Raw genomic sequence first — 576,716 nt, 5'->3', positions numbered from 1 at the left:
GATTTGGTGGAGAACTAACAACTCTCTCCACCAACTAGAACATTACTAGCCCCTGTTTAAAGGTTATTTGTAAAGTCACTACCAAGTCAGAAAGCTAAGGCAAGAGGATCACAATTTCAAGACCTGCTTAGGCAACCTACTGAGACTGTCTTAAAATAAAAAGTAAAAATGAAATCTCCCTGGGAATACAGTTGAGAAGAGCACTCGCTCAGCCTGTGGGAGGCACTAGGTACAGTCAGTCTCGGCACTGCAGGCAGGGGCATAGAGCCATGATCTGCTTCCTTTATGAGAATGTGCTCACCAGCCTCTTCATCAGGAAGAGGCTCTCTAAGGCCCTTCGCATTTGACCATGCACAGGTCGAACCCCTGCCCCAATGGGCACTGTCTTCCACCTTACTCAGTGCTGGTAAGGTGGAGGCCTGCCCTTTGTATTGTCCCGGCCTGCTATAATTTGTATTACCAGTAATCTGATTTCTCAGAAGTGACCTAGAGGAATGGAGGTGAGTGGTGCTGGTGGGCCAGGCCAGCGAGACCGGTCTATGCTGAGCAGCTTGCAGGCTTCACAGCCCACTCTTCCTCCTGTGAACACGGAGTGAGATTTCAGCTGAACCCTCTGCTTGTCCAGTAGGTGTTTTGGCAAATTATAATTTGAAGAAAGCGGCAGTTGAGGACTTTGTGATACTCTAAGCTCCCTTCAGAAGAAAGACATCAAATGCAATTAAAGATTCGCGGGAGCCTCCTTTGACCTCTGAGTGTCAAAGTTCAAGTGCATTCTTCTTTCTGTATTTTACGTGGCCATTTCTATTTTCAGCACAATCTACAGGACACCTAGAACTCTTAGAAATGACACAGTGTTATAAGAAAACACCACATTCTTGCTAAATTTTAGGACTCCTGGTTTTGTTTCATATATACGTTTTGCCATGACACATCTAACACAACAAATCTTAATGTTTGGAGAGGGTCCTTGGTCATAATGACTATCTGGGTTTGAAAATTAAGATCAATCTAAAAGGCTACTAAATACAGCATAAAATATGAGCTTAGGAAAACCAAGAGTCCTTAACTAATCTCAGCTGTTCATTAAAAAAAAAAACAAAAAACCAAAAACAACAAAACTTATGTTCAAGCTATGAGAAGCAAAGTAGTAAACAGATGACATATAGTATTAACAAAATATGAACAAATGGATTCAAACTAGAGGCTTTTAAGTTTAGGCTACACCAAGAGCCTGTTTGGTACATTTAGACCAATGATGAATTGCAACAACAATAATAACATGGGAGGAAAAGAAGCCCAGTTTTTAAGCCCAACTCCTTGTTATTCTCCAGGAATTTTGTTCTTGCTTTAAACTATCACAGGACTTCTTAAGACACGGCCAGGGTGCCAAGTGCTATAGCCACACTGTAAATATGCTTAATCAATAATTTAATTAAGCTACACATCTGCAGTCGAGGGTTGTTGTTGTTGTTTTTGTTGTTTTTGCTCTCCTTTAAAGGAAACTATTTCCTGCTCATGGGTTTCTCAGGCTTTGCACAAAAACCAAGCCAAACAAGAAACCACAGCAGGTTTTCAAAGTCACTGAAGAATTTATAGGAAAACTTCTAACCCTACATGTAGCTGACATCTGGGAGACTGGATTTATTCAATGAGCTAAAGCGCCTGCTTCACTGGGGTGACGTCAGCACCTTGTCAGGTGCCATAATGTGATGGCAATCTTGTAGCAGAAGAAATTCCATGAGATGGCATTGCATCCACTCAAGAAAAAGCTATGTTCACTTCCCTCCCCCACTGGGCTAAACCTTCCTCATTTGCTAGGTCCTGTGTGGGTTCATGCGCCCTTTCCTGGCCTCTACCACCCAGGTTGCCTTCTCTAGATTGCTTTCTCTGTGTTCTAGAAGTATATGCACATCCAAAAAAACATATATATCCCTAACAGACACCAAAAAACAGCGGGAGGATTAATGATCATCTGTACTCCTTAACTTCACAATGCTTAAGGGTGTGTCTTAGACTAAATCCTGAGTCTGCCCTTATAGATTTGTTCTTTTATTTTCCAGTTCCTATTACTTCATTGAACAGGTGTGCAGTACTTTGTTTGAGAGACAGATCCTGAGAGCCAAACAGCCATCTAAGCTGAAATGACAAGCTTCCGGTTCAATCAGAGACGCCGACTCATGACAGTATGAAGGAAAGCAACAAAAGAAGACATGTAACATGTATGCTGCTCTGGCCTCTATGTGCATATGTATGGGCACATGGACCCACATGCATCACACACACACACACACACACACACACACACACACACACACACTATCTGATACACTTAATGCCTGTTTGCCTTGGTTCCCTCTCATTCTTTCAATTCTTATTTTATGTATAGTATCCTTGTATGAAGCCTGGCATGTTTTCTCTGAGTTAGTTAGCTCTCTACTCTGGAAAGAAGTGTTCCCTAGACAAGACAAGGTCCTTGGTGGCGAGTCAGAGCCATTCTCAGGCAGAAAGAGATCCAGAGCGCAGTGTTTACAGTTTGGGGTTCTACACACAAGGACATTTTTACACTCATCTTGCGAGAGACCAGAGATCAGTACAGACTCTCTTCCTTATCCCTCTGCTTCTGAGCATGTAATTAAGGTGAGATAAGAAGTGTTTTGTGCTAAAGATTTTTCTAGGCACTTCAAAATCATGAGTTCAGTTCTTCATGGAGAACTCCCTATGGGGTAGGTAGTGCACTATCCATTCACCCCCATTTTCAAGATAACGAAGTGGAGTTACTAACGATCAGTGATAAACCCAGTATTACCCAGCCATAAGTAGTAGGACTGGGATACAAACCATGAACAGACAGCTCTGGAGTCTGCATTATTCATGACTGTAGTGTATTCCACCGTCTCTCTAATTTTACAGTCTCAAAGATTCTCTCCTTTATAAATTCTTGCTAGGCTCCTCTGAACCCTACCAGTCCAGCTTCCCTTAGCCTGTGAACGCAAATGCTGCCTTGTATAGTCTCTAATATGCCATGGCTGCATAGTCCCTTAGCGTTCCTGTGTGAGAAAACGAGGTTGCCAGATGAATGTACTGATTGGCTCAGCCCACACCTGAAAATAAAGCTGCCTCTTGGGAAGCACAGGAGTCGAGCCCTCCAGGGATCAGCTGCCAAGGCCAGAGGAGTTGACACACTTTCCCCCTGTCTTTCTTTAATTCTTTATTCCTTTCTTTAATTCTTAATTCATTTTAAGTTTCATTTTGTTTATTTTTATGTAGATAAGCACTTTGCTCGTGTGTATGTACATGCATGTCTTGCTTGCCTGATGCCCTCAGAGATCAGTTGAGGGAATTGGATACTCCAAAACTGGAGCTACAGATGGCCAAAATACTAAACAACAAACAAACAACAACAACAAAACATTGTGGTGGTGATGGGAATGGAACACAGGATATCTGGAAGAGCAGCAAGAGCTCTCAACCATTGAGACAACTCAGAGGCCCTCTCAGCTATTCAAAGGATGAGATGTAAAATTCCTTTTATAATAAGATGCATCAATGATACAGAATCAATATCATCTCTAAAAACTTTCACTTTGGACTTACTGAAGTTGAGACGTTTGCCAGAAATAACCACCATTATAAAACCAGTGAATAGGCATCTCAGATGGTTGCGTGCCAGTGCATTTTCAGTTTGTGTGACAAGAAAGTCACAAAAGCCTGTAATAGGTAACTCTTTCCTAAGCTTTAATTTCCCTCTGTCAGAGATTTAAAATAATGCATGGCACACAATGGACCAAGCTGGAGAACAGCCAACAGGCAGCCCTTGGGTCACTCCCTGGTGTAAGTGTTAACAGGGATGGACAGGGATGTGAAACACATAGGACAGAGGTAAGATGTCTGTGTTAACAAGCCCTCGGAGGTTGGTGAAGATACAGGCAGTGGCCCAGTTTAATTCATTTTAACATAGAGGCCATTTGGGCCCTATAGACACAGACCAAGACTCTAATGCTCTGATAAACACTAAGAAAATTATCATTGAGATGACTGAGTCCTGTCAGGGCTTGCTGTTGGCCCAGGTGCACCAGGTTTCTCCCAACTTATGACCGTGTGAACTCATTTCTTCATCCATTCACCCATTCATAGATTTGTATCCGGTAAGCAGGATGTAAATGAAGCATAAACATCTGTGCTTGTCTGAATTGTCTCCTTCCAGTAGATCATGGGCCTCTAGACCTAGCAGGGTGTGTGTGTGTGTGTGTGTGTGTGTGTGTGTGTGTGTGTGTGTGTGTGTGTGTGTGTGTGTGCGTGTGTGTGTGTATGTGTGTGTTAGAGAAAACAATGGCATACCACACTGCATATCAAGTACTTAGCTTGCCAAGAATATCCATGTCAGGAGCATTGCTATGATAAATCACAGTTGCCTTAGCAGAAGAAAAACTGTGTGTGAAGAACTGAGAGAGGTACTCACTCATCCGTGCAGATGCCATTTGCTAGCCAGGTAGTTATTTATCATGCTCAAAGAAGCCAAATATTTCCTCATTCTCCCAGAAATGACCCAAATGCCTTGGGTCTATTAAAAATGCTCATTAGTTCAAAGTGCTTGAACTCTTTGGAAACCAATTCGAATAGCCTGTCAGTAAGGTGATAGGATGCATCTACTTGCTCAAAAGTCCTAGGTGACAGTGAGAACTAGCAATAGCCCTGCTATTGACACTCGCTTAACATTCCTAATTACAAGTGTCCACCTAAAATATAATTGAAGTGGCATCTTTATTTGTCTTGGATAAAAGTGTTTGGTTTTAAACTTTGAAGTACACTGTTCGAGAGGAAGTTCTTGATTGCCAAGGATGTAAGAAAGGATGAACATAGCAAGTATAAGGAAACTGTTGAAACAATAGAAGGCACAGAAATAAAAACAATTCGTGAAAATGTTACTTAATATCTGTGAATTGAATAAGCAAGTTTGGGTGCCTTTGTGTCCCTGCTTCTGCCTCTTTGTGAGAAGTTTGCTCTGGCCACACAGACTCTCCAGACTCTCACTTCTCTCTTTTCCTGTGTCTCCATTACACTTCAGTCTCTCCAAAATGACTTGTGTTCTTCCTGTTGCTTTGGCTCTTTGCTTCTTTTAACTTCTTGCATCTTGCTGTGTTGATTTTTAATTTGTGACTATGACACGTAGTCTTATAGTTCCTTTCTTATCTATGTATTTGTTTATGGCTTGGGACTCACAACTGACTGCACAGCAAGCTTGAACTCCTACTAGCAACGGAGGAGTGTTGCCCTTTTTCTACATTCTTGCCAGCATGAGCTGTCATTTGCCTTATTGATTTTAGCCATCTGACAGGTGTAAGATGGAGTCTCAAAGTGGTTTTGATTTACATACCCTGGATAGGTAGGTAAAAGAAATGCTGAATGTTTTTGAAGTGTTTCTCAGCCACTTAAGATTGTTCTATTAGCTGGGCATGGTAGTGCTCGCCTATAATCCCAGCACTGGGGAGGCAGAGGCAGGTGGAGGCCAGCTTGGTCTACACAGCGGGTCCAGGACAGCCAACGCTACACAGAGAAACCCTGTTTTGAAAAACCAAAAACCAAACCAAACCAAAACAAAAGATTCTTTTATTGAGAATTCTCTGTTTAGATTTTTACCCTAGTTTTTAATTGTATTGTTTGGACTGCTGATGTCTCATTTCTTGAGTTCTTTATATATTTTAGATATTGGCCCTCTATCAGATGTGGAGTTGGTAAAACTCTTTCCCCATTCTGTCCCATTGACAGTGCCCTCTGCCTTACATAAGCTTTTAAGTTTCATGAGGTCCCATTTATTAACTGTTGATCTTTGTGCCTGCACTATCAGTGTTCTGTTCGGGAAGTTGTCTCCTGTGCCAATCAATGCATTCAAGGCTATTTTCTATTTTCACTTCTATCAGGTTCAGTGTATCTGGTTTTATGTTTAGATCTTAAATGCCAAAAAGTCCTTTGACAAAATCCAACACCCTCTTTATGATAAAAGTTGTGGTGAGATTAGGAATCCAAGGAAAATACATAAACATGACAATTTATAAAAAGCCAATATCAAATTAAATTGAAAGAAACCCAAAGTAATTCCACTACAATCAGGGGCAAGACAAGGCTGCCCACTCTCTCTATATCTATTCAATATACAACGTGAAGCTCTAGCTAGAGCAGTAAGGGAGATCAAGGAGATACGCATTGGAAAGGAAGAAGTCCAAGTCTTACTACTCACAGATGCTATGATAGCATACATAAGTGACTCCAAAAATTCTACCAGAGAACCCCTACAGCTGACAAACACCTTCAGCAAAGTGGCTGGACACAAGACTAACTTTAAAAAATTAATGCCCCTCCTATATACAAACAAAAAAAAAAACAGGCTAAGAAATAAATAAGGGAAACAACACCCTTCACAATAACCACAAACTATATAAACTATCTTGGGGCAACTTTAACCAAGCAAGTGAAAGTCTGTATGACAAAAACGCCAAGTCATTGAAGAAGAAAATTGAAGATGAAAGCAGAAGGTGGAAAGATCTCCCATGCTCATGGATCAGTAGGATTAACATAGTAAAAATTGCCATCTCACCAAAAGCAATTTACAGATCCAATGTAATCCCCATCAAAATCCCAACACAATCTTTGTAATCTTTGTAATCACACCTGCAGATTACAACAGACTCTGGAGGTTAGCTTGCTGGGTTTGTCTCATTAACTCACAAGCCTTGAGAACTTAGATGAAAGAGTTAACATCCATATTTAACTTCATATGGAAAAAAAATCTCAGGAATACTAAGACAATCCTGAACAATAAAAGAACTTCTGGAGGTGTCACCATCCCTGATTTCAAGCCGCACTACAGAGCAATAGTGATAAAAAAAAAAACTGCATGGTATTGGCATAAAAACAGGTTGAGGTTGATCGATGGAATCAAATCAAAGACATGCACATAAATTCTCACACTGCTGGACACTCACTTTTTTATAAAGAAGTCTGAAATACACAATAGAAAAAAAAAAGAAAGCATCTTCAACAAATGGCACTGGTTTAACTGGATGTCTGCATGGAGAAGAACGTGACCAGATCAGTATGTATCACCCGCACAAAAAATCTCGCTCTCTTCTCTCAGCTTGAGATTTGCAGGCAGGTCCATAGGGAGATTCTGTAACGGTGAAAATTTAGGTGCCCTGTGTGTACAACAGTATGAGACTGAGCCCTGCCCCAGAGCTGCTCCCAAAAAAAGTCAGAGTAAAGCATCAAGTTTGAGCGGCATTCATGCCTTGTCTGCATGCACCCATCTTGTTTTTAAAACATGACAGGTAATCAGCTTGGGTTTAGATTTTATTCTCTTTGTCATTTCATTTTAGCATCTTCTATGGCTAACATAGTGAAATCTGGGTACATATGTTAGTTGATACTTTAAAACCTTGAAGAGAAAAAAAGCACAGTGGGCATAATTAGCTCATTTTCCAAAAATAGACACGTTAATATGAGCAAAAGACTCCTGCTGAACCCTGACAACAACCTTGAGTGTCAGTCCATCATTTTGTCATAAAGACACCAGGGCCTTTGAAAACCAGAGAAACACGTACTTCTGTATGTGCGAACACACCTCCATTTTCTAGCCCAGATGATGAAAATGAATATCAAATAAGGCTAAAGACATTCCAGAGGAAAAGCAAAGTACATATTTACCACTAGTAGCAAAATTCTATGAAAATTCTCAGAGGAAAATACATTCTTCCAGACTTAGCCTTGAACTTGGGTGGTGGGCTGCTTTCCTTCTGTCTCCCAGCATGTACTGTCACAGACATTCCTTCTCAGCCTCTGTGTCTCCCTCATTCTTAATCTCAATGCCTTAGGACAGACGTGCCAGCCAACGAAGGCTGCTACACCTTGCACCTTCCCACAGCTCCCTTCATCAAATCAAAACTGCAGTTGTTCTTTGTAACTGAGACTTCTCATGGCACTGGCCCTGGCACAGGGTCAAACTCCTTGTCTGGGGCTGCTCCATCCCCTAGTGACACACCCTCAACACACTCAGCACAGCAACAGCACTTCATGGGACACGGAAGTCAAGAGGTGGCTTCAAATTCTGCATTAGGATTGGTGGGAAGTGTTGGCATGGGTAGGGATGACTCTGCATTGAATAGTTATTATTATTATTATTATTATTATTATTATTATTATTATTATTATTCATCCTTTTCTCTTTGAAAAGAAGGAATTAAATGCATGCCTACTGTATTTAAGTTTAGATGTTGTGTTTGGGGTTAAAATATAGAACGGATGGAAGAAGACATGTCAAACAATATTTTCATCATGTGCAGCATGTCGCACCTGCAGATTACAACAGACTCTGGAGGTTAGCTCACTGGGTTTGTCTCACTAACTCACAAGCCTTGAGAACTTAAATGAAATAGTTAACATCCAGATTTTCATCTTTAAAATGGAAAGACGTTGGGCCCATTTTCTACACACTGATCAAAGCATATATTGGACCTTATTTTTAAAAAAACAAAACAAAATAGTAAGTTTTTTTTCTCAAAGTAAACATGGCTTCACCTGAGATATCCCTTTACTTTCCAGCCCCATTTTCCACCCCTTGCCAGGCCTGGCCTCAGCTTTAGTCACAGTAGATTATTTACAGGCTCCCAAATACTCGCTAATTTGCTCCCTCATTTGTTAAGATTTGCAGGCCTAGGCCTTGAGTCCTGCCACTCTGTCTCATGGTACCCCTGTACCTGTAGAGTCCTAGTTGGCAAGAAGCACACACTGTTGTCATAGCCAACAAGGAAAGGGAGAGAATGCCACATGGGCCAAAGTGCTAGGAGGGCATAGAGCAGCAGAAGTGATGGGAACTGGCCAGCTGTGGAGGCCTGTGCTATTTTCTATAGGATCCCAGGTTTATCCCCAGTCTTCCTCATGAGGTTAAATTGAGCAGAGACTGAAATCAAGAAGGGCATCCTGCAGATGTGTGGCAGATGGGCTTCAGGATGGAGGCACAAAGGTACAAGGACCAAAAGCAGGAGGCTGACCTGGGGGCTTGAGTAGGAAAAAGGGTTGAGCCTTTGGGAGAAAAGCAGAGGAAATGAGTTTACAAAGGAAGCGGAAAGGGGCCAGAACATGGAGCCTCCAGGATCGTGATGTAGACTGGATTTGTTTCCAAAAGTACACAGGTGGGTTTGGAGTCCAGAGTGGTAGCAGCTAGTGTGGATTTGACCATTGGTTTTGCTGCTGTACTGAAACTTTGCCAAGCTAAGGCAGGACCAGGGAGGTCCTGCCAACTGAATCACACCTAAGATGGTCTTTCCTGGTTTTCTAGATCAGGCACTCAGCAAGCTTCATGCCCTCACAGTTCCTTTCTTAGATCAAATTTCAAAGGCTACCTGAACAAGCCCTGTGTGCCCGTTAGCCTTGCTATAGATAATAGCTTCCGTACAATAGTACGGAATAGATATTGTAATAGATTACAATAGTAATGGCTGCCTAAGCTGGTTCCCTAGAACTTGGATGTAGCTCACACAAGATGAAACCACTAACCTGTCACAAGAGCCTGTGCAAGTGTCTAATGCATAACCTTTTGGGATCAAAGGACCCAGACACTCTCACAGCATGCCTATGCCACCATTTAGGAACTTGAACCTTGTGTAGAGACATGGAATTTTATCACACAAGCACACATCACTTATCAGTACCCCCACCCACTCCAACTCACTTTCCCTCTGCCTCACATAAACCCTGCTTCTTAATTCCCCAGTTCCCATGAAGCCCCATGCTCAGGATGGCCAACTTGAGACACAGCTCTCCTGCAGCCACATGCTGGGCCACCCTCAGAGTAAACTCACCTTTGAAAATTTGTTTGGTGTTTGACATACAATGGTCTCAGCAAAATAGGTCTTTGGGTTTTTTTCTTAGTTTGTTTTGCTTGATTTTGTTTTTGGCTTTTCAAGACATGGTTTCTCTGTGTAGTATCAGCTGTCCTGGGCACTTTGAGCTATCTGCATGTTGACCTTTATGGCCTGAATGGTATTTCCATCATGGAGTCAGCTGTGCTAAGGTCTAGGCACCTGTTACATTTCTGTCCTGCCTTTCTTCCTTCTTTCCTTCCTTCCTCTCTCTCTCTTCCTTCCTTCTTTCTTTTCTTAGCCCCTTCCCCTCACTTGCTTTTTTTTTTCAGTGCTGGAGATGGAACTCAAAGCTTTGTACACACTGGTGAAACTGTGCCACTGAGTTACATCCCCTAGGTGCTTCTAATGTGTCGCTGGAGCTGAGAAACACAAGAAGAAGTAGGAAGTAGCTCTCAGAAGGTGTCGGACTTGGAACTCACAGACTGGCTGCTCAGGGCTCTTTAGTATGGTAGCCATCCATCCTGGCAGAAATGAAAGTATTCCACAGAGACGCTTATGTCCTACTTTGGTCATCAGACTACTGAAGCATTGGCCTTCATGGAACTGGAATTTCCTCAGATGTCTCATGCTAGAAAAAGGAGTAGGCTGAGCCCTCACACCAGCTAGAAGAAAGACTAGTCTCCAAGCAAGAGGTTTCCCACAGTCAGGGCAACTTGACAGATCCCTTTCCAGGGAAGACCAGAGTTTAACAATGATGATGAAGAGGACCACACCTTGACAATATCTTCTTAGTTATATATTTCTTGCCTCACATTTAAACCTAAACTTTATGTCAGAAACCTTAGATAGAGGACATAGGGCTCACATGGCTCTTCTGTGCCTCTACCGGAAGGCAGCTTTAATTTGAAACTCTGTTAGAAACAAGGATTTTAAGTTAGATGTAGAGTTGGTCAATATATGACAGAAGTGTGAGAACGGGGCTGCACATGACTGAGGATACATGGCAGGGATAAGTCTTTCTGTGGACTGGGGAGCAGGGTCTGGTGGTAGGGGTGGGGGGGGTGGCTTGCTTGGGCCTGGTGAAGGTGTTTCTTCTGTCTTGCCTGCAGTCTTCCCTACTTTAGAGTCTGGTTCCTTGAGGATTCTCTAACAGGGTAACATGTATTCTTCTAGATGTTTTAGTCGCAAACAGCATCTGGGTCTCTCAATGTCAAGTGGAGAGTGAGGGCTGAGCACTGCCTAAGTGGCCTACTTACTTTTCCATTGCTGTGATAAAACACCATGACCATGGCAACGTAGAAATCATTTCATCTGGGGCTTATGGTTGCATAGGATTAGAGTCCTTGACCATCATGGCATAGAGCATGTCAGCAGACATAATGCTGGGCATGCACACCTTGAGACACAGCCATGAGGCAGAAGAAATGAGACGCTGAGAATGAGATGAGTCTTTTGGAACATGAAAGCCTGCCCCCAGTGACACACCTCCTCCTACAAGGCCACACCTCCTAATCCTTCCCAAACAGTCCCACTGCTGGAGAGCAAGTATGCTAATATATGAGCCTATAGGTGCCAGTCTCATCCAAAGCACCACATCTAGCATACCTAAGGATAAACTGATTGTCCAAGTGAGAGCAACTCTCCTCACAAAGGGGAGAAGAGTCCGTTTATCCTGGAGCCAAATATGAGTGACCGTGGATTAAGAGCTGATGGAAGTTACTCGAATTTTCACGTTCCAAAGTGGTAGCAGTTGGATGAAGTTTTATAGTAACAACGAAAGTCATAAACCATCCTTTTTAAACATCCTTGGAAACATCAGGTCTGTGGGTTTAAAGCAAAGTGGGGGAGTCTGCTATGAACCTTGGAGGCTAGCTGTCCATATTTCTAGCCTTTTGGTTGGAGGAAGCTGGTTTTTTAAGGTAATAAATTCTAAAAGGTATTACCTGTTAGAAACAAGGATTTTAAGTTAGGCGTAGAGGTAGTCAAGGAACGGCTATCAAGAGGGCTAGAGATCAATCAGCCGCTAGACTTGCAACATTCCAACCTCTCCACAATCATTGAAGTTCTAATAAGTTAATTGGCCTGCAAAAGGTCCAGTTTTTCTCCCCAGAACTTTCATTCACGTGATAATACGATAATACAGGTGGGTTAAAAGCAAGAGATGGGGCTGGATATGGTGACACACATGCCTTTAATCCAACACTTGGGAGACAGAGGTAGGTGGATCTCTGAGTTTGAGGCTAGTCTAGTCTACAGAGTGAGTTCCAGGACAGCCTGTCTCAAAAACCCTGTCTCAAAAAACAAAACAAAACAAATGAGATGGAACAAATATTTTGTGATTCAAGGCAAGTAAATCAGATGATTATATGAATGCATTCTTATTTTCTGTTCCCTTGAATCTATGAGGCCTCTGCTATTTTGAGTAGACAGTTCTCTCTTCTGAAAGTGTAGAGCGGTTCTGGAATACCACACAGAATTTTAAACTTATATGTTTCTCAAAATAAATCTTGAGGATTTGCCTGCATCAAAACCAATAGGTACTTGATATCCTGCTTATTCTTGAAGACTCCTACTGTTTGCACTTTGGTGTTTTTGTTTTTGTTTTAAGACAGGTCCTTTCTTAATCAATGGCCTTATTTTTAATAATGCAGATAGGATGCTTTAAGACATTTATCTTCCTGAAAGGACTAAGAAAAGTACCTACAAGCAAATGCTCTTATTCTAAAGCCCTGAGTGCCTGAGCAGAGTGCTGTCAGCTGCAGCCCACAGCCGAATCACAGGTCAATACATAAAACAGGGGTTTATCCCAGGCGATCTCAGGTCAAACAGGGCTCTATTAGCCCCATAGTTTTCTGTTTAAAAAATGAATTGGGGTCCACAATATTTCTCAGTTGGTCAAGACATTTATTTCTAGCTTGGGGCTCACTTGGTGGAAAGAAAGAAGGAATTGTCAAAAGCTGTCTACTGACATCCACACTTTCACCATGACACATGGGCAGCCCTTATCCCCACATGGCTAATTCATTAATTGATGTAATAAATAGTAGATTGCCTTTTGTTCCAGAGACTATCACTTGGCCATAGAAGGTTCAGAATCTGTACTGCACTGCTCTGTTTTATTCTGTACCAAGCAATTGTATTTGATTCAAGGAGAACTGCAGGTGCTCTCTGAGAAGGCTTCAGAAATCAATACATCTGCAGCCAGGAGTAAATAATGTGGCTTTACAAAAAGGTCAACTTGACAGAGGATGTAGACAACAGCCTGTGAAGTGGCCAAGGACTGACAAGGCCAGTCAGTTCTTCCCTAGACAGGTGATTGTTAGAAACTGCACAGCTGGCATTCTCCTGCCAAGAGGAAATGTTGATGCTCTCATGAGCTTGCTTTGTTTTTGCAGAGCCAATGGGAAGCAGCAGATGTAATCAGCAGGGTTATCAGCCTCTGCTAATTACAATTCTGTTGCCAAATTGCCATGACTGAAAGCAACTTACAAGGGAGTTTATTGTGACTTGGGGATCTACAGGGAGAGAGTTCTAATGGCCAAGTAAAGCATGGCAGGGTCCATAGGAGCAGGGAACTGGCTGATCATTTCTTTATCCACACACAGGAAGTAGGGAGAGAGATCAGGAAGTCCAGTGAGGCTATAAACCCCCAAAGTTCTCCCCCAGTGATGTACTTTCTCCAGCAAAACTGTATTATATAACTAGATAGGAGACAAGTGCTTAAATATAGTAAATAGTCTATAAGGGACATTTCTTAATCAACTCACCACAAAGCCACTGCCATCTAGACCTTAGATAAGCCCTAAGAAGGAAATAAACCAGACTTGTTTTCAAAGAAAGAGACCATAGATCCTATGGGAGTTCACATGACCGAGGTGTATAAGATTCCAGAATTTAACCCACAGACTTGCTTTTACATTGGGTAATGAAAACTGGGAAACAGAAAACCATCTTGGGCACTGCCAGCTGCTCACCTGAGGCTGGAATAACAACCACGAAAACGAAGGGCAGTCTCGGGGCAAGTGGTGAACACAAACATAATATTGTGGGATCTAAGCCTAGAGTAGGCACACCCTGCATGCTTGGGGATCTGATGACATGAGCAACTGGCAGAGAGATCGCGCTCCCTCTCAGGCAGCCAGCTGCTGTCGGCCTTTCACGGACTGCTTGTCAGGATCTGTCCTGCGATAGACACCGCCCCACATATCTGGGGCCAAGATTTGACTTGAAACCAAATGGAAAAGAACCGAACAGTTGGTGGACATCAGAGTGTTTGGGGATTGCGTTGCTATCACCTTCTTTATCATGAGAAGCAAGGAAACTTGAGCTCCCACACTTGTTCTTAAGTTAGAGGTCAGATGCTGGATCAGAAAGTAAGACAGGGCCATTCAAATTAGTGCAACTAGAGTAACTTAAACCCACTTTACTTGTCTTTTGGCAATGATGGGGATTGAACCCAGGAATTGTACATGCTGGGCAAGTGCTCTACCAGCTAGCCATATCTCTAGCTCTTCTTATTTATTTATTTATTTATGTTTGTTTGTTTGTTTTGAGACAGCCTTGAACTTTCAAACTTTTGACCCTTGACCTTCCTACCCCAACAGCTCTAGTAGCTGGGATTACAGAACTGTACCACCAGAGTGTGTGGGGGTAGGTTATTGTAACTTTTTAAAGTATTTTGTTTATATATTATATGTATGTGATTGCACACTCATACACATATACATGTGGAGGCCAGAGAACAACTTGGGGGAGTTGGTTCTTTCCTCGCCTGCGTGTGTTCTAGGAATTAAACTCAGGCCATTAGGCATAGCAAACACCTTTACCTCCTAAGGCATCTCAGTGGCCTGCTATTGTAACTTTTATTGGCAATTAGTGTTTTTTAATTTAATAAAAATCTTCTTTTGAGAGGAAATGTACATGCAGTAAATTAGCTTACTACTCTTTAAGATAAGCCACACATACAGAATGTCCACCTGGTTAATTAATCCAATTGGTTTTGTCCTTAAGTAACTAGTGGCACCGATGACAGACTGAGAAGTGATTCTGAGAACATCGCCTATGAATGAGATATGCTGGCCTCTCCCGGCATTGATGCTCATTATAACATGTGCTCACTTGCAGAGCAGTGGGATCATCTTCAGCTAAGAGTCCAGAGCCACCTTATCAGCAGCCTTAGCTCAAATGGAAATTTTAATAAGAATTTCATCATGAGTCAATGCATTTACATTATCAGTTAACTAAAATGGAATTTTCAGAATAAAACAAGCCTTGGTCCTTGAGGTTTTTCTCATTTATTAAGTTAGTCAGTGGCTCTCTAGTTCACCCCTTGCCCTGTTGTCCTCTCTGGGATCGGAGTGGAGCAGCAGAGGGCTGTACACAAGGAAAAGAAAGCACACTGGGAGGGCATTATGTGGGTGTGGCCTGAACAGAGAACATGTGTGCCCAAAATAAAAAAGCCAGAGACTTCTAATCATAGTAATAATCACGATGAATCATGGGCATTGAAAATGATGATACATGGCTCACAGAAAAATGCAGATGACAGAGTAAGAAGATATTTTCTTATGAAGCTCATCTTCCAAACATGCAGACTATGCATTCATCTTTGAAGGAAAGTTATAGAAGATGCAATAAGACCCAGAGTGAGGATGACCCTTTTAAGGGCATACACTAGTAAATAATGATATCTTTAAACTCCAGCTGTTTTGGCAATAGCATCATCAAAATATGTACTAAAATAAAGTGGGGTGAGGCAACTGGTGCAGAGGCTACAGCTTGGCATATAATTGCAAAGATTGGAAGTGTTAGGATCCCCAGCACCCACATAAATGCCAGGTGAACATGGTAACCTGCCTGTAATCACAGCAAGTAGGAGGCAGTGAATAGACTACCTGAATCCAGGAGCTCAGGATCCAAAAGGGAGACCCCACCTCAAAATATTAGTCATAGGATGATGAAGGAAGACACTTGATCTCAACATCAGGCCTCCACTCACACATGCAGACATGCGCATGTGCACCAACTCACACATACATGCACCTCCACACATGGAAACATATAGACACACAGTCAAACACAGGCTCAAAAAAAAAAGTATATAAGTTTAAAGAAGCAAGATACTTTGGTGAGCAGAAATTTATAAGTTAAAAAGAAAGCAAATGAAAAGTGATTCCACACGACTGAAGACCACATTCAGGGGGCTGAACTGAGGAAGCTGATATTTAAACAAATAAAAGCATAGCAAAGGAAACATGTGATGTGAACGCTAGAGTAAGAAAGAGTGAAAACATTCATCAGTGGATTAAACAAAAGAAATAAAGAGCAAAATTTTATTAGCTATGGCTTGACAATGTTAAATAAAACCCGGGGAACCATTGTGGTCTATTCTTCCTCCTCCTCTTCCTCCTCCTCCTCCTCCTCCTCTTCCTCCTCCTCCCTCCTCCCTCCTCACCCCTTCTCTCTCTCCTCCTCCCTTTCGTCCCCCTCCCTCCCTCTCCTCCCCTCTCTCTCCTTTCTCTCTAATCAAAAGAAAAGTTGGTATAAAGAACATAGTACATCAGAAGGGATGACAACTGGTAATAAAGTGTAGGGAACACAGATGTTTTTGAAGGACTTTAACATTCTTACTGTTTTTTATTCTTATTTGGGTATTCTGTGGGCACATGCACATGTATGTGTGCACTGGCCCTGTTGAAGGACTTTTTGGATGATGCAAATGTATATTTTCCCCAGTGTCTTGGCTTCTTTTCCTATTGCTGCGATAAAATCCTTTGACAAAAACTTAAGGGAGAAACTGTTTACTTAGCTTACAGCCCATTTATTTAGTATTATTCATTATTATTTAGTACAGCCCATTAAGGCAAGAAGGCACAACAGCAGGTGCTGAAGCAGCTGGTCACATCACAGCTGCACTAGTGGTCATCTGGTCTTCTCCATGCTTTATAGCCCAGGATCCCCTGCCCAGAAACTGCTCACAGTTTTAAGATGAATCTTTCCATATTAGTGAAAGAAGTCTACCAGCATTCCCAGAAGCCCCTCACCCAGCAGATTCTAGCTTCTGTCAAGATGACAAGGAACTCTCGCCAGCAATCTCAGGAACGCCAGTGAGGGCTGCAAACTCTTCATTTGCAGATCCAGAGAGAACTAGGCAAGGAGCCGAGAAACAGCTACGAACCATTTCCAATGATGGGGCCTACCACCCATGTAAGTATGCCTTACTCCCTCAGACTCACATGGCTTTGAGGACCAGGAGCCAGTCCACTGAGAGGCCGCTCTACTTTCATTCTTTATAAGTGCTGTTCTCCTTCCCTCTGCCTGCTGCCTTCATCATTCTTACTGACCTTGAAAGTCAACTTCTTTGAGCTAAAAAGGGCTCCTTGGAAACCAAATGGAGCACACTGTATATCTTAGGCAAGACCTCCATCAACTGAATGACATATTTGCATACATGCTTTTCTTTTAAATCTTGTGATGTGACTCCATTTGATGTCCTGCTTAAGTAATTAAAAATAAAGTAAGGAATCCTCTTACTTTTTAAATACAATACCTCTGGGTGAGTCATGATCATTTATTGCAGCTTATGCTATAGGCCATGAGTAAGTTTCTGTGAATCTGAAAATTAATCCACAGATACATTCCAAAAGCGGTTTGGAGTAAAATATGGTGCATGTCTTAGGTGCTTAGACCATTCTGTGAATGCAGCTACTCAAATGTGCCAGTTTGCCAGGAAAAGTGTTGCGTCACCTGCATTAGCAAAAATATTCAACTGAACATCTTAAAATTTCAAAGACCAAAGCCATTGAGAGATTGGGTAAATAATCACTGAATGGGTGTTTGCTGAGGCCCTGTCTCGCTAAAATCCCGAAGCCTCAGCCGCCGCAGCTGCTCCTCTGTCTCTCGTATCACACACAGGTCGAGATACAGAGTTAGGGTACGGTTAGGATTAAGTAAGGAAAAGTGTCTACTCATTATAAGGGAGGGAAAGAGAGAAGAGAGAGGAGGAGAGCCACTTGGGCATATTATTCTAAAGGGAAAAAAACCCCCAAAACCTCAGGTTGTTTTTGTCCTATCAGCTTCATTGAATCCAGCTGTCACTAAGGCTGATGATGCCAAATATGTATAAAGTACAGAATCATAGAGGCAGAGGGATTCGGCCACCTGTCTCACTCCATCAGCTTCACTCACAGATAAGGAGGCAGATGCTACCACGGGAAGAGCCCCCAGATCACGCCATTATCCGTAGGTCAGAAGAGGACTCGGGAGTTCTGTCTTCTGGGCCATTTTCATTCAACTAGAACATACAGTTTCTCGGTCTAAAATGTCTTGTCCAGTTCATTTTATTTATGTCTCTAGTCTTAGACTGGCCCCATTGAACACAGAAAATGAGGCCAGGTGACAGTTACAGAAAATAGCACGTTCTGTAGAGACACCATCATTCCAAGTAATATGGTTTTTTTTTTTTCCACACTGAAAGATTATTTTCACTTCAAACGTTGTAAAACACCTTTTGGAGTTAATTATAAAAAGACTTACAGGTTCAACATTTTCCAGATTACATTCTTGACGCCAAACTCTAGGTGTATTTCAAGAAATAGTATGTACAAAAACAGTGGCATCTTCCAGCTGGGTGTTGCAGACTTTTTACAGTTCTCAAATATCTCTTATATATAAATTTTATAGCCTGGTGTAGGAGCTCAAAATACTCAAAGTTGGGGGAGGGGCTGGCAAGATGGCTTATCTGGTAAGCAAGATTGTGCCAAACCTGGTGAATTGAGATTGATTCTGGCTCTACATAGTAGGAGAGAGCCAGCTCACCCAGGTTATCTTTTGACCTTCTCATCACACACACACACACACACACACACACACACACACAAACACACACACTCACTAAATAAATAAATTTAATGTGAAAGTATGCAACAGAAAATATGCCACACTCAGGCATTATAGTCAACCGTGTCTATAAAAACCTTACCTATGAAAAGTCTAGAAGTATGTGTAGGATGCAAAGGTGTATTCAGGCACAAAGCATTTATGAGACTAGCTGGCGTTCATTAAGCAGGTTGACCATGCTTGCATTTCGCACACATACACCACTACATTCAATCCCTATGACAATCTCTCAAATAGACACAGTCAGTTTTACTCCATAAGTGAAGAAACTAAAGTGAAGGAAGGTAGAGATGTCTCAAGCAGAACCAGAATTTTAACCTACACAGCCTGGCTTCTAGTTCCTGTCCCAGTAATACAAGGTATGAGATGCAGCGAGCAAGAGTAGCTAGATTTTCCTTTGTGGGCTGTTTGGGTACTGGGAATGAGACTGAGGGTTTTGTGCATGCTACACAAGCAACTCTATAATGCCACACCCCCAGTCTAGTTGGGATTTTTTTTTTTCACAGAATAACCCTGAACACAGCCTTTTGGAGGGTCTTCCCCTTTTGTCCCTCAGTCTGGGGGGTGTCTACATCACAGTCACACACAGATATGTTATGGCATTGTTCACTATGTCCTGAGCAGTGTGGGTTGGCTCCGTTGAGAGGATTATTAACATCTTACCATGGGAAGGTATATTTAGTGGGGTGGAGCTTATTGGACAAACCATGGGGGAAAGTCAGAGGAATCACACAAGGGGGAGCATCTCAGTTTCCTCCTTTAGGGAATTAACCTCATAGGGGAGAGGGCAATAATAATGACAGAAAGTTATTGATAGTATTTGTCATCCTGAGTGACGGCTAATTACTTCATCATTCTTAGCACCTTATATTTTAAAGGTACAAAGTGATGAGTGGTAAACCCTCCAATCAGGCTACTAGGAAACTTCTTTGGACTCATTTAGCCTTTACAGTGATGAAACCATAATAAACACAAGATATTAATGTATCCCCAAAGGTAGGTAATAGTTACATTTTTCTTGTCCCCCTCAACCAAGGGTCATACATAATGGTGAGTGAGTGTGCAAATATGACCATGAGAGTGAGTTACTGGGGAGGATTAAGGACTCCCTGGGTTTTTTTCTCAGCCTTCTCCAATTGTTAACGTTAGACAAACATGACTAAGGACAAGATGACAAAAAAAAAAAAAATATATATATATATAAGTTTCTAGAAATGTCAACTTGGAAGGAATAGCCATTATTTGAACAGAGATGTTGAGTGTACCATGTATGGTAGCCAGGGTACACTGATAACCACACAGACAGTCTCAGGAAGTTGGGAGCAGTGGCAAGATGTGGTGCGGCCACCCCTTGTGAGATAATTGCTCTGTTTTCAGATGTTTGGCTTGTGGGTGGGTTGGGGAGCCTCCCAGTAACCTACTCTGACTTATGTCAACTGTGTTCATAACAGCCTTATTCATAACAGCCAGAATCTGGAACCAACCTAGATGTCATTCAACCAAAGAATGAATAAAGAAACTGGCATGTTTACGCAACGGAATACTACACAGCTATTAAAATCAAACAAAAAAAAATCATGAAATTTGAAGGCAAATAGATAAAACTAGAAAAGATCATCCTGAGTGAAGTAACCCAGACTCAGAAAGACACACATGGTATGCACTTACTTATGAATGGATTTTAGCTACATAATACAGTATAAACATACTACAATGAACAGACCCAGAGAATGTAAGTAACAAGGAGGATCCAAGGGAGATGCTTAAATCTCGCTCTAAAGGGTAAACAGAATAGACAGAGGTAGTGGTTGAAGAAAGGGAACAAGGTGGGAGAAGGATCTCGGAGAGATATGAGGGTGGAGATCAAACCTGGGGAAATGGGGGTTAGGTGAGGCAGAAGACCTGTAGAGAAAAGAGAAACTGTAGGCAGGAGCATCTCTGTGATACATTTATTTTTAGAGTGACACAGAGCAAAACATTTTTTAATTTTAATAAATTGGTAGCAATAACCTCACACCCTGGGTCAAAATCACCCAGACTTTTAGTGCAGTCTGCCCTGACCTTGGTTGTACTGACTTAGTTGATCAGGGTAAACATGTGGCACTGGACAATGGGCAGAAGACTTTATCCACGTTCCTTATAGCTGGTAGTTGTTAGGATACTGCCCCAGTCTACCTAGCAACCTATGATGTCATTACCTACCTGCCACTCAGCAGTGACCCTAACCAGGATTGTAGAAGGACAAACCTACCTTGTCTCTCTCTCTCTTCCTCTCTTACCTGCCTCTATCTCTCTTCCTCTGTCTTTGTCTGTCTCTCTCTGGGGCACCCACCTTCCTCCTGTCCCCATGCTCATATAATAAACTTCTTTATTATACATCTGTTGTGTGGTGCATATTTCATATATCATAATTCATATTTTAAAATGGTGGCCCTGTACTGAGAAGGCCTTTCCAGAATTGCCTAACTCTGGGAGCCTTTCTCTCCAACTCCTACCCGCCATACTGCCCACAACTGTTTGCCTTCTGTTCCAAACTTTACTTTCCTATGCCTTCTCTTTCACCATGTAATCTGGATATTTTGTTGTTGTTGCTTTTCTGTCTCTCTCTTTTCTCCTTACCTGGCAGCCAAAAGCTGCTTCCAATGAACCTACATTTATATATTTTAGTCTACCTTATATAAAAAACAATCTAATGTCCTCATTTTTTTTTAATTATAGGAAAATGAAGGAATGCTAGTATACTGCCCCAGTCTGCCTAGCAACCTATGATGTCACTACCTGCCACAAGGAATGGCCATACCCAGGATTATAAAAGAACAAACCCACCTTGCTTCTCATTTCTCCCTTCCTCTCTTGTTCTCTTCTCTGTCTCTATCTTTCTTCCTCTGTCTCGACCTCTGTTTCTCTCTCTCTCTCTGGGGCACCCCTTCCTCTCCCCATGCTCTAATTTCATATCTGTTGTGTGGTACATATTTCATATCTTGTATTTCATATCTTATTTTTCATATTTGAAAGTAGTGAAGGACAAAAAAATGAAGTATTGCATAGTGAATAAAAATGAACAAATTAAATATGGAATTATAGTTTATATGTGTGTATGTACATGTATATGCAGAATATATACTGAAGTTCTGAAATATATATATTCTAAATTATATATGTGCTGAAAAATATTATCAGTGTTTTCTTCAGATACATGTGAACCACCCAGAAGGAGTGGACTTCCTTATAAATTACCTTTTTTTCTTCCCAAACATTTCTAGTTCCAACCTGATGTCTTTCCTGCATTTGAAAACCCAATCAAACTCTGAAAATGGCACAAATTTAGATAAGCCTCCCGGCCCACGCCACCCCACCCAGGCTCGATAAGGCTTTCCAGGCACCAAGGCTTCCTTGCTTAACCTTCTCTTCCTTAATCCTTTCCGATCTGAGACTACAGGCTTTACACTTCCCAAGCAATTAATTTTTTGGCTGGGCTGCAAGAGCCACAGGTGGGGGATGATTGACAGCGTGCTGATAGGCTCCATCTGTTGGCCGCTGATAATGGTATCCCGGGGGCTTCTGGGTAATGTCTTTGCACACATAAAAGGGAGCAGCATAATCTGTTTGCAGCCAGGGAAAGAAGCCCTGCAGCTCGCATTGTTATTCAGCAGGAACAATCGGTTACAGACAGAGCATTTAGGGCGCAGTAGGGAGGCCTGGGGTGGGGGGGCTAGGTCCCACAGACTGGCCCCTCTTTGGTGGGGACAGGGAGGGATGCGGTAGTTCCTGAGATAGGGGAGGAGCCCGGCGTCTGCTTTATTAAAGGAAGGTGATGAAAGGCGTAACTGTAATTGCTTTAATAATTGAGACGCAGTTGTGATGCAGATAAATATTGATACCGAACTAATGTTGACGTCAGAGCTTCTGTAAAATGCAGACGACACTGAATTTCAACAGAAAAGTGATTTAGGCTTTCATTTCGGGTGTGGTAATACCTCCACCACTATCACCCAGCCGTGTGTGTGTGTGTGTGTGTGTGTGTGTGTGTGTGTGTGTGTGTGTGTGTGTCCCTCCCCCTCCCCCCATTTTTTGAACTCAGTCTCTATGAAAGCCCTCTTACACAAAACAAGCACATCCGGTTCCATCTTCAAGCCACACTTGCAGCAATTGCTACATCCCTTAGACTCACATCCAATTTCCATGTCCCTGGGTGCTTTTCTATCTTCTTCAGAAGATAATCTAAATGGAGATTTGAGAGTCCCAGTGGGACAAATTTCAATGCATATTTGCTAGTAATGATATAAAGTGACTTGTTAACCCCTTTGCAGCGGAGGTTTCAAACATGAATAGATTTCAGTAGACATTGTCCACCACATTTGCATTCAGAATTACCATCGATTGGAAGGCAGGGGCAGTAATAGAGACACAGTAAACAATGATTTTTTGACTACAGAAACACCAACAGTCCTCAAGCGGTTGAGAACTGATTCGGTCCTCAGTAAGGTTCATTCGGAGGTAGAGCAGGATGACATGGTACTAAGCAAATCTAAGTTTGCAGTGGACTGTTTGCATGATAGACACATGTCCGTCTTCATGGTCATAGTAATTGGCGAGCTTAAATGTGGGGGAAACGGTTTTGCTTGCCTCTATGACAAGGTACTCTCCATCTCCAATTCTACTGGTTCATGTATGCCTTTGATGGCTGTGAATTTCTGACAAGGAAGTTACTGAAAGTACAGACCTGGTCCCTCAAAGGCAGCACTGCAGAAGAAACCGTGTGGAAGCAGCGGGGCCCGGGACAGCCTGCAAAGGACGGAAATGAAAGCTCTCTCTGGTCTCGAGCTCATACGGACCGAAGCCTCGTGTCTGTGAATGGTGGTTTCTTGGCTGACTCATGTTAGGCTGGTGAAGCCAGTGGTCTGTTGTAACTGTAGGAATATCCTCTGGGAAGTGGCAAAGACCTCGTCTCCTAAGACTATCAACTGGGAGTTAGGATTTTTTGCATATGAACTTTAGAGGGACAAAACCCTTCTAAACCCTTGGTCTAATGAGCAGAGTTTGTAGGTAGGTTCCAGTCTTTGAGGGATCTACTGGTTTTCTGCCACATTTCCACCAATAATCTCACCCAGGATAATTACCAAGTGAGTGCAGTTTTTTGCCTCTGCTCTGTTGTGTTTTTAATAATTTAATAAGCCGATCTCGTAGTTTAATTTTTCTCTCTACTCCTATTAATGTGAAGTACTATCTTACAGTTAGCCCAACACTGGCTTTTTTCTTTTTCTTTTTTTTTTAACCAAACCCGCAAACAACACCTGGTACTTCTACACACCATGCGAAGGTGTGTCTGTCTGGGGCAACCCAGGGCTTTTCCCTGGATGGCAAACCTCTTTGTTACACAGCCTCAACAGGCCTTTCATCTCTGTCTCCCCTGTGCTGGACACGTGTTCAGTATTCAGAGGATGTCTACCAAATGAGCAAATGGGTTGTAAACACATCTATAATAAACCAAAGACTAGGAAAACAGAAATTAGAAAGATGGAGAAGCTCATATGCCCCGTTACACTTTTCCATTGGCTTCTCACAGGAAGCCGACTGGAATAAAAACCTACCCTATTTTTAAGAACCCAGTGAAAAATAGAGACAAGGCTAAATGTCTGAAGAGCAGTGTCTGTTCGCAAGCTGTTTCTGCCTTTCCCGCAGCTTTTGACACATCAGGAGCCATTTTATTTTATCAGAGCATTAGGACTCTGGTTTTGACTGTCAGGCTCCTTCAGAGGCAGAGCTTTTGAGCTCAGTAGACCATCTTAGCCTGTATTTACAGCCATCACTGGGCCTTCGGGAGACTGCAGCATCTGTACTGTGCACTGGGCATTTTAGGAGCTAGAACGCTGCTATCAACCTGGTGTTGAGAGAATCTGACTTATGGAAAATCCTCCTTCACTTTCACTGAACTGATTTAGTGGGTTCCCAGGACTAAGGGGATATTTGGTCACGAGAGCAGATGTGCCCTTTCATATCATGAACTAATGCTGAGCTAATCTTGCTTTCCAGTGTGGCTTGGGCACTGGCTCCGTTTTGCTGTGTGAGTAACTGGTTAAATGGTTCACACTTTGCTCCTCGGGGTTTTAAAAAAACCAAGTCATTTCTCCTCAAAAGTTCCCATGAGAGGCACACAAGGGTGTACTGCTTCTAAATAAATTTCTGTAGCAAAGCCCACTGTCATATTCGAGCCAGTGACGTATGTGGAGGATTATTCATTTCCTATCCATCAGTCTTATCTCCAGATTTCAGATTTATTGCTTGCTTGACAGTAAGGAGCAAGTCGACTCAATGCTGCCCCCAAATGGTCAATTCTATGTAGCACAGAAGGACAAAACAAAACAAAGCCGCTGACCATCACAGACAAGGAGCTACCAAAATCCACTGCTCACCTTGGATTGATATTTACAGAGACTATGTTTTGAAATAAAACAAATCCAATATATGCTCTTTCAGAATATCTGTGATTTGTAAAGAATTCAGAGTAGAAGGCAATTAAAGCTCCAAGGATTTTGTTGTAAAGTCAGAAAGAACCCGATAAAAGGTTAAGTAAATGGTAATCAATAGAAGCCAGCAGTTCCCCAGGCACTATTAAAATCATGGTGAAACTATCTAATCTACACACTTGGTATTAAAAGGCGCAACATACAGTAGCAGTTTATAGGGACAGTGCTGACATTTTCTCTCATCTAGTCACACTGTAACCAAGAAAAATAAGGATTGACAAAAATGTAGATGAGGAGTCCAGAGAAACAAGAAATGCCTAAGGGACACCTTTGGATTGCTTAATCAACTACCCTGAGATTTGAGTTTAAAGAGTCAGGTTTCTGAGCCTGTATTTGAATCCTAGCTCAGCGGTTTATTAAATATTTGAATTGGTCAGCATTTTAAACCTAGATTCCTCTTATGTAAGATGAGGATTAAAATGTCAACACCAGCTTGCTTCGTAGGTCCATTTGCTTAGAGTAAAAATTTCCATCTTTTTACCCCGAGGCGATGTCTATGCTCCATGTTAAGGTCTGTTTGTTGGATACAGCAGAAGGATAAATCCTATTTTCCCATTCATTCTTTTAGTCTGTATCTTTTGTTGCAGATTAAGGCCATTCATATTGAGAAATATCAATGAACACTGTTGGTTCCTGTTATTTTGTCCTGTGATTCCCATCCTCCTCCTTCTCTCTCTCTCTCTCTCTCTCTCTCTCTCTCTCTCTCTCTCTCTCTCTCCCCTCCCTTGGTCTCTGATCATTTATTCCTTGTATTTTCTTGGGTGTGTTTAACCTCTTCACTTTGAAGATTTCCTTCTAGTGCTTTTTGTAGGGATGGATTTATAAATGGTTTTTATCTCCCCTTCCCCCCCCCTCCATCTATTGAAGGTTTTGCTGAGTATAGAGACCAGTCTAGGCTGGTCTCTTGGAGTTTGTAGAACATCTGTCCAGTACCTTCTGTCTTTTAGAGTTTCCAGTGAGATGTCTGGTGTAATTCTAACAGGTCTACCTTTATATGGTCCTTGTTTTTTTCCCCTCTTGCAGCTTCAATACTCCTCTTTGCTCCATACATTTAGTATTTTTATTATTATGTGCTGAGGTGAATTTATTTTCTGGTCTGATCTGTTTGGTGTCCTATGTGTTTCTTATACCTTGATAGGTATCTCCTTATTTAGGTTAGGGAAATTTTCTTCTGTGATTTTGTTTAAAAATATTTTCTGTGCCTTTGGCTTGTGTTTCTTCTGCTTTTATATGCTTATTATTCTTAGATTTGGTCATTTCATAGTGCCCTTTTTCATAGAAGATCATGCTGGGAGCTTTTTAATCCAACCTTTTTTTTTTACCCATGTATTAATTTCTTCTGTTATGTCTTCAATGCCTCAGACTCTCTCTTCTATCTCTTACACTCTGCTAGTGAGTCTTGCCGCTGAAGTTCCTGCTCAAATTCCTAAATTTTTCATTTCCAGATTTCCCTCAGTTGGCTTTTCTTAATTGATTCAATTTCCACTTTCAAGTCTTGAAAACTGTTTTATTCATTATCTTCCACTGTTTTTGTTTTCAATAATTCTTTTAAGGGATTTATTCACTGCCTCTTTACGTACCTCTATTATATTCCTGAAGGTTGTTTTAAGGCCTTGTGCTTCATCTGTGTTGGAATACTGAGGCCCTTCTGTGGTGGAGGCTCTGTGGTCTCGTGGAGACATATTGTCCTAGCTGCTATTGATTGGGTTTTTATTCTGGCGTCTAGGAATCTGGGATTTGAAAGATTGTAGTTCAAGGTGCTGATATTTGGTCTTGTCCTTATGGGGTGGGTGTTTTTATCTTTGGCTTCTGTTGCCATCTCTGCTTCTTAGGAGAGTGTAGTGGCTATGTGTTGTCTGGTAGACCATTCTTCTGGGGTCCTGCTTGCTCGGTCACGGTGGTTTCCTGGCAAAGTGGGCGCTGACACTTAAGAATGGGGATGGGCTGGGAGGACTGAGGGGTCCAAAGGAGAAAGTCAGGGTGTTCTTCCAGGATCTACTTAGTTCCCTGCGGATGAGGATAGAAAATAAGGACAAGCTACAGATAAAGGTCTGCTGCAGAGCTAGGGTGAGTCTGGGAGACTGGATTAAGCAGAGCAGAGGGAGAGGTGGATATCTGATTTCCTGGATCACATGCTCTAGTTAACTTGTTAAAAATCTCAGTATATAATAATTACAAAGATTTATGAGGTACAGTGTGGGTCTCAGACACACACACACACACACACACACACACACACACACACACACACACACTAATTTCACGCAGGGTAAATAGAACATTCATTTTCCTAGAGGAAGAGCGTTTGTGATGCACACAGGCCACTGGACGATGGCAGCCCATTACAGATCATAAATAAGTTCACATTTTCAAACAGCAGCATAGAGTATATTTCCTTCTTTCCATAAATTTCTATGGCTCTGGTTCCTTCACTCTAGGAAATGTAGCTGAGTTAAATACACAAAATGAACATAAAAGATGAAAAGAGTGATTCCCAAGGCCACTCCCGGCCAGGTGTGTAGCTAGATGCTTGAGACTCTCTAAGCTGTCTCTTACCTGGTATGAAATCAAGTTACAGCCAGGGAAAGCCAGATGATCAGCCCTCACTGCTTTGCCCCAGCATTTCCCATACTGCTGCTGCTGATTTAACAGGGCACCACTGGCCCTATTTATATCATGGCAAATTCCTTCTAGCTCAGGAAGCATGCTGCAATGCTGTAGAATTTTAGCACTTTTACAATTGCTGTGGCTATGTGTACAAGGGAGCCCCGCTGCCTCGAGACAGTTAATTTGCCTTTATAAGCACCCAGCTTAGGACTGAGCTGTGACTCAGGCTGTGCCCACATGTGGAGATGGAAATGAATTTAAGCAATTCGGTCATCTGCTCTTGACTTCAGGGGGCTCTTTCTGTCTGAATCTTTCCATTTGCTGAAAGCCGCAGCCACCCGTAGTAGACTTGGTAACATTTCAGTGTGAATTGCCCGATTTTTTTTTTTTTTTACAATTCATTTCCCCCTCCATTTAAAATAACTTTTATTTTAAAACACCACCCAATTAAATATCCTCTGTGCTCTGGTGGAAGTTGTAGGCATTTACCAGAGAGCCTCACTTTGGGGGGGTTCATGCTTTCCTCAGAGAGAGCCTGTTCACAGAGCGTGTGTGTACATGCAATGCTTCTTAAAGGAAATGGGATAGAAAGAGAAATCAAGGAAGGGAGAAAAGAAAGGAGAAAAGCAGGTTTCTGTCTTTTACCCTCATCCTAAAGGAAGATGTGGTGGTAATGGTCCTTTTGCATTTACAATTCCCCCTGAAATCAGTGATATCCCAGAGGGAGAAGATTCGAAGACTGTCTGCATCTCCCGCCCGTGTTCGTCTCTCTTCTTACTCAGATTGGATTCCATGATCGTCATAGCATACAGAACCCCGCGGGGAGCCGCTCTCACCGCACCACGCATGCTCCATGAATGCTGCCTGTGAACTCAACCCACTCCTCCAGGGTATGAAGAGTGCCCCTTAGGTCAGTGCGTTGCGTCTCCTCTCCCCTCTTCAGTGGTGGTTCCCCTTCCAAGAGAGGACTCAAAGGCCTCCCCCCACCCCACCCCCGCCGTCCTCTTCTCTCCCACTTTATATTAGGGTTCCACCAAATGTGTTTCCCTTGACAGAAAAAAAAAAATCCCGACAGCACTTTTGTTTCCTGGCTGTTTTTAACCTTTCCTCATCCCTTTGGTTTGCAGATTGGGTTGGACGTCTCCAGGTGTTCGTGGTTGAACGTCCATAGTTGAACGAAGGCTGTCCATGAAGCGCCTCTGTCTGCAACCTTTGCCATGACTCAGGCAGTATAAGCACCAGACTTTTGAATGTCCCGAGCCATAAGCCAAGCAGATATTTTCTCTTTACAAGTTCGTCATCAGGTATTTTGTTATAGTAACACAAAGCTAACAACTTCACTTCTTTTAATTAATTAATTAACTTTAGGTCCGGAGCGTAGCCCCTCCCTCTTCTCCTCTCAGTCTCACCCCCCCCCCCTCACCATTTCTACGTCCCTTTTCCTCAGAAAAGGGGAGTCTCCTCCTGTCCACCCACCCACCCCAGCTCATCAAGTCCCATCAGGACTGAGCATGTCCTCTTCCCCTGTGACCTGGCAAGGCAGTCCATCAAGGAGGGAAGTGATCAAAAAGCAGGCAATGGAGTCCATTCCAGAGACAGCCCCCACTGCCCTACTAGGAGACCCACAGGAAGCCTGAGCTGCCCACCTGCTACATCTGTGTAGAGGACCTAGGTCAGTCCATGCATGGTGCTTAGTTGGTGTTTCAGGCTCTGCAAGCCCCTCTGGGCCCTGGTGAGTTGGCTCTGTTGGTCTTCTTGTGGAGCTCCTGTCACCTCCAGGCCCTTCTCTCCTTCCTCCCACTTTTCCACAAGACTCCCTACACTTAGCCCATTGTTTGGCTATGAGTCTCTTCATCTGTTTGGATCCACTGTTGGGTGTAGTCTCTCAGAGAATAGCTGTTAGGCTCCTATCTGCAAGCGTAGTAGAGTATGGTTGATAATGTCAGGGGTTGGCACTCTCTGTCTGTCTGTCTGTCTGTTTGCCTGTCTGCCTGCCTGCCTGCCTGCCTGCCTGCCTGTCTGTCTGTCTGTCTGTCTGTCTCTGTCTCTGTCTCTGTCTCTGTCTCTGTCTGTCTGTCTGTCTGTCTGTCTGTCTCTGTCTCTGTCTCTGTCTCTGTCTCTGTCTGTCTGTCTGTCTGTCTGTCTGTCTGTCTCTCTCTCTCTCTCTCTCTCTCTGGTTTTCCTCCCCTTCTGCTGTTATCTTCTCTCTTGTCTCATCCTGGGAATCTAAAACTCTGCCCACCTCTCTTCTACTCAGCCATAGGCTTCAGCATCTTTATTTAGCCAATCAGGGACAGTTGGTGAACATTCTTTATCATCACCTGGTTATAGGAGTTAGTTCGACCTTCATAACAATGCCTGCAGCCATAATTTGAGCAGGACCGCTGGGCTCAGATCCACTGGTCATAATGTTCTTCTGGTAGCACCAGCCAAGGACAATATGTGCAGTAAACTTTGAACCCCTACCCAGATCTAGCCAATGGACAGGACATTCTCCACAGTTGAGTGGAGAGTGGGGACTGACTTTCACATGAACTCTGGTGTCCCATATTTGACCACGTCCCCTGGAAGGGGAGGCCTGGTGGCACTCAGAGGAAGGATATCAGGCTACCAAGAAGAGACTTGATACCCTATGAGCATATACAGGGGGAGGAGGCCCCCTCAGTCACAGACATAGGGGAGAGGAGTAGGGGAAAAGTGGGAGGGAAGGAGGAATGGAAGGATGCAAGGGATGGGATAACAATTTAGATGTAATATGAATAAATTAGTAAAATATTTTTAGAAAATAACAATGCTCCAGCAAAGTGGTAACCAGATCTTGAGGCACTGAAATTAGCATTTGAAAACACAGTTGGACCTTTTTCTAACACTCACTGTTGTGTTCAAACTCATGGTAGTATTTCTGCCTCTGTCTCCTGCGTGTTAGGATAGCAGACATGAGGCACTACTCCTGGCAATGAGCATTATTTATGAAACATAGTTCATAACATCACAGTCTCCAACTACCCATCTTGTTTAAAGGAACAAACACTAGTTTCTCCTAATCTAAGGACTTCACTATTCTGTGATATTTGTCTTGCTTTAACTGAAAAAAAAAAAACCAATGAAGTGTTTCATGGATTGTTCTGTTCATTGACATTAATTTTTACTTTAGTCAATTACCCGAATATCATAATTTTAAATAAGAAAGTTTTAAGTTAAGCTTCAGTTCAGATTGAGGAAAATAGAACCAAGTGTCAAGATCTCTAAAGCTACTCCTATCCTGGTGACTGAAATGGAAATCCAGTAAGAATAGACCATTGATAACCTGTTCTACGTACAGCCATGCTCAAGAGGAAAAGGGGGTTTGCCCTCCTCCCTGGTCTGCTAATATGCCCCTGGCTTTTGCCTGTGAAACGTGAAAAGTACATCTCGTTCCTGATGCCTCCTCTCCTCCTCCTCCTCCCCATATACAAGTTTGATGAGTGACTGAGGGTGCCCTTGCTACGTGAGTCATCCACTCATCTCCAATCACAGAATGCCAGCTCAGAAGCGGCCATTGTGCAGAACAGCCAACTTCCTTTGGCACCATTAGTCACTAGGGAGGGAATGAGCTCAAAAGTGGGAAAGCAATTATTTGTAGTTCCTTGTGAGAGAGCTGTGCCTTCAGCCCCTCCCACTTACTTCACGGAATGTGGGCTTAAGTTCTCAGTCTTTGAAGCTCAAAGGTATTTCCACACCAACATTTTATTTTATGCTTCCAGATGAGAACACAGCTGTTTATTTCATACATAACAAAACTGGCTGAGTTGACATTGAAGGACAAATACTGGAAATGAAAACAGGAGAGGGAGAACGGATGAGAGGGAGGAAGAGGGTGAATGAAGAGGGCATTTCTATCATTCCTTGAGTATGTGACAATCCTGGATTTAAACATCTGGTACTTCAGACATCGTTTTCCCTGCCCTTTTTTCTGAACCCTGCCCAGTGCTATCTCTATCCTTACTGGCGTTCTTTTCAGGTTCCCAATAAGGTACCAATTCTAGTACCCAGGCTTCAAGCATCCCTCCTTACCGCACTACTCAATCTCTGCACAATTTGGTCTCGGGGCACTCAGAGCCATGCAAGTTGATTCAGCAAATGCTTTCAGAGTAATGGCTCTTCAGTTTCTCAGAACTAGCTTCATTACCGGAAAAAGGAAAAAGAAAAAAAGAGTGGATATTTTCCCTTGGTGTACTTCTAGATCTGAAATATCAGTTTCTCAGAGTAAAACAAGAAGGGAAGAAGTTTCAGAGACTCATTCCCCAACACTGAGTTGGCCTGTTTTAAAAGCCAGAGTCATTCTTGCTTTTGTTGCCTATACATTTTCAGCCATTTTCACAGCTTCACAGTAGGACAAGTGGGGAGTGCAGATTAACTCCTTCTATTTGTTTCTAAACCAGCTGTTGCCTGTCAGGGTCCAGGTGTGTCCCTCTCTTAAGCCCTGTGGAGAGGGTCTTTTCAGCCATCGCCTTTGGGTGGTGAGTCTGTCATGAGGCGCTCTGCCCTTATGAATGGCGGGATTCCTATTCATGGATTAGTGGTGTAATGTGTTATCCCAGCAATGGGTATATAACAAATAAGACCTCTCTCTGGCTGACTTGCAGTGGAAGAAATCACTCTGCAGGAGCAAAGCATATGCACTTCCAAGCTTACAGAACTGTAAGCTAAATAAACCCTCCTTCCTTAAAAGTTGCTCAGAGCCTGGAACTCAGTTACCGCAACTAAAATCAGACTATACCTGCCTTGGTCCCCACCAACTACCATGTGGTGCCAGTTTGCATCAGCAGGTGCTGAGTCTTCAGGATTCTTTTCAAGTTCCATCTCCAGTTTCACCTGATGGTTACTGTCAAAGACGGAGGAAAGTCAGGGGGTGGAGGGCTACTTAATGGTTGGGCTGGCCCATGTTCAATCACAGCTCTGAACTCAGGCATTATAATTTAAATGTCACCAGTCATCATTGACTTTACAGAGCATCCATGAACTAAGAGTCTAGTTAATTTTTGGAAATAAGCAATGCAGCATTAATTATCCTCAGGCTTTTATCTCCTAGTCCTTAAATCAAAGCACATGTCCAAGCAATCAGCTTTCCTTGGGCCTCAATCACTACTCAAATAATCCAGGCATCGCCACACTAACTTCTTCCACATAACTTCCCAGTGCCTGTGACAACCTGCTCTCCATAAACATCTCTGAGATCCTAAAGTAGCCAAATTATCATGGGCATTTCAACACAAGCAGCTAATAATACTAGTAGATTCCTCCAAGTAATATATTTTGTTCCCTGTGCCACAAACTATTTATCAGAAGAACACATATGCAACCATGATCTTCGGGAAAGTTGGGAAATAGCAATTCTACACAAAAATTCAATTATAATGTCCTAGCAACACTTTGATTTTGAAAATTTGCCTTAAACTTTCAGCCTATAAATAAAAGTCCCAAGTTAAAAAGAAACTATATTTGCTTCAATATTAGTAGTACATCACCAAGCTGCTGATGCTAATAGATTTCTGACAGAAGCCCAAGAAACACTGTGTATCCAAACAGTTGAACTGAAATTTAGGTAGAGGAGACAGTGGCTAGCCCTCACCAGAGAAGTGATCAAATATGTGGTGCAGTGATGGGAGAGAAAAAAAAAAGTGAGCATATAGGTGGTGGAGGAGAGATGGAGGAGGAAGAGAAGCCAAGCAAGCGGTTTGTGCTCTATGAAGAGTGGTGGAACTGGAGACTCCAAAGCAGTTGCTGGTCTTGTTCCTAGGGGAACGGTGAGTTACGCTGTCCATCAATAGAGCCGGTAACAAATGCAAGTGTCAGCGAGCCTGTGCCTTCGTCCTTTGAGAAAACCGACCACTGTGTTAGTGCTGTGACTCCCAGAGCTGCATCCTAACCCAGGAAGAAGAGCAGGACCTGCAGAATGGAGACCAGCACTGACTGGACATGTCCTGCTGTGTGTACTTCTCCTCAGTGGCCTACCAGCTGATCTCCCTGCTTGGCTGTGGTGGCGATTCAACCGTGAGACTGGACGACTCTATTTTGACTTATTTTTTCTCTGCTGTGTTTAACTTTGGCCAGGGATTTATTTCCTTTAGAGTCTTTGGGTTGGACAAACATTTAACCATCCTACCTTTCAAAAGATGTCATTGCTGATGCGACACACATGTGTACCACTATGATGAACAAGAATGTGGAGTGGCAAGACAGAAAGAGAAGTGAATGGTTTATGCACTATGAAGTGAGGTGGAACTAGAGATGTGAGGGTGATGAGGATCAGCCTGATGTGAGTAGCCTCTCCTGCCACTTGAGGCCATGGTGAAGTCCCAGCCCAGGCTGCCACCAAGAGCCATATCTGGGTTGCCTGGGTCCATAGCACTGCAGCTGCATGGATCTGTATCAATTTCTCTGGCCCATGTTATCACCAAAGGCCATGTAGACAGCCTGGTCTGGGATGCAACCTGGGGCCATATAGATGCCCAAGGGCATAGCAGAGCTGGCCCCATCCCTTGCCATGAGAGAGCTGGCTTTGAGGGCATGAGAACAGGAGAGCTTGTCTGCCCCTCACTGGTTGCAGCACTTGAGAGAGCAGGTCCCATACCTTGCCTGGGCAGCACAGTAGAGTTGACTCTGGTAGGAGGCAGGACAAAGGAAGCTGGCTCTGCCCCTCACCAGCCATGTGATGGCATGGGTGAGGAGGAGAGATACTTCCCTCCTGCCTTAGCCTCCTTTGGCAAGCAAGAAGCCCCTCACCTTGCCTGGGCAGCTTGGGAGACCTGGCTTTGAGAGCTGGAGAGGTGGCCTCACCCCTTACTGGCTACAGCATTTGGGAGAGCAGGTGGAGCACTCTCTCACTCCTTGACAGCTGTAGTGGGGACAAGGGAGAGATGACCCTACCCTTCACTAAACAGGCTGAAGAGCTAGCCCCATCCCTCACCTGGGCAGCATGGGAGAACTTGGCCCAAAGAAGCACTTTGCCTAGACGGCACAGTAGAGCTGGTCACTCACCCATGCAAAGAGGAAGAGCTGGCCCTGGTGGAATGGGTGTGGGAACACCGCCAAGCAGGCCAACTCAGCTACCCTCCAGGCCCATCTGTGAACTGATGGAGTGTGTAAAGGGGCTGGTTCTGCAGATCTAAAGCTGCAGGATCTCCATGACACAGGGCAACAGCAGGATTTCTGAGAGGTGGCCCAGTGAGGATACAGTTTTACAGTGTAGCAGAATCCAGAGACCTCGAATCAGCCAATGACTCATTGCAATGAGCATTTACAAGTGAAACTGTTTGTACAAAAGGGTATACAATGTGATACACGATGACACACCACAGCTTCCACTTGGAGATTGTTTGTTTGTTTGTTTGTTTGTTTTAGAGGGGATGTTGCAAGAGTGGTAGGCAGATATGGAGGGATGCAGAGATGAATGGGATTGGGGTGCATGACGTGAAATTCACAATCAATCATTTTTTTAAAGGTAAAATTAGAGGAGTAATCACTCCTCAATCTTATGAGTGCCACATAATACATCATGCAAAGAAAATAAACTAGCTTTTTATCATTAAAAAAAAAAGAAATTTAGGTAGAATACTTGTACTTACAGTTCTCAAAATTGTGTATATTATAACCAAAATATCCTTTTAAGAATTATAATCCAAGCTGAGTGTGGTGGCCCACACCTGTAATTCCAGCACTCGGGAGGCAGAGACAGGCAGGTCTCTGTGAGTTCGAGGCCAGCCTGGTCTACAAAGTGAGTCCAGGACAGGCAAGGCTACACAGAGAAAGCCCGTCTAGGATACACCTCCACCAGAGAAATCTCAATGTTCACAAAATATAGTCCCAACGATATCTGGAATAGTAGAAACAATTTGATAGTAAATCACTTTGAATTATTCAATATTACACTGCCCCACACAATGATCATATGTTGGGATTACTACTTTTTTTTTTTTCAATCTGAGGACTTAATTCTGAACCAGTACAGAAAACCAAAAAAGTGTTCTTCTGAAGGGTCCTCTCTAAGAAAATAGACTAGTGGTTCTCAATCTTCCTAATGCTGCCATCCTTTAATACAGTTCCTCATGTTGTGGTGACCCCCACAAATTTATTTGTTGCTACTTCGTAACTGTAATTTTGCCACTATTATAAATCATACTGTAAATATCTGTGTTTACTGATGGTCTTAGTAATCCCCTCAAAGGGCTTGAGAATTGCTGCACTAGACCATCTATTCGTTGATGCAAGGGGAGGGGGGCGGTAAGCAGGGTGGACTTTAGGTACACCTAATATAATGCCTTACACAATGGATAAACTTTGAATATTTATTTATCATAATCATACAAAATTTAATTGGTTATTGCACATTTTCAGCAGGGCCCAATTTATTAGCATTTAAATTAGAAGAGAAAAAAAAATACACAATTTCCTAAGGAGAAATGTACAGGAAGAAAGTACTGTTTGAATTCATTGCGGGGATTTAAACATCAGGGAAGTTTCTCCACCACTTCACACTTCTATCAAGTCAGTTGTGTGGAAAATCAGTCAATCTGGCCTGATGGCTGATGGGCATGGTTTCTACTCCACATGCTTTCTGAAAAATAAACTCTTAGTTTTAGAAACGCTTCAGGTTTATGGAAGGAGCACTTTGAAGGCAGTACGAAGCTTTCGTGTGACCCACACCAACTCTCCTTGTTGCTGGCATCTTACAATAGCACATTTGTCATAGCTAACGAGACGACGTCATGATGCTATTGTCTGAGGTCCAGACTTTATTCTGCTTGCCTCCTTGTCTTTTCTGTGTCTCGGGACTGGTCCAGCATCCAGCAGGCAGTCCTCAGATTGCTCTTGGGTCCACTGCATTCCTCCAGCGTTTCCAGACTTTCCTTATTCTGATGGCCCCGACCTCAGGAGGAATAGTTAATGACTGTTCACACTGTCCTTGAAATTTTGTTTCTGTCGTCATAACCAGCGGAATCCGTTAGCGGGGAAGGCTGTGAAGGCAGAGTGCCGCCTCGTGAACCCATCTTGCCTTTGATGATGTTAACGTTCATCAGCTGTCTGAAGCAGAACCTGTCAGCTTTTCCACATGGAAGTGTTCATTCTCCCTCCTCACCGTTGGTCATTATGTCGCAGTCACCGTATGAGGAACTAACTGCACCCATCATCTGGAGTGAGAAATTGTTCTACCTCCTCCTCCTAGTTTATATTAACAGAGGTTCATGGGAATTTGCTTTCATTTTGATCTACGTGCCAATGCTTCATTATGTGTTTTGCTTAGTTCTTCACCCTCTGTGAACTTAGAGATCTTTCAGTTGACTCTTGTGTCCCTCTGACCCATCCATACTACCGTGTTTTGGGTGGTGGGGTGGGTATTTCCTTACTTAGTGTACTGGACTCATCTCTATATTTCTTTTCAGTTCTACAATTAAAGGCTCTTCCACATTACCATGGAAAATATTATTAGAAATGAAGATTTGGATGTGAGGTGTGCTCACTGTTACGGGTTGATGTTGTTTCAAGTTGTTATCGAGAAATGCAAGGAAATGCATGTGTGCATAGTAACCCACATTCTTACATGAACCAATGAAGATTTTTATACAACTATCCGGAATGGTGTTAAGCTAAACATGAGTTTCTACTGATCCAGTCCATTCAAATCATTTCTTCTGGAACCCCCCTCCCCACTTCTTGAACAGAAGTAAGTTTGTTTCCTAATTATCCATCAACCACCTTCTTAATTTCTGTTTTAATAAGCATGCATAATGGGCTCAAAATTCTGAAGCTGCACTCTCAACTGTAGAAGCCTATCAAAGAGACTCCAGTGTGGATGAACGTTGGCCTTTGAGGCTGTAGACTCGAGTCACTTTCAACATAACTTTCATCGCTTCCTTTCCTCAATTACTTTCAGTAAAACGTATGCTCCATATATTTGTAATAGAATTGCGTTTTTTGGTCACATTCTGCACTCCGTTCTAGGATCCTCAAATTTAAATACTTTTTTTCTTTTAATCTGAAACCATTAGGTTCATTCTTTGTTATATAAAGTTCTACGTGTTTTAACAAATACACCTGATATATTTATCACTACATTCACCATGCTAAAAATTCTTGTTGATTATTTAAACTTTCTAACCTGTCTTGAGTTCTTAGAAACCACTGATATATATTTTTTACTTCATTCTTTAGTACTAACACCTAGTGCATTTTTTATTTCTGCTGATTTGCCTCTTCTAGATATTGTATATGAGCAGAACCATACAGCAATAGTTGGTCTCTTGTTTCTAACACACAGAATTCTTTCTAACTTCTCTTGTACTGTAGCATGTATTGGTATTTCATTTCTACTTATAGCAAATTACATTCCATTGTGGGTAGACAATGTCCACTCCTCAGCATGTGCATCTGGATTTAGTCTGCTAGTATTTTTGAGGTTATGTGTGTCATTCATGGGGATATTGATATTACCTGACTTTCATTTTTAATATTTTATTAATTTATTAATATTACATCTAAATTGTTATCCCATCCCTTGTATCCTCCCATTCCTCCCTCCTTCCCATTTTCCCCTTACTCCCCTCCCCTATGACTGTGACTGAGTGGGGCCTCCTCTCCCTGTATATGCTCATAGGGTATCAAGTCTCTTCTTGGTAGCCTGATATCCTTTCTCTGAGTGCCATCAGGCTTCCCCATCCAAGGGACATGGTCAAATATGGGGCACCAGAGTTCATGTGAAAATCAGTCCCCACTCTCCACTCAACTGTGGAGAATGCACTGTCCATTAGCTAGATCTGGGTAGGGGTTCAAAGTTTACTGCACATATTGTCCTTGGCTGGTGCCATAGTATGAGCAGGACCTCTGGTCCCAGATCTGCCTATCATAATGTTCTTCTTGTAGGTTTCTAGGACCCCCTGAATCCTTCTATTTCCCCATTCTCCCATGCTTCTTTCACCTAAAGTCCCAATAAGATGTTCTCCCCTCTGTCCCACTTTCCTGGTAAGTGAAGACTTTCATGGGACATTCCCCTTGGGCTAGTGTCCAGATATAAGTGAGTATATATCAGTTGACTCTTTCTGCGCTTCTGGGTTAACTCACTCATTATCATCATTTCTAGTTTAATCCATTTGTCCACAAATTTTGGGAATATCCTTGTAATAGCTGAACAGTGTAAATATACCACAGTTTCTTTATACATTCATCTACTGAGGGACACTTAGGCTGTTTTCATGTTTTGGCTATTATGAATAAGGCTGCTATGAACACGGTTGAGCATATGTCCTTGTTGTGTGGTGGAGCATTTTCTGGGTATATTCCAAGGAGTAGAATAGCTGGGTCTTGAGGAAGCCCTACTCCCATTTTTCTGAGAAATTGCCAGATAGATTTCCAAAGTGGTTGTACCAGTTTGAACTCTCACCAGCAATAAAGGAATGTTCCTCTTTCTCCACATCTTCTCCAACATGTGGTGTCACTTGAATTTTTGATCTTACCTATTCTGATGGGTGTAAAATGGAATCTCAGAGTTGTTTTGATTTGCATTTCTCTGATGACTAACGACATTGAGCATTTCTTTAAGTGTTTCTCAGCCATTCGATATTCCTCTGTTGAGAATTCTCTGTTTAGTTCTGAGTCCCATTTCTTAACTGGGTTATTTGGTTTGGTGGTGGTTAATTTCTTGAGTTCTTTATTTATTTTGGATACTAGACCTTTGTCAGATATAGGGTTTTACCTGACTTTCTATAGGGATAATATTAGTCTTATTGGAAGAGCTAGAAACTGTGTTACACTCTTCCATGTTTTTATGTTTTGAAAGTGTCTCATCTTGACAGGTCTGGTGCAATCCACTGTGCACTGTAAGCATGTCACAGCAGCAAATTTTTTATTAACAATTTTAATTGTGCTACTTTCAATATATGTCATTTAGAAATATTTATTTATTGAATAATATAATATTGTCTCTGTATGTGGGTATGTGCACATGAGTGCAAAGCCTGCAGAGACAAGAAGAGGGTGTTCAATCCCCCAGAGCTGGAGGTATAAGCAGTTATGAGCCATCCGATGTGGGCACTAGGAACCAAATCCAAGTCCTCTGCAGGAGAGGTGCAAGCTCTGACCCTCCTTAGACATCTCTCCCATCTTTCTAGAACCTGTTGTATCTTTTGAATTTCTAGTTTATTTTTCTTTAAATAGTTTGGAAAATTGACAAAACTTAATATTGGTTCTCACTAAAGCATCAGTGAAATTGGTGGATGTTTCACTAGAGTAAATAAGTAAAAACAAAGAAAGGGAGGTAACACTGAAATTAGAGCTGAAAGGGGGCACCACTATGACAATGCAGAAGCAGAAATGAGTGTAAGCGGTTATTATGAATAACTGTCCTTCAACCTACTAGATGACCTAAGTGGGCGTGGACAGATCCCTAGGACAATAAAGTTACCAGGAGATGACTAGTGTGGATGGTGGTTGTATTAGTTAGTTTTCTGGCAGCTGTGACAAAACGCCTGACCAAGGCAGCTCAAGGCAGGACAGGTGTGCTGTGGCTCACAGTTCAAGGGTTCAGAGCATCATAGTGGAGAAAGTATAACACTTGTGTGGCTCCAGCTGTGACGGCAGGGATATGGGAGATCGGGACATTTCACATCTACGGTCGGGAGTTAGGGAGGTAATTGCTGGTGCTTGCTTCTGCTTTATGTTTAGTCTGTGGCCAGACAGTTCAGTGAGAAACCATACAAAGGGAAATATAACCCTAGACTATGGCAACAGGGAGAGTAAAAGGCGGTTCACTGACCCAAAGAGGTGGCAAACACCTGTAAGCCTTTCTTAAGTGAGGGGGAGGTCATCCTGGGTAATGCAAGACTTTGTGAAGGAGGAGGAGGAAGAAGGGGAGGTGAAGAGGAGGAGGAGGAAGGCAAGAAGGAAAAGGAGCAGGAGGAAGCGTGAAGACTCTTCACAGGACCCAGCACTATTTCCGAGCCTTGGGGAGAGGGAGCCTTTGTTGATGTCTGGGAACAGTTGGTAAAGCCTCCAAGGTTCAGAAAGCAGGGTGTTTTATGCATACTTAGCTCTGTAATTCCTGGAATTGTATCAAGAAAGCCTCAAGCAACAAAAGTGATTTTCAGAAATGACATAGTGCGGTTGCCTAGAACCTTAGTGAGGCCTGTGATCTTAGTAAAGCCTAAGATTGTTCTCTGTTCTAACCTGGCACTGCAGCATCTTACAGGAAACATCCTACACGGCTAACAAACGTAACTCGGGAAGGAACCTCTGTATTACTACAGTGCTCAGAAAAGTACAGCGAAACATAAAAGTACAAAGGGAACATACTTCAAGTTTACCTTTGTTTCTACTGTTGGAACTGGTAATAAGGCCAGTCCAGGGTCAAGGCCAGGGTGACCCATTCTCAGTCACTTTCTTGTCTGGGGAGGGAGGGTTGGGGAGGATGTTAAGCCAAGAGGGGACTCTGAGGAGTTTCAGACACTTCCATAGCTCTGGGAAGCAGGGCGGCAGGTCCTTCCGGTACAAAACAAAGCACAGGAGTGAAGTGGAGCTCTAAACACACTTTGCTTCACAGCAGCACTTTAATTTAGAAAACATTTGTCTTGTGTTGAGGGCCTCAAAGCCTACCACTCTAAATGCACCTCTGTGCTTGACAGCCCTGAATTCCTGAACCAGTTTCTGAGGAGTTTGCAAACACTCAGTTCAGGCCTGGTTTGTCACAGGGAAACTTGCTGTGGAAAGGACCAATAGGATGTTTTAAGTCTGGAAATGCTGAAAGGCCCGTGTAGCCGTGGAGGGGAAAATACTTGGTTTTCATATGGAACAGACCTGAAGAGGAAGCTTCTAGAATAAGGACAGCCATACATCAAGCATCTCCTGGCTGAATCTCTTTAATGCCATCTTTGCGCCTGCTCATGACAGATTCAGTTAGCGTTGCTACCAACGTTTATTGACCGCACACCATGTTTCGGGTCCTGCCCATCGAATACTTAAAAACTGAGCTGGCTAAAATTTTCTTTCTATAAAGAAACCAGGATACTGGCGGTGTGGCTCAGTGATGAGGGTTTTTACCGCCGCAGCAGCTTTATACTAGCTCCAAAATTTGGAAGATCTTATCCATGAATGGTTAGTGTCATGGCTTTGGGGCCTGCGGAAAGGAGCATATTAAAATATCCTGGGAAAGTACGGTAAACAAAACCACTGGCCTCGTGACCACTTGAAAGTGAAAAAGAGAACGAGGGATGGTCTCATTATCAACTTCAAGGGCACCAGCGTCCCCACCACCATACCCCAGTGGCCTCCCAAACCTCCCAGTGTCCTCTCCTCACCGATTTCATCCCCTTTGCGTAAAACGTTTCTCTGTTCACATATTAATCACTATTCTGAACACATTTTGAGAGCAGGAGAGCAAACATTTTGCTTGGTGGAAAAAGAAGCAAAGCGAAATCTTAGAGTGGAGAGCCATCTAGTGGCCACGAGTGGGATCAGCCACACGTTGTAGAGAGGAACTGAAGCTGGGAACCAGTTCCATGGGAAGGGAGTTGCAGAGAGCAAACTGTCAGGCCTTCCCAGTTTCCACCTCAGTTTTTCCAGGTCCAATTGGGACACAGTTTTTAAAAATGCTGGAGATAAATTTTATCATTCAAAATGCAAGTGATACACAGGAGACCAAGTGGCAAGTGGTTTTTGTTGTTTGGTTGGTTCTTTGAGACTATTTCTTGCAGGTGTCCTTGGCTGGCCTAGAACTTGCTGTTTAAATGAGGCTTCCCTAAAACTAATAGAAATTCGAGTGCCTCCACCTCATCTCCCTAATTGCTGGGACTAAAGGCATGCACCACCACACCTGTATGATGAGTGGGCTTTTGTTGGCACAAGCCAGTGAACGTCAGTAGCAGAAGGGGAGGGGCCTGCCCTCTATCACTGGACTCTTTTTTTTTTTTTTCTTCCCGAGACAGGGTCTCTCTGTGTTGCCTTGGCTGTCCTGGACTCACTTTGTAGACCAGGCTGGCCTCGAACTCACATCGATCCACCAGCCTCTGCCTCCCAAGTGCTGGGATTAAAGGCGTGCACCACCACTGGACTCTTAACCACTGACTCATCTCCTTTTGTTAGCTCCCACCCAGCTGTGATTAGGATGTCCAGTACAATGTTCAGTGGACTTGGTAGTAATGCCTCATTTCTGGTCCCCATGGAAGGCTGCATGATAGTATCTGTTTGCCTCTCTCTCTCTCTCCCTCACTCCCTCTCCTTCTATTTCCTTCTTCTTCTTCTTCTTCTTCTTCTTCTTCTTCTTCTTCTTCTTCTTCTTCTTCTTCTTCTTCTTCTTCTTCTTCTTCTTTTCTTCTTCTTCTTCTTCTCCTTCTCCTTCTACTCTTCCTCCTCTTTCTCCTCCTCCTCCTCCTTTTCCTCCTCTTCCTCCTCCTTCTTCTACTTCTTCTTCCTCCCCTTCTCCTCCTCCCTCTCTCTCTTTTTTTTTTTCAGTTTGGGGATCAATTTTGTCACGGTCATAAAGAAGACAGTTGAGAGACAAATCAATAGGAATTAAAGGAAAGTTTGACTGACAGAAGCACATGCCCTCCCCTTTGCTTGGGAGTCTGTGGGTCAGGAGTAGCATGTTCTGCCTGATTTGAAAGCTTCTTTCTCTGGAGGGGCTACATTTTATAAACGTCCCGGCAATCATAGCAGCATTCTCCTTCATATTCCGGAGTTACTTGGTCAGCAAGGACCAGGTTTTACAAGCTTCCTGGGAACTGGGAAAAACAGGTATAATATGCTTTGTCCAATTTTGGAGTTTCTTTGCTTGGTAATCGATGGCATGTGGGAGAGGCACCCCCCCATAAGGAAACTCCATTTAAACTTTCTCTGTACATAGATGCTTTATGGAGTTATATAATAGTAGGTTTCCACATAACTTTTCCAAAGGTCTTTAATTTAGTTATATCTCCCTACTTTCCTCCCTACATCCTGTCCTCCCAACCCTCACTCCATTTAACTCTTCCTGCCTCATTATTCCTCTCTTCTCCTGCGTACAGCCTGCTTTCTACTATCTTTCTCCCTTGAAATCTGCTCTTAGGGCATATCTAGACAATCAAACTAGGATCTACATGTGAGAAAGAAAATACATTGTTTTTATTTCTGGATCTGGGTTACCTCATCCAGAACGGTTATTTCTGGCTTCACCCGTTGTCAAGACCCACATAGCTTGGGTACTGGAATCCTGACTAAGGATGGCAAGGGAATAAATAAAAGACAAACATACAAAGATGCACACAGTAAAGTTGAGACCAAGTGGGAGTTTTTTAATATATGCAACCTGGAACCTCAGCATGTTTATTAGGTACAACTCTGGCGGGAGGGCGAGCGCGTCTTGGTAGGAGGTCCCTTCCCCTCCTCTCAAGTCCCCCTCCTCTTTCTCTTCCCCCATTGCCCCCTCCCCTCCCTCCTCTCAACTTTAATGTTATTAGTAGGTGATAATTTTAAGGCTATTTTTAATTTCTGCATCTACATATGTGAAATATTTGCCTAGCATTTGCATTTTTTAGTAATATCTTCACTGGCTTTTCCTATTGAGATTATGATAGACTGATAATTCTTCTCATTCTTTCTGAAGCCAGCATAATACTGATCAATTGTCCAATGCTTGGAAGAATGTGAGTGACCACATGGGCATCAAAACTTTGTTTTGGGGGGTCCAGAGACTTTCAAATTACAAGTTCTAGCTCTCTAATATTAAAGTTGTGCCTGTTTTATGTTTCTTAAGTCAATTTTGTATGATAATATCCTTGTAAGAACTATTTAATCTCAATTTTAAATTTATAATAATAAAGTTGCTCAAACTGCTTTTAGAAGTATGGAAAATTCTGAGTCCCTGTAAAGGAGTGTTAATTCAGAGCATGGCTGCTCTAGCAAGAGATCACATCCAAAGACATTCTAGGTTGGTGTGATCCTGCTGGAATACAAACATGCCTTTAATCCAGGAGACAGAGGCAAACAGATCTGAGTTCAAGGCCAGACTGGTATAGAGTAAGTATCAGGTAAAGAAAAGCTTAGGTCCAAGCATGGTGGTACATGCCTTTAATCCCAAACAAAGGTAAAGTTAGTTTGTAGAAGGAAGCACCTTCATTTGAAAGTGATGTCTAATTGAGTAGTAGACACGGTGACTCATCAGAGAAGATTGACAGAATAGGACATGCTCAAGGAGAGAGATGAAAGGGAAGCTACTTAAGAGGCAGTTTTAATGAGGCTGCATCAGACACGCTGGAAGAGCACATTTCTGCTTTTGAGGGCTACATGCATTCCATGGATGTGGCTGCTTAAAAAAAATCTAAAATCATCCTCAAATCAGCTTACTTAAATAAAAGATTAGACAAAAAGGAGGCAGTTTTACCAGGACAATAGAGTTGCAGAGAGAGAGAGAACTCAGGTGAGGGCAGAATAAACAAGAAAATGAGAAGAACCAAAAATATCAGAACAGATGGCTGAGTTAGTTTGAGGCCAAGCAGAGCAATTCAAGGCTAAGAAAGAAGCCAGATTAAATAAGTCAGCTTGCAGAAGATTTTGAACCAGAATAGTGAATTGAACCAGCCAGCCTAGACACAGTAAGAGTAAGTAAGGTTGAGTTTGTTAAGCAGTAAATCACAGAGACTGAAAACATTCCAGGCCTAGGTTAGATTGAATGGAGGCTAGGCGCTTCCAGGACTAGGCCCAGATTAGCAGAAGGAGGCAGTAAGCCTCCCAAACAACAATTGAAATGGGCAAATAAAAGATATTTTTACAATCCCATGTACTGTTACCCACTCCTACAATCAATAACACGAGCCCTGCCTGCTCATTGAGTGAATCTGCCATTTCCTCTGTCCCTTTCTGATACTGGATCTCTTCTTGATAAACACTGCATGATCCCATGTCAACATGTTGGTAGGAATCTTTACAAAATAAGACACTTTGCAGTTACTGAAGACTACAGCAATAGCCCCTTAAATATTATTCAATACTTAGAGCTCAAATTCATAATTTTATCACAGTCTATTTTAACTTTTATGATTTCTTTCACATTTTTATAACCTGCAATTTTCAAATTTTTAATGTATTTGTAATATTGTTATATTTTTTCATTTTTGATGTTAATAATTTGTTACTTCTTAATAAAAAAAAGTAGCTGTCTAGGAGTTTATTATTTATTCTAGTCTCCCCAACAAATTGATTATATTAGTAATATCTGCTTCTGAATGCCTGCTATCTTTATAGCTCATCTTGTTCTTTGTGGTTTTCCTGCCTTTTGTGGTTTTGAGATTTAATTTGCTGATACTTTTTAAAAATCTTATTAAGATTAAATTACTTGATAAATATATAAAATTGTATTTGATAGTGAGAGTTTAAAGTCCAGTGTGGAGCTCTGCAGTTGCACAGAATGACTGTTCTAGCTGAGATGTGTACAATTTAGGTTGAGTTAATTTCAGTGTGTAATGTTTTTTTATATGCAATTAAAAAAATAAAGCTTATAAAATTAAGCTTATAAAATTAAATTCCCCTAATATTTTATCTCATTTTTTTCTCTTTGTATAATATGTATATTTTAACCTCTTTAAAGGAATTTTATCTGTGTCACATGTTAGAATGAACTACTTCCGTTATTTCATTGTTTCGTTTACTTCAATTAACTAGAGTTTAATTGTGATTGTTTTAGTTACTTTAGTTCAAGACCAGCCTAGTCTACATAGAGAGCTTTAGGCCAGACAAGGCTGTATAGTGAAACCCTGTCTCAACATGCCCCACCTCAAAATTATTTTTAAATCCCAGTATTATTACTTTTTTGATTTATGAGTTAATTATAAATTTTTTATCTACTTCAAACATTTGGAGGCAGCCTAGTGATTTTTTTTGTAATATGTATTTCAAGCTTAATTTGATTGTGGGCAGGGAACATACACTCCTTGGTTTCAGTTCATTAAAATACCCTGGAGCTCGCCCTGTCCATTAGCAGATAGCCAGTTTTGAAACTATGCTGCGTGCAGATGGCAGTAATGAACATTTCTGGTATAGTGCTCTATCTTTAGCTTAAAGTCATTCAACTCAATAATTTTGCTCCAATGTTGATAGCTCTACTCATTTTTTCCATGCTTGTTAAATCACTTACTGGGTAAAGTGTGGTTAAAAACTTCAGATATGATTGCAAATTTGAGTACATCACTTTAATTTCTTTTTGAGGATATTAATGACTTTGATTATACCTTCTTGGAATACCGAGTCTTCTATGTTAACAGTGCTTCCTGTTCTGAACCTCATATTTTGTTACATCTGTATAAAAAAAAGAACACACTTTCTTTTCATAAGTGTTTCTGCATAAAATCTCTTTATGCTTTTACTTTTAGAATTATATATACTAGAAATTTATTGCATAAGCAGTATATGAGCTTTTATGGTTTAATGAGGCCATATATATATATATATATATATATATATATATATACGACCAGTCCGGCTGGTCAGTTGGTCAGTTATTGGGGGGCCGAGGAGGGTCGCAACCTGTGGATAAAAAATGGGCGAGAGGGAGGCAGGGCTCAGGGAAACCGTAGCTTGTCAAGAGCCGTTTATTGAAGGTGAGGGCAGGCTTTTTAAAACCTGCTTTAGGGAGGGCGGGGGTAAGCGAGGAGGGTAATGGAAAAGTACAGAATCTTCATGGGTTGAGCCCCGGGAACATCTGCAGGGGGAGGGGTTTTCCTGGTTGAGGCAAAGCAGGATGTCTCTGTGGTTATCTCAGGATCGGATCGCTGTCTTCTCAGGGCTAAGCCGGATGCCTTGCGTGCCTAGTGAGTGGCCAAGCAGGATGTTTGCTGCAGATGCTGAATGGGTGATATATATATATATATATATATATATATATATATATATATATATATATATATATTAATCTATCTCCATTTTACAGGTATAGTCCAGTGGGGGATAGACAGACAGACAAACACACACACACACACACACACACACACACACACTCACACACTACTCACCACCCCACCATATATCACAGGATCACAAGAGATACAGAAGAATTTCAAATTTTCCTCGTCACATTCCAACCCATCTTCTGCCAAGCCTGCATAGCCAGTGACATACTTTCTGTCACTCCGACCTTTCATTTTCTGGAATTTTCTATGGTGACACTATATGGCATGGCCTCTTCTTTTGTGAGCTGCTTTCCTGAGAGCAGTGATTTCGAAGTCTGTCCCTGCTGTGTACAAGTCAGTGTCTTATTCTTTTCATTGCTGAGCTGTATTTTTTTTTGTGGGTTAACATAAAAATCTGTTTCACACATGTGTCTTTGTGTGGGAATTCTGGTTTATCTGTTGGGTTAATTCCTAGCCATGGAACGGCTGGGACCCCTCATGGGGGCATATTTAGCTTTGTATGAAACTTACAAAACTGCCATATCCCTAAACAAATGGCACCATTGTACACTCACCTGAGCCAGTCCTGAGTGCCCCAGTGGTGTGTCATCACTAGACTTGCTCTGAAAAGCCTTTCTAATTTTGTCTAACGATCCTATCTTGGAGTGGTGGAAGGGATCTCCTTGTGGTTATGATTTTATTTCACACTGTACAATGGAAACAGTTATCATGTGATGGCTGTTAAAGAGATTAAGTGTGTACAGGTGCCAGCCATTCATGAGCTGGGGTCTTGTACACTGAGAATGAGTCCCCTGTTCCTGAGGCATTCTTGCTATTTGAATAAATGCTAGTGTGGCCCTTGTAGCTGGCAATTAAATTACCTGAATATATAAGTTTCCATTCATCTGAGATATAATTAGAGAATTAGAGACTGATATTTTCTTTTCTTTTTTTTTAAAAAAAGGTTTATTTATTTATTATTTATACAGTATGTATACTGTATATGAAAGAACAGACATTGCTCTTAAACTATGAGTCATCTCTCCAGCCCCTAAGACTGAGATTGTCAAACACCTATAAAATTAAAGGAATAATGTGACAGCTTTTTAAGAAAGCATGAATAATGGAAGGATTGTTTGTTAGCAGAAAAGTTCCTAACCGATTAATGTTCAGAGTGCCCAGCAAATATTAATTATGGTGCCTGTCAAAAGTGGCAAACTATTGCCTTTATGAGCAATGCAGGATGACATTCATTCTTGAGGAAAACTTTTCATAATGCATTTTGTCAGTTTTAGAACTATCTTTAACTACATTTTATTACAAGTTTGTAGAAAAGTTGATGTACCTGTATATATGGGTATATATATTTACATATGAAAGTTGTAAGCAGTTTCCCATTCTCTCTGTTGTTTTTGATTTGTTCATTTACTTATTTTTATTAATTCTCTCAGTTTTGCTGCAGTATCATCCTCTTCTGCGGAAGGTTCTGGGGCAGCGTGACTGGGCCTAGGAGCTCAGAATGTGCGATGATGCTTCAGCCATTGTTTACAGCCAGCTTCCTCTCGGCGTTCTTGGTCCTAGATGTGTCATCCCTACCTTTTGACAGCCTGTGGCTCTAGGCTGACAAGCAACCCGAGGAAGGAGATTGTCGCTCATCCAATAGGCAAAGTTCCATCCCCATAGTGCCTTAACCTCAATCAGATTCGCCTCTCGTGACAGATGTGAGGCTTTGGGTCCAAATCGCCACTGAACTGTATGAAGAGTGCAGGCAGACTCTCTCCAGAGGCTGGCTGGGGTGTGGTCCTGAAGCATGTGGCTTACACAGCGCTCCTGCAAGGGTTTGCTCCCTCTGTATCCACGCCCTCTCTGTCTGTCCGCCTCTCCCTGCTGGTACTTGGAATGGAACTCTTGGCGTCAAGCATGTCAAATGCATTCTCTGTCATTGAGCTGTGTCCCCCAGCCTTTCCTACTATATTTAACTTCTTTTTTTAAAAATAGCACCTGGATTTCTTGAGCATACATAAATAAAAGGAGGTCTGACTGTGTTAACTAGCTCCCTGTCTTTCTGTTCTGAAAGCTCCTTCTAAGCAGAGTTAATTCTTTATATTTATTTATAATCTCTGCTTATAACCAAGTTACTATCAGTGTAACCAGTGACTGTGTTTACTGAATCAGGAAACAAACAAACAAACAAACAAACCAATAAAACCACGAAAAACACAAAACATTATTTAAAAATATTTAATAACATTGGCCACAAGGTGTCCTCACAGTTCTAGGAAATATTTTTATATCCCCAGATATTTTTCACTTTATTTGATTTGCTTTGAGAATGTTAACCAGATAATGTTTAATGAGATCTTGGTTCTAAATCTGGTTTTAAATGTTATGCCCTTAAGAAACCAGATATTAAATGTTCAGAGTAGCAGGCCTTCAAACTACACTTAAAGGGATATTTCCAAATGTTAAATGTGCTGGCATCTTTAAACTCAGTTGTTTTTGTTTTGTTTTGAATTGTGGGAGTCCTTGAGGCCACCTTGGGTTCTTAAATGGTCAGAAAATGGCACCACTGCACTGTGACATTTGTGCAATATAATTCTCTTTAAAGGGTAAAAGTAAAGACTTCTTTTTTTTTTTAATATGTGCCTTGTTAATGTTAACCTGCAAGACAAGAAGGAAAAAAATGTATTTATTTCTGTTATAAATACATGCTCAGAAGGATGCTGAATCTATACTGGAATCTAGACCCTCTCACCTCAGCTTTTCTGTACACATCTAAGCTGAGATTTCTTGTAGGCATGAGGAACAACTAGTTCTCTCCCAAATATCATATAGACACTTGAATCATCACAGGTGGTCCAAAATACATAGACATCCCTTAGTGTCCCTGGGAGACTGGGTCTACACTCTCTCAGTATTGCAGCTACTGATATCTAAAGATGCTCAAGACCTTTACAGAAAAGGTGTGTGCTGTTTTTTATAATCTCTGAATATCTTCCTGTATATGCTAAATCACATCTAGGTTATGTATAGTACCTAACATGAGGCCAGCATTGTGTGGAAGTAAACAATCTTCTTTGGATAAAACCAACCCACAGACATAATTCTTGGACTCTAAAATAATGGTGACAAAATAAGCAACAATGATAGCGGTAGCTGGGCCTATGGTAATTACAAGGAGGTTATTAATATCACTTCATAGAAAGGTGGGACTCTTACCTAAATTCAACTCCTGCTCCCCTCAGCTCCCTCCCAATTGCAGGTGTCAGAGGTATTAAAAAAAAAAAAAGAGGTCCAGTGAAACAATTCTGATGAGTCATTGGCCACACTGGCATGGCACCTTGGGGTCCTCTATACTCCTGTCAGTAACACTAATATTCCTATACAAAACTGACTGGTTCAGCTGCTTAGACTTGGATGAAATCCTTTCCTTGGTCTTTGGAAACTTGTCTGGGGTGAACAGACATTCCTTTATACCTCAAGATCGGTGAGTCAGTGTACACCGTTGTTATATGGTATTGTTTAGGAGATATTTTCAGGAAAAGGATCTATCCACATCCTGAACAGGTGTGTCTCACAGTACAACCTGTTCTTCCGGACACCCTGTTCCTGTGGTTGGGTAAAACCAGGGTATACAACGGCGGGCTAGCTGTACTTTGCTGTTTCTTATTCTCTTAAGGAGTTTGGGAAAGAGCTCTTGAAACTAATGGATGCATGAGGCAGAGGATTAATCACAACACTCTCGGAGACCCGGGCAGTGCAGCAATGGTGGGAAGCTCTGGTTCTCAGTTACCAGGTGTTTTCCCTTTACCATCGGCACTTTTTGCTTTCCAAGCAATTCAACCTCTACCCGAAACCTGTGGGGTTAGTGCAAGAGATTTGTCTGAGGCTAGATCCAAAGCTGTGCTGCCTTCAGTAGCATCCATCAATACCTAGTTTCCATCTTCCTGCAAGCTTGTTAACCTCCTGGCTGACCAGAGAAGGAAAGCTTGTATTGTTTGCTGCAGGGCTTCAAGCTATTAGGCCCCTCCTTTTGTTTCCTGATGGCAAAAGGTTAGCTCATATGTCGTCTGTCTTGCATTGGCAATTCCTAGACCAATGGTTTCCCTTCCCACAGCAGCTACAATACCCTGGAAATCTTGATATACCATTACCATCGCAGCCAGAATCTCCTTGTTCTCTTCTATGACTATTGCTTCCTCTAGAATTAATGCGCCTGTTATTTTGAGGTCTGGAGCTTTTAACCTTACAATTTCTTTGTAAATGACCAAACTTACCACAATTAAAGCACCAGGCGTGTTAATATCTGAGACCTCTAGCTATGGCTTGTCCTAAAATATTGGCTTGATGCTCCTGAGAGCCAATATTAGCTGTCTCTCTTAACCATTCATCTAATGGGGTTCCTGGTGCTTTTAATGGTCTAATAGCTCTCTTAGTTCACTATTTGCATTTACATATGCCATGATCAGTGTCAATGCCTGTCTGGTCTCAGGGGCTGGTATGGCTCTAGCTAGAGCTGAACCCAGTCTCTGTAAGAATTCTGTGAAGGCTTTTTCAGGACCTTGAAGTACCTTAGTACATGTGGTAGCTGTTTTACCATGTGCCAAGCTCTTAAGGCTGCAAAACAGGACATTGTTCAATCACTACATCTTCAGACTGGCCTTGTTCTCATAAGTCAACATAATGCCTTTCACTAAGCAATTGATTTTAACAACGTTTATCCCCTTTGTTAGATTTTGTTGTCCTATTCTTATGGCTTCATTTCTCCACCACGATAACCGCTGTAACTGTTGAGCAGCTTCTAACACAGCTGATGCCAATCCCTTCCAATCTTGGGGAATAAGTCTATGCTGCATAGCCCAGTTACTTAACATTTGTTTAACAAAAACAGCTGCATTCCATACCATACATTAGACTCCTTAAAATGCTTTGAATCTAGCATTGTCTCCTGGACACGATACCATCTCATCATGAAACTCACCACCATCATTAGCAGGGATGGCACAAAGACTGCAAAAGCTCATGGTGTCTCTGTAGCTCTAGAGAATTCCTCTAGTGCTACACCTTCCTCCAAAGCACTTTTAGCCTGTCCAGCTTCCAGTTCTTCTGGAACTCTTTTGTCCTCTCCAGCTTCCCATTCTTTCCTGCCCCTTTCCACACACAGGCGCTCTGAATACCTGGTGCATAGGGCAGAGCAGGGAGCAATTGTGGGAAACTCTGCTCTCAGTTACCAGGTATTTTCCCTTGACCAACAACTAGCACTTCTTGCTTTCCAAACTGCTTCAACCTCTACCCACAACTTCTCTAGTTGTGCAGCCAACTCTGCAATCCTTTCCAGAACTACATAATTTAGTGACACTTAAGGGTTTTGTTTCTCATCAGTTTTTCTTCCAATCTTTTTAAAAAGTGGGAATACAGGAAGAAAACAAGGCAAAACCATAAAATTCTCTCTGGATACAAGGCAGGAAAGAAATCTGAAGAAGAAGCTGCCATTTTGATGACACCCTGAAACAGTATCTTTATACCTTCAGAACCTGCAGTTTCCTCTATAACATTATAAGTTAAGTTACCCATATGCCCAAGCCACATTGGGCACCACCTGTAGGCTTTGAACTTTTTCAAACCTATTTTATTTAGGGTTCTTTTGTGTTTACTACACCTCCCTTCTAACTCATCTATCCTAGCTAGGAGGGAAAAGAGGTTAATGAAAACAGGAGAAGTAAACCTTCTTAGACTCAGTTCCTGGGAGCAATTCCACTGGCATAGTCCATAAGATTCCAGTAGATCTATTACACAGCAAACCAGCAAATCAGCAAAGGTGACTATCTGCAGCAGCCAGAACCTGGAGCAGCAGCCAGGACTTGGAACCTTGAAGCGTTCTCTGGAGTGGTTCTCTCTAGGAGCATCTCAAAGTTGATCAATGAACAGCCAAACAATAGGAAACAATGCCAAGACCAAAAGGATATGTATACAAAAGTCTGTAGGGCAATTTCTTGACTAATGAATGACAAGGAAGGGTCCAGCCCATGGGTGGCAGTGAGACCTCTGGTCTGGTGTTCCTGGGTCATATAAGAAAGCAGGATCAGCAAACCTTGAAGAGCAAGCAGCGTTCCTCCATGGCCTCTGCTTTGGTTACTGCCTCCCGGTTCCTGGGTTGAGTTCTTTCCCTGACTTCCCTTCATGATAGACTATAAGCCATAAAGTGGCATGAACCCTTTTCTTCCCAAGTTGCTTTGGATCATGGTGTTCACCACAGAAACAGAAAACACATTAAGACAAGGGTCTCGAAGCTATAATTAATTAAGAGAAGAGAACATGAATATGTAGGTCCTTAATCCAGTATAACTTGTAACCTCAGGACCCAGCCACCTGCGCAGGCTAAATACCTCAGAAAGACTGGTGATGCTGCTAGAAGCCATGGGACTGCCAGAAGTCAGGAGAGGGCCCTGGCTTGACTCTCTCCCAGTGTCCTCAAAGGGAGGTAACCCTGCCACATTTTGATCCCAGAACCAGGAGACAATGCATTTTTGCACTTTAAGCCATCTAATGCCAAACAGTGTTATAACATCCCCGAAAACTAATACAGGCAGCACTTTGCCTCAAGGAAGTGATTAATGCTAAAGGAATAAAGATATCACATCAATTACTTGTTCTGAACATTTGTTTTTCTTTATTGATGATATGTACACTCATTTGATATTTAGCTATTATGTAACCATGACTAAAATTTAATCTTTCCCTGGGCAGCATAAATTAAGTAATTTTCTCTATCTTTGTAAGTAGATTTGAATTTCTAGTCTCGCTAAATAATACGCTACATCTTAGAATTACCCTGGATGTTTTCTTTTTTTAAAAAGGAGATGAGGAAATTAGGGTTGAGAGGCTTTAGGGCAGTTCTCTATATGTCAGAGTATTCTGTCTCCAAGGAGGTCAAGTGGAGAAGATGGCATCTCCGCTTCATTTTGAGTGGTTGCCTTCTAAGAAAATGTTGAAGATGGAGTTTTAAGTGAGAGATGGAAACAGGCATGTTCTTGGTCCTTGAAGTATGGGGCACAACACATGATAAGGAAGACAGATGAAAGAGGACACCTAAGGCCTGAAACTAAGCCTTACCACTGCCATGCAAATGCGATGTCCATGTGCCTAACATGTACCTGGAGCCTCCTTACTACCTTTGTGTCTATCCTGTCTGTCCTTAGAACTACAGCTGAGTTAAACCTTTGTATTCAAGTTACATCCCCCCCACTCGTGCCTTCTCTTCTGTGAATATATGCATTTGTCACTTCTCCACATGCTGCCATGTCCTCTTTGCTTTGTTCAAACCTCCATTAAGGATTGAATTTTGACCTTCAAACTCATAGGCTAGTTTCTAGTACTATATAATATGACTCTATTTGGAGTTGGGGCCCTTAAACAAGTATTTAGTGAAAATGAGGTCATTAGGGTGGGCTCTGACCCAGGAGGGTGGGGCTCCTTAAAGCTAGTGGACACTAAGTGGACACAAAAGGAAGGCTGTGTGAAGATCAAAGGAGATAAGTTAGAGAGAGGCCACCAAAGGAGGCAACCTTGCATGTCCTTCACCTCTGATGTCCCGCCTCCAGCGTTGTGGGGAAGTTAACCTCTGCAGTCTCAAGCCACCTGGTCAGTGGTACTTTGTGATCACAAAGAAAGAACACAACATCCAAGAAGACTCAGCCATCTTCTAACTGCCACTTCATTCTCTCTTCATTGATGTACACCATGTAAAAACCTCTCCTACTCTCATCTTATTCTCATCCCACAGATTTTAGCCCCAGTTTCCAGCACAGATGTTACTATCTGCTCTGTGCTAGTAAAGAGTAAAGAGTGGTGGTCCCCACCACTACCACATACACACACATACAAAACACACACACACACACACACACACACACACACACACACACACACACAGAGCTGATCACTAATTAGGCCCTAACCCTCGCTAGCACATTTTACAGCAGAAGTAATTGTTGTAAGATATTTTCTAAATCTTTTTCTGAAGTCAAGAACTGGGCCGGGTGTCCTGATCTTACCACATATATTTAATTATAATTAAATTAATGATATAATTAATATATAGATGATGGTAGTTAATGAAGCAGATTATTAATTCTCTCAGTTTATTTCTTTCTATGGTAGTAGGAATTGTCTGGAAGCTGAACCACATTGCAAGGGGATCACTTTAATTCTAAGAGCTGTAGGGGATGTGGCAGAATTTGGGGTGAGGCTATGGGACCTTTCATGGCCCTAAGCATGGGGGTATCCATGAGGGACCAAATGTACCACTGTGGTCTCTGAAATTTGGCCACTCCTTGGTTATGTGGGAGGCATGATAATGACTCCAAAAGATATTCATATTTTAATTCTAGAGCCCATGGAAGGTTCTTCCCTATAGCAAAGGGGGTTTCACAGATGGAATTAATATACGGACTTGAGAGGGGTGCTAACCTAAGCATCTGGGTAGGCCTAGTGTGACCACAAGCATCTCTGTAAGAGAAAGAAGGGGACAGAGATGCTAGTGTGAGAAGATCGGACAGGTGACAGAGGCAGGGAATAGAGTGATGAGACTATGAACCAATGAGTAGAGGCAGCTGGGCAGCCTCAAACAGCTGGGGACAATCTTCCCCAGAGACTACAGAAGGAACCCAGTTCTGTGAACAATTTGACATTAGCCCCATAAAGAAATATAAGATAAACTTGTGACAATTTATACTATTTTATAGTTACTTGTATACCTCCAATTGTGGACTTCTAAGTGCAGGGTAGAGCTCAAGACCTCAGGCAGACACCCCTGCAGCCAGCTGAGGACCCTAGGCATCTCAGCCTACCTGATGTGCTCTGCAAAGGGCTTTTATTTTCCATTTGGGCGGCGAGTGTAAAAAAGCATGCAATTAGTGTGATCTAATTGTCTGATCTTTGAGTCATCTAATTAATCAAACCAGAGCAGACTGGCCTGTGATCTGCTTGATCTGATTATATGACTAAATCGATTGAATAATTTAGTAAATTAATTCATAATGGCATTAAGGGCTGCCAGTGCATAAATGAATCACCTCATTACAAATGTGTTTTATAAGCCTTCTCTTTTTCTTTCCCTTTTTCAAAACCTTGGGTTGGAAGGTTATGGAAAATAAGCAGAAATCTTGCTGTTTTGGGGTAGTGGAGAGGGTGATGATTTGGGGAAAGTAATCTTACAACCCTAGCAGGCTGTTGCGAGATATGGAGGAGAGAGGATTGCTTAACCACTGGTTAGTAAGGAAGAAACAACCGAGTCAGGACAACCGCCCTGAGCTCTGTGAGTTCTGGTGTTTTGTTTGGTTTGTTTCGAGACAGGGTTTCCTGTAGCCTTGGCTGTCTGGGACTCACTTTGTAGACCAAGTTGGCATTGAACTCACAGAGATTGCCCATCTCTGCCTCCCTAAGTGATGGGATTACAGGCACGCATATTCAGCAAGCATTCTGCATGAACACGCCAGACACATGAGGCTCTATTTAAATAAGTACTGCGTCCTGGTTACTGCCTGTTCTAGGATGCTTATCCCATCCTGGGCCACCAGTTGCTGACCTCTGAGTGCATGGCTGAAGATGATGTACGTGGTGCGCATGACTCAGGGTCTGAACAGAGGATGCAGGCAATGCATGGTAACAAGGTCATGGCGATGATGCTGGCCTTAGAAGTCTAGGTTCCCCAGTAGACTAGCCATCTCCCATGTGTTCCTCAGGAGGGGGCTGATTTAGACTGAGTGGTTTTATGTTTAATAATAAGATATAAGACACCAGAGAATAAGAAATAAGATGTCAGGCAACAGATATTATATTATATGAGGTTTATTAAGTAAGCATGGCAGGGAGAAGGAAAGGGGGGAAGGGTACCCCAGAGGAAGGGAGAGAGAGAGAGAGAGAGAGAGAGAGAGAGAGAGAGAGAGAGACAGAGAGACAGAGAGAGACAGAGACAGAGACAGAGACAGAGGAAGGGAACAGGAAGTAAGAGAGAGGCAGTAAGAGGTGGGGCGAGGTAGGTCTGTCCTTTCATATACTGGTCAGGGCCACACCCCCATGGCAGGTAGGCAATGACATCACAAGTAGGCAGACTGAAGCAGAATCCTAAATTCTTCCCTTTTCCTATAATTAAAATATGAGGAACATTGGATTGGTTTTTATTTAAGGTAAGTAAAAGTATATAAATGTAGGTAAGGGGGGCTGGGGGAGAGAGAAAAAAAGCAATAGTAACAAAATGTCCAGATTACATAGTGAAGGAGAAGGAAAAGCTCTGTCCTGAAAGTTCAAGGTAGAAGCAGGTTATGTCAGCCATGTCCTGCAGCAGATAGGGACGGAGGAATGCTGAGGAAACATGGAGCTGTTTGTCCCGGGCCTGGAGCACACCATTTCAGGCTTTTGCAAATGGATAAAGGGCAAAGTAATCATTTTAATTACTTCCTGCTGACAGTAGGGAGGTGACAGGGGATTTAAAAGGCTGAAATGGTGGCCAGGTCCAGGAAGAGCAGGATGTGGAGGCTGCATTGCAATTCAGGTCTCATAAGGTCTCTCAAACACAGACCCGCATTATTGGCTGTTGTTTCTCAAGTGGCCAAAGGGATCTTGGAGCAACTGAGGCCTGGGTATAACTTACAAGAACAAAGTAGCTATGGTTTATGTGGTTTGATGCCCCAAACCAGAGTCCTCACAGCCTGCTGGCTCCTGGTCGGTATGCTATTTAAGCTCTGTGAATTAAAACATAAGCACAATGCAGATGGGTAGTGCCATGCTCCCCTTGTCTGATTGGGCAGTATGCAAGCTGGGATGCCACAAAACACCCTAGAGAGTTGTTTGTCTCCTGCAGCTAATAAGAATGCAGATGACACTGACAGACTGGCAGAAGCCAAGTCCCAGCTCTGTCTCCATGTGAGACCAGCTCTGGGTGATTTGACTCCCATATACTTTTAATTCAAGTGAAAAATATCAAGTCCCCGATATTCCTAGCCATGAGACAAATGCTGAGAGGCAAGGGGGGGGGGCAGAGAAATGGTTTATTGGCTGAGAGCTCTTGCTGCTCTTCCAGGAGATTGCAGTCTGCTTTCTAGCACCCACAACAGCATGTCACTCCAGCTCCAGCTGTCTATGTTTATATGAATGTCAGCCTTTGACTGTGTCCACCTGCTGGAGAAGGCACCACCAATTCCCCGAGCAAGTACTACCACATGTCAATTCCCTGAAGATTTACCCATAATTCTCCACTTTTGCTCAGAGGTTGAGGAAGACTCCAGTGCTGAACCCAGAGTGCTGCTGGCTGTTCCTGGTGTAACCTACATTGCAATATCAGCAGTCGGCCGATGTTCATGGCTTTTTTCAGGGCCCTCTTTCACTACAAGCTCATCAGTGACATAGTTACCTCACTTATTCCTAGAATGACCAGCTTTCCGGAATTCTCTCCCTGGTGCTCATAGGCGAGCCTGGCTACTCAGGTTATGACCGTCTCAGTATACAGCCTTCACAGGTGATGGAGAGTTAAGCAAATTCAAGGATCACAGCATCTTTGTAAAACCCCTAAATCATGTGTCTCCTCTTTAGAATATTTTTGCAATGGCTAATTGTTGCTGATTTGGTCAGCAACTCAGTCACTGGAGATAAGTGATTGACGTAGACTTACAGAAAAAGTTGCACATGAAAATGTGAATGATTTTTTTCATCCAGTAGTGATTATTTCTGGCTCACTAAGTGTTTTCTTTTCACTATATTCAAAACCTTTACAAGTGAAGCCACTCAAATATGGAACAGAAAATTTAAACAAAACTGCATCTGTAGCGATCATGTGCAGATTTCTTGTCTTTACTCTCTAAACAATCTTTTAGGTTAGCTACTTGTGTGGTGTTTCCATCATACTGACTAGTGTAAGCAATTGTGGAAGTGATGTAAAGTGTGTGTGTACACGCCTGCATCTTATTATGGAAGATGCTTGAGCACCACACATTTGCATACTGTAGGGGCATCTTGGGAGAATCTCTCACCGATAACGAGGGAACCCTATCAACTTACTTGATCTTTAAGTTCTTGATAGATGAGGAAAACTGAACATTTGAGAGTTGGTGACCTGCCTCCTACCTCTTAGAGATACAAATGATAAGCCGGGAACTGAGCACAGCCAGGGAGGTCCTGAGAGCATGCATTCCCAACAGTCCAAACCACAGAAGTGAGCGGCAGGCAAACAAGTGACTCTATTAGTTACCTATATCTGCTTAACTAAGACTCCCCTCCAGAACACGCTGGTCTGAGATGACAATTTATTTTCTGGCAGTCTCTATGGATTGGGGCTGCAGTGATAGCTCAGCTGGGTCCTCTGTCTCTTCTTCCCTCATTAGAGAGAAATGAAGCCACCAGCAGAGAAACTGGGTCATCCTGAGGCAAAACTGGAGTCAGAGCCCCGCCCCGCCCCTTTCAGTTCTGGCCCTGTGATGATTGCCATAGCTGCCTGCCTGTCCTCATGGTGTGGCAGTCAGGGATTCTGGAGACAGGTCATCGGGAAGAATGAAAGGCAAAACCCACATTTTTTTTGCACCTCCTTTCAGAAGTGGCACGCCAGAATTTCTGCTGTATTCTAGACATCAGAAGCAAACTGATGATTCCAGGCTGTGTTGAAGGAGGAGTGAAACACCAGGCAGGCAGGCATGCTCAGAGCGGAATTCACTGAGGGTGCCTCAGGCTGCGGTCGCAGGAACATTTGGAAGTTGGAAAAATCACAATGAGCAACAGAGGTAAACTTCAAGTCTAAATTGTTGAGCTATTTCTCCCACTTTTACCTGTGAGAAATGCTTTATTTATTTATTTATTTTTGCTGTGCTTTTCTTTTCTTTTCTTTTTTTTAATGAATGAAAGAAAATAAGCTTAAGTTTATACCTTTATTAAAACCTGGAAAAAGAATTGCCTGTGCCTGCGTGGCCTGAAATGCCCCTGCTGTGTTGGAGAATCGCTCCACTAGTTGTGACAAGGAGCCTTTCTTCCTGAAGATGAGGCAGTAACAAAGGGCAGGAGTACTGGTCGGCCTCCCCGCCAGTCTCTCCCAAGTCATCCATCTTTCTGGCAGCCGGTGGTGCCCTTAGAATTCAGCAGTACCTCACGTCCCTGCCATTTTCACTGTGCAGCAGCGAAGCTCGGTCAGGCTGCTCTTTCATTAAAATTTCCCACAAATACAGCACTGTCGATTCCAAAATGGTTTTCCAGGCCTGGTCAGTCACTAAGAAACCCTGAAGAGCCTAGTGAGTTGCCATGGCAACCGCCAACCCAGAAAGGCAAGGAGGATGAGCAGGCTAAATTGGCTGCCTGGGGAAGGGGGTGGGGTGTCCAGTTTTGGAGCCTGGAACCAGACTGGGATGCTTCCTGAATACAGAATAGCCAGAGGAGCAGGGAAGTGGGTGTCTTTGAAAACAGGTCAGAGAGAGAAGTCAGAAAGAGCCAGTGTCATGTAGCTAGTGCAGGCCTTCCCAGGCATATTAGAGTCAGGGGCCGACTCTGTGCTCCAACCTCCACCAAGCCACTTCCGCCGCCATATCATCTGGATGTGCCCTTTATGTAACACCTCATAAAAACAATTTTTCCCAACAAGTACATGAGACAGGAGAAAGATCATGTAAGAGGCACACGCTCCCCTCGTCTCCGAGAAGTGCAGTGTTTTATAGAATCCATCGCTCCGCGCACGCTCTCTCTCTCTCTCTCTCTCTCTCTCTCTGTGTGTGTGTCTCTGTGTCTGTTTCTGTCTCTCTGTCTCTGTCTCTGTCTCTCTTTGTCCCCGTCTCTCTCTGTCTCTGTGTCTCTGCCTGTCTGTCTCTGTCTGTCTGTCTGTCTCTGTCTGTCTGTCTGTCTGTCTGTCTGTCTCTGTCTGTCTGTCTGTCTGTCTGTCTGTCTGTCTGTCTCTCTCTCTCTGACTACTTAATGCAATCTAAATACTTTTTCTTTCTTACAAGATGTCTGCTGCCACCTGCTGGAAAATCGTATTCTCTGCAGATACAATTGCAAACAACAAGAGCTGAGAAAAGGTCAGATGCTGTAGGTGTCCCCAGTCCACTGAATTCATGGAGACTAGTACAGATCCTTCCTTTTAAACATAACCGTCGGGGCAATTGGGATCAGAAGAAAACCAGATGACAGTATGGCTTGATAAAATATTGGAAAAATAGAAAACAAGAACACAAGTGCCAAGCCACTGAGTCGGTAACAGAAAGGGATGGGTCAGTTTTCTCCTTTGAGGTGTGAGTCAAGGACAAATGTTCCAAATCTCACCTTCGCTATAGACACTTAGTTGAGCATATCTTTGTAAAATGCTTTCAGGATGAAATGGTGAACGCAGGCAAACAGACAAAAAAAAAAAAATCAGAGGCAACAGACAGCTAGCTGCAGATTCACCCAAACAAGGTCTTGTTTTCCCAGATATTAGTCAGGGCCCAAGGAGAGAGGCCTGGGTGAAGGGCCTCCTGCCCCTGAGATCATGCCGTGATATGACAGCTGATGTTTTGGGTCTTGAATGTTCCTCAAATGCTTGTTGCCAGCCTCAATGCTGCTGGAGGTGCTGAGACCTTTAAGAGATGGAGGCAGAGGAGAGGATAATTGAGCCACTGGGGTTGGGGTGTGTGTGGGGGTGGGTGGGATGAGGTGGGGGGGGTCCTTGATGGTGATACCGGGAGGCCCATACATTCCTGTCTCGTCTTTGCTTCTTAGCTGTCACTAAATGAATAGAACTGAAGGACATGATCCCACCCTTCCCTCACCATCTTACCAAGGCCCAAAGCCATCTGGCCAAGACAATATGGAGTAAATCTTCTGAAAGTATGAGCCCAGACACACCTTTCTAAATTTGCTTGTCTTGGGTATTTTTCCCATAGTGTTGAGAGGCCTGGTTAAATAAGTCTAGTAACAGACTTCAATTTCTGTTAGTTCAGAGCAGGCCTGGACCTCCGTTCTTCAGAGACAGGATCAGCAGTCACTGGAAATGCTGCAAAGAGTGGACGGCCAACCACAGACTAGCTAGCCACCTGGCTGGAAAAAGATGAGTTTAATTAAAGATAGTTTCTTACTGCTGGTATAACTGGCTAAGAAAGATATACTGCTAGTCTGGAAATCTTCTACCTTATGAGGAACCCACAGTGTGGGCAGAGTCACTCATGTTTACTCATGGTGCCCGGCTCTCTAGCCTAATAATTACCTAAGCCCCGCCCCCTTAGGAATTCCCCTAAAAGCCTTTAAAAAGAGCCAACACCACGCTCACATGTGTGTGTGTGTGTGTGTGTGTGTGTGTGTGTGTGTGTGTGTGTGTGTGTGTGTGAGGGTGGTGGGCACTATGGTGTCTGAATGGTGACCCCAGCATGTTGAACCCTGCAGAATAAACACTCTTTGTTGTATGTCTACTATTTGAGTCTGGGGTCTTTTCTTCAGCATGTTCTGCACCCTAACAGATGCCAGAAAGCTGGTTAACAGAGGGGTTCACATGACCATACATACAATACTGAACATTGTAAATCAAACACACTGCCTCACATGAAGTTATCTCCTCCTACCCTGACAAGGATAGCTTGCTACGAACATGGAATGTAGGGTTTGAATTCAGAAAGGCAGTTCTTTAGTGTTAAGTGACAGAATCCTAGTCTACTAAGAGGGCAGCTCTGCATGCACCCTTAGCCGCTGGCACCCATCTCTAGCGCTGCACCCTCAGCTGCAGGCCTTATTCTTGGTTCTCAGTTTTGTGTCACGCACTAGGAGAGGCAGGCAGAGTGGTTGGCCATGGACTTAGGATTGACTGACAGAGTAGGCAATTGCACAGTCCCATATGCCAGAGTGTCTAGAACCTTGCTGCTAAGGTTGACATCTGACATTTCCAGGAACCCCTGAGCTCTGTGCAAAATAGATGGACACCCTTTGTCAGCAAGGCTTCCTCTTCTCTCCCTGGGGGGCGGGGGCGGGGGTGGGGGGAATCCCGAATGTCAGACCCTCTACTTGAGGAATGTCACGTAGACCTTAGGAAAATTACAGGGTCGATTCCCTTTCTCCTGGTAGGACCTGTTTAGTGAGCGCCTGGGATTCTTCCCAATGTAAATGAGGGAGCTCATACCAGAAGTTCATTTCTTTCCCATCCCTCACACCCTGGCCCCCAAGCCCTGCTCCTTGGGGACCAATAGTCACAATCTCTAGGAGGCCAGGGAGACACACACCAGAGGAGTGTGGAAAGGGGACACAGGGGACCTGGGAAGCATGGGTCCTTGGCCGCCTGGGCACCAGGGAAGGCCAATTCAATACCTCCTAAGATTTGATATAAGCTGCAAAGGCTCCTCTTGTCTCCTTTACTGAAAGCACAGGTGTGAAGGGGGTAGGAGGTGGGAAGCAGGTGCTAGGAACATCCTCCCTTGCTGACCCTCCTTTGATTGTGCCCATCATTCAATCACGTGCTCAAGCACATTTCTTGTCTCTGGCCATTGTTCCCAGTCCACTGTCTGGAAGCTCACTTTGGGCTCTCTCTTCCTTTGTTCAAGTTGCTGAAGAAACAGGAGGGTGTGCGTCATCAAAAATGACCCAAATTATTATTTTTTTTTAACCACGTGCTGTTTTATTGTTATGTGACCTTGTTATTTTTATTTTTATTTTACTCCTTTCTTGTACATTACATTACATGAGCACAGCTTCTCCTACCTCCCAGCTCTTTCCCTACCTTCTCTCTCCCCCAAATCCACTCTTCCTCCTCTTCCCTTCAGAAAAGAGCAGATCTGCCAGGGATGTCAACCAAACATGGCATAACAAGTTACAATAAAGACTAGGCACAAGCCCTCCTATAAGGTTGGACCAGGCAACCCAGTGGGAAGAAAAGGGTCCCTAGAGCACCACAACAGTCAGAGACAGACGTCAATCCTACTGTTGGCGTTCCACAAGGACACCAAGCCACACAACCACAGCATATATACGGAGAACCTGACTCAATCCCATACAGGTTTCATGACTGTTGCTTCAGTCTCTATGAGTCCTAATGAGCCCTGCTTAGTGGCTTCTGTGGGCCATGTCCTCATGGTGTCCCCAACCGCTCTGGCTCCTACTGTAAAAACCAAACTAATGCCATGTTCTGTATGTCCTGTCACTAATACCATGGTGGGTATTTTCTGTGAGAACTTGTCCCCTAGGTGGCCCTCCTCCCTGCATTCCGGGAATGACCATATACTGCTGTAAACTGCACCTGCCAGCAGTCCGCAGAAACTCTGCTCAGTCTGCCTGAAGGTCAACACTCCTGTGACCTACAGCTTCCCCTTGAGATCCAGCCTCCACCCAACCTGCCTAAAGGTCGACATTCCTGTGACCCCCCCCCCCCCCGCTTATGTTTTCTTCCCTTTATAAAGTCATTACCCTTGAAGCTCCAGCACCAATCTCCTATCCTGTTGCATCAGGAAGGGTTGTGGCCCAAGCTCGAGTTTGTAATACAGGACCCTGTGTATGTTGCATCAGTATTGAGTCCTGGTGGTCTTTATTGGGGAGTCTTGCGATCTGGGTGATCTGTGTATTACACTACAATCCTTCCTCTCTCTCTTCCCCAAAGTTCCCTGAACTGGGAGAGATGACTGGATTTGGGGGGACATTTGGGAGGGGTGATATGGAAACTTAGTGCAATAGGAACTCCCTGGGATCTGTGAACGTTACTCGAGGGAAGACTCCTAGTAATGGAGGATATGGAGCCCAAACTGGCCATCTTCTATAGCTAGGCAAGGTTTCCAGTAGTGACACCTGGACACCAGCCAGCCACAAACCCCACAATTTGTCCTACCTGAAAGATGTGCTGGGATAATGGTGGCACAGAACTTTTAAAAGTGGGCAACTAATGATTGGTCCAACTTGAGGCCCATGCCATGAGAGGGAGCCTACACTTGATAATACCTGGACAGCCAGGAACAAGAGAGGCTGGATAGCTCAGCCCAGATACCTAGGATAATACCCAAACAAGACCAGCCAATGGGGAAAAAGTCAGTGATATGAATATTAAGAATATTCTGCTTTACTCGAAAATCTATGCTTAGCTCAGTCATCATCAGAGAGGTTTCATGCAGCAACCAATGGGAACACATGTAGAGAATCAAGACCAAACACTAGGTGGAACTAAATTAATTTTTGTATTTATGCTTCTTATTTTCAAGGAGTTTTTAATGTCAAGGCACTAAAACTCTTAAACACTTTTCAATAGTAAGTCCTTAAGGTAATTTACATAGTATGATGCATTTGTTGTCTTCCTGACCTTGTCTACTATACCTTTCCCTTTCAGTTGTAGTGAATACAACCAACTTAGGACAAATTGCCCCCCTGAAAACAAGCCCACCTACACTGGACAGTGAGGCAAACTCCACTGGTTCCAGAATTTATACATTCTACCCACAAAAGTGGTAATGAAATACTAGAGAGAGAGAGAGAGAGAGAGAGAGAGAGAGAGAGAGAGAGAGAGAGAACTGAACAGTCATGCTTTCATATGTCTGGAGGCTGCCAGACCAGGAGCAAGTCATTGGCAGGTGCTGTGTCTCCTGAGATTTCTCTCTGTGGCTTGCAGGTGGCCATTTTCTCACCAAGTCTTCGCACAGCCCTTCCCAGTTGCACACACAACCCTATAGTCTCTTCTTTCTTTTCCTAAGGGGACACCTGACATGTTGGGTCAGTGGCCACTCTCATGCCTTTTTAAATCCAGTCATATTCTAAGATATTGAAGTCCAAGGAGTTCAATATTAAGTAATTAGGGTGGGAGACCCAATTCAGCCAGTTACACCTATCTACCTGATGCTGTTTAAAATAAGATCACTAACTAGGGTAAGAAGCACTCATGAGAAATACGCCAAACTGGAGACAGGAAGAAGTGCATACGTAACAGGAGTCCACCGTCACCATAACTTGGTTCTTCTTCATTCTTGGGCCTTCTACTGCTGTGTGGCCACATATATTAGTTATTTTTTCCCATTGACATGACAAAGCACCTAACAAAAGCAGATTAATAAATTAAACTTTAGTTGGGCATGGTGGCACACACATGTAATCCCAGCACTCGGCAGGTGAGTTCGAGGCCAGCCTGGTCTACAAAGTCAAGGCTACAGAGAGAAACCCTGTCTCAAAACAATAACAACAACAATAACCACCACCACCACAACAACCACAATAACCACAAAATAACTTAATTTTTTGCTCACAGTTTGAGTGTCAGAGAAGGCATGGTGGGCAGATCCCGAGGCACCTGGTCGCTGCATCTGCAGTGAAGAGAGAAGGAGACGAATGCTGGTGCTCAGCTTGATTTCTCTTTATTCTGAAGCCCAAGCCCCCATCCTCTGGAATGCTGCGGCTCACATGTAGGGTGGGTATTCCTATCTCAATTAAGTCATAGAAACGTCACTAGATAGAAACACCCTCGCAGATGTACCCAGGGATTTGCTTCTTTGGTGATTGTAAATCCCATCACATTGATAGTCAAGTTTAACCATCTCCTGAAAGAGGGAGGCCTGGAGGCAATTGGTTAACAGTGACCAAAGAGGGTTATTTTGTGACTCATGCTTATTACTTTTAATTGAAAAAGTGTTTGTGATTCTTTATCACTTCGATAACTCTTTGAGGCCCTCATTTTCCTGACGTGACATTCTTCCGTGATATCACACCATCTCTGTCACCTTCTGATTGGTTCAATAAAGAACTGATCGGCCTATAGCAAAGATAGGAGGAGAGAGTCAGGAGTTCCAGGCACAGGAAGGAACTCTGGGGAAGAATCAGGGATGCAAAGGAGTAGCTAGCTGGACAAAGAGGGAAAAACAGGTACCAGGAATAAAGGAGAGGTAATGAGCCACGTGGCAGGATATAAATTAATATAAAGGGGTTAATTTAAATTAAGAGCTAGTTGGGGGAACAAGCTGAAGCTAAGGCAAAGCTTTCATAATAAATAAAAAGTCTTTGTGTCATTATTTGGGAGCTGGCAGTCCAAGCAAAGACTGGTTACAATTGGCATCCAATGGCTACAAAATCAGGACACCCTGTTGTTGTTGTTGTTATTATTATTATTATTATTATTATTATTATTATTATTATTATTATCATTATTATTATTGCTATTATTGTTATTATTATTTTTATTATTATATTTTTAACACTTTGTCAGAAATGAAGCAGATAAAACATTTGAGTTCTTGACTCAGGAACACGCAAAACCATCTCTGGCACTGCTCCAATGGGAGTTTAAGGCTCATGCACACAGGTTCATTGTGAATAGACTTAAATATCTTATTTTGTTGACATGTAGCATTTGGCCCTTTATCTAAGCCTCCCGGTTCTCTGTAGTTATGTCTGTTGCTGAGCACACCTTATCTGGTATAGCAGTATAGCTTTTCCTCCACACAAATCATGATTGTTTTGTCACCACCATAGAGCATATATAACCTTAGTGCTAGTAATTGTGCCAGTGAAATACACACACCAACGTAGTCATAGCTAGGTCTATAGAAATAGCAACAAGACTATATAAGGCATCAAGGGAGCCTTCCCTTCTCTGGTGTGACAAGCTCTAATCCTTCATGCCCCTCAGCTGCTAGGGATCATGGAAGGTTCTAGACTAAATATTTGGGAGGCTGATATTTACAGATGCTGAGGCTCTATGATAAAATTCTATCAGGTTGGCACCCATGATGGGGTGGGACTTTTTGATGATGCAGCTGCTTTTGAGTCACCCACACTTCTGTAGTTAACCTTCCCTTCATACTTCTGTTAGGCGCTCAATATACTCAACTGGTTCCCCAAACCAGGCTTAGGTGGAATTGTTTCTTTGCCAATGCTCTTGGTCCCTTGTCTGAAGTGAACAGACATTTGCTCATTTCTCCTCAGGAAGCAACATAAACTTCTGTGTAAATAAGTGTGCCTTTATGAGTTTGTGCACATTATGTAAGAGGAATTGCCTGTAGAGGCCAGGGATGTTGGAATTGTATTTACATTGACCTGTCCCTATGCGTTTGAAAATCTTGGGGAAAGTACTTCATTATTTATCCAAGATCAAAGTTTTGTACCTAAGTCACCTTCTTATCATAACTCACATTGGCTAGGCAAAGGCATACATATCTCAGCTAGTAGGAGTTCTTCCTTGGTCAAATATAATCTTTATAAATTTTGGTGGTAATCATATTTTTTATTCCTTGTAGAAACATAAACAAAATTATGTCCTCATCACACAACTGTTGCAGGTTTCCATCTGATGTCAACATACCCTTATAATATATATGTTTATCTAACTCTACAATTTTTCCCTAAAACCCAGTGTCTCTCAGCTGCTGTTGTTCCTTTTTCACTAACATTAATAAAATTTAAAGTTAACAAAGCATTATTTAGCCTGTCCCTGGGGGTCTTTACTTCTTCTTTTTGTTTTATAACTATCGCTTTTAAAGTGTGATTCAATCTTTCTGTAACTGCTTGTCCTGTAAGGTTGTGTGGTATACCCATAATGTGCTTTATAATATAATATGAAAATAATTGCTTCATCTTACTGGATACATTTGTAGGGGCATTATCAATCTTAACTTGTGCAGGAATCCCCACAATTGCTATTACTTTCCATAAATGTGTATTCAGCTTTTTCAGAACTCAAAGCAGTTGCCCATTGAAACCCAAAATATGTATCAATGACATGGTATACATACTTTAGTCTTCCAAATTCTGCAAAATGAAGCACATCCATCTGCCAGATTTTATTTCTTTTGGTATTCCTAGGGTTACTTCCAGAAGGAGTTGGTTGTACAGAGAACAAGAAAGACGTTTTCTTTTTTCTTTTATGTTCATTTCTTTTTTCTTTTCTTTTCTTTTCTTTTCTTTTCTTTTCTTTCTTTCTTTCTTTTTGCTTTTGCCAACCAAGTGACAGAAATTTTTTTCTTTAAACTTTTACTGTTAACATGGTGTTTCTCATGAAATTTCAAGGCTTCTAACACATTTCCTATTTATAATTGGTAAATTTCCTAATTTCCTTGAGCCAATGGACCTGGTAAACCTGTATGAAACTGAATATGAGTAATATATAGTGGATAGTTTCTACTCCTGATTGCCTATTGCAGTTGTATAAATAACAAAGCTAATTTTGAATTATTAGGAATAAATTCCACAGTTTCTATATCTAAAACAACTCATTCTGCATATTGAGAGTCAGTAATTGTCACGGACCAGCTCAGCTGGGGATTGGTCTTTGGGATTGGGAGTTTTCAAAGCATTGGCGGGCAGAGGTAAGGCATGTGACAAACAGACAAAACCACAAAGAGGAGTTTCTGTCTGAGTATATTTTGTAGCTAAGCAGTCTAAGTTTTTAAAACATTCATTTTAAAAGCAAGGAGGCTTGTAGTTGCATTTTCCAGGATTCAAGGGAGTCAGTGAGCAATCAAACACACACAGTACAGATACAGAATGCAAAGTTATTGTGATATCATATTTTGATTTACAACTTTGAAGGTAACAGTACAAGGTACAGAACACACAGTAAAGACGTCATCACTTATACTGGCTTGGTGTTAAATTCATGTGCTCCCTTTGTCCAGGGTCAATGTTCTCTCCCTAACGAAACTTATGCCCAGCACCTGTGTGACAGTTTTTTTCCCTTTAGTTCCCTTTTTTGATATCTGAGCGTCATTATTTGGAATTTTTTGAAATACTCTATTTATTTGTAAGTCATAATATAACTTATTAACTAACGATTAACTTTAGTCATTTTTTTTTAATAAGTGGAAGAGAAGTAGAACGACTTTGGACCTGGACAGTCCCTGGCTGTAGTCTCAAGTTAGGGTTGTCTCCTAGCGACCATGGTTACGCCAGAGAAGTCCTGATTTGGGAGTAAAGTAGAGTTAAGAAGAAAGAATAGATTTCAGCACAATGAAAGAAAAGAGCTGCGATTTTATTTCTCTTGGCGGAAACATCATCCTCAGTCCAGGAGACTCTCCCCTTTTTGGGGGTGGTAGCCTTAGGCCTGTGTAGTATTTGTCACACAGACTCCACTGTGCGGAGACTCAAGACAACCTAACAATACCATAAGGATTGCATACAACTCTGATGTTTGAGCTGCACTGCTTTCAGTAGCATGAAATCAGTAAAACTTAGTCGTGGTTCTTCTGCCTGCTTGTTGTCTCCTGGCTGACCAAGGAAATGGCTTGTTTTTCTTTTTTTTTTTTTCTTTCTTTCTTTTTTTCTTTTCTTTTCTTTTTTTTTTTTTTTTGATTTTTGTTTTGTTTTGTTTTTGTTTTTGTTTTGTTTGTTTGTTTGTTTGCTACAGACCCTGAGCTGGCAGGCCACTCAGTTTGTTTCCCGATGGTAAGAGTTTTACTTCGCTTGTCTCTGCTACGACTGCACTTATTAGTCAAATGACATCCCTTGCCACAGCACCTACAAACTCCAGGAAGCCTTGGATTTCCTTCCGAGGAGAACCCTCTGCCACCAGAAACAGCTGGTTCACTTCAGTGATGGAAATTTCTGAAGCTCTCAGAGTTAACACACCTGGAATTTTGAGCTCTGAGTCTTTTAGCCCTAAAATTTCTTGTCAAATGGCTGAATTTGTTGAGATATTTTGATACTGGGGGCCTCTAGCTATTGGCACGATGCTCACGAAAGCCGGTGTAAGTTGTGTCTTTTATCCGTTCATTCATTGCTCATGCCTCTGCTGGCCTAATTATTTTCCTACATTCAGTACTCTCATTATCAAATGCCAGGGCCTTATCAACACCTGTCCGGCATCAGGGTTTGATACAGCTTTGTTTACAGCTGAAACCAACCTCTGTAAGAAGTCTGTGAATGCTTCTTTGGAGCCTTGTATTATCTCGGTAAATGAGGTAATCTTTTTTGGGCTCCTCAACCTTATCTGAAGCCTTTGCTTTGTTTTTCTTGTTTGTTTGTTTTGAGTTTTTTGTTTTTTGTTTTGTTTGTTTGTTTTGAGACAGGGTTTCTCTATGTAGCCTTGGCTGCCCTGGACTCATTTTTGTGGACCAGGCTGGTGTCAAACTTATAGAGATCTGACGGTCTCTGCCCTATCCCCAAAAGTTCAATGTTACAAAATAACAACTATTTTATTGGGTTCTCATACTTCTACTTCCCTTCCAACCCTCATTCCACCATAACCCTTTCCAACCCCCCAACATTAGGTAGAAGAGAAAGCAGGTTAGAGGTGAAAGGGATCTTAGACCTCTATAGACTACCTCCTTCTGACAAGGGATGTAGAGTTGCTTGAGGCAAGTGCAATCTTTATTGTCAGAATATCTAGCGGTCCAAGAAACCCACAAAGCAGCAATCCAGAAATACCAAATGCAGAAACAGGATAACCCAGCAGCAGTGGGGACAGCAATAGAGGAAGTAGCAGCTCTCTTAGGCCCTCTCAGGGCTCTCCAATTTCTACCCTTTCCAGAATCCCCAGAATTAAACTTTCTGTGGTTGGAAAGAGCACACCCTTGTTAGTGTACAAGGCAAATCATAATCACCTGCTGGGGAGCATCCTATTATCCCACACCCGGGATTAAGACAAAATATCCACGTAACATAACTACATTTTAAAGAAACCAAAACTCTCACTACATATTACATTTTTTATAATTTTTTTAGGGGTAGGCAGAATATTGTCTTCTTCCAATGATGCCCATGCCCTAAATCCCAGAATTCATCATGTTTATAATTCACAAGAAGATAAGGGTAAGGATTTGGGGGTGGGCATATTATCCTGATTACTGAGGTGTGTCCAACACAGTACAAGTCTTCACAAGATACTTCTTCTGTAAAGTAGTTACAGCCAGAGAGAGAAATGTGACTTAGACCCTTGCCAGAGAAATGCTATGTCTGGTTTTGAGGATAGAGAAAGATCTGCTCTGTCTCCAGCAGGTACTGCAGCCCAGAGACATCCTGCTTTTTAAGATAGCAAGCCTTAATCAGACCCAGACCATGCCCTGCAGGATCAGAAGCAACCACCTGTCCATGTGTTCAGTGATGATAGTAATAATTGTTTTTATGTGGAGGCTTCTTAAAAATGACATGTTCTTTTGTACTTTGAAGAGTTTAGATTCTTCAAAAAAAAAAAAGAGTGTTCCCTCCCAAGATAATTATTAACTTTGCAAGAAAGAGAAGAGAAGGAAGAAAGGAGAGAGAGAGAGAGAGAGAGAGAGAGAGAGAGAGAGAGAGAGAGAGAGACAGACAGACAGACAGACAGACAGACAGACAGACAGAGACAGACAGACAGATACACAGAGACAAATAGAGACAGAAACAGAGACTGAGAGAATGGAATCTGTGAGCTTTGCATCCCACTGGACTCTGGCTAGCCAAAGAAGATCATCCCCAGTGGGAGGAGGCTGACCGTCAGGCAGAGGCAGCAGGTGGCCATGTGGTCTATCCATGCATTCTGTTCAGGAGTAAACTCCACATGACTCATAAAGACTCTGCCTTACTGAAGGGCAAGCATGGTACAGGAGAGTTCTGTTGCATACTTTAGCCTAACAGTGGATTTTAAAGCCACTTTGATGTTATAATATATCTTCGCTGGACCCCTGATATGTGTTTTCTAAGCATCTCTACTCCATACAGGCAACATTTTCATTTTCTTTGGGCATGAGGTGGGTGGACATTCCATCACGCTCTTTGGTATATTTTGGATGGACTCAGGTTGCTTTGTGGATTTCGCCTGTTTTCTCTTAGACACTGAGATCTATCAACTCACCAAGCGGTTCTGCTAGTCTAGTGCAGTGGGTTCTCTACTCAGGGTCAAGTCTCAGTCCTTCTGACATGACCTGTGCATCACGAGCCAGCCCCTGCCAGCTCTGTGATTTAATCTTCATCACTCTCTTGCTCACTTACAGCATGAGAGCCATGTTATCCCCTTGGTGTTCTTCTCCACTTAAACTCATCTAAACCCAGGGCCACACACCGCCATTCATTCTTTCAGATTCCTCCTCAGATTTTCCCTTTCAGAAAAATCTTCCAGTTACTCCAAACAAAGAGTCACTCTGTCTCCAATGAGTCACTTTATTTGTCATTAAAGACATTCTCTCAACCTGTCACATATTCTGTAAAAAAAAATTAAAGTAACAGACATGTAATGAGAGACTCTTACAACAAAATAACACGAACAAAACATTTGATTGGAAAAAAAAAATACACAAAGGCCCAGAATAAGCATTTTTGCCAGGTAAGACAGGAATGGTAAACAGGCAAGGGACAAAATGTTCGCTGCTAATCATCAAGGAAATGCAAGTCAAAACCATGGGCTGTTATGTCACCATTAAAACAGCTATGATTAGACTAACTAGATATAACAAGTGTTGATGAGGAGCCGAAGGAATGGGAGCACTTGGACACCGTGGGTGGGAAGTGAATGGGTTGGTCCATTATGAAAAACAGTGTGTTGGCTTCTCAGAAACCTAAAAATAGGCTGCATTAATGCCAGAGTGCCAGAGAGGCTTAATGACATTCAAGTCTAACAGTGTCTATGAATTCCTACCTGTCTGTTGAAGACAGCATTTGTAAATATGAGGACCACAGATGCTCACAGTGATAACCCTGAGGATGACGGCCTGGGCAGTGGGCTCTGAGCACTCTGCATGGCAAGATGAGAGCAATAGAAGAGAACCTCAGGCTTATGTTCTTCTCAAAGTGTGTTGCCTTCTTTGGGATAGACAACACGCAACAGAATAATATGGGGAGAATCACCAGAGTCTGGGGATGACTGTTCAAACAGGACCCACCGGAGGTGGAGGCCAATGATGGTCCACATCTCTGCAGGAGATGTCAAGATATCCCACATAAGGGAGCAGAAGCTTCTCGTCATTTCTAAGATTTTCAAGTTTAGATCATTTGAATAGCATCCACTGCAGCAGAAACCATGACAAGCAAAAACAAAAACAAAAAAACCAGAAAACAAAACAAAACTAAAACAAAAACACACCTCAACTGTCTCCTCCTTTCTGAGAATTTGCTGTCTTTGAGTCTCTAATTTAGCTTTATTTCGTATATTTGTCCAAGTGCTACATCAGACTTATAGCCCAATGCATCTTCTAATGGGAGATGATCCTGACCCTTTATCGAAAGCCAATGATGACAGACAATTCTTAAAGAACTTAGGGCTTGCTACTGGGTTTTGAAGTCATTTATACTCCAGAGTAATTGATGATTCTTCATCCCTGTTAATTCACTCCAAAACATTCACCAATACTATTCCAAGTTACTATAATAGAAATAAACATTGCTATCACAATCACAGACATGTGAGCATGTACTATGTATCTGATTCTCTTTATACATAGCATGATTTCATTAGCTTCTTCCCATCCTTGGGACAAAATATCCGACATAAACAACTTAAGGGTGAAAGTATATATATGTTTCAGCTCCAGGTTTCAGAGGTTTTGCCCACATGCATTTGGAGAGAACACCATGACATCAGGATGTGTTGCCGAGGACTTCTTTCACCTCAGGGTGGACAGGCAGCAGGAAGAGGCACCTCATGTCATGGCTGATGGAAAAGAGGTCTGAGGCATAACAGGAGACAAGGCACAGCACTAAATGACATGCCTGGATGATGTACTTCCTCCAGTCAGGTCCGCTTTCCAGAGTTCTCCTTCTGCCCAGTAACTACTCAGACTTGGAATCTCTCAATGATCAGCACATTTACAACGTGAGGACATGTGATTGTTAGGTTAGCCAGAGGTGCGCTTCTGGAACGCAGGCAGTTCTCAGTCTGACCAATCTGATTCAACATCACGTGCACTCATCTCATTATCACGGCAGCTCAGGGAAACACATGCTGTCATTATCAACTCAACGTGCAGGCAAGCACGGGGAGGCTCACACCTACATGCTGAGCTGCAATATTGAGTCAAGGTAGATTCGCAACAGAAAAAAGATAGGAAACCGTTCTAAGTTTACAATAAGTTCATTATAGAGGGGTGAATTTTTGAGTTGGATATGGACTATTTTATATGAATTAAAGACTGAGCAATGGAGTGTGATGAATGCGGTCCAGGAGAGGAGGGTGGAGTATTGCTGGCAGGGAAACCTCTTCCCTAAAGACCACTGGCTCCTAGGATACGAAGGCTTATATTACCAAGATTGGATGTTTGGAGTGGCACACTGTGCTGACTGGAGTCTCCCTTCAACTCCGAGCTGGGTCATTCACCAGTTAGGTAGGAACAGCTACTACCTCCCACTCTCAAATCCCCAAGGCATTGACACGGTATGGGAGTAAGTTCTCAGTACAAAGTAAAACCCATATACTGGCCAAACATCTACCCAACAGCAGAGTCCACACACAGAACCTTCCTGTGGGATTCAAAGTTGCACATGTGTGGGATAACTCTCTTGTGAGCTTGGAAAGAGAGAGTGAGGCTGAGAGACCAGCTCAGAAGGTCCCGTGTCACTGCAGCCTCATCTGACTGGTTTCAACCACCTCAAGCATGGAAGCTCCTAACTTATTTACTCCTTTCTCCTAAAATAATTTTCTAACTGGAGCATAGGAATATTATGGCATGCGATGGCAGCTTAGTTCTGCTCCTTGCTTCCTGGAAGGTGGAAAGGAAGTCACTATAAGCCCAAGAGTTAAGTCACTTCCCTTTAGGCCTTGGTGGAAGAATGTTAGCATTAGCTGGTTCTTTACCAGAAAGAATAGCTACTTTAGATTATACTCATTAGAGGGATTTTTTTTCCTGGAGATAAAACAATAGAATTCCACACACTGAGAAAGTAGATGTGGAGCAGAGGCAGACAATGTTGGGGATCGGGGAGCTCCAGTGATGAAGGAAGTATGTTGGGAAAGGAAAAGTATCAGGTGAAATATTATAGAAACAGTTATGCTCTGAATCTGAGGCTGAAGAAAGAGGAACTGGACAAATGCGAGTCTATTTATATGGGGTTCTGAGCCCTGGCACACACAAGCAGAGGGGTTTTAGGGGAGTTGTGTATCATTAACCCTGGCCTTGCATAGCCTTTATCTTGGTTTCCTTCACGTTCTCTCAAAGGCAAAGATGAACAAGTTAGAATCTGCCATGCTAGAGAAGGGGAGGCTTCGTGCAATGTCTTGCCTTTTTCAGTTCAGTGACTGTCACCCTAGTCACATAATCCACGACTCGCATATGGGAGTGGGAAAGCCGGGTGCAGCCTTTGTCAACTGGGTATTTCTCATTCCTCACCTCCCATTTCACGTTATGCATTACAGGGCTTTAAGTACACAGGATGACGTATTAGTGAGCTTCATGTCACTGTAACAAGATGCCTGTGACGGTTATGTTATGGAAAAAAGGTTTACCATGGCTCTTGGTTTCGGAGGCTTAGTCCTAGATTGAGTCTCTGGGTCTCTGACTGAAGAGGCACATGCTGGCAGGCCAAATGGCTTGTCACATGAACCAGGAGGAAAAAAGGGCAATTCAGAATTTCACACAACACTTTTTGAGGGCTCCCCACCAGTGACCTTCAGAACTGCCAGTACGCTCTGGTTCCTAAGGTTCTGCCGCCTCCCAGTTGCATCATGCCGGGAACTAAGATTTCACAGACTTACAGGGAGACCCACATGCGGACCACAGCAAGTGACGTTAGGTGCCCCCACCCCCACCCCCACCACAGTACAAGTATATAAATATGCAAAGCACAAAAGGCTGCACTACATGTATAGAAGATCACCTTAATTTAAATTTGACAAAACGATGGACATGGCTGTGGCTGCCTAAGTTTAGAGCCCAGGACATTTGTAAGAAAGAGAAAGACCTTTGGGACACTGAGGGGTAACCCTGTGAGGCTGGGGCGTGGCCGTGATAGAGGGGAGAGTGTCAGTCAGCCACGGCAGTGCTGGTGCCTCACTCCACTCTGCATGATTCAGTGCTAGCCTGCCATGGTGGACATTGGCCCCAGGCCAAGGCTAGCTTCTGCCCAGCTGGAGCCTGCTTTGCTTCACCTGTAGTTTCTCCTGGGCAGTGCCTCCGGGTGTTTGAGTAGCTCTCTCATCTACGGAGCAGAGATGGGTGTTATAGTTTGACACAGGACCAGAACCAGTCTCTCGGTCTCCCCTAGGAGGCTGAGCCTGAATCTCGGGAGCTCAGCCTGACTTAGCTTACGACTCATACTTGTTTCACTGCCTCGCTAGCCTAGTGTCTTAGCGTGACTATTGCTGTGATGAAAGAAAAAGAGAACACAGCCAAAAGCAACCTGGGGAGGAAAGGGCTCATTTGTCTTACGTATTCATATAACTTCTCATCACTGAAGGAAGTCAGCCATCAGTCACTAGTTAAAAAAAAAAATGCCCAACAGGTCTGCCTACAGCCTGATCTTATGGAGGCATTTTCTCAACTGAAATGACTCTAGCCAGTGTCAACTTCACTTAAACTAGCCAGTACACTAGAGGTTCTTTAAACACACTATAGAAAGACAAAAGCACATGCTTAGAAAATCTAGCTTCTAATTCTGGCTGCTTCAGGGAAACGTGGCCTCAGACAGCAATATTCCAGAGAGGGAGGCAGGTCCCTGTCCAGATGGGCAAGGTAGGTTGTCACCACTCAGTGACTCTAATGAGCCATTCAGATCTTTTTTTTTTTTTTTAAAATCTCCTGGTCCCACATTTTGACTCTGTGGGTGCCAAACCATTCTTCCATTGTAATTCTTTTTTCCATGTAGCTTTCCTACAAGGAAAAAAGGTAGAAAGAACAGTCAAGGTCACTTTAGCAGTTTTTTTCCTAATTGTACATTGGAGTTCTATACATCTTGATCTTAGTGTCTCAAATTCTATAAATATAACTGTTCCTGAGAGACAGAACATCCCTGGGACACACACACACACACACACACACACACACACACACACACACTACACATGTGAACACACACTTGCATGCACATGCAGGCATATGTGTATGATTACACACACACACACACACACACACACACTACACATGTGAACACACACTTGCATGCACATGCAGGCATATGTGTATGATTACACACACACACACACACATACACTCATGAACACAAGCACATATGTATTCTCACACACACACACTGTTTTGGGGGCAGCATTTTGGTAGGTAGCTAAGACTGGCCCATAATTTGCTATGTAGCTCAGGTTGGTTAGAACTCATGATCTCTTACCTCTGCCTCCCAAGTGCTGGGATTATAGGATTAAAGTCTGACAAGCTGGGATAAATTTAAAGCACATCAGATGTCTCAGGAGAGGCCTCATTTGGAAGCCCCATCGCAGCTTCTCTCTTGGTTTAGTCTTTACTCAGTAGAAAGTTCTGCGATTTGATTTGAACTGGAGGTGTTGAGAACATGAGTTGAAATCCTCCCCTCCTGTCATTGAGAGGCATCCTCTTCCTTATTGCTACTTGGAAAGATTGTCTCCTCCAAATCTCATGTTGAAATGTAATTTCCATGGCAACAGGATTACGATGCAGACATTTAGAGGTGATTGGACCAGGAGGGCCCTATGCTTGACTGATCTTTATAAAATGGTTAGGTTTTTGTCTTCTCTTTCCATCTCTCATTGTTTTGTTTTCAGCCATAGGAGATGACATGATAAGAACCAAGGCCTTTGTGAGGTGCCTTGACACTGGGCTCCTTCACCACCTCTGCAACTGTGAGCTAACAAGTTTCTTTTCATCATCAATGACCCAGCTGTGGCTTCGGACACTGCTCAGTGGCTAAGAGGCTGTATTGCTCTCTCACAGGAAGTGAGTGTGACTCCCAGGCCAGTCACTCTGTCCATTGTCCCAGCTCCAGCACAACCATCAATGCGTCTGGCCACTCTGGGTGCCCCGCACAAGTGGCATACACTCCCACAGACATACACTCATGATTAAGTAATAATAATAATAATAATAATAATAATAATAATAATAATAATAATTCCTTTAAAATAACCTACTCAGCGTCAAGTATTCTGATTTTCAGACACAAAGCATAGTAAGATGTTTATTTTTCTGGGAGGCAGAGACAGTCTTTGGCTAGACTCTGCAGCAGTGGATCTGGACTTAGTGTCACGTCTCCTGGCTTACTCTGCTGTTGCTGGAGCCGTCTCTTGCAGCCTCTCTTTTCCTATGCACGTTTGGAGCTCTGGGTTGAATATCTCCAGGAATGATGCATCACATTTTGTAATGCGCAGGTCTGAGGCAGGTTTGTCATTTATGGATAGGGAGGGGAAACAAGCCCCGCCCCTTCTTCTGACTGCATAACAGGAATGAATGAGGAGAGTCAAGCCTATTTAGCCTCTCAACCAAAACAGTCAAATATTCGTTTCTGTGATTTCGTATTTGTTCACAGGAAGTTTAGTCATAGAACGAGAACATCGCGGATATTTGACTGAGACCTCAAGAGCGATAGATGATGATGATTGATGCTTGTAAGCACAGCCATGCACTGGGGACCCACATGCAAAAATTTCCAGATGAAGTTTACTTTGTAAACGTCTTTCCTAGCTACGTCAGGTAGTGCAGGTCTGTAATCTTGGATGCCTGGGAGGCTGAGATCACAAGTTCAAAGCTAGCCTGAGCCATTTAACAAGACCCTGTCTCAAAATACAAAGTGGAAAAGGGAGCTGGGGCTAATTTTTAAAAACTCAGCAATATTGTTTTCATTCAATTTTTCTACTTCTTGGATGGGAGGTTATGCGGCAGGATTTAAACCCTTGGTGGATATTTATTATGTCACAGGACACTTAAATGCCGTCACCACATGACCTGAATACTGTGCCAACTGTTGGTTAAGAAAAAGGCACAAAACGAACGAGCTAGTTTCAACTATCCTGAGCAGAGAAGATTAAGGTAAAGGTTTCTAACTCAGGCTTTTGGAGTCACAGCCACGTTCCCTTGCAGTTCTACAATACTGCCGCTAGGCGACGCTGCTGTACAGAGTTCTGCCGTGTAGAAACAAAAACCGAAAGTTGGGAAAGACAGATGAGATCACTCTTTCCGCGGGTCTTTCCTTGGGGGCGGGGGACTTGGGGGAGGGGTGGTGGTGTTCGATTAGAACTCCAGACCCAGAGCAGTTGTTCACTGCTCAGAGCTCGGCCGGAGGCCGGGCCAGGCAGGAAAAAGGTTCTTCATTTGGAAGGGCTGCCTGTGCCATGGGAAAGAACCAGAAATAGACCTGGGGGGAGGGAGGGAAAGAAAGAAAGAAAAAGAAAAGAATGGGGATTCAGTAGATGGTCACAGGCATTTTTCTTTATAAATATAGCTGTCTGCTTCCACTCTTGCCCATGTCACTGCAGGCCATCGGCGCTCTATTTTTGCCTCTGCGGAGCTCTGGGCCTGGCCCCCTCTGCCTCCAGGGCTCTGGGCTCTCAGATGCTCCTCTCTTGAGGGCAGCACTCCTGGGCCGAGGGTTTGACATCATAAGTTATTTTTATACCAGTAGATTGCAATATCATAACAGCATAGATCTTGAGCCGAAGACTGGCCCCAGCCTTGGCAGAGAGGAAAATGCTCTCAAAGGTAAACCTATTTGATCTCAAAACGTCTCTTAGGATATACACTATTTACTGTCATTGCAAAAAGTGGTACAGAAACACATGGCCAAGAGAAGGAAACTGTCTTTTCTGCACGTTCCTTCTCATCACAAATGGATTTCTGATGTCTAGGTGAGGCAGGCAGACAGGCAGGCAGGCAGGCATCCACTTGGCTGTGGTTAGGATCTTAACGTTCAAGAACAGGGCCTTGGGCTGGCCAAATCTATCAGTGGGTGACATGTACAAACAAGAAGACTGGGGTCTGATCTCCAGGACCCATGTAAGTCAGGGGTAGTAGCACAGGTCTGCAGTCTTGGTGCAGATAGAAGGCAGAGGCAACAGAGTCCTGGTAGGAATAGCAACAACAGCATCAATACACGTACATACATACATACATACATACATACATACATACACACACACACACACACACACACACAGAGAGAGAGAGAGAGAGAGAGAGAGAGAGAGAGAGAGAGAGAGAGAGAGAGAGAAATTCAAAGAGAGATTCAAATAGGCTACAAGATGAAGACCCAAAATTGTCCTCTGACCTCCATGATGTGGCACATGGTCACATGTACTCAAATGAATGTGTGCACACATGTGTACAACATACCCACAGGCACATTGTACAAACACACAATACAACACACACACACACACACACACACACACACACACACACACACACACACACCACTCGTACAGGGTAGATCCCATTAAGGTGTTTTCTCTGCCATGCTATTCTAGTTGAGAGTTCTGACTGTGGTATCTTTGGGGCCCCTGGGACCTGTGGTTGGAAAGTGATGAATGAAGTAAGAAATTCTAACTGGAGTCCCTAGCTGCAAAATGGTTGATTGGTATGCAAAGAAAGGAAAAGTACTCAAGGACAGCACAAAATACAGCTTCCAACCCGAGACCACTTAGCACCACAGTGTTAGTTAAGGGTTGGTAGAAGAAATGAAAATCCCCACAACTATTTTTTTCAGACAGGATTTCTCTGTTTCTCTGTGTAGCCTTGGCTGTCCTGGACTTGCTTTGCAGACCGAGCTGGCCTCAACTCACAGAGATCACCTGCCTCTACCTCCTGAGTGCTGGGATTAAAGGCGTGCACCACCACAACCGGCTCCCCCATATCTTGCTTGTAGTTTTGCTCCCCATCCCTAGCATTGTCTCATTTCATGTTCTCCAAACAGTAGACTTGGTGTCAAACACACACACACACACACACACACACACACACACACACACACACACACACACGTAAAATGCATCCATCTGTAAGTGTGCCCTCAGTGATGGTTGCCGTACTTTCTGTTTTTTGTTTTTTGTTTTTTTTATAGAATTGCCTTTCATTTCTTTGGCAAATATCATTGCCAAATAGCATGACAGAATCAATCACAGAGTTATCAATAACTTGGAATACAGCAGACTTAGCAAAAGGCGTGTTGTCAGGAATGAGAGGGTAAGAACAATGCTCTAGTCTTCAGCTGGATGTCTGAGCATCTCAGAGTGCTGCTTAGTAAGAAGGGAAGTATGGGCTATTGAGGCAAAATAGAACTTAACAAAAAGAAGTCAGACAGTAGATAGTTGGATAAGAAAATCTTTGGGACTATTATTTTCAACATGAGAGGTGTGGATTCATAGGGAGTGTGTAACATGACCAAGAGAGTACAAAGAACAGCAAGTGAATAAGGCTGGAGTGCTTTCCTTTAGAGGGTCATGGAGGACCACGACCTATTGGAGAAGACCTTGAGACTGAGCACTGTACTATTAGCTATAGTTACACGGTTGTGTATTAGAACTTAAAAAGGTTTTCTTCCTGTTCAACTGGTTAGCATCTCTCCATCTCCAAGGTTTTACCCTTGCTGCCCTCTCTCCCACAAACTATGACTCTACTGTCTAATTATATGCATTCAACTTTGCACTGGCAAGGCAGGCCTGGCTTATTTCACTTAGCATAGGTGTTGTTAAAAAGGTTGCCATACTTTTAAGAGATGTGCATTCTGGGCTCATCTTCTGAGCTACCAGCTCTCTTTCCATCTTTCTTGTTTTCAATAATCAGACCATCCTGCCCTGAGGAGAGAGGTCATTTCACAATTACTAACGTACATGGGCCAGCAGCATGAGACCGCCTCCAAGATCATGGATGAGTTCCTTATCATGAAACTTATTGATCTCATTATACCAACTACATATAAAAACTACGTAGTCCTACCTTCAATGCCCAGAATTAAGGAAGAGAGTGAGCAAAGCAAATCTAAGGAACTATCAAGAAGCCTATGAAAATTTACTAGTTTGTAGTCCAATTTAAAAATAATTATAAAGGGGCATTTGAAAATAGGTACCTATATATGTGGACAATGCTCCTCAGAGAATATGTGAGTTATTAAATGAAAATATCAGTGCAGGGCATAGGTTACCTCCTTATGAGTTACTAGTCAAGGAAAGCCCAGAAGCCTCCGAAACAACACAGGCTTTTAGCCATTGCTCTTGGTTGGCCATCACACAAGTAAGACCCTGTAATTGAAGGTACCACATGCTTTGGTTAGAGGACATAGAGAAATCAAGTGAGAAGTGAGCAGAAACTCCCTCCCTTCTGGGTAGGTCTCACAGCACTGAAAGTTGCTTATGTAGTCTGCTGAGTGAGAAAAGACATCAGTGGTTTTACCAAGCATTGCAGCCTCCATGCTACGATTCAAGCTTGCCAGGAAAGGTGACCCCACTGGTGCAATAGTAGCACTAGTATTGTGGAGATAACCAGTCATTTTCTGGTTGGATTTGGGGACCATTCCACAGAAAGGAATTCATGCCTGGTGCTGTACACTGGCCCATAGCTGGGGAGGAGGCCTACTGTTATTGGTTTTCTAAATATTTGTATTTTATGTTTATGCACATAAACTCATGCTGCTACCAGCTTTTTGCTTCTCTCTTTGCTCCAGCTAAATCGTCTCCATCTCTCCTGAACCTCTGCCTGTGGCTGAACCTCCTAACTCCTCCTCCACTGGTTGGCAGGAAGTCCAGCCCTATTTCCTTCCTGCTCAGCAGCTGGCTGTAAAGTGCTTTATTGGCCTACAAGGGGACAATTGGGGAACAGAGTTTATACAAAGTTGAGACAGGAGACTCTCAGAATAAGGACTGCAACCTGATATGGAGGGTACAGAAATCAGCATTTGAATTACACAATAACCTTATGCCTACAGGCTGTGGTCACCTGCAAAAGATCAAGCCAATTAAAATTTAAACATGGACTAGTTTGGACTCCTGAGGCCCAACCTCCTAGCTGAGAAGCTACCAACAGTTGGTGGCTGCTGGGGCATGAAGAATCACTCTCGGGAGGGAAGCCTTTGGTAGGCTGCTCACACCTTAGTGGCTGGTCCAATGTCTATGCACACATGGGCATAACCAATTGGACTCAGTGCTTTATGTAACAACAACAAAAAAGGAGAGATGAGGTTGTGAAGGAGGTGTGTTGCGTGTGACTGTGTAGAGCTGGAGGGGAAAGTGGAGTAGATATGACCAAGATACATTGTATGTATGTTTGAATTTTTCAAATAATAAAAGTTTTTTTTTTAAATTACACTAAATATAAATTGGCCTGTGCTTAATTTGAGGGTCCTCAGAAAATAGACTCTGGATACTGTTATTGTTAGAGACTGTTTCCAACAGGTGGTTGTGGGTAAGAAGCAATTCCCCAAAAGCCAGCTCCAGTTTCTGGCACTAAGCTTCCAGATAGCGTGCTAACTCCGCAGGAGTCATTTAGGATGACACTGGGCTCCTGGGTTGCTTGATAACTTCACAGGAACCATGCAGCAATACAGAGATCCCACATGGAATGTTAACTCGATGAGAATCATGAAAAGAAGGTAGAATTCGCAGGCTACAAGGTAACTTCGTGAGAATCATGTAGGAAAACAGAGCTCCAAGGTTGCATGCTAACTTCATGGCAATCATTCATGGCTCTGGTGTGAGAGACTAATGGCAAGAGGTTGTGTCTTGTGTTCTTAGTCTCTCACCAAGCATTGATCACCCATAGCCAGAATAAACTGAGCGAAATACCTTCTCGAAGGGAAAAGAAACAAAGAAGGACTCACCTCCTGCTTCTTGGTAGGGCCCAGTGGAAGGACACGTCTTACCAAAAGATCTTTGACTGCAAAGGGCTCAGAAGACATACTCATCTAAAGGACTTTTCACTCCTTCAAGTTCAAAGTTCAGAGAACCCTTACAAAGCCACACAAGAGAATTTAAGTGTTTCATAGGCAACACAAATACCCAAATCCAATTGTGCCTACAGAATGACATTTCTATTTCTCTTCTTACTTTCTGGTAAATACTTCAGGTCATAATAATTCTACTGAAGTAATCTACCGATACTCCTGGGGTTTACCCCAAAGTTTCTTTAGGACTTTTCTGAATTTAGCAGAATGGGCACACTTCTCAAGGTTTTGTCACTCTTAAGATAGATGGAGCAATTGGTAGAGACTGTATTGGTGTATTTGATTCCCTGGGCTGAGGCTTCTGAGACATGACTATTGGTTATTGAGGGTTTATTTTGTCAATGTTTTCTCAGGGTTGTGTCAACAGTTTTTGCAGATGTATTTTGGATTATATCCCCTCTGGGGAGTAAATGCATAACCTTCTGCAAAAGTCATCTTGAGGAACTCATGAGTTTGAGGATGCTGAGGTCCATCTGTTCATATAACTAGTGAATTTCTCCAAATCCACAAATTTCTGTACCTCGATAAGCAGAGATCTCTTCTGAAAGTGAGTGTAACCTGTGTAAAGGATTTTAGGAGGTAGGGCTCACATCCATGTTTCAGAGCTTTCTCCTGTGATAAAGGTCAGCATTAAAGACTGAGCATCACACTGCTGCCACTGGTGTATGGGGTATGGCAATCAGGATACATGAGTCAGGGCACTGGCTCCAATCGGAGTCACTCACTGACATTATTAATCCAAGCCAACTCATGGCAGCTTAGCTTAGTTTTCCTCATTTATTTCATTTTATTATTTTTGTGCATTTGAGTGGATGCAAATACATATGAGCCTGCACTTGCATGTGTTTGTACATTTGTGAGCACAGAGGTGAACCTTGGTGCTCAGGCCTTGTCTACTTTTTTCTTCCTTTTCTCTTGAGACAGGTTGTCTTCTTCACCTGGAACTTGCCAAGCGGGCAAGGCTGGCTAGCTGTAAGGTGAGCACCTCACCAAGATATCTCCCCAACTCTGAGACCTGATTTTTTTTTAATGTCATTTCTGGTTTCTAAAATTGGCAATTCATGTTCTTCAACTTAATTTTAAGCTCTGCTGCCTTAGGCTTATGCTTGTAATTATAAGCCATGAGCCAATATTTGATTTTGATAGGCAGGTAACTGTAGCTAGGGTAATCCAGGGTGATAGATGGTACATAAAGCGCTTGGAAGTTCAGAGCTGCAGACTGTGCCTAGAATCCTCAATAAATGTCATGAAATGCAAATTCTAAAGCTCAGGTCCAAGGTGGCTTACCTCTCCCTAGGTGCCTGAGCAGCACGGGTGCAAGATATTTGTTCTACCATAGAGTATAAGAGGCACAGGCATCCTCTCTGGCCTGCCGTCCTCACAGTGCGAGACTGGAAGCTGGTGCTCTCCTGAGGATACACTTGAATCAGGTACAAAGTGAAAGGCCCCCCTGATACAATGGCAGAGAACTACACACAGTGGTGAATGCTTTTCAAAAGCATTTGGTCTGCAAGAATTCTTTTCAGCTTCTAGCGAGACATCGATCGCAGCAATTTTTTTTTTATCTGTTTCCTATTTAACTTTTTCCTACCCCACATTCTCTTTTGTTGAGTCATCTCCCAGGGCTAAGGGGAAATCAACTTGTGCCTCCTGAAAATATACTCAAGTCTCTCATCAAGTAGTTTCATTATGAAAGCATCTTAAGGAGAAACAGAAAGAGAAGTCAATTGCAGCTGAGCTCAGACTGAGTAATTGGTTTTAATTTTATTTTATGCTCCAAGGAAGCAATTTAACCTAAAATGCCTGGGACCTTTGAGACTGCACACCACACTTCCGAGCTCTAATGGATAATCATTCTTTTTCCAAACTTTAAAAACGACAATTTATTTTTCATTTTTCTAATTGCTTATTCATTTATTGTGGTCTATACGCATACGCATTTATACAAGTGCACCCCTGTACACGCGCGCGCGCGCGCACACACACGTACACACACATACACACATATTCACACACATGCCACAGCATACATGTGGACGTCAAATGACAACTCACAGGAGTCAGTTCTCTTCTTCTATCATGTGGGTCTCTAGAATAGATTCCCAGCCATCAGGCTTGGTGGCTGACTCCTGTGCGTGCTGAGCCATCTCACTGGTCCAAGCCATTTCTTTTTGCTATTGTTCTTTATATGGAAATTTCCATATAAAGTTGACAAAAAACAATACAATCTCGGAGGTCATTGCAATACTCTCCAAATTTCTAAGCTTTCTTAATGCCAGCCTTATGTATGTAGCATGGCATACGATGGAGTTAGGATAAAGTAAGAATTAGTGGAAATGAAAGTAAGTTTTAAAGCAAAGTTCTTGGTAAATGTGAGTTTTGGGGTCTCTCCATGTGAGGTAGCGCATAGAGAGATTGGATTTATTGGAGTCTATAAAAGTCAAGGTGAATAGCAAGACTGCCATTTTGTTTTTCTTCATTCCTGCTGAAAATGTATTATGACCCATGCACACTTTTTTTTAAGCAAAGTCTTTTCTAAGAATTTGTAAAGATACATGTGATTTACTTTCACTATGTAGATGGAGTCTGTGAATTTATTCCTTATAGTGAGACTCTAACTTGCAACTGATCACAAAGCAGTGGGTATAAATGAGGTGTGAATAACGCTGGTTAGTCTTTATCCTCAGAACCACCCAGGAGAGACCCTGTCAACCCTTGTCCCCTATATCATCCATGGTAGACCAGAATCTATCCCTCTGTACCAGCCATGAGGGACTTCCATCAATCCCTATTGTTAGATCTCCTGCTTGCCTTACACACACAGCACCGGAACCATTTAAGAATACCAGTGCTGCAGGGTCAACGGATACGTGAAACATTATCTCAACAGAGACAGCACACAAGCATTTCCCCCTTCACCTCCATGGTGGTTTGTTGACCAGCTCTCTCTGAGAGATTACTGAGTCCTACCATTATCTCTTAAATGATGCCAACAAGCTATGGCTTCAGACATCAAACATTATTATTTAAAATGTAGATTCTGAACTGGCAAATTGGTTCAGTGAGTACAGGCGCTTTCCACTAAGCCCAGTGACTTGAGAGTTGACCCAGGAACAAGCAAAGAAGGGTATTTATAAGTGCTGAACCTTGAGGTTTTTTAGAAAATAATGTAAACTAATAGATTTAACCCCAACATCAATACACACAAAAGAATCATGTGGGATGTCCCCCACAGGCTCATGTTAGCACTTGATGCCCGATGTGGGATGCTTTCTTGAAGACGTTAATAACTTTCAGAGTGGGTCTAGCTGGCAGAAGTAGGTCAGGATTGGCAAGCCTTTGGAGCTTATACAAACTTCTGCTCCTAGTCTGCCCCCGGCTTCCTACTCTGCCTGTGTGGGCAACCACTGCCAATGCAGCTTTTACAGGACCAGCCTTGCCTGCTACCACAGACTGAAATTTCACTGATTCCAAGAGTCCAAGTAAACCTCTGTCCCCTTAAGTGGCTTCTGCGGCACTTTGTGCAAGCTGACCTAGACCTCAGCTTATGTGAGAGCAGGTGTGTCAACCCTTAAGGGTCAGCTTTACTTCTGTCAAGTATTTTCTCACAATGATGGGGCAGCCAGTGGATTGTTTCAGGCCACGTTCAAAGTTTGAGAACAGAGAAGCTGTTGGTTGTAATCCCAATCCAAAGGCAAGAAAACAAGACCAGACTCTCTGGTTGCCTGGGGGAAGGAAGAGGAAAACCTTCTCCCTGTAGCCTCTTGCTTTATTCTGGGATGATGGATGCCACAGTGAAGCCAGGCTATGTCCAACAATCTGGATACCAATTCCCTCAGGAATGCCCTCATGGACACACCCTGAAACTGTTTAATATGGGAACCCCATGACCAAGGCAAATTGTCATACGGTAGTAATTTCACATGCTTGGATAAATTCCTTTAACTTCTGTTTATAAGACTCCATGTGTGAAATGAGCATCATAGTAGGATCTATACTTTAGCACATTTATTTGTTTATTTGCTGGGGAGGGGACATGCCAACGGGGGGGGGGCACACAGAGGTCAAACAAGTAGAGGGAGTCAGTCTGTAAATTCAGCAATAATTAGTAATTTAAAAAAGCACTTCACATAGATTATCAAACTAAATATCAAGTCTCTGATGAGGTTGAAGACCAGATAGTTTAGTCTTAAAATTAAGCCTATTTGTTTAGGGGTTAAGATGTTTTTAAGTCTGGATAGATATTTTAAGTTGACAGAGATGAGATATGATAGATATTGATTCTCACTCAGAATTTTAGCATCACCAATATGGGAAAGAGGCTTTCTACAAGGTTGCCAAATACAATTAGCCAAAACACAAAGAATGTAACATTCATATAATCCCTGATTGTTTCCTGGTTCTTCTTGCTGTATGTATTTTTTTATTTATGTGTAATAATATAAATGTGTAAGCCAAAAATAGCATCTTTAGAGGAAAAAATAAAAGTGCTCACAACACCAACATAAAAAAAAGTAGGAAATCAAATATGCCATGACATATTGACATTTATAAATCCCTCAGCTAATTTAAATATAATGGCAAGGAATGTGGCTACAAATAAAGTTTGGCTGTTTTTTTCCCTCATATAAGTTCTTCCACCAAAACGGTCGTCAGAGGGCTGCTGGAACCCATGTGTCATTTCACAATAAAGAAAGCTGACAACAAAAGTTCTAGAACAATGTCCCTGAGTCACAGCATCAGAAAGAAGGTATCAGCCCTATTTATTCAGCAGTGGTGTGTGCAGGTGTGTTCTATTTTTAGATGTGCAGCTATGTCCGATGGAGACTGTAAGACAATAGGAATGTCTACCAGGGAACAAAGACTAAGCGGCCCATTAGGATAGGAGCAGCAATTACCGCTCATAGCTGTTGTCCTGAGGCTGCTAACTTAACAGGGCTCTTTCTTTGGGTCAGTCTCACCTTATGTACGTTAAGGATGGACACAGGAACGAAATCCACTCATTGATATAGCTGTTCTCATGTTGTCAGTGTCCAGGCTGGCATCTCGAAGCATCGCAGCACCGCCAACAAGACAGCTTAACTCCTGGCAACCCCCAGCCTACCTCAAAGAAGATGATGAGCATCAAAGAACCTCTTTATGGAGATGGCTTCAAATGTGCCAAACAAACCACTGGGAAAAATGTCCTTGTTTCTGCCACAGACAGAATTCTGCCTAAAAATGGACAATTTTCGATGCTGGCAGAGTCAACAGCCAAACTCTGCCAAGATAGGATAAGCAAGTCCTCAACAGTTCCTGCCTCACAAATATGTCTGTCAGATATATTGGGCCAGAAGCCTGAAGATGATGTTCCAATGTTATAGAGAGTTTTGGGTGACTGTTCAGGCATCAAATTGTCTCTGTCATTTTCTTTTCATTTTGGAAGCTGCTAACTTCCACTTCCTATTTACTCAGGTAATTAATTTATGTGTAATAATATAAATGTATATGTAAAAATTTTTTTCCTTAAATTTTTAAAAAAATTGTCTTAGTTGAGACTATGGAAAGGTCCACACTAGGGACCTAGTGTTGAGAGAGAGGTAGTATATATACAAAAGCCAACAACTTTATTAAATGTATGTTTATTATGTATATATACATACATACATACATATATATATGTACACACACACACACACACACACACACACACACACACACACACACATATATATATATACCAAGGTCAAGGACCACTTCCAGATATTCGGATGGTTGTGTTCTAGGAATTTTTGTTTCCTCAAGGATTCTGAGTGATTCCAGTGCAGGTGTGTGATTGTCAGCCTTTGAAAACACAGTGATGGAGAAGAGACCTGTTTATCAGAATTGCTAAAATTATGTAATAGGGTAGAAGAAAAAAAGAAATCAAGAATGAAGGGAACTATCAAGCATCGTGAAAAGCACTAGAACCTTCCGGGTCAACCTCTTTACCTCAGGTGAGAGTGACAGAGGAAAATGAGGTCAGAGACGCATTGGGAGACGGACTTTCTTGTATCAAGAGGCAGCATGCTCTTGGATCTTGAAGGAAGATGTAACTGGTGTGTTGGAAGAATTACACAGGCAGGCTGGTAGGGGGCTGAGACTACTAAGCAGGAGCTGGGCCTGGTCCCCTTTGCTAGGAATGTTGTTCTACAGGGGACCCTGTATGAGTCAGTGTTCTCCACAGGGGGTGGGGAACCTGATAGTATGAATATATATCAAAGGTTTGTGAAACTGGCTTTACAATATGATCTGGGTAGTCCAACACTGGTGGTCCTCACACATGAGACCAAAACGCTGCTGGTTTCTCAGTCCACAGAGCCAGATGTTTAAGCATCCCTAACCTGTCACTAAAGGCCTGGATGATTCCAACAGGGCCATGAAATCAGCATTCATAGCAGCAGCAGCAGCAGCAGCAGCAGCAGCAGCAGCAGCAGCAGCAGCAGCAAAGTAGATGAACTCATTATAGAGGTGAAAGCAATAAAGCAAAAAGCGAAGGTTTCTCCTTAGACTTCTTTTTACCTGCCATGAGAAGGTACCACTTCAAAGAACCCCCATCAAGAAAACCCCTCATAGGTGTGTCTATCACTTTATCTCTTGGTTGGTTGCAGACTCAATCAACAATATCACAGACCCTACCCATAGGATCAGAGGATGGTAAGCATACAAGTTCTCACTTCTGATACTGAGACGGCATGTGCCAGCTCTTGGCCTCTTCTCCCTCACAGAGTGTCTGTGCATGTTCTAAGTGCAGCCTCTGTCGGGAGATGGGATGCCTGTCTATACACTTCACAAGTCCAATTATCGGGTCCTGATTTCCCAGTCATGATTATATGTGCTATCATCAGATACAGCATGCCTGTAAAAGCTGGTGCTTTCGTGTGTTTATCGCACATCTCCACCTTCCCTGGCCAAGTAATCTTGCCCTGTCAACAGTTCAGCTTTTCATGCAGTCTCCAAAGAGGGCTCTGTTATTTATGTAAAATTGGAAAGCAAAATTCGTCCAGGAATACTACAATTTTCTCCTATATAAAACTGGAACCAGGAGACCTCCAGCCAAAAGGACATTGTCTTCTCAGCCTATTTATTTTAAGTTTAGCAGCAGGGCTCTGGCTTCCTTTCAGGATATGGTAGTCAGCTTCCTATTGTTGTAACAAAATACTTGCCACAGTCAACCTGTGAAAAGAAAGGATGATTTAAGCTCACAACTTTGGGTTTTCAGCTCATGACTGATTAGCCTCACTGTTTTAGGCCTGGAAAAAGAAAGAAAGGCCTGTTTTAAGCCATGGAAAAAGAAAGAAAGAAAGAAAAAAAAAAGAAAGAAAGAAAGAAGGAAGGAAAGAAAGAAAGGGGATGAAATGGTTGGGGTCCATTAGTCCTTCTGAGGACATGGCTCTAGGAGCAGAAGGACCCCTGCTGAGGCTCTGTTCAGTGTTTCCAGAACCTTCCTTCTGATAGACCCAGAAGCTGGGAGAAGCCTTCAATCCACAAGCCTTCAGAAGGCAAGTGTGGTAGAAGAAAGAACTCATACTTTGGCCACTGTATTTATGGAAGGAAATGGTTAATAGTGTAATCCACTTGATCACACAGTGTTTTCTATTTTAAGCTTCATGTGAGAATGTTATTTCTAGGCCTTAAGGTACAGAAACTATTTCCTTTGCCTTTTAAACTGGAGTGACTCTTCTGTGTTCTAAATGCAGGAAATCCGGTCCAATCTTCAACCTGCTTGTTCACAGATATTTTCTCCAACCTGATTGTGTTCTACTTTTCTATTTAACAGCAAACAGTTTTTGTTGCTTGAAAGCCTTTGTGCAACTGGATATTAGACAGGCAAATAGGAATAGAGAGAGACATAGGTGCTGGATGATGTTTGAAAACTCAGGAAGTTCTAGGCTCTTCGTGTAGCCTTTGTAGCATAAATACCCACAATCCTCTGCTCTCACTGGCAGCACTCCTCAGTTAACTTCACTCACGTGCATGATGCTTTCACTGCTGGGAGTTTAAATGGCTGCTCCATTATTGGGTGTCCTCATGCCATGAGTAGAGCCTTTTTCCTTAAGTAGTAGCTGTAGCCAAGTGCACAGAGTATATTTGACATTGAAAGTGGATATTGCACAAGGTAGAAAGCACCATGTAAATTTCCTGACAAGGGAAATTTGAAGTAGCATTCAGCGGGGAAGCTCATGCTTAGATGTCAACCATGGTATTATAAGAAGCAGAAATGGCTCCTGTCCATTCACAGTGTTCCTTGGCCAGTGGACTCAGCTCAGGGCTGGAGTCACTCTAAGCAGCAAGCCCTCCAGAGGATGCCACAGTTAGTATGCATGGTGTCATAGCTCCCACATTCCTTGAAGCTTATCTTTATTTATTTCTCTCTGTTCGTATGTTTAGGCTTTGGCTGCGGAACTCAGTATTGAACCACCAAGGAAAAGGCAGAAGATAAACTAGAATACAACCAAGGGTATCAACAAATGTGTAAGTGGTGCCATCTTAGATGGTGGGAGAGCGATGAAAGTGAGAGTGATGAAGTTCTGTTACGAGAATTCCCAAATCGTGGTCCTTCCATGGAATCCTTCCTTGCTTCCAAGCATCCTGGTCTGCGAGTGTGAGGCAAAGAGAACATTCTCTCTCTCTCTCTCTCTCTCTCTCTCTCTCTCTCTCTCTCTCTCTCTCTCTCTCTCTCTCTGCACACGCACATACATGTGTATTTGTGTTTGTGCCTGTGTGCTTTATTTCAGATGTCCTACACCTTTTCTAAGTAGCCCAGCCGAGCTGCACCTGGGCTCATTTCATTCCGAGACTAGCTTTCACTGTGGCGTCTTCCAGGCAACTGGCTTTGCTTTGATTTTCCTTGACCCAAATTCATAGTCATTGACTCTTAGAGCTCTGTCCAGCCTGAACAATAGACCAGCCTGACTTCCAGATTTATTAATAAGTAGGACTTTGACATAAAATGGGGGGGGGGGAGGTGTCAAAACTGCTTCAACTCCCAGAAACCTCAGACAAACCACAAAAGTCTTCCAGCCTCGGTTAGAAAACTAAACACAGCAGTGCTTGTCTCAGGCACAGGCGGTCCCAATAGGTTGTGATTATCACTTGTTAAAGGCCCTGCTGACGGCTTTATTTAAGGCCACATGGTATCTGTGAGAGAATTTAGATATTCAGGTTAACATGGACATGTCCTGACAGGTGACCTTATCATTGTTTATTAGTTTCTGGATTCCTAAAGAGATTCTTCTACTTAAAACAACAACAACAACAACAACAACAACAACAAAATACCTCCAAAGAACAAGAAGAAAGACAAGGAGGAAGAGGAAGAGGAAGAGGAGGAGGAGGAGGAGAAAAATAAATCTTGTCTTCTGATTGCCATGACTGAATTTTCTAAGTTTTGCCATTGACCATCTTTCAATGGAAAGTTGGGCACATGCTTGGAGGAACAGTTTTCTATAGTAAATTCTGTACTTTTGTGATGGGCAGAATAAAAACTGTGCATCAGTGTCTTTTAGGAGCATATTCTTAAAGGCCCAAATTCTCCTGAAAAGAATGAGAGGGTAAGAGAGAGTGAGAACAGGAGGGCACTTTCTATGCTTTTTGGGCAACAGCCTGGCTCTAAGACACCTTCTTTTATGTGTTAAACCAAAGAACTTTATTGGGGTTACTTATAGGCATGTGGGGAAGAAGTTGCTTACTGGAGCCAAAGAGACTGAAAGAGAGTTGTCATTGTAAAACTCCAAAGTAGCACAAGCTATAGCTTGTGAGAACTGGACTCCCGGAGCATACCTATCTATGGGTCAAAGACTGTCCTATCTTGGTGGCTCAGTTTGACAAAGCCTCTTTTCTAAGTAGTATGAGTGATCAAGTTTCTTCATGGGAACTAAGCAGACTGAATCCTGTCAGGTTCAGGGATTTCTTGAAGCTATTTTGAGGTGTATATTTCCTCTCTTGACAGCATCCCTTCAGGACGGAAAATTTCAGTCTCCAAGAGACAGCACATTCTTTAGGCATCTCCGTTTTGTCTTCATTGTGGAGTACCTGAGGTGGCTCTCAGATACATTAATGGTATTTACAAATGGTACCTATTCAACCCTTGCTACAGTCTGAAAAGCAGATGTCATTACTCTTCTAGAAAAGCAAAGCTCAGAAGTGTTAAATAAATCACTGAAGTCATAAAGCTGGGAAACGGGCAAAGCTAGATTTCCACCTGGCCCTGGTGGGACAGCAGCCAAAGCTGTGGTGAGGTGAGCACGCAAGAGAAACTGGGATGGAAGTTTCCCTATAAAACACAAGGAATATGACCAATAGGAGAGTCATGAATCCTCCCAAATAATAACCAAGCTTACTATTTGGAAAAAATAGGTATTTAAACAAGGGTAAATAATAACGTATTTATCTTTGTCTGGAAAAAAAAGCAGATGAAGTAAAATTCCCTACTCTGAGAATTTCTCTTTTGCTCAGAAAGCCAAGCTGACTGCGTTGCTGCATCTGGACACAGAGGTGAGTTCTGAGAATGCTGGGTATACATCATATCCCCTCTCCCATTCTCCCACACACTGACTGTCCGTCCAGGCGGCACCCTCCAGCCTTCCTTGTCACAGCAACACCCAGGTGAGCTTGTGCCTAATCCACTGGCATGTGCCTTCTCCATTTAACTGTCCCCTAGAACAGACAGTGGTGGGGTCCACCTCGGACCATGAGAGTGTGCATAAGGCATCCTGTCGCAAGGATGAGAGGAACCTTGGGAGGCACCACCCTGCTTACCACAGACCTCTTTGTCTTGAAACTTCTGGCTGAGAAATAAATTTTCTGAATTTTATGGTCTTCTTCCTGGCACTTGTTTAGCTTCATCATAACTAAAATAAGGATGAAGTCGTTGGGTAAGAGTCCCAGGAGAAATGGACTTGAGTTGGACCTTGAAGTGCTCATTAAAGATTAATCAACTGGAAAGGAAAGAGGCAAAGACAGAGTAGCAGTCTGCTCCTTATAACCATCTACCAGGGCCCAGTGCTCTCCTGTCCATTAGAAAATAGAACAATAAAGTCTATCCTATGGGGAGCAATGCCTTATGACAAAAGACAATCTTTTAAGTTAAAAAAATATTCTAAGTGCAAAATTCCAATAGAAGCATCTTTAACTTCCATTAAAGTTGCACAATTAATTTCTTTTTTTAAAACAATTTTGTTTAATATTTTTACATATACATTTATATTAATATATATATGTGTATATGTGTATATATACACACATAGTAAACTACCTACAGCAAGAATATATATATTCTTATATATATATTATATATATAATATATATATATATATATATATAAAAAACATTCATAGTGTTCATAATTAATTTTATTACCCATATTTTGAGGGGATATCTAGTGGAAATGTATTTGCAGAAATACAAAGCTGGATAAAAATCAGCTTTGATACTATAATTCAACTGAAAAAAAGGCATGGGTAATTAAATACAATATCAGCTGCATTACTAAGTATTTGAATTAATATTTTGATTGTTTCTGAAGGATGCTTCAGTCAACCATCATGAAGGCACAGAATTGGATGCCCTGCCACAAACAGAGAAAAGTGGCTTTAGACCTGGGATAAAACACAGTGTAAGACTGACTCCCAGAAACAAAAGAAATATAGAAAGTGAAACCTACCCTCATCCCTCCTTTATGCCAAAAAGCATTCTTCTAGGCAGCCAGACAGACAGGAGAAAGCTGAGAAGAGCCCGGGCTTAGGGAGAAGGCAAAGATCCAAGTCTTCGGGGTTTGGGGTGGATGCAATAAGTAGCGTTTCAGAGGGGAGGAGATATGTGCAGGAAAATGGGTCTGCACAAGTGTGAATGGAGGTCACCTTGGAATTATGGGATGGTAACCCATACACATGGAGAGTAAAACTCCACAAAACTTGAGGAAGATAGGTAAGGGGTGCTGGATAGCAGCCATAGTTCACAGCAGGTAGATGGTCAGCTCCCAACAAGAATGATGCGAACAGAGCCCCAGGAAGGTCACGGTTTAGTACTTAGCACAAGCGACCCCTAAAGGAAAAACAGTTCTCTACATTCTCAGACTTGGACTCAAAACAAGTTGTAAAGGCCATCTCCACACAAGCCGGGAGGCAATGGGGCATCCCTTTAAATGTGGAGAAAAGCAAGTCCACAAACCAAACAAAATGCAAATCTCAGCCAACAACTTCATAACCAGTGGGGAAAAAAATCCTCAAAAACACAGTGTTTTGGTGGCCCATGCCCATAATTCCAGCAGCAGGGAGTCTGACACAGGAGTATTATGGGAGTTTCAGATAAGCCTGCTTAAGGGAATCCTGCCTTTTAAAAAAATGTGACTTCATTTTTAAATCTTTTCTTTTTTATTTTTTAAGAGATTGAGTAATTATCACAAATATGAATACAGGACTATTAATTTTGTAACATGAAAATGAACTGTGTGACAAAGCACAGAGGTCAGAGGAAACAGACCTTGCTCTGTAAATATTGTTATGCTGCACAGTGAGCAGCCTGCAATTATTTGAAGTGAAGATTTCATGAATATGTATATTGGAAGTCCTACAGCAATTATTTCAAAAATGAATTCGAAGTGTATTTTATAAGTCAACACAAGACTAAAAACAAATATTAAAATACATAACATCAAAGAGGGTAGGACAAGAGGAAGAAGATACAGGTGATGCTGATAGGGGACTTGAACTGGCACTGCCAGGGATGCTCAGTGGATACAGGTGGATCTCAGCGCTCACTGAGAAGCAGACACTGATAGTCTATAGGAAGAAATGCAAAGTCCAAATGCAGGCTATGAGAAATGGACTTGAAATAAAGACACCGCCCCCCCCCCAAAAAAAAACTAAAGGAAAAGGATCATAAATATTCACCATACAAACATGTGGACAGTGAGAGGCAGAGTGGCTGTCGAAGTCAGGCAAATAGACTGGGGGACAAGCCTGTTGATGGATGTTAAAATGTGTACTGCTTCCAAAGGAGTCAGAGGAATATCCCTGTTCCAAGTGTTTATGCACCTGAAAGGAGAGCTTCAAATGCATGCAGAGAAAGTGAATAGAGCCCAGAGCGCAGAGAAACACATCTCAGTAGTCATAAAAGTTAAGAAATTCTGTTATTAAAGAGAGACAATAAACACATAGATGCTTAGAACAAAATTTCAATCAACCTAAATGACCAAAAAATAGAGACCTAGGTTCGCAAAGCACATCTAGAATACTGACTGGGTAAGCCAAGTCTTAACGCGAACGTGGGAGGTTAACCTATGCCAAGCATGGGCTCTGATGACTATCAGAAGTCAGAAAGTGAAATATGTCTTGAAAATCCAAAATATTCAGACATAAACAACACATTTTGAGGTGTGGATTTATGGACTAAGGAAGCAAGAAAAAAGAGAAATCAGAGAATACTTTGAATAAAAAAAGATGAGACTGGATATGCAAGGACGGGTTGGTAAGAGGGGCTCCCCTTTTCTGAGGACAAGGGGAAGGGGAAAAGGAGAAAAGGATGGGAGGGAGGACCAGGAAGAGAGGAGGGAGGAAGTACATTCCATATGTAAAGTGAATAAATAAGTAGGTTTTTAGAAATGATAAGGGAAAGGAAGGTCTACAAGTGCATGTGATGCAGCTGACCTGGGGTGTGGATCGATATCTGAGGCTTTACGGGCACATTAGAAGACTTTAGGGTGATGCCTGCATGGTCAGACAGAACCAACCATGTCTGCAGGTCTCGTTTATGCTTACAGCCTTAAGCTGCAGGGAAGAAGGGGGAATGACAATCCTAAGAAACCAACAACCACGAGTAGAGAGGTGCCGCTAAACGGAAATGGGTTACTTCGGTAAAATGTGTACAGCAGCTTGAAACTGAAGTGACGAAGACTGGCAGAGACTGTATCACGCCTCTTGTGTTAAGTGGAATATTAATTACTTCATGCTAATAAGCCCGACAGCTTAGAGAGTTTCTTAAGTAAATTATCAAGGCCCATTCCCATCCCTGCATCTTTACTGGCTGCCTGGCCAATGTCTGCCTTCAGCACAGGGTCTGACTCCTCGAAGTGGTCCTGTGTCATCATATCTGGGCCTTGGAGAAGGACTGCAGATGACACTAGGCACAGCTCAGACACCAGGAGAAGGCTTACGGAGAACATTGTCCTCCTCAACTCAGAAGTTCTGCAGTGGGAAAAATGATGGTGCCCACCGTCACACGGGCAGCAGGTGATGAACAGTGCCGTGGGCAACCATTCTACCATCATGATTCGGTTGAAGCCCACCTTTGTTAAAATGTAAAATTAGGTTTTTGCTGTAAGCAGAAGGTCGTCTGTTCAGTCTGAATCATCTGGACCTTTTTCTTCCCTGCACTTTTTGGAGTATTTCACCTAGCTGGGCTGCCTTGTCTGGCTTCAATGGGAGATGATGCGCTTAGTTCTGCTGTGACTTGAGATTGGTACCCCTTACGGACTTCCCAGTCTCTGAGAAGGAAAAGGAGGGAACGGAGGGCATGGAAATGATGGATGGGACTGGGAGGGGAAGAGGGAGGGGGCTGAGTTCTGGCTGTAAAGTGGTTAAATAAATAAATACAAACAAACAAACACATAAGGTCAGGGGGAAAAAAAGATCTACTTGGCTGACTTTGAACTATCAGAAATGCTGCAAGGGAGAGCTGCAGCAGGCAGAGCCACAGCCATTGCCTCGCCAAGGGACATTCTGAAACCTAGCTATTCCATCCAATAAATTCACTTGACTGTGGCCCACGAGTTGGGAGTCGTATTGCAAAGTCTGGTTCTGAAGAAGTTTCTCCAGATGGTCAGATTCAGCTGCAGACTCAGCCCTGCAAGCTTGGGCTCAGAGAGGCAGACAGAAACAGCAAGGCTTTGCCCTGATTCAGGAAGGTCTGCAATCCTGACATGGGCGAAACCACTGCTGCGTCCTGGTGGTGTGGCCCCCTTCCTTGCCTTGTGTATAGGTCTGCAGCAACAGCATCGTGGGCTTCGTGAAGATTCCCTTTAAACGAGCCTCTTGAGTGTCATTATCATAAAAATCATGCCACATCCTCTATCCAGAAGCTTCGCGGCTGCAGTGTTCTGTCTTTTCTGTTAGCTCTTCATCCTTCCGCTCCTTTCCCAGAACACACCTTGGCCGTTGTAGGCATCTCTTCCTCGGCCCCAGCCACCTTCTATACTTATTACTCCTGCCTTATGCTCTTCCTCTGCGCCGTTCTTGTCTGAAACTCACCCCACCCCCTTCCCTTCTGTGCATTCTGAGTGCTCCATTCTCATCTGAAAAACTGGCCTAGTTCTGTCTGCGTCTTGATCCCCAATCCAGGGACTCAGTCACCAGCTGAGCCCATCCCTGAAGAGACCCAGAAGTGACAGACTCACGACACAGTCTAAACAGCAATGATAAAGACAGGCTGTTACAATGAATGCGGCCCTCAAAAGAAAAGTATTTGGTGCATAATAGAAACTGCAACAATAAACATTGAGCAGATGACCCTGTGGGTACAAACCCTTAATATACAAGCAGAACGATCCGAGCTCTAATCCTTATCACCCACTTTAAAACTATTCATGCCGTCACCCAAGGATTGGGAGCCGAGACAGTTCGATCCTAGGAGACTTCTGAGGTTGCTTCTGGCTTAGTGAGAGAGCCTGTTTCAAAGGAACAGGGCAGAGAGTAATAGGGGAACGCACCTGACCTGCTCTGCTAGGCACCATACACCGAACTCATAAGCAACAAAGACAGCGAAGGAACGAGGAGACAGAAAGTCGAGGTGATAAGGGCTCCCCATCTTGCCTGTGGTGTCTGGGATTGTAGCTCTTGAACCCAGGTTCTGTCCTCTGCACTCCCACTGTAAACCCCATTGAGAAAAATTAAGTCCGAACCCCATGCACAGTCCAGTACAAATATGGCCAGTTTATTACGTCCGTTAACCCTCGATAACATTGAATCTGTGACTCAGGAGAAGCCACCAGCTATTCTTAAACACAGTCTTGCGTTGCCAGCAAGCAATGCTAGCTTATTAACCAGCTGGAACATTGTGATCTTAAAGCCTCGTGCTACCTTTAAATGTTCCTGTGTGACCCAGAAAGACAATGCAGAATGGTTCTCGGGAACATTTGCGGACACTTATGTCACTGAGAGGGTGAATCAGCTTAACAGTGGGCCTGTGTACTGCGGCTTATTTTAACTCACAGCTCCCGTGTTCTGAAGGACACGGGCATCAACAGAAATGTTTAAGGCAGGGATGTCATCGGCTCTCCTGATGCTGTGGTAAAACACCCTGGGTAAAAGCAGCTTAAGAAAGAGAAGTTTGATTTGGCTCTTGCGTTGAGAATCCACTCCATAGTGGTAGGAGCACTGTGGCAATGGGAACTTGAGGCAGCTGATCAGGTGGCATCCATAGCCAAGACAGCAATGAGTGTTTGATACTCCGGGATCCAGGGGCCGGAAATGGTGCCCCTCACAGTGGACTTCTGTCAGGGCAGGGCTTTCCATTTTAACTAACCCTATTGGGGTGATCTCTCAAGGGCATGCTCAGAAATTAAGCTAACCCGAGATAATACTGCATAGGTACCTGGAGGTTTGTCACCCTGGTGGTTCTATATCCTTGTCAATTTGACAATTAACCCTAACCATCCTAGCCAGGATTTAGCTACATCCCTACACGGCCATATATATCACTGGAACTAATGTTAAGGGAGAATCCCTCAATCCGTCTTCAGATACCAAGCCCTCTGAGTAACTCAATTTGAGCGATAGCACGAGTGTTAGAAAGACAGCTTTGTTCCCACCAAGTCTCTATAAATGAGAAATGTTAGTGCTAACCCTCAGTTTTCCATTTGTGCTGTGATAGCTGGGCCAGATGCTCAGTTGTTTCTCATGGCATAAAATGCATTATGGGAGTATCCTTACTCCAGTAGCCACTTGTTCTCCTCTATCCTGATTCACTCATTTCTTTCTTTCTTTAATTCTATCGCCTTCCACCAAGAAGCAAGCTTCCACTGATCCCTTTATATAACAAAGTATGGCGTAAACAAGTGCAACGAGCTGAGGATTTCAAGATAACACAAAAACAATAGAAATAAGTTGTGAAGCCACGTGACCCCTGGGGTGGCTTCACTTACACCCTACGCTTACTTCTCCACACTGGACAGAGACCAGGCAGTGGCTTAGTGACAAAGGTCTGAGGCCTGGTGTTGGTCTAACAACTGATATCACAGAGAAGAATACTGTTCTAACAAGAGATTTAGAGAAGGATGCCTGGGGAGGGTGAGCGCTGGAATGAGAGGAAGTCTATCCCAGAGGGCCACTCACAAGAACACTCTAAGACAGAGTAATAGGCTGATCTGCCATCAATGGATGAGTGTGACAGATGATGGGTTGCGTGGAATCACGTGCCAGAGGCACAAATGTCTATTTACAACCAGACGTGAAGAACATGAAGCCATAAGAGACTCTCAGCCTTGGCTTTTCTGAGTTTCTCTGCTCTGTTTTCTTTTCTAGGAATCTCTGTGTGAGTGTGAAGTGGAGGCATGGCAGCCAAGCAGGAGGAGCCATGTCAGTTCACACTTTGCCCTGGTATTTTCATGCCCCAAACATAGTCTCATGCCTATCTTAGGATGGGATGAAGAGTGCCCAAAGCAACTCTTCACCAAGGGCTTGGGAGCTCTACTCTCCTGGAGCTGAGAGGGCCTTCTTCAGTGCCTAACTTATTCCCAAGAGTCTCAACAAACATTATGTCTACCTTCCAAACCATCAAGGTTATAAAGTAAAGACCCTCAGTGGCCCTATTCTTATTTTCTCCTCCATATAGTTTCTCTGTCTATAGTTTTTTTTCTTCCCAGTTCATCTAAGCTTCTTCCCAGCTGTCTATGGAGTGGGTTGTCAGTCATTCAACTCCATAGTTTTATTGCAAGACGGGTCCAGGGTTCTGTCTGTCTGCACAAAACAACCATAGTCATGGCAATGCCAAGATAGAGTCACTGCTGTCCACTAGATTGCAAGTGACAGGAGCTCAGGCTGTGGCACTGGTACTTACTTGTCCCTCTACTCACACCATGCTTTCATGTTCTCAGTGAGCGAGTTTCCATTTCTTAATTTCTGGTCAGGTGCCACTAAAGTGGCCTAGGCTCAACATAAACGCAGTAGCAACAGCATTCCCACCACAAGGCAGTAAAGTCAATCCTACGATGACTGCCTCAGTCTACATTACTTCTAATGGTTCTGCTTCTCAGACCAATTAATGATTTTACATGCGCCACTCACTTGTTCAAATAATTATAAAGCCTAATTCATTACTGAATACCATACCATTTACACCATTCACTACTCATGATGGAGCGTAGTCTTTAAACCATAATTTTTAAAATGTCATAGAATATCAGCTGCATAGATGGTCAATAATTTTATCCTTTCCTCATTTTTGTATATATATGCATTTATAATATATTTAACATAACAAATATATATTTATTATATATAACATGCATTATATATAATATATATTTCCCCAACACTGTACCTTTACAAACAATATATAAATTGTTTTGTGAATCCAGTAGACTATTTTATTACATGATGATTTAACCTTTTTACCTTATCCCATTGAGAGCAACACTATGTGAAAGCTATGAACAAATTTTGAGTGTGTGTGTGTGTGTGTGTGTGTGTGTGTGTGTTGTGTACACAACTACATTCTCTCTTTTCACAATGTATGCCCTGGGGAATGTAACTCAGGTCATCAATGGCAAATGTTTTTCTACCTGCTGAACCATCTTGTGGACTGGAAGGTATAAACCTTGCACTGCTTTTGGTCTGCACTGATTAATTTCTCTCAAGAAGCCCTAAAATGATTATAATGCTTCCAATAATTGCTAACACTAACAAATACTTTTTTAGTTTAACAGAGTAATATTATGGGGAAACGGACAGGAATAGCACCCTGCCCCTGTACCAGCATCTTCTGCTTTGTAGTGCCTAGGAAGTAAATAACGATTCCAAGAAGCCTTGGAGCACCCCTAAGATCCTCTTCCTAGACAATAGCTGTCACATTCTGATTTGAGGACAAAGCCTTCCCAAATAAGGACTTGTCCACATGCTTTTTAATTAATTTGGATGGCTTTATTATTGGAAAGGCTAGAGAATCATCAGCGGTGATAACGTGGTAGCAATGAAATCACTGTGCAATTAATATTCTTATCTATTTTAATTTTAGGTAATAGCACTTCTGCTTTTCAAAATAACATCTTCAGGGAAAGCATATTGAATTCAATCTGTGCTGCAAACTCTTTTCAGTTATGGGAGGTACAGTACGTATGCACAGATAAATGTATAGATTGCTGAGGTCTTGTTTTTGCTCTGTGGTATCCTCAAAAATAGAACCAGGTTTTAAACAGCAGCTTTTAAAGTTAGGGTGGCCCTAAATCCTTTACAGAAAAATGTTATATCTAAAAAGCACCCATACTCACAGCCAAAACACAAAAATATTCAGACAATAGACCATGTAGCTTTTCTATATAATGTCACAGTTTTGAGGCCTGCTTTCAAAATTGCATGGTGTGGTGATTAATTTTGATTAAAACTTGATTGAGATATTAGTGAGGCCCAACTTTGGTGGCATCTATGAGAACATAGCCAAGGATGATAAACTGAGGAAGAAATCTATCTTGAATGTGGGTGGCACCATCCAATGGGATGAAATCCCAGACTGACTGAAGAGGGGAAGAGGAGAAAGTCAGCTGGCTGCCATCCTTGCCCTTTCTCAGCATCGTGTCTGTTGGGTTGTGAACAAGCAGCCACAAGCTCTGGCTGGCAGAGCTGAGAGGCGCTTCCATCTCCATGCCTCTCTTTCCTGATGAGCTACACCCTCAAACTGCAAGCCAAGCTCTTTCTCCACTAAGTCACTTCCTGTTGGGCATTTGCTCACAACAATGAAAAAATAATTTATTCATGTGGCTACTTCTACTTTGTGAATGCATCTTTTGATGTCTCAGATGCTTTATAAGACTAGAAAGGCTACTGAGGGTGTTGTATTGATCTCCCTAGACAAAGAACAGGAATATCTTTCTTGCAAACCAGCCAGGAACCAACACAACACTTGCAAGCACAAGGTAGTGCCATGCTTTATGAGAACTGCTACATCTCAAAAGGAAGAGCTCTGAGCTGCTGATGAGAGATGACCTTCAGTGAGAAGTAGCTGGCTCATGACTCATTGCTGATGGTCTTCTGAGCTGCCCACTGAGAGAGAACTCACCGTGGCCCTTCAGCTTCCCAGTGAGTAAATAAATGTCTGTGAGCCTTTCTTCTGTGTTCAGGAGCAGGTTTAACAAGTACGTCCCCCAAGAGCCTTCATGGTGTGTGTCCCACTCTGGACTGATGCATGAACACCAGATTTCTCACATCGCTTATCCTTACAGCATCATCTCAGCCATCAGTTGTAAATCCTCTCACATGTACCTCCAAAGTGCACCTCAGCCTTCCTCTGTCCCTCTGAAACCATTACTATTCTTTCCTAGACAACTCCGCTTGTTAGCAGAGGAGCCTTACAATCTATTGCGTTCACCACACTGCTACAACCTGACCTCCATGTGATGAATTTAGAAAGCTGTATAACAGATTACTCATTGAACCGCTGGTCAAATCCTTTAGTCTTTTTCTGGAGTGCTTGGAAATAAATTTTCTTATAGCACAAAGGCTATAAGATCTGGCTCCGTCAGGCTCCTCCACCTTTCTGTCCCTCTGACTCACAGCCCTGCCAGCCTTCTTGAAGCTCCTTGGACAAAACCTCGGGCTTTGCCTTCCCTGAAGATTCTTGCATCTGCTGCAGCCTCTCCCCAGACACCTGTTCACATGGCAAACATTTTGGTACCCTTCTGGTTTGAGTTCGAACACTCTAACCTTCAAGAATCCTTCATCCCAAGTGGGGATTCATGGAGAATGTGAGACTCAGAAAAAGCCACAGCTAAGACAATACAGAGCCTGGGCAAAACTCATTCTTACAAGTTCTTGTTCATCTCACTTCCCCATAGCTTGTGCCAACTTATCTTTCGTATCCATTTCTCCAGTCATGACTTAGGAACACTATTCATTATATAGACAATGTCTTCCATTGTGCTCGGTCCTGTCATTTTGAGTCTGGAAAGCGGGGAGAATGTTGCAAATGTTGAATAGTTCCTGAATGGTTAAGCCTAATCCTGGCAGGAAGACTCTGACCTCCCACCCCCCACCCGGAAGCCACACTGATGTGCAGCTAGCAGGATCCACAATGCACACTTGAGTTCTACCAAGATCTACATAAAGAGAGGCTTTCCCTCCCTGTGTACGGTTCAGTTAGTGTAAAATAAAAGTGTTTTTCAGACTCAGTTTCTGCCTCTGAGCAATACATCCCCCAGACAAGCACCTCAGAGCCAGCAGGTCATTTTCTCTTACACAATCATTCTCATCTGAGCATCCACACTGCGGTGTGAGTATAACTTCTGCATCCACTCGTGACTCAGTCTCACACATGGAACCTAGAGGCTCCCACAGTCTCCTGGCTTCTCTGAACTATTCATCTAGGCCCTGTGCATACCAAGCACATATGGCATGTGTCATCTTGTGCAGGAAAGCACTGAGAAGGTAACAGGCAAGAAGCAAACATTCATCCCCATAACCTTTCTGAATTAGTAGGCATTTGACTTTCAGAGTGCATGAACTCCTCTTTGCAATCATTGAATCACAAAATAGAAAGAACATTCAAAGAATATTTAGCACGGAGGCCTTAAAGCTCCATTAACCCTCCCTCTCTGGGTCTCACTAAGCTTCATTTAGGCTCTATCTCACCTCATCCAGTGGTGCCAACCAGCTCCTCCTTATGGTTTTAGAACATTTGCACAGTACTAATTGTTACTATGAAGTCAAACCAAACTATTTGGTTATTTTACTAGTGAATTGTGTAGTTGTCATCAGATCACCTAACTCCAAAAGAGCTGAGAAGAGAGTATATGGTTCCCCTAGAGAACTGGCCACAGCTGTTACCGAGGAGACCACAGAGGTCTCTGGCACTGGCGAGGAATCAGGCTATAGGATGTAATCTCCTAGCATGCCTGGCTACCGTCACTCATCTGGAAGTGTTGGAAACCTCATGCTGACCTCTAGCCTACTAGAAGTGAGCAAAGTTGTTGGAAAGGTCATCTAGGTAGAAATTCATTAAGTGGAACTCTTTCCTCCATTGTAAGACATTTAAAGTATCCTCAGCATCATGAAATGACACATACCAGAATCATTATTAGAGACACTAGATGTACCTCTGCACACACTGTCTAGCCATGCCAGCTTCCTTCGTTGGGCTCTCAGCATCGCAAATGTGGGTTGCCTAGCTAGTAGCTCCAGGAAAGCCACCCAGGGAATCAAAACTCACTACTAATGATGCTATGCTTATACATCTCTTCTCCAGTACTTAGCAATCACAAACAAATTCTCTAATTACACAAACCAGATATCTCCAGTTAGGATAAACTACAGCATCTCAGCTGTACTTAGGTTTCCAGAGTCTTAGGTTGAGGATAACCAAGAAAGGAAGGAGAAGGAAAGTACAAACCAAGACCTGTTACCTTGTGACCGTAGGCTGAATAGATAGAGGTCACCTTGATTCCATTGACACCCTGCCATTTTGCTGTGCTATAATAACAATGATGTGTTCTATTGTTTGTAAATGTGTTAAGAAAAGAAATGAGATTGGCCTGGCATGGTTTGTTCTAAGTGAACCCAAGCTGGCTGCTAATAATTCTATTCTCTTCCAAAACACTCCCAAGCCATCTGTTTAATAATCAAGTCTAGAATTTTGCCCAAGAAGACTCCAAATGCCAGTGAAGTGGAAAGATTTCTGAGCAAAGATCAGGAGTCTAGGGGTTGTAGCCTCATTCTGTCATTAACCAAGTGATGGTGGTAGGCAAACACTCGGCTCAGCGCAACCTGTTTCATCTGGAACATGAGTGAGTCAGGAAAGACTATGTCACACAGCTAGGAAGTCATGTGTCCTTCACTGCCTTACTCAACAGCTCTTGGAACCTACTCTTTGCCCCTGATATGGATGGAAATCGGGACCTTAATTGTTCATAGTCTTTGTGTATTTCTGTTTCATGCATTCTACCTCCTGTGCTGTGACTGATTAGCTGGCTGAGAAAGTTGTCTTGGTTCTAGGTGCTCCAGACATTTCACTTCCAAACTAAAGAGATTTCTGTCACACAGTGTCTCCTTTCTTGAATATGAGCCTATGTGCTGGCACAATACTTAATCGTCTGCCTGTGATGATGACGCCCTCCATATTCTCAGAGAAACAAAGCATTTTGTATTCTCTCCTTGACCACAGAGACACAGACTTTGCACTTCACGTTGGGCAGAAAGCTTGGGTATGTGTAAACTTTCCATTGAATGATATGTAGAGTGACAAGCTGCTTTTGGCCTTGCCTTGGGCTTGAGTCACCCCTAATTTCTGTGATATAGTGGGTTATTGAAAAACACGCCCTCTCTTTCCCCCACTGAACTGCAGGATCCACTGCTTGGCCCGTTTGCACAGACTGAGGCAGAGCGCTCTTCCCATAAGATGCCATGGACGCTCTGAGAAATCCTTGTCACCTGCTTTGTGTCTTTGTTTCCCAGGTAATAGGTGCTTTGGGTTGGAGAGCTATTCTGTCCCGGGCTGGTGGCATTGTGTGACTCAGAATAGATGATTTCCACAGGAAGGGCTGGCTCTTATCCTTTGACTAAAAAGCTATAAATAGAGCCTTCAACTCATCCTGGACTCTCAGCTCGCATCCACCGAAGCAACCTGGGGACTTGGCATGGTTGCTTGTGGCTTGAAAAGAATCATCGAAACCTTCAGGTTAAAATAAAGAACAACACATTCCTTTGCAGCTGCCTTCATGCAGGTGAACTATGCATCTGGAGGAGGCTTTCCTTTCAGACTCATTAAAGCCCAGCTCATTTCAAAGGCAATGTTAATAAGGCGTAGCTAGAAAAAGCACAATTCTCACTAATTGCCGAGTACATCCTCCTAATAATAAACATGGATGGAATTGTCCTGCTTAGCTGCATTTGGGGTGGGCAGAGCATCCTTTATTATTCTCACTTCAACAATAATGAGATTGAGGTTTAGTTAGAGCTTTGTTGAATTTACTGAACTGTTGAAAAGCCCTAACTCGAACTTGGACCTAGGATTTATGCATCATCTTTTACCTCTACAGGTCATCACCACTAAATTCCAATCGGTGGCACAGTGTCCGCTTTATCTTCCTCATGACTCTCACCCAAGGCTTACAGGGACATTTGGATTGTCCTTCTCTTTGAATGCTTCCTGTAGTTTAAAATCTGGGCCACATCACTAAGGCTCTTTGGAACCTTCACATAATTGTATGAGTTGCTAGATTATTTCCCCTTTGAACACTTAGGGCTGAGGAGATGGCTCAGTGGCAAAAGTGCTTGTCACATAAGTGAGATCCAAACCCCAGTACCCACATAAATGCTGGGTGGGCATGACAGCAACCTGTAATTCTTGTGCTCAGAGGGTGGCCACGGAAGGCTCCTGGAGTAAGCTGGCTGGTACAGCAAGCTCTGGCTCCCACAGAGAGACCCTGTGTCAGTAAGTAAAGTAAAAAGCTATAGAGGAAGACACCTAATGTTTGTTTGGCGATTGGATTTCTAACACATATGTGCACACATTCTCATGGAAAACACACACAGAGAGAGACACAGACACAATCACACATTCATGCATGCATGTACACACACAAATACAGAACTAGATACACAGTAGTTTAGTGTTTGCTTTCAGGAAAATAAGCTTACAGGCCATAAATAAAGGACTACCTCAACCTCAGGGGTGATAAATGGGACATGTCCAGACCAAGCCTAATTTAGAGGCTCCTTCTGGTCAAGGGGGTGGATTTCTGTGTCCAGCTCCAATTAGCCAACAGTAGACTTCCCACATTTCAGCATTAGGAAGAGAAACAAGGAGGCATTACACCTAAATGAAGTCCTTTGAGATGCCGGTTGATACAGTTCTGCTCTTCAATATTTCATCATCTAGGATTTCCCAGCATCTCTCGGGTCTCTCAACTGTATCCATCGCATGAGTATAGGCCGGGAAGTAAAAATCAAGCCACAGCAATCACTTTGACTGTTGACTTGATGATTTGGGGAACTCAGTCATACGATTCATAGAAACGGTTAATTAAAATTTAAAATATTCACATTGGGCTTCTATGCTTCTGTAGCCAACATTTACTCCAAATTTCCCTTTGTCAGTCCCAGCCCGTGCTCTGGAAAGTTAGTGGTAACAGGCACAAAACTGCAGGCATCTCATTAGGCTTATTAAGCTGGCTGGTACAGTAAGCTCTGGCTTCAATCGAGAGATCCTGTCTCAGTGAATAAGGCAAGGAGCAATAGAGAAAGACGCCTAATGTTATATAGGTGCTTGGGTTTTTAGTCCAATGTACTGAGACAAGTAGGGTGTCAGAGCACTGTATTTCTTTTTTCTCTGGCAGACAGGGGCAGCCCAGGAGATCTTATGGTTACAGGTTTAGAAGCCAGCTTATTTCAAGAGGCATTAAGCCTACAGTATCCTAGTAGTCAGTCCCTATTCCTTGTAGGACCCATGAGCATGACAGTTACTCAAACTTTATTTTGATCTACTTTGTATCTGTCATTTTTCAATGGCTCAGCTCCAAGTCCTCCCCTCTGCCCGGCTTCAGATAGATCTGAAGATTTCCCCTGAGCTAGCATATTAGCCTTGGGATGTGGGAGAGCACAGGGAGATGCTGCAAGACAAAGGCTTTCTTCTCTGGTGCTACACTCCTCTTGCTCTTACTGTAAAGCCGTGGCTGTCAGAAGGTGACTTACCTATGGGCTTGGTGGCTTCCTTGCAAATGGGATGAGATGGCTGTAGTGAGGGACCAGCTGTTTCTAGTCTTGGAGTCTTGTTCCAAGAATTGAAGAAGTACACACACAGTTTACAACGTGACAAGGGATTTTATTCAGAAGCAGAGCTATAGGACAGATCAGACATAGGGTGATAGAGTAGAAGGCTCCTTAAGTTAGAGTTCTCAAGGGCAACACTTACTGATTGAGGCTTAATTCTGTGGGGTCTAAAAGGAAGAAGAGTTGATTGTTAAGGGTGGGGTATGAACAATTCTCTGTTTCTTCTGATGCATTGGGTTCTGGAATTGTTACTTGAGTGTGAATGTCATTTCCTATGATGAAGGATGGAACTTCAAACCATATGCATGCATAATTATGCACAGGCAGAAAATGGATAAGTGCTCGTTCCACCCTTAAAAGTTCACTCAGAGGACACAATTTGCTTTAATGTTTGTGCACCAAGGCCAGTTCAGGCTGGGTTGCCTCCTTTCTTACTAGACCTATAGCATCAAAATGTGTTTAAATGGAAATGAGGCATCGCTATAGGGTTGTGCAGGAGGGACAGTTCACTGCATTGTTTGCAGTGGGGGTATGCACACTACTCAATGCAGATGAGGGTTCTAGATTGCCATGTGGACTGATAGGAAAGGGATGCGTGTGCAGCTCACACGGAGAGTACTAGGTCAATAGGCTTTCTTTGTTTTTGTCTGCCAGAGCCACTGGAGCCTTTCCCAAGTGCATTCCTCCCTTGGCCATTCTCTCTCAGCAACAAAAGACCCTGCACTGTCTCTTATCAGGAAGCTCTTCTCCTCCCTTAGAAGTTCATTAGCTGCCACTAGTTAATAATTGTTATGCTAACATTTTCCAGTGCAAGTTACCAGTGTGGTTTCTGCTGTCTAGAGGAAGCTGGCTGCAGTAGAGCCCCAACTGTTGATTTTCTCTTCCGTTTGCACCTGCTTATACTTCATGATGTGCTGTCCCTGACAATCCTTCTAGGTGTGGGGACCTGAGCTGAGCATGTTTCACAGTGGCCCATCACACCACACACCTTCCTCATACCTGTGCCTCACTCATGTTTGTGCAGGGAAAAGAATGGCTTATGTTTATAAAAAGCCATGTGACCTGTAGGTTCAAATATCACCATTTGCTCATTGGGCATGTTTGAAAGGAAGAACCTGAAGTGGCCTTCCTTGCCCCCTGTTGATGCTTGGTTAAATCTAACAAAGCAGCTAAGAAACCCTTGGAAGATTCATAGGAGGTTATAGAACAGGAAGGGAAACCCTTTATAGAAGACTTACTTATTTTGTTCAATCCTTATGGAAAGCTAACAAAGTGAAGTTATGATTTGTGACAGTCAGGGATCCTCGGACAAATACAACCAATAAGATTATGTATGTATTATGTGTATGTGTATATAACACACATATACAATATATATTACTCATATATATGGAGCAATAAAGAAACAAACAGACACACACACACAGGCACCACACACACACAAAGGTAATGTGCAGAGATCTTCATTGTCAGCATGACTAGACTAAAAGTCACCTAGGAAATTAGTGAAACACACCTCTGGGTGTATCTGAGCAGCTCTTTCTGAAGACATCTAGTCTGTAGGTGAGAACACTGAGAACGGGGAGAGTGGGCCTTGTGAATGTGGGAGGCAGTGTCCACCAGGCTCAGGGCTCAGCTGGAACTAACTGTGGAAGAGGAAGGAAGCCCACCGGACACACAAGCTTGGTGCCTTCTGTTTCTCTTGATTTCATGTGACTGCGCATGGGCAGCGGATTCCAGTGTCTTCAGCCATCAAACGTGGACTCACGTCAACAAGTCCCAAGGCTGGTGGTGAGGACGTGAAGAATGGCAGCCATTGGTGATGCCATTAAACTTTATTGGGCAAAGCAGGATAAATCCCTCAGATGGTGGAAGTGTGTCTGCTTCCATTGCTAAAGAAGAATCAACAGCATTTACAGCCAAGCTCAGTGTTTCCAGACTCACCAGGATCTACTTATATGATCATCATTCTGATTTTCAGGATCCCATTCCTTCTCAACCAACGCTGCTTTAACACCTCATACAGCTGAGACTTACTGTGTACTATACTTTTGTCATATACTGGATTAGACCCCAAGTTTGGTTTTTCATAAATATCAACATTTTGGACACAGGGTTCTTTTTAGGGCAGAGAAATATATTTTCAGATAGTAAATCTGGATCTTCAATTTTCAATTTCTGAATTCACCTTGTTCTTTCCTACTTTTCCCAAAGCAGGGATGAATGAAGAGCCAGTCTCGTTGAACACAATGGTTAACAAAATGTTGTATCAATGGAGACTTAGGGTTGCACAAGCTCTCTTCATGCAACTGCTTGACTAATAAAATTAATAGTGATATTTTGCGAAGCATTTTACGTTTGGATATTTTATTACGCCCTTTTCACTCAATACCTTAAATCTGTTTTAATTAGAGAGTCAGTCCCAGAACTCCTAGAATCAGCTCAGCAAACTCATCCTGAATGTTCTGTGACTCAAGGATCACCCTACTCAAACCATTATCAGAGTTCTTCAGAGATGCAGAACCAGAAGGATACATAGATAGCTGATGGGTAGACAAATAGACATGATATAGGAATTATTATGGTTTGTCTCTGAATATTCTTGTTCTGGCTATACGTATAAGCGTTTAAGGATAACTGTTTTGGTATTGGATAGCATTTTAGGCACTTACTCTGGAATGAGACTAATTCCCCCTGTTGCAGCAGTTGTTAACTGCTTGTAGGTCTTTATCTAGGGGTAGACCCCTGTGAGATTCCCTCCACCCACGCTGGCATGTCAACTGGTATTGAAATTGCTCAGGTCTTGTTTAGGTGCCATCTTGTTGAGATTTCATGGGCGTAGCATCCCTCTCATAGCTAGAAGACATAGTCTCACAGCTGACTTCCTGGTCATCTGGCACTTACAACTATGATATATTTAGTTTTAGCAACAAGGCAGATAGGCACAGTGGCATGTGTGTGGTTCCAGTACTAAGTACATTGAAGTAGGGAATTTCTGCAAATTCAAGGCCAGCCTGAGCTACATCATGAATTCAAGGTCAGTGTACACTACAGTATGAGATTCAGTTTCAATAATCACCTCCCAAACCCTAACAGACAAGTGATAAAGGAGAAAATTGATTAACACAGAAAGAAAGCGAATAATTTTAATGAATGTGGGATGGTCAGTCTATGGGTAGGCTGGAAAAACTCTGTAATATAAATCCAAGGCAGAATTGGTCCTTGGTCTTAGGCCACTGCCTGATCACATGAAGAGGACCCACACCCTCAATGTTCTCCATTACTTACAGGAACAACTTGAAAGGGAGGGGTGTCTCATGCCTAGTGCTGTTAAATAGTTTATAGATCCTGAAGAAGCATTATCACAAGTGGGATAATGGCAGTGTGTGTGTGTGTGTGTGTGTGTGTGTGTGTGTGTGTGTGTGTGTGTAATTTTAGGTAAATACAAAGGATGCGATTCTCCTCAGCTTTGTCAAACATCCTTTCACACAGGTAATATTTATTCCTCTTCTCATGGTGTCTTCATTCCTTCTCCCTATTAAAGTCCTAGCTTCCTATTCTCTCCTCACTCATATCATCTCTGTCCTGCTAGTCCACTTGCTAGCACCTCGAAATAGTTCTTTTTCCTTTTCTCGTTTCTGCAGTTACTCTAGATTCTATACTCATATCTGAAGACTTGGAGTTAATGATCCCATTTTAATGAAACCTAATTAGAGACCTTAGTTCGTTATGCAACCTTGATACTTCTTTGTTATATAACTCGACATAAACACAGAGTTTAAGATTAAGATGCGAACATTTGGGAAAGAATATCATTGTTCTATTTCTACCACTCAACTACTTTGCAATGGGTTACAAGCAAAGAACTTATATGCCTGCCAAGAGACAGGGAGAAGTACATAATTAGAAGGAACCATGAAGAGTGAAGAGGACCAGCATTGTAGAAACAATGCCTGAGAGAGAGAGACAGAGAGACAGAGAGAGAGAGAGAGAGAGAGAGAGAGAGAGAGAGAGAGAGAGAGAGAGAGAGAGAGAGAGACAGACAGACAGACAGACAGACAGACAGACAGACAGACACAGACACAGACACAGACAGAGAGACAGAGGCAGAGAGATGGGGGGAGTCATAAGCTTGCTTATGTCAAAGTCTCAGAATCATCTCCCCCTCCTCCAAATAGTGCAATCCTGGGCCAAAAAGCAGAGGGTACAGAAGTAGAAGACAAGACAGCAAGAGGTGTCATTCTCTTTTTTGCCCCCACTCAAAGAAATACTGCTATACCTGGTTGTAAATCCTGAACTCATCACTCACCCACTTCTTTTATTTTCAGGACTGGAGTTGAACCTAGGGCAAGGGCCTCTTGCATGGAAGGCAGGCAGGCATTCCATCACGGAGCAGAAACCTCATCCTTTCCATGTCCCAGTCCATGTCACATTTTCTAAGATATCCAAGCAGGTCTTGAATGTGAGATCCTCTTGCCTCAATCTCCTAACTACCTGGAAGTTTAGGCCTATACTGTCAGCCCATCTACTAAAGGAGTTCTTAACTAAAATGTCTAAGGCATTCTTATAGCATTTAGGTGGTAGGGTGTTGGTGTTTTTCAAATGAGTATAGTTTCCTTTATTTGTATTTTGAAAGTTCCAACTTTCTGGGTTACTCTGATAAAGATTTTCCCCAAAAATGGGAGTCTAGGGGAGGGCTGTCCCCTGGGATGCAGAGAAAGTGCATGCTTAACTTTACACATGAAAAAAAGGTTTTCTAATTCCAAGATGGCAAGATTCTTTCATAAAGTTTATTTATTCTTCAAAGACAAAAAAAAAATCTTTTCTGTTTAAAGTGAGTATAAAGAAAGCACGATGAAGATAATGGAAGTCTTCCCTCTTGGTCTGAGGAGATTATTGGGGGGGGGGGGGAAGGCTGGGTACCAGGGATGCAGCCCTCTGCCTAGTATAATTTGGCTTTAGGAAACACAGAGGGCCCCAGAACCAAGAATACATACTTTTTCAGGGTGCGCTTCCTCAAAGGGAAAGTGATGCAGAGCAAGGCTGTGAGTGATTGGGTGAGCTCTGATAAGATGGTGGGGGCAAACCTGCACATGTAACAGCACAGAGACTGGCCCCGAGTCCCTCATCCTCAGCATGTAAGATACCCAGATGAGTGCGCAGTGAGATGTGAAGTTGCTAAGGGTAGTGCTGGAACATAGTGCCAGGGATAGAAAACCTGGGCCAAGTTCCTGGGAGAACTGGCTCCAGAGACCGCAACAGCTCAGAAACAAAACAGCAGATGGAGGCTGATTATGTACCAAAATGCACTCATGTACAAATCAACCAGGTCACGTGATGGATAGAGGCTTTGGAGCCCCAGTGTCCCCACTTCATCACCAGGAGAACCCAGAGAAGGCCCTCTTGTACCCAAATGCCTGAGGAAAAAAGGAAGGATGAAAAATGGCATTGTGTACATAAACCCATCTTACCAAAGACAGTTCCAAAGCGTCTAAGAAGAGTCAATGTTTATAATAGAATGATGCCCACAGAAAAGAGCTGAAACACAAATACTCCCTCAATAAATGGCCAACCTCAGTTGACCCTGTCTCCCAGGAAGGATGTGAGAGGTGAAAGAGGATAGGAAAGCGCTCTCTGTGCATCTCAATGTTCATTCACGCTAGAACACTGAAGGGCTCCATCGTGTGCTAGCGACCACAGCTGCACGGTTCAGGAGTGTAATGAAGACATTATTTCCCGGCAATCCCTCCAACTTCTGGCTCTTATAATCTTCCTGCCCGACTCTTTTGTGACGTTCCCTGAGCATTGGGGTGGGGTCTAACAAAGGCATCCATTTAGGGCTGAGCCCTTCACAGTTATGTATTCTCTGAGTCCCTGTGTTAGCCACCATCTCTGACAAGGACTTAGAGCCACATTACTGTGCGGATATAGAGGCATTCTGATAACTAAGTAATGGTAGTGGGGTCTATCGTCTCCCCAGCTATGGTTTCTTGCTGAGATTTACAGTACCCGTCATGAGTCTGTTCCACTTATAATGTCATTGATTACCTCCATAACAGCCACACCATTATTCCACCAATGGCCAGTCGTTATTGTAGTTATTGCACTTCAGAGGGTTCACAGCTGGATAAAACTGTGGATGGCTTTGTAAAAGAACCTGTTTGTCTTTGTAGAACTTGTTAGTATATAACATCTAGTCATCAGGGAGGAAGCCTCTCAGTTGGTACCATTTTATTTTTTCCATGTGCTGTGACCAAAGTGTGTGGTGTTTTTACCAATGGGGTTTATATCAACAAGTTCTAGTGAGCACCCAAGAGCAATGACAATGGCCGGTATTGTTGCGGGGGGGGGGGGGAGGATGGGGGATGGGGGATGAGGTGAGGGAGTGGAGGTGGGGTGGAGGTGGGGTGGTGGGGTGTGGGTGGGGTGGAGGTGGGGTGGTGTCTCTCTGGGAGTTTCCTGACTAACAACTTACACAGACTATCCCACCCTAGGCAGTGGGCTTTTGTTTGCTAATATGTAGTTTCTGAGGGAAGAGGGGAATCATTATCCCTCTATGTACGGTGACTCCAATTAAATTAACTTTTAAATAAATATATATTTTTGGTAAGCTTATAAAATAGCAGATTGCCATGTGGCCTTTTCAAACATTTATGTGTTAGTTACACCTCCCTACTCCCTTCCTCTGACCTGCCACCCCATTATCCTTCCCACCTAAGTCAGTAAGTTGACATCAGGGAGATTAATTTTCCTTTCGTTTTATGAAGGAAATGTTATAGAAACTGCTTAGTTACCCCTTTAGAGCCACTTGCGAAGTATTAGATTTACAAAATAAGCAAACACCTTATAGGGGCCACTCAGGGCTGACTGCACTTGGTGTGTGCCTGGCAAACCCCATTCCTGTGACTCTGTTATCCTCTCTGCAGGCTGTGGCCTCGCCTTCCTCCCTATTAACTGCTTTCTGTTCTCTCTGCAGCTGCTGATGTTTCCTGTTGCAGTTCCCGACCTGGTGCTTCTCACTGTGACATCACCTGAGGCTAGTCTCTAAAGCTCATCTGCTTCTACCAGGCTCCACCTTTTACAGTAGGTCCTCTGGGCTTTCTGCAGCTTCAGTACCTCTTGGTCCTTCTGGTGACCAGTATTTATTAAAGTGCTGAATTCTCCTCCTTTGTTGTTGCGATGATCAAATAAATACCTTGCAAGATGCAATTTAGGGAGGGAGGAGTTATTTTGTCTTATGGCTTTGAGGTGATACCAGCCTATTGAGGCAGTTAAGGTGTGCTGGCGAGAGCATATGGTGGCTTGGTCACATCGTGTCATCAGTCATAAAGCAGAGAGAGGATGTGAGAGGGGCTGGGTTATGAGATGTCAAGCGCTGCCCCCGTGCCCCCCCCCCCAACCCAGCTATACACTTCTTTCAGTAAGGCTCCACCTCCTACGGTCCCAGGCCTTCTGAAACAGTACCTTCATCTGGGGACCAGATGATCATGAGCCTCTGAGGACACTTCAAATCCAAACCACAGGCCTTATTTTGCTTATGAGTTTGGGGATATTGCTAAACCTGAGGCTATTGGGCATCTCATATATGGAAAAAATGGAAATGTTAATGCCAAGAATATCAGTACAATTTAACTAAAATACTTCTCAGATAAGCTCAAAGGAGAATTTTTAAAAGTTGAAAAGCATGCTTCTAAATGGTCCCAGAGAAAGAACAGTATGTTTATGGTCAGTTTCTGTAGGGATGTACACAAAGAAACTGGATTTACTGGAACTTTTCTGCTTTAAGTGAATTTAGAAATGAAGATACAAATTCTTGATAAAACAGAGAAAATGAGAATAAGTAACATTAGTTCTTAGAAGATGTGATGGCTAAGACGCCCCTGAAAATTCCTGAAACAATAAGCTTTGGAGCAGAGTGGGAGAAAGGTGCTATGCAAATGCCAGGTTATTTTTATACCCTCCGCAGTTAAGATGCTCCCCCAAAGGTCAAGCATTAGTCAAAGATAAAAGGATCTGGGAAAAGCAAATGTTTCTAGCTCTTCCTTAGCCAGATTCATCATTTGGAGGAGGTTTACCAGGGGTCAGGGAAGAATTGCGAGTTTGTGTCAAAATATTCATATCACCATTAGATTTTTTAATGCTTATAAACTCAGTCTCTAGAGGCTCTGAATCCTAACCCACGGGCTTATTTTTGCTTTTTGGCACAACTGGGTACTGGATTCAGAAGGTGTATTAAGGACTTTAGAGGCAGAGGCTGTGTTCACCAAAGCTCATATATCAAGTGGGAGCCAGAACCATGGAAAACATGCTGAGCTGAGCTGACTCAAGAGCAGTAGTCATGAGCGCGGAGCTGGGCAAGGAGGTACAAAGAAACAGGTACTCAGGAATACAACAGACTTGGTACCTTCTTGCCTGGATTTAATATTGGCTACACTCTCTCTTGGATAACATGGGATTACCGAATTCAGATATTAATTTTAAATAACCATTCCTAGGGGAAATATCTTTATATAATTACAGTAAGCTTTGCTCAGTTTTCTTCTGGCGCTTGGCTTAGACTTTTTTGTTTAAGCCTCACTTTAAGGCTTCACTCTGTAGTGCAAGCTGGCTTTGAACACACTGTCCTCCGTCCTTAGCCTCCTGGGTGCTAGGGTTGCAGGTATGCATCACCACACCTGGCTCACCTCAGAAATCTGAGGGGAAGCTCAACAGCAGAATTCACTCACTGCACGCTGCTTCTGGATACGGATGCGTACAGGCAGCTGCCTGGAGTTCCCGTTTCCTTGATTTTCCCACGATGAGGAACTTCTCCCTGGACTGTGAGGCAAAATAAACTTCCCCTCCCTTTAGCTGTTTTTGTCAGAGGATTTTGTTGCAACAACAAGAAACACAATTGAGGTAGAAGGCTTCATACAACGCTATTGGCTTTAAGAGAGTAGGTGCCGGGCAAGTTGGTTGAATCTAGTCAGAAATTTCCACTCAATGTCTGGCAGTCTGCATATGACATTAACATAAACCACACCGTGAGATGCAGATTCCTTCAGTTTGTAACTTACTTTTTCCTAATGTGTCCTTATAAAAATCCACCCGTTCTTTGAGCCCAAAGCTTCCATCAAAAGATTTGGTCAGAGAAAGGTTTTGACTTTTTACTTCTCTGACTTCCAGGGCACCTGGCACAACCGATACATTGTAAGAGCAAACTCAGATGTAAACTGAAAATGCACCCTCTGCCTAGCAAGCCGCGGGAGAGTTGGAATCAGGATGTACAGCATCCAAAGAGTAGATTTCTCATTATCAGGTGGTTTCTAATTCTATCAAAGGCACATTGTCTTCGCAATAGCTGTTTTATTTACCGCATTGCTATCCCCATCCTCCATATGGGTGTAAGTGACAAAGCAAAAACTCCACTTTGGCCAATAGATTGGATGTAAATCCAGCAGTGCTCAGCTTTTACCAGGACATGCTATAAAAACAATCCTAAACGTTCAGTGGTGCCCCAAATCAAATTTTATTTTTTGCTAATGTTCATGTAGGAGGTGGGGTGGCCATGAGTGTGCTGGGCTCTGCTTAGGTCTGCTTGTGTGCCTTTTTTATCTTCAAATCTAGGTCAGAGCGGAAGCCTCAACTTACAACTTGCTATTCTTGTGGAAGACAGAGAGAGAAAGCAACTATGTCACAACCATATGAAGACGTAAAGGACACATGGCGCTAAGGAAGTCCAGAGCCAGTAGAGAACAGGCTGCTTTCCTCCCTAGAACTGCCCAGCAGTCACATGCCAATGAGCAAGGTTGCCGTGATGGTCATCCTACAAGGAAAGCTTTGCTTATAGAAAAAAACACAACTTACCCTCTCTCCCCTCATTAAACAGAAGCCCCTTTCTCCCAGGAAGGCACCATAAATTCTATGAAGCACTTTGTTAAGTTCAAGCTCAAAGCCTGTCACCTCATGACAGTCACTTTACCAGCCTAACTTTTATTATGCAGTTCTATGAAGTAAGAAGACATTTTGCTGCCTCCTCTGGCCTCTGTACTCCCAAAGAACCACTGGTGGAGTAGAAAAGCATGCGGACTATGAGAGCCACCCTAAAACAGGAGGCTATGTAGGAGGGCGAGGTGGTGAGGGTGTTACGATAGCCATAGGGAGATATGAAAGCTCACGCAGTAGCATTTAGAACATCCCCTTCCCGTGCCTGGGAGACTAGAAACCAGAGGCAGCTTCCCATTTCACAGGTATCTGCTCTTGGCTTGACTTTCATGGCAGGCCTCTTTGTCTGGTTCTCCTTGGCCACATCTGAATATGGCTTTTGAAAAGAATATGAATTCCAGGGATGTAGGTATTCTTCTGTACCAAAGGCTGGGGCCCCCAAAGGTCCCTTAACACTTCAAGCAATACAGTCTTTCACCTGGTGTGATTACACAGACTGCATGTCCATGAAGCTCTCCGGCTTGTGGTTGCTGCTGCAGTATTAACTAGCGCCGCCTCTTCTTATCTTAAAAGTTTGGTTAACACATTATAAAAAAAAATAATAATTTTCATTCTGTATCTTTTTTCAAACTCCATCTAGCTTTTCTAATTTCCCTGTGTCTGCTGCTGCCTTGGCTAAGTAACCATTCATCAGTTCTCTAGATTGGCTGGCATGTTGATCTTCTTGGGCTTCTGTCCTTATTTACCTTTCCATAACCCTTTTCATTTATTTGCAACAACTCAATTAAACTCTTTGCACACCGAATAAGGGTGAATTGCCTTTGTGGCCTAAACGCTTTTATTTTACCAGTTGGAGCTGAGAAATAGTTCTGCTTCACAGCTCTGTGCATTGGAGAATTTCTAGGTCCTTTGTCCTCCCTCTAATTGTGCTTACAAAGCAGCTGGTTCTTTTCTGAGCTCGTTTCTTTATTGCAGAATCGTGTCGAGTACATCCAGTCAGTTACAGCTCATAATTCCTACCTTTTCTTTTACTGGTTTGTGTTCCAACTCATGAGTTCATTACAGGCGCTGTCTGCCTACCAATTTGTTGGCTTATTTGTTTTTGTTTTTGTGTTTACAGGCAACAATTTGACTATTTTGTCACTTAAACTAGTCATCTTCTGTCCCAGTTTCTGTCCCATTACTGCTTGGCCCTCAAGTCAGTTTACATTTTTACAAACTATGGGTGCAGTATCCCACTTCCTGGTACTAATTTCTGTACCAGTCAATTTTCTTTCGGTTGGGAAATAGAAGCCACAACTCAGGCGCTCCCATGGCTTTCAGGAAAATGGTCTCCTCCCTTGGGTTATTCTCTGCCTGACATGTGTCAGCCATGCTGAGCACCTCTACTGCAAGCGCTCTGCCTGGAATCCATGAGAGAGAAGCCAGAAGAAAAGGAGGGTAAGCTTATTCTGCATCTATGCACTGTGTATTGGGTGTGGAGCAGTGTTCTCAGATCCAGCCCAAATTATCCTCGTGATAAAGGAAACAGAACTATTAAAGCTTTTGCTCAGAAAGATGGAGTGTCACTCATGGTCACATGGACATTCTTATGTGATGAGAAGCATGCTCAGAACCAGAGGCAGGCTGTGAGTCACACAGAAAATGAAAGAAATAGTATTTTCAAGAAAGGTAGCCATTAAGTTGTATCAATAAAATATATTGTCATTTGTACCACAGAAACCTCAATAAAACATAAAATAGTAATCTAATATCTTCCCCCTTTGAAACACTTTCCCTCTTAAATCACTAAGAGGTGAACTAAATGGTAGGGTTATTTTAGGTAGAAACAATGCATTGTTCAAAGGATCATCTGAAAACATAGTTCTACGAGAAAAGTCTCTGTAGATTTACTGAACATAGCAGAATGGAAACATGTTACTTTACATGCTCTGTAAGAATTAAAATAAAATGAAAAAACCCTCTTTTATTATATAGGAAGCAAGGCATTCAGAAGAAAGAACGTATGGCTAAGGGCCCAGTAAATACTGAATATACAGATGAATTCAGTAAAATTAAGTTTTGTTTAAAGTAGGGAAAGTTGAAGTAAATTCATTGTCACTTGAAAATGCAACTTTATTTTTCTTTCAGGCATTCAAAATGTTCAGGATACTTCATGGTAATGTGATAAGGGACCAGGTGACAAAGATGTCTTTTGTCATCTTCATTAGAGCTTCAGTTTCCAGGAATTAGGAGAAAAGATAGGATATTAGGTTTGCTTGATCATATCTATTGGGCTCTTCTTGGAAACCACAAAAGGCATATTTTTTTGCTTCTATAATATTTAGTAGAACTTAGTCATCTGGCTATGCCCAGCAGAAAAAAAATATAGCATTTGTTTCAGGGTACTTTATGTCCAACAAAGTATCTAAGATTAAATTGTCAAGGAGTGAAAAATAAAACTGGGCACAATCCATAGTGACTGAAATATAGTCAGATGGAAACACAAGAAATAAAACCTAAAGTCCCAAATTTTGTGAAATTAAGTAGCCTCTCTTGTTTTGTCATCTTACAATATGTCTTTTCCGTGGTGGCAATAGCTATGGATTAACATGGACATTTGAATTTGGTGTCAATTGAATTGTCTCAGATGCCCTGTGAACTCAGACCTGCTCCCTCCAGTGGGAGGCAAAGAAACACATATTACCCATGGCAGCATAGAAGGCACTGTCTGAGAGAGATGGGAAAACTTAGTGCCTTCTAAGGCCACTGGAGTCAGCCGTAATTTCTAAGTAGGACTACCCATCTTTTCCTCAACTTTAATTTTTTAAAATCTCATATTACTCATGCCCTCTTTATCTTCTTGCTATTAGCTGTACTTACTGTTGTCTACAGTATGTTAGACAACAGTACTCCATACTGTATGGTGCTCTTTAAGAGAAGAACTGAGCTACTTGGACATGAATTCTGGCCCTTCACAATTGTCTGCAGGAAGAAGCCATCTAATCTAACTCTGATAACTCATAATCTTTAAGTCTCATACCAGTGTTATGGGTGATGCATGTGTGTTTTGGCTTAATGACAAATTGTCTAGAATCTTGAGTTTCATTTGTGGAAATGATGAAGTAATTTCAAGGAAAAAAAACCCAAAACTTTCACGCTAAATTTAATCTTCTAGTATCAGTTTTCTAGGACAAATATTTTCTTCTTCACACAAAACCAAACTAAGTACACTTATTCTATCTACCTTGACAATGCAGCCTCTGGTAAACGATTCAGCATTTCCTGTATAGGACCACCTAAGATGCCCCAGGAAACCAGCTCCAGGCACCCAGTTCAAATGACCTTCAGACCAGACAGTAGTTGACTCTCAGGGAAAGACTTGATTGACAGAGCCCGTGGTCCTCAATGCCAGTCTCACAGAGCAAAAGAATATCTCAACTTTATTACAACTCATCTGTCTCCTGAATATTACAAGTGCTTCTACTGAAAGAGAAAAGGTGACTTGAAAAAAAAAGAATGAAAAAAATGAAGGAATGAATGAAAAGAAGAAAGACTTAACTAACAAATTAACTGTAGATAACCAAATCCTAGCATAGGAACACACACACACACACACACACACACAATCAAGACAACAAATCTCTGCTAAACATTACTTGTACCAAAGTAATAGACCCTAGTAAGAATTATGTAGAAGAATTTTCCAACACATATACAAAAACCCAAATAACGATTTTAATCATGTTCAACCAACTCAATGAAGACAATTATAATAAAGAGGACAAACACAAAAATTGAATTAAATAAAATAACTCAACCTGAGATATAAAGATCAAATTTAATAAATAGAATTACTAAAGAGATGGCAAACCAATAATGCTAGAAATGAAAAAAAAATCAATAATCCTCACAAAACACCTCAGTGGAAAGCCCCACCAGTAGAATGGATCATGTGAACAGACTATCAGGGGTGGAAGACAACAGAAATTGGATCATTCAATAGAGGTCAAAGGTAAATTTTTATCAATATATGAGGAGCACATAGGAGAGATTTGGGACACCATGAAAAAACCCTAACTTTGGATTATGGACATAGAGAAGGAGAAGAATATCATAACAAAGTCTTAGAAAATATTTTAAAAAGAACCACAGAAGAAAATTTTCCAAGCCTAGAAATAGATGTCCTATCATGTAGAGGAGGTTTACAGAACATCAAATAGACAGGACCAGAAAAGAAACTCCTCATGGCATGCTATACTTAAAACTTTAAAAACAGAGCCAAGATGGCGGCCCCTAACAAACAACTTGTTTGGTCAGCAGGACAGCAGTGACTGAACAGAGACCTAAGAACTGGACTGAGAACTATAAAACACCAATGCTGGTGATCCCCAGGTAAGAGGGGTCCAAACTGTGTGGAGCACAGGTGGGTCTGGCCTTAGGCCACCCGGATAATCCACATAAAAGTGTATGTGGTCCCTGCAGGCATGGCTCTGGCTCCAAGGACTAGCCACAGACGTGGCTTCTGACCTCCATGGCTCATAGAGAGCTATGGGCTGCAAAACTACCAGCATCTGGGGCTTCTAGCACAGAGGAGACCCCAGAGCCTGGAACATAAGTGGATCTGACCTTAGTTCACTGGGCCAATCTACAGAAGGTTCCGGGTCCACATAGGCACAGGCACAGGCTCAAAGGACTGACTGCACACCTGGCAGGCATAAAGCTTCTGACCTCCTGGACTCAGAAGGAACTGTGTGCGACAAAAATACCAGTGTCTAGAGGCACCATGGAGATATAAAGATCCAGAAATGACAAGCAAACATCCCTTTTGAAATTGCAAATAACAGCAAACAATGTGTTTCAATAACTTCTATACTTCTAAAATGAAAACAAAGGAATTAGTCATATTTTAAAATATTGGAATAATGACAATAATACATATTCTTGTCATTCTAAAATTTTATATTGAACATTTAGTGTAATATATATATTATATGAAGTATAATCAATTAAAAATAAAATCAATTAAAAAATAAAAACACCAGCATTGTCCACTGTCCTCTGCCCTAAGGAGGCTGGCAGGCCCATTAGAGCAGCTCTCTGCTTGGATATCTTTCCACCTGCTCCCCAGCTGTTTGGCATACCTGGGTCACAAATAGGGAGCCAACAAAGACAGTGAAGTCAGCAGGAGTGAGTAGTGCATAGGACTGAAGGCTCATTGTCTATATCTACCTCCAAACTCTCTGACATCAGAGACCACCAACCCTGCTAACAGCAGAGACATCAGAATAGGAAGAGGTCAGCATAATTCATAAGCAACGATCTCCAGGGCCATTTGATACCACCAAAATCCAGCAGTCCCACCACCTCAACAAGCCCTGGGATGCTATCACACCCCACGCACAAAAGAACGATTTCAAATATGAGTTTATGAAAAATGATAGAGGCATTAAAGGAGGAAAGTAAATCCCTCAAACTAGAACAAGAATACACACACACACACACACACACACACACACACACACACACACACACGCATGAAAGAATTGAACAAATTGCTTAAAGAAATTAGTGAAAGATGGGAAATTACAATAAAACAAGAGAAGGAAATGAATAAAAGGATTCAAGACCAAAAAATTGAAATAGAAGCAATGAAGAAAACATAATCTGAGACAATCCTGGACATGGAAAACCTAGGGAAGAGAACAGGAAGTACAGACACACGCATCACCAACAGACGACAACAGATGGAGGACAGAGTCTCAGGAGTAGAAGATATGACTGAAGAAACTGATACAACAGTCAAAGAACAACAGTCAAAGACAATGTTAAATCTACAAACCTCCTGACACAGAACATCCAAGAAATATGGGACCCTATAAAAAGACTAAACCTAATAATAATAGAAATAAAAGAAAAAGAAGACTCCCAGCACTAAGGCCCAGAAAATATTTTCAACAGAATCATAGAAGAAAACTTCTCTAATATAACAAAGAAATGCCCATAAATATGCAAGAAGCCTATATAACCCCAAATAGATTGGATCAGAAAAGAAAATCATCCTGTAACATAATAATCAAATCATAAAATGTATAGAACAAAGAAAGAATATTAAATGCCTCAAGAGAAAAAGGGCAAGTCACATATAAAGCTAAACTTATCAGAATTACATTTGACTTCTCAACAGAGACTATGAAAACCAGAAGAATCTGGACAGATGTTGTGCAGACACCAAGAGTCCATGGATGCCAACCCAGACTACTACACATAGCAAAACTTTCAGTCACCATAGATGGAAAAAACAAGATATTCCACTCAAAAACCAAGTTTAGACAATACATAACCACAAATTGAGTCCCACAGAAGATAATAGAAGGAAAACTCCAAACCAAAGAGGCTAACTATACACAGGAAAACAAAGGAAATAAATAACCTCACATCTGCAAAACCAAAAGAAAAGAAACATACACATTCACACACACATACACACATGCACTCATGCTCTTCCACCACCAAAATAAAAAATAGTCACCAATAACCACTGGTCATTAATATAGCTCAACATCAACTGCCTCAACTCCCCAATAATAAAAAGATAAAGGCTAATAGAATGGAAGCAAAAACAGGACCCATCATTCTGCTGCATTCAAGAAACACACCTCAGCAATAAAGATAGATATTACCTCAGAGGAAAGGAATAGAAAAAGATATTACAAGCAAACAGACCCAAGAAACAAGCTGGAGTAGCCATTCTAGTATCTAATAAAATAGAATTTCAACCAAAACTAATCAAAAGAGATGGAGAAGGACAATTCATACCCATCAAAAGAAAAATACACCAGGATGGTGTCTCAGTTCTGAACATCAATGCCCCAAATGCAGGAGCACCCACATTCATAAAAGAAACATTACTAAAGCTTAAATCACACATAGAACCCCATACACTAATAGTGAGAGACTTCAATACCCTACTATCAATAGACAGATCATCAAGACAGAAACTAAATGGAGAAATAATGAAACTAATAGATATCATAAATCAAATGGACTTGATAGCTACAGAACATTCCACCCAAACACTAAAGAACATACCTTTTTCTCAATACCTCATGGAACCTTCTCAAAAATTGACCATATACTTGGTCACAAAGAAAACCTCAACAGATTAAAAAAAAAGATCAAAATATTCCCTTGCATCTCATGAGACCACCATGGATCAAAACTGGAACTCAACAACAGAAAGCCTACAAGCTCATGGAAACTGAACAAGTCTCTACTCAATTACCTCTGGGTTAAGAATGAAATAAAAAAAAAAAAGTAAAAAAACTTCCTAGAATTCAATTAAATGAATGCATAACATACCCAAATGTATGGTACACGATGAAAGCAGTGCTAAAAGGAAAGTTCATAGCACTAAGTGTCTCTCATAAATAAACTGGAGAGATCCAATACTAGCAACTTGACAGCACAGCTGAAAGCTCTAGAACAAAAAGAAGAACACACACCAAAGAGGAGTATACAACTGGGAATCATCCAACTCAGGGCTGAAATCAATAAATTAGGAAAAAAGAACAATTCAAAGAATCAACGAAACCAAGAGCTGGTTCTTTGAGAAAATCAACAAGATAGACAAACCCTTAGTCAAACTAAATAAAAGGCAGAGGGAGAAGATACTGCAAAAGTCAGTAAAATGACAGGAATCAATATATATATTAATGATAATGCTTAAAATTAACGTTTTAAAATTTCTAATAATAGACAGACTAGAAGACTGGATTAAAAAACAGGTTCCATCCTTTTGTTGCCTCTATGAGACACACTTCACCATCAATGACAGATAGCTCAGAGGGACTGATGCAACAGGTAGTCCAAGAAAATGGAACAAAGAAATAAGCAGGTGTCGTTGCATTTAGCTTTGGACTACTTGTTGCATTAACCTTTAGGACTGACCGGAGAAAACTTCATTTAAAACTTGGTCTGAAACAGTCTTTTCATTCAGCTTCTGTTTTAAGGCTGACCATTCCCAGCACAGTGGAAAGGGCAATGGACAGACAGCATCAAGAACAGTTCCAAAGAAACCAAATAAAAAGGAGGACCAAGCGTGATGGCGCATGCCTTTAATCCCAGCACTCAGGAGGCAGAGGTAGATGGATTGCTGTGAGTTTGTGCCCAGCCTGGCCTACAGAGCGAGTCCAGGACAGCCAAGCCTACTACGCAAACAAAGCCTGTCTTGAAAAAAAAAAAACAAACCAAAAACCAAAACAAAAAGGAGGAGCAAAGAAAGGATGCTTGAATCTCACTTAGAGGGGGAAATAAAATAGACAACTGAAGTAGACAACGGAAGGAGAGAACTGTGTGAGAGAGGCGTGGGGATCAAGCTGGGGAGATAGTACTGGGAGGGGGAAAGTAAATCGGTGTAGGAGCATCGCTGAGACAGGGGAGGCTCCCAGGAGTCTATAGGAGTGACCCTAGCTGAGACTTGTAGCAGCCAGGGATATGAAGCCCGAAGTGGCCACCTCTAGTAGCCATGTGGGACTTCCAGTGGAGGGAGGGGGACTCACACCCGTAAAACCTTAGTCCCAAAATTTGTCCCACTCACGAGTAGTGCAGAGGTAAAGATGGAGTGGAGAGTGAGGGGATGGCAAACCAATGACTGTCCCACCTTGGGATTCACCTCATGGGAGAGGGACAACCCCTGGCTCTATTAATGATACTCTGCTATGTTTATAGACAGCAGCCTAGCATAACTGTCTTCTGAGAGGCTTCATCCAGCAGCTGATGGAAACAGATACACAGACCCAAAGTCAAACAATAGGCAGAGCATAAGGAGTCTCATGGAAGAGTGGGAAGAAGGATTGAGTGGGCCAGAAGGATCAAGGACACCACAAGAAGACCTACAGGGTCAACTAACCTGTGCCCATGAGGGCACATAGAAACCGAAGCACCAAAAATGGGCTGGACCTAGACCCCCCTACACATATATAGCAGGTGTGCAGCTTTTTCTTCATGTGGGTCCCCTAACAATCTCTGACTCTGTTGCCTGGCTTTGGATCCTTTTCCCATAGCTGGGTTCCTTTCTCTGGCCTCAGTGGGAGGAGATGTATTTAGTCCTGCTGTGACTTGATTGCTTGGGTGAGTTGGCACCCATGGTGGGGGACTCCTCTTCTCTGAGGAGAAGGGAGAAGAGGAGAAATGGGGGAGGAGAATGTGAGGGTGAGACTGGGAGGGGAAGAGGGAGGAAGCTGGGATCAGGTTGTAAATCGATTAAATAACTAAATTAATGAAAGAAAGAGAATCCACTCTTTTCAGCTTCTTATTTGGGCTGGATCCAGCTTCATGTTGCTTCTTGAAGCAAATTTCTCATGACTCTCTCCCCATTCCAAACTTTAGGGAATTCTATAATTATTTCTTATCACAGGATATAAAGAAATTGAGAGGAACCAGAGAATGTTCATCAAATTTTACTCCAATTCATGCATGTGGTTTCTTAGCTGATTTTAAATTAGCAACTGTTTACTAGGCCAAAAGTAAGGAGTTGCTTAGCTATATGCAGTATAGCAAATCATATAACCTGAAGTACAATCTCCTCTCTCTCTCTCTCTCTCTCTCTCTCTCTCTCTCTCTCTCTCTCTCTCTCTCTCTCTCTCATACACACACACATACATACACACACACACACACACACTCACATTGATACACACTTGGGCACATAGGTACATGTACATAGGTACATACACATGTGTATGAAAGCACATGCATACATGTATACACACATATACAGAGACAAGCTTATTATAGAGCTAGATTGGTCATCAGGTTCTGTCATTCAGGTGACAAACATAAGCAGTAAATCGAAGGGGTCTTCTCCAGTCAAGCATACCAAAGACAGACCCAGGTCTCCTTTGACTTGAGAGACTTCTCAAGTCAAGAGAAAGAAAGACTTCTTTCTCAAGTTTGTTCCATCTCAGCAGTATTCACCTAGCTATGAAATAGCTCCCAGACTACACAGACTATTCTAAATGGGGCTTTGCAAGTTTCAATCTGTTTTAAAATTTATCATTAAGCTTAATTATTTAACACTATAGAAATTGAAAGAGAGTAAGTAAACACACAAGGTAAGAGGAAAGCTGTATCTTGATTTAACTTGTCTGTGCTTCATGGGCCTTCACCCTTAGGCTTGGGACATGGCTGCAGGTGACTCCACAAACAGGACATTATCAGAGGCAAGGACAATTCTGTGACTTCTTTACCAGTAGATGGAGTCTATGAGTGCCTAAGCCAAGCCTTTCAAGCTTTCCCAGTGCTCTAGGTAGTGGATCCAGGCTGACTTTTATTAAGTGATTCTGAGATTGAGTTTCTTAACTTGGTGTTCTTTGTTTGTTTTGTTGTTTGTTGCTTGTTTTGTTTCATGTGTATGAGTATTTGTGTATGTCTCTGTACCATGTGTGTGCCTAGTACCCAAAGGTCCAGAAGAGGGCATTAGATCACCTAGAACTGCAGTTACAGATGGCTGTGAGCTGCAATGTGTGCTGGGAATTAAACCTAAGAATTCTGGAAGAGCAACCAGTGTTCTCAACCACTGAGCCATCTTTCTAGCTCTTAACTCGGTGTTCTTAAACAACCATTTCCAGTTTTCTCATGTACAAAAATGTAGCTTCCTTTTGGGACATCCATTAACTTTGGCTTCATCCCAATTTATTGACATGTTTCTTGTTCTAAATCTGGTCTGAGGACCATAAAGTAGATCCAAGTTCCTCAACTTACTGTATGTAACAAGTTCTGGAAAAAGCACATTCACAAGTCAAATCATTCGCCATCTGTGCACGGAGCTGTTAGTCTTTAAGATTTGAAAGGGAGAAAAATATTTTTCCTGATCTTTTAATATCTGCATCATGTTGAACATTTTTATGCTCTCAATCCATTTTTCTTATTGCCAGTAGGTTGGGCATGCATACATATTTACATGTAACCTATATGTTTTGGCTCACGCGTGTATTATTTATAGTTATCTAGCACGCATGTTGTGACTATATCTATATAAAATTCTGTATAGCAAAGCTTAGACACATGGATGAAAATTCTAGTCAGTCAAATAGCAATACTATTTATTTCACCAAACTATCTCATTTCTCAGAGAAATCTGTTGTCTAGCATGGGAGTCTGTGAGGATGTTTTAGATAGAGCTAGCCAGTGCTTAATTTTCCAACATTCTAGCACTCTAACAACTAACAGCTACATCCTGCAGCCTATTTTTTTTTTTTTTACTTTTTATGCCATGTGAAATATATTTTATAGATCTGAAAAAAAAAAGCTTTAGCCTTCCTTTTCTATATGCTGGCAAACCAGGACCTACAAAGCTATAGAGTTAAGATTCCTTTGGCTTAGTCATAATCTGAGGAATTCCTAGGAACTGCTAGATTGTATAAAGATATGTCAATACTGAACATGTAGTTTCTCCAGATTCTTTCCTTTCACATGTATTCCGAACAACGTTTAGAAATCAAATATTTTAATATAGGAAATGCTTATTGTATTTATGTAAAGCCAGCCACTGGAGACTGGAGCTACAGCAATAAATGAAACAAACTCTAGAGCCTTTAATACAGCCATGATCCAGATCAGTATGCAACTAAATGGCAAGTGAGCACAGTTAGAGACAGACATGACTTCCTGGGGCAAACCTAAAAGACAGAGGACTCCAACTGGTCCACAGAGGCAGGAACATGTATGCTAGTGCTTGAGAAGAGAAGCAAGCAAGCGAGCAAGCACTCATAGTTTCCTGGGACTGCACCGGCACATTGTTAGCCAGTTTTGATTCTTTTTATACTGTATTTGTGTTCTTATTTTCTTCACTGTCTGACAAGGGTCACACTCCATATTGAAGCAAAGATATTGGGAAAGAAAACGGAGAACTTGAAGTGAGCCAAAGGAAAGAAACAAATGTCATGGAAGAGTCAAGTTCCTATTAGGCCTTGGGACAAATGTATAATTTTTCTTTTTTATTCACAACAAAACACATTTATCTTTCCTCTTTCTGATTGAATGGAAATAGAGGTATGTTCTTCCCAGCCTATCATAACCTCTTATTCCTTCTAGATCGTGACTACTGCTTAGCAAGGACCTTATCCTGTATTTATCTCCCATTTTCCATTTTCATTTGATTAGACAATTTTATTTCTGGAATGCCATGGCTTTCACATCACATGAGAAGAGAAGAGATAGAGAAGCCAGAGACCCACCCAGACATTCCATTATCTGCCTTTTACCTAGTTACTGCTGAACTTGAACAGACAGTGTTCCTCAACTTGGCCCTCCTCTTCCAATAAGCAGATGTTTAAGGAGAAAAATAGAACTGGAGCAATGCTATTTCTGACTTTGCAAATATTCCTGGGGAAAGTATGCCATAAATGACATAAAATCTTGACCAGCTTGCAGTCTTTCAGAGCACCATTGTTACTTTATGTGTGATGAAATACATTGCAGACAGAAATATTTTACTGAGGAATATTTTAACAAGTTCTAAATTTAGAACAAAGAAACCAGGACCAGAATTATGAATGTAGTTATGAAAAATAACACAGATATTAACTGAGTAATTCCACCATAAAAAACTGTAAATAATTTTCAAGTAAGTCATCCATCTCCTTTATAATAAGAGAATATACTATAGAAGTGATTTTCATTACTGCTTACTTTTTATGTTATCTCTTGATAGGTATTTTTAAAGAGCTGTAGCCACAGGGTCCATGAACTCTATTCTGAGTGGGCATCCTATATGGAACACAGTGTGGACAGATAGGAGGAGGCCAATAGCTGATCCTCATTTAGAGAAAGGGGTTCGGAGCTTGGTTAGGGGGGCAGGTCCCTCCCCTGTCCTCTTGACATTTGCTTACTCTTGCTGGAGTAAGAAAATGACTGTTCTGACCTGAGCTCTTACACCCTATTATTGACCAGCATTGCAAGTTCCCCACATCAGGGACAGCTGACCCAACAGACTCCCTCAAAGAGTGGGTGTCAAGCATCTGATATTAGCCCAAATGACAACAAATCTGACATTTGCCATAACTGTGTAATTCTTTAGACCCTTTCTTTGCATAATAACAACAAAACAGTACCACCACCTGGAGATGTGGTTTTGGTGCAGTAACTGTCTTCCTTTTTCTACCCAGTGCCTCACCTTACCGTGGCTCTCACTAGTTCTCCAAATGGCCCAGGTGCCTCTTGTTTCTCCTCCAGTCACTGTGTTGTCTTCTTCAGACATTGGTAATGATTCCTTTACTAAATGACTTGACCACACTCTGCTTAAAGATTTTGTTACCATCCAGTACAGTGGAATAGAGCAGTATTTAACTAGAACACATCTTATGAAACACATCTCACAGCACCATGCCCAGTTACCTGTTCAGATTTACACTATCCCTTTGATGTCTGATCTTATTCTGGGATTTAGCTCCAGAGAATCTGAATTCTCTAATTGATGGCCCGCTGGCCCCTTGAGTTAGTGATGCTCATCCGTGTATTGTACGCATGATTGGATATTCTTATGAGCTGAGTGGTCTTGGAAACTTTGTTTGTTTTTATAGCATTACAACTTAGAAAATGTATTGGTGTGTGTACCGTATAAACAAATAAGTCTAACTGAGTGATAGGAACTTTTGAAAATCATAACCACTAGCTTATGGGTTTTTCTGGCACCAAATGATCATCTTTTCACCCTTTTATCTGTAATTATACTAGGATACTTATTGCCAAGGATAGGCAACAGGAAGATGCACACACACACACACAGGGACCAACATCACAGATCTATATGTAATTCCTTAGAATAAGTTGGATGACTATAATTATCTTTTGATAGATGAACGCACCAATCATTTTCATATAAATGTTTTATTGCAGAGAAGTTATAGTCATGTACATGCTGCAACACATCACAACATAAATGTACCAAATATTCCATGGTGGGATGCTGTAGATTCAGGTAACAGTTTTAGAAGAACCACAGGTTAAGTGAAGAGAGTTACAGCTTTGTTGACTCTACAACTCTTGGCTGCTAAATGCTAGAAGTCAAAGGCAGTGTGTTGTCAGTCCTACCTGTCACCACTTGCATGCAGAAACCTAGAAAGCAAATACAAGACAACTGTCGGGTTTCAATCTGTATTGCCACCAAAGCTTACAAGGGGTGGAGTAATATAATTTATGTTGTAAAGCATTTAATTCTTGCATAAAATATACACTTCTATTAAGACTGATATAAATCTACTTATTTATAAACCCTGGCTTAAAACAACGACAGGATGCAGCCTGCACATGCATCAGAAAGGACAACCTAGCAAATGTTTGTGAGACCTTCATATAGTACGCACTTTCTACTGCTCTCAGCCTGGGAAAAGAGCTTCCAGAACGACAGAGTTCAATTACTTCTGGTGGTAAGTACCAACAATGAAACTCTAGGCAAGACCCTAGGCCTTTGTGCTGATTTGTGATGGCGGAGAATAAACTATGGGGGCCAGACTGTCACGAAGGTGTAATTTGGCAAATCTCCTGTAAGCCACATGTCAAGCGGTATCGTCCTGGAGTGCAATAAGAGTCAGTGACAGTTGCCTGCTTAATTCTCAGAGGTGAATCAAGTGCTAACAGATCTCAGACACAAGTGAAACCAATACGTGGGTCTAGGAACTCTAAACCAAGCTCACAAATGCTCCTCAAAAATAGTACTCTAAAGTCATATAATAGATAGGCTTTGATTGGAAAGGGGGATGGTAGAAATTAAGGAAGGCAGCGGTTAAAAATAAAACGTCTGTAGCTCTCCAAATCTACCCCACCAAACCTGAGTAATGCGTGAAGCAAGCAAATGGGCAAGGGCAATTTATGCAGGGCTCTGCCAACTCTTCAAGTACTTGCTTGCTCCTGAATTAAAAAAAAAAAAAACACTGAGAGAAGTTTGATGATAGATACACAGAATTCTGCTTCTATCTTCCACTGAGAATAAGAACAACCTCGTATCTACTTTTTGATTCCTTCTCCCCATCTTGCATCCTTCTAGCAAATTCTCCTTGTGGCTCTCCAAATGTGAAACAATTTTTTTTTTTGGCTAAAAATGACTTGGCCAATAAGTGGTTGTTTGGTGTTTATAGTGGGAGAAAAGCAAGCCTGGGCTGTAGTTTTGAGATGATTCGTCTTTGAAAAAAAAATATGACTGGATTTTGGAATCTTATTTCAAGGTCACAGTCCTTGGAGCTAAGTCAGCAGCCCAGGATGTTCACGCTAGGAGATCAGTATGGGAGGCAGCAAGTGCTGTGAGATATGCTTTGGAGGCCGTGAGCAAATCGTATCCTGCATTTTGAGCTAAGCAGCTTACAATAACAGTTTTGCAGGACTTGGAAGTTCTGTCACTGGGGAGAAAGAAGGACCCACACCACCTCATGGGCCTTGAGTAAATCAGGTTATAAAATCTCTTTGGGATTTGAGCCCAGAAAGTTCTACACCTAGGTGAAGCAATCAATAAGAGTTTATGAGAATAAAGAGTTAAAGGTAATTTAAAATATCATATTTTTCAGTATGTATAATAAAAATATATCCATACAGTGATCTTGATGCTATCATTAATTTTTCTCATTATAAAAATAATCCCTTGAAAGTGCTATTAGGAGCTACCTTTCTGTTTTGGTCATGAAAGGCAGTTTCCTGGACCTGCAGTATGCTCTCATTCTCACAGCGTTCCTAGAGTTTCCCTCTTGTGTTGGTAATAATGCACAGCACAGTTTCCTCACTCGGCTTCTTGTTAGGAAATGCTAAAATGAAATACTGGAAGAGGTCAAAAGAACAATGCACTGAGATGATCTAGCTCTGACTTGGAACAAACAATGGATAAGTTGTCCTTAACTAACTGAGACATACGACTAGGCAGGGCCACTTGATCTCCAAGATTAATAAAGCTTCAGAGTCCCTGAAGGAAGTGCACAATAAGTAACTCAACTTATATTAAAAAAAAAAAAGTAGGACATTACAACAAAGCATGATGGGAAACCCAACTGCACTCTATAAAACCATGGCCCAAACTGAAAGTTTTTGTTATAACAGTTATGACTTCCTAAGCCAGAGAAAGCTTACTGTACCCCAAGAATCAACTAGAGTTGATAGTAAGTTTTCGGTAGGTTGCAATGACAATTGAGTAGCTGCAGATTGCATAAATGTGTTGTGTCACATGATATCAAAGTTATTTGCAAAAAGGATACAATCTGGAATGCTTGAGTATGAGACACAACGATGTACTGAAACATACATTTTAAGAAAATGAGAGCAATCATTTATATAAAAGGTATTGGGGTGCGTTAAGTTAGCAGTGCTACCAAGGTTAAATGGGTAAAGTAGGTCTTTTCAGTCGGCTACTTAGAATTACAGTCACACGTATCTAAGAGGTCCCGATCTTAAAATTCATGCCTTCATCTTCTGTGCCTTCTGGTTAATCTTTCTTAGAACCATCTAACCTCCTGGGTAAAGGCTGACAGGGACACTGCCCCTTAATCAAGCGGAAATGCCAAGCTTTACCCCCATGATGCTCTGCGAATGGCTTTTCATGGCTGAGTCAGACTTCCCTCTGGTGATGCCCAGCTGCCCTCTAGCCTTCTCCTGCCTATGCCTTCACCTAACCACCCCATGTGGCATATTTCCCCAGGCTGACAAAGATTCCTTGGTAATTTTTGATTTTCAAGATCTATATATTTTTTTTTCTATCAAACTCGGGATTACCCCTTTTCTTCTCCGGGCGCTACACTTTGAGAGTGTCCCCGGACCTCCTATTTCTGAGGTCCTGCTATCTTATTTGCACTTAAAGCAGAGGAGGCGGCTAAAGCTACACTTCTTTCAGCATTTGGTTGATCTAGGGTCTCAAACTCCCAAGGACACACTTCAGCGCGTGATGTTAATGGTCGCTGGGAGTTGCTACTTGAGTTACAGGAGCCAGGAATGATATTCACAGAGGATGTCTGTTTCTCCTGGTCTCCCATTTGGTTGAGATTTTCAGTCTCTACTTTTGATGCTACGGCTTTGGGGGGCAGTTCTTCATATTGCCCAGCACACATATTGGTTGTGTAGACCTCACTTCCGTTCTCCTCTCTGGCTCTCCCTGGGAGAATTGGAGTCTGAGAAATTAGACGGGGATCGTCTTCCAAAAGGGACTGTCCGTGGCTCTCCCAGGGGCATACCTCCGTCTTGTCTACACTCTTGTGATTGGCTTGGTGAGGCCCTTCAGCTGCCTTAGACTTGTGACGGGGCTTGTCCTTCATGGATGAAGCTGGGTTTTGGTCTACTTCAGAAGCTGCGATTGATACATGTTTTTGAGCTTTTGGTTCTGAAGGCACAGGACCAGAGGTCAGGTCATAAACCTCCCAAGGGCACACTTCTCCGATGTCAAAATTGTCCTTTATCTGGGTGGTGCTGGGGCTCGGGTCAGGATTGGCAGTGGGGAGACTGACCCTCTGCTGTTTCATAATCCCAGATTTCTGAGGCTTTCTCAGCTCCTCCAAGTGACTGGAGTTTGGGAGACCAGAATCTTTAGTCTCTGTGCTATCTGAATTTGAGTACTTCCTGTTTGTCTCTCTATCTTTTGGCAAAGGTTTCTGGGACTTAGCTCGGTCTTCCGTACCTAACGTCTGGGTTTTCCCAGCCAGTCCGAGTGTCTTCTCCTTGGCACTTGCAATGACACTGAGTGACTTTTGTAACATGGACGTGCGCGGGTGCCCGGGCTTCTTCTCAGAGCTGAGGTTGTGAGCACTGGCAGACTTGCACACCAAAGGCACTGACTCTGTAGAGTCCGCCTCACTGTTTTCTTTGAGCTTCTGTGTCAGTTTTTTACTTGACAGCGACTCCAAGGTCGAATTTTCCGTGGCCTCCTCCTCCTGGCTCTCTGTGGGCAGGCTGTGGGAGTCTTCTGTTTGGTCTCTCACGTGGTCGTATGTGCTGTGGGATTTCTTGAGGGAGAAGACTCGGTTTTTCAGGGACTCCTCCTTGGGCCTCCCTGTGTTCCCTGAGGGCTCGGTGGGGTTCTTCCGGACAAGGCCTGTTCCCTTGGCCGCCCCGTGCTCCGGGCCCTCCTTGTCCTCTTTGGAGCACTGCCTGCTGACTGTCTCTGGGATCTCAGTGATGCGCCTCATGATGGACCGGCCTAAGCCCTTCTTGGAGCACCGCTTTTTCTGTAGGTGGGGGTTATTCGTGATCATCTTCTTGCGTTTGTATATTTCTAACTGGGCATAGAGTTTTTTCAGCTCATCCTGCCGAGAAAGAGGACATTCAAAAGGACACAAGTTTAGTGTTTCAGACAGAAAACGCCGGCGTGGTGTTTATAAAAACAAGATTGGGCTTTCTTAGACAATTGTAATGACTGCATTCATCAATTTCTCCTTGTTCGTAACTTTCTAATAATTTTGTGGGTATTTTTTTCTTATATAAACTTTGAACTTTAAGACACGAAACCATAGGCTTTACCTTTGCTTCATGGAGCAAAGACTTGGCATTTTCAACTTTTCTGGTCAACACTGAGTCTAGACTATAACAAACCCCAGTACCCTGTCTGTTCCTGAGCAGTACCCCTGTGGAGAGTTGGAAGCACCCGGTAGCCATTGATACAGTCAAGACTGGTTTGGGCTAGTCCTGAGAACAGCAGTCCACAGCAACTTCTTACTTCAGGGGGTGGTCCATTTTCACACATTATATTGAATAAGCCAGTCTCTCTGCTCACAGGCTGGTCTTACCTTCCTAAAAAGTATGGCATGTCAATAAGGCCAGTCAAGATTGGGAAGTGCAGCCAATGCAAGTGTAAGGGCTGAGACAGCCTGTGCAGCACAATGATACCATGACCCTACATGACGTGCTACCTCAGTGGTGCCTTCAATCTCACATAGACATCCTCTTTTTCTTCAGACAGAGACAGAAACATGAGTGCACATGCATGCCTCAGTCCACAAATGCTTAACTGTATCAGTGGCCTAAATTGAACTCAAATCCCTCTGGCCTCTGGCCTCACCCTAATGTCCTCTGGATCCAGGCTGTGCTCACTCCAGGCTGAATTGATACTGCTGTTCAGGTAGGATCCAGAACGACCCATGTCCAGCTCATCTTCGTATGCCTCCGTAGCGATGTCATCACGGGGATTATTGCTTGAATGTGAAAACTGCAACAGAGACTCAATATGAGCTGGCACCTTCAACCTGTTGCTAGACAGCGTATGATTTTCCTAAGGTGCTAGTGCTAACTTTATTTCATCATCAAGATGGATTCAGCCACAAGACGTACCAATGATTTGCTGCTCTATCTGTGATTTGCTTTCCCTGGTACGTGCTAGAGCTGTGTGGGGGGATAACATGCACTCCGCTCACTCCTTCGCTCCAAAATTTACCCCTGTCTCTTTGTTGGGATCCTAGGGTTAATTGACTTTACTCATTTTCCATGATATATTTGCTTTTAGAAATGAAAATAAGTAGAAAAGTAAAAGAATCATAAGAAAGTCTCCCTAGGAGAAACAATTTAATATAACTGTATATGCGTGAAAAGTGTTTTGATATATTATGTAATATAATCATTTCTACTTCAGTGAGGATCTGTTCATCTATGCACATAATTAGCTCTAGAGACCGGAATATGAGTCTTCAGCTACTGCACGTGGCTTTAGATAGAGCAATCTTTATAACACAGAGAACAGGCTATGTGATCTCAGGCACACCTTGCTCATTAGTGAGCTCTTGAGTAAGACACAGGACCTCTGCAGACCACAGTAGCTTGATTCAAGATGTCTCACTTGGATGGCATTTACATTAGAATGAAAAATTCACCGACATTACAGATTTCTCCTATATCATGTTTATAAACCCTGTTATCACAGCTTTCATTATTTCCATGTGGCATTGTTTACTTTTGTGTGCTTGTCTGCATTTTCCTGAGGTACTGAAGGCAGGAAAGAGAGTAAGAACAATCTAGCCATACCTTAGCCAGCATGTCAACACTGTTTTTTGAAACCTGAGGTAACAATTTAGAGAACATGGAGCCTCTTGTCTCGGCTTATCAATAGTTCAAACACTTCTTTTACAAATTAATAGATTCCGTTGAGACAGCTCCACCAATCTCAGACAACTGTCACCAACAGTGGGAACACTCATGCAAACGAAAGCAGAATGAAACTCAGGTTTGTGCACAACCACTGTGTGTTGAGCATGACTTGGGACCAGAATCTTGAGTCATTTTCGAAGCGCGTCAGTACTTAAAATTTAATAGACCATTACGTTCCCGATGCAGTGGTTTTTCAAGGTGGATTTTATTAAGCAGCTAGCCTAGCCAACTGTGCTGGCTAGTTTGCCATGTCCACTTGCCACAACTTAGATTCACCCAGGGCAAACAGTCTCAGCTGAGTAGCTGTTTTTATCAGGTTGATCCGTGGGCATGGTCTGTGTGGGACTGTGTGGCTGCTAATTGATGCAGGAAAGGCTCTACAGCTGTGGGAGTCACCATTCCTTAGGCAATGGGGCTTGAACTACACAAGATGAGAGAATGCTAGATGTAACAATTAAGCAGCATTGGTGCATTCAATTTTCTTTGCTCTTGACTATGGATGTGATGTGACCACCCACTTAAGTTCTTGCCTCAACTCTCCTCTTAGTTGCAGTGGACTGTGGCTTGGAATTGTAAGCCAAATAAACGCCTTCTTCCCTCAGGATGTTTCATTTCGGCAGCAGGCACAGGACTGGAACCCCAATTATATATGTGTATGCAATAACATGGGGAACAGCAACTTTCCGTTTAACCGCAATCTGTGTTTTGTAATTAAAACTTACTGCAAAGCCATAGTGACGAAAGCTTGCTTTTCGTCATTTCCTGTGAGACCCACACATTCCATGGATTTAGAGATATGAGTGGTAAATATGGTAGAAACTCACAAGGTGCTGGTTATATCACCTGAGGGGCATTTCATCTACAGAATTGTTCTCAACCAAAATCTTCGACATGATTATAAATTTAAGAAAAAGCCAGGAGGTAGGACTATAGCCACATGGTATAATTTCTGTTTGACATTCTCGGGGGCCTCGGCTTGATCCCCAGCCACGACAAAAACCAACCACAAACAGGTATTTGTCAGATAGTATACATTTCCTGATTCATCATTTTTCCTTAAGACTTTATCTAAAATACTAGTTTAAATATTTATCTTACTTATTTTTTCATCCCACCCCCCACCCCCCACCCCCCGGTCCTAAATACTGTTGTCAGAACACACTTTTTTTAATCTCTGTGTTATACTTATTCTAAGTGCCTGAGAAATACCTCAATAATGCTTGGTTATCTTTAAGGTTGTGTTAGTGTGTCACAAGGTTGTGCAGCCATTGGCACTGTTGAATCCCAGAATATTTTCACCACCTCAAAAAGAAGCCTGGAACCCCTGACACAATCATGTCTAGTGTCCCATTTCTGTGTGGTACAAACCACTAGTCTCCTTGTCTCCTGTCAGGTTCGCCAGTCTGGACTTTCCACACAGATGGATTCGTGTAATGCATGGCAGCCCTCAGAGCTTGGTGTCTTACCTGGCATAGGCTGTAGCATACCCATGCATGTCACTTGTGTATGCATATATACATATTTGTGTGTTAATGTGGGGGAGGATATATATGTACATGGGTATGTGTTCATGTATGTGTGTGCATGTATATGTATTTGTGTATTAATGTGGGAGGCATACATGTGTACACATGAGTGTGCTCTCTCTCTCTCTCTCTCTCTCTCTCTCTCTCTCTCTCTCTCTCTTTCTCTCTCTCTCTCTCTCTCTCTGTGTGTGTGTGTGTGTGTGTGTGTGTGTCTTTGCATGTGGAGGCTAGAGGCATGTTGTGTGCCTTATTTTTTTGAGACAGAGTTTCTCACTTGCTTGGAACTCCCCTAGCAGGTTGTGGTGACCAGTTTGCATGCCCCAGGAACCCACCTGTGTTGGACTCCTTAGCACTGGGATACGACTATATACCACTACACCTGGCTTTTGGGGTTACAACTATGTGCCTATTGCTACACCTGGTTTTTGGGATTGTGACTATGTACCTACTACTACATCTGGTTTTGGAGATTGTGATTATGTACCACTACACCTGGCTTTTTGGGGTTACAACTATGTACCTATTGCTACATCTGGCTTTTGGGATTATAACTATGTACCACTATACCTGGCTTTTGTAATTAAGACTAAGTACTATTACATCTGTTGAGGTTTTATAAACATGGATTCTGGGGGTTTAACTTTGGCTTTCATGGTTGTATGGCAAGTACTTTACTGACTGATATTTCCCAAGTTTGCATTAAATTCATTTTTATTGATAAATAATGTTCCGTTATAAAAATGTACCATATTTTACTTATACACTTATCAGCTAGTAAACATCGAGACTGTTAGGAATAATGGTGCTGTGAACATTCGTGTATAAGGTGGACATAGACTTAAGTTCTCTTTGTAGATCAGGAACAATTTGTGGAAGGAACAGTCTGGTTATTCATTGATCTAATAGATACATAATTTGTACTTCAAAGTTTTAAAGAGTTTTAAATAGGTGAAATGAAGCCAGGGGTGAAGGACAGAAAGCCAGCACTCTGGCTTTAGCTGTAAAACCATGTTTCTCTATGTACAACAAAATGGTAGTGATAATAAAATGCTATAGCTTGTATAATCTCCTTTTATCTCAAACTCCAATGTCATCTTATTTTATCCTGAGAACGTCCACTTCTGAGGAAACGGAAACTCAGATGAACCTTGGCTGATGTTACATTACACAGCCAGTTAATGGTAAAGAATGTTGTAAAATCTACATATTCTGAGTCCTGAGGTCTTTTCTCCACTTCCTTTTAAAGGCCAAGCAAGTCTTAGCCAGGGCATAGCACTCTGCAGGTTCCTCTAAACATAATAGCACAATCACTCATTTCTACTTACACAAAAATTCAAGATTCCTTGGAAGGTGAGCGTAGAGGTTCTTAGCACAAAAGCTCTTTAAAAAACATTGCTGCTCCTGTCAGTGTCAGCAAGGGTGGCCTTGGACAAGTTATAAAGATTAAGAGCCAAGTAGAAATAAAAATATTTGGAAAGGGACTAAAAAAGATAATGGATTCTGGTATAAATTAAGATACTTAAATTTTATTTAAGGTGTTTAATAAATTAGCAAAGAAAACCTACACTCACTTTCATGAGGAGGGGTGCTAAAAACGACCCTTGGAGCACCAAGCCGACCTCCACAGTCCCCTTTTCCATAGTGGCAGCTACTCTAAGAAGTAATAACTCCACGAGCCTTCAGACAGTTGCCTGGCAAGAACAAGTGAGACACGAGAAGAGTACCTTTGGAATCAAAAGCAGCCCGATGGTGACAGTCACAGTCAAGTGAGTGTGTGCAAAGTACAGCATCAGCATCCAGTCGGGCTGAAGTCGCGAGGCGAGCACAAACCTGAAAGGAGAGTCCTTCATGTTAGCAGTCAAGGGAGAGACTTCTGCTTCAAAAGATAGCATGCTTCGAAATAGTTCCTCTTCCTGAATTTAGAAAAAGCACATCTATAGCATATCTTTTCATCGCAGAAATAAAGGTGTAAGTAATCTTTGGGTTGGCAGGACTTTAAAGTTACTATTTAAGGTTGCACCTACACACAGATTGTGCTAATACGTTTATGTTGACATATATTAATATGATATACATAAACATGTTGTTTTTCCAAAGTTAAGAATGCACATGGGTCCAAAATGGATGCTAAAGACTGGTAGTTCAGGCAAATTCATTGCAAGTCACATTTAAATACATCCTTATAACATTCTTTATTTTTAAAAAAACATTAATTGAAACGAAGGAGGGAAAGCAGTAATTAATCATTTACTTATTTGTCTTTGTAAATATCCTCAAAACCTTACATGGTGAGCAATGCAACAGATGAGTGAATATGCTAATCGTTTCTGAGAGGCCCCCTTATTTATTTTCATTCTTTTTCTGTGCTGCTGGGGGTCAAGCTCTTCAGCACCGTATAAACACTTGTTACCTCTGAGCAGCACACCCAGTAAGAGGAATCATTTCAAATAAAGCTTTAGTGTGTTCAAAACTCATCAAATTGTCTTAAATAATTTACAATACAACATTTAGAATAGTCTCCAATGAGGGTTTTATAAAGCCCTTCTTGAAGCTAGTGTGTCATCGCACGGGTGCACATGCAAACAGAGCTCCATTTAAAAGGACTCAGCCCCGTGCCCAAACCAGGGTCTGTTCTTATAAATGTCTTACTATAATTATAATCCTCCTATTAATTTTACACAAACACTGCTCAATGCAGTGTGCTCAATGCTCAATGTGCTATTTTACTGCTTTAGAAACTGGAGAATTAGACCTTTGTTTCAATGGCATATTACATAAAATTTGAAAAGTTAACATACTAATAAATTACATATGACTTTCTCACATACTCTGGTGCCTCACCTTTGACCACATCCCCTGGAGGGGGAGACCTGGTGGCACTCAGAGGAAGGACAGCAGGCTACCAAGAAGAGACTTGATACCCTATGAGCATATACAGGGGGAGGAGGTCCCCCTCAGGAACAGTCATAGGGGAGGGGAATAAGGGGAAAATGGGAGGGAGGGAAGAATGGGAGGATACAAGGGATGGGATAACCATTGAGATGTAACAAGGATAAATTTAAAAAAAAAGATAATTCTTAAAAAAAAGTTTATTTTATTATTATCTATGTGTATGTGTGTCCAGGAGCCTGTGGAGGCCAGAGGAGTGTTTTGAATTTCCCTAGAGCTGGAATTATAGGCAGTCATGAGCTGGTTAGTAAGGGTGCTTGGAACAAACCCTGCTCCTCAGGAGGAGCAGCAACTGTTCTTAACTACCGAGCCATCACTCCCCAAGAATTCACATTATGAATCCAAAACAGACATACTAATGGCTAAAAGTGACTAAGCTAATTTTTAAATCAGCAGTGTACCACATTCATGACAACTTTGAAATTTGTGTTGTAATGACAATTAAGTAAATTAATATTAATAATATTTAAAACAAAAAAATGTCACCAAGGGTACACGGGAAATTCTGGCTCATTGACCAACACAAGTATGTTCTCTGCTTAGCAAGTTGCATTTTGTATCCAGAAGGAGGGCCAATTCCATACACTTTAAGCAAAAAAAATCATGGCTTTCCAAAGAATTCCTTTGAAATAATGCTGACACTAATTACTTTTGATTTAATCAGCCTTAAATTACTGCCAGGTTGTAGTTCTGGCTGGAAATATCTTGAGACAAGCTATTTTGTAGCCGTTTTAAAGCTTCAATTTTAAAATGGTATTTCAGCTTTGCAAAAATAGATCTAAAATCCAGGAGCATAGCGGTATTTGAAAATTGTGTTTAAAAATAAAGCAAACCAAAAAAAAACCTTGTAGATTCCTAAAGGGTTGCTTTGTGCCGGCTCTAAAAGTCAGTAAAGGACTAGGACACAGTGGAAGACGGGCCTTTGCAATTTTACCTTTCCAGCACTGGTGTTTTGCCTGTATCTAAGTCTTGGGTGTCAGATCATGGAGTTACAGAGAGTTGTGAGCTGTCATGTGGGTACTAGGAATTGAACCTGGGTCTTCTGGAAGAGCAGTCAGTGCTCTTAACCTCTGAGCCATCTCTCCTGGACCCAGACTTAGTTCTTTGATATTGGTTTACTTTTGTGTCATCTCCCAATATTGTAAGGATGAAAGTAAATATACACATGCATTATATAAACAAACAGGAAGCTTCATTTGAAGAGCACGAACAAGAACGCATATGTCATACTGATAGCAGCCTCTCCTAAGACCAGAACCTGAGCCAACAGTATTTTATTCAAGAAAAAAAAAAGACTATAATCAATCTTGTTGATTAAAAAATCATTGTTATTGCTTCTTTTCCTGGGATTTTATAAGGATCATAATTATTGGTTCCACGTGTAGTAAGGCCTTGGAAGTACTTAATTTTTAAATATCATTTCTGTTACTTTCTTTTACCTCATCTCTAAATCAGTTTTCTATAGATCTACTGCGTGAAACTACAATTTCATTCAATTGCCCTTTCTGGACATATGGATTTCAAAATTTATAGTGACTGAAACATACACACATAATACCTAAAAATACCTAGAGTGACGATGTTCTACTGTGTTAACTGTGCTTACCTTCATGAAGTATGAATGAACTTTCTAACTGTTTTATAATTTTCATAGTGACTATATGGCATCTTAGTACTACAATAGCTTTGAAATTGTACCTAAGAAACAGTTTAGTTGTCTGTTGATTACCTGGGCTGCTTTACACTCCCAAATCCATTAAAAAACATATTTAGTGAGAAAACTAGAGAACATGGAAAGCAGATAGGTACGTTTATACAACTTCCGTGAGCTTTTTAAATTTGAGCAATTTGTTTCTATGAAAGCTGACAGCTTATTGTGAGGCAAAGCAAAACCTTTCCACTCCTTAGTCCCACTGTGATAACAGCAGGCCTGGTAAATCACCTACAAGGAGCATTTTAACTCTGGTGTGGCTTGTGAGTCAAACACGTGCCTTGCAGCAGGTTACAGAGAAGCACACTTGTTAAGTCTTAACATTTACACTAGTGACAGAAGGTGGCATCGGTTGGAAGGTAATCTTTAGCTTCATCCCGTGGGACCATGACACGGTCTTCTGCTTTGCTGTGCCCCACATTCTGGGCCCAGGGCACTCCCTCTCAGGTCTAGTCCCAGTGGACTTAAAGAAATCTCCCTCAGTTTCTTACTTTCAATCTCACACTCTGTTCCCCTCGGCTTCCCTACACCTTCCGTTTTCTTCTCATCTTTTATTTCTCCATCTCTTGAGCTGCAGCAAGAGAACGCTGGACCAGTTCCCCTGACTCCTGGCCGGACATGGTTTCCAAGGTTACTCTACGGTAGATACCTACTTTTTTAAAAAAAAGTTTAAGCATTGCAGTTATCTGGAATGACAACTTCTGTCTGGCATAGTATTTTTCTGGGTTTTGATTAAATGACAGAAAGTTCTGCACGTTCCCCAGCCTCCTATTTTTCTCTAACTCCAGAGAAGTCTGATTACTGCCAGGGGAATGAACCCTAACCCTGTCATCAGGGCAAAGACTCTCAACGTTTCTAATTATAGTCCTAAGTGTTTTCTCATTTTCAGTATTTTCCCAGCAATTGGGTAACACTTCTATGTTGTCAGTGAAAGGCTAGGATTCCTTTTGCTATCTGGGCCCTGAGATTTTCCCTTCACTTCCTACTGTGATGCATGGGAAAGGCCTCGAAGGTCGAATGCACACCGTTTCATGGAGCCACTCTTCTCCTTCCTACTCCATTGTAGTAGAGGTACATGAGACAATCACAGACCAGTGGCTCATTGATAAATTCAAGGATCAGGAGGATGCCAGGAAGCCATGGACACAGCAACCCTGTCATCACACGGAACAGGAATTCAGTAGAGCCCCACATGAGTTGTCTGAGGGCCAAGAGTTTGGAAGTATAGACCAGCATATTAACTGTGAATAAAAGAGCGGAGGTACCTACAGCTACTTCATCATGCGTGTGTGTGTGTGTGTGTGTGTGTGTGTGTGCGTGTGCGTGCGCGTGCGTGTGCGTGTGTGTGTGCGTGAGCATGTGCATGTGTGCTGTTTTACGTCTTAGTATCTTGGTACAGCATATAACAATATCCCATAGTGTCTTGTAAGTGGGTTTACATATTATACTAACATAGTACAAATCCTCAAAATAAGTGGAGTTAGAAGAAGAAGACCCACCTGAAGGCACTGAGGGCAACGAGACTCATCTGCCATTTCTGCAACAACCAGGCTTTTCATCACCGTTATCCTTCTTAAATATTTCCACCACTCATCTTTTCCAGCTTTACTGCTTAAATTGCAACGCACCCCACAAATACAACAGTGTACCAGTGTATTGCCTCCAAGATTCACTCACCTAATTGTATGGAATATAGCTGTGATAATGAGCTCATTGTGAACTGCGACAGCCATGTAGCGTGGCTCGTGGAATGCTGAAGGGACTGTCCGCACTGCATAGCAGAGATAAACGCCCCACAAAAGGAATAAAAATTCAGCTGTGAGGGGAACAAACAGACAACTCCTCGTTAGTTTCATAGCTTAAAAAAATAGAAAATTTAACTTCATCATACCCTTTACTATAGAAAAATGATCTTAGATTTTTGCAAAATTCTATTTACATAAAGATCCAAACATTTAAATTGGATGACATTTATTTAATTTAAAAAATTTTAGTCAGTGTACATACTTTTCAAAAGTCTCCTCCTTTGCTGTTGACATTGTTTATAAAGCAATTGGTACTCTCATTGTTTTGTTAATATATGGCTTTTATTCCCTAAGACTGTGAAATGATTCTCCCCATTCCTAATCCAAGCTTATGGCATTTAGAGAGCCTGGGTCCTAACAAAGTACAAGGAGCCTACAATGACTTCTGGAAATGGAAGTTCCAGCTGCACCAAGCCCAGTTCAGGAAGTAAAAATACCCAAAGCTAGAAATGTACCAGCATGGGTTGCTAAACACTCATCAGCATATTTTACAAATGAAACATTGCTTCTTCATACATGACAAAGTTTTTTTTTTGTGGGTATGGAAAGAGTCATAAAATGTGCAGTCACCTTGTTGGACTTTTTGTCACCAGGAGGGACAGGCATGATGTATCAGCTAAGAGTCTACATCTGAGCCTGGCTCTCTCCCTAACTCAGCATAGCCCCAGGCCATGTGCTGACCCTCTGAGGCCACCGTTTCTCCATCTGGAAAAGGAGACTCATAAAGGTGCACACTCAAAGGATTGTTGACTAACTAGATGACCTGGCAAATAAAACGCACTTACATGGTTTCTGATACAACTCAACTCTTTGTTGATGCTAAGATTCTTGTCTATTAGTTTTTCAAACTATTTGTTGCTACTGTTGCCTCTTCTTCCACCTCCTCCACCTCCTCCACCTCCTCGTCCTCCTCTTCCACCTCGTCCTCATCCTCCTCTTCCACCTTTCCTTTTCCTTCCCATTCTTCTTCCTCTTCCTTTCTTTCCTTCTTCTTCTTCTTCTTCTTCTTCTTCTTCTTCTTCTTCTTCTTCCTCCTCCTCCTCCTCCTCCTCCTCCTCCTCCTCCTCCTCCTCCTCCTCCTCCTCCTCCCCTTTTGGATACAGGATCTTGCCTCCAGTCCAAATATCCTGAATCCAGGGATTACAGGCACATAACACCCTCGCCTGTTTGAGCACTGAAATTTGAAGCCACTTTGACTAACTTACTCCATTTCTCTTAGTAACATGACCCTACTGGAAAACAGCATCTAACTGCTAAGAGCAATAGCTATCATGTGGAGACACCCTGCAGGCTAGGTCACCCAGATGTAACCTTGCACCTGAAATGCTAATATCTATTCAAAGCACTAGTTGTCCATCCACAAACTAAGCTTTTCTCTCTCTGCCAACATTTCAGCTTATTTTTAGCAGAATTTAAACATTAGACAGTACTCCGATTACTGGAAATCCTTTAAATAAGCCAATCTGCCAGGAGCTATGCTTAAATCTCTGACATGGAAAAAAGCCAAAGAAAGAAAATAAACTTCACTTCAAACCCTCAGTGAGATTTAAGGTAAATCCAAATTATTTAGCTTGTTGACTGCTGGCTAAGTGTGTGAACATCATCCCTAACCATTACTAGATGTAGGCCAGGAAATGAGACATCTCTATAGGCCATTTCCTTTCACAACTTTAATAGCACTACATGACCTTTGTCACCATTTTTGGAATCTAAGAGTCCCTTACATCCTACATTGTAAGCACTCATGTGCATTTATAGCTATCAATGCTTGTGGCCTGAGCCTCTATATCTGCCTGCTTGTTGAACCCATCTACCCCGTGTAAATTCACTCACCATGACAGTGGCAGGCAAATCTTTCTGAAACTCCCTTTTGATCAAACCAGAAGGTACGTAAATCTCTGCCAATGATTTTGGGTTAACCCACTCACGTTTCTAAGAAAAGATTTATTCAAGTCTTTGAAACACCAGATGTTACTCCTGGCCCCCAAAGGAGATTCCAAGGGTGCTCCTGATGGGAAAACATGCTCTTGATTTCAAGTGTTCTAACTTTCATGTTAGGGACCCACACTACCTCGGGGTCTTCTATTTTGTCGACTTACATATCAGACTCTGATTTCTTGTCTGGTCCTGAACAGCCATTTATTTAATAGGCATCAGTTATATCTCCATTCAGGAATCTTGAGTGGGTCATTATATTTTAAACTCTTCCTTCTGGCACTCACAGTTCTCCATACCATGACCTTGTAGTGTATAACCAGTGTCCTCCCCACTGTGGTCCCAGCATAAGCTCTCTGAGAAGACCCACTGTCCCTTGGTCCTCTGAACAGTATTGAGATTGCTCTTGGATCTAACAAAAGGGCTCATTTGTTTTCCACATAGTCTGGTTATATGTTTTCAATCCCTGGGTTCAAACCCACAGTGGAAGGAGAGAGGTGACTCCTGTAACTCCTCTTCTGACCTCCACACCTGTGCAGGGGTATGTACACATGTGCACATATGACAGTACATGAACAAAACAAAGAAATACATGTAAATTTACAACCAAGACTCCTTCTGTGTCCTCATTCACATTGATACTGTTGATACTTTCCTCTTAATCCCAATTCCAACTCTTTTTTTTTGCAAAAGCTAAATTTAATATTTTTGAGAATTTCTAAAAGACTGCACTATGTTTATGTTTCACCTTCCTGTTTCACCACCTCTAACTTATGCCATGTCCCCCTCAAAATCAGGACTTTTTCTTCTACAATTTTTGTTATGCTTATATGTGGGTATATACCCAATTAGACCTGTCCATGTGTTAGATGTGCATAAGGCTAACCACTTGGGACTGGTCAGCCTATCAGGAGGCTCATCCTGATGTTCATGCTGACTGCTCATGGGTGCAATACCAGACACTCTCTCACAGCAGGTATATTGGTCCTCTGGCTGGGAGCATCTTCCTGCCTGCTCTTCATGATGCTCCTGAGCCTTTAGTGTAGAAATTGTGCTGTTGATGACTCATTTGGGTATGGACATCCTACAGTCACTTGCTTTCCCACTTAAAAATCTTAAATATGTTAAAAATTTCCAGTTCCAGTCCCACCCTTATCAGTAAACCTCCTTAAATTACATTAAATTTTCTTTCCATTAATACTTTATAATCTTAATATAGAGACTCATATCACACAATTCATGACTGGGAGAAAAATTGTTCATGGAATTGTCAGTGAACGTTCTTCTCCGGCCTTCCCAAACTTAACTCTAGGGAAAGTAACTGTCCATCTCCCCGTTCTAGAGATGAACCCTGGAATGCCAAATGTATGCTGAAAGCAGTCTACCGTGAACCCGCGTCTGCAACCCTCTTCTTTCCTTTTCTATTTTGATACAGGGTCTCACCAAGTTTCACATGCTAGCTTTGATTCCCTTTGTAACCTAGGTACACTTTAAACTTGGAATCCTCTCACCTCAGAGTCCTAAGCAGCTGGGAGGTTCAGGCCCATACCACCAGGCACAGCTAATGTCTTCCTACGTTCTTCCTCTCCCTCGACACTGACAGCACCAGTATGGAGACCACACACATGAGCTTCAGTAGTGTTTGTCGAACCGAATGACTCTAAATGCTATTATCAACTTCATTAGAGATGTAATGTTCTGTTACCTGCCACCCGTCTAACATTATCACTGCTGGTTCTGTTGAAGCAAATAAGCGAGACGTCTCGACTGGAGCTCCTGGTGCAGAACACTGTCTGTTCTGTTTGCTTACACACCCTAGCAGAGGCAAACCGAAACTCGGAGGCACTCCTACAACTGATGAGTTTTCAATCTCCCTTCAATCTACCAATGCCCTACCAGCTAGAGCACTGGACTGTGATATGGGCCCTCCCTCCGGACCCTCTGCCAATAAGGCAGGCATCCGGTATAGCCATGAGAGAGGGTTTTGTTTTTGTTTGTTTGATTCTCCCTCTTACTCCCTCTCCTCCTCCCCCTTCTTCCTCCTCTTCTTCTTCCTCCTCTTCGTCTGTCCGTAACATTTCTGTGCTGGTTTCTCTAGGGAGGCCCATGACCTCCTTTCTTTGTGATGTTCCCTGATCCATGTATCTTCTTTTCTCAGGCAATCTCTGTTGAATTTTATTTTGCCTCACTTTTTTTTTTTTAAACAGACCTTTAAATTATCTGGAAACCAGATAGCATCGTTGTTAATGAAGGTGACCTCTGTCACTGTGCATACTACTGTACTTAGGACAGAAGAGTGAGAGATGTGTAAATGCTTACTAAACTGCAGCACACAGACAAACCCCCTGCTACAGTTGAAGGATATACATGCATTGCCTGATAGAAGTATTTGCTGACACTCGCTGCCCTGTTTTTATATATCACCATACTGAAGATTTTAAAGGTAGTCATCAGTTTAATTAGAATTCTACTGTGGAGAATCACATTTAAAAACACAAGACAAAATTGTGATTCCTCACAATAGCTAAGCTAAACATTAAAATCATTTCATTAGCAATATCAAACAATACACTCTCACTGAAAAACAATTTATTATTCAAAGTACCAATTAAGCTAAATGTGATATATAAAAGTTGTGCTTAGGCAAAAAAAAAAATCAGTTTCATATAATTAACTTCAGGCTAACACTGCAATTAGAGAAAATATGCAGATGTTACCAGATTCTGTAGATATTACGTGGGAGTTGAAATATGTCTTGGGTTTCTGCTTTCAAAAATAGTTTCTTGCGTTAAATGATATCCGTAGGAGGAAGAAGTGTAGTTAAAAAAGGAATTGCCTTTACATGTAGACCCAAATATGGTTTAAACAAAATCAACATGGTTTATTCTCAATCTATAAGGAATAACAGTATCTAAATATCATTGTTCTTTGGAGTTAACAGACAAGAATGAAAATTATCTCAAGTTGTCTTTTCAAACGGCTACAGGAAGCAGAGAAGAATTCATATCAGCTCTGTGACACTGAAGATATCCCTGCTCTGTGATCTGAGAACCTCCTACCAAGGCTAAAAGGAAAACAGCTTCAAAGTACAAACACCATTCACGCTGTGGTAGCTCTTCCCTGGCTGGTGGAGGCATCTGTGTTAACAACACGCTGCCGCTGTTGGCTACATCAAGTAATTTCAAATAGGAAAAATAAATACATTATTAATAAAACATCCAGGTTTTGTTTCCCAGGTGTTTCCTTTAATGCCTTCTTTCCTCTTGAAATCCTGTTCAGGTAGAATCAGTTATGATCAAAGTAGAAGCCGTTTATGACTCTACCAGGGGGAACTCAGAGTGGACAGCGTGGAGGTCATCATGAAGGATACAATCAAACTGTATGAGTCACTCTTGAGATTAAGGCTGTGGAGATGCCCCATTTGGTTAAAACACTTGCCACACAAGCAAGAGGGCAGGTTTTCCAATCCTCAGAACAAACTTAAGTATCTGGTAGGTGTGGGGTCTACCTGTACTTTCAGCCTCAAAATGAAGGCAGACAAGAGACAGCCATCACTGGAGCAGGCTGGCTCTGTGTTCTTCTGAGAGACCCTGCCTCAGCGAATTAGATGGAAACACTCTGGAGAGATTCAGAACATCAGCCTTGGGGCTCTACAAGTATGCACACATATGTGTGCCCTTACACATGTAAACACACACACACCCCTCCCACATACACATACTCATACTCATGAAATGAAAAGAAATTCTTGAGATTATCTGAAATTGCATATTTATAAGGTTTGCCAAGCACATGAGATTTATATTTTGGCCACTTATTTGCTCTTCCTCTATGAAAATATGAGGTCATATGGGTTACGGAATGAATATGGCTGTTCTGACAGAATTTTAAAGTTAGCAGTGGCTACATATGACCTTTCAGTAAGGAAGACTTTTGGTTTGTCTGTGTCTGGCACATAGTGGTGCAGCGTGAGCTGCTGATATTCTGATGGCCTTATCCTGGGTTTATTAAGCTTTATTAAGAGAAGCATCCAGAAGCAGGTACACATTACAACACATTTCACAGTTGGACCAAAGAAGCTGGAATGTTTCACTAGTCTGAAAGCAAGGAACTGCATGCCTTGGCAAAACTGTAGGACTTGCCTGCAGTGACCCTGTCCCTCCTCTTGTACTCAGTGAGCATCAGGTTTGGGCCCTCGGCTGTTAGACAGTGCTCTCTAAATTATATCCCAGGTCTTAGTTTCCTCTTGCTCTGTTATTAACAGAGGAATAGACAGAGCACTCAAGATGAATCTATCAAGCGGCAATCACTTGTATGTTAAAAACTGCTATGTTCAGTAGAGCTGAACAGATTGTGGTGACTGGAGTTCTACTCAGAAGGACATTTTGTGCCCTCCGTTGATCTGATTTCATAGCCTACACCTGTTGAATATGTAAGACATTGTGCTAAATGAATGTGTCACATTTACTATGCTTGTGAAAGATTTCCTAATATAAGAGTGGCTCTTGAAGGAGTCTGGAGGAGAATTTCTGAATGTCGATTTCTAAACTTGGGTCCAAAATCGTGACGAAAATGATAAGAAAGAATACGGCTATCCATGCCAACACTAACAGTCTATATGGCTACTCACACTAACAGTCTATATGGCTGCTCACACTAACAGTCTATATGGCTGCTCACACTAACAATCTATATGGCTGCTCACACTAACAGTCTATATGGCTACTCACACTAACAGTCTATATGGCTACTCACACTAACAGTCTATATGGCTGCTCACACTAACAGTCTATATGGCTGCTCACACTAACAGTCTATATGGCTGCTCACACTAACAGTCTATATGGCTGCTCACACTAACAGTCTATATGGCTGCTCACACTAACAATCTATATGGCTGCTCACACTAACAGTCTATATGGCTGCTCACACTAACAGTCTATATGGCTACTCACACTAACAGTCTATATGGCTACTCACACTAACAGTCTATATGGCTGCTCACACTAACAGTCTATATGGCTGCTCACACTAACAGTCTATATGGCTGCTCACACTAACAGTCTATATGGCTGCTCACACTAACAGTCTATATGGCTGCTCACACTAACAGTCTATATGGCTGCTCACACTAACAGTCTATATGGCTGCTCACACTAACAGTCTATATGGCTGCTCACACTAACAGTCTATATGGCTGCTCACACTAACAGTCTATATGGCTGCTCACACTAACAGTCTATATGGCTGCTCACACTAACAGTCTATATGGCTGCTCACACTAACAGTCTATATGGCTGCTCACACTAACAGTCTATATGGCTGCTCACACTAACAGTCTATATGGCTGCTCACACTAACAGTCTATATGGCTGCTCACACTAACAGTCTATATGGCTGCTCACACTAACAGTCTATATGGCTGCTCACATTAACAGTCTATATGGCTGCTCACATTAACAGTCTATATGGCTGCTCACACTAACAGTCTATATGGCTGCTCACACTAACAGTCTATATGGCTGCTCACATTAACAGTCTATATGGCTGCTCACATTAACAGTCTATATGGCTGCTCACATTAACAGTCTATATGGCTACTCACACTAACAGTCTATATGGCTACTCACACTAACAGTCTATATGGCTGCTCACACTAACAGTCTATATGGCTACTCACACTAACAGCCTATATGGCTATCCACACCAACACTAACAGTCTATATGGCCATCTCTACCAACACTAACAGTCCATATGGCCATCTATGCCAACACTAACATAGTTTATATGGCTATTCACACCAACACTAACAGTCTATATGGCTACTCACACTAACAGCCTATATGGCTATCCACACCAACACTAACAGTCTATATGGCCATCTCTACCAACACTAACAGTCCATATGGCCATCTATGCCAACACTAACATAGTTTATATGGCTATTCACACCAACACTAACAGCCTATATGGCTGCTCACACTAACAGCCTATATGGCTATCCACACCAACACTAGCAGTCTATATAGCTATCCACACTGACCAATGGTGTGGCTATCTGCACCAACAGTGACAGGCAATATAGCTAAGCACATGGACACTAAGAGATCATGTAATGATCTCACTTAGTTCTCTTTCCCACCCACCCATTTCCAGGCAGTTCTCTGAGTACTTTCACACTGACTTTAACTTATTGCTGCCCTTCTCATATCTCTAGAATGTGCATCAATTTTTTCCCATACCATCCTTGCAATTCCAGTAAAATAAATACATAAATAAATAAAGTGAATCCCCCCATTTTGGCATATCCATTTACAAATTTCAGAGATTCACAGGAGGCAGCAAAGCCCTAAGAGAATCCTGAGACATTGGAGCCTGTCACACGTACCAGACATGATGAGATAGAGTTGAGAGAGACTTCCAGGGCACAGTATTGGGATGAGTACAGTGAGCTGCGCCTCTCAGAATGTTCTATTTCCAACACTATGTGCTTTACTTAGGCATTGTTATTCTGGGATGTACTTATGTATTAAGGGCTTTGTCATTAGCTCATGGGACTATGGGAAGTAGTGGAACCCGTAAGAACTGGGCTTGGGGTAGAGTGGTTTGCTCATTAGGGATAAGCCCTGGAGAAGGGCATCATGGGACCTTGCCCTCTTTGCTTCCTAGCTGCAATGAGGTGAGTTACTTCTCCCCATGATGGGCTCTCACCATATGTATTGCCTCTCTCCAGGCCTAATAGTAACGGAACCAAAAGATACCCCTCACCTCCCTTTTTCATTTGTTGAGATCTAGTCTTCCTAGACAGTCCAGCTGATGCACAATGTCACCCACACTGACCTGGAACTTGAGGTCCTCCTGCCTCAGCCTCCAAAGTGCTGGGGTAGCACAGGTGAGCCACCACAGCTGGCTTTTCCTTTTCACCTCAACACAATGTTGTATGTAGTTTGTTGTGCAACAAAAGCTAAGAAGATCTGAAATGTCTTAGAAGACATGGTGGCCAGTATTGTTGTCTTAACTATTTTTCCAAGTCCTGTTCCAATGCAGTATCTTCCTCTGTGTGTGTGTGTGTGTGTGTGTGTGTGTGTGTGTGTATGTGTGTGTGTGTTTGTGTGTTTGTGTGTGTGTATGCATGTGTGTGCATTCATATTCACATGGGTGTGTATGCACATGTGTGTGTGTGTATGCATGTGTGTGCATTCACATGGGTGTGTATGCACATGTGTGTGTGTGTTGGTTTTCATGTATGTTTGCATGCATGTGTGTTACTGGATATTTTTCCAATACGCACCCTATCTCTCACTGGTAAGGAACTTGCCAAGGAGACTAGGCTGCAAGCCAATGAGCCCCAGGCATTCCCCCATCTGTGCTTTCTCATCACAGGGATTACAAGCATGGACCACTATGCCTGCCTTTCTGATGTGGACTTTGAAGGTGGAACTTAGGCCCTTGTGCTTGCATAACCAGTGTGTTGCTCTCTGAGCTATCTCCCCAGTTTCCAGCCTTTTATTTCTTTATGTTCTTGATACTATATAATTTGACTACTGCTCAAAGAAGTAGAGTGTGATTCAGAAAAGGTAATAAATAAGAACAAAATACTGCTTTAATTGTTCTGGAAACACATGATCAGTCCTCAAAAAGGCAGCCTAAAAGGTAAGCTAATAAATAGGTTTCTAGGGAAGTGTAAACTAGGACTAGCTTTTATGTTGGGTTAAAATTGGAAACCACACTTCAAAAACTGAAACCTGCAATAAAGCATGGATTAAGGCATATGGTATATTAGAATAAAAGAACAGTGTATGTACAGAACCTAATTCAAGAACATTGCTCTGAGTCAGGGGAGAGGAGGTCTCACCCACTTTCTTCAATGCTCATTAAATGCACTTCTTTAACATCTCACCTGTTGTAATGGCACCTAGGATTCTAGGATAATTGTTTAAATCCCTAGAAACAATTGCTACCTTGGAATTTCTCTATATAACTCAATAAAAGAGTTACTGCATTTTTTTTCTCAGCTCCTTCTAAACATTCGCATAGGACTAATTAAATTACAGAACACATAGTCAGTTTTACTAATTTAAAACATAGCAGGAAGGGGGAGAACAAAGGAAGGCAAGTCAACAAAGGGGAGGGGAGGAAAGATCGAGTTTCCTGTTGAGAGAAGATAGCATGTGGTATCTTGAACAGGAGGCTAATCGGTGTCAGAATTCGTTGAGAGGGTGACACTTCAAAATTCCCCACTGAAATGTGAATCCAGGCATCTTGTACCTGTTTATTTAAGACTCAGTAAATGGTCTCCCTCTCCCTCTGTGATGTGTGTGTGTGTGTGTGTGTGTGTGTGTGTGTACATTTGTGTATGTGTGGTGGGAATGAATGGAGGCCAGAGGTCAACACTAGGTGCCTTCTCTAATCAGTTTCTGTCTTAAAGATAGGGTCTTGTATTGTATGTGGAGTTGGCCAACTTGGTTAGCCTGCCTGGCCCATAAACGCCATCTCCCCAGCACTGGAGTTAGAAGCACAGCCATGTCCAGACAGTCACACAGGTGGCAGGAACTCAGGTCCACTCAGGTTTGCAGAGCAAGCATGTCATCTAGCGAGCTAAGTAACCCGATGCCTCTTAAACTTGGTGAATTAAAATTCCTAGGGAGGGATGGCAACCTCCAAAGCATTTCTAAAGCCAGCACACATGGCAGGTATGGGTCCTTGTCTGGGGTAGTCATTATTTCAGATGAATACTGCTAAAAGGAGTCAGTGATACAGACAGGTGGAACGGCACAGTTCTCACAGGAGAACCGGAGAAGCAGGGAATCCCATGTAGGACTTTTCCTATCTGCGCTTGGACTAGATAAGAAAAATCAGAACAATTTTCTCAATTCTGTCACTTTGTACCCTATTTGACTTGTGTAACCTAAATTCTGAAAGAAAGTGACAACATAGTTCAGTGGTTATCCAAGTCTACACTGAAGTCTGGCGTGTGTATCTCACGCCATCCTGGTCCTGTAATCACGGACTAGAATGTATAAATGTCCTTAGTAATATCGTCAATCAATGGTTTCTTTTTGTTTGCTTTCTCCAAGGAATAAAACCTATCACAAGACCTGCCTTGGCAGTTTGTGCTCTGAGTTGGAGGCTCTATAGTGAGGGACCTGTCCCGGAGCATCTAGATCTATCTAGGAAGACTGTCAGGTTGGAGAGAAATGACAAAGTTTACATCAGGCCTGGGAAGTCAAGTCTTTTGATGGCTCAGTTTTTACCAGTTAGGTAAGAACTTCACAGAATGGAATTTCAAGCACCAATGAAGGATAACTGACTTCCCACTGCGGCACTTGTGTTCAGAAAAGAACATCTGATTAGAAGCCTTTCTTCAGTGAGTCTAACTGGGCTTTTTTTAGCTGGGGCTTCCCCCCGTAACTTAAGAGAGTACTTCCTGGATAGATAGCTCAGCAGTTAAGAACAGTGTCTGCTCTTCCAGAGGTCCCAAGTTCAATTTCCAGCAACCACATGGTGGCTCACAAGCCCCTCTATACTGGAATCTGATGCGGTCTTCTGACAGGCAAGGGCATATGCAAATAGCTCACTCATACATAAAATAAGCACAACCTAAAGCAACAACAACAACAACTTCCCAACCTCAAACTCTTTATTCAGAGCTCTTGGAGGACAGTGAAACAATTGAAAATTGCATGAAAAGTAAACATATTCTCCCACATCTCCAATATTTGTATTTATGCCATTTAATGCTTTGTAAGGTTATAATTTTCACTTGCTATGGCCCATTTACCATCTTGACACTGAGTCTCATAAATATGGCCATGGCTGCCAGGTGTGCTGGGGTGTTCCTGTAATCCCAGCACTAGGGAGGTAGAGGTAGGAGGATCAGAAGTCCAAGGCTAGCCTCAGCAAGTAGCAAGTATAGGGCTAGCCTATTCTACATGAGACCCAGAATCAAAGATATAATAAAAAATGAACAAATAAAAAAGCTGGGGAGTACCAATTTAGTTTAGAAGTCTCAAAACGTATTGTGAAATTGGAGCGTACATGTTCATATTTAAAATGAATTGAGGACAGTTGTGTAACTTCTGGATTTTTAGCTTCAGCAAGTTCTCTCCTCCCAATCTAATTCTGGCCACAGAAACTACACGGCAAAGAGCCGGGCTCATTTTTCATTCCTCCGGCAAATATTTATCAAGGGTCTGTAAATGGCAGCTGGCTTGTTGTGTGTGTGTGTGAGCCACATAGCCGTGCTGCAGCAGCACCGAGGGACATGCAGAGGGGAAGGGAAAGGTGAGGGCTGGAAAGATAAGGTCTTTTGCTTCTAACAATGTACAGAGTGGATTTAAATGAACTTCAGAAAGCAAAGTGTAAGGTGACGAGTAATATCAGAACCAGTACAAGTACTTCAGAATACTGGTTTCACGGATGTAATTTTCAGAGGCATGGAAGCTTAGAGGACTTTTAGTCCATTCTGGAGAAGCCCTCTCTGGCCAGGGGTCTCTATCTCAGGGCCAGGTGATGGGCTCAGAACTGCTGGCTTCCTGTGTTCTGCCCTCTAGAATGATCTGGAATCACTGCAGAAACCATCATTCTCTCCTTCTTGCTAGGGATGTATTTTTCTACCTAATGAGGTTTCCCTGGAGAAGAAGAAGAGCACAGTAATTGTACAGCTGTGTGCTCCTTGACAACGATGAAATGCTCAGAAAAATGACGCGTAAAAGCGTTTTGCCGTGTGTGCATGCTTACATCAGTGTAGATGGTGTGGGTCAGCCGCTCAGGGTGTCGGACTCGGCGAATGTGAGAAGTAGGAGCTGATGTGGTAGCAACGCAGCAGAGTGTCTGATGGTAAAGGTTTTCTATGCAGGAGGACCTGCTAAAACAGTGGTTCTCAATCTGTGGGTCATGATCCACTCGGGGGGGGGGGGGTCAAATGACCCTTTCACTGGGGTCACATATCAGATATCCTGCATATCAGATATTTACATTATGATTCATAACAGTAGCACGAGTACAGCTATGAAGTAGCTATGAAAATAATCTTGTGGTTGGTGGGGTCACCACAACATAAGGAACTGTATTAAGGGTCACAGCATCTAAAGCAATGAAGGATGGTAAAGCATGGTATGCAAGCATGTAACACAGCGTCTCACTGTCGTATCAGCTGTTTCTACACTGCCGCTACCCTTTTATACAAATGGCACAGCACTAGATTCATCCACACAGCCCCACCAAAACACACTGATTAATGGATTACATGGTGACATCACAACGGCTAGGCCACCCCTATGTGATAAGAATGTTCAGTTCTGTTATAATGTTATGGGACCACCATTGTGTTAGCCAAAATGCTATTACGTGGGCATGATTGTATAACAAAAACAGCCTATTATATTAAGCAGCTATATTAGAGCTAGGAAAGTGTGGCCAGAGTGGACTTCTATGAAATCTTTTGAAAGTAGGGCCATTTTAGATGACAAAAAAGTGGGAAAGGCTGTGGAGAATGGGGTGAAGTGTTGGCTAACTGTGGCAAAGGCTAAGATGGCTGTCCACTAATAGGGTGTGGGCAACACAAGGTCAGAACGAGTGTGGACTTGGGAGGTTTATAGATGGGCTGGCAAGAATTTTAAGAACCTGCTATCTGATGTCACCTACTTATGTTTCTCAGTCTCTGAATAGAAAAGTGAAGCATAGGCGTTTGGAGCAGAAGGAAATTAAGTGAAACTGGAAGTGACCAGGAGAAGGCCGGTTCTGATGAATCCTAAGGGATGGCTGGAGTGTAGCTGGGGTGTGTTGCTCTCGCAAGCTCATCTGACTGTGCCCTCAGAGCCCAGGTTACACATGGCAGGTTCACCCTGAGTCATATTAAGCTTGAAGCATGAGGCCCCAGGTCCCAAGCTTCTGGGTGAAGAGATTTGGAGTGGATACAAAATACACATTTTTAACAAGTTCCCAAGGGACGCCACACTGTAGCCATGTTTGAGGAACCACTGTTGTAAATCTCTCTCCCTGGTACACTTTCCAACCCACAAGTCCCTGGCATTTGGTGCATTGTACTTTTTATAAAAACACATGATGGAAGCAATCAAAATTGACTTTATTGCATCCTTATATCATTTTCCTGGTTCTTTAAATGTCTAATGTTTTCAATAAATTTGCCACCAAGCATCATTCATAATGTGCCTCAACATAATGTATTCCAGCTCTTTGTACTTGGTGTTTGATACAGTCCCCACCCATTTTCATCTATCACTATTCCTATCAAATGGAATGTTCCCTGCATATCTTTACAATAGCCCAAACATTACTCATGATTTAAAGTGCTTCGACATAAGGATTCCTGGAATCTGGTCTAAACTATTTTGTCTTCACTGAACAATTATTACACCAAAAATCCTTTCACTCTACTTTGCTTTTTAATAATCCAATCATAATTTCAAGAGTAAGCACTTGATGGGTAGTATTTTATAGAATATATATTTTATTTCTCCCAAAATGTGGAGATATAAAGTGCAGTAGAGAAGTTAGAAGTACTTACAGGAATCTGACTGATAGCATGTAATTCCTACTTTGCAATAAAGTTTATTAAATGACTTGCTATTGTCAATGATACATCCCCATTTATTTCTTCAGAGTACAAAAATAATTTTTAAGAAGTCTTGACTCCATCATAAAGGTAGTGTGCAAAGGATGCAAAAATGCTGCATGAGTTTACAGTGCTGTCTCCTTGTTTGTGACCTCATGTGTGCTCTGGCTTATCACTTTCATTTGTTAACCATAAAAATTGTGGGATTTTTCTTTATAATAATATGAGAAAATCTTGTTCCTAGAGGCATTGTGGGTGTGGCTGCTTTGTCACATGTGTGTCAGTAGGTGGCAAAGAGAGGCTATGTCTATGCTCAGGGTTCTGACCTTTGTACACCCCAATGATTAGTAGCCTGAGCCTCCCTGAAAATAATCAAGCTTGATACCATGACCACCTATCAGATACCAGGCAGGTCCAGGTGGGCTCCCATGATGGGGAGAGATCTGGAGAAACCTGCCTGTGACCAAAGGCACTGAGCAGGAGTGAGCCAAAGATGGATGACCCTTGAAAGGAGACACTTGAGTGTGCCAGGCGAGGAGGAAGCCCAAGACATGACCACCAGACTAGTGTCATGGATCCAAGACAGAGAGCCATGAGGTGACCATCAGTCCACTGCCATGCAGGCCTGGGGGCCTGACCATGCTGGAGATGACCCCTGCTGGACACGATAATGAATGAGTGCAACATAGCACTTCTGAGGCCACTGATGAGATGACTTCAGACACTCAGAGGCCCCAGGCACCACTAAGAGGAGCAAGTGAGTGGTGGAGAAATGGAAGAGAAAGAGAAACAGAAGGGTGTGGGCACAATGAAAAGAGATAGAATTGGAGACTCAACGGTAGTGAGGAATAGCCTGATGTGAGTAACTGGTGATGCCACCTGGGACCATGGTAGGGTCCTGGCCTGTGCTACCACCAGGGGCCACATCTGGGTCCATGGCCCTGAAGTAGCAGGGTTCTGTTACCACCAAAGGCCAGGCAGATGTTCTTGTCTAGGATGTTACCAGGGGCATGTTGTTGTCTTAGGGCTATGCAGTATGGCCCCACCCCTCAGCTGGGCATCATGGGAGAGCTGGCCTTATGGGCATGAGAGCAGGAGAGCTAACCCTGCCCTTAGCCAGTTGTAGCACTCAGGAGAGCAAGTCCTGCACATTGCTCATTGTGGAAATTGTAGGTCAGCCAGTCCCGAGGACAGGAGCGTGGGAGACCTGGCCCTACCACTGGTTTCCCTTGCAGTGGCATGGATGAGGGAGAGATACCCTCCTTCCCTCTCACCCCTCACCACCTGTGGTAGGTGGGAGACCTGGGCCTGGGGTCATAAGAATAGGATGTCTGACCTTGCTCCTCACTAGATGCAGCACTCAGAAGAGCAGGCCCTGTACCTCACCTGGGCTGTGAACAGTAGAACTAGCTCTGGTGACTGGAGTGCAGGTGAGCCAGCTCCAAGGGTGTGAGCATGAAAGAGTGTCCCTGACACTTGCTTGTCATGAGGTGATATGAGTAAGGGAAAGATGCCAGCCCCCCTAGCATGTGCCCCTTGGCATCTACAGCAGGCAGAAGAGCTGGCACTGGATGTGGGAGTAATGGGTAAGTTGGTCCTAGGGTTTGCGTGTCAGGGAGCCAGACCTGCCTCTTGTCTGTTGTGCTGTGGCATCATTGAGAAAAAGATCACCTTCACTGCCTTTTGCCCTTGATACCTCTGTAGGGGTCACGACAGCAGGAGAGTTCTCCCTGCCCCTCACCTGCTGCAACACCCCAGAGTGTAGGACCTGCACCTCATCTAGGCAGCCTAGTAGTGCTGACCCTGATGATGGGGACGCAGAGATGAGCCAGCCCTGAGGGTGTGAGCATGGCACTGCAACTTGTCTGTCTTACAGCTGTTTGGGTAAGGGAGAGATGCCCTCTCCCACCCTCGTCCCTTACCACCGATGGCAGGTGGGAGACCTCATCAATGAACTGCTAGATGGCATGAAGGGGCTGGTCCTGAAGATCCAAAACTACTGGATCTCTGGATCTCTGTGACAAAGGGTAACAACAGGATATTCCAGAGGAGTCCCAGTGAGGTTCCAGTATTGATAGAGTAGCAGAAGCCAGAGGCCTCGAACCAGACCACCAATAGCAATGAACATTTGCGAGCAAAGAAGTGTGGAAAAAAGGGAATGCCGTGGAACAACTGTAACACACTACAACTTCCACAGTGAGCTTTTGTCTTTTCTCCATTGGAGGGAGGGTGCGAGGGTGGAGTGCAGGCATGAGGGGATACCAGGGAGATGGGTGGGGTCGGGAGGCATGATGTGAAATTCACAAAGAACCAATGAAAGTTTAAAAATATATTATGAGAAAATAACTTTTTCTGTTTTGGTTACCTTGAAAAGTATCAAACAAACTGTTAAAGGCTTCTGCTGAGTAAAAAATTAATATTTATACAATGTCTTCCTCCTCATATCCATGCTAAAGCGAAACCCAGAATTGCTTTCTATTTTTCCTGTTTGCTTTTCTTCTGGAAGTTAAATTGCTCAAAAAATATTTTCACTGCAGCTATGTTCACACCCACATGGCTTTGGCTTCCTCATTACAGCGTGAGGGCTGAAAAAGCTCTGAAACACCTCACCTAGGACAGCACTGCTTCCTGAATTGCAAACTAATGAGGGCATGCCTTATTACCTTCTAGCAAAAATCAAAACAAAAGAAAACCTGAAAAACAAATAGGATTTTCAGTCAAATGCTGGCAAGGAAACAAACAAACAAACAAACAACAACAACAAAAAAAACAAGAACTAAACTTGTGTTTTTATGTTCTTACTTTGTACATATATCCTTAAAATAATGTTTGTTTATTTGGATTACAAATGGAACCAACAACAAAGTAATAAAGGCTTTCCTCCATTCTTTTGTGGTTGTTTTGTTTTGTTTTGTTTTTGTATCTTTGGAAATTTAGTTTAAAATAGCTGATTGATAAAATGCCCTATATAGTTCTCTCTCTCTCTCTTTTTTTTTTTTTTCAAAAATGGGGATAGGTCAGAAAAGTATCTTGTGGTTTGGGTCTGAGTCACGATCCAGCCATCCTGTTTTTCTGCCACATAACTTCTACCACCTCCACGTAGCATGGCTTTGTCATTGGATACTGGACTCCCCGAGAATTTTCTTTAGAGATAAGTATAGGAAGGATGAATTAATCAGATTTTAAATAGTCAATTCTTCACCAAGAGTGACGTCTGATCAATATCATAAGACCTCTGCACAGAAAAATCCTAACAGTCTTCTTGTTTTCTACCACTCAAGAACATAAATCAAGATGGTGGCTACTGTTAATCAGATAGAGACCAATCGATAATTTCTCTGTACAGAGATGCTGTTTGTCTTCTTGGTATTTCTCCATCTTTTTTTTTACTTAGCTACTTTTTCTCAACAAATAAACAAGCTTTTGGGGGAAATATAGTTTTTGCTTACATTCCACATATTATTATTATTATTATTATCATTTTCATCACGGTTCCTTTACCAAAATCATATTAAATGTCTTTCCAACATAAAGATTGGATTTGGTGAGGCTTTTCACTAGACCAACCTTGATGCTACCGAGCAAAGAACAGGGCAATCACGCAAAGCACATGGCAGCCACCTACCAACTGCTGTCATATAATCCCAGCGGTCAATGAGGCACATGTTGAAGGTGAGGTGATCAGATGTTTGCCCTTGGCCAACAAGCGAAATGTCCCTCTCCAAGTTCTGGCACATAGAAGCAGTCCAGCCAACGAGAAACCAAAACACTACCAACAGTATGACTGCCAGCATCCTCATGACCCGGCCACCAGTCATGTATGGGATTCTTTGTGCTGTTCGTGAAAGGAACACCTTCAAAACCCTGAAAACGAAGAAGACCAGAGTGTGAGCGTAAACCTGTCAGAAGGGAAAGCCTTAAAACACGGTATTTTAAACTGCAGCCAATGTAAGCCCAACGGAACATCACTTGCACAGCTTTAAAATGAGAAACTCATAAACATTATTGCTCATGTTTTTATTACATTTCACTTTTGTTCCATTCTACATCAAATCTTTCTGAAGCCAGTTGTTTGTTCCTCTGACAGAATACCGTCTTTGGTATTTTTCTGTGTCTCATTTCATAAGGCATCTTCTTACGACTGTTTTATCACACTAACAAAAATATGCAGTATCATAAAAGCAACAATTATAAAAGAAAGACTTAAATATTGGGTCAATCCAGTAAATACATTTCATTAAGGAAGAAGGTTAGGATGAACTTTTTAAGATGTGAGGGATTTTTTTTTTCCTTAATGGAGTTTTTCTTTTCTGTAGAGATGGCTCAAATAGCTAGTGTGGGAAACTACTGCGTTTCATGATCTTAGTGTCATTTGACCTTCAACGATGGCAGGAAGGTGAAAATCTAGGTTTACTGTACAGACTCACCCACTCTTCAACTTAATCCCTAGCATATTCTCAGCTCACTATAAACTTCCCACCCTCGTCCTGATAACTCACCTCCGAGCTGTGGTTTGAGACTCAATGCCAAGCAGCAGGTCTCCAACTCCTCTCCTTCTGTGGCATTCACCACATTAGCAGCTCACTTCCCTTTTAATGTAGAACCTTGTGAGCAATATCCAAGCCTGGGCCAGAGATTGGCAGCTGAGTTCTCACTGCTGTGCCTCCAAATGGCTTATCTGCTACTTGCTATGTGGCTATCGTATCTGTCCCCCAAGTAATGGCCACTGTTATCATATTAGAGGATAGAATTAGATAGTTCCTTAATTATATGTGTGCATGGCATATAATCATAAATATTTTTATAAAGTCTGCCTGGAATGAATCTTAGGGGAAAGTGAGGAAAAATTTAACACACAGAGGCCATCAGTAAACATAGATCTAAAGCAATTCTATACAAAAACTTTAAGTTCTTACTTCTCTTGTTAAAAACCGATATTGTCAACATAGTTTAGCCTTTGTGACCATGTAGGAGGTAAGAAATCCTAGGGACTTATGAAAAAAACCGATAAACCATAAATATTAGACCTGACATTAAAGAATTTTATTTTAAAAAGAATGGTGAATGGTTATTTGTGTATAATAATTCCAGTATGTTATGCACTTCCTCATATCTTTAAATAACTTTGCCAATATGTGAACAATTATGAACCCCAACTATTTTAGATTTAAAAACTATTCCATGCAATTATCAAATGAATAGGCTCAAAAGAACTATAATACAAGTGATAGAAACTTTCTGAAAATTTTGTATTTTTTTTCTATTTTTAATAAATGAAACTCGCAGTCACTAATATACAGACTTGCTCCTGGCTTCAGCAGGGTAACTTCTAAACTGGAGATGACTGTGTGCTCCCAGGGGCAATCCTGCCCTTTGCTGGTCTTCTGTATGCTACCACAAGTGCAATTGTGGTGGTTTGAATAGGAGTGGCCTCCTATAGACTCCTGTGTTTGATTATTCAGCTATAGGAAGTGGCACTGTTAGGATGTGTGCTCTTCTTGGAGTAGGTGTGGCCCTGTTAAAGAAAGTGTGTCACCATGGAGAGAGGCTTTGGGGTCTCACATGCTCAAGGTAGGTCTAATGTGGCAGTATCCTTCATTGTCTGAAGATTAAGATGTCCAGCTCTCAGCTCCTTCTCCAGCATCATGTCCGCCTGCACGCTTCCCACCATGGTGGCAGTGGACTAGACCCCTGACATTGTAAGCCAGCCCCAATTAAATGGTGTTTCTCTATAAGAGCTGCTGAGGTCATGGTGCCTCTTCACAGCAATGGAAACCCCAAAACAACAGAAAAGGAGACAATGATTCCAAAGTCTAGCTATTTTCACTTAAACACCTGAGCTAACTTTAAGGAGAAAGAGTAATAGCCGTGTTTCAGGCTCCACACAAGGCGTGGTATCATCTATGTGTTATAGAATGCAGACATCTTCAATCATGGGGCAGGAATCTGTGGCGGTTAGGAAAATTTGGAAGAGTCCAAGGTTCCTGGACATGCAACGATCAAAACTTAATTCAAAGTCAAATGTGCCTTGATTTTGAGGTGTTTCTGGCCATGCTTCCCATGCAGCATGGCGTCACAGAAGTGGCTTCAGAGCTGGTCCTGAACACAGAGCGTGACCCATTTGCACTGTCCATGCCATCAGACCATGTGACACAGGCCAGTGCTGCCAGAAACAATGGGGCTCAGACCAAACTGCTGCATGCTGTGAACACCAGTTTTTTTATTTGTTTTTTTTTACTGTACATGCAAGTTCTCTGCAGTTACAGAAACAATGGATTAAATATGGAAAACAAAAGCTATTGCTATTTTTCTACTGTCATTCCTCTGCACGCATAACATTAGTAAACCTTGGGTGTTGTCTTAGAATATTTTAAAAGTTTGTTCTTTTGAGTTGCTGACTTGAACTTTACACAAAAATCATGAAATGACCTTTTCCTTGGGATTAGGATAGAATTTCAAACAGTTTCTGAAATGGCCCTAAAACACACTTCTGCTATTTAGTACTTTAATACATATTTATGAAATGCTGCATTTTCAGCACTGACAATTATACAATTGAGATTCTAATCAACCTGGAAATGCACTTTAAGATGCTCTGTGTCCTGCATTATCAGATAGGTAACCAAGATTTAATTCTTCACATAAACAATAAGCAAGTATATTCATTTAATTTTTATTTTTAAAGAAAATTTTTATCTTTATTTATTTTTACTTCTTTGAGACTTTCATACATAATACTGTATTTATATTTCCACCCTCTCCTTCTCCTCATCTTCAATTCCCCCCACCACAGCCACTTCCTGTCAAATTCAGGACCCTTCTTCTTTTATTGTTAATGTTACACACACACACACACACACACACACACACACACACACACACACACACACACGACTGAATCCATTTAGTATGTGAGGTCAGGGCTAACCTATTAAGTGGCTAATCTTTGGAAAACCCTGAGTCTCCCTGTTTGGGTAGGTCCTTGTGAAATCCCCTCTCCCGTACTGGCTCAACTGGTGTAGTAATTATGTAGGTTTTCTTTAGACAACCATGTTGTTGTGATTTCACAGGTGCAATTTTCATGTCATGTCTAGAAGACACTACCTAACAGCAGGCATCCTAATTCCCTGGCTCTTGCAATGCACCTATTCTCTGCAATTTCCCCACAGTCTTGGGTGTAAGGGTTGTGCTGCCGATGTATTACTCATGGCTAGGCACCCACGGTTATTTATTCTTTGTAGTTTGACCAGTCATAGAGCTCCGTAGTAACTTCTCCCTGCCACAAAAGACACTTCATTAATGGGAGGTGAGAGCTACACTTATCTGTGGATATGAGGGATATGAGGGTCCATTTTTAGAATGCAGTTAGGAATTATCACGGTCTAGGAAAGTGGCAGGGGCTACAGGGTCTCTTCTAGGATCCATGATCTCAATAGACACAGGTGGTTGGTTATGTTTCCAGTTCCGGGCATGGCTTTCCTCCTGTTGAGCAGGTCTAAAGTCCAATCAAGGAGCTGCTGCTGAGCCTCAAGATAAACGTGCTTCTATTGTACCACTGGGGATACCTTGTTAGCTGGTCACTGTTAATGGACTGTAGGTTTTACATCTGGGTAGATCTGTTGATTGCTTTTCTCCCTTGGCAGCTTACACAGCACCTTTGGGTGCTATGCACTAGTTCTCAGGGAGGAGGCATCAGTTCCTGCTTGATTCACCAAGTCCTCGTCTGAAGAGGATGATGTCTTCAGCAACAGGGTCTTCCCTCCAATTTCTGAGAGGCAGCCAGTGGCAATAGCAATAGCTCATATTGTTTGGGAGTCTTTCACCCTGATTTCATCTTTAATAAATTGTAAAATTATGTTTGTACCAAACAATTGTTTTAATAAAAATTCTTGGGGCCAGTGAAATGACTCAGCAAGAGAGGGTGCTTGCCATCATGCCTGATGACCCAAGTTTCATTCCTGGAACCCACATAGGAAGAGAAGAGAATAGTTCCAAAAATTGTCAGTTATCATCTGATCTTCACATACACATCGTGGAATATTGATATCCATGCAACATAACACATGCACACACTAAATCAGTAAATAAACATACATAAACAGACAAACAAACCTAGGGATAGAACACAGGACCTCATGTATACAAGGTACTGCCTCATTGCTGAGTTATTCCTCTACCCGTCCCTTAAATTTAATTTCACTATGATTCATTTGTAGTGAGAATTTTGGTTTCTTTAAAAACCAAGTTATGTTATGTGAATGTTTTTGTCTTAACCCAGGATGTTGGATATGGGGCTGCTTCAGACTGTCTATAGCCATAGCCGCTAACTATGATTTGTCTCATGCTCTGGGAGGAGTGTGATTTTTGCCAGCTGGAAATAATTCATGTTCGGAATTCTGGGGACACTGTAAAGGCTGTATAAATGCCAGCACCCCAAGAGGTGGTGGCTGCTCCCCCTGTGGCTGTTGGTTCCTGCTGCTGTTGTTTGCTAGATTGACGATGAAGATTGAACTTGGCCCAAGGAACTCAACACCCCTAATCAGCAGGAAGCAATCTAAAGAGATATATGCTCCCTTTCCCCTCTATCCTTATTTCTCTCCTACCTAGTGCTGGGGGCTTGGAAAGGATTGGGGTAGAGGACGGTAGCAGGTAAAAGAACCCAATAAAGTAATTAAAAAAAAGTCAGACCACATTCATTATAAGTAAATAATTAACATCTATTTTATATATCTACACATAGATATACCTAGGTTTGTATAAGATTTTCTCATAAGGCCATACATAGAAAAACTTTAAATAGCTCCTTTTCAAAGCTTACAACCTAACTAGAAATAAGTCTGAAATTGTTACTATTGTATAGAAGTCTCAAAAGTAATAAAAGTATTATGTTAAAAATTAAATCAATTGAAAGAATAAAGAAATTGTTGCCATGTGAAGCAACATGTAGTCATGTATTATGCTTAGCTGGTGAGTCTATTTATCTAGTGGGAGATGTGGTATTGGATCCAAGCCTTGCTGGAGACTCCTACTTAATAGTGGCAGAAGGTGACAGGATGTAAGGAAGTGGTCTTGTTGTAGACATAGGTGAGTTATCTTGAGAAAAGCTATAGAACTGGTTGGTAGGAGGGGACATTTTTTCCCTAACATTAACCCAGGACTTCTGGTGCTTTTTAAATAACTGCAGGGTGTTTTGTTGTTGATGTTTTGTTTTTATCAGACGGAGAACTACTGCTTCCAAAGAAATTACTTGTTACCTGTTCTTTATTCCATGACAAAACTATAGAAATATGTTTTTCTGATACCAAATGTTCATAGAAATTCTGAAGCTCAGAGCATGCATTGTGACTTCATTAAATACCATCTTTGAAAATACTTCCTAATCTGATCTCTCTCTGTCCCTCCTCTCTCTCTCTCTCTCTCTCTCTCTCTCTCTCTCTCTCTCTCTCTCTCTCTCTCTCTGTGTGTGTGTGTGTGTGTGTGTGTGTGTGTGTGTGTGTGCACATGTATGCTCTTGAGTGCAGGGATGTATACAGGCCAGCAGTTAATGTTAGGTGTCTTCCTCTATGGTTTATTATTATTGTATTATTATGATGAGGAGGAGGAGGAGGAAGAGGGGGAGGAGGAGGCAGGGTTCCCTTACTGAACCTAGAACAAATCAGTTGGCTAGACTGACTGTACAGTGAGCCTGCAGGACCTTCATACCCCCGCCCGTCCCTGCCGTCCAACATTGGAGTTACAGATACATGCCTGGCTTTCATATTTGGTGCTGGGATCTGAACTCATGTCTTCATGTGGTAGAGTTACAAGCATTCTAGCATAGAATTATATCTCCATCCTCATTAATCAGATTAATTTTGATTGGAGAGGTAATCAATATGCTGTGAATTTGAACATCTATTAATAAAGAAATCCGACCTCTAAGTTACCATAAATGCTCATGTTTTCCAGATGACCCTTGGGTACTCTTTGTACAATCTGATAATCCAAGATTGTTATAAATACCATAATCTCATTTCTAGAGAGGAAAAAAAATAGCACCAAAGTCCACAATTCTCCCATGTCTGGTTTTACAACCTTCAAATAAAAAGAACCTTAACAACAAGGTCTAAACAGCTTAGGACATATACAAATTCCTGATGTAAATTATATTTTTATGATCTTTTCACAGGTAAATTTTACTTTAAAATTTTTAATTAAGTTGTAATTACATCACTCCTCCATCCTTTCTCTTCCCACTCCTTTCCTATCCCCTCATTCCTTCTCAAATTCAGACTCTTTTTCCTTCATTATTATTCTTATATATACATACATATATACATATATGAATAAATAAATGTACAAACACAACTTGATAGTTCATTTAGTGCTGCTTGTATATATGTATATATAATATGTATATATAGTTGTTTATATACATGTATATTTTAGTATTGTATTGGATAATCATTTAGAAGCTCATCCCCTGGAAAGTCTAATCCTCCCTCTCTTAGTAGTCCTTACTTGTCTGTAGCTTTTCTTCATTTAGGGGTGGGACCTCAGGACATTCCCCCCCCCCCCTACAGTGGCATGTCAACTGGTGTTGTCATTGTTTAAGCAATCAAATGTGGAATTTCATGGGTGTAGGTAACTGTTTAGGCAACCACCTTCTCAGAGGGCTTCACCATTTGTAAAGAAAATAAGAATTTAGAATGAGAAAGGAATACATAAAGGACACTTTCTTCTTTTTTTTTTTTTTTATCATCGCTGGCTCATGCGTGTATGAAAAAAAAGAGTGTAATTTATAAGATAAAGGGCACTTGTCTCTACTTTCTCACTCTCTGCTTTTCTAGTTTTAGCTCACACAACTACCCTGCCGGGGCTTATTTTAAGGTTACCATAGCATCCTTTCAGTCTCTAGTTGAGACTTCTATCCTCACCATGTGGGCTTTCCAGCTCTTGATATGGATGCGGCAGGGCTCCCATCATGTCACTGTACCCTGACTTTCCTCCCTTTCTGTCAGTTCCTTTTCAGTCTCAGATGCCACCTCCTTCCTTTCACGTGGTTGTGTTTTCAAGGATCTTCTAAATGTCACTCCTTACATTCGTATTCTACACAGCATACCCAGGCAATTGCATCTGCTCCTGCCTCACTTGTCACACACCAGCAAATTCTGCATCTACATATTAGCTCAGCACTCTCCTGAGCCCAAGGTCTGTATGCTCAATGGCCTATCAAAGGCAAACACATCCCCAGGAAAATGTTCCCTCCCTTCGCTCTATGTAACCTATGTCCATGGACACTGAGACCTAACTATACAATGTAGAAACCTAGGAATGAAGTCAGGTATTTTCCTTTCATCCACACTCCAGCAAGCAAATGAATCAAGGACTTAATTTCTATGTCTTAAGTGTCTTTCAGTCCTTCTATTTTTCTCCATCTGGACTGCCACTATATAGTTCTTATCTTTCTATTTGCTCCGACGGTAATGTCCCAACTTGCTCCTTACTGGTGTTGACCATCTATAATCCACAGCATACACTGAAGTTGCATGATCTTTCTGTATCTTGCTTATGGTCATGGTCTCCTTTTTACCATCTTTTAGTGACTTTACCTAAATCCTAACTCCTCTCTTTTATGAGGCCTCTGAACAGCGGCCCCTCCTCGCCCAGCAGCCATCTCTCTCTCCATTTTCTCCCTCCAAAGACCTGCGGCTCCCCCTGGATGACATGCAGGGGCCATCTATCTGAGCAGTTATTTCCAACAGGATTTGGAAGGATGCAGGCGACTTTCCAAATAGATCTCCCAGGGCTGCGAAATGGATTGTCACTTTTTATTATGACACAGCCAGAATTTAGTACCTCCAGTAAAAGCAGATTTCTATTCTTACAACATTTGCATTTCTCTGTGATTTTGCCACATCTCTTTCATTCACACACACAAAAAAAGAGGGCTGAACCTCATTCCTGAAGCCATCCAGGCTTCTGCTCCATCCACAAAACCAGAGTAACTGCAACACCGTGGAGGTCTGCCTTTGACTTTAATTTCTACCAGTTACCTGGGAAATGACACCTATAAAAGGGCTGTGGGTCGCTGGCTGTCACTCCGCTTTAGCGGTGATGAGTCCCCGTGTTCGTTGGATTTTCATCAATTTTTCAAAACTTCATTTTCAGAACTAAAAGCTACCGATTTGGTCACTGACTGGGGTTTCAGGTGTGAGTTAGAAAGGATCAAAGGACTGGCACCATCTGGAGGAAAATAAGTATTAGCCTTGCCAAACACACATTAAGTTATTGCTACAATAAGAAATAAAAGTCACAGCTGGGTTTCTCACATGCTTTGCCAGCCTCCTGAGGTGTTTGAGCCTGACCATCACATCACTGTTGCTTCCTTCTCACCTTATCTCAGCCAGGTAGGGTAAGGAGGAAGATCGACAGAGGGACAGAACTCTCATGTGTCCTCTGGATGCTTAGAGTTGAAAGGAACTTGGAGGTCTGGCGAGGGGAGCCATTTATCCAGATTAACAACTAGCAAGTAGCATAATCATGGCAAACATTTATCCTTGGATTAGTAGGTTTTAGTATTTTACCAAATGCTGTTCACCAAATTTCAACTTAGCGAGGGGAACTTGGCGAAATTGGTAGTCTGTTCAGAGTGTAAAGATTTTATAAAGCACAACGAGACCTGCCCTTTCCAAACATGACTTATCTGCCCTATTTTTCTGTGTGATATTTTTTCTCAAATCTAGATACGGATAGTTCAAAAACCATCCTCTATCTACTGATTGAAGTGTCATTATCCTTATATATTTAGCTCAAGTATGAAATATTATCTAGTCTGGGGAACTGAGAAAGGAAAAAAATGAAAGGTTGAATAGAGTCTAGGAAACCTATGGCATTTGATCAAATGTATAAACAGAAATATAACAGGAGGCTAAGAAACATGGGGAAAGGAAAAAGAACCAGAAGATTGCCTAAAGAAATAATGATTGGCACAACCCAAATATGGCAGTAGATGTGAGCCTACACATTAAATGAGCTTTTGAAACCTCAGGTGGGGTGAATTAGACCTACTCAAATTATGACCCATTATCCCTTTACTATGGTTATGAGTTGGAGACGGAAAAACAAGCTTGAAACATTAGGAGAGGAAAATTCCACCATGTGCAATGGATCCTCATTATGAGCAAAAGCAGATTTCTCATCAGAAATATGAAGGACAGGGCACAGCAGGATGACATATTCAAATTGTCTAAAGAGAAAAATCAAGAAGACAGAAACACTTTGCTAACAAAGAACCCATGTCTGGTAAAGTTCTCCTTTAGAAATGAAGGTGAAATTAGAATATTCTTAGATAAATTTAAAAAAATAGTTTCTGTATACTGAACATGCCTTCTGTGAGATGCCAATGGGGAGATTTTACAGTCAACAAAAGAACACAATACAGAAACTCAAAAGCAGATGGAGAAATGATACCTCTGATAAAGGTAACTAAGTCAGGAAGTATATGCAATATCAATAAATTTTAGGTAGTGACTCTAATCATCTATGTGATTTCAGACACTATATAAAACAAGTATGAATCTGTGTTGATGGGCACACGATACTTAAAAGATACAATTTTCATGATGAACAATGTCAAAGATGAAAAAAATATACAAGTAAGGTTCTTTTACCAAGATCAAGTTGGATTAATCTGAAATAACTTGCTATACATTTAGGATATAATTATTATCTCCAGAGAAGTTACTAAGAAAATAACTGAAATGTTCACAGTAAGAGGAGGCTGGATCAAGACACAGTAGAAAGTATTGACATCTTACAAAAGTAGGTAGTCATGGAGGAAGGGAAGACAAAGAAGGTATGGATGTAGAAACCAACTGCGAAACGGAAGAAGTGCTACCTTGCATGCTGCTATACGAGATGTGAATTGGGCCATTTTCTGCTATGCATTTCTTAAAATAGGTTCATGTCATCATAGGTCAATTATTTAGCACCAACTGATCAGCAAAGATATTCTAAAAAAAATGTTACTTTGGTTTTTTTTAATGTAACATTTTACCACTTAATATATCATGGTATTATACAACATGATTTACTTAAACTATGAAACAAATTTATTACAGATGGTTTCTTAACAGAGCCATGTAAATGAACAGTTCTATTACAATCGCAAAAGGGAAGCATCACTTTGCATGGTTTTGTCAATAGCATTAAGAGGGTAGGCTAGCCAAACGCGGTAGAGCTCATCTGAGCAAGAACAATATCAAAAAAAAAAAAAAAAATCACAGCCACAACAATGCTCTGGAGAAACCCTACCAACAAGGCAATCGGCAGCGTTCTGGGGGAAGACAGAACTGAGACAGCAAAAAAGGCTAAATCGGCTAAAGCCTAGTGGAGCAGTCAGTCAATTAGCTACACCTTAACGGATATCTACAGCCTGCTCAGTTAATTACCTGTGGGCTCTTCTGCAGCTTGTTGAAGCTCATGACTGAGTACCAGCTACACTGGTTTGGTGTCGGGCCCAGTGTAGGTCTTCTGCCTTATAGCTTCTCAGAATGGTATTTCACAAGAGAATGGATTCGAGCTGTCAATATTTAAAGGGGGCTATTCTTGTAACTCAAGACTTAACAGTCTGCCAAGCACTTTCACCTCTTCTCGCATGGACAGATATCATAAAGCAAAGCATTTTCAATCTTTTGAGTCAGGACTATACAGACTAAAGTGTGGCGGAAAATAACTGCAGGGGTTTATTTTTCTTTCTAAAGACTGTTTTGATCTATCTAGTGTATTAGACCTAATAGTTCTGCGTTTTCAGTGTCTGTAACAGAATTTAGAGAAAAAGAAGGCTATAAGCCTACTGGGGAAACCTCAGAAAGATGACCCTATTCTTTGCAAGAATAAGCCTACTGTTTAACATGTGTGCTCATATTAGCAAGGAGCATTTCCACACTAACGCCTTTATCTATTATTAATCTCATATTGAAGAAGTTTTAATAAACAATTTTGTTTAACTTCAGTCTAACCTTAGCATTCTCCTTAGCCTTAATCCACAGTAAAGCACAGTAAAGTGCCGCTGCACTTGCTCTTTGGCTATTGACTTGGTCACACTCTCTGTTGTCACTTGATTTACAACTCTGTGAAGCAAATTCACTGTAGCAAATACTTGTCTATCGATGTGCACACTGAGTCCTCTGTGGAAACTATAATACGTGGTAAAAGCAAAAGCTGGAAAAGCATAAACAAGAACTGTATTGAAGAGATATGGAGAGAGTGGGTAGCCTTGTCTGGTCCCCGATTTTAGAGGAATTTCCTTGAGTATCTCTCCATTTAATTTGATATTGGCTATTGGCTTGCTGTATATAGCCTTTGTTATGTTTAGGTATGTGCCTTGTATTCCCGATCTCTCTAGAACTTTAAACATGAAGCGGTGTTGGATTTTGTCAAATGCTTTTTCTGCATCTAATGAGATGATAATGTGGGTTTTCTCTTTCAGTTTGTTTATACAGTGGATTACATTGATGGATTTCTGTATGTTAAACCATCCCTGCATGCCTAGAATGAAGCCTACCTGGTCATGGTGAATGATGTCTTCGATATGTTTTTGTATTCATTTTGTGAGTATTTTATTGAGTATTTTTGCATCAATGTTCATAAGAGAAATTGGTCTGAAATTCTCTTTTTTTGTTGGGTCTTTGTGGGGTTTAGGTATCAACATGGGGAGATGGAAACTATCTACACTTGCACTAGCTATATAGAGGCTATCAGAGTTTGGGTGAATGTCACCCTCTGCACATACATATTTTATAAAATCATTTAATGCCTCTCTTGCTTTCTTCGTTTGTAATATTCTGAGTGCTGCCATAAAATAATCTGTTTTGTAAATGGCATGCTCGCTGGTAGCACGGATTACTCAATCAACTATTTCTTTAATTAATATTTCGGTGGCTATTCTTTTTTTATTTACTTTAAATCCAAATTGCTGCGTACCCTCCTTCCTGTCTTCCCAGTCCCTTCCTCTTACCTCTCCTCCCCTCTCCTCAGAAAAGGGCAGGCACCCTGCTGCATATCAAGGAGCCTGGGCATATCAAGTCGCAGTAAGACTAGCTGAATCATTTTCTACTGAGGCCAGCTAGGGGAAAGGGGTCCAAAGGCAGGCAACAGAGTCAGAATCACACGAAGATCCAGCTTCACAGCTGTTACGTGTGCACATGTCCGAGGTCTGGTCCATGCGCGCTCTCTTGTTGGAAGTTCAGTCTCTATGAGGTCCTGTGGGTCCAGGTGAGTTGATGCTGTAGGTTTTCTTGTGGTATCCTTGACCCCTCTGGCTCCTTCAACCCTTCCTCTCCCTCTTCCCTGGGATTAAGCTCCACTTAATGTTTGGCTGTGGGCCTCTGAAATCTGTGAGTCGTCAACATAAACTATACTCCTTAGTAACAGAAGGTCTACTTTGTAGTGTGAAATTCTAAGCATTAAATTAAGGTAACGTTCCAAACACTGTCTTTTTCAAGTTTTAGTCCCCCCCCCCTCCCTCCCTCTCTCTCTCTCTCTCTCTCTCTCTCTCTCTCTCTCTCTCTCTCTCTCTCTCCCTCTTTCTAACTCTAGTCCAAATTTTTTCTTTTTAATTAATTAATTGACTTTACATTCCAACCACAGTTTCCCCTCCCTCTTCTCCTCCCAGTCTCCCCACACTACCTCCCCTCTCCCTCTCATCCATCCGTCCTTTTCTCTTCAGTAAAGGCCTCCCATGAACATCAACCAGCTTTGGCATATGAAGTTGCAGTAAGACTAGGAATATCTCCTCCTAAGGCTACATGAAGCCTCCCAGCAGGGAGAAAGGAACCCAAAGGCAGACAGAGAGTCAGAAGCAATCTCCCTACCCTCGCCCCTGTCCCCACTGTTAGGAGTCCCACATGAAGACAGAGCTACTGGTTGGCAGTTCAGTCTCTGTGAGGCCCTATGGGCTCACATTAGTCCATTTTGAAGGTGTTCTTATGGTGGCCTTGACCCCTTCAGCTTCTACAATCCTTCCTCCCCCTCCTCCACAGGACTCCTCAAGCTCCACCTAATGTTTGACTATGGGTTTCTGCATCTGTTTCCATCAGTTGCTGGGCGAAGCCTCTCTGACAATTATTACGGTGGGCTCCTATCTGTGAGTATAGCAAAGTATTATTCGCAGTGTCAAGGGTGGGCTGCCTCTCATGGCATGGGTCTCAGGCTGAACCAGTCATTGGTTGGCCATTCCCTCAATTTCTGTTCCATCTTTAGCCCTGCACATCTGTAGGCAGAACGAATTGGAGACCAAAGGTTTTTGGGCTTTAGATTTTTGACTTTAGATTTTTGGACATATGTTTGATTTTGATATTCAAGTTTGGGCATACCTGTATTGTTGACTATAGATTTCAGAAAGTAAAATAACTTAGTTTTTTTCTTTAAAAAATTAATATATATGACAAAATGTAGTTGGAATGTTCTCACTTTTTAACCTTTCCTTCAGTGTGGTCACAGGTGCCTTGTCTCAGTGGATGCTTGGTTTCCTGACAATGGCAAAATTTTTTCCAGGTAAAAATCAATACTCTAGAATGCATTTTCTCTGCTTTCATGGTTAATTTTGAATGCTTTTCCATGAATAAAAGTCAGTGGTATATACCATTTGAGTCTTTCTGCTTCTGAGTTAACTCACTCATTATGAACATTTCTAGCTCAATCCATTTGTCCACAAATTTCGGGAATTCCTTGTTTTTAATAGCTGAGTAGTATTCCATAGTGTAAATGTACCACAGTTTCTTTATCCATTCTTCTACTGAGGGACACTTAGGCTGTGTCCATGATCTGGCTATTATGAATAAGGCTGCTATGAACATGGTTGAGCAAATTTTCTTGTTGTGTGTTGGAGCATCTTCTGGGTATATTCCCATACTAGCCCAAGGGGCATGTCCCATGAAAGTCTTCACTTACCAGGAAACTGGGACAGAGGGGAGGACATCCTATTGGGACTCTAGATGAGAGAAGCATGGGAGAATAGCAAAGTAGAAGGATCCAGAGGGTCCTAAAACCTACAAGAAGAACATTATGATAGGCAGATTTGGGCCCAGGGGTCCCGCTCAAACTAAGGCACCAGCCAAGGACAATACAGGTGGTAAACTTCAAACCCCTACCCAGATCTAGCCAATGGACAGGACATTCTCCACAGTTGAGTGGAGAGTGGGGTATGACTTTCACACGTACTCTGGTGCCTTATATTTGATCATGTCCCCTGGAGGGGAAGACCTGGTGGCACTCAGAGGAAAGATTGCAGGCTACTAAGAAGAGACTTGATACCCTATGGGCATATAAAGGGGGAGGAAGTCCCCCCCAGGCACAGTCATAGGGGAGGGGAGTAGGGGGAAAATGGGAGGGAAGGAAGAATGGGAGGATACAAGGGATGGGATAACCATTGAGATGTAACAAGAATAAATTAATAAAAAATTATTTTGAAAAAAAGTCAGTGGTATATTAATGCTGGAAAACTGTATGCTTAATTCTCATCTTAAAAGTTAGATTCGATTGCTGGGCATGGTGGCACACACCTTTAATCCCAGCACTTGGGAGGCAGAGGCAGGCGGATCTCTGTGAGTTCAAGCCTAGCCTGGTCTACAAAGGCAGTCCAGGACAGTCAAGGCTAACACAGAAGAGACCCTGTCTCAAAAAACCAAAATAACAACAACAACAACAACAACAACAACAACAATAATAATAATAGTAATAATAGATTCTACTTTAATTGCCAAGTTAATAATTCCTATGTCTTCTGGATTCCAGGTATTTATAGAACATTTATTTCAAATATTTTCTCATATTCTTAAGTTTTCTTTTACTTTGTTTATGCATCCCTGGTGCACAAAAAAGTGTGTGTGACTTATGTTTGTATGTCCGTGTGTGTGTGTGTGTGTGTGTGTGTGTGTGTGTGTGTGTGTGTGTGTGTGTGTACACCGTTGGAGGCCAGGGATTGACAGTGACATGTCTTCTTCAGTCACTGTTAGCCTTATTTGATGAAAAGGGTGTCTTCATTGAACCTGAAGCTAGCCATTTCAAATAACCAGCTCTGGGATTCTGCCTGTTGACCCTTGCCAAGGGTCTCAAATGCCCATGGCCAATTCATGTGTACATGGTGTTTTTACATGGGTGCTAGAGATCCAAACTCAGGTCTTTGTGTTTGTGCAACAAGCATTTTACCAGCTCAGCCATCTGTCTACCTAGCCTCCCCAAATCTACAAATTTGAAGTTTAATATTTTTTCTTATTGCTTGTGCTTTTGCTATCAACCCAAGGATATGAATAACTATGCCTGTATATCCTTCCAAGAGTTTTATAAGGTTACTTCTTACATTTTGGTATTTGATCCATTTGGAATTAAGTGCCAAGTGGGGGTATAACTTCATCCTTTTACTAGGGTTATCCTTCTGTCTTACACATAGATATTAATTTTCCAGTAACATTATTAGAAAGATTATCTTTTTGGGGAGAGATAAGCATATTTTTTTTTTGTTTAGATACTAAGTGTGGGATAAGGAACAGAGTTCTGAGTGAGCAGGTGATGTTTATTCCCTTACAAGTCGAACTACCTTGTTGGGGAGCTTGGTAGTTACCAGCTGAAAAGCATCCTTGAGCAGCTTTTGAGAGGAGATATAAATGTGAGCCAAAAGCAGGAGGTGAGACGTCTTTGGAGACTTGGGATTGTTTGGCTGTTCATCGCTCCACTTTGAGATGCTCCCAGAGAGAACCGCTCAAGGGAAGGCTTCAGGGCACAGGCTCTAGGCTCTCACTGAGGCTCTGGGTTCTGGTTGCTCCAGATTCCAGAAGAAGAAATCCTGCTGACTATACCAGTAGAACAGTTCATCGGAACTCACACCCAGAAGGTTTCATTCTAGTGTTCTTTAATCTCCTTCTCCTCTTGTCTAGGTTAGTCGGGTTATAAGTGAGGCTAATACGTTCATAATAAAATATAATTGTTAAGAAAATCGAGCTTATAGTCTTTGTCTATTACATCATCATTCTCCACTCATAAAATGTCGGTTAATAATAAACTCATGCATTCAGCTCTGTCTCTTACTTCTATTTCACTCATCTGTGCTTGCTATTGCCTAGGAGTAAATTCTTGAAAATATTTTTTCTATTAATTAACAAAAACGTACAAGTATGGGTATTTTTCCTGCACGTGTGTCTATGTACCATGTGTATGCAGGGCCCAAGAAGGCCAGGAGTGAGCATCAGACAACTGATGTCTGAGACAAGAGTTCCAGACATGGGTGCTAGGAACCGAATCCAGGTCCTCTGGGAAGAGTAGCCAAGGTTCTAAGCCCCTGGGCCCTCTCTCTGGCTCTTTCGAAGAAAGCTTTGACATCCAGAATTATGACTCCTCCAACTTTGTTCTTTTGCAGGATTTGTTTGTCCGTTCTGGGCTTGCTTGCTTGCTTGCTTGCTTATTTATTTATTTATTTATTTATTTATTTATTTATTTATTCATTCATTCATTCATTCATTCATTCATTTTATTAGGGAGTTTATGATCAGTCCGTCAAATTCTGATTAAAAAAATAGAGGCCTGGCATATTTGATAGAGATTGGACTTAGTAAAGGATGTGTTGCCATTTTAACAATGCTAAGTCTTCAAAACAACTACTATGGACACCTCTTCCTTTTGTGGATCTTAGTTTGTTACAATGGTGTGTTGTAGTTTCCACATGCCTCAGATTTATTTCCACAAGCTTATTTTGTACTACTTTAATGTGAATTTTCTTCTTGCTTTGAGGTTTCATGTGTTTATTGCTCATGTGTAGAAGTAGAATTGATTTTTGTATACTGAACTTGCCTCCTGTAATATTGGAGATTTGTTTATTAGCTCCGAGAGTCCCTCTCAGCAGTTTTATGATGTTTTTCTACGGGGAGCTATGCCATCTGCAATAGAGATAGTTTTCCTTCTTCCTTCCATCTGTGAAACTATTCTTTCTTTCTGTGCCCTGTCTGGGTAAGGGCTTCCAAAAACAATTGAAAAGGAATGGTGAATTGCTCCTGACCTTAGGAGGTGACTCTTCAGTCTTCCACTGTTAAGCATGGTGTCAGCTGCAGGGTTTTGTTGATGATGTTATCTCACTGTGAATTCTCTAACATTCCTGTTTTGTTCAATGGTTTTACCATGACAATATGTTGGATTTTGTCAAATATCCCCTCTTCTGCATTTGTTGTGATGAACATGCTCTGTCCTATATTATATTAATGCATTAACTTCAATTGACATCTTTTCATAGTGACACACTGTTGAATTGTTGGGTTGGAGTCTGAGACATCCCCTATAATCCTTTCTGGAAGCTGATTTCTGTAGAAAATATTTTGTTAAGATTTTTCTTCTGTCTATCTTCTTAAGGGATTTTGGTTAGTGTGCTTCCTTTCTTGTGATATAGCTATGATTTTGAAATTAAGTAACACTAGTAGTCTCTTATCATCATTTGGGAATATTACCTGGTCTTCTATTTTAGAGTGATCTGTGAAGAATTGGTGTAAAATTTATGATGTAACTCACCATCAAAGCTATTGGGTCTTTGGATTTCTTTTCCCTAGAACGCTCTTTTGATCATTAATTAAATGATTTTTCTTATTACAGATCTGTTGAGATTTTCTGGTTTCTCCCTAGTTACTCTTAGTTTGAGGCTTTCTGGGGAGTATCCAGAATGGTGGTACTGGAGGGAATTAAGTTCTCTGTGGGTGCAATTCTACAGTCTTGGTTTGACATGTGCCAGTTGTAGCTGACAGGGGGCGAGTGGTTGGAAGCCAAGTGAGCCACTGCGGCAGCAGAATGGTCACAGGTCTAGCTACCCACAGGGATGCCATGGCTCTGGCTCTGGCTCTGGCCTTGGGTGATGCCTTGGGTGGCAACAACAGACAGTGATGGAGACAGACAGCTTGTGGGACTGGCTTCTCCTATTTTTGCTGCATGGAATAAATTAATCTCACTTCACACTCATTTTCATATTTACTTTGCATAAAGAAGAGACAGATAGCTCAAGGACATATAATATGTGGACATAAGAATGTGAATAAAAATAGTAGGATAATACAAGTATTTGAAAACTATAGTATGATAGTCGTAATTCTGAATTACCTATGTGTTTTATTTGTTGTTTTAAAAGTGATTGGAACACACATATACATACAGAAATACATCAAGTTGAGAACAGGTAATAAAACATCATATTTTAAACAAGGTGCGTAGCCATTGAACTATAAATACAAGGCGCTTTGCTGAGACTTAGACATAAAATATTGATGCTACCATCAGAAATTAGAGCATATATAAAATATTTTAAAAATAGAACTCAAAATTGCAAGGCTGCGAATGCAAGTTTTATAAAGTACATTTCATAGTTGTGGGTCAGACCACAGAGCAAGTGGAACATCTGAACCAGACAAAATAAGCAAAGCATTAAGTCTCACTGGCTTTCAAGGTAACCTGCACTTCTGTCTTACTCACACCTAACAGTGTACTTGAAAAGAAGAATAATCAAGACTAATTCCACTTTTTTCTCACTTTTCATTCAAACGTACTTACTAATAGACGTTCAGGACTTTGAATATGTACTCTAGTTAACAGACACCACCTTTTCTCAATATTCATGCATTGCCCAAGGTTTGTGCTTCATAAGAGCAGTTCTCTGCATACTAATTTATTTTTTTTTATTTTTTTTTATTTTTATTTATTTTTATTTTTTATTTTTGCTTTTTTAATATTTAAATTTTATTTTATTTATTTATTTTTTATTAATTTATTCTTGTTACATCTCAATGGTTATCCCTTCCCTTGTATCCTCCCGTTCTTCCCTCCCTCCCATTTTCCCCTTATTCCCCTCCCCTATGACTGTTCCTGAGGGGGATTACCTCCCCCTCTATATGTTCATAGGGTATCAAGTCTCTTCTTGGTAACCTGCTGTCCTTCCTCTGAGTGCCATCAGGTCTCCCCCTCCAGGGGATATGGTCAAAGGTGAGGCACCAGAGTATGTGAGAAAGTCATATCCCACTCTCCACTAATTTATAAATGGCATTTCAAGATAACTCCGCTGTAGCTGGTGTTTGATACTGTATGGGTTATTCTTTTTTCTTCCATTCTTCTCTATCCATTTCTTCCACTCTTTCAACCCCCTAACACTAGACAGGGGGATAAAAGGATAGAGGGAAAGGATGGGAGAGATGATGTGATCCTTAGACTACTTCTGCTGATTAGGGACATCAAGTTTCTTGGGGGAAGTGTAGTCTTCATATTCAGCTGTCTAATGTCTTCTTCTTGTTTCTTCATTGCACATGACTACTTAACAAACCACAACCAACAGCATCCAGCTACCTACCAGCCAGCAACCTACCCATTGGGGCTCTAGCATTTATATATCCTCTGGAAAGTTCCCAACATTCAAAGAATCACACAACTGCAGAAACTATCTGCAGCTGGCAAAACCATGCCCCTGCCAGAACAGGAGGCAAATCAATCACCCACTGAGAAGCAACCCCATATCCCTACACCTGGGATTAAAATGAAAACAGAGGTGGAAAAGTGAGGGGAAGGAGAAAAGGACCCAGAGGTGACAAGAGCTGCACAAGAAGACCAACAGAGCCAAATGACAAGGACCCAGAGGGGCCTGTGGAGTCTGAAACACCAACCAAGGGCCATGCATAGACTGGACCTAGGTCCTCTACAAAGATGTAGCTGATGGGCAGCTCAGGCTTCATGTGGGTCCTCTAGTAAGGGAGCAGGGGCTGTCTCTGACATGGACTTTGTTGCCTGCTTTTTGACCACTTCCTCCTGATGGGACTGCCTTGCCAGTTCTGATGGGACTTGATGAGCTGGGGTGGATGGGTAGAGGGGCTCCCCTTTTCTTAGTAATAGGGTTGATGGGGTAGGAGAGAGGGTGGGACTGGGAGGAGAGGAGGGGGCTATGACTGGGATGTAAAGTGAATAAACAATAAAAAAAAAACAAATAAAATAAAAACATATTCTTATAATCTGTGTTTTTTTTTTTAAGAAACCAAACTTCCAAAATCCTCACTACACAACCCCTAAGTTTCTACAAATGACCTTCATGCCTTGGCCATAGCGCTGGGGACCTTCAGTGTGGTGTCAGGCTGATGCCTAAGCCGACCCCGGAGGAGGCAGAGTGGCAGGAATAGGCAGAGATGACTATCTTTTGGCTTGTCGGATATTTTACAGTTAAGGAGCCCCTCTTTAAAGCTTAGGGGGCTTGTTTTCATGGCTCCTTGGTGGTCATTCATAACAGTTCACTCTGTGCAAGACCACAAGGGATTTGGTTTCAGGGGTAGCTCCAGACAGACTACAGATAAACCAAGAAGGGGGAGGTGAAAACGAGAGGAGCTATTCCCATGTAGTGGGATTAGCAGCATAAGTTATCTGCTTGTTCTGTAGTTTGTATTCTTCACATCCTAATTGTATCCCCCGCCCTCATCCTCTCCCGATCCTCCCTCCCTTCCTCCCTCATCCTTCTCCCTGCCTCTCCTAGTCCTCAGAAAGAGGAGCCCTCCTCCCCTAACATCTGACCTCAGCCTATGCGTGTCATCTGTACTACTTATATCCCCTTCTTCTGTGGCCTGGCAAGGCCACCCTGGCTGGGGGTAAGTGATAAAGGTTGGAGGGCCAGAGTCCATGTCAGCAGTAGTCCCTACTCCCCATATTGTGAAACCCACAAGGAGACTGTGCTACTACATCTGAGCAGAGGGTCTAGGTCCACATCACACATGATTCTTGGTTGCTGCATCCGCCTCTGTATTGTAATGTAGTTATATTATGTAGTTAATATCTGCTTATGAGTTAGTATATACCCTGTGTGTCTTTCTGGGTCTGGGTTACCTCACTCAGGATGATCTTTTCTAGAAGCGAGAAGGCATGGCCTGCCCAGCTCTCACAAAGGCCTTCTCTCTTCTGTCAGGTGATTTTGAGTCTGTGCAGAGCAGGGCAAAGCTGTAGGGCTTTGGGGTAGAGCCACACATAGTTTCTGGGGGTCTGTCTGAATCTGAGTAGCTTGTGCCCTAGCGTGGATCCCTGGTGTGCTCTACACCGATGCTTTCAACTAGTGAATTTAGGAAGTAAGTATCTGTTTGTTAAGAGCAAACTGACTTTGAAGCCTTCCTGATTTGTTAAATGCTATTTAAAATGGCAAGCACCTCCAGTGACTAGGTCTAGAGCTGTGGGTCTCGGCCTGTGGTTTACAACTCATTGGGTGTCAAACGACCCTTTCACAGAGGCCTAAGACCACTGGAAAACACAGATGTTTACATTACGATTCATAACAGCAGCAAAACTACAGTTATGAAGTTGTAAGAAAAATCATCTTATGGTTGGGCTCACCACAAAATTCGGCAGTGTATTAAAGCGTTGCAGCATCAGGAAGGTTGAGAACCACTGGTCTAGAGAGAAACCGAGGCTATCAAATAATGAGCTATGAACCAGGGATATATACTTAAGTCCTTTAAAATCTAATTTACCAATTTTCTAAGAAGCCAGTTTTAGAGTTCTATACTGCCATCATCATCTGTTTTCCTTAATCATGACACTTTTCTAGAAGGTATCTCGTTACTCTCCCAATATATGACAAGCCAAGGGCATGGTGACAAGCTTTGGTAACTTTCTGTTTAGCCTTAGCAACTTCCTTAGGCTTTGGAGGCTGCTCAGCTTCCTGTCCACATGCACCACTGACAGGGAAAGAGACCTTCCTTAGAATCAGAGAACAAATACCTTTTCTCTGGTATCAATGAGCCTTCAATAAATGTCACAACAAGCAGGACTCCACTCAAGGGTGTCCCCGAATACTGGCCACTAAAGATGCAAAGCCCCAGGGAGCTCAGCAGAAAGAGGCTGGCAACCTTGTCACTCTTAGGATCCACAAAGTAAGTTTTTCCCCTCTTTTTAGTCAAGATGCAATGACCAAAGCTCTATGCTCAAAGGATACTGTCAATGGCATATGATTTTGGCTGAAGTACGCTGCTGCCTAGAGCTGTTCTGAAACTCCTGCATATGAAAATCCTTTGGCCATGGCTTGGCACCTTGATGTGGTTTGGATGTGACAGATCGTATTTCCCAAAGGTTTGTGTTGGAAGATTGGTCCCTCCAGAGGCCATGGCTTAATGTGGAACTTTAAAGTCTGGGTCTAGTGTGTTAACCCTCACGTTACTTGAGTTATAGCCTTCTGAGGTGAAGGATTGATGGATTAATTCAATTCTCTTGGGATGCTGCAGTTAGCTGATGCCTTTTCCTCCTCCTCCTCCTCCTCCTCCTCCTCCTCCTCCTCCTCTTCCTCCTCCTCCACCTCTTTAACAAAGTCTTTCTGAATAGTCCAAGCTGGAATTGAACTCAACAATTTCTTCCCCAAGCCTGCTGGGCATTAGGGCCAATGACCTGGTTCATTATGCTCAGCTCCTGGGCTCCTTCTTGAACACAAACATGCCTGGTCTCTAGCAGGCACCCTGGCCTCTTGTTTTGAAATGAACATGATGTCCTTAAGGGCCAGAGACACCATTATGCTGATTGGATGTGCAGGCTTCAGAACTATGAGACAAACTCTTTATAAAGTTAACCTAGCTTCAATGTTTTGTTACAGTAACAAACTATACCTTAACTTTACCTAAAGAATAAAGACACAGTCGGGCTTGGTGGCACATTCCTGTAATGCCAGCACTCAAGGAGGCAGAGGAAGGCAGATCTCTGTGAGTTCTAGGCCAGCCTGGTCTACAAAGTGAGTCCAGGACAGCCAAGGCTACACAGAGAAAACCAGTCTTGAAAGAAGGAGGAGGAGAAGGAGGAGGAAAGAGAAAGAGAGAGAGAGAGGAGAAACCTGTGGAGAGCCACAGATACTTGCATAGCCACCCAGAAAAGAAGGCTGTTGCTTTTTTGTATGAATGAAGAATGAACAATAACATTCTGTAAACAGCCTTTTAAGGAAGATTGGTCTACATTTACCCATAGAGTAAAATGACTGTTCTTCAGCATCTGTGTAAAGCCCTATTTTAAGTTCTCTGCCCCAGAGAATTGTTATAAGTTACGCTAAGCAAGTCCTAACCTTATCACGTTCGAGTGCTGCCTCTGCAGAGATCAACAAAATTGTTTTTCTTTTCCTTTAATAATTTACAGTACACAATTATAATTTATTATTCAAAGAACACATAAAGAAATAGACACCAATATCACCCATTCATGTCTTAAATTTTACTGGGAGACAAACTAAAACATACAAAAAAACCAAACCTGCCCATAAACAGTAAATATTTGGTGCTAATGAGCACAGTACAGAAAACTGCTCTGTGTTTTGCAGAGTGCGGAATGCTGAATAATGCATGAAGTGACCAATCCCAGGCCACAGTCAGGGGAGAGATTTCCACAGCTTGCTCAAATCCTTATTTTAAACAGCATAAAAAGAGGCCCTTTCATTTTTTCTATTATCAAAAAGCTAATGTATTTGCAGAAACATTTAGTATAGGGCATAAATAAAAATTTTAGCATTATTTTAAAATTTCTATCCCCTGCCAACTAAAGCTATTCCCCTTGTTTTGTTTGCTGCAGACATATCTGGCCTTTCTGGGCTCAGAGATATTTCCTTCCCAATTTCGTGTTTGCTTGCTTGCTTGTTTTAAGACAGTCTTACCCTGTTATTCAGGGTAGCCTTAAACTCACTCTGTAGGCTGACCACAAACTCATGATCCCCCTACCTCAGCCTCCTGAGTGCTCATAAACAAATAAAGAAAACCAGCTCTGTGGAAGTCCTGGCTGTGGTTTCGATCCATCTTCCCTCATTCATGGATGGAGACAAGAGTATCTGTGGTAAATTAAAGGAACTCTGAAATGAATGAATATTCTTTGTTTTTATTTTGTTTTGTTTTGTTTTCAGTTCCATCAGTGCTGCTGAACTAGCTAGAACAGCCTTGCTTCTTCTCCCTCTTCACCCCTTTACTCCCATTCTGATTTTGTAAAGTATAAAGAATTTCAGGCTCAAATATATTGCACTGTGTGGATAGCCTGCTGAGAATTGTCAGTAGAGAAATTATACAAACGATAAATATAATTAAAATTTGGTCTGAGGTCAGGAGTATATTTGAAGTGATAGAGTCTGTGACCAGAAAGTGTGACATTCAATTCCAAGCGCCACAGATAAATAGGTAAATGTTTGGGAGGTTGGTAGATGGCTGCCTACTTTGTATTGCCGCAGATGCGGATAATTCCGAACATATGTGGCACAAGCCTCCTCCCAAGAGGCACCGTTCTACCTCTATCTCACTTGTACCCTGTGCTTCAGTGCTAACTCTCAGGATCTTAAAAGTCTAATCTGGATTGTTCTGGTGTCTTTGGCTGTGTGATGCTTCTCCATGGGCAAAGGCCATCAGAGAAAGGAGAAAAGATTTGGTAAAAAAAAAAAAAAAAAAAGTACTTGAACCTTCAAGTCCCCAGGACACAGTGTACTGACAGGAGAGCCAGGAAGAGCATGCCAATCGATCTACTTTTTTTTCTTTCATAAAATAAACAGGCCTTATGGTTTCTTAGTGTTAGAGGCTGAATTCAGATTTAAGTTATCTCTCCTGAAAATCCAATTCCATGTCATTGCTAACTTTACCCCGTGTATCCTGAGAGCCAACCAAGACTAAAGGTAGCATTTCTACGGCAGAGCCAGTGAGGTCTTGTGTCTTTTCCATAATTTTTCCATGCATTTGGTGCTCTAGGTGAGCTATGGACACGGCCACCAATCAGTAAGACAGTAGGCAACAGAGACAGAAATTCTGAATCCTTAAGGCAAGAGGCGTTGGTGTTTGTTGCTTAGCTTTTATTCAAAGTCGACAAAGTCACCTTGTATAATCAAACCTACAAATTCCCCCAGAATGTTCTGCTCAAAGAAGCATGATTTTCTTTTCCTTATGTTAAAAAAAATTAGTTTAGACATGAAAATGAAGTGCCTGTGACATTCGCGATGGCTGTGATGTTCAGGATATGCTGTCCCTCAGCACAGGCTGAGTTGGCCCTTAAGTCCCGGACAGGGTTCTCCTGGGGCCTGGTTTCCCTCCTTCCCCTCTAGTTCTGTGTCCTTGCCCATATTGATGCAGTGATTTAACCCTCAGCTTAATTTTCCCGCACTCAATTTCTGTGGCTTACAACTAGAAACCCTTACATGTGTCACCCTTACAATCTCACAGGGGAGGTATCAATTTACAGATGATAAAACTAATTCTCAGATGTTAAAACAGTCTGATTTTGACTGCATAAGTAGATAACAGAAGAAGTAAAAATTAAATGTGGAATTATCAAGGTTTATGTCAGTCTACTCCCTCTTATTGTTATAAAATCCTGTATGAATTTTACAGCCTTACCCTTGTATTCTGTTTTTTCTATATTGCCTAAGTTTAAGTTGTTCATCCATAAACTGAGCAGTTAGCCTTCCTAGAAAACTGTGAACCCTCTAAAAGTAAGACTGGCCATTCCAGCTCTGTGCACTTGCTCTAGTGTTATGACAAAACACCCCAAATAAAACCAGACTCAAATCCAGTCTGAAAGCATCTGCAGAAGCTCCACTCAAATAAAACCACCCACCCTTCAATAAATAGTGTGTCCACCACCCAACAAATACAGGGCATCAAATACAGTGTGCCCTCCACCCATCAGACACAGGGCATCAACTGTGGTGCATCCACCATGCGAAAAATACAGTGCATCACTGAAAATGGGAGATGTGGTTAGAGACATCTGAGAAGAGAGAACCTCAGGGACTGTATCCATCAGATCAGCCTATGGGCATGCCTGAACAGACACTGTGTTGGTGGATGATTGATGTGGGAGAACCACGCCCACTGTAGACAGCATTAACCCTGGGCAGGTGGGCCTGGGTTACATAAAATAAGCAGCTGCATGTTGTCTGGGGAAGCAAGACAGTAAGTAGCATTTCTCTGTTCCTCCCTGAATTCCTGTCTCATCCTCTTCTCCAATAAACAGCACCAAGGAGGAAGGGTAAGCAAATACCACCCTGACCCCCAGGTTGGTTTTGTTTGCGGTGTTTTGTCATAACACTAGAGAAAGAGCACAGAGCTGAAACGGCCAGTCTTACTCTTAGAGAGTTCACAGTTTTCTAGGAAGGCTAACTGCTCAGTTTATGGATGAACAACTTAAGTTTAGGCAATAAAGAAAAAAACAGAATACAAGAGTAAGGCTATGAAATTCATACAGGATTCGAGTAATTTTGCTCATTAAATTGGGAAAAAAATTCTACCAGTGTTAAGCCTTTAGCAAAGTAATTCTTCATCACTCCCATGATTTCTGAGACTCACAGCGGAAATCGCTTCCAATCCAGTCTTTAAAATAAACAAAAGATGATTAAAGAAACCAGCTTCCCACATTCTAATTATTTCATATGCCCTCAAGATTGCTGCTGTATCGGAACCAGTTAATATCCTCTTTAAATCAGCTCCCATTTGTTGCTTTAAGGAATTTTAAATGAGACTTCATATTGTCACTATAAAGAAAAGTCAGCTAGTACTTTCCATTAATAGATAGCAACTGTGGAAATAAACACAGTAGAACAGATTGACGGCTCTTAAGGACATGGCACTGCAGTGAGCGTCACTAAGCCTCTGGCTTGGTCTGTCTCTTCCAAAAGAAGATTAACAATGGTGTGATGGGTGTTTCAAACAGAGGGAGGTAGTCCCCCTCAGGAACAGTCATAGGAGAGGGGAATAAGGGGAAAATGGGAGGGAGGGAAAAATGGGAGGATACAAGGGATGGGATAACCATTGAGATGTAACAAGAATAAATTAATAAAAAAAGGGAAAAAAACCCTACATGTTTCAAATTAATCTTTCACCTGGAAGTAATAAGTAAGATTGAATGGGAACCTGAACAGAAGTAATCTTCTCACACTATGATTTGATGGTATCTAACATGATCCTCATATTATATCAGATATCTTTCTACAGGCTACAGTTTTATGTGTTCCAAGTATTTGTGTCACCCTGAGGTATCACATAGTCGAGCTGAAATCTATGAATGAACTGTGGGAAACTGTTTAGAGATATAGAACTGATTTTTCATCATTAATTCATCCATACATTCATACATTCATTCATTTGTCTGCCAATGAGTTAAGCACTTCTAAGATGTAAGTCACAGGGCTTCCTGGGGCTCAATGGCTAGATTGTTACTCACTCACTTCAAGAGAAAGATAAAGTATGATGAGCATCACCATTAAATTAAAAAGTGATAAACTGTAAAAATATTATAAACAGACTGTAAGTGCTAGTCTAGTAGCAATTGATGTACTGATCAAGTGATGAATAAGCAATTTTTTCAGGACTCTAGAAGGTAGATAACCATTTTCGGTTGCCATGGCTTTCTTGCATTTTTTGTTTGTTTTGTTTTGTTTGGTGATGATCAGCTGCCAAATAGCAATTTTATGGAAACCTGGAGGGCATTATAGTGCACAGTGTACTGAGATTGTAAACCGGGAATGAGGAAGAGCACACAGATTGTCTATTCCTTTCTTTTTGTAACATAAATAGGCCTATGACTTTTTGGTGCTCAAAGCCAAATTCACACTTATGTTTGCTCTCATGACACTCAGTGCCATATTGTTTCTAAACACACTGTAAATATATAAAAGGAATCCTGAGAGGCATGGATGATGTGGCTCACTCTCACCAATCAGCCAGAAAGGAAGGAAGGGAGAGAGACAGAGAGAAGCAGGAAGAGAGGAATGTTGGAGGGAGGGTTGGCCTTGGGTGCCAGACAGAATAATTATCATAGCTTCAAAAATATTGTAAGGAGTGAGATTAGTGAAAAAAAACTAATAATAACACATATTACTGAAAGCAAACCTTTCATGAGCCACAGTGGAACACCTCGACTAAGAAATACTTGTGGCCAGGTGGGTAGACAGCAGAAGGCTCTATGGCCATCAGAAACACCTCAAGCCCCCAGTACCAGGGCCTTCGGTGCCACCATTCTGCATCATTTCCCCTCCTTTCTCCTTTGGCACAACCTCATAGAAGCTTCCTTTAAACTTGCAGATAAGAGGTAAGGGAAAGCCTGCAATTTCTGGCCACTCCTAGCACTGTGGACAGGCAGTTTATTTTATTGTCCTATTTCCATAATTAGGCTGCCCTGAACCGAGTGTAAGGAAACTTAGAGCATCCTGAATTTTTCAAGGTTGATAAACCCTGAGAGAATGGTAAAACAATATTTAAATACTTTTTTATTCCTTTAAATAAAAGTGCATCATTTTCCATCTTCCTATTCCTCTCTCAAACCCCTCTAAACAGCGCCCCCCCTACTCTCTCAAAAATTCATGGTTTCTTTTTCTTTCATTGTTACATACATAATATATGTATTTATTACATATTTTAATATATCATGTATATATGAAAATATTTACATATGGACATGTTGTGTATATGTAATATATGAAAATATGAACATATATGTAATATATTCCTAAGTATATAAATACAACCTGCTTAGTCTGCCTACTGTTACTAGTCTATGTGTAATTTTGACTTGAAGAAGGATGACACCATTGACATACTGACACCAGTTGTCATGGGCCCTGACCCTAGACAAATGACTATGGGGAACTAAGAAATGATAAGAGCAGGAGAATTAGTCCTCCCCAGGGAAGAGCCTCCCAATTTGTTATCCCAAACTATTTTTTAAAAAATAGCTTTATCTTGGAATGCCAGCAGTGTTACCCTGGGGCATGGAATTTAGGAAGGGAAGAACATCTTTACACAATTGAGCATGCTGTTGACTTCTATACAAGATTAACAGTAACCGTGACATCAGCTGTCTTTCCATGCTATCTTAGCTGGCAAATACTGTTGACATCCCAACAGTGTTTTTCTCCCAGAATAATTTCATCCTATAACAGAAACACAGGTTCTTAAAGCATCTTGTTCAAAGAGTTCAGTCCTACTAAAGATTCCTGAAGAATGTAATATATTTCTAGAAGGTGTCTTAATTAGGTTCCCATTGCTGAGATAAATGCATAACCAAAAACATCTTGGGAAGAAAAGTATTTATGCCATCTTACACTTCAAGAAAACACTCCATCATTAAGGGAAGGCAGGCCACGAACTCAAACTGGCCAAGAACCCAGAAAAAAGGGACTGAAAAGGGGGTCATGGAGGAATGCTGCTTACTGGCATGCTCCTTGTGGCTTGCTCTGCCTGCTTTCTTATACAAGTCAGCGCCACCTGCTCAGCAACTGCTCTGCCCACAGTGGGTGGGGCCCCCTACATCAACTACCCTTTAAGAAAATGAGGCCAGAGATTCGCTTATGACCTAGTCTAATTAATAGATGAAATTTTTGAGTGGTGGTTCCTCTTCCCAGATCATTCCAGCTGTTGTCAAGTGGGGGAATAAACTAACCAGGACATGTGGACCACACATGTATCTATTATCTTGCTATTTACATCTTGAATAATGGCCAGCTCAGTTAACAATTACTTGTTGAACCAAACAAGTTGTCCCCTCTGTGGGAATGAAGACTAGAGGAAAGTGACCTACCTGTGAAGCTTGAGAGTCACAGTTCCATAAACAGTGGCGAACCCAAGAAGACGGACCCATCTTAGAAGAATACAACGGAATGCACTTGGCTCAAAGTATAGAATAACAACCTGTGGGATGAGACAGAAAGAGACCTTCAGCATCAACTGCTGTCCCACAACACCCAGCACTTCATAATTGGATGCTTAATGGTAATTGATTTTGACATACGTATGTGCTCACTGAAATACTTTCTTAAAATGCTTCCTTAATGTTCCATATGTTCACCCACAGGCTATGGGGGCCGATAAGAAGCAGGAGAGGGACGTGTGTGCCAAAGATAACCCAGGAGCTTCAATGGCATATGAACACCTTCAGTGGGCCCAAGAACAAGTGGCCAACGCTATGGGACAGTGAAAAAAGAAATGTTCAAGACAGTCCACTGCCTATCATATACTGTTCATGTAATTTTCAGCAAGTTCTCATAGAAAAATTGGCCTGCCTCTGCCAGGGATGCTTGGATTGTCCTAAAGGATGAATAATGTATTAAGGGCAGAGATTTGAAATTACCTGCTAGATCAACAGGCACACATTTATTATGCTGAAGTCAGGGCCATCTTAACAGAACCTTGAGTGGTGGCCCCAAGCCTGAATGTTATCTTTGGCTTTTTAAACTAGAAACTTGTCTACTGTGGGCACCTAACATTTCTTCCCTCTCCCCTGCATTTCTAGAATGACATCAGTTATAATGCCTTTCTTGTGTTTTGGGAGTAAAACTATTTGAGAAACAGAATTAATACTGTAGGGAATTGGAAAAGAGCAAGACAAAAGTCTCAAGGAGACATGTTTCAAGGGTAAAAGTAGGCACATACCCAAGACATCACTGTATTGTGTGTTCTGGAAGTCAAATGATAACTTTTGACTCTATTCTTCCACTTAGACAAAATGTATTATTAATTTTCTAACTGTGTCTGTGTGTGTGTGTGTGTGTGTGTGTGTAGAGTTAATATACACTTAAAGGTTTGCCTTTATGATCTATAAGAAAAAGATTTGAACTCAGAAAAAACATATAAACACAAAACTAGTTAAATTTTTGTAAATTGGTCTATAAATTTTAGCTCATTTATGTTAGAAGTAGTTTTGTACATGAAAGCTGCATTAATTATGAGTTCTTCAAAGCAAGTGTCATTGTTTAGTAAATGCTTGAAGCTGAATGAGGAAGAGAGGATTTGAGTGGGGGAAGAAATTTTGATACATGGCTATGGGATTTGGGAGTCACCAGTGTTTATCCTCACTGCAAAAAAAAAAAAAAATTGGCAAGTTGGAGACTAGAGACACTAGAATAGAAAAAGGAAAGCACATAAGTATCAACTATTAGCATTAGAAATGTGTTTTGAATTTTTCTCGCAGTGTGGATTCCTGGGATACACAGCTCTGAGTCAGGAGATAGCTCTCCACTGGAGAGGAAGATCTGGTGGGGCAAGGAACAGACAGAGGGGAAAGTAGTTAAATGAAGCCTGGACCAAAGAGTATCCAGCAAACACTGTCTAATGTGAGTAGGAAAGTTACTTTATTTATTCTTCATTGTAGAAGTAACAGTTTTTCGTGGCATTGTAACCACACCCATTGTTTCTACTGATGACTTTCTGCCCCTCTAGCCACTCCTCCCTTTGAGTTTCTATCTTCAACTTCTGGCTGTGTAGGTTTCCCACTTTCTTATATTTTAATCTCTGAATCAAAAGTAGAATTATAGAAGGGCATGGGTCTTGGTATGCCCATGTACTTTACAAATAGAAAATTCTTTAAATATTTGCTTAGCAATCTACTTAAAGTTTTTTAAAATGTTGTTTTGAAAATAAACCATTTGAAAGCCCCTATTTTTAATCACAAGAACATATATCCTAGGTTTTATAGATATATTAGGTAAAATGGTTAGGTAAAGTCTTCGAATCCTCAGAGACCTACAGAATATGGCACTTAAGAAGCTTTTAATATCTCTGACAACAAGACAGGCTAACTCCTGGCAACACCCAGCCTACTGCAAAGAAGATGATGGACACCAAAGATCCTCCTTATGGCTTCAAATGTGGCAAATAAGCCACTGGGGAAAACATCTTCATTTCTACCACAGACATAATTCTGCCTAAAAATGGACAAGCTTGAATGGAGGCAGAATCAATGACCAAACTCTGCCAAGACAGGGTAAGGAAGTCCTCAATAGTTCCTGTCTCACAAATATGTCTGTTAGCTATATTGGGCCAGAAGGCTGAAGATGATGCTCCAATGTTACAGAGTTTCTAATGACTCTTCAGGCAGGAAACTGTCTCAGTCATTTTTTTCTTCTCATTTTGGAAGCTGCTAACCTGTACTTCTGGTCCACTCAAGTAATTAAATTTCATTCCTTCTCAAGACTCTGATGGGGCTGAAGACCAGATAGATTAGTCTTACAATTAACCTAAGCTGTTTAGGGGTTAAGATGTGTTTGGATCAAGATAGAGGCTTTGAGTTGACAGAGATGAGATATGATAGATAATTGATTCTCATTCAGAATTTTAGACTCACCAAGATAGGAAAGATGGTTTCTACAAGGTTGCCAAATGCAATTAGCCAAAACACCTTGAACGTAACATTCATGTGATCCCTGATTATCTCGTGGTTCTTCTTGCTGTATGTAATTTTTCTGCTTATATGTAATAATATAAATGTATATGCCAAAAAATAAAAAATAAAATAAAATCTGGTTAAAAAAAAGAAAGCCACTCTTAAAAAAAAAAGAAAAGAAAAGAAAAGAAAACCCCAATTTGGACTTACCAATAATTGTTATTTCAATTGACATATTTAATATTTATTTACCCAGAATTTAAGAAGCTATAAAAGTAAATTAGATGTGGAAGAAGTTACAAATGCACAGAACAGATGTTAAATGTAAATGGTAAATATAATGACATATTCATTTGAAATATTTCATGGGAGTTATCTAGACACTAAATTGAGCATGTTTTATGTACTTAGGCTGATTTTATTCCCATGATGATTTTTACCATAAGGACTTTTATAGAAGAAAAGTGAGAGTGGTATGAAGGAACTAGCCCCCTTAAGGACCCCCATTAAGGCCAAAGTCTGGGAAAATGTAAAAGTCGGCTGACCCAGTCCTCCCTTAAAGACCCCCATTAAGGCCAAAGCATATAAATTTCTAGGGGGTCCAGCTTGAACCAAGGACAGACAGATATCAGATCACTGTGTGTGTGTGGCAGGGACAGGAAAAACCTTGATGAGTCCAACTTGACTCAAGGTCTCAGTCTGTGCTCAGGGTCCAGCTGGACTCAAGGACAACCAGCTGTGTTTAAATTTTCCACTACCCCTCCCCAATTAAAAAAAGTTCCTAAATGCCCCCCTGTGACTGCTTCAACCAATCTTTTCCATACGTTAACTTGCCCCTCCACCCATTATCCAACCACAAAACGCCAAGATTTGTAACTCCCTGCTTGCAGCTTTTCTGCCCAAATGCCAACCAATCACATACTGTAAAACTCATTTCTTTGTCTAAAACCTATAAAAGGCCCGTGCCTCTGCTTCTCGGGGTCTGCAGCTTGAAAGAGCTGGACAGACCCCATTGCGATGGCTCAATAAATTCCTATGCGTTTGCATCAACAAGGGACTCCGTCTCTTAGTCGCGACTCCAGGAATAGACTAGAGATCTCTCTGGAGGTCTCAGTCTTACAGGTGAATTTAAGTAACCTGTCCGAAGTCTTATAGTTCGAAGGTTTGGTAACAGGGTCTGAATGCAGGCACTCTGTTCAGAGTTCATGTTTACAAGAGCTGTGCTGACTGGCATCTCTAAACTCTCTCTTACCGGGAAGGGCCTGGTAACATCAACCTGTGACCTAAAGCACAGGGAGGACTTGGAGGAAAGGAAGTAATTTTAGTGGAATTGGATTTATTCCTGCTGGGTGGGTGGGCATCTGAGTGAGGACCTAAGGAGAAACAGGTGTAAGTGTGCAGGCTAAAGCCCAGCAAGGAAGGAGGCAAGATGGAAGGTGTTGTAGAAAAGTCTGGAGTTTACGGCCACAGAGAGGAACTATAAAGAGAACTATGGATGACGAGGCTCTGAAACTGGAGTAGGGTGGGGCAAGCGTGCTGCAAGCTTTGAACAACACAGTGAGGAACTCAGAATTATTCCATGAGCACCCCATTAAGATTCGTTCTGCTTGGTCTGAAATAGTTGCTAAGGAACTCAGCTAGCAACGGACTGCTACAGGATTGGCCAGACTGCAGAACCAGAAGATGCTGAAGGTAAGAAGATTGTCTGGACCGGAGAGCAAGCTGGAATGCTTTATCATGCACAGACATTTTTCTTTGTTTAATTCCTCATCTTTCACTGTAGGTCCCCAACACCTGGTGTGATGTTCCTGCTTGCACCACCATCCTCCTGAGGACTTCAGTGGCTCTCAGACTCTTAGGAGAAACTTCAGTTTCTTTCAGATGGTTGGCAAGGGTCGGTACCATGGATCCCCACTAACCTCTGCTGTGTCATCATCATGTTGTTCCCACCCAAGCCTGCAGACCCTCACATGTGTGGCATTTTTAGATGTTCCTTACACAGCCCCATGGCTCACCTGCACCTGGGCTTTTTCTGTCTACCACTTTTGGCTTTGGCCAAAATAGTTATTCCTGAAGGAGTAATAGGGCTTCCTCTGGGGTATCTCAAGGCCTCTACTTGTTCTTCATCTCTCTCCCCTAGTAGGGGCAGGTGCTGTGACAGTCATTTTCATCTTTTGTGACACTGAGTCTGAATCCTGGCATACGAGAAAGGCCTGAGTCAGAGCATGTTGAATGGAATAAAGCAAAGGAAGCTATAGGGGATGGGGGCATGCCACTTAATGTAATCAATATCAAGAGATTGATATTTCAGTTATTTGTGTAGAGGAAAGAATACCTGACTGAAGGAAACACTAAGCATCTGATTATTCCTTAAGGCAAAAGAAAATAAATATTAAAGGCATGTGAAGACTTTAGGCCTAGGTGACTGAGAGTGGGATGGTTGGGTTTGGAATTAAGCAGGAAAAGAGGGGGAGAATGCATAAGGATGGAGTAAATTATGAGACTTCAACCTAGACACTTCCTTGTCACATCCCTCATGACTCAGCTCAGGCTTGGCATCCATGACACTTCCCACTCCTCCCACGCAATGTCAGAGTTCCATCTTATCAGAACACTATTTACTCTTGTTGAATGCTAAGCTTCCTTCATTCACTCAACAGCTCTGTTTTGAAGCAATTATTTCGGTAACTCAGTTATTTAACATCTCTTCTTTTCTGGAACATAATATATACAACAATGTTTAGCTATGTCATTCAAAATCTCAAGCAATTCCCCGGTACAGTTCCTGCCAATAACTGGTAGCAGATTAATCCATTATGTATGATGTATGTTATATATATCACATGATGTATATATTATATATCAATGATATTGAGAAAAGAAAGTAGTAGAGTATTAAATACAATCTTGTTCTTCAATAAGTTGGGAATAAATTGCCTATAGGACAATTCAGATTTAAATCTTGCTAGTTAGTATACTATTAATGAGAAAAATAAACACCAAATGCGACCCTAATGTTTTGTTGTCTTATGGTATGAAAAGTGATTATGAACCACACAGCCCTTTTCCAACTACAAGTTAATAACATTCAATAACAGACTTCTGTAGGGAAATTAATCCACTAAGCTGAACAACTTATGAATGATGATCCTGCTGACATAAAACAGACAGCTGCTATGTTCACAGTAAAAATAATGATAGTAACTAAACCACCATGGCTTCAGCATCCCCTTCAAAATTCATTTTGAAAGTATTGCCATTGTAAAAACACTAAGAGTGGGACCTTCAGGAAATCACTAGGCTATGAGAGTCTTGACCTTGTAAATGGATTAAGGTCATATATCCTCAGTGGGGTTGTTTCTGGAATCCTCTGTATCTTGCAAGTGTTTGATCTTCTGTGATGGTCCCTGCTTAGCACCTTTCTCAGGATTGGTTATATGATTCTTCCCACCACCCACCTGACTAAGCTGAGTTTTGTGTTATCTCATGCATTTGTTCTCAGTGGATGCCAGTTCTCTCACTGGGTACTTGTGCTTCCCAGCATCCAAATCTGTGAGCAGAATAAACTATTCTTGTTTATAATTGGCCAGCTTCCGGGTCTCTCTTGTGATAGCAGAAAATGGATGTATACATGCTACACACCGATCTCTATGCTAGACACATCACCCATATTTTGTGTCCAAGTACACTTTATCCTCCTCATTATTAGGGAGGAGAAACTAAATGACAATGATGGTGATAACTAATTTGCTTAGTCATCAGGGAAGTGTAAATCAAAACCATTTTGAGATTCCATATTAAACCTATCAGAATGACTGAGATAAAAAACTCAAGTGACAGCACATTTTGGCAAGGATGTGGAGAAAGGGGAACACTCTTCCATTGCTGGTGGCAGTGCAAACTTGTACAACCACTTGAGAAATCAATCTTGTGCTTTCTCAGAAAATTGGGAATAGTGTTATCTCAAGACCCAGTCATACCACTCCTGGGCATATACCTGAAAAGTGCTCCACCACAGAACAAGGACATTTGCTCAACTATGTTCATAGCAGCCTTATTCATAATAGCCAGAATCTGGAAACAACCTAGATGTCCCTCAACTGAAGAATGGATAAAGAAACTGTGGTGTGCCTACACAATGGAATACTACTCAGCTATTAAAAACAAAGAAATCTTGAATTTTGCAGGCAAATGGATGGAACTGGAGATTATCATCCTAAGTGAAATAAAACAGACCCAGAAAGTCAGGCATGGTATATACTCACTTATAAGAGGATATAACCCAATATAGATGTCCTCTGAGAGCCCCCACTCAGCACGGGATCAGGACAGATGCTGGGAATCGCTGATCTATGCTATCAGAATGATCACTTTTAGAATCAGAATCACAGCAAGTTCCTTTATTGGAAGAGTTGCTGAAGGCAGAATTCCAAAGTACTACTACATGGGAAAACTGTCTCTACTCTTTTTCCAATGCTGGAGGACAATGAAAGCTAAAAAGATACACTGAATGTGAGGAGCAGGAAAGACGTGTCCCAGTCCATCTATTAAGTAATCAAGTACTGAAGAATATGCATAACTTCTGAATAAATGGACAGAGTGTAGAAATTATAAACAGTGTAAAGTAGACTATCCTAGGCTGGGGAGGCTTGAGTGAGAGAAAAGGAAACATACTCAAGGTCAGAAGCACATGATGGGATCTCAAAGCCTCAGTAGTGATTTAGCTTCTGTTCTGTAGGGTGTGTCAAATTAAGACTTACCATCTAAAGATAGGCTATACCTTCAATGGTGTCTGTCCATGAGACCCAAAAGTTTTACTAAACAAGATAAACATCTTCAAACTCCTTGGTCACATCCAACTCTACTGATATGTTTTTACACCAGCCACTATGGGGACTTTCCAGCCTCACCAACTTCTCCTCTCCCAAGCTTCTCAAGGATCAGAGTGCCAAGAGGTAGAGGCTACTATGTACCCTCAGCTGGGAAAGAGCACAGCAAAGAGAGGGGAGCCATGTGCTAGAGTGAGGGGTGGGAAATACAGGCTCCTTCCTGGCCTCAGTTTCCCCACTTCCCTATAGGGATAGTTTTTCATGGAAGCAGCTCAACCTAACAAATGACATTTTTGTCTTGAGCTTTCACAGCCTCAGATCCCAGGTTCAAAAGAAATGATTTGGTCAAAAATAAGTTATGGTGCATAGTTTGTGAAAGACGGTCACATCGTCCTTCCCAATTATGTCCTCCCAATATGAGTGAATAAAGAAAAGCCTTCTAGAGTTACATTTAGTGGAAAAATAGCCAGCAAATAATATGCATGAACTACTTGACATGTTACTAGATATGTTTAGAATTTGTGTGCACCTGCACATACACATCTATGTATGGAAATAGAAGTATATCAGACTATTACCATAAATATAATGCCCTTTATTTATTCCAGAAAACAAGACAAAAAACTAAGTGGCACACAGAGACTATATTGTAGCTATTCCTCTAAAGAAGTTCACCCAAAGATTATGTATTTCTTAGTTATCAAGAAAGGGTTCATAAAAACCTGCAACTCTAGCCTGCTTCCTAGGTTTCCTCTACATGTTCTTTCATGCTAACTGCCAGTTTCTCTGAGATAAATACCTTCTAGTGAAGAGGACAGCAAGTCAAAGATCAAGTTTATAATTAACTTTTTAAATGAGAAAACTTGATAAGTGGTAAGTTGGGCACTAGTTTAAAATGACTGTAAATATGTACCAAGAAAGCAATGAAGGCTGGCAAGTTGGCTCAGCTGGTAAAGTCACTTTCTGCCAGCTCTGATGATATGAGTTCAATGCCAGGACCCACATGGCGGAAGAGAAAAATCTCCCCAAGGTGTTCTCACCTCCACACTTTAGGCTATGGTGTGTGTATACCCCACCTCAAATAAGTTATATATACTCATATACATACACACATACATATATATATACACACTCATACACAGACACATATATACATATACATACACATATATACTCACATACATACATATATATAAACATACACATACATATATGTGTATATATGTATATAAGAAAGCACTACTTCTTGTGTCATATTGTTTTGTCACAGAATTCTTTGTCCTATTGGTCTTTTGTTTATATATTATGGTTTTAGATTATGTGTTTATATGAGTTCTCTCTTCTCTCTCTGAGAGATTCTTGTTTCTTTGTTTTTTTTAATTGGTTCTTTTGGTTTGTTTGGGTTTTGTTGTTTACTTGTTTTTAAAAAGAGAGAAAGAAAGAGTGTGGAGTTTGGTTGCTGGGGAGGTAGGGAAGATCTAAGAGGCACTGGAGTAGGGAAAAATATAACAAGAATATATTAAATAAGGGAAATGGGAAGGGGGTTCCTTTTAAGGAGGGGGGTGGAGATAAAAACAGAGGGGGATAAAAAGAAATAGAAGGAGCACTCTTTAGGAAAGGCGGGAGTAAATACAGAAGAAGGAGATAGGAGGGTAAAATCACAATAATTTGTCTGAAAAGCCAAAAGGAATCATCTATTAATTATTTACTTAAACAAACACCTGTAATACATACAATTCTGTGTCTAAGTATACATATGTAGTTTTAATGAACTTTTCTCATGTGGGCTGATAACAACTACCCTAATAACAGACATGAGATGAGAAGCCCACTGTTGAGCTTTTGCTCAGTGCTGTCCAAGAGACTCTCAAAACATCCGGCTTACTGATGTTGCCCTTGGTTGCCCCCTAGGGGTGAATGTTGTATTTATGAAGCCTACATGCACTAAACACAGAGTCCATTGGGCTGGATCTGACCTCAACACCCTGAGGGCTAGCTATCATGGTACCAGAAGCCACCATGCAAGTTTCCAAAGGATGGAAGCAACCAACAGTCCTACCCAACCATGGTGCCTATGAACCTCATCCATGACCAGCCTATCACGATGACTCTAAGGGTACAGTAGTGGAGTGAATATCTTGCCAGTAACCAACGGCTTAAGACCCACTCAACATCTTCTGGGTATATTCCAAGGAGTGGAATAGCTGGGTCTTGAGGAAGCCTTTTCCCAGTTTTCTGAGATAGTGCCAGACAGATTTCCAAAGTGGTGGCACTAGTCTGCATTCCCACCAGCAATGAAGGAGTGTTTCTCTTTGTCCACATCGCCGCCAGCATGTGGTGTTGCTTGAATTTTTTATCTTAGCCATTCACTATGATGGGCAGATCTGGGCCCAGGGGTTCTGCTCAATCTATGGCACCAATACGTGCAGTCATCATCAAACCCCTACCCAGATCTAGCCAAGGGATAGAACATTCTCCACAGTTAAGTGGAGACTGGGGACTGACTTTCACATGAACTCTGGTGCCCCATATTTGCCTATGTCCCCTCGATGGGGAGGCCCGATGGCACTCAGAGGAAGGATAGCAGACTACCAAGAAGAGACTTGATACCCTATGTGCATCATATTCAGGAGGAGGAGGTCCCCTTCAATCACAGTCATAGGGAAGGCGAAAGGGGTGAAAGTGGGAGGGAGAGAGGAATGGGAGGATGCATGGGATGGGATAGCAAATGAGATGTAATATGAATGATGTCATTTTTCAATAAAAAAATAAAATGACCTAAGAAAATCAAAAAGAAAAAAAAAAGACCCACTCAACAAGAGAGAGATCACACCTCATACAGCAAACCTAGGCTAACTAACTCCTTGGTGTTAATAAAGTCATGGTTACTGAACAAGAAGCTACAACCACTAATTTACCAAACTAGCATAATTCCTAACAACAATCTATAAACATTTGTCCTTATAGGCACAGATAGGTATAGTCTTCACCCCTCACTAAGACAAAAAAACTTTATTTGCAGGAAACGGAGGCCATTCCACAAAACCACAGACAATCAAAATACAGAGTTGTGGAACCCAATGCCAATGAAAAGATCTACAAAACACTCCAACATGTTCAGGGAACATTGTGGAAGAGGGAACAGAAAGAGTATGTGAGAGCCAGAGGGAGTTTGCTGTGACAGTGTGGGAATGTTATAAGCTATCCCTAAGTCTCATCAGTGTGATCTCCCAAATGTGAGGTGAACAAGGAAGATGCCAATGGACACAACAAAGTGTATAGGAACAAGGTCACAAAGCCTCAATACTAAACAGAGAACTGTAAGCAACTGAGGAAAATCAGGAGTAGAAGAGGTAGTCCTCTCAGGGAAGAGCACACCAACTGATTGTCCGGTGACAAAGATCATCCCTGAAAACATACATACAAATAACATTGCACGGCCAACCAAATTATACTTAGAAATATATAAACATATACATATATGAATGCAATAACAATGAGCTGAGGAAAGGTGATGAATCTGAAAGTGAGTATGGAGAAGTATATGGAAGGACTTGGGGAGAGGAAAGGGAAGGGAGAAGTGGAATTATAATCTCAAAAGTAAAATCAAAAATAATATATTGTATGAATTTTTCAGTAAGAAAAGAAAGAACTATGTTATAACAATACAAATTCACAGCAATTGCATGTGTGAATATATGTCTATATATATATCTTACAAGGTTACAATGTTGACAGTAATACACTGGTCATATTATGTTATGCCTTCACACATCAGTAGTGTAGTTATGACCAGAGAAAAAGTTCATCTTAAACAACTAATCAATATTGATTGTTAATGGTCAATAGATGTTAAATAGTGTGTTTATATTGCTGAACAAGTGTAAGATCTCAAGCTTTAGGAATGAAATTATCTTATATTTCATGAAATATATCTTACAAATGATCTTATATCTATTTCAGTCACATATTAAGGCTGAATAGATAAACAACTTTTGAGCCATTAGAAAGAAGAGAAAAATAGTCAGTGCAATAGGACAATTCCTGAGAGTGGGTTTATGTGGTCTGTGCACTGTGAAACCAATATAGATGCTTTGAGTAGCTTCCAATAGGACTTTGTCAGAGAACAATAAAATAGGCTGAGGAAAGGTACATTCTGGGGAAAAAAAAGCAATGCCCTTGCCTGTGCCCTGTATCTCTGCCGTAAGAGCCATACTTTGAAATATTCCTATCCCTGAGAACCACCTGGAAAGGTCTCATTAAAATGCTTCAGCCGACTTGGGATGAGGCAAAAAAAAAAAAAAAAAAAAAAAAAAAAAAAACCTGCCTTGTTGCTGTTCACTTGTCTGTTTTAGCTAATGCATTTACTCCATGTTGCCATTTAATCCTTGCACTAATGGGAACATAGCTTTAAACTTTTAAATCTTCTCTTAAAGTGACTCAAAAATGTGGTTTCTCTGTCATCCTAAATACTTGCCAGGCAGGTGAAAATATCTTTCCTGGGAAATGTACAGCTCAGGAGCAAAAGAGTCCTGAACCCCATCCGAGCTTTCCTGGTTTAGTTTCCTCTGTCTTTATCTGGGACTGAAGAGTCACAGGGGCGCTGACTACTGTGCTGCTGGAAGACACACCTGAAGACTGTGCACTGCTCTGCCCAGAATACAAAACATCTCTAATACATCTCTAAGAGAGTTGTTTGGATTGCTGCCACAACAATATGCCTGGTTTAGCACTAAATAAAAATACAATACAAACAAGTTAACTACCTCAAGGAATCAGAAGAGGTTTAAGAAAACAAGAAGTATTTTTAAGTTCACTTTCAGAGTCATGTAAGAGGGAGCTGTGGTGGACGAAACAAAGAACTCCAGTGCCTAACACCAGTCTAGACTCCATGACTAGTTAGGCATGACATGGGGCAAAGCTCCTATGCTCGCCTGCTGTTTTTTTCCTTAGCAGCTTAATGAAGGCTCAGTATTATGGAAGCCCATAATAATCCACAGGGACTGGACTGTGCCAGCTTTATAACCAACATAGGAGAACCATTCTTGATATGTACCACATTATAATTAACAATTGAGTCTTCTACATGGTATGTGTCTTCAAACACCAACAGAGAAGATGCTGAATCCTGTGGAGTGAAATGAGTAGGTAGGTAAAGAGATAGAAACAGACACAGCAAACAGACTGTGCTTCTTTAAAGCAGAAGAGCAATTGATGGGATGGACAAAGGCATGGAACTAACATACATTTGCTACGTACCAGTGTATTATCAGTTACTATAAACTGATCAACTTAAGCAACACTTACTACTTATCTCAGTGTCATCCCCAGCCAGTCAGAATCCAGATCCCAACAGCCTCAGGGTCCTTCACAGGCATGCATTCAAAGCGCACTCATGGCTAGATTTCCTCTGAAGGCTCAAGAGGACATGGTAACTTTCATACACATGAGACTGTTGCTAGGGCTCAGTTGCTTAGGGCAAGGAGGCTCTCCATCCTTGCTGACCTTAGTGGAGGCTGCTCTTGGTTCTTTGCTAGGCAGACCCTTCCAACATGGCACTTTACTTCTAAAAAGCCAGAAAGATTGAAGTTTCATCTTTGGAGACCTAGTGTGGAAATTGTGCTTTCTCAATTCACACTGATGCATTTAACTGACTAGAATCTGGTGTGCCCTGGGTGTCAGACATGGGGTAAAAAGGTTTAATGTTTGCCCCTGGCTTTCAGGTCTTAATCTCTCTGCTCCTTTCTTTTGGAGTAGGAGGGTTTACCCTATGATAAGTAGAAAGTGGATAGCTTGTTCTTTCAAGGATCCACGGCTGAGTTTGTCTAGAGTCACAGGGAAGACTTTGAACTTGGATTTTGAGTGATAGTGGAACCATTAATGCTTCAAAAACTCCCAAATACTGATTCTAGATGCATTTTGTGTCATAAAATGGCCATGGGCATTGGAAGGTCGGGGTCAGAACACTATAGGTTGGATTTGGACTATTTCTCCAGGGGTCCACATATTACAGGCTTTGTTCCTATCTTGGTGCTGTTGGTAGATAGTAGGAACACTAAGAGGCTGGGTGAGAGGGAGGGCTCTAAGAGCCAGGGCACTGACTGGAAGAGTGAGCCTCTTCTGTTCTCTTTCAAGTCTAGTCACAAAGTGGATGCCTTCGGTCTGCTACGGGTCCTTGTCATGATGTGCTGCTTGATCAGAGGTCTAAAAGTCCCAGACCCAAACAACGATGGACTGTTGATTGTTTTAGGCATTTTGATGTAGTAATGGAAAGGTAAAGGAGGAGGTTGTTCTCCTCACTTTATGGAAATGCAGAGGGGATTTATTTCCACAAGGTCATACAATTAGTAGATAGATGGCAGTGTTGTAATCTCCTTAACCTACTTAAACTCTATAGCCCCTCCATTGAGATCTACTTTAGTTCTTAGCGTAACTGTGGGTCCTTTGTTAACACCAGCTGTTGCTTTTAGCACATCAGAAGCCATTTTTCCTCCAAGTCTCCATTTTGATCGTAATGTAAAATTAAATTCATGTTCTCGGGCTCTACCTGCCTGGAAGCTTGACTAGTCTTTTACTTACAACTCAATACTTGAACATTCTGCTTGAACTAATGATATATGTTTCACTTAAGCAAAACCACAATACCTTACTATGTTCCTTTCTCCCAGAATGATAGAAAAGTCTCCAAGCCTATATCCTAGACAATCAGCTTAAAATGCTTTGTCTAGCTACCTGGATACATTGTGCTCAGAACAAAATGGATTCTTCTTGTGTTTAGTTAATCAAAATGATGTAATGCTGCCCTCCCCCTAGCTTCCCACCTTGTTACCTGGTTACAGTTTTTCTTATTAAAAAAAAAACTGCCCTAGAAACAGACCAGCAGCACAGTTAGCCTCTTGAGTCTGCTGTTTCCCTGGCCCTGGTCAATCTTGGGGTGTGGCATTCTAATAAGCCATCACTAGCTCAGTGAGATTGGTTCTCCAGTTTTTCGTATGGTAATTCTTGTTTTATAACAGGCAGAGCTGTGCTTTAAACTCAGTCTAAGTGTGAGGCTTCAGCACAGTTTCAGTCCACTTCACTATCTCCTATTACAGGGGGAAAATAGAACTTAAAATGAGGTGAACTTTAGTGGAAGCTGCGTGTTTTAGAACACCCGATGCCTTAAAAGTCTAACAGAAGTTGTTCAAAGTAGTGAACATGGGACTTGAAAAATCATAACGTTACTCATAGAGAAAATATATTTTCAAGAGATCAAATGAAAAATATAACTAAAGATAAAGAATGCAGTTAAAAAATGGGTGAATGAACGTTAAAAAAAAACCTGAAATAATTCATGAAAAGAACCTGTAAAAAATGATCGATATTCCAGATGCTGAACTTTAGAGTAGGAGACACGTACCCACAATTGTCAGAAGACTGAGAAGCCAAGAACCATGCTCAGTGCTCTTCAGCTGAGAACCCGAGAACCATCTACAGTGGGCGTTTTTGCTTGGTTGCTTGCTTTCTGTGTGTGTGTATGTATGTGCGCCTGCGTGAATATGTGTGCACTATGTATATGCGAGAGCCCATGGAAGCCAGAAGAGGGTACTGGAGCCACTAGGATGGGGGTTATGGACAGTTGTGAGCCACATGTGGGTGCTAGAAACTAAAGGTGAGTCCTCTGCAGGAGCAGCAGGAGCTGTGAGGTGCCAAGCCATCTTTCCAGCCCCTACACAGCTTGTGAAACACAAGGAAGTGTAGGAAACTTTGGACTCACTAGAGCCTGACTGATGAAGTCAATCTCTCCCCAACTTTATTTCTTAAGGGTCCAGGGGAATTTTAAGTTCCTGGGGGCTCCAGTCTGCAGGGGCCACTTCATAGAGCAGAAGAAAGCCCTGTGGATTTTACAGACCCAGGCCTTAGAAAGCCTGGGGAGAGAGGAGAAAGACAGAACTACACAAACGCAGCCAGCATTCTATTTCTGGAAAACTGCCCTACATACACATCCATTATAAAATATGCAAAGATGTATGTCCAAGAATATTCACAGAAACAGCGCTAGCAAGAGAAAGTATTCTTCCCAGATGGAGGACAGATTTAATGGTGTCATCCTTATTACTGCCACACAATAGAGAACTGTGGAACTTAAAATAATTAAGAATACATGAGTGAACTGTTCCTGTGAAAACACCCTTAAGAGAAACTGTCACATAATAACAAGTTTGAGACAACAGTCTAACTGTTTGTGGTCTATCAAAAGGAACATTTGGATGCACAGTCAATAAACTACTAAGGGCTATGTGAATGGGGAATTAAAGAGTCAACGAGGGAGAACTGGATTTCTACTCTTTAAATCATAGGGTTTGGTACTTTTTCTTTTTTGGCAATGAGGATATATCCCCTTTAAATAAAGTAATTTTAAAATGCATAAAAAGGTGCTGGGGAGATGGCTTGGGCAGGAAAGCACCCATCACTGTGAGGATCTAAGTTCAATCCCCAGCACTCATAAAAAGCTAAGAGTGGCAGTGCACATCTATTATCTAAGTGCTGGGGAGGCAGAGACAGCTGATCCCTGGGGCTCTCTGGATCAGCCAGTCTAGCAAAATCAGCAAGGTTCAGTGAAAGACTACGTTCCAAAGGATGAGCCAGAGAACTATGGAAGAAAGCATCTGATACTCACCATTAGTACACATGCAGGCACACACGTGTTCACATGCCTGCACCCCCACACATGCATCCATGCATGTACACACACACACACACACACACATGCACACGCATGAACGGACTTCCAGTTGCTTCGTTGTGGTCTTTATAAATATCCTGCTCTTAAGATGACTTATAGACGGCATTTTCTAAGGACTTGGGGTCAGAGAACAAAATAGAAAAATATCAAGTTTAATACCTATGAAGAGACATTTGGTGTTGAGAATAAGATAGAGAAAATGGCCTCAGAGAAGCTAGCACATCTTAAGAACCACAGATCTCAAAAGACAAAAGGGCAACAGAATTCACAGGAAAAGAGTCAACTTGTACCAGGTCAGAAAGTAGAAAATGATGAACAAACACAACATAAAATAAAAAGAGTATATAAAATAGCAGAAGACGATTTAAAATCCAGAACAGAATGCACAAAGCCTGTTGGTCAGTTAGTGAGCCGTTTCTGATCTCTAGGCAGACTGGTCCCAGGCAGTGGCCCAAATGCTTAGTTCAGTGTATGGCTTGTCTTTTCCACTTGCCTCCAATATCCCATTCATAGGAGGACAACAAATAAACAAGCTATACAGATCAATGACTTGTATTAATGACTCCTCTCCCCAGCTGGTTGAAAAATTGCAAAACCTAAGATAATAGGCTCCATAAATCATAATAAAAACTAAAGCCTAAAGTTGTAACCAAGCGAACCACACTCACAAGTGAGGCTCAGAACAGCTCTTTACTCAAGTCTCCCTTTGTGGGACATGACCTTTGCAAAGACAATGCTAAGAGCCCTGGAAAGAAAGAAGATGCCAGAGACCTGCGTAGTCACTCAACTGCTGATTGAACATACTGTAAGTGAAACTGCATCTGGACTCGGGGATGGGGCAGCAGGGGAACTCAGCAATAAAAGTCTTGCCTTGGATGCAGAAGGCCCTGGCTTACAGGCCTACCATCACAAGTGTAAAACCAGGAGTCAGCATCTGCACTGAACACGTGGCTGCTTCTCACTCCAGTGCTCATACAACAGGTACTTGCACGGCACTGATATTGCACTAGGCACTACAAACAACAAAGATGGGTGGAGGGAGGATGCACATCGCTTACAGGCAAAAGGTTGAGTATCTCTGAGGATTGTGCAGGAAGTATGGTGGGACACTGAAAAGACTAAGACCTGCTCAGCAGCTTCCTGAATGCATATCCTCCAGCCATTTATTTTGCCCTCTCCTCCCTCACCTGGAAGCCAAAACGGGTGGTCTTCCTGGTCCCGTCTCACAGGAAAAACAGACATGGAGGCAATATGCTCACTAAAGTAGTCTAATTATCCCCTCAATGCTGGGTTTATCTCATAGATATCGGTACAAAATCCTTTCCATTTCCACATAAAGGGAATAATAGGTGATTCTGCCACACTCTTATAAATTCCCTCTCAATGGTGAGTAATATAAATAACATCTAAGTCCTCTGAGAAGGAGTTCTCTGGCAGCGGCCTCAGTCTGACTCATTCCTTATCCTGTCTGAGATGATTCGTCCTTCTTACTCAACCGCAAATCAAAGGGGCTTGCCATAGAACTCTGCAGAACACCTCAGGAGACAGTGACAAATGGGTTTCCTCAATTTCTAGTCCTCCTGCCATCTTTTTTTTTAACACATGAAGACTGTCCGTGATAGAGACCAACCTGACATGTACATGGTTGTACTGTCTTGTTACATACCCAACTTCCTCTTCTCTTTAATTAAGATGCTTAACAGCATAAATGATTTGACCACTAGGACACCTTAACCCATTCAGAGATGAAGCTTTCCTAAATAGGCATCATTTTCACATATGACTTGCTCTATTTTTATTTTACATTTTTTGGTAATAAAAGTTGTCTTATCATGAAAATGCAGAGTTGGCTTATTGGGAAAAGTCAAATTAGTAGGTCTTCCAGTTGGATTTCTGTTGCTGTGATAAACAGCATGAATTAAAGCAACATGGGGGGGGGTAGAGGTTATTTCAGCTTATGCTTCCATGTTATGGTCCATCATTGAAGTACGTCAGGACAGGAACTCAACGCAAGAACTTGAGGCAGGAACCAGGAAGGAATGCTGTTTGTTGGCTCCCTCATTGGCTCATGCTATTGCATATGGATGGTGGTGCCCTGGGTCCTCAGCCTAAGGATTGCTGAGGACCCAATAACTCAGGCAATTAGATACACTGAGACAAACTTTATTCCTCTCTGTTTTGAGATTGATGCAAAAGCCCCACCCCCTCCACATATGTGTCATCATGTCCCCAAGGCATTCTCTCTCCATGGCAATCCCACTTGCGGCATCTCCCTCCTTGAACTCCTGTTGCTTTCCGCTGCCATGAGCCCTCACTTCCCAGTTCCTCTACATCTTTTTTTTCATTTTTTTCTCCTTTATTAATTTATTCTTGTTACATCTCAATGGTTATCCCATCCCTTGTATCCTCCCATTCTTCCCTCCCTCCCATTTTCCCCTTATTCCCCTCCTCTATGACTGTTCCTGAGGGGGATTACCTCCCCCTGTGTATGCTCATAGGGTATCAAGTCTCTTCTTGGTAACCTGCTGTCCTTCCTCTGAGTGCCACCAGGTCTCCCCCTCCAGGGGACATGGTCAAAGGTGAGGCACCAGAGTATGTGAGAAAGTAATATCCCACTCTCCACTCTACTGTGGAGAGTGTTCTGTCCATTGGCTAGATCTGGGTAGGGGTTTAAGGTTTACCATCTGTATTGTCCTTGGCTGGTGCCTTAGTTTGAGCGGGACCCCTGGGCCCAAATCTGCCTATCATAATGTTCTACTTGTAGGCTTCTAGGACCCCCTGGATCCTTCTACTTTGCCATTCTCCCATGCTTCTCTCATCTAGAGTCCCACTAGAATGTCCTCCCCTCTGTCTCAGTTTCCTGGTAAGTGAAGGCTTTCGTGGGACATGCCCATTGGGCTAATATGCAGATATAAGTGAGTATATACCATTTGAGTCTTTCTGCTTCTGGGTTAACTCACTCATTATGATCATTTCTAGCTCAATCCATTTGTCCACAAATTTCGGGAATTCCTTGTTTTTAATAGCTGAATAGTATTCCATAGTGTATATGTACCACAGTTTCTTTATCCATTCTTCTATTGAGGGACACTTAGGCTGTTTCCATGTTCTGGCTATTATGAATAAGGCTGCTATGAACATGGTTGAGCAAATTTTCTTGTTGTGTGCTGGAGCATCTTCTGGGTATATTCCAAGGAGTGGAATAGCTGGGTCTTGAGGAAGCCCTATTCCCATTTTCTGAGATAGCACCAGATAGATTTCCAAAGTGGTTGTACTAGTTTGCAATCCTACCAGCAATGAAGGAGTGTTCCTCTCTCCCCACATCCTCGCCAGCGTGTAGTAACTGGTCATTAATATCTCTCAACATCAATGGTCTCAATTCTCCAATAAAAAGACACAGACTAACTGAATGGGTGCATAAACAAGATCTAACCTTCTCTGGCATTCAAGAAACACATCTCACCCATAATGATAGGCATTACCTCAGGATAAAAGGTTAGAAAAAAATTTTCCAAGCAAATGGTCACAAGAAGCAAGCAGGCGTACCCATTTTAATATCGAACAAAATAGACTTTCAACCAAGATTAATCAAAAGGGATGAGGATGGACACTTCATATTCATCAAAGGTAAAGTCAACCAAGATGACATCACAATTCTGAACATCTATGCTCCCAATACAAGGGCACCCACATTTGTAAAAGATCTGCTAAAAAGGCTTAAACCACACATCGATCCCCACACAATAATAGCGGGAGACTTCAACACCCCACTCTCACTGAAGAACAAGTCATTGAAACAGAAACTAAGCCGAGAAATAACATCATTAACCAATGCCATAGGTCAAATGGATCTAACAGATATCTATAGAACCTTTCACCCAAACAAGAAAGAATATACCTTCTTCTCTGCACTCCTCTACATCTTTACTCCACTGTCTCTGGCCACTTTCTCAGGTGTAGATCTTAGCCCTTCTGCCATGTCTTAGACTCACACATCACCTGGAACGTCCTCTCATTGAAATCCTTCTCTCATACAAAAGGTCACTTTCCTCCATTTTTTGTTTCAGTTCCTTATTTCGACTGCCCCATGATTAATTAAATCAAGATATTCAATCCTTTGGTAGCTTTCTTTGTCTTTGCACAGTGTACTTGTTCCCCTCTGGATGCTTTTTCTTCCCTGTTTTACCGGATGCCATGGCAGAGATCCCCAAAGCCTCTCTGGCCTCAGGTGTCCCATTAGTACTTGCAGTTGTGTCTTTACTCTTCTTGCTATTCACTGTAGTTTGATGTGATGTGTCTCCACAGGCTCTTGTGTTTGGTCACCAGGCTCCCAGCTGGTGGTGCTGTTTGGATGTTTATGTGACCTTTAGGACATAGGGGCTTAGGGGCAGATATAGATCAGGAGGGCTGGGCTTTCAGAATCATGACTTAGGCCTGCTTCCAGCTTGGGTTCTGTGCTTCCTACTTATGACACAATGTATGCAGTCACTTGCCTCCACAGCGGCAAGCTGTTCCCACATGCTGGATGATATAGCTCTGAACCATAATCCCAAGAAAGTCTTCTTTGCATCCTTCTTTAGTTGCTTCTGCCAGGTATTTGGTTTCATTGTTGAGGTAAGAAGCACAGAGGTCCTGCTGGTAGAGTACCAAGCTGGACAGGAGATTATCCTGAGACTCCCACGCTGGCGCCGTAACTTACATTACGTATGTTCTGTAGCATCAGCTAGACTCCAGTACAAACCCACATTTTCTTCTTGCCCCTGTCAATCATTACCAAACACCCATTCCATTTAGACTTCCTGTGCTTAGCAGATGGATTTGTCCTCTTATTTATATTTATACTACACCACAATCTTAAGTGTTCGGAAAAAAGTTGAAAGACAGCATAAATTTTCTTTTTCTGCAGCCATTTGAGAGCAAATAACTATCCACATAGCCCATCCTACTCAGGGCTTTCATTTCGGGTGGTAAATGGAGCCTCCAAGCCTTAGTATGTCCTAAGTATTCAGATTCTTACCATTAGACTCAACTCTTGTCACAGCCAAGCCACACCCTGCCATACCATCTTTGGACTTGCCAGGCTGTCTTTCTTGACAGAGCTTTATTGTTCCATCTGACTTGGATGCTCTTTGATTGATGCTTTTCTTAGTTCTAGCCATCATTCAAGAGGAGGTAAAATATCATCATCTCTAGGCAACAGAGAGGTTTCTAAATCTTTCCCAGAAAAGAGTAGCTTTGTGATCTACATGGAATTTTTGTAGTGCATTGCTTTAGTCATAACCCTCTGAACTTATCTGGTTTTTCTTGGGGTGAATAATTGCACCCACCCTGCATGGCACTGGAGGTTTATTTTTCTGTCTGATTCACAGACCCTGGAATATAGTACGTCATCAATATCTCTTTGCCACATGAGTCTACCCTTGTACTCTGCATAACATCTTTAGAAGTTTATCTATACAAAGTAAGAATCTGATAATATTTACTCCTGATTAGGAAGAAATTTTGACTTCCTTTTTAATAAACTAAGTTTAAATTGCTTATATCAGCCAACAAGTTGACCTTCTTGTAAGTCTTTACTATCCTTCATTAGCACCATATAACATGCACTCAAGTGCTAGCCACATGGGTTTTTATAGAGTTACAGAACTATTTGTCCATCTGGGGTAGTTAAGAGAGAATGGTCCCCATAGGTTCAGATATTTGAACACTTGGTCCCCAGTTGGTGATGCTCTTTGAAGAGGCTTAGGAATTGTGGTCTTGCCTTTTTTTTTAGTGACCTAATGTGTTTAATACAGTTGCTTGCAGGAGCACTTATTAAAGGACATGGGCAATTTAACAGAGATTAAGCCACTGGACTTACTTTAATCTTTAAAAGTAACGGTTTTGTCTTCAAGTAAAAGTCACTAGGATATTTATTTCCAATGGATAGCCTTTTAAGTTATTTTTCTTGCCCATTCCACTAGCTAGGACATCCAACACAATTTAAAAAATTTTGAAAACATATCCATGCCTTATTTCTGATCTTATAGAAAACCGAAATACATGTTGTGACACTATTTGTTATGACTGTAGATGGATGTACTCCATCACGCTGAGAAAGTGTCTTCCTAGTCATTTTACTGAGAGTTCAGTTTTAATGATGGATGCACATTGCTTTTTTGAACTTACTGGCAGGGTTATCTAATTTTCTCCCTGCGGCAAGTACATCAAAAGTGGTCAAAAGAAATTCCATTCATCTTTAACTTGGCTACAATGTGTGTAATCTCTTTAATGTTTTTCTGCATTTAATCTGCTAATACTTTTGAGGGGAATCTGAGTTTCTCTCCATTGGGATTCTCTTGGCTGAGGTAACACAGCCTGTGGGGCATCTTGTACAGGGTGTGGTAGTAAGAGCTGGACAGGCCCGCCCTTGTGCTGGTTTTTAAGAGTTGTGTAAGAATGGCATTGTTCCTTATATATGTAACATTGTGATTGAAGACATCTAACACAATTTTCTTCCTGGGAAGTTTTAAAATTACAAGTGCCATTTATGGACTGAGTACCGGTTCAGACTGCCTAGCCCATCTTCTGTAGGCAGGGAGTGCCCTCTCATTCTGACCTTCTCAAAATACTTCCCGTGAGCCCGTGGATGGCAGTCATCTCTTCTCCTCTCTGAGGCGGCTCTCACCAGTTTCGCCTCACCTATGCGAATGGCCACTGTGCAGGTTACTGTAGAGTTGTTTTGTGCTTGGGCACAGATGGCTATATACCACCCCTTGGCTCTCTTTTTCACACAGTTCACTCCCTTTGTTTCCATCTTCTCTAGCAGACATGAACTCCAGGCTCTGATACCTCAAGATAAACAAACTGACGCTTTTTAATTAGATTTTGACCTCCATGCACTGTATAAACTAGGTTTGGTTTTCGTTTTTCAATTTTAATATCTCCAGAAGACCAGTCATTCTATAGTCCTTCATTGCCATGGGCAATCAGTGATGTACTTTTTAATCTCTATAAGTCAACTGAATCCCTGTAGACCCTCATATCCTCCTGTCTCTTTATTTAGAGGTTAAATATGTTTTACTCCCTGGCTGTGTTTGTCAGTTCACAATATTTCTTATGGTGGTTTTACATATTCTGCAGCTTCTGTAATCATTATTTGTTGGAAAGTTAATTCAACATAAGCATCTGTTACTTGGATCATAAGTACCATATGACCCCGTAAATGGCTTTGTTGCTGTGTAATTTGCATGTCATGACACATTTTCATTTAAAGTATAAAATTCAATATTTTGCTGTATTCCATAGAGTTGCAGAGGCAACACCATGATCACTTTTCTATTTTAATTGTTTCAGAGGACACTTCAGAAAGAGATGGAGCAATTCCATAATCCTGCATTGCCATAGGCAAACACTTTGTACTTTTTATCTCTATAAATCAATTAGAGGGCATTCATGTAATGGAATAATGCAACTCACAGCCTTTTGTAATTGCCTCTTCTGATTTAGAATAATGCTTTCAAGGTTAATTATATGAAAACATGTGTTCATATTTCTCTTGTTTCTGTACCTAGACACGCACATGCTAAGCTATATGATAACTCTATATTTTGCATCATCAGTTTGAGAATTTCCCAACAGTTTTAGGAAGTAACTACTGTACCTCTCTCTGTACATCCCCATCAGCAATGTGTAAGATCTCAATTTTACTACCCCCTTACCTGTTATGACCCGTCTTTTTTTTATGACAGCCATCTTCATGAATGCTAAATAAACTAACTTTGTGGGTTTGGTCTGCATTTCCATTATGAATAATAATGTTGATCACTTGTATTTTTTTAAGTGGGTTATTTCTCTTATTACTGAATTGAAAGTGTTCATCATATATTCTAGATATAAGTCCCTTGTCAGGCATGATAGGCACGCATTCTCATATACGTGGTTTCTTTTCACATTTTTGTTACTGGTGTGTGTGTGTGTGTGTGTGTGTGTGTGTGTGTGTGTGTGTGTGTGTGTGTGTGTGTCTGTGATGTTCATGCAGTTGTCCACAGAGTCCAGAAGAAGATGACAGATACTCTAGAACTGGAGTTAGATGCAACCGTAAGCCACCCTGTGTGGGAACCAAGACCTGAATGCTGTTCTTCTGAAAAAGCAGCAAGTGCGTGGACTACTGAACCATCTCTCCAGAAGCTCTTTTCACTGTCTTAATGGTACATTTGCAACGTGTTTTTTATTCTTCCCATTTTTGTGAAGTCAAACATGTTTTATCACTTCTGGCTTGAATTTAAAAAGGAAATAATTTCTAAACTCATACTTAGGAAAATTTATATCTACATTGCCTAATGAGATTGTATAGCTCTTAACTCTTCCATTTGTCTCAGAGTTTAATGTTTATATGCAGTATGTATTAAGTCATTATCTTATAACTAACAATTATATCTTATCTAATAATATTTTGTAACTAATAAATATCATTATTCTGGACATGGTTATCTAAACCTTCCAGCACCATTTCGTAAATAGATATTCCTTTCCAATTAAATAATCCTGTACCCTTAAGAATCAATCGTAAATGTCAGGGTTTCTCTGGGAGCGCTTCAATTTCATTCAGTTGACCTATTGTCTATTACTGTGCCAACATCACTTTCTTGGGTGGAATCGTTCCGTAGTGAGGTTAACGGCAGTTAATGTCAATCTTCCAAATGTATTCTTCTTTTAAGAAATAGCTTAGGTATTGTAGTGTAGATGCAGATGTAGTGTAGATGCAGTTGTAGTGTAGACCTTCACGTACATTGTAGGATGAACTTATGAATACTAACAGAAAGAACACAGAGCTTGCATATGCTTGCACCAAATCTTTAGGTCAGCCTGGAAATTAAAACTCAAGTTTGACAGCCTGGGCTACAATAGTACAACTCTGTGGTGTCTGTCGATGATTTACAGTGTGTATTTTGAAAGTATGAGTTTTTAAACCCTTTGGCTAAATTTGTTTGTAAATAGTTTAGTATGTTAAATGAAAATGTTTTATTGATTTCATTTGAGGACTATCCATAGCTGGTTCATGGAAATAAGCATGACTTCTATTCTAACCGTATGCCTTGCATGCTTGCTGACCAGACTCATGATTTCTCATAGTGATTTTTTTTCCTCACAAAGTCCTTCTTAAGTGTCTCCTTGTGTAACATCATCTTATCTGTGGATAAAATAGTTTTAATTCTTGCTTTCTAAAAAACAAAACAAAACAAAATAAAATAAACAAAAAACAAAAACAGAACCCTTTTTTTTTTTCTTCCTAGTTTTCTTGCCTACCTGCCCTGGCTAAAGCCTCGAGCACAATTTTGAGCATAATTGCAATTGGTTAATGCTATCATGCACTCCTGATCACAGGGTAGAGTCTATGGGTATCTGCCAGGCCTGCTGGTTGATATGACTTCTTGGCTGCTCTTCTGTTTAGCTGTTCTCATTTATCACCAGAAGTACTGAAATCTGAGACCTCCAAATGTAAAATCAAGTTGAATGTGATTTCCAAAAGCAAACAAACTGAGATTGTAAGGAATCCTGCTCCCGATGAAAACCTTGGCAAGTTATTTCAGGCATAACTGCAGGCAATAAGGAAGGCTTTGCTTGCCAGGGTTTGCGGGGCAACGGGCTGCTCCAAGCCTTCCCGGTGCCCAGTCCTGATGCACTGCAGACACTGCAAAGTTCCTTGCCCACTGGCAACTGCTCTTTTAGCTCCATTTGCGCTCTTGTCGTAGATGTCTCCTTCTCGAGGTTTCCTACTCAGAAGAACGTGAAGGCCTTTCCTCATTGCCAGCTCAGTAGCCATTACTAGCCCATTTCCAGTTCTTCTTTCATCGCTGAGCTCTCAGAGCTCCAAGGGTCTTTTGTTCAGTCTTCCCTACGCTGTGAGTCAATTCCCAGTACTCCTGTTGATTCATCTGGTCTCTATGCTTTATGTCATCCATGAGGGGAAACTGTAGGACACCAATGCTTCCCTAGGACTCGCTTCCGCTTACTTCCTGATCACACTAAGTGCTTGAAGCCCTGGCTGTGATTTTGGCCCCTTGCCTTAGTCATCCACTCTGATGCTTGGCAGCTTTGCCTGCTCCAGTTCAAATTCCACTTCTGGTGCAACGCTTTACTACTAGCACTTACATTTTTATTACTTTCATTTCTTGAGGTCTAAAAACAGACAGAAATTGACTGAAAATCATAAGCTTTATCATTTTCACACTCCATATGAATTTATAAATAGACATTAATTTTTATCATTATTACCTTCCATTTGAAAATAAAATCTAAAACTTTATACATATTAAGTGGAAGCTTCGTATTTCCCTTTGTAATCCTCTACCTTCTCCAAACGATTTGGATGTACACTATCCAGTGCGTTTTCTACTTTCATCCCATTTGTATGCACCCATCAATAATAGATAGCCCTACTTTGTGAGTTTTAATTTTTTATGTAAGGACTAAGTGTAGTGGTACGCAGCTGAGTTTCAGGCACTCTGCAGAGTGATGCAGGCGATTGTTTGAGAGCAGCCTGGGCAATATAGCAAGAACTTGTCTTAAAACAGACACTGTATTTAACTGGTATGTGTTCATTGAGCTGCTGCTACTCACAGGTCTGTTTTTTATAGTGAATTACACAAAACAGAATTTAACCTAGACGTCCTTTTTTTTTTTTAATCATTCACTTCCCCCAACATCCTCGTCTCATACCTAAAACAAAAGAGAGCCTGATGGATGCCGGTCTAATTGTAAGCAGGGCTCCAAAGAAGGGGATCACAGTTCTTCTGGACCTTTATGAAAAGACAGCCTCAAAAAGAAAACTCAGATCGGTTTCCAGAGTTCCTTCATAGCCGTGGACTTTGTGACATCCCCTACACATCTATCCTTGGGCTCCCATTGCAGAGAGGACAACACTAGCAACAGGAACCAGCTGGAAAGTTGGCGGCAGTATTTCCAGCTGTCTCCTAAAGCTTACAAGGCACTGCAGGATCAGGGAGGGCCTCTCAGAGAAGTTTGACCTCATCGAGGAAGGCATTGAGACTCCATGGACTAAGATATACGACTGGCCAAACCAGCACTAAATCGCAAATCTTCTGACTTCACCACTTTTTACACTAATTACTGGTGATTAAACAGGGCCCTGTGGAGACACCCTAGGGATTACTTCTAAGGATCAAAGGAAATATCAAAGAAGTTGGTCTCTGGGTATCTATTTCTGTTCACCCAGGGTGCCTCAAATTTCATTAATCAGGACCACTGTCTTACACTGCTATTTACCCATATGGGGTGCAGCAGCTGAGCGAACTTATTTCAGAGGATTGCACATGAGCTGTGCTTTGTGGGATGCTTTATTCCGTTGCCTTCACAACATCAGCAAGATGACACTTTTTTTTTCCTGCTAAACATAATTGATGAGGTCAAGCAAATGCTCACATTTTATTGGTCCAAGTTACCAACAATATCATCTTTTTCTCAATTTACATACTATGCTCAGATAAGTAGTAATATGGAAGGATGTCCTACACAGTAGAAGTTGTGAGACTAATATGTTACTATATGATATGCACATCTTTTTATCTCCTTTGGGTCATTAATAAATACGTTTGGGTTGTTAGTCTATTTTGTTTATCACTATCAGAACTCAGATATTAATTAATAAGATTATTCGCCACATCTAGAGCCTAATTCTGAGCACTGTAATGATGTTGGAGGAGGAAAATAGTCACAAGCATGTCACCTCCTCTACTTGCCTGACAGGAGAATTGTGGTGACACTTGATGAATGTTGCTATTATCTTAAAAGCTGACCACATAAAGTTTCACTAATAAAGCAACCTCATTTAAAGAGGTTCAGCGCATCAGAAATTTTAGCCACAGCCTATAGGATATAATTTTAGTTTATTTAACTGTTCCTTACTAGGCATGCAAACCAACTGCTCTTAGTAGTGACATGCAAACAAGAATCCTAGGTTTCTGAAATTATAAATATATAGAAACATTTTCAAGTCAAAGAAATTTCCCTGTTTGCCATAAACAGAAAATAACTGATGGCTGGACAGTTTAACCCTGAGTGGGCCATTGTGTCAGATAATTATTATATCTTTACAGTTCTAGAAGACTTTCCATAAGATGATGCATTCTTTCTCTTCCATCATGAATACATAAACTGAAGATTGCTGCAAGTGCATTTCTCAACAGACCCATTGAGCTTTTTTTATCTCTTGTTGAATTTTAAAAATATAAACATGACATGAATTTCCTGATTTGTGCAAAATGGATTGCCCATGTTTTGAGAACCTCAGTCATTCCTTGGTTATGTTAGAAAAACAGACCTAAATGTGTGTATTTCCTGTCTCTTAATTTTTAAAGGTGGGGATGCACACTGGGTTTGACAACTTTGTATAATATTTATTAGTCATTTTCATAAAATTTTCTCTCTTTCTCTCCTCCAGGGAAAAGATAAGATTATCCTTCTCTGTCTTCATAGGTTAGGAATGATCATGTGACTTTTGGTCAGAGCTTTAAGAGCCACTGTGCATTTTGGCACCTTCTCTTTTCCATCTGTCCCCATGCTAACAGTGAATGATGACCATAACTATGAGGGCCAGATTACAGGTGACTCTTGATTGCCATGAACCATGGACCCGAAACACTCGTTCTCATTTTTAACAATGAAGAGTCTAGAGTTGCTCATTACCACATCATGCTCTGCCTGTGTGATATGCTGATAAAATAGACATTTAGGGAAAGTTTATGAAATCCATGTTCAAAGATAACACCTGCACACTGGGTCTCAGAGCGAGCACATTTATACTACCACATAAGCATCAAAAATGAAGGTGCAGGAAATCATAGGCACCAACACTTGCAGCTATTCCTGAAAGTCAGGAAAAGGCTCCTGAGAGTACTTCATGCTTGCAATGCTCACACAGCACTAGCTAGTTTGGTGAATGGGTTTTAGTGGAAGGTTATTAGCTCTCACTGATGACTACTTCAGGAAATGCCCTAGAAAGTCATTGTGGGGTTTGAAAGCTCAATAGATCTGTCTCTGTGAGACTCTATGGGACTCAGCATGGAGCATGCCTATGCTAAACAGGTGGCTTTCATCTCAGGCAGCGTCCAAATCATGTGACCATGTTTCTCATTCTGTGTCAGTTATTAGCAAGCTCCAAGTGTTGTTTATGATCATGGTCATGTTATGAAACCACAAAACCATTTATGATATAGCTAGGAGACCACCTAGTTGCTATCATTTTTTTTTGGCTGCAAAACTTTCTCTTTGTTTTGATTTCTAAATTAAATTGCCATGTTTTAATTTATAAACAATTTTTGCTACTTCATTTTTCTATAGCTATCTCCACAAACTCCACTAAAGTGGTGTGTGTGCGCGTGTCTGTGTGTGTGTGTGTCTGTGTCTGTGTGTGTGTGTTGGGAATGAGTGTACATTTTAGAAGAGATGTATGTAAGTTTTTCAAAATCCTATTTTATGAGCTTCACATCATAAAAACAGGATCAGTCATGAGTATGGCTCTTTCATTGTTATTTCGCATATTTGGGGGATATCAGTCTGTCTATATTTTAAAACTTCATATCAAGGGAAAAGTATGTTGAAAGTGTTTTAACTTATATATCCTATAGGCTTCAAATGTTTTAAAGTATAACATAGGATGTTTCAAAATTCACCTCCTTCTTTCCTTATATGTACAAATGTTTAACTCTTGCAGTTTACATAGATAACGAAGTGAGTGACAGAAACCTACCCTTCCACATGAGGGATCAGCTGAGGTTGCCACCTACTTTCTGAAGGATAGCCTCAAATGGTCTCTGTGGTTGTTAGTGAACCTTCATAAAAAGTCACTCTTGATGCTGGTATGAGAGAGAGTGTTATTATGTTAATGTCATTACTGTTGTGCACATTTCCTGTAGCTCCTCTTCAGTGCTTACTCTTAGAAATATGTAAGTCATGAAACAAAAATTGTCCTGTGCCTGGCTGTGGTGGGGAAGGAGCTCTTATGACACCGTCTTGTGGTACATGGAGAACCCAGCATCAGACTTTCAGGGAGCTACAAATTAGCTCAACATTTAAATAAATGTTTTAAACCTTGTGGAACATGAAGACAACTAGATCTGCACTTGTTGTAGAGGAATGTGGACTCCAGTGGAGGGATAAGGTTCAGCTAGAGTCGTTTCAAAACATTTGCAATGGGGTTTTGGTTGAGAACTATGAACAGGGAAGTGGGTTGGAGGAAGAAGATGCCCCCAGTGAGATGCAGCTTGGAATAAGCCTTATGTTACCTATGAACTCAGTTGAAGAGGGAAGGGTTTGCCTGAGGCTTGGACCACACTGTGAGTTTAGGAGAATACAAATACCACCTTTCCACTGATGTACCTGAAAATGGGAAGAGAGAGGTTGAGCTATTGCGGGTGATGGGCACCACAGCAAGAGAGCCAACCTTTTATCCCTCGGTTACTATGAAATCCTGGGAAGTTTCAGGCACTTAAACCTTTGAGCACTTAGCCTGGTGATGATTTGAATGTAAGTAAAAAGTATTAAAGTAACCCAGCTGTGGGAGATGCCTAGGGACCTGAAGAATCAGAAGATGGAGACACGGAGGGGAGCACCTAAGCTTGGAGCTGGGGAGCCAGAGAAGAGAGGAAAGGAAAGGGTTTCTGGAAGGAAATGGTTGTAGTTGAAGCATAATCCCAGAGGATGGATGCCTCATTTACTTAGAGACTGTCTAGAATTCTCTTCCATTCAGGATAAAGATTTACTCCACAGGGTTATATCAGCACTCTCAAGTCTAGTTGAATGGGAAAGGGCCCTATCTCCTATTGCTTTTTTTCTTTACAGAAAAGATATAGATGGTGTAGAGTTGTCACTGTCACCATTGCAATAGGAGAGAATGTTTAAAGAGTATCTGTGTGAGTTGGGCATTGCTTTAATGTTTACATGTGTGGTGCATACTCTTGGTTGATGACTTGATCTGGCTGAGTCCTAGTAGTACACGCATACCTTTGGATGTGGCTGTGATGGCATTTTCTGCGAGTTGCACTTTCATTCTCTCATTCTTATTCTTTCCCTCTCACTTCCCCCTCTTCCCACTCCATCCCACTCTTCCCTGGCTTCCATGATATAAGAAGCCTTGCCTTGCTCAACGTGATGGACTAAAGACTTAAAAAAACATGAATCAACATTAATGTGACAATCACGAAACTCTATAGAAAATATGTTCATATTTCATCTTGATTGTAACTCTAATGGGTAATACTACCTTTCTTTTCCATTTAACAGATAGGGGGACTAAGGCACATGAAGGTAAATAGTTTTCTTAGGATTGCACAGCTAGTAAACAATGGGAGTGATAGTAATACCTGGGATTTAATGCTCTCAGCTCATGGAAGATGCAAAATGAATGCTAGAATCTCCAATTGAGGACATGTCAGAATATTTTTAAAAAAGATTCACAATGAAGGATAAAAGCCCATGTATCTGAATTAGAGTTTAGCTATGACAAATGGCTTGAGTAGATGGGGGGGGGAAGGCACATTCCTGCAGGAGAAACAAGGTCCTCAGTGATGGCAGTCACTCTGAGATGAAGACCCCTCTCAGGGGGCCTCAGTGGCTGTTGGAGAGTTGCCTTGGTCAGACTTGGATCTGTAAGTGACACGGTATCTAAGACATCTCTCAGAGGCTAGGTTACTAACGTGTCACCGTGTGGCACCTGGCCACCCCCTAGAGTGTAAGCAGGCTATGCTGACGTTAGCACCTGTGCTTTGACTGCAGGTGAAAGCAGCAGATCCTTTGGAGCTAATGAGAACCAATGTGGGTTAAGTGAGAGAGCCCATGAATTGTAGAAACAGAAAAAGGTACTTGGTCAGCTATTCTGTCTCACTGGTTCATTTGTTCTGTCATTCTCTCACATATTTATTCAATAAATATTTGAATGCATGTGACAGGCACTCTGCTAGACAAGGACAGTACATTAGTAGATACAAATGCATTCTGAACTCATGGAAATGAACTCAGGTGAAGATGAAATAAAACAGCATAAATTATAAATCATACATATGACCAAGAAAAACAAAAAAATAACAATGAGCATGGGTCCTGAGGAGAGCATAGAATGCTCCTCTGGGGATGTGGCATGAAGGTAGGTCAGAAAACTTGTCTTTGTATGTAATAAGCTGCTGGGTACACCCAACCAAAGGCTAGAATCTCATGTGTGTGTGATGGAAGATTAAGTATGTTCTGAGGAACTAGAGAGGTGTTGGAAATACCCAGAGATACGCAGCCAATACTGACACGGGAAAGAATGTGACACTGTAAAACTAACTAACTTCCTTTGTCCGTGCTCACTGCGCTTCTGTGGCTTCTAGGTTCCCTCCTCACAACAGTGCGGAATCTTGAAGATAGATAGATAGATAGACAGGTTGAGATGTCTTTGTTAATCTGACATAAGACTGAGTCAGATTTTTATTTCATACATTTTATTTTTAGATTTTATCCACAACTGTAAGGTTATAGTCATGAGTTCAGACTAAGGTCTTTAAAAATCACCCTAAACAAAGCAAACCAGTCAGTTTGTAGATAACAGTGTCTATAGATGAATTGAAAGAAAGCAAGAATAGGAAACTAGGGAGGGCCCTCACTGTGGACGTGATCTGCAGTTTTGAGTCATGTGCCCTTGTTGATGAAGGATCTGGTTCCCTTAATGCCTATGTTTATCATTTCCGCTATGTTATAGTTTGGCTGCTATGTTCTCTCCAAAAACCCATGCTTCAGATGCTTTCTACATTAATTTATTTTTACGGGTGTGACCAAAGTCTCTGACATAAATAATCTTTTTAAAGAAGCATTTACTTTGGCTTGCATCTAGGAAGAGTTCACTGAACTCATAGGTGATCGGCCACATGTATTTGGCAGCACACCAACGTGGCAGGTGTCGGTAGTAATGGAACCCCCTCACTTCCTGTGGACAGGAGTCAGGGAAAGAGACACGAGGAAACCAAGAACAAGGTATACTCAAAGACCCACCTCCAGCGGCCTGCTTCATGGAGCTCGACCCACCTCCTAAGGTTTTGATCAGCAAGAACAAACATTCAAATTATGAATCTCTGAGGAATATTACAATTCAACATAGCACATGGTGCATGCAGTGTTGCTACTGAGAGATGGTGGGACCTTCAGGAGGTAGGACCTTATGAAATGTCCTTAGGTCAATGGAGGTCTATGCTAAAAGGAAGCTGCCAGTCCTCTGAGTGCCTTCTGGTCCTTGTGTCCTGGCTTAGGATTCGATTTATTTCCTGTTCTTCCAGAGCTACAGAGATGATTGATAATGGCCTGGATCTTTCAAGATAAATCTTTTCTCTTGATAAATTAATGATAAACTATATGTTATAATAGAGACAAAATACTAGCCCATTATATAAACAGTCACAGGAAGGATCTGACAGATACCACATGTGAAGGGTGCATGTGTTGGGGAATGATGAACATGCACTGAAAGCGTTGTCTTGTTTGGAATTTATCTACAGTCCAGAAGAGGTGGCCTTGCCTGACCTTGGAATCTGCCACTTCTCAGTCTTTCTGTTTGCATCTGTACTTTTGAAGGGGAACCCCACAGTGCATACAACATACCACTTTCATATGTTCTCATTTTAGTGACTGCAGACAGAACGTGTGTGGTCAAAAAATGAAAAATAAAAAACAAGCAAAACCATAAGTAACTGTCTAAGCCAGGCATGGTGGCACATGCCTCTCATCTCAGGACTTGGGAGGCTGAGGCAGGATCATGCGTTCCAGGCAGCCTGAGCTTGCCAGTGAGATCACTGCTCATTCGGAGCGTAAGTCAGTTTTTGTTCAATGTGAACACTGAGGTCGCACCTTGACCGCGACTCACAGTGCCAGCGCTGTGGCTCCTCTTCAATCACGGTTCTAATTACAGCGCCACTCAAGGCATCAGCCATAGCTTCTGGTTACTTCATCCATTTTATTTAGGACAATCTACAGAAAGCACTGACACATTGTAAGTACTGCAATATGATCTGGGGAGGGTCACTCATTTTAGAAAGACCATGGCTGCATCGCTTTAATCTGCTCTGCAGTCAGCCTTGAAAAAAAATGACTGGCATGAGGTTATATAAGCCCATCTCTGTCTCAGAGGTAGCTTAAAATAGTATCAGACTCAGACATTCCTGGTTTGGGACTGTCCCTGGCCTAGGCTGGAGAGAGAGAGAGGCAGGAGAGAAGGGGAGAGAGGGGAAGAAAGAGAGAAAGAGAGACAGAGACAGAGACAGAGAGACAGAGAGAGACAGAGACATGGAGAGATGGAGAGACAGAGAGACAGACAAAGACAGAGACAGAGAAACAGAGAAACAGGGGTCAGAGGAAGAAACCAGAGCCAGTAAGCTTTCAAGCCACAATGTGTGTTCTGTGGGAAAAGTAGCGAATTTCTCCAGAGATCTCCAGATCTGAGACACAATCCCTGGCACTAACTGCATGCCAGGGAAAGTTGAATAGTGAGAGAGTATGGACAGGAAATGAGGAATGGACGCTGGAGATGGGAATTGGGGCTCACACTGTGGCCCCGCTGTTCAAGATGGATGCAAATTGGTCTATCCTGCCCAATTCTGGCTGGGCCTCCTACTACCTGGTAAGTTCTTTCTGGCCTGGAACTCAGGATCCTCCTGCCTCTGTTTCCTGAATGCTAGGACCACAGGCATATGCTACCATGCTAGGCCCACAGGCATATGCCACCATGCTAGAACCACAGGCATATGCCACCATGCTAGGACCACAGGCATATGCCACCATGCTAGGACCACAGGCATATGCCACCATGCTAGGACCACAGGCGTATGCCACCATGCTAGGACCACAGGCGTATGCCACCATGCTAGGACCACAGGTGTATGCCACCATGCTAGGACCACAGGCGTATGCTACCATGCTAGGACCACAGGCATATGCCACCATGCTAGGACCACAGGCGTATGCCACCATGCTAGGACCACAGGCATATGCAACCATGCCCTGCTTAATTTCTTTTACCATGTAGATTCCATTTACAGCCACTGACATGGGAACTATGACCTCTTCAGAGCAGTCCATGAGCTATAAATAAGGCTTATGAGGTTTTTTCAAGCCTAACTTTCCTGGCTGCTTGAGCTGCCCAGTACTGTTTCCAAGGTCATTCTGCATGGTGTCACCTAGTCCTCACCGGCTCCTAAATGACCTTCTGGGCTCTGTATTTTCACCCCAACAGTCTGTATATGACTGCTATCTGCCAGGCAGATGATGTTCTAATGATATGTTCTAATGAAAATATGGAAAGAAAATTAGCAAACCATACACAAAGATAGAATTTCAAAAGTTCACAGAGATTTTTAAAAATTATATCTGATTACAGAAAACAATGGAAGGGAGAGTCTGTGAGGCAGCCAAGAAGGATCCCTCTAAAGGCAGCAGAGCTATGCTGTGACTGAAGGTGGAGAAGCAAGCAGCAGGTGTGCCCTCTGTGGTGACTGTGGTGCCTGTCCTTCCGAAGAGTCCTGTTGCTCTGAGCTCCTCCCACAATTACCCAGCAATTCCCTTCCTGTGGCATCCTCTAGGTTTCTGTTCATGTAAGACATGGGGGGACTTCTCCTGCCCACCAAGCCTTGGTCTGGTCTGCGGCCTCGCACTTTCCTGTACCCCATTCTGGCTTCCACTTCCTACCAGAAATGATCTCCATAAAGCGTCCATTCGTACAGTAGACAGACAGATGCCAATGGCATTGCGTAAGTTTCTATGGTCTTGCCCATTTTTTTTTCCTCAGCATGGTGTGTTTGATGCCAAACACAGCTGGCGCCCTCCAAGCAAACAGTTTGCAGAGGAATAAAATATCTAAATGATTCCTAAATTAATTTGATTGCACAGAGCAGTCTGCTGGCCCCCTCCCTATTCTTCTACTTTGCCACAGTTTAATTTATGTGCCAATGAGCTGCCACGCGCAATGATTTTTGTGGTTGTGAGCCCTGTTTTGTTATCAGTCACGTCATACTGCACCAAGGTTTATGTGCATGCGTTGGCTTCGATATAAAGTCAGCCACTTGTATTGGTTCACAGGGGGAGCAGAGCACCTCCCAGCCTTCCTGGTTCAATTCCAAATGAGTACAATGTGTCTGCTTAGTTAATATTGATTAGGTCAAATCACTTTGTGAAGGTTACATGTGTCACATTCTAAAGTCACGTTGCGTTCTAGAGCAAATTAATAAGGCCTTATTAGATTTTGAGGGGGGGAGGCGGTATTTATTGGACTTTTTTCTTCGGGATTTAAAGGTGAGAAGGATCCAGCGACTACATTCAATTTCCTGTTTCTTCTACCACGAAAGCCAGCAGCGTTCCCAGGTGTTTTGAGAAGGCCAAAGTAGCTCATTAATTTAAAAGCAAATGTCACTCCCAAAGCCAACCTAGGCCTCACTCCAATGCTTCCTTCCATATTTATCCACAGCACATAGAAATTCTAATTTGTTAAATGCAGGTTTCCACAGAGGTCCTCGGCTCTCAGCAAACCAAATGAGATGAAAGCAAAATGGTTGTCACGGACCAGAAGCTCAATGATTAACAGGGCTAAGGGCAAGAATTCAAACACCTGCTTCCCTCTCGCATCTTCCTTTGACAACATGAGACTAGTCATCAAGTCAGTGTGCAACTGAAAGGACATTCACAAATGCTGGATCTGAGAAGAATTTATTCGTACTGCTTTTTTTTTTTTTAACAAAAAAGGGAAATCTGGTTGATCACATGCTAAAAAATCAAACTGTGGATCAGAGGCTTTAGTTTGAACTTACAGCAAATTCTCAACTGTTATGCCCTCAACTGAGTCTGTCTGCTTTGTTCTCACTCCCTATACCCCTGTCTCACCACCCTCCCAGCCTTCTGGGATTTATTTTTCCAACAGTTAGCATCCCCAGGAGAGCATCATATTCAGATGTCTAGAGATGGTCATCGTTTCTTTGAGGGTTTTAGGATGCCTGGCAGCCACAGGGCAGGAGCATGGCTGAGGGCTGCGCTTCCTTCGGTCCTCAGGGCCAAATGAAGCCTGCAGAAACTTCACATTTGAAGTGCACATAGTGGAATTCCCAGGAATTTGATTAACAAGAAAGAGAGATAGAGAGATAGAGAGAGAGAGAGACAGAGAGAGAGAGAGAGAGAGAGAGAGAGAGAGAGAGAGAGAGAGAGAGAGCATTGTATGAGGTTATTTTCCTCTTAGACCAAACATTAACTTAGTAGCAAACTGACAGAAACTGACATCTTTTCTTTTTCTAAGGTTCTTTGCTTTTAGGAAAAATTTGGAAGAATCGTATTTCAGAAATGATATTTTACAATGTCAAGTCTGGAGTTAGCAGGAGAAGTTCATGAAGGAGATCCTACCATGCCTGAAATGCCACAGGCTTACTGTTCCTTACCCAGGGTACCACTCCACCGTGTTAGGATTCCCTGTGAAGTTCCGCCTACCACTCAGAGGAAGCAACCCAGGGATGTCTCTGTATTGCTATAACACAGAAAACCTCCGCCTTTAGGGAGCCCTGGCTGCCTCTTGCTGTTCTTACATGATCTGTGTCTTCTTTCCTTGCTCCTGTAGTCTGAAAAACTTACCCAATTTGATGTTTTTAGGATGCTGCTGTGAAAGAGAGGCCGCTTGCGTGCAGCCTATAGTGTCGTAGTGGAGGAGAAAAACTGTAACTAATGAACTCTGGGAAATGTCAGGCAATGGTGGCTGCTATGAAGAATATCGAACAGGGAGGCTCTGGTGAATGGCGGTAGCATAAAAAGACTGTTCTGTAGTCACGTGATGCTAGCCAGAAGGAGGAGGAGCTTGTGAGAACATCTTCAGCAAGGATGTATAAAGAACACCTTGCAAGGCAGTAGTCAACTTCGCCATGTTTATGGATGCTAAATGTTGGAAAAATAAAGCCCAGAAGGCTGGGAGGGAGGTGAGACAGGGGTACGAGGGGTGAGAGCAAAGCTGATGGACTCAGTTGAGGAGGGCCTTGGAGGCCATCACAGTTCAGAATTTGCTCTAAGTTCAAACCGAAGTCTCTGAGCCCACTCTTGTTCGCCCTCTTGCTCTCACACTTGCTCTACAGGGTCTTTCTATGCACGTCTCTAGGCTGGCCTGGAATTCACTATGTATCCCAGACTGCCTCAAACTCATTGCAATCCTCCTGTTTCATTTAGACTTCCAAGTGCTGGAATTAAGTGTGAAACCACACCTGGGTTAAAATGGTCCTTTCTTGGCGATACATTCAAGAGGAAATGAAAAAGTTTCTTTCACTGTAATTATTCAGTTAAAGGTAAGAAATTATCTTTCTTCATTTTTCAGATTTTTCTTTAAAATTTTTTATTTAAGTAATTTATTCAGATTACATCTCAATTGTTATTCCCTCACTTATATCTTCCCATTCCCCCTACCTCCCTCTTTCATCCTATTCCCCTCCCCTAGGTCTATGACAGAAGGGGACCTTGATCACAGCCTATCAGGTTTCTTCCTGGCAGCTTGCTTACTCTTCCTCTCAGTGTCACCAGGTCTCCCCAACAAGGGGAAGTGGTCAAATAAGGGGCACCAGAGTTCATTTTTCTGACGTTTAATGATATACTCATCCATTGTCTTATCCTGTTTCGATTCTGATCTTTATGAGGGCAGGTGTCATTTCGTACTGCCCTGGCAGGGTACTTGCTGTGTGCAGCACACAGCATATACTGTTTACTTAACAGATAGTTCATAAGCGGATGAAAAATTAAATGGCAGAATAACTGGGAAAGCTTTCCTTAGTGTTAATGCACTTAGCTCTTGAATATTTTATGTATCGCAGAGTAAGTATATGTGCCTACTAACAGTGAACCAAGATATTGCTTGATAACACTTCCTGTTTTTAAAAAAACAAAGCTAATAGTCCCTAGTATTATTAGCTCCCCAACATCCACTTTGAGGGCAAATACATTTAGAAATGCAGTTTAAACAAGATTAAATTGTGGCCTTTACCCTCCAACATATGTTTCACTCTCCATTTGTGCTGGGAGTATAATTCTTCTCATTTATTTGGTCAGAGAACAATTTAACCAAAAGTCTTCTGGAACCATCATCTCATAGAACTCAGTTTGAGAACCATTGGCTTCCACAAGACCAGCAAAATCCCTTAGGCTGATGCCTAAGGACCTTAAAGATCCACGTGCCTCTCCTATGCCCTTAGTTCCTGGGCCTACCTAATATATACCACATACGCTGTATCTATCTCTACTCCAAACTCAGACTTGGTCTTTTCAAAGCCCACTGCTGTCTTCCAGTCTGCAGGGCTCTGGCTCTCAGACTCCTGTCTCTTCTACAGGCAGCTGGTGAGGAACTGCCTCTGGCTGGAGTAGCTGTTTCTCATCTAATGCTACTTCTCAGCTGTAAACAATGTGTAATCCCTAGACTTCGATTTCACGAGGTCCAGAACTCCCCTCTTTTGAGCGGTCTTACCACAGTGCCCTCTGTAGAGTGAACATTGAGCACCAGTTAATTGTTTCTTTTTTTATTTTATTAATTTATTCATATTACATCTCAGTTGTTATCCTATCCCTTGTATCCTCCCATTCCTCCCTCCCTCCCATTTTCCCCTTACTCCCTCCCCCCCTACAGGGGGACCTCCTCCCCCTGTATATGCTCATAGAGTATCAAGTCTCTTCTTGGTAGCCTGCTATCCTTCCTCTGAGTGCCACCAGGCCTCCCCATCCAGGGGATGTGGTCAAATATGGGGCACCAAAATTCATGTGAAAGTCAGACCCCACTCTCCACTCAATTGTGGAGAATGTCCTGTCCATTGGCTAGATCTGGGTAGGGGTTCGAAGTTTACTGCACATATTGTTCTTGGCTGGTGCCATAGTTTTGAGCAGGACCCCTGGGCCCAGATCTGCCCATCATAATGTTTCTTGAATGTAAGCTCTCACCTCCCTTGGAACATAACTTTTAGCACAACTACTTCTGTCAACAACCCTTTCCTGTTTCTCATACACTTGCTAACTTTTCCAATCACCATATTTTCTAGCTAACCAGGAAAGCAAGAACAGCCTCCACTAAGGAAAATTTGGAAGTGATTTGAACACTAACTTGAACTTACCTTTAACCGTGTTAATCACACGGTTAGTTACAGAAGTAATAAATCTGTTTCGCTTTTTCAGAGTTAGACCCAATAGACTCTTGCATCACTAAGGCCTATCACAACATTATAAAGAGGACCATACCTGCAAAGTCTCTCTCCATATCTCACATTGCATAAGATGGTGGTATTCCAGAAATAGTCTTTGCATAGTTGATATTCAGAAATAACTGGGGTGGTGTATGGATTTGTGACAGCTAAGGGTGTTCATTTGCTAGCTTCAAAGTGAAGGAGACATCTTTCGTGGTGCTCCCATTAATAGCACCTCTAAGCAACCTTTTCTGCCATCTTTGTGACACAAGGGGAGCATTGCAGAACTATCCCTTTTTTCTGTTTTAACTTTGGAAACGTTACCCTATGACTTTGAGGTAAGCTGGCCCCAAAATGTGCCTGCCAGTTTTCCTTCTAGATCCTTGATTTTTATTTCAGTTTTTTAAAACATCATTTCTCTATGTAGCATTGGCTGTCCTGGACTTGATTTGTAGACCAGGCTGGCCTTGAACTCACAGCAATATGCCTCTCTCTGCCTTCTGAGTGCTGGGATTACAGGTGTGTGCCACCTTGATCTTACACTGAACAGGTTGACGAATGTACTCTAAGATATTTTCTTACATGCATGGTAAATACTCACTTATAAGTGGACATTTGCGCATCATAGATGAGAGACTCCACCCAGCAGGGGATCAGGACAGATACTGAGACTCAAAGCCAGCTGGACTCTTGGTTAAGAGCTGTGAGTTGTATGGAAGAGTTGGGAGATAGAAGGATGGGGCAGGGGTTGTTAGGCAGGGTTGTCAGGAGCTCCACAGGGAGACTATCAAGGCCTGTGGATATGGATGGGGGTTGGGGGTGGGGATGGGAGGTGGGGGTAGGACTGTAAAGACTGATACACCAACCAAAGACATTGCAAGTAGAGAACCTAGACCCCCCCCCCCGTTCAGATGTAGCTGATGGACAGCTCATTCTCTACAAGGGGAAGGAGGCGGGCACTGCCTCCAACAGGAACTATGTATGGTGCCTGCAATTGGATCATTGCCCTTTGGCAGAGAGGCCCTTTGGGAACACAGAAGAAAGTGATGCAGGCTATCCAGATAAGACCTGATAGGCTGTGGTCAGATGGTGGGGAAGGAAGACCCCACCTGTCAGAGGTCTAGGAAGGGGAATAGGGAAGGAAAAGGAGGGAGGATGGGAACAGGAAGATAAAAGCAGAGTGAGGGGATTACAATTGAGATGTAATGTAAATAAATTATAATTGATAATTTTTTAAAAGGTGGATTCTTACATGAATATGTACATGCTCCACAAATAAGCTCTGAATGTCTCTTTTGTCTAGAAAGGCACTGCTTTGGGTATAACTCCTGGCCTGCCTCACCTGTAGCAAGCAATAAATCTTTCGTCTTTCAGCTATGTTTCCTTTTGGAGTTGCATTCACTAAGATGAGAACCTACTTCATTTCATTTCACGGCTTCCCATAATCTATTTCACTGGACTGCAATCACTGGGAGCCAGAAGGGGAAGTGCTTGATGATGCAAAGAAAGTTCAAGTGGCTAAGGGGATGTCAGGTGTAACGCTGGGGCTACTTCCAGGTCAATAAAGTATTGGATGTTTTTAAACCAGCGGGCTCTCAATCACAAGTGATTGTCATCCTTCAAGGAATGCTTGAAGTACACAGGGACATATTCAGCTGTCACAAATGAGACCAGGGTGCTACCGGCATGCAATTGGCTGAGACCAAATATGCTAAATATCCTCAGTGCACTGGGCAGACCTCCAACAGACTGAGCCAGCCCAGAATGCCAGCAGTGCTGGACAGAAAAAGAGTGCTCCAAGACAAACAGTGGAGGCTAATGGAGCAGACAAGATCCCCTGGCTGGTGAAGAAAGGAAACTTGGTTAATAAAATGCATATTAGTAATTTTACGATGCACACTGGTGATAACTTTAAAGACTTCCGTGTTCTCTAATAAATGCAGACCAAAGCTGTGGAAAGATTTAATAGAAAATTTACTGACACCATACGACTCACTGTTGGGCAATTTCTCTGAGTAACAGGACAGCACACAACATTAAGAAAGATATTAACATAGCAGAAAGGAATGATAGCTTTCTATAGTCTCTAGGGTGGCAAGAACAAAAGTGTCGCTTGTGCAAATGCAGGTTCTTATCTGAGAAACAATAGTCACATGGACCTTACTGCACCTGGCCTGCTTCTCACATGCCTACACAGCATCATTATAGGTTACGTACATCTCTAAACAACACCAACTCCTCCTTTTCTTTGCTTGTCTATACTTCGCGAATCTGCTACAATGGCACTGGCTTCAGCAGCCCCAGTTTCCAGCATTTTGTAGTGGGCTCATCTTTCCTAGAACTTCTGACAAATGCAACCATACAGGATTTGTACTTTTTGAGTAGCAATATGTTCAGTTTGGGGTGAACATATATATTCACCTATAAGTTGTTCACTGCTCAGAGCTTTTGGGAGTCACTATCTACACCGTAATAACAGTCTTTGAGTATAAAAAGAACCAGGAGGAGAGGCATGTGTCTCTAATCTCAGCACCTAGGAAGCTGAGGCAAAGCAATTCCTTTGTTTGAGGGTAGGCTGGGTCAATGCCAGCCTGAGAGGCACAGTGATTCATCTCGGTATAAAAGGAGAGGGGTGGCAGGGATGCCGAGGAGAAGAAGGGGAACAAAGGGAGGGAAGAAGAAAACCGAGCAGAGAGTTCACGATGCCTTTCTTTGGATTCCGAGGTTTAAAAAAAAATGAACATTTATTTTCTTTCTCTTCCTGGGATATTTAGATAGTTTCCCACAAAATTTCATTATAAACCTTCCGGAATGCATCATATATATGTCACCTTCTCAAAAATACATATTTAAGGATAGCATTTTTTGTGTGTCAGGTACCTTATGAATTTTCATGAACACACATATAAAATGTACTTTGATTGGCATAAGTGCCATCGATTTTCACTGCAAAATGGCTCTATACAGCAAATTCCAGGTTCCTTTCCATTCCCACACCTCACAGCTAATGGGACGGTACAGAAGACCCATTTAAAGTCCCACATCCTTGGCTGCTCTCAAGGCTGGGCACCTCGCTCCTCTCCATGCCCTCTTAGTCTTTACATATTTCTTCAGAAGTTTGCAAGTTTGATTTTCAAACATACTTTTATAGTTTCTGCCTTCCACATACATCAGAGGATCTTCAAGGTCACAGTCTTTGTGATACAAAAGTCTACATTTACTCCTGCCAACTTAATGTCTCATGTTCATATTTGTGCCATTTTTCAGACAGGGTCTCCTTTAGCCGTGGGTGGCCTCAAACTTTTTTGCTTATGAAACCAAGGATGACTTGAAGGCTGCCTTTTCCAATGTGCTAGGATTACAGGTGTGCAATCCCGCACTCACCTTCTTCTATCTCTACGTAATGCACAATTCTGTGCACACATGAGTGTGCACGTGTGGTAAAGACCTGGTGCTATGTTTATCACATAGAAGTTCTTATCGCTTCGTGATTCATTGAAGGGTTTATCCTTCCTCGGTCCACGGTTTTATGTTACTTTGCGCACACAGCAAGGTTCGATGAGGTGTGTGTTATAGAAAGTGATGGAAGAGGAGACAACTGAAGACAGGTCAGCAGAGAAGGAACAAGATGTCTAAGCATAGATGTCAAGTATAATGTGTCATCCTGCAGGTGACGGGGTGAGGGTGTGCCCTTGCTAGGGTGCAGAGCAGGGACAAGAACCACCAATATGTGAGACTTGCCTTCTTTGAAGCCTTGTGGCTTCACTCAGCACTCTGTACTCATGAGACAATCTGTGCAGGTTCTCCAGGAATGCAAATCTTCACCAGTGCTTTAAACCCCTGTAAAGCCTCTGTGCAATGTGAAAATTTACCATCTCCTGGGTGTGGACTGAACGCGGATAACAGGTGCCTATAAATGGTGAGGAGAACCACTTGCTGAGGCCAGCCCTGTCCCACTCACAGGAGATGCCCACAGCATCCCAGGAGAGCTCCCGGAGGAAACTTTCTTAAACTGCTTGAGATAGCTCCAGTTTCTAGATATTTTAGCCAGTATTTACCTTGTTCCAAATTAGGGAAAAAAATCATTTGCAAGAAAGCATTTTTACTTCCTTGTTTTTTTCTTCTGATTAGTATTTACATATCAGGCAAAACACAAGTTTTAGTCCAGCTCTTTCTCTCAGGTATTTTGTTATTTATTTTAGAATCCAATTTTCAGAACTATTATCTTTTTGAGGAAAAAAAAAGAATAGCCCATGACAAAAGGAATGAGCTCCAAGTAAAACAATGGGTTTCCCTCTTTTATCCCACCAGCTTTAGCATGCTATACTTAGTGTGCCTACACTATACCTTAAAATAACTTCCAAAGGGGTTTTGAAATTAGTGCACCCTAAAAAGAACTGTGCTGTCATGGTGGGGACAGGTGTGTGGGGGGCACTATGAAAAATCCACCTTAGGTGAATCCGTCTTCTTCAGTTACCTAACAGTTCTGTGGTTAAGTAATAGCTTTTCTTTTGCCCGAATCACATCTCTTACATAATTCCTTTCTTTCTAAGCAAATGGAAGACACAAGAGAGAGGAGCTATGTAAAGGCTACAATTAATGATGACAGGCAGTTTGCCATGAAACCACGCCTGTGTCGACACTTGCATAATCAGTGCCGCAGTAACAGAAATAACGGCTGAGCAGGGCTGGGACAGGACAGCTTTCTTGCATTCTCTCTTCCTGAGGATAAAACATGTACACTGTAATGCCAACAAAGCTCCTGCAGTGAAGACACACCTGCTTGACCACAGGATGATGAGAAATTCAATGCATATGGAGCGGTTGGAATGTTGCAGGTCCAGGGCCAGATCACCAAATTATCCTGAAATATCTTGCCTTTAATGGTCATTTATTACACTCTGCTGCTAGGGATCTGACATCTTTGTGACTATGAGGTAAATCCTTCGGAACATACAAACAGACCCCTAGGTTCTGTTAGTCATAATGCCAAGATTACCAGAAAGCATCTGAGGCTTCTCACCAAGGATGCTCTGTTTTCCCATAGCCCATGCCCCTGATATTCCTACCAATGTACTGGAGAAGTGTCTTGGTGTATGATTTTCTGTGTTCCTGTTACGCTGAATTGTCATACAACTGCTACTATGTTGTAACAAGGAATTTGGGTGTGACTCAAATCTGTGTTTCCAGGCCATGGTCAATCCTACTTGATTCCAGAAAACTATCTCTTGTCTCTTTCAAGGGAAGAGTTGTGTTTTCCTGTGAAAGATGCAAGAAGACAAAGCAGAAGACAGGACAGAGAGTCAGGGTCCTCTCCACAACCCCTTTCTTTTTTATCCCAGCTTCCCAGACCCATGCATTGTCCCCTGGAGGAATGACTACTTCCTAGCCCCACCTCCAAGCCACCAGCGACCTGTGACTTTGTTCTCAGTGATGAAGTTAAATGCGAGGGAGTTTACTACTCTCTCCCCTTTACCCACCTACATCCTCTTCACTTCATAGAGACAAGGTAGGCCTGGGTTGGGTGCCTCATGCCTGCTGTCTTAGCACTTGGGAGGCTGAGGCAGGAAGATCACTGTAATTTTGCCATGTTCAGGCTAGCCTGGTCTACAGATGGAAACCCTGTCTTGAAAAAGCAACAACAACCCCCAATACACAAACACACACACATACACACACACACGCACGCACGCACGCACACAAACTAAATAAACCAAACAAAATATGCCAGAGTAATAGCGGGCACCAGGGAGTAGAGGGGGGGTATATGGGGGAGGGGGTTGTCTTAGGGAATAGAAGTCGTTGTCATGTCATTGTCAGTCATGTCATTGTGAAGTACAACTTGCTTTAGGCTATTTGGTCCTGTGTTTTTCTTCTTTAGAGGAAGAATGTCTGGCTTTTTAAAGCTTCCACTCTCCAGTGTCACAGCACGTACCCCACCCTAACACTACCTCCTAGCAGTTATTTTATGACCTGTATTTCTAGATTTTAAATAATCATCGTGATATTCTTTTAAATTATCTTTCTTTTGTGTCCAGTTGTTTAGTTCAACTGAAGGGTCATACAGAAAACTTCCTGAAATAAAAAAGCCATGATAATTGAGTGCCGTTTCATCAGAGAAAAGATAATTTCCCTCCTCCAGAAGAAAAATAAGAAAAAAAAACCTGTTTTCTTCAAAATGATTTTTTCTAATGTGGAACAAGTTAAATACTGTTTAAAATAGAAACTGGATCTATCTGAAGCCATTTAAAGAAATTTTGTTCAGGGAGCTGTGGACATCTCCTATGAGAGGGACTGGCCTGGCCTTCAGAGAAACAACCCAACTATAAAACTCAAGGAATAGGAAATTCTTGTTTCCTGGTGTTTTATCTGTATTGTATTTTATACACACAGAAGGAGCCATATTTCATGATAGATTGAAATAAACTAAGCACGTGAAGAAATGACCACTCCTCCACATGTACTTTGGAAAGCATTAGGGTTTTCAAAAAGGGTTTTCAGCATCTCCTTGGAGCTTCTCAGCAATACAAATACCACAGTTCTGTCCTGGACCTATGGAGGCAGAAGGTGAGGGATGAGGCCAGCCACCTGTGCTCACATGACATGTTGGCTAAAGATGGAGACTTGCTGCCTAGGACATGCTACTTAAATAAACCACTCATAGCACGTGGAAGATGGTCTAAGCAGTGCTCTAAGCACTGTGTGTGCGTGTAATCATTCAATATCATAGTATGTTTATCGTTCCATTTTGTAGGTCACGAATGCATGGGAGTTCCACGCAGGTACCGCAGGCCATACCTTTAGGTTCTGCACTATGAAGCCCAATATTGGTCAGTTAGTAATGACAGGTGTTCACTGGCTAAAATGCTAAGCCTCTCATAAAAACAACTGCTTTAATACAGGCATCTCAAGAACTTCTTTAGCACCGCTCTGGTTTACTCCCATCTATTTTGTCGTCTGATTCTGGCAGAGCCTTTGGCAGCCAACATTGATGTCTTTTGCCCTGCTACCGTCTGCATGGTTGGATGACAATGCAAATTTTTTATTTACAAGTTCTCAGAGATGCATAGCTTGATTTATTTGTTTAATATGTACAGGAGAATGTGCCTGCATGTGTTTCTCTACACTGTGTATGTGCCTGGTGCTCACAGACACTAGTTGAGGGTGTTGAACCCTGTGGAGGTGGAGTTATAGATGGTTATGAGCTGCCATATGGGTGCTGGGAATCAAACCTAGGTTTTCTGGAGAGCAGCCAGTATTCTTTACTTCTGAGTCATCTCTCTTGCCCCTACATTGAATTATTAGTGTATGCCAGACACCATGCTGCACATCAGGGAGCACAAGCTAAGTAAGAAATAATCCAGCACAAATCAATGTGGATATAGAATATAGGATACAACCAGGAAGATACCCAACAAATGTCAGCTAGCGTTGCCATTAATTAACTCAAGAGAGATAGGAGAACGGGACCATGACATCACACAGCGTGGTTGCTGTAGTTGAACAACAAAAACCGTGACACTATCCTGTGCTTTCCATCTAAGTCTCTGACAGCACTAACAGGGAGATCAACACACACACACACACACACACACACACACACACACACACACACACACACACCCCTAATCTTCTCCTTCCTTCTCATCTTTGGACATAGGATCCATTGTTTAATGCTTTTATAGTCACCATAAGACATTTTGTAGAATTAAATCATGGGTTCATTTCTCACAAACAGAAAGGAGCAGAAATAAATCTGTTTTCCTTAAGGAAGAACTGAGAAGGCATCTAAAGCTAAATGTTCTACTTCTCCAAAGCCAACACTGCCAGGGTGAAAGTGATGCCATTTACAAGGTACCTAAAGCAGGAGGGTGCTTGACTTCCAGTACTCAGCTCCTGCAGTTGATAAACAGTATAGCAAAAGCAAGGGGAATGAGAAGGCCAAAGGTCCCCAAGGGAAGAAAAGGAGGGGAAATGCTGATATTTTCTAGTATCCTACCAAGAGCTACAAGAGTTGTTTTTTTTTAACAACCAGAAAATGTTTTGTTAAAATTCTATGTGGACTCATATCATAGACCAATTCAACTTTAATGCTAAGGATTTCTGTCCACACCGCTCAGAATAACTAGCTAACCATTCACTATTTGCTTTAAGCATCAGTACCCAGAGTAACTGAGTAAATGTTACCATGAAGGCTTCTAAAGCTGCCATGGGCCTTGGTGGCCTTGTCTGCTGGGGCTGGGTGAGAACTGAGGGACCGCTAATGTAACTTATCTGTGACGCCCTCTCGTGCCCCAGTTCTCGGTAACGTTTCTGGAAAATGCTGTTTCTGCTTGCTATCTTCCAGTTATCCCTTCATCACTCCTGTCAATCATGTCGGCCATCTGCTCCCATCAGGATCATCCTAACACTGGAACGCAGTGACGATTCCCAGGCTGCATCTTGAGAGATGAACTGGCAACCAGCCTGTTTTTCAAGGGTCTCTGGTTCTGTTTTGTTTTTATTTTAAATAAGAAGGAATAATATTCCAGTTCTGAAATGTTCACTTCCACTGTGATGAACACAGGGTAAAAGATGCTAATATTATAAATAGGCTAGTGTTTTAAAATTTTGATTGTATTTATTCTTTGAGTATTTTCTGTGTAAGTACAGTATATTTTTATCATCACTACCCTCATTTGAGACACTTCGCTTCAGCTTAGTGTTTTTAAGCTGATCTCACCCATCTCCTCTGGGGCCTTTAGACCCATTTGGATTGATACCTTTCATGGTTTATTTTTTATTTTTTACATATACATTTATATTATTATACATATATAAAAACTACATACAGAAAGAAAGATCACAAAAATCGGAAATTATATAAATGCTACTTTCATAGTGTTTTGGCTGTTTGTATTTGGCAACCTTGAAGAAAACATCTTTCTTATCTTGGTGAGTCTAAAATTCTGAATGTAAATCAATATCTATCACATCTCATCTCCATCAACTTAAAACATCTATCTAGACCTAAACACAATTTAAAGTCAACTTTTTGCAAATTAGAATCACCTGAGTAGGGAGCCTCACCTGAAGAATTGTCCTGACTGCTTTGATTGACATGGGACCCACGCAGACTGTGGGTGTCACCTTCTGGGTATGTCAGAAGGAAGATTGCTCTCTGATCAGTCCTTGACCTCCCATCCTGCTACTAATTGGTTTGCCTTGTTGTTGCTACTGCTCCTCCTCCTCCTCATCCCTTCAGTGATAGCAGAACAAGTTAGTGTTCCTTAGCTTGCATCATGGATGTGGGACCAGTATCTCCAGGAAGTCTTCCAGGCTTATGTTACCAGATTTGGGACCACAGAGACATCCTGCTTTGTGGAGTGAGTAGCTATGGGTTGTCACCACCAGTGACAGACAGCTATCAAGGGATTTCTCTGACTGCTGAGACACCCAGCCTCAAAGACTGAGTAACACTGGCTCCTCAGCTTCATTGATGTTTTTTAGCTGTTGTAACTATTTTAGAGCTGGATTAATAAATTCATATATATATATATATATCCCATTGGATCTGTTCCTCTGAAGAACTCATATAATATATAATAATTAGAACATATAATATATTTTCCATGGCAAGTATAGAAAGTAATGGGGGGAAAGGGAAGCCAGGATAGTTATCAAAGGCATAGTAGCTTGAAAGCATGGATCTAGGGGGTCTCTTCACTTCCAAAAATTAGACTTAACTCAGAGACACTGGCTGGAGTTCTAAGAGCAAAGCCTTATCCAAGGTCAGGAACACCTTGAAGCTTTGAGGCAGTTTGAGCAATCTCATGTCAGAACATTGTGTTCTCTTCCATGGGTGAACATAAGAAGAAATGGCTATAGGTGTTCCCAAACTGCAATTCCATTTATCCACCTGGCTTGAGCTCATGTCCCTGTACAACACATGGAGAAGCTGTCATGGGAGTAGTTACCAGCATACAAGGGCACAGAGACCCCGGGCTATGTGTTTTATGACGCTGGCTAACAGTTTGTGTCCTGGATGGGTTAGAAATTATCCCATCACAGTCTTTTAACTGAAAGGTTTAATACGCTAAAAGAACCTCAAGCAGTTGAAAATTGGAACCTTTAGTTTTCAATGAAAAACAACAGTGTTATCATCATTGATAGGATAAACATGAATTTGACTACATTACCTGTTATAAATACGTTTGTTTTTCGGTTTTGTGAAATACAGTATTTATCACAACTTAGAACAAAATGAAAAAATACAAAGAGGGTTTAATTCTCATTGCCTCAAATACAACACAGAAAAATACATGTCTTCTAATGAAGAAGCTCAAAGAAAAGAGGAAAAATAGAGAAAGAGATAAAATTGTTCCAGGAAAACAAGAGTAGAGAAAGGAATGAAAATGAAACCAGAACACTTAAACTGATATTCAAGTGTGCGAACCAGTGCAAACAGAATACGCCAAACGGAGAGTGGAGGTGACAGAGCAAGGACTGGAAGGAGCCACAACAGAAAACAACACTCCACTTGAGGACAGATATACAAATTAGGAGGACCACAGAGAGAGGGAGGAGGACATGCAGATAAACTGAAGTTTCTGGAGAAGGGAAAAAGTGAAACATAAAGTTGGATATAATTTTAAATATTTCAGGAATAAACAAATCCTTAAAATTGATGAGGACTGGAAGCAACAACAAAGGGGCAGTATGTGGAGCCTACAGGTGGGGATACTGAAGATGAACAACCCTAGGCAGTGGCATGGACTGGCATTCTGGCTCTCCTCTAGCCGGCTTCCCCATTAGTGGTTTTCCTTGGTGGTTTAGACTATGTAGGTTGCATCCTATGCTGTCATTTTGTGATTGACAGTGGGCTTTGAAGCCTCATGCCGTTTCTAGGTTCTGTGCATCCCATGTGGGATGAGACCAGTAGATTCATCTATCTGCTGTATGGGGAAGTAGCTACCAGAAGCAAGCTTTTGGGTCAACCATGCTGAGGAACACAGAAAGGCAGATAGCTGGAAACTGTGTCGAGGTGAGCCTTGTGTCTATATAAGGTATATAAAATTAAACCTGTTCAAACCGCATGCTGAGACAGTGGTGCAGAATTGTAGGGATTCCATTCATGCTTTGATAAGCACATTGTTATAAGTATATGTTTTGGTCTTTACTTTTCTCTCAGTGTCTGGGTATGTGCCTAGGAGGGTAATTTTTATTCTCTATGGTATTTCTATCTTTAGCTTTTGAGACTATTAAACTGTTTTTCAAAGTGAGTGCACCATTTTGTATTCCCACTTTACCCACACTCTCCCTTCTCATTTTCCATTGTTTTGATGTGTAATAGCCATCTCAGTGGATGTGAAGTGTGGGTTTCCTTTTCTGAAATGCCTTCAGAGATATGGAGAACCTAATTTTGTGATGGCCCCATTGTCATCCTAGTCTGAATCTCCTCCATCAAGATGATTTAGGTTGTAACAGAAAGCTTCGAACCAGTCACACTATTACTACTCTTGGCTTCTTAGAATCTCTTAACACAGACATATCCCTGCTGCTGAAACCATATCACAGCTACCTCCTTACTCTGTTAGGATCACCAGTGTTCTGTTCTCAAACAGGCCAGGCACCCACACTCTATGCCCTTGTATTCATCACTTCTTAACCCTGAACTTGCCTGCACCCCATGTACCTCTTCCACAGTGAGCTTGTACACCCTGTGACGTTGGTGTGGGCTGGATCCTAGGGTGCACTCAGCCCACTAATCTCCAAGGGAACTCCCTTGACTTTCAAAATATTTCTTCAATGTCAAATTCTTATTAAGTGAAGTTAAAGAATTAGTTATTTTGAAACAAACAAGGAAAGGCTAATTCAAACAACTGTGATAGGGACAGGAGGGTAAACCGACACAATTGCAGAGAGTCTGGAATTGGAATAAATAGAGATAGAAGCCAGGATGGTGTAAGGCAGATATGTCACAGTTTGGCACAAAGCAATCCTAACATTGCCTTCATGAGAACAAATCAGAAGATACTCTGGTTATGAGAGAATTCCATAGTCAGATTGTTTTAATTCAAACTGAAGAAACGGGATCTGCAGCACTGTTCCAGTTCTGGTGTAGCCTGGCATTTTAGGTCTTAGTAACAAATCATGAGAACAAAAGATCTGTTTTCAATTCATGTACTACAGTCTGTAGATTAAGGCTTTTGCTCATGGGTAATACACGGCAGGAGCATTTCCTGTTCTCTTTATTATTCCTGTGCTGATCCAAACTGTATAAGTCATTTTTCATTACTGAAGTCTAATATGTTATTTTTAATTAATGTAATGTAAAGCTTAATTAAATTAGATTTCAATTTTAGTTATTCTATGTTAGTATCTGATTTTCTTAGAATTTTAACTGTCTCAAGGAAATCTTCTATTAGTCATATCATGCTCATACAATGGCGTCCAGGTACATCTCTGTGGCCCTCATACAGGAAATGTGCTACTAGGCATCATGAAACATTTGGCCATGTTGGTGGATGATTAAGAAAACAACTGTAGACAAAACAACATGAGCACCCATCACTGGTTTCCTCTTCAATGACATTGATGTTAAAATAAAAGCCAAAACCATTGTAGATACCTTATCAATATTTGTAAGTATATAACTTATACATGATTACAAGATAAATTCCACATTAAGTGTCAAGGTCTACACAGTGTCTCTAAACTGTCACAAGCCAATAAAATAGATGTATTATTTAGAAAAAACTGGAAAAGAGGAAACATAAAGGCAGAACGCTTCTGTGGAATTACACTGCAAAACCCAACCTCAGAAGATGCAGAGCTAGGTAAAGTATCTGAGTGAGGATTTGATAGTTAGGTCCCTTAGAGAGAAGCCTTGAGGATTCTCAGAGGAAGGGATGCATCCAGAATTGTCTCAACTTCTATACTGATTTCAGTAACACTTTCATCTAAAAATGTGAGTTGTAATATGTGAAAGGCTATTTACTTTACAATTTCTGGGATAAGAGAACAAGAAGATGTCTCAGGGAAGTATAGTCATTGCTGTCAGATATTTAGAGGCACAATGTAAGTTATCTAACAGAGTTGTTTGTGGTTACATGTGTGTAATCTCTGTGACTGGCCTACCATTAAGTGACCAAGCCTACATTTAGTGTCAGTGCCATCTCAAGGCTTTGGGACTGCTATGGCCCAAATGTGTTTGTCTCTTTAACCTGTTAGGAGCATTTGTAGATGTGATTAGGTTCTGAGACTGAGTTCTCATGAATGTGGTTGGTGACCTTACAAAATCATCTCCCAAACAGCCCATTACCCCTTTTACCCTGTGAGGGTAAAGTAAGGTTACCTACAATTAAGCAGGTCCACAGCTGACATGGACTCTGCCACTGCCTTGATCTTGGAGCTGTGAGATATAAACAATTTTTTTGTCTATTGATTTGTGCTTCTTTTGTTGGACAGCCATCCAACATTTAACATTTTTATAGCCTCTTAGACTAATATGAGATCATAAAAATATGGTCAATTCTAATGTAGACCTGACTATGTACCATCCTAATCCAAATCCGTTGACTCTAATCATACTTGTATTTCTGTAGCCAGTATCTGCTTCTTGCCATGCTTCCCAAAATGTGGAGAAGTGTGGTGGTGGTGGTAGTGGTGATAGTGGAGGTGGTGGTGGTGGTGGTAGTGGTAGTGGTGATGGTGGTGATGGTGGTGGTGGTAGTGGTGGTGGTGATGGTGGTGGTGGTGGTGGTGATGGTGATGGTGGTGGTGGTGGTGGTGGTGGTGGTGGTGGTGGTGGTGTGGTTATGGTGTTGGTGGTGGTCCTGCTGCTGATGCTGCCGCTGAATGGTCTTGTCCACTTTACCAGTCTCAGCATGGCCAACAAGCAGGGTAGGTGAGAAGGGAAAAAGAGAAGAACACACAAAATCCGGGATGGGAAAATATGTCACCAAAAGGAGACAATTTTTATCTAAGAGTGATGTCCTTAAACTGAGGGGTAGGTAAGTGGAACATAAATTTACTACGTCACAATGAATACTTTTTCCTCCATCTCTCAATTGATTTTTTTTCTTGGAAATGATGAGTTGGCTGCTTTAATGATGCTGACGTCTAGATGAACAGGATCCAGAGAAAGGAGCTGTCCTGAGCTGATAGGGAAGTCATCTGACTGACTGGAAGTATATACTGGGATTCAAAAAGGGGAGGGGCCTAGAAAAAGATAAACTTATTCTGGAACATTCTGCTGAACAAATGATGGAATCCTAAAAAGGATGGATTCTGTCTCCTTTGTTTCTCTTCCTGTAAAGTGTGGAGAGCAACATCTGCTTGCTTGTCTCTGCATGTGGCTGCCAAATAACTCTGGGTCACTTTCTCTATTCTAGAACAAACCAACTTTTAGTTAGGTTTGTGGTGATCCTAGAAGAAATTATTTCATAATTGGCTTGTGCTCTGTGCCATTTAAACCTGTCTGACATTAGGCTTAACTGAAAACTACCACTTTGGGGGTAAAACAAGTGAGAATCAGAAACTTATTCAACTATATGGTCTATACAGAGAGGAAGAAGCCCCAAGTGAGTAGATGCATGTTGTTGACATAGGCACAGGATCAAAGAGAGGTCTTCCTCAGGAGAGCAAGTATGAATGGACAGTATGTGCAAAAAATGTCCTCCAGAACATTTTCCCCAAGATGTTTAGGCCTAAAGACTGCTCCCCTAGAGGACATCCTATTGGGACTTTAGGTAAGAGAAGCATGGGAGAATGGGGAAATAGAAGGATCCAGAGGGTCCTAGAAACCTACAAGAACATTATGATGCGCAGATCTGGGTCCAGGGGTCCTGGACCCAGGTGCTCATACTATGGCACCAGCCAAGGACAATATAGGCAGTAAACTTCAAACCCCTACCCAGATCTAGCCAATGGACAGGACACTCTCCACCGTTGAGTGGAAAGTGAGGTCTGACTTTCATGCAAACTCTGGTGCCCCATTTTTGACCACGTTCCCTGCATGGGGAGGCCTGATGTCACTCAGAGTAAGGATAGCAGGCTACCAAGAAGAGACCTGATACCCTATGAGCATATACAGGGGGAGGAGGTCCCCCTCAGTCAAACACATAGGGAAGGGGAGTAGGGGGAAAGCAGGAGGGAGGGAGGAATGGGAGGATACAAGGGATGGGCTAACAATTGAGATGTAATATGAATAAATTAACAAAAAAAAAGACTGCTCCCCTAGAGAGTGCTCCTATGGATATTAGCTAAAGCTGTCTCCTTAATCAGGTTGTATACCATAAGCCCTGCCTCCTAGTTCATTTGTATGTAATCACCCCAGTTCTCTATTCAATTCTATAGAATTAACAATAAGCTTCTGGAGGCTCTGCAGTTCTCCAACAGACATCCCAGTCCACAAAACCCCTGCTTCCTACTTGTTTAGCTTCCTGCACATTTATCTTCCTGTGTGTGTGTTTGTCTTTTCCTCATTTCCCTACCACCACCCACGTCAGGTGTGTCCCTGGAGTTGTGCAGGATGTGGCAGTGGTCCCTTCATACTTGGAAGGATTTTTACATTGAGTCTCAACTCAAACCTTTAACCATCAAAACTGGATGATGGCCCCTTACATCCTTTGTATTGTCCATTTCCACCGGATGAAATAGGGAAAGTTTATTGACTGACCAAGACCGATACATGGGCCTCCTCATCTCTCTGCAAATGTTGTTTAGTATCTTGTTATCACCACCATGAAGAGATGGTTGGAGAGTTGAGAGATAGTTCTCAGCTTTGTCACTGAGCAGCTGGGGGAAGTTGTCTGCATAGAAACATCCCTCATCCTCTCATTTGCAAAAGCAAGAGTTTGAGCAAATGCTAAAATGTATCTTGGCTCTCTTCAAGGTCAAATAATTTAGCATTCTTCTGTGTAGGATTGGGCAGTTTAAAATATGTATCATATTGACACATGTGTTTGTGCCCTTTATTGATCACAAACCAATTAAGAAACCCTCAGGATAAGAAATAATTATCAACTGCAATAGATGTGTTAATCAAAGCAAAACAAAGTTCTAGACTTACATTATCAGTAATAAGTTTTATAAACGTAAAAGGGTGGAAGGATCAGAGATGGTGACGCTGATCACATACTGTGTCTGATCAGCAGAACTAAACTGATGAAGAGAGTTGGAAGCTACAGAGCACCAGACCTGGAGGAACCTGAGTGAGAGGGGTCAGGTCCACACTGTGTGGAGCACGGATAGGTCTGGTATCGGGCCATCCAGTTAGTCCATGGAGGAGTCCCTGGATTCCTCCCAGTGTCTGGATGCAAGTCTGTCTGCAAGTTGCATCAGCACTCTATAGTTCAGGCTGTGTGTCTCAGACTACGATGTGTGCTGAAGCACACCAGCGTCTGGGTCTTCTAGCTTAGGGAAGAGCCCAGGGTGTGGAGCATGGGTGGATCTGACCTCAGACCACCCAGCCAATCCACACAAAGCTCCTGGCTCCAAAGCCATCCACATGCCACCTGCAAGCACACTGCACCAGCACTCAGTGAGCTGTAGGGCACAAGCATGTAGATTGGCCTCCATAGGAGACCCTATGATGTGAATCTGACCTCAAGACAGCAGGCCAATCCACAGAGAGTTCCTGGCTTCAAGCAGGCACAGGAGCAGTCCCCAAACTTTAGCTGCATGCCTACAGGCACACAACATCCTCTGTCTCTGTCTCTAAGTAAGCAGTGGGCCCCAGGGCCCCAGTATCTGAGCCTTCTAGCCCAGAGGAAACCTCACAGTGTGGGTACATGGGTGGAACTGAACCCAGGTCACCCACCTGATCCACAGAAGGGTTCCATGATCCCCGCAAATGAGGAGTCTCAACCTGTAGCTACTCACTTACAAGAGGCTCTCAACAGCCAGTGAAGGACACCAGAAACTACCACCCAATGCCATAGACAGCAAGATGACTAAAGGCCAGTATAAAAATACAAACAACAAAAGCCAAAATAATACAGCCTCTCCAGAGCCCAGTTATCCCAAAGCAGTCAGCCCTGGAAACTCAAACACAACTGAAATACAAGAAAATGACCTCAAATCCTTCATAATGAAGATGATAATGTAGGAAATGAATAAAATATGTAAACAAATTCAGGAAAATACAGCCAAACAGATTGAGGACCTTACAAAGGCCTATAGTGAGGAAATGAAGAAATCACTGCTAGAAATTCAGGAAAAGACAAACAATCTAGTGAAGGAAAACAATAAAATGGTTCAATATCTGAGGATGAAAATGGAAAAAAAAAATCCCACCAGCAATGAAGGAGTGTTCCTCTCCACATCCTCGCCAGCATGTGGTGTCACTTGAATTTTTTATCTTAGCCATTCTGATAGATGTAAGATGGAATCTCAGAGTTGTTTTTATTTGCATTTCCCTGATGACTAAGGAGGTTGAGCATTTCTTTAAGTGTTTCTCAGCCATTCAATATTCCTCTGTTGAGAATTCTCTGTTTAGTTCTGAGCCCCATTTCTCAATTGGGTTATTTGGTTTGGTGTTTAATTTCTTGAGTTCTTTATATATTTTGGATATTAGACCTTTGTCAGATGTAGGGTTGGTGAAGATCTTTTCCCAGTCTGTAGGCTGTTGCTTTGTTCTGTTGACAGTGTCTCCTGCCTTACAGAAGCTTCTCAGCCTAATGAGGTCCCATTTATTAATTGTTAACCTTAAGGCCTGGGTAAAAGTTCAAACTGAGGAAAGCCTGGAGAGAACTTAGAGAAGAAAACAGGAACTTCAGAGGTAAGTATCACTAACAGAATATAAAAGATAGAGGAAAAAATCTCAAGTGTACAAGATACAATAGAGAGATTTGATGCAACCATCAATTAAAATGTTAAATTTAAAAAATTCCTGACACAAAACATCCAAGAAGTCAAGGACACCATGTAAAGATGAAACCTAAAAATAATAGGAATTGAAGAAAGAGAAGATGCCTAGCTTGAAGGCCCAGAAAATAATCATAGAAGGAAATTTCCTCAATTTAAAGAAAAAGATGCATATAAACATACAAGAGGCCTACAGAAGACATTATAGTGTAGACCAGAAAAGAAAATCCTTCCACCACATAATAATCAAAACACAAAATGTACAGAACAAAGAAAATATTAAAAATCAGCGAGGGAAAAAGGCAAAGTACCTTACAATGGCAAATCTATCAGGATCACAACCAACTTTTCAGAAGAAACCATAAAAGCCAGAAGGTCCTGTGCAGATGTCTTGCAAACCCTTAGAGACCACAGATGCCAGACCAGACTACTATACCCAGCAAAACTTTCAATAACCATAGATGGAGAAAACAAGATATTCCATGACAAAAACAAATGTAAACAATAGCTATCTACAAATCCAGCCCTACAAAAGATAGCAGAAGGAAAACTCCAACCAAAAGGTGAAATAGAAATTTTCACATTAGCAAAATAAAAACCAGACAAACACACAAACACACTACTACAACCAACAGCAAAATAAAAGGACCTAACAGTCACTGGACACTAATCTCTCTCAATAGCAATGGTCTCAACTCTCCAATAAAAAGACACAGACCAAAATAATAGATGCATAAACAAAACCCAACAGTCTGCCTCATTCAAGAGACACATCTCAGCCACAAAGATAGACATTCCCTTAGGGTGAAAGGCTGGAAAAAGGTCTTTCAAGCAAACAGACACAAGAAGCAAGCTGGAATATCCACTCTAATATCTAATAAAATAGACTTTCAACCAAAATTAATCGAAAGTGATAAGGAAGAATACCTTATACTCATCAAAGGAACACTCTATCAAGATGACATCACAAAATTCTGAACATTTATGTCCCAATACAAGGGTACACACATTTGTAAAAGAAACATTAATAAAACTTAAACCTCACATTGATCCCTACACATTAATAGTGGGAGACTTCAACACCCCATTTTTACCAAAGGAAAGGTCAACAAAACAGAAGCTAAACTGAGAAATAATGACACTAACTGATGTCATTAATCAAATGGACCTAACAAATATCTACACAACTTTTCACCCAAATACAAAAGAGTATATCTTCTTCTCATTATCTCACAGAACTTTCTCCAAAACTGACCACATAGTAGGTTACAAAGCAAGCCTCAACAAATATAAGAAGATTGAAATAACACCTTGTATCCTATCAGACACCATGGACTAAAGCTGGGCCTCAACAACAACAGAAATAACAAAAAACCTACACACACATGGAATCTCAACAACTCTCTACTTACTATAATTTTTGGACCATAAGACACACCCAGGTTTTAGAGCAGTAAAACAAGAAAACAATATTCTGAACCAAATTAGTACTAGTATAATAAAATATTTATTAAAATATAACAAAATATGGTGATATTAAACAGTATTAACTCAACAGGAGGAAAGACTTAGAAACTCAAGCACCTTTCTAGTTTCCGGGAAAGCCCCAAAAACTCATCATCGCTAGTGTCAGAATCCAGGAAGCTCAGTTGCTGACAATCACTTGTATCACTTTCTTCTCTATCTTCATAGATGATATTATCTTACGTTCTATCTAAGGCATTGCTAATGTCACATTTTTTGAATGATCATACAACGATTTCTTTCTTCACTGACTGCCATGACGGTTTAACCCATTCACAAACCTGAGTGATAGTGGGCCTCTTCATTTGTCCTGTTAGAGTCATATTATGATTCCCAGAAACCATCCATTTGTCCCACTCTTCCCTCATAAAGACACACTGAACCCTGCATGCATTCCTAGGCTGGCACACTGAAGACATTGGTAAGCGATCTGTTTGTTGATTCCTGATACATAGCAGTCAGACTATAAGGCCACCTTAATTCCCCCTGCACACACCTTTTTGGGGGGAAATACAGTAATGACAACTGGGTCATGGAAGAAAGAAAGAAATTAGGAACTTCCTAAAATTCAATGAAAATGAAGATATAAAATACCCAAATTTATGGGACACATTGAAAGCAGTGCTAAGAGACAGTTCATAGCACAAAGTGCCTACATAAAGAGATTGGAAACATCTCAAACAGGCAACTTAATGACACATCTGAAAGCCCTAGGGAAAAAAAGAAGCAGAAACACCCAAGAGAAGTAAATGGCTGGAAATAATCAAACTCTAGGCTAACATCAATAAAATAGAAACACAGAAAACAATTCAAAGAAGCAACAAAACCAAGGGCTGGTTCTTTGAGAAAAATCAATGAGATAGACAAACCCTTAGCCAAACTAACTAAAAAGCAGAGAGACACTATCCAAATCAACAAAATCAGAAATAAAAAGGGAGACATAACAACAGACACTGGAGAAAGAATCATTAGGTCTTACTTCAAAATTTTTTATGAAATGGATGGTTTTCTTGATATATTCCACTTGCCAAAGTGGAAATCAGGTAAACAAATTAAATAGTTCAATGTCTCCTGAGGAAATAGAAGCAGTCATCAAAAGTCTCCCAACCAAAAAAGGCCCAAGGCCATATGTTAACAACACAGAATCTACCAGACCATCAAAGAAGAGCTAATACCGATACTCTTCAAGCTACTACAAAATAGAAATGGAAGGAACATTACCAAACTCATTCTATGAGGCCACAGTCACCTTGATACCTAAATCTCACAAAGACCCAACAAAGAAAGAAAATTTAAGGCCAACTTCCCTTATGAATATGGATGAAAAAATACTGAATAAAATACTTGCAAACTGAATCCAAGAACACATCAAAAATATTATTCATCTTAACCAAATAGGCTTAATCCCAAGTATGCAGGGATGGTTTAATATACGGAAATCCATCAATGTAATCCATCATATAAACAAGCTGAAATAAAAAGCCACATGATCATCTCCTTAGATGCCAAAGAGCATTTGACAGAATCCAACACCCATTCATATTTAAAGTCTTAGAGAGATCAGGGATACAAGGCACAATACCTAAACCTATATACAGCAAGCCGATAGCCACCATCAAACCAGACGGAGAGAAATTCAAAGAAATGCCACTAAAATCAGGGACTAGATAAGGCTGCCCATTCCATCTATAGCTTTTCAATACAGTACTTGAAGTTCTAGCTAGAACTTAGACAACTAAGGGAGATCAAAGGGAACCACACAGAAAGGAAGAAGTCAAAGGATCACTATTTTCAGATGATATGATAGTATACATAAGTGAGCCCAAAATTCTACCAGAGAACTCTGACAGCTGACAAATACCTTCAGCAAAGTAGCTGGATACAACTAATTAAAAAAAAATATTATCAGTAGCCTTCCTGTGTAAAAATAACAAATGGGCTGAGAAAGAAATTAGGGAAGCTACACCCTTCACAATAGCCACAAATAATATAAAGTGTCTTGGCGTGACTCTAAGAAAGTGAAAGTCTTGTATGAAAATTCTCAAGTCTCTAAAGAAAGAAACTGAAGAAGATATCAGAAGATAGAAAGATCTCCCATGCTCATGGATCGGGAGGATAAACATAGTAAAAATGGTCATATTGCCAAAAGCAACCTACAGATTCAATGCAATCCCTATCAAAATACCTACACAATTATTTACAGACCTTGAAAGATCAATTCTCAAATTCACATGGAAAAACAAAAAATCTAGAATAGCTAAAACAATCCTGTACAATAAAAGATCTTCTGGAGGATAACTGTCCCTGATCTCAAGCTGTACTGTAGAGCAACAGTAATAAAAATGGCATGGCACCCAACTATTCCACTCCTGGGCATATATACCTGAAACATGCTCCATCATACAGAAAGAACATTTGCTCAACTATGTTCATAGCAGCCTTATTCATAATAGCCAGAATCTGGAAGTAACCTAGATGTTCCTCAACAGAAGAATGGATGAAGAAACTGCGGTACATTTACACAATGGAATACTACTCATCTATTAAAAACAAGGAAATCTAGAATTTTTCAGGCAAATGGATGGAACTAGAAATGATCATCCTGAGTGAGGTAACCCAGACCCAGAATGACATGTATGGTAGCTTTAGCTCAACACTAATGTCCTCTGAGAGACTCCATGTAGAAGGGAATCTGGACTGATGCCAGGACTTGCTGTTGAGCTCCTGGTAGAGTGCTGAGAGGGGTGTGGAAGAATTGGGGACATAGAAGGACTCAGAGAGTTCAGGAACCCCACAAGGAGACCATCAGAGCTGGCAGATCTCGATCCAGGGGGGAGGCCTGCACAAACTGTTGCACCAACCAAGGGCAGTGCATACTGCAAACTTAGACTCCCTGTTCAGATCTAGCCAATGGACAACTCATTCCCTACAGTTGTGGGGAAAGTGGGGACTGCCTCTGACATGAACTCTGGTGTCCCTGATTTGATCACTTCCCCTTGGTTGGATGCCTGGTGGGCACTCAGAGGAAGGGGAAGCAGGCTCTCTGCATGAGACCTGATAGGCTGTGGCCATATGGTTGGGGAGGTGGTCCCCTCTGTCAGAGGCCTAGAGGAGAGGAATAGGGCAGATGACGGAGGAAGGGTGGGACTGAGAAGATACAAGAGAGGAGATAACATTCAGGATGTCATCAGAATAAAGTATAATAAATTAAAATTTAAAAAATAAATTGAAAGTGCCTTTTGTGTAATTTAAAAGAAACATACGCTTTAGTTCCCCTCCCCCCCCCCCCGTGAAAGTCTGTTTTACTTCTTTTATAAGCTATACAGAAGTATTTAAGTGATCATGGGTGATAAATCACTTGCTCACAATGTATAGACTTCAAGCCATGAGATTCTTTTGAGAATCTGTAAGAAAAGGCTTCAAAAAGCTGCAGCTCGCGCTACCAATTATAACAATGCTAACTTTAGTCAGATTTTGGTTTGTCCTCGTCTGCACAATTATGATAATGTCTAATTTGGACTTTCCCATGTAAGTATTGTTATGAAATCGTCTGTAGTCCAAGAGAGCTTAGAAATGGCAAAAAATAACCTTAATTCTTGCAAATCTGGAGAACAATATGCAGCCCAAAGAGAATAAAAAGTCCATTGCGTAACACAGAAGAGCAGGGAACAGCCTAGCCACCTCCTATGAAACAGCCCAGCTGCCTCCCATGGAACAGCCCAGCCTTAAAAACAACTTATTTTATCCAGGTATACTTTTAAAAGCTGTAATTCCCAGCACATTTCACTAGCAGCCGGAGCTCAGAAAGTAGGCAAGATATTTAAAAGCAGGAGAGGTTTGGGTCACATTTACACCAGTTAGAGCTTTTGACCACAAAAGCTGAATACCCCCAACCCTAACCTGGTTTCTGAATTCAGAGCCTCAGAGGGTTTGCTTTTCAGATTAGGGGTGCCCAATTGGTCCAGCCTATCACAATACGCCAAAATGCTCTAATATATAAACATTTCTAGTCCTCTTTCAGATAAGGAACTTCCGAACTTCCAATTTGCCTTATCTGATTAACACTGAATTCAATACCTGCAAAACTCTATCTAAAAGTTATAAACTTTGTTTCTACAAGTTCTAAACAAGCTAAGCTATCCTGCCCCAGTGCCAAGATCATTCTTGTTAAGACTGTTTCATACATGTACATACAGTCCCATAAAGAACTTCACTAACAACCACCAAAATAGCATTCCCTGATCTATTACGTAAAGTAAAATGATTCTCCTTTCTAAAATGTATCAATAATGTATTTTAATATCCATCGTCTCCCAAATCTTACATGATACTCCTTAGTTCAATACGCCTTATAGAATTTGATTCCTTCTGTCCTTAGAACATGGATGATATCATCGTTAGCTTCAGTTACCAACTTAACACAGCTGGAAAGAGGAAACTTTAGTTTAAAAAAAAATCACTTCTTCAGATTGGCACATTTGTGAGGACACTGTCTTGACTGTGACTTGATGTAGGAGGGTCCATACCACTGTGGGTGGTACCATCCCTAGGCAAGTGGGTCTGGGCTGGAGATGAAAGGTAACAGTACAGGCCATAGGAAACAAGCCAGTAAGCAACATTCTTCTATGGCCTCTGCTTTGGTTCCTACTTCCAGGTTCCCACCTGGAGTTCCTGCCTTGACTTCCCTTGTTGACAGACTATAACCTGTAAGCCAAATAAACTGTTCCCTCCCTGACATAGTTTCAGTTAAGGTTTTATCACAGTAGTAGACACTAACTTAAGGATGGAGATACAGGGCATAAAATTGAATCTCAAGAAGTTACGAAAAGGATGAAGGCAGCAGGGTGAGGCATGCTGTTGACTCTGGTGGAGACAGTTTACATGATAAGTCTCCCTTCTTATGGAGGCTTATGGTGCTGCCTTCATATTTTTAGCTATCAAGTATTTCCCTTTTTTTCTATATCTAATGTGACCATGGGTAGAAGGCCATTAGATTATTTTCAAACATGCCTCTACCCAATTAAAGCATCCCAAGTAACTGTTCAATATTTAGCAACCAAACATTGTGATTTCAAATCCTCTACTTTTCTATAACATATCTTCTCTGTAATGGGCTTTACGGTTGTTCTATAGGTGATGTTCAGAAATATGACCACTTAAATAAGTATGCATCTTATTAGTAAATATGAGCCAGGCTTTTGTTAATGCCACAGAATGACATTTCAAAGGTTTCTCCTCCTAATTATAGGCAATAAAAACAAATAATAAAGGAGCCATGGTTCGTATTTCCTGCTGCCAAGAAGATTCCTTGCATTGCAGCAGGACATATGGCTGGGGATCAGACAGTGAGGAGGAAATAGTGCCTGGTGAGACAGAAGAGACAGGAAAAACAGGGAAACCTCATCAAAGGCCTCAAAAGCCAGGATAAGGGTTTTAACTTTTCTTCTAAGAGTACTGATAAGACAGCAGTATGGTAACAGCTTAGAGTTGATATTATTAACAACCTGTTAATGACAGGGTAGATAATGGGCTTAAACACAGCAGAGGTTCATGCAAAACAAACAAACAAACCATTAAAAACAGATAATGTAGAATGTATTCACATTATTAAGATAATTCTTCAGGTTACTTAGGTCACTTCAACTTTTTTACTGATTTCTTAGGCCATTCTGTGATTCTGGTCAAATACCTCTGGTAGTTCTATGGGGGAGATTAAGTAATAGGGCACATGGCATACCCCTTACAGAGGCACATGGCATACCCCTCACAGAGGCACATGGCATACCCCTTACAGAGGCACATGGCATACCCCTTACAGAGGCACATGGCATACCCCTCACAGGGGCACATGGCATACCCCTTACAGAGGCACATGGCATACCCCTCACAGGGGCACATGGCATACCCCTTACAGAGGCAGAACATAAGGAATGAAAAATACCTGGTCTGAGTACAGCCTGCCTTTGGATCCATTTCCCAAGTTCTTTATATATTTTGGATATTAGACCTTTGTCAGATGCAGGGTTGGTGAAGATCTTTTCCCAGTCTGTAGGCTGTCGCTTTGTTCTATTAACAGTGTTTCCTGCCTTACAGAAGCTTCTCAGCCTCACGAGGTCCCATTTATTAATTGTTGACCTTAAGGCCTGGGCCGTTGGTGTTCTGTTCAGGAAGTTGTCTCCTGTGCCCGTGTGTTCCAGGCTCTTCCTCACTTTTTTATTCTAACCAAACTGGAGTGTCTTATATGGCCTCAGTAGGAGAAGGCACGCATAGTCCTGCTTCAGGTGCCAGGGTGGATCCCATGCCCCTCAGGATCCTCCCCTTCTCAGAGAAGGAGAGAGAGGAGCGAATGGGGGAGACTAGGAGGTTGGAACTAGGAGAAGAGGAGGGAGGGGCCTTGGATCAGGCTCTAAAATGATTAAACAAATAAATAAATGTGAAAAAAGGAAAATACCCAATCTTTAAACTCCATGTTGCTTCTTTATTAATTGCTATACATGCTTCTATGTGAGTTAGAAAGAATGTAGATGATTTCTATGGGAAGGTAAAATATAATTTTCTCAGTTCCTTTGAGTTACTATGACAAAATGCCTGAGCCTGGATGATTTATAAAGAAACTGTGCTACATGGGCTAGCTAGTGTCATGTGAACTTGACACAAGCTAGAGTCATTTGGGAAAAAGGAACCTCAATCAAGAAAATACCCTCATTGGTTGACTCATAGGCAAACTTGAGTACTGATTTTTGTGAGAAGACCCAGTCCACTGTAGGTTGTGCCACTCCTGGGAAGATAGCCCTGGACAGTATAAGAAAGTTGACTGAGAAAACCATTAAGAACAAATCAGTAAACAACATTCTTCCATGGCTTCCACAACAGTTCCTGCCTCCAGGTTCCTGCCTTGAACTCCTGCCCTGACATCCTTCCATGATGGACTGTGATGTAGAAGTATAAATGATTTAAGCCTTTCCTCCAAAAAGTACTTTGGTGGGGGTGGGGGGAGGGCAGGGAGGGATGGGGGAATACAAGACAGGGTTTCTCTGTGTAGCCTTGGCTGCCCTGAAACTCACTCCGTAGACCAGGCTGGCCTCTAACTCACAGATCTACCTGCCTCTGCCTCCCAAGTGCTGGGATTAAATGTGTGTGCCTACAAGCCCTGCCTCAAGTTGCTTTTGATCATGGTGTTTTTCACAGCAGTAGAAACCTCAGCAGTAGAAGACAGAAGGACAAAAGGAGTGAAATTCCCTCCATTCTGCTCTTTTAATGTAACTACAGCACAGCCCTTGGGACCAAAGCATCTGCGAGAAAGTTGCACCTCCCAGCTCAGTTGCTCTGGGGGTTGCTTCTGACACACAAATCTGGGGAACACATCCAGATCACAGCACTGATTATATCTGGATGCATTTGAATTTTTAAAGAGAGTAGAGAATGTAATTCAAGACCTAAATAAATCAAGTACACTTGATCTAAACTAACTGAGAGGAGAGGAATAGAAAAGTACTGGAGAGGCCATACATAGTCCATGTCACGCTTGGCTTTCTAATTTGCTGGTAAGGATCTTGTTTTTACCAGGGAACATTTTACAAGTGGTGAGAAGGGTAAGATGGCCAGTCTATGTTTGGTGTTAAAAGTAGCTGATGTTTTGAAAGTAGAGTATAAGGGACAGAAGCCTAGATTCCCCTGATAGACTGCCATAATAATACAGGAATGATGGGCCTTGTTACATTCCTACTGTATTTCCAAAGGTCGACTGGCTAATGTGAGAGAAGAAGAGGTGTTAAGCAGTAACTAAGAGAATTGAGTAGGCTTGGGTGGAGAGCCAAAAGGCTGGATTTTAGGCAACATCAGAACCTCGGCTGAGGAATTTCCTCAGGATCCCAGTGGAGGAGAAAGTAAGCAAGTGAGTATGAGTTTGGAGTTGTTAAGGTGAGAGAGAGACAAGGAGTAGAGAGATCCGAGAGAGAACGGCGGGAGGAACAAGAAGGAAAGAACACAATGTAGGGCCAGCCCTGCCTTGTCCTCTGGCACCATCTCAGCTTTCAGATCTTGGAGACTCTACTTGGTATTGTATTCCCTGGACTTGGTTATGAGTCATTCCAAAGTGCCCCTGTGGTGCGCGGCTGTCACTACTACGAATCTTTGTCATGCTTTATCACAGGGATCTGTACTGACTCATTTCTTCCTGTAAGTCATAAGCCTCTTTAGAGAAGAAATCGAGTATTCCCAGAAATTACCTCCATGCTTATCAAACGATAGCTTCAGAACACCAACAGTTGAACTGAATTAGTAATTTGAGATTTACCATTACAGGCACAGTGCTACTGTTATAAAATGAGTCTGCTATGACTAGTACGAGAAGTACCATAATACATTTATTTCATTAAGTTTATTTTTCTTTATAGTTTTTCATAGGGAAATTTCCAGGATTACCTTGTTGGTAGGTTTGCTGTTCAGATTTATAGTAGGGAGCAGGAAGGATGAAAGTAATACTTACTTTTATATGTGTTAAACATGTGCACCAAACAAGACCTTCACATGATACCTTACCTAAATATTTGACACCCCTCACAGAATTAGAAGGAAGAATACAATTATTTTCCAAGGAAAACCCCCACACACAAGATTTATAAAGAATTTGTAAGTATCTAAGGTCACTCAAATTGTAGGAGTCAGATTTAAATATGTATCAACACTTTGTTAATATGATATACATATAACATATGAAAAATCAAAATTAAATAGGTGACTACTTTTAAAATAGTAGGACATCACTTACCGGAAAGTACAGGAGCAGAGACCCAAAGAGTATTGTTTCCAACAGGATGAGACCAGAAGCCCTGATGCTCTGAAAGACAGATTGAGAATGTCATTGTTAACTTCATTTCCAGGCAGGGAGGGTTTATGCTACTATAAAATGCCTCAGCCCAGAAAACATTACTCTTTAGGGTGACATTAACTAAATAAATATAATCTAGCTAGCGTTCAGGTAGGTGAACGGCTGACACATGAGGGAAGTCTCACTATAAAGTGATGACAGCCCTAACAATGTCATCAGCGACTTCACAGACTCTTACTCTCTGGAACTTGAGTTACAGAATCATCTGAGAAGCCAAGAACACTACCTTGAAGATTCCTGCAGTCTGAGAAATTGTAACTGACACAGATCTTTTCTCTATTTCTGAGGCATAAGCCACCAGTGCCCTTACCCATTACGGGGACGCCTGCTGGATTACTGTATGGAATCTCAATGATGTAATATACTCCCCCGTAACACAGCTTCACTGTGCAAACAATAGGAATCACACAACATACAAAATGTTCCTTGCCTCAAATGTTATCTATCCTACAGTCAAAATCCAAAAGACTAAGTTGTTTTTGAGTGGGCTTCCTAATATTTAGTTTGTAAGCACAAATGTATTTAATGATCTTATGACTTTTTTAATAATCTACAAAAATAGCAAATTCCTATAACAAAATAAGGCTGAGGCAAGAAATAAAGTACCAAATCAACCTTAGCTTATAACAATAAATTTGGCCTCAATGAGCTTAAGTTTCAAGTTAGGGTATGTATATTAATTACCAAATCAAACCAAAAAAAAAATGACAGTCGCTCTGGAATCCCCATGTTTTCATTAAATGCAATGTAAAATGTGCGAACAAATTACCAGCATACAAATTTCTTTCTTAACAGGAAAGTAATGTGAAGGAAGAAAATTAATTCCGAAACAACCAAAATAGGCTAGGAATCCAAACTATGACAGTACATCATATCTTTTTAAAAATAATCTGATAACTGGATAGCCAGGGAAAAAGAAAGAAAGAAGATCCTCATTCTTCTTCCAAAACCTTGCAGAGTATTAAACACACCAAGCTGCCGTATGTGATCCTTCAGAGGGCTTGTGACTAGCAGTGGTAGAATAGTGCATGCTGTGGATCATTTAAGGGGCGTCCTTCCCCCATTTATTTTCTGTGGTGCTCAGGACAGAGCCGAAGGCCTGCACGTAGCAGACAAGCACTGTACCTGCACAATATACCTTCTGCCTCTATGTGGCTTGTTGAGACGGGCCACTGTTTTACCTAACCGATGCTTTAGTGAAAAGGAGTTTTCTATCAGCGGTGTTTGAGTTTGGGCTGGTAAAATATATAAAACGGCAAAGTTACATTTGCAAAGCATACCTACTTCTGGATGTTTTATAGCTTATGTTCTTTTTTTTTTTTAATATGACACTAAGACTCGGACTCCAACCCATTATGCAAAACTTCTTGTAAAATAATCTGTGCAATGTTGACTGACAGAGAAGCAGAGGAAGGAGCTGGACAGGCCAGCAGGAAACAGGCTTGGAAATTAATGTTGCCTCACGGGGAATTCTGAAATAGTTACTTCGGTAGGCACAGTGGACTTCAGTGGCCTTGCCTATAAAAATGAGAATTCTAACACCTTATTAAACCCAGTAAGTTATCAGAGATGATGTTGGACTTGGCACATAACTCTGTATTTAGTTTTTAAGGCATAAAGCAGCACCCGGCTGATGAAGTGGAAAATTCTAGGTATATATCGATAGCAACAAAAAATTGTTTTATGTTTGGGATGAAAAATGACTCAGGAAGTGACTGAAGAGACAGCTTGGTGGTTAAGAGCACACACTGTGTTTGCACTGGACTTGAGTTTGCTTCCCAATGACCATGCCAAAAAGTTCACAAACATCTATAAGTCTAGCTCCAGGGGACCTGTCACCCTCTTCTGCACTCATGTGCACAGACATGCACAATTTAAAAATAACACAAAAAACAGTAATAAAAATAAAGTCCAAACTTACACCAGAGGATCCAAGTGCCCAGAGATAGGGGAGGCTCAAGTTCATCATTTGGTGTGTGATGATGCTGTGATGTAGTGGCTTCTTCCCTTATCAATGGCTCTGGTTGTTGTAAGAGCAATGGACTGTATGCCGGTGCTTTAGTCGTTACAATGTGTAAACACACAGCAGTGGTGTGTTTATGTGTATTCTCACAGCTACCTGTCTCCTTCACACTTTACATTAGAGGTGTATGTGCCACTTGCTTAGCCTCCGTCCTGGATGAACAGGGAAGCCTAGAATTCCAGCTCTTAAGTTGGAATTCTGACAAGTGGCTCTGGAGGAATAGTTCTAAATGTGCACTTTTCCCTTTCAAAATATCCTGTGGTGGATCTAGCTTCAAAGTCTAACAGAAGGAGCCAAACACAACGAATAGTTCCTCAGGACAAAGAAGAGTTGCATGTGACCTAAAATATTCCATCACCATTCCCAGTGCCTTGCTGGTACTGTAACTTTTAACTGGACAAAAAATCATTTCTTTACATTTGATACCAAAGATTACATAGACAGTTACTATGAGTGATCCACTGGTTAAGTGTAAAAGATGTGAAGAGAGAAGTGCTCGGTGATGGGAGGGGAAAAACTAAAAAAATGGAGGCAGATGATAGAGACAATGAGCAAACTGACAGAGGCCAAGAAAAACATTCACCTCCATAACAGTTTTGCTTGAGATACAAATAGTAGGATAGAACTAATTTTAACTAGAGCTGGGAAATGGGAAATGCAGGGGAGGGAAGTATTTTTTTGAAAGACAGTCAACAATATATGGTATAATGGCATTTATATAAAGCACCGAGCCAGCACACATGAACATCTACATAAATAAAGGTCCAAATTCGGAGTTGTGTACAACCAGTGGCTCACAGGCTGTGCACAGCCCAGGATAGCTGTGAATACAGCCTATCCCATTGTAGATAACAATGCCACACCACCCTTGGTCCAGAGGACTCTTTCTAACCTGGCAACAATGGTCTCTTCTGAAGAAGAGATTATATTTAGCATAAGAGAATCAACCTATAATTTTTTTTTTCATTTAAGGAGATATAGTCCAAGATTGCTGAGTCATAGCTTTTTTGTACTTAACTGAAGAAAACCTAAAATCTGTTAACTCAACCCTTATAAAATTCTATGCTTATGAATTATAACTTGCAACAGTTTAAATAAAACCTTTCTTCTAACTAACATTAATAAATATGATTGCAAAGCTTTGTAATAGAGAGCACTGTTCACCTCCTTCTACCCTCACCAGGTATGCCTTCCCCGGCTCCCAAATCCTCACAGATAAATTGTGAAGATTTATATGACAAATTCAAACCTGTGGGTCAAAGAAAAGGCTGATAATATTCTACTAATTTTATCAAATTGTGTCATCACCCTGGTACGCACAGTGCAGAGGCACATGCTCTTTGTATGCCTGCAGCTTCCACAGGCACATTTGCCCCATGCAACAACCCCCAAGGAAGCCCAAGCCATGAGAGTAATAACAGGACAAGAATGCTGAGGGCTGAGCTTTTAAAACTAATTTAAATGGCTTGTTATTATTTCCCTGACTCTACAGGACTGACTCTATTTCGTTTGTGTATTTTAAACAGTTTAAGCCTCTAGGGAAATAACACACATCTTGCTAACACCATGCAGCTATTTTTGATCATTGCCAACGTCTTTAACCTTGCAGTGTTTAAACTTTCCTTATATGACAAAAGAAATCTCCGAGAAAGAAAACATTTTAAGCAGCTCGATTTCGGAATCTATGATGAAATTCTGAGGTAGCAATAGAATTACATTTTCAAAAGGGTGAATCTGCATAGGACTTGGTGAGAAACTAAGAGCCCACAAACTTTTTGTTCAAAAAGGGATTTCGTTACACTGGCAGTACAGACTAATGGGGCTGACCTTCTGTTTTAACTCTTCTCTTTCTATAGCAACACATGAAAGATTTCCTTCCAGTCACACTTGACCAGTATGATACAGTACAGGTTAGAAACACAATGTAAAAAGTAATCCTAAAGACATGCTTAACACTGGCAAGTTTGAGGAAGTTATTGTTTAATAATTTTAGGAAATATATTAATGGATGAAAATATACTGTCTTGTTTGAGAGAATTGATGGAGTTCAATTATGATAAGAATATCTGCAATGAGATACTAAAAATTCAACCAAGATAGAACCAAGATGTGTGTGAAGAAACAGTTGTTCCAAATGTGGTCTGTTAAAATCAAGTTTCCTTTTTCAGGAAAAAAAACAGCAATAATGAGGATAAGAATAGAATGAGAGCCAGGAAAGATACTTCCAAAGTAAGACATGAGTATTTCAGAGAATTCTAAGGGCTGTGGAGAACAGTCATGTCTACAGGGTTTGGGATGACAATATTGGTTGTTTACTAGCTATGTGACACTAGGCTTAACTTCTGAGTTCTGGTCTAGTTTTCATATGACGGAAAACTTCTGGTTAAATTTAAACTTACTTTTGAAAAGTTTATCTGGAAGTACTCAGTATACACGTAGTTTAATCATTTTTAAAACAGCATAGTACAGTAAATAAAGAGTAAAAGAGTAGATTGTTTTTACATTCACGTGAAACTAGGAATTATGGGTGCCACATCATGAACCATGATTTGGCACATATTTCTGGGCATTTTTACAGGCATTATTATTTTGCAGAGCTAAGCAGTAAAGATATTTGACAATTCACTTTGCTTTCTTTCAGAACAACACTTCAAGGCATCCCCAAGCAGGTCTGATGTTACAAGAAGAAGCAGAAGAACTCAGACACAGAAGAGTGAGCAGTCTGGCTGGTCTTCTGGTCACTCTACCTCCCTCTGTGCTGCTCCACCTCAGACAATTCATCTCTTATATAACCCGTGTCAGCCTTCTGCTAGCTGATGGTGGTCCATCTTTCTTGCTAAGATGTTGCCTGAATGTTATCCTCATCTAAGGACCATGTCCTATCTGTTCTTCTGGGCAAGTCTTTAGCTACTTCTCTGCGGTCTATTTGTTATCTTCAATCTCTCCCCACCCACTACTAAACAAGATAACACAGGTTTCACATAATTGAGACAAGTTCTCTGAATGTTCAGAAAGCATACAGAAGTAAATGGTAACGGCTGAACTTTCACACAAGGCCATCTTCCTTCAGATATCTTCTCGGACATCCTGAAGATGACACAAAATCCTCAAAATACATTCATTGTGAGTTCAGTTTTATGTGTTTTATTAAAATCCACTTAAATAAATGATTACTTTTTAAATAAAAAGTGGATCACTGAAACAAGTTCTTCTTTTTGAAAAATGTTCCAATGGGGAAAAACAGAATTAAAATATGAGAGATTATTAAATACTAAAAAAAAAATGGAATTAAGACACTGACTGCTTTTTGAAAATAGCATGCTTTGTTTTGCTGAGTTGAACTTTGGTATTATTCAGTTTTAAATCCATCTTTTAAAAACATGGGTGAATTATATAGTAGAAAATTCCAGAGATTTCACAAATTACTGTTCTTTTTCACTTGATCATAACTAGGAAAAGATCTAAGTAGCAATCACTGATTTCTATCTAGTTTAGGGTCATACCACTCTGAACACGCCAATCACATCTGATTTCTGTGTAATCTCACAGGTATTTTGTGTTTTAGCTTGGTGTGTTCAGAACTAAGGTACTGTTTTCAAATGCTAATGTCCTTACAGGTCAACAGTTGGCTGGGCAGCAGTTGTCAACAGGAAGTAAATTTAAGACTTGGAGCAGAACTTCTCCAAGCTGCTAAGTGTGGCTCACACACTGTCTTCTGCAGCACACTAAAGTGAATGTGGTGACTAGAACAGTGGGCAAGAATACGTTTCCTGTTGTCTTGACATTGGGAGGTTGGTTCACTTCTTATTTTATACAAGCAACACACTTTTTTAAAATTCTGACAAGACATTTACAAACAAAATCATAGAAATATGATAAGCATTTCAAAGAAACCAGCACATGATTAATGAGATGTAATAGAAACTTTTTACCTGCAAGAAGAACAAAGCGCTTTGAGAAACTTAGACTGAGTAATGGTGATTTTGTAGCTGACTGGTGAGCCACAAATGTACGTGATGATGGGTGGGGGAGCCCACTGGACTTCAAATGCCAAAATGATGCCGACAGGAATTCAAAACTCATTTTTTTCATTGTGTTACCATTACATAACTTCTCCATTGTACTAAAATATGAGTTCATTGAACATTGACCCTTGTTCTTAAGTTTAAAAAGAAAACCACTCAGTTCTAAAACAATTTACAGACTTCTAGACCCTGTGGAACAGGTTGAAACCTGACTTGCCTCATACGTCAAAGTATTAAGAAGCAAATGAACATTATAGAACCTGTCAAGGTTTCAGACAAATGTGTGCTATATGCTGAACATATGCTCCCCACACACCAACCCTTCTCTTTCTTGCCCTTCCCTCTCCCATCAGACCCCTCGGTTCTTCTAGCTAAGTTTGAACATAAAAACTTGAAGATTTTTGCCAAAAGGCAAAATGAAAACTCGTATGCAGCAATAATTAGATAAATGGTTAATCAATTAATTAGCTATGTCTTGTTTACATTTTCCTTGTCAAGTCTAACTTCTTCCTTCATTAAATTTTTCTATTTCCATCTTTGCACTTCTTGGCAAACTAAATGTTTGTGATTAAATAATTATCTTGATATTTTAAGATTTTTATATCTTATATCATGAATGTGGCTCAGGCAAGATTTCAAATAATTAATTCATAAGTTTTAAGTAGATAATAAGTGCTAACCCTTACATACAAGATTCAAAAAGGTCACACTAACTGATGGGTGTTTTAATTGGTTTCTTTCTTCTCTGTGACAGATCATTTGCCCTAAGATACACTGTTTAATGCATTAGAATCAGACTATCAACTCAAAAAGACACAAGTGGGATAACTGAGGACAGATAGAAATTTGAGGATAGAGAGATTTGATGGCAGATAATTATAAAATGAATGTTAAGAAACAAAAAATCCCTCCAAAATGTTTTCCAATATAATAAAATAAATTTAAGCTATTGTGTTTTAACATCACTGAATTAAATTGGTTCACTAGAAGCTAGAAGATATTTAAGTCTGCCAAACTGATTATTTAAAATGTATATCTTTAGCCACAACTGCTTTCTGAATCTCTAAATTCATATTATCACTCAGCTCTCTAGAAAGACCTCATCTAGAATATGCCAGAAACTCAATGTTCCAGTCATGCTTCTGTTCAGGTTCTATCTCTTGTTTAAGGACAATAAGTCATTTACTAATACTGTATTCAAGCTATATCTCAAACATACACTTATAGACTATAAATGAAACAAATTCATTTTATTAAATCCACTCATACATTTTTTCCAGAATTCTCCTAATTTTTGCTGTCCAACTTTTTCACTAAATAAATGATCAAGTAAACAAATGATAACACTGAGCAGCTGCATGCAAACTGGCTCACAGTTAGAAAAAAAACCTTTTTGTTTTTTACATATGACTCTCTTGTGTCTGGTGAGTAAGTTAAATATCCAAAGTGGTAAGATGAGAAAAAGGAGGAGGAGGCACAGGAGGAGGAGGAGGAGGAGGAAGAGGAGGAGGTAGTGGAAGAGAAGGTGGTGGTGGAGGAGGTGGAGGAGGAGAAGGAAGAAGAGGCAGAGGAAGAAGAGGAGGAGGAGGTGGTGGTGGAAGAAATGGAGGAGAAGGAGGAGGTGGAGGAGAAGGTGAAGGAGGAGGAGGTGGTAGTGGAGGAGGTGGAGGAGGTGGAGTTAAAGGAAAGAAAGTAGGTAGTAGAAGCAGCTGACATCTTACATCTGATTTAACGTCATATCTCTTCTTGACTCTATAGGGATAAAGATGGGTGAACCGGCTAGAGAGGTGAAGATGGAGCTGGATCGCGCAGCACAGAAGCCACATTCCTGCCTCTCGTGTGTTTTCTTCCCACTGACTTTACTGTGTTCTCCTTCCTCAGTTGTACCACGGCCAGCAGACAACACCCTCAAACACCGTTTCTGTCATTCCGTCACGGTCTGTCCTCTTCAAGAGGGACATTTATATCACAGAAGTTCTATTACTCTTTCTAATCTCCAGTGTTCAACTTCGGCCCTGCCTTAAGATCACCCATGTGTTGTGAAGTAAAAGGATAAAATATACCATATCCTGTAACTAAAGGGTGTTAGTGTCGGTAATAAATCAGTGGTTGTCCTTCCAGGTAAGACTTGGAAGATAAAATAGACAATACTTAAAATACAGAGGTAAAGATCTTTGATTTCTATTTTAATCAATTTTCTTCCTTCATTTCTTCATTTCTTCCTCCCTCCCTCCCTTCCTTTCTGTTTAGACTTTTTGGTTTGGTTTAGTTTTTTCGAACTCACTACCATCCTAGTGCTGCCTCCCTAGTACTAGCACTGCAGCTGGGAAGACATCCAGAGTGGAGTTCTTCAAGCTTTATAGATGGCATTAGTAGAATGGGCCTTCTTGGTCCAAAATTATTTCCCCTGAAACAAATCCTACATGGAAGTTATCCAATGAGCCTTTATTTAATCAGAAAGTATGATACCATCGTGTGCCATATCATCCCTATTTTCTAGCAAAGATTTTTAAAATCTGAGGTGGGTTTGCATCACGTATCTCATGTCATTTGTAGACCTCACGACTCCCTTACATAGCCCCCCACCCGCCCAAGCACTGCTACTGTGGAAATATAACACCATGCTTGATTTCAATTTCATTTTTAAGGAGCAAATTTTCTTATTTCTGAAAGGATTTTTTTCCTTTTCAGTTTTTTCCTATGAATTTCATTACAAATAATAAATTCATTATAGTTCAGAACATCAAAACAAAGTAAAAATAACACTGGGCTTCTATATACTAACACTAAGGTATACAAAAGAGAAAGACCAATTCCAATTGCAAAACAGAAAAAATAATAATATACATACAAGTAAGCAAGAACCAAGGTGGTGAACAATCTATACACTGAAATCCATAAAACACAGAATAAGAAAACTTAAGATCACATCCATAAATTTGAAGATATCTCATGGTCGTGATTCAGAAGTATTAATAATATTAAAATTCATCCCACTGAAAACACTGCACAGACTCACAGTCTCCAATAAAATATAATGAATATTTTTCACAGAAACACAACAATCCTAAAATTCATGTGGAATTGCAAGAGGATCCAAACAGTAAAAAGTAATCACAAGCAAAAATTAGGAGTCAATTCCATCATGATCTCTAATTCAAAAACACAGTAAAAAAAAAAACTTTATCAATCTAACCATCATGCTGTGGGCATAGAAATACACAATGAAACCATTGGAAGGGGCTAGAGAGCCTAGGAATGAATTCACAGACTTTCACTCAACTGATTTTCAACAAAGGTGTTGAAACATACAATGAGAGAAGGATAGTTTCCTAAACAAGCCAGATCCCAAAAAAGAAGGTAAAATTAGACCCTGATCTAACCCTGCACACAAAGGTCAACAAAGGATTCGCACATCCAGAAGAAGCAATGTGGACATTGTGACACTGGTCTGGACAAGGGCTTTGGATTATGATGACCAAAGTGTAGTCAACAAATGAAAAAAACAGACAAATGTGATGGTCAGAAATGAAAGCTTTTGCAGAGCCAACAAAGCAGATGGAGACGTCAACAGAATGAAAAATATCTAACATGTAGAATTAGAAAAAAATATCTGAAAGTCGTGTCTCATCAGAGATTACTATTCAAAATATATAAAGAAGTCAAATAGTTCAATAATAAGAAATAACATGATTGAAAATGGCAAGATATGAGTGTTACACTTTTCAAAATAAAACCAAAATTGTTATTTGAAAAGGTCCTTAACTACAGTAATCATCAGAAATATGTAAAAAAAAAACAATACAAAAGAAAACCCAATGTAATATCTTATGTCTATTAAAATGGCTGCTACCAATAAGAGATTTAACAAGAAATGAATAGAAGCGAGCAAGCCCCTGTGAGCCCTTGCACACTGTTGGTGGCAATGTGTGTGACTGAAACCATGATGGGAAACAGTACAGAAGTTCCACCAAACTACAAACAGAACTGCCATGTGGCCCAGAGGCTCCATATCTGAGTATATCCAAAGAAAAGGACATTTTCAAGTTAATGAGGCAATAGCCGAGATTCAGAATGGACCAAGTAGCCAGCAAGAGCTAAACAGATGAGGGTAAAACTGCTAGCGTGACTGCTAGCGGGCAGAGAGTAGAGGAAACGGCTGATGCTGATCACACTGACAGCCGAGACCAGCAGATTCTGGGACCCTGAAGTGCAGCATGGATTATGTTGGATGTGGACCCATGTGCTCCTTGATTCATACTGAATAGTGTGTGCCGACTCACTGCTTCGTGTGCCTTGAATATACGGGACCCTTCTTGAGAATTAAATATCTTAAAATCCAGCAAGCCACTGTCACATCAGTGCCACAGAAATTCCCCTAAGCCCTTGCTGAGGGCAAAGCTAACTGAACAGGCATGCCTCTGACTCTCTTCTTTTCTTTGAAGCCTTGAAAACCAGGCTTCCCCAATTGTGTGAGTATGGCCACAGTATGCAAAGGATGGGTCGATGGCAGGTCCAGAGCAGCAGAGCCTGTCCACTTCAAGCATGCACTCCATTTGCTGCAAGTTTCCTTTGTTTCTGTCTCCCTCACTTTTTTAGGCCATAAAGTATATAGATGCATACACTTGGGGGGGGGTGCCTTCAGAGAAAGGATGGGAAAATTCAGAACCAGTGTACAGAGAAATAAATCAACCACTGCTAGTTCATGTATTCAACAACTTTATCCTGTGGAAAACACATTCTCACTTCAACAGAAGGGTAAGAAGGACGGCAACAAGGCGCCTTGACGGGGTGTCGACAGTGATAACGATGAAGACCACCCGGGCTCCTGTAGAAGCCCTTTCTCTCCCTCACCGCAACCAATGTGGGCATTCTCATCGTCCCCACCCCATAATAAATGCAGAGCCTGAGGTGTAAGGAGGTTAAATTTTTGGCCAAGAAATTGACAGAACTCATACGCAGGCTAGACAGCAGCGCTGCTCAACTTTGCCCTTGGACTTTCAAAATCCAATTTTATAAAGCTGTCGTTTAAAACAGCATCTGAGAGGCACTCCTAAAGGCCTTTTGTGACCTCACTCTGAAACACAAAGGCATGTGAAGTGAGAAACCACCACCCTGTTGGGAACTGCCAAGTAAAAGCAGAAATAGAAATGAAAGTGTGAAAAATGTGCCACAACTGGAAAATGTAAATTAAAAGTAAACAACTGTTGTCTCCTCATCTGTAAGGAACTAGTTTCAAGATCTACCACAGACACCAAAGTCCATGATAGCTAAGTCTTTCATATAAAAGAACGTGACGTTTGCTTAAGCCTAGGCACATGCTCCTGTGTACATGAAATCACTTCTGTTCTATTCACTGCACCCAATACAGAACAATGTAGAGCGCGACACTTAGATGGTTTAGCGAAATGTAAAATACACTGCTTAGGTGGTGCAGCTATTGCTCTGAATTGCAGCATGGCTCCTGGAAGGTCTCTCATAATGAGCAACTTGTAAGGATAAAGGTCGTGATATTGACCGGGAGCAGGAAACTCAGAGAACTACAAGCCTCAAAGGGGCCTCCACCAAGACTACACAAACAGTAGATAGTTTGCTGGGAGGAGAAGAATCTCTTTGGTGAAGCTGCCCGAAAATTGAGCAGGGAGTTTCAGGCCTGTGGCTTCTCATGAGCCCTCACTCACTCATGCTGGGGCTGTGTGCTGGATAGCTTTTATTGCCAACTTTCCACAAACCCAGAGTCACCTGTGAAAAGAATTACCTCAATCAGCCTGTCCTGTGTTCACATGTATGAAAGATTTCCTTAGCTGATGATTGAGTTAAGAGGGCCTGGCCCACACTCTGGGTGGCACCATCCCTCCAGGCCTCTGTGGCATGAGAAAAGCTTAGCAAAGCAGTGAGCGGGGAGCAGGCCAGCAACAGCACTCCTCCGTGGTCTCTGCTTCAAATTCCCACCCTGCTGCAGTGTCTGCACGGACTGCTCTCGGTGATGGACTATAACCTGTAAAATAAAATAGACTCTCCCCTCCCCAAGTGGCTTTTGGTCCTGGTGTTCATCACAGCAAGAGGAAAATTAGGACAGGTGGGGTTCCAGTGATGCCTCTGAGATGTTTGAATGTGCTGTGCTGGTTTGAACAAGAATTTGCTCCATAGGCTTAGACATTACAACAAGTGCTTACCATTTGGTAGCACTGTTTGGGATGTTTAGGAGGTGTGGCCTTCCTGATGGAAGTATGTCACAGGTGGGGGGATGGGAGGGGGGTTGGGTGGGGTGGGGCACAGACATGATGACTTGGAGAGTTTAAATCCTCATGCAACTGCCAGTTCATTGTCTCTGTTTTGTGTCTGTGATTGAAGATGTGATCTCTCAGTTTCCTTCTCCTACTGCCATGCTTGCCACCTGCGGCTCTGCCTCTCTCTGTATCACCGTGCTGGACTCTGGCCCTCTAGACCCTAAGCCAAGGTGAACTCTTTCCCTAAAGCTGCTTCTGGTAGTGCTATTTTATCACAGCATCACAAGGGCCACCAGTACATGCAGGCCGTTTGTTACTCATGTGCCTATCAGTGAAGCAGTTGACACATTGGCTCAACAAACTAACAGGGCCAAATCATTTATTTGGTTTGTTTTAGTGCTCTGACATGAATCAATATTTGTTCATTTCTCCCCAGAAAAAAAAAAAAAAACCTACAAACTACATAATTGATGACAAGGGGGAAAATGTATACATTTAGTACAGACACAATGTTTTAAAGTATCACACACAAATATGATGCTATGAATGACAACTACACATGAGATGAGCCAGTTGTATTTTGCTTTTGATTAAATTGACTGAAAAAAATGTAAAGGCTGATAGTATCAAATACTTGGAAGAAAACTAGGAAATGGAAATTTCACACTGGTTTGGATTTTTGCTTTTTTGTTTTGTTTTGTTTTAATGTGTTTATTATTTATACCATGGTCTACATGTACATCTGCAGGCCAGAAGAGGGCATCAGGTTACATTATAGATGGTTGTGAGCCACCATACGGTTGCTGGGAATTGAACTCAGGACCTTTGGAAGAGCAGTCAGTCCTCTTAACCTCTGAGCCATCTCTCCAGCCCCTTGTTTTATTTTCAAGACAGGGTTTCTCTGTGTAACTTTGGCTGTCTTGGACTCGATTTGTAAACAAGGCTGGCCTCAAACTCACAGCAATCCACCTGCCTCTGCCTCCCAAGTGCTGGGATTACAGGCAAGCGCCACCATGCCCAGCTTTCACACTAGTATTTTTAAATCTACTGAAAATTTAATTTAAGGCTAATTCTTAAAAACTGCAAAATGCACTCCAACTGTATTAAATATAACTGTGTGTCTATTTCTCCCAGCACATTACTATTTAGAAACAGTGTTTTAAACCTATGATTAAATTCTAACCCTGATCTGTTTAGCAGGTATAAACTTTCTTTTTTCTACCCAGTAGCTTCTTGAATTCAATTGTGATGCAATTTTTTTTCTGATATACTTTTAACTGTTTAAAGTTCTAAAAGGAGGTTTGTGGCCTCTCAGTTTGTAAGTTACTGTGTTTTCAAATGTTGTGTTTTAAGCCCGAAAAGTGCCAGAACCCTGTGACCACTATTAAAATCAGCAGCACTTTCCTTGGGGTTAGTCTCCTGTCTCATCTGTTGATTTAAAACATCTCTATGGGGACGTACACCTTGAACATATCCCTTGGATGGAGATGCCTGGTGGCACTCAGAGGAAAGATAATAGGTCACCAAGGAGAGACTTGATACCCTATGAGCATATACAGGGGGAGGAGGTCCCCCTCAGACACAGACATAGGGGAGGGGAGGGGAGTAGGGGGGAAGTGGGAGGAAGGGAAGAATGGGAGGATACATGGGATGGGCTAACAACTGAGATGCAATATGAATAAATTAATTTAAAAAAATAAAAATTAAATTAAAAAAAATAAAACATCTCTAGACACTGATGATCTGTTTCATGGCCGTTGGGAGAAAATAAATGCTGTCTATGTTGGTTCTTAAATATTCCAATCAATTTACATTGTAATCGATTCCTATTACCTCACATCAACAGCAACTGGTTCTGGCAGGCACATTTTTATAGTAAACCAACACAGCTAGCGAATAGGTTAGAACTGATTTAAGCATGCCATCCACAAGATAATTAAGTAAAATGCTGTCAGTATAACTAATTAAGACAGGCAAAAAATTATACATCTAAGTCATTAACATGAATGAGCTATATGTCAGATGGAAGACAAGAAGGCCTGAAATCTGAAATAGACACATATTGGAGGCCATGGATAAAAGTATGATCTCAAGGTAATATAAAATAGAGTCATTAAAACAGATTGGATTCATTAATGCTAAATCAGTTTTGAACCTGTCTGGCTTATATCCAAAGCATCCTATTTCTCAATCTCTGCTTTTTGGAAGGTGGTAACTCTCAGCATTTGCCTGCAGTCTGAAAGCACACAGCTGTGGGGGCTGTTCCCAAACTCACAGACTTCACAAGAAGTTGTGGCTTACTGACTCACAGAAAGCTGTAAATAGCGCTATTTATTCCAAAGTGCTTAGGATTAGTTCTGATACATCAGAATAAATTCATCAGTGCAAGTGGTAGTGGGAGTAAGCTGAGTATATTTCTGTATTGTAATACAAATTCCTTTTGTTTGTTTTTCCAAGACAGGGTTTCTCTGTGTTGCCTTGGCTGTCCTGGACTCACTTTGTAGACCAGGCTGGCCTTGAACTCACAACGATCTGTCTGCCTCTGCTGAGATTAAAGGCGTATACCACCACGCTTGGCTGAAATACCTCTTTCTTGGTGACACACAGCAGAAGTTCACACTTATTTGCTTCATATTCCTTCCCTCGGGTGCCTCTTTCATTGTCTAGCATCAAGGACCAATCCCTTGAATCAACTCAAATCTATCCCTAGTTCTGTACACCAGTCAGGATTTGCCCAACTAGCATTCCACAAGTGACTGAACCTTGGCTTGTGTAACCCAAACTCACTTTCGTATATCAAAACTGCTCCACCTAATTGCTCTCTACTAATGGCTTCAAACCCCAGATAGAAAAAAAGAAGTCTGAAACCTCAGCATAGTTCTAGTCTCTTTTGAGTCTCTCATCACAGCTGCTGGTACAGAGCCATCTCCACTTCCTCTGGTCTTTGGGCACCGTCCTCATTTTTATCCTCCAGGGTTGCTGCCTTCAGTCACGTTTTTCACTGCTTCTCTGGCAAGCATTCTAACAGATCCACAACTGGTCTCTGTAGTTCCGGTTTCACACTTTCTAGGCTACCTTCCACATTCTGCTGGAGAGACTTCTGCAAAATACAATTGCACCACGTCCCCTCCCTTCATAGATAGCTCACTGCAGCGCTGTGCTGTATGGGGATCCAAATTCCATAAGTTAGCATTTAGAACTCTGCGCGTTCTAGCCTCAGCGACCTTCCCCTTCATCAAACACTACAGACGACGTGCTGTGCTCCTTCCAGCCAAGGCACTCTTTGTATAAACTGTGCTCTTTTTAACCAAGACCTTTACAGATGCAGTTCCCTTATCTAGAAACCTCCCACACATCTCTCAGTGCATTCCAACATCACCTTTTCTGGGAAGAAATTCCTGGTGTTCCCACTTAGCATCAAGTTACTTTCTTTATACACTCATTCCTATATACTCCCTCCCCCCCACTCCAGGGCCCCACACAGGCCAAGCTGGCCTTGAACTCAATATGTAGCAGGAGCTGGCCTTGAATTCTTTGACATCTTGCCTTCAACGTCCAAGTGCTTAGATCATAGGCATATACCACCATCTATCTTTGTTTTCTCACTTGTTATTAATCTCACCTAGTTCTGCCTTACTAAATGAATGGGTGCATTCCCAATAAGTCTAAATATGGCTTCATTCTCATTCCACTTCAAGCCTAATCATTACCTATGATAAAGGTACTGCTTTCCTCCACATTATTAGTAACCAACGTGTCGTATGTGAGTAGCTTTTAGAGCTCTTACTTAGACACAAAGCATCAGTGTGCTCTCCTTAAGGAGGATAGTAACCTGGAGCTTTTCCACAGTAAACCAAAAACGGCTTTCCTGTCACTAATGTCCTCTAGTGAACACCATCTTGACATTACACTGCTTTGAAACTCAATGATATTATGAAAGCTTTTACATTTTCCTTCTGCATGTGAGTGAACATGAAAAAAATCACAATTAAATTAATTGCTGACACAATTTATAGTCCACCAGTGGGCTGTTTCCAATCATTACATCAAATATACCAAATACACACACGGAGAGAAGGGGGAGGGGGTATACAAGTTCTCCTGTATCCATAGCACTCATTTTACTCATCCTTGTGGAGAAGGATATCTGGACTTGACACAAACATGGGTTTCTTAACTACCAGAGGTAATTTTTCTTTACCAGATGACACTTTAACTGGGCAGAGTATTGCATCCAGTCAGTGTGCTCTAATGAGTAGACTTTAGAGATGCTACTTACAGTAAACAGTATGGATCTTTCCAACTGAGAAATAACCTTATGCACACTGGGAATAGAGCAGGACTCTGTTAACAAACTCCACAGGAAACTCCTCCCAAACTGTAGGAAGACACAGAAGAGCTGTATCGCCAGGACTATGGCTCAGCATGTGCATTATTGAAAGTTTTGGATAGTTTGAGATCGGAAAGATGAGGAAGAAAAACAAGAGGCTCGGTGGGGCAGCGAAAGAACAGTAGCAGCATTCTGTCTTAGTTAGGGTTCTATTGCTGCGAAGAGACATCATGACCATGGCAACTCTTACAAGGAACAACATTTAATTTGGGCTGTCTGTCAGTTCCAGAGGTTTAGTCCATCATTGTCATGGCAGGAAGTATGACAGCATGTAATCCGACATGGTACTGGAGACAGAGCCAAGAGTACTACATCTTGATCCACAGGCGATAGAAGAGGGCTCTGCCTTCTACACTGGGCATAGCTTGAGCCTACATGAGACCTCAAAGCCTGCCTCCACAGTCACTCCAGCAAGGCCACACCCATTCCAGCAAGGCCACACCCATTCCAGCAAGGCCACACCCATTCCAGCAAGGCCACACCCATTCCAGCAAGGCCACACCCATTCCAACAAGGCCACACCTATTCCAACAAGGCCACACCCATTACAACAAGGCCACACCCATTCCAACAAGGCCACACCTATTCCAACAAGGCCACACCCATTCCAACAAGGCCACACCCATTCCAACAAGGCCACACCCATTCCAACAAGGCCACACCTATTCCAGCAAGGCCACACCCATTCCAACAAGGCCACACCTATTCCAACAAGGCCACACCTATTCCAACAAGGCCAAACCCATTCCAACAAGGCCACACCCATTCCAACAAGGCCACACCCATTCCAACAAGGCCACACCTATTCCAGCAAGGCCACATCTATTCCAACAAGGCCACACCTATTCCAACAAGGCCACACCTATTCCAGCAAGGCCACACCTATTCCAACAAGGCCACACCTATTCCAACAAGGCCACACCTATTCCAACAAGGCCACACCCATTCCAACAAGGCCACACCCATTCCAACAAGGCCACACCTATTCCAGCAAGGCCACACCTCCTAATATTGACAATCCCTGAGGGCCAAGCATTCAAACACATGAGTCTATGGGGGTTCATTCCTTTTCAAACCACCTCATTCCACTCCCTAACCCTCATAGGCTTGTAGCCATAACATAATGTAAAATGCATTTAGTCCAACTTCAAAAGTCCTCCTAGTCTATCACAGTCTTAATAATGTTTAAAAGTCCAACGTTCGAAGTCCCTTCTGAGATTCATGCAATCTCTTAACTATAATCCCCTATTTAAAAAAACATATCACATACTTCCAACAAACAATGGCACAGGATATATATTACTATTCTAAAAAGTAAGGAAGAGAGCATAGTGAGGAAATACTGAGCTGAAGCAAGACCAAAAACAAGGCGGGCAAACTCCAAACTCTGCATCTCCATGTCGGATGTCAGAGTGCTCTTCAGGTCTCCGACCCCTTTAAAGTTTTGTTGACTACAGCCCACTTCTCAGCTGGTTCCACAGCTGGTCTACAGCTGTCCTTGGCAGGTATCCTACAGCTCTGGCATCTCCAACATCTTGGGGTCTTCAAAGCAATCCAGGCTTCATTTTCACAGCTTCACACAATGGCCTCTCTGGGCTTCCATGCAGGGACACCACTGCTACACGCCTGGCCTCAGTGGCTTTCCTTAAACATGAAGGGAGATCCCAAAACCCCTTTCTTGTATCCTTGACTCTAAAGCCAAAAGCACTTGGCCAAGACTGCCAAGTTCTGCTGTTTGCTGGAGCTGGAATATGGTCCTCTTGTTCAATTACATCTTCACCAACATTCTGTGTTCAATGGTTGCCTTCACTGCCTAAGCTTGGCTGACCTGGAACTTGCTCTGTAGACCAGGCTGACCTTCAACTCAGCAATCTGCATGCCTCTATCCTCTAAGTACTGGTATTAAAGGTGTGTGCCACCACATACACCTAAACCTAAGCTTTTCTTTAACTCTTTTTTACCTTTATAGAAGCTTAGCTAGGTGGGCTTGTGCCCCAAGGTTACCACTCCTTTAATTCCATTTAATATCTTTAATCTATTTATCTCCTTGAACATAGAATTTAGTTCCATTCCACTTCCTGGTGCCCTTTTAATACATAAACCATACGTTTTGAATTTTTTCTTGTGCAGCTTGCTCTGTTTCATCAAAACCTTCTTCATAAAAGTGAATCACATGACAGAGTCTATACTAGGCTGTTTTGAGATTTCCTTTGCCAACGCAATTAATCTAAATCTCTTCACTTTAGTTCTAAGCAGAGTCTTTAGACAGGGACAAAAAGCAGGCACATTCTTCACCCAAGTATCACAAGAATGGTATCTAGGCAACATACTAAAATTCTTCTCTGAAACATCTTGAACCAGGCTCGCACACTTCAAATCACCCTCAGCACCACGGACTTCCATGTTCCTACTAGTATGGTTCATTAAAACCACTTAAAGCCTTCAACTGCTTTCCTAATCCATAGTCCCAAAGTCTATATTCCTCCAAACAAAAACATGGTCAGGTCTGTTATAGCACTAGTCTTTGTACCAACTTCTGCCTTAGTTTGGGTTTTTTTGTTTGTTTGTTTGTTTTTTGTTGTTGTTTTGGGTTTTTTGTTTGTTTGTTTGTTTTTTGCTGTGAAGAAATATTCTTGTTGTAACCTGCTTGAAAACTGTCGCTCTTCTGTTCACACCTGCTTTTGTCTTTAGCATAACAGAAACCGTTTTATTTTTTATCCTAAGGTGAAATTGAGTTCAGGTTCTCAGGCTGCCTGGGAGCTTGAACAGCTTTTTACTTATAATTCAATACTTGTTGAACATTCTGCTTAAATTAATGATTTATGTTCTACTTAAACAAAAGCACAATACCCTGCTATGTTCCTTTCTCCCTGAACAATGGGGAACTGAAAATTCCCCAAGCCTATATCCTAGCCAGTCAGCTAAAAAATGCTTTCTCTAGCCACCTGGATATAACATATTTGGAAGAAAATCGATTCTTCATGTGTTTAGCTAGTCGTCAAAATAATATAATGCTGCCCTCCCCTTGTTTCCCACCTGGTTACCTGGTTGTTATCTGGTTACAGTTTTTTCTTATAAAAGGCCTTCCCTAGAAACAGGCTGGTGTCACAGTTAGGCTCCTGAGTCCTTTCTGTGGCCCTGATTGCAATCAGCCTTGTCTCAAGGTATATATTCACTCAATAAACAAACCATCAATATCTCACTGAGATTGGTGCTCAGGTGGTTTGTGTGGCAATTCTTGAACCACAACACTTTCATAAAGAACAGCATTAAATTGGGGCTGGCTTAGAGTTTCAGAGGTTCAGTCCATTATTGTCCTAGTAGGAAGCATGGCAACATACAGGCCAGCATGGTCCTGGGGACAGAGCCAATAATTTTACAACTCAACCCACAGGCAGCAGAAGGAGGCTGTGTCTTCTACACTGGGTGTGGCTTGAGCGTCTATGTGACCTCAAAGCCCACCTCCATGATGGCACACTTCCTTCAATAAGGCTACTCCTACTAATAGTGCTGCTCCCTACAGACCAAGTATTCAAACACATGAGTCTATAGGGGCCATACTTATTCGACCCACCATACATTCCAAAGAGAGGGACCATCCCAGAGCTCATTAAATACAGCAGTAATGGGCAGAAAATATAAAGAAAGAGTAACAAAGTTGATGTCGAAGTTGTAAAGACAACCAGCATCAATCATGGTGGTGAGTCTGGCTAGCACATGGGCTTCTACCCCATGTCAAGGAAAAGCCATCAAAGAGTTTTAGGGTGGGGGGAGGAGACATATGTGAAGGGATGGGACTCTGTTCAGGAGAAGGTTGACGGGGTATTGAAGGTGACACAAATGCAAGCCATAGCAATGAGGGAAAGAGATGATGAAATCCTGGAGTGGGAAGGCAGCAGTGAAGTGAGGCAAGGAGAATCAGCTGTAAAATTGATAGGACTCTCTGGTATACCGGCGGTGAGGACTAAAGAGAAGGAGTGTGTGGGAATGCGTCGGAAGCAACGCTGTGCTCCTAACTGGCTCTCGGATGCATGCCGGGGCATTCTCCTAGACATCAAAAACTGCAAGCAGATGAACTTTGGCAGAGGAAGATCGAGACTCTGGTTTCAAAGATAACGACACATCAAGATATAAGCAGAGCTATCAACTGGGCAGTCGAGGCTGTATATGGAGAGCAGAGGACATGCAGGGGATTGCCCGGAGGCAATAGAACAGAGGGCACTGGGACCAAATGAACTCCAGCTGCTGCTAGACACGGACACGAAGCTCATCCTCTGCTTTTGTTGTATCCGTCTTATGCAGTCACATCTCTGTGCTTATTTCTCACAGCTATCTTCTTGCTGGTGAGCCACGGATGTTTGCCTTCTTCATTACTGGATCTTTTCTCTCCCCTGTGGCCAACTGCTAATTCCGTTTCAGGCAAGCATTCTTCTATTTGCTTATTTGTGGCCAGGAAGAAAAACTCCTTTCTGCTTCCTGCAGCTTTTGCTGTCCTTTCCAGTCACTTCCTGCTGTGAACAACCAGAGTTGTCCAATCCAGAGCTGTCCTCCATGTCTATTTCCTTCAGTTATTTTGTGGGCTGGGGTAATAAATTGAGGGATTTAAAGTCACTGAGTAGATCTCTCTCGTCATCACTCATGCTCCACAGCTCTGCAGCCCACTGCCTTTGAGGAACACATTGCCCTTTGGTAGTTTCTCTCTTCTCTTCTCTTCTCTTCTCTTCTCTTCTCTTCTCTCTCTCTCTCTCTCTCTCTCTCTCTCTCTCTCTCTCTCTCTCTCTCTCTCTCTCTCTCTCTCTCTGTCTCCCTCTCTCTGAGGAAACGTGGTAGGGGCAAGGGAAGTAATGGACTGTGCTAACTGTGAGTGACAAGTGCAGCACTGAGGGTCTCCAATCAAACACTCTGAGTTTCCATTTCTCCTCAAGGCACAGAGATGATAACTTTCAAGCTATAAGCTAATGTTTCCCACTCTTAGAACTACATCACAAACACCAGAGAGAACCAAAAAGTTGTATACATGACCTTATTCCGAGAAACTCATTCATGAGGTTTGAGAACAGGTCTGCTCTTCCTAAAATCAGAATGAATGATCCTTCCAAACTCAATAACACAGGAGCTCACAGCATACTATGAGCAGTGAGGATCAGATAAGCATCTAAACAGGCCTACCAGGACATAGGTGCCAGGAGGACGGGAGCTCTACAGGGAATTCTGAAATAGAAAGGGAAGTTCCCCATCACAGGGCACAGTGAGACACAGGCAGGCTTGGTACTCCTGAGACACTAAGTGCTGCCTGAATCTGGCTGGGGCATGCTGGTAGCCAGAGCAGGGCATACTGGCTTTAGCAGAGCATTTAAATACAGTAATTAAGAAAGAGTCCCTAAGCTCAGAGACACAGGTAAATAAGCAGTAACTGTGGGTGCTGGTGGCCTCCGCAAGGATTATGTATTTGATTTCTATTGCTGGAGGTCAGCAAAGGTCATCTGTTTTTTTTTTCTAAAAAATGGTTTTAAACTCTTCTGCTCTTACTATGCACCTTGCTTCCTTACCCTTATTTTTTATTAAAGAAAAATAAAGTGGCCAAACATTTTATAAAGGTGGCTGTGAGCCTATTTTAAATGTGGGTCTGAGAGCTAAAGCTTGGCTGCATTACTGAAATGTCAAAAATAATCCTATCTGTGGAGTGCACTCTGAAGTGGAGCGTGCACATCACCTTTCACAGCCCTCGCAAGTGTAGAAAACAGCACTGTGCTTGAGTCTAAGAACGTTTCTGGAGAAAGGATAAAATAGTCTGGGAAGTCATACGAATACATAAATATATTTAAGGATGGTTTAGTTTCTCAAAAATTCTATATTTTTCTATCTCTGCAAAAAAACAAAAAAGAATTGTGACCTTGCTAATTAACAGTATAAAGATAATTTAAATTTCAGAGACTTTGCAAGTCACAATTTAAAAAAAATAAAAGACGGTGAGAATTTTCTTCTCTTGAATTTAATCCTTCTTGAATAAGCCAGTACTGCCATGGCAGATGCATCTCAGACACCACTGGTCGCATGATAGCATGGATCACTGAGGCGGAAGAAAAGAAGCAGAGTCCCACTTCTGCAAATCTCCCTGCTAGCCGATGAAGGGTGGCTAGAGGGGCCTCTGTTTTCTCACTGGCTATTGGTATGGAGTCTAGCTCAAAGCAGGTTTGCCTCTGTATAAACAGACCCCAAAGTCCAGGGCCTCGTGGAGGGCTCATGAGCTCAGCCAGTGTTCAATCCTCTTTTTTTCGCTGAGGATAGAGAGTGGGCTACCCAGAAGCTGTGCTCCCAAGGAAAGAGACTCCCTGTGAAGGGCTGACCACGAGAACTTTAGCCTTTCTGGGCCATGCTGTCTTTTTTGGAGAACTCAGTTCTGGAGCCAGTCAGGGAGAGACATCCTAGAGGAAAACAAGGCTGTGATCCAGTCAAATTTTATGAATGCTGAGATTTAACTATCAGACCATGAAATACTTATTCTTTGATAATGGGCGGTAGGCCCTAAACTACTGATTTCTGCTTTACTAGAAATTCAGACTTAAAGAATAACCCCCACATGTACCCATCCCCTCTGTCACACGCTATCCACCCCATCCCCATGCCTGTTTCATCTTTAACTAGATGGGCCAAAGCATGGTTCCTGAGCTTCTAAGACAGGCTCAAGATGCTATGCAATTGTACCAAGCCCACTGATGTCACAGAAAATCTGCTGCCTCTGTTGAATAGGCGGACACGCTCCGCCGCCCAGTGCCGCAAAGGCGTGGTCAATGCCGCAGAGGCTGTTGAGTGCCTCGCAGTGGGGCAGAGGCGTGGTCAGTACTGCCCAGTGCCACAGAGGCATGGTCAGTGCCACAGAGCCTGGTGAGTGCCGTGCAGTGCCGCAGAGGCGTGGTCAGTACCGCCCAGTGCCAAAGAGGCATGGTCAGTACTGCCCAGTTCCACAGAGGCATGGTGAGTGCCACACAGTGCCGCAGAGGCAGGGTGAGTGCCACCCAGTGCTGCAGAGGTGTGGTCAGTGCTGCAGAGGCATGGTGAGTGCCGCCCAGTGGCGTAGAGGCGTAGTGAATGCCACACAGTGCCGCAGAAGCATGGTGAGTGCCACCCAGTGCCGCAGAGGCATGGTCAGTGCCCCAGAGGCGTGGTGAGTGCCGCCCAGTGCTGCAGAGGCGTGGTGAGTGCCACCCAGTGCCGCAGAGGCGTGGTGAGTGCTGCCCAGTGTTGCAGAGGCGTAGTGAGTGCTGCCTAGAACCACAGAGGCGTGGTGAGTGCCGCAGAGGCGTGGTGAGTGCCGCCCAGTGCCGCAGAGGCGTGGTCAGTGCCGCACAGTGCCGCAGAGGCGTGGTGAGTGCCGCACAGTGCCGCAAAGGCGTGGTCAGTGTCGCAGAGGCATGGTGACTGCCGCACAGTGCCGCAGAGGCGTGGTCAGTGCTGCAGAGGCTGGTGAGTGCCGCACAGTGCTGCAGAGGCGTGATGAGTGCCGCACAGTGCCACAGAGTCATGATAGTGCCGCAGAGGTGTGGTGAGTGCCGCCCAGTGCTGCAGAGGCGTGGTCAGTGCCGCACAGTGCCGCAGAGGCATCATGAGTGCAGCACAGTGCCACAGAGGCATCATGAGTGCAGCACAGTGCCGCAAAGGCATAGTCAGTGCCGCAGAGTGCCGCACAGGCGTGGTCAGTGCCGCAGAGGCATTGTGAGTGCCGCACAGTGCCACACAGGCATGGTGAGTGCTGTACAGTGCCGCAGAGGCGTGGTCAGTGCTGCACAGTGCCGCAGAGGCGTGGTCAGTGCTGCACAGTGCCGCAGAGGCGTGGTCAGTGCTGCACAGTGCCGCAGAGGCGTGGTCAGTGCTGCAGTGCCGCAGAGGCATGATCAGAGGATTACAAAGTCACTCTAAAGTATCTTTAAGCATGGTTCTCCATTTGTAACTGAAGATGCTAATTACTGTCATTTCTGTCTTCCCTGTGGATTTCTCTAAAGGTAATTAATGGTCACATGCATTAATGCTACAAATGAACTGAGAAGCCTGAATAGATCCTTTTGTAAGTCTGCCTTAACAAAAAACAAAAAAAATTAATGGGCACACAGTGAAAAGCTATTTACAAATATTCACAACCCCTTAGACAATAACTGCTCAGTCAGCACAAGTGTCTGGAAATATTTTCTATCTTTTTATCTTTCTGTCTTACTCTCAGCAGACCTTTTCTAAAAAGACAGTCTCACTATGCAGCCCTGCCTGGCCTGGAACTTGCTACGTTAGACAAGGCTGGCCCTGTGACTCTGCCCTTGCCTGTGAGTGTGGGATTAAAGGCCTCCAGTGTCACCCCCAGCCATCTCTCAGGAGAACTTTAACACAAGCTCTGTGCCTGCTGCCTCCATCTGCTCCGCAGTCCCTGTGTGTGTTTGTGGACTTTTCCATTCCTCCTATGACAGTGCCCATAACCAACCCGAGTACTCTCCCCAACGTTCTCCATTCCAGGCAAGGAAATGGCCCTATGCCCGACCCCAGCCAGACCTGCTTCATCTGGTCTCAACCACAACTTTTCCTTTCTGCCTCATCAGCCTCACTGCTTTTATGGGCACAGATAAAACGCAGGCCTTCCTGTCCCTGATGAACACCCTACACTCAAAACTGTCCTCTTCTGTTGCGTTGTTCCCTGTCTTGTGTATTATTTCATCATCCCATGGATTTTTACATTGTTTATCCTACCTTTTAAAAATTACGTTATGTGTAAAAATAAATGAAGGTTTCTCAGCCTTCAGGCTCTTTCCCCTTCTGCCAAGTGATCACAAATCTGCCTTCCTTAGCAGACAGGGAAGGCTTCTTGAAAGAATATTTTGTGTCTACACCTTGGCCTTCCTGTCTTCAACTCGCCTCTCGCCCTGCTACCATCCGGCTTCTGGGGCGATAACTGCTTGGTGATATCCTAAAAACCTTATCCATACGCCTTAATCATCATACTGAGTGGATGCACTTCTATCTGGAATGCCCTGCAAAGGTGAAAGTGTGCAGCCTCGATGTTAGGGTTAAGTAGATAATTGTTTGTTTGTTTGTTTGTTTACTGGTAAATTCAATCGCTATCAAAATTCCAGTAGAATGTTTGTCCTGAGTTCAGTTAGCTTTCCATAAGTGGTATAAGAAAGACTGAAACTATACAAGATGTTTTTAAGTGTGAGACCCTGTGAAACAATGGCCGTCAGAAGAGTGTGGGGAGGGACGGCTACCAGCAGTCTCATGCTTTTTGACTCCCTGCTCCATCCTGCTCTTCCTGGTCCTGCTGTTCCAATCTCAGTCTCCACGCTGCCTTGTCTCTGCCAAAGCCTTCCACTCCGCTTGACTCACAGCTCCCGGTCTCCCACCTCCCTCACTCCTTCTTTCCTTCTATCTACTCCAAAGATTGCCTCAGCTGTCTTCTTAATCTAAATAAGCTTCTTGAATTCTCAGTCAATCATGGTATGAAGGATTATTGTCTACTCATTGCATTATATATTTTGTGGATATAAAGGTGTTAGACAATTTGGGGGCACGTGCCTTCTCTGCTCCCTTTACAATTATTTCATTTTTACATTTAGAATTATTTTTTTTATTGATCATCAGTATTAGGCATATGAATAAATCTCTAAAAATCAATAGAAATACAATGTTTGTGAAATAAAGAGAATTCACTAAAAGCCCTTGACCATTTTTTCAAAACATTCACTGCTAAGCTGTCCAGTGAGCCCTGCACCAACAAATCCCTCATTGTATTCTGTGGCTCAAAGTCCCCATTATTGGCTGCCTCTCTTTCTTTTACGCAGGCCTGTCCCCTGGATTCTGCAACATGGCGGCAGGCTGGCTTTCCTCTCTCTTTGGCTGCTCCTCAAATGCTCAAACAATTCTTACATTCTACCTCACCCCTCAAAAGTGAAGACTCCACTCCTGTGGTCCCTCCTTCCCTTCTCTGTACGCCCTGTTGGTAATGCCAACTCCTCTTCTTGTAGCTCAGTTTCCCACGCCTTTGTGCTCACGATGTAGTTTATGGCTCCATCTCCAGACCCCCTAGTTGGCTTCCTGCTCACGTACTTACCTAGCAGACAGAGCCACTTTGATTTCTTGTAAGTAGATTAGGTCAGATCTAAAGTTTAAATTTAAGTAGGAATGCTGAATCTCTGTTTGCAGGGCTTGTCAGTTCTCAACCAATTGAGCATGTCTGAAATGAGACCTCTGCCTTTTTTTTTTCCCCTCTGTAAGCCTTCTTCCAACTCTTTTCCACTGCTGCTCATTTTCCTAATTATAGCAGGCGGTACTTTGTCCAGTTCTGCAAGCTATAAGTCCAAGGGAGTCACACTTGACTTTCTTTTTTCCTTGCCTCCCATTTCAGACTCTTCAGCAACTCCTGAGAATCCTTTCCCCATGTGCATCTCAAACATAGCCACCCTCTCCCATTCCTGCTGTGATCTCTTGCTTAGATTTTTCAAGGAATTTAACATTTCCCCCACTTTTACACTTATCCTCTGCTAATCTACCACATAGCAACTAGTTTAATAAACAACAATAGAGAGCTATCAGTATATAGAATCTCAGTAAATAGAACCGTCTGTCCTCTTGCTCTAAACCCTTCAGTGTCTTTGAGCTGCACATCAGATAATATAGGACTTCGCAGGATGGCCCAGCATGCCTAGCCACCTCCCTATGATCACCTTCTCCTGTCTTCCTCACCCCCCCCCATCTCTCCCTCACCCTCTCCCTGTCTCCTCCTCTCCCTCATTCTTTCCCTTCCCTTCTCTTCTCTTCTCTTCTCTCTCTCTCTCTCTCTCTCTCTCTCTCTCTCTCTCTCTCTCTCTCTCTCTCTCTCCTTCAGTCCTCTGTCCTGCAGCTCACAGGACACGTCAGGCTTCATCTCCCATCACTCCACCTATTTTCCTCTGTGCTTCTGCTATTGTCCCTCCTGAAACCTTAATGCTGTGTCAGGAAACAGTGAGTGATAACGTGACTTATGAGCCTGTGTCTGCACTGCCGGGTCCAAATGTGTCACGGCTATAACTCACTTATGCTAACTGCCCTTACAGAGTTTCTGGGTCCACACTGAAATCTTTTAAATTCTCGATATGTACTTGCTTTTAACAATCTCCCGGGTGGACTGTCCCCGCTGTGTCCTTTTGGTCTGACCATGGAAGTTCATTTACCCGCCCAGGGTAGGCTTAGCCATTTGTGTTTGTATGCTACAGCACATCCTGAGCATGGCCTTATTAACATTACTGAGCACTTTCTTTTCATCATTAACTATGGGTCGAGCCCCTGACATTTCAGTCTCCTCGTAGCCACAGAAAGTTAAATTTATTGTTATCTCTATGTTACAAAGGAAGACTTTTTTTTTTAAGTTTGGTGAATTAAAGAGTTATTGTGTGACAAGCTGGAAAGATGGTTCAGTTGTGAAGAACACATAGTGGTCTTACAGAGACCAGAGTTCAAGTCTCAGAATCTACACTCACAGCTCACAACTGCCTATAACTTGAGCTTTGGAGGCTTTGATGCTTTCCTGTGGCTTCTTCAGGCAGCTTCACCCATGTGCATATACTCTCACACAGATACACATTCGTAGAAATGGTTAAAAGCAAAACCCTTTTCCCCCTGGCAATGGGCAACAAAAGACCTTGTTGGTGGTGGTTCTTATATCAGGAGTGGGCAGGACAGATGACAGACCTTTGTTCATCCTAGCTTCATGCCTGGCTTGGTGGCTTATGCCTAGGGATCATAACAATCAAACCAGGTCAAATCGAATCAAATCAAATCCAGGCACAGGAGAAGGAAGGAAGACAGAGATCTGCAGACCACCCCCGTGCCACCCACAGACCTGCCCTCCAGCGCATGGCACAAGTGGGCCATAGACACCCTCTTGCTGCTGTGCCAGGCAGCACGGATGGAACATGTTACCCAGGAGCCCACTGGCTACATGGCCAGCCTGCAGTGGGAGCCGCCACAACGTGTGAGTGTGTGGTGGTCAGATGGGAGAGAAAGAGAAGTGCAGCAGCTTGAGCACTTTGAAGAGAGATGGAACTGGAGGCTTGAGTGTGGAAAGGCGTGGCCTGCTATGAGTGGCCAGCCCCTCCACCTCAGCCCACACTGAGGTCCCAGCCCAAGCTGCCGCTGAGGGCCAGGAGGCTATTCAGCAGCAGGAGTCGATGTCCATAGCTCATTTTACCACTAGAAAACTTGGGGATGTCCCCGGTCAGGGAAGCCTCTGGAGACCATATGGATATCCAGGGGCTGTGTGTAACTGTCCCTGCCCCTCACTCGATGCGGCACTATGAAAAGCTGACCCCATCTCTCACCAGAAGCAGCCCTTCAGGAGAGCATGCCCTGTGCCTTTCCCAGGCAGCACAGTAGAGCTTGGCCCTGATGACATGAGTGTGGATGAGCCAGCACTGAGCATGTGTGTGGGAAAGCTGACCCTACCACTTATCTGCCATGGAGTAGCCTGGGCACAGAGATGATGCCTTACCCACTCTTTGCCAACTCCCGCAGTCAGGAAAGTTGGCCACAGGCCATAAGCATAGGAGATCTAGCCCTGCGTCTCGCCAGCTGCAGCACGTGGGTGAGGCGACCCTGCATCTCACCTGGACAGCACATCAGAGGTGACCCTGATCACAAGGCCACAAGTGAGCTGGCTGGCATGGGAGAGCTGGCCCCACCACTCCTCTGCCATGAGGTGGCCTGGGTGTAGGGGTGATGTACCTTACGCTCTGCCACTTGTCTAGCTTGAGGTGGCCTGGGTGTAGGGGTGATGCCTTTTTCCTCCACTCCCCACCTGCAGTAGCTGGGAGAGCTGGCCCTGGGGGTGGGGGCTATCCTTGCCCCCTCATTGGCTGAAGAACTTGTGAGAATGCACCCTGCACCTTGCCTAAACAATACAGTGAAACTGGCTTTGATGCCGAAGGCACAGGTGAATCAACTCTGAGGGTGTGAGACAGGAGAGGGACCCAGTCCCTCACAGTATGCAGCACTTGGGACAGTGGTTCAGCACTTGAGAGAGTGGGTTCCACAACCTTGATGAGGCAGTAAAATGAAGCTGGCTCTGAAGACATGGGTACAAGTGAGGGCAGGAGAGCAGGAGAACTGGCCCTGTCATATTAATGGTGGCATTGGGTGGTCTAGCCAGAGCAGTGCTTGAGAGCTTATCCTGTTGGTGTGGATAAGGAAAAGACAGTGCACTGACCAGTTCAGCAACCACCCAGGCCCAGATCCAGGGCTCCAAATTGGCCCAGCACAAACCCAGTATCATCTGCAAACAGTGGGAATCTATGAAAGAGCCAGACGTGCTCATCCAAAGCTGCAGGATCTCCATAATACAGGGCAACAGCCAGATAACCAGAAAAATCTGATGAGGATCCAATATCGATGGTGTCACAGAAGCCAGAGACCTCGAACCAGACCAAATGACTCAGTGCAATGAACATTTGCAAGTGGAGATGTGTTATCAGAGGGATAGACTGTGGGACACAGTGACATGCTACAGTTTCCACGGTGAGATGTTTTCCATGCTTTGTGAGTCTTACTGCTGTTTATTTATTGGTGTGTTGTATTTTGGTGGAGAGTGAAAGGCAGATCTGAGTGGACAGGTATATGGGCAGGACTGGGGTGCATGATGTGAAACACACAAAATATCAACAAAAAGTTAAAACAAAAAAAAAGTAAAACCCTTTTTAAAAGCTAGTTATTATTTGAAAGGCCAGCCAGGCCAAAAGACAAAATAAAACAAAAAAAAATAAAAAACAACTAGAGTCTATGACTTTAATCACTTATCTCTAACACCTTGCCATGCCTCCAACAAACTTTATAGCATATTCACACACACACACTCACACACACACACGTACAAACACACACACACGTACAAACACACACACACGTACAAACACACACCCACACACCCATACACACCCACACACCCACACACACACACACACACACACACACACACACACACACACACGTACACACACAGTGTCTATGCGTATGCATATGTTATGAAACATTCTCTTACACATCATTCTCTATTTGATTGTGAACATGTTACCATCAAGCCAGTTCCCGAATCATCTTTCTAAAACTATCTAGATATTCATGAATCCATAGCCAATGTTAATCTCTGAACATGGACATGCACTGCTTTATAATTCTGCAGTTTTTTATTTACAAAACGCTTGATAAGCCTTAAAAATGGAGAAGCCCCTAGGAATTTGTAAATAATACGAGCGATTTATCTCTCACAATATATTTCAACTAACAAGCAGTTTGGTATATTAGTGCATTAAATTTTAAAAAGCTATTTTTAGCATACTTAATAAGCAACCGGCTTTATAAATAAACATTACTAAGTACAAATGTCTCAAGAGAACCTGTTAATGGGGTTTTGGTAATCACTAAGAATTTTATATATCTCTTAAGGCATATGCAAATATGTTATAAACACTTTTCTTGTGCTTCATAACTCATGGTTAGTATTGCTGCCACCAGGTGGGGTATGAGGTTTTTTAAATAATATTTTTTTCTTAAGAAGCACACGAAGAAAGAGACTCTTTTGGATAAGCTATTTTTACTCTTTTCATAATGTTCACCTGGCCATCAGTCTGATACACACATACACAAACACACAAACTATTGTACCTTCTTCTCTTAGGTTAAAGCATAAAGTATATACAAACACAACTGAGTTGAGGCAAGGAAAGACTTGGTTTGTTTAGCTCATTAGTATGCATGTAGCAGGAAGTGGGCATAAAGTTACACAGGACATGTAAACTTTGCTGGGACAGAAGGGAACGACTGAAAAATAATGCACATATTTAGACTGCTGTATATCAAATGGCTTTGTAAACACATGAGTGACAGCATACATGTTTACAGAATAATTAAGAGACAGAGCATACTATAAGCCAAACAAATGAGCATAAACCCCAGATTCTCCAAGCTTCTACCAGCTTCTTCATCATTCATACTTAGATTCATCTAAACATGAAGTGAGGACAATATCTCATTTAAACTGGCTTCAAGTCATTCACTATCAAATTATATCATTGTGGTTTTATCACACCCTGATTTGGCCTTCTGCATTGTATTTACCACCAGCCCCACACCAACTCCCTAAGGGTAAAGATCTCACTTGCCCTGTTTTTACTGTATTCCAAATATGGGTAATCCCAAGCTCTCTGTAGATATTAGGAAGATAAACTATGAATGGAAGGAAGGAAAATAAAGGCAGGAAATGGGGGATTATGAGAGAAAAATAGGAGAGAGAGAAGGCTAAACACTAGGCTGTGCTGAAACACGCTGTCTAGGAATTGGAAGGCCAGCAGTGGCCGGCTGTGTGCAGAAATGATGCTGTGCTCATAGTAACATTTTATCCATAGTTAATCTTTTTGACAGGATCAGAAGATACACATTACATACATGTGGGGGGTGTTAATATATTTTAAAACCTTTGTGCACATATATGACTTTTAGGGAAGATTTCTAATAGTTTACTGAAAATATTCTTAATTTTTAAGCTACACCAAATTTCAGGCAAAGGTTCTATGGGTTCTATAATTGTCACCAATGATTGCCAGCTCAGAGGAGCATGTTCATAAAAATACAATTCTTTCCACTTGAATTTTGTTGTTATTTTTGGGGTCTTTTGTGTGTGGTTTGGTTTGGTTGTTTGAGGCAGGGTTTCTTTGTGTAGCCTTGCCTGTCCTGAACTCATTATGTAGACCAGGCTGGCCTCCCCTCCATTTGAATTTTGTAACTATTCATGAAAATAAAAATACATATTTTATGTAATAGTTATGTTTCTCGTAGTATTCTTATACTCGTTATACTGGCTAGGGATTGTTTTTCTTTTTCTTTTCTTTCTTTCTTCTTCTTCTTCTTTTTTTTTTCTTTTTTTTCTTTTCTTGTACCTAAAAGGTGTGTTTCGGTTTGATTAGATTGAGGGGGATATTTTTAGATTAAGGTAATAATGCTTTATTGTTATATATGTTTCAAATAATTTTTTGAACTTTTTTAATGTTGTGCATATATAAAGAGCCTGGTCAGTAGTAAACATAGCTTTAAGGAAAGGTGAGTTACAAATGCTCCCATGTGAACCTCTGGATTTGGGCTAAGGGACTAAGCTCCACCCAAAGCACGCCAGGAGCACACGTTGTGAGGGTCTATGGAACTCGTGATTTCTGAGCAGGAATGTGGGTAGCATTACAGTTGCCCTATAACATGAATGTGGGTAGTTTGACAGTCACACTATAATATGAAGGTCTTTTATGCCACTCATGTGCTCAGGGTGGTTAGAATGATCAAGTTTCAGAGATTGTACAACAACAAAAAAGATATCTATATCTCCCCATATTTATAAAGAGAGCTAAAAATCATGTCATATTAAAACACTTTAATTTCCAAACCAATAAGTAGAATCATTAATTATGTCAATTAATTTCTAATTAAAAAAAAAACTTTTATGGGAATGAGGCAAATATCAACCACCATATACTCACTTTTTAAAATGAACTATTTCTTTCTCTGTTATACCAGAAGCAGACCTTACTGAAAGTAAATCTTACAGAAAGTAAGTCTAGTGGAAGCCACTCTTCTTTCCAGTGCATCGTATTCCTCTGTAACCTTCACTCAGAAGCAAATCCTACGCGGATGTAGCATTACTAAGCTGTAACCATACTCTGTGTGGAATATCTAATATGAAAATATGTTACTTGTCACAATATTTGATAAAAATTAAGAAATAATTGAATAATATTTAAAAATTAAGATCTTTTTAAAAACTGTTCTAATGTTGCTATTGCTTCAGAAGAATTCACTGGTTTCAAAATCAGTCATGCTTTAGTGACATTGAATCTTTAAGCAAGGATATGGACACAGATGTCTGTATTGTTTCCCCGAGTGTTTCTGTCTAGTAAGAATTCATTAACTCTTTAGGATCCTATCCTGTAAGCCTTACCCAGGAATAGACTGTAATCTCATTCATGTCATTTAAAAGAATAAGATGTTAAAAAACAGTTGTTGATCCCTGACTGCTAGATATTTGCTACAGAATTGTGGAGAGCTGTTCTTTTGTGGTTTTGAATTTGATCTGGGTTAATCTTGTTCAAATGAATGTACTTGGAAGCAGAGAGGAGGACAGTCTGTCTGGTCTGTGCTCTGGCCTGTCTTAGGTCTCTAACTTTGACTACCTGTTATTTCAGTTGAAGGCAGAGCTATCACCACCACACTGATTTGGCCTGTGCTTGCTGTGATAGAGCTAACAGGCTCCTTAATGTGGTCACATCTGTTAATTCACAAAAGCAGTCCACTTTAAATAAAAGAAGCTCAGGTTCCAAGATGCTCCATGTCTAATGCCCCTTAAAAAATATTGCACATACACAGACAACTAAGACATAACTTTTGGTGTAAATGATGAAAGTCTAAGATTCCCAAGCTGGTACCAAAGGCAGCAGGGAAAAAAGAAGGTGTCTCTGTAAGCCTGCATCTCCCTTGCTTTCTCAGGAGAGCTCCTGCAGCTAAAATGGTGTGTCTCAGGGTCTGGGTCTGCTTACCTATGACATCATTCTAGTTCTTAAAAAAAAAAAAAAAAAAGATTTCTCTTTCCAAATGGAAACTAGGAAAGTAGCAGACATATTTATTCAAATATTATGAACTTTTATGTTGTTTCTCTGAGAACTAATACCATAAACAGCATGTGTCTGGACTCTAAATATTCTCAATGACTTAACAATTGATAACCAGGAAGGAGCTCCAAAGCTCTCACTGAGAAAGAAAAAATGGTTTAAAGTAAACATTCCTAGGAAAAGAACAATAACATAAATAGGTAAATAACCCTTACTTTAGTTTAATTGTACACTTAATAACTCCTTTCAGACAAAAAACCATGTAGAAGTATTTGTACAGTAATGGAGCTGCAGCCAATCAGCATGTGAATAAGCATGCAGCTCAGGTGTGCGCTGCACAGCTGGGCCTGCACTTTCTAACCCGTATTCTTTTCAACTATGTGGATCCACAGGTGAGCAACATATATTAATTGCTAATATTGCAAAGGTCTTAAAATATAATAACGAAATATCAGTGCCTAGTTGAGGTCAATTCTACATGGATTGAAGAACTGTCCCGTTTCTGATTCTGGAGGTAAGTTATATATAAATGCTTTTGCAATTCTGGAATGTTGTTATCACTCTGGAAGAAGCCGTAATCTCATTACTGGTCACTTCGCCATAATCTCATTACTGGTCACTCCCCATTCTTCTCTTCTTGTTGCCCCTGGCAACCACTAACCTACTTCTGGGCTCAATGAATTGGCTTATTCTGGTATTTTTGATTAACAGAATCTTGCGACATATTTTCTTGTATAGTTATTTTCCCACTTAGCACCTTCAAGTTTCATTCATATCACTCCACGTGTCAATATATAATCCTTTTCATTGACAAATAGTATTCTATTGTATGGAAACACCATGTCTTAGTTATCCACTTGTATTAACTGATAAGCATCTGGGTGGCTTTCACATTTGCACTTCTGTGCAGATGTGCATTAGTGGGACTGCAATACTGGAGTCATGTTATACAACATTTTTACATTTTGTAGTGATTACCAAGGTACTTCCCAATCTGGGTACACTATCTTGCATCTGCAATAGAAATAAATGGGGGCTTTTCAACTTCACTTGCTTAATAGAATTCTTCAAATATTTTACCTAATTTAATGGGTATTATGGACACAGTTTGTATTGGCTTATCATACATCTTTTTTTTTTTTTTTAGTTTTTTTTAGTTTTTTTCCAAGACATGGTTTCTCTTGCAGCCTTGGCTGTCCTGGACTTGCTTTGTAGACCAGGCAGGTCTCAAACTCAGAGATATTTGCCTGCCTCTGCCTCCCTGAGTGCTGGGAGTACAGGCATGCACCGCTGTGCTCAGATTCATACTTCTATGAAGAAATGTTTATTCAGATCCTCTCTCCATTTTAAAGTTAATTTTGTCTTTTTATTCTTCATTTATGATAATTCCTTATATATTTTAGATACTGTGTATTTTTCAGTTTTCATGAAGCACAAATTCATCAGTTTATTCTTCTGTCATTTATGGGCTTTATGCCATACCCTTAAAAAGTCAAGTAACCCAAGGCCATGAAAACCTGTACCTGTGTTTTTATCTGAGAAAAGACTCTCAGCCATGGCTCTTCCATTTATGTTTATGTTACACTTTGGGTCAGTGTCTGGGTATGATGTATCAGCCCCACTTCAAACAGGAGGAAACCAGTCAAAGAGCCATTGAAATGGGATTTAATTCTAAGCAATATGACTGAGAATTGTTTTGCAACAGTTATATTACAACAGAATTTTTTTCTTTTTTCAAATAGATGAAATTGGTAAAATGGACATAATTTGTTCTTTTAATTATCAGAAATAGAAGATACAATGAGAAATACCTAAATAAAGTGTTAGTGTTGCCCCATTGGGTTTCTTTACTGTGAGAAGAAATGTTGCCAAGACACACAAAATGCTGGAAGAGTAATTCCAGAGTCCCCACTATATACATATGAAATCTCTACACTGGGAATGTAGCATTACTTTTATAGCTAATCCAGTTTGGTAAGAGAAGTCACCGGAGAAAATGCCAGCAAGCATTTCCCTCCTCCGCAAGGTCTGTGTTCCTTGACTTTATGAACTAAAGCCCCTTTTCATTTGTCTCATTGTACAAAAACTGATTTCAAAATGTAATCATCTTCAAACAGATAACATTCAAGAAATTCATCAAAATTATGTGTAAAGATATGCATTCTCAAGGCAGCCCTGTAAACAAAAAGGCTCTGGCCAGTTGCTGCCCGTTTCCTGTGAAGGTCTGGGGAAATCTGAAAGGTTAATAACTGTGTAAAATAACATTAACATGGATTAAGACATTGGTCTAGCCAGAACTATCTAGAGCAAGCTTCTCAGTACCCAATGATGCATTCAACCCAACATTCATCACTGACTCATTTAACACAGCAATCATTAATGATTAAAATAAATTAAAATTCATAAAGAGTTATGGTATCCACTGAGTAATGAATATATAACATCAGAGAGATTTTAGAGCAGTTTATTAAATAGACCTTTCAATTCAGACTCTGCTACTGAGTTGCTTTTTTAAAATGTTACCCAGCAATTCCAGCCTACTATTTTATTATACATAAAAGCAACACAGTTTGTGCAAGAGGAAGATGAGTACTAGTTAAATGAGAGGAAATTGCATGTTTGCATTTTCTTTCTGACTCAAGGCTTGGTTTTCAACTGTGTTGTCTGCTAGTAAAAGTAACTAATAACATCTATAACATTAGTGTAATGGATACAATTACTTGGAATCTTAACTATGCCTTTAAAAAATATTAACTAGTGGCGTTGTAGCAGATTTCATCCAGAAAGGCCTCTTTTCTTTTTAGGTTTCTAGTGGAGACACATATTTTCAAAAAATGTCTATAATCTATAGCAATCTGCACAATTTTGCAAAGATGAAGAGGTCATTTGAATCCAGGAAGGACAGAAATGTATTGTCTTTTCTAGTCTCAGGAAGGATTTACTGAAAAGCAACAGAAACAAACATTCTAACACAACACTCACTTCTTGTGACTGATTTTTGACTACTGGAGAGAGCACCCCAGAAAACTCTGCCCTGGGTGTTTTAGCATTTCTGTCATCCTTAGACAACAATGCAAAGCCACATATAAGGTCCTAAGTAGTTATTCTCAGAGTATAATGTGCTAAAAAGGATAGGTTAGTCCTTAGCATCTTTATATAATACTAAGAGAAATAAAACAAAACATAAATACAACAGGGCTTTCTAGACATGAAAAAAAATGCTCTATGGAGGTAGCAGAAATTCTTCTGGAGAGCAAAGAAGAAAGTCCTCCAGCACAGGGGAGCATTAGACCTCCAGGATAAACAGAAAGAGCATTCTATAAAAAGAAGTACTGACTCAAAATACCATTAAACCCTCTTTTCTTGGGAAGGTAATGAATATGATTTTCACACTCTCATCCAATCACATTATAGGGAGAGAAAAGCCTGCTTCCTAGAACAGTAACAGGAATTTGGAAATCCTGCTTCCTTAGAGAGAGAGAAGCAATTGCTCTTAGTGAAAATAAAGGCCACAACCGAGATACCTGGGTTTACCTTTGCTTTGCGAAAGTGGTAGACCACCAGCATGCTGACGAAGTCCAACAGCATACACAGAGCTTGGAAGGAGATGATAGCAAGTCGCAGGTACTGGTCCTCCTGGACAGAGCATGGGCGGTCATCAGCACAGAAGGGGCAGCCTTCCCTGCAGGGCAAGCAGACGTGGGCTTCTTCTGACACATCCTTTGTGCTTCCTGAAAAATGGTGATCTGGACCCCTTCCTGAAAATTCCAAATAAAACCACAATGTCATTTGTGCCTCCATGGTAAGTGAGAGAGAAGAGAGATGGGCACTTGTCATTCCTTTTTCTATTAATTATAGATTTTTCATCAGATTCCCCTGCTAAGAGCTAGAGTTACTTTGCTTTTGGACTCAAAACTCTTTTGATTCCTTTGATTTAAAATTTTTCATTCAGAGTAATTGAGAAAAATAGAAAAAAAATAGAAACAAAAGTGTCTCATGGGCAGGGAACAGTCTGCCAAGTCTTTGATGACATCTTCTCCCGCTTATGGCTGCTGATACTCCCTAATGCACGGGGCTGACACACTTGTTAAAGAAGTAATAAGAGGAAGAATGGGAAAGCAGATGTGTTTGATGTATCAAATAAATGGACTCATCATTTTTGGAACTTCTTGACACAAATGACGAAGAATCTAAAAAGTGAGACTACTATAACTTTTCCTTAATTCAGCAGGGCTCTCACTTACCAAGTTCACTCAGTCTAAATTACATAAAACAGTGCTTAGACAATGGTTGTTCGGTGTGTAATTACCTAACCATGCTTCGTCCTTTAGACTCAATCCATACAACCCTTCACATAATCCCCACTTGACACGTCACAAGACATCTCTGTGCAGTTTGGCTACTCTTCCCATTGTTGATCTGAGTAATTCTAGATTTGTCTGCCAAGCTTAAGTTTGCACTGAAGCCCAGTACCCACCATTATCAATTGTTGACTGGAGTGAAAAACACTGGCAAGAAACAAACCATAACAGTGTTAGAGAAGGAACAACAGAAAGCTCTGGAAGTCGATTGAGGAATTTGAAGAGAGAGAAAAGCCCTTGACAAGTGAAATATTTAGGTGTTGCAACAGAAAACTAGAATCTACTAGAAAATGTCTGAATTCTTTGAAATATGACGACCTACCAAGACTATCATAACCAAGGATTTTAAACTTAGGTAACCCTCAAGATGACACCTTCCAAGCTAGTGCTAACTGAAAATAAGCTACCAAGGCTTACAGACTAGATGTATAAGAGAGAATATTACTTCAGTACATAAGGACATAAGCATGTAAGGAAAGTCAATAGGACTAAGAATGGTATGAAATGGACTTTGATTCTCAACACAGGCAAGATTTTGTTGCAGTTGAAGTCAGAAAAAGAGCCTCTGGAGGTTTAAGAGTGACGTGGGAGATGAAAGATTTGCAGACCCTGGCCGGGGGAGCAGCTCAATGCCTCGTTCAGCCATCATCAGAGAACCTTCCTCCCACAGCACATGGGAACAAATATAGCAACTCACAGCCAGACAGTATGCACAGAATGAGAGACTTTGGAATACTTATACCTATACTGGATGTCTCCATCAAATCTCTTCCCTCAGAATTCAGGAAACCCTGGAGGTAGAAAAAATGTAAGAGCCAGAGGGAAAGGCACCAAGGAAGCCAGGGCCTATAAATCAACATGATCAAAGCACATATGAACTCACGGAGACAGGCAGCATGCACAGGGCCTGCCCAGGCTTGCACTAGATGGGGTCCTAGAGCTGAAAGAAGTGGACACAGGCCTCCACCCTTTCCCCCAGAAGATATCACCAATAGATTACCACTTGCAAATGAAAATTTAGTTTCCTCCAAGGGAGCCTCACTGGAAAAACAAACTACTTCTAAGGGGAGGCTGCATGCCCAGCAGCACATGTCATCAGAAAATGAGCTTGACACCCTCTTTGGAGGTTCCTTGTCTCATCATACCATGCCAGGTACACAGGGGGAGGTAATCCCCCTCAGGAATAGTCATAGGGGAGGGGAATAAGGGAAAAATGGGAGGGAGGGAAGAATGGGAGGATACAAGGGATGGGGTAACCATTGAGATGTAACAAGAATAAATTAATAAAAAATTTAAAAATATATATAATACCATGCCAGGGCTTTTAAAATTAATTTTATATCATTTTATTCTTATCTTCATATATATATACATGTATGTATGTATATGTGTACATATATATGTATATATGTATATATTCTCTTTTTACCCTACAGGTCCTTTGGGTATATATGATGGCTTCCAGTTTAGTGCTTATCTGGGATTCCTGAGTGTGTGACCAAGTGGATTTCTAGGTCTATATCTGTTTCTTGTGTCTTTTCTTGGGTTCTTTTCCTTCTGATTGTTTTGTCTGCAGATGTGTTAGTTTTTATCATATCATATGTCATATCACATCGCATCATGTCATATCACATCACATCATGCCATTACCCTTTGGAAGCTTGTGTGTTTTCTATTGAGACAGAAAGGGGGTGGATCCAGATGGGAGGGAAGGTGGGAAGGACATGAGAGGAGCAGAGGGGCAGAAACCATAATCGGGATACATTATATGAGAAAAAAGGAAGGAAAAGACTTATAGCAACAAAGAGGAACTGTGCAGTCAGGCAGAGCACAGTCAAGAGCACGGCTGAAGAAATCAGCTCTGCAAACATTTCCCATTCCTTCTACCAGTGAAAGAGCTCAAGGGGAAGATTCTCAAATTTTGTTTTGCAGAGATGTTCGTTAAGGGCTAAAGCATTTTGGAGTAAAGATAAAAGTAAATATATAAATAAACCAATCTCATGAAGTCTGTTATATGTCAGCAAAGCAAACATGTGTTGAAAGGTGAGGGCAAGTTTATATATATTTTTTCAGAATAGAAAAGATTCATATATACATATAGATCTTTATTCATCTATCAATAAAAACTAGGTTGATTCTAATTCCTTGCTATAATGGATACAGTGTTGATCAATATGATGGTGCAAATATCTTTAATGTAGGGTATGAAGTTATCTAAATATATGCCCAAGAGTGAAATACTTGGGTCCTATAGTACATCTATTTTTAATTTTTGAGAAATCTGCAAACTGATCTCCATATGACTTCATTAATTTGCACCATCAGCAACAGTAAAGATGGATTTCATTCTCTCCACATCCTTTCCAACACTGGTTATAAGATTTCTTGATGACAGCTATTGAGACTGGGGTGAAGTGGTATCTCAAAGCAGTTTTAATTTCCATTTCCCGGATGGCTAAGTACATTTAACACTTTCAAAAATAGTTATTGGCCATTGATGTTTCCTTTTGAAAACTGCTTATTCAGTTCATTTTCCCATTTGTTAACTGACAGTTTTTATTCTCTTGGTGTTTAATCTGTGCAGTTGTTTGTTAGTCCTGGATATTAGCCCCTTACCTGAAGTGTGGCTAGTAAAGATTTTCTCCCATCCTCCGGCTGTCTGTGTGTTCTGCTCAGTGTTTCCCTTGCTGTACAGAAATGTGCTTTCATGTAGTTCTACCTGCTGATACCTGGGGGGTTAGTTCCCAGGTTACTGGCGCTCTGTTCAAAAGTTCCTGCCTACCCTGATGTCTCAAAGGGTTTCTCCTACGTTTTCTTCTAAAAGTTTCAGTGTTTCAGGTTCTAAAGTAGAGTCTTTGATCCATTTGGGAAAGGTTTTTATGGAAGACAAAAGATAAGAATCTCCTGTCATCCTCCTGCAGATAGAAGTCCAGTTTTATCTGTACCATCTGTGGAGCAGGTTATCTTTTTCCAATGTTATGTTTTTCTCTCTTTCGTCAAAACTCAGGTGTGCATAGCTTTGTTTATTTCTGGCTTCTCTATTCTACCCCATTGGTCTACCTGTCTATTTTTATAACAGTGCCAAGCTTCTTTACCCATAAAGCCCTGTAGTGTAATTTGAGATCCAGTGTTGTAATACCCCCAGCATTTTTCTTACTCTTTGGGATTGCTTTGACCATTCATGGTCTCCTGTGGTTCTGAATTCTAATAGTGTTTTCCCTAAACCTGTAAAATATGACATCAGAATTTTGATAAGTAACGGATGGGATTAATTCTGCAAATCAATCTTGGTAGTGTAGTAATTTTCACAATATTAATTCTGCCAATCCAGGAGTGTTGGGGTTCTTTGCATCATCTGAGGTTTCCTTGGTCTTGAACACTCTGCTATAGACGCTGTCCTAATTAGGATTTCTATTGCCTCAATGAAAACACATGACCATGGAGCAATTTTGGGAAGAAGCTTACACTTCCAGATCATAATCTACTTTTGGAGAAAATCAGAACAGGAACCCAAGCTGATCCAGAACCTGGAGGCAAGAGCTGATGCAGAGGCCATGGAGGGGTGTGGCTTACTGGCCTCTTTCCCACAGCTTGCTCAGCCTGCTTTCTTATAGAAACCAGGACCACCAGCCCAAATTGACCTCACCCACAATGGTTGGTCCCTGCCCCAGTGATCAGTGATGGAGAAAATGCCTACAGCTTGATCTCTTTTGTCTTATTTTTTTTTTCTCCAGAGCTGAGGACTGAATCCAGGACCTTGCGGTTACTAAGCAAGCACTCTACCACTGAGCTAAATCCCCAACTCCCCCTACAGCTAGATCTCATGAAAACATTTCCTCAGTAAGGCTCCTTCCTCTCTGATTACTCTAGCTTATGTCAAGTTGACACACAAAACCATCCAGTACTGGGTCTTTCACTTTTTTAGTTAGGTCTCTTCCTAAATACTTAATTTTTAGTTGTTTTGCATGAGATTTTTTTCCCTAATCTCTTTTTCTTGAAAGTACACTGTTGGTATAATTGACAACTACTGTTTTTTACATTGATACTGGACCCTCCTACTTTTCTGTAGGTGTTTATTACATCCAAGAGCTCTCTAGTAGACTCAAGTAGGGTCTTTCAAGTAAAGAATTATGTTGTCTTCAAAGAGAGATCACTTTATTTTTTCCTTTCCTATTTTATTTCCTTCATGTTTTTCTCTTGTTGAGTTAGTATAGCTAAGACTTAAGAACTAAAGGGAGAGTGGGCATCACTGCCTAGTTTTTTACTTTAGAGGAAATGCTCTCAGCTCACCTCCATTTTATATAATGTTGACTATAGGCTTATTGTATAGAGTCTCTATTATTCTGAGGTATAGTCCATCTATTCCTAAATTCTCCATAGCTTTATCATGAATACAAGTTGAAATTTTTAAATATCTTTGCAGTGTCAATTAAAATAATTATGTAGATTCTATCCTTAAATTTACTTATATAGTATAAGGGGACTTTTAAGGCAGAATTCTGGAAATATTAAGACAGAAGTATGATGCAGTATAGTTTATTGGCTTACTTGAAAGAAGAACCAGCATAAGATAGTAAGAGCTACCACGGTAGTTTCATGTAGTGTTGTGATTTTCTACAATAACAACACAGTGCTGAGAGGACACCGTAGATGCAAGAGAATATGGAGGATTGAACAGTGAGACTGTTTAAGGCTTTTATTTCTATGTGATTAAGAAATGTACTCCAAGGATCTGAGCTCTGGCCTGGCCTTCATAGTACCAGAACGTGCAGTTCAAGCTTCCAGGAAGCGAAGCATCCAGTGGTCCTGCCAAGCTGTGATGCCTGTGAACCGCAATGGTGACCAGCATGGCATAATAGCCCTAAGGATGCAGCCGTGGCATGTGAATACCCGGTGGTAACCAGCAGCTCTCTAATTAGATTCAAGGCCTGCTCTAACAAAAAGGAGATTATTCTTTGTAGTAGAAACATAGCGAAGTACTTGGGGCTAGCGAAGTCACAGGTCTTGTAAAACCTACAACTACCACTTTTGCAAACCAGCATAAACACTAACTATATTCTTATATCCACAGATGAGTATGTGTCTCTCTCCTTATCAAAGAAACATCTCTTTGCAATAGCTGAGACCATTGCAGAAAAATACAACTGATCAATCAAACTGCAGAGAACAAATGACCGTGTGGTGCCCAGTTCCAACTCTGTAAGACAGCTCCTGCATCTAAGGCTCAGGAATCTGCAAAAGATGGAGCAGAAAGATTGTAGGTGAAGAAGGACAGGAAGTTTGCTGTGAGGCTGCTAGAAAGCTGCACCCATAATGCCACATCAACATGACTGCCTAAATAAGAAACACCCATAGACACGCTAACATGGAAAGAGAAAATCTCATGGAGCCTCAACCCTAGACAAAGAACTGCAGACAACCAGGAAACACTCAAAGTTGGAGAGCTGGTCTTCTGTTCATTCTTTGTTCTGTAGATTATAACTCAACTCCCGGAGGGTGAGATGCTCTACTTATGTGCTGATCAAAGTTCCACCTGAACTCCATTTTCCTCCTCATATAATACTCAGATGGTAAGGTATTTATGAATACAGAAATGGTAATAATTATATACAAGGCTATCAGTGAAACCCCAAATCACTCTATAATACCTGATACTATAATAAATTGTATTGATCAGAAGACTATTCCAGTATTCACGGATAAATATTTTTTTAGAAAATAGATAATCATGCTTAATTCCTTTATGCTAAAGAAAAACTAAAGATAAGGTCAAAGAAGGCAAAGTGATGTCATTCAAGATCTTCTTTCACAATTTTCTGAACATCATTCATTTATCACAAATTTTTAGGTCAACTCCTAGGTATGTATCCAAAGGCAACGAAGGCATGATACAATGGAAATACCAATGAATTCACATTTATTGTGGTGCTATTGAAATCTTAAGAGACCAGGCTAGGCCTCCACCAGCCGAATGGATAAATAAAATGTGGCCTACATGGATAGATAAAAAAAGATCATCACAAGCTAGACTCAGTAAGGCATGTGTTACATGCTCTCTCTTATACATGGAGGCAGTGAGAAGTGAAAACTGATGAAGTAAAGTAGGAGAAAGAGAAACAGGGATGAAGGGTCCAGGGTCGATCAAAGGGATGAGAAAGAGACAGTGGATTTGAATAATGGATATATGTATAGAAATGTCACAGAGAGAGCCCACAGATAAGCAAACTAAATGAGTTCATTAAAAAGATATTCATATGCATACAAAATCGCAAGATTCGCTAAGGAAACATATTGTTTTTAAGCAATGAAAATCAAATCTTTAAAAAGTACCTAAGACAATGCTTTACATGCTCAGTGTCTTCTGTAGGACACAAAGGACAGTTAATCATATAGTCCCCCAAAATTCATCAACTTTGGCTAGCGTGCTCTATCTGGGACTAGGAAATATGCCCAGTTTGTTCAAGTCATGTGACTGTCAACAGATAACAGTGCACTCATTGTTAGAAGGTGGGTGAGTACTTAAGTTTGTGATCTTTTAGTGTTCTGCATTCTGAGAACAGAGGTCAGGATTCATGTATCCTTCTACATTCAACACCCAGTGTGAGATGTTTACACACGCTGGACACTCAGTAAATGCTTACTAATGATGGAAGTGCTCTCTCAAGAGAGTGATTTAACTGATCACTCAGAGTGCCATTCTTCCTAATCTCAAACCACGTACATCTAGGAATATATTCAAATAATATTCTTCTAGATGCTAGTCACAAACTATAAAAATGCATCAGGAATATATTACTACAGATGACTTTGGTACTTGTAAGCAAATATGTGCAAACCATGCTGGTGCTATTTGACTTGAGGATCTCTGCTCCTCTGTGCACAGAATGCCAATGTGCTGTGGTGAGGCTTAGACTCCCTTGAGGATGGGACTTGAAACTTCAAAATAAAATGGGTAGATTCTAAAGTAAAAAGGCAAATACAGAGCCATGAAAACTATAGAAAGGTGTTTTGGGAGAAGGTTATTGTTACATTCATAGGACATTTGGAGAATATAAAATATTCACCTCTAAGCAAGCCTGTCAAAGCAAACTGTCAGTGTGAGAACAGTGTGCAACCTATTTGCTAATTTTAATTTTGTTACCTTGACAACAGAAGAACATTGAACCACTAGAAATGTATGTATTTCATATATACATAAATATCTGTATGCATGTATTGCTGATACAGACTAATAAACATATAAGTCCTAGACTAATAAGCAAAACATAATACATTTCTTCAATGTGGTTATTATCATGCTAGTCAAAGTGACATCAGATGTGATACCCAGAGGAAACTTCCCACCCTAAAGCCATAGCCATGAAATAGGCCCAAGGCTTCAAGAAACCTGCGCTACTCCATCCCCAGGGGAATTTCAGAAAGCCCCCACCCCATCACACAACCTAGAGCCCAGAGTTACAACACAGTCTGACTAAGCTCTTATGCTGCAGCCAGAGTGCAGAAAGAGCAGATCTGACTTTTCTACCACCCTGCAGTTTCAAAAACAGTTTGAAATCCTGCAAAGCAGTTTCTGGAACCAGCAAAGCCACGTGCTCCCTCCCCCACCTTTGACAACAAAGGCTGTTCTCACACACCACAGTGCGTTCTATTGGACACTCAGTTACTGAGCCAGGATTGAAGACACCAACTTCTCAAACCAAAAAAAGTCTGCTTTTGCTGTTTTGAGGCAAACTGAGTCTGTTATTTTCTTCTGCTGACTTTGTTCTCACAACACCAAGTTTTCAGAATGGCCGTAGAAATAGGCTCAGTGCAGAAACTGCAAACTGGGAAGAAGTTAGCAAACTATAAACTTTGGAAGGTACTTTTTAAATTTAAATTTTTTATACATTCCAAAGTTTCTTCAGTAAGTATGTAGCATTTTTGTCATAAAATATTTTAATATTATGACCTTTTGAATCTTGAGAGATGGATTATTCCGTATGTAAATTGCTCACTTGGCAAGCACAAAGACCTACGTTCATATCTTCAGCACCCATATAAAAGTCAAGCATGGTGGTATATGCCTGTAACCCCACTGCTAGGAACTTGAGGAGTGGAGTGAGACATGGGGATCCAAGGGACTTACTGTGCAAAGTGCCAAGTTCCTGACTCAGTAAAAGACCTTGTCTCACAAAGGTGGACAGCAATGGAGGAGACACCCTTGTCAACCTCTGTCTTCCACATTTGCATGTACAAGCACATGTGTGCATACACATACATACACAAATACACACCATACATTCAGCACACCACACCCACATAAAGCACTTACCACACATACAATACACCAGACATGTATCACATTCACACCACACATACACCACACATGTTTATCCATATGTACATGATCACACACACACACACACACACACACACACACACACACACACACACACACTTTCATTATACACAGTAAGTTGACTTTGTCTATTGAAATTCTGTCCTAAGCACAAAGAACTGGTAAATCTACCACTGCTAAAAATCCTTGAAAAACCATCCTCTAAACTGATAATGTTCTGAATCTCAGATTTCAGTAAGTTTTAATCATGTTATAATTTAACTTTCACACAAAAATTACTTCAAAGTAATTTCATATATTTTTACCTAGAGACACACGTGATTTACATCCTTATAATCTCATAATGGAAGTTCAAGGTGTTATTTGTTATGTCTTCTTAGAGGCTCATGGTTTTTCCAATGTAAGCAATACATCTTTATACAGAAAGAGGAAGCAACTAGGAAAATAGAAAGTGAAAATCAAAAGTGATTACAAGATGCAGGGAAAATGGTCGCTGAAGTATTTGTAAACAAGCCTACGGATATTCTGCCTAACGCAATGAGCTGCTGTGGGAACTACTGGTTGTTGTGCTTATTTGAGAAACAACTGTGAACATAAGTAACAGAACCCTAAACAGCAGAGTACTAAAGTAAAATAACATGACAATAAGATAGATGGATTGGGAGGAGGACATGACCGTGTACACTTTCAGGCAGTGGGCAAGCAGGCAGGTGTTTGTATTCTGGAGATGCCTCAGAACATAGAATCACAGGACATAGTGACTTGAAAACCTCTGAGGACGGGAAATCTGCTCTTGTGCTGCGAGGTGGAACAGACACCAGCTCAAGGGGACAATCGTGGGCGAAGTAGGAAAAAGAAAGAGAGTGCAAACTTCCAAATAACATTGACAGAACCACTTTTGAGCATTCTGAGTACTGACCACTATGGTTAGACTGTTGTTATTTGTTACCTTATTTTTATCCTCATAAAATTCTCATAAAGCAAGTGATATTATCACATTTTACATACCATGTAAATGGCTAAATAATGTGGCCAAGCTCACAAGTCAAGTAAATCTTTGAGGTAGGACTCAAACCTAGTATCTATCCCAAAGGCCATGTGCTTAATTGTCATCTGACATTACATAGAAGTTCACAGCTCCTATTAGTGACAAGAGCTATCGTGCATGGATGAAAATGTACCCAAACAGTTGATAGCACGGCCAGAGAGCCGCAAAGTAAGCACTTGTCTACAGTGGCCCTGGCACCACTGGTCGAGCTGGATCTGATCTAAAAGCCATTTTCCTGTGGCCTGGTTTGCATATCTCCAGAAAACACTATGCAAGGTGCCAAGGGTGGGAAGCAATTAAGCCCAGTTCTACCCAGCTGCAACACCTATGAGCCGTGACAATTAACAGGGTGGCAAGATATGCATTAAAAGTGCAATAAATTGCACTCACACATTGGCGACAACCAAGAGCTGCTCTAAATTAGCTTAAGGCCCACTCAACGGGAGGGGGCTAATGCCTGGCAATGGAAACCTACCTCCTTGCTGAGACTAGTGAAAACACAGACCTTACAAAAGACTCTACTACCATCATATTGCTAGATCATAATCCTTTACTACTACGTTATAAAGCTTATTATTATAGTCATATGTAAACGCACCTAGCAGCCCTCATCAAAGAAGCCTTTCCTTATAAAACAAGAGGCTCAGCTCAGAGGACCTGCCCTTTGCATCACTTAGCATTCCTGCATTTTGCCTTAAAACAGAACAAAACAAAACAAAAACAAAAACCTTCCCTCCCCCCCCCCCCCCCCCCGAGCATCTCGTTTTATAGGCTCTAAATGCTTTTTTGTCTGTCTCCTGTACCATGTGCTTTCCGATAGCAGTAGCACTTGAGAGGATTAAGCGCAGATCGTCATCGTCAGCTGCAGGTCATTGGTAACTTGGGATTTATTTGGAAGGAAGTATAAACTGAAGTCGATCCAAGTGACAAGAAGTTCATCCAAAAAGCTGGTAGCACCATCTACGCAAAACAGAGATGTTGCTGAAGATGGAGTCCATACTAAGGTGGGTAAATTTGGGGATGGGGAGGCGGGAGAACATTGCGTGCTTGCATTTCAACGACCCGGAAGGGAGCAGCCTGGATCTGAGCAGACAGCTGTACATCAGGACCTGTTTTTTTTTCCTGAAATCCTGCCATCTCCAGGTGTCAGCTCCTATTAGCTCACACAACTACCGATTTCCAAAGAGATGCATGAAGCCAGGTCTCAGGGCTGTCAGCTTTATTTCAAATCACATCCTTTGGACACACCATGGGAGGTGTTCACACAGCCCTGTCTGCTGTGTGCTTACATCTAAATAAAGCTTCTAAAAAAAAAAAGCTTCTTTATCACTTCACATTTTGAAGGGTTTTTTTAAACACATTTGCATTTTCTCCAAGAGATCAGGACCACATTATAGCTCTCCTCTGAAGAGAGCACATAGGCTGTGTGTGGAAATGTGAAATCCTTGTCTCGGATTCTACTATAAATTCAGTGAGTGTTATCTTTGCAGTGCAGTCTGTCTGCTTCCTGGGGCTCGTTCTCTCTATCAGGCAACTAACCAGTTTGCCCTGATGCTTCTGACCTCCTGCATCTTCCTTCTTAGTGCCTTTCCCTCGTGGCCATCGTTGCTACAGACTCAGTGGCCATATCTTCCTTCTGATAAAACTCATTCTCCAAAGTTCTAACCTAGGTCACTAGTTAACTCAGTACAACACAAAATTTAAAAGATAGTGCTAATGGTCAATGGCCTTAAGGATTATATATATATATATATATATATATATATATATATATATATATATATATATATATATATTCAGTACTATTAGTTTATATAGGTTTTTATATATGTATATATTTGTATATATAGACATTTCATTCACCTAACTATATAGCGAGACTCATTATATGCCATGAACTTAGCCAGAGGATTTACATGTTCGCTCATATTTTAGGTTCTCCAATACCTCCTTCACATATGGCCAAAAGATTGCACAAGTAGCTACACAATCCTTCCCAAATGAATATCACGTCAAGAGATGTTTATAAAAAGCCACGTTTAGGCAAATAGACATGTATATATTCACATAAATGACACAAAAGTAGAAGCTCAATCTACTATTGAGGGGAAGAAGGGGAACTAATGGGAAGAGGGGAAGCAAGAGGGGTAACACGGGAAAAGATAAACCTCACGTTTCCTCTTATGAAGAATCACGATTTTATATACATATCTATTGCACATAACATTAAAGCAAAGGGGGCCCATCTGGGAAGCAGGAAGATCAGAGGGAGAAGAGGGGAGCAAAGGAAGGCAATGGGGACAGTATGTTTATGTGTATGAGGGCCATAATGAAACCCATCATTTTGTGTGCTGATTTTAGATAATATAATTTTTTAAATATGAAAGTAACTTCTATAATTTCCTGAATTACTGTGATTAAATGATTAATATGACTAAAAATTAAAATATTACAATGTGAGGTCATGTGGTATATTCTAATTCATATTAAGAAGTATAATGAATGCTTGCATAGACCTTGGTTGATAATACCCCATTTCCTGGTCAGAGTGCTAGACTTTTTCTTTAGGAAAGGGAGAGATTAAGTGTTGGATTTTCATGCAATATCACAAGGCCATCAGGAAAGATGCATTTGGTCTAAAAGTATTTTATGAGCTGCAAATCATCACAATAACTGGTTTCCTGCTCTGTTACTTAGTAAGGTCAGTCATAATTAGGAAGATGCTGAGGTCAAAGCTACACTTAGCTACAGATCATCTTTCTGAAAACTGTGGCCTCTTCTCTCTGGAAACAGTGTGTACAACATGGGAGTTAGACTTAAGAGAAAAATAAAATAAAGTCAGCTTGTTCTTAGAGAGTAAGTCCAGCCTATAATTTAAAAAAAAAATCAGCATTTAAAGTAAGGAGAAAAGTAGGAGTGTGCAAATTAAATAAAGCTAAGTTGTTAAAGGGTAGCCAGTTTCTCCTGATGGTGTTATAAGCAAGTGGCACAGTCCTTCTCTGATTACACAATATTTAGATGTTTCATTTCGGTCACACAGTGGGAACTGAGAACAAAACTGGGTAAATCAGATGCAAAATACCAAAGACCTTCACGCATTACAAGCTCACTCTGCCCTTTCCCCTTCACTGCTGAATTGTAAGTAGTCTGGACCGCAGATGTGAAGAATGCCACAGTAGCTCTGACATTGTGGTGCCTGCGTATTCCCACACGCACACACACCACACACACACACACGCACGCACACACACACACACACACACACACACACACACACACACACACACGAAAAGCTTCAACATTCTGAAAGCATTGTCACCATGGCTGTATGCTTCCTAAATGCTACAAGCCCCACAGAGCTTGAAAGATTTGCTTGTTGTGTCCGTGTTTCTGCTTATTAGAATCTGAGCACACAGCAGTTGGGTTTCCAGCAGCAGTTCTGGCCAGGCTGGAATCACGTTATCTGGTTAGATCACACTGCCACCAGGAGCTCTGGTCCTCTAATAGCTCTCTCAGGTTGTAATGCTCAACTGAAGTTCCTGTTTTTTTTAAGGCTGTCAGTGAGAGTTTTGGCCCTGTAGTTCCAACAGGCATGCTCTTCTCACAGCAAGATAGCTTATTTTTTCAATGTCATAAAACCAATACAAGTCTCTCCCCCTCCCCCTACTCCCTTTCCTCCCCCCCATGTATGTATGTATGTATGTATGTATGTATGTATATATGTATGTGTGTGTGTGTGTGTGTGTGTGCCCTCCTTCTCTTCCTCTGTCTCTTATATTGGAGTCTTGTGTCACAGGGTAATACTCAGATAATTTCATCACCGCCTTGTCTCTCAGCAGGAGGACTGACTGATTGCTCTTACAGGCCTCACCACACATAAACACAGGACTTATGATGTGTGTGTGGGCTATGGAAGCATCCATAATTCTGCCTACACCTATTACTCTGAACAAGATTTGGTGCATGACTGGGGAACCAAGAAGTAGAATGTAATTAGAGTCAAGACCCAAGAATGAGGTTTCCTAAGAGGAGAAAAACAGCCTATTAATAAACCTATAAACATCTACCAACGGTCATAAAGGAGAACCGTTAGGGTAGAGGCTCAAATGTACTTTCTGACTATTGCCTACTAGAGATGCAAGCTACCACACAGAGCAGTTTCAGAGTGCCAAAGATCAATGGATAACTATATGGAAATGAATATGCAAACTTTTAGCAGCTTTCAAATTCAATTTCCCATGAAATCCCCACAATTTTACCAATGACATTCCTTATTTTCAGGTATTATGTCCAATATGGCCATATGGAATTGTCTTGTCTATATTGCAGAGAAAATAAAACTCAGTATTTAAATTGCAACACTAACATTCTCTGGCGTATGAATAAAGCAAGCAGATGACCAAGTTTCATTGCTGATGTATAAACCTGATATAATCAACCCATTTTGGATGTGAATATGCCTGTAAATATGAGAGTTCATTCTCTTCTTCGACTGTGGGCATTGTATAGCAAAGTGAGAGAAAAGCCACTCCCACAATTATATTCTGATAGAGGAGGATGAAGAGGCAGAATGGGAGGGCCCTCCAGTAGCGGCAAGGGAGTGTGTGGCAGTGTGTTACCAAGGGATGGCAGACTGGCATTCAAATTTTAGAGCTCAGAGTAACTGCAGGCAAACACTGGGCACATAATGAGGAGCTCAGGCCTCAAGCTGTGAAGATCTGAATTCTTCAGACAATCTGAAAAGCTTCAAAGGATTGCCCTTAGCCTCAGAAACCATACCAGCAATTTAATTTGGTGAGATCCCAAGCAGAGGATTCCGCTAATCCATAAATGGCAACCTGAACAATGGAAATTAGGTGATAATAAAATTATCTGCTCACTGATAACTTTCCATGCACTATTGAAAAGCAGCATAGAAACAAACATCTTCAACAGTTATGACTCCTTCAGGCTTTCAAAGGTTTTGAAAACTAACATGTTGGTAAGCACAGGTCTTCATGTCCTGCCACTCCTAGCACCGAAAATGCCAAACCCCAACCAAAATCCTTTAAGTGATTCAAGAAGGCAGATGGGGATTTGACCTTACTCAGCAAGGTTAGGCAGAATCTGAAGGATCATCAGCAGATGTGGTGTGTGTATATACACGTATGTGCAGAAGCAACGAAAACTTACTCTGAAAGTTGTTGACTGAGAAGACACGGGGATGATAGAATCCTGCTTTGCAAATGCACTGATAGGCTCCGAGCACGAATCCTAGGCCCTTGATTGGCATACACTATGGAGGAAAAAAAAAGACAGCAATGTAATTGGCCACAGAGTGGCTCACAGCATGAAGGCTCACACGTGTCTATCACTGCAAATATTAAGAAAACTAACACATTTTCTATAAGTAAAATATTTCATTTTTAACTATAATTTTAGGGTTGTTTGCTACCTGATTTTTTTAGAAGTAACAAAGTAACAAAGTAAACAAAGCTTAAAATAACACAGCATCCACTGTTATGGCCACTGTCATGGCGCACCTCTCATTCAGTTGTCTCACGAAATCATTTTGAGACACTCTGTGGTGATTTAAATGAAAGTGACCTGCATAGGTTCATAAGGAGTATCACTATTGGGAGGCGTGGCCTCGTTAAAATAGATGTGACCTTGTTGGAGGAAGTGTGTCACTGTGGGGTCAGGCTTTGAGGTCTCATATGCTCAAGCTATACCCAGCGTGGCACACAGTCTCCTGCCGCCTGGGGACCAAGATCAAGATGTCAAACTCTCAGCTCCTTCCTCAGCACTACGTGTGCCTGCATGAGGCATGTGGCAGGGGTGAATGAAAATGGCCCTCCTAGGCTCACAGGGAATGGCACTCTTAGGAGCAGTGGCCTTTTGGAGTAGGTGTGGCTTTGTTGGAAGACGCGTGGCACTAGGGGATAGGCTTTGAGGTTTCTGCTCAGGCCAGACCAAGCATCGCTCTCCTTCTGTTGCCTGTAAATGCAGGTGTAGATCATCTGCTTCCCCAGCACCATGTCTGCCTGCAGGTCACCACGCTTCCCACCCCCGCACGGGAAGGCAGCCCCAATTAAACGCTTTCTAGACAAGAGTTTCCGTGGTTATCACAGAGTTGCTGTGTCTTTTCACAGCAATAGAAACCCTGAATGAGACACACGGTTGTTGTTTTAGTCTCTCAGTGTGTCTTACTGCCTCGACACCTATTTAAAAGACCATATGAATATTTACAAGTCAGTCCACACTGGTTGTTCCTATCATAGCAAACATAGGTCAGTGAGTAGACAGACAAAAAAAAATTGAGACACAGAAATCACTTTTCTGACTTAAATGCTTATTAGATTTCATCCTTGGATGAAACTGACACAAACAACTGTTTAAGGGTGGGGAAAGCAGTAAATTTTAAGATGTAAACATAAAAGAGAGGAATCTAGATAAACTAGTGGTCGATCCCAAAGGTTCTATATCTAAAATCTGTTTTCTGTTCTACACGTTCTACTGGTTCGTGGACCAGTGGCCAGCTGTCCAGATGGGAAATGAAATGCAGCTTAGAAAACTTCAGCTTTGTTACTTTTGGTTGTTCCACTATAAACACGCGTCATTACCACAGGTGTTTCAAGAATCATTATAACTCTCTACCAAGATCTCAACCTTTCTCTTTTTCCATTATAATCTATGAGACAAAGTTAAAGCTTTTAAAAATTAAAAGTTACGAGATGGCTTTCTAACACAGAAGCACTTAAGAGAAAATACTAAATAATAATTCTACAATCTGAGCTTAGAACTCCAGAGCACACAGGGATCCCTTACAGGACCCAATGGGCACCTGTACTCTGTTTTACAGTGATTCAGTTATAGAATAGGCTACATCGTATATTTTTAACTTTATAAATAAAAAAGCAAGGGCAACATTTACTTTGGAGACTTGGTATAATTATGGAAACAGCCTGTTGTATCTGGTCAGTCCACTTAAAATGGAGATTAGAATCCTGACTTGATCATGTCCTAACTATGGGGATTTCAACTTGTTCTCTGAAGTCACTCACCCTTAATTCTTTGTGTTAACTTGTGTGAATATGCATTCAGTAAGGTGCAGATAGAGTTTGAAAGGGGTGGAGCTACCAAAATATGCTTGTCAGTTAAGTAAGAGGAAGGGAAAAAAATGAGGGTGACAAACCTTTTGGCCAGAAAAATACTAAGAATGGAGTGTCCAGCTGGGCCTCATGCTACATGCCTGTGATCTCTGCTACAAGGAAGGCTAGGGTAGGAAGATGTCATGGTCAAGTCCTGCCTGGACCACAGTTCGAACTTTGAAAGCTAGACTGGGCAACTTGTATAAACTCTGTCTCAAAATAAAAAGTGAAAAGTGAGCAGATATATCGCCCAGTGTTAAGTCACTCACCTAGCAGACACCACAAGAGCATGAGTTCGACTCCAACACCAAATAATAATCATAATCATAATCATAACAGAGTTGCCATCAACAGACCCAGTCAAGGTAGACTTAGAGGACTGGGGAAAAGATTGCTTCGGTTCAGCAAGGCTAACTATGGAAGTACTAATATAACATTTAATTCCAAATCATGAACTCATCAACAGGAAGATACAAAAAGCTGCATGGTGTTTAGAAAGGTTGAGTGATGTGCAAGTAATGTACATAAAGATGAGACATAAAACAGTGACATCAAGCAATCCTGAATCACTAATGGACTCCCCATAGACCGTGAAGGAAATAAGACTAGAAACCTGAACACTGTACTCTCTAGCTTGCTGCTCACTCACTGATGACCAGGCTTGATTTAGCTGACTACACTAACTGGGTGCATGCACCCTTCCTGCCTCCATGCTCCATGTGTCCCTCCAGAAGTTTCCAACCAGACCAACTAAAACAACTTTCTCAATAGAAGGGTCCCTGAAAAGCTACATTTCTTCTAGAAATAGAAACATTGTCTTGAGGGGAAATGTATGTGACTGTTGAGACTCTAGGCATCCCAAACACAAAACGACTAGGTGGAAAGACATTATATTACAGGATAATAAGAGAAGCAATAGAATGCAGTGTCACTATTTCACTACCTACATCCTAATACTGTGAAAACAAAACTCTGAGCCCTACACTGGAGTATTTTAAATATTTTCTATCCTGGAATTTGAAAGTTATTGGTGTTTATTATATTGGTACTTATTGCTTGATGTTATTAATCAACAATGGAACATCCAGTCTCATGATTGTTAACATTTAAGGCAAATTTGAAAGTTTATTGCAATAAAAGCATTTCTAGACTATTAAGCTAACTTTAGATCTGACATAACATTGGAGTTTAAAAAAAACTGTAGTTGATTAAATAAATGCTGCCAAGTAAAAAGACTCTTGAACAATAATAACAGCAGAAAAACATCCTAATTTTGTTACAGAAAACTTAGCAACATGAATCCTTAGTTGTCTTAAACTTTTTTATTCTGTTCTTGCATTAATCTCGATGAGACAAGTAAATTTTACTTGACACGAATCCATAAATGTTCCCTATTCTCTTATTCAAGCTCCATCCTTAAGACAGGATGTCTACAGGGACTGGTTGCACTACCATCGCGTACTGTCATCTTGAAGTATAAGAGGCCTTGGCTTAATGTTCTAGTAAGGCTTATGAGTTTGTAGCCAACTTGCATCATTTTCCTATTCTACTGCCACTACCATTTCTCTGTTCATTTCCCAACTAAAAATCACATGCTATCAAGATTAGGAAATTACATGGTCAATTGGCTCTGAGAGTCCCTTTAACATGGAGAATGTTCAACTCATGTTCCTTCTTTGTGGATTGAGGAGACTCCTTTTTGACTTTTGCCTCCTTGGGAATGTAGACTATCAATACAGATGCTCATTTAACACAGGATAAAAACTTTGCAAATTGTATTCCAATATTCACGTACAATCTGCACTTTAGATACTGGAGGTACTTATTTGAGATATTAAAGCCCAAAACTTTCTAGTGCATCTTCTGGTCATCACAAAAAAAGTGGCTACAGAAACATGGCATGTTGTCTATGAGGCAGCTGTGTTATGATCCAGCCTTTGACAGATGCTGAGCTCTGTTTAAGAGTGACAGTCCTTCACTGAGCAAAGATGCCGCCCTAGATGAGCCTCACCAAGCCATCTGTTGAGCTTTACTAAGGACAGGGTTAAGGATGTAGCCTTCGTGACATAATAGTGGCATTGCATGCAAGGACTCTGTGTTCAATTCCAGCTGTGCAAAGATTTACTATGGTGCAGTTCAATGCTAAAAGAGGTCTAGAAACAGATGAATAGAAATGGTTACCAAGAATCTTCTATAAAATGAAAACCTTTCTAGCTTCCAAGATTTATTTGTGAATAAATTAAAAATCTGAATAGATCTGTAACTTGTAGGGAGATTGAATCAGTAACCAGAAATCTCTCAATGAAAAAATGTTCCCAGAACCATACGGCAACACTAGAGAATTCTATTAATCATTAAGAAATACATTTGGCTGTTTTTATACAAATAATACAAAAGGAATTTTTAAGTTATCTCTTTTATAATAACACTAAAAGAATAAAATAATTTCAAACAAATGTAACAAGTGAGTGAAAAGTTATGTAATTAAAATAATAAATGGTGCTTAAATTAGTCAATCCTGAAAACATATATATAAGTAACATTATATAGACTGAACAGGTTATACTTAGGAATATATATTAAATACATATATTCATGTAATAACATTTAATGAAAAAAGAGGCCATGAATTTGAAGGGGAGCAGAGAGGTGTATACAGAAGAGTTTGAAAGGAAGAAAAGAAAGGGAGAAATATTGTAGTTATATTATCATCTCAAAAATTAAAGACAAGATTGGCATCCAGTATTTACCAGACAACCTGATTAAGCAGTTTGATATTAAAATATTTATATCATATAATCTTATTGAAAGATTCAATGCCAACAATATCAAAAATCCTAACAGCATTTTCAGGATATAATAAAAATAGACCTAAATGTATGTAGAATCTCTACTATCTCAAAGAGCCACCTGTTCCTGCAAAGTGAGGCTATTGCTGTCCTGATTTCCAAATACAGGCCATAGCTATGGAGTGACAGCCAGAACACAGCAGGGAGGCACACTCGGAGTCAGTCCACAGGAAACAAACTCATCTTTGCCATGAGTGACCATGGGCAGTCCCTGGAACAAATGGTCCTGCAAAACCTGGGCATCTACAGACAAAGGGATTAATTTAATCAAACCTTTACCTATGATAAGATTACAAAACTTGGTCCAAAATGATTAAAACCAAAACCAAGAACCTATAACACAAAATTTCTAGAAAAAAAAAATATAAAAGTCTTTGTGACATTAGACTTGGGCGTTTTTCTTGAGTGTGACTCTCAAAACCCAAACCAGGCTGGCAAAGCCAAACATAGACAACGGGGTTCGATCAAGCTTAAAATTATGTAGCAAAGAAAGCAGTCACAAAATGGAAATGCAGTCTACAGAGCAAAAGAAAGTATTTCCTAGCCATGCGTTTGCTATAAAGCTAACACCCAAATATACAGGAGAGCCTCTGCAATTCAGCAATCACCACAACAAAAAAGAAAGTCACAAGCTATCAAGTCAAAAATAGGCACACACAAAAAAAAGTCTGAAATACACATAGCTCTGAAGATGTACAAACAGCAGACAAAATAATTGTCAACATCCTTAAACATAGGGAAAACATAATAAAAGACAGTGAAGTAACACTTCATATCCAACATCGAAGTAACTATCAAATAGTGGGAAACGTTTATGATGAGGAGAAACTAGAAACTTGTGTGTTCTTGGTGGGGGTAAAAATCAGGGCACCCACTATGAAAAACAAATGAAGTTTTTTGTTTTTTCGTTTTCTTAAGAATGAAAAGTTGAATTATATTATTTTGAAATTCCACTTCTTTATGTTTAGACAAAGGAATTGAAGGTAAGATCTGGAGGAAGCATTTGTGAATCCATGGTCACATTGGCATTTTTCATGAGAGCCAGAAGGTACCTCACCTAAATGCTCATCAGTAGGTAAATAGTCAACAAAAACTGTTATTAGAAACAGTGGGGTGATAGACAAGCAAAGAAGGAAATGCTGTCATTTGTCACAACATGGTTGAAATGTGAGGACCTTGCACAATGTGAAATAATCCAGAGATAACATAACAAATATCTCTATGGTTTGACTCACCCACATGACAGAAGTAAATGCCTGGTGTAGAAGGCAGACTCATGGCTGCCAGCACCCAAAGGGAAGACCAGAAACATGGATTTGTTCAGTGGCATAGAGATTCAGCTTGTAAGATGAAAACCATACAGTGCTGTGAATATATCCAACATGGCTGAACCATTTCAAACAAGTAGGATAAGAGGGTTATATCTAACACTTTTAAATGTGTTTTAAATGATTTAGAACAAAATGGCGCCTTGTTCTCCAGGAGGTGTACAATATGGTTCATACTGAAAGTGGCTGACACGTGACATATCTCACAGGTAAGACTGTCAAGTCCTGGCCAGCGGAACTGCAGGGTAAACAGAGCCAGCCTGACTGACAGATGTGCAAGTTTCTGTACAGGGATGGCTGGTATGAAAACAAAAGTGAGCAACGGTGATGCATGCATTTAATCCCAGTACTAATTAGGCAGATGCAGGTGGGTCTCTGTGAGTTTTATGCCATTCTAGTCTACAGAGTGAGGTCCAAGACAGCCAATGCTACACAGAGAAACCCTGTCTCATAAAACAAACAAAAAAAATGTGAATAAAAGATAGCCATAAACATAAAATATGTTTTGTAAACAGTGCACAATTTTATAAGTTTCATATGAAAATAAATGTAGTTCTTTATGGAAAAGATATTTTAAATAATGAAGTGATGTATCTGACAAAATAAATAAATGTTTCAGTTTTTATTCAGTGGTTTTGTCATTGTCCAAACGTGGAATTAAATATATTAATGTGTTAATCAATATGAAAAAAATTAAAAAAAAGGAAAACAAAAATGAGGCATGTTCAAGTCTTGTTTGGCATTTAACAGAAATAATACTTATATGTAAAAGGCACATTTACAAGTAACTCTGAGGAAAAACTAATCTGGAATGCAAGGAGGAAGCCAAAAATATGCAGCACAATGAAATTTAGAAAATCCCTAAATGCTCAAAAAAATGGACATTGAATGTTTCTATTCATTCATTCATTCATTCATTCATTCTTAGAGTTTTGTTCTGGCATTTTCTAAAATGCAAACCATTTCCTGTCTTCTCTGAGTTATATGCATGTTCATCCTGATTCCCAGTCACTGAGCGATGGAAATGAATTGTGCCAACATGCTTTAGTAACCCCCAGGAGCTCCTGGAGGCTTCTGGCAGTTTTTCCCAGCACTAAGCAGCACATAGCGGACACTTGTGCTGTTGGAGTCCTTATGCTTAGCATTTACAGCTTTGAGCTACCAGCTCTCACACACTAATCTTAAGAGGCACTTAACCTCTACACATGCCTTCTCCCTCTGTGTTATGGTTCTAATTCCCTGCATAAACGGGAGCTGGCTTACCAAGCAGTAACGGAGTGCTGGAGATGACAGTAATAGTGTGTGTGCTGAGAGAGCACGTAGCTGACATTCCCTGTGTGTCACTGTATGCTAACCACTGTTCTAAGTAAAGCACAAAGTCCCAGCTCACCTGGAGCAGGTCCACACCCATCTCTACTTTGCAAACGAAACCAGAGGCAGAGTGCTAAGGTTTCCCTAAGCCATACAGGCAGTATGTGCGGACCTTGCCTAGGGCCCTGCCCCTCAGCCAGCAAGGACTGCTTGCCAGGAAGCGCAGCTTGCTTGAAGCATGCTGTTTTCCATGAAAGAGCAGCTGACACTAGCACGTGGCTGCTCTAACATCTGTTTTGATTGTTCCAAAGCTTTGTCTTTCTATTCTTCTTGGTTTCAGGCAGCATTCTGTTCTAAAGTGATCCGTTCCTACTACACAATTCTTCCGTTTGGATCTTTAGAAATAAATATTCGTTTGGGAGCCATACAAAGGAGAGTGTATGTTTTCTACCTAGATTTCCTGAACACAGGAGCCTGGGCTAGGGGCAGGGGATGGGTGGCTAAGCGCTGGTTTAGATCCCCACAGCACTCATGCATCAGCCAGATGGGGCTATGGCACCTCTCATCCCAGCAATGGAGATGAGGCAGAGGAAGACAGAAGCATTGTTGGAGTTTGCTGATCTGCATCCTAGATCCTTCCCTTCCCGGAGGAGGTAAAGCAGAGAGTGACAGAACAGGATCCCCAAAGGCCTCCTCTGGCCACTGCATGAATGCCCACGTATACTGTGTCATACACCACACACATGTACAATGCACACAAACATATATGTAATACACACACACAACACATCACACAATAGACCTTTTTTGTCTCTGATACAACTCAAGGACTGTTCACAGATACATAATCCCAAACAAGTCAAACAAATACAGCAATGGGAACATGCACACCCGTGGATGGCGGTGCAGTAATGGAGGCTGAGGTGGCAATGGATGCTGTTGTAGGCAACAGAAGCTAGTGCAGCAGTGAAAGCTGCTGCAGAGATGGACGCTGGGGGTTTCCATGGTAGCCAATGTCGTCACTCCCCCTGCCCCTTGGATGGCAAATAATGATTTCTCTGCTTTGAAAGAAGACTGAAGCATTTCCAGAAAGCCCCCTGCCGTGCTGAATTTCCTAAGCCTCATTCAAAAGCAGATGGCAGTGCCACAGAAGCCAGAAGAAAAGCTGGACCACTAGATCCTGGCAAGGTGAAGCAGCACAGGGTCCCCTGGATGTGAAAAGGATAGCAGCTTTGCTTGCTTCCTTGCTTTCAAGTTGGTCTTTGTAGAAATACTGTAAATGATGGGTCTGCCCATTTAAGAGTGGGTTTGGAAGAACATGTTACTAAAACATATCCAGTGGCTTCTTCCCTCCAATGGTTAGCCACTGTATACAGCTGACGGGAGACAGCCACAGGGAAGTGTGAAAGGCCTCCAGGTAATGACAGGGCACACACCACTATACATGCCATCAAATCATCATCCCGGGAAACAAGGACTCATGAGCAGTAGAGAACACAGCATGTCACTGGTGAGAAGGAGGACTACGCCTGTTGCTAAAATCCCTTCCCTGTGGGAGATATAAGAAAATCCTCCCAGCCCAGCGAGGTGGTGCAGGCCTTTATTCCTGGCACTCGGGAAGCAGAGGCAGGCGGATCTTTGTCAGTTTGAGGCCAGCCTGGTCTACAAAGTGAGCTCAGGACAGCCAGGGCTACACAGAGAAACCTTGTCTTGAAAAACAAACAAACAAATGTTACCCCTTTTCCTAAAGTCCCAAAGACGAGCTGAGGTCTGATTCCACCACCGAACTTCACTCTGGGGAGCCAATGAGTCTATAATGGCTTCCTAACAGAGCATTAGTGGCAGGCCAGTTACTGCAGAGTGGGTACTTCCCCGACAAAAGACAACACCAAAAAGTCTTTACCCAGCAGAGAGGATGGCTTTTCCCTAGGTGTCCCCTCTATAGATGGAGACCCCTGTCCCATAGTCTCCTCTAGGCCCTCCCTGGGCCAAGTGCAATTGGGGCAGCACTGCATCCAACAGGTTACATGGAGTGGCTGTATGCTCCTGTTGTGCTCCCGTGACCCTGCCTGCCTCTCTATGACAGGGTGCGAACGGACAACGAGCCCAACTGGGAAGACCATATGCAAGTGAGTACAGCTGCACTCCCAAAGATGGCAGCTATGTGGCTTGGAAGAAAGCCCTGCACAAGGCCTTTCGTTATCATTCAGGAATGATGATCATAATGAAAATCAATCATTTAAAGTCATGATTGACTGAGACCGGGGGGGGGGGGGGGTGAAAATGGTTTCATTTATGATCTATTGCAACTTAAAAGTAAACTATTTCTATTATTAATTTCTGTGTTCTTGCTATAGTTAGTGAGGCCGCCCCTCAAAGAACAGGGTTCCAGGATACACACACACATAGAGCAGAACACTCACGGGATTTGATCTTATTTGGAAATACAGGGCATCTCAAGGTGAGTGAACCCAACTTTTCCAGACCCGTTGCTACCAACAGCTCCCAGAGGCTTGCTAAACATAAATCCTTAATGCTTGTTTCTTTTAAAATTGAAATATTCCTCTTAACTACACCACAAGCTCAGTATGTCTCACACTTACACTCGATAGATTGCCTGTTCCCCTGTGGTAATGGTTTATAAGCAACAGAGGCATGTTTTTCACTCTTCACTTGATTTTGTTCCTGTACATCAAGCCCTATGCTACACGGTTTGATGCTGTAAGGAAAATTAAGTGGCAGCACAAAGCCACAGGCACAAAAGAGACACAAATAGGAAGTCACTAAAACCTGTGCTGTGCTCCAGCGGCTCACAACTCACACATCTCGTGTGCTTTCATTCTAAGCAGGGCATCGTGAGACAGTTTTATAATCTCAATTGTTTTTTAGAATGTAAAATAATACAAACCATCAGAAATTAATGTGAATAATACAATGATATCCAAGTTAATTTAAATGAAGTATTCTCACATGTGGATAAAAGTTGTAACACAGAAACTTCCCCAACTGCCTTTGATAGTTCGATGTCTCTGGGTCTCTTGATAAAATGGAAAATCTCCCCTCTTGTCCAAAGCCAGATATCTCCCTCGCTGAGGTATGTCTTTTCAAACATGTTCCCAGTGACATTATTAAACAATAATGACCACTTTTTTGTTCAGTTTGCTCATTTTTACTGGCAACATCCCTCACTATTGGCCATGTGAAAGCCTTTCTTCATCCCTGAGTTCATCTCCAGCGATGACCCAACCTTCGGCACAGGTTTAGCTCTCTGCATCTCCATCTGCTTATGCCCATCCCTCATCAGTGCACAGCAGCAGGACCGCCATCACCCCCCCTCCAGGGAACAGACATTGCAGCAGTGTCAGAGGCAGGGCACTTTCGGGTCATGCATGCATCCTTTTGCAGATGCTGTACTGCTGGCAGTTCCCTCCTTCATCAGACTCTTCGGCATCCTACTGTCAAGTCCAGTCTCTTCTTGCTGCCTTTGGTCCTTCAGTCCTGAACTCAGGCTCTTCTCCTTCCTGCACTTAAGCAATTGGAGTTTTCAGAGCTCTGTGTGTGTCTGTGTGTGTGAGAATATATATCTTCTCTCTCTCTCCACTTGGTTTTTATATTGTTTTCTAATTTTTGTCCAAGTGTCAAAACCAGCTGAATAGTTTCTAACTGCAAATGCTGGGTTAAAAACGTCTTTTCCTTCTACCCCAGCTTTCTATCCTGTATAAATCGGAAGTTGACTCTTCTCCTTGCCATTCCTACTGCAGTACACAGAAGCCTCTGCTGCTATTTCATGACATTAGCACAACTGCCCCATACATGGTTTTCAAGGTCGCATGCCTCCAATTATTTCCCATACTCCTGTCTTTATAATCACTTTCCATTTCACAGACTAAAGGTTGAAATAATAAAAAGTCTCTGGAACACATACTGAAAATAACTATAGAGACAGTTTATGATGAGTATATCTTACAACCAAGAAATTGCTTTCAAAAACGTATTTGGTGACTAAAATATTCAGAATATTTGTTGACTAAAGGCTACATGAAATTACTATATAATAATAAACATAAAACTAAAACCCAGAAAAATAGGAATAACTGCATTTTAAATCAATTTACATCACTCTAAGAAAATATTAAGAAAGATGCAAGTTGCGGGTGTTAAAATGATTCAGTGGCTAAGGGCACTGATTGCTCTTATAGAAGGACCTCGGTTCAGTTCCCAGCACACACATGGTGGCTGACAAACATATATAATTACAGTTCCAGTGAATTTGATGCCGTCTTCTATCCTTCCTGGGCACCAGGCACACATGTAGTACACAGACATCTCTGTTGAAAAAATGTGCACAGACATAAAATAAAAATAAAGAAAAAGAAAGATAAAAGTTGTGAAATAACTTATATGATTTAAATTTTATGAAACTCAACAATATACAAACTTATTATTAATAACCTATAAATATGCAAGGCAGCAAATGACATAAATAAACAACATAAAATTCAGTCTCCTGGCTACCTTTTCTTGAGTTAGTGTAAGAACAGGTAGAGGTATACTGTAGTGGATGTAAACGTGTTTTTGTTCAGATCCCAAGTGTGGGATGTGAAACAGACTTGTGTGAGGGCATGTGGTATTTGTCTGCTGAAAACAAACTTGTGAGAAAACAGGTGATGTTTGTCCACTGGAAGAGGAACCACCTCTTGCAGGGGCATGGTCTTTGCCAACTGATAAACATCATTGTATGGAATATATGTATATACATATAACCCACAACAAGGGGCTTGGCTTTTTTGGCTTTTTGGTCTTGCCATCATTTCCTATTGTTTGACTGTTCATTGGTCCACTTCGAGACACTCCTAGAGAGAACCACTCCAGAGAACACTTCGAGATTCTGGCTGCTGTGGTTGCAGTCACATTGCCTGAATTGCTGGTTTGCTGTTTCACAAGTCTGCTGGAATCCTGACTATGAAAAATGGAACCGCTCCAAGGACTGAGTCTAAAAAGGTCTACGTCTCCTGTTCCCATTAGCCTCTTTTCTCTCCTAGGTAGGAAATGTGGGTTGGAAGGGAAGAATAAGCATTAAAGAACCCCAAATAAAATAGGTTTGAAAAAGTTCAAAGCCTACCGTACACAGTAGATTTCTTTTGTTCCCCCACACAAATTATACTATTCCCCTCCCCCAACTCCTCCCAGATCCTTCCCACTGACTCGGCTTCATGTTCTTCCTCTCCTCTCTCAGAATACACATTAAGGAAATCGACTCCAACAAATTAAAAATAATAAAACAAAAAATACCAAACAACACACACACATATCAAACCAAAACCAAACAAAGCAAAACAACAACAAGATCATGGAGTCTGTGTTGTGTGGCCAAGTGTTCCTGGGCATGGGGCCTGCCCTGAGGAATGGCTAATATACCTAGTGACACTCAATTAGACTGTTTTTTCCTTTCTCAAAAGGTATCAGTTGCAAACAGCTTCTTATTTTGAGAGGATCTCAGTGTCTATTTCCTCTTTTCAGTGCTAAGATTTTGTGTAGTTTGAACCTGTGCAAGTTTTGTACATGTTGTCAGAGTCTCTGTGAATTCATTTAAGTGTCAGTCCTATTGTATCTGGAAAGTGCTGTTTCCTTGGAGCCATACACCACCTCTGGCTTCACCAAATCTTTCTGCCTCCTCTCTCACATGGATCCATGAGCCTTGAAGGGATGGGGTTTGATAAAGACATCCCATTTAGGGATGAGTGCTCCAAAGTCTCTAACTCTCTGAACATTGACAGTTGTGGATCTTTATGCTAATTCTAATCCACCACAAGAAGTGGCTTCTCTGGTTAGGGCTGGGCAATGCCCTGCTCTGTGGGTATAGCAATAGGTCATTAGAAATCATTTTATTGCTATGTTCCTTTATCAGAATAATAGTGTTAGATTTTCCCCTAAGCCTATGACCTATCTAATCTCAAGTTCTTGACCACTTTAACAATGTCAGGTATGGGTTCCATCTCGGGGAGTACACTTTATATCCAAGCAAAGAGTGGTTGGTTATTCACGTAACATTTGTGCCACTATTGCATCAGTGTGCCTTGAAGGCAGCTCACTGTGGTAGGTTGCAACGGTTTTATCTGGATGACAATGATGACTTCTTTCTCCTCTGGTAGCACAGAAAGCACCTTCCAGCACCACGAACACTATCAATAGAGGTGGAGCTTCTTCTAGTGGGGCACCAGCTAGATCATTTTAGCAAGTAATGCCTTCAGCAGTTGTGTTTTGAAGTCAGGATGGGGAGATAACCAATACCCTTGGCAACAGATTGTGATGTCTAAGGGATGGTCTATGGGATCCCTTTGGTCAAAGTCTCAATAAGATGTAACCCATTTATGACATGGAAGGTCTTATTTGGTGGCATGGATGTCTAGTTGGAGTGTTGTCTGCCCTATTCTATGGTGACCTCTTTTAAATCCCTTTTATATGTGTACATATCTTCGGAAGCTTCTACCACAGTAGGTTTCCCTATGGCTTTTCAAAAGGCCTTTGATATTAATCATCCCTCCCCATATTTTCTCCTTTACTCTATCCTCCCATTACCCTTCCTACTTAATCTTCCTAGCTTCCCTGTTATCTAGTTTCCCCCAACATAATATTTTTACTAATTTTGGGGGGACTTTCATATAATGCACACTGATTACATTTGCTTCACCCTCACACCTTTGTAAACCACCCCCCCCCCGTAAAAAAAAAAAAGTCCAGTTTGTGTTGCTGTATACTTCTTTGGCGCATGGTCAAGCTCCTAGTGGGTAGCCTCTTAAAGAATCCTGAGTCCTTCCCCAGCCCACACCTCACCAGAAGCCATCGACTGTGAAGAGCTACACTTCAGCACCTTCATCACAATTTTTAAAAGAGTCTCTCCAACAGCTTGCTGTCTGGACTTTTCTCTTTTTGGAGGAGGGGGGATTAAGGAGTTTGTCACAGAAACCTTCAATGTCCCTCATTCTCAGTTATGAGTCTGCAGTTATTGGCACACTACGAAAGAAGTTTCTTTGTCCATAGCAGCTGGCGGCAGCACAAGTCATACACTTCCACATGGTTCTCACTGGCAGCATGGATTATGGGCATCAGCGTGGTCTCTGGCTGCAGCACAGATTTCCTTTTATCTCTTTATGGCACTATACTCCAGTACATCTTCCTTGGAAGACCCCCTATATTTAACAAAGCTAGATAGAAGCTTTCAAACATTCAAACTCCTACTATATAAGAGAACATCTTCATTATGTGCAGGGTATTATTAAATATAAAAGGCCTTAAAATTAAGTACTATTTTTGATTAAAGAAGTCATAAAGAAAAAAGTCAAGTTTCAGAATAAAGAGAGGTTCTAATGTAAAAGACTTCCTATGTAGAGTATCTGTAGCCATAAGGTTATTGTCTAATTCAAAGGCTGATTTCTATAGCTCCCTTCCTCCTCCCCCCATATCTGATTGCAAACCTTGTTCTGAGAATCTTCCTGTCTCGAAGTTGTGTAAACACTGCTCCCCAATTGTCCCCTGGTATGCCAATAAAGCAGCTTATAGCCAATCACTGAGCAGGGGAAAGAAGAGAGCTGGACTTCCTGCCAGACAAAGGAGGAGGAGAGAGAGGAGAAGTAGGGAATTCAGTCATGAGCAGAGGTCCAGGAAACATCAGGAGAGAGGAGCTGGAGCAGGAAAGCTACAAAGTGTAAGTATCACTGTGATGTGCTTCAAGAGGAAGCCAAATTAGCTTAGAGGGTTAAGATTAGAGTAATTACTGCTTAGTTCTTGTTCTGTGGAGTTTATTATTAAGCAAATATAAAAGAGTTTCAATTATTTGTGTAATAGCCAGGTTAAGATAGCAACAGAAACAACCACAGTTTTCTAAAACCAACATTAACAAATATCAAAGAACTGTTTAATAAGAATAAAGAAAAGAAAAACATGTCAGTGTAAAACTGAGCAAAGGCCTTAGCAGAGTATCAAAATGGTTAATATGCACATATAGGATTTTCAATCTCATTAGATATCAGAGAAAAGTAATTGTTTTTGTTGGCCTCATGTTGCCCAAACTGTCTGAGAGTTCACTGTGCAGCTGGGGATGACCTTGATCCTTCTGTCTCCACCTCCCAACTGCTGTGATTACAATCACACACTATCACACCCACCTGAGGAAAGTAACTTTTAAGTAACAAATAAACAACTTAAAAAATCAAATTCATAAAAGCAGAGAATAAGATGTCAGTTGCAAAGAAATGGGGGTCTGTGGGGGATAGGTTGATCCAAAGACACAATCTTTCAGTTAGATGAATAAATTCTGATCATTAACACAGGAGCATGTTGACACACTTAGCTAGCAACAAAGTAGCATGACATGAGAATGGTTGGAAGTCTTCATATCTTATCGGTGCACAAAAAAATGGGAGTGAGTGATTAAATAGATACTTTAGTTAGCTTGATTTGGTCAATCACCTCTCTCTCTCTCTCTCTCTCTCTCTCTCTCTCTCTCTCTCTCTCTCTCTCAAAGCAACATGTTACAAACCATTAATAGATAAATTTTTTCATTAAAACTCAAAAGTTAAAATAACTTATGTGTCCAGCAAAAATAGATAAAATAACTATCAATCTAAATTCAAGTGAGAATATAGAATTTTTAAGCCTTATGAAGAACTCACAGATATGTAAATGAATGTCAGCTGGGAATGATGTTGACATATCATCTAAATATGAAAATAATGTACCTAGTTGAGTCGGCTAGCCCATGCCTATAATCTTACCCACTTAGAAAGTTGGAGCAAGATGATCACAAATTCAAGGCCTTCCTGGGCTATTATGTAAGTTTTAGTTAACCTAGGCATCTGTGCAAGAAGCTGTCTCAAGATAAAATATTAAAAAAAAAAACTGGGGACACAGCTCACTAATTGGGTTACCTGCAAAAACTTAAGATAAAGAAGAAAATAATATAACTTACTAACCAATTATTTCAAACCAACAAATACCTGTACATATTCGACTGAAAGGTGTGTGTACATGACTCAATATAAAAACAAAGTAACTATAGTGTTAGCATTACACCTAAACTTTAATAAAAGTAAATGTTCACCTATATTACAATGGGTAAATAAATTATGTTAGATCCATATAACAGAGTTATAAACAATGAAAATAATCTAATATTGCAAGCAGCAATAAGGATGTGTCTTTCGACCACACAAGTAATGGTGAATAAACTTTGTCATACATTCTGAATCCTTTTATTTATAATAAAAACTAAAATAGGAAATGTATTATATACTGCTAAAAATCAGAACATTTGCTGAATTGAGGGAACACAGAAGAGGTGATGTTTGGGTAGGGTACACAAAGCTTTTTAAAGCTCTGGTGATTTTTTCCTATTTCTTGCGCATGGTAGCATCTATGTAGGAGTGTTGTGTAGGAGCAGTGTCTTTGTAACAATTCTCTGTACTCAATCCCTGTGGCTGTGTGCTTTTATGCATGTTTTACAACTCACTGGGAAACATAGCACTATACTGCAGCCTCCCACTGCCCTCCAAATATTTCTAGTTCTTTCTCCTTTTACCTGTGATATCAATTCTGATTTCTAAAACTTATCTAAAAGAACCATAACATAGCATCTATTCTAATTTTGGTGCAGAGAAGATATCTGCGCACTAAAATAGAAGAACAAAGCTGGATAAAAAAAGCAATTCTACAAACATCACATCAAACTCAGAATGTATTTGCATGCACTAAATTCTTGGCTGCCTCTCAAGTATTTAGAAACTGAAGATACATTTGCATATCCCCAGTGAGATTTTGGAGAGTTTTTCAATGTAATTAGCAAATCAGCTAAAGATTAAAGGGCACAGGGCTAAACCAGGAGGCAAGGACTCTACTGCCTACTAAACACTAAATTAAAGCCAACTGCTTTATTTCCAAATGGCAGTGAGCTTTAGTTTTATTGTGGGCAGAAAATAAAATATTATTTATCATTTGCATAGAAAAATCATCTTAATTGGTATAATTACTATCATTCTCAGATTTTAAAAATATGGAAAATGTATTCTTTTAAAAAAAATTCTTGTGATTCTACAAAAAGCTTCAAAATGCATATGCCTTTAGTTCACCATCTAAATACAAAATGTTTTTAAAGATAACAAAAACAAAATGTTTAACATACAAGAATGTTTTCAGGATGGCAATTGCGTGTAAAGTTGAAGTACTTGAGGCAGGCTTTCTTACTGTGGATTAAAGCAGACCCTTTTGAATCTGTGGGTCAGCACATCCACAGTCCTGACGTGTCCTCAGTGTGAGCTCCAGAGGATGAAGCACCCCGTGCACCCACCGGACCTTGGAGCAGCAACACAAACATCCAGTGGAATTACACATTTTAGGGAGCATAGCCGTGTCTCCTTTCAGGGTTCTCAAATCTGTAAGTGAGCAGACGTGAACACCCAACAGGTGCCCTAGGCTTTATGGAAAGCAGAGCATGATGTCCAATAAAATGGACCCGAAATCCATAAGGGTAAGGTGTTCAGGACCCTGAGAAACTCTCGAAAGTACCACTCAGTCTACAGAACCAGAGAGAAATTAATCCTCTCAAGGAACGCTGGGCCAGCAGCACAAATACTGAGAGGGAACAACTTTTTTAAGTGTACTAGTTCTTTAAATTTTTTGTACAATGTGCTCTAATGATATTGACCACCTCTTTCTTCAGCTCTTCCCAGATCCACCACTCCCTTTCCTATCTACCCAAATGTGAGTGCTGCACTGTTTTTAACCCATGAGGAGCAACTTGCGCTATCCAGGGACTACATTCTCAGAGAAAACTGACTCTCCCTCTCCTGGCAGCCAACAATTGCTGATCATGCTAGCAATTAGTCTGTCCTGGGCTTGCATCACTCTTGTGGATGTTGTTGCTTATTTTGGAGTCGATAAGCAGCAATATCCCACAGATCGCTAAACATTATAGGCTAATGTCAATGCCAGAACTTGTCAATGCCAGTAAGAACCTATTTTTGAGGACATCACATACCTAGGCAACAGAACACGGAGGAGTCAAGCTGGGTCTGACCGAGATGCTTCATCCATACTAGCTAGCTTTTGAAGTAGTGGAGGCTACAGTACACACCATAAAGTCATCATCAGTCATACCCAGGTGCAAACCCTGTGACCTACAATGTTGATTAACATGGGAAGGCACACCCACTGGTACAGCAGTGGCATGAACTTCATGGGAGTAATCAATAATTTCTGACACAGAGCAACTTTAGACCCCCTTTTTGAAGATGGGACTGCCAGATATCTATATGCATATGAGCTCTACTGAAGCATTATTCATCTTTATTTTTAAAATTTATAAGAAGACGAGATGGGGAAAGAATGAGGAAACAGACAGCAAGAAGAAAAGCAAGAGCAAAAAAAGAGAAACATGAGAAGGAAGGAGGGAATAAAATAACTGAAAAGGTTATAACCCAAATATATTTCATATGTATGTTTCATATATGAGAAATCCTAATAAACTCACAAAAGACTATTATGACTAACAAATTCATCAAGGATACAAAATGATAAAAATAATTCCATTAAAATACCATCAAAGACAATAAAAGCTTAGAAACAAATTCAACAAAATAACCTCAAAACTTGTACTCTTAAAATCACAATGGAGTATTACTCATCTGTTAAAAACAATAACATCATGAAATTTGTAGGCAGATGGATAGAACTAGATAAGAAATCAACCTGAATGAGGTAACACAGGCCCAGAAAGACACACATGGTATGTACTCAGACATACATGGACATTAGCTGTAAAGTAGAAGACAGTGATGATCCACACCAAGGGGCAATGTAACAAGGAGGGCTTAAGTAGTGAGAATTGTGAAATTTTGGCTTCTTTTAAAAAACACAGGTGTGGGGATACAGGGCTGCTTCTGCAGCAGCTGACTATGATTCGCCTCATGCTCTAGCAGGGATGTGATAGTTTCCATGAGTGCGTGACATTAGGAATTCTGGGGACTTTTCAGAGGATATATAAATTCTAGAGTCCCAATAGGTGTGGCTGGTTGCTGGGTGGATGCTATTGGATGTGGTTTGTTAAGTAGTCATGCACAAAGAAGAAACAAGAAAAAATTGAATATCCTGATATTGAAGATCAAACTTTCCCTAAAGAACTTGATGCCCCTAATCAGCAGAAAATTGTCTAACAATAACATTGCCTCCTTCCTCCACTCTCCATTTTTTTTCTCTCCTATCTAGTATTAGGGGGGAGAAAGGGAAGAAGTGAAAAAAAAAGTAGAGAAGGGTAGAAGAGAAAAATGAAACCCACAAAGTAGCAAACTCCAGTTACAGAGGCATACAAGGATCTCCCCAGAAAGGGGAAATAGCATATGTTTTACAAGTGTACTGATGGCTGGTAGGGTTGGGAGCAGGAGGGATCAGGTTGGGGGTAGAGAGGGAGAAAATACTTGGGAAATCTACCATTTTTGAAGAATGAACTAGCTAATCTTAAAATTCATAGGGAAATGTCAGTAATCTAGAGTAGAGGAAACAATCCTGACAAGGAAAATGTAGATGAGTCATAATTTTTAATTTCAAAACTTAATACAAAGCTACAGTAACCAAAGCAGAACAGTGCTAACGTCCAATGAGAACCCACTGTGGACACAAGACGGACACATCCATTCAATGGAACACTCAACCATAAACCACTGAATTGGTGATACATAGTATAACACAGTTTCTACATGAGACTAGATAGATGTGAAACCATAATGACATAATTCCAATATGAACAGGATGCCTAAATTGAGCAACTCCATGAAACAGAGACTAAATGGTACCTTCACATGTTGGGACAGTGTCTTGGTAACAATATACAGTTGCCTTTGGAGGTGGCAAGAATGTTCTGGGACTAGATACTTGTTATAGTTTACAACCTTGTGAATATATAAAAATAGCAGGACCCCTTAAAGTTTAAAGGAAGGAAATATAACAACCATGATGATATTATACAAGTTCATTTGAAGAGACCAGAATACTTAGGCAAGCTGAAAGTACAGGCTCACTAACAACATGAATTCTATCTAAAAGACTTTAAAACATGCTGAGACAATAGTATCTAGATTATGCAGATATGTATTTTTTCTAATCATCTACAATGGTTTTAAATAGATTATCAAAAATAGTCCTGTATTATTTACTTATTTGAAACAGCAGGCCTTCCATAAGTTCATAGCCTGCCAGCACTAAAAGTTTTACACTTCCGACTACTTTAAATATTCCTCAAATAACCATACTTTTAGAAATTTAATTTAAAAGCCGCATACCTTATATACTCTGGAAAACTACACGCAATTCCTACTAGCCATTTATAAGGCCAATACTACATCCCAGGAATTTTCCTGCCTTGCCCCCCTCATGTAATAGATTCATATCTTTCACTCTGCACAAAAATCAATGCAAAGTTGATCAGAGAAAAATAATTTAAAGCTTGAAATACAGAAGTTGCTTTCAGAAAGTATAAGGAAAACACTCCAAGATACAAGTATCAAGGTCACCCCATTACCCAGCCCCCAACTGGCATTTCCTTGGAACCTGTAGGCCACCCTGGCCAGCAGAGCATGTAGGCTAACAGCAGATCATTACCTCTTTCTTCTCTCCTCCAAATCCATTCCCCTGGGTTCATCCCAGCTTTGTGACAGACCACCTGCTACAGCCTCCCCTCCCCTCTACCACCATTTCTAGTGGATCACATGGATCTTCTCCTCCAATTTCCTTTCTCTAACTCATCCCACTATCCCATCCCCCAACTCCAGCATGCATTCCCTATGAATCCACCAGCCAACCTGGCCAGAGAAGCAAGTAAGGCCAGCAAAGCAGGTAGGCTACCTTCTGGTCTTCACCTTCCCTTCCCTTCTCTTCTCTTCTCTTCTCTTCTCTTCTCTTCTCTTCTCTTCTCTTCTCTATATCTTATCTTCCAGTCTCATGCCCTGCTCTGTAACAGACTGCCTATATGGTTTCACTCCCTGTCCCCATTCTCAGGGGACTAAACAGATCCTGGTAGAAGATCCTACTTTCATTTCTCCTATGAATCCCCTTAGCTCTTTAACTTAGCCCACCCCCAAATACACCTCTAAATACATTGAAACATTGGTACCTCCGGTGGCTACACCAAGCACAATCCTAGAAAATTCCTATCAACAGCCACCACAGTCTCCTAAGAACCAGGGGCGGGGTGGTGGTGGTGGTGGTGGAGGGGGAACCAGGAACAGAACACCTACCCAACAAAGATAAAACAAGATATCAGTACCTAGAATCTTCTCAAACTCAGATGCCTAGACACAGTAACAGCCAGGCCATATGTCTTCAATAGAGCTCAGCAGCCCTACCACAGCAGGCCCTGAGTATTGCAAGACAGCCCATGCTCAAGACAAAGACCTTAGCATAGCCTTTATAAATATGAGAGAGGTCATAAAGGGGAAATGAATAGATCCTTTGAAACAATCTATGAAAACACAAACACTGGGAGATAATTAGTAAGAACAAGACCTAAAAGTGAAAACAGAATCAATAAAGAAAACTCAAACTGAGAGAAATCTGGAAATGGAAAATTTAGGTATTCAAACCCAGGAACTTCAAAGGTAAGCCTCACCAATAGAATACAAGAGATGGAAGAGAGAATCTCAAGCATTGAAGACATGATAGAAGAAATGGATAACTTGGTTAAAGAAAAAATTAAATCTAAAATAAATAAATAAATAAATAAATAAATGCAGACACAAAATGTCCAGGAAATCTGGGACACAATGAAAAGACCAAATCTATGAATTATAATAGAGAGGAAGGAGAAGAAATCCACATCAAAGGTACAGAAAATATTTTCAGCAAAATCATAGAAGAAAATTCCCTAACGTAAAGAAGGAGTTTCCTAACAAAGTACAAGAAGCATACATAACATCAAATAGACATGATCAGAAAAGAAATTCCTTTGACACATAGTAATCAAACACTAAATGTACAGAACAAAATGTTAAAAAGTATTAAACGCTTCAAGGGAAAAGACTAAGTAACATACATATAAAGTCAGACCTATTTAAATAACACCACCTGACTTCTCAATGGAGACTCTAAAAGCCAGAAGGGCCTGGACACATTGCTGTAGACTCTAAGAGACCACTATGCCAGTCAGACAATTATACCCAGAAACACTGTTAATTTCTTCAAATTTAAGCAATACTTATCTATATATACAGCTTAAAAGAAGGTGCTAGAAGGAAAATCAACTTGTAGAGGCTAAACTACATCTGAGAAAACACAAGGAATAAATAATCCCAGACCAGCAAATCAAAATGAAGGACAGAGAACACCACAAGAAGAAAATAACATGAGTCAATAAAACAATGCTCATTGATAACTCTCAACACCAATGTTTCAATTCCCTGATTTAAAAAAAAAAAGCACAGGCTAACAGAAAGAATGAGAAAACAGGATCTCTCCTTCTGTTGCATCCACCAAACAGCCCTTAAAATCAAGGATAGATATCACCTCAGAGTAAGAGGATGGAAAAGGTACTCAAAGCAAATGGGCCTACGAATCAATCCAGTGTAGCTATTTCAATACCTGACAAAATAGATTTCAAACCAAATCTAATCAGAAGAGATTTAGAATGATACTATATATTCATCAAAGAAAAAAAAAACACCAAGAGGGCACTGCTGTTCTTAACATCTATGTACCAAATACAAGGGCACCAACACTTGTAAAAGAAACACTATTACAACTTATGTCACATATTGAATCTCACACATTGATGATAGTGGGAAAGAGCAATATTCCACTCTCATCAATAGACAGGTCATTCAGACAAAACCTAAACAGAGAAAGGCTAGTGTAAACCAAATGGACCTAACAGATACTTACAGAACATTCCACCCAAAACTTTTGCAAACAAAGGAGACCATCATCAGACCACCTACCCAGTGGGAAAAGACTTTTAAGAATTCTACATCTGATATAGGGCTAATATCCAAAGTATATAAAGAATTCAAAAAGCCCTAGATATTAAAAAAAAACTCTTTAAAAATGCAGTACAGATAAAAAAGAAGGATTCTCAAAAGAGGAAACTTAAATGGCTGAGGAACACTTAGATAAATGTTCAACAGCCTTAGCCATCAGTAAAATGCAAATCAAAACTACTTTGACATTTCATCTTACACTTGTCAGAATGGCTAAAGTCAACAACACAAGTGACAGCTCATGCAAACAAGGATGTGGAGTAAGGCGAACACTCATCTATTGCTGGTAGCACTGCAAACTTGTACAGCCACTATGAAATCAGTGTGACACTTCCTCAGGAAGATGGGAATCAATCAACTCCAAGATCTAGCTACACCACTCTCAGTCACACACCCAAAAGACACTTCATCCTACCACAGAGACACTTGCTTATTGCTGCTCTATTTATAATAGCTAGAAAAATGGAAACAACCTACAACAGAACCATGGATAAAGAGCATGTGGTGTACTTACATACTGAAATATTACTCAGTCACTTAAAAAAATGAAATCATGAAATGTGCAGGTAAACGGATGGAACTAGGGGAAAAAAAACATCCTGAGCAAGACAACCCAGACCACAAAAGACAAATAGTATATGTATTCTCTTCTATGTGAATATTAGCTGTTAAGTCAACGATAACCAAGCTACAGTCCATAGAACCACAGAAGTTAGGCACAGGGTAAAGAACTGGGGCAGGTGTACAGATAGATAACCACAAGAAAGGGAAATAGAATAGATAGTTATGGATGGGAGGGGGCTTGAAACAGGTTTATCAGGTGGGTAAATGGAGGAAAGAGGAGGGAATAGGGGAAGGAACGAGGGATAGATGACTAAAATTAAGGGGCATTTGAGGGGCAATGTGGAAACCTAAGATGGTAGAAGCTTTCTAAATGATATACACACGTGAATATGATTTAAATGAAACTACCAAATAGAAGAGCAGACAGAGCTCCCAGCTGGACGTCTCTTGCCACCAAATGAAGCTTCCAGTACTGTGATTGGGTTAGATACAACTGAGCTGTTGGCCAAAGAGGTCGCATGGGAATCCCCAAACAAGCAGGCTTTTGCCAAGACTATACATTTCTCTACACAAACTGATGGCAAGGCCCCTAAGCAACTCGTTGAACATGAAGGCATTGAGATGGTGCCTTCACAGAGCTTTCACCCATGCCTATGTGCTAGTGTTTTGGTACAGGGAAGTACTCTGTACACGACCAAAGGAAAAAAAATATAAAAACCGACCAGCCACAAAGCTTTTGATCTATGATGGTTTCCTGCCTGCAAGATATGCTAGTGCAATCGTGACACGAACTTTGTGGGAGTAACCAACCAATATCTGATTTGACTTAAGTCCCATTCCATGACATGGAACACCTTGACACTGCTTAGATGACCAAAAACCTGTAAAACCGAACACTGCTGTTCTAAAAATAAAATAAAAATTAACAACTAAGTGACTCCTAGTGATATTTTATACACATAGTTCAGTGTCTTTCTCAGACATCATCAGAGAATCTTCTTCCTGTAGCAGATGAAAGAAAATACAGAGATCCATACCCAGACATATGCAGAGATTGCTTGGAACACTCAACTCTAAATGTGATGTCTTCCATCAAATCCCTCATCTCAGGGCTCAGGGAACCTAGCAGACAAGGAGGACATTCTCCACAGCTGAGTGGAGAGTGGGGTATGACTTTCACAGGAACTCTGTTGCCCCATATTTGACCACATCCCCTGAAGGGGGAGACCTGGTGGCACTCAGAGGAAGGACAGCAGGTTACCAAGAAGAGACTTGATACCCTATGAGCATATACAGGGGGAGGTAATCCCCCTCAGTCACAGTCATAGGGGAGGGGAGTAGGGGGAAAATGGGAGGGAGGGAGGAATGGGAGGATACAAGGGATGGGATAACAATTGAGATGTAATATGAATAAATTAATAAAATATTAAAAAAAAAACCAGAGAGAATGGAGGACACCGAGAAAACAAAGCTTTTTCAATCAACAGGATTGATACATATATCAGCTCATACAGACTGAGGCATCCTGCACAGGGCCAGCATGGCTCTTCATGAGGTGTGGTCTAGACCTGAAACTCCTTCTCCACCCCTAACTCAGCAGCTATATGCAGTTGGTAAATAGAAGGGTGGACAGAGCCCTAACTGGACATCTCTTGCCATCATTTCTCTTTCACATGAAAACTTAGGTTTTTTTCAAGGGATCTCACCGGGGAAACAAACTACTCTCAACAATAGGCTGCATGCCATGCCCAGAAGAAGGCTACCAGAAAATGAACTCAACAGCATCTTTGGAGGTTTTTTGTCTCATAATGTTGTGTCAGGGCTTTAAAAAAAATCTTACTTTTAACATTTTTATTACATATATGCAGTATGTATGTATGTATGTATATATATATATATATATATATATAGTGTAATATAGATACTTTCTGTATAGCCCTTTGTGTATATATTATGGTTCCAGTTTGCTATTTTATGGGATTCCAGAATGTGCCAACTGGGTCTCTGGGTCTCTATCTGGTTTTTATACTTTTTCCCGGGTTCTTTTTTTTAATGTTTGTTTGTTTTGTCCTACTCCCGTGTGTTAGTTTTTATTTTATCTTATTATATTAAATTTTATTATTGCCCATTTGTTTTCTATTGAGAGACGTAAATGGAATGGATCCACAGTGGGGATGGGGGGGGGGGGGGAGCTGGCAAGAAACTGGAAGCAGCAGAGGAAGGGACGGCTATAATCGGGATGCATTATGTAGGGGGAGGGGCTATTTCCAACAAAAGGGGGGGAAAGATGCAGGTCCTGGCAGGAACCTTCCAAATAGAGGCTTAATAGTAAAGGGAATACTCCCAAGAATTGACAATGGGAAAGGAAACTATAGCCCAGCTGTAAATCAGATGGGGTTAATATCTAGAATATATGAAGAATCCCCTAAATTAAATACCAGCACTCCCACGAAATTACAGATAAATAAAACAGAATGAACAGATGGTTCTCAAAATAATAAATGCGGGTTGGCTAATAAATATTTTTAGCTGTTAAGTATCTCAGCTATCAGGTAAGTGAAAATTAAGCCAGTTTGAGATTCTATTTCACCCCAGTCAGAACAACTACCATATATATATTCCATGACATTACAGGTGGTTGTGGTCACCACCGTGCTTGTAATATTGTAGCAAGGTTACTCAACTGAGGAAGCCAGAGCTAGAATCACAGCCTTGCAGCAATACTGACAGTGCCAAAATCATTAAATCAAGTTTCAGAAATTAGCTTGGAATTCACCACTTGACGCTGTCTTTGTAAGGCTGTTTAATATTTCCATGTATACTCTGAGTACATACTTACTTCTGTCATATGCTTACAATGACAAGTTCGATGTAAGAAAACTGAGGAATTATTAGGAAAGCATTGTGTGTGGCATCTGCGAGGCAAGACAGAAATGTGAGGAAAATTAAGGGGACCTTGAAATAAGCCCTTCTCCCTGGGACATAGTTCGCATTTCCTGCTGGCTAAGAGTCAGGAAGCTTCAGTGAGACAGATGAAATCAAATTTGCCCGTGGAGATGCCACTTGTCTTCCCAGCATCTAAATAAAAGTGCAGAAAGCAACAGACCATGCCTACCTAGGGCCATGGTACTTGCAAGCTTAAGTTTAACCCTAACAGCAGTCCTCTCTCATTCCTGTGCCTAAACAGTGCACCTGATCAAACCAGGTTACAATTTCACCTACACAAGGAAATTGTTTAAGACAAAGAAAATAGGCGAAATTGGCATGTATTCTTAATCTCAAACCTTATTTTTTAAATTTGACTTAATCTTTAAGACTATTGTTTTATGTGTTTTATGTGTGTCAGTATCTATATGTTGTCCCTTCTTATGTTATTTATTCAAAGGATGTCATTTACAGCATAATTGTTTTAAAACTGAAAATAGATTTTCTTCCTACAACATATGTGCATTTTATGTTTTTTTTTTTTTGTGCTTTTTCTTTGGATATCTTTTTTTCTAATTGGTTTCCCTTATTCTTGTTTATTTGTTTCTATTTTATCTTATTATATTATTGTTATTTATTTTGTCTTTTTAGAAGCCTGATTGTTTCCTAATGTGTGTGTGTGTGTGTGTGTGTGAGAGAGAGAGAGAGAGAGAGAGAGAGAGAGAGAGAGAGAGAGAGAGAGAGGTTTGGGTACATGGAGAAGTGGAGAGAATGGGGAAGAAGTTGGGGGAAAACAAACCATAATCAAAATACATTCTATGAAGAAACTCTATTTCAGTTTTAAAAATCTTGCTGTACGTTACATCCTTTGAATAAATAATGTAAGAGGGGAAAAAATCACACACAAGCTATAAAGACATCTATTTCAGAGCTTGATCTAACAGCCCCATCCTTGCTTAAATCGGAAGCACATCCTTAATACGAACACCGACTCCACTGCATTCCGAATAGTTCTCTGTGTTTTGGGGGTGTAGTCAGTATCTGTGAACTGAGACCCCTAAGCAGTGGAATGCCTCAGACACTGCCCAGGAAGCACAAAGCTTGCTATTTCATCCCCAGCGCCTCATATGCCTGACATCAATGAGGGTCTGTGAACTGCTGTGGAAGTGAACTTCCTATGGAAGTTACATGGAGCTTCCACAAAAAAATCAAATGTAGACCTAGGTATACAACTCCTGGTTATATGCCCCGTGAACTTTAAGTAAATATATACTAGAGCTATTTATTTGCACATAAATGTTTGTTGCAGTATGGGTTGCAATGATCAAGATATAGAATCATCTTGGGTGTCTGTTGACATGAATGAATACAGAGGCTATGGCACACATATGCAGTGGAATTCATTCAGTCATGAAGAAGAATGAGATCATAATAAAAATGACTAGAAATCACCATATTAAGCTAAACAAATCACATTTTCTCTCATTTGTAGATCCTATATTTTACCAAAAGACATAAAATCATTTGTATGCATGACCTGAAAGCAGAAGTGATACTGTCTAGGGAAACAACAGGGAACAGGAGCGAGTAGAGGGGGAAGTAGGAAGCGGGATAAATATGCTCAAAGTGCATGACATATTTGCTTTACGATGTTTTCATCAAGGTCATTCTGTATAATGGATATGCACCAGTAAAAGTTACGTGAAAATTCTTGTGTGCTGGAAAAAAAAATGTTCCAGAACTTTAACTATAGTTTAGAGTGAGAAACAATAGCAAGGAAAATAAATTCCTTTCTCTACTCATTTTCAATTGCTACTCCAAAGATTCTCTTTTTATGTAAGCAATTTGTAACATACACTACTGAGTCTTGGGGTATTACTGAGCTTGCAATATAATGGCAGTATTAGCTGATTTTGTGACTGTTGGGACAGCCGCTATGCACTCCAGGTTGGCCTTGACCTTGCTATCCCCCTGCCCTAGCCCCATAAGTACTAAGATTATAAGCATGTATAGTCATACTCCCAGCAATAGTAGTTCGTTAACTAACTTTATTGGCTCAACTTTGTCCTCTGGATACCACTGTAATAATATTCACAATACTGTATGACCAGTCAAGTATGGACAGATAGCAAAGAAATATGTGCAGATTTAGCCCTCTTGTATCTAGGCTGGAGTAAGGTTGAGCCAACACTGTGTGGTAGTTATGAACAGTGGCTATGTGCCCACTGTGTGTGTTTGTGTGTGTGTGTGTGTGTGTGTGTGTGTGTGTGTGTGTGTGTGTGTGTGTGTTCAGAATTGAAGTACCAGGCTAGGTATCACCCTTAACAAAAAAAAAATCAAACAGCAAATAGCAAAGTTGACTGATTCAAGTAAAAACTAGAAACACAGATTCAACGTGTTTTCACTTGCATCCAGTGCCCTTGTTTTACAGGATTCCCTTTGGTCTAGAAAGTTCTGAGATCCTTTACTGTCTTCACCTTGTCCAGTACTGTCTGACTTCACCTTTTAGCATAAACCCTGAGCAGGCACTGCCACCTCCACCAGCTCGCTAGGATAGGCCATCTTGAAAACGAAGCTGTTTACTTGCTTCATCACCCACTGCCTTCTGCAGGAGATGCCACACAGACTGGCTTCTCCCTCCTCAGTCTGTCTCAGTGGCAGATTCTCATAGGATGCCAAATTTTCATTTTGAATGTTAGATATCCTATGTGAGAATATAAGCACAAGGTTAGGGACACAGTTTCGTAGCACACACTAGCTGTAACATGTAGAAAGCTCTGAACTCAAGCTCCCAAACTAAAGAAAAGGATCTCAATTTCACTTGGGTAGAGTTGGCTATTTTTATTTAGCATTTTGGCTGAATTCCTATCAAACAGTTATGTTTCCGACTCTGTGAGTTCTAACTCAGACAGAGGCACAGTTTATAGGAACAAAATCCTATTTCTTATGCCACAGCACAAGGAACCATTGTAGGGAGAGAGAACGTCCCAGCTGGCTGAAATGGGAGAAACACCATGATGTTTCCCAAGTGGGCAGGGACCTGCTTCCCTGGGTCCCCATCTCACTGTGCCACATCTGCGGCACAGTTCCCTTCAATCACTGCTTTGTATATTGCACATCTTACTATAAGGATAAATTCCTGCATCGGGATGTGATTTTTCTTAATATAATATGGTAAATATTATTGTAGAATATTGTAGAGGACTTTCTACATTTGAGTATCCCACCCCACTGGTCCTTACACTCCATATGGTTTTAGATTAAAATTTAAATGTCTTAGCATATTTAACCAAAGAAGCTAAATTATTTCAAAATGATGTCAGATTAATAATTTGCTTAAACAAAATCTTTGTTTATTTTTCTTTTGTGTTTGCTTTCCTTAGTCTCTGTTTCCTAGTGGGGTGACTGATCACATAGTTTTTGAAGACTGATTAGAGATATTTTGTTCTTTTCTTTGTCTCCACATATGTTAAACCTCTTAATTTAGAAGCTTCGCCAACTGTTTCATTATAATTCTCATTTTAAAATCATTTATATAAAGTCAAAAAGGATGGGAATGACTGACAGCTGGATTATTTGTAGACTGGATGAGTAAATGAGTGATTCAACCAATAGTAAAGTCAAGTCCAGGAAATAAAGATGCCATGGTACAATACAACAAGTAGACAGGATCATATACTTCTCCTGCTAGATGCAGGATGTCGAGGAAAGAAGAGTGGAGGACTCCCACAGGGTGGACCACACCCTGACAACTGACTCTGATATTCAGACCTAATCCTGAGACAGCCACCCTATCTCTAAGGCAGCTGAATGTCAGAAAATAGTAAAGAAGTAAGAAAATGACCTCCCTTCTAACTGAGCCCTCCCCAGAGACCGAACACCATGAAAGAGTCTATTTCTCTACCTTTCTCACAATGCCCACTTCAGAGCCTGGCCTAATCCTTTTTAAATTAGAATACAGATTCAGCCAGTGGACACAAGGCAAGTAAGCTGTGCTGTACGAATGCAGTCGTCAATACTAGGTTTACATGCAAAGGACAGATTTGAGAGAAAAGAATTTCAGTGGCATTTCAAGAATATTAACCATGTGTTCTGGCCAGGAAAAGAGGCCCAAGGGTTATTTTAACCCACTTCTCCAAAAGATAGTGTTTTCTTCTAATTTTATAAATTTAGTCATTTTAAAACTTGCAAATAAATAAAAACATCATGAGTGAAAATTAGTTAGACTCAAAGTCTATACAATTCAATGAACCTCTATACAGTAAGAACAGGCATTGGGAATGGAAGTTGTGGGGCTTCACATTAAATTTATACTGAGAGTGTCAATTATATTTTATGCACTTATTCACCAAAAAAAAAAAAAAAATACCAAACAAGAACCCACGACAGAAGTGAAACTAGAAAAATTACTAGCGTCGAATCGCCTTTCACAACCTGTGCCCATTGACTGCATCAGGCCTTCCTTAGCCTTTATATTTAGCCTTTCTTCTCTTTTCTTCATGTTTGACTGAGATCTTCTTGGACTGCAATGCTCTCTAAAAGTTTTTTATAACCCATCTTTAGAATACACTCATTTACTCCATTTTGTTTACAACAGTATAATTTATAAAAACCTGGATATCTGAATATTCACAATACATAATCAGCAATGGCAGACCTCAGCATCTATGTCCCACTGGTCTTAGTAGGTTAGGGTTGATCCAAGTAAAATATAATCTATTCCTATTCACCTTTCCATCTGCCAGGCCTCCATACATTTCATTAGCTAAAGGTGGAAATTTAGCCACTGACACTCCACAACTCAACTTAATCCAACTTTTATTTCCAGGGTATCATCTTTGCAATAATGACTTGCCCAAGTAGGTAAGCCCTATTTCCACACTATTACTCTATCCTATTAGTGGAATTTCTGAAAGAGATGGGCAAGGTCTGCTTTCCTTCTGTAATAAACACTACCCAGTATGATTTGCTATCATGGGGTCCATTTTTTTTTTTCTGTACGCTGAGTAGCATCTACCGTACTGCTGTCTGAATAAGTCCTCACCCATTTGTTGTAGGAACAGGTAGGTTGTCTTACATAAGAAAGGAACTTTGGGGCTGGAGAGATAGCTCAGAGGTTAAGAGCACTGCCTATTCTTCCAAACGTCCTGAGTTCAATTCCCAGCAACCACAACCATCTGGTGACCTCTTCTGGGGGGCAGGAGTACATGCAGGCAAAATACTGTATGTGTAATAAATAAATAAATCTTTTTTTTTTTTAAAGGAACTTTGCAGGTATGAGAGAGACAACGGTCTTTTTTTTTTAATTTATTCTTGTTACATCTCAATGGTTATCCCATCCCTTGTATCCTCCCCTTCTTCCCTCCCTCCCATTTTCCCCTTATTCCTCTCTCCTATGACTGTTCCTGAGGGGGATTACCTCCCCCTGTATATGCTCATAGGGTGTCAAGTCTCTTCTCGTAACCTGCTGCCCTTCCTCTGAGTGCCACCAGGTCTTCCCCTCCAGGGGACATGGCCAAATGTGAGGCACCAGAGTACATGAGAAAGTCATATCCCACTCTCCACTCAACTGTGGAGACTGTTCTGACCATTGGCTAGATCTGGGTAGGGGTTTAAAGTTTACCGCCTGTATTTTCCTTGGCTGGTGCCTTAGTTTGAGCAGGACCCCTGGGCCCAAATCTGCCTACCATAATGTTCTACTTGTAGGTTTCTAGGACCCTCTGGATCCTTCTGCTTTGCGTTTCTCCCATGCTTCTCTCATCCAGAGTCTCAATGGGATGTCCTCCCCTCTGTCCCAGTTTCCTGGTAAGTGAAGGCTTTCATGGGATATGCCCCTTGGGCTAGTATGCAGATATAAGTGAGTATATATTATTTGAGTCTTTCTGCTTCTGGCTTAACTCACTCATTATGATCATTTCTAGCTCAATTCATTTGTCCACAAATTTCGGGAATTCCTTGTTTTTAATAGCTGAGTAGTATTCCATAGTGTATATGTACCATAGTTTCTTTATTGACATAAATATTTAATTCAGATTGTCCAGGTAGCCTCAAAGAGAGTCACAAGGACCCTTTCCCAAGAAGATGCTAGAGACAGAGAAGTTGTGACATCAAAAATGGAAGTTAAAGTGATGCCCTAAGGTCCCTGAGGCCAGGAATAAGGGTTGCCTCTAAAAGCTACAAAAGACCGTGGCAGGGATTTCTCATGAGACTTCCTAAAGGCCACTAACCCTCAGTCCCCTTGACTTCTCTCCAATGAGACTAATCTCGGAATTCTGACACTCAGAGGAATAAGGTAATAAATCTAGGTCATTTTGGATCAGAGTCCTGACAGTTGACAGATGTAACTACAGGAGAGACAATCACTTCTTCAGAGGGGTAAGAGTTGGCTGGTAAGTGATGAAACAATAGTACACATCCGTGTTTATGTTGGTGTTTTTCTCTAGAGTCCAGGATAAACTTCAACATTGTATAAAGTACACTGCCTCCTGCCTAGAATGACTCTTCCAAACAACTTCTATCTGGGTAGAGAGCCTATTAGTAAAGCTCTCACTTTCCTCACCACATGTAATAGCTTTCCAACTCCAGTAACTTCAACCACTCTTCCGGGGGTTGGGGGAGGGCTTTGGGGAGAAACTACAAACTCATTGTGTTCTCTAATAACAAGCTGCCTTTAGTTCCACTAAAGAAAATAATGATCTGTTTTCATTTTCCCGGCAGTGTGAAATGCTAGGCAGGGCAATCCCATTAACCCTCTCCCATCCCACTAGCTTTAAACACCAATATGCAGGTTGTCACTTCCTACTGTTGTCAATATTGTAGCAGCTTACACAAAACCATAACACTTATTGATGAGATTATAATGTGATGTTCCTTCCATCTGAACAAGACACAATGTAGTCTGTCTGTCTTCTTAAGCACCGTTTCTAGACAATTCACTGCAACAGTGAACATAGCCTTTAATGTTCATTTTTATTGTCTGCATGCATTTCCCCTAGACATAAGAGAATATTGAAAAGGCAGCAGATCTGCCAAGAAATGTCTCTGACTTCTGACCTTTAGGAACTTGCTTGAACTATGACAATATAACCAACCCTTCATACATGACAGGTTTGGGAGACTAAAGCAGTCACAGATGCAGTAATTTGGGGAATACAATTCTAGGTGGTTAGCATTAACCAGCCTGTGGCAGCCAAGCATAGTCTCAGATGCTAAATGACAGTCATGAAGAATGGAGAAGACGGCATACGCTATGGCAGCGGCTGTGGGCATTCTCTTACAGACACTGTCACTGAAGCCTTGCTCCCTGTAGTGGTTATGTAACAGTTGGCTGTGCTAGCAGTGACAGTGGCACAGAGTCTCTAGCTATATGGTTGATTATATGGTCACTAGCATCGCTGTGAGTTTCCAAGTGCTATAACTCTCTGAAAAGGTAAAATGGTGGGTGGAAACCCATCAAACTATTATGAAAATATAACATGTAAAGAAAGTAAAATACGTGGCCTGGCTGTGATAGCACATGCGTATAATCCCATCGCTCAGGAAGGCCAGGCAGAAGAGTCATGACTTAGTTATGCATTAGACTCTTTCTCAAAACAAAGACATAAACAATATATAATGGTCCGTACCACCACCTACACCTCAGAGAGATTTTCTACACTTTTTCAACAGTCTTCTCTCTGGTAGTTGAGTTGTGTCTTGTTTTTCATTTGTTTTGCTATATAGTCTAGGCTTACCTATGCTTCATGCTCCTGCGTGAACCAGTGAGGCCCTTACTTCACCCCTGTGGTCCTCACTCCCTGCTCAGGAGCATCTGCCCTGTCACCAGACACTAAAAGGGTTCAAGAAACAGAATGTTGATCTTTCGCCAGTGACAAAATAGTTCAAGATCCACATCACAAAATTCTGACATGCTTTCTTCACATTAACATGAAAATTTGGAGACTACAGCATTAACAGAAATACAACAAATCTGAGAGCAAAACTCTAGAATATTCCATTGATAGCATGAGGAGGGGGAAATAAGTCAGTGTTTCATTAACTAACATGTTATAGCCAAGCATATTGCCAGGCCCTGAACAACAGCCACAGAGGACAGAAAACCAGGTGAGTAAAATGGCCAATGTTACATTTCATTTTGCTTCCTTTTGTGAACAGTGGAAAGCTTACAAATACCTTAGAAAAGGGCCATGAAAGAGTCAGGTTAGCATAGGCCTAGGTGTGCCCCAAACCCAGAAGGCACTGCCTGAATCTTTCCATAGACCCAAAACCACCTTTAAAAATCACAGAGTATTTCAGATCTACAAAAAAAACTGAGTCAACTGATTAAAACTGACACTTGTAATTTTGGGGTGCTAGAAATATTTCCCAAATGGGTGTTCAAACTGTTTTTGGTCTTTTGGGGGGAAGGAGTAACACTTTCTACCAAGTGACTTCATATGTATGCATCAAAACTAAAATGGTTGTGGAAGCCGCTGGTGGTTTTACTTTCCACAGGACTTTTTGTTCTAATTCACTGTTTAAGTGTGGCAGCTCAGTGAAGAGTGGGAGAGCAGCATTCGGGATTTGCCAGGCAGTTTCTCTATGTGCCTTCTCTAAGGGATGGCTTGGAGGGGTAGCACAGCCTCAGGCCTGTGGTGTAGCCTCAGTTCAGTGAGATTCCTTGTGTTGTTGTTGTGGTGGTGGTGTTTTGTTTGTTGTTTTTTTGGGGGGGGAGGGGTTGTTTTGTTTTGTTTTGTTGCCTTCTGCTCGGCATGTGCTATGGACACTGCACAAAGCTGTGAGGGGCTACAGTTCCGCTGATCTACACACTCCACCGGCTACCACACCCACACGCATACCGTGATGCCTGATGAATTCTACTGCCAAGATGCACACTATCTGTTTCTCATTTCTATAATAGAATCTGTCATGTGCCCTTGTTTGTATTAGCTCCCCTAGCTGGAAAATGAGAAAAGCTCTTATTAAAGTCCATCTTCCATAAAGGCCACTGTTAACCATCACATTTCAGCTCCTTGTAAGACAATGCTAACAATAACAACCTTTCCTTTATATTTGTACCCAACTCTGCCTTTAAGGCCTGTACTGATACTTTATCCACACTTAAAAAGCATTCTTTAAAAGCCAGCAGCAGATAACAATCCACGACTTGACAGACTTGTCTTTTTCCTGGCTCACCTATTCACCCGGCTCTACTTTTCTTCACAACCAGCTCTGAGTTAATTGAAAGCTCCTGGTAATTACTGTTCTTGTGTTATTTTCTCTTCTCTCTTCTTGGAGTATAAAGATGTATCATGTCTCTACATATTTGTAAGAGCCAGTAAACACATCTGTCTCACAGTAATAGATTGTATTCCTTGGGTAAAAACCCTTTAAAATAGCATTGCTAGATGACATCTAAGATTCTGATGTCTTCCCTTTCACTTGAATCATTAAGCCCTGAAGTGTATATGCTGCCTCTGGTCACTTAAATCCCAAAGAGAGCATCCTTTTAAAGCCTAGGTGCCCAATCTCCGTGACACCCATATCTGCTGTCCATCTGGTTTCTAATTCTGGCTTGCTCAGCTTTGCAGTCTTCTTACGTTGAAGCCTTCTTCTCGGTGGGTTTTTTTTTTCTTTAATAATCCACATATGTGTTTTTTCTAACTAGCATTTTAACTCCTACCCTAACAACTACACTGTTGTTTTTAGAGGAAAAGTAATTTATCTTTGTTGTAAAGCATTTGAAAGACACAGAAAATCACTACAAAGAAAAATCACCTTAGTCTTACCATGTCAAGAGAATCACATGACTCATGGTGTTTGCTGTGGGGTGAGCGGAGTGTAATTCTTTCTGGTTTCCAGACATTTATTCTCACTCTTTGAAGCCATGCACTCTTTTCCTTAGTATGGTTATCTGGCAATAACCCCACTACCCTACTCTTTCCAGGCTGTGTTGTATGTAAACTATAATGTAAGAGTAAGGGGATAAGGAAGTGACTCAAAGTGACTGTCACACAAACATGAGGACCAGAGTTCCTGTCTCCAGCATCCATGTATAGGCGCGTGTAGCCACCGGTGTCTGTGATATCAGCACTGAGGAGACAGAGAAAGGTAGATGTGTGGAGCCCACTGACCAGCTCAGTGGCCACATTAAATCTATGTGATTTGAGTCCAGTGAGCAACCCTGTCCTTAAAAATAAGGTGGAGGAAAAACGAAGGAAACCAGCAGATGCTGACCTCTGATCTCCACAGGCTCACACACAGAATGAAGTGTAGGTTTTGCTGTTGTTCCACAAAGCTCGTGATTTAACATGCACTTGTTCTAATAATTCTCAGAAGTTCAAGCCTCTGGCTAGATAATGTTCCTATTGCTAGTATCAGACAAATAGTGTGGAGCATGGGGGCATGCCCAGCTTTCTTTACCTAGCACAATTATATCTGCTAAATAAAACATACAAGTCAAATGAAGAATTAAATAAAGTCTGTGATCTAAGCAAAATGAGATTTCCATCAGATGACTTACAAGCCTGTGTCCTATTCTAAGAAAATAAAATTTAGGTTTTTCTCATAGGGACATAAGTGAAAAATATCTCAGTAGCCCCTTTAACATAGGTATTGGACATTAACATTCCAAACTGGGCCAGTTGTCACAGGCCTGTAATTCCAGCTTTTGGGGGGCTGAGTCAGGGGGATCATGAATTCAAGCCCCACCTGTACTGTAAAAAGAATTTTCTGGCAACTTGGGCAATCTAGTGAGGCTGCCTCAAACTTAGAAAGGCACAGGGCAGTGAATAGGCTATGGGTATAGCCGAGAGCACTTTACAAAGAAAAGAGAGAGGAAGAAAAGGGGAGAGAGGGAAGGAGAGACAGAGGCAGGAGAGAGAGGGAGAGAGATATGGAGAGATGAAAGAAAGATAGAAGAGGGAGAGGAAACGGAGGGAGGGGACAGGAGACAGACAGACAGACAGACAGACAGACATTATTACTAATAGTTGTAATAAGATCTAATTTCTATCTCAAAACATGTTAACAAGGACTCGTTTCTACAAAAGCACCCCACATATATGCTAGGCTAAGTGATTTGTCCTCTTTTCTAAAGGGGACACTTCACTTCCTCCAGGACCAAGAAAACAAGCCTGAGGGCATTGTTTCCTGAAAATGAACCCCTTGGCTTATTCATGCTCAGTCCAGATAGTGGGCCAGGTATTCCCAGGCAGGACCCCTAAAAGGCAACCTGACTTTCCTAGGGGTCCTCTCCATGTTTCTCACAAAGACATCTTCTTGCCCTAAGGGCATAACTCTCAGAAAGCTTTGGAGAGCAGTCAGAGCAACCAGGGTCTGAGGGAAAACCTCCTAGAGGAGAGCATCCTGTCACCATAGTCTTCTCCTTCATGGCATTTTCAAGATCATAGTGTCCAGGCAGAATGGGCACCCTGATGTGCATATAGGAAGAATGGAAAAGGCTGGAGCTGGTGCTGCTAAGGCAGGAGCAACATGAGATTAGGCCATAAACATGACGTTTACCAAAGGCAGTTCTGATTTTTGAACTGCGCCCATGTGCAGTAAAATGAATCTAGTTATATACAAAATGATCCATTATAATAGTTGGGTTTATTTCAAAAACGCAAGGTTAATTTTTACATTAAATGTTCAATGTAGTTCTTCACATTAGTAGAACACAATAAAAAAAAGCATACAATCAAAAAGGCAGTGTAACAAATTCAGAACCAACATCCAAGAAACATGAGCCTCTGATAGACACTCTCTTAATATTATAAAAAAAAAATCTCCAAAAAGTGTGTTCCAGCAAGCATCATGGTTAGCAAAGAAATGCCAAGGTGTCCCCACTGTAACAGAACATGGCATCTGTCACAAGGCTTCTCAACATTGCCTTGAACTCCTAGCCAACACTTTCAGAAAGAAAAATAAATTAAATGTGTAAGAAAAATAAATTAAATGTGTTAAAAAAAAAAAAGAAAGAAAGAAAAGAAAAGAAATGAGAGCGGATTCCAAGATGGCGGTGCCAAACACTCATGGTATGATCAGCAGGACAGAGACTAGAGGCCTGGCTGGGAGCTACAGACTGCAAGACCTGGAAAGCCCTAGGTGAGAGGGGTCCACACAGTGCAGAGCACAGGTGGGTCCTGCCTCAGGGCATCCAACCAGCCCATGGAGGATGAGGGCTTAGTCCCCAGAGTCTAGACCCATACCTGACTGCAAGCTGCAACCATGATCTATATCACAGACTCTGTATCTGGGACTGAACTGTGGGCGTTGAAGCACCAGAGTCTGGATCTGCTGGCCTGGGGAGAATCCAGGAAAACCAGTGGATCTGACCTCAGACAACCTTGCCAGTCCACAGAAAGCCCCAGGGGCCAGTGACCATTTGGGTATACTATCTGAAGCCCAGCGCAGCCTATTGTGCTATGTCTTACCTGGACCATTCCTCTCTCCCTCTCTGACTGATCAATAGGCTACAGAGAAACAGCTTTAATGTCTTCTGGCGATTTCTCAGAAAACTGGGAATAGGGCTTCCTCAAGACCCAGCTATTCCACTCCTTAGAATATACCCAGAAAATGTTCCACCATACAACAAGGACATATGCTCAACCATGTTCAAAGCAGCCCTATTCATAATAGCCAGAACCTGGAAACAGTCTAAATGCCCCTCAGTTGAAGAATGGATAAAGAAACTGTGGTACTTTTACACTATGGAATACTACTCAGCTATTAAAAGCAAGGAAATCCTGAAAGTTGTTGATAAATGGATGGGACTGGAAATGATCATAATGAATGAGTTAACCCAGAAGCAGAATGACTCACATGGTATACACTCACTTATAACTGGGCACGAACCCAAAAGGCATGTCCCACGAAAGTCTTCACTTACCAGGAGATTGGGATAGATGTGAGAACATCCTACTGAGACTCTAGGTAAGAGAAATATAGGAGATGGGGAAATAGAAGGACCCATAGGGTCCTAGAAACCTACAAGAAGAACATCGTGATGGGTGGATCTGGGCCCAGGGGGGGGTCTGCTCAAACTATTGCACTAACCAAAGACAATGCAATAGTAAACATCAAACCCCTACTCTGATCTACCCAATGAACAGGACATTCTCTACAGTTACGTGGAGAGCAGGGACTGACTTTGACATGAACTCTGGTGCTCCATATTTGACCACCTCCCCTTGGTGCGGAGGCCTGGTGGCACTCAAAAAAGAATAAGCAGGCTACCAAGATGAGACTTAATAGCCTATGACCATATGGGGGGGAGGAGATCCCCCTCAGTCATAGACCTAGGGGAGGGAAATAGGGTGAAAGTGAGAGGGAGGGAGAAATGGGAGGATACAAGTGATGAGATAACAATTGAGTTGTAATCTGAATAAATTAATAAACCTTTTAAAAAAGAATTAGAACTCCCCCCAAAAAAACAAGCAAACAAACAAACCAGCATGGTACTGGCATAGCAATAGGCTGGTAGATCAGTGGAATCGAGTCAAAGACCCACAAATAAATACATAAACCTATAGACACTTGATTTTTGACAGAGAAGCCAAATCTATTCAGTGGAAAAATGATAGAATCTTCAACAAATGGTGCTGGTCTAAGTGGATGTCTACATGTAGGAAAATCCAAGTAGATGCTTATTTATCACCATGCACAAAACTCAAGTCCAAGTGGATTAAAGACCTCAACATAAAACTAGAGACACTAGATATGTTATAAGAAAAAGTGGGGAAGAGCCTGGGACTCATTGGCTCAGAAGACAACTTCCTGAACAGAACACCAACAGCTCAGGATCTAAGATCAACAATTAATAAATGGGACCTCATGAGGCTGAGAAGCTTCTGTAAGGCAGAAGACACTGTCAACAAAACAAAGTGACAGCCTACAGAATGGGAAAAGATCTTCACCAACCCTATATCTGACAAAGGACTAATATCTAAAATATATAAAGAACTCAAGAAATTAAGCACCACCTAACCAAATAACCCAATTAAGAAATGGGGCTCAGATTAAACAGAGAATTCTCAACAAAGGAATATCAAATGGCTGAGAAACACTTAAAGAAATGCTCACCATGCTTAGTCATCAGAGAAATGTAAATCAAAATGACTCTGAGATTCCATCTTACACCCATCAGAATGGCTAAGATCAAAAACTCAAGTGACAGTACATGCAGTCAATGATGTGGAGAAAGGGAAACACTTCTATATTGCTGATGGGAATGCAAACTTGTACAACCACTTTGGAAATCAATCTGGCACTTTCTCAGAAAACTATGTATAGGGCTACCTCAAGACCCAGCTATTCCACTCATTGGAATATACCCAAAAAATGATCCACTACACAACAAGCACATATGCACAACCATGTTCATAGCAGCCTTATTCATAATAGCCAGAACCTGGAAACAGCCTAAGTGTCCCTCAGTTGAAGAATGGTTAAAGAAACTGTGGTATATTTACACCATGGAATACTACTCAGCTATTAAAAACAAGGAAATCCCAAATTTTGTGGACAAATGGATGGAACTAGAAATGATCATACTGACTGAGTTAACCCAGAAGCAGAAAGACTCACATGGTATATACTCACTTATAATTGGGCAATAGCCCAAAAGGCATGTCCCACTTAAGTCTTTACTTACCAGGAGATTGGGATAGATGTGAGGACATCCCATTGGGACTCTAGGTATGACAAAGATAGACGATGGGGAAATAGAAGGACCCAGAGGGTCCTAGAAACCTACAAGAAAAACATCAAGGCTGGTTGATCTGGACCCAGGCGAATCTGCTCAAACTACTGTACCAACCAAGAACAATGCATGCAGTAAACCTTGAACCCCTATCCAGATCTAGCCAATGGACAGCACATTCTCAGTTGTGTGGAGAGTGGGGACTGCCTCTGACATGAACTCTGGTGCCCCCTATTTGACAATTCCTTTTAATGGGGAGGCCTGGTGGCACTCAGAGGAAGAGTAAGCAGGCTAACAAGATGAGACCTGATAGGCTCTGATCATATGGTGGGGGAGGAAGTCCTCTTCTGTCCCAGACCTAGGCGAGGATGAAAGAGGGAAGGAGGGGGGAAAGAGAAGATACAAGTGAGGGGATAACAATTGAGATGTAATCTGAATAGATTACTTAATTTTTAAAAAGAAATGAATATGTTATTGTCTGAGATAACAAATTTGTGTTACTAGAAATTCTGGAAAAATAATCACAAACTGTTAAAATTAAAAATCAAGTTCATTGTTCTATGCCAACAAACCACATGAAAATAATAAAATAAACTGAAACGTGTTCTGATGGCTCCAAACACTTAAGAACTAGAAATTAACACAGCAAAGCATGAGTTGGAACCTAACAGGAATTCAGCATATCACCAATAGTAGCAAAAGAAAATCAATCCAAGTAAACGTGAAAGCCCTGCAGGATTTTTTTATTTTAACTTGGTATAAATTTACAACTACATTTAGTAATTTTTATAAATAGTGAAAACAATTGAGAGAAAGTTGGAGTGTTGATACAAAACATTATCAAAGCTCTGATATGTTGGCACAAAGATAGATACTAAGCAAATGGGTAATATTGACCAGATTGATCCCAAAGATTTTTGCAAGTGTAATCATATGGAGATGTAAACATATTTTACTGTGTTTCATATCTGCACAAAAGTCAACTACATGTGGGTCAAAAAGTAGCATAAAAGTCACAGCACACATTAAAAATATGAAGGAAAATACCTTTTAACAAGATACAATAATTAGAATGAAAGCATACTTCACTCTCTTTGACAAGGGGCAAATGTACAGAATATATCCTATAAATCTGTAATGACAAGAAAATATATTTTGAAAATTAACTCAAAAGATGTGAGAAGGAATTTCAAAAATAAAGATGCCCAAAAGATGCCCAACCTTATTTGTAATCAAGGAAATTAAAACTGAAGCTAAAATAAATTAGCAGTACATATCCCATAAGCTATAAATACAATGAACACCATTGCATATTGTCAATTTCATGAAGCGAAGAGAATATCACAACTGTATGTGATGGGTAGAAGTGCTTGTCCACATTATTACCTCAAAAAGATCCCTTACAGCATCATTAAGAGATTATTTCCCCACTCTGTGACTCAGCAGAATGTACACCAGACAGAAATATGTGTGAATATTCATGTATGAAAATGTTCCTGGCTGCGGTACTCATGGATGTAAACAATCCAAATGTCCTTCATAATAGAGTAGATACATTCTGACATATTCCCCAAACAGAATTTTATACAAAAAGGAAAATGAACTACTCTTGTTGGGTGCGATGTGAGTGAATCCCATATTATATATAATTAAGCTAAAGAAGCCAGGTGCTAACGGTGCATGCTATGTAATTCAAGAATATAATGTCCAACACCAGGAAAACGCATTTATTGGAGAGGGTGGCCTTACCTGCAGGGACTGTGGGGAACGTGATGTGCACCTGCCTGGGAATGGTGGGAACCTACATGTGCTCAATGTACAAAACACCAACAACAAAAACTCAACAGATGTCAAATAAGCTTTGTGTCAATATAGGTCAGTTTATTCAACCTATGTAATTCGTAAATTTTAAATACTATCAAAATATTGGTAAGGCCTAGAAGAAATAATTCTATTTCTGTTTTTTGAAAGATTCGTCAAATGATGCTTATCTTGAGAAAATGCTGTATATAAATATTTATGCTAAACAAAACCTTGCACACTTGTAAGTTACTAACATTTCTATTTGTGTGATCCTCAATATACTAATATATAAAAGTATACAATAAATAATACCATCTAGAATGCTTTCGGTGAATAAAACTTATACTACATGCATGTATGAAAGTTCCACAAAGAACCCACTATTTTGTGCAATAAACATTTATTGCTAATAATATTTAGCATAATAAGTATTCATTATGCTAATAAAGGAAAAATTAAAAGCCTGACTTGAATGAATCATACCAATAAACAATATATTGTCCTACAAAGAATCCAAGAGACTGGCAACCCATGGTTGGGTAACTCAGAACCATGGCACCATTTTCAGTGTTGGTTCCTGTTACGGCTTCCCTTCCTTCCTGGGTCAGTGTTGACCATTACAACAGCAATCACAAGATGTCTGCCAACAGCTTACTCACATCTTACACTTCATCATGTGCATAAAGGAAGGCCTTTTCTATCATGGAGCAAGTGGTTCTCTGAAGTCCTGCAGCACTCTCCCTTGTGTCTGTCTCATATATGACTTGCCTTCACTTAACCCGAGCACAGGGAAAGGGGATATCAGGGTGCAGTAATTTATATAAAATGTGTCAGAGTCAAACTGACAAAAGGCACTAGGGAAGAGGTGGACACCAGGATAGAAGTGGAATTCTGTTAGCAGGAGAGATGGACAGAGGGATGTAGAGGGATGTGTGGGAGGACTAAAAGCCCATGCCAGACAACCAGCAAAATCACAATAAAGGAAATACAAAATAAATGGCTCTTTGGTGGTGTTCACAGCATTTTCAATGATAGTAGTTTTTAAATGTTCTTTCTTGTACTATTTCTATGAATCTCAAAAATTATTTAAAATTAAATAATGTAAAATTTTGGGTAAGATACTCATTTGTATTTGTATTATTTCACGAAGATTAATAAACTAGATATGATGGTTTGTTTGTATATATTTTTAAATACTTGTCAGCTTTTTTCAATATTTCACATAGCTTTTTTATTTTAACTGAAATATAATCATATCATTTTCCCTTCTCTTTTTCTCTCCCATTCCTCCCATGTTCCTCCTTCTCTCTCTCTCAAATTCATGGCCTCTTTTTCTTTGATTATCATCATTACATACATAAACTCATTGATATATAAATATAACTACGTACTTTTAGTCTTGCTTGTACATATATGTGACTTCAGGGTTGACAGTATGGGTACTGGAAGGCTTATCCCTGGGAGAGACTATTTCTCCCTGTCTTGGCAGTTATTCCTTGCCCTTTGTACTTTGTCTATGAGATTTCCCTCCTCTGAATCATCATTTCTATTGGCATTGTTGTTTAAGTCTTGTTTAGGCAGCCATGTTGTCACAATATTATGGGATACCTTCCCTGTAGTTTCCAGGAGACATAATCTCACAGCAGACTTACTAGCTCTTACAATTTTTGCATCCTCTCTTCTATGGTTTTCCCTGAGCCTTCGGTGCAGGAGTTATTTTGTTTTGTTTTGTTTTGTGGACATATCTATTGGGAATGAGCTGTCCATGATCAGTTGATTGTTGCATTATAACCAGCTTTGGTTTTCTGTGATGGTCTCTGTTTACTGCAAAGAGAAGTTTCTACGTTATGACATAAAAGCTACCCTTATCTGTTAGTATAAGGATACATTTTAAAATGTAATTAGGAATTATTCTGGTCCAGTAAGTGGCAGCAGGAAGTTCTCCAAGGTAAATGACCTCACAAGACCTGAACAGTTAGCCAGGTTTCTAGTACTAAGCATGATTTATGTTCCATTGAGCAGGCCTTAAATGAAATTAGACAACTATTGGTTAACACCAAATATGAGTGCCACTATTACATCATTAGAGCTATTTTGATGCTGGTCATTATTGTGGCTCATAAGTATCACTGTGCATTATTAGATTTCCATTTATCATTTGAACACGACCGTGGAACATTTCTTAAGTTTACCATGGCCAAAGTTGGTCAATGGTGGAGCAATTTAGTTCTATTTGGAACAGGAAAGCATTAAAGCTCGTTAAGATGCTTGGCATAATAACGTAACTCCTGGCACATCTTATTAGGAACTTACAATGCCATAGCTTAATCTCAGAGAAAGTATCATGAAAGAGTCAAGGTACTGAATAACTATAAACCATAAACAAAACAATAATATTGCTCTATAAACTCCTAGAGGAAAATGGAGGCTTGCATTGGAATGGTTATTCCTTCTGTCTCTGCAGCCCCTTTGGCATGCAAAGGAAGAGGCTGTTTGGAGAAATGTTTAGTGGATGAAATACAAGTGTAAACTCCAGCATTTAGGAAAATGCCACAGGCCCACAAATCAATGGCAGCGTAACTTTTAAAAAGTAACATGCAAGTCATGGAGAATTTCAGTTGCAATGCTGATATTCTTTAGATCAGATTTATAGATAGAATTTAAAGTGACGAAGTCATTTATAATAATGCTATCCCATTGTTTATAATCATATGACAGTTCCCCTTATAACACTAGAAATTCCTACTCCTGTTGAGAAAGCTATTAGTGAATAATAAAATATTAATAGTAAAAATTTAGTTGCATCCTTGGCATCTGACCAAGTTTAAACCATTAGTAAATCAAGTATATATACCAGTAAAAAAATTCAAGTGCTGAAGGGACACCCAAGCAGCTTTGGGCTTGGATCTATCTCTGTCTGCTCCTCACTGGCCTGGCCCATCCCAGACACAGCCAGTGAACCAGCAGAGGAGAGTCAGGCGCCGGCCACAACTCACATTGTCCACCATACTGAGGAGGCCTGAGGGACACACGAGAAGCTTTCAGCTTGGAGCTCTCTCAGCCTGCTTCTCTCCTGCCTGACCCAACTGGGACATAGAAAGTGAACCCAGCAGAGCAGGGCTGGATGCAGGCACCAACACACATTGTCCACCATCCTGATAAGGTCTCTGGGGAGTCCTATCAAGCAGTCTTCAGCTTGGAGCTCTCTTCACCAACCCCCAACCTGCCTGGCCCACCTGGGACACAGTAGCCCTCATTTATACAAAATACAAATGGGCTGAGAAAGAAATTAGGGAAACAAAACCCTTCACAACAGCCACAAATAATATAAAGCATCTTGGTATAACTCTAACCAAGACTTGTATGAAAAAACTGAAGAAAGAAATTGAAGATGTCAGAACATGGAAAGATATCCCATGCTTGTGGAATGGGAGGAATACCATAGTAAAAATGGCCATCTTATGAAAAGCAATCTACAAATTCAATGCAATTCCCATCAAAATGCCAACATGGTTCTTTACAGACTTTAAAAGAACAATTCTCAACTTAGTATGGAAAATTAAAGAAAGAAGAAAAGCTAAGGCAATCCTATCCAATAAATGATCTTCTGGAGGAATCTCCATCACTTATCTCAAGCTGCACTATAGAGCAACAGTAATAAAAAAAAAAAACCCAGGTGACTCAACAGAATCAAACACAAGACCCAGACACTTGATTTTTGACAAAGAAGTCAAAACCATACAATGAAAAAAAATGTAGCATCGTCAACAAACGGTCCTGGTCTAACTGGATGTCTACTTATAGAAAAATGCAAATAGACCCTTATTTATCACCCTGCACAAAACTAAAGTTCGAGTGGATTAAACATAAAACCAGACACACTAAATCTGTCAGAAAAAAATAGGGAAAAATCTTGAGATCATTGACACAGGAGTCAACTTCCTGAACAGCTCGGGCTCTAAGGTCAACAATTAATAAATGAGACCTCATGAAACTGAAAAGCTTCTGTAAAGAAAAGGACACTGTCAACACAACAAAATGACATCCTACAGACTGGGAGAATATCTTCACTAACCCTATGTCTGAAAGAGGGCTAATAGCCAAAATATATAAAAAAACTCAAAAAAACACCAAATCAAATAATCCAATTTAAAAAATGGGGTACAGAACTAAACAGAGAATTCTCAACAAAAGAATATCGGATGGTCGAGAAACATTGAAAGAAATGCTCAACATCCATAGTCATAAGGGAAATGCAAACCAAAACAACTCTGAGTTTCCACCTTACACCCATCAGAATGGCTAAGATCAAAAACTCAAGTGGCAGCACATGCTGGTGAGGATGTGGAGAAAGGGAAATGCTCCTCTATTGCTGGTGGGAGTGCAAACTTGTACAACCACTTTGGAAATCAATCTGGCACTTTCTCAGAAATTCGGGAATAGTGCTACCTTAAGACCCAGTTATACCACTCCTGGGCATATACCCGAAAGATGTTCCACCATACAAGAAGAACATTTGCTCATCAGCTTTGTTAGTAATAGCCAGAATCTGGAAAAAACCTGGACGTCCTTTAACTGAAGAATGAATAAAGAAACTGTGGTACATTTACACAATGGAATATTACTCAGCTATCAAAAAGAAGGAAATCTTGAAATCTGTAGGCAAATGGATGAAACTAGAGACAATCATCCTGAGTGAGGTAACCCTGACCCAGAAAGACAGGCATGGTATACTCACTTATAAGTTGATATTAACCAAATAACAGGATAACCATACTACAATACATAGACCTAAAGAAACTAAACAACACAGCATACCCTAGAGAGAATGCTTAATTTTCATTCAGAAGGACAAATAGAATAGACACTAGAGCAAGAGAAGGGATAGGAAGGGAGCCTACCATAGAGGTCCTCTGAAAGACTCCACCCAGCAGGACATCCAAGCAGATGCTGAGACTCACAGCTGAACCTCAGGGTGGAGCACAGGGGGTATTATGAAAGAGCAGGGGAATAGAAGACCTGGAGGAGACAGGAGCTCCACAAGAAGACCAATGGATCCAACAAATGCAGGCAGAGGAGGGAGGTGCTGCAGAGACTGATGCACCAACCAAGGACCATGCATGGTATAGACCTAGACCCTCTGCTCAGGTGTAGTAATAGGCACACAGTCTCCTTGTGAGTCCCATATGTGAAGTAGGGACTACTTTTGACATGGACTCTGCCCCGCCCCCACATTGATTACTTCCCCCTGGCAGGGTGACTTTGCCAGGCCACAGAGGAAGAGGATACAGGCAGTCCAAATGAAACTGGATAGGCTGAGGTCAGATGTTAGGGGAGGAGGGCTCCCCTTTCTGAAGACTAGGGAAGGGAGGGAAAGGGCGTGAGGGAAGGAGGATAAGACTGGGAGGCAATGAGGGGGAGGCTACAATCAGGAGTAAAATGAACAAATTAAATATTTTTTTTAATGTAAAGAAAGAAAACAGAAAAAAAGTTTCAAGTGCCAGTAAAAACATCCAAGTAGACCAGTCATTTTGCTCTCTTCCTTTTATTAATAATGTGAGTTTGTGTTGGGAATCTAGAAACATTACATGATGGGATGGCACCTGTGCTGAAAATAAGTAAACTATTTGTAATACCTAAAGCCCTGCCAGGATTCTAGAGATTTATACACTCTTCATTCTAAACATAAGATGTGGAGAGAAAGTATGTCTTAAAAATAATAAAAGAGCCAGTGGTGGTGGCACACACTGGTAGGATTCGTTGAAGGAGGCAGAGGCAGGAGGATCACGAGTTCGAGGCCAGCCTGGACTACACATTTTAAAATAATAATAATAATAATAATAATAATAATAATAATAAATGCTCACTGGCCTTTTTCATCTAGCTGATTGTTTACCAGGAGATCCTTTTGTCGGCCATTTCCTTAACGCAACTCTGGTTCCTAGCCATTCCCTGAACAGTGTGCTTGGAACGAGGATACTTTTAAAAGGACTTTGAGGTTTGTGTTTTTTTGTTGTTTGTTGTTGTTGTTGTTGTTGTTGAAGAAGAAGAATGCGAAGGCAGTTTGGGATGAAAAGTAGATGGATGTAGTGAATTAAGCCAAAGTCTGGCTTTATGTTTGTCTTTGCTTTCCTTTGTGCATTTATTCTCACAAGAACTTTATGAGTCAATAAAAGAAACAATAATGTATGTTCTTTTATAAAAGAATCTCAGTCACATAGAAGTGAACGCCAGGTCACCCAGCCTTTTAGTCACAACCATGATTGGAATCTGATTCTCAAATTCTTCCCACTCAGACCTCAGCTCTTTTAGATATCATAGTTTCCAGCTCGAACTGCATAGTGTAACAGAAAATTCATGGCCTATTTAAAACTGAAACTGGCCTGTCACAGCTCTTTTTGGCTTTGTGGAACTCATGAAGTCAACCCTGTTGAGAGAGGCACTGAGGGCACGCAGTAACAGAGAACTGGACAAAGGGTAGGGTATGTTTCCAGTAGGACACACTAGATAATTATATACTCTGTGGAAAAGACAAAAATACAATAGGCTAACAGCATGTCCTTTGCATTCTTATTCTAATAATTGCTCCAAATTCCACTCATGATGTTTTCTGTATTTAGAGTTATAGAAATATTTTGCTTGCTACAAAGTAACTTTACTACCTACCCTTTTAAGGTTTTATTATTATCTATGAAAACCTTAAGATTAAATATACCTTAACTTCTTGTCATTTTACAAAGGTTTCTTTCTGTCCATCCTAGCGCTTGCAAATTAAACCATTCTTCTCAGTTTCCATTGGAAACTGCACTTCTTTTGATGCTTTGCTAGGTTTTTATTTTGTGTGTATCGGTGTTTTGCCTGCATGTATGCATGTATTCAGCACATACCTGTAGTGTTCACAAAGGTCAAAAGAGGGTTTTGGATCCCCTAGAAGTGGAGTTTCAGATGGTTGTGAGCCACTATGTGGATTCTGGGAATTGAAATCAGATTTTCTGGAAGAGGAACCAGTTCTCCTAACTGCTGAGCCATTTCTCTTGACCCATTCAGTGTTTTGTTAACAGGGCTAATACACTTCCTCTAGCAGATCTACAGTGTGTTTGCCTATAATCCACAGACTTACAAAATAGTGCAGTACCTGGAGGAGTGGAGGAAGAGGATTACCTGTGTGCCATGTGCATTTGGCCCACGACTAGAAATAAAGGCTAAGTGATAGATGATAAGGAGCTCTGTCCAGTCATATGTACTCCATCAATGCCTCGGGTCAGCCACCGTCCTTTGGAAAACAGAAACTCTGCCCTTTGCAAATGAAGAATTCTGGTATGTAACTTCCATTTATATGTATAGTCTGTTCTCTTCCCATTTTGGTGAATATTTTAAAAATAGTAAGTAATGACACTTTTCTCCTTAAATGACAATCCATGTTGAGTCATTTGATCCCATGTCTATTGTTTGCAGTGGACAAGGAGTCAAAACCAGTCTTACAGCCAAGATGAGCTCTCACCTGCAGTGAATGCTAATGACACTGAAATTAATGAAAATCCTCAATGTTAGTGAATAGATATGTATAAGCACCATTGTGTGGGTGCATGACTATACATTAAATTTTTTAACCACTGAGATACCTAAAAGTTGGGCATTTAAATCACTCTAAACTTAAGAGAACTTTAAAGACTTAGTTAGCGGGCAGTAGATGGGCAAGTCTAATGTGTTCTGTAGGCCTACATGTTTACAGCATTCTGCTTGGACACAAGGCTCCTGTAACCTCATATACCATAGTATATTGTGTTGTTGTTATAGAAATTAGAAGGAACTGAAATGCCATGGCAGTGAAGAATTTCATTGTAACTCTGGGTTTACATTGGAAAAATGATAAAAACAGATTTTCATTTTGCCTTCTCAAACTTACTAGAAGCTTCTTACCTACATGTTAGCTTTCATGGATGTAAACAGTTCCATACAAGCTTCCATGGGAGAAAAGTCATCAATAGTCTTAACTATATATGAACCATGAGACCTACAGTAATGACTAACCTAGCATGATATACCCATTTGTGCAGTAGTAGCCATGGACGTTATACAGTAACCAACAGCTTTCTGACTGGATTTAAGGCCTGTTTCACATCAGAGAATTCATACCTAGTACTAAGACTGCCCCAAAACCCATGGCTAGGGAGGTCATATTCTCCCTACAAAATACTACTGTTATTTTTTTTTAAGTGATCATAACATCAAACTGCTTTCTAAATGTTTAACCTTATACTGATTGGCCTATGCAGTTTTCACTCATCAGAAAAGCTTGCTTTCAAAGTAGGATCTTATGATTCTTTGTATTTTTCTTCAGTGTCTGTTGTTATGTCTCCCTTTTCATTTCTGATTTTGTTGATTTCAATACTGTCTCTCTGCCTTTTAGTTAGTTTGGCTAATGGTCTGTCTATCTTGTTGACTTTCTCAAAGAACCAGCTCTTGGTTTTGTTGATTCTTTGGACTGTTTTCTTAGTTTCTAATTTGTTAATTTCACCCCTGAGTTTGATTATTTCCAGACGTCTACTCCTTTTGGGTGTTTCTGCTTCTTTTTTTTTTTCTAGGGCTTCCAGTTGTGTCGTTAAGGTGTTTATGTGCGATGCTTCCAATTTCTTTTTAAAGGCACTTAGTGCTATGAATTTTCCTCTTAGCACTGCTTTCAATGTATCCCACAAGTTTGGGTATGTTGTTCCTTCATTTTCATTGAATTTCAGAAATATATTGATTCCCTAAAACTGATCACAGCCTCTATCATTATATTAAATTATAGTAGTGATAGAGCATGTCTTTTGTCAGTGAGATGGCATTACAAATACAAGTCATGTTGAGAACAATATAAACTTCAAGAAATGAGCCCATTTCCAAATATTTTCATGAAAATTTTCTCTTGATTGGTTCTTTTGATTCAGCAAGTTAATCTCAAGATCCTCGCAATGATCAATTCCAAATAAACCAAAGTAGATGTACTGAACTCCATGCAGAGGAGAAGGAGGTGGTTGCGTCTTCCTGTCACATGTATGTCCACCTCCTGTTAAGTCTGAAAATAAAATAAGCTGAGTACTAAAACAAAAACAAAAACAAAAACAAAAACAAAAAGAAAAGCTTGCTATTGCAAGAAAACGTGGTTAGCATAAAGACTCACAATCAAATTTTAGGAAGTAAGTGTCTGTGCAGTACAGCTATACCTAGGACATCTATATAACACCCTGCCCATTCAAAACTCCTGGACCAGTCCTTGTAAGAGCCAAAGGTCAGAGAAGATTAGGGAGAAACAATGTCTTCTGCACATAATCAGGACAATAGCTACTGAGCTCATGACTTCACAGCAGCTGTGGCTGCCTACACAGGATCAATATAAGATCGGGCCCATCAACATTCCAGAATAGACGTGGGAGTGTTCTCAAGACTTTTGGCAGTTGGTGGCTGCTGGGAATATGAGAGTCCATTTTCTCTAAGGATGACTATGCCCCCAGTGAATGGGCATACTCTTGTGCATATACAGACAGCACTAATTAGACTCAGTGGCTTGTAAAGGGAAAAAAGAAAGGCAAGACGCTGGGAGGGGGATGCCATGGGGCTGGAAAGGGTCCTGGGAGAAGTTGGAGGAAGGAAGTGGGAAATGGATATGACCAAAATATATTGTCTGAATGTGTGAATTTGTCAAAAAAAAAAAAAACAGATGAAGCAGAAGTTAAAAATTAAACAGAAAGTAAACAAAACAAGCAAGAATCAACAGAACTCTTTTGTTCTTTTCACTCTCTTCTCTTTACTCTTCTGTGATCATGGGGCTCTTAAGAAAGTAACATTCCATTGAGATGTAACAAGAATAAATTAATTTTAAAAATTAATTTAAAAAAAAGAAAGTAACATTCAGTTCTGGAACATTTGTCTAAACTTGCTTCCAGGGGCTTGGTTCTCTGAAGCCCACTTAATGTGAGGCACAAATTAGTAACTCAAGTCACCCTCCTTTTTTCCCCACTGCTGAAGGCTGCTTTCATCCAATGCTCATTCTGGGGAAAGTGAAATGTATGGATACTACTCCGATATGGAGACTAACTATCCTTCCTCAGTGCAAAATCACTGTGAGCATTAGTACCATTTTAAGCCTAAAAGATGCTAAATATTTGAAAATAATAAAAATAAAACTCATAAAAAATGTCAGACTTAAATATTTTAAGTAACAGACTTTAAGGACAGGCTTCTTAAAAAAAGGACTGACAACTAAGGCAATGTGCTGCCATAGGAGGACAGTGAAACGAGAGGCAGAAAGCTTGGCTGAGTTTCTCCAGGTCAACAGCTGGGCCTGCCCTCGAGTTCTGGGCCCCAGTTCATCCAAACACAATGCCTGGTTCCTTACATCATTCCAATAAACATTTACTAAACTCAGATGAGTTTTGGGCCATGAAGTCTCTAGGCCTCAATTTCTTTACAATAAAATCAAGAAATTGTCCTTGTCCTAGATCTCTGTCTCTAGTGACAGGAACCGGTAAATGTATTTAGAAAAAGCTCCCCGGGCTACCTGGATAAATCTATCCCATGGAACACTAAGCTTGAAATCACATTCTTCTTGTATGCCACACAAGTCTGACATATAACTCTGCTTCTGGGCTTCCTTTTTCTTGGGAGGGGGCATAAAAATATAGTTTGAATTAAAATTAGTCACTACTGTTGGGAACCATTATGAAGAGAGGGGAAGTTAGGAAGACAGAGAGACAGTTTAGATTTCAGCAAGGAGTAATCATTGAGAGTGTCCAGCACCAACCACACAGCCCAGGAGGGGCGCTGTGCAGCAGTTATAACAGGAGAGGCCTCCGTCCAGATAACAAAGGTCTCAAAGGCAGCTGCGGAGCTCATCCTTCTCTGAGGAGCACATCAGGAGTGATCCTCTGTGGACCAACATACCAACCTTGGAAACCCTTCCAATAAAAGGGCCTGTGTCATCTTGCAGAGGACCATGAAACAGCTCCCTCTTGTCAGCAAAGCAGAGCACCAGCGAGCTGACAAGGGGCCTTCAGCTCGTCTGGGAACCACACTAAGAACGAGAACGTTCTTCTCTTGGAAGCACAGACTCTGGAGGCTTTCTTTTCCAAGTTGTCCTTTCTTTACCTTTTACTGATTCGATCAATCTCATTTTCCGTTTGCTAACTATGGTGTCGTATTGCGTTCCTGTGTAAAAAGGAAGTGGTGGGGGTTGGAGCAGCTTGCCTTTATAATAAACAGTTGATTAATATATGTTAAGACCACACCGCAAATCAAGATACCAAGAACCAGAGGAGTTATGTGAGGAAGAGGAAGAGGAAGAGAAAGCAGCAGCAGCAGCAGAGGCAGAAAAGTAGGATAGTTTAGCTGGGACAAAAAAAAAAGGGTTCCAGAAGTTTAAAGCCATAAACAGAAGTATTATATAATATCACATCCCTTTTTTAAAAATCTCAGTCAAATTTCAGCTCTAACAGTCTGAATTCTTGCTAGGTTCCTTTATAAATCAATCTCAAGCTAAACAAAAGTCCCTGAGATCTGTCATTTAAAAAAAAAACTAAAAAAAAAAATAAAATTAAAAATTAAAAAAAAAAACTTTGTCCATTTCACCAAATCGGTCAGATTCTCCATTTATTAATTCCATCAAAACCCATTTCTCTGCTCTGCAATTCTTCTTCCAAACCTAAGTTTCCTCATGATATATTTTGAATGGGTGAGATTTCACCTTACCTCTGTTTTATGAGTAGGAGATACTCTACCCAAATAACTATCATGTACAAATATTTGTACCAGTTTTTTTTAAACTATAATATGCACCTGACCATAAGATGCACCCAGTTTTTAGAGCAGCAAGACAAGAAAAACAGTGAAAACAGCAATCAAACCATAAGGTGCACACTAATTCCACACAAACTTTTGGAGGAGAAAAGTGCAAAACATATGGTATGTTACAATTTGTGTTTAGAGAGGTCCTTGCTCTATGGTATCACATGTATTTAGTAAGGTCATCTCTCTGTGGGACTTCTTCCTCAGAATTTCAAGTCTTGATACGGGCATATGCTTGGATCACAAACTGGAGAGTGCCTTAAATAATTACTTTCCTAGTCACTATGACAAAACAGTAGCTTGAAAGCAGCAACTTTAAGAAGCAGAGCCTCATCTGAGCTCAAAATGTAAAGGATGGGGAAGGCACGGGTGGCAGAACTTGTTATACAGTTTATCATATTGAAATAGGAATGGCTTACAACTCATAAGGCATGTGCTTACTGACCAAACTTCCTTCAACTGGTGACCTCACCTACAAAAAGTTCTATAACCTTCCAGGAAAGAACTACTAGCTAGCGAGCAATTAGTTACACATGGACTCCTATGGGGGACATAGTACATCCAAAGCAGAATAGTATATAAATTGAGCCCTAGCTCTACATCTTTTGCTTTCTTCATTAGCAAGATAGGAATTGCGCCTCCTTATCATGTGTCATTCTATATAAACTAGCAACTAGCTCTCTTAATGCATGAACCAGATCACACGAACAAGCTGTCTGCAGTATTATATAATATATAATCATATATATATATATATATATATATATATATATATATATATATATCGGATTCCATTCTAGTCACTGTAGTCATGATAGAAGAATAGTTGTCTGGTGAGATCCTTTTGACATCCATCCTCTACTGGTCTCTCTTTAACCTTTCCTAACTTTGTCATCTTTTAGGTTTCCCACTAAGCCCAATAGTTAAAAGTGTACACAGACAATTAGCTGCACCATCAACTGTGACAATTATGACAGCCAATGTAGCAACTTGAGTTAGGTTAGAGCTCTGTGTCCTGCTTCCATTTCTAAGATTCCTAACCCACAAATCACTCAGAATCAAGTCTATGCCCAGAGGGAAGGAGTTTTATCTCACTTGGGGACCAAGAAGGGAAAATCATTTCAAGACCCTAGGGAACAGAGCCAGTCCAGCGTGTACTGCTGAATCCAACAGTTCCCGTGTGAAATGTTTCACTCTCTGCTGCACTGCTGACAGCAAAAATTTTGCTTAGCATAGCACTATGTCAGCCATTGTGAGGTACGATGTGAGCAAAAAGTGAAGGGCATGAAAGAAGCTGGATCGCTCTACAGAATTAGGGTGTCTAGGTGACTCAGAATCAAGACTTCTGCCTTTAAACTGCAGGTTTCTAAGATGGAATGATGCTTGTTGTACTGAAGTTTTCTTAATTTCACAGAATTTTGTCCAATTTCATCAAGGTATAACTGCCAAAACGAGCATATTTATAATGTACACATAAGCAATACAAAATTACTATAACTATCACATCATAATTTTTCGATAAGAAAATGTAAGATCTCAGTAATTATCGGGTATCATAAGACTTTAAGCCTAGTCATACCATATGATAGATCTCTATAGATTATTCATTCCATAAAACTGAATTTATGTGTATTTTTGCCAAAATTCCTCTCCTATTCCTGACTCCTGGCGATCAGCTGCTTTTCTACTTTATACTATTATAAATTTCATTTTTAAGAGTTATACATATAAATGAAATAATACAGAATGAATGAAGCAAACAACCGAGTATGAAGAACCTATGAACTGAGAGGAAATGTTTAAGTAGTAAATCTGGCAAAAGAGTAATAACCCAAATATATAAAGAATTCAACAAATCAAGAACAAGAACAACAACAATTAGAACTCACACTGGATTTGAATAGACATTTCTTTTTTTTTTTTAATTGAAAATAAATTTTTTTCAGCCAGGTGGGGTGGCTCATGCCTATAATCCCAGGAGTCAAAAGAGGCAGAGGCAGGTGGATCTCTGTGAGTTCAAGGCCAGCCTGGTCTGCAAAGCAAATCCAGGGCATCCAAGGCTACACAGAGAAACCCTTCCTCCAAAAACCAAAAAAGAAGGAAGAAGATGAGAAGGAGGAGGAGGAGGAGGAGAAGGAGGAGGAGGAGGACGACGATGACAACGACAACAACGATGACAACGAGAAAGAAGAAGAAAAGAAAGGATTTTTTTTTCATATACTATATTCTGATCATGGTTTCACCTCCTCCAGCTTCTCCCAGGTCCTCCCCAGCTCACCCACACCAGTAGACATTTCTTAAAGAAAGATAGACATTATTAGCAAGTACATGGAAAAAGTTCCTAGCACTATTATCAAGGAAATGCACATTAAAATAACAATGAGATACCACCTCATATCTGTTCAAACACAATTCTTTATAGACCTTGAAAGAACAAGACTCAACTTATGGAAATCAAAAAACCCAGAATAGCTAAAGCAATCCTGTACAAGAAAAGATCTTCTGGAGGTATCACCATCCCTGATTTCAAGCTGTGCTATAGAGCAATAGTAATAAAAACTTCACGGTAGCCAATGCCAGGAGTAATCAATAAAAACAGACAGGTTGATGAATGGAATTGAATCAAAGACCCAGAAGTAAATCCACACACCTATGGACACTTGGTTTTTGACAGAGAAGCCAAAATTATGCAACGGAGGGAAAAGCATCTTTAACAAATGGTGCTGGTCTAATTGGATGTCTGCATGAATAGGAATGCAAATAGATCCATATCTATCACCCTGCATAAAACTCAAATCCAAGTGAATCACCTGAGTTTGCAAGAGATATCCCTGCAATCATAACAGTATCTAATATTGTAGTTGAGGAAACCCATATCTGCTTGAGAAGGTCGATTTGGAGTGATGTAGCTTCTGTAAAGTAAGAATTTGAGATCTAAAGCCAGGACTTTTTGGTCTGAAGATTACTTGGCTATATAGTGGATTTGGAAATATCTGACTATACTCGTAATGAAAACTTTTAAGTTTCATAGTGACAGTGTGTACTCTATGAATACGAAGCTGCTTAGAAGGTTTCACTACAGCCCTCCCTGCCATCACCTCTTAAAACTACACATACATCCCAGAAGCTGGGGTGTGGGCAGGAATGCACATTCCTAACTTCACTGAGGAATGGTCAAGGCTCTAATCCTTCAGGAAGCATGCAGCTCCCAGGCCATCTCTTACTCTGTGTTCATGTGAGCACTGCGTGATTTGCTCTTAACATCATTAGATTTTTTTTTCATAGATCCGTTTCTTTTTTTTTTTTCTCCTTTATTAATTTATTCTTGTTACATCTCAATGGTTATCCCATCCCTTTATCCTCCCATTCTTCCCTCCCTCCCAATTTCCCCTTATTCCCCTCCCCTATGACTGTTCCTGAGGGGGATTACCTCCCCCTCTATATGATCATAGGGTATCAAGTCTCTTCTTGGTAACTTGCTGTCCTTCCTCTGAGTGCCACCAGGTCTCCCCCTCCAGGGGACATGGTCAAAGGTGAGGCACCAGAGTATGTGAGAAAGTCATATCCCACTCTCCACTCTACTGTGGGGAGTGTTCTGTCCATTGGCTAGATCTGGGTAGGGGCTTAAGGTTTACCGCCTGTATTGTCCTTGGCTGGTGCCTTAGTTTGAGCGGGACCCCTGTGCCCAAATCTGCCTATCATAATGTTCTACTTGTAGGCTTCTAGGACCCTCTGGGTCCTTCTACTTTGCCGCTATCTCAGAAAAATGGGAATAGGGCTTCCTCAAGACCCAGCTATTCCACTCCTTGGAATATACCCAGAAGATGCTCCAGCATACAGCAAGAAAATTTGCTCAACCATGTTCATAGCAGCCTTATTCATAATAGCCAGAACATGGAAACAGCCTAAGTGTCCCTCAATAGAAGAATGGATAAAGAAACTGTGGTACATATACACTATGGAATACTATTCAGCTATTAAAAACAAGGAATTCCCGAAATTTGTGGATAAATGGATTGAGCTAGAAATGATCATAATGAGTGAGTTAACCCAGAAGCAGAAAGACTCAAATGGTATATACTCACTTATATCTGCATATTAGCCCAAGGGGCATGTCCCACGAAAGCCTTCACTTACTAGATTTTTTTTTTATCTTGTTGAATCTAATCCTTGTCTCTGGGATAATGCGGACTAATTTGAGGGTTTCACTACCATGCTGGGCTGCACTGAGACTCACAAAGAAGGGATTAGCTACCATATTCATTAGCTAAACAAGCCAATTTCCATTTAACAAGTATCAGCCTATCCAGCTGGGGTGCTATAATTCAAGATCTTTTGGGAAGCTCACTCAGTCATTGTCACACATTTCTTTTCCTTCTCAGTTTTGTGGCTTTGTCTTATCTATAAAGAGGACAGTCACATTTTTCATCCATACAGTCTTTAAATCACAGAAGGAGGAGGCTGGACAATGAAAGATAAAAGGCAGTTCTTACTCAAGATGCAAGAGACCTCTCTCTACTGGGCCTGGCCAGAGAATTTTCTAGTAGAAACCTTCTACTTCTGTGCCATCCAATGCTATAGCTGCCAGTTTTTTGTAGCTACTGAGCATTTGGAACGTGAAGACAAGCATTCTCATTAAAATTTAATTCTGTCTTTATTTGATATAGCTATATGTAGCAAGTATCTACTTATTGGACAACACAGAAGTTAACAACATATTATGAACTGGCATTTGCAGCACCAATGCTTTGGCCTAATTTCTGTAACCATTTACCAATTAAGAATCTTTAGGAGGCTAGAGAGATTTCTAAGAGGTGAAAAGTTGGTATTGCCCTTGTAGAGGACCTGGGTTTACTTCTCAGCATTCACATCTCACAGCCACCTGTGACTCCAGCTCCAAGGGAATTGACACCTGAGGTCGCCACAGACACTTGTACACAAATGCTCATAGAAACACAAGTGTGCATGTATATACATAATTAACATTTTTAATATTTTAAAAGAATCTTTAATTGTCCTCAAATGCGTTTTATCTGCATTGACATGAGGCACCATAAAAGACATTATCAAAGCCACGTATTATGTTTGCTGCATTTTGCATATCCATTAGATGAGGAACCAAGGAAATAAGTTACAGTAGCCTAGACACTTAACGCTGAATCTACTATGATGCCGTCTGTTGCTATTTTCTCCTTACAATGTCCACAAATTATGTATAACATTCTTTCCAAACACTGTCTTAATACCACATGTCTGTGGCTACCATGATGACTTGTGTCATATAATGAAAAGAGCACACACATGATCATAGAAAGGTCTGTAGCCAACCCTGATCCAGAACAGAAACTACCAAACTGCAGCCATGGGCCACACCCTACTTGCCCCTGTCCTTCTGTATGGCACCCAAACTAAGAGCTGTTTTTACATATTTAAGTAATTGTTTAAGAAACTAAGAAGACTGTGAGGTAGAGACAGCCATGTGGTTCACAACTCCCCAAACACTTGCTACCTGTATGTTGATAGGGAAAAAGATTTTTTGAACACTGTCCAAACACAAGATATATTCTAGCCCTCACCAATAAAGCCTAAAACCAAGTCCCTAATAAGATCCACAGGGAGAGAGTTTAGAGGTTGAGTCAAAGTCGAACGGATTAGGAGATATCTTGGGCTACACAATTGAGTACTTATCATCCTGTACTAAAAACTAAAAATGTGTTTCTGTCAGATGTATATAGCTGACCATCTCAAAACAAACTCCATTTTTTGTTTGTTTATTCATTTGTTTGTGGGGTTTTTTTGGTAGACTTTTTGTTCAATTTTGTTTTGCTTGGGCTTTTTAAAATTGATCTTATTGGTCTTTCGCTTGTTTTTAATTTTCATTTTTGTGCTTTTCTTTTGCTTTTCTTTTTAAACGGGAGAGATAAAAAGTATAAAGTTGAGTGGGGAAGTTCTGGAAGAAATTGGAAAAGGAAAAATATGATCAAATACATTGCATAATTTTAAAACAAATATATGCATGTTAATATAGGAACTTTCTAAATGCAATAACCACACAAGTCACAGAAAGTGCTCTGTCCAAGACCTTCTGGACAGCTTCACTAATAGGAAATTCTAGAATAATAAAATTTATCCTGACAGGTTAGTGCTTCCCTGCCGTAGGGCCTGGGAGACGATCGCAAACATACACCATTTTTTAAAATTATTTAATTATTTATTTATTCACTTTACATTCCAGTCATAGCCCCCTCCCTCCTCTCCTCCCAGCCACGCCCTCCTTTTTCCCCTCCACCCTCCTCTGTTCCTCGGGAAAGGAGAGACCACCCACTCACCTGCCTCAGCTCATCAAGTTTCTTCCTCTTCCCCTAAGGCCTGGCAAGCCAGTCTCATCACAGGGAAGTAATGAAAAAGCAGGCAACAGAGTCCATGTCATAGACAGCCCCACTCTCCTTACCAGTGGACCCACATAAAACCTTAGCTGCCCCTGGGCTACATCTATGAAGAGGACCTAGGTCCAGTCCTTGCATGGTACTTAGCTGGTGAAAATGGATGGAACTGGAAATGATCATCCTGAGCAAGGTAACTCAGAACCAGAAAGACACACGTGCTATGTACTCATGCATAAGCAGATTTTAACCAGTTAGTACAGGATAAACATACTACAATGCACAAGCCCAAAGAAGATAAGTAACAAGGAAGCCCAAGAGACGATGGTTAAATCTCACTCAGAGAGTGAAAATGAATAAGCAGAGGTAGTGGCTCAAGGGAGGGAAAAAGGTAGGAGAGGGAGCCTAGAGAGAAATAAGGATGGAGATCAGAGCAAGGGAAAGTAAGGGCAGGAGGACCGAAGACCTGCAGAGAAAAAAGAAACTGTAGGTGGGGGACATCTCTGTGACAAGCTGGATAGCTAAGTCATAATAGGCCTCTGGGAGGATATGAGGGGGAACTGTAGCTGGGACTTGTAGTAGCAGGGGCCATGGAGACTGAAGAGGACGCCCTCTAACTAGACAGGACTCCTGGTGTAGGGAGAACAACAACCCACCAACAAAAGCTTTGATCCAAATGTTATTCTGTCTACAAGACGTGCAGGAATAAAGATAGAACAGACAGAGAAGAGATTGAGGGAATGTCCAACCAATACCTGGCCCAACCCAAGTCCTACCCCATGGAAGAGAGCCAGCCAATGACACTATGAAGGATAGTCTGCTATGCATGCAGACAGGAGCCTAGCAGAGTTGTCCTCTGAGAGGCTCCATCCAGCAGTGCTTCGAAACAGATGCTGACTCACAGCCCAACATTGGGTGATGTGTAGAGAGTCTAGTGGAAAAGTCAGGGGAAGGATAAAAGGACCGAGAGGAGACAAGAGCTCCACAAGAAGACTAACAGTACCAACTAACCAGGGCCCAGAGTTACCTGTGGAGTCTGAAGCACCAAAAAGGTTGTTGTTGTTGTTGTTGTTGAACAGGCTGAACATCTTGAACAGGCTGTGAATATTTAAATATGGATCTTTGTCAACAGTATGGCTTTTGAATATATATGAATCAGTAGATTGTACAAGGTGGGGAGATTTCAGCTTCTGCACTATTATTCTAGATCACCCAATGGGCTTCAAATAGCTCACCTCAAAATCTAGATTTCTTTTAAGGGATTATAGCATTTAAATGACTACATCTTACACCTGTGTTGCATGATGATTAAACTAATTTCAACCAAGAAACTCCATTCTCCACCTGAGCTTTACTAAGCTAAGTAAATAGAGGAACTGAAGGTTAAAAGACCAGCAAGGAGCTCATCCCTGTTCCAGAGACAGCCGCATCCCTTGACACGATGGTGAAGGTCAGAGTAAACGGATTTGGCCGTATTGGGCACCTGGTTACCAGGGCTGCCTTCACGTCTGGCAAGTGGAGATTTGTGCCATCAATGACCCCTTCATGGACCTCAACTACATGGTCTACATGTTCCATTATGACTCTACCCACAGCAAGTTCTGTTGCACGATCAAGGCTGAGAACAGGAAGCTTGTCATCAACGGGAAGGCCATCATCATCTTCCAGGAGCGATATCCTGCTAACATCAAATGGGCTGATGCTGGTGCCGAGTATGTTGTGGAGTCCACTGGTGTCTTCACTACCATGGAGAAGGCCAGGGCCCACTTGAAGGGTAGAGCCAAAAGGGTCATCATCTCCGCCCCTTCTGCCGATACACCCATGTTTGTGATGGGCGTGAACCAGAAGTATGACAACTCACTCAAAATTGTCAGCAATGCTTCCTGCACCACCAACTGCTTAGCGCCCCTGGCCAAGGTCATCCATGACAACTTTGGCATTGTGGAAGGACTCATGATTACAGTCCATGCCATCACTGCCACCCAGAAGACTGTGGATGGACCCTATGGAAAGCTGTGACGTGATGGCCATGGGGCTGCCCAGAACATCATCCCTGCATCCACTGGTGCTGCCAAGGCTGTGGGCAAGGTCATCCCAGAGCTCAACGGAAAGCTCACTGGCATGACCTTCATGTTACCATGCCCAACGTGTCTGTCGTGGATCTGAACATGCCGACTGGAGAAACCCGCCAAGTATGATGGCATCAAAAAGGTGGTAAAGCAGGCATCTGAGGGCCCACTGAAGGGCATCCTGGGCTACACTGAGGACCAGGTTGTCTCCTGCAACTTCAACATCGACTCCCACTCTTCCACCTTTGATGCTGGGGCTGGCATTGCCCTCAATGACAACTTTGTAAAGCTCATTTCCTAGTATGACAGTGAATTTGGCTACAGCAACAGGGTGGTGGACCTCTTGGCCTACATGGCCTCCAAGGAGTAAGAAGCCCTGGACCCCACCCCACCCCACCCCACCCCACCCCACCAAGGACATGAGAGCGAGAGAGAGGCCCTCGGCTGCTGAGGAGTCCCTGTTCCAACTCTGCCCCTGACACTGAGTATCTCCCCTCACAGTCTCCATCCTAGACCCCAGAATAATGGGAGGGGCCCAGGGAGCCCTACTCTCTTGAATACCATCAATAAAGTTCACTGCACCTACAAAAAAAAAACAGCAAGGAGACTGGGGAGATGGCTCAGTGGAAAGCATTCACTGTGCGGCCTTGAGGCCCTGAGTTCTGATCCCTGGAACCTATGTCAAACCAGACCCACATCTCAGTAATCCCTGTAATCCTATGGTGTGATGGGTGACAGTGACAGGAAAATCCCAAGATGCACAGGAGCAGGCCAGGCTGCTGTACACAATGTTGTACCCTAACAAAAGCAGACAGGACTGAAAAAATAGGTGCAGCTTATTGAAAGCAATGTAAGAGAAATGTCTGTTTGTCTGGCTGTGTCTGTGTTTGCTTTTCAAACGATCCTTTGAAAGCTGAGATACTTGCACCTCCACGTCCCTTATCCATGTTGGTGCTTTTGTAAGAACCCTAAGACTAATACTTCAAGGCTGGTAAATTTGTTCACCTAGTTAAAAATCCTCACTTTAAAATGTAAGGCATAGAAGGATCACACAGGGTAAGAAAACTGCTCCAGTCCATAATAAGGATTTCCAATGTAGAGCAGATTCCACACTTTCAAACTTCTGGTAAGTTTGTATGAAATGGAATGCTTCATATGACAACAAATGACTAAGTTATGGACAGCTAATTAAAACATGGGCCATGGTTACAGCTACCAGCAAAGAGCCAGAATTTGAACCCCTACACCCGTATCAGGTGGCCTGTAGCTCTGGTTCTACGGAGATTGGATGTCTTTGATCTTCCTGGGCGCTCATTCACATGCACACACCCACATACAGGTGCACACACTTTGATGGCTGTTCTTGGTTGTCTACTTGACTACATCTGGGATTAACTAAAACCCAAAAGACTGGGCGCACCTGTGAGGGTTTTTTTTTCCTTAATTAAATTATTTAAGTTGGAAGACTCACACCTAATCTAGATCTTTGAGGTGGGAAGATAAAATTTAATCCAAATCTTTTGAGACAAAAGATCCACCTTTAATCTGGAGCACACCTTTGGAAGCCTATATAAAGGACACAGAATACCGACTCTCTTTTCTTGTGCCTGCTTGATCTCACTCTCACTAGCAAGGCCATTCCTTCACTGGACATAAGAGCTTACTCCTTCAAGATTCTGGCATCTACTGAAGACCAGCTGAAACATCCAGCCTCATGGAATGAGCAACTGCTGGATTCTTGGACCTTCCATTCACAGTCAGCCATTGTTGGACTAGCTGAACCACAGCCTGTAAGTCATTATAATAAATGCCCTTTGTGTATATTTATAATCATATATAATGCATGTACATGTATAGTATATTATAAACAGAGAGAGAGAGAGAGAGAGAGAGAGAGAGAGAGAGAGAGAGAGAGATTCATTCTATAAGTTCTATTATCCTAGAGGACATTGTATATATACCAACACATAATATACACTGACACATAATTTAAAATAAATCTTAAAAATGAAATGTTGAACTACATATGAAATGCATGAAGAATCTAACACAATTGCTTATTCCTTCTACATTGAAAAAAAGGTTATGTGGGGGTAGTGGACCCAGCCTGAGTTGAATCCCAGACCCACCACTTCCTAATATGTAACTGTGGGCAATTTACTTAACACACACCTTAATATCCTCATCTGATCAACAGAGATAGTAACAATACATTTCTTGTAAACTGTTCTGACAATTATGAGGTACTACTTGCTGAGATTATTCAGAATCACCGTACCTGGCATGTTGTAAGCACATAATAGCTGTCGGTCTGAATCTCTCTTATTTGATACTTTCAGTATACAGGTATTTATCTCACCGTCAGGAATATGGCAGCAGCAGAAAAATCTCTCTCCTTATGAAGATTTTACTTTAATTTTGAAATGGAAATATTCATAGATTAAAAGGTGATAGATGATAGATGAGATAGTTGATAGATAGACAGATATGTGATAGAGAGAGAGAGAGAGAGAGAGAGAGAGAGACAGACAGACAGACAGACAGACAGACAGACAACTAAACAACACAATAATGTACATGTCACAGCTGAAAGTTAAGCAGGACTTCTCAGTGGGGAGGCTGCTTACATCAGACACTAATAATGTTTCAAACTGCTTTCTCACCATTAGTTTGTATTGGCCTCTGTGGGTTCAAAGCTGAGCTTTCTCTGCAGAGTTCCTCAGCTGAGCAGAAGCTGCCTCACCCCAAGACCTTCACATCATCACCATGCTGGAGGCAGCTGAAGACTGATTAGTATGGCTTGCAAATGGTCTGGAGACTAAAAACACGAGGGTTTTTGGAGTTTTCCTTAGAGCAAGCATCCTGCTGGGCTCTTCTTTCTGGCCCTGAAATGTTTCATTTCTCTTCTTCTGGCAGTATTCTCTCAAAAATGTCTAAGAATACACACCAGAGTCTCTGCTTCTATGATCCCTGACCTAAGTCATTTTTTAAAAGCAAGTCTCTTTGTAGAAATGATATTTAAGTGGAGATCTAAAGAAAAGAGCTTTATAAAGGTTTGAGAGAATAGTGCAGTGGAAGGGAAATGCCTGTGTTTAAAGAGTTTGACACATTCAAGTGACAAAATGTCCCACGGAGTTTATTTAGATTTTATTTGAAGAGTAAAAAAGAAAAGAAAAGAAAGCATTCTTTGCTTTGTTCTGGACAGGAGAAAAAGAGCACCTGACTTGTCTTTATAAATTTGTAATCTTTTTTATTAAGAATTTTTTCATACAATTTATTATTATCATAACCTCTCCTCCCAGGTCCTCCCTCATCCTCATCCACTCAACTTCATGTGCCTTCTCCAGCTCCTCCCTTGCTCATCGCTATTTCTGTCTCTCTCTCTCATTAGTAAACAAGCAAAGCAAACAGACAAACAAAAAAGAAAAGGCACAAGGAACAAACACACACACACACACACACCATATAAGGAAACCATAATATATATACAAAAGTCTAGTATGACAAAAAAATTACCCAGACAAGGTAATATGAGACAGGGAGTCTAAAAAATATCATTGTGCTTGTTTTGCTATCTACTGATGGGCATGTGGCTCTAGACTTACATAGTGAGATTCTACTGGAGAAAACTAGCGTTCCCTTTGCAAGCTGATGTCAAATGGCCCTTAGTGTTTGCTGTCTCTTCCCATATTCCTTCTACTTTACTCATCTCTTCCATCTCTCTCCCCATTTAATGCTTCCACGTCAGTCTTCTCTTGTTTCTCCATAAATATATTTTCTACTTTCCCTTCCACAAAAGATTTTCCCAACTCCCAGTCCCTCCTCAATACATAACCTCTGTGGTTATATGGATTTTAGCATGAATACTGAAGACTTGAAAGTTAGCATGCACATATAAGAGAATGCTACAATATTTGCTTCTTGTGATCTGGGCTACCTTACTCAGGATGATTTTTTTTTCTAGCTCTATACATTGTCACCTAAACATTTCATAATTATTTTTATTCTTGAATGTAAATAAAGTCTTCTCTCATACAATACATTTCAACCACAGTTTCCCTTCCCTCACATTGGAAAAAAGACAGCATCTTCAACAAATGGTGTGGTCAACCTGGATATCTGCATGTAGAAAAATGCAAATAGATCCATACTTATCACCCTACACAAAACTCTAGTCCAAGTGGACCAAAGACCTCACCATCAAATCAGATACATTAAATCTATTAGGAGAGAAAGTGGGGAAGAGCCTTGAACTCATTGGCACAGGAGACAGCTTCCTGAACAGAATACTGATAGCATAAGCATTAGGATCAATAATTAATAAATGAGACCTCAGGAACTGAAAAGCTTCTGTAATGCAAAGGACAACATCAACTGCACAAAGCAGCAGCCTGCAGAATGGAAAAAGATGTTCAGCCACTCCACATCTGATAGAGGACTAATATACAAAATATATTTTTAAAACTCAAGAAAATAGACATCAACAAACCAAATAATCCAATTATAAACTGGGGTACAGATCTAAACAGTGAATTCCCAAAAGAGAAATACCAAATGACTGAGAAGCATGTAGAGAAATGTTCAACACCCTTATCCATCAGGGAAATGTAAATCAAAACTACTTTGATATTCCATCTTACGTCTGCCAGAATGGCTAAGATCAACAACTCAAGCGATAGCTTATGCTGACAAGGATGTGGGACAAGGGAACACTCCTCACTGCTCACGGGAGTGCAATCACAAACACCCACTATGGAAATCAATATGGTGGCTCCTCGGAAACTGGGAATCGATCTGCCTCAGACCTGCTATGCCACTCTTGGACACATACTGAAAATTTCATAGTTTTTTAACAGCTGAATAATATTCCATTGTGTGAATGTGCCACGTTTTCATTATTCATTCTTCAGTTGATGAACATCTAGGCTGTTTCTGGGTTCTAGGTCATGAACAGAGAAATAACAAACATGGATAAGCAAGTATCTCTAGTAGTATGTAGAGTCCTGTGTGTATAAGGCCAAGAGTTGTACAGCTGGGTCTTGATATTGACTTATTCCCAGCTTCTTGACCAACCACCACACTACTTTTCATAGTAGTTTTACAAGTTTTCACTTCCACCAGCAGTAAGTGTTCCCCTTTCTCCCCATCCAATTTGTTTAATTGATCTTGACTATCCTGATGCATGTAAGATGAAATCTCAAAGTAGTTTTCATTTTCACTTCTCTGATGACTATGAATAGTGAACACGTCTTTAAGTGTTCTCAGCTGTTTGGATTAGGAAAGGGAAAAAGTTTCCAAACGTAATGACAAGATAGTCAATAGTGCCTTCTTTCTAAAGAAGTCAGTTCCTTCCTCTGTTTTAAATCATCAGATCAGTATCAACTCATGAATCAAGATGCATCATGCTCTTGCCCCATTAACCCTATGTTGTAAACAGCAAAGAAAACATCAGTGTCTATAGCACAATCTATTTCTATGTTCCTATGAGGTAGAACAGGAAGTTCTTAATGAGTATAGAAACCACTTTTGTGTGACAAGTGGTATAGCAGTTGTAGCACAGACATCATTTACCTACCCTTCAGTAGATGGGGGTGAAGGCATGCAAACCATAGGCTTGCTTTCCACACGACCCCTTTTCTCTGTAGTCTACTGATCACAAACCAAGTGCAAACAATGATGGTCAGCAGCCTTATTCTCAGAAAAATCTTAAACAATTTCTCTTTCTCAAAGCCAGCCCAGTGAGTCACAAGCATGACTCATGAAATTAAAAAGAACATGACTTTATAAAGCGAAAGTGTCTTGCAGTGCAAACTAAAGTGATTAAAAAAGAAATTATATTCACTTTATTTTTAAGAGCATTAAAATTAAGATATGATTTTAATATTGATTAAAATTCTGTTCAATAACTTGGTTCTGCATATCTTCCTACTAGCTCCCATCTAGGCATGTTTGCTTAATTACTTTAATCAGCATTTTCCTCCTCATTTAAATAATTGCAATCTCATCCATCTTTTACTAGTCAATTGACTATAAAGTAGCAACAAAAACATAGCTGGCACAAAAATGGAACAATAAAGAAAATTAATTTATAAGTTAATCTACATAATTTTAATCCAGTGGAAGTTATCGAGTTAGGAAACTTTGCTTAAAATCCCCATTCCAGAGTCAGGTCACAGAACAATCCACTGGAACATTCTTCACTGACTCTGCATGGCAGCCACTATGTTTTCCAATTATAGAAACAAGGGTAATTACAAGTAAAACTTCTGCTGTCTTTTAGAAAAGTGAATTATGAACTCCTTAAGGCCATAGCAGTGCACAAAGGATATTTATTTTCATAGTTAATCCACAAAGGAAAAAGTTGCAAAATCTCAAAGGTGTTTTAGAAATCAGTGAACTCTGTTCCTGGTCAAGAACTGTGGGAGAAATTTTTCAAATAACAGGAACATATTCTTTTGTTGCCATCTTTGTAACTGATACAATTTAATCTCTCATCCATTCCTTGAGAAAAGCTCATATCCAACACACTGTGATCAGCTTCTCCAGGTAAATTATAATTCTTATGATTTTTAATCACCACTCGTCATTATTTACTTTGATCATGAACCACACAATTCTGGAAAAATATACACCTTGTATTGTGAATTATGTAGATGTTTTGGTTAAAATACACCAGTTTAATAAAAATGGTGAGTTTTGTCTAGGGAATAGGTCTCTGTGCCTGTGTCATGTATGCACACATGCATGTACAGATAGATATGGAAGAGTGTTTCAGAAACAATTCTTTTTGTGGATACTTGACTCAAAATTACATAATTTTAGTTAATATATTTAATATATATCTACTTACTGATTAGCTCTGAATTATGTACTCATCTAAAAAATAATAGTAACTTAAGTTCAATTTCTCATTCTCAAATTCTTTACTTCCTCTCTCAAATTTTCATTGTTGGGTAAGAAAGGAGATACAGCACTGTTCTACTGAGAATCACAAATGTCCCATGTCATACTTTAAACAATTTGCTGCTCATAGGGAAGATGTGTCAAGGAAAAATGTATTGATTCATAGCAATCTTGAGTGATCAGCTAAAGACAGAAAAAAACAAAAACAAAAAACAAAACAAAACAAAAACAACAACAATAAAAACCCAATCAGCTATTCTAAGAAAACTTTCTTTTCTTTTTCTTTTTCTTTCTTTTTTTTTAGGAAAACTTTCTAAATTCATTTTTTAAAAGTAGTTAATTTCAGTGTTCCCTGTATAATATTATGTTTTGCATATAGTGTTTGCCATCATAAGAGTATAAAAATGTAGGTTACAGGACACAGCCTGGGTAAACCGCTCTTATCCTACAAAAGACAAGGTCTATACATAAAATTATTAAGCTCTCTGAAGGAAAGGAAATAAGAGAGCTCAGAATCTGAGGCAGCTTGCAAGCTTTCTGGAACCCCAGTTAACCTGCCTAGACAGGGCAGGGGCAGTAGCAGCTGCAAAGGAAGTACTGCCCCTCACACCAGACTCAGGACAGAGGCCACAGGGGAGTGTAGGCATCTGAGGAGACAGCCATGAAAGGGCTTGCAGCCGCCTATTCTCCATACAGCAGTAGCACACAGAACACAGAGGCTGCACAGACCACTAGCCCCCACCCTCCCACCCCGACCCAACACCAGTGGAGCCAGAAGGTTCTGAAACTTCAGATTTCAGCTCAGCACTACTGTGCTCACAATTCCACGCCCTAAGTTTTCTTGTGTATTTCTTACTATTATTTAGTCTCCATTCTTGAAGATATTTCCTGTTGGTCTCTGCAGGGTCTTCAACACATAGTGATGGGGAAACTGGGTATCTACATGGCAACAAAGGAAACTGGATCCTCATACCTCATCTTTCACTAAATATATAAAAAATAAATAAACAAATTCCAAGTGGTTTAAGGACCATAGCATGGTAGAGAGTGTACATCAAAATATAGGCAAGGGGAGAGCCTTCAGAATAGGATTCCAATTGACCAGGAAATAGACCAATCATTGACAAATGTGAGCTCATGATGTTAAAATGTTTTTGTAAAGCAGAAAACAAAAAGAAAAAGAAACACAAAAAATCCAACTTTTTTCATAGAAAGGCAACCCAAAGAACGAGTGAAAATCTTTATCTGTTACACACCCAAGAGTTAATATCTAGACTATACAAAGAACTAAAAAAAAAAAAAAAAAAAACCAGACATGAAGAAATAACCCAATGGAAAAAATGGGCTACAAAACAGAACAGTTATCAAAAGAAGATATAAATGGTTAATGAAGTGTTCAATATCATTATATATTAAAGAAATTCAAATTAAAACTAATTTGAAATTCCCAGTCAGGACAGCTATCATCAAGAAAGGAAGTGACAAAAACCCAGAATAGCTAAAACAATCTTATACAATAAAAGATTCTCAGGAGGAATCTCCATACCTGATCTCAAGCTGTACTATAGAGCAACAGTAATTAAAACAGCATGGTACTGGCACAGCAATAGGCTGGTTGATCAATGGAATCGAATTGAAGACCCAGATATGAATCCACACACATATAGTCACCTAATTTTTGACAAAGAAGCCAAATCCATTCAATGGAAAAAGGATAGCATCTTCAACAAATGGTGCTGGTCTAACTGGATGTCTACATGTAGAAAAATGCAATTGGACCTATACTTGTCACCATGCACAAAACTCAAGTCCGAATGGATTAAAGACTTCAATATAAAACCAGAGACACTAAATCAGTTAGAAGGAAAAGTGGGGAAGAGCCTGGAACTCATTGGCACAGGAGACAACTTCCTGAACAGAACACCAACAGCTCAGGCCTTAAGGTCAACAATTAATAAATGGGACCTCATGAGGCTGAGAAGCTTCTGTAAGGCAGGAGACACGGTAAAGAGAACAAAGCGACAGCCTACAAACTGGGAAAAGATCTTCACCAACCCTACATCTGACAAAGGTCTAATATCCAAAATATATAAGGAACTCAAGAAATTGAATGCCACCAAACCAAATAACCCAATTGAGAAATGGGGCTCAGAATTAAACAGAGAATTCTCAACAGAGGAATATCAAATGGCTGAGACACACTTAAAGAAATGCTCAATATCTCTAGTCATCAGAGAAATGCAAATCAAAACAACTCTGAGATTCTATCTTACACCCATCAGAATGGCTAAAATCAAACATTCAAGTGACAACATATGCTGGCGAGGATGTGGAGAGAGAGGAACACTCCTTCATTGCTGGTGGGAATGCAAACTAGTACAGCCACTTTGGAAATCTATCTGGTGCTCTCTCAGAAAACTGGGAATAGGGTTTCCTCAAGACCCATCTATTCCACTCTTTGGAATATACCCAGAAGATGCTCCAGCACACAACAAGAAAATTTGCTCAACCATGTTCATAGCAGCCTTATTCATAATCACCAGAACATGGAAACAGCCTAAGTGTCCCTCAGTAGAAGAATGGATAAAGAAACTGTGGTACATTTACACTATGGAATACTACTCAGCTATTAAAAACAAGGAATTCCCAAAATTTGTGGACAAATGGATTGAACTAGAAATGATCATAATGAGTGACTTAACCCAGAAGCAGAGAGACTCAAATGGTATATACTCATTTATAACTGGACACTAGCCCAAGGGGCAGGTCCAATGAAAGTCTGCACCTACCAGGAAAGTGGGATAGAGGCTAGGACATCCTATTGAGACTCTAGGTGAGAAAAATATAGGGGATAGGGAAGTAGGTGGATCCAGAGGGCCCTAGAAACCTACAAGAGGAACATTATGATAGGTGGATCTGAGCCCAGGGGTTCTGTTTGATCTAAGGCACCAACCAAGGACAAAACAGGTAGTCATCATCAAACCCCTACCCAGATCTAGCCAAGGGACAGAACATTCTCCACAGTTAAGTGGAGACTGGGGACTGACTTTCACAGGATCTCTGGTGCCCCATATTTGGCCATGTCCCTTTGTTGGGGAGGCCCAATGGCACTCGGAGGAAGGATAGCGGACTACCAAGAAGAGACTTGATACCCTAGCACCATATTCAGGGGGAGGAGGTCCCCCTCAGTCACAGTCATAGGGAAGGGGGATTGGGGTGAAAGTGGGAGGGAGGGAGGAATGGGAGGATGCATGGGATGGGATAGAAAATGAGATGTAATATGAATTATTTTATTTTTCAATAAAAATGTGTTTTTAAAAAAAGGAAGTGACAAAGTAACAACACATGCTGTCATGGAGGAGGTGGAGGGGGCACATATGTTCTATTGGCGGGAGTGGAAATGGGCACAGCCTCTATATAAGTCACTGTGGAGGTTTAAAAAATGTTTTAAATAAAAATCCATATAACCCAGGTATCTCATTCCTGGGTATATTCCCAAAGGAACCCGTATCCAACTTCAGAGATATTTGCTGATCCATTTCTACTGGTACTCTACTAATAATAGCAAGAAGATGGAATCAGCCTAGATGTTCATAAATGAATGAATGAATGTTGAAAATGTGGTACATGTATGAGTGTTAAAAAAAAAACTAAAGTTATAAAATTTGCAATAAAATAGATGGAACTGAAAAATATTACATTAAGTATGGTAAACCAGGAAAGTGCTGTATTCCTTTCCTCATATGTGGATCTGCTTTGAATTCTTAAACTTTCTTTCTTAATGTGGAGTACTAATAGAGGACAGCATGCTAGAAAGGAATCACAGTAGGGAAAGATAAGGAGACACATATGGTTAGAAGTGGGGAGATGGAATGCTGGGTGTTAAAGGGTTAAGTCATGGGTGGGGATAGGGTAAATAGACAAAAGGAACCGGAAGAGATGCTTTAACTAAAACTAGAAATGGATTTTAAAAGGCTTATGGAAACCCACTGTATTGTAAACCAATTAAAATACACAGTTTAACAACAACAAAAGAAACTTTTAGAGATACCCTGGATGATTGGACAATGCTGTTCCCAAAAGTCATGGATAAGTAAATGAAAGTCTTTGTCAGATGTGAGATAACTCCCTATGCGTTATGGATTAAGGAAGCCCTCAGAAGTTCTAAAGTCAACTTGGGCTATTTCCATTGCTCTTAGTTGCCCTGCATGGTTAGATAGTAAGATACTGTTGTTGAAAATATAACACATTTTGGTTTTAAAAAAAAATAGAGAAGTCAAGCTGTAACTGAACAGGATATTTCCTTCCTGCAAGCTAGCATTGATAGTGCCAAAAGGTGCTGTAAACTCTGCTGGAGGAAAGTAATCATCAGTGAATTCACCCAGCAGTGGATCTTGGATAGCACAATGCTAACAAGACATGATGGACCCTTGGTTGCAATAGTGGCCTGCCTGTTATGGGAGTAACCAACTGTTTTGTGCTTGGACTTGAGGTCCAGTACTGTAAACATGGTGAGAGCTGAAGGAGGAGAAAAAGTGCTTTTCTGGACATGACATGATCATTTAATTCATAAATCACAGTAGTTACAGTTACCTGCATAAGTCTTGCTCACAATCAAGTCAATTATTTTTAGCATGGGCTTGAGAGAAGCTCATGAGGCTCCACTCACAAGCTGAGGAACTATTAGCCTTTAATGGTTTCATAGGAAGAGAGAGTCATTTTCCTCTGGGGACAAGGCCACTGGTAGGTTGAGTATTAATTGAACATAATGGGTTATATATTTTCTTTTTAAGGAAGAAGAGATGAAAGTGAGATGGCTTTGGGACTGAGGGTGTGTCAGTTTAGACGGATATGATCAATATGCATTGTATATGTGTATAAAATTGTCAAAATTTTAAGGAAATTTTATAGCCCAGTGAGCCTCATGGATATTGATAAACAGAAGCCTTGGCACCTTCCTTATGTAAAACAAAAGAAATGTCTTCATGGTCTCAGGATTAAGATTGTCACATCTCATAAACAACTGGTCTGATGTGGTCTACTGGATGTTATAATCAGAAATTGGTCCTGTTTTCAACTTTGTGTGTTCAAACAACAATTTTTGGCAGACATTCAAGATTTCATGATGTAATTTCCATGCTACTTTGCACATCCCTTATTAGTTTTTTTTTAATTCCTCCTTGACCTATTGTTAGGCTAACTTAAATCTGTTTTTAATACCACAATATGAAGAGAGAAGGCAACACAAAATACATAAGTTATATAGACATTATGCATATTACAGTTGCTATGTATTAAAATTGCAACTAAGTTCAAAATGCAGCTGCCTGGAGTTAGCATTATTCTCATATCTTTAGACTGGGTATGGTGTTACCACCCTCAGCAGGCTGGGGCAGGGGACTGGAAGTTCTAGACAGCTTTGACTACAAAGCAAGTTCTGTGACACACTGAATTACATAGCCAGGGAATCATAAAAACAACAAAAGGAGCCCATCTTATTTGTAATTGTTTCTAATACATTTTCAAATAGTTTTGTTACAGTTCATTGCAGTAGAACTTTCTTTTAATTTGGTTTGTCTGTTTGTTGTGAGGCAGGGTAGCCTCGAACTCAAGCTCACTATTTAGGTGGGGATAACTTTGAAGGTGATCCTCCTGCCTCCATTGGGTGCTGACTACAGGTATGTGTAATCCAGCTTGATTTTTATTTTTAATACATATCGAGTAATTTGGGCTCCTTACACAGACCAGAAAAAAGTAAATTTGATTCAATAAGGACTGAGTTTTATTTAAACATTTCAAAAAAATCAATTGTAGTATATTTCTAAAACTAAAGTAAGCAAAAAGTATCTATGGCACCCAGATTCAGACAGGATATAAATGCGACAGATAAACGCATTTGTGAACCTTCAGCTGGACATGTGATTATCTCCTTTCTCACCTGATTAGCACATTTGTTTTGCTAGCAAAATAAAAGGCTATGTTTTCTGATTATCACTTTATGTGAGTATTGATCTCTTTGTCCTTGGATATTTCCTGTCGCTCTTATCATCTCTTTTGAAATCAAGTTTTCTTTTTTCCTTGAACTAACAAAATCTTTTTGCCATATTATCTTCTGTTTCCTGCATGGGTCATGTAGGAAGAACACTTTAAACACTGTATTATCTATGCCATTGTCTAATTTACCAAATAGTTTCCTTCTTAAATTCTAACCTATGAAAGCAAATTTCACCCAGACTAATATAAATGCAAGAGAGCAGCAATAATCATTTACTATGAAAAATATATTGAATTTCTCCCTAAAAACCCATGTTAAGAAATGCCTTTGGTGTGTTGCATATAAGAAATCACATCATTCTGCAGGGTATAGTATTATGTCAACCAACCTGACCTTCAAGTACTTAATCATAAAATCTCAAGACATGGAGTATCTTGATTTTATCTTATAATCTGACATGGTTCTCCACTTGCATGAGGATTTTATTATCAAGGAACTTAATAAAAGTGTTAGCTACCTGATAGGCTGTGGTCAGAAGTCAGGGAAAGAAGGCCCTCATCAGAGGTCTAGGGGAGGGGAATAGGGAAAAAGAGGGAGGGAGGGTGGGAACAGGAAGATACAAGTAAAGTGATAATAATCTGGATATAATCTGAATAAATTATAAAATTAAAATTATTTTAAAAACTAAGTATACAACAACTTTTTAAAAATTGTTAGCTAGCACTGTCTATGAGGATGATGAAGAGTGGAGGCAATCAACTTCTTTTTATCTTGTTTTCTTTTTATTTCATGTGTATAGATGTTTTGCCTACATGTATGTTTGTATCTTGTGAACCTGCCTTGTGCCTTTGAAGGCCTGAATAGGGTACCAGATGCCCCTAGGCCTGGAGCTATAGATGATTTTTAATGGTCACATAGCTGGGAATTGGGAATCGAACCTGTGTGTTCTGGAAGAGCAGCCAGTGTTCTTAACTGCTGAGCCCTAGTATGCAATTTCTTATAATTAATTGTAGTTTGCTTAGTTTGTCATTGTATCCAAATCTTATTTGTAAATTTAAAGTTAGTTGTCACAATGTAGATAACTAAATTATTTGCAAACTACAACTATATTCTCACAAACCCTTGACACATAGTTTCTAAAGAAAAATGGCAATCCTTCCGATCTGTGGGCCTTGACACTTCTGATGCACACATTGAATATTTGGATTCCTTCTCTTCCTCTGGATTTTTTTTTTTGCCTCACATGCTTTGTGAATCCTTCTTTGCATTTCAAATCCACCCTGTAGGAATATGTTTATTTTGTCAAATATCCCTGCCTTGTATTCACTCTCATAAATTTCAGCACATGTCACAACTGATGACATACCAACTTCCATATGAAATGATGGATGCATTGGAAAGAAGCAGCTATATCCTATTCAGCCTTATTTTCTTCCATGCCCAATAGTGGGTTTGTCATACAACATCAGTTTAACAAATACTTGCAAGTTGATAGACCATCTAATTCAGTCCTCATACAGTGTTCTGGACAGATGAGAAAACAGGACCAATAGCAATAAAATATTTCTGAAAAGCCAAACCATAACAAATAATTCAAGATGTCTAATTCCTGCCTTACTAGCCCCAGTGTGTATTACCATGACACATGTAAAAAACAGGAAAAAATAAAAGACAAGAGATGGTGTCTCTGCATTTCAATGGGATATGGTTTCCCATCAGCATTTTATTAGGTAGAACATAAAAGTTAAGAATGGGCTTCTGATGATTTGCAAACTATATATTTGAGATTCAGTGTTTTAAGAAAACTAGTAAGAACTGGTCAGTCGTGATTGAAAAGTCAGAGTGGTCACAAACAACTGCTAGAACTAAATAGAGTAGTTAGTAAACAATTAGAGGGATTGATTGACCTTTCACAGGTCCTAAGCATGCTGTCACAACTACTGAGAGTTCATATGTGCAGCTATAACTAGGAAATGCAGTTTCCTTGTAGTCATCTACCAACTCTGGCTCTTGCAGTCTTTCTGCCTCTTCTTAGATGATCTCTGATCCCTGAGAAGAGTGTGATATAGCTATCCTATTTAAGGATGAGCATTCTGCAGTCTATTGTGGGTTTCTGTGTTAATCTCCATCTACTACGAACAAAAATTTTAGGGATGCATTGATCTACGCATAAGTCATTAGGAGTCAGTTTAATACTTTGTCCATTTAGCAGAATATGAGGAGCAGATTCTCCCTTAGGGCCTAAGGCCCGTCTTTCAGTGGGTTCTTCATCTGATAATGGGGCCAGGTATAGGTTTCAATCTTGTAGAGTGAGCCTTAGAGCCAATAATAAGGTGGTTGGTTACCCCTGTGATATTCATGCCACTATTACACACCAATGGGCCTGTCTTGCCAACCCAGTCATTATTATAGCTTACAAAGTTCACATCTGATCAAGACTAATGATTTCTTTCTCCTCCAGTAGCATGCACAGCACCTTCCATCACTATGAAAGCTAGGAAATGAAATGAAGCTTCCAGATGAATAACAGTTTGATTTCTCTATGTTCTATAACTCCAGAGTGTGGTGTTTTCAACAATCACATATTATCACATAATTTTGTATGGAAGCAAGTATCATTAGCATTAATGTGCAATTTGGAGAGACTCTGGGGCCTCACTGACAACCAACTCGAAAAGAAGTAACACATTCATACCATTGGGCTTCTTGTTTGCCTACCGTGCCTAGTAGAAGACTTGTTATCTAGTATAGATTAACTCTCATTTTAAGGTCAAGCCAGACAAATCCAAGAATGGATGGGGAACATGCGTACAAAGTGCCACCTCTAGCTGAGTGTCCATTGATAGCTTCTGGGAAATGGAGAATTGGTTTTCTTTAAGATGGCAGCCCCTAGTAGACTGACCACACTCAAAAAAAAAAAAAAGGCTACGTGTACAAGAATATAAGCAGCACAAATTGGGCCCAGTGTGTATTTAAAACAGAAGATTATCTTTGTTCTAGTTCCTATTGCATTGATAAACATCACTACAACCACAACCAAAAAATACTTGGAGAGGAAAGTATTTGAACTGAAGCAGGACGCTGGAGGGCCATTGCTTACTGGCTTACTCTTTGTAGTTTGCTCAATCTACTGTCACATAGTGTCTAGGACCATCAGTCCAGGAGTGGCATTGGGCATAGTGATCTAGGCCCTTCCATATCAATCATTAAGCAAGAAAGTGTACCACAGGCTTGCCCATAGGCCAATCTGGAGGGAGAATTTTCTCAATTAAGTTTCCCTCTTTCCGTATGACTCTATCTTTTGTCAAGTTGACATAAAACTAGCCAGCACAATAACACAATGTTAGGTGTGTATGGGGGAAATGGTATATTTGGGAGAGCTTACACAGAAGGGTGAATACAATTAGAAGACATTGAAACAAATTCTCAAAGAACTCCTTTTAAAAAGAGAGAATAGGCCATGGGAAAAGGAAATAGTTACAGGTAATTTTACACAGGGGTAGGGTGAGGAAGAAGTGACATGGGAGTGGAACAAGAAAAATTGCAACTAGAGAAGGTCTAAGTCACTGATAAGATGACAAGCAAGAAAATGGACTATGGTTATTAATAACCAACAGAAGCTGATGGAACTGTGAAGAGCAATCTAGAAAGTTGTTAACTTTTTCCATTACCAAACCTCCATCTTCTATGTCAAGTCTCTTCCTCTGGTTGATTGCTTAACTTTTTGTAATGCCCTGGTCTGAGACACATGAGGAAGACCAGAATGCCAGGGGGCAGGACTTGAGAACTATTAGAAATGCTGTTAAAATATCACTCCAACCAAGATTAAAGTCAGTAAATTCTTTTTTAAAAATATATGAATCAGCTAGAGGTAAAGAGTCTTTTAGTAAGATAGTCTCAACCTTTCCCTTCCTGAGCGAAGATGGATATTTTAGCTGTGGACATGCTGTGCTTCGGGCATGTATAAATGGCTGGGATATAATTAAGTAGCAATCTGAAAATTGCCCTCATCCCCATCATGCAAACTGAACCTATAAATAAACCCCAGCACAAATAAGAAATGGTTTCCATGGGCCTGGAACACTGGCATGCTACTCTCATCTGTAATCAAATGCTATTATTAAGTAAAAATAGGAAGGGAGATTGAAGTTCTTCGTTCTACACCGAATGAGATCCAACTATGTGGTTATCCCTGGATAAGTCATTCAGCAGATGAAAAAGTAAACGGTGTGCTTTTCAGCATCCTAAATTGCCCTCATTCGTCAGGCTTTTATGGTTTTATTTGAGAAGCAAAAACAAAAAACAAAAACAAAAAAAAAACCTTAGTGAGTAAAACACTCAACACAGAAACTCAAAATCTACCGTTTACAAAATATGTCACCATAGGCAAGTGGTTCCTTCACATTGTGCCTCATTTTCCTTAAGGGAGCATAAAATTTGTGAGGATTGCAGTGAGATGGAAAACATGTTTGATATGGGGTTTGGCATAACAGTCTCAGTGTGTACATTTTAGATATTATTTTTCCCGGGCTGACATGCCCTAATGATAGAAAGACAGATTCAGGAAACTACAAACCATCATGATCTGAGCTCTGCCCCAGCTAATCTTAGTCTTAGTGTAGACTAGTTAGTGAACCAGAACATGGCGAATCATTCAGGCTGTGTGGCTATAGGCCATGTACACCTGGCCCACACATTCGTCATTCTTCCACAAAAATATGAAGGAGCAGGTATTTGTAACAACCGTTAAAGAAAAAGAGTCCATAAATCTAAGAGAGAGCAAGAGGGGACACATGGGTGTTTGAAAGGGGGAACAAGAGGAGAGAGCTGATCTAATAATCCTTTTTTAAATGTTAGCTGGGCATGGTGGTGCATGCCTATAATCCCAGCACTCGGGGAGGTAGAGGCAGCTGATCTACAAAGCGAGTCCAGGACAGCCAAAGCTATACAGAGAAACCCTGTCTAGAAAAATAAATGTTTAAAGTTTAAGGATTCATGTTTCCATTTTTTTAAATCATAAAGAAGGGATGGTGAGATTGTTCGGTGATGAGGGTATTTCCCTTCAAGCCTGAGGACCTGAGTTTATTTATAGAAAATACATGATAGAAGAGGAGTGACTCCTTGAAGTTGCCCTCTAACCTCTCTCTACATCTGTGCCAAGGCATCTACACACACACACACACACACACACACACACACACACACACACACACACACACTTAAACAAACAAACAAACAAATATGTGTCTTAGAGTTACTATTTCTGTGATGAAACGCCATGACCAAAGATGCTTGGAGAGGAGAAAGCTTATTTGTCTTACACTTCCATGACACTATCGCTGAAGGAAGTCAAGACAGGATTTCAAACAGGGCAGGAACCTGGAGACAGGAGATGATGCGGTAGCCATGGAGGGGTGCTGCTTACTGGATTGCTCCTGTCTCCAGGATCCTGCTCTATTTGACTTCCTTCAGTGATAGTGTCATGGAAGTGTGAGATGAATAAACTCTCCCTGCCCCTCAAGTTTCTTTCGTCATAATGTTTCGCCACAGCAATAGTCACCTTAACTAAGACAGAAGTTGGTTCCAGAACACGAGGGTATTGCTGTGACAGATCTGACCATTTTGTTTTGGAGAGGACTGTGGAAGGACTGTGGAACTCTGGGCTGGAAAACTAACTGAGTGTTGAGATCTCAGTGGGATGTTCTGTAGGAGCTTGGAATACATGAATGCTGAAGGCAAGGCAGAAAATGGAGACCTTGCTTGTGAAGTTTCAGAGGGAACTCTAAAGACCATTGAGCCATTTGTTGTTTAGAATTAAGATTCTATGGCTCTGGTTTAGCTGGGGCTGGAGAGTTAGCTGTGATTAGCAAGATACTAAAACTAAAAAAAAAAAAAGTGAAACCTATGCTTTGCTGGGATACTTGATGCTGATCTGCTGGAGCTGAGAAATTAGTGGTTATTAAGAAGAGACCAACATCGATGAGGTGAAATCTTCTGGGAAGTGTTTCCTGGGAGCACAGAGAAGCTTTGTTCTAGAGGCAGCCAAGGTTGTACCTTACATAGGGGGCCAAACTTGGTAGCCTAGAGTCACCCAGGTGGTACTGGTTTTGAAGGCCTGAAAGAGTCATGAACAGCAGGGGAGCTTCTTGAACCTAAGAATTATCCTTCATTCGTTGGAGAAAATAGTAATGCAATAATTCTTTTTTTTTTAAGTTTGTGTGAGGAGGGGTGATGTGGAAATAAAGTGGAATGTGGACTATAAGTGCTTACAGATATATGTACATGTGTGTGTGTGCGTGCACGTGCGCATACATGTAGAACAAAGGTGTTGTCACATGGTGATGCTGACCTTGGTTTTTGAAGCAGGCTCTCTTACTTTACTCAAAGCTCTGCGAGTAGGCTCTCAGCTGCTGGCCAGTGAGCTCCAGGGAGCCTCCTGTTTCTGCCTAGCCAATACTGGGCTTATAAGTGCACAACACTATGCCTAACTTTTTGTGTGGGTTCTAGGGACTGAACCGAGGTCCTCATGCTCGTATAGCAGGCATTTTATTAACTGTGCCACTTCCCCAGCTTCACAGAGCAGTATTTCTTCATGTCCTCTTCCTCATCCTGTTCTGCCAGTCTAATTTGGACAGCTGTGTGGTGGTGTTTCATTTAATTATACACCTGTCTCAGTCTGCCAGCTTTCCCTTTTATTTTCCTGATCTGTATTCCATGAGACTTCCTTTCATCAATTCTCTCATCACCTGAGTCTTTTATGTAACTTTTAAATTTAATTGTTATTCTTGTGTTCCTTTATATAAATTTTTATTTAAATCTGTGTGCATATTTGACGGTCCCTCATTTATTGCTACCCTTTTCCCTTCTCAGTTGTATATATCATCTATTAAGCATCATATAGTGTTTTGCTGATGATCATGTCCGCTAGTATCTGGATACCTAAGACAGTTAATTTTATTTTCATTAATGAGCTTATAATTTCCTAACGTGTTTGCCATGCTTTATCTTATACTATTTGTCCAAATTCAGTTTCTTGGAATTCCAAAATCTTGAGTCATAGGTGGCTTTTCAGGAAAATGTGCACTTGTCTTGGTTGGGCACCACAAGAGAGTCTCCAAACAAGGATTACTTTGAAATCATGTCTCAATTTAAATTTCTTCTACTAGTCATTCCATTTAAATTCATACTCTAGGTACCCACAGGCCTGAGGCTTAAAGCTGCAAATGCTACAGAAAAACTCTACTGGCTGCCCCCAAACCAAAGACACTGTGGTGATTTGAAGGAGAAATGTACCCCACAGTCTCAAGCATTTAGACAATTGGTTCCCAATTGATGGTGCTGTTTGGGAGATTTAGGAGGTGTGGCCCTGATGGAGGAAGTAAATCACAGGAGGCAGGCTTTTAGTCTTTAAAGCTCAGTGACATTTTATGTTCACCCTCTCTGCTTCATATACATAGTTCAGATGTGAGCCCTCGGCTTCTGCTCCAAAATCTATGGCTACTACCTTTCTTCCATAGCAGGCTCTTATTTATCTGAGCCATAAGCCCTAATAAACTCTATTTTTTTCTATGCCATTTTCTCTAAAGAGTATTGTCTCCTTGAAAGCTTAAATTTAGCCACTTTTGGATAGCCTTTGGTCTGGTCTTCACAGAGCTCTCCACTAGAAACCCATTAATTCTGCTATCAAGAATTGCTCCTCCTACAACAATGTCTCTGACTCTCCCATTGAACCTCTGCACAACACGGAGGTTATACGCATGCCCAGCTTTTTCCATGGTGGTGGGGGGCAAACTCAGGTTCTCGTGCTTGCCCAGTAAGACCTTTTATTCATGGAACCAGTCTTCCAGCCCCAGCCCCAAGCGTAGTTTCAAGTATTTGTTCTGGGTTCAGACTTCCTTTTGTTTTCTAGGGAGAGGAGTCCTTATCTTTTAAATATTTGTTTTGATTTTATATTCAATATTCAGTGAAAACTATGTTTATTTGTATCCAGTTACTCAAGATATCATATCTGTCATTCTACCAGGACCAGACATCTTTGTGCTGATAGTTTCCCTTCAAGGAACTAATAGTGCAATTACAACTCCACTGAAAGTACTCCTTTGCTTTATGTTGCGATGCTGCTGCTGCTGCTGCTGCTGCTGCTGCTGCTACTTCTGTAGCTTGATTAGGATTAGATTAACCCGTGAATGTTAATATGCTTATCTAAGCATGAAAAACTTCCCTGGGTAAACTTCCGCTGTTCTTTCATTTGTCCTCACTGTTACGACACATCTGTTCCCAGTCCCTTCCACCTGCCTTCTCTCAATTCTAAACCTCCGGGATTGATTCAGGGCAGTTCCCTGCTTAAGTTGGCTATAGGCAACATGGTTTTGTGGTTAAACAACGAATGACCTCCTGGCTCAGCAGCTTCTGTTTTCCAGGACTCTTGCTTTTTATGCACAGAATATGGCAGGTCCTCCAATCTGATAAGCTCCAATGGCAAGGATTTCACTGAGCTACTTTAGTCGCTGTTTCTTAGCTCTACCTGGCTTTTGTCTCAGAGAAGCATGACCTTTTCCACCATAGTAGACTGCGCAAATCCTACATTCAGGTCCCCATAGCTCCTCAACTGAAAAATAGGCAAAGATAGAGGCAAAAGACTTGGCTTTTGTGACCGTTCTATTGGCTGCTATGAGCACAGCTACAGAAATGAATGTAAACACTCTAAAGGATGGAACAGAAAAACAGTGTTTGTTTCTCTATATCAAAATTGAGCATGAGAGAGAAAGAGGAGTCTGGTGGATGTTACAGTGCATGGTAGATGCTGCTCAGAGTGCAGGACCACTACCATCCACATTTTATCAACACAATTCACACCATCAACGCTATTACAGTGAATGCTAATTAAAAGCACCATGCCCTGACACCTAAAATATGGTGTCACCAAATCCAACCATAAGCAGTAAGGATCATGCCCCAAGCAAAGTACAGTTTGCACAGAAGTGCACTCAAGAGGAAACGGATTTTTCAGCTATTTCCCAACAACATAAGAAAAATTTGAAACAGACCTGGGAAGCAGTGGGGCAATTAAGAGTAACAACAGAGATGATGTCTCAGCTATAAAATGCTGTACTTCCAGTAAATGGTTACACGGCATTTTAGAAAAGTGTGTCCCACCCCAGTAAGTGCTGTGGGAACCAGCTAGATAGGCCGCTACCCCAGCTCTGCCAATGATTAGAAGTGTGATTTTAAGCATACCACAAAGCCTGTCTCTGCACCATTTTCTTTACATGTGAAATAAGATAACTGGGTGAAATAATTTTCATTTCCTTCTAGATACAAGTTGTATGTACTTTTTAAAATTATGTACAAAGACTAGAGAGGTAGCTTAGTTGGCTAAGTATTTATATTTCGAGCATCAGGACCTACCTGACTTTGTGGAATGCACTTGCAATCATAGCACTGGAGAGGCAAAAACAGAGCTTGGTGGTAGTCAGCTAGCCTCAACTACTCCCCAAGACCTAGGCCCAGGGAGAGAGACTGTCTTTTAAAACAAGATGGATGGTTCCTGAAGAACAACAAAATTGACCACCAGCCTCTACACACATGTGAACATGTGTGCATGGGTAACTGCACACTTTCACCTCCATGATCAAGCACACATAAAATAAAATTAAACAGCTAAATACATGGTAAGTGCTTTTTCTGTGCCAGAGAGTATGGTAGTGAGACATTATAATGACTGGTCTTTGGTGCTATATCTGAACTAAAACCAGACATGAAAGCATTCACGTTTAAGCGCCTACTTGTCAACTTCCCCCTCTGAACGCCTACCGCCCCAATATGTTTTCCTGCCAACCTGTGGGAATGGATGTCAAAAACAATTGTTAATAGTGAAACCATTGGTCTCTCCTATGGTTGTAGCTACTGATGAAGATCTAAATAGCAAACAAGAGGTTCAAGAGTTCAGTGGATGCAGCTTATGAAAGAAGGATGATAACCACTTAATAAAACACATAAAGAATGCCGTATTTATGATGCGTTAGAATTACCTCAGATTTTATTCTCAAAATTCAGAACATTTTAGGAGCATCTCAAATCTTTGTTTTTTATCGGCATCGAGGCTATCATGACGAAGGAAGACCAGAACTGCACTCTGGAAAGACAACTCTACATGATGTTTGATCCGCATCATTTCCTGTGCACTGAAGAATGGTGTCTGTGGGAAGTCAAATGGCCACAGTCATTCTATTTCTCCTCCTCCTCCTCCTCCGCCGCCGCCTCCTCCTCCTCCTCCTCCTCCTCCTCCTCCTCCTCCTCCTTCTCCTCTTTGGTTTTTCAAGACATGGTTTCTCTGTGTAGCCTTGGCTGTCCCGGACTCACTTTGTAGACCAGGCTGGCCTCAAACTCACAGAAATCTGCCTGTCTCTGCCTCCTCAAGTGCTGGGGTTACAGGTGGGCACTACTGTACCTGGCTCCCAGTCATTTTTCAAACTAAGATAATTTTATATAATTCTAATAGCAGTCTTTCCCAACAGTTAATTCCTATTTCTGGACAACATGGTTGTAAGCACCAAATTAAAAAAAAAAAAAACAGGGCAGAACTTAAAATATGGACAATGTATATTGACGATTGGGGGCTAGTTAACTCTCAATAACACAGCAAAGAATGCCATAAAAGGATTTGGTTTGGGTTTTTTTTTGTTTGGCTGGCTTGGTTTTCATTTTGTTTGTTTGTTTGTTTTTTAGCAATCTGCCATGATAAAATACTTTACACCTTGATTGTCAGTGGCAGTTAAACGCTGATTATATATATATACACATTGCCCTGATGAATCCTTAGTTGTCTCAAATGTATGGGTCATATCATGAGCTCAAAAGTTCATTCATCTCTCCCGTGAAATCTAATCATTTCTTTTATAGCTGTCACCAATTTCTCCATCAGAACCTATATGTTTTAAATACTGGGGAGCATGTTGTTTGGCAAAAGATGGCATCACCTGTCTACCTTGCTAACTGATGAATGTGAGCTACAGGAGGGGCCTGGATCTTCTCCATCTCCCCTTCCCCGAAGTGTTCCTGTGCTCTTTTCATGTCATATCTGAAGACAACTAGATGGCTTTAAGATGAAGCTGACTTCACCCTCCACATGATTAGCACAATGTGATTTACCCAATGAAAGGAATAAACTGTTTCAATAAAATGGAAGCTCCGTGTGTTTTTCTGAAGGAGAGAAAACTATTATTTCCTAAAGAAAACATATGCAGAGTTCAGAGATAGAATCAAAACAACTTTTGGTATTGTATAAGTAACTTTAATAAAATGTTGACTTCAATGTCAAAATAAATGGGCCAGATAGAAAGTAAAATACGTCAACTGCAAAGGGCAATTATAACAGTAACTGTAACACCAACAACCAGCTTCTCTCCACTATGCTGCAAAGAGAAAAGCTCTATCAAGGAAATAGCATTTTCTTCAAAGAATATTTAAGGTTCAGAAGAGGAAGAATGAATTAGGAGACAAATAATTGTTTCCTTTTTCATAAATTATAATCTGTGTTAGCTCTGTTCACCAATAATTCTTTACATACTTATGGTGGGCACAAATTACCTGGTAAATCTTTTTACCCCAAAAACGTGTTTAGGTTTATTCCTAGACATTTTTCTTTTTGAGGAAAATGTGAAAGGTTTTTTTTTCACTTATTTTTTTATGTAATCACATAAAATCCAATACCATCCCCCTCCCTCCTCTCCTCCCAGTCCCACCCTCATGCTCCCCTCCCCCAATTCCTAGCACCTCAAGTTGCAGCAGGACTAAGTGCATCCTCTCCCACTGGGGCCAGACAAGGCAGCCCAGCTAGGGAAAAGGTATCCAAAGGCAGACAACAGAGTCAGAGACAGCCACTGCTCCAATTGTTAGGGAAAACATATAATGACCAAGCTGCACATCTGCTACATATGGGTAGGGGTCTAGGTCCAGCCCACGCATGTCCTTTGGTTGGTGATTCAGTCTCTGTGAGGCCCCGTGGGTCCAGATTAGTTGGCTCTGTAGGTCTTCTTGTGGGGTCTTGACCCCTCTGGCTCCCTCAATTGTTCCTCCCACTCATCCACAAAACTCTCAGAGCTCTGCCTATTGTTTGGCTGTGGGTCTGTGCATCTGTTTACATCAGCTGTTGAATGAAGCCTCTCAGAAGACAGTTATGCTAGGTTCCTGTCTGCAAGCATGGCAGAGCATCATTAATAGTGTCAGTTGGCTCTCTCCCACAGATGGAACTTAAGTTGGACCAGGCATTGGTTTGCCATCCCCTCAATCTCTGCTCCATCTGCAAGACAAACTTCGGGTCAAAGGCTTTATGGGTGGGTTGGTGTCACCTTCCCTCTACTGAAGTCCCACCTGGCTACAGGAGGCGGAGACTTCAGACTCCTCACTGCTAGGAGTCTCAGCTAGGGTCACTCCCATAGACTCCTGGGAGCCTCAGGGGGGGAAATTTCTGTGATCTCTTCTCCATCGCACTTATTATTGGCATATAGGTAGACGACTAATTTTTGTAAATTGGATTTTTATTTTGTCACTTTGCTGAAAGTGTTAATCATTGCTGAAAGTCTTCTGGGTAGAATTTTTTTGGATCTCATATCACACTATCTTCAAACAACAATAACTTGACTTTTTCCTCTTCCTATTTCTGTCCTTTAAGCTCCTTCTCTTGTCTTATTACTCTAGCTAGTGCTTTAAGGACACACTGAGAAGGAGCGGCAACAGTGGTCAGCCTGGTCTCCCTCCTGGCCGTTATGAGGTTTCTAGAGTTCATTATCTAGGGACCAACCATTACATCCAGGAGCCTATAGGGAAGACCAACACTGCCCACTCAGATAGCCTAATCTACCATGTTTTAACAGGTGTTGCTGCTGATGGTGAGGCTGCCAGAACAGAGAGAAGGGCACCTGATGACTGCATCTCATAGAGCAAGCTTAAGAGGCCAAAGAGAGGTGCGGGTGCTACATGGGTGCTGGATTATAAAAAACCAGCATCCTTATACAAAACCACAAAAGTGGAACAAGAATGTCTGCTCTACTTCCACTTATGACATGAGCCCATTATATGATTTGGGAAAAGGAATAGCTTTTCTTGCCTTAAGGTACCCTCTAGCTCTCATGATCCAAAGTCCCACGAAATTAAAATGCTAACACTGGCACAGGTCTCACATACAGTTTTAGGTGCTAAGCCTTGGCTCAAAGAAGTCCTGGATAAAATGTTCAAGGTCCAGAACATCCCTGGACAGCATTTCTGTCTTCCTGTAATTTAAAGGAACATTTGCTGTTTCTATTTCTTTTCTTCACATGCAGCCAACATTTTCCTTTCAAATTGGGCTTCCCCTCCCTTCTCAGTCTCTGATTGCTGTGTTTATCCCGCTGTATTTTGACTGCTTCTATTTCCATTCCATTTTGCACCGGAGGACCAACTTCTGTCTTGATGAATGAGTCTCCTGAGGGAAGTCATCCATTTTTATAAATATTCCAAGAAGGTAATTTCCTGCTCAAAATAGAAAGCTGACATTTTGGTCTTGATGCCTGTATTTATGGGTGGACTTTAGCAGGAAAGCATGTAAATAAGACACAGGGTCTTGAGCCAGGCTCAAAAAGAAAAAGAATAGGAGGGAGAGTGAAGGATGAATCTCAGACAACAGGACACAGACAACCTGGAAAACACATGGATCTCCTGCCAGGTAGAGTATTGCATGCCATCTCTACTGTCTAAATAAATCCCAAATAGGAAACTCTACTCACTAAAACAGCAAATAACAAACAATATACTGCTCCTAAAAAATGTTTACTTAAGAAATTTTTAAGAATTTTAAAACCTGAACCTTAAATGGTTTTAAATGGCATTGCTAAATTAGACCACTGGTCTTGATGACTACAGTACAGCCTAGAGTACCAGCCTCTGAGTACCAGCTGCCCACTTGCAACAGTCAATCCTGAAATGTCTGGTAGAAAGGAGGGTTTGAGGCAGTTAATAATGATGCAGGAGGCGTATGCCATCACCAAAACCAATCAGGATCATTCTCAGGTATGTCTGTTCTCAAAGAAATGCACAATGAGACTTTAATATCATGTTTTTTACTTACACATACAAGACCTGCTCAAAATCAAGCCAGACAAAACCCCAGCATTGATGGGGCAGACATCATGAAGCCTTACTCCCATCTGAGGAGTCCTTGAAAACTGGTCCCTGCTAGGGAAAGAAGAGTTGGTTTGCTCAAGGATGTGGCTCCCAAGAGGCTACAGATGCGACAGTAGATGTTCTGCACCCATGCACATGCAAGCAGCACTCAGAGGGGGTTTTAAGAGCATACAAAATTAGGAGGTAATAGTGATAGGGGAAGTAAGAGGAATGTTCGGGGGAAGGAATGGGAGTAGATGCAATCCAAACACACTCTATGCTTGTGTAAAATTCTCCAGCAATGAAAAAAATATTAAAAACCAAGCCCTCACCATCACCAGCCTTATGAAATATGTGATCAAGGTATGGAACAGAATGCAACCTTACCACTTCAGGAACACAACCTGAAGCAGGGAAGTCTCTGAAAATGAGGCAATATGTAAATACTATGGCTTCCTCTAATAGTCAACTTTGCATCTAGTCAATATTTAAGTAACTGTTACAATAAGCATTGTATTGAGATCTAAAGATGACACTGGGGTTCAAATAGACCTATGGCGTATATGAAATCAGGAGTCTGACACACAGTAATATTACCATATAAATAAAGGCATAGTTGGACACTAGTATAGTCAACATGACAATAAATGATTAGGATACCATGAAAATGGTAAGGGTAAAGCCAACCCTAGTGAAAAGGCACGAAAGTGTCTAAAAAAACAGCTGTTGAAACATGTACTGAGCTGCATAGCAATGGAGACAAAGCCAGAGAGTCCATGGGGCACGCTGCTGTTCTGAAATGGAGGGAATAAATAAGAGCCATGCTAGTGTGCAGAGGGTGACGGTGTGAAGCAAGGGAGGCAGACATGCAGGGATCGTCAGAAGCCCTACCCGCAGGACCTGAAAGGGCCAGAAAGCAGTCACGTGTGTTGAATACTAAGCATCTCAATTCCCTTCACTGCAACGGAAGAAGAAAACTGGCAACTCATGTGAAGAGCCATTGGTATTGCTGAATCCGCATGTGCGTGAGCAGAGGTGATGCTCCACAGGTACTAAGAGAAGCAGACAAACATATTTATGAGCTAAAACGACAGGACTTAGATAAAGCAGTGGCAAAGAAGGAGATACCCAAGAGGACTTGCAGGTTTCTAGCTTGAATGGGTGGGCAAATGGTGTCACTCTCTGGAATACTGGGCATGCAAGGGGGCAGGCTGGGCTGATTGGCCATGTGAGACACTCAGGGTGTGTTGGCTATGGAGTGTCTTTGGAGCATCCAAACATGATTCATTCAGAGTAGACGCCTGTAGGTCCCAACTGCTATCCTGTTCTCTTAATTCCTCTTCTCAAATAGTTCAAGCATGCTTTCCAGCAATCTCAAACACCTTTTTTTACTGTGCTCTACAGAAAATCCCAGTTGCACAGAGCTGCTTTCAAACACAGCTCCAGGCTTCCCCTGCAAATAGGAATCAAGCCACTCAGGTAAGTCATGACACCATCTAGTCTTCAGTAACACACGGAATCGCCTGAGTTCTTAGGCAGACTAGGCTTACGTGAAAGGCTCAGACATCAAACAGACTTCTGCCTGTTCTCCTAGGAGCAACCCAACAGGCAGGTGATTCTGCCCCCTGGAAGCTACCCCAGAGCATACCTGTGGTGTGTTACTTTCACTTCACAAAAATTCTGTGCCTCTTCAAGGTCAACAGCAAACAGCAGGTGCCTAGATTTCTGTTTTTAAAAAAAAGTCTTTGCCCTTGAACTAGCAGAACTCTTCTCCACATCAAAAGGGGCCAAAAAACTGGGTGGAGGCAGGAAGCATCTCAGCAGGTGACACTCTTTTGCCACACAAGCCTAACAACCTGACTTCCATCTTACCCCACATGGTGGAAGGAGAGAACTGACTCCTGAAAACTGTTCTCTGAGCTCTTCATGCTGTCTATCTCTCTGTCTATCTATCTGTCTGTCTGTCTATCTATTTAACTGTGCATCTATCATCTATCTATTTACCTACTGATCAGCTGGCTAGCCCTTTCTCTCTATCCATCTCTCTCTCTCTCTCTCTCTCTCTCTCTCTCTCTCTCTCTCTCTCTCTCTCTCTCTCACCATTAGTATTTCTTTGGGAAACTGACTGCTCGATTTATTTGTTCATTTACTGATTGAATTGTGTGTGTGTGTGTGTGTGTGTGTGTTACACATATGTGTTCACATGTTTGTGCAAATGTGTGCAGCTGTGCATATCTACAGAGGCCAAAAGAAAATGGTGTGCCTTTTCTACCGCTCTCTATTGAATTATCCTGAGACAGGATGTCTCACAATGTTTTTGCTCCATTAGCAGCCAATAAACTCCCACAACCCTCCTGTCTCCACAACTGCCTCCCCTCCCCCAGTGCTGGGATCACAGGCAAGTATGACCACTCTCGGTTTTTTTCAGAGTGATAGGAATGCAAACTCAGGTCCTCATGTTTGTGCTCTTACCCACTGAGCCATCACCTCCCCCGCCCTGAATGATTTTCTGGATTTTGAACTTTTTGATACCTTTATAAAGTCTAGATATCAGTCCCTGCCAGGAGTAAAGTTAGCAAGAATTTTCTCTCATCCTGTAGGCTGTCTCTTCATCCTACTGATTGTTTCCTTTGTTTTGTTGAAGACTTTCAGTTCCACAATCCCACTTGTCAACTCGTGGTATAATTTTCTACATCACTAACATTTTCAGAGAGAAGGAATCCGTCAATTACAACTTGTTCAAGAATCATTCACATAGTCATCATCCCAAACTACTTAGGAGGTCATGAACTGCTTATAGCCCTAGTGAAGTATTATCATCCACCCATTTAATACACAGACACCAAAACTTGCCAGGCTATGCACTATGCTTGTCTTTCACCTCTGTATATAAACTTTTTTAAATGTGGTGCTCAGGAAGCTTAGCATATAAAACAGCAATCAAGACAGTAATCTATTTGTGTGAAAATGCCTCCCCTCGTTTATTTTAATTCTCTTAAAAGGAATCTCATATTAGCCCTTTCCAATAAAGGACCCAAGAGGACATTCGTTCCATCTCCTACATAATGACGATTACCTACACAGTAAAGAGAACTCCTAGCAAGATTCTAGACTGATGAAGTAAAAGGCTACTCTCAACTAAGTTACAGGCGATTATTATGGAGGAAAGAAACCCAGCTCTATGAAAATCTCTCACCAAGAATCAATGAGCAAGATTTCTGATTAAGAAGAGCAAGCTGAGCTGTAGACTGAGTAGGACCAAGTAGGACGCATGAGGTTGGGTGAACGGGGCAGGAAGAGAAGAGTTTATGTAGCAAAGGAATGCATCCTGAGAAACGCAGTGCACTACTCTGGGAAATCTCCCCATCCCGTGGCATTAATCCTAATCCAACCAGCATCTGAATTCCATCAGTGATGTGAAGCCATGGGGATGTGGGAAGCACTAAGAGACTTTTATTTTTAAAATGCTGCTCAAATATTAAAATGGAGAGGACTGCAAGAAGAAGTTCAGAAATATTTTCCTAGGATGACCAAAGTAGAAAGTCTTCCTTTTAGGTTCTCACGTTACTGGTTATTCCAACAACACTTGTACCTGGAATTACTTCCCATAGAATCCAGTGCTGTGAGCCATTTCTTCTTCCTAATAGCTAACTGAAGGCCAGATTCACTCTGTGCCAGGCTGTGGGACTTCTGTAATGAACTAACCAAAGCTAAAATCTCACAAGTCCAAAACAAGGAAATATGCCAGATGTGCAGCCTTACCTCATATCAACATGCCATTTCAATCAGTCTCCTTGAAACACTAAAACTAAGTCATGTCTTGATTTTACCTGCATGTGAACACAAGTACAGATAGCAATGGTTCCTTCAAGGTATCACTGTAGAAAGGCCCTAAGCATCTCAGCATGTGCAGCATCTGCATCTTACTGTAAGCAAAGTTCATGAGAGCAAATGAACCTATGAAAGAAGCACAGAAGTCAGTGGCAGTCATCATTGCCCCTTACTCTGGTTCTCTGTGAAATGTAACAGACCATCTCAAAACGTTGGGGGGCTAAAACATTTATAGTATGTGTGTGTGTGTGTGTGTGTGTGTGTGTGTGTGTATTAGCTAATTATATATAGATTATATTGCTCCGCAGCTCACTAGAGTTAATTGATGCAGACAGATGACAACTGGACCTAGAACAATATAAGGATCTGACTGTTCTGGATACCCAAAGTGATACTGATGTGCCTGGCATCTCACCAGTGGCAATGGTGTAGAAGACCTCTCCTCTCCCTTACCACATAACTACTCCAAACGTCTTGTTAGAGTATCACGGAAACCACAGGTTGGGTGAACTTCTTACAGAACAATTGGCTTCTCTAAGAAGAATCATTCTAAGAAACCAGATGGACACTGTGGGGTTTCTTCAGTTCTAGCTCTGGAAGATACACAGGACAGTCCAGATATACTCTATTGTTTGCAAAGAGGTAGCCAAGATCAATGTAGAAAACACAGGACAAGGGCATAAATAGTTGAGTCCCTGGCACAGAGATGTCTTTAAAAATTCGATAACACACTATGGAAAATAAGAAGCAGAAGTATCAATAGGTGGCAAACACCCATTAGGTATGTCTTTCTTGAAAACAAATCAACAGTATATCCAATGATGTTAAAAAGATCTTCAAAGGCAAAAAAATAGCATTAATTAAAAGGCACACCTACATAAAATTGACTGTGCCATGTATTGGACCTACAGCCACTTCTAATTATTCAAACTTACCAAAAAAAAAAAACCAAAATATATTTTAATTATAAGAAGCAATATCTCTGAATGTAAAATAAAACCATATTATCTTATGAAGAAGCTAATCCTTTTAAGAAAAATTTAAGAAAAATTCTATCACAAATTTTTTGCAAGAAAAGTGTTCTTCCATATTTATTCTATGCATATTCATTTTCTCCTGAAACACAAGTTGAAAAAAAAATCTAAGAAGTTACTTAGAATGTCTTCAAAAGTACATTGAAGTCATTAATTACTTATTCTACACAATGTTCTCTTGAGGAAAATAATGATAATTACCCATTATTACGGAGAGCAATAATGGGCTTCTAAAGACCAACTTGCCCGATTGTGTGCCCAAAGAATGCGGCTGTTCTCTAAGGCATTCCAGACACAGCACTCCCTATTTCAGCATGAGACGTCTGCACATTCCTGGGCAAACCATCTGTCCACTTTTTGAAATATCATTTATCTTGTAAACACTAAAATTAACAAGTTGAGCTAATCATTTGCTAATATTATAGCTCTCTGTTTGCTCTACTTAGCCCCACTCCCTAAAAGATACACAAGAAAGCCCTTTAAAAAAATAAAACAACTTGTTTTATTTATAAGAAATAACTTACTATTTAGCTCAGGAGTAAAAATACAAACCTGTAATTATGTTACATATTTTAGCTGCTCTGAGCATACATGAAAGGCAGTCATAAAGCAACACTTTAATAGCAGGTTATGGCTAATTAACACACTCGGACCCAGAACAAAGTGCATGATGGGCCTTTCTGTCTCAATACATCTGGCATAGACACTGTCATTTCTCTTTTCTATTAGTTCCAAAAAGGGAAGGACTGCAGAGGTCACAGTGGCTAAAAGCAGGATCATTTCATGGATAAAAGAGTGCTTTTATGAACAAATCTGCATTATTCAAAGAGACAACTGATTTTGCCACATTAATTGTCTTGAATTTATTCCACTAAATTAGATCATTTTCCAGCTAAGCTATTCCTAATCTAAGCATATCACATACTGATTTCCTGACACTATAAAAGTAGTCCATCAGAATTAATTAGCAAATTAAGAGACTTGAACTAAAATTTTTTCAATAAAAGAAATAAAATCTTATCTACAGAGTGTGAAAACAGTTTTCAAAATAGAATGCTGTATAGGAAAACACAAAGGAGCCAAGTGTGGTCCGTTCTGTCCATCACAAGTACCACAGCCTGCCTCACAGGAAGCTTAGCACTTTGAGGAAAAGGTCCAGAGTAGGAGCGACTTGGTGTTTTCTGTGAATGTGGACACACAGTCACAAACATGAATTCTTTGAAGAAAAAGGCAAGAGGGTGGAACAGACATGGCTCAAAACAGGCAGTACAAGGGTGCCAGCTCCTCTGCTTAGCATCTCTCATCTAAAATGGCCTATGCATTCCTGTCAGGCTCTGAGTGTAATGTATGCTGGTGATTAAACTACCTGAGATGTTTAACTTTAGACTAGCAGACAATTTTTTATCTTTAGTGTGTAGCCTTGGAATCAACTGAAAAGATTAGATTGCTACTTTCAGTGGGACATTTTTCAACATAATATTTTTATTCATCATTTGAAATTTCACATCATGCATAACAATCACACTCATTTCTCAGTCCTCCTCCTGCTCCTCCTCCTCCTCCAGAAGAAGAAGAAGAAGGAGGAGGAGGAGGAGGAGGAGGAGAAGGAGGAGGAGAAGGAGAAGGAGAAGAAGGAGAAGAAGGAGAAGAAGGAGAAGAAGGAGAAGAAGGAGAAGAAGGAGAAGAAGAAGAAGAAGAAGAAGAAGAAGAAGAAGAAGAAGAAGAAGAAGAAGAAGAAGAAGAAGAAGAAGAAGAAGAAGGGGAAGAAGGGGAAGAAGGGGAAGAAGAGGAAGAAGAAAGTTAAATTTGTGTTGCCCATATACTCACTGGAGCATGGTCAAACTCCAAGTGGCCAGCCCCTTAAATAAAATTGAGTTCTTCCCAACCCACACCCCCACAAAGAATCAGCAATTATGGAGAGCTATACTCCAGTAGCCTTATAACAATTTTTAAGAGTTCTCTTTGATGGCTTTCTGTCTAAGCTGTTACTTTGGGGTGGGGGGTAGGAGTAGGGGTTTTCATGGAAGCTTTCTATGTTCCTCTTTCTCATCTGTTAGGCTACAATCATTGATACAATGCAGAAGTAGCTTCCTTGCCCTTTACAGTCAGTAGGAGCATGGAGTGCCACATGGTTTTGTGGCAACAGCATAGATATTCACAAAGTCTCCAGCATCAGCAGATGCCGCAGACCTCAGCATGGTCTCTGGTGGCAGTATACATCATGGACATCAACATGGACTTCTGCCACAGTTACAGGATGCTGACACCATCATGGCCCTCAGCAGCAGTATAGCCCAAGGACATCAACACAACCTCTGGGGCAACACAGGACATCAGTAGGATCCCCAGTGGTAGCCCAGCTTAGTGGGGCATTCTTATCCCATAGAATCAAGAGATGTGCAAGTGGAAGGGCATTAAAACTATAGGTGGAAGGGTAGAGAGGGGAGGGACAGGTGGAAGGTGTAGAGAGGAGAATGGGTGAAAGGGTGGGAGGGAGATACTTTTCATCTTTACTATCCTTAACCCTTATGGGAGAACTCAGAAGCTTGAATCAAAGACAAGAAATTACAAAGTAAGAGTAGTCACATAAGGGCCAGTGTTACGGCTCAGCAAACAAAGGAACCTGCTACCATCATGACATCTGAGGGTGATCCTGAGTGTCCACATGATGGAAACAAATTCCCCACAAGCTACATGTATGTGAACGACCTCCATGTATGTATTATGGCACACGTGCAGGCACATACCAAAGATAAATGAGTAAAAGCATAATTGGTTTTTTAAAGACTTGTCACTTCAGTAGATACAGCCATGAGCAAATGGGCAGACATAACCTGTAAACTGTAGCCACCCAAAATAAATGCCGAAACAAATTAATGATATAAATATGGGATGGTTTATATTTAATAAGTAAAATAGGCAAACTGAGGATGCCTAAATTGGTATCCAAGACATCTTCAAACTTTGAGAATTTTCTTTGGATCAGTTCAAAAGGGAAAAGGCAACAGATACTGTTTGCTTGTTCTGGTGATCATGGGTTACAGCAGAGCTACGATGCCCTCACTTTAGCGCGGCCCAAGACCTCCTGTTGGCAGCTGCATTCTACTGTTGGCCCAAACAGAGCTCAGTGCTAGCCAACACATCTAGGGCTTTTCAGCAGTCCTAACAGGCATGCTGGGCCTTCTAGACACCAACCTGTGCCCGAGACAGCAAGCCAGGTAACCTGTCTCTGCCCAAACTGGTCATGTCAGCCTCAGTCCATTCTGTTTACCCTTCTAGAATGCTCTTTTAGGTCTCAGTTTTGAAACTATCAATACAGTCACTCTGCTTGCAGCTTGGTTTTATCTGAGAGTTTGCCAAGAGTATCTATATGTTTCATGGAGACCTGAAACAGAACAGCCATGGAGAACAAACAGCTGAAGCACACTGTTTCTAAAGATCAGATTCTCCCATATGGAAGCATGTTAAGTTATACAGAGTTCCAGATTCTTGGAAGTTACCTTTAAGTAAATACATGTCTCTATGTCTAAATATTTTCATTTTTTCATGTATTGATAGTAATTAAAGAAACCTCTCAGAGTGTTTATTTTGCTGCTGAACAGAAACTTACTTTTTTTTTTTAAGTATAAAGTAATTACTAAGGTACGGTGAGCATGACAGGGTAATGGAGGCAGATGGTAGCTGCAGATCTATCATACCTACAGAGGCACAGAACTGTGAGTCACAGCGGACACACCTGCACCTCTACTCTGAGGCAATAAATAAACACACCCATGAAGCCATGGCATGTAAAAGTCAGACCTCTAAGTCACCCCACAAGCTGCCTCTCTCTCTTTCCAGGGGTCCCCTTAAATACAGCAGGACCATAGTTGTGATAGATTTCACTAACGGAACATTATGTTGCATGGTACGGCTGAAGGAACTTGGCAGACGTAGTCCCTAGTGTGTTGGTATTGAGTGACAAGGGAGATTATACTGAGTGTGTTTCAAGTAATCACCAAAAAGTCATTCAAAGAGGAGAAGGGGTCTCCTGATGGCCTTGAAAAGGCAAGTCTCTAGGCTGTAGGGAAATAAGTAGCAGGACCTGAGGAGGCCCTTATAGGCTAAGAGTGACGCCTGGCTGACAGCCAGCAAAACAGGAGTCTCATTCCTCAACCACAAGTGAGTCATTTCTGCTCTGACCTGTATGACCTTGGGAAAGGATCCCAACTTCGATAGAGCCTCCACCCATGCAGAAATTTTAAGATTTCCTAAGACCACTGACCAGACAGGCTACTGACTTATGAAACTATGAGGTCATAAATTATTACTTTGGCAGTTAACTTTATGATATTCATGTTATTGTTAAAGAAAACTAATATTATATTGCCTTTAAGAGCTGAGGCGTGCCATCCTGACCCTGTTATCCAGCAAAGAGCCTTGTGAGTTCATGTGCAGAGCTGAACTGAGAGTTACTGAAAGCTGAAGGAATTGTAAGAGAAAAATGAAAACTCAGATGCCGCCACTAGGTGATGGACTAGGAGTGATCAGTGTTTTCGCCCTCAGTAAAGAGCTCTTTGCACAGAAGGGAAGCAAGGAAGGGACGAGAAGAAGACAGAGAAAGTGGATATGAATTGTTAGCATAACTGACAAGACTGGTAAAAACTTGCATCCAGAAACAGCAGGGAGGCCAGAGCCATGGAACACCTGATGTCATTTTTTTTCTGTTAGATTTTTTTCTTTTCCTTAAATGTATTTTATTAATTTATTCAATTACATCTCAATAGTTATCCCCCTCACTTTTATCCTCCCATTTCTCCCTCCCTCCCTCCTTTATTTACTCTTTCTCCCTCCCCTAGGTCTGTGACAGAAAGGGACTTTTTTCCCTACAATAAGGTCACAGCCTATCAAGTCTCATCCTGGTAGCCTGCTTATCCTTTTTCTGAGTGCCACCAGGCCTCCCCACCAAGGGGAAGTAATCAAATATGGGGCACCAGAGTTCATGTCAGAGTCTCTACTCTACCGCAACTGTGGAGAATGTCCTGTCCACTGACTAGATCTGAGTAGGGGTTCACTGTTTACTGCATGTATTGTCCTTGGTTGGTGCAGTAGGTTGAGCAGACCTCCCTAGGTTCAGATCCGCCCATCATGATGTTCTTCTTGTGGGTTTCTAGGACCCTCTGGATCCTTCTATTTCTCCATTCTTTCCTATTTCCCTCATCTAGAGTCCAGTAGGAAGTCCCTACATCTATCATGATCTCTTGGTAAGTGAAGATTTTCATTGGACATGCCTTTTGGGCTAGTGTCTAATTATAAGTGAGTATATACCATGTGAGTCTTTCTGGGTTTGGGTTAACTAACTCAGTATGATCATCTCTAGTTCCATGCATTTGCCCATAAATTTTAGGATTTCCTTGTTTTTAATAGCTGAGTAGTATCCATAGTAAAAAATCCGCAGCAAGAATTCCCAGGAAACTAGCAGATCCAAAAGGACTACACCAAAGATTTTCTACTTTGATTTCAGGGTCTGAATATGAAAGGAGTGTGGTGGCATCCAATTTCATTAACTCCATCTTCTGGCTGGATATTTCCAAAGGACAAGCAAGTTAATTTGCTGACATTTCTAGAAAATGCTCAGTAAACAAACACATTAGTCTAAGGTATTTTTTTCAAAACACATGTTCAGACTCCAGTCAAACATGCATGTGCTAGTTCCACTAAAAAGAAAAAGAAAAGAAAAAGAAACAGCAACAAGGCTGGATCTAAGTCTTAAGTCTTTCCTGGTTTTCTTATATTGAATCAACAGCAGTAAGAATGCTGCTGCAAGGATTTATTTGACTTCTAAGTTAATTACTTCAAAACTTAGTGACTTCTTCATGAAAGCATGCACTCTTGAACTTTGCAGGAGTTTCTGGATTTGGTGACTCCGGAAACACTTAAATCTTTACAATCTTTTAAAATAGTTGAACCACAATTCTGCACAGGCAATCACACACTGAACTACACAGCTCATGTGGTGAGAGGGTGGTAAGACGCTTCCCTCTTGAGAATATTCCGCATTACATGTCATACATATATGCCCATTTTAGAGTGTTTGCTTGGTTTTGTAAATTAATGTCTCCTGTCTTATTGTAAGGGGAAAAAAGGTTGGGTTTTTCATTGTTGTTGTTATTATTTAATTGCTTTTTTGAGATAAAGCCCTCTTGTACAGCCCAGAATAATAACATTTCCCTTAACAGTTGATTGAACTATGTATATTTACTAACTGTAAGGAGGAATTCAGAATAATAGGTTGTATTTTCGCATTCATGTCATTCAACTTTGTCTGTGTTCTTTTACCAGGCCCACTTCCTTCTCCATCCCCGATTCCCCTGTTGCTGGTCCCATTTTCTCTTCAAATAGTCCTCCCTTCTGCCTTCATGTCACATGTAGCCTGAACCCCGTCTTCCACACTCATTTAAGGTAGATTCTCCTCTTCTTACAGGCTCCTTTCTATTTTTATCACAAACTAAACCAGCAGTTTTTAACCTGTGTGTCACCACACCTTTGGCAAACTTCTGTCAAAAATATTTACATTACAATCCACAACAATACCAAGATTACAGTTACGAAGTAGCAACAAAAATAATGTTATGGTCGGGGTGAGGGGGGAGGTCATCACAACATGAGGAAAGGTGTTAAAGGGTCACACCAGTAGGAAGGTTGAGAACTACTACACTGAAAAAAATTAAATCTAGATTACACATATGAAAGAAAATATTCAATATTTGTCTTTCTGTGTCTTATCTTGATTAAGATATAATCTCTACTTGTGTGCATGTTCCCACCTATACCATGGTTTCTTTTTTCTTTATGACTTAAAAAATGCCATTGTGCATATGTACCACATCTTCTACATCCATTCATCTGCTGATGGACATCTCGGCTGGTTTCATCCCTTAATCATTGTAAAAAGTGCAACAGTAAACACGGGAACGTATGCGTCTCTGTGGTATGTTGAGCTAGAGATATTCAGCTAACTAGCCAGAAGTAGTAGAGATGCATCATATAGTAGAATGCTTTTATCAAAGTATCTTTATGCATGTTTCAACAGAAATAAGTTTAAAAAAAAAAAAAGGAAGAACTAGTTTGCATGGGCTGCCATGATTTTCATGGATAGGATTTTATATCAACACCAGAACTCTAAGTGCACATAACTGAACAAACTTTAATAAAATCCCACAGTGTTTTACTTAGATTTTAACCCACAGGGGTGTTCCTCGATGACACGAGAGTACCATATAATAACCAAACCTCTTGAATTCATATACATGTTATCCTCTCATAAGGGAAAATTTAAACAATCCAGTTAAAAGAGACTGGAATACCAATTTAGAAGTACCTAGAATCTTTTTATGGTTCTTACAATTTATCACTCCAATGTATAAGTTTCATAGTTAATAAAGTAACAAAGGGTATTTATTTCCTGAGGCATAAAAATTAGCAAATTTCATAAATTTTTCAAAGGGACACCTCTTTCAAATAGTTAGACCATCAACAATTCAGAACCACCTTCTATGTCATTGCTGGCAGGAACATCCCAGAAAACTATAATAAAGCTGCATGGTTTCCTTGTGTCTCATGTGCTTATAAAGCATGAATCACTGAAGGCCTTGTCAGATTGTACCAGTATCTTCTCCACAGTGTGCTTCTGAAAATAGGCATGGCTCCTCTATCATATCCCACTGTACGGTGACTCTGGTTCACACTAACCAGATGCTCAACTTCTTTCCACTCTCCCTAAATTTGGAGATGGATCCCACTCGCAGAATTACACTTGAAGCTTTCTGTAAACATGTGTGTGGTCTCACAGCTTTCTAAAGCATCGATGCAAGACATTTTGTTATTAGTGACAATAAGTAGCTGGCTCAGAAAGAATCCCCTCTCCATCCTAAAGAAAAAAATCAATTTTTTAGAATTTATTACAGGTTGTATTTTTTTAAGTGATTTAGTATAAGACCAAGACCCTGCCTTAGAGGTCTTCAGTGAAATTCTTAGGAGATACATAACAATATGTTAATATATGATACTGGTAGAACATATATATCACATATATTTTAAGGTCATCTAAAACTAAAGGCTAAAGAAATGGCTCAGTGAATAGGCTGCTTTTCCAGGGGACTCAGGTTTGTTACCACCATTCAAATGATGGCTCAAAACCTTTAGTAACTCCAGTTCCAGGAGACCTGACACTCTCTTCTGGCATCTGCAGGCAACAGGCACACATGCACACATACAGGCAAAACACCCATGCAGGTAAAATAAGAATTAAAATTTAAATTAACAAAAACAAAGCTGTCATCTAAACATCAACATGTGGCAGCCATCACTAGATGAGAACGGGCAACGAGAATGAATGTTGGGGTAAAAATACTGCATCTTCTCTGTTTCTGTTGTTACATTCCCAAGATCTTGAACTATGACCAAAAAACCATGGGAAGCATCAAATGAATGTTTTAGAGCTTCCAGTTCCTTGAAGACTACTTTTTAATACTTAGAACCAAGCATCTGCAATTCACATGTAATGAAAAGCAAAGAAAATGCCCTATATTTCATCCAAAAACACCCGTTCATTGATTTGTTACATAGAGTAGACACTTAACTTATGAAAATAGCCTTAGGTTTCTAAAGGAGTCAATATTAGTTGCTGTGAAAGCCTGGTCTCCCAATATTTAGAAATTTCTTTATTGACTACTGATTGCCTAAGCAGCATTTGCTCTATATAAACTCCTTAGTCCCACCCACAAGAAAATGCCAACCCAAAGGCAGGTTCCATGGTTTTGGTCTTTCTGTACCCCATAACATTCCAGCTTATAGTCATTAACATATTTATTGAAGTGGCAGTAAATTTGAAAGCTTTAATGGTTAAGTCTTTAGTTGGTAATGCCTCTGTCTAAAGTTCTCATTGGCTACTTACAAAAATCAAATTAAAATGAGGTTTAAAAGTAAAAATAAAAGTAGAAACCAAGAAACAATAATAAAATATTTTGTTGGGCTTTTACAAAATGAAAAATAATCATAATCTTTCTTTTCTTGAAGTACCATTATCTTGAAGGAGAGTGTTCCTCACAAAATTATAAAAGTAAGGCCTGGTGTTGAAAAATAACTCCCAACAGCGCCAGAGAGAGAACTCTCCATTGACTATTATCAAATTGCATCTACTTCTATTCCCTAAAATGTTGATGGTAGGGAGTAGTAGGCAATTTTTTAAAAAACTTCATTAAAAAAGAACCAGACATATACCACAATTTTGGAAACTCTCAAAGGCACAAAGGTTTACACCTTTGTTTTACAGTCTCACACCTCCAACACACACACACACAAAGAGCCAGAATTCACTTTCAAGAGTGGGCTGTAGTCCAAAAATATATCAGCGTTCCTAAGTTACTAGCTAGGAGGGATTTTAATTAACCATCTCTGCCTCTTCAGTGAATACTGCACTTCATATGCTAATAGAAAGAAATAATCATCTCCTATGATTCTATGGCTAACTCTTGAGAGTCACCTCACAGAAGACATAACCCAATCCAGGGCCACCCTCAAAGACCTGACCTAAGATGAGCCCTTTAGTGTAGGGGACTGTTATTTTGTTTATCAGTGTACTGACTCCCTCTTCCAGTGCACTGACCCTCTCTCTTTCACTGTGCTGACCTCCTCTTCTAGTGCACTGTTGCCTGCACTGAGTCTCCTCTTCCAGTGCACTGATCCCCTCTTCCAGTGCACTGACTCTCCTCTTCCAGTGCACTGATCCCCTCTTCCAGTGCACAGACTCTCCTCTTCCAGTGCACTGGCCCCCTCTTCCAGTGCACTGACCCCCTCTTCCAGTGCACTGGCCCCCTCTTCCAGTGCACTGAATCCCCTTTTCCAGTGTACTCATTCCCTCTTCCAGTGCACTGACTCCCTCTTCCAGTGCAGTGACTCCCTCTTTCACTGAATTGACTTTCTTCTTCCAGTGCAGAGAAAAGAGAAAGTGGGGCAGGGACATCTCTGTGACAAGATGGAAACCTAAGTTAGGCTCCTGAAGAGATATGAGGGACTCTAGCAGAGACTCCTACTAGCAAGAGCCATAGAGACTAAAGAGACACCCTCTAGCTAGACAAGTCTCCTAGTAAAGGGAGGGGAACACCAACCCACCCACAAAAACTTCAACTCAAAATTCATCCTTCCCACAGGATGTTCAGAGATAAAGATAGAACAGTTAGAGCAGAAATTGAGGAAACATCCAACCAATGTCTGGCCCAACCCAGGGCCCACTCCATGTGAGAGAGCCAACCCCCGACACCATTAATGATGCTCTGCTATGCTTGCAGACAGGAACATTCCAGAGTTGTCCTCTGAGAGGCTCCCCACCCATCAGTGCCTCAAAATAGATGCTGAGATTCACAGCCAAACATTGAGCAAAGTGTAGGGAGTCTGCTGGGAAATGGGAGGAAGGAGAAAAGACCTAGAGGTGACAGATGCTTCACAAGAAGACCAATAGAGCCAACTGACCAGGACCAGAGGGGCCTGCTGAGACTGAGGTACCAACCAAGGACCTTGCATTGACTAGACATAGGCCCCTACAAAGATATAGCCAATGTGTAGCTCAGGCTTCATGTGGGTCCTCTATTGAGGGGAGCGGGGGCTCTCTCTGGCATAGACTCTCTTGCCAGCTTTTTAATTACTTCCCTCGGTCAGGACTGCCTTTCCAGGCCACAGGAGAAGAGGGCGTGTTCAGTCCTGATGTGACTTGATGAGCCGTGGTGGGTGGGTGGGGGGTGCTCACCTTTTCTGAGGAATAGAGGAGGGGAGAGAGAGAGGAATGGTGGGACTGGGAGGGAAGGAGGTATGGAGCTACCACCAGGAGGTAAAGTGAATGAATGAATGAATGAATGAATGAATGAATAAATAAATAAAAAACATTTATACTATGAAAATATACTTATAATAGTAATCTATAAGAATAGAATAGCTCTTGAAAATCAAAGAGTGTCTTCCCTGAGCAGGCAACATGTGAGCTAGTTTGGAGGAATTAATAGCAGTCAATTAGAGAGATACATGGGATCTCAGTGTTCAACTTTGTGTTTTGCTATGAGCCTCACACAAGCCATAGGAAATTCTAAAAAGTCTTCAAAATATTCCCTTGAGATGAGCCTTGAAATACAGAATAATTTGGAAGCAGGATATGCCTAAGGAAATCGAGCTGCCCCAAGGTTTGGGTTCAGCTCCCTTCCTTTTGCAGGCCAAGTCCCACCGTTCCAGCAAAGAATACTGCTTGTTCTCATGAATGACTGTGGTGACAGACTGTGAATCGGGATCTGAAGAACTAATAAATAAGTGTGAAGTACCACTGCGCAGAGTAAACACCGCAAGGTAAGAAACGAAGGAAAAAGATGAGGATTTTATGAAAAGTTAGCAATGGGAAGCACTTGAGCATGTGAGAAGGGACATTAGCTAAACTGCGTCAAGTCACGGCCCATGGCGTGAAGAACCATGATGATGAAACTGTGCTTGAGCTGACCTCGGGAAAACTCGGCGTGCGCTGTTGTCTTTACTCTGTCCCAGTCTCCGATTTGCAAACTATGTCCTGGACCCAGCCGTGTTCCAGGCCTGTGAATTCCAGCCCTACTCTGGGAAGGACTAAGCAGGAACTGGGCATCCAGTAAGCAAGATGCTAGACAGAAGCCTAACCTCTGGGAAATAGGACAAGGAAAACGTGCAGACCTACCCCCACTGGTCTACTGGGTGCAGCCTTCCCATTGAGCACAGTGTCTCTTCCCTGAGATGCTCTGTGTAGACACCCTAACTCAAATGTCACCCACAAAGATGTTTTAAAAAGAGAGAAAGGAAGTTCATGAGAAGAACAATTGGGTTAAAAGAAGTAAGACAAATTTCCTGCCTAAATTTCCTAGTTTTAAGTAAAAGAAAATCTACTCTAAATCTAAAATTTTTTCAAGTCAAATGAAGGAAACCATGATCTGATGCCCGTGACAGTTCTGATGAGAGACAGCACTCAGCTCCCATTGTCCCTCGCCATCAGTGTATTAATGAACCACAAGAACTCGTGGATGCAGGACAGAGCCAATCTCTGTTTACTTAAATTCGTTCCTACTTTTCTGTTTCAGAAGCCTGTCTTACAAACCTATTATTTTAATTAGTGGTGTTGTATTTTCTCAAGAAATTTTAGGCCAGCTTTTACACTAGCCAGGTTTTGAATTTTTATTTCAGTCAGCATCTGGCACCTTCCACCTAGCCTCTGATGCTATTTAATGAAGAGTCGTGAGTCCACTGCCAACAACTGTGTCTGTGGGTTGACCATCCTAAGTGCACCGTAGGTTGTTTTGTGCTATTAACAGCTGCTGCCTCCTTTGGGGAGAAAGAGCTCTGCAGTTCACAAATCCATATGATCATTGAAAAGTCTATGAAGTTGGTACTTTGCTCATAAGAATGCCGCGTTTTGTTTAGATGAACATTTCATTCTTTGTAGCCATTCATTTACCTCTCAATTGCTATTTGTTAAGTACACGCTAAAGAATATGACCAACTATTTATTTAGGTACAAGATGCTTAAACAGCCTTCTGTCAAGACGCATGGCCCTATGGTTCTAGATATAGGAAATCATATGCAAATTGTTTAGCAGCTATCCTAATACTTAGATTTCAGTTATGCCAAATTCAAGATATCCTTGCACATACAAAGTCTCTGAACTCTAGCAAAACACATAATAATATTTTAAAGGCTTCATGGAGTTGTTACCTGTTGTATCTAAAGGCAGAAATTGGCACTGAATAATGAGCTTGAAATGACAAAACAGAAGCATAAACTCCAGAAATTCCCTCAATACCAAAAGTAGTCAAAACCCAATTTGTCCAGAATTCCTCATTTTTCTCACCCTCCTACTGGGAAGAGGAACTCATTTTAAGGAAAGATACTTAACTATACAAAGCCTTAGCAAACAACATTAGAAAGTTGAATTAAACATTAAACATTAGAAAGTCCATCTTCTTGTAAGTAAATCTTGGCTCAGAAATTTAGAATGTTAAGGGATGTCATCTGAATCATAAGTCTACTCCCAATTTGTAGATAGCTAATGCTTGATCAATTTTTGTTGCTAAATTCTGATAAATGGATTTGAAATAAGAAGCCACATATCACACAAAAATCTATCACAAAGCGCATGACATAAATTTCTGCTCTTTCCACAAGGAGCACATAGGCACACTGTGTACTGACAGATTGCAGTAGTTCCTGTAAGATGAGCTAGTCACTAGAAGTAAGAGTTGTTACAAAGTAGGCTCAACTGCCTCAACTCACTGCCTCACTTCCTGACTCACCCTGTGATCTACTCCACAACCATCTTTCTTCCTCTTTCCCTTAACACATGGGGAAACACACAGCCTCCATCACAAGCTAAGCACATGCAAGTGTCATAGTCTTAGACTTCCAGAAGCATGTCCTACATAAGCCTCTTTGCCATATAAACTTCCTAGCCTCTGCTAATTTGTCATAGCAACTGAGAAGACAAAAGCATGTATAGGTCTTTCCTCTTCTAGTCATTCTTCTTGCTCTGAAAGATGTAAATTCTAAGGTTTTCTCTAATCACTTTAGTCAAAAGTGATCGCTCTCCTATCTGAACTCTGGGAATACTTACTTAGCATTTATGATGCTATAAGCAAAATAACATACATTATAACATGTGGTACCCTGCCAGTAGCTTTATCTATGTGACTAAATTGACCAGTGCCCTTGGAAATATATAAATGAACAGCTGCCTTCTTTTGCTTATTTCTGGCAATATTAAGCTATGTGTTCTATCTTTCTATGAGGAATATAAGCCTTGAGCACATGGATGGCATATCATAATTACTTTTTAAAAAATATCTATGGTTACTGGCACATGATACTGAGAGCTGATGTTCATAGATGTTGGTGCCAATCAACTCTAAGATATATTAAAGGTTCTTTTTAAATTTCTTCTTCTTTATCTTTTGATGTGGGGGTCTCTTTCTGTAGTCCTGACAGTCCTGGGGCTCTTTCTATATAGACCAGGTTGATCTCCAACTCACAGAGATCCTTCTGCCTCTGAGTACTGGGATTAAAGTCATTCACTATCATACCCACCCAAAATATCCTTTACTATGTTTTTAAGTGGCTGACTGCTTTATTTAACATAGTAGTTCATAATGGCTAAAACCAGAGCCAGACAAACTGCTCGTGCCGAAAGGACAGAAGATCTGATGAAGCCATCCTCAGTGAAGAACATTTTATTCCTGTGATAACTCAAACAACAGACAGCCACTGTCCACATAAGTCCATAGACCACCTGATAGCTTCATTAATTCACTTTAAACTTAAATAAGCACAATGAAGAGTGGCAAGGATTCAAGGACCTACCATTGGACAAGGATCTGCTTAATAAAAGTATGAACCAAACAGAAAGTTTTAACAAAGTATTAACAAAACAGAAAGGACCAAGCAAGAAACATTAAATGGCTTTCTTGTGATTCCACAGTGTGGTGGTTTGCTGAGAATTATGCCTATGGTGTCATATGTTTGAATGCTTGGTCCGCAATTGGTGGAACTGTTTCAGAAGGATTAGGAGGTGTGGCCTTGTTGGAGGAGGTGTGTCATTGGGGATAGGTTCTGAGGTTTTAGACATCCCACTGACACTCTCTTTCTCTCTTAGAGCAATCATTTAGCCTTTGAGTGGCCCTCAGAGGCCATATGCCATTGGTTTGGTCCCCAGGACAGCTCTGGGGGATGGTGAAACCTTTGGGAGGTGGGGTCTAGACGAAGTCATAACCTCACTAGGATATATTCTTCCAGGAGACTTGGATGCTGATTTTTTTTCTCCATCTCCTCTTTGCTTCCCAATCACGGTATGAGTAGTTTGCTTGCTGTGTGCTTTCCCCACTTCCAGGGGCAAAAATCAGTGAGTCCTCTCAGCTGTGACTGGAACCTCTAAGCAATAGGCCAGATAAATCTTCTCTGCTTATAAGTTAATTGTCACAGGCACTTTGTAGTGAAGGAAAGTGAACATAACATTCTCCTTATTTCCTTAACAGTCTAAGCTTAAGGATACTCCCACAGCAGAACTGGCCACTAGCAAGCATGCAACCTCTGACACTTCTATGGTCTACAAAAGATCCCCAAAAGCCATTCTTAACAAGAAAAGAAGATGTTCAGAGAAGTGTTTTATTGTAGTGAGCAATAGTTAATGCAGTCAGTATGATTCAACATGCTCACAATAAGCAACTATGAGTATTCAGCCACAGGGAGAACATCTACATCAACCCTGCTGCCCCATAAGGCTCAGGCAATACTGCAAAAGAGAGGGAAGAGATAATGTAAGAACCGGATGCTAGGGAAGAGTGCTATGAAATGGTCTCCTCGGATCTGACATGACTAAAGAACACATGAACTCATAGCAGCTGTGGCAACCTGTGTAAGGCTTGCACAACATGAAGCCAGTTAAAACTTCCAGGATGGAGCAGAGGGACGCTAGAGAGGCACCTCCCCTGGCTAAGGTGCCACTCGCAGTTCATTGTTCCTGGGGCAGGAAGAGTTGCTTTTCTTTAGGTGTGTAGACACTGGTATAGTCCTGTGCCCCAGCGCGTGATCACACATCTATGCACATATAGGTAACACTGGCTGGAATTCACTTTGTTAATATATGCCTTTTAAAAATAATTAAGTTTTAAAGTTAAAAGAAGGAAATGAGACACGATAAATTATATACACAGAATCAATCCAGACACACAGCAATGGACAGCCTAAAAGAACAGCATTTTCTGAGGATATATATTCCAACAGTCATGAAATGAAGACTGGCTACCCTCATGGAGGTGAGATCAGCTGACAGTTGAGCTGATCAGAGACTCTCAAAGGCCAGCATCCCAGGTCAGCACTGTTCTTACACACCAAAAGCAGTGGAAGCTTGCCCTCCACAATTTCCTTCCTAAGAGGCCCAGGGGACTTCCATTGATTACGGTCAAACATGCACTGACAAAAATACATCCAAGAGATCTACTCCCAGTGCTTATAAATGCTTTACAGTCCATGTATCAGGCAACTGAGCAGGATACATTTGAGTCTCAGAGTTCAGAAGAAGAGACAGGCATACCCATGGACCAAGGAACATTGCTAGGACTAAGAATGGGCCTCTGCAATGGCAATGGTGTGGCATCCATGGAAAGAAATGCCATTTTCTAAATCAGTCTTGGTTTTGTTTAATTGATTGAGGTCTTATAGTCTTACTTTTTAAGGACTTATTTTTACTTTTAATTATTTTTTTGGCATGTGTGTCTGTGTGAAGGTATATGTGTGAGACCCGAGAGACTTGGGTCTCCTTAAGCTGAAATAGTGAGTAGTTGTAAGCCGCCTGACCTGTGTGAGAATCTAAACTCTTGGTCCTGTGCAAAAGCAGCAAGTGTTCTTAACCACTGAGTCATCTTTCCAGCCCCTCATGTACATTCTTAAAAGCAGAGGTAGATGAGCCAAAAAGTAAATCCCACAATCTCTGAACATAGTACATAGCTATAGCTTAACTATCACAAATAACTAAAAAAAAAAAAAAAAACTCAAGAAACCACACAAAGCAATAATTAAAGCTCCAATATTAATGTTTCTTGACCATCCATGTGTCTTTAAATATAGAGAGAATTCTCATAGCTAGTGATACAAGAAATATATGAGTGTTTTGACTAAGTGTTGCTTTTACCTGCTGACATATAAAAAGCACAATTGTGCTCTTAAAAATCTGTAACTATGCTAAGATGGATCATGGATAAGGTGTTTGTTGCAGAGCATGAGGAGATGACCATACCTTAAATCCCACTACTACAGGAGCAGAGACAGGTGAATCCCAGGGTTCCCAACCTACTCAATCTAGGGAACCAGTACAATCCAGGACAGTAAGAGACTCTGTCTCAAAAAAATAAGCAGAAAACAGTAGATAAAGACAGCAATGTCAACCTCAACAGATACACACACACACACACACACACACACACACACACACACACAAAGAATTCTTGAAGATACTAAAATTGTATTCATATTGTGCTATTTCTCAGCCTGAAACTCACTGGAACACACAATATCTAGTTCTATCTTTCTGGGAAACAAGGTAGAAAAAACTGAAAGAAAAAGTGGAGAGGAGACAGGAGAAATCAAGACAATAAAGACAGAAAGGAAGGGAAAAGGAAAGAAAGAAAGTAAGGTGGGAGGGAGGGAAATGAATAGGAAAAGCTAGAAATTAAAGATGGCTTTTTTCCAATTACACATTTATGTGAACTACAAAAAAGAAAAAGAATGTAACCTAATTTTTAATGTGGTCGTTTGATTGTGGAGGAGGGTTTATGTGGATTTAGCTCAACAGTTTTTGTAAAGCTCACTATTTATATGTCAAAGAACAAGATGTCGTTCTTTAAAATTATCATGTGTTGTTCCATTCTTTCAAATCTACATAAGTGACAGAAACACTCAACAATAGAAAACTGAGAATAATCACTACTCAATTTGTAAAGCCACCCACTCTAAATTCTTATAGTCTTCTTTAAAAATGCATCTCTCACTAACAAAAAAACAATAGACACAAAAGCACATAACTAAGTCATTATGGTGTATGCAAATTTTTCACTTGATGCTAAAAATAATAGCAGTTCACTGTAGCAGGTGTGACAAGAGATGCTCACTAAAAAGAATTACAATCATTAATTTTAATTAAACCATTCATTTCTAATTAGAACTGCTTTCAATAACTTAAATGAAGTTAAACACACAGCAAAATAAAATAAGATCTGGAAACTAAATATTCAGATACTAGGAAGAATTTTGTAAGGAACCAGGCTCCAGATGGAATTTTCTGCTCTTGAACGAGAATAAGAGCACCTTACAAAAGAAAATGAAATTCATCTAAATCTTTATGAGTGTGAGATAATGGTGAAGCCAGTGGGAAGAAAGGCTGTTGGATTAGATAGGCCAAAAAATGAAGTCAGATCCGCCAGAGTTCCAGGTGGTTGTGAGGTACCCGACATTGGTACTGGGACCCAAACTCCGGTCCTATTAAAGAGCATCAAGAGCTCTTAACCTTTGATCCATCTCTCCAGCCCTGATATTATTTAAACCATAAGGTCAGTCTTACTCATGAGCAATATGATTAGGTCACAGCCAATGCTCAAGGTTTTCGTGCACTCAAAAATTCTTAGCTAACATAATGTAATTGATTCCTCAGTCTCTGTTTCCTCAGCTATGGCACCAGAACAGTGATATATTTTCTAGGACTGTACACCCAGGACATGTTTCTATGCATCTCTATGTATGCACATGCTTATTCAGATAACAAATAAAAAATATTATACTCAATGTAGTTTCTATAAATAGTAACAATTAAATAAACATAGTTGTTAATAGCATAAGGTAGTGCCACACCAGAGCAGGGAAAACATCCTATGAAATCCCTAAGGCAGCAACCTAGAACTGACAGGCTAACCTGGAATCCACCAAGTGGTTACAGTGGGAAGCGGTGTGTTACCGTGAAAAACAAGCATGAACAAGTCAATGTGCAGAGACATTAGGTCACATGGGAGAATTACAGAACGGGATAATACATAGATTTAGAAAATGGACGGAAATATTTGTCACACATCTTAGTTACATACCTTGTTATAGGCACTTGAATTTTATAAGTGTATGAAAAACATGGATGTGGTTTAGGACCTCATGAGGCTTAAAATCCAGCACAGAAGACCAACACATATCAGCAGTTACAAGTAGAGCGTCTCTTCAAGCTTACTGTGCACTGTGGAAACGAGCTAACGTGTATAGGAAACCATACACTTAAAAGCACAGGGCTGCTGTGGATACCAGACCCCACCCAAGTCCTTCACCTAAGACTCAGGGATCATTGCAGAAAGGGGCGTGGGAAGATTGTAAGGTAGAGGTACAGAGCGTTTGCTATGGCGTTGTGTATCCTAGGACCGCCAGATGCTACACTCACAAAGTCTCACTAATGTGACTGCCAAAACATGAGCTTAAGAAGTACGACAATGACCATGCTGATGGGGGGCAGGCAGGAAACCTCAACCCCAAAACACAGTGCACTGCAAACAACTAAGGAATGCTGAGAGAAGGAAAAACAGTCTTCCCAGAGAGCACACCAATCCGTGGCCTAATAGCAAACAGTCACCCTGAGCACATACATCCAAGTAACTTTACGGACTGACCAGGTGGTATTTGTGCACTTAGGAGAGTGTATGTGTGTGTGTGCGTGTGTGTGTGTGTGCGCGCACGCACGCATGTGTGCAGGCAAAACATTTAATAAAAAAGAGCAGGCCATGAATTTCAAAGAAAACAAGTGGTTTTCTTTCCCACATGGGAAGGTTTTGGAGACAGGAAGGGGAAGGGAAAATGATGTGATTATATCACAATCTCAAAAAAAGAGAAATAAACATAATGCTAATAGTCATCGCATAAATTAGGGGGAAACAAGGTTAATAAAGTTCACTGTTTTAAAAAATAAGCAAATAGATTTGTGAGTTATCAGAGGTAAAGCCATTATAGGATTGCATGACTGGATGTGAGAGGAAAGGGGGAAAGCTACCACAGTCCCCGGAGGTCATACTACAAACACTGTCATAAAGCAGAATCTAACCAGGTCTGAACAAGGAAAAATATGGAGTATTTTATTGCCCTATTCCCTAGCCTACCCTTAGGTCCAACACATACTTCGCTGTGGCAAGAGCATAGCTGCCTGTTCTAATTGGCTGTGTGCTGTTGGAATAAACACCATTACTAAAAGTGAGTTGGGGTGGTGGGGGAGGGCTTATTCCACCCTACAAAACAGTCCATCATCCAGAAAACCCAAGCAGGCACTCAAGGCAGGAGCCCGGAGACAAGACCCGCAGCAGAAGCCATGGAGGAGTGCTGCTCACTGGCTTACTCCCCATGGTTTGCTCGGCCTGCTCTCTTATACAACCCAAAAGCACCAACCCAGGGGTGGCACCACTCTCAGTGAGCTGGACCCTCCCACATCAATCAGTAATCAAGAAAATAACCCCCACAGTATTGCTTTCAGGCCAATCTGACGGAGGCATTTTCACAGCTGAATTCCCTCTTCCCAGGTGACCATAATGTATATCAAATTGACAAGAAATAAAGTGGCATAGATATTTATTATCTTAAACAGTAACACTGAGAATTTCCAAAATATTACTAATTCATTTAAAAACAATAGATTTATAGTATGTTACATAATTATAAAAAATATATATTCTCAAAACTATTGATTTATGTCTTACTCCAAAACAACAGGACCCTCATTTCCCTTTCTCTGTTCGGTGTGCTTCAATACACTTTCCTGAAGCTCTGTGTGCCCAGAAGTCAGTTCAAAAATAAACAGGTGGCTTTGAATTATCATGAAGATGTTTTTAACTTCACAGATTCCCTTTACTAGGTCTAAGGTCTTCGAGGAGTTCTATGACTAAGTCCATTTATGTAAGGTCTCAGAACTAGAAAGTTAAGAGAGCCAAGCTTGTAACACAAACATTACAAACTTAAATGTAAAACTGGCTCTTCTGTCTTTCCCCGGGTGATCATGGGATTGTAATTACTAGCAGAGAAAAACTGCTTTCTTATGCATAAAGCAGAGATCATACTGACAAGCCAACAGTACAATCTCCTAAAAATAATTACATAATCAAGATCAGGTCACGGCTTCAGTTCATTACAATAATTGCAATGAGATAAGCACGTGGCTGGGGACAGCTCGCCTTCCTGAAGCACTACAGGAATAAAGTGGGTATGCCCATGTGTGGAAGAGTGTGAAGATGCTCCTCAGGAGCCCTGTCAACGCCTCACTTAGACTTAGGAGTCTCAGAACACTTCTCTTCTGCTGAAGGAGACTCCGAGCATTCAATGGTACTTTCCTGCCACGTGTGTGATAGTTGCACATTTTCTCTACTAACACTTCTCCGTTTTGGGGGGAAGTTGATGGCTTTTCGGGGGTTTTTTGGTATTTTGAGATAGGGGTTTTTTCTCTATATTGTCTTGGCTGTCCTGGACTTGCTTTATAGATCAGACTGGCCTGGAACTCACAGAAATCTGCCCCCTCCACCTCCCCAAACGCTGGGATTACAGGTACGCACCACTGTGCCCAACCTAACACTTCTATTTTCAAAGCCTTTCAGTCCAGGTTTATCCATTAAATTTACTCACTTGCCCATCTCTGCATACACCTACGTGTGAGTTTACCCTGTGAAACACAAACAGGCAAATATAAAGAAGTGATGCGGTTCATTGTAAACCTGTGCATTTTGTGGACAGCAGCAACCCAAACTATGAATAAGCTAACAAAAGTGAAAAATTGCAGTGACTTCAAATGACCAAATGTGTGTGTGTGTGTGTGTGTGTGTGTGTGTGTGTGTGTTCATGCACGCACACATGCATGCACATTGCTTTGAGAGCAAAATCACTGTCAAGTCATCTCAACACTAGTTGCTGCACTGATGCTATCAACCACCCACTTGTTCTCTCTCTCAATGGATAAGCTGTGGACGGGGAAAACCAATGAGAATCCCAAATGAGCACATACGAAGCACCTAGCAAAGACGGCAGAAGTTACAATAGTCACAGCAATGAAATGAAGAGAACGGTACGGAAGACTTGGTCTTAGGGAGTTAAGGCATGTCAGGAAATGGAGTTTAACTCTTGCAGAATACAGCCAGTTAAAGCCTTCTGACTCAGCCAAAGGCTGTAGCTAAGCAACACGGTTTTTCCCTGTGCTCCAAAGGGGGCTGCGGAACATCAGTAGCCTGGATCCTCACAGAGAGCTTTGACAGGTTTCCACCGTGTTTTATATAACTAGAGCGGAGGGAGTGCCAGATTAGATCTGATTTACTGTCACAATGGGATTTTTTTTTCCCACATGAGCTAATGATGCAGAGTTATATTTAACCCCCAGAAGTCGCCCTCAGGCATTTGCTGTATACTCTGATTGCTTCTCATATCAAGATTTAGACAACTAGCAATTTTTCTGCTACAGAATATGACAAAAGCAAGGGCTTAATAGGTAGGTTTACCCCCTCCCAACCGGCTCCACTATAAATTTAGTTGCATATTCCGAATCTGTATTAACTTTAAATTTCCTCAGCTGCTTTCTCACAAAATTGAAGAGATTGAGAGAGTCTGGTACTTTGAGTCCAAGTCCATTGGTGTGTGTGATCTGATACTCTCACCCAGCCTACACTTGCCTTTCTCACAAACTGTAAATCTTTACCCATTAAACTCAGCCTCTGTGGGATTTCTTTCTTTTTTTGTGTGTGGTAGAATGTAAATTTAATCTCAGAATTCAGGAAGCACAGAAGAGTGTAATCTGTGAGTTTTAAACCAATATGTTCTAAATACTAAATTCCAAGCTAGTCATAGTAACAAAGAGATGTCCTTTTTCAAAACAACATACACGACTAAATACAGTTAAAGTAAAAATTGAAGAAAACAACCCAACACCTCAAGATTCAGAAATGCAATTGATGTTTAAGAGAGAAACCAGTGTCATAGAGAATTTATATTACAGATACTCTACATCTTACTTAGGGTTTCTATTGATGTGAGGAAACACCATGGCAACACCAATGCAAGATGGAGAGGAAAGGGTTTAGATGGTGGCTTACACTTCCAAATAATCATTCTTCACTGGAGGAGCTCAAGGCTGGGACTCAAGCCGGACTGAAACCTGGAGGCAGGAGCCGCAGCGGAGGACGTGGAGAAGCTTACTGGCTTGCTCCACCTTACTTCTTATAGGACTCATGACCCGCAGCCCAGGGATGGCACCGCCCACCGTGAGTTGGGCCCTCCCCCTTTAATTACTAGTTGAGGCAATGAATTACAGCTGGACTCATGGAGCCATTTCCTCGACTGAGGCTCCTTCCTCTCTGATGAGTCTAACTTATGTCAAGTTGACATACAAAACCAGCCAGTACAGTGTAAACACTAGTCTAAAACTGACTCACTAAACTCCTCCCAGGATTCACAACCCATTCTCGAGTTGTTTCTATCACCTAAATCATTACAGTGTTGGAGAATTGAAGATCAATTGTGCTGCCTCTCTAGTAGCTAGTACTGTTATTTCCAGGTTAACGTAATTAAATTATTTGTCTTCAGTCTATGGCAGCATTAATAGTTGTTTTAGAGCAATGTTACCACTCCTTTAACAGGAAAAGTATACTAAAAGTATTATTTTTGATCATCTCATCAATCTCATGATGCTGGGAGGAAGAAAGGTGGAGAGTTGGGAATGGAGAAATGGAAAATAGGTAGAATCATATTTAATCTATGAAATCCTCAAAGAATTTACAAAACAATCTTTAGGTAGAATAAATAAAACTCTTGCTGCCACCCCTTACCTGCCTGCAAAACAGAATCACTTACTGGTCCTAGGCCAAATGTGAACATAAGTTTGGCGTGTCTCTTGGAAGTTTGTCCCGGCCACCCATGAGTTACGTCTGTACTTCTGGATGGACTTCTACCTAATTTCCCACAGGAGTGATTCCATCATGTGTCTTGGCTGAAGTCCCAGTAACAACCCACAGCAATGTGATCCCATGGCCCCTACTAGTCAGAGTCTTCCTACGTAACCTCCATCACCTTCCTGGGGCTTAGCTTCCTCAACCACCACACCAGATATTTTACCTTTGTCAAGCGGTAGCTCTTAGTTTCCTCATGTGCAGAATAAAAAAACTATAGTAGCCATCACTCAGGGTAACTATAGATTACATGATTCTGACTTTATTATTGTCAATTTTTTCCATGGAAATTTAGAGACAACCTTTATATCGCTGGGAGGCCTTGCTTCTGGAATATCTCATAGACCTCTGCTTGAGCAAATAAAATTTAACTACTAAGCCAATACCCTGGATGCCTAGGAGAACGTGGTGGCACTCATTTATAACCCCAGGACTTGGAAACTGGCTCAGAAGGATCACAAGCTCAAGACTAGCCTGGGATACTTGAGTCTTTGCCTTTAAAATGTATTTATTTCTATTTCATGTACATTGGTGTTTTGCCTGAATGTGTGTCTATGTGAGGGTGTCAGATCCCTGGAACAGGAGGTACAGACAGTTATGTGGGTGCTGGAAATTGAACCCGGGTCTTCTGGAAAAGCAGCCAGTGCTTTTAACCCCTGATCCATCTCTCCGGCCCCTGAGTCTTTGCCTTTAAAAATGGGAATGGAAGGCTACAGACTGTAGCTTAATGGTAGAGCACATGGCTACATGACAAGGCTCTGGGACCGATCCCCAGCATTAGGGCTTGAGTGACTTTACATGACCACTCATGAATAAAGTTTCATGAAGTTTTTATTTTTGAAATATTTTAGAGAGTCCAGAAATAAAAAGCAACTATTACTAAATCCTAACAGAATTCTTAGTAATAAGTTATTGAAATTTTCTTTTAAAATAATTTTTGGATTTACAGATGATTTTACCATTTACTAAAGATGAAAGAAAATTTCCATGTTAAAGAGACAGATGTGTTTATTTGATTTTACTTAAAAAATTAAATACTTCTGGATATCTGATACTGCATCTTCAAAGTTATTCAAAATGGACATATATTTTGATTTCATAATTATCAATGCTGAGAACATCTCTGAATAAATACTTAGCACAAAATGGCAGAAGTATGTTTTGGGTCATTTCATAAATTGTACGAATTAAGAAGTTCTGTCCTTATGCCAAGAAAATATTCACTTCACCATTTTTTATGAAATTCAAATCAGTAACTCAACAATTTTTAAAATCAAACAATCTAAGACAAAATAATTCAGAGATATACATACTTGATAGTGAAAATATTAAAAATGTATGTTTTTCATAATTATCCTTTAAACTTCTATAAAAGCATAAACTCTGTGGATGGAGAGAGGGCTCAGCAGTTGAGAGTACTTCTTGCTCTAGGAGAGGACATGTGCGATATGACATGTGTGGTGCAAAATGTGCACCACGTGTGTTCAGAAGCAAGGCTGCAGTGAAGCCATGAACGCAACAGGGAGAACTTTGCCTGGAATACCTCGGATTCATGACGTGTCTGATTTTCAATAAATTTTTGGTCCTTATATATTCGGAAACTTACTGTTGCCATTTTTTTCCCATGTGAGGTCATGGCCTACAGTCTAAGACACTGACTGGGAGTTGGCTTTTTCAAATCCTCCTACATACTTTTCAAAGTTACAGGTGTCACAACTCAGGATAAAAAGTGGTTGGTATCTCACCAAACCCCTACCTACCTACCAAATAAATTTCAGAAAGACTTTCCTATACCATGGTTGTTCCCTCTACCTCCAAATCTCATGAATTGTTAATTCATACTGGAGAGCCTGTTTCCATTGTCACTGCATGCAAATGAGTAAAGAATGAAATTCATTTCAAGTAGCAATATGGTATTATATCTTGACACATCATTTCATTGGCCAATTTCGTATTGTACATTCGTTTCCAAATTTTCAGTGCACCCTACTGTAGTGGATGCTGTAGCACACAGATGTATATATAGCAGTTGAAGAAGATTTTCTTTGGCAAATGCAAGAAATGAAAAACAAAAACAAAAAAGTTTTAACCAAGAAGTGTGTACTTTTCATTATAGTAATTTTACCACCTTACCAGAAAGTTCAATCACAGCTGCCTTTCTACCACTTCTGCCTGGAGGTAGTATACTCACCCCGGAGTGTGATGGTTTGGTTTGCTTTTGTCTTGCTTTGTCCCAGAGTGTCTTGAATTCGCAATCCCCCTGACTTGGCCCCTTGAGTGCAGAAACTATGTTTGCTAATCTAGTAGGCAAAATTCTTTCAGTTCTAGCAACTGGTGAAGATTTGTCTCTTATGGTAGAGATTATTTATTTCTGTGTCCCCACATTCTTATTTTGTTTGATAGTCACTCAGCACTTAAAGAATGTCAGTGTCAATTATATTTTCAAGTTCCTGGATCTCTGAAGAAAGAAGCAATTTATTTACATTGCAATAATAACATTATTCCATGTTATTTTATGGGTGCAAATACACTTGGAACACACACCAGTAATACTAACATTTAGAAGTTAGGGGGTGATAGTTACAACTCTGAGACTAGCCTGGGTACTAGGCTAGCCAGGACCACATAGCAAGACTCTGTTACTCACACACACACACACACACACACACACACACACACACACACACTCATACACATATACACTCACATACTCTTTCTCTCTCACACACACACACATACACACTCACACACATATACACACACATACACACTTACACACACTCACATACTTTCACACACACTCACACGCATACACATCTTGCAAGACGCACTTGAGTTAATCTATCAGAAATATCAAATGTACACATTGTTAATTTTTAAATTAAAAAGTCAGCGAGATTGCACTCAGCAAACCTCAAACTGAGAAGGGTAGTATAACTAATTAAACATGGGGAAACTACAGTCAGAAGTGGTCTGCATGCGACAGTTTTACCAACAGTGCTCTGCCACTTAGCTAGAATACAGCCGACAACTTGCAGCTGTACATAACAGACACATAGTGCTCTTGCGGAGGAGATGTCTACATGACCACAAAGCCCTGATGTCCTTAGCTTCCCCCCACAGATTCATACTCTTCCCGACCACAAGATGGCAGAGGGCACTGGGTACCCCTGTTCCGGTTGCTAGGAGCAGGTCATTGAGAGCCAAGTTCTATCCCATCCAACTTGTATGAAGCACAACTTAGTTGAAGAACATGATAAAACTTCCAGGAAAAAAAAATCAATCAGCATCTACTAATTTTAGAGGGAAAAATGATTATGTAAGAAATTCAAACAGGCTAATTAATCACAGCCCTGAGAACAAAGCAGGGAAACCGGTTCAGTTAGGCTCGGGCCTCCTTCAGCGCCTCCGGAAAGCAAGCCTGTATTACCGAACCACAAGATATTTATTTAGCCTAATGGGGAGACGACTTAACTGTGGCTGAAAATAATCTCCAAATAGCTGAGAAAAGGGTTTCCATTTTTTTAATTTGGAAATTCCCATGGGGGGAAAAAAAGCAATGTCTGAAGATGAAGGGAAGCCGTCAACAGAGGGCTGTCTTAAGTTTCCACTCGGCACCCTATGAGGTACCTCAGAGCCCCAAATCACAGTTCTTCTTTCTGGTAAGGAGGCAGGCGAGGCTACCCCTTCCTTAAACAGCCAGTTCGTGCTGACAAGACGTGAAAAGAAAAACCGTGGTGCAGCGTGGCAGGCATTTAAACACCTGGATGGTGACCAGTTCACTGCTCTCCATTTGCTGGAAGATTTTTCTTTTCCATTTCTAGTATAAAAAAACGGCATGTACAAACCAGAGTGCAGGGGTCTCGCTTTTTCTGAGTCTAGCTCTTGCCCTAAACTCATGATCCTCTTGCCTCGGCACTCTGGACTTCCGGGGTTACAGCACAAGCTGTCCTCACTCCTTTTCCACTGAGATTTCAGTAGCTGATAATCTGTTTCAAGCTTGTCTTTAACGTCCTTGAGTGAATCTGAAGGCAATGTTACTGATTCAACTGTTAATAGAAACTTGAGATTTGAACGCCTTCAGCACCGACGTGCCCCCTCTGCAGAATGAACTGGATCACTTCTGGAACTGGCTGGCCACCTCCGATCCAATATGGTAGCCACTTATTACAAGCAGCTATAAAATGCTTGAAGAATGTTATAGAGGGCATTTCCCTAAAATTCTTGTTTTATTTAATTTTAGTTATTTTAACTAAAATTAGCAGCTAAATATAGCTGGCGCTTCTCACAATGGACAGCACAATTCTAGAACAATATTTCTAAAAGCTCCAGTGAAAATAAATGCCGTAGAACAACAGGTCACACAAGATGGGGGCTAATAAACAGCTGCTTCTGACTATTTCACTCCATCAGAAACTAACCTAGAGGTCTCTGGGAAAGCACTGTGACCCCATTATGCTCCAAGGTAGAAGCTATGCTCTGGATGCAAGGATTTCCAAAAGAAAGGTCAAATAATGCTTTCCTTAGATCTTTGTACTAAATCCCTCTTCTCATATACTAAATAATAATCACTCTTACCTCTATAAAGCAATTTCTCTAGCTAGAATGACATGATGTTACAGGTAGACTCATACCCAAGACATCCCATTGACAAGGAGAGACATGGCAATGCTGTGACCAGTGTGTGTGTGTGTGTGTGTGTGTGTGTGTGTGTGTGTGTGTGTGTATGTGTGTGTGTGTGTGTGTGTGTGTGTGTGTGTGTGTTACATATTTGGGTATATATAATCTCCCCAGCCTCCAAAGTAACAGTTTTAAATACTTAATTTTTATTTTTAAATTGTTCATATATGAGTGTGTCTGTGTGAGAGTGAGTACAGGCACCTGCTGAATCCAGAAGAGGGTACAAAATCCCCTGTAGATGGATATATAGGCAGCTGTAAGCTTCTCCAGTGAGCACCAGAAACCAAGCTCAGGCCCTCTGGGATAGCAGTAGGCACTCTAACTGCTGAGCTCTCTTTCCGTCTCCCAAAGTGACATGTTAGCAATTCCGAGGAAGTGTCTCAAAGTGAGAATACTCAAAATGTATATCTGAAAATGTTTCCAGTGTTATATAGGTTTTGTTGCCAAAATCTACAAATATTCAGAGCCCTTCAATTTAAACTTGGAGGTAAAAGTTCCCAATCAATCACACAAGAAGAGAATAAGCTGAGGTGTGTGTGTCTGTGTGTGTGTCTCTGTGTGTGTGTGTGTGTGTGTTCTTTAAAATGCTAAAATGCTCATTTAGAAATATCTAAAATATTCAGGTTAGCTTATAGGGACTAATGGAAGGTAGGATGAAAAATTGCTGGCTACATGTTTGCATAAACATTTGAAAAACAGATAAATAGAACTGAAAAAAAATGGACAACATGATTTAGCAAAAAGCAGTCAACAGCTGATTCCTTCCATTTGGCTTAATATATTCTTGCAAAGTAAATTCATCCCTTGTGACAGATGTTAAAACTAGGTATAAACCCAGCTTTGAGTCACTGCATTCTCAACGAATAAACTACTCTACTGTTGGTGAGGAAGAAGTGGTTGTAACAGTCTCAATAAGAAAAACTTACAAAAATATGGGTATGATTACTAACTTTTACAAAATAATATCAACACCATCAAATCATTTCATTTTTATACAAACTTGATTAAGTTTTCTGATTTATGAAAAGATAGATAAATATTATAAAAGATTTGTATACTCTTTATATTCCTATAAAAATAAGAGGCATTCAATGTTTACTCATGGCCTATAATCAAACAGCTTAAAGCTATTTTCTTTATGTTTCCTATTTCAAATGTTTTTAATTACTATAGTGGAAATAAGCAAAAGAAGACTTTTAAGAATAGAAATCATTTCCTTTAGTACTTCTAATCAACAGTAGGACAAAATTCTGTGTACTCAAAGCACTGGTAGGAAAAGAAAACAGGCTGAAAATGAAATGGATCCTGAAAACATGGTCTAGTCCACTCTGCAATGATCTAGATGAGCTGAGAATCACCATGCACCCCGTTATGAGAGGTGGTCTCAGATCTTGTTTTGCTATGTCCCTGGAGTGGGGGCAGCCTCCCATACCCGGCTACCTGAACTCGATGGGAAATTCTCTTGCTAGTGGTGTTTCTGGAACTTCTGTCATTGTCCTCTATCAGTCTTCTATTTCCAACACCGGCCCTGCTCTATTGATACAACCTGTCCGGGAGCTGAAAAGTCAACAACACCCCAGAAAAACAACGAAGTGAACTTTGTCCTGCTTAGGAAGCAGACACATGTAAGTCCGCCTACTACTTATGGGAGGAGAGTACCAAACATAGTATTGAGCAAAGCATAGAACTGGCTCCAAGCTGCGATTGGTGTTAGTTTCTGATGACACAGATATTCATAAAGATAAAACGCTGAGTCCTAAAACTACGACTCCTACTAAAGGTTCTCCAAAACAAGCTCGCTTAGACAGTGACCCTGGAGTTAGAGCCACAAGATCAGAACAAAAGAAAAACCAGAGCAGGTGAAAAATGCTCCAAGCAGGAGGGTTTTCTTTGTTTTTCCCACAGAGTGAACTCTTCAAGAAAAGCTAGGTTCTAATCTCCAGGTTATGTCAGCACAGAGAAGGAGCTGAAAGGGGGTCCTCGTACTCAGACTTCAGGTGTGATGTGCAGCATCCAAAGAGACCAATACCACCCAAAGACTCTTAGGGAGTCTGCCACCAGGAACCTCCCAAGCCTGGCCCGGAACTAAATGCCCTTACTTTCTTTTCTGTCCTTAAATTTTCTTATATATTCTTCTCTCATATATTACATCTTCATGGCGTTTCCCTCTCCTTCCTCCCCTCCCCAGCCCTTCCCACCATCTCGCTCCACCCACCGCTTGCCCCATCCATTCCTCCTCCATTTCTCTTCAGAAAAGGGCCAGCCTCCCATGGATATCAACCAAACATGGCATGTCAAGTTGCAGTAAGACTAGACACCTCCTCTGCTGTTAAGGCTGGATGAGGCAACCCAGTAGGAGGAAAAGGGTCCCCAAAACAGGCAAAATAAATCAGAGATAGCCCCCATTCCTACTGTTACGAGTCCCACAAGACCAAGCTACACAGCCATAACATAGATGCAGAAGGCTAAAAGGAGACTATCTTCCTGTTTTTAGACAGACTGTTCACCAAATCCAGGGCTCCCACCAAAACAAGGCTGCACAGAGCACAGAAATGGCCACTCTTAGACCAGTAACCACAGTGGAACACCCAGTGGAAAGAAAGAAAACACACGCTAGCTAAAGACAATGCAAAGTGCCCACACACAACTGCTGTGGAGATAATCACTAAACTAGAGACAATCCCCAATCATCAATTGAAATGTATATGTTTGAAGTTGTCAAAGTCATCCAAAGGGAAGCAAAGCTTCCAAAACATTCAAAACCATAGGAGGAACAAATATAGACAGGATTTTACCATTTGTGAATTAACAAAGCAAGAAGATTCACATACCCAGTGCAGTCCCAGCGGGGTACGGGGTATGAGCCACAGAGGGCTGCCTACATGGAGGCATATGGACATGGAAGAGATGCGTGAGTAACCAAGGGGGTGAAGTGGCATTATAGGAACATGGTAAAAGCAGAATAGATTTAGAGAAACATGGAAGAGAAGGGAGGTGTTAGAGGTACTGAGGGAGGGAGATTTGAGCGATACAGATAAAGAGCACAGGAGTAGATAAAGGTAGGTGTGATGTATATGGGAATTATGGGATTTGGGGAAGGTAATTGGGAGTGTGACAGTCTTGGAGGTGTGTGAGTGATGTATAATAGCGTGGTATTGTTGGGTGTGCACATAGTGCGCGTACAAGGAGAATATATCCATATATGTACATGCTTATACCTGAGCACATATAATTGCAATGACACAAAGAAGTACTTAATGGCAAACATCCTTCTGGCTTAAATACCCTTGCTTTGAAACCATATATATGCGCTGTGCGAAACTGCCATTCACAACTGGGAAACGTTCAAATTAAAGATGTCGATTATAGTCCAGGCATGGTGACACACTCCTTTAATCCCAGCACTCTGAAGGCAGAGGGAGGTGGATGACTGTGAGTTCGAGACCAGCCTGTCCATGACAGCCAAGGCTACACAGAGAAACCCTGTCTCCAAAAACAAAACAAACAAACAAACAAAAAAGTGTTGATTATGACTTTGCAGAAACATCCTCCTATTCAAATTAAATTAAAACAAGCTGATGCAACTTTCCTTACAAATCTATGGAGCCAACATTGGGATATTCCAAGTGTTTAAGAGCAGAAAACTGGAATTTGTTCTTTTACACAGCATTTTGGGTGTTAGAGACAGATTAGTGAGAACGCAGTTGTTATGACATCTCCTCTCTCCTTTGAAACTGCAAAAGGCAAGTGACAATGGTCATTGCTGCTGCTGTTGTTTTTCTGGACAAAAAAAAGACTGGTCTTTTCAAAAGTGTAATCTCTGTTCCTAATCAGCCAGCATCCCATCCAGTCAAGCAGGGACAGGAGTGGGAGCGAGAGAAACACACACAGCTGTAACCAATTCCTCCTCTCCAGGTCCCTGCATATAATTTTCTCCTTGTTTTCCAAATTGCCCTGCCATACCTGCTCTACAACGTTTTAGCAGATGGCAGTGTGTCTGAATGGATCCCACTAATGTGACAATAAGCATCACAGTGCATTAAAAGATGCTTAATCTGTTTGGTCCCGCTGGGGCTGTTTTCTCATTCCATGATTGTTTTACATTTCTAGCTCGTTTTGAAGAATAAAATCAGCCTTTAATTAAAGTCGAATTTCTGCCATAACCTTACTTTTAGCCTTGTCTTTTAAGAGTCCCCAAAACAGTGACTGTGCAAGAATTTTATTTTCTCCCCTCTTTTCAGTTCATTTGACAGAACCGAGGTCCACACAGCCTCTTCTTTTCTCGGTAGGATGCACATGGTCATTCGCACACACAAACAAAACATGTGCAAGAGGCAATCAAACCTTTGGTTTCTATCTCCTTGGCTCTTGTCCTTGTAATCTTACCTCTGAGTTGTTCAAGTGGCATCTGTGAGTCCCTGAAAACCAGCCATCACTCGAGCATTGGTCAATGTCCACTTTCTGAAGATTTATATCAACTTTCATCACACCCCTAAAATGGAAAAGATAAAAAGAAAAAAAAATTAAGCTGAGCCTTTATAATTTCTAATCATGTTCTGCCCTGGAAATCAGACAAATGTAAAGAATGTACTAAATGGTTCACAATATGCAATCAGATTTAACTCAGGCTTACTCAGTAAGGAAGCATAGTAGGCGACAGCCAGCAAGGACTTATTTTGTCCAACTTGCAAAAGTAAGAACTTTGTGCCTTCACAATCTTTGGCCCCTTCATGTAGTACCTGGCACATAACACGTGCTCAGTAAATACCTGAAGGTTGACTGAAGGAGAGAGAAACTTTTTTGTTGTTGTTGTTAAATCACAAGTAGGGCATGAGAAAAAGACTTGTAAGAGAGCAGGTGATGTTTATTTCCTTAGAAGTCAAACCACCATGTGGGGGAGATTGGTTATTAAGCAGCTGAAAAACATCTTTGAACAAATGCTGAGAGGAGGTATAAATGTGAGCCAAAAACAAGAGGCGGGGCCTTTGGCGACTTGGGATAGTTTTGGCTGTTCATCGCACCACTTAGAGAGACTCCTAGGGAGAACCGCTCAAGGGAAGGCTTAGGGGCTCCTGCTGAGGTTCCAGGTTCTGATTACTCCAGGTTCCAGCAGAAGAAATCCTGCCTGATTACGCCAGGAGAATCATTCCTCTGATTCCTGAGTCCTTACGGCTTTGTAATTGTATTCTTTAATCCTCTTCTCCTATTGTTTCAGTTAGTCAGGTTATAAGTGACGTACGCTCATTAATAAGTTTGTAGTAAAATATATTTGTTAAGAAAATTGAGCCTACAGATAATACTGTTATAGACACAGCAGAAAACTTGACTCTGAAATAAGATCTAACCCCGTTCCCGCCTTCCCCCCCTGAAAAAATAGCTTCTTTATGTGAATCACAGCCAAGCTTTAATCTCGTTTCTTTCTACATCTAATTCCCATACTGTGCCGGGAGGTCAGAGAAGTTGGGGTAACTGGGGGTGAGGTAACAGAACAAAAAAAAACCCTCTTTCCTCTGATCTCTAAGTGGCATAAATACACAAGATGATAGATAGGTGGGTACTTACAATGTGATGCAAAGCATATGATATAGGAGTTAGTATCGCTAGCTAAGAGTAGGATAAAAGAACCTGCCCTTGCTTTGACCAGCTATCACGAGGGCTGTTGGCAAACTGCCGCCAGCAGAGCCGATGTTGTTTATGCACGTATCATTCAACATACTCAGGCACTGTGGGGAAACACAAACAGATCCATCTATGTTTCTGACAGCACACACGACAGATAATGAATGATAGTTATAATAAATTCTACTACATGAGCTGGTTGGCTTGTTTTTTGCTCTTTGTTTTTGTTTTTTGAGGGTATTTTGTCGTTTTGTTTTGTTCCTGCCAATTTGACACAAACCGGTGTCATCTGGGGGGGGAAAAAAAAGAACCCTCAACTATGAAAACAGCTCCCATCAGATTGACTCAGATTGAGCAGTCAGCAAGCCTGTGGGGTGTCTAAAGGTTTGATGGGGGGAGCACCCAGCCCAATATGGATGCTATCACCCTGGACAGGTGGTCCCCGGTTACTCGAGAAAGCAGGCTGGGTTACCCATAAAGATCCAGCCAGTGAGTAGTTATTTCTCCATGGTCTCTGTTTCAGTTCCTGCCTACAGTTCTTGCCTTGGCTTCCCTCAATGATGGGCTGTGATCCAGGACACACAAGCAAAAATTAACTCCTTCTTCCCCAAAACCGTTTTTGGTCATGGTGTTTATCACAGCAATAGAAGAAGGCAAACTAGGACAGGAAACATTACAGAGGAAGAAAGATTGTGCTGGAGGGGCACAGGTCAAAGGATGAGAGGAGGCAGGAATAATTACAGCCCTTCATAGCCACACCATCCATACCCTTCATCACCAGCGTCAGGACGCTTCCCCCTGGACTATTATGGGCTACTGCATTTTAGCATTCTCCCTTGAATGCCTCATTTAAAGCACAAATTAACCAAAAATATGCTTTTTTTTTTACTTGTGTCACAATTGTTAGAAATAATGAGCTCGGGTTTTCTTCAGCTATTTACAACAGCAACAAGAGCTCAGTGCCAAGGCAGGCTACATGTCCCAGCTTGCTCGGCGCCATGGTCACCAGTGGGGACTGCAGGATGGTGGCCGTTACTCTGCTCCTTTTCCTTGAAGGAAATTGACTTGAGAGCTAAGTAGCTTACTGATTGAGAACGTTTTCCCTTAACTTCAAGTTCATATATAGACACCAAAAAGTCGCAGCAGACTTTCAATCCAGCCACGAAGCACTTTGAGTTTGAGCAAAACCACCAGAGGTAAATGAGCCTTGTGTTGTCCACCAGATGGGAAATCAGCGCTGACTCATCTTCATTAGGGCTCCTAGGTATCCGGGGACCCACGGAGCCCTGGGGAAGGTGTTGCAGACTTCTGGAGAGGGGGGTGGAGGTTCGGGGGACTTGATGAGTAAGAAAAGCTCTCTTACTGGGGAATAGCAGACAGTTTAAAGAAACGCAGAGACCCAAATGCTGAAGCCAGCTAGCACCCTAAGCACGCCTGTGCCCTGAGTCCCTGGAGCGAGCGATGTCTCTGGGGAGGAAGTGCTATTCCTTCAACATCCGGAAAGCTCCATAGGCAACCAGGAAACAATTTCAATTCCTCCGGGCTGGAAAGTGAGGGCCAGAAAACCTAGTGGAAACCTCCAGAATTTGGAATACAGCAAACACTATTCCCCTAAACCCCTTGCTGTTCCACAGGCCAGTGTGTTCCCCTACTTGCTGTCTGGGGAAACCCCAAATGCCTTTCATCTTTGACATTTCTAATATTCTGCTACCATGAATAGGCTTCTGTGTCAAAAACTACTGCCAAGTGCTGTAAGATGGCATCGTCACACTTTTCTTGTATTTTGACACTTCTGTCCCATTGCCACTTATCACTACACTGGTTTCAGATCTTCATTTCTAACCTGCATAACAGCTTTTTAATAATATATGTTTGGTTCTGTGTGGCACTGTACCAGGTAGAGGTTCCAATGTGAAGTTTATAAAGATTGGCGCTATCGTCCAGAAGAAAATGATACACATTCGTAACAGTGTGACCTCTGTCCTGACAGATTGATACTATAACTCTTGATGGATGCACACCAAGGACATGAAGAGGATTACCAGAACTCTGTTCCCAAGTGCCTAATAACAATAACGTGATGTTTGAATTTGTTTTCCTCTTACTGTGATAAACAGCACGGGCAAAAGGCAAGTTGGGGGAAAGACGGGCTCATTTTATCTTTCATTTACAATCCATCATCAAGCGAAGCTGAGGTAGGGACCTGGAGGTAGAAACTGAAACCGACACCGACGGAGGAACTGGTTTGGTATCTCTGACTTGCTCAGTGTGCTTCCCTATATCAGCCAGGACTGCTTGCCCAGGGGTGGCGCCTTGTGCAATGACGGGCACCTTCCCACAGAAATCATCAGTGAAGAAAGTGCCCTTCAGACCTACCTATGGGCCGGTCTGGTGGAGGCAGTTTCTCAAATGAAGTCCCCTCTTTCTGGATGACTCTAGTTGTGTCAAGCTAACCAAAAACTAAACATCATGCTTAGCTCTAGGAGGTATAATTGCGGACTACATACAGCCTAAGTAACACTGCACAGCCTCTTAGCTAGGTTCCAAAAAATGCCCACAGCCTACTGAATGCATACATGTTATAGTATAAAGGAAACCATTGCCGCTAAATTGTCTTTCTTTCAGAAATTTTACAAAAACAGTTTGTCAGTAAATTCACTGTTAGTGCCTACAGGGACCTCAGAAGGTATCATGTAAACATATACCATAAATCTTAAGTTCACTACAGTAAATGTTATATAACCCTTAAAGTGTGTAAATATGATCACGACCCTTCCCTGTTCAACACCAATATTTTCACTTTCAGAGAATATAAAGCATAAACCTCTTAGCACAGCATTCCAATTGGACTATAGATGAAAGAACATCTGTATTTGAGAGAATGGAAGAACTGGAGATCAAAAGAAAGCTCCCAGGGTCTACGGTGTTTCTTAGCCCTGTTACCCTGCTCTATTGCTGGAAATGGGGATGGGAGTAATAGTCCATGGAGGAATATTAATGGAAAACCATTGAGAAGGTGTGCTGACACTATAAAACGAGAAAGGTAAATACAGACCCAGCTACAAACCCTGCAATCTACAATGGTGATCTACTACCCGCCTGCTGGTGCAGTCAGGGCACAAAAGCTGCGGGAGTAACTAAAGACTATCTGATTGGATTTAAAGCCTGCTCCATCAAATGAAACCCCATGTCTAACACTGCTCAGGTGGCCAAGAACCTGGAACTATATAGGCCATGGACCTAGGTGAAAACTAAGGACAAGTGTTCTGCTACAGCAATGTAGCAAAATAATGGCAGTCTGCTGTACCCATAGGTCGGAGTCCCGCTCAGCCGTCATACCTGAAGGAGATGGTAACAGGCACAGAGACTCCATACTGTGCAGTCTGCTGTGCCCATAGGTCAGTCCAGTGAAATCTTACTGGGTATACAAACCGCATTTAATGGTTGCCCCATACCCAGCAGTACTCAACCAACACAAATTGAACTGAGTGGTATTTTGAGAGTTTTTTGGTTTCACAGTACTTTGGCCTTTTTCTTATATATTATTGTTTCTGATTTGGAGTTTTATGTGTTTTCTCTTTGAACATGCATGTGTGTGTGTGTGTGTGTGTGTGTGTGTGTGTGTGTGTGTGTGTGTGTTTCTTGCACTTTTTTCTTTTTTTCTGCTTGTTTTGTTCTGGTCTTTTTGTTTTGTTTGTTTGTTTTTCATTGACTGTTTCTTTTCTAAAGAGAAAGAAAAGAAGGCCTGGAGTTGGATGAGTATAGAGGTGAAGAAGATCTGGGAGGAGACGAAGGAGGAAAACCGTGATCAGAATATAGTGTATGAAACAAGCCTGTTTTCAGTGATAACCAAAAACACATACTGTTTAAACAAACTGTGCTGAAATCAAGATTTGATGGAAGCAGGGTCTGGAAAATCAGTTGATCAGATGCCTTTAGTCATCTCCTTCCATCAACAGTCAGTCAGAACAAACTCCTAGTCTGCAGACTGCCGCCATAACAAAACAAGTACCTTTGGATTCAGAAAAGGCTTCAGTGATAGTTAAAACAGAAATCTGTTGGTAACTCTTGAAAGATAATAAAGAGCCTGGCAGTGGTGGCACATACCTTTAATCCTAGCACTTGGGAAGCAGAAGCGGGTAGATTTATGAGTTCAAGACCATCCTGGTCTACAGAGTAGATTACAGGACACCCAGCACTACACAAACAAACTCTGACTTGATAAAAAGGAAGGAAGAAAGTAAGGAAAGAAGGAAGGAAGGAAGGAAAGAAGGAAGGAAGGAAAGAAGGAAGGAAGGAAGTCAGTGATGGAAGTTCTATTAGAGGTGAACAAAAGGGACTTTTGCCACAAAATAGTTTTGATAACACCAAACTAGTGATGACCTGTGATATGGCTGGATATGGCTGACAAATACTCTAGGCAAATTCACAGGAAGAACTGTCTGATTCCTTCTAATAGCCAAAGAGCTAGCTTTTCCTTAAAAAAAAGGGGGGGGGGGGTGTGTAAAGCATGCATTTCACAAAATGTATCAACTTAGCAACTTTTAAATATCCAGTTCAGTTGTGTTAAGTATTTTCACACTGACATATGACCAATGTGCAGAACTCTTTGTGGTGGTTTGAATAGGAACAGCTCCCACAAACTCATGTATTTGAATGCTTGGCCCATAGGGAGTGGTTCCATTAGGAGGCGTGGCCTTGTTGGGAGAGGAAGTATGTCACTGTGGAGGCAGGCTTTGAGGTCTCTTAGCTCAAGCTATGCCCAGTGTGTTACAGTCTTCCCCTGCTTCCTTCAGACCAAGATGTAGAGCTCTCAGCTGCTTCTCTAGCACCATGTCTGCCTGGACACTGCCATGCCTCCTGCCATGAGCATAATGATAAACATGTGAAGCTGCTAAGGACAAGGGAGAGCTTAGCAGCAAACATGAATATCACACACATGTATGTGTTATGAAGGATGACAATATTGAGAACACAGCCATATAAGTGGGAAAATAATAAGGATTATTGTCCCCCAACCAGTACTACTGGACAGAGGTAAACTTAAGCTGCTAAAGATTTCACTACAAAATGTAAAACTATAAAATTAGTGGGTGGGACACATGAGAATAATTTGTGATGACATGTCAAAAGGCTTCATAAACAAAACTTCAAAATTGTAAAACTACAGGCAAAAATTTTATTACATACCACCAGAGAACCTTTTTAATCATGTTCACGGGAAGATATTATGCATACAGCCAACTATAGTATGTCAGATTAGAAGGTCTTGCACTTCCTAAAAGCAACAAGGAAACAATAACTTGAAGGCATCAAGACCTGTTGCAACCCCTCAAAAACCTAACATTCAAAATAGAGAAAATAGCAAAAGATTACAGAGGATTAAGCCCAACAGACTTATGAGCATCTAAAACAATTGAAAAGGCATTGGCAATCAAAGAGACGCTCGTGAGAACTGTGAGAGGCAGCTGCACATCCACTGGGCTGGGATGGAGCAGAAAGTTATGTAACGCCAAGCATGAAGCTACAGAGTCCCCAGTGTGTGTCTATAGACATAATACAGCCTTCAGGACAGCATTCTTATAATAGTAAAAGTACATTTATCCTTCACTATGAACCAAAAACCCTACTCTTAAATTTGTTTTTCAAAGAAATCTTCACACTTCCGCAGGTGTGTATAATACATGCTGCTGTGCTGCAGTAAAGAAATGAATGCGTTGTGGGATCTGAAATTAGGCATGGTAATACAGGCCTATAATCCAAGCATGTTAAAGGCTAAGGAAGGTGAGCATAATTTTGAGACTAACCTGACTATAAAAGATGGCCTTACCCCAACTAACTAATTAGCTAAAAGATAAATATAAAAGGAAATATGTCAACGAAAATTAGGAAATATAATGAGATTTATCCCATTTAATTAGAACAATTAGCAAACAAAAATAGCATATGAATAATATAATTCCCAGGTTGGTTGCACATGATGAAAGAATCACAGAAAGGATTTGTTTGAAATGGAAGAGAAATTGTCCTTTTTCTACCATATAACTACAGGAGAGTTTAGGTGCATGTTTCAGTAACTTTAAGTTTTACTGAAATTCATCTTGAGACGTTCCTCACCTTTCATCCAAAGAAGCAGTTGCTCACACACAAAAAAAAAACCACCATCCACTACCTCCACCATCATATATCTCAAGTCTGTAATTGGGAAAAAAAATGCAAGACTAGCGGCAAGCCTTTATGTTAACCAAAAGCTTAAGGCTCCGGTGTGGGTGTAAGAATGTAGCAACTGGGGTGGTCCATGCAGTAAGCAGAGGGCCATCTTTTTTTTAAAGGTTTATCTATGAGAGGAAGAAAGCATCCCACATGTGTAGACCTAGGAGTCAGTAGTGCAGTAAGCCAAAGGGAAGAACAGAAGACCACTGGAAAAGGATATACACAGAATAGCATGTGCACAGAGTGTACACATTACCTATGAAAGAGTTGCCTAAAGAAAACACCCATTCACCAAGCAATATATAATACAGACTCTTGATGGGATTGAAACTGAAAGTGGAATTGGGGCCCTACCTAACAGTATAACTTGTAGAGGCTACCACGTGTTGAGTTGTTTTTGCTGGCAGCATTATTCTGCACAGCTCTACCGTGCCACTGCCTTTTAGTTTTCCCTTCTAATTCAGAGAGAGAGAGAGAGAGAGAGAGAGAGAGAGAGAGAGAGAGAGAGAGAGATATTCATGCAGAGTAAACAAGCTTGTACTGAAGACATCGGTTGTTGCTGATGAAGTGGACGATAAGAAATCATCCTACGTTCATGCAAAAATAAGTGCAGGATGTGTGGGAGCTATTTTGCTCACTGTTTCACAGAAGCACTCTTGACGCTGTCATTTCTTCTTCAGCTGCCAGTTGACCTCTGAAGGCCCCCACTCCCTGCCTTTCTCCTCTTGCAATTATAACATAGTAATTAAGAGTCAGAATTTTCCTTTCTCAGGATTTTTCCATTACTAGTAAAAAGCATCTGATAATATTAAGACAAAATTTAGAACATAACCTCAGCACAATCACCAGAGACATACAATTGAATGTCATTATTAACTTAGCATTCAGGAAAATGAAAAATCAATTAAAGCAATAATGGTTAGTAGGTCTGGCAAAAATAATAAATAGCAGGCTTGTGGCTAATGAACAAAGCAAATATGATTTGTAAACAGTGTTCTGTTGAATTGAGTACATCGGGTACTCAAGATAATATTTCAAATTTCTGGCCAGCTGTGGTAGTGTGCACCAATAAACCTAATACTTAGGAAATTATGCAGAGGTACCACCACAAAGTCAAAGCCAGCCTGGACTATGTTCACAAAGGCTAGCCTGGACTATACAGTGAATTACAGGCAAACCAAAGATGCATGGCAAAGCCCTATCACACACATAAAATGTGTTATAGATTTCTTCCTAGTTCCAAAGGACTTATTATCTGATTTTATATTATTATCTTGTTTCATATTTAATACCCTGGCAACACATACTTGGCTTAGTCATAGCTTAAAGGGGTTAAATAAGATAATGTCAAAAGCAGCTAACTGAGAGGCTGGGGAGGTGATTCTGCTGTCAACGTGCACGCCACACAAGCATGCGAACTTGGCTTTGGATCCAAACCCTCGTGTAAAGATCTAGGTGTGGTAATACACAACTTTAATCCTACTCCTGGGGAGGTAGGATGAGAGGATGCCTAGAGCTCACTAGCCACAAGCTCTGAGTTCAGTAAGAGACCCCAAGAGACCCTGACTCAAAAGCCTAAAGTGAAAATAACAGAGAAAGACATTCAACATAGATCTCTGGCCTCCACATGCACATACACATGTGCAACATGTGCACTCACAAAGCAGCTAATAATGTCCAAAGATCAGGACCAAAGAACTGAGTTCTGGGGTTTTTTTTTTTAAGGTTATTTATTATTAAGTATACAGTACTCTATCTGCATGTACATCTGCAGGCCAGGAGAGGGCATCAGATCACATTATAGATGGTTGTGAGCCACCATGTGGTTGCTGGGAATTGAACTCAGGACCTCTGGAAGAGCAGTCAATGCTCTTAACCTCTGGGCCATCTCTCCACCTCCAAAAACTGAGTTCTTATACAAACATCTGAGTCTGTCAAAGTCCAGCAGATGAAAATATGACTGCCTCTCAGAACCAAAGCCTGCATTTTCTGCCCACCACGCCTTTGAGTCTTTGAACAAAATTAAAGTCAAGCTAGCAGTGATACAACTTCTATTTTGCAATTCAGCATTAAAAAAGAAATGCCCCAAAAATAATAGTAGTACAACAATAGGGAAAAAATCTGTCTAGTATTCTAGATGTACCAACCAAATATTTATATAGCAAAAAGGATGTACTGGGATATGCTCAGAGTGCAAAATTCTAACTTCTCCACTTAGGCTATTTGTAGGGTTATATTCTACAGCAGGCAACCTTGCAAGACAAGGTAATGTCTCTGCCAGTCAAAGGACAAGCTTTCTTCTGCTTATTATGAAAATCCCTAGGTCCAGAATTCTCCTTGTACAATACAACCCACTGCCTGAGCAGGTATTCATCATTGGCCAGCCCACATTATCCTAAGATCTCTTCAGAACTGAGAAGTGGGAAGCCTGGATGGATGGGCCCTTCTCCCTGGTCCAGGAGCCTTCTGTCATGGTCAGCATTGATAAAACAGTAACAAACTAGCTTATTCACCTTTAAGTAAAGCCTGGATAGGATTTGCACAGAACCTTTACAAATTGCCTATAAATTGCTCTGCCTTCTGGCAAATATGGTGTTTAACCATAAGAAATCAAATTTGCATTCCTGGTAAGCCAAGGATTCATGTACACAATATGCAGCCATCAACAATAGTGCTGCACGATATCTGATGGGTTAGAAAAATGAGTGCAAGTACTGTACATGACATTTGACATGCATTTTCAGAAAATTAGAACATTTTAGTGCATTCATTTTGCAACAAAAGATGCATATCACAATGTATCAGAGGTTATCTCTTACCTCTAAGATGCAGAGAATCAAAATGCTTTTCTTTTGGCTAAACATTATTTCCTAAAATTTTTAAGTAACCACATATTTTTACAATAAAAATTGGTTTCACAAGTACATATGTTCATAGCAGCTTTATTCGTAATAACCAGAATCTGGAAACAACTTAGATGTCCTCCAGCCAAAGAATGGATAAAGAAAATGTGGCACATTTGCACAATGGAGTACTACTCAGCTATCAAAAACAAGGGTATCTTCAATTTTTGCAGCAAATGGATGGAACTAGAAATGCTCATCCTGAATGAGGTAACCCAGAACCAGAAAGACAGGTATGGTATATACTCACTCATAAGCTGATGTTAGCCACATAATACAGGATATCCACACTACATTGCACAGACCTAAAGAAGCTAAATAGCCCTAGGGAGGATGCTTAATTCTCCTTTAGAAGGGCAAATAGAATAGACACCAGACGTGGTTGAAGAGAAACAAGAGAACAGGAGCCTACCGTAGATGTCATCTGAAAGACTCCACCCAGCGGGGGATCGAAGTAGATACTGAGACTCACAGTCAAACGTTGGGGTGGAGTGCAGGGAGTCTTGTGGAAGAGTTGGGGGATAGAAGGACATGGAGGGGACAGGAGTTCCACAAGGAGAGCAACGGAGCCAACAAATCTGGGTCCATTGGGGGAGGGGGTGATGCAGAGACTGATTCACCAGCCAAAGACCATGCATGGAAAGGACCTAGGCTCTCCGCTCAGATGTAGGAGATAGGCACCACAGTCTCTTTGTGGGCCCCGTAATAGGAGAAGTACAGGCTACTTCTGACATGGACTCTGATGCCCACTTATTGATCGCTTCCCCTCAGTGGGACGGCCTTGCCAGGCCACAGAGGAAGAGGATTCAGGCAATCCAGATGAGAATTGATAGGCTGGGGTCAGATGATAGGGGAGGAGAGATCCCCCTTTCTGATGACTATGGGAGGGGGAGGGGGCATGAGGGAGGAGGGGAACCCTGAGGAGATGAGGGAGTGGGCTATAATCATGATGTAATATGAATAAATTTAAATTTTAAATTTAAAAAATTTAATTCGTTCCAACTTACACTAGACAATACTTATTCACTCTTATGTGTTCTCTAGAGAAAATGATATATGATGTTCCAAACTCTTTCTTTTACCCATAAAACAGTTTGTTGTCATCCTTATCACCTCTTAAGATCTTGAAGAACCTGTTTGGGGCCTAGAGTGAATCTCTTCCATCTATTCAGCCAAGCCTATTTGGTGAACGTCAAGGCAAGGGAGCAGGTGATTAGACCCAGAAACCTGACTAGAAGGACTTCCAACATGTCCTCATAAGACAGGTGAGAATGATGCAAACAGTGGTAGGAAGTGCTTTGTCATTATGATGCTACACTTCATCTAAGCTCTCAGCAGGACCTGCATGAACAGACAATGATGCTAATGATACCTTTAATACAACTGTGGACTATCTGACATCTACATCCAGTTGGGTCCATTGAGGGCTAAACACAATGCCAAAGTAACTATTCATGGTCCCCTCACTGTGCAGCGGCCCATTGTGCATACAGAAGACCATAAGTTCTCTCCCTCCTCCAACTCTCCAACAGTTAACAGATAACTTCCTAAGAATAGCTGCTTATTTAGAATACCAAATTTAAGAGTCATTTTAAAGGCATTTTCTTTGGGCCACTGTGTCATAGCAACAATAACCATAAAATATTTTCCCCACGTAAAGTCAGCACTTAGTTTAAATGTTTGCCAACAGTGTCACTGCACATAGTTTCAGTCAAGAGTTGATACTGTCGTGGCGACACAATGTGAAAGGCTCACATTTCCCCCTCACCCTCTAGAAGAATTACACAGCACTCCTTCTTGAAGCAAGAAAATGTTCTCCTCCCCCACATCACTTTGCAGCTGACAAGTCCAGAGCAGTCTGGCAGCACTTTACACGGCGCGCACACACTCCCCATCTGCCCAGCCTCGTGTTCTGGGAAGTCTACTTGACAGTCAGGTCAAGGCTTCCTTGGGAAGTTCTGTCCATTTTATATAAAAATGAAAATGACTTGTTTAATTTTAATGAGAGCCAATAAATATAAAATGAAGTCAGGTCAGGTATAACCAGACTTCAAGCCTGAATCCACAGAGATAATCTGCATTCGGGGACTTCTGCAGGTGATGCTGAGAGCTAAATGGCTTATATTTTTTTTAAGTTGCTGTGGTTTACTGTCTGATAATAGATGGTTGTCTGCTGGAAAGTATATTTGGAGCCTGCTGCCTTTACAGAGGGCGCTGACTAATGTTTCTTTCTGTGGTTCTTTTCACAGACATAACTCTGAGCTACAGTTTAACAAACACACCTACAGTGTCCTTTATAGCATGTCTGGCTACGGCTACTTATTACTGGGTGTGGAGAAGTCGCTTCCACTTACTTCTTTAATTCAAGTCGTGCTGTGAGACTTTTCTCATTTCACAGAAGAGGAAAATGGGGTCTAAAAAATTACATAATATGTCCAAAGTTATACTTTTTTAGTTGTGAAGAGGAAAAAAAAAACAAGAAGAATCCATAGTGTGCCAGCAAAAACAAACACAAACACAGTAGTTTATCTTAAGATATGCAACATTTGTCTCACAACTTGAAATTCCATTGTGATTTAGTTAAACTTGCCATTTTTGTGAATATTAGCAATGTCTAAGCAAAGGCAAATTTGGGCTTATTGATTTTTCATGTTCTCTCTCTCTCTTTTCTTCTTCTTCTTCTTCTTCTTCTTCTTCTTCTTCTTCTTCTTCTTCTTCTTCTTCATATAAGTCCTAAAGTCAAGCCACACAGCTAATAATATGTCCAGATTTTACATTCCACATAAGATTTCTTTACATCTGCTAGCATAGGTAAAGTCATTTTTACATGGCAACTTTTCCAAGCAACATGTGGCTCATGTGAATAAACAGTTCTGATCCATAAGTAAAACAGAAAGTGTGGTCAACAGTAGGTTTTTCAAATGAGAAGTTTTGATTGGACGGCCAAACGTAACCTGGATGCCTATTGTTTGTCTCTTTTTGGGCCCTAAATGTTCAGTTATCATTGGAATGTGCTTAGTGTGTGTTAGACAATATAGGAGACATCATGAGAGACCTCACCACTGGAACTGCTTTTGATATCATTCCACACAGATTATATGGTGAAATAAGTAATTGACATTATTCTTCCTAAAAAGCAGTTGAGAATGTTAGGATACAAAGAAGGGCAAATGGCTTTTCCAACAACATTGCTAGTATGTGAAGGAGTCAACCATGGCATCACACTGGTAGCAGACTGGTCAAATGGCCCGAGCTCAAGTTCTTATTCAAGGCAATGAACTAAATGAAGCATGTGTTTTTCTATTTCCTCCTCCCAGGTCTAACTGTAATGACAATAATTAAGTACAAGATGGAATAAACACAGTGAGTGAAAACATTAGAGCCCAGAATTGACAGGTTCCCCCAGGACTATGCTAATGATGCACCAAGAGTGGAGGCAACTAAGATTAGGAAGGTCAAAGCTCAGGAGGAAACTCCTCATCCAGCTGATCCGGCAGAAAGAGTTTAAAGTCAAAAGCACCAAGTGTCAAGAGGGACGTGGAAACTAAAGTGCAAATAAGGTCATCAATTAAAGGGCACATGAATTGGTGGGCATGTTCTCCTCGTGTCTGCACACTGGAGCATTTATTTCTAAACTAAAACTAAGGACTTCCATACAGATGTTGGAGGAAATGCTCTCAAGGTGCTGAAACCCCTACAATGACTTTTAGTTTTCCCAGAATAAAGGTCTAAGTGGATAGAAATTGCCAATTTGCTCTTCAAAATCCCTAAAGTGAATGAAGGCTGACATTCAAGGGCAGACACACTGAGGAGGGGCTCGGCTACCCATCTGGACAAGAAGTCATGCCCTCTAAGTTGATCAAGTCCAGTCATGCACTAAATGACCAACTAAGAATATCTTCCAGGAAAACCAGAAACACAAAGGGGAGGAAAGACCAGAATGCACTGAACCCTGGAAGCTGGGAGGAACAGTAATCCTTTAGGGAACAAAAATCATAGACATTTTAATTACCAGCCTCAAGGGGTTTAAGAGAATGAACATACAATTTTGAAAAAAAAATAACTGGACAGAAGAAAGTGATCATGAACACTAAAGATTATATGAAAATATAGTATAATTCAGCGAAGAATGAAACTCACAAATTGTGAAGAAGAAGAAAAATTAAAAGAATTATTAAGACATTATAGCTACTGAACTGGAGAGATGGCTCAGCTGACAAAACCACCTGCGGAAAAACCTGATGACCTAAGGTCAATGTCTAGGACCACGAGGTGGAAGGAGACAATTGATTCCTACAAGTTATCCTCTGATCTCTACATGTGCATACACATACACACACAAGCTAAATAAACAAACGTGTTTCAAAAGTACAGAACTTAAGCCAGGAGGTGGTGGCGCCCGCCTTTAATCCCAGAAGAAGCAGGAATATCTCCGAGAGTTAGAGGCCAGCCTGATCTACAGAGTGAGTTCCTAGACATTCCAGGCTACACAGATACACCCTGTCACGTCAAAAACAAAACAAAGGAACAACACCAACAACAAAGCACTGAGCTTAAGCGGCAGTGTGCGTTTGGTGAGAAGCACCCGTGTTGATCTCCACAGTGCTTGCCGGAGTTTGCCTCCCTTCAACAGAATATGAAGGCTCTTCCTTCCTCACTTCTTCCCTGTCCTTTGTTTTCTTGATAGTAGTCATTCTGACTGGGATGAGAGGGACTCCAAACATAGTTTTAACTCATATTCCTGGGCTGGCTAGGGACATGAAATACTTTGATAAGATGTATCAACCTTTTGTCTTTGAGAATGGTCTGTTCAGTATATTGACCCACTTATTGATTGGGGTGATGTTGGGATGATGTTGTATTCTTGTTGTTCTCTCTATATTCTAGATATTAACCCTTTGCTTGAATGATAACTAGCAAGTATTTTCTCCCATTCTGTAGACTCCTGCTCTGTTGCTAGTTTTTTTTTTTTAATATTAAGTGTGATAGCCCGCACTTGAAAACACAAGTAGAAGGTTTTCTCTCATATGTAGATTCAAGCTTCTCAATGTTCAGTACGTACAGATAGAAGTGTATAAATGTGGTAGAAGCCAGAAAGCTAGAAAGGGGTCCATGAGAGAGACAAAAGTGAGGCAGGGAAGACAACAAGGCACATGAGGTAGTGAAGGGGAAAGGAAATGTTGAAAGCCAAGTGGAAAAGAAACGGGGGAGTGAAGCAAGAGGGGCAACTGGAGAGCAAGGAATAACCCAACTGTTCTGAAAACACCACCAGGAACTGCGCTACTTCGTAACCTTATGTTATAAATAAGTAAATGAAAATAACGCAGGAAACACAGAAATGAGACCAGAAGGCCAAATACACAAGTGATGGGAGTTCCAGAAAGAGAAAACTCATGGCAGACACCACTGTACGCTATACTTGTAAATCAAAACCTAAAAGGGCCACTGAGTAGTGCCTGTGCATAGGAAAACCGTATCCCAGGGCATTCACACTGATGCTCTGAGCTCAGAGAAAGGAGGAGAACGTAAATGTTTTCATGAGGGAAAAGGAGAGACTAGCCATAACGTATAATTATGTAACACACACACACACACACACACACACACACATATATATATATATACATATATATATAATTTTTAAAATGAAAGAATATGATGCTAACTGGGTACAGGGGTGCACTCCTGTAATCCCAGCACTAGGGAGGCAGAGGCAGGCAGATTTCTGTGAACTCAAGGCCAGCCTCATCTATAAAGTGAGTCCATGGCATCCAAGGCTATACAGGAAAACCCTATCTCGAAAAACCGAAAGAAGAGGAGGAGCAGGAGGAGGAGGAGGCTAGCCAGTGCTCTTCACCTTGATCATGGATGTTCGTTTTTCTGTACTAAGTAATGGTTAATGCAGACACTCACAGATGGTCAGAGCGTTGAGAAATAAGTAGCTGTTCGGTGCTCAACACCAATTAAAATATCTATGCCCTTTCCCAAAGGACCAGGAAGCATAGTGGAAAAGGGGGCAGGAAGACTGGAAGAGCTGGATGACAGAGAAAAGTCCTGCAAAGTGCTATCCTCAGGCTACGACGTGACAGTCACAGTCATGAACATATAACAGCTTTTGTTGGTTATCTGCACAAGAACTGAACACATAAAAAGACATGAAATCGGGGCAAATATCCTTGGGAAAAAGAGGGGGAGAAAGAAAGAGGAAAAGCAATGGGTGAAATATGATCATAATACATTATATATATGTGTGTGTATGCATAAAATTGTCAAAAATAAAGTTGGAAAAATATTTATTAAAAAATCATGTTAGTGGTAGCACACACCTTTAATCCCAGCACTCGGGGGAGGCAGAAGCAGGTGGATCACTGTGAGTTTGTGGCCAGCCTGGTGTACAAAGTGAACTCAGGACAGCTACACAGAGAAACCCTGTCTTGAGGAACAAAAGTAGATAAATAAATAAATATAAAAAACCATGTTAATTCTATAAGAATATTAGAATAAACAAGAGTAGAAGGCAATGGAAGAAGAGTAAACAACAGAACATACTAAAATTTATAGATGCAACATTCAAAAGTTACCATTTGAAAATATTTTAGATATATAATTAATAAAACAATAGAGAGAGCAAATAGAAAGTACAAAGAAGCTAACCCAGTTCATCACAACAGAAAAGTTAATAATGAGAGCTTACTCCTAAAACCTATAATTTTAATTTTTCTATTATAAATAGTTATTGTGTTAGAGCAGCTATAAAGTCCCATTAAGGAAAAACTCCTGGTCAAAAGAATAGAATTTCTGGCCTGGAGACATAACATTCCAGCTGGACAGTCAATGACTTGACTAAGGAACCAGACCACAGGAAGGCGCATCCCTAGGAAGGAGTGTTCACTTTAAGTCATGTTAAAGAGATGCGTGGAATAATTATTCCTCTCATGAGATGCTATCATTTTCCTTTCCAAACTTACCACACCCTCAACATAGTCCCTCAAGTGACAACCCGTGAGGTTGCCATGAGGCTTGTTGGATACGCCCATGTTTCTGCACTCTGATTCAAAAAGATGCATCTAAGCCCTTTTCTTTGTCCAGTCTTTTTCTTCTGGATACTGGCCAGAGCTTCAATATGTTTTTCCCCTGATACTTCAGGCTTCCATATTTTTCTCTAAAGCCTCCTCCCCACCACGTAGCTGCCCTGCTGCCATGTGGCAAGTCAAACCTCATGCCATGGTTGCTCTGTTTCCTTCTATCTTCAATTCTCCCAACAGAGAACCCTGGTTTCCTGAGTTTCAATCGTCATGAACATGTCTGCCTATACAGCCTTTTCCCATCATGCAGACCCTACCTTCTCTAAGTCCATGCTTCAGAGACTCATGGTCTCACTTCAGGGCTCTCTGCCTCTTATCGGCTGTTCTTCAAGCAGCCTCTGACCTCAGGGTCTTAGACTTCACCTCAGTGAAGTCAACCAAGTGACCAGGCTGACCAGCTAGAAGGAGGGCAGGGACCTGCATGATGTCATCCCTGCCTGGTCCTCTGTCTCCTCGTTGGACCTCTCCTTCTGTTCTCTTGTTCTGTGTCTGAAAAGAAGTCTTAACTTACAGGCTTGAGCCTGGAAGAAAAAAAAAAGTGTGCCAAACAACATTTCAAAAGTAATGCTGGAACTCCTACTTCCTCCACATTTCAAATTGTCTAATATCTACTTTCAGGTTCAAGAATTGGGCAAACAGAAACAGCTTATATCTTGCACTGCAATTTCACTGGAGAAAATGGAAAAGCCAGACTCCCGGGTCTAACTAAAGCAACAAGCAAGAGAGCCAAGACTGAAAGGGTTTTTTGTTGTTGTTGGGTTGGGTCGGGGGTGCTTTTGTTTTTTGTTTTGTTTGTTTGTTTGTTGGCCAAAATGAAACAAAGCTTTTAAAATAAGGGTCGGGGATAAAAACACATTCACCATTTACATGTTTGCTAGAGGGACAGAGATTCTTACATAGGACTTTGGGTTTTTGCAAGCATCGTGGTCAGCAAGGAAAGGCTCTGTGTGAGGCGAAGAATGAAACTCGGGTCAATGCCTCTTTATCAGGCACTAGTTCAAACGCTTCCAGAGTCTGACCTCACAGGCTGTTTTTCATACATGTTTAAACACAGTAAAACTTCAGGGGAAAGTCTCCACGTGACAATTATGATAACAAAGTTTCAGGGATGGCTATGTTAAAACTCCCTTGCAAAGTGCATCTCTATAGCAACGTGCCAGAGACCTTTACAATAAGAACGGTTTCTATTGACTGATAAAACAGGGCTCAGGACAAGAGCTGGGGAGGAAGGACTTGTTACAAGCATAAGGATGGATTCTATTGATGGAGGGTGCAAAGCACATGGGACCTCTTCTGAAAAGATGGGTTCTTCTCTCTGAGAGACAGAGCTCAAGATTAACACCTGAGCAAGGCTCGGGATTTGGGGGAATTTGGATCCACAGAACAGCAAAACATCACCAAGCTGATACACAGCATCTACTCTGGCCTTGTGGATGACCAGGCATCAGTCATTTTCTTCCCTTCAAGAAAAACGCCTGTGTATTTAACAATTCTGGCTTTTCTAATGCTTTCTCTGTGAGCTGTGCCTTCTACAAGATTTCACGTGTCTAAGTATCATTATAACACTGTGGGCCTTCATGGAGCAACCTCGGTGTACCTTACCATCATCTAGTGCTATGTTCTCCACCTGCCTGCTCTCCAGAAACACTGTCTTTTCTCCTGTGTTCTGAGCACTTTCTGTACAGTTCTGTCTGAGGGCCTTAATATTGCCACTCACCCTCTGGAAGTTCACATCCCATGACTGGCTCCCTGTAGGAATGTTTCCATCTGAGAAAGGCTGCTAAAAGCTTGACTTTGCAAATCAGACTTTTACCCAGACTGTAACCAAGTTAGTAATGAGCTTTGAGGTCATTCTGCTTACATGCTCTGTATTCAAGCTGTTCAGATCTAACCAACTTCAAAGAAAAACATTGTAATCAATCTCACGATGGTTTGGGCTGCGATGTAATTCCTGGCTACAAGCTCAGCTGAATACACAGCTTTGATTTTTGCCGTGTTCCCTAATTTTTTTCTTTGTGGACCCATTCATTCCTCTGACTCAAAACAATGTAAGAGGGAGAGAGAGAGAGAGAGAGAGACAGAGACAGAGACAGAGACAGAGACAGAGACAGAGACAGAGACAGAGACAGAGACAGAGACAGAGACAGAGAGAATGATTCTCTGGAAGAAGCAAGGCATTCAAAGCAATAATCCCTGAGTCCCACCCTCCTATACACACAATATATGAATATATTGAAATCAAATATATAGGTAGAGAGTGATAAGATCTATTGTGGCTTTGTATGCTGTTCTGAGTCAGTAATGCCAATAATAAGAATAATAATTCTCTCTTAGGGGACTCATATGGAAGATTGGTTAAGACAGAAGTTCTCATTTCTTCTTCTTACCATATTTGCCGTACTCTTCATATGTAAAGAGTATGCCCTTTGTTCAGGACTATATTAGATTGGACTCTCTTAGATTAGGACAGAAGATACCAAAACTCTTCTGGATAAATCAGACCCACCTCTTGGGCAAATGACAGTAAGGGTTAGTGTTTCTTCTTTCTGCAGCATTATCTCATCTTCTTCCATCCTTCATTTCTCAGGTAAGCTCATGTCATTAACAAGACTTTTTCCTAACCCTTTTCTTCATGGATCCATCTCTACCTTCCAAACATTTTTAGCCACCTTCACCTATTCATTTTGTTTGGGGCAGTGAGCCAGTAGTGCAATGTATAATGTACCTGACTCTATATCAGGGGACTGTTTCCTTGTGGCACTTGTTTCCAGCAAGAGTTATTCTTATGTTTTAATTTGCTAATTATGTATCCTCATTCTAAATAAAAGAGGTCAGAGAGATCATGATTTTGTTTGCTGTCATATATTCCCTATAGCTCTAGTAAGAATATGTAATATTATCTAAAATGTTATTTTTAAAATGAACAACAGTATTACAAACAGAAATTCCTAAATATAGATGATAGATAAGTAAAAGGATCATAAGTAGATAGATGATAGATTTCTATAATGTGATATGATGGATGACTGTTCATTCTTTGCAACAATTGAGATATCTTACCTCCTCCACCTTTTACATAAGGAAACTGAATGACAGAGAGGATTGTATAACCTGCCCAGTGCCACACAGAAGTGAGCTGAAAACTCTTGGATTCAAATCTGGGCTTATAATCCTCATCCTCGCTCTTAGGCACTATTCCATGCTGTGTCTCTGAAATATGCAAGCATCTGTAGGAGGCACTGGATACAGAGGAACGAAGCATCCTCTTCCTTCTAGGATACAAGTTGTCTGAGCAGTTCCCTTAGGAGACAAACAATTATAGCAGTATATACATTACAGTTCTGGAGGTCAGAATCAGGTCTTTGAACAACAGCTCTGCCAACAAGCCGCAGCCCCAGCCCAGAACATTTTGTAACTATTTTAAGATATTAATGTCCCTTTAATGAGAGAAGTGCGATGTTAGCCTAATAATTATTCTAATGTCTGGAAGGGAAGTTCTGAAATGAAAGTGTGGTCAATGTATCTTTATACTAGCGAACTCTTCAGGAACATGATCCCTCAACTGCCTTCTAAGGAAGAGTAGCTCTGTTTCATGCAAATATTGAATTTTTCAGTCAAACAATATCCCAGTCTGGTCTGTGTTGATCATTTTTCATCTGCTCATTCATCTCAGTTGTTTCATTTTCCTTGCCTGATCTCCTCCTTCCCTCTCTATGTCCTCTGTTCTCCCTCGTACATGCATACACGACTTTTCAAAACGCATCATTTAGTGGGAAATGCTGGGTATAAAACATACAGTAGATAGCAGTGCTTAGCAACGGAATCTGCAGGAACCTCTGAGATAGTCTCCGCCCTGGGGTTATATAAGTGTAAATTGATACTTAAATGATCATCAAGTTCTCCAGTTTCAATTCCTGTTCTTCTATAATCTTACATTCAAATTGAGTAAGAAGAAATGTAGCCTAAAGAAGCCTACACTTCTCTCTATGCACATATATAACTATGTACAAATAATGCACACCTGTGTTTGCATGTGTATACATACAAGAAGACTCCTTTTTAAAAAAAATCATAGCATTAGAATAGCCTAAGATGTCGGATGTCATCCTTGCCCCTCTATACCAGTGGTTTACAAAAAGTCTGTAAGCCTAAAATGTCTGCCCCACTATCTAGAGGGTAGAGACCAGAAGTGCTGCTATAAACTTTTTTTTTTTAAATCAGTAAAAACAAGCCACAGAGCAATAAGTTATCTGGCCCAAAACTTCAATGGTGCCAGGACTAAGGAGCCCTAATCTACACAGTGGGCTGAGGCACCAAGTATTTGGAGAGTTAAACTCTTCGTTCTGTGCCAAGCAACTAAGAAACAAAACAAAGGGCAAATATCCTTCTCTACAGAAATTATGTTTAGTCCCCAATAAGCAAAGTTCATTATGAAGCTGTGCAAGAAATGTTTATTTCCACCCAAAAAAAAAAGAAGCACTTTAGAAATATGAGATATGCTTTTTTCCCTTCCCACTTCATCTCTTGGGAGGAAAAAAAATGTTCTCCTCAGTATTTAGGGCATTTTCCCACAATGTGAATGAAATATTTGGCCCGATGGCATGGGAAGGATTTTTATCATACTTCCCTAACCCATTTTGAAAGCTTTTGTAGTTTCTGGCACAGTACATTATAAACTTCATATGTGTGATGGAGGATGTGGCTATCTATATTAATGTAGCTCATCACTGTTGTTTTTATTGCATATATGTGTTCACAGGAGTGTGGTGTCCACAGAGGCCAGAAGACTGTGCCTCCTGGAACTGGAACTACGTGCAGTTGTGCAGGGAATCAGTTCTCTGCAAGAACAGTATATGCTCAAGTGCTGAGCCATGCAGTTGTGCAGGGAATCAGTCCTCTGCAAGAACAGTATATGCTCAAGTGCTGAGCCATCTCTCTAACCCCTGGCTCATCTTTTTAAACAAAGTTATGATGAAGATACACAGCAGGCTAGTCTACAGACAGTGTGCAGGATGATCTACAGTTCATGTAATTTTCTAGGAATGATGACAGAGCCTTATCTTTCAGGAAAACTTGGAATACATTTTTCACTTTCCTAGTGTCATAGTTCATCAAAATTAAGATGACATTATTTCTAAAATTTGTACAAGCAAAGGAAAGTGAATAATAGTTGAAAACAATATTCCCTTAATTGTAAAATGCACTTTGGTTTTAGAAACATTAAAAGTAAGAATGACTTAGGGATATCTTAGAAATGATGGAATACGTAGATAGTTCTTTACTGTCACACATTTTCATCTCTCAAATAAGAGCCATGTGTTGTGCACCTGTATGTCACTGTTTCCATGGTGATATAACAAAGTATATATGTTACACATGATGTATAAATGATGAAAAACTAGTTTAAACATGTGAAGCTACAGTTTATTTTAAGTGATGCGTATTCTGTGTCTCAATAATTGGAAAAGATTTAAAATGCACTTCCTTGCTTTACTTTAGGGTGGCAAAGTATAACAGCCATTACAATGAGTAATAATTAACTGGATTGGTTTATTATGAAGTTCCATTTAAGAACAGTGTGTGTTCAGCCTCCCTCAAAGAGGATGATGAGCATCAAAGGACCTCCTTATGGAGATGGCTTCAAATGAGGCAAACCAGCCACTGAGCAAAATGTCCTCATTTGTACCACAGACAGAATTCTGCCTAAAAAAGGGCAAACTTGGATGCAGGCAGTGTCAATGGACAAACTCTGCCAAGACAGGGTAAACAAGTCCTCAATAGTTCTTGCCTCACAAATATGTCTCTCAAATATATTGGTCCAGAAAGCTGAAGATGGTGCTCCAATGTTACACAGATTTTCGGGTAACTATTCAGGTAGCAAACTGTGTCTGTCATCTTATCATTTGGAAAGCTGCTAACCTGAACTCCTGGTATACTCAGGTAATCAATTGTATTCCTTCTCTAGTCTCTGATGAGGTTAAAGCACAGATCATTTGGGTTTACAATTAAGCTTAGTTGTTTTGGGGTTAAGATGTTTTTAGGTCTGGATAGATGTTTTAAGTTGACAGTGATGAGATATGATAGATATTGGTTTACATTTGAAATTTTAGAAGCACAAAGATAGGAAAAATGTTTTCTTCAAGGCTGTAAAATACAAATAGCCAAAACCTTAGAAAGTAACATTTATGTAATTCCTGATTGTGTCATTGTTCTTCTTGCTATAGGTAGTTAATTGTACATATGTGTAATAATATAAATGTATATGTAAAAATAAAAATATTTAACAAAAAAAGAACAGTGTGTGCTAGGGTGGTGGTGAGGAGATAGACAGAGAACAGACAGACAGACAGACAGACACAGAGGGGGGATTACCCCTCCCTGAACCAAACAAACAGAGGCTACATTTTCTAATATTGAACTTAAATTGTGTATCAGCCAATCTGTATGTTCCATATACTCTGCTGTAATAAAACAAGAGGCATCCTGTGATTGCCTTGAGGCACTGTAAAAGTCTAAGATATATATATAAAAAAAAAAGCAGTTCTGTTGCCATCCCTACACTAGATTTGGCATTTTAGGAAGTGAAGTGAGAACAGCTGTAAAAGACTTTTAGCCTAAATCATTAATCTTCTAACTCAAAAAAAAACCTATTTCATGGAACAGCCATCCACCTAAATGTTTTTATAGATCAGGGTTTTTCCTATAGGAATAAACTAGTTCAATGAACACTTTGCCCTGCCAAAGCAGAAATTGCACATGGAAAAAAATCATTACTAGAAGCTGAAAGGCAGATAAGGCTAAAAGACCAACCAGCAAGGCAAGCCTCACCGTTGCAGGTGCCACTGCCACACCAAGGAACAGCTGAAGACTGAGTGGCTTCAAACTCTTTAAAGCCTACCTCCCTGTAACAGGTGAGCTTTCCGTTTGTGTACAACAACCCTCAAGCTGCCAGAGGTTTCGGAGTTCCCATGTGCCGCTTTCCACTTGCATACCCCATTCACACACCGAACTAGAATCGAAGAGAGAAAGCACATTGAGCCTGATGTTGCTGACCCACTAAGCACAAAATCACATCAACTGCGCATACCTCTCGGCATGCTGTGACATTAAAATATAATCACAAAAATGCAGCGTGTGTCACATTCAATCGCATTGAAGGCTGAAAAAGAGAGCCTTTAAACCTAGACACCGCCTGGCCCACAGAACATTTCTGAAGTTAAAAATAACATTGGTATCCATGGAGGGGGTTTGTGAGGGTTAGGACTGGGATGAAAGGAGGGAGGGGGCTGTGAGCAGGCTGTAAAGTGAATAAATACATTAATGGGAAAAAAAATAGTGCTTGGCTGGTGTGGAAGTTGGGGCTGTAAAATCCATGTCTGGGAGGCCTCGCTCCCACTCTAGAGAGTAGATCATTACAAGAGCAGTCACTCTTGTAACTTATTGAGCAGTTGTCTGACTTCTGCATCCAAACACATTTTTCTAGAAAGTGGCAAGATTCTCTGGGACCACGAGAACTACTTCCTCTCGATAGTTTACAGACAACTATATTGGAAGTTGAATTATATTGAAGAGCTTTTTTAAGGATTAGATATAGACCCCCAAGATGTACAGACATTGTAACATTCAGGGAGTCCATGTGAGGTAGACTGAGACTTTAGGGTGAGGAATCTGTGGAACAACTTGATAGTGAGTCTAGATATATTTCAGGGTTCCTTCAAGACCAGGAAACTCAAGTCACACATGCTCTTTTTTTTTTTTTAAGTGGAATTTTCCTTTCCGTTAGCTTGCATTCTTAGCATTGCACACATTGACTGGATTTTCTACTTGCATTATGTGAGTAAAAGACCATGACGTGGCAATATCAACATCTCAGTTTCCAAAGCCACTTAAGAACTACTTACCATGGGTGTACAGAGGTACATGAAGATCACCAAGCCCGTTTTGCATTTTAGTTGTACTGAAACTAGTTTCCAGACAGGTTATGAAGCCCAGCTAGAGACAAAAGTGGAAACTGAAGCAAACTGCTAACTCTCCTGTAGCATTCTTCTCATTACACAGCATGCGTTCTTGCATGACTGGCAATAACTGCATGTCACTTGTTCGCGGAGATATACATTAACTCCAGCAAGCACTATCTTTTAAACAAACAATAAGAAATGTGGGGCTGGAGAGATGGCTCAGTGGTTAAGAGCACCGCCTGCTCTTCCAAAGGTCCTGAGTTCAATTCCCAGAAACCAGATGGTGCCTCACAACCATCTATAATGGAGTCTGATGCCCTCTTCTGGCATGCAGGTGTACATGCAGACAGAACACTGTATACATAATAATAAATAAATAAATCTTTTTTTAAAAAAAAAAGAAATGTGAAATGGTTGAGAGTACTGCATGCCCACTTGGAGACTGAGCGGGCATTATGGGTCGGTAATGAAAATATCATTTGAGTTCCCTAATGACCATCTCACAGCTTGAATCAGTTACTCAACTTTTCTGACCCTGTGAATACTAAACAGTTCTAAGAAGTAAATGCAGTGGTCTGGACATAGCATCCAACCTAGAGTATATGTTCAACAAATAATGGTCCTGATGATTCTGACCTGCCACAGAAGAGCTGTGCCACTTCTGGGAAATTTCTTTAGTTCTTTGTGTTAACTTTTCCACAACTGAAAAATTAGGTAAAACAAAATTTGTCCTGAGTCTCTTTCATCTCTTCAAGAAAGGGAGAATTCCTAAACAGGGATGTGTCCCGATGGTAGGTCACTTAGTAAAGTGAATGAAAGGCTATGCGTTTAACATTCAGTACAAAACAACAACAACAACACACACTGTGTGTGTGTGTGTGTGTGTGTGTGTGTGTGTGTGTGTGTGTAACTCACTTACATTTAAATTCAACAATCATTTAAATGTCTGTACCAGTCCTAGGGAGTGAACAGTTCTAGCCACCACTAGAAAAATGTTTATGCTTTTAGCAAAAGAAGCTCCCATTTTATTCCAGCTCCAATGCATGGAGCTGCAGAAACATGCTATAGATATTACTAGTGCATATTTCTAAACTATGAAAGAAAGCCTGTATGTATGATTTTCTGTCTACTTGGGAACTAACAGGTAGAACCACCTGGTCCCTTTAATAGTTCCTCTAGTTCTTACAATGAGCATCTCTTTACATCTTCAATACAGGTTTGAAAGATGGAGGCCACCCCCGTGGGGTAGGCAGTGCTCACAGGAACACAGAAACCTCTCTTTGTGGATCTACTGAGACACACCAGATTCTGTAGGCATCCAAGCACACAAAGACTGGCTTTGTACCTTAGCTGAGAACACCAGTACTGACTACATACAGAAGCATTAAAGAAACAAACTTCTACTGAACAGAGTCAAGGAATATGTAGCTCTCACAAGCTTAGACTTTTTTTTTTTTTTTTGCATCTTTAGCCTTTCACTGAGTGCTGAGTACATTGAGACAATATATATTTTCTGATCATAAGAAAAGTATTCTAGGGGCTGTTGGTGTGGGTCAGTAATAGAACCCAAGGCAAACATGTGTTGTGCCCCAGGTTACATCCCCAGTATGTGAGGGGGAGACAAAAAAAAGACAGACATAGTTAGAGAGAGAGATAAACAGAGAGAGGGAAAGATGGAGGGAGGGGGAAGGAGGGACTGACAGACAGAAGGAGAGACAGATATACAGGTAAACAGACAGACAACGAGTTCTAAAACCAAATGGTCTTTCTCCCCAGTCCCACACCTGACCCTTAGAAATATTCTCTTTCATATGCAGTAGCTGACCAGTTTACTAACTCATCTCTGTGAAACAGGGCTTAGCATCCTGGTTAAAAGCATAATGTGAGCTTGCATCTTGACTCTTCTATTTAATAATTGAGCAGTCAGCCGTGAAATTTAACCCTTCTGTGTTTCAGATTCCTTTACTGAAAAATAGAGAAAACAATAACACAGAACTCAGAAGACTGCTGGGAAAAACTTCTAAGATAGTAATGTCAAGCAGTTAACACAGAGCTTAACATCAAGCAAAGGGTAAGAGAGACGCAGTGGGGGAAGAGGGGGAGAAGGAGAGGAGAGACATAGAAAAAGGGAGAGAAAGAATAGAGAGAAAAGAAAGGAGAGATGTTGATCCTCAGACTCTCTGAAAAGGATCATCTAAAGGTCATGCTTTGTTGGCTATTAGTGGCATCTGCTGAGCTCTCTTCTGGGAAAATGATGTGGCAAGGATTCAAAGCCAGTCTGAGAGCTTACTAGTAGGATCCTGCAAGAATCAGGAGGAAATGAGTTTATCTTAAAAGTAGGAAAGTTGCTGTAGTTTAAGATAGAATCTTTAAAAGAACCATAAATACACATGGGGATCATGTAGAAACAAAGAAGAAAGGGGAGGGGGGGTCTTCATTTATGCTCTTTCAAGTGTTGCAGGCATTAAAAGCAACTGAATTTTATGGCTGTATAATTCCTTAGAGTCAATCTCTTTCAATTATCTCACTTGATGGATAAGTACCTGCAGCCCAAAGAAGTTAAACAGCTCATCTCAGGCGGTTCTACAGCAAAAAGGCAACGCCAAAACAAGCTTCTGACTTTCCCCCAATTGCCCACATGTCATTTGTCCTGGTGTGTTCCCACATATTAGTATCCTGTCCCTGAAGTGCTAAAGCAAAAGTAAATGAGAGAGAGAGAGAGAGAGAGAGAGAGAGAGAGAGAGAGAGAGAGAGAGTTTTCTCACTTCTTCTAAATCCCCCAAAGGTATAATAATAAAAATAATAATAATTAATAATTAATAATAATAATAATAATAATAGCAGCAACTCCAATCCCCCTCCTCTTCAGTCCAGAGTTTCCCATCATGGGACCTGGGGTAGACTCCATCAACTTGCAGTTCTCTCCAAAACCCTCTCTAGAATTTCGCCTCTTCCTTGCATCCATTCCTAAAAGCCTGCTTCTGGAAGTCCCTTGCCATGAAGCTGAGGGGCACTGGTGCTGATATGCAAATGCTAGCTTTCCTCCACCGCTGCTGAAGTTTCTTCCTGGCTTTCTGTTTGGGTAGGACTAATTCCTCCCTCCTCGACTCTAGTGGAGAACCTTCAGAAGTGCCTAAGGAAGAACCGGAGGAGGAAGACACCAGGGAAGGGAAGCCGATGACTAGGAGAAGGGGGAAGCCAATAGGAGGAGCAGCGCTCTGACCAAGCTGCCAAGTCTGGATCCTGGAGACAGCTCTGCTGCTGAGTGACTCAGTGCTGAGTGGCCAGAACTGCCCAGGGGATGGTACAGGTTTAATTACACGCTCTGGTAGCTGACTAACAGCAAGCTTTCGCTCCAGACTACACTCACAGGAAGTGGGCAGAGGTTACCCCCAAAGTGGCAGATTCAAAGAATTCTCACTCTCTGCGGCTCGCTCGCTTTCTCTCTCTCTCTCTCTCTCTCTCTCTCTCTCTCTCTCTCTCTCTCTCTCTCTCTCTCTGTCTCTCTCTGTCTGTCTTCTTTCTCTGTCTTTCTCTGTCTCTCTCTCTGTGTCTTCTCTCTCTTTCTGTCTCTCTCTCTCACTCTCTTCTCTCTCTCTCTCTCTCTCTCTCTCTCTCTCTCTCTCTCTCTCTCTCTCTGTCTCACTCTCACTCTTTGATCTCTCTCTCTCTCTCTCTCTCTCTCTCTCTCTCTCTCTCTCTCACACACACACACACACACACACACACACACACACACACACACATCTGATGTTCCCCCAAGCACACCCCAAGCTCCCCCAAAGTTCAGGACACCACCATTAAAGAACCTTTTCCCCTTGTGCTACTGAAGCATTGAAGCCAAGTGTTACCTTTCCTGCACACCAGGGAAAGGCTTTCATGAGTGCCTAAAGGAGACAGACACGGGTACTTGTCACCCCTCCATACATAAGCTCACCTGGGCATCCTTTAGCCTGAGGCTTTGTTCCAAGGCTGGAGATGTAACCCACCGACAAGTGTGCTTTCCCAGAATACCCATCTGCAAAACCAAAGGATGACTCTGTTTGTACCCTTTCCCCCTCTCCCTACCTGAATTCCGGGACCAGGTTAGGCTGGAGCCCATAAAAGGCAGCAGAGAGAGTGACCAGCCAGCCTGGCTTGTAACTCCCATTCTCGCACTCCAGATAAGGTGGAGACCACTTGATGTGGCTTCTGTCCCCTCCGAGCCCTTCCCTGCGCCGCCAGCTGTGTCCCAGGCCCCGTGGCCCGTGATTGGAGCCGCGGCGGTGCAAGTGGGGCCTCCACTTTCGCCGAAGCCCGTGGAACCACTCGGTCTCCAGAGTAGCGTTGGCCAGGTGGTGAGCGGAGGAGGATAGGTCCTGGAGCAGGATGCGACTCTCCTCGCGGGTGGCCTGGAGAAAGACCTGCGGGGCAGGCGTGGACAGCGACTCGGTGCTGAAGGTGATCGCCGCCCGAGAGATGCTGGGCTCACCCTCAAGAAGACTTCTCACCAGAGCCTGGTACCACTGCAGGTCATCCTGCACGGTCTGTTCCCGAGACTTATTGCTCTGCAGCATCATGTTGAGGAAGTTGGTGGCATGTGTCAGAGTGTCCAGCGCCCCGTGCAAGGAAGGATGAGAACTGGCCAGGGCCGGTGACTTCCCCGGCAGGCCCGCCAACTCGTAGCGGCCGGAGCAGTTGGCTCGCTTCAGCTGGTGGAAGTCCCCGGTGTAGAGGTAAGAGACCACGTCCACGGGCACCTCCTCGGCTAGTTTCTGTGCCAAGATGGTGCCGTCGGTGGAGCGGCTCCAGGAAGTAGAGGGGTCCGGGGCAGAGGCTCGCGCCAGCTGCTGGCCATGCTGCTTCCCCCTAAGGGTCCTCTCTGGAGGGAAATCAGGCCGTCGCGGAGGGTCGAGGCTGGCGCCAACAGTTACCAATCCCAGATGAGCGAGCAGGAGGCAAAGGAGTAGAGAGTAAGCCATGACTCCCATCTGTCTAGCACAGAAGAGAGGAGGTAACTGAAGGAGTCACTCTGTAAATTTTGGTCCTCAATTTATCACCAGTAAGACTTTTTTTGAGAGGGAGGGTGCCTTCCTCCTTCTCCAGGTGGCGCCCAGTCCAGATGGACTTTAAAATAAGAATGTTTTGAAATTGGCCCAGCTGGCTCAGCTGCTGTCACAGACCAAATCACCTGTGGCAATGCTGGCTGCGCCCCGCTCCACAATGGGTCGGCTCGGGATTACGCACCTCGCAGCCTTGAGCCAAACAGGTTACATCCCCGGCAGCTATAGTTAGCCCGCTTACGTCTTTCTGCTCAGCCGCTTCCACCGCCGCTCTCATTGAGGTGTGTTCACGAGCTGATGCTGATGCTGCTGATGCCGCTGATGCTGATGCTGCCACCGCGGCCGCCAAAGACTCTGCTCCATCATCTCACCCTTGGCAGGTCGTTCCCGCCTCCCAGCTCTGGCCCCTCCTCGACCCCCTTCTCCCCGAGATGGAAGCGCGCACACAGACCCACGCCGCGAGTGCAGCGGCGAGTCCCAAGGAGCCAAGGTTTTCTTTAGATGTTCGTGTCTCTGGAGTCCAGACAGTCAGGCAGCTGGTTAAGTGGAGCCTTTAGGTTTCGCCACAAACCACACCGCTGCCTCTCCCTGCTCTCGGATGAAACCAGTTTAAAGAGACAGCTTGGCCGCAACCAAACCCTTGTAGGGCGGTTTCAAGTCGTCTTGTGCCCTGTTTGGTCGGCGCCTCTGTCAATCAGCTGACTGCCATTTGTTGGCTGGGGCGGGAGCTGTCCAGTGCTGAACCCGAAGCGCACTGAGGAGGCGGAGGAGGAGGCGGTGGCGCGGGTGCTTTCACCCACTCGTGTTCCCTGATGACTCGGAAACCTGCAGGGGTGGCGAGGAGTGGGCGAGAAGGAGGGGAGAAGCGGCGTTTTTGGTGGCTGAGAGCGAAGGAAACTTGGACTTACTGAGGAGGAGGAGGCTGTTGGCATCTTGCTTGCTTAGTTAAATCAGCCTGGAAAAGAGGGAGAAGAGAGTAGTTTTCATATCTGACTGAAATTGGGGGGTTGGGGGGAACGTAGGATGGAAACGTGTCCTTCTCAGCATCTGCTCATTTTTTCAGGCAAATTATCAATTTCTCTTCCTTGTAGTCGGTTAAGGAAATGATTAAACCTGGCTTGCCAAGGATGGTCTTGGCCGTGAGAGAGTAAATGGAGACATCTACTGGCTGAGCTTCAAGGAAAAATAAATGTCATATTTAAGGAACCTCTTCTTCAGGGCCAGAGTGAGAGGGGACCTGTGAAAATAAAGATGTATAGACAGTGAGCAGGACCAAGAAACAAAGTCACTGTCAGTGAGTTACTGAATAACACCACAGACCAGAGAAGGGCTCAATAGGTGCGCCAGCTCCTTAAATAACTGGATGGCCCCTGTGCCACCTGACTGCATTACATGAAGCTTCCCATAGCATTTGAGAGTGTCTCTTAAACTCTGACAATAGACAAATAGTGCAGAGACCTATTGTTATATGCATTTTGATGTGCACCTCCACTTTCAAATTCCTCAAGAAGACACACGTAGAAAATCTCAGGTTTATTTTAGTCCCCATCTAGCAAAATGTGTGTGTGTGTGTGTGTGTGTGTGTGTGTGTGTGTCATTAATGGCAGCCCAAAATGGATTAACAGTACTATGTCATTTTGTTCTACCAAGAAAATACCTCAGTCTAGTCTGTGTTTCTAACATAATATACTGACGTATAAACAAAAAAAAATGTGTAAAGAAAATTTGTTTAGCCACTCACTTTCAGCATGCAGCATCAATTCTTTTGAGAGAGTAGGGCCCGCAATACACCAACTGCCTTCTACTAGGTCCCAACACTTAAAGTTTTATCAACACCTCCACACTGAGGACAAAGCTTCTAATGAAAGATGCTTTGAGGTAGCATCCACATCAAGTAATAACAAGATCTAAGTTCTGGGATGTAAAAGACAAAACACCCATTATCTTCTCCACCACAACCACAGTGGTACTTTGAATATCTAGGACACTGCTAGCACATAATAGACCCTCACTATATACTTGGTAATTAATTAATGAATGAGAGCATGATAAATCTAATGATTCTTTCCTCATGAGGAGATCTCTGCTCAGTGAGCCAGCTATGAAGACTTTTGGAATAGGGCCTAGCTACCAGTTTTTCTCAATTGTTGTACACTGTTCCCAAGTACATTTTTTAACTATGCAAAAACAGTTACTGGATTTGTCTTTACTCATAAGTAGCTTCTGTATTCATATCTGTCCTAGTTAGGAGTACTATTGCTGTGATGAAACACCATGACCAAAAGCAAGTGGGGAGGAAAGGGTTTACTTGGCTTTTACTTCCACATCATAATCCATCATCAAAGGAAGTCAGAACAAGAATGCAAATGGGGCAGGAACCTGGAGCTTTGCGGGAGCTGATGCAGAGGCCGTGGAAGGATGCTGTGGGAGCTGATGCAGAGGCCATGGAGGGATGCTGCTTACTAGTTTGCTTCCCATGCTTTGCTCAGCCTGCTTTCTTACAGAACCCAGGACCATCAGCCCAAGGGCGGTCCCACCCACAATACCCTGGGCTCTTTCATGTCAATCACTAATTAAGAAAATGCTGTACGGGCTTGCCTACAGCCCCATCTTATGGAGGCACTTTCTCATTTGAGATTCTCTCCTCTCTAATGACTCTTGACTGTGGCAAGTTGACATAAAACTAGCCAGAATAATAGCTGACTTTTTGCTTAAAATTTTGCTTTGCAACATATGCTTCTATGTTAAGTAGATGTAATTCCAGTCTAATAATCTGTTAAATCATATGTGGCAATAATTGCAGATGGAGTTTCTCCTAAATTTATCATAGTATGCTTTGTTTTTGCATTTATTTAACTAGCTGAAGACTTAAATGTAATTTCCTCATCGTGTATTTTAGAAAACCTATAAAACTTACTTTAAATTCTTTAAAGTTCTTCTGTATCTAACTTACAAGGAAGCTATTTGTCGCTAGTTGCTCCTTTATACAATTAATTTAGTGCCCCAGAATAAAAGACCTGAGCTCTTCTGGCTCCAGCATTATTTTAAAGAAGTATATGTGGGGCTGAAGGGATGGTTCTGCAGTTCAAAGCACTGGGTGATCTCTCAAGAGACCAATGTCCATTTCTCAGCACGTACATAGTAGCTCACAACCATCTACAACTCCAGTTCTAGGGAATCTGGCATCTTCTTCAGGCCTCTGCTAGTACCAGGCATGCACACAATGCCCATGCATACATGCAGGCAAAACAGTTGTGCACATAAAATAAAATAAATGAATCTAAAAGAAGTTTATAAATATAATAATAATAATAATAATAATAATAATAATAATAATAATAATAATAATAAATTTTAGCTAGGTGTGGGGGTAGGTGCCTGAAAATAATCCTGGCATGTGATACATCAAGCAGGAGTATCACATACTTCAGATCAGTCTGTGTGATAGAGAAAAACCTTATCTCAGAAAGGCAATGGCTGAGGTTATAGCTGAGTAGTTGAATCTTTGGTTCACATACCCAAAGCTCCAGATTCGATAACAACACAGCAAAAAATAAAAATAAAAACAAACAAACATCCCTTGCACTTAAGAAAAATGCAAATTTATTGTCAATAGTATATTTGATTTTGCCCAATATATTGAAATGATTTTTAATCATTTCAACAAGTAATCAGTATATAATTACTAACCATCTATATAACATTCTCACTAAGTCTTTTAATATCATGTGTATTTTATATTCGTAGAACCTGGCATTTTACATTAGCTTCAATAAGTTGCCTCTTGCTAGAAACTACCACGAAGCATGGATCTAGAAAAATAGTACCTTGTGGCTCAAAATGTTGTAGAAAAATCTAGATCCCCTCAAGAGAAGACCAGCAAGAGTTGGTCCATTCAATAGATCTGGTCGAGGTGACTGAACAGAAGGACGATCCTATGTTTTAATACTCATCCATGGAGGAAATAATTCTCTTAGAACCCAAGATTTAAAAAACACTCAAAGCAGCAGACAAAACCCCTACCAACTAACAAAAGGCACAAAATTAGTTTAGCTCAGTAAATGTTTGCTGAACCGCTACTAACTATCAAGCCTGGTGCTAAATTGGAACAGGTGCAACATCTGCCTTCCTGGTCATCATGCTCAAGTGGGTGCAAGGAGGCAAATAAACAAGGCAATTACATACTGTAGCGGGGACACAGCGTAAAGTGATAAAGAGCAGAGGGGATGGAGACAGGTAGCTTCTGTGTGAGGACATAAGCAGGAAGGAGGAGTAAGAGGAGATGATAACTGAGCTGACACCTAAAGAAGGAGAGACTAGCCAGACAGTAGTGAGTGAAGTGTAGAAGGGGAAAACCCTTACCTTAATAGAAAGTAGAGTATGAAGGCACTAAGGCTACAAATACTCTCTTCTTTACCAAGCGAAGAAATGAAGGACAGTCCCTGCAGTTGGCTGAAATTCAGGTACAATATAAAAAGTCTCAACAGTAGAGACAAAAGAAAAGTCATTTTATAGGATAATTAAGACAATAAATGAGTGTGGTGTTCCCTCTCCTTCCCCCGTCCCCCCCCCCCCCGTTATGTGAACATAATTTGTAGATGTAAATATCCCTGTGTATGCCTCAAAATTAAGAATTAAGTTGTCTAAACACACACTAATACTGTGTGGGAGTTTGACTGCTACTGGACAATGGAGACCAGACTTGCAGGCACAATGTGAAAACAAACGCCCAAGTCTTTTTCATCACAACCTGAAAAGCCAATCTAATTAAGAACAAACTTTCACTGATGACACAGCAATATACAATGAAGTTACAAGCTATTCATTATCTGTTCAGGATTCATCATTATTTTTACAAGGAAGAAGGGCCTAAAACCATTAGTTCAGAGGTTAACAGCGCTTGCTACTCTTGCAGAGGACCAGAGTTTGGTTACCGGCACCTATGGCAGGTGGCTCACAACCAAATTTAAGTCCAACTCCAGAGGATCCAGCACCCTCTCCTGATATTCACAAACACCTGTACACATGTGACATGCATGAACACACATGCACACATGCGCACACACACATGCGCACACACACATGCACATACATGCACGCACACATACACACACACATGTGCGCACAAGTACCTGCATACACACACATAGGGGGGAATAAAAATAATTTTAAAAATCTCTAAAAGGAAAGTGCAAAATTAGTGTATCTTATGATAAAAAGAATGATGGGAGGTTAAAATGAACTAATGTCAGATTTTACAGGAGCAGAAGTGGGTGTATTTTTTAATGTCTGAATGCTACTTTAAGTCACTCTTAAAAGCTAAAATTAGGAAGTCAGAGAGACTTGAAAGGACATTGGATTGACAGTTGGGAGACCCACTTCTGATCAGCCTGTTCCTTTATCTAATCATGTGACTTTCATAACTTCCTCAACCTCTCTGAGAGCGTTGCCTCATCTCTAAAGTATGAGTGACACACACAGGAGATACGTTTCTACAGCTGTGCAGCTGCAGGTGAGTGACAAATAGTGTGGCTGGATATATTTTCCAGGAATTCGTTGTTCTTAATAACCCGATAGTTATGAGATAGATATTGTTTCTTAAGTAAATAATGCTGAATCTTATTAAATAAAATAGCATGACCCCAATAAAAATTTTCAGATAAAGGACATAAAACTACAGAGACACAGAAATCACTCGGTATAACAGAAACTGAGAAACAGGGCTGCCTCTGCCTGGTCCTGCTGAGAGCCCATTTCCCTAAGTGGATCCTGTACTTGGGTCTCATTTGCTCATTTGCAAAATGATGATTACAGTCTTTGTGACCGAAGACTTGCAGTTTTGAAATTTACGCATGAAGAAGTGTCACTGGAGGATTCTGATCCTGTGGGTCTGAGCAGGACTTGAGAACAAGCATCTTAATAATGCGAGCAGTTCTAATGCAAATGTCCCACTGAGTGCATGCTGAGGAATACTGCCTTGAGCTGTGGAAAAATCATTGTAAGATACCGGAAGAAAGATCCGGGAAACCCAAAGCCTGTGACAAACTGAGAATAAAATGAAGCTAGTTCAGAATGTCATTGCTGTCATCGTTACAGTCGGGAGCTGCTTACAGTGGCCGAGCATTGTCCTAAGGATTTTACGTAATTTGGCCCATTTCACCTTCATTACGACACTGTGAATTTGGAGCTGCTGCATTTTACAAGCAGTGAGCAATGACAACAGCAAAGTGAACTGTCTAAAGTAACAAAGCCATCTGGTCCCAAATGTCAGGCTTTTAATCACTACGCCAGTGGTTCTCAATTGACCATAAGTGAGGGGCTCACCTGAAATGCTTTTAAAAGCACAGACTAGTGATCTCCCTCCCTAGATGGCTGGTTTGGTTGGCCTGGAATGGAGCTGGGAGCAGCAGTACTCCTAACACTTTCCTAAATTGTTCTGGTACTGCCGGTCCTGGGGCCACATTTTGGGAACCACCGCTGTGCACTACACTTTTCACCATTATAACCTCTGTATTCTGTTACTTTTCTCAGCATTCTGACAAGACACTTGACATAAACGACTTCAGAGAGGAAGGCTCTGCTTTGGCTTATGGTTTCAGAAGGGTCAGTCCATCACAACAGGGAAGGCATGATGTAATGTCCATGACATAGCAATCAGTAAGCAGAGAGATGGGGGAACAGAAGGGAGCCAGGCCAGGGTATCATCGTGTGCTATAGCTATGTTTTCTACTTGGGCCTCACCTCCAGCCTTTTCCTCCCTCTCAAAAGTGATAGATTATGAAGCGTTTACTCCATCCAATAGGCCACACTGCCCCCTGGAAACACCCCGGGAGAACCCTAGAAGTGTGTGTGTCCAAGTTAGACGTGCTTACAGTCTTCTGTGCATTTTTCACACAGAAAGGATGGAAAGTCAAAGTTAATGCATATAAAGAGGTTGGAAATCTAAGTGGGGGAAATCGAGTTTGCGTATTTTCAGCCTAGGAATCTTACTGTAGATGCTTATGTTTTTCACTTAGCAGTTGGTTCTCATCTGCCTCCAGTTTGCCCTTAAATCTCTGCCTCCTTCCTAGCACCTCTTCCTTGTGTCTTTCCGGTGTCTCCTAAAAATTAAAATAAAATTTACAAAATAAATAGTTAATTTGTAAAAGGTGGGAGGAGTTTGTGGATGAGGAGGGCCAGAAGAAGTGGGTTCTTGTTTCTCTTCTCAGTCTTGTCTGCTTCAGCTGCTGAGGGAAGCAGCTCATCTGAGTGAACTCATCTGCAAACCTAGCTTAGCTTTGCTTCCATCGGCATGCTACTTGGAGTGTGAGCGTCACCAGTTACGTCATGGTCAGCTGGGACTTGGTTCTCCATCTTAAACACAGGAAAGTTGAGATGTTAGTTCTCTTTCCTGATGTTGTGCCAAAGTACACAATATAAATGAGAGAGAGAGAGAGAGAGAGAGAGAGAGAGAGAGAGAGAGAGAGAGATGGAGGGAGGGAGGGAGGGAGGGAAGGAGAGATAGGAGAGACTCATCTTGACCCAAGGCTTAAGAGGTTTCTACTTGTGGCCATTTGACTCCATGTTTCTGTAGTGTCATCACAGACACATTAATGTGAGGGACATTATAGATCCCAAGCAGAGGAAGATGCCAAGAGGCAGGAGACAAGTGATATCCTTCATTCCCCAGGTGTCTAATTTCCTGCAACTAAGCCCCACCTCCAACTTTCACCATGTTCCAACAATACCACCCCATTTTATGATTTTTATCATAGGATTAATCCATTGATTGGATCAGAACACTTAGGATCCAATCAATAAACCCATCCACTGGCAACAGAGACCCCTCTGTATGTGAGCCTGTGGGAGAATGTTTCATATTTAATATTCACAGTTAAGAACTGCTTACATGACATATGCATATCATGTTCATACAATGACACCTCCTCATTCATGAAGAGCAGACATTTTAAGAGGCAACATGGGTGAATCTGGAGGATATTCTGTTTGGGGCACAGAATAATAAACCCCTCATGTTCTCACTTTAAACAGTGTTTGCAGAACATGCTTTTGAGAGGTCAGTAGGATCAGGTGGGGTCATGGGGTATGAAGTCTTCTTACAGCATCGATGTCTTTGTAATAAAAGGAGGAGAGACTCACGCTAACATCCTCACTCTTTGTCTTCATGTACCATCCTGTAGTACCTTGGGACTGTAGGTTCCTACCAGCAAGCTGGACTTCACTTGACATGGCCACCTAGTCTTGAATACCCAGTCTTCACAACCACCAGTGGGATAAACCTTTCTCCTTAATAAATTACTCCATATTCGGTATTCAGCTACAGCAACATAAAACATTCTAAAACACCAAAAATGTATTTCCCAACCCAATCTCCCTTGGCTAGTAATATGTTTGTGGGTTTTGTTTTGTTTTTTACTTTACAACATCTCCATTGCCTCTCAGAGAGCCTCCAGATCTAACCAGGTTGAACTAACAAAGCTGACCTGTCTGTATGCTAAGTAGATATTTCCATCTCCTGAGAAAACATCTGTAAACACAGGCTTCCTCTCCCTTTAAACATTTTAACATTATCAACCTTTAAACCTGTCTCCACATGTGATATGTGAGTAAATGACTATGTACATGAAGAGATGCCTCATTAGCCACCAGGAAAGTGAAAATAAAAACCACATCGAGATTTCACTTCACCCTTGCAGGAAGAGCTACAACAAATAAGGGAGATGCTAACAAACGCCAGTGGAGAGGTGGAAATCCAGGGAGGGGCCTTCGTATATCATGTGGGAACACAAGGAGGCACAGCCTATCTGGAAAGTAGCTATAGCCCAGAGTGTTAGGCAAAAACCACCATAAGACACAGATGTGGAACAGTGATGCTGAAGGACACCCCAGCAGAGCAAGTTGTCATGGAAGAATACATTGACCATCCAGGCCATAGAAAGGATGAGGCTTAATGTGTCCAGGTACCTCAAAGTGACCACATGAATGGAGACCAGGTATTGAAGGATAGAAAGAGGTGGCAAGGATCTAGTGCTGTAGTGACGTGTGGGAAGACACTGGAAGATTTAAACAGGACTAATAAAAACCCTGGGCTGCTACTAAACTAAACCAACTAGGGCTCAGTGGGGCTTGATGAATACATTTCTGGAGACGATATGATGGTTTTAAAAAATCTGTCTTGCAAATCAGGACTGTTGTTTTCTGGTCATGAATGTTGCCCATCAAATACCCTGCCCAGCATATTACAGACAAATAAGGTTGACTTAATAGACGAATAATATTAATATAGGAAACACTTTCTGCAATTCTATCTAGAAACAGAGCTCTAATTGAAATATGTTTTATATATTTAAAAAATTACCATTCTCATATATATATATGATATGAGGAATATATATATATTCCTATATCAATTGAAAAATGAACAGACCACACTAACAAATTTTAATCAGAAGTATACATGACCAGTAAGCAATAAGCCAATGATGGAATGTTCAGCCTCATTACTGCGTGAAAAACATAGTGATATACAAGTTAAATCTATGTGATTGGCAAGAATCTGAAAGCAGAATATTGCCAAGTCACCAGCACCAGCTGTAGGGAGGATGGAAAAGACGAGTATCCGCAAAGTCTTCTTAGTGCTGCTCATAGAACACATCATTAGTGTGGTTGCTTTGGAAAATAGTTGAGCATTATCTTAGAGTATCAAGCATCCACCTCCTCCATTGCCGGTCACTTCCATTCTTGACGTTACTGATGGGCACACAAGAAAAACTCATACATTCCTTTTTGAGGTGTGCAAGCACATCAACTGCACTGGCTCTAGTATAAAAACCAAATGCAGCACAACTACTTATCAAGGAGGATCATTTAAACTATGATGTGTGCAGACAAAACAGGAGCAAGGAATTTTTGCACTAGGGATCCATGGAAGTGCTAAACTTTTTGGAAGGAGTTTTAGCCGTCTGAAGATGGCACAGAGATATGCACGAACTGGACAAAAAATCAGACATGCCCTAAGTTTTAGTGCTAGGCAGTAGACGTACACGTGTTCATTTAAAACAAACAAATAACATCATGAATTGAGAAGGGAAGGAATTTTTGACACTTTGTTTTTTCAATGGCCTTGGTCCCTGACCAAAAAAAAAAAAAAAAAAAAAAAAAAAAAGTATGTGCTTGCTGTGTGATGGGTCTTTACCTCCCGTGTGGGGCTCAGCCTAGCAGCCCAGCAATACACCCACAGAAGGTTCTAGGCTCTACCTAGGCTCTAGGGAATTGTTGAGATCATGAAAGATTTTGCTTCTGTGTCCTCTTTGAACTAGCTCTTATAGTTAATGACAACTGTCAATCATCCTCAATGTGCCTAGGACTTTGCTGAGTCTCCAACGCTGGTCCACCTTAGGCCAAAGCTTAAATTCGCTTTCTCGGACTGCAGTCCTCTTGCCTTTCTCGCCTGTGTCTAAACTTGGGTAGTCTATCTCCAGAGCACTATTTCTGGGCCTCCACGTGTCTCCTCCTGGACCGTCTGGCTGACCCACTTTCCCAATGGAGCAACGCCGTCCTCTATCTGATGCTCAAGTGGTGAACAGAAGGCCGGGGAAATGAGAAGCTGTGTGCCCACTGAGGCCAGCTAAGCTCCCGGCATGGGGCACACAGCGAGATCACAGAGGCCCTGCAGAATTCTCCAGAAAGCCAGTTCTGATCAATGACAGAGCAGCATGGTCCCCAACGAAATGTTCCTAGGGGTTTTTTGTTTTGTTTTTGTTTCTGGTTTTTTCTTTTTCTTTTTCTTTTTTTTTTTTTTTTCTTCTTTTTTTTCTTTAGCACAAATAAACAGTAATATGACAATGAAGGAAAACCACAAATTTAATCTGATATACACTACGATGGTTACAGTATCTGAAAACTAATAGTAAAACAGTGAGGATTTCCATATTTGATAATAGTTCTTTATTGACTCCCAGGGTGGGGGAAGAATGAGGGGAAAATGAAGTTTCTACACTTGTTCCCTGTCTTTAGGGAACAGCCACTGATCTGTCTTCTGCTAACAAGGACTTGAGGTATGAACTCAGAAAAACTCACTTCCCACTGCCACTACTTGAAAGGTTCCTAAAAGAAGACAGGTGCCCCCAGTGATGCAGATTTCCATATTCCCTTAGAAGTGAAAGTTACCTAGCCAGGCCTTTCTCTAAAAATGAGAGAAATCTTCCCAGCAAGGCTCTTCTTTAAAGTACCCAAGCTCTGTGGGGCTGGAGGTGTGCCTCAGTGGGCACGCCAGGCCCCAGGTTGGATCTCCAGAGCTTCAAAATAAGAAGAAACTGTGTAAGCCAGCAGTTGTCGCGGGAGAGAAGAAAGAGCACTTAGACATTCAGGCAGGCTGGAACATAAAATGATTCTAGATCAATGCCTGATACAAAGCTTCTTCTAACCCGATTATTAAATGCAAACTAAGACTTAGTAGCGGGGAAGCAAGCAGGCAATCCCTTAGAAATAGGAAGATAGATTTCATGCAACAAGCCATTCTATGACTGCCAATAAGTGTGTCCCTAAAACTGAGCTGGAAGTCATGGAAAGAGTAATTCTTGGGAGAAAAGAGAAAGATCTCAGCAATAGAAATATTGACGGACAGGCTAAGCGAGAGGGCAGGCAGGAGTCTCACAGGGCCACAGCCCTAGACAAAGAACTACAGGCAAATAGTGACTGCTGGGAGAGAAAGAATGAGCCACCTCTCCTAGGGAGGAGCTGCTATTTTACAAAGTAGTCACCCCTCAGACCATAGACATAGACAACAAAAATGGATGTATTTACATATTTGTGAATGTGTGTATATGTGTGGTAATAATAAAGAAAAAAGGCTATTGTGTGATATAATTATATGTAAACTAAAGGGGAAAAAAAGGCCATTTTAGAGCCAGGAAATCCTTAGTGACACTCCCAGGTGACTTTGGAGTTACTGAATTACTAAAAGTCATGGTGGTGTTCCCCTCAAATATGATCAAGTTGTCTTTGTGTCCAGTCTTTTGGTCTTGCATTACAGTGTCTGGAGAGGAAGGTGGCCTTTCCAGCCTCAGAATCTACTCCTTTCTTCTGTGAAGGGGGATTTGGAACTGTAACCAGGCAGATCATTGGGCCACAGTACTAAAAAGGGGGACTCTTGGTATTAAAGGTGAAGAAGACATAGCTTAAAATAGAAATACATAAATGATTGAATAAAAATGCATGTGTCTGCCTGCATGTAGTACACCCACTGATAAATGTATACGCACCTGCCTGTGGTAGTGTACACCTACTGAAAATGCACACACCTATCTGTGTGCAGAATACCTACTAAGTGCTACCCCTACTGAGTGCCTCTTTTAAATTTTTTTTCCATTCCTTAAGCTCCTCCTCTGAGTAGTTGCAATAAAACAATGGGACATTGATTCTTTTCTTCCTGAGGAAAGAACCTTCCAAACCCTTTCTACTCTGGCACATACATGAAAGAGCCTCCAGATAAAGCTCAAAGGAAAACACAGGGACCTAGAGGAATGCAGCCCTGGGGAGGTAGTCCAACCCGACAGCTTTCAGTTGTCTGTCTAGTTTGGTTTGGCTTGTTGCCATAGGACGGTTTCTCGCTGTGGGACAGATAGGACATGAAAGGCCAATCTTAGCACCCACAGCTAGACAAAACGGCTAGGAAATTAAGCCGGCTATTACACACTGCACTACTGCCTAACTGTGGTCCAGCTAGACTTAGCAGGCTCTGGAGAGCCACGTGCAGGTTGGAGTGGAAGCTCTGAGGTAAGAGGGCCCCAAATGAGACTTGGGAGCTGTTTTCACACACGCTGTTCAAGCAGGCTACATTCACAAGTGTTAGTGTGGTCGCATTATCCAGACTGCCTGGTTCTTCCCATGGCTGTCACAGCACTGAGGTGACACGTTAGAATGCAGCATGTGACGATGTAGGGTAAGCCAGGCAAGAGCACACTCTGTAAGTCTGAGCTGCGTATCCCCCATGCTAAGCACGGGGAAGGAGAGGCCTCTCAGGGCAGCAGAAGTTTACAGGAGGATATCCTTAGACGCAGCTGGTACCATGTGACCACCCTGCACCTTAAGTTTGCCTCCTGATGACAAAACAAAACTTTTCTTAAGATCAGACTACTGAAAGAGTTGTGCTCCTAGTCACCCAAAATTCAAAAATCTAAACTTCTCTTATTACTTTTTCTTTTTTTAAAAATTCAGGGCCTCAGTATTTTTAGCCCAAGTTAGATTCAAACCAGTGAAACTCCCAAATACTGAATTACAGGGGTGGTCACCAGGCCTACCTTGGGTCTTAGTTTTGAGTTATCACGAATAAGAACCTCAACAAACAATGGGGCTTTTAAATATCCTAGAAGCCAAATTAAACTCACTTTAATACTTCATCTCAGTCAAATAAGTGATTACGATTCAACCATTCCTCAAAACACCTAATTGATCTTGGATGCAGGAGCCTCACAGGGTGATAAGGCTTGGGGAGACAGTCTCCAGGACCACTAAGCAAACACTGGCCCTGGTGCAGACTCAGACACAGTGGGTCTCTGATGAGTACCAGGCCACCCACACTCCACAGGAATCCCAGCCCTGTGAAAAGTAACCTCTGATGTGCCTGAAGTTCAGGATTTTGAAATTTAAAAGAAAAAGAAAGCTGTTATTGTTTGCATAAATGATTCAAATTCAAATCTAATTGAATACCCTGTGTTTTTTTGGTTTTTTTTTTTTGGTTGTTCGAGACAGGGTTTCTCTGTGTAACCTTGGCTGTCCTGGACTCACTTTGTAGACCAGGCTGGCCTCGAACTCACATCGATCCGCCTGCCTCTGCCTCCCCAGTGCTGGGATTAAAGGCATGCGCCACCACGCCCGGCTTACCCTGTGATTTTTAACTGACAACTCTGCAAAGATCTTATCTGCCCAGATATTCCTCTTCGAGACCTTGCTGCCTCCTAGGATACCACAAACAAGCAGGTCCCCACTGGTTGCCACAGCAGAGCACAGGAACTCTTTTCTAGGAGAATTATTCATCTCCTTGGGAGCAAATTTATGAAAAGGATCCAGGAAGTTTCTACAGATGGCTCCCACCTGCCATGCACCTGCCTGAGACTGTGAACTACAGTATTGAAGAGGAGGGAATAATGCCTCCTAGCCTTCGTCTGCACTCTCTTTTCCACTTATTTCTCTCACACTCTTTCTTCCTCTCCTTCTCTGTTTTCAATTCCAAAAGAAAAACAGTTGGAACAATGTCCCAGCAGACCAGGGCCATCTTAGACTCAGAGAGGTTCACCCTCGGAACCCCAGGGTGCCAACAGAACCTTCCAGCAGTCATACAGGGGCAACAGATACTCTCCTATTTCATCTGAACTCCCCTTCTCCTAGACTTACATTTCACACTATAGAGTTTTAATTCTAACATAACTTCAAAGGGAAGTTACTAAGAACATGTGCTTTTGAGCCAGGCGCACGCCTTTAATCCCAGCACTCAGGAGGCAGAGGCAGACAGATCTCTGTGAGTTCAAGGCCAGCCTGGTCTACAAGAGAGTTCCAGGACAACCAGGGCTATTACACATAGAAACAGAAACCCTGTCTCGAAAACCTAAATAAATAAATAAATAAATAAATAAATAAATAAATGTGGTTTTGTCACCAATGTTTGCATTTAAATGCTTTATTTATTTCATATGTGTATAGATGACTAGATTATTCCCCAAAAAAACCTGTAAGTTCACATTCAAAAGAAAGAATGGCAAAAGTGCACAAAAACAGTCAGGAAAAGGGATGTTCATTTCAGTATTGTTTATGAGAAAGAGACTAGACCAATTTAGTTGTCCTTAAATGAAGTGTTGGGCAGGTAAGCTGGGTTATAATAACCTAACATAGAAATTCATTTTGGTAATTTATCCATCATTGTATCATTGTTCCTAAAGTAAGAAAAATATCAAACTATATTAACAACTGAGAAGAAGCCATAATACTCACATTATTTAATGACAACAAAAGTGTACTTGGATAAAATCCAAAGTAGTCTGTCTGTAAGGCACTTATTAAATTAATATGAAATTATTGACAGACACAGCAAAAGCAAGAGATGAAATTAGGTGTCTATTTATATTAATATAAATAAAATTAAATTTTAGAGCAGGTTCCAGAAAGAGTGACGATTTGGCAAAAGTCTACAAAGAAAACTATAAGATGTTAGTCATTAAGACTCAAAGAAAGCAAAGTAGGAGAAAGATCAATGACATTCATGAAACAAACTATTAGTATTGAAAATGCCAATTTTTCTCTAATTAAATCTGTAGATGCAATGTAAGCACAATAAGAGAAGTGCACAATGGGGAATCGTGATGATCTTGAAACACAAATGTCCTTAAGCTCCCAGGTAGCAATGGAATGGTAAAGTTATATTCATCACGACACCATGGTATGGGGCTCAAAGACAGAAAGGCAAGGAAAGAAGCAGAGTAGTGTTGAAGACATAGCCACTTGATCTATGACTTACACAGCCCTGCAGAACTGCTGCAGAGTCTTAGAGCAACTCAGCTAGAGAGCCCAGCTTACTTCAGGACTGTGGTACTGGGAACACTGGAAGCCAGAGGCTCTGAGCTGCACCCTTCTGGAGTATTTTCCTTAGACAAAGGAGACAGCTTCACCCCAGAGCGCATCCTTGTTGAAAGCAGGCCACTTCACCCCAGAGCACATCCTCCATGAGGGCAGCCCAGACCTGTTAAATACTCTGTACAGGTTTTCCAAGGCCCTTGCCTAGACTGGCCTCTGAAGAACTGCTCTGGCTCCAACCTTCTCCCTGGATTGTTTTGGGGTGCTAATCTTATCACCTCACCTTTAACACCTGCCTCCAATTGGTCCTGCCTCTTCATTTCCCTTGCAATTCCTGCCTGAGTGTTTTCTGACACAGAATCTCAGTGTCTCAGGTTCTATTTCATGGGACCAGAACTTGAAATGATTTTTTTAATGGTCTTGACACCAGCTCATCCAATCAGCTCCAGATCATTTGTCTAAATGAGAACAGTAAGATCTTCTGAAATCTCCAAGACTGTTGAGCAGAAAACAACTTCTTAAACAGGACACAAGGACACTAACCATGAAAGAAAACATGGACAAATTCAACATTAAAATTAAGGACTTAGTTTATCAAAGGATGCCACTGATTGTGATGAAGTAAATCACATATGTCTACAATCTGCAAATAATTCGCATCTGAGAATAGAAAGGAAAAAAAACGATAAATAAAGTAGACAAGACAACAAGAGGAAGAAAAGGCAAAAGACTTGAACATTCACCATCCTCTCAAAAAGAAAGAAAAAGCTCATAATGTATATATGTGTGTGTGTGTGTGTGTGTGTGTGAAGAGAGAGAGAGAGAGAGAGAGAGAGAGAGAGAGAGAGAGAGAGAGAGAGGGAGGGAGGGAGAGAGAGAGAGAATTAGTACACAAAAGAACAAAAATTCATGCCATAGCACATGCCTATTTCTAGCAATCAACGGGAAGACTGAGAAGATCACTTACTATTGAGGACATAGGACACTGTCAATGTCGCACGCTTGGGAATTCCTGGACACCGGCTTGGGATGTACCTCCGTGTAGTTCAGTCCCAGCTCCAGAAGGAGAGCAAACAGCTTACTTGACAGAGTCAGATAAAGCTGAGCTCCTGCTCTGGCACACTTTGAATGTGGAGGATGCTACAAAATCCCCACGTGGGATGCAGGTAATCATATCAGGAGATAGGAGATCATCGGAGTCGTGACAGGTCATGAATGAAAAACAGTCAGGAACGGTGTTAGGGCCTTTAAAAAAAATAATCCTGAGTAAGGTAACAGAAACCCAGAAAGACAAATATGGTAGATACTTGCTTATACGTGGATATTTTACATGGATATCTGTTAACCAAGATACAATCCATAGAACCACAGGTGTTAGTTATAGAGTAAGAGACTAAAGCTCACTGATGGATCTCCCTAGGGAAGGGCACTAGAATAGATAACTATGAATGGACTATGGGGGGGGGGGCAGACAGCTAAAATTAAGTGCCATTTGATGGGTGACATGGATGCCTAGTACAACAGGAGCTTTATATATATATATATGAAGGCAATCTAAGTAAACTTGCCAAATAATGGAGAGACAGCCCCCAATGGAACATCTCTTGTCACCAAGTGAAGCCTCCAGTACTGGAAATGGGTTACATCTAATTGAGTTACTGGGCAAAGAGGTCCCATGAGAACGCCCAACCAACCCAGGCTGTTGCCAAGACTGTGGATGGCTCTCCGCAAACTGACAACATGACTCCATTGCTGAAGACAGCACCCACACAACTCATTAAACATGAGACGTCGAGCTGGTGCCTACACAGAGCCTTTGTGTGCACTAGAGTCTTTGGTACAGGAAGTTCCTCTGCACAAAAATAAATACAAACACCAACCCAACTATAAACCTTTTGATCTACAGTGCTGTTCTGACCGAGAGATATGCTAGTACAATGGTACCACAATGCCCATGGGAGTAACCAACCCATATCTGATTTGACTTAAGGCACACTCCAGGAAATTGAAACCAATAGTGCTTAGGTCACCAAGAACATGAGAGGAGATGGCCCAGGGACCTAGGGTAAAAACCAACTACTGATGTTCTCCTAAAGGAACATAAAAATAAATTGACTCCTAATGGCATTTTGCTATACTCATAGATCAGTGCCTTGCTCAGCCGTCATCAGAGGAGCTCCCTCCTGCAGCAGGTGGGAACAACACAGAGACCCACAACCAGACAATACGCAGAGAGTGAGAGACCCTGGCACATTCAGCCCTAAACAGAATGTCTCCATCAAATCCCTCCCCTCAGGGCTCAGGGAAACCTGTGGAAGAGGGAGCAGAAAGAATGTAAGAGCCAGAGGGCATGGCAGACACCAAGGAAACAAAGCCCTCTAAGTCAATAAGATTGCCCCACATATGAACTCACAGAGACTGAGGAGGCATGCACAGGGCCTGCATAGGTCTGCATCAGATGGGGTCCTAGAGCTGAAAGAAGTGGACACACGCCCCATCCCTATCCCAGAAGTTGTCTCCAATTGATGACCATTTGCAAATGAAAAGTTAGTTTTTCCAAGGAAGTCACATTGGGTAAACAAACTACTCCTAAGGGTAGGCTGCATGCTCAGCAGCAGATGACCAATTGAAAAGGAATTCAACGGCATCTTTGGAGGTTTCTTGTCTCATGATGTCATATAAAGGCCTTTTCCCTTCTGTTTTTATTTTATTTTATTTTATTTTATTTTCCTTTGTTTTTACCCTACAGGCCCTTTGGCTATATATGTTGGCTTCCAGTTTAAGTGTTTTTAATGAGATTCCTGAGTGTGCAAACCAGTGAGTCTCTGAGTCTATATCTGTTTCTTCTGTCTTACTTGGGTTCTTTTCCTGCTATTTTTTTGTTTTGTTTTGCTTTGTCCTATTTTAATGTATTGAGTTTTTTTTTTGTTTCATTGTATTACATTTTATTATTATTCCTTAGAAACCTGTTTGTTTTGTAGTAAGAGACAGAAAGGTTGTGGCTCTAGATGGGGTGGGGGAGTGAGGAGGGACTAGGATGAGGAGAAGGAGAGGAAATTGTAATCAGGATATATTGTGTGAGGGGAAAAAAAACCTATTTTCAATTAAAAAAAAAAAAGGTTAGAAAGGGCTTGCTTATCTCTTCCACCACATGATGTCAGAGTAAGAAGATGCCTTGAGCCAGGAAGCAAGCCCTAGCTGCCCTGACCTTAAGCTTTACAGCCTTACTATATAAAGAATAATTGTGACTGGACCTCACTGAGGCTGTCTGGCAACTGGAATAGCCTTGGCGGTGGCAGCGGTGGCGGAATAAAGTTATAGATGTGGACTGTGAAGGAATGAAAAAGGAAATAAGAGACTAAGGTTGCAGCTTGGTGATGAAAATCTGCCCATGAGCAGGAGGCGCTGAGCTCAATCCACTGCACCATGTGTGTGGTTTAAAAAAAAAAACAAAAAAAAACAAGCAAACAAAAACAAAAACTCTACTACTTGATTGATATGTATATGTGCAGACACTCATCTCTCTTTTCTAACTTCCGTGATAATTAAGTTGTGGTTCCCTGTCATGCCCGTGTGTCTGTCCCAACACTTGGGTATCCTCTATACTGGCTTGCCTCTATTTCATCATCCCCTGGCATTACTGTGTATTCATAATTCTTTTATTTCCTTTCATTTTAATTCAATATAACATATCTCTTACATGACATCGTGGCACATACTTACAGCCCCTGCATTTGGGATGTTGAAACTGGGAAAAGGAGACTTCCAGGCCAATCCCCTGCTGTACAGCAAGAATATATCTCTGAATAAATAAATAAATAATATTAAAGAACAACTCTTGGTGGCCAGTTTTCTCTGCTCTTGACCCCAACATTGGCCTCTGGTCTGGTACTCCTGAAGGAGAAGAATACAGACCGGGCGGCACAGTAAGTCAAGTACTCTAGATAATTAGAGCAAGCCCGGAAGCAAGAATACAAACCTTTAAAGAAAGCATCCAAGCAGAGCAGTGTCTGTCCCGACCCTCGCAGGCATGGGCTTGTTGGGTCTCTCTTCACTTTGTTGCCCCCTACCTTGGGTTTCTCCAGGGTGGCCACTTCTAGGGAAGGAGCATGCTTTTCTCGGAAGCCGATTTTTGTCCAGAATTCAGTCTCAGGGGATGTATAAGGTGTAAGGAGGATATTGGTAGGGACATCGATACCCTGAAGTTGAGAGGATGCTAGAGGAAAGGGCAACCATCCTTATCATGCACTGCCCTGCCGAGGAAGCCTTAAAGTTGCTTTCATCTGACTAGCATACTCATCCATCTTTGGGGGAGGGGGGCGGGGACTCTAAGCTGGCACACTTGGAGTAGACCGTGACCATCATCTTAACACTCTCCTCAGAATCTTGAGCTAGCCTGCGCACTGTACTTGAAGCCCCATCTTTGGGAATGCGTTAGTCAGTATCTTCTGAAGGTAACCTCTTGCCTAGAAAAAGACTCCTGCGCTCATGTTTTTAAGAGGGACAAACTCTCTGAGGTCTGCTCTGCTCCTGAACGAGACTGGTAAGCTATGGTTCCAGTGTCTACTCTGACCAACCTCTAGAAGTCCTTCCTAGCACGTCTGACTCACCACCTGATCAGCAGCTACCTTCTTGTCATCCAAAAGGCTTAGAGGAATGAACTGGTTCCCTCAGGTTGTGAGCCAGAGTGAATCAGAGTGTCAGAGTGAATGCTGTCATGTCCCCCACGAGAGGAATCTATGTAGCATGGCCACTTGAAGAGCCTTGCACTGCTTTGGTACCTGAGGTACTGACTGTCTCTACATCTTTTATAAGCAGTGTCTCTTCTCCTGGAGGGTAAAACACAGAGAGGAGAAATTGAATGAGAGCTTTCTTTCCTTTCCTTTCCTTTCCTTTCCTTTCTTTTCTTTTCTTTTCTTTTTTTTGGGGGGGTGGTTTTTGTTTGTTTGTTTTTTGTTTTTCAAGGCAGGGTTTCTCTATATACCCTTGGCTGTCCTGGACTCACTTTGTAGACCAGGCTGCCCTCAAATTCACAGCAATCTGCCTGCCTGCCTCCCAAGTACTGGGATTCAAGGTGTACGCCACCACGCCCAGCTCTAAATGAGAGCTTTCTTTTTTTTTTTCTTTTTCTTTTTTTCTTTTCTTTTCTTTTTTGAGGACTTATCTTTTTATTTTTTTATATTTTACATATACATTTATATTATTACATATATATACAATAGATTGCTATAGCAAGAAGAACCATGAAACAATCAGGAATTATATAAATGTTACATTCTTAGTGTTTTGGCTATTAGTATTTGACAGCCTTGAAGAAGACATGTGAGGTAGCTTAGTTTTACAATGACACGTAGGGGTTTAAGATGTTTTTAGGTCTAGAGAGGTGTTCTAAGTTGACAATGACAATATGCGATGGAGATTGATTTACATTCAGGAATTTAGACACGCCAAGATAGGAAAGACGTCTTCTTCAAGGCTGTCAAATGAGAGCTTTCTTACAGGGTTGCCGCTAGAGATCCACCAAGAGTAGAGAGAATCCACACCCTAACTACAACTTCCTGTGGCAAGCAATGTGGTATAAGGCACCGAGACGGAGGAGTTCAAAACTTACCCTTTAGAAAAAGACTTGCACAGAATGAAAGCACAATACGCGACAGCAAATGTCAAGGCAGCCAGGAAACTGTAGCAGACACTACTGATGGCTCCCTAAATTATTCCTGAAGCCAGTTCATAGATCGTGGCAAATGCAGATCAGATGGTCTGAACGTGCGTGGTTCCCAGCAGGCTACTGTTTGAGCACATGGCTCTCACCTGGTGGGGCTGCTTTAGGAGGCTGCGGAATCTTTGAGATGTGGCTCTGGTGTGGCTCTGGGATCACTCCTTAGAGGTTATATCTACTTCCGGTTCTAGCCTGCTCTCTGCTCTCATGATACGGCTACCCATCCCACACTCCTCCGACAGAAGGACTGAAACCTCTCCTCCATAAGTCATTTATGTCAGGTATTTTCTCACCCTGGCAAGCAAAGTAACCAATACGCCAGCCATGCATGCCCATAGTCCTGAGAGGGAGCACCGCTTTCCATTTTTCACCCCAAGTGCTTTGCCCACCTCTTCTGAGCCCTAATTCTGCTAGAGGCCACAAGGGGAGAGTTTGTCTTCCCTGAGCGAGCTTTGGCAGCATTTCCTGCATGGGGCTATTTACTAGCAGGGCCTATCCAGCCTGCTTGCCCAGCAGATATGAAAGTTGGTGTCCCTGCACAGTCACTCAGACACTAAGTAATGGGGTTGTGGTGTCACGAGAGACCAAGATCAAGATTTGGGGACTGACACCATGCGAGAGCTAGGACTAGGGAGAGAACAGGTAGGTAGAAGAAGTGCCATGGTTTGTGATGCCCAAATGAAGGAAAGCCTGGGACTCGGCTTCAAGATACCTCCAGGCCACTGGGTAAAACAGAATCCACACTGGAAACATTCTGGTACCAAACTCCAAGTGAGGATTGAGAACAGTGAGGCAAGCAGAAATAAGTCAGGATTTGCCTTGATCTGAATAACGTGAGTCTGTTTTCCCATTTAAAGGGGGCGTCGGCAGTACTGTTGGTTGCATGGGGTTTGGGGTGGGGGAAGTAAGATAGTTCAAGTGCTTAGTACAGTTTCTGGATTGTGGTAACAACCCAGCACACTGTTGATTTTATTCTAATTTCCATTGTTACAGTGTTGCCATTGCAGCAAGGGCAAACCTGATGGATGATGGGAAATTGACCACAGTGTACAGGAGACTGCATGATGTTCAGGGAAAAGACAACTGAACAAACAGCGAGTTCCACAGCCATGTATCAGGTAAGTCAGGCAGTCAGGCAGGCAGGTAAGTCAGTTTGTTTGGAGGACACAGTGGGGTTGTAAGTGCACACAGTGCTAGGTGTCCTGAAGATCTATGACAGAAGATAACTGTTGTAGCTTGAATGACAAATGCCCCCATAGGCTCATGTGTTCAAGCACTTGGCCCCAGTTGGTGGTCCCAGTGTTTAGAAGAATTATGAACTTTTAGGAGGTGGAACTTTATGTCACTGGGGTGGGGGTGGGAGGGTCAGTGGTTATGGCCTCACCCAGCTCCTTGTTTTCTCTTTCTCTGATTCCTGAGTGGGGATGAAAACTTAACCAGCCAGCTTTCTGCTCCTATCCACCTGCCACGTCATCCCAGCGATTATGAACTCTTTCTGTCTGGAATCTTGAGCCACAATCAACCATTCCTTCCTTCTTTAAGTTGCCTTTGGTCTTGGTATCTTCTCATAGCAACAGAAGAGTAACTAGTGCAGTAATATAAATGAAAGCGAGATCAATTTGCAAACAGAGAGGAGGAGGGGAAACTGTGCCAGACAGCTCAGTATCTCAGATGGGAGTGGCTTCCAGAGAACAGAAGAAACGAGAGGAAGACGACTCAAACTATATATTTCTAAAGAAGATACATTAGATTTGGGTAGGAGAGCCATGGGTGTGGGCGAGCCATCCCTGATCAAACCTGGGTTGTAGGCTTTCCTAGAGGCAATCACGTTAATCATCTTTGATTGTCATAACAATGTGCCACAGGTTAGAGTAAACAGCCCAAATGCATTTCCTCACAGTTTTTTGGAGACCAGAATTCCAAGATCACTGTGTCATCTTGAGCAACTTCTGATGAAGCCCCTGTCTCTGGGAAACAAGCAGATGCCTTCTCATTTTGTTCTCAAAAGACTTTTACTCCGTATGTGCAGATAAAAAGGAGATGAACAGAAAGATGATGTATCCCTCTTGATCAGGGCCCCATCTTTACGGTCTCGCTTAAGTTACAGTTTAAATTATTTTACCTTGAAGTGCCTGTCTCCAAATGTAATTGTACCGAAAATTGGGGCTTCAATATAGGACTTTGAGGAGGACGGACTCAGTCTGTAGCAATGATGTTATATGCTACTTACTATGAGACATGAGGGGTATGAAGGTCCATGCAGACATTCAGTTTGGGGTGTGCTTAGAGCATTCTGCAGCGATCAAGATGTTCTGTATCAGAATTACCCATTATGGTGGCCACTAGTCAAACATCGCAACTGAGCATGACGTCTGGCTACTAAAAGCTGGGCCTGTAGCTCCAGGGCAAAGCACTTACCTGATATAATCAAGACCCTAGATTTGAGCCCCAGCAGCGCACGCACGCACACACTCACACGTATAGCTAATGAGGGAAAGAATTTTAAATTATATGTCTTTGATGAGCATAAATTTTAATCTACCTTTTGTTGCAGAAAGAAAACATATGTCCGTCTCAGATTGACACTAGCAGCTCGTTACAAATCCTCAGTAAGAGCCTGTGTGTTTGGATGGCCATGGATAGGTAATCAGGATGTTTAGGAGACAGCTGAAGAGGTGCTATCAGAGGCTAGAGAAACTGACTTTCCAGGACCAAGATAAATCTTTTGGAGTCAACGGATGGACAGATATGACAGGTGGAGCCACAAACATGGATGTCACCTAGAAAGAGGCTTAGGAACTCTGCACCAAACAGCGGAGACGGGCCTCCATCCTGACAGATGGAAAATAAGAAGCAAACTGAAAATGAAATTGGATTTGCATCTGCCAGATTCACACGAACAATGAGACAGGCCCAGGGAGCAGGACCTCAGCAGGTTTAATTAAGTTGGAGAGGAGAGCGGGAACAGGAAAAAGAGCAAGAGCCCTGCCACCTCACACTATACCCAACTATCCTTTTCTTGCCTAAGTAAGCAAGGGCTTAATGTTTCTGTGCCTCGGTTTCCTCCTTTGTAAAACAGGAGGTCTGACAAGGCCTACTTCAGGAAACTGTGAAAATGGATGGTATCAGCTACAGCATATAATAAACACACTACAAACTTTGCTTGAGAAACAAAACTCACCTTGCTTCTACTCTCAACCTTCTGCCCGTGTTTCTGGTCCAGGCAACGAGCGTTATGTTTGTTAGAAAGCTTTTGAGAACCATCAGTCATGGTGATTCCTTCTTTGTTCCTCCCAACATCCAGTAGGAAAATGGCCAAGACTTAAGCATTCTAGCCCTACAGTGTCGCTCACATCCAGGCACCTCTTGTGTCTTAGTCAGTGTCCATTAATAGGACAAATACCTGATGTGATCACCTTTATAAGAAATGGCGTTTATTTGGTTCTTCGTTTTGACAGGTGGCTAGTTGGCCCCAATGTTGTGGGACTGCAGTAGCACATTATGGCAGTGGTATGCTGTGGAAGACAGCCAGGCCTGAGCTCCCACAATGCCCTTCAAGTCCATCCCCTATGTTATAAATAACCTCTCCCTCACCTCCACTTCCTAAAGGTCCCACCCACAAAGTCCCAAGCGCAGTGGGGCTTGAACACACTCCCATGCAGCACACCATACAGTGGCCTCTGCTGCCGCCATTATTCAGTTCCTCAGGCCTGGATCTCCTCGGATCTCACCTGGGCTTTCTGGCAAAACTGTGTCCACCTCCAATGTGGTCCCGATGCCTACTCATTCTCTGGGCAATACAGCAGTCTCCCTCATCCATGGAGACTCACGATGGATGCCATTAGTACCCAACCCTATACACACTCTGATTTTTGCTATTTGTTCAACCCATTGGCAAAGTTTGTTATCAATTGGGCACAGTAGGTGATAATAACACCCTAACACAACAGAACTATTATAACGGGGTGCCCTATCATAGTGTCAGTGCTTGCCTGTTGTTGTACTGTTTTTGTCCTAGGTACAGTCAGTGTTCACTGTGCATCCTAGGCTGACATGGAGCCAGCAGTAAGCCTCCTATCTCAACCCCCCCCCAAGTTCAGAGATTACAGATGGGAGTCACCGCTGTCAGCCTTGATTGGGGTCTCGGTGTATTCACCCTCTTCCTGTGATGGAGAGGGGCAATACAATGCCTCACTGATGAGATGACAAGGCTGAATAACACGGGCATGTGTCACAGCACTCGGCTAGCATCAGCCCTGGGGAGAACAATGAGGTCGCCATCCTCCTCACTCCATCCCTACTCGGGATGCAACTCACCCACACGCTGTACACTCCCCAGTAAGTCCCCCAGCCATCAAAGGTCTAAGACCGACTACCAGGGTGATTTGAACATTTATGCTCAAATAAGTCTCAGAATGGCTGGCATTTTAGTCCATGAATTGTTTCCTTTTGGAATTCTCCATGGCATAGTTTTGGCCACACCATGGGTAACTGACCTATGGAAAGTTACTTAAACTCCAGTTAAAAAGGGGAGGGACTGCCATATTTGTAAGATGAAGGACACTTTGCATAATTCCCTTAGAAATTACTTCCTGAAGACAAGATTAAGTTGATGCTCCTAACCTGGTTCCAGTCTCACTTGGCTCCAAATTTTCACACTTAGTTTTTTTTATATTGAACTAAAAATGAATAAATATAATTTTTCACCTGAAAATTTATCATATGACTGTATATGAACTTCACACTGGCTGGTTTTATGTCTGGTGGACACAGCTAAGGTCATTTGAGAAGAAGGACTCTCGTGTGAGAAAACGGCCTGTGGGCAAGCTTGTGGAGCATCTTCTTGACTGACACATGGGGCTCAGCTCTGTGTAGCAAGTGTCATCCCTGGGCTAGTGTCCCTGCGGACTATAAGAAAGCAGGCCGATCAAGTGATGAAGAGCAAGCAGCTCTCCTCCATGGCTTCTGTATCAGTTCCTGCCTCCAGGTTCCTGCCCTCTGCTCCTGCACTGACTTCACTCAGTGACGGACTGTGCTGGCTTGTTTTATGTCAGCTTGACACAAAGTGGGGAGTCATCTTGGAAGAATCAACCTCATTAGGGAAAACGCCTCCCTAGGGTTGGCCTGTAGGCAAGTCAGTAGGGCATTTTCCTGACTGATGACTAATGTGGCGGGTCCCAGCCTGTTGTGGGCAGTGCCATACTTAGGTAGGTGGTTCTGGATATATAAGAAAACAAAAAACAAAAAACAAAAAAAAGAAAGAAAGAAAACAAACTGAGCAAAGCCAGTAGCCACCGTCCTCCATGACCTGTGACTCAGCTCCTGCCTCCAGGTTCCTGCCTTGAGTTACTGCTCTGTTCTCCTTTAATGACCAACAGGGTATACGCTATACTAACCCCACTCCTCCACAAGTTGCTGGTGTTCGTGGTGTCTTATCACAACAGAAGCCCTAAGATATAGGCAGGCACATAGGCACATAGGTTTGTTTGTTTGTTTGTTTGTTTGTTTGTTTGTTTGTTTGACTCCAAAATGAAAACACAATATTCAGTGTTCAATCTTGCAAAGGTCTTGATTGGCATCTCCTTCAAGTCACCCTAACAATTCTCATTTATGTTGCTGATATTGTAAAATTGTGTGTGTATGTGTGTGTGTTTGTGTGTGTGTGTGCATGCGTGTGTGTTTGTGTGTGCATGTGTGTGTTTGTGCATTTGTGTGTGCAAGCGTGTATGTGTACATGTATGCATGTATGTTTGTGTGTGTGCATGTGTGTGTGTGTGTGTGTGTGTGTGTGTGTGCCTTCAAGCATGCATGTCTACATATGTGTATGCCCGTGTGTTTCTGGGTCTGTGTCTGTGGTATGGCTATGTCTTGCCATGCATATGCAAAAGCCAGACAGAGAGTGACATCAGATGTTGTCTGTCTGTCACTCTCCACCTTATTTTTGAGACAAAGTCTCTCTTACTGAACCTGGGGCTTGGGCTTGCCATTTCAACCAGAGTCACTAGTCAGAAATCTGCCCACTGTCTCCACACTCCTGTCTCCTGAGGGGTGCACACCACCGCACCTGACTTTTATGTTTATGCTGGGGGTCTCCACTCAGGCCCTCTCATTTGAGCAGCGAGCATTCTACCCTAGGCCAACCCTGTAAAAGCTTTAAGGATCTCCTCATTTGCTCCTCAAAAGCCATGTGGCTGACTACCCATCCCCCTTCAGTATAAATCTGCACATGGGAGGACCAAGGCAGCAGACCAGTGCCCCCCTCCCCTCACCCAATGCTTCCTACCATCTACATGGGGAAGCTGACTTCCAGGCTTCCTTCACTGCATAGCTTCTCCCGTTCCGAAGCTGCTCAGTCCTTGCTGGAACCTCTTCCAGGGCATTGCTTCGTGTTTCCCTACCCACTTTATTAGTTGCTTCAGTGACCCTGCTCTCTGAACCTAGTTGATTAAGCAAAGGCATAGCTAAAAGGTGGCTAGATGTCCCACCTTCCAGTAAAGCATTTATGAATTTTAAAAAGACCTCAGAAGCCCTGACCGAAGGCATGACTAATGGAGGAGTTTTCGGAGAACTGTGTAGGTGTCGGCAGTGTCATTAAAGTGATGCATCAGAGGCCAAGGATGGCGTGAGGGACCAGGGATGACGTGAGCTGTTGCTCACGCCTCTGACCAAAGGCAGCAGAATGAGGGTGAAAGGCATAAGGGAGGTGGAGGGTGGGAGGGAGGGCATAAGTAATAGATGACCTTGGAGGCTAAGCACAATGAATGAAATCTGGGGAGTTACAGCTAAGGAGTCTCCGTGCAGGCATTTGAAAGCTGAAACAGGAAGAAAATCACCAGAAGAGCTGGACCATATTCAGGCTATTGCAAAAAAGAAACAAAATAAAACTCACAACAGCGGCCACCAGGCAGGACCTGGGCGGGATACAAAGTGGCAAGTGGACTAGTTCCCTAGGACCCCCCCCCTGGGTCCTGGTGCTCTGCTCAGGACTGAGGGGGTGTCCCCAGAGCCAGTGCCAGTCTCTCAGCATCCTAAGCAGTACTGGACAGGAAAAGAGAAAGCAGCCTTCTGAGAGAAAGCAGCCTTCTGAAATGGAGCCCTGAAGAGCTGGCGTTTGTCACGCCTTAAAGGGCTCCCAGATAACCGTATGTAAGCAAAAGCTTACAAAATTCTATATGAAGAAAGTATGTGCAAAATATGAGCAAAATAATTTATTACAAAGACACTTACTCTATTATAATTTATAGATAGAAATTTATTAAACATGGAATATTAAAGATTTTATTGAACAAATACAATAAAATATATTACTAAATGTCACAAGAAATACGTATATGTAGAGCATTCGTATTATGTTAAATTTTTAAAACATTTTCACAAGGACTGGTGTTGTAGCTCATTGTCAGAGTGCTTGTACGAGGTTCTGGGTTTCATCATCAACATTACTGAAAAAGGAAGTATCTTAGTTACTTTTCTGTGGCTGAGACAGAACACCACATCTTAGCTTATAACTTATAAGAGAAAGCATTTAATTAGACTTACAGTCTCAGAGAGTTAGAGTCTATGAGGGCTGAGAAAATGCATGGCAGGTGGAGCAGCTGACAGATCACATCTGGATTCACATCTAGGAGGCAAAGCAATCGTTGGGAATGGCTCAAGTCTATTGAAAACTCAAATCCAGCCCCTAGTGACACACCCCCTCCGAAGAGGCCCTACCTCCTGATCCTTCCCAAATAGTTATACTGAGACCCAAGTATTCAAACATGAGCCTATATATGCACCATTCCCGCTCAAATCACCACAGCAAGGAAAAAATGTTTTATAGAATAATATGGCATATGATTTTAATTCTCATATAGATATAGAAAGCAGAATTTTTCTATGAATCACATATTTGTATATATGGTAGATGTTGTGGTTTCTTTTTTCTTTTTCTTTCTTTCTTTTTTTTTTTTTTTTAAGATAAACATCTCTCTATGTAGCCTACACTGTTCTTTCTACAATGCATTTGCTCACCACTCAAGGACCCTAAACACTCTGAAATCATAACTCCAAGTGATGCTGCCTGAGTCTCCCAATTGGTAGGAATATAAATAAGCAGCTGTAGGCATGGCTAGGCTTGGCTTTGGTTTAAACTGAGCTCACTCACCTCAACCAAAACCATCAGTGCAGGCTTAACGTGCCCAGATCACTCGTGACCCAAGATGTGGCACATGTTCTTCCTTCTGCCTGACAGCTCTCGCCTCCGAGCCCCCCTCCTTCCCCGGGGTACTATTAGTTTCCCCTCCAAAGACACCACATCTAGACAGGCCCTTCTACTGCATGTTCCCTTCCACTGGTTTTCCCTTCCTGAGGAACACCACAGTGTGCCGTAATTAGCATATTCATTAACACAGTTATTTTATCCATGCCTGGCATACCCACTTGAAAATAAGCTACATCAGAATTCAAATTCTATTTCTTCTGTTTATTTTCACATCTTCATATAAGCCAGTACCAAAGTATGTGCCAATATACTTTGCCTTCAACAAATACTTGTCAAATGCGTGAATGGACATGTGAATATTCATATTTAGATGAGTGTAATAAGGGATACTGGCCGGGCGTGGTGGCGCACGTCTTTAATCCCAGCACTTGGGAGGCAGAGGTAGGCAGATCTCTGAGTTCAAGGCCAGCCTGGTCTACAAAAGCAAGTCCAGGATAGCCAGGACTGTTATACAGAGAAACCTTGTCCTGAAAAACCAAAAAAAGCGGAGAGAGGGGGGATCCTGGAAGTTTTTTAATTTAAGTAATGGTGGCAATTGGTGAAGAACACTATGGATTCTCTAGATTAAGGTAGCTTGGAGTGAACAACCTTTATAATCCAGCCTGAAGCCAGGCGTGGTGGTGCATGCCTTTAATCCCAGCACTAAGGAGGCAGAGGCAGGCAGATCGCTGTGAGTTCAAGGCCAGCCTGGACTTCAAAGTGAGTCCAGGACAGTCAAGGCTACACAGAGAAACCCTGTCTCGAAAAACCAAAAAAAAAAAAAAAAAAAAAAAAAAAAACCAGCCTGAAGAACATATCTTGAACCACCTGTAAATACAGAGGTTAAGATCATAGGAGGTTCTACAGTCAGTGGCTTGGCCAAATGTCTTCTGTATGACTGTTGGTAAGCCAATGGACAGCTCTATTTACCTATTAGATAGGTGTTTCAAAGGGTTGGAGGGATTAAGACAAGCAAATCAAAGCCTGGCACATGGCTACAGTGCATGCTATCAGTGATTGATAATTATTGTTGTCATTGCTCTAAGTATTGCTGTATAAAAGTTCTGGAACAGTAAACTCCAGAGGACACAGTGATAAACTGGACAAATGTTGCCCTTTAAAAACCTATAGCTAAGTATGGTGGTTGTTTTACTACTATTTCTGGGTCTGTCTGTGAAAGTGTTTCTAAATGTGATTACCATCTGAATCCAGTAGACTCAGATCATCTTCCCCTGTTTGGGAATTGATAAAATAACTGTGCTAATGAACATGCTAATTACAACACACTGTGGTGTTCCTCAGGACGGGAAAACCAGTGGAAGGGAACATGCAGTAGAGGGGCCCGTCTAGACATGGTGTCTTCAGAAGGGAAACTAGTGCTACCCCAGGGAAGGAGGCGGGGCTCGGAGGGGAGAGCTGTCAGGCAGAAGGAAGAGCACGTGCCACGTCTTGGGTCATGAGGGATCTGGGCACATTAAGCCTGTACTGATGGTTTTGGTTGAGGTGAGTGAGTTCAATTTAAATCAAAGCCAAGCCTAGCCATGCCTACAGCTTCATCCCAGCACCTAAGCTGCCCAGAGCCTAAACAAAATGAAAGTGGAGAAAGTGAGAGTTCAATCCTCTTTTCCCCCTGCTCCTCCAGTTGACCTGAGGTGTCAGATTTCACTTTCTATTGACCTCAGACTGGATACTCACCACCCATCCTCCCTGGTTCCCAGGCCTTAGATTTAGACGGAGTTATAAATTTGTTCTTCCTGAATCTTCAGCCTGCAGATGGCAGTGCAATGGGCTTTGTTGGCCTCTGCAAGTACTGAAAACAGAACCTCAAAATGAATAAGTAAATCTTCTACTGGGTCTAGTTCTATTAAAATCTCTCCCTAAGATCATAGGATTATGGATGGAAACAGTAGATAAATGCAGAAGAGTGCTCCCAGAGTACAGAGGATTCCACACGGGCACGCTGCCTCAGATCGAAGGCAAGCTCAGCAGTGCTCGAACAGCCAGATAGATCTAGTTTCCATTTTAGTGATGTCATATAGATGATCTTAACCAAATTAGAGGAAGTCTCCACCAGTCAGGTTACTCGGAGACCTCAACACAAAGGAGGCAGCCATAGATTTGGGTGTGTTTGAAGAATAGTCACGCAAAATAAAAATACCTCCATGCAAGTTCTCCTGAATGCCAGCTGCCCAATGGACAAAAACACAAGACTCAGAACGCCTTGCCAGCCAGCCAGCCAATCATTGTTTACTCTCTTACAGAAATGCACATTCTCTGTTCAAACTGTCTTGAGCAAGGAACGCTGTCTGAAACCTTCTTATTCTGCTGTTTAGGCTGATGGAAATGAGAGGCCCCTTGTCATCTTGCTTAGCATTGGCAATTATTGCCAAGATAAGGTCGCGGCAGAGGAGATGATTATTGCCCAACTCAACATTTATTATGACTAATTTTATGAATAGCTTAGAGAAGTGTCATTTCCTTTTCTCTTTCGGCACAGTGATCATTGGCAGTCACCCAAGGGCATTGTCATGCCGTGTTGCTTATGGGTAGGAAGTCCCAGCAACCCTATCCAGAACTCCCTCCAGGGTCCCATCACTGTCACCTCATCCCACCCACATCCCTCCATCAGTCTAGAAAAGCCTGCTTTTCAAGCTCTCCAAAAGTTCGCCACGCTTCAGTTTTTAGAGAGAAATGGCTGGTGGGTAGAATAAAAAGTGAGACGAATGCAAACGCAGCACAGTTTAGACATAAGTTAACTTAGCCCACCATATCTCAGATAACAAAAGGGGAAGTAAGCAATTTTACAAATACAAATCTGTCCTTACGCTGATCCAACCAGAAAAATGGAACACCTCAAAAGACAGGTTTTCATACTGCTCAGGCTACGCAGAGAACACATGGAGAGAGGGGGGAGAGATGGGGAAGGAAGGGGAGAGGATGAGAGGAGAGGGGAGAGGAGGGGAGGGAGAGGAGGGGAGGAAAGGAGAAGCAGAGAGGCCCTTAGGTTGTCCGTGAGGTCACCTCCCATCCATGCATACTGATTGACTCTTTCATGCAGTCTTCCATTTCCCAGGACTGTTCTGAGAACTGCCTAGTGTGGCATACTGTTTAGAGACCAGGAACACAGCAGGAATTCAGGCAGGCACGGTTTATTTCTTTTCATTGTTTGCTTTTAGAAACCATTTCAAAATTTTTCAGAGTTCTAGAGGAACCATAGAAACAGGTAAGTTGGTTGAAGAGTCAGAAGGGAGAGATAGAAGAGGCAGGGATGGTTTGAGATTTTGGAGCTAGAAACACAAAACCCAGGAGGAGGCTAGCTGAAAAGTCGGTGGTAAGAGAGAAAAAGGAGCAAGTATAAAGGTGCATGCCTTTAATCCCAGCACTCAGGAGGCAGAGGCAAGCGGATCGCTGTGAGTTCAAGGCCAGCCTGTTCTACAAAGCGAGTCCAGGACAGCCAAGGCTACACAGAGAAGCCCTGTCTCAAAAACCAAAAACAAAACAAAACAAACAACAACAACAACAAAATACAGCTCTGAAAGAAGAAAAATAGAATTGTGCAAAATCCAGTGGCCCCCTAGGGTTTTGTGGTTCCAAACTTAAAGGCTAGTCAACAAATGTTTTGGTGCTTACATTCTGGGATGGAAACTGCCAGTTGCTAAAATTTTAACAAGCAAAACTCTAACCACAAGAGTTTGCCTTATATTTCCCCAAATTAACAATGTCATATTGTCCAATTAGAGGGCAGACTGGTTGTAATTAATAGAAGTTGAGTTTACAGGCATCCACTCTTGTTTTTAAACACCACACAGGTGCAAATGTCTCATCAGGTTCTACTTTTGACTCACATTTGCCCTCCTGCCTTTGCCCTCCAAGCTCGCAGACATTATGAAGCCACACAGAGATGCTTCATGTGCCCAAAGACCAACACATGTGTCCTGCAACACAAGCCAGAAGTCTTGCATGAAACCCACCTGTGGTCATTCTTTGAGTTGTTTTGGATGTGTTTGTTTCTTTGTTTGGCTTTCTTTCTCACAAGTTTGATTTTCCACTTGGAAATTTCCCTTCCTTGGATTATAAGTAGGACTGCGCAAGAAAGGACGCCCCACGCAGGAGGCCACCATCATAAGAAGAAGCATGTTCAAGCTCCGCCATGAAACACAGAATCCACAGCGTAGATCTGTGAAAAGCACCTCAGGAGCAGCAGCGTTTCTCAGCTTGTGGGTCACAACCCCTTTGGGGTCACAAATGAGATATTGACATTACAATTCATAACACTAGTAACATCACAGTTATGAAGTAGCAATGAAATGATGTTATGGGTGAGGGGGGTCACCATAAATAACCTGAGGGACTGTATTAAAGGGTCGCAGCATTAGGAAGGTTGGGAGCCATTTCCCTAAAGGAATGTAAAATAGCAGCTGTCTAATTGGGCTGGCAGCAATCACTTCCACTTTGCCTTCTTCTAGGTCACAACTAATTGTCCTCTTGATGTGATAAATCACACTCCAACAAAAGCAACTTAAGGAATGGTACACTTTGGCTCACAGTTCAAGACTACAGGCTTTCATGATGGGCACAGCATGACAGCAGGGCTGGAGGGAGCTTTTCACATTGAATATGCAGAAGCAGGTAAGATGAGAGAGAGAAATGCATTCCCAAGTTCCGCCCGTTTTGTCCAATTTTACAGTTCAGGATCCCAGCCCAAGAAAGGGTCCAAGCAACATGAAGGATGGGTCTTCCCAACTCAATTCATCTGCTCCAGAGAACCCCTCACAGGCATGTCCTAATTTAACAATACCGTACAAGTGTGCCTGGAGGCATGTCTCCTAGGCAATGCTAGAACCACATCAACAGCCATCACCTCCTGTGTGTTAGCTTCAGCCTTAGGCTACTGCAAATTCATGCAGTAGGTAGGGGTCTGGGTTTCCTCTCTAGCACAGGCAGGGAAAAAGAAAGAAGAAAGAAAAAAGCCATCCTTCTGCTAGGCTCCTTTAAGAAGGTGACTGTTAGGGGGCTCTGCAGACATGAGGACCTGAGGTCAAATCCCCAACGCCTATGTAAAAGCCAAGTGCCTGGATGCATGTCTGTTGCCCCAGTGATCAGTAGCAATAAAGGAACACACCTAACACACATACAAATACATGAATAGCCACATGTACATAGGCACACTACACACACACACACACACACACACACACACACACACACACACACACACACAGAGTGAGGTGGGGGGTGAGGGTCCCTTAAGACGAGATGGGTAAATGTGTACCTTCTATCTCTTTATTCCATCAAAAGGAGAAGAAACTTTTCTCCCTGCAACCATGAAGCCTTTCCCTCTAATAGACCCTCCTGGAACTAATCACCAAGAGGAAGGCGATATTGGGAACTGACTGCCATATGTTTAAAAGTAATCTCCAAGACAGTCACCATGGTAACGTGTATGGGCTCCGCTGACCGGCTAGGTCACTGAGACACGTACACTTCCCTTGTAGCTGAGGGCTGAGGATACCAGCAGTCAATATTGCCTGTGAATGTTGTGTTCAAAAGCCCAAGTGGGGAGCTTTTCTGATCTATGGAAGGCAGCGATGTGCGTCCCAGACGCTGACAGGGATAGATTCAGATTCATTCAGTAAAGGAAAGCAACAATATGGTGACTGGTGTCTAGTGGAAACGCATCTGCGTCTGTAAAGCATTTTATAAGTATGACCTATTAAACGATAAGGGTGGGATCACTGAAGTGCTGGCCACTCACCACCAGCAGACTGCCTGAATCCGGGAAGACTTCACTGCCGTTACTGTGGCAGCAGCCCTCTTGTAAGATTACTATTATGGGACAGCTGAGCACAGAAGCCTGGAGGGCTCTTTAGCTCCTCATTCATCTCTGAGACGGGTACTATCTATTTTGTAACATAGTTAATATGAAAGGGGAAAAACTGGAGGAAGCTCATCAGCCATGGATCACTGCCTTCTCCACAGAGCTCCAGCACCTCTGGGGGGGGGGGGGCGCAGGTTGCTCTTTGCCCTCCCTCACTTCTCTAAAGGTGGCAAGTCGCTCAGCACCTGCTCTCTCCATACTTGCCTCTCCTAATGGAAGTGTCTGCCTGGCTTCCGGCGTGCCTGTGCTGATGCACCACCATCTGACCCCAGCCTCTAGCCTCTTGAGGTCTCAGTGCCTTCTCTGTAAGTCAGACAGTGCTTCCCCATCCCACTGTGAGAGCCTGGGTCTCTACGAGCTAAGTTAACTTCCCTGGTTGAATAATCTCAGTCCTGATTCAAAATTTAAACAATACTGTCATAGTTTAGGTGTCCCGGGAGAAAAAAAGTTTAGGACACACACTTGTATGAAGAGGTTTGAGCACAAGGAGGGTACTGCTAGAACCAAATATCATGGGGCAGGGGGTGACAAAAGAGAAGGGCAGCAATGAGCTGCAGTGTCATCCTAATGACAGCATAGGCCATTACCACACAGGACCTCTGAGAACCAGGATGGTCCTTCAGAGTACAAATTGAAGCAATGTCACACTCTCAAATTAGTGAAGCTTAAGCATGGCAGTTCTGGCAGCTGGCAGTGTCTCAGGTGGACTCCACAGTGAACTGTCGATACTCAGCACCAGCACTCCCAGAAACTGGACTCTGGATCCTTTGGGCTCAGGGGGCTGTGGGGCAAGCATGAGAGGGGCTGTGACGTGTCTACTCCCCCATGCCTTAGCCAGCAGGACCAAGGCGATGGCGCCATGTCTCTTCTCTCCCATCTGCTCACCTGAGGGCCCCACGTTCTCTACACTGAATTCCTGAAGGGCAATTTACACTGGGGTCCTCCTGCCTGGCTTGAGGTATGAGGGAGCAAGCCCAATTCTGCAACCAGCCCCAAGGGGAAAGCTGTGCTTCTGGACATTGCAGAGTGTGGACTTTGTGATCTAAAAGCCTGCCCCTTTCCTGTCTTCTGGTTTGAATCTAGAGCCTTGTGCAAGGTCAGCACTCCAGCCCTGAGGTACTTCCCCAGTGCAGTGCCCTGCCTTTTAAGACATGTTGACTCTGTCTTCACAGATTGTAATGACTGAACATCACCACTGAGAATAGCCCTCCCTCCCTTACACCTTCTGATGACTGCAAGTTGTGAGAAATTAACATCTCCTTCATTTATACCCGAGGAAAGCTAGAGACCAGGAGCCCTTTCCTAGAGAGGATCTGTATGTGAAGATTTTATCCTTTCTATTACTAACATAAGAAAAGAAATTTTCCTTACAGAATGAGGTAGTCTAGCTAATTCAAACATTTATTTTTCTTTTATCTCCTGGTGGTTTTTTTTTCTGACTTAACTATTTTAGAGGGTTATTTTTTTATTTTCTGTCCTTTGGTTTTGAGCAAAAGGCACATCTTTAAAAATATCTAATCAATAGAAAAATGCAATTCCATTATGCATCGCTTCCTTTCATAGGATCTATTTTAAGCTTAGACTTCCTGGAACTAAGCTAGCCAATGGTTTATCAGAAATAATTAGACATTTTAAATAAAGAAAATTTATAAATCCACAACTGTCTCTTTGGGTGTAAATTTATACAACGCTATCCTAAGAATTCTTTTAATGCTATCCCACGTGGGATGGTAGGAAATAAAGGGACTAGAGTCATCCTACTCAGGTTCACTAGGGTTACTCAAGAGAAGTATCTAAGCACAGAACTGCAAGGGTCTTCGTTGTTAGCAGCAAGTGGAATCAGCTTTCCAAATGTACTCCATACATTAAAATTACTTTTTTTTTTTTGGTTGATAAACTTCTGCCCATAATTAATCAATTGTAAATTGTGTGTGTGTGTGTGTGTGTGTGTGTGTGTGTGTGTGTGTGTGATCTCCACCCTCAAGAAATTTACAATCTCACTGGGAAGAAAAGACCAGCACACGAAATAATTAAAGTACAATTAAATCAGAAGCACTGTAAGTTTAGTGGTAGTTCAGGGAGCCGAGTCAGTCACCGCAGGCTGATGTAGTTATAAAAGCATTCACCGGGGATTAGAAGTGAGGCCTTTGAAAGCCTTAGTTGAACTGCAAAAATATTTTCTGGGTGGGGCGGCGTTTTAAGTGGTCATTACTTTTTAATGTCTTATCTATAAATTATTGATTAGGCTGCTGAACGCTGAGTTGTACTTGAAAGAACTTGCCTGTGGTGGGTCAGGTGAATTTGGAGGAAGGGAGGACGTGGAGAAGGCCTGAGAATTGCGACATCATGAGAGGCAGTGCAGGCCTGGATGACAGTCCCCAGGATGCCAACAAGGGGGTGCTGATGCTTGGTGGGAATAGACAGAAAGACAGAAAAAAAGAAAAGAAAAAAGGAAAGGAGAGGAAGTCAGAGAGGCTTTCCTCAAACCATTTGTTTTGGCTCTACAAGCCCAGGCCATATTTGTTGGCCCACCATTGAGTAAAGAAGGTTGAGGAAGATTTGGGCACTGTAGTCAAGCCAAATGGTTGCTGGAGGGTCACAGCCCCTGGCTGCAGAGACTTTATGATACAGCCCATATTTTTATAAATGTTCTGCTTTTGAAGGTAAGAAGAAGGCCGGGCACAATGGCACACGCCTTTAGTCTCAGCACTCAGGAGGCAGAGGCAGGCGGATCTCGATGAACTCAAGGCCCGCTTGGTCTACAGAGTGAGTTCCAGGACAGCCAGGCCTTCATAATGGAGAGACCCTGACACGAAAATGAGCAAATCAATAAATAAATGCATAAGAAAGTTAGGCATGGTGATACAAGTCTGTCACCCTGGCTACCCAGGAGGCTGAGCCAGGAGGGTGCAGGGTAAGGCTAGACTGGGCAACTTTGGGAGATCTTGTCTCAAAACCAAAGTAAAAAGAAGGGTTAACGTTGTCTTAGTTGCTTCTTGTTGCTGGGATAAAATAACCCAATGAAAGCAACTTAAAGAAAGAAGGAATGGTTTATTCTGGCTCACAGTCTGGGTCACAGCCCACTGTGGGAGGGAAGTTACAGCAGCAGGAGCCTGAAGCAGCTGGTCACATGGCAGCTGTAGTCAAGCAGCAGACAGCAGTAGGAGTGCTTGTGTTCAGCTTGCTTTCTCCATTTTCTCCAGCCTCCCAACTAAGGGATGGTGACGCCCACAGTGGGTGAGTCATGCATATGCTTGGTCATGGCTCCTAGGTGATTCTGGATCTCCTCAGGTTGTCAGTTGAGATGAATTGTCACAGAGATACAGCTCATCGACAGAACGTTTGTCTACTGTGCAGGGGAATCTTAGGTTTAATCACCAGCATTGGGGGAAAAAAAGTGCAGGAAACATGAGCTGCTAGACTAAAATTAAAGCTGCAAACACATTCAAGCCTTAAGAGGAAAACTCTACAAGAACACACAGCAGATTATCAATCACAATAATGACTATTAACTACTCAAGTACTTTCTGTCTGAAATGTCAAATATATATTTATATGCAGTGCTTTATTTAAGCCTCAAACCCGTACTTGGAAAGTGGTAGTATCCCACTGCACAGATGGGACAGAGAATACTCCTAGATGGAGAAACTGCCGTAAAGGATAAATTAGAATGAGCTGCATATTTATCCAGTGATGACTAACCAATTGAGTCACTCAATTAAGGATGCCCTGTGGGAATGAAAGTTGCCAAAATCACCAAGATTCCCCAAACACCTGAATCCTGACAAAGTACTTTCATATGCATTATCCCTTAATCTTAGCACAATTTGGTAAGGAAGGCATTTTCTTTTTTCCTGTAGATAAGAAAAGGCATAAGAGGAGTGCACGACTCAAATGGTGTCTCAGCTAGTAAGAATAGATTGGAACAATATTCAAACCCAGTTGTGCAAACACCAAAGCCCCCACCTCTGTTTTATCAAAGTCCTCAAGCCCAGGAAGAGGAGAGCAGTAAAGTGGCGAAGGGGAAGGATGCCCTAACATAGACTAACTACCTGGGAGTCCCTGGCATCTCCAACACATTATATACAGCACGCACCTTTTCCTAAAAGAAGTTGTTTTTAACTCTGGTAGAGAAAAGGGGAGGAGGGGGCTGGAGAGATGGCTCAGCGGGTTAAGAGCAGCAACTGCTCTTTCAGAGGTCCTGAGTTCAATTCCCAGAAACCACATGGAGGCTCACAACCATCTATAACGTGATCTGATGTGCACTGTATACATAATAAATAAAATTTTAAAAGGAAAAAAAAATAAAAGGGGAGATGATCACAGGCCGAGACAACATCCTAGCCTATATCAAGTCTTGAGTAGAGGAAAGGCATTGTTGCTGTGATCCTGGCAGCAAGGAGATGTGACAGCAGCAGAAAAGGACAAAGGAAAGCTAGGGGAGCAAGGGCAGGCCTAACAGGTGGCACTGGGCCTGTGAGAGAGACTCTGCCTGGTCCCTTCCACTGGGAATTTACCATGGCAATAAGATCCCTGGGCACTGGAGCTTCTCTAGCCAACCTTTCTGCCCAGCCTCCAGCTGCCACCCCACAGTGCCAACTGCTCTCCTGGAAGAATCCTGTGGAAGCCATTATGATAATGCAGTTCCTTGCTGACTCGCCTTTGGGAGCACCAGACAGATCCCTTGAGCCAGGCTTTCTTTGAATGGAAGAACTAGAGGAGTTGCTGCCATGGCAACGCAGTTCCCCTGCCCATTTCTACCATGGGTGAGCTGGGGGAGATCCCTGGAGGAAGTGGTTCCCCCACCTCCTTCACCAAGGCAGGAGAGATCGCCAAGGACACACAGATGGAGAGGAGCCTTAGGGGAATGTTCCCTCTAGCCTGAAATGGCTGCTGACGTTGTCATGGCAACCAGATCCTTTGCCCACCAAACCATGAAGGAAGGAGAGCTGAAAGGCTGCCTGGGAGCCAGTTTGTGCCAGTGCAGCTCCCAGCTCCCTTCAGCAGGCAGGCTATATGAAAAAGGTCCACCTGAGGTTGGAGCACCTCAGAAGCTCATCTCAGACATCTGGAAGGACTAGTAGCAGCCTTCCATGAAATGACCGGTGCCAATTAAAACAGGGAGTGAAGAGAAATCCTTAAACTAGGCATAGAGATATACACTGGGAATCCCAGCACTCAGGAAGCCGAGACAGGAACACTGCAAGTTCAAGCAAGGGCCCCTATGCTGTGTAGCGAGAACTGGTCTCAAAAACAAAGATTAACCACAAAGATGTAGGATGGCTGCTTTGAATGACGGCAGTGACTTGGCCAATATGAAACATTTGGATTTCATGTATCCAAAATGTCCTTATTTTTCTCTCTGCTCTTAAATTGACTCAGATGATCCCTTAACAATGGTGTATCAAATACCTCCAATCACTTTCATCTATTAGCAGAAAAAGGAATGAGAACAGAACCTGGGAACAGCTATAGAAGGAAAAAAAAATCTCATGCTTCAAAGGTTCATATTGGAGTCTCTAAGCTGTGTAGGTGTATATGGTTTATATTATTAAGATGTGCTCTAAACTATAAACCCAATGCAAAATGCACAAAGATAGAATTATTCGGGTGGGACCACCAATGGAAGGAGGGGGGACACCAACCCACCCATAAGAATCTTTGATCTAAACTGTGTCATGCCTACAAGAAGGGTTGAGATAAAGATGGAGCAGAGATTGAGGGATTGACAAACCAGTGACTGGCCCAACCTGAGACGCGCCCCCTGGGAAAGAGCCAACCCCTGACACTATTAGTGATACTCTCCTCCTATGCTTACAAACAGGAGCCTAGCATAAGTGTCTTCTGAGAGGCTTCATGCAGCAGATGATAGAAACAGGTGTAGAGTCCCATGGTCAAACAACAGGTGGAGCTTGGGAAGTTTTGTGGAAGAGTGGGAGGAAGGGTTGAGGGAGCCAGGGGTCAAAGACGCCACAAGAAGATCTACAGAGTCAACTAATCTGGGCCCATGGGGCCTCATAGACACTGAACCACCAACCACAAAGCATGTATGAACTGGACCTAGACCCTTTACACATATGTAGCCAATGTGCAGCCTGGTCAACATGTGGGTCCCCTATCAATAGGATTAGGGGCTGTCTCTGACTCTGTTACCTGCCTTTGGATCCCTTTCCCCTAGCTGAGTTGCCTAATCAGGCCTCAGTGGGAGGGGGTACTTTTAGTCCTGCTGCAACTTGAGATGCCAGGGTTAGTTTGTACCTTTTGGGGGCCTCCCTTTCTCTGAGAAGAAGAGTGGGGAGAATGGGGGGAAGGGGGCATGAGGATGAGACTGGGAGGAGAGGAGGGAGGGGGCTGGGATCAGGCTATAAAATGATTAAATGCGTAAATAAGTAAATGAAAAATAGAATTATTGTAGGAACCAAAGTCAGAAGAGTCACAGTATTGTTGACAACAAGAAATGCAGTCTTTGGAAATGTCAGCACTCTATAGTCACATGACTGCCCATTACTGCCTCTTCTATTAGACACATCTGGAGTGTAATGTGAGCAAGAGATGAGTAAAACACACCAATACAATATATTGGTCTTTTTTATTCTATTCCTCTAACTGGGTCATTTTCATTCCCATCTGAGTACAAAAAAAAAAGAAAAGAAAACAAAACAAAACAAAATTAAAAAAAAAAAACAAAACACTACTTGATCTATGATGGGGGCAGGCTAATGTATTAAACCAGTTCACAGGCCCTAGAGTTGAATGTGTACTAATAAAAAAACATTAGAGTTGTTTTTCACCATCACTTTACTGTCAAAGACTGACACAGAGATGAAACACAGTGCTGGTAACAGGATGCTGCCGAGGACACCCATCCTGAGAGATCACAATTACAGCCGCTATTGGGTACCAGACACTATCTTCTCCTCCTTGTGATGCTCAAAGAAGTCAGTATTATCTGTGCACTGAGGCTAAGAAACATTAAGTCAGTTTTTCTAAAGTCATTTGAGTAAATCTAAACTATGGGTTCAAGCCCAGCCCTGGTGCAAAGCCCATGATCTTTGCCGGTACTTACTAACTTCCGAGGTAACTACGTGCCGCAGAAGCTGCCTACGTCACAACTGGTCTGGCTTGGGTGGAGTAGGAGGACAATATAAATACAATGGATGAAAGTGCTATTAATTTCCTCCTCACATTTTTATTTAGTCTCAATTCCTCCAGCAGTGCCACCGTTTGCCGTGCCAGCCCAGCCCCTCCCCGGCTTCCTCTCTGTCAGCTATTGTGCTCTCTGATTGTGTGGTCTGATTTACACTTCATTGCAGTGCACATGGAACACCTAGCAAACAAATCCAAGCCTCTTAACAGCCTTACAGATCCACAGGGGAATCTAATAGAGACCAACAGCTAATCATCTGGGCTCTCCAAGCATCTGTGCAGAATCACTCCAGCACTTACAAAATGCACAAGTTAAAAACAGGCAACATCTCTTTCATCTGTACTGTTTATCCACCTGAATAGGTATCTTTACATGCATACAAACACATGCATGCACAAACAGTAAGGATGAAGTTGTCTTGGGACTGGATCTCATATCCACTGACGTGTGTGTGTGTGTGTGTGTGTGTGTGTGTGTGTGTGTGTGTGTGTACATATATATCCACATACACACATGCACACTCAGAAGGGCCATTGACTTAGCCACTGATAAACATATTCTGAAAAATGAAACAGGATATAAGACTTACATAGAAGCCCGTGGCCATTGTTTTATAGTAGCAGAAACTACTAAAATGACTGAACGGACGCTGGTAAGAGACCAGTGCACTTAATCTTGATGCACTCCCCCTACAGTTACATATGGCTTACTGCACAGCTATGGAAAGCTATGGTTTAGGGGCGCTCTCTGAAGACGTTAGGAAATGGACTCCCTCAAATGCTAAGTAGGATCAACAGAATGCATACTTGTATGTAAAATATGATTCTAATCTTGTAAGGGAAAGTGAGATGATGGTTAAATTTGAATGCCAGTTTGCTTATACTGAGAAATTCATAGGAGGCTTAAAAAGAGGTGAGCCTATGATATTTCCAGAGATACTTAGATCAGAAGGGCTCTGACCCAGTGAGTGGGCTAAAGACTGGAGAGTCATTCCAAGTGGCATTATTGGGAGGTACAGAGGGAGCATAGGTCACTGGAGATGGCTCTGGTAAAGTTTTATCTTCTCTGTTCTGCCGCACTCCTGTCCTGGCTGCGAGGAAAAGAAACTCCGCCACCACCTACTCGGCCACCATAACACTTGTCTGAGTGTACTGGGTGAAGCACAGTCTGAAATCACTGCAGCAGTGGGCTAAAATAAATAGCTCCTCCTTTTACACTGTTCCCTTTTGTTCCCTTAAGCCCTTTTGTTCATTGCAACAATAATCTGCCTAATGCATACATATATATTTGCCAAATACTTATATTTTTCTCCAAAAACTACAATATAGAAAGAAAGGCACCACATTTTGATAGTATTTTTGTGGGTTTTAATTTTTAAAATACATTTTCCTGAAATTTTAGCATTAGGAGTTAGCCCTTCTCCTGCCAGAAAAAAGTGAATAATAGTTTTGAAAATTGCAAAGCAAAATAATAAACGAGCCTGCTTAGAATTCACTGTGAGACATTCCTGCCTCACTTCGTCCTCAATAAGTAAGGCTGACTGAGGCTTGGGAAGGAACTGTGCAGACTAGAGGTGCCACCTCTGCCCTGTGAGTGGACATGACCTTCCCACCTGGGTGAGGAGACAGAGATTCTGCCTTTGGAATATGGGGGGTCGGGGGGAGAGGCCAGCATGGTGGCTCACACATTTAATCCCAGTTCTCTAGAGGCAGAGGTAGGCAAATCTTTTTGTGATTGAGGCTAGCCTGTTCTACATGGCTTACTCTGAAAACAGAGAGGACCGCTGACCTTTGGTGACTTGTATGGAAACATTAAACCTAATATGAGGTGTTCTTGAATAAAGTAAGCTGTCACCCCTCAAAGGAATAGGAAGGCTGTGACATAGCCTGAGGTGCCTATCTCTAGAACATTCTTGTATATCGTCAGAGCATGACCAGATTGTCAGGAGCTGGGTCTTGGGTTAAACTCTGCCAATGAAGAGATGGTCACATGAAAAAGTCAGAGGAAGAAAAATCTAGACATCTGTGTCTGAGGAACCTCGCAGATACACCACACAACTGGTAGAAAATGGCTTCCATACATCAGCTGTAGTCCACACCAATGTGGAGGCTTTCCATCCTGTGACACTGATTTCTGTCTTGGGCCATTTCAAGTGCATGGGAACAGTACCCATCAGCCTTCAGAAGAAATGCCACTAGCAAGCCTGCCTCCTCTTCCTTCATTAGTCTGTTAGCAACATCAATGCAAACCTTCCTGAAATAGAAGCCAGCATATTTCTCAACCCCCTTTTTGATGAGTGGCCCTCTGCCCTCCTTTGCCTGTCATTTTCTAAGTCTCTCAGTAAACAAAAGATCTTATCAAAATCCTTTTCTGATTGATTTAATTTTGATTAGTTGCCATCATCTTCTTCTTTCTCCGCCCCCTTCTCCTCCTCCTCTTCTCTTAAAAGCTACCTTTCCCAACTGAAGGTACTTCCCTTACAAACTAAAAATAGCTGTTTTGTCAATATTACTAGGAGCCGAGATAAAAATATGCTCAGTGCATTCTGTTTGTCCAGGGACATGAACTTCTGGGTAGTCCGTCACTGCCATGTGTTCAGAGAAGCAATCCTTTTTGGAGCAGTATTTATTAAACATTTCCCATGCACTGAGTCGTCCCTCAGCGTTCATGTGCTCAGCATTCAATTTAGCCAGTAGAGTTTGAGAGGCAGCACAAGCCAAGCCTGAAAGATGCCTGAGTGCAGGGCAGGAGACCAGCTTTCCAAGCCTGCCCAGGAAAACCCATAGAAGAGGCAGCGGAAAATTCCCTCTTCCAGAGGCCCCAGAGCAGAGGCACAGTAGCAATGGTTATGTAAGTGTAGGAAAGAAGCTGGTCAGGGCCTTCCCCTCACCCCCCAGAGTAGAAAAGTGTCTTCACCTTATAGAAAAATTCCTGCATTACACAGTGCTATAAACTGTTCCAAGATACTAGATGAAGCCAGGCGTGGTGGTATATGCCTGTTATCCCAGCTCTCAGGGAGGCAGAAGCAGGTGGTTCACTGTGAGTTTGAGGTCAGCCTGGTCTACAAAGCTAGTCCAGGACAGCTAATGCTATACAGAGAAACCCTGTCTCAAAAAAAAAAAAAAAAGAATTTGAGCTCCTAGCATCACTTTGGGGGAAACGCTATACTAACGTAATCACCAATCATCCCGGGTGACTTGAACATAGATTTAGGCAACAAGGGAAGACAAATGCCCAGGCTTGTGTGTTTGCTAAGAAAAGCATCACAGAGTCTGGAAGGTCTTCATAAAGCAACAGATACATAGATAGGGGGAAAAAAGACAAGTTTCATTTAAAATATACAAGAAACTTTACCCATCATACCCAGATCACCCCCAAATCCACTTATCACAGAAAAGATTCTAAACACATTGTTTCTACACAAAAAGATCTGGCAAAGTCATTATTTAAGTATGGGGGTTTGAACGATAACGGGACACAGAAGAAAGACTCAGACATTCTTGGGCTTAATCAGCTGTGGTCGCAGAGAGGAGGTGACTTGGAGCTTTTATTTTCAATGTGATCTCATGAATATCTGTAAGCGGCATAAGAAGAATCCTCACACATAGTGGGTCAGCCCGCCTCACACACAAAACACTTCTGGCCCTGGGTCAGCCTGAGTGTTGGGGTCCTCGCCTGCTGCCAGTCATGTACCAGGTTGTTCCAAGTACAGAGTCAGTCCTAGCCTAGGAATTTAGGGTCTCCAGGATATCTACTTGTTCGAGAACGATCACTGCATCCTGCAGATTCCTGTCGCCTAGCATTTGGCCGTTGGTTCTCAATCTATAATTCATATTCAGATAGGAATCGTGCTCATCAGCTCTGAACAGGAGCTAACTCCAACTGATAGCCACCAGCAAATGACAAATGAGCTTTCTCTAAAGGAGTCTCACTGGGCATACAAACCACTCTTAAGGCCAGGCCCCATGGCAAAGCACAAAATGAACTCAGCGTTATTTTTGGAATGTTTTTGTCACATACTGCTTTGTCTGGGCTTTCTTACCCAATAACTGGGTGAAGCAATAACTTTTGTCCATATATTACTGTGTCTAATTTTGTGTATTTAGGGTATTTTGTGTGCCAGTGTGTGCCTCTTCATGTCTGTACGTGTTGCGGGTGCCTTTTCTTTGGCTCTTGTTTTTCTGTTCATTTGTTTTGTCTTATTCGGGTTGCTGTTGTTTCATTTCTGTTGAAAGAAAGCAAGAAAGGATATAGATTTGGCTGGGTGGAGAGGAGGGAAGGAAAGATCTGAGAAGAGGTGAGGAAAGGAAAACCATAATCAAAGTTTAGTGTAGTTTTTTAAATGTCTATTTTCAACTTTAAAAAAAAAAATGGTGGCTGAGCCAGGTATGGCAGTGCACACCTTTAAGCCTAGATTTTGGGAGGCAGAGGCAGGAGGGTCTCTGAGTTTGAGGCCATCCTGATCTACAAAGTGAGTCCAGGACAGCCAGCGCTACACAGAAAAACCCCGTGTCACAAAAGCCAAAAACAAACAAACAAATAACTTCTGGTTGGAGAACAAAATGAAGTGTCTGTGATGCCCATGAAGGACACTGGACAGGAGAATGGGACTAGGTGCTGGACATCTGGCCCAGAATTTAAGAACATTTTCTGGACAATCATAAAGACAAAAGACTAGAGTTCATATCCGAGCACCCACGTAATAATCCAGTCATCCTGCACACGCCTATGACCCAGCTCAGAAGAGAACAGAAAAAGATGGTCTCCAGGACTAGCCAGCTTCCAGACTAACAGAGAAAACAAGCCGAAGGTCCAGGAAGAGACCCTGCCTCAAAGGACAGGCAGAGTGGGAGAGGGGACCACTTGTCCTTCTCCTCCCAGCCAGTCACACATGCTCCCATGCATTCACATACAAATTAACCAATTGTGCTTTAAAAAAAAAAAAAAGCTGCGTGGTGGTGGTGCACACCCTTAATCTCAGCACTTGGGAGGCAGAGGCAGGTAGATCTCTGTGAGTTCGAGGCCAGGCTGGTCTACAAAGTGAGCCCAGGACAGCCAAGGCTGCACAGAGAAACCTGTAACAAAACAAAAGGATATTGAGGGTAGAGAAAGCATATAGTGTCGGAAAACATGTAAAATGATATGCTAAATGGATTGACAGAGCAATGGAGTTCTGTTTACTCTTGAAGTTGAAGGCAAGCACTTAGAAATGAAAGGTATGCTTCTCCAGTCCTTCTTGATCACATGAATCTAGAAGCTGTGACTTGAAAACACGTATGTCTGTCATGATTGGCAGAACCAGACCCCAGAATCTGAATCTGAACAAAGACATGAGGAGGCTTGGGGGAAGGGAGGCCAGTGATGGGCAGGTCACAGTGATCTGCAGGCCAGTGATGGGCAGGTTATGGCTACTTCAGATTAGTGATGAATACAAGTCATGGACATCTGCGGGCCAGTGGTGGGCAGGTCATGGCCATGTGCAAGCCAACAATGGACAGATCATAGCCACCTGCAGGCCAGTGATAGGTCATGGCCATCTGCAGGCCAGACAGGTCATAGCCACCTGCAGGCCAGTGATGGACAGGTCAGGGTCACCTGCCTGTTCTAGGGCCAGTGATGGGCAGACTGTGGCCACCTGCAGGCCAGTGATGGATAGGTCAAGGTCACCTGCCTGTCTAGGGCCAGTGATGGGCAGGCTCTGGCCACCCACAGGCCAGTGATGGACAGGTCAGGGTCACCTGCCTGTTCTAGAACAGGAACCTTCCCACGCCCCACAGTGAAGGACAGCTGGCGTAGATGTGAGGAGTCTAACTAATATTAACTAATATTTAGTGAGTGCATACCAAGCCTGAACCTGGAGCTGTAGGAACAGAGTGAATAAGATGCTCTTTCTCTGGGCTAGAAGGACCTGGGGGGACAGCAGCTCCACAAGGAGAACAACAGAGCCAACAAATCCGGGCCCAGGGGAACTGGTGCAGAGACTGATGCACCAACCAAGGACCATGCACGGAGGGGACCTGAATCTCCTGCTCAGATGTAGTCGATAGGCAGCACAGTCTCCATGTGAGTCCAGTAATATGGGAATATCTGACATGGACTCTGTCGCCCACTCGCTGATCGCTTCCCCCTAGCAGGGCAGCCTTGCCAGGCCACAGAGGAAGAGAATGCAGGCAGTCCAGATGAGACTTGAGAGGCTGGGGTCAGATGTTAGGGGAGGAGGGCTCCCCCTTTCAGATGAGTAAAGGAAAGGGTAGGGGAAAGAGGGAGGGAGGGAGGGTGGAACTGGGAGGAGACTAGGGAGGGGCTACAATCGGGATGTAAAGTGAATAAATTAAAATTAAAAGTAAACAAAATAAAAATTTTTAAGATGCTGTTTCTCTCCCTAAAATTCACAGCCATCCAGCCAGACCCAGAGCAGACTAAAACAGGAGTGAATCCAGTCTTTCAGATTACCTCGAGCCAACGCTAAGGGTGTCAAACCTCTAGTCCGAAGGGTAATAGCCTGTTCAAATGCAGACAGACACTCGCAGGAGCAGACTGGCTGAAGGCATGTCACAAGAAACCACAGTGACTCCCAGAGCCTTCGTTATCATAGCTGCTTTGCAGACGGGGTACTTTCTCCCTCCTACGGCTGAGGGAATTAAATGAGCCAATACTTGCAGAGAATTCGAAAGAGGCCTGGCTACACTGAAAGTTCGGAATGAATGTCAGCTACTTCGAGTCTGCCAGCTCCTAATTAGGAAGTGTGATTATTACACAGCAATCAGTGTCCTCGTCGCTGTGAGCAAGAAGATACACGATTAGGAGAACAGAGATGGCGGGTGAGTGAGGAGCTGAAATGCGGCAGCAAGGAGCCATTTCTCATCGCAGCAAGGCACTGCCTCACTGCCTTGATGACAGGGCAGACCAGGCAAGAGGACGCTGCGCGCCTGAACGTAGGCTTTCACAGTCAGTCAGGCACAAATGTGGCTCCCTGCCTCATCCTAGTTCTGAGCTCAGCTTGCTCTTGCCCCACTTTCCTCCTCTCTGGCCGCTCTTTGGGCTTGCTTGATGCCGTCTTTGACAGAACAGGAAAGCGTATGGGCTAATAGATGACAGGAATAAGGAAAAGGTAGCCACCTAAGGATCTACCCTCATGCTCTGTAACGACATTCCACCCAGGGCCTGGTGGCGCAGGCCTGTGATCCCAGCCCCGCCCTCTTACACTGTGATCATGTGACTGACTGGAGGCGGGGGGGGGGGGGGGGCACGGTCAAGAAAAACTTGGGCCACAGGAAAAGGTTTCTGAACACAGGACAATGTAAAATTAACTCAAAAATCAAAAGCGACATGCTTTCAATATGTCTCTGGACGTGCTCCCCGTGTTGCATCCTGGAACTTTACTGCTTGGTTGTGAGTACTCTTGCTCACCTTGGGCATGACGTCACAGCACGCAGCCCCAGCGACTGCTGCTAAAACACACAGGCTCTGGCTCCGGACCTTGATTGTTATGAACTGTGGTCATTTTACTGCACATGGAAGGTTTTGCACTCGTATAGAAATATGTGATTTCATTAGAGAAAGCAAAAACTCTTTTAATGTTTTCCTCCTACCATTACTCATCACAGAAGCATCAGACGGGTATCCCTGTGGATCACGTTGTCCTAGAGTGCTTGATTTTAAACACTACTGTTTGAATTGCTGGCTTCGGTTTCTTTTTTTTCTTTTCTTTTCTTTTCTTTTTCTTCTTCTTCTTCTTCTTCTTCTTCTTCTTCTTCTTCTTCTTCTTCTTCTTCCTTTCTTTCTCAAATCCTTCAGTGAACTTTGTCTTAGGGTTGGGTCATAATTTCCAAAGTTTCTAAAATGGCCTCAAACACCTTCTGCCACTCTGTTCCGAACATTTACTCAAAGTGGCGTTCTCAGTCTGTTTTTTAAGCCTTACTGTCAGTCATGTTAAGATGCTCTCTGCTCAGCGGTACCGAATAGTCAGCCAATTTAATTCTTCGTATAGCAGTAAGCAAGCTCCTCCACCTTACTAGTATATAAATTTGCTTTCATCTCTAGTCAATGCATGAATGATCTGTACAGCACATAATTGTTTTAAAATACATTCCTTTATGATGATTTTTTTTAATAGGTAATGTATATTTTGCATACCTACATGCCTGGGGTCACATGGGGAGTTTTTAGATGATGGGGTTGAGTGCAACAAGTTTAAGATGCCTCAGTCGAGCTACTGGGGAGGCTGAAGCAGAAGGACCACACGTCCAAGGTCTGAGAGTGGGTCACAAAGAGAGTTCAAGGCCAAACCAAGCAGCCTTGTCTCAAAATATAAAAAGTGTTTAAGAATTTAAGAAAGAAAGCTGGGCATGGTGGTATGAGCCTTTAATTCCAGGACTCCAGAGGCAAAGGCAGGCAGATCTCTGTGCGTTCAAGGCCAGCCTGGTCTACAAAGCAAGTCCAGGACAGCCAAGGCTACACAGAGAAACCTTGTCTCAAAAAAATAAATAAATAAATATTAAAAAGTTTAAGAAAGAAAGAATGGGAGGAAGGGACCGAGGCACGAAGTGAGGGAAAAAGAGAGAGAAGGGGAGGGAGGGAGGGAGAAAAGAAAAGAAAAAGAAGACTGCATCTCCAAGGTAGAGTCCTTGTCTAGCACACCTGAGACCCTGGGTTCAATCCCTAGTACAGCAATAAAACACACACACACACACACACACACACACACACACACACACACACCTGCAACCACCTGGTATCCCAAGAGGGTTGATCATCCACACACCTGTCCCACACTCAAAGCCAAGTGGGGGTGGGGCACCACGAGGTGAGCCCCTGAGAGTGGTGGGAAACTGAATTCCTAGGGCTCTGAGCTTGCTGAGTCTCTGAGAAAGATCCAGCGCATAGACAGCTCAGGTCCTGAGGGCTCCTGCCTGGGAACTGAGGTGTCCAGGCACCCCCTAGTGGTCTAATTTCCTGCTGTGCTAGACACCACCTGCCTCAAGGTCCAGAAACAAGAGGAGTAGTGGGAGGTCTGAGGTTTGCCTCTGCCCACCTCCGTGTCCACCTCCGTGCAAATGGACACGCGTTGCCCCTGCTGTCCTTGCAGCCCACCTGCCCTCCTAAGCAGCTGACAGGCCCACTATATGCATTACCATATGCATTACTTTATACTATATACGTTATACTCTATGCGTTGCTTTAGCTTCTCTATAAACCTATTATTAAATGTATTCTGCAGACTCAGGAACTAAGAAAGAAGGATTGCAAGCACCTTCCTGCATTGCCCTTGCTTCCTGTCTTGCTGTGTGACTGCTCCCTTTCCCGCTGCCCACCATGAAGCCTTCTGCCACTGTGCCACACGGTGCCAGAGGCTCTTCCCGGAAGACAGACTGGTGACACTGCCTGACGATCTAAGGCACGTAAGCCCTCAGCTACTGCTGCAGCGTCACCTGAAGCCACCCGCTTGCCTGCTGCCCTGCGTGGTCCCTGCCGTGATGGTCAAGGACTCTGATTCCCTGGAACCGTGAGCTGAAAATTCAATGTTTTTTTTCTTATGTTGCTTTGGTCACATATTTTCATCACAGCAACAGAAAAGTGACTAACACAGTTTGTAATCTGAATGTGGAGGGGAGGTGACCGTACCAACGCCATTTTGCATCTTTGCACAAAGTGAGGGTACATAGTAAGTTATGCCTAAATGTGAAAAGAGCCATAGTATAGCATGAAATGCCAAAGGTCAAACATTCCCTTGACCTGATTCTCATACTGAACATATGACAATTAGCAATTTATATTTTTTTAAATCCTTGCACAAAATAACCTGGTGTAAATAGATGGAAGGCACCCCTGTTATAGCATTCTATGCCATCTTGAGCAACAGAGTCATTCCTGTCAGAACAAAAGTTTAAAAAATGGGAAAATATGTGGTGAGACCAAAGGCTTCAGCCTCAGTTGCTCCGTTTCATTTACCAGCAGTAGAGACAAGTCCTGAGACCTCACTGAGTTGTGCCTTCATGCTTGGTAAAATATAGATAGTATATTTGCAAGACTCATTTGCAAGATTGTCCTACAGAATAAATGGGTATGTAGCACTTGGTCATCCAGGAGGTGCTCAACTAAAACTAGCTGCAATAGTAGCCACCACAAGATAACAAAGAGGCTTTGAGGAATCTCGGCATGCTGTGATGTAGGCATGGAGACTTGCAAACTAAGTGCTCCTGACTCTGTTCCTTGTAAATGGACCATAGGATGAGAAGACTGAGCCAGACATTCTCTGCAGGATCATCAGTCTCTAACCCAGCCCTGTATTCAGAAGGCAGCAACAGGGCCTAGGAAAGTGCTTACCACACAAGCATGCAGGCACAAGGACCTGAGTTCGAGTCCCTGTGTCCTCATGAAAAGCAACATGTGGTGGTGTGTGTTTGTAATCCCAGAGTGGGTAGACACAGGTGGATCCCTGCAGTTTGCCAACTAGGCAGCCTGGCTCATTCTATGAGTCCCAGGCCCTGGTGAGAGACCTGTCTCAAAAACTAAGGTTTCTGAGAAGGGGGCATAGTGACGCACACCTTTAATCCCAGCACTTGGTGGAGCAGAGGCAGGCAAATCTCTGTGAGTATGAGGCCAGCTTGGTCTACAAAGCAAGTCTAGGACAACCAAGACTACACAGAGAAACCTTGTCTTGAAAAAAAGAAAATAAGAAAGAAAGAAAGGTTTCTGAGAAGGACCAACACCTAGTCATCCTGGTCTTGTGACATGCGTTTACACAGGTGTGCTCGAGCACACACACACACACACACACACACACACACACACACACACACACAGGCGTGTATACACACACAAGTCAAACAGCAACAGGCTAAGAAGGGGCTGCTCTGATCAGAAACCTTGTGAACACTTTTGTCTGACTGAGCACTGCCCTTCCTGACCACATCTCCAGTGATCCCCATGCCCTCTGTCTAGCTCCGCAGATCTGTCTGAGCAGCACTTGTCTGGAAGAACTGCCAGGCCTTACTAACTAGCCACCTAGTGAGGAGGCCATAAAAAGTGCGGGAGCTAGAGATCATAGAAGCAGATCCTCCGTGTTGTTCCAGCCCAGTAAGTGGAGGCCGAGACTCCTCTCTCCCTCAGCTTCCTCTCCGTGGAACAGGAGTGACAGCTTATGCTTTCAGCACAGCAACCTTGGGGGAGTAAATGCGTTCACCTTTATAAAACGAACCTTCAGGATTTGGGAATGGCTGAGAGAAATAAAGAAGAGGGAAAGGAATATGAAGACCTTCGTTTTGCAGGGAGGAGGCTCATTTGCTTACAAACCCTCCATCCTGAAAGACAGGACAAAAAACAAGGAACCTGAGGCAGGAGATGATGCAGAGGCCACTGAGGAACACTGCTTACTGGCTTGTTCTTGGCCGCTTGCTCAGTCTGTTTTCGCTTGCTCATCCATTCATTTGTTCATTTGTTTGTGTTTGTTTGTTTGTTTGGCTAGAGACTCATTTCTTTCTTTTTTTCTTTTTGGGGTTATAATCTAATTATAACATTTCCCCCTTCTATTCACTCCCTCCAAACTTCCCCACTTACCCCCTCCCTGCTCTCTTTTAAATCTGTGGCCTCACTTTTGTATTATAAAAAGAAAATGATAAGAAGATGCCAGATAATAAGATGTTAGATTATATGAGGTTTATTAAATGAGCATGGGGGAGAAGGAAAGGGGGGAGGGGTACCCCAGAGAGATAGAGACAGAGGAAGAGAGGAAGTAAAAGTAAGAGAGGGTGGGGCAAGGTAAGACTGTCCTTTTATATATTATATACCGGGCAGGGCCACGCCCCCATGGCAGGTAGGCAATGACATCACAAGTAGGCAGACTGAAGCAGAATTCTTTTGTTGTTGTTGTTGTTGTTTTATTTTGTTTTGTTGGGTTTATTTTTACTTTTTTATTAATTCATTCATATTACATCTCAATTGTTATCCCATCCCTTGTATCCTCCCATTCCTCCCTCCCTCCTGCTTTCACCCTACTCCCCTCCCCTATGACTGTGACTGAGGGGGACCTCCTCCCCCTGTATATGATCATAGGGTATCAAGTCTCTCCTTGGTAGCTTGCTATTCTGAAGCAGAATTCTAACACTCACATGCATAAATACATGTATATTCCTAAGTATAATCTGAGTCCACATGATGATGATATTAGATGTATGTTTCCCCAGGCTGATCATTCTGCACTTGACAACCATTGAGTGTACTCTTGGTCTTCCTTGGGGAGGGCCACCTCCTCAGTTCCCAGCTTCCCTCGGTCACCTGTAGTTCTTTGTGGAGAGTTGAGCTCTTCAACTTTTAAGAAAAATTACTATTGCAAGCTCAGGGTCGCTTCAAAAAGACAGCGATGGGATCAAGGGAGATGGGTTAGCAGGTAAAGCACTTGCTTAAAACCAGAGTTCAGACCCCAGACCTCAAAGCCAGGTAACTAACTGCCTGCAATCCCAACACTAGGGAGCAGACCCAAGGGATACAATCCCTAGGGCAAACTGGACACCTAGATTAACGGGCTTGGCCAACTAGTGAGACATCCTGCCTCAATAAATAAAGTGGAAATATATTAAGGAAGACATCAAACACCTGCTTCTGTCCTATACACATGTGTGCATGCGCACACACACATGTATGTACATCAGCAGTTAGTACAACTAAAAACACAACAGGGATATTACACAAACACACCACAAAACAAAAATCATACATAAGCATTGTGTACAATCAGGCTTCAGATACCATCTCACCCTGCCCTCTCAATATTCAGGTCCACAGCATCTATAGGAATGCATTGCCCATGAATTTGCAGGCATTAGCATTATCAAGAATAGAAAATGATACTATTATTATGTAAGCAGCTTCCATTTAAACAGGCTGTCAGTCAACTGCCTCCAGGCTTGGCAATATCCAGTTTGTTGGCAGATAGGACATTCCAACCTGCTTTTTCTTGTCATGTTTTTGACAAACATCATAAGCCAGGTGCCTTTCTCAAGCTGCCCCTTGGGCTCATTAGCCTGAATCATCAAGTTCAACCACAAAGTGGTGACATTTCAGTAGCCAAGGTAAGCAAGCACATAAACCCATTTTCAATTCGAATTTCACCTGTTTTTTTTTCTTATCATTAATAGGGGCAGAAGTCTTATTAATGTGCTATCAGCAGGTGATTTAAAATGTTATGTCTTAATGAAAGCACATGTTTACACAGATCTTTATAGCCAACCATTCTGAAGACGCTGATAATTTCTCCATCTGCAACACACCTCAGTCAAGTGTTTCGTAATTCCCAGGGTTTGGTTCTAAATCTGAAAAGCTCTGTCTATCACAATGAGATTTAAGAACTGCATTTATAATCCAAGCCAAATACGCTAAGAGAAGTCACAGGCTGAGTCCTCAGTAACCCAGGGCACCCTTCAGGACCAGCAATGACGTCATCTTCCTTAAGTGCCGGAGCAGCAGGACACACACACTCCAGGAAGATGAAGGGCATGGCGAACATGAATACTTTGCTTTCTTTCAAAATAGCTGGGAATAGATATAAATTAAGAATGATCTGATTTTCCCCCCTAAGGCAGGTTCTTACAGGGTAGCCTTGGCGGCCTCAAGTCAGGCCCTCCTGCCTGCCGCTCAGGAGCTAAGACTATGGATGTGTACCATTAAAGGCAGGCCCTCCTGCCTGCCGCCCAGGAGCTAAGACTATGGATATGTACCATTAAAGTCAGGCCCTCCTGCCTGCCGCCCAGGAGCTAAGACTATGGATGTGTACCATTATGCCTGGCATTCTAAGGTTTTTAATTTTTATAAAAGATGTTTTTGTTTTTATATGTGTGGATGTTTTACCTACATGTATGTCTGTATACCATGTCTTTGCAGTGCCTGAAGAGGCCAGAAGAGAGTACTGGATCCCCTAGATCCACACACACTGTAAGCCATGGGGCTGCAGGGAGTCTAGCCCAAGTCCTCTGGAAGAGCAGTCAGTACTCTTAACCACTGAACCATCTCCCCAGCCATAATATTGGCTTGTTTTCTTTTTAACTTAAGAAGAGGAATTTGCCACTCTCCTAATAACAGTGTTGTATATCAATTTCCAAGAAATTAGAATGGTCACCCAGGGCAATATCAATAACAGAAACTCAGATGGATTGTGATCCAGTGAGGTATAACAATTTGGGTGAAGGATTGCAATTGAATTAGTATTAATTTACATATACTACTATTTGGGAAGAAAACAAAAATATAAATAAAGATGTTATAGTTTCAATGTGAAAAGATAAAGAAGAGGAATTTGGGGATTATTATCTACTTAGTCACTCACCACTTCCAGAGAGAAGGAGGAGAGAAACAAAGGGGGGGGGAGGGAAGAAGAAGAAGAAGAAGAAGAAGAAGAAGAAGAAGAAGAAGAAGAAGAAGAAGAAGAAGAAGAAGAAGGGCAAGAGAAAAACAGTGGGTTACAAATGAAATCCCATCCTATGTCCCTCTGCTATCTCTGCATTGTAGATGACCAGGTGGGACCCCCCCTCCCCATTTGCTCCCTCCATCTACAAACACTCACTGAATATCAGATACATGTTCCTGGCCCAGCCCTAGTGATACATATTCTTTCAGAGCAACAGAGCTTTTCTCAGCCCTTGGTGAACATAACTAGGGGTTTGGGGTACTGGAAAAATCAATGGCCACCAGAGCCACCCCCAAGCCAGTGGCTTTGAAAGACATTACGTTTATTGTCTTCTGCCCAAGATGAATGAGAAACCATGGACAAGAAATGAGCAGAGAACACAGATGTATTCTGGGAGAGTGAGTCCTGAAGTAGGAGGGGCTCCAAGGTAGGAACACTGAGGTGTTGCCTCATTCAGTAGGCTTTTATGGGTTTGATGGTGAGAACCGGATGGAGGCTGACACAATCTTTATTGATATACGTCATTTGGTAGTACATCATGGGGCCAACCAATCAGGCCTCCACATGTCCTATGCATGTTCCCTCTGCCCAACAGGAACATCACTCATGCATTCAGAGGAGTGGTCAGCTAGCTTTGTGGGTCCTATTCTTGGTGCCTGAAGGGAGCTTGACTCCTTTCTCACTAGGCAGAAATGACTTCGGGACCCAGTTCTTATCTTTGGGAAGACACCATCCATCATAGTTTACCAAGACAGACTATCTGTGAATCATTTATAGAACGAGATGGACTTCGGTAATGAAAGAAACGTAGCCCACTCCTGAGAGCACGTGCTTGGTCCACATGCCCTTCTCTGAGAACTGCCTATTCCTCTGTATCCCAGGATGGAGGGCCACTCTAGTTTCAGATGTTGATGCCGGTGTTGCCAGCCTGGCTGAGAGATTCATTGTGTTGAGCATTTGAATCACAGTCCAGGAAGGAGTAACCCACATGGAGGAGATTAAACGGAGCAGGGTTGAAGCACCCGATGGGTCGTGATAAGCAGACCCAGAATGCTGGCCATGGGGAAAGAGTAAAAGAAAGTTGTCTGGAGAGAAACATCCAGCCTCTGACTTGTGGGCTGACGTGTTCAGGCCCAGTGGGACCAGGCTGCACGATCTACAGCCGTGTTCGGAATGACCCTTTCACAGAGGGCGCATATCAAATATCCTGCATACCAGATATTTACATTTTGACTCATAACATTAGCACAATTACAGTTAAGAAGTAGCACCTGGCAGTGGTGGCACATGCCCTTAATCCTAGCACTTAGAAGGCAGAGGCAGGCAGATCACAGTGAGTTCCAGGCCAGCCTAGTCTACAAAGTGAGTCCAGGACAGCCAAGGTTACACAGAGAAATCTTAATTTGAAAAAAACAACAACAACAATAATAATAATTTTATGCCTGGGGGTTAACACAACATGAGGAACTGTAGTAAAGGGGCCACAGCATTAGGAAGTTTGAAAACCACTACTCTAGATGAACGCACCAATGCTGTAATCAGACTCTTCTGAAGTCTAGGAACTGTTCTCCCAAACTCAGCTGACTCAGCTTTCTAACCATGATTTCCTGTTGGGGAGGGGGAGGGAGATGGTGTACAGTTTGAGTTAGTTTCCATTTATCATCTTCATGGCTAAGTCTTCTTCTCACAGTTAGAAACTCCTTGAGAGCAAGGGCTACATCTTGTCATTTTTAAACACTCAACATAAAGTTGTTTTAATGTGAAAACGGATGTTTTTATGAAAGAAAGATATCGCATGTGTATCCTCCAGGCTCCCCAACACCTTTGAACAAATACAAGTAAAGACCTCCTCATACCAGCTAGCCATCCCTTTACCCATTGGCATCGCCTCATCTCCAGCCCTGGCCAGGACTGAACTTTAAGGAGTTCGGCATAATGAGGGATGCCTTTAATCCCAGCCCTCGGGAGGCAGGGACAGGTGGATCTCTGTGAGTTTGAGGCCAGCCTGGTCTACATACTGAGTTCCAAGACAGCCATTGTTACATAGTGAGATACTGTCTCAAAAAAAAAAAAAAAGAGCAAGAACGGAAGGAAGAAACAGAGAAAGAGAGAGAGAGAGACCTCTTACAAACTTAAAAAGCCAACTTCAGGCCTTCGAGATAGCTCCATGGGCAAAAGTACTTACAGCGCAAGCCCTACAGCATGGGTTCGATCCTTGGAACCCACAGTGAATCAGATGACCTGTTCATACATCTGCACGTACGCACACATTCACACAAACAGTAAATTTAAAATAATTTTTGAAAAAACGTAAAAGCCAGTTTCACAAGAGGAAACCAATCCAGGAAGGGTGGATTTTCCCCATGTCATATACCTAGCCAGTGACACAACCCACTTCGCCATTCAGGAGACGGCTCCCTTGAGCTTCTGGACACAGTGGTGACAGAAGGACTGGCTACACGTCCCCCAGATTCATTTCCTTTTTCCAACAGCTGAAGCCGTAGGCAGCCACCACCTCCATGCCCCGCCCCTGCTTTCAGATGCTAATTACGCGGAACTGTCCAGTCTGGGGCCCGCTCCACTGGGTCTGTCCACACTGACCTGAAACGACTGGGCACCCAGCTTCTTTAGACTGGTCCGATTTAAATCATCTTTCTGTGCATCTTTTCTCCACCCTCCTCCCAAAAAAACAGATCCCAGATGCATAAAACATGGGCGCTCACTTCACCTAGCTCCCAGCCCAACCCTGCTGCGGAGTGTGTTGGCTCCCTGGCAGCCAACCGTTTACAAGCCACAGCTTAGAATATCAACTCCAGGAAGCCTGTCCCAAAGCCAGTTGCTCTGACCAACCGCCTTCTCAGACAAGGCACATTATGCAAAGCAGTGCAAGACTGACAGATTGGCAGAAATTCAGGTAGCTCACAGCGTGGAAATTCTTGCCAATGTCTAGGCAGAGAGGAAGTAGTGTGTTAATTAACAGGAAATCTGTCATGGAGCATTTCATATTAAAGTCCCTGTCAGTAAACAGAGTCCGGAAGAGTCAGCACACCAGGCAGGGCGGGGTGTTTCTTAAGGAAGAAATGACTCAGGGAGACTCATCGGTGCTCTGCCGCTGTGATCTGCTTTCCTCTTTATTGTCTCCCACCGCTGCGGAGATGAGTCTTTTCAGAATAAGTGACTCTGGCGGTGCTCGCTGCGGCAAGGATGCAGTGCTGGCGGGCACAGTGCCAGTGCGTTTGGTTACGAATGCACACTGGCCCTGAGGCTGGCAGCGATGAGTAGCTCCGGTTTCCCCAAGCATGTATTTCCCCATCAGCTCCTCATCTATCGGTACCTCATGGAGTTGTGGGTGCTCTGTGAACCCAGCTGTCATCTTCCTGGTTGTCAAGTACCACTCGAGTCGGTTTCTCCCACAAGACTGTGTGATAATTTAGGATACAGGCCTGCCATTTTCATTCTTCCATATTGTGGTTTCAGTGGACGCCTCCACTCCCAGCACAGGCTCTGAGATGCTAGCTCAGTGAAAAAAAAATTGTCATGAGAGACAGAACACAGACACCCCACAAGCCTTTCCCCGCCATAGGAAAAGGAATTGAGAAGCACAAACACAGGGAAAATGCATTGCCGTGTTAGCAATGGAAGAATTCTGAGGGCCACAGTGTGAGTGACAACAGGGACATTGTCTTTGAAGAATTTCAACGCTGTAAGATATCTGATCAGCACTAGTGACTTCGTGGTTAATAGCACATGGTCTTTCAGAAGACCCAAGTTTAGTTCCTAGCTCCCACATCGGGCAGCTCCCAACCCCCTGTATCTCCAGTTCTAAGGGCTCTGCTGCCCTCTTCTGGCCTCCAAAGGCACCTACACACGTGTGACATACATTCACACAGGCAGGTAACATGCACATAATGATTTAGAAGGATCCAGAGGGTCCTAGAAACCTACACGAAGTACATTATGACAGGCAGATCTGGGCCCAATGGTCCTATTCAAACTATGGCACCAGCCAAGGACAATACGTGCAGTAAACTTCGAACCCTTACCCATATCTAGCCAATGGACAGGATATTCTCCACAGTTGAGTGGAGAGTGGGGATTGACTTTCACAGGAACTCTGGTGCCCCATATTTGACCATGTCCCCTGGATAGGGAGACCTGGTGGCACTCAGAGGAAGGATAGCAGGCTACCAAGAAGAGACTTGATACCCTATGAGCATATGCAGGGGGAGGAGATCCCCCTCAGTCACAGTCATAGGGGAGGAGAGTAGGGGGAAAGTGGGAGGGAGGGAGGAATGGGAGGATACAAGGGATAGGATAACAACTGAGATGTAATATGAATAAATTAATAAAATATTTTTTAAAAAATAAAATAAAAATCTTTCTTTAAAAAAAAAGAAATCTAACCCAAAATGAACTTACATTTTACCATCATGATATGAGAAACAGGGCCCCCCACAGTGAAAAGTGTTCAGCCAGGCTTAAGGCCTGAGCCATCACTGCAGTGGAGTGTTAGCTAATATTAAATTATGACAGTTTTATCACTTATCCCTGAATACACATTGGAGACTGTGTGGAAGTTAATTTGGAGACATCCCAGTTACAGTTGGCTACACACAGAGACCTTTCAGACTCAGACACTGTTGATGGAGAGCGGGTTATTCCCAGCCCAGGATCTTTTGAACAGGATTTGTGTGAGACCCGTGCCCGCAACCCTCGTGATTGATCGTGTGTGTCTTGCATTCTAAAAAACAGTTTTAAGCAAACAGTAGTCTGAGGAGTGCTGATACAGACTTGGGTGTCAGTGTTGCCATTCGATGTGACAGTTTGGCCTTTTTGCCTGTTTTCTTATTTAACATTTAGACTCTATAACAGACAGGAATTATGAGGTGAGATTCAGCTTTTTGGTAAGTTTAACCCAGTTCATACATGAAGTATTTTACTGCATTTTAATATATTTTAACTTGAGTTTGTTCAATGTACTGGCTAGCTGTTTTGAAACTAAAGGATTAGTTCGGGTGCTAGAGAGATGGTGTTAGTATTAAAAATGAGATAGGATATGGAGAAATTTATGTAGGGGAAGGGAAAAGGAGAGGAGTTAGGGCCTGAATGGGCCACAAGGCAGGGAGAGAGACAGAGAGAGACAGAGACATAGACACAGAGACAGAAACACACAGAGACAGAGAGACAGTAGGAAAAGAGAGAAAGGCGGAAAGGGATGCCCCTTAGAGAGAAAGCGCAAAAGAGAGAGTAAGACAGAAAGGAAGAGAGAGAGACAAGGTGGCAGGTTGGGCCCCTTTATAATCTGTCACACCTGAATGCTACACAACCTAGAGGCAGCAGCCCATATGCTAACAGATGGCTCCACGGCTAAGAACACTTGCTACTGAACACAGGTTCAGTTCCCAGCACCCACACAGCAGATCACAGTCATCTGTAACTCCAGTTCCAGGCCATCTATTGCCCTCTTCTGACTTCTGCAGGCACTGGACACACGTGTAGCCAGTGCATTAAAGTCCACCCTGCAATTTTGTCACTGTTACAGAAAATAATATTGCTGAATACAACAAGCTGAGGCTAAAACACAGTCCACTCCAGCTTTCACCCACCACAGGACAACCCAGGATACTAAGCCCAACAGGCAAGAAAAGTCCTGCTGGGTGCTGTCCCCTCCTGGCCACCCTGGAAGCTGCTCTCCATTTTGTTCCTTTTCCTCCTCCTATTTGAAATTCTTTCCTTCTGCTCCTTTTCCCCATCCCTATTCTCTCCATCCTCCCTCCTCTTCCCCCTCGCTAAACCCCCTTTTTTCCTCTTCCGCTCTCTCCCCTTTTCTTCCTTCCCCTCTCCCTCTTCCTCTTCTCCTACCTCCCTCTCCTCCTTCTCTTTCATCTCCCCTCTCTTTTTTCCTTTTTCCTTTCTCTCCCCTCCCCTTCATCCTTCTTTCCCTCCCCTTCTCTTTCCCCCTCCCTCATCCAATTAAAATATGAGCATCCAGAAAAGGCAGGCTATGTTTGTCTTAAATTAGCCACAGAAAGTGATGCCCACGTGACATCTGTAGGATTAATTAATTAGCCTGTCTACAGCTAAGGCAGTTTTCCTTTTTTTTTTTTCTGAATATGTTGACCCTTGGTAGAGCACCTGGAGCCAGAGTGGGCTGAGAGCCCCTGCAGTCTGCAGAGCTCCGCAGCAGAGTCTTTTTAATCTGGTTGCTATTTTTGCTCAGTGGTGCTGTGATAGCTCTAGTCAGCTTGCTCAGGGCAGCACACCTTGGCCTCTCCACTCTCATCTGTTATCCTGAAAAAGATATTAAACAGGGCTTTCTGTGGAAAAAGCCCCAGAGGGTGAAAACTGAGCTCAGCACACTGACATAATCCAATCAACCAAATAGATCTCAGGTCAACAAGTTAAACAGTATTTGCAGCTCGGATCGCAGATTTTTCAAGGGGTTTGCTTCTTAGTCATTTTTTCCCTTTTTATTTTAGGGTCCCTGAGTGGGAAAGACACAAAGAAACATACAGACGTCCAGGCACATGGCCCAGGCACACAGAGGGGATTTGGAGCAGTGAGACCATCCACAGAGAGGTGGGGCCCACCCTGCGATACATGATTGACCAGTCCTCAATGATTCCCTCTCCCTCACATTCAGTCAATGCCCAGCTAGCACAGAAGATAATAGAACCATCTGTCAAATGCAGCCTTTCCCTGTCCACTTCCTACTAATCAACAGCCTTCCGGTTTCCCTGCCTTGAACACTGTCTTCAGTGCCCCACCCCCACCCACTCCTCTGGAAGCCAATACTCCTGGCCTTGCCCCTCGCTGTGTAAAGCACCTTGGTGGCAGTCACCTCTCAGAGTAAAGAGCAGGTTTCACTAAGAACTCCCCAGGATGGCTCTACTGCCTCTTACCCTTGCATGGGATGACCCTGTCCTTCTGTGAAATGAACCTTCTCAGTCTCTCACCTCTGTTACTTATAAACTAACCTCAATCCCATAATGCCTGGTGTGTTCATCGTGACTGTTAGTGTGAGTGCCTACGGGATGAGAAGAGCACACCTATGGATTAGTCTAAAAAAGACAAACAAACAATAACAACAACAACAACAACAAACACCTGTCGTGAATGTGAGCCAAAGTAAACAATTCCTCTCTGTAAATAATTCTGACGGGCATTTTGTCACAACAGCAAAAGCTAACTCATACAATATACTTATTTATATTCTATGGCTTGACTATTCCTATCCACCTTGCCAGAGTCAATTCAGGCACCTCTGAGACGCCTTGGAGGGATTCCGCTGGACCAGCTCATTGCCATCTGAAGTGGTCAGCGCTATAGCTGCCTTTGAGTAAGCCTGGTCAGCTTTCACAGACTAGCTTCCCATCATGCTATAAACAAACAAAACTGTTAAACTGGAATCTAGAGGCTTCTACCTATCCCCTGACACCATCAGCACCAAGAGTGTGCCTGGAGTCTTTGATACCAGCTCCAGATAAGCCGGGCACATTCTGGATGGTGTAACGTCACTTTGTTGCTCATCACTGTATCTGCCCCTGAATCCAGATCACAGGAAAACCCATTGCCTTGCTTCTGTGGATAAATCTGGAGTGTTGTGTCCTGTTTAATCACAGTTCTGCCCATTTCTTTGGTCTCACAGTATCTTTGAGCTGGTCCTCAAACTCTTGGACTGGGCTTTTCTAGAAAACTCTTCCTCTGAAATACCGTTTGATCCTTCTAGCAGTCTAAGGATGTTGTCAAAATCTAACTATGAGTGTATAGACTGTATACACTGTATAGAGTGTATAATCTGACTGGGCCATGGTATTCCTAATGTCCAACACTGTCTATCAGCTCGTTTCCCTTTTCTAAGGCAAAGTCTCATGATGTAGCTAGGGCTGAGCTTGAGCTCATGTTTGTCCTGCCTCAGCACCTACCCCCACCCCCACCCCCAGTGCTGGAGCTGGAGGCATGTATCCCACACTCAGCTTTATTAACTTTTTTGCCTAGTACTAAGTGTGATTAGCATTTAACTTCTTACTGAATGAATTGGATGGATGATTACATGAATGATAAAATAGGTTTTTGGTTTTATTTTGTTTTTACTTAAGCACGTGAAATTTCTTAGGAAAATCTAAAAGTAGAATTGCATTTAATTAGGTATTTGATGAACTGCTTTTCTGTAAAAAACAAACAAACAAAATCATGAAAAAAATGAGGCCACTTTTGCCATCCTGGAGAAGGGCTTGCTTAGCAGCCAACCCCATCCCTACTTGCTTGATTTTTTCAAGTCCTAGAAAGATGACACACCAGTTTCCAAGGCTACTTACTTAACATATTTCACAGGCACTAAAATGACATGCTCTGCCTTGGGTCTAGCTGTCCCTCGCTCCTGAGCAGAAACAGAAAAATAGGACACATGCATCTTTAGAAATTCCAGAGTCATTCTCAGTCTGCAAGTCCCGAGTGTGCCTAGTTCATCACTAAAATTACATCTGTGTTTTGAGGAAAGCTTTTTGCCTCCTTCAGTCCCAAAAAGTGCTCCCCTGCCCACAGCAACACCACTGCGGACTCTGACAGACCCCTAGAACATGCATTTTGATGCCATCTCATAGCTGAGCTGATATATCCTCAGCCCCACTGGGCCAAATGCAATCGACTTGGACAACTGACCAGACTGGTCAGAAAAGGTCAAAGCGATGGCAGCAAAGGTACTGCAGCTAGGAAGTCATGATAGAAGTCACTAGGCACCCTGCCAGCCCCTGAGCTGGGCCTGATGGGGGCATAAAGTCCAGCTGGCCCTGCAGACATTTGTGTTGAACAGTTCGGGTGCACCAGAAGCCACCTCTCCTTCCGGAGGAATGGCTTCCCTCGTCTTCTGACTCCCAGCATTTCTCCTGCTCTGTAAGACGACCCCCTAAATTCAATTCTTCAATCAACAATGAAGGGACAGGGATGCTGCCATTTAATGAGAAAAAATGGCAGCCAGAGAAATACAGTGACTTTAGCCTTGGTAAAATGCTACTGCTAAGTGTGAATAGAGTTTTCAGACTTGGGGTAGCAAGTCAGGGTATAGCTACGGTAGCTATGCACAGGGAATTAATGAGGCATCATTTTAGATGCCTCTAGAAGAGATTTGGGAGATTGGGTACAGATATGAGATAGATATCTGATGGGAAATGAGTGAATGAAGAAAGGCCCCCATGAGCTTTGGTGAGGGGGGCCAGAGAATGAGGTTTGAGGTGCCCCACCCTCTTCAAGTGGGAGAAAGAGCTAGAAATTGAGATAAACATTAATCACCAATCAGAAACTGTTAACACCAAAGATAATAATAGTGTAAGTGTTTCATGGGCAACAACATAGAATGTGCAAAAATAAGTGGCCGGGTTAATATTAATCATGTTTACTTAAATATCATGTTAACAGAAATAAATGTAACTAATGAATTAAATTTTAAGAAAGAAAGCTCAAAAAAATGCTGGGGCTAGACACCTCACTTTCCTGCTTATTACAGTGCACCACCGGCATGTCTATACTTCCCTGAGGAAGAAAACAAGAACCAAGAAGTCACATTCCGGGTCCTGAGAAGGACCACAACCAGGGGCCTATAGATAGAAAATGTAAGCTGGAAAATGCCAGACAAGTGAATGCAGCTTGGTCTTGTGAAATCACACAACCCTGAGTGCAGTTTTTCATATTCAGGGATGTGTCAGGAACATGCTAGTGTAGTTGTTGATCCTTAGCCTTGAGGCTAGAACAACCTCTTAATCCTTAGTGAGAGTCCCAAAGGCAGAAGAAGAAAATACCATCAAATAAAGACAGTACCTATTGCTACAATTGTATAGTTGCCAGTACAATTAAGGTTGTGAAGAAACCGTGATAGAACAAAGCTATTGTAGGAAGATATGGTGCTCATTGTCCTGATGCCCCTGAATATCTAGGAACTGTTTGCAAGGCTGTGTGTCGTAGCATTATGTCAACTTAACACAAGCTAAAATCATCTGAGATGAGCTAGAAATGATCATAATGAGTGAGTTAACCCAGAAGCAGAAAGACTCAAATGGTATATACTCACTTATATCTGCATATTAGCCCAAGGGGCATGTCCCACGAAAGCCTTCACTTACCAGGAAACTGAGACAGAGGGGAGGACATTCTAGTGGGACTCTAGATGAGAGAAGCATGGGAGAATGGCAAAGTAGAAGGATCCAGAGGGTCCTAGAAGCCTACAAGTAGAACATTATGATAGGCAGATTTGGGCCCAGGGGTCCCGCTCAAACTAAGGCACCAGCCAAGGACAATACAGGCGGTAAACCTTAAACCCCTACCCAGATCTAGCCAATGGACAGAACACCCTCCACAATAGAGTGGAGAGTGGGATATTACTTTCTCACATACTCTGGTGCCTCACCTTTGATCATGTCTCCTGGAGGGGGAGACCTCATGGCACTCAGAGGAAGGACAGCAGGGTACCAAGAAGAGACTTGATACCCTATGAACATATACAGGGGGAGGTAATCCCCCTCAGGAACAGTCATAGGGGAAGGGAATAAGGGGAAAATGGGAGGGAGGGAAGAATGGGAGGATACAAGGGATGGGATAACCATTGAGATGTAACAAGAATAAATTAGTAAAGGAGAAAAAAATAGAAAATAAAATAAAATAAAATCCTCTGAGAAGAGGGGAACCTCAGTTAAGAAAACGCCTCCATAAGACTGGCCTGTATGAAAGCCTGTGGAGGCATTTCCTTAATTAGTGATTAATGGGGGAGGGCCCAGACCCTTGTGGATGAGGACACCTCTGGGGGTAGTTGTCCTGGGTCCTATAAGAAAGCAGGCTGAGCAGGCCATGGGGAGCAAGGCAGTAAGCAGCAGCCCTCTGTGGCCTCTGCATCATCTCCTGCCTCCAGGTTGCTACCTTGAGTTCCTGTCCTGCCTGACTTCATTTGATGATGAACAGTGATATAAGCTGAAATAAACCCTTTCCTCAACTTGCTTTTTGGCCGTGGTGTTTCCTTGCAGCAATAGAAACCCTAAGGTTCACAGTATTTGATCAGGGACAAATGGAAAACAGATAGCTCCTAATCCCTTTGCAAGAGGACAGACTTCATTTCAGGGAGCTGCCCAGACAGAGGAGGCTGTGATGGGGCCGTTGGCAGGAGATGCATGGATCTGGTGAAAAGTCTGTGAAGGCATAAGCAGACGAGCTTTCAAGAGATGGCTGGTCCATCTGTGAGATCAGAGCATGCCTCAACAGTGACCTGAGAAATTGCCCCTTGAGTGGAAGAAGTGCAGCTGCATTTGCCTGTAAAGCAGGCTAGGCCTTTGGGGCATTGCTGAAGATATTGGCATAGTCAGTGGGATTCATAAACAAAGTGATGATGTGGTCAAGTCAGGAGTAAACAACAACATTTATAACCCTCTGCTCCTTCCAGGGTGACTATGAGTACCTCAAAACTGCCTATCCCTAAAGAGCAATGCCAGGAGTTTAGTGAACGCATTGGGGTCACTAAAATCATCCAGGAAACCACTAAACAAACAAGCAATACAAACCACAAGCCCTGGGGAGGAGGTCCAGTGCTCAGAGTTTGCTAAAAACATGTTTGCTTCCCAACAACAACAACAACAAAATTACAAGACCTACACAGAAGCTGGTGAGTGAGCCAGGAGACCGATGGGCAGGCAACATAAACTACCTGTGAAGGCAGAACTTGGTAGAATTAACAGAAAAAAAAAAAAAACTAACCACCTTGAATCTATCAAAAGAGGTAAAAGCAGGCATGCACAAGACAGGAAAGCCATGTACAGTGGCATGAGACTGTAGTCCTCACACTTGAGAGGTTGAGGCAGCAGGATGGAACACTTGAGGCCAGTCTGGGCTATGTAGTGATCCTCAAGACAGCACCAAGGCAGTGTAGCAGGATCCTGCCTTAAAAAGACTAAAAGGGGCTGGAGAGATGGCTCAGCAGTTAAGAGCACTGTCTGCTCTTCCAGGAGTCCTGAGTTCGATTCCCAGTAACAACATGGTGGCTCAGAACCATCTATAATGTGATCTGATGCCCTCTTCTGGTGTGCAGGCATACATGCAGGCAGTATTCATAATAAAAAAAATAAATCTTAAAAAAAAAAAAGACTACAAGATGAAGGAGAGAAACCTATTCTTTAGGATCCCAAGTGTAGGATCAGAACAGTCTCGTGAGAGAACAGGTGAGGTTAATTCACTAGAAGAACAACCACCTTGTGCAGGAGCTTAATTGCTGCCGACTGAAAAGATCCCATGAACAGACTCTGGGAGGAGATATATAAATGAGCCCAGAACTGGCGGCGGGGCGGATTGGAGACTTGGGATAGATTTGGCTGTTCATCGCTGCCCTTCAAGATGCTTCTAGAGAAAACTGCCCGAGGGAAGGCTTCAAAGCTCCGGCTCCTGCTGAGGCTCTGGGGTCTGGTTACCCCAGGTTCCAGTGGAAGAAATCCTGCGGCTCCTGACCAGAGAATCTTTCCTTTGAACTGATATCCTTAAGGTTTTGTTATTGTGTTCATTAATCCTCATTTCCTACTGTTTTGGTTAATCAGGTTATAACTGATGTAGGCTCAGTCACTAAGTTGTTAATCAAATATTCTGGTTAAGAAAACTGAGTCTACAAAAAGAGGTCTCATCCCTGGGTAGTGAGATGGCCCACCAGATAAACATGCTTTCTGCTATGGCTGACAACCTGAGGTTAATCCCTGGGATATGCATGATGGAAAGACAGACATGAGAGTTGTCCTCATAGGTACACAATAACACAAGAGTATAGACACATACACATTCAGGGTAAGGTGAGAGAAAGAAATGAAAATAATTTTAAAAGAAGCAAAGAAAGGTAGAATAACAGTGCATCAATTTTATTGATAGGCAGAAATAAATTAAACAATAGTAAAACAAAATATGCAGACGTGGAACCAATAAATGAAATTATTACAGCCTGCCAGCAGCAGGCACCAGGGTGGGAGTAAACACAGAGGCCTGCATGCCATACCTCAAATAGGTAAAAGTTAAGTCAAACTAACAAACTATTCAAAAATCATAGTGTGTCTTCCTTAGAAATGAGTATTTGAAAGTCATACCCCACTCTCCACTTAACTGTGGAGAATGTCCTGTCCATTGGCTAGATCTCGGTAGGGGTTTGAAGTTTACAACCTGTATTGTCCTTGGCTGGTGCCATAGTTTGAGCGGGACCCACACGTATTCTGGTGCCTCATATTTGACCATGTCCCCTGGAGGGGGAGACCTGGTGGCACTCAGAGGAAGGATAGCAGGCTACCAAGAAGAGACTTGATACCCTATGAGCATATAAAGGGGGAGGAAGTCTCCCTCAGGCACAGTCATAGGGGAGGGGAAAATGAGAGGGAGGGAAGAATGGGAGGATACAAGGGATGGGATAACCATTGAGATGTAACAAGAATAAATTAATTAAAAAACAAAAATTTAAAATAAAATAATGAGTATTTGGAAGGGGGGAGTGTAGCCTAGTGGTAGAGTCCTTATCAGTATACACCAAGTCTTTGGTTCACTATCCATGCTGAGAAATGAGTAATAGAAAGTGTAAGTATATACAGATACAATAACAACTTTCATAATGAAGATACAATTGTTAATCAACAACTCATGGTCTGTTCTAGCCATCAGCCTTCCTGCTGGTGGTATGTCTGTCTCAGCCACAGGATTGAGAGACCTTTGTAAGCCTGGGAAATAGGACACCACATGTCACTGGCTCCTCAGCGATACAGTGTGATTGGAACAACCCTCCTACATTTGTTCAAGCGTCAGAATCCTCAGAGGCTGCTGACACTCCATGGCTGCCTTCCATCAGAGATTTGGGTACCTCAGCTCTGGGTTGGAAGGGTCCAAGAGTTTGCGTGGTCAATGTGATGCTATTTAAGAAACCACACTCTGGGTACCACTGGCGTGGGCAGGAGACAGGCCACCTCAGGGAGGCACTGCTCTCTGAAGAAAGTTATCTGCTAGTGATGAGTCAGGCAAGAGCCTTCTGAAGCACAGCACGCTAGACAGAGCCCTTCTGCCCGCTCTGCCTTGCCAGGAGCAGCCACCACAAGCCAGGCAGCCTGGGAGTCCCAATCGCTGCTGTCCTTCTTTAACCCTGCCCTCAAGTCATTCACTAAGAAGAATCACAGTCTCCAGCAACAGACTAGCAACTTCACTCCAAGCAAGGCCAAGTGCCAGGGGGCACGAGGATGCGCTGGTTCCTTCCATCACCAGTCATGGGGCGAGACAGTGGCCGGGGTCAGCCAAGGCTGCAGAGAGAAACAAGGCATGCTTTGTTCTCATAGAGAAATGCTGAGCTCATTCATCTGAGAACAGAACCATGGAGAGCATTCTTTATTAACACCCCACGTAAGTATTGGGGTACTGGGGTACTGCTCCAGTCTAAGAGAAGTTTAGGCTACCTCCTTCATCAAACTTAAAGCAAAGACAAGCTTTATTTTTATTTTCCCTACCCAGGTTTAAAGGATGTCAAAAGACTAAGTTGGGAACAGAAATACAAATTATAAACCCTTCGGTTTGGTGGCTTTGGAGTTCAATGTCTGCACCTAAGGAGGCAAGAGGTAGTTCTGAAGTTGATAACTTTTATTTGTCAATTTGCTGTTATTTTAAAAATCTACTAAAGGTTTATTTTACACGGAGCGTACCAATACAGTGGTTACCTGCTGTCTATTCAAGAATATTGATAGCCGGTACACCCTCCAACCAGAACTAAAACCCTTAAATGAGATGCAGATCATTACCTAATGAGAATCGGTGGGCCCCACCCCAGCTCCACCCCACCCCGAAAGTTTGTCTCAACTCCTCTTTCCGTTCCCTTTTCCAGGGTCCTCAGCATCAGCCAGAGCCTGAGCCAGCACCTGAAGAAGTGACCTCAACGTCTCTCAACCCGAGTCCTCCAGCACCTACCTGCCCTTCTCTCCAGGGCCTCAGGAGGAGGCTGCTGTGTTGGAAGGTAAGGGAATAATACACAGTTTGGACTTTTGAAATACAACCGCTGCCGCCGCCGCCGCCGTAACCCCTCCCCAGCTTTGCTAAGAGCGTTCTTTAATTTCCTTTCTTCCAGTACTTGGTTTGCAAGCCCATAAATAGCTCTCCTTCAAACAAGTGCTGAGAGCTCAACCTCGTAAAAAACGAAAAACAGTATCTGGGCTGAAGTATAAACTCCATTCACACAGCTCATGGCCTTCTGTGTCCCCTGTGACGTCAGTTGAAATACAGGGCAGAGCTCGAACGCACGGCCTCATTGCTGAGATGCTGGTGAGGTGTGAGCATTCGTCGTACTCACATCGCAGACACACAGGAAATCCTAGAAGGTGGCCCGTTCTCGGGACACACTGAAAAGCTGGGATAGCTGGTCGAAACAGCAATAGAGCATTTATTTACTGGACTGCTGAGCCAGGAGTTCCAAAGGGGAAACCGTTCCTACTTAGTGGATGGCATTTTCTTGACATCATGGGCCAAACATGGCGGTGGCGGCTAACTGAGAGGGCACGGGCTTCCTTCAGTTGTGTCTCTATGAAGCAGCTGCTTTGCGCGCGTGCCTAGAGCTGGCATCGCAGATACCTGTCAGTGGATTGAGTCCTCTAAGGGGAGAGATATGAAAACCTACACCAGTGTTTCCAGGTGTTTGCCTTGGACAGGAAGGAGAGAGTCAGAAAGGAATAGTCAGGAGGGAAGTGGGTAGCACGAAGGGAGGAAGCAGGACGGAAGTAGCAGGTAGGGAGGAAAGAAGTGGGTGGGAGGGAGGTGGGTGGGAAGGAAAGAGATAGGCACTACATCTATCCAAGTTAGCTCACCTGGCTATAGACTTGGCAAGCACATGAAGAAATGCATGAAAGATGAGGCAATACATGATAAAAAATGGTGCTGTGGCTAACTGAGGCAATTAAACTCAAAGAATCTCTCAGAGACTTTGGACAAAGCCCCAAGTAAGTGGTTGGTTTGCTGGTGATGCCTATAATCTCTTCAGGATTATATATATATATGCAATTTGTAAAGTGTGTGTGTGTGAGAGAGGGAGAGACTGTGTGTGGGTGACTGTGTGGGTAGCTGTGTGGGTGACACTGTGTGCATGAGAGTATGTGAGATGTGAGTGTATGTGTGTCCCCAGTAGTTTATATGAATATCGTCAGCTTGGCTCATGCTAACAACACACATTGCCCATGACATAAAGTCAGTCTGGATATAACTAGTTGTAAAGTCTAGTTTTAAAAAATGTAAAACACACACACACACACACACACACACACACACACACACACACACTGTGGGTTACAGAATTCATTCAGAGAAAGAAGTTGAGGTGCTGCCCTAAAGGAGAAAAAGCTGCCTGAAGTCTTGTGGCAGCCGCAGACACAGATGGCCTGCTAAAGACAGGAACTTCTGTGGGGTGAGGAGGGCTCTTTCAGGAACACAGATCCCATTATTTCCAAAGGGCATTTGAGGACACCGATCTTGGCTTCTGGTCTGTGCTGGGCTGGTCCAGTGTTCAGGTCAGCCACTAGAGGGAAGCAAGGACCTGTGCTTCCATAGCCCACAGCTGTGGCCTACAGAGAGGCTGGAGCTCCTTAGGGCAGCAATTTTACTTCACCTGTCTTTGGAGGCCACTTAATTCCTAGACTGATTCTTCAACAGTCATTGACGGACGCTGCTCCGTGTGTTCATATTAGACAGTGAGGACCACAGAGGCTGTACACCCAGCCGGACCACTCTTGCATTAGGAGAGGAATAGGGAGAAGCTAGGAGCTTCTGAAAACATGTCAGCTTTGCCCACTCTTACCTCACCTGACAGACACGTGGGCATGAGCCAGCAGCATCTGTTTCATCTGTTGCCTGGCTCTGGTTCACACTCAAGGGTAGTCAAGCAAGCTAACAAAGCAAAAGCGCCTTTGTATTTTAAATTTGCACCTGCTCTATGCAGCCAGTCCCCTCTATTAAGGGTAAAGGAGACATTTCTTGGCTTGTCATCTATTAAAATGCCCTGGAAGTATATGAAAAGTGTTCACTCGGTATCATTAACTACTGGACAGAGACCAGATGCTCTCTACCAGGGAAACAGTAAATAAGCTGTGATGAAGCTACAAAATGTGTTGTGGTGAATCCTTTATCGTCACAGTCTAATCATGATTCCAATGAGTCGCTGGGCCAGCAAGATAGTTCAGCAAGTGAAAGCACTTGCTACACAAGCCTGATGGTCTGAGTTCAATTCCCACGCCCAGCAGTAGGTGAGACGCAACTCCCAATGGTTGTTCTCTCACCTCCACATGCATACCTCGTCTTTCCTCATTTTTATGTTAAAATAGATATTCATCTTATAATCAAAAAGTGAAATAACGCACTTTTCCTGAGGAAAGAGGTTGCTCCCTTTTGGCAAACCACTAAAAAGGAGATTGTAGCCAGTGAGAAGAAAGGATGGTTAATAAGAAAGTGCTCTGCCTAGCAGGGTGAGGAGAGCATGGAGGGGGTGGGGAAGCTAATAAGGGTTCTCCTCACCAGCTTCCCAGCAGGGTGCCCAGCCAGGCACCACTCTGTTATGCAAAATGTGGGGGGTGGGGAGGGGGACAGATGACAACATTTCTGAGTGCACTGCCTACTGCACACAAGCCCTTTGGATGACAGGCTGATTCAGGAATGAATGTTGAAACCTTTGCTCGGATGGCTTTGCAAGGCAAAGAGAAACTGTTACCATTTTGGCGTGTTTTATTTTTATTCTGCTCAGTTCGATTCGTGGTGATTATAAATGACCCAAATCATTTCAGTTTAGTCATAAACGGTGCTTTTTGCTGCATAAAATTCACCCAGGCATTTGCACAAGTCAGCGACTGGATGTGTTTTATGTCCATGGGAAAGCACTTGCGTTCTAGAACACGTGTGGCATTGGCAGAGTCGGATGAACAAGAACTAGCTGCCCAGAGGAGGCAAGCGAGTGTGGGCTTTGAAAGAAAATCTGGAGGAGCCTGTTCCCCTGAGTTTCTTCTAAGACCGGAAGTAGAGGGACTGGGAGGGCTGTGATGTCTGAAGGCTTCTCCTCTCAGAAGCCTTTCTTTTGTTTTTAGCTTGAGTAGAAGGGTTAAGCCTCCCTGCAGACTTGCAAAGGAGCATCTGGAATTGTTGTAGGGACACCAGGGAGGCTCCACGGTTGCACCAGCTCCTCATCAGCTCCTTGTAACCCACCTAGAGAAAGGATCTATGGGAAGGCAGGAAGGAAAGTGGGTTGCTGGGGTCTGAAGTGATGTGAAGAAGAGCTAAAGAAATTAAACAACCAAAGTATAAATAATGAGATTAAAAAGACCTGAACTCAGGAAAAAGTAGGAGTGGAAGATTTCTATATTCAGTGTTGGGAGGCTCTGCAGCTCACTAAGGTAAATCTTTGGGGTTTTTTGTTGTTGTTGTTGTTGTTGTTTCCATGTGTACTGGTGGCTTTTTCTACATTCTGTGTGTGTGTGTGTGTGTGTGTGTGTGTGTGTGTGTGTGTGTGTGTGTGTGTGTTTTCTACGTGAGGTTGTTGGAGCCCTTGGAACTGAAATTGCAGACAGCTGTGAGCTGCCATATGGGTGCTGGGAATTGGACGTGGGTCCTCTGGAAGAGCAGTCATTGTTCTTGAAAGCCTTCTCTGTTGGCCTGCCCTTGCTCTCTGACGTCAGCCAGGCGTGGGAAGCGCATGGGGACCATGAGACAGACCACAGAGGCTGCAGGGAGACTCTCTAGACTTTGACCAATGAACGTGCTCTGAGGCTCTCTCCAGCCTTCTTACCATTCTGCAATCCATGTTGACCTGCCTAGACCGGAAACGGTAAATGATTAACTGGTGGAAGCGAAAGCCCCAAGCCTTGTGATCATTTCTCTCAAACAAAGACTTTCCCTCAACAGCTGGTATTTTTGGAGACATTTTCCTTGCAAACTGGAAAACTGGTCCATCTGGAACAAGTCTTTCTCCATTATTCTTTATTCCTTTGGTGCTCAGAGAACAGCTGTGTTATTGCTCCAAGGTGAAACAGAATGGCACAGTCAGGGGACTTCATGCTATTAGTAGTGTCCTCTGCAGCCTGCTTGAAGGACCAGCATGAAGCCCAGCCAAAGAGAAAGCCACAACGGGTTTCTGCTTGGCCCTTGGGGAAGAAAAGGGATGGTATTTCTGAGGAGGGAGAGACACAACTTGACACTGTGGAAACAGAGCTATAGTGGCCATTGCATGCCACTTAGGTCCTGTAGGCAAGGTCTCTGAAAACTACCTCAAGACTTCTGACGTTGTGACCAGAAGCAGGCACACAGATAGGAAGCAGTGTTACTCTGTCAGCCTTTTAGCATACACTGCTGGACTGTAACAAGTATTTCACAGCACCTCTTCCTCTAGTCAAAGGGACAACAAAAGTCACAGATAAACAAAAACAGTACAAATAATCTCTGCAAGAAATTTGTATTCAACTTACAATATCACAGGGAACATATCCAAATCCCTGTGCTAGGAAAAGGAAGTCAGTTTTCTCTGGATGTGAAGCAAGCTGAGAGTGCCTTCTCAACACCTAACACCAGGGCAGATTTTCTAACTCTAAGGAACACCTTCAATAATGGGCCTAAAGGAGGGGAGTTATAAAGGGTCATCTCTGCTCCCTCAGTTGAAGCCACATTTTCTAAGATATTATTCATGTTTTGTGTATACCTGTTGTTCATTGTCAAGCTTTAGAGTATGCCATTTCATGTGCATAAATCAAAATTTACAGACAAAAAAATTAAAAAGAAAGAAACTTGTATTCAAATAAGGCTTTTAAGAGCACTGAACTTGGGGCTGAAGAGACAGCTCAGCAGTGTACAGTACTTGTTGCTCTTACGGAGGACCAGAGTCTCAGCATCCACATGCTGGCTCACAGCCATCTCTAACTCCAGGTCTGATCCAACCCTCTGACTAGGCACACACATGATGCGTATACATCATACTATAAAATAAAGTTTTGTTCAAACATATAAATATTCATACATATTAAATGAAGTAGATTTTTTAAATGAATTATTAGAGGGTTAGTGTTATAGTTTGAATCTGAAATACACCACCTCCAGGCTCATGTTTTGTTGCTGTTGTTGTTGGAGGAGGAGACACTGTTTCTCTGTGTAGCCTTGGCTGTCCTGGACTCACTTTGTAGACCAGGCTGGCCTCAAACTCACAGACAACTGCCTGCCTCTGCTTCTGCCTCCCAGAGTGCTGGGATTACAAAGGTATGCCACCACACCCTGCTTCAGGTTATTTTTAAAGGTTGTTGTTGTTGTTGTTGTTGTTGTTGTTGTTGTTCAAGACAGAGTTTCTCTGTGTAGCCTTGGCTGTCCTAGACTTCCTTTGTAGACAAGGCTGGCCTCGAACTCACAGCGATCCGCCTGCCTCGGCCTCCCAAGTGCTGCGATTCAAGTCGTGCACCACCATGCCCAGCTTAAGGGTTTATTTTTAATAAGGGGGGATAAGTGGGGGTATATGTTGGGGGAGTGAGTGGTGAAGGTACCTATGACGGTCAGATGCATTGGATCCTCTGGAGTCGGAATTAGAGAAGGTTGTGAACCACTCAGGATGGGTGGTGGTACCTGACTTCAAGGCCTCTGAAAGAGCAGCGCACACTCTTACTTAACTGCTGAGATCTCTCTCTCAGGTCCTTGGGCTCCCGTTTTAAAGGCATTGTCCCAGCTGTGTGATTTTGAAAGCTCTGGGCCCCAGTTAGCATAAGGAAGTCACTGGGGTCAGACAGTCCTCCCTTTGAAGGTCGCACCTATCCCTGGCTCCAGACTATGATGGAATCCTGGTTTACTGACCCCTGTCATGCGAATGGCATCCTCCAGTCCTATAGCCACAGCCACAGCCCCTCCTGCCCCCATGTCTTCTATGCAATGACAGTGTGAAAGCATGAACAATAACAGCAAGAACAACAACAGCCTCTCATTGGTTGTTTCTGTCTAGAATGTCAGAGCTAGTAACACAGAAATAGTTAGTATAGAGTTAGGTGCTGCTTTATATAAAAAGCTCGCATCTTAATTCAACTGGCTTAATTCAGGTTTTTTTGACAGAGGAGCTCAAAATGGTAAATGTTAACCAAACCACTTAGTGACCTGTGGTACTGGAAAATAAGAGGAAAGGGAGATCTGGAGCTGGGGAAGCTGATGCTGATGGCCATGGTGACAAGCACCTCCAACCCCAGCACTGAGGAGGCAGGGGCAAGTGGATATCTGAGTTCAAGGCCAGCCTGGCCTATATAGTGAGTCCCAGGCCAACCAGGGCTACATGGATGGGACCCTGTCTCAAAAGTGACAGAAAGAATACAAAGTCCACTAGAGACTGGCTTCAGTCCAGGGTCCAGGGGCGATCCTCATCAGCCACAAACTATACCAGGAATAAGTCCTGGCTTGTGGCTTAGGTATCTTGTGGCTTAGGCCCACATGGCTTTAGCCACAGAGCAGGACAGTGGCCATCCAAAGCTGGGGCTGAAAATGGAAAGATACTACTGGAAAGATGTTTACTAAGATCTATGCAGTGGGATGAACAGCCTTCATTTTCACAAGTGCAGGAGATGAAGTTAAAGCAACAGCAGGAATCTGGGTGGTGTGAGTCAGACAGATGTGGAGCAGGTGCCAGATCAGTTTCTGCAGGCTTTATAACATGGGCTATCCCTTGGTACCCACAGGGACTGGTTTCTCCAAGCCCTCTTCCGAATCCCCAGATGCTCAAGTCCTGGTATAAAATGGCATAGCATTTGCATATAATTTGAGCCCGTGCCTTCCCATCCACCATCCCTTGATTAGCTTACAATATACATGCTGTGCAAATAGTTGTTGACAAAAATGAGAGACCTGTGCTCGCTCGTTCCAGAAAGTCAATATTTAAAACGTATCTTTGATCTGCAGCTGGTTGAGTCTATGAACACAGAATCCACAGAGAGAAGAGTAACAGTATTTACTTTCTATAAACCTCAGTGTTCTTGTTTATGAATTAATTATGCATTTTTATTTTGGACAAGGTCAGGATTGTTTAGGGTGGTATGGCATAGACTATCATTAGAGATAATAAAAATTGCCCTAGTGTAGGGCATCAAAAGAATTTGTATTTTAATGAGCATAGCCCTGTTCCTGGCACATAGTAAGACTTTGTAATAGGGAGTTCATCATCATTAAGTAGGAAAGAGATCTGATATTGTAACAATATCAAACATGATCAGAATTATAGCACAGAAGACATGGTGGGAAAGAATTATGAGTTTGAGGCTAGGCTGGGCCAAATATAATGTATGCAAAAATTAAAAGCAAGGAAGAAAGGAAGGGAAGGAAATGTCCGAATGAGAATTGTAAAGTGGCGACACACAGTGGGAAAGTGAATAGCATCTCAAGCAGCCCAATGGCTCTCACCCAAAGACTGGAGCATCTAAGAAGCATCCAAGAGAAGGTGAGGTCAATGCCCTAGAAATCTTGTCCTTAATCTCTGGCCCACATCTTGAAAGGAATGAAGAGTTCCAAAGTAAGTGGGATAGTGTGTGTGTGTGTGTGTGTGTGTGTTACACATATATGCATTGCTTATTTTAAAATCATAGAATGGCCCAACATTTTGGGTGGAGGAGATCTCAGAAACCATCTCCCAACCTAATACACAAATTCTCTACACAGTGCCCTGGAAGAGGTGAGTCCATTTCTGGTAGGTCTGTATAGGACAGTTCTACACTTGATTCTTTACTGTAATCTGCTCATTCTTGTCTTTGTATGTTAGATCTGCCTCTCTGCGCTGTGGGAGCAATATTCCACACTGAGAACATTCTCCTGGTCCCTCCTACTCCCTCTCAGTACCCACAGTACCCCTGTGTTTTCAATTCTCCATTCTTTCATTAAAATGAGGAATGGGGAAGACACTTGGCACTTAAAGTAGTCCCTGGGAGTGCCTTTGTAACCAGACAAAGAGTTACTAAAAATGTCATTTTGAGCTAGGCATGGTGGCCCATGCCTGTAATTCCACCATTCATGAGGTTAATATAAGAGGGTAATGAGTTTAAGACCAGCCTGACCTACATAGTGAGGTTATGTTTTGTTTTTTAATAATTTTTATTTTAAATTTGATTATATATAAAATCATGAAATAATATATGGCATACTATATATATATATATTATATATATTATATGTCTATGTTATTTTTTTTAATTTGTTGTTGTTGTTATTGTTTTCTGAGACAGGGTTTCTCTGTGTAGCCCTGGCTGTCCTGGACTTGCTTTGTAGACCAGGCTGTCCTCGAACTCACAGAGATCCTCCTGCCTCTGCCTTCCAAATGCTGGGATTAAAGGTGTGCGCCACAACTGCCTGGCTGAAATTTATTTACTTTCACTTTATGAGCATTGGCATTCTGCTTCCATGCATGTCTGTGTGAGGGCATCAGGTCCCCTGTAACTGGAGTTACAGGGAGTTGTGACCTACCATGTGGTTACTGGGAACTGAACCCAGGTCCCCTGAAAGAGCAGCCAGTGCTTTTAGTCATTGAGCCTTCTCTCCAGCCCATCTATATAACTATTTAAACATGCAGAATCACACATACACACACACACTTGATTTTTTAAAAAAACATTTATTTACCATGTATACAGTGTTATATCTGCATGTGTGCCTGCACACCAGAAGAGGGCACGAGATCTCATTATAGATGCTTGTGAGCCACCATGTGGTGGCTGGGAATTGAACTCAGGACCTTTGGAAGAGCAGCCAGTGCTCTTAACCTCTAAGCCAGCTCTCTAGCCCCACACTTGTTTTTAATAGCAGCAAACCATGCCTCTAAGCACAGCCTTACTCCTTTCCCAGATACTTTCTCAGGATTGCATAAATAAGACTAAACTTTTGTTTATAATAAAATCATATTTACCTGTTTTTAATTTTTAAATTATCTGCATGTGCATGTGTCTGTATGGGGTACACATAGGTACATGGGAGTGCAGTGCCTGTAGAAACCAGAGGCACTGAGTCCCTCCCTCAGGAGCTGCAGTTATAGGCCGCTGTGGGTTACCTGACATAGGAGCTGGGATCCGAACTTGGGTCCTCTGACAAAACAGTAGTGCTTTTAACCTCTGAGCCATCTCTCCAGCCCCTCGTGTGTTTTTTGAGCCCATCTGACGTCACCACTTTGTAGCTGGCAGCTTATTGTGCTTCCCCTCATATTTATTAGGTTTTTCTTGTATTTCTTTAATGCAAACATAGATGAATGTGGGTGCAAGTGCACAGGAAGGCCAGAAGGGGGCGTTGGAGCCCCTGGAGCTGGAGTTTCATGCCTGAGTATATGTGCTAGGAACCAAACTGCTTTCTTTCCCAGCAACTCTCTTACTAAAAGAGACCTCAGATAGTTAAGGACAGAAAACAAACGTGAACACAGAAACTACTGCTGCTCTGATAGGTAGCTTTATAAAAGTTACATAGCTGGTGGAAGTCTCCAGACCATTGAGAAAGGTTCCGTCCTCTCCATGCCAGCCTCCTCTTTCCCATACCTCCCAACCCTGTTTAAACATGTAACCACAGAAGTTAACTCGGTAGGCCATTATGGTTTCTATAATTACAGAGAGGTATTTTGGCTGTCTGTTCTCCTTAGCTTCGCAAATGTGACTGGTTTGGGGAGTGAAGTTACTCCTTGGGAAGAAATGCCCAGGTATCTACTTTAAACATTAAGATGCCACATCAATATAGATAAACATAGTTAAGGAAAAAATATATATAAAGCCTGGAGAGAATTCGTCTAGAGCCATTGTGGGTGTCGGTGGGTGGGGCCCAGAATAAGCCCTTCTTCTTAGTGGTGGGGTGAGGCTTCTTATGTTGTATTCAGCAGAAGAACTTTCTGGAAACCAGAATACAAACCAAGAGCATGGTGGTGACCTGTGTGGTCCCTGGGTCCCTGTCCTTGCTCCTCAATGGGCAGAGCAGGTAGCTGCCGTGCAGGACATGTGATGTTCTACTTGGGACCCACAGGCTGATATAATGGCCCTGAAGCTTCTTGGCTGTGCATTAATTTCTCAATGTGATCTTAGTGTGGCTCTTTTTCATTTTGTTTTGTTTTGTTTCCTTTTGTTTTAGGTTTTTCAAGACAGGGTTTCTCTGTATAACAAGAGCCTTCACTGTCCTAGACTCACTCTGTAGACCAGGCTGGCTTCAAACTCACAGAGATCCATCTGCCTCTGCCTCCCAAGTGCAGGGATTAAGGATGTGCACCCACCACAACCGGCTAGTGTGGCTCTTTTTCACATTTATCCTCAAGAAGAACAGCACACTTAACTTTTGTAAAAAGCCTAAAAAATTCTGAGGGCTGAAAGTAGTTAGAGTTTGTCTCCATTGAGTTGAGACAGAGCCGACGCTTTTCCCATATAAACAGGAGAAGGGGGCAGCTGGGTAATTAATTCTCAGCTCTATTTCCCTCAAGTGCCATGGCAGCTTATGCTGTTATGCATTCCACATTTTACACGTGCCGAGAAGAGGCTCCTGCTTCAGCTATCTGCAGGGGTGCTTTCTATGCTACCTTAGACAGTTACCTTATCTGTATCAGTTGATGCAAAGAAAAAAACATAAATAAAGAAGAGAGTGGGATATAAATATGAGAAGAATCCAGTTCTTTCCTTACAATAAAAGCCTCCTTGCTTTTCCAAAGAAGCTTAGGACCAAAGCTGTTGAGTGCTTAATCCCATGAGACCGTTATCTGATTTTGATCATCAAAATCAGAAAAGCATTTTTTGATCAGTGGGTTAAATCTATTTGTTATATAGTCACAAAACCAAAAGTCTCGGGGCTGGGTATGCTGACACTCGCCTCGAATCCCAGCATTCACTCAGAGACAGAAGCAGGCAGATCTCTGTGAGTTCAAGGCCAGCCTGGTTTACAAAGTGAGTCCAGGAGGGCCAGAGCTACACAGAGAATCCCTGTCACGGGGAGGGGAGGTGGGGGAAGAGAGGACTGGGGGTAAGAGGGGGTGGGAGAGAAGTAGGAGTAGGGGAGGAGGGGAATGGGAAGGGAGGCGAGGTAGGGGGTCTTGCACTGTGGTAATTAACACAGAAATCCACAACTAGGTAGCATGCAGAAACTGAGAGCCTTTGGAGCACTTACCTGGAGTGGAGGTGTCAAACCCGTCCACTCAACTTGGCTCAGGGATCTATGCAGAAGAAAAAAATGGAAAGGTTATAAGAGGCAGCAGTGGATGCCTCCAAGGAAACAGCATCTTCCAGACACAACAGGACTGGTGCACATTTGAACCCACAGAGACAGTGACAGCACGAACAAGGCCTGCACAGGTTCAAACCAGAAAGAATTCCAACACTGAGAAGAAAAAGTGAACACAAAGCCCCCCACCCCCCATCCCTCCATCCCACCCCCCACCCCCCATCCCTCCCCCCCCCCCCCCCCCCCGCCCCACTCAAACCAAGAAGCTATTTATAGTTAATATTTTCCTACTGGGAAAGGAGGAATCCTTGTTATTCCAATGGAGTGTCAATTGGATATATCAACCACACTCCAGAGTGAGCCAAGAGAGGGTATTGGATGCCCTGGGATTGTGTGCTGGGGTGGGATGGGGGACCTTTTAGTTTTGCTTTGGTTTTTTGTTTTGTTTTGTTTTGTTATCTTTGTGGTTTTTTCGGTTTTGATTTACATGAGTTTTGTTTTTGTTTTGAAAGGGAGAAAGAGAAACCAGAACTGGGTGGTCAGGGAGCTAGGGAGGAGCTGGGAGAGGGGAAAGAATGTGATCAAAATATATGATACAAAAAAAAAAAAAATCTTTAAAGATGTGAAGCCTTTCTGTGTAGCGCAATGTCCCTCTGTGTCCCTCAGCAAGTAAAGAGACTGACCCCAGAAGCGGGTGGCCAGCTCCCTGGCTGGGTGGCTTCTTCCAGTTGTAGCTTGAGAACTGTCCGTTTTCAACAGTTAATCACTGCATTTGGGAAAAAGTCATTCGGGCCAAGGATTTATTTTGAGTTTGACTATTCTCTTGAGAACTTTTGGATTTTTCAACACTGAGAACTTGAAGTATAGTTCAGTGTTTACCTCATTTTCAGTCTTAAAGCCATTCGGGGCTTAAAGATATTCTGATTTTAAAACCAAAACACCCACCTCAGACACCCATGTGCTTTTAGCAAGTAGACCTAAAATCCAACAACTTCGTATGAATAATTTACAACCACTTTATCTGCTTTCCCAAAAGCCAAGCTTCTCACAGTCTGTGTTGGATATCAGCTGCAAAAAGATAAACGTTTTTATCAAATTGATCGGGAGAGATATAAAGCACTTTTTAAAAAACTAAAATGTGTGCTTGGAAAAGGAAAATATGGGTATTAAAATATAGAATCAATACGCAACAAAGTCCAAATGTTCACTCGAGAATTTATTTCACAAAATGTTATTTCCCCTGTGGCATCATCAAGGAATGCTGGAGACAGTCACCTTCTACCAGTGCGTGAAACAGCTGGCTGTGGTCTTAGCACCTGCTGTGGCCACACTGGTCACTCCTCTTGCCTCTCTCCCTGCCACCTGGCTATTTCATGGCAACCCTCAAAAACCCCCTCTGTTTATGACTTCATGAAGCCATACCTCCCAAATTAGTTCCCATGCCTGTTTACTCACATGTTGAATAACCACTAAATATCTACTGTATAGTGAGTGTTGGAAGCAGGAGATGAGGCAAAGCCCTGCCCTTCAACAGCTAATGGGATGTGGATAGGGATTAGCACAGAGAGAGGAGTTGACAATGGAGCATGGTCTTCCATACAAGTCCCGACTTTATGAGAACACACAGCAAGGACAGGGGACTGCTTTGATTTTGAAGGTGGGAGGGAAAATGAAGGTTCTTTTTTTTTTTTTTAAGATGTATTCATTTATTATGTATACAATGTTCTGCCTACACATATACCTGCAGGCCAGAAGAGGGCATCAGATCTCATTATAGATGGTTATGAGCCACCATGTGGTTGCTGGGAATTGAACTCAGGACCTTTGGAACAACAACAACCTTTGCTCTTAATCTCTGAACCATCTCTCCAGTCCCCAAATAAAAGTTCTTAAGGTGAGTTTTTATGGTCAAGTTGGATTAAGTAGAATGATTGAATTGTTCGTGTGCAGGCACATACGTCCTTACAGTAGAATCTCAGTAACCCAGGGCTGGGATATAGCTCAGTTGGTATAGTTCTTGCCTAGTTTGGACAAAACTCTGGGTTTGATCCTCATCACCACACAAACCGGGCTTGGTGATGCATGCTTGTAACCCCACTATGCCAGGTCTACCGAGACAGACGGGAAGAGCAGGCAAGTGGTTGTAGATGAGCTTAAGGCCAGCCTAGGCTACAAGAGACCCTGTCGATAAATAAATAATAAACAAACAAACAAGAAGAGATTCGAAGGCGGGGGGTAGGGGGCGGGGGGGAGTGTCAGTAATCTAAAGTAATCTAAATTCTGTATGCATTAATTTCCTCCCATTTTGAAAAATGGAAGCGTGAAGGTTTTTAAATGGTCAGTGCCGTCCTCGCGCTTGCCCAGTCATCAAGTAGCAGAACATTGTTCGGGAGAACGCATCCGGCCAAGGAAACTGTATCTAGAAAGAGCTTGGAAGATGACCTGGGCGCTCCTCCCGCGTAGGACTGCACAAAGAACCACAGTTTATTACCAAAAAGCCTGCTGAGAGGCTCGGCGGCTCTGGCCATGTGATGCAGATCTTCCAAATGAAAACGTCCGCTCAGTAGCTATGAAAACTCCTGCCGGATTCTAAGCAGAACGGGAGAAACCTAAGCGTTTATATAGGCTGAGGCTTCAGCTTATCCTAAATTTCTTTAAGCCTTGACGCTGTCAAATTTGAATGGAAGAAGGGGGTACAAATGGCAGTTCGTAGTAACTGAGGACCCACCCTTGCCACCAATTCCCTCTGCACCTCAGTAGTCCGCTGAGTGAGCCTTAGAGTCAGACCCGGATGTCTTGGGATATCTGGTAAGCACCTTAAATTAAAACCTCAAACTAAGCTGGGTGTGGCAGCGCACGTCTGTAATCCCAGCACGCACGCGGGGAAGCAGAGGCAGGAGGAAGCGAGTGCAGGAGAGCCAAGGTTGCACACACACACACACACACACACACACACACACACACACACACACACACACACACAAACACACAAAATCCTGCCTAGAAAAAACAACAACAACCTCAAGCTGCAGTGGACAAGGCTCTGTACCTAAAGCTACGCAGAGTCTCTGGAACGTACCGGGCGGGATGGGGGCAGGGTGGGGGAGGGGAAGAAGGGGGGGGGGAAGGTGGACGGAGGGGAGAAAAGGGGGAGGGAATGCAGAGTTCCCTGAAACAAGCGCTCTGGACCTCTGATCCATCCTCAGAGGCCTCGATTGCCTTCATCTTTAAACCAGGCGAGGGAGACAGGGAAACAAATCCTTCCAGCTAACTGCATGGCCTGAATACCACCCATTCCCAGAAAGGAAGTTTCACTTGGGGCATGTCTTATGCTGATGAATACTCCCTTTGTGGTGTACATTTTAGTAATAATATTTGAGGCGCTAAGCAACCCTCTCTAAAGGGTTGGTCCCTAATTAGGGCATTTCAAATGCTAACTAGCCACTCTTGGAATGTGGGTGCCTGATTAGGACACTTCAAATGCCTCCTTGCTCCAAGGATGGCGATTATACCATGGTATCTCCAGGTAAATCAGCCTAGAGATGATGTCACTGCTTGTTACCCAGAACAAAAGGGGAAAGAGTCCCTTTGTCAGTATGTTTCGCTGCAAGGAAAAGAAGCCATCTTTGAGTGACGGGTCCAGTCATTTCCTCTTCCTGAGCGGACATGCAGATGATGCTTTAGTCATGCTTGGGCTCTGTGTCCCTTTGTCTGCAAACCCGAGTGACACACTCTGCTCTCCAAACTCCACCATTAGCCCTCAAGCTTTTGCCACAGTGGGACAGGAAGACATAGAGAAGTTGAGACACGAGCTGACACGCCTGGGAAAGAAAAGCAATACCCGAGACAAAGGCCGGTGGCATGTTTCTATGGCTGCACAGGAGACATTATGCACTGGCTGAGCTTGGGAACAGAGACTTCTGGGCAAAAATAGAAAGTTCTGGCACCCTGGACAAGCTGAGAACAGAGAGGCAAGTTTGTCTCCTTTTCAGTAAGACTCTGCCTGTCTGTCCCATTTAAGCCAGATGCCCTCAGCTCAGCACAGCTCTCCAGGGAGGTCAAGGTACCACCAGTTGGAACTCGTAGAGGACCCCACTCTGAAATGAGAGTTTGGGCCTTAATTCTCAGAAAAAAACAACGGCAAATTAAAAAAAAAAAAGTACCAGCCTGTCGTGATAGCACAAGCCTTTAATCCCAGCACTCCGGAGGCAAAGACAGGTGGATCTCTGTGAGTTTAAGGTCAGCCTGGTCTACAAAGCAAGTCTAAGACAGCCAGGGCTACACAGAGTAACCCTGTCTCAAAAAAGGGAAAGAAAAAAAAGAAAGGAAGAAAGAAAGAAAGAAAGAAAGAAAGAAAGAAAGAAAAAAGATGTTGGGGACTGCAGACTGTTTGGGGTAATACATTTAGTTGTTAGTGTAGGTATGTTCACATGTGTGTGTTACATGTACACATATGGAAAGGCCAGAGGCAGATGTTAGGTATCTTTTTTTTTTGGTTTTTCGAGACAGGGTCTCTCTGTGTAGCCTTGGCTGTCCTGGACTCACTTTGTAGACCAGACTGGCCTTGAAGATGTTAGGTATCTTGAGTCCATCACTTTCCATTTTTGTTTTCTTTACTGGAAGTTCATCTATTTTCTTAGACTACCGGGCTAAAAGTGAACCTGTCCCCACTGCACCCAGTGCTGGGGTTATAGGCATTTACCCTGTACCATCATGCCCAGCTTTTTATGTAAGTTCTAGGACTCAGAACCCAGATCCTTGTGTTTACACAGCAGACTCTGTATTTACTAAGCCATCTCGCTGTCCTACACACATGATTTTGCATGTAATTTCAGGAAGATCATGAGTCCCCTTCCCTAAAATATCACAGAGAGAGAGAGAAAGAGAGAGAGAAACAGACAGACAGACATAATATATATGTATGTGTCAATGCATCTGAATTAGAATTATCTCTAAGAATAAAAATATTGAAAAAAATCTTCACAATGTCACCTCATTTCAAATTAGGTTATAGCTTAAAAGGAATGTCTGGTCTTTGGAGGCCCAACAGTGAGTGGTACAAACAGCCTGCTTCCTGCAATTCTGGTAACATCTAAGAGAGAGGTTACCAGGATCCCTCGAACTTCCATTGATGACTTCAGGGAGGGAAATGAAGGAGAATATGAATTCAAGTCCATATAGGTGGGTCAAATGTTCTCTGTAGGTCACAATGTAGGATCAAGCTTAGCATGGATAAGCTCAGCAGTCCTTTCCCATGGAGTTGCTCCTTCCCAGCAGTCCCTCAAAGTCACGAGGAGCCATGCTGTTGCAGGATATTTGATCCCCTTGTAAAACTCTGTTTCTTGTCTGGTACGGTTGAGCCCTATCACACACCTTTAATCCAAGAGTTTTCCCCGTACATAGGATTTAATAACATTAACCTGGTCAAGAGGCAGAGCAAGAAACCGGCTGACAGGGATTAAAGAGCAGGAGGCACTTTGAGTTGAAGAGTATTTAAGAAGTGTGGATAAGAAGGGACTTTTGAGCTCTGAGCGAACAAGATCTTTGCCTTTTAGGTTTTTGTTGTTGTTGTTTTTGTTTGTTTTGTTTTGTTTTTTGGCCTTTCCTCCTGGGCTGTCAACTAAAATAGTGAGCTTTTGGGGCTTTTTTCTTGGAGACATGAACTGAGTAGGAAGGTCAGCTGGGGGCTTTCTCTGCCTCTCTGAGCTAGCAGGTTTTTACCGCAGCATCTGGCTCCTGGGTCTTCATTCGTAACATCGGACAGTTGGGATTTTCTTTCTTTATAAACAACACCACATGCGCGCACACACTGACTATATAGTAAAGCACTTGAGATAACCCTTTAAAGGAGGACAGGCTTATTTTTGCTTTTTAGCTCCCGAGACTTGTGTCCATGGCCAGCTGGCTCATTGCTGTGGGTCCTATGGTGAGGAAGTTCATCAGTGTGTGAGTGCCAAAGGAGGCTGCTTGCTGTGGTTGCTGGGGAGCAGAGGGATGAGACGTGGCTGAGCTCCTAACAGTCTTTTTCCCTGGAGTGAATATCCCTGAAAGGACTAAAGGACTGCTATGACATGTGTTCTGTGTTTTGTTTTGGGTCCTTAATAGATGGATGTGTGCAATTTCCAGGGCTCATCAAGCTGAATATGTCAGATCTCCTTTTCATTTACATAAATTATAACTTAATAAACTCTACCATGATGGTTATTTTTGCCCCAAAAAATTAATTGTTGTATAGTTCTTCTTTGCATGTATCTGTCATGCTTTATTTAATAAACATATATGATTAGCATAGACAAATACCCTCAATATTTGTATTAGAAATTTTTATTTGGATATACAACTGAAAGATATTTATTTATTTACTTACTTATTTACTTATCTAGTGGGTGATAGTTTTTAGAGGTAGGCCTGGTAGGATAACCCAACACCAGATTAATTCTGAGATGTAGGGACTCCTAGTGTCACTGCATGACTTGACAGCCTCCTCAACTGCACAAAACATGAGCAATACATCAATTAAACTTACTAAAGAAATTGAATTTTGCCATGGACAATCTAAGCAATTCAAGCACGTCATACTTTCAAATACCATGAGAGACCTCCACGAGAGCCAAGCTCCTCCTCTGAATTAGTGGCTGGCCCTCTCCTGACTACAGTCGCATTCTCTATGTCAGCCTTCTCTCTTCTCTTGACAGCTGTGAATGCCTGAGAGATGGTGGGATGAGCTGTTTGAGCAGCCATTTCCATTTGGCTCAAACGGCAGCCCAGCACAACACACACACACATACACATCATCATCATCATCATCATCATCATCATCATCATCTTCTGTCTCCCTTTCCCCCCTCCCCACCTGCCCAAACCAGGCTTGCCATCCTAAGCTTTTGCCCTCCCTGAGATCCAATACTGAAATACAAGTACTCGCTTGTTTTTGTTGTGGGTTTTGTTTGTTTGTTTGTTTGCTTGCTTGCTTGTTTTTGGTGGGAGTTGTTATCATTTTTATTATTTTGTGTTTCATTTGTTTGTTTTTCTATCAAACGATTTCTAACACCAACAGCTTTTTATCCAAAGCTCTAGGGAAATTCCAGCAGATACGCCCAAGTGCTATGGTCAAGGGATCCATACTCTCAGTGCTGGGGCCCCTCCAAACAACAACCGCAGTGCGTGCAAGGAAGCCAGCTGGAGGGCCAACCAACCACCCCTTCAGTGCATACCCAGCCAGGATCCTTTCAGCCTTGAAGGGGCTAAAAATTGGACAACGAGTCACAGATTGCCGCCAGCAGATTGCATGCGCTTGCTCTGCTGACCCAGTGCTGCCCACGGCACCGTATGTCTCCTCCTCCCATCTTGTGTCACTTATGTGCCAGTCCCCCGGTAGGGAAAGGAGATACAAAGATGAGCAAACCACCCTTCCTTCCTGCCTTCAAGTGCTCCAAAATAGCTGGGGACTCTTGAGAGCCACCTTGGTGCAACATTGGCCATTTGAGTGCGCTTTAGGCAGAGGACTTCCCTGTAGCCAAGGGGAGAGTTTCACAGAGAAGGAAGTGCCTGGTTGGCTTAGAAGCATGAGAACAGAACAGAGGGCAAGCATGCTAAGCACAGGAGGAAAACATGTAAAAGCCCAACGGGAAAAGCGAGTGACGTGTAGAGGAAGGTGGGTCAACCCATGTACCTGGAACATACGATGCTGAGATGATTCGGGAGAGAGAACTGAGCATGGGAACTGAAGGACAGACAGGATGGATGATGTAGAAAGAGGGCAAATGGGGATGAATGGTAGGGGGGGGGTTGTGGGGGGAGGGGGATTTCCGCTCCCAGCTATACTGTTCAAGTCACTTCCCGGCAGCCTAGATGACCAGGCTCTCTCCCCACAAGTGACTCACTGTGTATATTCCCTGTCTAGCCTTGAGCTTGGCTTAACGAGGGGTGCATTGTCTAAACACGCCCCTCCTCACACATTTTCAGTAATTATTAATGCATAAGGCCAGACCTGCAGTGTCACTTGTTGCCAGAAAGCTAGCTCCAGATGGGCGATTGGCTAAGAGCTTGGCCAAAGCCCCCCACCCCCACCCCCACGCCCACCCCCACCCCTGGCTGGACCTGCAAGCAGGCTCCTGCCTGAGGAAGGCAGATAGTCAGTCACTCTGGAAGGACACAGAGGAAAAGCAAAAGGGAAATGTTAGCAGCTAAATCAAGACTTCCCAGATGGGGAGTAGCTGTCCAGGACCTACATTGTTCCGGGAGCGTTCTGTCTGTCTGTCTATCTTTCCTCCCTTGACATAAGTGCACACACACACATATGCAAATATGTATACTTTTCAAAGCAAACACATTAACCTTTCTTGTCTTTCATTAAAGGAACACTGGTGCAAGGAGATCTCTTTGCTCAAGGAAGGACTGTGCGGGCAGGATCATGTTAGCAGGGACAGAGGCTCTCAGAATGGTGTCATTTGTGGGAACCAGGAAATACGATACCGTCAAGCTGATGGGAGTGCCAAGGTCCTCTCTTAACTGTGTGAAATGACTTGTAAGCTGCAGTTTTAACTAGAAATGATGTTGTAGCATTTTATAATTATTCCTCCTTGCTTGTAGTGGTTCTTGTTGGTTTTCCTCTGCACAAACGCCCTCAGAGAGATGGCCAGCTGGTGGGGCTCTTGGTAAGTCCACATTTTTGCAACATGTCATCCACGCAAATATTTATTAAGTACCCATCATGCACCAGGAACTATTTGTTCTAAATGTTAAGAACATAGCAGTGAGTAGGGAGAGCTTATAACCCGGTGACTGTGTGCATATCAACAACTTCACGGTGGCTGGGGACAGGGGTCAGGTTGTGAGAACTGTTGGTACATCAGCTGGAAAAGACAGGTGTGGGAGCTAGAGAGAAGAGTTGGTTGTTGGGATTCTAACAATAAATGTATTGATCATTAGTGATTTTACCGTGTGTGTGTGTGTGTGTGTGTGTGTGTGTGTGTATCTGCCTGTCTGTGTGTCTATCTGTGTATATGTTTATGCATATATATGTGTGTGTGTGCCTGTGTGGTGTATATATACATGGGTGTGTATTCTTCTGTCTGTATATATGTCTATGTGTCTGTATATGTGTGTGTGCATGTGTATATATGTGCATATGTGTGTGTATGTTTTGTATATATGTGACTGTGTGTATGTGTGTGTATATGTCTGTGTATGTGTATATATATGTGTGTGTGTGTACATGTGTGGTATATATGTACATATGTGTATTTGTCTGTGTATATGTATGTGAATGTGTATATTTGTATATATGTGACTTTGTGCATGAGTGTGTGTCTGTCTGTGTATGTATATATGTATATACATGTGTGTGTGTGTAAATATGTGACTATATGTGCAGCTGTGTGTGTGCATGTGTGTGTTGGGCAGCAGGGGATGATGATGCCAGACCTAGTAATTTCTCCTCTTTCCTCTTCCTTCCTCATTCTCTTTCCTCCCCTCTCCCACTATAAAGCTGGAAGGGAGAAAGGAAGACTAGGCCAGCTGTGAGGATGGAAGTTGGGAAGGAGACACAGTGCAGGGTGTTTCCATGCCAACTGGTCCCCTGTTCCACTTCCTTCCAGAGCCCAGGAATAGAGGAATAAAAAAAGAAAGCCACCCCCACCTCCACCCCCACCCCCACTGGGAGGGTGACAGGGGCCTGAAGCTGCTCTAAGTGTGAGCCTGGGAGAAGTTCTTGTTGTCTTCAGCAAGCACCCATCTATAAGACTGGGAGCTTGCCACCTGTGTTTAGTGGGATCTTCTCCTGGAGCCCCGTTGCCATGGAGCACTGACACATCTGAGCAGCCAGCTTAGCAGGACACTTAGAGGTTTTCTTATCTCATCTAAAGACTCAGGAAGAAGGGGGATAGCACTTGTAATCTCAGCATTCAGGCAGAAGAAACAAGAAGAATTCGGCTCATCATCTAAAGAAATAGGAGGGGTTGGCCTTATATTTCCTGGCACATGGCTGGGGTGGGGTCTATCTGTCCCATGCCCAGGGTGAACTGCCTACCAGTTCCGATCCAACTATCATTGAAACTATATAATGTAAGGCGATGGGTTCCGGGAGAGTTCTTTCTGGAAAATTACCCTGCACTGATGCAGTGAATGTACCTTGGTCCTGGAGACCGAGGAAGCAGGTAACGTGCATTTCCGGGTTTGAAAAAGTACAAGGCTTCCATGAATTTTGTTCTCTCTCTCTCTGGACTTTCCCTTTTGAAAATGAGAAGTTTCTTTCTTCTGCCCCATGAGCAGTTTGAGAAAGCTGGGCAGCCAAGGCATGCTTTGGCTCTCTGTTGAAGCCTGTGTCATGAGAACGGAGACTTGCTTTCCTCATCTGGAGCCTCGTTCCCGCCCAGCCAAATTACCCAGGAGCCTGGCACCCAGTCTGTTTGCACAACACATTTTTAGACTCTGAGTCACCCTTGAGTTCTCTCTGGTATCAGGTTGGATTAAACCTCACAGCACCCTGTTACCTTGGCTCCCTTGTACAGGCAGGTCGGCTCAAAAGGCTTTCCAGGAGCCCCACCTCCGCAGGTGGGGGAGCCAGGGCAGATCAAAGGGTTGCTTCTATTACACCCACTGACTGGGAATCCCAGATATTGATAACAGGGACTTTATCACCCCCTGCCTTGCCAAACTTACAGAAAGCTGCCTTAGGCAAAATGGTATAACAGGTCCAATTTATCTAGGACTTTTTTTCCAGTCTTTCCTTAAGTTAGCATTAGCTAAGTCTATCCTCCCATTCCCACTAAAATAGAGCGGCATGCACCATGTGTTTCTTAGCAATTGCACTGCAGATATGGTAACAATGGGCAGAAACACATCCCCCTCCCTTGAGGAAGGGTCAACAGGTGCCACCAGGACTTTGGCTATTTCTACTATAAGAATTCTCTTTGTGCTATATATACAGGTCTCTCATAACTAGTAAAAAAAAAAAAAAAATAAAATATATATATATATATATATATATATATATATATATATATATATATATATATATATATATACTAAAAAAATCATGGACAAAAATGATCTCAATCAGCTGTCCTCTTAAATAGAAAGTTAACTTATGCAGAGGAAAACTGAAATCTGAAGCATGGGGCTGTGGCGAGGGGAGTGGCCACGGTTTCTCAGGGCAGTTGCTTTGTAGGAGTCTCAGACGTTACAGTAGGTGCCCATCACTCTGTCAGGCACAGCCATCTTTCCTGCTGGCTGCACTCTGTGTCAGCCATCAGCTGGGATTAGGTGAAAGGTGGTCTGTTTTAAATGGTATGCTTTAGACAGGCTGGAAGGCAGTGAGAGCCAGAAGATTTTCTTGAACCAGAAAGGAAATAGAGGACCAGTTGGTCCTGGGTGTCAATTGCTTCATCCTCGGGTGGCAACAAGAAAAGCTTCCTTCCTCTCCACCCTCTTCCCTCCATTTTGGGGACCTGAGGCAAAGAGAGTGGAAGAGAGATTTCTGATATGACTTAAGACAGGAAAAGAGACAGGCACTTCTCCAGGAGAAAGAGAGAGAGAGAGAGAGAGAGAGAGAGAGAGAGAGAGAGAGAGAGAGAGAGAGAGAGAGAACTAGTTTATTTTGAGATGCCACAAAACCAGGGCTAGGCAACACTTTATCACTGAGATGCACCCCTGGCTTCATATGTATGTAATACACATGTATGCAATTACTGGGGAAAGGGTTCCATGGCAGGCAACATCGTCAGAGTCTGTTCCCATTGTTAGGGGATCCACTTTGATGACCAAGCTGCACATACGCTACATATGTGCAACAGGTCTCTTAATCTGACTCTTCCAGAGATTAGGAGTCTAGAAATGTTACATAGCTCATCTACTTTATGTTTATCTACTTTATTGTGTTTTCATATTAGTCCCTAAACTAAACCTAGTATTCTTAACCTTTGCAGAGCTCATAAGAAACAAGAAACACTTAGAATCTCTCTCTCTCTCTCTCTCTCTCTCTCTCTCTCTCTCTCTCTCTGTGTGTGTGTGTGTGTGTGTGTGTGTGTGTGTGTACAAGCAGATCACAAGGTGAATCTAATTATCTGTCTTAGTTCCTAACAGAGCACAGCTCTGAGCTGTGCAAGCCTTGGCTCTTTCGGTGTTTTGTTTTTGTTTTTGGTTTTTTTTTTTTGGGGGGGGGGGTTCCCCTCTCACTCCACCTCTCTCCATTTTGAGTTTGGTGTGTACTTCCCAAGTGCTAGAATTAGAAGCATGCCCCACCATACCTGACCTTTGGTGGTCACTGGGTATCTAATCCTGGGCCTTGCGTATGCTAGGAAATGCTCTATCCTGTGCTACAAACCTGGTACTCACCTTTTTTTTTTTTCCTTTAGTCAATACCATTAATTATAGTTTGTGTGCCTTTGGGTAGACCTTACTTTGAAGTAAAGTATGCCTTTCTGACCTTGGACAAGAGCCCTTGATAGTGAATTTACTCTGGAGCACATGACCCCAGCCCTGCCCAGCTGTGGCTGCCTATCTTTAGCTGAGAAGTGTTTTGATTCCTCCTGGATTCCTCCCATAGCTGGGCCTTTTGTGACAACTGCCACAGCTTCAGGTGCCTGCCATTTGAAAGTACATCCTAGAGGTGAGGTTTAAGGTTGTAGAGGTTAACGTCATTCCATTAGTGCACATGACAAATAAATACTTCTGTACAGATAGATACCTTAATCCCATCAGGTAAGATCACCACCCCAAATTCCATGACATTGCATTTCAGTAAATCAGACAGTCCTTAACTCCTGCTTTTATTAGAATTCCTGACATTCCAGTCCTTACACAAAGCAATCTCTGGCCTTCCAGACATTTCCCCATCTAAACCATGTGCCCCGAATAATCCCCTTACCTTCTCACCTGTCTGCAGTGTTGTGACACCAACTATCCTTTCCCAGCCGGAAACTCGCACCTTGCATTCTCTTCACTGAACCTGGCGATGTCCGTCTTTTAGAGGCCCTCTGAAGTTCCTAGTTAGCCCCTGTAGTCTATACTGAGTCTGCAGTGGGACTGTGCCTGTGTGGTTCTTCTACTTCCCGTTGACTGGAAACCCCTGGGGCCAAAAGGCAGGTGCTGCCACTCTGCAGGGCACAGGCTTTGATTTCCAGCAAATGGAGCTGGGTTCAAATTCTGACTCTTTTTTCCACTAACAGGTGGATTTAGACCAGCTGGTTTACCAGGAAAGCCTTAGATCCCCTGTTCATGAAGAGAGGACAACAGCAAATATATCTTGACGGATATTAAAGGTGGTGCCAGGAATATACAGCAATGATGACAGTGATGAAGGTGGCGGCAGTGCACATCCTCCTGGCAGCCTTTGTGGGAGCAAGAAGGAATCACTGCCGGGGAGCTTGCTCCTGTGCTAAGCTTAGGTTTCTCTAAGGGAAGGTAGACAGTTGGTGGCACTCCAGGAAAAGCCTGTTAAGTGACAGTGAACAGAGAACATCAGTGCCCAAGAGGCATAACAGGACTAACCTGGTACCTTTTCACTGGCTTCTCAAAAAGACACGGGGTTGTTTTCTGATCTCCAGTGGTACTACGTGGTCTCCTGTCATCATTCATAGCAGCATCAAGTCCCCCCTCCCCCAACTTCCTGCTTTCTGATTGCTTTGTGGTTGTCGCCATTTTGCAAATTGCTCCCTGAATTTAGTGTGAAACTTCACGTCCATGGAGAAGGGTTATGCTGTACCACATGGGAGCAATACAAATACACTTAGAAGGCCGAGTCTAAGGGGAGCCTGCTGGCCCTGGAGCTGCAATGCCTTGGCGCAGAAGAAGCAGGTTATAGAAAAAGGGTTTAAAATCAGCACCATGGTTTCTAGAGATTGGCATCTAAGGTAAATTATAATGTACTTCTGTTCCCTATCTAACTTTGATACCCAAGAAAAATAGATTTAAAATCTCTATGTACATTCATAGTTAAATAGAAAAGGCACAAGAAGGCAGGGGATCGAATGTATTGTGTGAGTGCTGTTGCTCACTCTCCCCAGATTTGAAGAAGCAGAGAACCAAAGAACTACGGTAAAATAGTTTAATAGAAAACCCAATGAGTTTGAAATGGCAAGATCCAGTGGGAGCTCTGGTCCTTGACTCCACAGTCAAGACCCCTCAAGATCGCTCAGAGTCTCGGTTCCGAATGTCTAAAGTGGAGACAAAGAATCACCTGTGTCCTAGGGAAGCCAAGCAGCTAGGCTCTTGCAGATGGGAAAGCAGCATTCGGTCTAATGCAGTTGTTTTCCTCGGCCTTTCAAGAAGAAGCGTGTCTTCCATATGCAATCAGAAACACAGTTGTGTGCTGGAGAGGCAGGTGGTTCACTGGTAAGGGCACTTGCTGTGCAAGCTTAACAGCCTGAGTTCAAAGCTCCAGCACCCATGTAAAAAGCTGGATGTGTGCCCTATGAGCGCCAGTCCTATGAGCGGCATGGAGACAGGAGAACCAGTAGCCTGCCAGCTTAGCCAAATAAAATAAAATAAAATAATTAAAAAAGGGGGCTAGAGAGATGGCTCAGTGGTTAAGAGTGCCGCCTGCTCTTCCAGAGGTTCTGAGTTCAATTCCAGCAGCCACATGGTGGCTCACAACCATCTATAGTGTGATCTGGTGCCCTCTTCTGCAGATAAAGTACCCATATACAATAAATAAATATGTAAAAAAATAAAATAAAATAATAAAAAATAAATAAATAAAAAAGGAAAGCTCCAGGTTCTGGGTTCAGTGAGGCCAGGACTGGGGTGCTGGGCGATGACGAGAGAGAGCTGAGATTCTGTTAGACAGGAGAAATAGGCTTTGGTTTGGTTTGTGTGTCTATTACACGGCACAGTGACTATAGTTAGTAATTATGCACATTTCAAACTACTAAAAGAATAAAACTCAAATGTTTTAACTATACACACAAGATAAGTATTTGAGGGATGCATATGTTGACTGTGTCCATTTAATCATCCTAAATTGTACACATGTATTGTTATCATTAGGAAATCTGCCACAATATATTTAATATTTGGAAAGAGTTTATTATGAAAAATGGAGGGGAGAGAGAGGAGGGGTGTCCCAGAAAGGATAGAAACTGAGTCAAAGGAAAAGAGTCAGAGAAGGTAGGGAGGAGAAGGAAACTGAGGCAGAGAGAGAGCAAGAGAGACCTGGTGATGGGTTGATCCCTTTGTATCTGGTGCACAGCTGAAGCACTTCTGTCGCACACCTGGCAGGTGATGACATCAGAGGTTGCTAAGCAACCTAGAGGCAGGCTAGATGGGCTGCTATATGCTAACATGTATTATGACATGACTTTATACTTTTTTGTTTTGTTTTGTTTTTCTAGACAGAGTTTCTCTGTGTAACATTGGCTGTCCTGGAGCTCACTCTGTAGACCAGGCTGGCCTGGAACTCAGAGATCCATATGCCTCTGTCTCCCAAGTGCTGAGATTAAAAGCATGTCCAACCACTGCCCTGCAGACTTTGTACCTTTTAAAGACAATTATATTTGTCATCTGTCAATATATGTAATTATACACAATTTTAATTTGCCAATTTTCAGTAAAAAAAAAAATTTAAGAAGTGGTGTCTAACTGAAAATTAGCTTCCATACTTTCTATTCTTTCTATAAC

At 41.9% G+C, this 576,716-nt stretch overlaps 1 protein-coding gene and 1 pseudogene across 2 annotated transcripts; one reads left to right on the top strand and one right to left on the bottom strand.

Annotated features, from left to right (window-relative positions):
- Nucleotides 1-135,226: 135,226 nt before the first annotated feature.
- On the bottom strand, nt 135,227-478,889 carry GPR158 (G protein-coupled receptor 158). The gene is made up of 11 exons (XM_084782153.1): nt 476,996-478,889; nt 447,536-447,641; nt 319,339-319,441; nt 303,954-304,177; nt 265,981-266,049; nt 197,503-197,612; nt 167,588-167,826; nt 149,322-149,460; nt 144,709-144,814; nt 140,380-140,526; nt 135,227-139,627 (listed from the first exon to the last, which is right to left on the bottom strand). Exons 1-11 carry the CDS (start codon nt 477,895-477,897, stop codon nt 138,155-138,157), a joined length of 3,618 nt encoding a protein of 1,205 aa, XP_084638279.1. The 5' UTR covers nt 477,898-478,889; the 3' UTR covers nt 135,227-138,154.
- On the top strand, nt 382,420-383,643 carry LOC311597796 (glyceraldehyde-3-phosphate dehydrogenase-like; annotated as a pseudogene). The gene has a single exon. The product of its transcript is annotated as a glyceraldehyde-3-phosphate dehydrogenase-like (transcript).
- Nucleotides 478,890-576,716: the final 97,827 nt, after the last annotated feature.

The sequence above is a fragment of the Acomys minous genome (genome assembly GCF_964271855.1).
Source record: "Acomys minous genome assembly, chromosome: 5".
Taxonomy (NCBI): domain Eukaryota; kingdom Metazoa; phylum Chordata; class Mammalia; order Rodentia; family Muridae; genus Acomys; species Acomys minous.
Note: the sequence above shows the minus strand (reverse complement) of the source record. Positions and strands in the feature narration are given on the sequence as shown.

What these genes read in the sequence shown, in the direction of transcription:
- GPR158 (XM_084782153.1), bottom strand. Translation starts at nt 477,897, where the DNA reads ATGGGAGTCATGGCTTACTCTCTACTCCTTTGCCTCCTGCTCGCTCAT. An exon ending in CTCAGTCAACAACTTTCAGA is followed by an intron (nt 304,178 to 319,338) that starts GTAAGTTTTCGT and finishes TGGAATTTTCAG; the next exon opens with GAAGGGGTCCAGATCACCAT. An exon ending in GCTATATTCCATACAATTAG is followed by an intron (nt 144,815 to 149,321) that starts GTGAGTGAATCT and finishes CTCTCCTTTCAG; the next exon opens with GTTTGTGCTCGCCTCGCGAC.